The sequence below is a fragment of the Crocodylus siamensis genome, chromosome 3 (assembly GCF_052110815.1).
Source record: "Crocodylus siamensis isolate JL-2025a chromosome 3, ASM5211081v1, whole genome shotgun sequence".
Taxonomy (NCBI): domain Eukaryota; kingdom Metazoa; phylum Chordata; order Crocodylia; family Crocodylidae; genus Crocodylus; species Crocodylus siamensis.
Genome location: NC_143397.1, coordinates 259119847 through 259591890, shown reverse-complemented (window position 1 = coordinate 259591890; position 472044 = coordinate 259119847). Strand labels below are relative to the sequence as shown.

The 472044-nt window shown below is 58.3% G+C and overlaps 19 protein-coding genes and 4 non-coding genes across 55 annotated transcripts; 11 read left to right on the top strand and 12 right to left on the bottom strand.

Moving 5' to 3' along the window:
* Positions 1-2897: 2897 nt before the first annotated feature.
* Positions 2898-50005, bottom strand: ZFTRAF1 (zinc finger TRAF-type and ring finger containing 1). Of its 2 annotated transcripts, none has more exons than XM_090040835.1 (4): positions 49611-50005; positions 16197-16435; positions 13410-13621; positions 2898-9847 (listed from the first exon to the last, which is right to left on the bottom strand). In XM_090040835.1, the coding sequence occupies exons 1-4, from the start codon at positions 49920-49922 to the stop codon at positions 9456-9458; spliced, it is 1155 nt and encodes a 384-aa protein (XP_089896961.1). In that variant the 5' UTR covers positions 49923-50005; the 3' UTR covers positions 2898-9455. The 2 variants fall into 2 exon arrangements, 1 of the variants encoding a protein (XP_089896961.1); XR_016441515.1 differs by lacking the exon at positions 2898-9847 and adding an exon at positions 10794-11294 and having other exon boundaries at positions 12888-13621; positions 49611-50004.
* Positions 50006-57051: 7046 nt separating this feature from the next.
* Positions 57052-60601, bottom strand: TMEM276 (transmembrane protein 276). Of its 3 annotated transcripts, XM_090040837.1 has the most exons (5): positions 60540-60601; positions 60042-60147; positions 58850-59108; positions 58151-58262; positions 57052-57629 (listed from the first exon to the last, which is right to left on the bottom strand). In XM_090040837.1, the coding sequence occupies exons 4-5, from the start codon at positions 58238-58240 to the stop codon at positions 57096-57098; spliced, it is 624 nt and encodes a 207-aa protein (XP_089896963.1). In that variant the 5' UTR covers positions 58241-58262; positions 58850-59108; positions 60042-60147; positions 60540-60601; the 3' UTR covers positions 57052-57095. The 3 variants fall into 3 exon arrangements, with proteins under 3 accessions (XP_089896963.1, XP_089896965.1, XP_089896962.1); XM_090040839.1 differs by lacking the exon at positions 60042-60147 and having other exon boundaries at positions 60540-60584; XM_090040836.1 differs by lacking the exon at positions 60540-60601 and having other exon boundaries at positions 60042-60449.
* Positions 60602-60676: 75 nt separating this feature from the next.
* LOC149869743 (putative flap endonuclease 1 homolog) lies at positions 60677-66305 on the top strand. Of its 7 annotated transcripts, XM_090040822.1 has the most exons (12): positions 60677-60922; positions 61026-61116; positions 61384-61547; positions 61711-61756; positions 61856-61914; positions 62019-62104; positions 62328-62464; positions 62654-62714; positions 62926-63057; positions 63421-63570; positions 63780-63948; positions 64133-66305. In XM_090040822.1, the coding sequence occupies exons 1-12, from the start codon at positions 60841-60843 to the stop codon at positions 64435-64437; spliced, it is 1482 nt and encodes a 493-aa protein (XP_089896948.1). In that variant the 5' UTR covers positions 60677-60840; the 3' UTR covers positions 64438-66305. The 7 variants fall into 7 exon arrangements, with proteins under 7 accessions (XP_089896948.1, XP_089896950.1, XP_089896947.1 ...); XM_090040824.1 differs by lacking the exon at positions 61856-61914 and having other exon boundaries at positions 61445-61547; XM_090040821.1 differs by having other exon boundaries at positions 61445-61547; positions 61711-61914; positions 62000-62104; positions 63424-63570.
* A 197-nt stretch (positions 66306-66502) lies between these two features.
* KIFC2 (kinesin family member C2) lies at positions 66503-78556 on the top strand. 2 transcript variants are annotated; one of them, XM_090040811.1, is made up of 19 exons: positions 66503-66732; positions 67681-67774; positions 67887-68044; positions 68300-68555; positions 69109-69296; positions 69602-69667; positions 69973-70110; positions 70511-70708; positions 71506-71679; positions 72577-72724; positions 72805-72935; positions 73045-73156; positions 73647-73828; positions 75710-75814; positions 75967-76097; positions 76834-76957; positions 77235-77364; positions 77528-77757; positions 77951-78208. In XM_090040811.1, exons 1-19 carry the CDS (start codon positions 66631-66633, stop codon positions 78074-78076), a joined length of 2793 nt encoding a protein of 930 aa, XP_089896937.1. In that variant the 5' UTR covers positions 66503-66630; the 3' UTR covers positions 78077-78208. The 2 variants fall into 2 exon arrangements, with proteins under 2 accessions (XP_089896937.1, XP_089896935.1); XM_090040809.1 differs by having other exon boundaries at positions 77235-77757; positions 77951-78556.
* Positions 78557-78981: 425 nt separating this feature from the next.
* Positions 78982-80340, bottom strand: LOC149869741 (forkhead box protein H1-like). Its single transcript, XM_090037723.1, has 4 exons — positions 80185-80340; positions 79870-79974; positions 79152-79728; positions 78982-79094 (listed from the first exon to the last, which is right to left on the bottom strand). Exons 1-4 carry the CDS (start codon positions 80338-80340, stop codon positions 78982-78984), a joined length of 951 nt encoding a protein of 316 aa, XP_089893849.1.
* Positions 80341-84656: 4316 nt separating this feature from the next.
* LOC149869740 (forkhead box protein H1-like) lies at positions 84657-87342 on the bottom strand. Its single transcript, XM_090040834.1, has 3 exons — positions 87099-87342; positions 86202-86306; positions 84657-86045 (listed from the first exon to the last, which is right to left on the bottom strand). The coding sequence occupies exons 1-3, from the start codon at positions 87330-87332 to the stop codon at positions 85089-85091; spliced, it is 1296 nt and encodes a 431-aa protein (XP_089896960.1). The 5' UTR covers positions 87333-87342; the 3' UTR covers positions 84657-85088.
* Positions 87343-88761: 1419 nt separating this feature from the next.
* On the bottom strand, positions 88762-91689 carry LOC149869739 (uncharacterized). Of its 2 annotated transcripts, none has more exons than XM_090040812.1 (3): positions 91119-91689; positions 89909-90909; positions 88762-89214 (listed from the first exon to the last, which is right to left on the bottom strand). In XM_090040812.1, the coding sequence occupies exons 1-3, from the start codon at positions 91318-91320 to the stop codon at positions 88762-88764; spliced, it is 1656 nt and encodes a 551-aa protein (XP_089896938.1). In that variant the 5' UTR covers positions 91321-91689. The 2 variants fall into 2 exon arrangements, with proteins under 2 accessions (XP_089896938.1, XP_089896939.1); XM_090040813.1 differs by having other exon boundaries at positions 88762-89196.
* Positions 91690-91984: 295 nt separating this feature from the next.
* PPP1R16A (protein phosphatase 1 regulatory subunit 16A) lies at positions 91985-147456 on the top strand. 4 transcript variants are annotated; one of them, XR_016441514.1, is made up of 12 exons: positions 91985-92050; positions 101230-103092; positions 124877-124947; positions 129370-129515; positions 131554-131657; positions 132604-132728; positions 134128-134253; positions 134784-134859; positions 135337-135466; positions 136033-136195; positions 136543-137047; positions 147328-147456. XR_016441514.1 is itself a non-coding variant. In XM_090040815.1 (12 exons), the coding sequence occupies exons 3-12, from the start codon at positions 102840-102842 to the stop codon at positions 136990-136992; spliced, it is 1644 nt and encodes a 547-aa protein (XP_089896941.1). In that variant the 5' UTR covers positions 91985-92050; positions 101230-101540; positions 101712-102839; the 3' UTR covers positions 136993-138768. The 4 variants fall into 4 exon arrangements, 3 of the variants coding, with proteins under 3 accessions (XP_089896941.1, XP_089896940.1, XP_089896942.1); XM_090040815.1 differs by lacking the exon at positions 147328-147456 and having other exon boundaries at positions 101230-101540; positions 101712-103092; positions 136543-138768; XM_090040814.1 differs by lacking the exon at positions 147328-147456 and having other exon boundaries at positions 136543-138768.
* LOC149869737 (alanine aminotransferase 2-like) lies at positions 140766-151279 on the top strand. 2 transcript variants are annotated; one of them, XM_090040818.1, is made up of 11 exons: positions 140766-140789; positions 148694-148783; positions 148872-148980; positions 149084-149217; positions 149403-149646; positions 149735-149814; positions 149895-150031; positions 150343-150517; positions 150596-150751; positions 150838-150950; positions 151048-151279. In XM_090040818.1, the coding sequence occupies exons 2-11, from the start codon at positions 148751-148753 to the stop codon at positions 151136-151138; spliced, it is 1272 nt and encodes a 423-aa protein (XP_089896944.1). In that variant the 5' UTR covers positions 140766-140789; positions 148694-148750; the 3' UTR covers positions 151139-151279. The 2 variants fall into 2 exon arrangements, with proteins under 2 accessions (XP_089896944.1, XP_089896943.1); XM_090040817.1 differs by lacking the exon at positions 140766-140789 and adding an exon at positions 147233-147502.
* An 8522-nt stretch (positions 151280-159801) lies between these two features.
* On the top strand, positions 159802-163314 carry LOC149869736 (alanine aminotransferase 1-like). Of its 6 annotated transcripts, none has more exons than XM_090040828.1 (11): positions 159802-159959; positions 160255-160344; positions 160817-160925; positions 161051-161184; positions 161516-161759; positions 161939-162018; positions 162099-162223; positions 162295-162466; positions 162653-162808; positions 162884-162996; positions 163075-163309. In XM_090040828.1, the coding sequence occupies exons 1-11, from the start codon at positions 159828-159830 to the stop codon at positions 163163-163165; spliced, it is 1446 nt and encodes a 481-aa protein (XP_089896954.1). In that variant the 5' UTR covers positions 159802-159827; the 3' UTR covers positions 163166-163309. The 6 variants fall into 6 exon arrangements, with proteins under 6 accessions (XP_089896954.1, XP_089896953.1, XP_089896958.1 ...); XM_090040827.1 differs by having other exon boundaries at positions 161401-161759; positions 163075-163240; XM_090040832.1 differs by lacking the exon at positions 162653-162808 and having other exon boundaries at positions 163075-163313.
* Positions 163315-164074: 760 nt separating this feature from the next.
* SLC33A2 (solute carrier family 33 member 2) lies at positions 164075-173168 on the bottom strand. Of its 3 annotated transcripts, XM_090040808.1 has the most exons (6): positions 172465-173168; positions 170738-171445; positions 168706-168853; positions 168404-168510; positions 164579-164688; positions 164075-164457 (listed from the first exon to the last, which is right to left on the bottom strand). In XM_090040808.1, the coding sequence occupies exons 2-6, from the start codon at positions 171417-171419 to the stop codon at positions 164284-164286; spliced, it is 1221 nt and encodes a 406-aa protein (XP_089896934.1). In that variant the 5' UTR covers positions 171420-171445; positions 172465-173168; the 3' UTR covers positions 164075-164283. The 3 variants fall into 3 exon arrangements, with proteins under 3 accessions (XP_089896934.1, XP_089896932.1, XP_089896933.1); XM_090040806.1 differs by lacking the exon at positions 172465-173168 and having other exon boundaries at positions 170738-172458; XM_090040807.1 differs by lacking the exons at positions 168404-168510; positions 168706-168853; positions 172465-173168 and having other exon boundaries at positions 170738-172458.
* A 1047-nt stretch (positions 173169-174215) lies between these two features.
* Positions 174216-207138, bottom strand: RECQL4 (RecQ like helicase 4). Of its 4 annotated transcripts, none has more exons than XM_090040805.1 (24): positions 207049-207138; positions 201687-201766; positions 201535-201568; positions 199125-199268; positions 197235-198325; positions 196497-196596; positions 188412-188541; positions 187265-187387; positions 184208-184345; positions 183740-183832; positions 183366-183502; positions 182691-182774; positions 181932-182120; positions 181476-181658; positions 181090-181282; positions 179613-179887; positions 178959-179093; positions 178649-178775; positions 178277-178406; positions 177286-177458; positions 176862-177039; positions 176296-176470; positions 175119-175227; positions 174216-174472 (listed from the first exon to the last, which is right to left on the bottom strand). In XM_090040805.1, the coding sequence occupies exons 1-24, from the start codon at positions 207130-207132 to the stop codon at positions 174351-174353; spliced, it is 4227 nt and encodes a 1408-aa protein (XP_089896931.1). In that variant the 5' UTR covers positions 207133-207138; the 3' UTR covers positions 174216-174350. The 4 variants fall into 4 exon arrangements, 3 of the variants coding, with proteins under 3 accessions (XP_089896931.1, XP_089896929.1, XP_089896930.1); XM_090040803.1 differs by lacking the exon at positions 201687-201766 and adding an exon at positions 199708-199814; XM_090040804.1 differs by lacking the exon at positions 201687-201766 and adding an exon at positions 199708-199814 and having other exon boundaries at positions 184208-184342.
* Positions 207139-207268: 130 nt separating this feature from the next.
* LRRC14 (leucine rich repeat containing 14) lies at positions 207269-211188 on the top strand. Of its 3 annotated transcripts, none has more exons than XM_090037387.1 (4): positions 207269-207340; positions 207798-208147; positions 209201-209842; positions 210533-211188. In XM_090037387.1, exons 2-4 carry the CDS (start codon positions 207825-207827, stop codon positions 211101-211103), a joined length of 1536 nt encoding a protein of 511 aa, XP_089893513.1. In that variant the 5' UTR covers positions 207269-207340; positions 207798-207824; the 3' UTR covers positions 211104-211188. The 3 variants fall into 3 exon arrangements, with proteins under 3 accessions (XP_089893513.1, XP_089893515.1, XP_089893514.1); XM_090037389.1 differs by having other exon boundaries at positions 209201-209678; positions 210533-211152; XM_090037388.1 differs by lacking the exon at positions 207269-207340 and adding an exon at positions 207444-207556.
* A 3875-nt stretch (positions 211189-215063) lies between these two features.
* Positions 215064-217539, bottom strand: LOC149869732 (uncharacterized). Its single transcript, XM_090040802.1, has 2 exons — positions 217453-217539; positions 215064-217275 (listed from the first exon to the last, which is right to left on the bottom strand). The coding sequence occupies exons 1-2, from the start codon at positions 217500-217502 to the stop codon at positions 216075-216077; spliced, it is 1251 nt and encodes a 416-aa protein (XP_089896928.1). The 5' UTR covers positions 217503-217539; the 3' UTR covers positions 215064-216074.
* A 1184-nt stretch (positions 217540-218723) lies between these two features.
* Positions 218724-221170, top strand: LOC149869731 (uncharacterized). Of its 2 annotated transcripts, none has more exons than XM_090040798.1 (2): positions 218724-218861; positions 219080-221170. In XM_090040798.1, exon 2 carries the CDS (start codon positions 219081-219083, stop codon positions 221034-221036), a length of 1956 nt encoding a protein of 651 aa, XP_089896924.1. In that variant the 5' UTR covers positions 218724-218861; position 219080; the 3' UTR covers positions 221037-221170. The 2 variants fall into 2 exon arrangements, with proteins under 2 accessions (XP_089896924.1, XP_089896925.1); XM_090040799.1 differs by having other exon boundaries at positions 218733-218861; positions 219372-221170.
* A 482-nt stretch (positions 221171-221652) lies between these two features.
* LRRC24 (leucine rich repeat containing 24) lies at positions 221653-225827 on the bottom strand. Of its 2 annotated transcripts, XM_090040800.1 has the most exons (5): positions 225758-225827; positions 224805-225000; positions 224326-224604; positions 223392-223560; positions 221653-223051 (listed from the first exon to the last, which is right to left on the bottom strand). In XM_090040800.1, exons 2-5 carry the CDS (start codon positions 224988-224990, stop codon positions 222048-222050), a joined length of 1638 nt encoding a protein of 545 aa, XP_089896926.1. In that variant the 5' UTR covers positions 224991-225000; positions 225758-225827; the 3' UTR covers positions 221653-222047. The 2 variants fall into 2 exon arrangements, with proteins under 2 accessions (XP_089896926.1, XP_089896927.1); XM_090040801.1 differs by lacking the exon at positions 224805-225000 and having other exon boundaries at positions 221654-223051; positions 225758-225809.
* Positions 225828-227587: 1760 nt separating this feature from the next.
* On the bottom strand, positions 227588-235889 carry C3H8orf82 (chromosome 3 C8orf82 homolog). 2 transcript variants are annotated; one of them, XM_090040794.1, is made up of 3 exons: positions 235700-235889; positions 234458-234506; positions 227588-228414 (listed from the first exon to the last, which is right to left on the bottom strand). In XM_090040794.1, the coding sequence occupies exons 1-3, from the start codon at positions 235808-235810 to the stop codon at positions 227981-227983; spliced, it is 594 nt and encodes a 197-aa protein (XP_089896920.1). In that variant the 5' UTR covers positions 235811-235889; the 3' UTR covers positions 227588-227980. The 2 variants fall into 2 exon arrangements, with proteins under 2 accessions (XP_089896920.1, XP_089896921.1); XM_090040795.1 differs by lacking the exon at positions 235700-235889 and adding an exon at positions 235266-235398.
* Positions 235266-269477, top strand: LOC149869728 (uncharacterized). The gene is made up of 4 exons (XM_090040796.1): positions 235266-235379; positions 238657-238776; positions 262148-262420; positions 263408-269477. Exons 3-4 carry the CDS (start codon positions 262190-262192, stop codon positions 263528-263530), a joined length of 354 nt encoding a protein of 117 aa, XP_089896922.1. The 5' UTR covers positions 235266-235379; positions 238657-238776; positions 262148-262189; the 3' UTR covers positions 263531-269477.
* On the bottom strand, positions 243854-431900 carry ARHGAP39 (Rho GTPase activating protein 39). 3 transcript variants are annotated; one of them, XM_090040791.1, is made up of 11 exons: positions 431771-431900; positions 333647-334081; positions 302447-302530; positions 280011-281415; positions 276990-277551; positions 262078-262170; positions 258084-258157; positions 254287-254486; positions 253921-254012; positions 250757-250926; positions 243854-250378 (listed from the first exon to the last, which is right to left on the bottom strand). In XM_090040791.1, exons 1-11 carry the CDS (start codon positions 431779-431781, stop codon positions 250184-250186), a joined length of 3321 nt encoding a protein of 1106 aa, XP_089896917.1. In that variant the 5' UTR covers positions 431782-431900; the 3' UTR covers positions 243854-250183. The 3 variants fall into 3 exon arrangements, with proteins under 3 accessions (XP_089896917.1, XP_089896918.1, XP_089896919.1); XM_090040792.1 differs by lacking the exon at positions 262078-262170; XM_090040793.1 differs by lacking the exon at positions 431771-431900 and having other exon boundaries at positions 302365-302530; positions 333647-333787.
* Positions 431901-456677: 24777 nt separating this feature from the next.
* Positions 456678-456750, top strand: TRNAR-ACG (transfer RNA arginine (anticodon ACG)). The gene has a single exon. It is a non-coding gene; the product is annotated as a tRNA-Arg (tRNA).
* Positions 456751-457986: 1236 nt separating this feature from the next.
* TRNAR-ACG (transfer RNA arginine (anticodon ACG)) lies at positions 457987-458059 on the top strand. Its single transcript has one exon. It is a non-coding gene; the product is annotated as a tRNA-Arg (tRNA).
* An 8066-nt stretch (positions 458060-466125) lies between these two features.
* Positions 466126-466198, bottom strand: TRNAA-AGC (transfer RNA alanine (anticodon AGC)). The gene has a single exon. It is a non-coding gene; the product is annotated as a tRNA-Ala (tRNA).
* Positions 466199-467877: 1679 nt separating this feature from the next.
* Positions 467878-467950, top strand: TRNAR-ACG (transfer RNA arginine (anticodon ACG)). Its single transcript has one exon. It is a non-coding gene; the product is annotated as a tRNA-Arg (tRNA).
* Positions 467951-472044: the final 4094 nt, after the last annotated feature.

Sequence of the window (472044 nt, the reverse complement as noted above, 5' to 3'; positions counted from 1 at the left end):
AGCCAGTCGCCACCCCCCGACCATGTAGGCGTCCGCTCCACAGCCCGTTGGCTTCCCTGAGAACAGGACGCAAAACTGTGTCGAAGACCTTCCTAAAATCCAGGCAGATGAGATCGGGCTCCGCTCCTGTGTCGAGGTAGCGTGTGACCTGGTCGTAAAAGGCTATGAGGTTTGTCGGGCAGGAGCTACCTGTGACGAACCCGTGCTGGTTTCCTTTCAGCATCGTTTCCCCTGCTGGGCCTTCACAAATGTGCTTTTTAATGATTTTTTCCAGTGTTTTCCCAGGGACAAAGGTAAGACTGACTGGCCTAAAGTTACCTGGCTCGTCCCTTCTCCCCTTCTTAAAAATGGGCGCCACGTTGGCCCTTTTCCAGTCCTTGGGGACCTGGCCGGAGCACCATGAGAGCTCAAACAGCCGTGCCGGCGGCTCAGTGGTGACACTGGCCAACTCCTTCAGCACCCGTGGATGGAGGTTGTACGGCCGGCTGACTTGTACCCAGCCAGCCCCTCCAAGTGCTCCTTAACCTAGTCAGCACTAACCTTTGGCGATCTGGGGCCTCCCGGACATCGGTCTATGTTCAAGCTGGGGGAATCGTCTTGGCCAGTACTCAGGAATACCGACACGAAGAACTCATTGAAGAGCTTTGCCTTTTTCCCATGGTCAACCACCGACTGTCCTGCTTTGTCCCACAGGGGCCCTGTGCTACTCTGCACTTCCCTTTTGCTCGCTATGTATCTGTAGAAGGGTTTTTATTGTCCTCAATTGTTGTAGCCAGCCTAAGCTCCAGTCCTGCCTCGGCCGGCCTGCCGGACTCCCTGCAATAGTGCGCCAGGGAGGCGTATGCCTCCTTGGTGGCTGCCTCCTGCTTCCACTGCCCCCCGTCTTGTCTGGAGTTTCCTGTTCAGCCAAGGGGGCTTTTTTGTCCCCGTGCCCCCTTTCCTGCATAAGGGAATAGACTCCTTTTGTGCCCCAAGGATCACTCCCTTGAGAAACCGCCAACCCTCCTGGACCCCGCTTTGCTCGATGCTCCTGAGTTCAGACATCTCACTGACTAGTCTTCTAAGCTTACTAAAACTGGCCCTTCTGAAGTCTAACACTTTAGGCTTGTTGGTTATTTTTCCCACCCTTCGCTTGCTCATGAACTCTACCGAATGATGGTTACCATCTCCCAGGTCACCGTGCACTCGCAGGTTTCCCACAAGATCATCCCCAGTTGCTAAGACGAGGTCTAGCAGGGTGCTACCCCTGGTGGGACTGGACACCTCCTGGGTTACGTGGAGGTCCTGCACGTGGTTTAAACCTATGCGAGCGGTTTGATTTAGCTGTCTGCCAAACTGGGCACCCCTTTTTCTAGTCCCTATACTTGGCTGGTTAAGGGAGGCTACTTTCTGTGCTTCAGCTTTAAGGAAGCACCCCAAGTTCTTGCAGTGTGTCAAGCACCCTCAAGGTCTACCTGGCCTGTATCACAAGAGGCACAGGGCCCAGATACAGACCAGACCCTTGGGTGGTGGCAGTGGTAACCCCAAGCTCTTGGGTGTGCTCCAGGAAGGGGGTTGGCCTGATGGGGGGCGCCCCCGGGGAGGCACTCAGAGCTTGGTAGGTGGATGGTTGCAGTGAGGTGGGTGGCTCAGCGCAGGAGCGTCCCCTACTGGTCTGCCACAGCAACAACCCCAAGTTGTGTCCCCGTGCACCCTAATCTGAATTGAACTCCATGAGCTGGCTTTGCCTGCCTTCAAGCAGATGTTCCCAGCTAGCTGGGAACAGCTTACTGCGCTCTTGGGACCCTGCAATGGCACCAGGCTGTATCCAAGTCAACACTGAAGGTTCAGAGAAGGGCCAGGAGAGTGACTAAGCAACTGGAAACTGTGTCTGAGCAGGAGATCCTGGGAACGTATTGGAAAAGGAGGCTGTGGGGGGGGGGATCACGGGGATAGCAGCAGCACCCACTCAGGGAAAGAAGAGGACCAGACCCTTTGGTCTTAGAGACAGGTATGGTGAGACCATGGGACCCGCAGATGGAACAATCCAGGCTCCCAGGAGGGTGCAAACTCCTGAACAAAGAGGGCAACGGCGCCCAGGGAGGACTTACCAAGAGCTGTGATGGCTTCTCCAGTGTGGCTGATCTGTACGCAGAGACAGGAAGCTCTACCCAAGGGTGGCTCTGACAGACCTCCACACACCCAAGTCCCAAAGCAGCTGTTCCCAAACCAGGCGTTGTAACCCCGAAGCGGGGTTGTGGCGCTTTTGAGTAGGGTCATGAGCCCCAGAAAGTTCAGGACTGGCACGGGAAGTGGGGTTGTTTTCATGGAGCAGATGCAACCCCAGGCAGGACGTCAAGCTGGTGCTTCTCAGCCTTAGCGGGTTGTTCTGTCCTGTGGGCATGACCTAGTATTTGTCAGCTCTGGGCTATCTCCCTTGCTGTGGGTCTCTCCCTCTGTCCTGTCCTCCTAGATTTGGGCTGGGAACATGCACTGTGATTGGAGACTCAGCTGTGGGGCAGTGGAGTGGAGTGGCAGAGGCATGTCACCATATCTGAGTGCCCAGGTAGAGCTGGTCTCCAGACCATGGGGCTTCCTCTCTAACCTGCCTGCAGGGCCTGGAAAGCAGAGGGAAAACCCATGTCCACAGCCACGTACAGTTTAGCTACTGGGATCTGCTAGCAGACAAACCCGCTGCGGTGCCGTTGACCTGTTGGAGAGCCCCTGCTGCCACCAGCCCTGCCTGCCCTCCTGGCATCAGCTCCCTACAGAGGAAGGAGAACTTGTAGTCCTGCCTGGCTCTGATCTCTTCAGCAGGATGCCAGGTGACTGGGCTGGGACCTCTGCGGTGGCCAGCTCCTGGAGAGGGGTGAGGCGGATGCTGTGGTCAAGCAGACACGGACACAGAGAGGTTGGCTTTTTTTTGTTCGTTTGTTTTTACTACAGTTACGTACAGAAACTATTCCAACAGAACGCAGACCACAAAAGTAACAGAAGAAACCGCTCCCGACAGCCTCCAAACCCACCCTCGCTGTTCGCTTGCATTTTCAAAATAAAATGAACCTAAAATCTCAGTGCCTGTGAAGCAGGAGACGGCAGCTTGCCGCGGAGGGGAGGTGGGGGGTGAAGGCCAGGGCTACGTGGGCTTGGGTGGGCCATGCGCCCCCGCTTCGGCCTGCTGCGCTCCCTGCCAGCCTGGGCCTGGGAACGCAGCAATGTCACTGGCTTGAAACAAGCTCCCCCAGCCAAGCCCCAGGGCCACCGGCCCTGCTCCATGGGCCAGTTATAGTGAAAGAACGAATGGAACAGGAACAAGAGACTCAGCCCCTTAACAGAGAGGACACACGACCCTGCAGACAAACCGTTAGTGTTTAAATTAGTTTAATTCTACATTCACTAGTTAAATAAATTACCCACAGTGAATACTGCAAGGAGGTTTGTGGTCTGCCAGTCACCAGCCCTGGCATGAAGAGACATGCTACAATCTTTATTTGTCTAGCACAGTACTAGACAGGTAAGGCTCAGCTACTGTGTATGAATTTTACAACGTCCAAGAGGAACGGGGTGACCTATGGAAAGGAGTGGAGGGGACAGGGCAAGGGGGTGGGTGGGGAGAAGCTATGTAAAAATGTCATTATTTACAGTTTTTTGACCATCATCTGCCTGGCAGAGGCCAGGGGATCCCGGACAAGCGCCATGATTCAGAAAGGGCCATTTAAAACATCCAACCCAGCAGGGGCCATGGTTGCTGCCCCTGGGATCCTAAAACCAGACTCTTAGGAGCTGCCACGCTGGAGCTGGCAGTCTGGGTACTCACCCCTCACTACAGTGCACCTTCTCCAGCCAACGCTTCTGTGTGGGAGAAGCAGGCAGGGCCTCCAGCCTCCCTTCTCTGTGTGCTACCATGGCCAGGACTTTTGTTCTGCTGAAGAAGGCTCCTGTCTCTTGGCTTCCAAAGACACGACAGGCCATGATCTTAGTGGGGACAGCCGCCAAAAGTAACCGCCAGGGGAGGCTGTGCGTCCTGTCCTGACACGCCTGAGTTGTCTCCCAGGCCACGGCTGGCCACAGAGCAGCATGGGGCAGAGGGGAAAATCAGCCTTTAACCCGTGACCTTTGCCCCGCAGCAGGAGTGCCTTTCAGACATGGGCAAAACAGGTCTGCACTGGCCAACCCCCTGTGCTGACTCAAGTGAGGGACCTGGAAGCAGGAAGGGAATGGGAAAATTCAGCGGTGACCAAACCTCTCTGCCCTCCTCAAGCCACACCCTCCATCCATTTCAGGGCGCTTGCGGTGCCCGACCTAGACTTTTCCAGACAACTACTGCTGGGAACGACTAGTTCTCTGCAAGACCTGGGAGGCGGAGGGGACTACTGCCAGCTTCTATGGGAGATCATCTCCCCTTCCCCACAGCCATGCTGGGGGTGATGGCAGGTATCAAAGGCACATAGCAAAGGGTTTCTAAGGGCATGCAGTGGAGACAGTGACACGCGTCTTGGAGAAGGTCCTAGTACTGCACGGTTCCCTGCCTCAGCTGGAGTTGCTGTGTGAAGCCACCGCTACAGTATGCCGGTAATGCCCGTCCACAAGCTGCCCCCCCATCATGGAGATGAGAACACCTGCATCCATTCTGTAGCTGGTTCAAGCAGAGGTCTCAGGCCCTGTGTATCATGGCGCTCAGCTGGGCAGCATGGACCCACTGGCAGGAAGAGTCTGCCGGTGCCTGGCAACTTCATTCTACACCATTGGTGATGCTACCCACCAGCAGAGCTCAGCTGGGCAAAGCTGCTGCCTATCCTGGGCTCCAGTTGCCTGGGAGAAGAGCTACTGAACAGAGACACTTGCCTGCAGAAACCCTCCAGCACTCATGCAACACTCAGGGGAGGGAGAAACAGTCAGAGGGGAACAGAGATTAGGCCACGAGCTGGGTTATACCAGCCTGAAAAATCCCAGGAAGGAAACAAGAGAGAGAGGACATCGTAAAACCATTCTACCCTGAAAAGGTCCCAGGCAGCCCCAGCGCCTTGTGGGGCAGCCCTTTGTGCTATACAATGGTTGAGTCAGCAAGCAACTGGCAGAGAGGAGAAGTGGTCCATGAATGATACCTGCAGCAAGTGCGCTGTCATCCAGAGGACACTGCCGAGCTGTAGCTGAGACAGCAGAGATGGAGCGGTATGGAGGAGCTCCCTCCTTTGTAAGGGCACGTTGGGCTGGAGCAGTTCCAGTGTCCCGTTGCTCCTAATACAGCTTTGTCGCTGCCCATCCCCTGAGTATGCTCTGATAGACTGGCCTGAAGTTCTCAAGCAGGATCCCGAGGAGTTCCTACCACAGGACGACATCTCTCTGCCCTCCCATGACATGTTCCCAAGCCCCCCAGCAAAGAGGCTTCTCTTCTACCAAGACATGCATTGCTCTGAGGCTGGGAAGGGGGCTTCTCAGGTACAAGTTCTTCTGAGGATACTTCATTTGCTTTGGGAAGCTTCTATCTGTTAGCTTCCACCTTGGTTTGAGGAGGGAACGATGGTGACTTCAAGAAATCAAACTAATACAGAGCTTGTTTGTATGGAGGTTCTGCACCTACACCAGCCCATTCAAGGCAGCTCTGGTTCCAAGCTGGATGCCCTCTGATCTATACAAAACAGAAAGCACCACTAAACTAAATATTAACCAAGACCCTGGTAAACAGTCACACTTCTGCCCTTGCAGCCGAGGAAAGGGGCATGGGTGGAAGAGAAATACCTTTGCCTGGTGCTTTGCTTTGTTTGACTAGTGGCTTTAACTAAATCTCATTCTCAGCATCATGGGGATGAATGCTCTCAACTCTTTCCAAAGAGATGTCCACAGTAGAACAGGGTGTTTTACAGCTGTGGTAGGAGAGGGAAACCTGCCTCGAGGCAGATGAGGCCTTTGCATTTGACTGTGAACCTCTTAAAACATGGCAGGACAAGGCCAATCTGTACTTCACCAACGCCAGGGCTGGCGGTCTTGGATTCCCAAAATTCACACGCAAGATGCTTCTAGATCACTTCCAATCACCTATACTACAATGGCACTGCCTCCCCAAACACCCCAACAGTAACAGCGTACTCTGCATGAGGGGCATGTGTCCATGTCTTATGGCAGGGCGAGCACTTTCACATGGACACGTGACCCATCCACGTTCCTCTTCCAGAATGTCTGCAGAACACAGGACCCTCACTGACTGCACAGCAGTGTCAGGGGTTTCCAGTACTCCTGGGGCTGTCTAGTCCAGTTCAAACCAGTGAATAAGCAGTAACAAGGTTCAAATGACAGAGGAAATGGTGGTCTGCACCAGCCTGCAGTACAGTCCTTGCTCCTCACAGCAAAATCCACTTTGCTCACAGTGCGCTGTCTGGGCCAGCCCATAACCGCACAATGTGTGAAGCTTTTCTTTCCTTGCTAAACCTCTGTGTGCTTGACACCCAGAAACAAACTGCACTAACCACAGGCTAGGAACAAGAGAAGGCAACTGCAATGCCGGCTTGCTTACTATCCTTTTCTCTCCCCTGAGAGTCAGGCAAGAGACGCCACTCCAGACTGCACTAAGCCAGGAGCTCAGATCTCAGCCCGATTGTTCCACAATGCTTCAATCCGAGTGCACCGTCTTTTCTGATCGGGCCTCAGACAGAGCCTGCAACTCACTGGATCTCAGGAGCCCACCACCAAGGAAGCCAGTGGCAGCACAGGGTAGTCTATCCAGCAGCGATCTGGTCGGTTCCATCGGTACAGAAGACAGGGAACCCCGAGATGGCCGAACATTACATTCATCTTCAAGAAAGCTCATTAGGACTGGACTAGAGGCTCTGTCCTGCTCCACATTCAACGAAGCCTTGGGGTAACTCTTGCATGTTGGAAACCCTTGCCCAGGACAAGTGACGGTCCTCATGTGCACCAGGCTAGTACGCAACCTCTGACCACAACGAAGAAGGACTCAGTGAAGGGGGAAATGGCTCTTTGGTATTTCATCAGCAGAAAGCTAAAAGGAGCTTTTACTCCTCCATGATGGATGTGCCTGCGTCAGCTCGCTACTGCAGCTAGCTAGCACCGGGCATTGCTCACTCACATCTAGGGCCATGGGAGTGGAGGAGGAGGAGGAGGAAGGAAGGGCCGAGCCTTATGGAAACTGGCTCTGCCACCAGCCCTCGGCCTGGGAAGCAATACCAGCAGCTCTCGCGGAGCATTCCACAAAGCTCCCTTCTCCGTCTTGGCTGAGCAGTCTGAACGAGCGGCCTGCACATGGCAGCAAGACCCTCCCTTGGCGCCATTATGCTCTACGACTCTTTAGAAGACAGCACTAAGAAACTATTAAGACTACTGACTAGGCTTCATGCTCAAACCATTCTCCTATTCCAGGGGGCACAGCAGACAGGCTCGGCAAGTTACCAACAAAAGGGCTCTGACTCCCACAGGCCTTTGCCTTTTGAAAGGCCCACGACAGAAGGTAAAAAAGCTCAGCAGAAAAACTGACACAATCCCGAATGAAAACCTAGAGTGGAGAAGGTGGCGTGACAGCTAGCCAAACCAAGATGGCTTCGCTGAGGGCAATGTCCGCAAGAGACGTGCCTCAGTTATGTCAGGGGTTGGCAGCCAAGAGCCTGCAGGCTGGATCCAGCTCATGGAGCCATCAGATCCGCCCTGCAGAGAGGTCCACCCCGGGCAGCAGAGAGAAGCAGTGGGGGGGGTCTAGAGCCAGCCCACTTGTCACCCCACCTGGGTCACGCCACCAGAGTACGCTGCCAGCCCCTGAGTTGCATCAAATCCCGTCCAGTTACCCCCTTAAAAAACAAAAACCCCTACCACTCAGCGTGACTTCTTTGATGAACACATCAATGAGGTGGCTGACCTTGGACATATGGTACGAATGAGTTTGTGATGCAGGTCTCATCCACCCCCCGGTAGCACCCCACATTTAAAATGTCTTAAAAACAGCATCAAATGACACATCCCTGTAGATCTCTTCACAATTTGGTGAGTGGCTGCACTATCCCTGTCCATAAACATGCGGCATATAGTCAATATATAAAAAATATTTATCACACTGTAAAATTGCATAATTGCTAGAAGAGCCTGGAACTGTTTTTTTTTTCTTCCTGTTTTGCAAGAAAATCAAGTTTTGGCAAAACCGGAAGGGACAGAATTTCACCCTGCATTCCGAAAGAGCTGAGCGAATTTAGATTCGGTTTCTACGGAGCTCCTCTGGTCTCAGGTAAAATGTCAGCCTGCACTATGTTGCACGCAGCTGCGAAAAGAAATGGCCTCTCGGTTATTTCTCCATGAAGGGCAATACAAAATGAATCTGAGAGACGGCGTTCTGTCTGTAGTATCCCATGATGTCCCTTGTGGGGGAAGAGGACTAAGAACCATTCTGATCCACTGGCCACCAGTACAGTCCAATAAACCCACTTCTACGTTCCTAGACAGTCAAGGTATCTTTGTTTAGGAATTACCAGGAAAGCTGGCTCAGTCCAGGAGGTCTGTGTCACAACTCTAGAGGAGATCATTCAATGTCCAGTGTAGGCCTTTTGTCATCCTCATCGTGCCTCTCCGACTCTTCCACAACAAACCATTGCAATGGTTAACGGCTGGACCCCGTGGCCAGGAGAAGGAATACTGGAATGAAGGGTTAGTTTGTACAAACTATATACAATGGGGGGTTGGGTTCTTTGGAACTTTTTCAAACGTAATGCACTACAGTAACATTGCCTCTCCCTGCCTCCACCCCCTCCCACTGGAGGGTGGAACTTCAACCCCATGGGCAGAAGCTCCCCAAACCACTGGCTGGCATCTTCTGAAACGAAAGAAAAATAGGATCAACTGAAAAATCCCCAGGTTTTTACTCTAACTAGTAAAACAGAGAGAGGCCCCATGCTGCACATCTGGTAAGAAACTCCGCACTCCCCAGCCCTGTCTCCCAGAGAGAGCTGCCCCAGCACTCCCCGCCCCATAACAGAAACGGGACACTAACAGTTATCAGGGTTTGTTCACACCAATGAGCTGCTGGAAGGAGGAGGAGATACAGGTAAAACCACCCCCTTCACAGCCCCCATGCTGCAACACCATGGCTACACACTTAACCACAACACCGTTCCTCTGCTCCTCCATGGCACAGCAGAACGGGTCGGAGCCACGGCTCCCTGACTTGCGTTTCAGAGCGCTCTCCACTCAGGCGCAACCAGGAGGCACCCGGCTGCCAGTCCCCCCCATGCCAGCCCTCCAGGAGGGGTCTGGCTCTGTTCCTGGCTGTCCCTAGTGCAGATGGGGAAAGGGGAAGGAGGAGGGAGGTGGTGACTGCTTACGCTGTTGCATACACATGCAGACGCTTTGCTTTCGTTTCCTTTTTGTTTTTTTTCAAATGATCGAATTAGTGTGAGATCACAACTGGCACAGGCAGCCATACGAGGTAACTGTGGTTCAGTGGCGCTTTCTTGGTAACTTCCAGCATAACTAAGCCTTGCCTACTTCTGTATCTGGAATATAAAAAGCCGCAAGTTGATGTTCTTGGCCGCCAGCAGTTTGTTACATTCCACGGAGTCTATGATGGGGAGCGGCACGTAATCCGTCTCATTGTTCTCATTGGTAAAGACAAAGTGATAGATCACAGGGTTGATTTTCACATCGTCGTAGGGTCCCTTGAGGAGCAGAAAGGAGCACTCCATAGGGGAGTTGATCTTGCTTTTCAGAATGAGCTGGAAGGAGAGAGTGCGCTTGCAGGACAGGTTGGGGTTGCGTTCAGAGTCATTGACGCGGGCCTTGAGCACCCAGGTCTGGTTCAGCACGGTGAACCTGGGTGTCTCGTAGTAGAGGCGTGTGATGAAGTCGTCTGTTCTGTAGGGACGGAACTGAACTTCTGCAACAGAACAAAAGAGGGCGGGGGAGAAAACACAGACAATTAACCAGAGCCGCTGGCAGCCTGACCATCATGTTCGAATTACCTGTCGCTACAGTGCAGGACCCTTCTTGACATGACGGAAGGAGACAACTGGGAGTGGATGGGCCACTGAAAGCCAATTAGTGTCAGGAGAAACATGACTTCTGGGGGTGGAACTCAATGCACTTGAATACTCCAATGAAAATGTTAATACAGGAAGCACTTTCAAGATGTATAAGACTGAGGGAAGGGGAATGGACGGGGTTGGGAATAGAAATACACACAGCATGAGTCAAATCAACTGAATACACAACCTTCTCAACAAGAGGAATTGGACCAATGGGGCATCCAGCCTCAAAGCCCATTTCCTCAAGCCCAGATGCTGACAAGGTAGTCTGAAGAAACCCCCTGAATGCACAGCTTCAGAACCCCCTGCCCGCCCGCCAGGAGGCCTCCTCCTCATCTCCAGTGCGCGCGGTGCATCTCTCATCGAAATCTGCGTGTGAAGGGGGAAGTCGATGTTCTTGCTAATGATCCATCTCATCTCTTTTCTCAGGCTTCCTACATTCCTGGCCACAGTCCTATCTTGTGAGTGCTGAGTTCCACAAGTTGCTTAGAGTGTCATGGAGCACATCCTTGCATCTGAATTAGCAGCTAAATATCAAACTCATGTCAGCTTCTGGAGTTGGGGTGCAGCACACAGTATACGGCTGTACCAAACTAGGCGGTGGTGGAAGCAGACCTGATAAAACGTGCCATCAAGAATGGCGAGATGGAGGCGACCTCCAAATCCCTCCTGATCTGTCAGAAAATGCTCAACATGAAGAACCCCCGAGAGTGCAGTGAATTCAGCTTTTGGAGGAGCGGTGGGTGGTCCCACCCTGAGATAGGAGTGCTTAGAAACAAGTCGAACACACAGACAGGATGCAGTTCAGATAACAACGCACGTTTTATTGGGATTATGCATACAGATCTGTCAACAAGGTCGTAAGGCACAAGTATGCATCGCCACAGCGCAACATCGAAGAATAGGGCACGTGAAATACAGACCTCGAGGTTCGGTAAGGTACAGAGAATCCCGGGTTTCGATACATAAAGACGTACGATAAATACATTGGGTAGAGAAGTTCCAAGTATGATTTTGCCAGTGCACTGTGCAAATGTAAAAGCCAGCCACACCATCCCCGGTACAGTCCGCCATCAGTCCATTTACCCCTTTCCCACCAGGGTCCATCATGCAACAGAGTTTTTCCAAATCTAGCACCTCTGAACAAGCACATTGTTGCACTGTTGCAAGTCTTTGCTGTACAAACCATGGACTCTCACAGCATCGCTACAGGTGCAATGAACCTTTAGGTGCATTTCAGACATAGTTACAGTCTTCACTGATTCCCGAAGAGGGTTAGAAGAGCACGGCAGGCAATACCTGGACAAAGGAGGTGATCAGTTATTCAAGCTACACAACATTTGTAACCCAGTGCTTTGAGGTACACCATCATTTTACTACCGGTTCCTACAGATAAGCTCCAGAGTCCAACCATACCTCCAGGCATCAAGAAATTTTATTGCTAACACCCATCTCCTCTGAAGGAAAACGTTCTACTGAGGGCAAAGGGCTTCTAAGGGCAGCTCCGGTCCCCCGGACACTGCTGCACTGTGTTTGGCAACACAAAATGGGGGTCAACCACAATGTCTGCTCTGCCCCATTCTCAAAAGTGCTCACCCTGAGCTAACTTATCCCGCGAGGGCTCAGCCCCCATACCGCCGTCACAGCCCAGCTGAGGCCGTCTTGGTTACTAGGCACCAACCATGTTCTGCACCTGTGCATGAATTCAAAGCGTGGGCACTACCGTGGTGTGAAACGGAACTTCTTTCCTTGGAGCCAACTGCTCAGCCATGTCCGTTGGCACCGACCCACGCCGTGCTGGGGAATCAGAAACTGAAGGATGGGAATCAACCAGCAAGACTGTTTGGTTTTCATGACCTGGGCTCCTAGTACGCTTCACGTGACACACGCTAGCCTAGGGAACGTTCCCAAAGGACTCCGCTTCAGCGCTACGAAGCAAAGAAATGGATGCAATGGATGGGATAGAACAACAGCGGGACACCACCCGTCTACCTCCTTGGTGATAGGCAAATAGACCTGGAACAGCCTTTCATCTCAAATGCTTCTGCCTGCAGCTTCCCTCTGCCACAGCAGAACCTTCCCTGCCCCTCGGGGCTGAGGAAGGCAGGCCAAGCCTGGGAATCTTCTCTCCAGAGCAGGGAAATATTTTGGATGAGGGAAATGCGGTTTCCCCAGCCCTGCACTTCTCCCCTCCACACCCTCCTGACAGAGTCTCGTCCATGTAAACAACCTCCCAGGACTTAAAGCAAAAACAAGCCTTGAACAGCAGTTGTAGGATGGCCAGATTTTGACATTGATGTACCAAGAAAGTAGCGAGCTTACCTGAGTTAGCCATTCAACTCTGTGTCTTACTGCACTGCTGACTCACTGATTCCCTGGTCATCTCCTTTTCTCACCACCCCACCCATCCCTCAAAGCTACTGTGATTTTAGGCAGGCACTTGAGAGCTTGCCAACCCCGGAAAAAAGCTGGACCTGGAGGTGCTCAAGTAGGAGAAACAACAAATGTTACGGTGCCACGAACTGCTCTCCAGACACAGAGGGCAGAACAAAGAGCGTGGAGATGCCTAGTGAGAGATAACACCAGCCTGGCCAATGGCTCCACTGCACAGGAGGAGTCCAAGCAGAATGTGAGGAGCCATCATTACCGCTCGCTGGACATGGGAAGCCTAGCGCATGGGTCACTTTGGCTGTTGCATGTCAAGTTATTACTACCCCGGGTTCCCGGGACAAGGATGCGGCAGATGAGAGACCAGGGTTCTGTCAGCAGGATGTTGTCCCATGTCCCTTTCACTTGTGGCAAAACACACAACCGTCACAAGCAACACTGCTTTGAGATGCTTATCATTCTGGGCTGGTCCGGCAATCGGTGGATGCAACTACGGCACCTTACCTGCAGCTAGGGAGGAGGCCTTCCTCCGCGCTCGGCACCCAGACCGCTCACTGGATGAGCCATCGGGGAAGCAGCTCCAGGAGAACTGAAGTCAGCTCCTGCCCAGAGCCCACGCACAGAACCTTTGAACCAGGTCCAGTCTTCACCAGTCCAAGAACCAGGTATCTTGCATTCGCCTCCTGAATCAAAATCCCGCCTGATGCCAGGACAGTGAAATTTGCTGCTTTCGAGCCAAGGCTTAACATGCTACGCACCCCTCCATCTCCGCCCAGCACCGCGAAGAGAGCAGGGACACGAGACGTGCCCCACTGTCAAGCAGAGAGGGACGTTCCTTGGGCCACTACTGGGACAGAAGCACTGCTGTTACTGTCGGCTCAGCACAGCCCAGTTCTTCTGATCTACAGAAACAGCCACTGCACGTTACATAAGAAAAACAGGTGTCATCAGTATGTATGTGACATAAGGGCCAAAAGGAACACACTGAAAACATTGTGTGTCTGAGCACCCTGCCTGTGTGATTACCTGTATAGCCAATCTTCTCAAAGCTCAGCAGGCTGAAGATGCTGTTATACAGCTGCATTTCTTTTTTATGTGTTTGGTCCATTTCATCCAGAATCTCCATCAGTTCGTTCCCAGTCTTTGTTGGGTGCGTACACTCGGCTTCATGCACAGTCAGCTCATGGTATGGCCCCTGCCATGGGCACCCGATCCGTTTGTATTTGCACTGAGTCACCCTGCGAGGAAGAGGAGGACACAAAGGGGGGTCAATGACTGAGGTCAGGAAGGGTGTGGACCAAGGGAACAGGGTCCCAACAGGGTCCCAGAACACTACAATTAGGGGAACCCACTGAAACTAGTAGGAGTCAGATTTAAAACTAATGAGAAAGTATTTTTTATGCAAGACATAGTTAACTTGTGGGATTCACTGATGCAGGAGGTGGTGGAGGAGGCAGACAGCAGAGCCAGGCTCAACAAGAGTCTGGATAAATTCACGGATGATGGATCTATTCCTAGGTGCTGAACAGAACAGAACAGGCGAAGATGTTTCCTCAAAACCAATAATGGTGGAAGCCAGGGAGGGTAATAGGGGAGAGATCAATCTCTAGATGTAGCCAGTTCAATGCTTTCCCTCTAGCATCCACTCGTACAACTGTCGGTGACAGGATATTGGCCTAAATGGACCATTGGTCTGACCCCGTATGGCCCTGCTGATGTTCTTAACCTCAGTCCCTGCCTGGCTTGTAAGTGGGTGCTGTGCCCAGGATGGGATACACAAGTAGCAAATGAAGCTTTGGGAATGAGAATATTTAGGGCATGATCAGCTGAGGACCCTATGAAACAAATTAAACCAGCGAGAAAGAACAGCAAGTACAACCCAGGCTACCAAAACCCTTGCTGAACCTTGGGGATGCTGACAGCCAGGGCCGCTATCCCTGCTGAAGAGCTTTGTGCTTTTGCAATCTCCCCTGTTTGGCTGTAGTTATTCAAGCAGAAGGCAGGGAAGATTTGTGCGTTATAGACTAATCAAAGTAGATACATATTTATAGAACAAGCTTTTGTGGGCTGAAGCTCACTTCTTCTTATGTCTTTCAGACAGGGACTAAAGCTAAACTGATGTTCACAGTGACTGGCTTAACAAACCCTGTTTGCTTGGGAGTTACTCAAGCATGAAGGAACCCTGGGGCTTCTTCAGCACCTGTTGTTTTATGAGATCCCAGAGAAGTTCAAAGAGAGTTTGCAGGGAGATCTCTTCATCCTCTGCAGAGCTATGCAGACATGAGGACAGAGACCCAGGTGTTCTGGGCTGTCAGGATTATCTGTAATCAGGACCTTAAGACGGAAGAGCACTGACAACAGCCAAGCCTGCATATGGAGTCATGGAGCCCAGCCGCTCCCATAGACAGCCCTGGCTTTCTGGACATGGTCTAAGGCTCAAGCAGCACAAGTCAGTATGATCACAGTGCTCACCAGGCTGCTGCTTACATTCAGCAACACTGTGCTACTAATTCTTCTGCACCAAAACAGCTGTTGAGGCCCAGCCAGTTTGCTTTGAGCTATTTTAGGCTGCTTACAAGATGCACCCTGCTGGCTTCCAGCTGCTCAGAGATGCACAGCGAGGGGAGATGCAGGCTGCAAGAACCTAACACGGCCATCACATGAATATCTACAGTCCAGCGGAAGTCTCTCTTAGAGCTCTATGGAGAGGAGCACAGTATACTGCAGCCAAGCCCTGTAGCACACTGACATGTCTGTACTTCACCCCTTTTACATACTGTGACCTGCAGTCCCAGTCCCTGGTGAATAACCAGCATTAAAGCTGGAGTGCTTGATTCTCGGCAGTCCCATCTGTGCCATCCTCACATCATGGACCTACTGCAACTTGGTGCCTCAAGAACAGACCTACAGAGTCTGGAAAGCTACCCATGGCCTCAAACCCCTCACTCGCAGGCTCTCAATTTTCCTTGAGACGAATCTCCTGTAATTGCCTGCCTGTCCATGCTTCTAATCCTTCCTTGGTCTCAATTTTTCACCCTCCCTAGGTTTCTGCAACACCTAACAACTGAAGATAATCTGTGCACTTATGCTGCTGCATCAGTCAGGGTGGAACAGACGCCATGCTTTGTGGCATGTGAAAATGGGTGTCAGCATCCAACCTTCCCTCGGTCAGCTCCTCAGCAAGGATCTATTTGGAAAACCACAAGGTACAAGAGAATAAGACCCGGCGTTGCTCACAACGGTCCTTTCTGCCTTGACACTGGTCACTCGAGGGTGTGGATTCCCCCAACCTGCAGCTTACAGGCAACATTTTTCCTGCAAGATCACCTGATGCTGGACCTACCCCTGCGCATACCTTCATGCTATAGTTGTCCATGGGCCAGTGAAGGTTGGGGGTTGCTGCCCGAGGGGTTCCGCAGCCCCCCACAAAGCCTGCTGGGACCCAGGCCAACTGTTTAGCAGGAGAGCCAATTTCATCACTCCCCTGCACTACCATATGTCTGGAAGGTCTGGACATAAATGTAAGTCAGCTCCTGAGGCCTGGAGCACAGCCAGGTCCACAGATAGATAAATCCAGCTGCCCACATTCCCAGCACCTGCTGCCAGCCATGCTAACGCATGCCAGGAGCTCACTCTGGATGGTCCCATTATGCAGTTGCATTTCGAAGGAGACTACAAGTTGCTACACTCCAACTAGCCTATTTCAGAGCATGCATTCCTCTCCCTGGGACCTGTCCTGGCCCCCAGGTGGCAGGCACTGATCCCCAGCCCACTAACAGAGGGCAGGAGGAGTGGCACGGTGGTTCTGCTCACCTGTCCTGGCACTCCTCCTTCTGGTGTCTTTCCAGCAAGGAGCGAGGGAACTGCCGCATGCAGAAGCCACACTCTGAGGGCAGCTCACTCACTGCCTTCTCCACAGCCAGGTTTCGGCAACACAGGCTCTTGCTGATCTCACAACGGCAGTTGGGACAGGTGGCTTGCTCCTCCTTCAGCCGGGCATCCGCCAGCAGGTGGATGAAGCAGCCAGCACACATGAGGTGCCCGTTGGTGCACTACGGAGGAAAGGAGAGGAGCATGAGGCCTCCCGTGTTATGCTGGAACAGACACAGCAGAGGGCCACCCACTCCTTCACACAGCTTGCATCCCAGGCTCACTTGTAATCAGAAGGAGCACAGTCCTGTTTCAAAAGCAGGTGAGGTCAGCTGGGCCCATTCACACCCTTTCTGCAGGCACTGAGCCCAACCCATACACTTGGGCTGGAGGACCCTGTGGAAGGATGGTTCTACACTGCAATGTACCACAGGTGCTGGATGGATCAGACACACTGAACCACTAGTTAATACTGCAGCACTTAGTCTTTAAACCAGGACAGGGGCCTGGTTTGTTTCACTGTCATCTTGAGTGAGACATGGAAATAGCAAGTCCTTACAATTGTGACCATCTTTAGCAGTAACTGCTGGGAGACCAGACTGCAAACATGTCAAAGCCATGCTCTTCCCTCTTTATGAGAACTGCCCTGGGCTTTGCCCCTGGAAAAGGCCAGAAGCTACTGACTAGGAGGACTTCCACCTCCAACTCATCTGCACCAGCTGGCCTACAGGGCAAAACCACTGGGGCAGAAATGTGAGTGAGTACCATGCTAAAGTACACATGTGTGGGCTGGGGAGCTGTTGGCTTGCTTCTCCCTAGGTGTTTTAAGAGCCAGGGACATAATTAGCCACGTTAGTTGGAAGTCAATAGAAGGCAGGGTAGATTTAAAACTTACAGACTAACCAAAAGAGGTACAGAAATACAGACATCTATATTTCCATACATATCTATCTATCTAGATTCTCTGTCATGGCAGATGACAGAACAAGTTGCAGCAAGGGAAGCTGAGGTTAGATATTAGAAAAACTTTCTCACTAGGAGGGTGGTGAAGCACTGGAGTAGGCTCCCCAGAGAGACTGTGGACTCTCCATCCTTGGAGGTGTTTAAGACCTGGCTGGATAAAGCTTTGGTTGGGATGATGTAGTTGGAGCTGAACCTGCTTGGAGCAGGAGGTTGGACTAGATGTGACCTCCTGAGGTCCCTTCACACCCTCACTTTCTATGATTCTGCGATGCTACCTACCTACCTATTTTGGTTTGTCTATAAGGAGCAGCAGGGAGAGGAAGGACACAGGCACATGTGCGTCTTACACACACGTGTGCCCCCTTACTGGACCCGGAGCCGCGGCGACCGGAGCAGCAGAGGCGAGCAGAGCAGCAGCGGGGGCAGCAGCAGCTGATCCCCCTAAGGTAAGTGGGGCGGAGGGACTGATGCAGCTGAGCCGGATCTGGAGGGGAAGCCCCCCGGATCCCTCTTAGCTGAGCTGGTAGGGAGCCGCGCTCCCAAGCCGCGCGAACAGAGCGTGCAAACAGCCGCGTTCTGTAAGAGCGCGCCGGCGTTTGCGTCGGCATTCGTGCCAGAGGGCGAGCAGGAGGGGCCCAGAGGCTGACCCCTGCAAGCACGGGCAGAGGCACCGCATTCAGCTAGTACCAGGCAGCAACTCCTACGATGATCTCGACATGGAGTGCTACCAGGGCCCCTGCCCGGGGGGTGCGGCCTTCCCGGGGCTTGTCTGAGGCCTCCACCCAGACAGAGCCCACGGGGGGCTGGTCTCCCCCACCCCCCTGGCCTGCAGGAGCTGCCCAGCAGGGCCTGGGGGGGCAGGGACTGGGGGCCCCCACACCTGTCCTGCAGGCGCCTGCCTTAGGGCCCTGGAGGCGCGGGTGAGGGAGCTCCAGGAGGAGGTTAACAGGCTGAGGGGAATCCAAGAGGCAGAGGAGGAAACTGACAGGTATTTCTTTCCCTGCAGGGTTGTATGACCAAGGAGGATACACTTCAAGTGCCCTCCACTGTTAAGTGGCAGACAGTCACCTCCCGTGCCAGGGCTGCTCGTACCACGGCAGCACCAGTTCCTCCGGTCTGGCTGGAGAACAGGTGCGAGGCCCTGGCAGCCCTGGAGGAGGAGGGAGGAGAGGACGGAACCGGGGCGGAGGCAACTCCATGCTCACCGCCCGAGCGAGCTGAAGGAGACAAGCAGCCCAGGAGGAGGAAGCGTCGCGTGATTGTCATTGGTGACTCCATCCTGAGAGGTACGGAGGGCCCCATCTGTTGCCGGGACCCCTTGGCACGTGAGGTCTACTGCCTACCCAGAGCGAGGATTCAGGACGGAAACGGATACTCCAGATCGTAATCCGGCCCACCGATTATTACCCCATGGACCTAGTCCACGTGGGCACTAATGATGCGGCCAGGAGCACCCCTGATCATCTGATGGAGGACTACCACGCCCTGGGGCGTGTGCTGAGAGAGATGGGCGCACAGGTGGTTTTCTCTTCTATCCTGCCAGTGAGTGGACGAGGCAGACGGCATGACACGTGCATCGCGGAGACCAACTGGCGGCTGCAGGAATGGTGCTTCGAGGCGGGCTTTGGCTTCCTCAGCCATGACCGGCACATCACAATGAGAGACATGCTAGGATGGGACGGGCTCCACCTTTCCCCTAAAGGTAAGCGGTGTTCTCTTCTAGGTTGGCGGACCGCCTCCGGCGGGCTTTAAACTAGGCTCGTCGGGGGAAGGGGAAGATGAGGGCGGAGGAAACGTCAGGGTGCCAGACCAAACAGCACCCACAACTACAGCCCTGCCCAGACGAACAAGTGAAACAAGCAAACAGGTAAGCAATGGGGGCCAGGGCAATGCTGGGACTAGGGGGACAGTACACACATCCACGGGAGGCCTCAAATGCCTCTACACAAACGCTCATAGCATGGGAAACAAGCAGGAGGAACTCACCCTCCTGCTGGCTGACACCAGCCCAGACATAGTGGGGATCACGGAAACGTGGTGGGACTCTACACATGACTGGGTGGTGAATGTCAAGGGCTATAGGCTGTACAGGAGGGACAGGATAGGAAAGAGAGGTGGGGGCGTGGTGCTCTATATCAAGGAGGAATACACATCCTCGTTAATTAGCAAGGTGTCAGAAAGGAGGGGCACTCTGAGGTGCTTTGGGTTAGAGTACAAGGCAGTCGAGGGGTGAGAGACGTAATGGTGGGGGTCTACTACAGACCTCCCAACCAGGGAGAAGAGCTTGACCAGGAATTCTTAGGTCAGCTCACAGAGGTGGTGAAGGCTAAGGATGTGGCAGTCATGGGGGACCTGAACGTCCCAGACATCTGCTGGGAGGAGCAGTCAGCCAGGTCTGACCGCTCACGTCGGTTCTTGGCCAGAGTGCAGGACCTCCATCGAACCCAGGAGGTGCACAGCCCCACTGGGCGGGATGCCTTGTTGGACCTGGTGCTGGCCACGGGTGATGACCTGGTGAGGGGGCTGCGGGTGCTCGACCACCTGGGCGACAGTGATCATCGTCTGCTGGAATTTACCATCCAGTGCAAGGTGGCAAGGGCATGCAGTAAGGCAGCGGCCCTAGACTTTAGAAGGGCAAACTTCAGTGAGCTAAGGAGGATAGTTGGGGATGCGATGAGGTCCCAGGTGTCCAAGGAGAGTGGTCGCTCCTTAAGGAGACGATCCTCCAAGCCCAAAGGGAGGTAATCCCAATGAGGATCAAAGGGAGCAGGAGAGCACACAAGCCTCCATGGCTCACCAAAAGCATCCAAGAATGTCTCCTTGCTAAAAAGGAGGCGTATAGCCAATGGAAGGAAGGGGTCATCACCAGGGATGACTATTCTGCAGTCGCTGGGGGTTGTAGGGGGGCAGTTAGGAAGGCCAAGGCAAAGATGGAATTAGGACTAGCTTCTCAGATTAAGGACAATAAGAAGTCCTTTTTTAAATACATAGGGGGCAAAAAGAAGGTCCCGGGTAACGTGGGGCCCTTGCAGGACGCGTTGGGGAATTTGGTCATCACACCAGACAACAAAGCTAACATGTTTAACGATTTTATAGACACAGACATTAGGGCTAGAAGGGACCTCGGGAGATCATCGAGTCCAGCCCCCTGCCCAAAGGGCAGGAAGTCAGCTGGGGTCATAGGATCCCAGCAAGATAAGCATCCAATCTACTCCTGAAAGTGTTCAATGTAGGTGCTTGAACCACCTCCGATGGCAGGCTGTTCCAGACCTTGGGGGCTCGGACAGGAAAGAAATTCTTCCTTATGTCCAGCCTGAAACAGTCTTGCAGGAGTTTGTGACCGTTCGACCTCGTCATCCCTTGGGGCGCTCTGGTGAACAGACGTTCCCCCAGATCCTGGTGGTCACCCCTGATAAACTTGTAGGTGGCCATCAGATCACCCCTGAGCCTGCGCTTTTCCAGGCTAAAGAGTCCCATGTCTCTCAGCCTATCATCGTAAGATCTGTTTTCCTGACCTCTGATCATGCGCATGGCTCTCCTCTGGACTCTCTCAAGCTTCTCCACATCCTTTTTGAATTGGATTTCTTTGCCTCCGTCTTCCTAAGTAGGGACCAGAACAGCCACCTCCCTGCTGGGCCCCCCTCGGGCCCCGGGGGAGGCACACCTGGGCCACGGGTTAGTGAGGAACTAGTTAGGGGGCTTCTGGAGGGGCTGGACGTGTTTAAGTCAGCCGGCCTGGATGATCTCCACCCTAGAGTCCTTAAGGAATTGGCTGAAGTCATTGCAGGACCCCTGGCATGGCTCTATGAGCACTTGTGGTGCTCTGGTGTGGTGCCAGAGGACTGGAAGAGGGCCAACGTGGTTCCAATCTTCAAAAAGGGGAGGAAGGAGGACCCAGGAAACTATAGACCAGTCAGTCTTACCTCGATCCTGGGCAAGCTGTTTGAGAAAATTATGCTGGCACACATCCATGAGGGGAGAGCTGGGGACTGCATGCTTAGGGGCAACCAACACGGCAGGTTCATCAGTGGCAGGTCCTGTCAAACCAACCTCATGGCCTTCTATGATCAGGTTACCAGATCATTAGATGCAGGGGTAGCAGTGGATATAATCTTCCTGGACTTCCAGAAGGCCTTCGACACTGTCTCTCACCCCGTTCTCATTAAGAAACTGGGGGACTGTGGGATCGACGCCCACACAGTCAATTGGGTTGCCAACTGGCTGGAGGGCCGCACCCGGAGGGTGGTAGTGGATGGGTCCTTCTCAACCTTGAAGGACGTGGGCAGTGCGGTCCCCCAGGGCTCGGTCCTCAGGCCCGCACTGTTCAACATCTTCATCAGTGACTTGGACGAGGGGGTAAAAAGCACCCTGTTCAAATTTGCTGATGACACTAAGATGTGGGGGGATGTGGGCACACTAGAGGGTAGCATCAGGCTTCAATCAAACCTAGACAGGCTACCAGGGTGGGCGGATGTGAATAGGATGGGATTCAACACAGACAAGTGCAAGGTGCTGCACCTGGGGAGGAACAACCGGCACCATACCTACAGGTTAGGGGAACTCCCCTCTTGTCAGCATGGAGGCGGAAAAGGATCTTGGAGTCATCGCTGACTCCAAGATGAACATGGGCCGGCAGTGTGGGGACGTGGTCAGGAAGGCCACCCGCACCTTGTCGTGCATCCACAGATGCATCTTGAGCAGGTCCAAAGAGGTTATCCCCGCCCCCCATGCGGCACTGGTCAGGCCGCAACTGGAGTACTGCGTCCAGTTCTGGGCACCGCACTTCAAGAGAGATGTGGACGGCATGGAGAGGGTCCAGTGGAGGCCACTCGCATGATCGGGGGCAGCACGGCAGGCCCTATGAGGAGAGGCTATGGGACCTGAACCTGTTCAGCCTCCAAAAGAGAAGGCTGAGGGGGGATCTAGTGGCCTGTTATAAACTAGTCAGGGGGGATCAGCGGGCATTGGGGGAGTCACTGTTCCCCCGTGCGCTGCCAGGAGTGACCAGGAATAATGGTCACAAGCTGGCAGAGGGAAGGTTTAGGCTAGATATCAGGAAGCGCTACTTCACGGTCAGGGCGGTTAGGATCTGGAACCAACTTCCAAGAGAGGTGGTCCAGGCTCCTACCCTGGGGGTTTTTAAGAGGAGGTTACATGAACATCTTGCTGGGGTTCTTTGACCCCAGTATTGTTTCCTGCCATGGCGGGGGGTCAGACTAGATGATCTACTCAGGTCCCTTCTGACCCTAGAAACTATGAAACTATGAAATTACCCTGCCTTCTACTTAAGAGCAAGGGTCAGACCTTCTGGGATGTAGCGCCTCAGCCACAGGGATTCCTGCCCCACACTCATTGTCAGCCATGGGACTGACAGAAAGGACCACTGCTCTAGCTTGGTTTTAATATGGATGGATTTAGACAAAATGATGAGGCAGCCACGAGCCTGGTGATAGTCCCGTGCAGTGGCCTGCAAACGAACAACCATCTTGGATCACAGTACCCAGGAATTTCATGGCCTCTTGGCACCATGCTCTTCTTTGCCCAACAAAAGAAAATGAATAGTCTTCCCCCCAACACCCAGCATTAAGTAAAGAAGGAAGGGAGGGAGGAATGCCCTCCTCCACCACTGGGGAGGATGAAAACACACCATTTTCACAGTTTCATAGTTTCTGGAGTTGGAAAAGACCTGAATAGATTATCAAGTTTGACCCCTTGCCCTGGGCAGGAATGAGTGCTGGGATCATAACACCGCACCCAGATATCTATCCAACCTCCTTCTGATGTACACGAAGGTAGGGGAGAGCACCACCTCTCTTGGGAGCCCATTCCAGAGCCTGGCAGCCCTAACCATAAAGTAATGCCTCCTGATCTCAAGCCTGAACCTGCTCTCAATCAATTTGTGGTCGTTATTCCTTGTTATCCCAGGTGGTGCCCAGGGGAAAAGAGCCTCACTTATTTCTGACTGGTTCCCCCTGGTGAGTTTATAGACGGCCACCAGATCCCCTCTCTTGAGGAGGTTGAACAGATTCAGGCCCTTTAGTCTATCTTTGTAGGGCCTGGCCTGCTGCCCCTTGACCATGCGAGTGGCCCTCCTCTGGACCCTCTCAATGTTAGCCACATCCCTCTTGAAGTGCACTGCCCAGAACTGGACGCAGTACTCCAACTGTGACTTGACCAATGCCACACAGAGGGGAAGGATCACCTCCCTGGACCTGCTTGTGATACATATGTAGATGCAAGACAAGGTGCAGTTAGCGTTACTGAGGTGCAGTTAGCCTTACTTTACTTTTCCTTTCCTCTAATTCAGACTTGCAATTCAGGCAGGGGCTGGCCCTGGTGATCACACTGCCAGCACACTTTGCTAGCAGAACTTTAGGAAGCTCATAAGTACATAGGCAGAGCTCTTGAAGATCTGTCTGCCAGAACCTATGTGCTATGAATGAACCTGCAGTCCCGGGCACTCAGATCTCAGCTCACGTTTCTTTGGACTTGCCCTCAGGCACGCTGCACTCCTGACTGCCCAAGCCCTGACTGAGTACAACCACTTCAGTGCCAGGTCTCTGAACACTGGAACTGGGGCTGAACGCAATTAAACTGCTAATGTAGGCAGGACAAAGCTGCCTTAACCCCCTTGACCTGAAAATAAAATGCTATGGGCTCCTATCCCAGCAGCCAAAGAGAAATCCCTTAGCTGTCAGCAGGGGGCCAGGGATGGGCAGCATCTCCACAAGCCAGTATCCTACACACCACAAAGCATTTAGTCCCCCAGGGCAATCAGCCTGAGTCAAAGCAAGTAGATTCTACACCAGAGGTTCTCAACTGCTTTAGACTCCCAGCATCCTTCAGCAAATGCCAGCTCCCAGTTTTCATTTGTTTTTGACTACTGAGGATTTAATAGCAACCTTCAACTCACTGCAGAGGGGCTGCAAAGAGGATGGAGCTGGGCTGTTCTCAGTGGGGGCAGATGACAGAACAAGGAGCAATGGGCTCAAGTTACAGCAAGGGAAGTTGAGGTTGGATATTAGGAAAAACTCTCTCACTAGGAGGGTGATGAAGCACTGGACCGGCTCTCCAGAGAGGTGGTGGAGTCTCCATCCTTGGAGGTTTTGAAGATCCGGCTGGACAAATCCTTGTCTGGGATGATGTAGTTGGGGCAGGTCCTGCTTGGAGCAGGGGGTTGGAGTAGATGTGACCTCCTGTGGTCCCATCCAGCCCCCATTGTCTGTGATTCTACAACTGCACCCCTTACAGTGCTAGCACTACATGGCACCCTGTTGCACCCTTGGAAGGCTCTCAAGGCACCCCAGGGTGCTACAGCACCTGGGTTGACAATCACCGCTCTACACAGTTGCATCAATCTATCTGGAGTGACGCGATATCCATCACAGTGCCATAAATCGCCCAATGGGGCAAGTCAAGTGCAACAGAACAACGAAAAGGCAGGTATGGACAGAGCACAGGACATGCGCCAGAGGCTGGAGCCGATGCAGCTCAGCCTGCTGGCACATGTTAAGTCCTGTGTTGCCTGCTGCTGCAAGACAGGAAGGAGTTTGTTAAGTCCAGATGTCCTAAGCAAGCCGGTGTCTGAAAACCACTCATTCAGGCTTTTAAGAGGGCAATATCCCACTCTTCAGAAGTCTCTAAATCCTAGAACAGGGCACCATCCTACGAGCTGCAAATCTAGCCAGACACCTTGCCTTACCTGCAGTCAATCTGTAGATCAAGCTGGTGCTGTTCTTTGCAAGAGAAAACTACCATGCCAAATGGGCACATGAGATTCCAACAAGATCAGCCTGCTCTGAGCAAAGTCCATGTAATCCAGACTGTTCTGGGACAACAAGCTTCACCCGTGCACCCTCCATCAGAGGCCTGCCTTCCAGTGTTGAGGCTCTGCCTGGGTGTTGGAAAGGAGCAGAGAAATACCGGCAGGTACTGACAAAGGCAGGCTTTTCCTAAGAGACAAGCCATGGGCACTCCAGCAGGCAGGGTGGCCTCAGGTTAATCTCTAGCCCTGAAAGCCCAACCGCAAGGAGAGGTCAACATCCTTGCAATAAGGAGGGTCCTGGACTTCTGAGCCAGCCATAGATGCCAAGCTGCTTCTATCCGGCCTTGGCCTTTTATCTGCAAATTCCTTTGGGCTCTTTGCTTCCTCTCTCTATCTTATCAGGAATTTCTCTAGCAGCTGCTGAGTATGCCCCTCTTTGTCTTCTGTCCTCTGAGCATACAAAGGCTTGTCTGGTGTGTTCATTCAGGCACCAACCTGTGCTTGCTGTGCTACTGTCTAGGGACCCTGGGTAGCAGGACTGGAGCCAGGGTGTTTCCCATCTTTCCAGCAGGCTAATTCAGGAGAGGGAATGAAGTGTACTACACATCTTGGCTCTTCCTAAATCCATGCTGTTCATTAACAGACATCAGAGAAAAGTGGCCCTCCTGGGGGATCCTACCTGATGCTAGGGAACAGTCCATCTAGAGGGCCATTAGATGCCCCCAGCTATCAGAGAAACCGCTTGCCCTGAGCAGTGGGCAGCTCAGAACACAGCCAGGCACACAACCCGCACGCAAGCTTGTCTTTGAGGCCTATCACATGGAGGCTCCATCTCACTGGCCTTTTATTCTCCCTCCCTGCTGCGCGTCCAGTTTTGCTTTGCTATTTCAGCCTTTTAACCCTATTCTCTGCATGACTGTTCCTTACGGTTTCCGGCCTCTGCCTCTTCACATGCAATTTCACGCTTCCTGGCTTAGATCATGCGCAACAAAAGCTCTGTAATTGTTTGCATAAAGCTTACATGTTGAAAGTGCCTGCTGGACCCAGGTTTCTTTGTGAGACAACAACGTTAATGGAGCAAATACGGAACAAGATTCAAGACTGGCGAAGCCCGAGGAAGAAATCAAATCCTCTTGCTTGCGTTTCTTTTGGAACATGGAGAAAGGAATAATATTACTGCACCTCCCCAGGGGTAAATTCCCCCCTCCTGGGATGTTTTTTGGAGAAGTATTATTGGTGCAAGTGTAAAGCTCCTCACATTGGCTGCACCACATTCAGTCGACCTCCAGCTCAGTCAGGAAATGAGGTGCTCTGGCCGAGAGCTGTCTGGTGCGGGAGGTACGTGGAAGAGTGAGAGCGATTCTGCTTCCTGCAAAGCTGCTGTCTAGAATCTTCGTACACTTGCTGGGCTCTCGCAAGTCATACAAGTGAGCAGCAGAGCAGCAGCCTCTCCCCGCCCGCGTGCACAGCTGCCACGTTCCAGTTTCAAGAGAAAAATTCCTTTTACTTTCCAGTCTTCAGATGGGCATCTGACACCCCACCCTACCACTATGGGGGTGGGGAATCTCCAATGGCCTCCAGCTCTGGTGCTGGTTCACTCTGGGATCCCAAGCCTCTTACCTTAATCACTGCAGAAAGAAAAATGGGTCCAGTGAGCACTTGTAATTGACTGAAAGACTTTGGGCCTAGCAATGAGCAGAGCAAAGCTTACCCCGATCAAAAATCAAGGCGAGGAAAGGGCTACCACCTACAAGCAGAACAAACATATTGGTGGCTCATTTTTTTAAATAAGCAGGTTTTTAGTCTATCTTCCTTAACTGTTGTTATATCCATGCATGCATTACAAGGAGATGAGGAAAGCCAGGAGCGCAGGGAGGATTAGCTAAAGCAAGGAACAGGGCATGAGCAGGGAGGGAAGGCTGGAAGGGACCTTGGAGGGAAAAAGGTGTGAGACCTAAGTGAAGGAACTCAGGGAAAGCAGGTGGAAGAGAAGATTGTCCCCAAGAGAACCGGCCCCTGCCGGAGTGAGCAGCAGAGGCAGGGACTCGGGAGCATGGACATGGACCCTGGAACCAGAGGACACAGCGTTTAATTCTTGTGGCATGCGCCACGGGAACCACACAAGCTGGCAGGACAAAGCTGTGATGGACAGAACCAATTTCTCCTGCCGGCGCGTGGCACTTACTTCAAGCAGGGAGACAGGACTGTGTTTCAGGCCTGGATGTGATGGGGATTGAGTTTCAGGACCACTGTATCCTCATCCACCCCCCACCTCCAAGCCTTCCTATCAGAATGGGGGCTGACAGGGCCCCCAGAATTTATCTGGGGATGGTGGAGAAGAGCAACTGGGTTGGCTGGCTTTCTTGATATAGATTTTAGTTTATAAAGGTGAGTATCTGTGCTGCCTTCTGACTGAGATCGGACTAACACGCAAGCTACCTCTCAGAGGTACCTCAGCCTCATGTGGCCTTGCAGCAGAGGGAAGCAAGCTTTGTAGCTGTACCCATTTTCTTTTAGCAAGCTCAAGGAAAGGACTGCAGCACCTTTAACTTCACTGGGGTCACTGGGCCCTGGCAAGCTCCAGTCCACCTCATCACTGGGCAAGCACAGAATGCATGCAAAGGCGTGACCCAACAGACAGTTCAGGCAGTGAAGCTTCATATCAAGCTGTCGAGCATGGCCACAGCCTTTGCTCTGCAGAAACCAGTGGCTTGGCCCCTCCACCCACCCATCCACTCAAAGCTCCCTGATTTCCAGCACCAAGGGGGAGGGTTGAACTTTGTCCCTCTCCTGGCTCTTCCATCTGCCCTGGGACAGGGGGTCCTCTCAGGAGACTGAGGAAATCTGACTGCAGAATTACTTCTGGGAGTTGCTCTTCCTCTCTGTCCCCCATTCCTTGGGAGCAGGGCTCATCACGCACTCTCAACACATACAGCTGGCTTGTTCTAGACCTCTGTCAAGCATTTGCCCATGCTCCAGGAGACAGAAGCATGTGAGTGTAACTGGGCACAGGCTCTAGAGCAGCCGTCCATGACAGCAGAGGCACCTGCATGCTCAAGATCATTATCTGCAGCAGAAATATGGAGCCAGCTCTCCCAAGTTTCCATGGGAGCTAAAATCTCCATCCATTCCTCCCCTTTCAAAGGCATCTCCCAATACCCAATCTGCAAGCCAAGTCCCAGGGCAGGCCCGGTTAGTTCTGCACCCAGCTCAGTCTCACCTTCCTTGCAGGCTTCACGCATAAGCCTCTGCACTTCACCAAGGTGCTTTTAAACACAGGGTCCAGCTCCTAGAGCCGCCTACAAATACAGGTTGTGCTTGTGGCCTCTTTAGCATCAAGGCCTAACCCAAGGCTGTACTGCCTGTTTCTGACATTAAAGAAATCCTTGTGCTCTCTAGTCTCCCAAAAAGCCTTGCAAAATGGGATGGGAATGGTCTTAGAGGATGAGCCCATGGACAATGTACTGCAAAGACAACCCAAGTAGAGTAGACCACCTGGCCTGAGATGCCTGAATGCACATCCTTACCTTGGGGGATATGTGAGAAAGCTCCCCTCCTCCCAGCACAACCTCACATCTTTGCTTAGCTAAGGGTAACTCAGTTCTGTGTTGTCTTTGGGAAGGGAGGTGCCAAGGACGTTGGCAAAGCAAGCAAGGAATTGGCTGGGGGGTAAGAGACAGAACAACACAAAAAAGTGGGGTTTGGAAAAGGTAAGCTGAGAGCTTTCATTTTCCATCTCATCGCACACAAATGGGCAGCAAATGAAACTGGAAAGGGAGTTTATTCAAACCCCAAGAGAGAAAATCCTTTTTTCCACTGAAGGTGTCACTGAACTGACAAAGGAGCAATGGTGCTCACCTGCAGCAGGTGCTGAGAAGCCAGTACAAAGCACTGACAGAAACTCCCCAGCCACAGAAACGCTCATTAGTCTCACAGCGCTCATAAAAATAGCTTCTCTATATTTAATCCTGTCTCGCACTTCCATACCAAGTTGGTAAGCGCTTTGGGTCTTCCCAGGCAAGAGTGGGACAGAAATATCACAGAAACAGGAGGGCTTTGGGAGAGTGGAGACAAAACTAATGAAAAAGTCTTGACATACCACAAGGCTCTAGTCTGACAGGGCACTTTCAACAGCTCACTCAACCCATAGCACTTGTGCACCGGGATGTTTCAAAAGGGGGCTGAGGCTGGACTGATTCTGGACATTCGTTCTACCTGCGAACTCACAAGAAAGAGTGGCTTTGGATTCCAGGCTGCAAAGCCCATTCACACATCATCCGGAGAGGTCTCTGTGAAAGCCTGCAAGCTTCAGACAGATCCAAGTTACTATAGGTTGGGTAATTTTCAAAGGAATGATCTCTACCTTAGCTGGTTTTAGTGCTGAGGACCAGCAACTATCAATAGGTGCAGTATGACAAGATGCAGGAGAACATTTCCAGGCAGCCTAGGAAGCACCAGCAAAGCTGAATTTCCCCGAAAGCTGTGAGGTTCAGTGAGCCAATCCTGTCTGCTCTGTGTTGCAGCAAAGACAGAGGTGAGAGCAGGGCAGCAGTGGCAAGACTCAGAGCAAGTCATAAAATCACAGAAGTTGGGTTGGAAGGGACCTTGTAGATCTTTTTTTTCTCTCCTGCCGGGGCAGGGGATCAGACTTGAAAACTGGGTTCAAATGATCCCAGCTAGGTAGGCATCAAGCCTCCTCTTAAAGACCCCCAGGGTAGAAACCAGCACCACTTCCCTTGGGAAGTTGGTTCCAGATCCTAGCCGCCCTAACTGTGAAGTAGTTTTTACGGATGTCTAATCTAAACCTACTTTCCAATAACTTGTGGCCGTTATTCCTTGTTGTGCCAGGGGGTGCTCGGGGAAACAAGGTCTCTCCCAAACCCTTCTGGTCCCCACTAGTGAGTTTATAGATGGTCACCAGGTCCCCCCTCAGCCTTCGCTTGTGAAGGCTGAACAGGTTCAGGTCCCGCAGTCTCTCATTGTAGGGTCTGCCCTGTTGTCCCTGGATCATACGGGTGGCCCTCCTCTGGACCCTCTCCATGTTGTCCACATCCCTCCTGAAGTGGGGTACATAGAACTGGACACAGTACTCCAGCTGTGGCCTGACCAGTGTTGCATACAGGGCGAGGATCACCTCCTTGGTCCTGCTCGAGATGCACCTGTGGATGCAGGACAAGGTGCGGTTAGCCCTGCCAACCGTGACCTCGCATTGTCGGCCCATATTCATCTTGGAGTCAATAATGACTCCGAGATCCCTTTCTGCCTCCGTGCTCTCAAGAAGGGAGTTTCCCATCCTATAAGTGTGCTGCTGGTTACTACTGCCCACGTGCAGCACCCTGCACTTGTCAGTATTGAAACGGATCCTGGTTTTGTTACCCCACCCCTGTAACCTATCCAAGTCTTGCTGTAGTTTTTCCCTCCCTATTAGCGTGCTCACCTCACCCCACATTTTGGTATCATCAGTGAATTTAAACAGGTTGCTTTTCACCCCATCATCCAAATCACTGATAAAGAGATTGAACAGCGCGGCCCAAGGACCGAGCCCTGCGGGACTCTGACACCCGCTTCCCCTCAGGTTGAATATGACCCAGCCACCACCACCCTCTGAGTACGACCCTTCAGCCAATCTGCAATCCATCTGACTGTGGATGCATCAATGCCACAGTCGCCTAGTTTTTTAATGAGGATGGGGTGGGAGACGGTGTCAAAGGCCTTGCTAAAGTCCAGAAAGACTATGTCCACAGCGACACCTGCATCCAATGCTTTTGTGACCTGATCATAAAAGGCAATCAGGTTGGTCTGACATGACCTGCCCCTAATGAAACCATGCTGGTTGCCCTTGAGCATCATCCCGGAGGCTGGCCCATTGCAGATGCGCTCCATGATGATCTTCTCAAAGAGTTTCCCTAGGATTGAGGTAAGACTGACGGGCCTATAGTTGCCCGGGTCCTCCCTCCTCCCTTTTTTAAAGATGGGGACCACGTTGGCTATCTTCCGGTCATCTGGCACCTGGCCCGAGCACCACGAGCGCTCGTAAAGCTGTGCCAAAGGCCCTGCAATGACCCCTGCTAGCTACCTCAAAACCCTGGGGTGGAGAGCATCTGGACCTGATAATCTGAACACGTCCAGCCCCTCCAGAAGCTCTCTAAACCGGTCCTCCCCAACCTGGGGTCTGGAGGCGTTCCCCTCGAGTCCTTCTTGCATCACGGTGGGGAAGTCCCAGCCCCTGCCCAAGAAAATGGAGGTGAACAATTGGTTAAAGAGATCTGCTTTCTCCTCTGGAGCAACCACCAGATTGCCCAGAGGATCTCGCAGGGGCCCCACGTTTCCCAGTGCTTTCTTCATCCTCCCTATATATTTGAAAAAGGACTTTTTATTATCTTTGATCTTGGACACAAGTCTTAGCTCTATGTCCACCTTAGCTTTCCTGACAGCCCCCCTACAGGCCTGAGGAGAGGAGGTATACTCCTCTTTGGTGATAGCACCCCCATGCCACCGGTTGTATGCTGACTTTTTGGCAATCAGGCATTCCCGTACACCCTTGGTGAGCCAGGGGGGCTATCGGGCACTCCTGCCCCCCTTGCTTCTTGTTGGGATGGTCACCTCTTGGGCCCGGAGTATCGTCTCCTTAAGGAACGACCACTCATCTTGGGCACTGAGCTCCCCTGCTCTCGAACCGCAGCACCTCTCCCACTAATCTCCTCAACTCGTTGAAGTTGGTCCTCTTGAAGTCTAGGGCCACTGCCTTGCTGCAGGCCCTTGGCACCCTGCACTAGATGGTAAATTCCAGCAAGCGATGATTGCTGTCACCCAGGTGGTCAAGGACCTGGAGGCCCCTGACCAGGTCATCGCCTGTGGCCAGGACCAGGTCCAACAGGGCATTTCCTCTGGTGGGACTGTGCACCTCCTGAATTAAGTAGAGGTCCTGTATCTCGGCCAGGAACCTCCTGGAACAGTCCAACCTGGCTGATTGCTCCTCCCAGCAGATGTCTGGGTAATTTAAATCTCCCATGACAACTACATCCCTTGCCTTAAGTGCCTCTGCAAGCTGGCCTGAAAATTCCCAGTCCAGCTCCTCCCCTTGGTTGGGGGGTCTGTAGTAGACCCCCACTGTTAGATCCCTCTGCCCACCGCCCCCTTGTATCTTGACCCAGAGCACTTCCGCTTTCCCCTCTGACCCCATTTTGCTGGCAGAGGATGTGTATTGCTCCTTGACATAGAGCGCCACACCCCCGCCTTTCCTTCCTTCTTTATCCCGCCTGTAAAGCCTATAGCCCCTACTGCTAACTGCCCAGTCATAGGATGAATCCCACCAAGTTTCTGTAAGCCCTGTTAAGTCCAAGGAAACCACAACACCTCTGATTCCTACTGAGGAAAGCATAAGTTAGCATCTCACCACGAGATGACCCAAGCAAGCTTGCCATTTGCTAGAGGCAGTGGTTAATCATCTAACTGTTGTCATGAGTTACCAGAGGGAGGTCTGAGCATCAAAACTGCCCCTACCCATTGCAATTAGTCATGCCACCACTGCCCTGACAAGGGAGGGAAAATCAGACACATGGCGCACTGCACTGCAAGCACCCACACACACCAGCCTCGGATACCTCCTGTCTTCCAAACAACTAGGCCTCCCTTCTACCCTTATAGATGCCTAAAGAAAGACACAGATATTCTGCACCCAGTCTGAACATCTATGTAAGGCAGTGGGCTCCCTAAGGCCCCTTCCTGAACAACTCCTCCAGCGCTGCCACAGGAAATGTAAGGGCAGAGGGAATGAATGCGAATGACGCTGCCATGCTAAAATGCAGACAGCATCTTCACAATAAGGCTTATGATGGAGCAGGTCACAGGCCCTTAGATTAGACTGCATACAAGTAGAAACAGTTCCCCTGATGAGCCCCCCCAAAATGACACCCCAGCCCTTAGAAGAGAGAATTCTACAATGCCTCCTACATGTTAGGTACAATTAAAGAAACAGCTCCTGTGTTTGGGGGTGAAAGAAAACCAGGCTCTTCAGAGAGCTGGAATGGCCAGAGTTCAGGCTGATAACCAGCTTCCAGCAGATACTGGGTGTTTCATGGTGCTTATATGGGGAAGTGCTGAGAGCTGTGACAGCCAGGAAGGATCCACGGGGGGAACAGCAGTGCAGCTGCTCCTCCCCACACTTTAAAACAAACTTTCCATGGAGAGGCAGTAGTGGCATTTCTATTCAGGCAGGGCCGAGGGAGGCAATTGACTTCACGGCTCATTAGAAACCTACTGTACCTGCTAATTTAATCCATTCTCTCCTTTGTTAGTGGCCTTGATGTTGCCCTTCTCCAGCTATCCTTCCTCCTGCAATTTGCTGTCTGTTAGTCATTCCTGGAAATCTCTCCTCTGTTTCACAGCCCCTTAGTCTGTTTTTAGCTCTAGCTAAAAACCTTAACATGGACATGGTAATAGTAACTCAGGTGTAGAAATGACTGAAGGATTAGAGGTACTGTCAAGATGCTCAAGACAACTAGATTTTGAGTTGGAATCAGAGAGGTACATTAAACTCTAATGACTGCAGGACTAACAAAACAAGCTCTTTTAACTATTTTGTGGCCTAGTTTGTTGTTTTATAATCTAGCAAATTAGTGCACATTCCAGTGAATTTGTTTTTGATTTACTCTTAAGCTGATGCTTGGCCTCTGGCATATCAATAGTGCTTCTAGTTTCTCTTTAACTGGAGAAAAATATGTGCTGTGTTATACATGAAGATAACACCACATCACCTGCACCCCCTTTTCTAAATCCTAGATACAACCATGGGGACAGCACATCAATATCCCATGCACACTGAAGACCTGTGCTGTGGGCTGGATCCATGTCTCCCTTGCAACTACAGTACTGCACCTTTGCAACAGAGCTGTGAAGCATCTTAAGTTGCTGCAGCAAAATGTGGGTTGTTCCAGGAGAATCTGGCCTGGGCTGACATTCATGAGGCTGATGGTAGGGTAGATTTGTACCTTTATAGGTGAACTAAATCTGAGAAGTAGAGCAGGAGCATTCATAAGTAGAGGGTTGGCTACATTTGGAGTCCTGTGTCAAGTTGCGGGCCCCCCACTACAAAAAGGATGTGGACACATAGGAGAGAGTCCAGAGGAGGACAATGAAAATGGTTGGGGGGCTGAGGGACATGACTGATGAGGAGAGGCTGAGGGAGCTGGGCTGATTTAGTTCAGAGAAGACCGAGGGGGATTGAATAGCAGCCTTCGGCTCCCTACAGGGGGGCTTCAAAGAGGATGGAGCTGGACTGGTCTCAGTGGGGGCAGACAACAGGACAAGGAGCAATGGGCTCAAGTTGCAAGGGAGGTTTAGGTTAGAAATTGGGAAAAAATTTCTCACCAGGATGGCAGTAAAGCACTAGGACAGGTCACCCAGAGAAGCTGTGGGATCTCCATCCTTGGAGGCTTTGAAGACCTGGGTAGGCAAAGCCCTGGCTGGAATGATGTAGTTGGGGCTGGTCCTGCTTTGAGCAGGGGGTTGGACTAGATGTGACCTCCTGGGGTCCCTTCCAGCCTGAACTTTCTATGATTCTATCAGATGTTGTGAAGAGACTGCTGAAAGCATTGATTAGAATATAAAAGGTAGGGAAGGGTGAGCTGCTTAGAGAGGCAAGGGGAATAAGAGAGAGAAAAGTAAATCATTGACTCCAAGATGAATATGGATCGGCAGTGTGCGGAAGCAGTCAGGAAGGCCAACTGTACCTTGTCGTGCATCCACAGGTGCAACTCAAGCAGGTCCAAGGAGGTGATCCTCCCCTTCTATGCGGCACTGGTCAGGCCACAGCTAGAGTGCTGCATCCAGTTCTGGGTGCCACACTTCAAGAGGGATGTGGACAACATGGAGAGGGTCCAGAGGCGGGCCACTCATATGATCAGGGGGCAGCAGGGCAGGCCTTATGAGAGGCTACGAGACCTGAACCTGTTCAGCCTCCACAAGAGAAGGCTGAGGAGGGATCTAGTGGCCTGTTACAAACTAGTCAGGAGGGATCAGCAGGCACTGGGGAAGTCCCTGTCCCCCCGAGCACTGCCAGGAGTGACCAGGAATAACGGTCACAAGCTGGCAGAGGGTAGATTTAGGCTAGATATCAAGAGGTGCGACTTCACGGTCAGGGCGGCTAGGGTTCTGGAATCAACTTCCGAGAGAAGTGGTGCTGGCCAGTACCCTGGGGGTGTTTAAGGGGAGGTTAGATGAACACCTTGCTGGGGTCGTTTGACCCCAGTACTCTTTCCTGCCATGGCAGGGGGTCGGACTAGATGATCTACTCAGGTCCCTTCTGACCCTAGAAACTATGAAATCAGTTAACCCACTGATGGACACAGGGCTTATAAAGTCTGATCTAGGTACTGGGATAAGAATCGATAGTCTCGGTGTAGACCGTTCTTTACACAATCCAATCCACAGACGACTTCTTGCTCAATTTCCCATTCAAGTTCATTTTTAAAGTGTTGCTGTCTAGGAACAGCCAGTGATGGATCATCCAGGGAGGTTGAAGTGTTCAATACCAGAAAGGCAGCCAGACTTATAGCTGATGTGAGACTGGTGTTTATTCATTCTCACACGCCAGGATCACCCCGCGTGCTCACAGCAGACAGCAGCGCGGCACTGTAAGCAGGTGATGGCATACATGTCATTGGCAGGAGTGCAGGTGAATGAACCAGGGACGTTATAGTCCATGTTCTTTGCTCCAGTGATGAGGTCTGCATTCATGAGGGGGCACAGCTGCCATCTTGATACACAGCAGGGCCTGATGCCTTAGAGAGGAGTTAGGCAGCCTGGAAAGATGCTGTTTGAGACTAGGGGGCTGGCTGGCTGTCCCCATGGCCCATCATTTTCCAGAAGGGATTGGGGGGCACTGATGATGTCTTTGAGGTGTTCACACTGGGGGTGATAGGCGACAACCAGAGGGATTCTGCTGTAGCAGGTCAGAGTGGGGCTGAGTCTGGCTCTGTTGATTTGAGCAGCTAGAGTTTTAGAATTGTGTCAGGGTCCCTGCTCCAGATTCTCCAGGTGTACATCCCGGTTGGTGGGCACGTGCCAGCTATGGGACCAGACCACAAGGCATAGACTGGGGGGGGCCCAGTTGGCAAATGGAGATGGACGCCAGGAGCCATGTAGGAAGGAACCCCACGATCTGTCATGACCCGGACCCACCACTGCAGAGGATGATGACAACAGCTCCCAACTCCCAGGGGGTGGGGAAGGCTCATGCTGCTTTACATACCCTACACTAAGTGGCCCCTAGCTGTGCAGTGTACAGGGCAGCATTTAGTGCAGGAGGCACAAGCTATGGAGGTGACCACTAACAGACCCCAGGAGCTACAGGCCTGCCAGGCAGCATGTCTGGGCAAAGGACACTTTCCTATGCCTGTTTTTCGTGCTCATGCAGTTGACATATAGGCAGGGACACAGCAACTTATTCTGGATTTAAATGAAGGTGAAGGGGGCATGTGGGAATTATTGCGAGCAGGGAGGACTGGGTACCACGGATCTCTTCTGGGGCATCAGGAAAAGTTGCAGGTGAGCAAGCTTGTTCTCTGCAGGGATATCCTTGGGTTCCTGCATATGCTGAGTGAACTCCCGTTATTCAACAGTCTCTCACTGTACAGCAGGAAGTTGTAGTGGATCAGGACTGGCCCGTGAGAGCTACGCTCGAGATGGCCACACAAAGGATGTGTCATAACAGCAGGGGGAGCTTACAGAGCGAGGTGCAGTCGTGCTGACACTGAACAGTAATGGCAAGGGGGGGAGCTTGTTTGCCACAGGGAACTTTATTCAAAGTGGACACACAAACCAGCCATGCCAGCAAGGAACGCAACACGTATCTCAGCAGGTGCAAGAGAAATGCATGTTCCTCTCCACGCTCCAGCAGCAAGGGGGTTTGCCTGAAGAAGAGGGGCTGTGGCAGACAGGGCCTTGTTCTGACTGACTGAGGTTGGACTGTACTAACCCGAGGCACTGATCTCTAGGTGCAAGCAACAGGGTTCTCTATTTCTCCAAGACTTCCCCTGGGAACAGTCTCCCCGCCCTGAGCATCTCCTCCTCCTCCTCCAACTGCTAAGTGGCAGAGAGCTTCTCCTGAAAGTTGTTCCTCTCCCTCTTCTGTTATTTCTGCTTTTCCTCTCCCTGCTCCTCATTGTAAGTGCTCCAGAAACATCTCCCCATTTTGCCTAGCACACATGTATGGCACGACTACCACCACTGAAAAACACAGTTCCCCGTTTTATCCTTGGGATTGCTGGAGACCCTGAGAGGTGACAATCCCCATTCAGCCTTGGAATACAAGGCCAGCTTGGAAGTCACAGGCTAGAAACTGAGGACACAGGCTTCACATGGACCTGATAAAGAGTTGGGTGCTATTTTAATTGCCACGTCGCTGTATCAAAGGAAAAGGGCCACTGCAGCAGACATAGCAATTCACCACAGCACTATGCTTCAATAGCCCTTGACCCTGCACATGCAGCATCACTGTAGGGGCTCTCGTGTCACTCCTCATGACGTTCCTTAGGTATTTTTCACATGGGGGCAGGGGGATGGTGCTTGTATGTTTGCAGCTGTTACATTACTTCTGACATCAACCAGCAGTCTGGGGGCAGAGCCCAGGACTTTTTGCTCTTGCCGAAACAGGAATGGCATGGCTAGGGAGTCCTGGCAGTCCCCGAATTCCCAACAGGCCTACAAGAGAGGTAGGGGTAGGACTGGGAGAATGAGGGAAAGAGATGGCAACTTTGACCCTTTAACTGGGCAGTGGCAGCAAAACCAGACAGCTCTTCTTTCAGTGCTTGAACCTGTATATCTATGGGCTGAGCAAAGCTGCGCACCTGCTGGAGAAGCGTTAGGTCTCCTCTGCCCCCATCAACTGCACTGACGCTGCTGCAAACTGTCTGTGGTACATCCAGTGTCACAGAGATACAGCAGGTACAGTTCATCTCCCAGTCCTTCCCCCCCTGCAACACAGCTCTTGGAGCCTCCACCACCACTAAGGCACAAGGCATGTTGTGGGTGTACTGGCTTGCTTTGATTCAGACTTGATAGGAGACTTTGTAGCATTGTGCTCTAGTTTATTAACACTGCACACCTCAATCATCCAAAACCAGCCCATCTCAGAGTAACTGGGGAGCAAGGGAACAGTCATTCAGCTGCCCCTGCAAACTTTATTAGATGTCATTTCTGACATACAAAGCAGTGGTGACAGGGGCATGCATACTGAAGAGGATGGATCAGCTTGGTAGGTGAGCTTGGCATAAATAAAATGTGTGTGAGTGTACAGCCAAGTGTTCCAAGACGCAAGACTTGGAGGTTCCTACTGAACAAAAAAACAATCACCCTCGCAGGGAGCAACACTTAAAAATACAGCCCTGTGCACCCAGCCCCAGGGTTGTTGCTGATACTTGGCTGCCTACGAGGTTCTTACACAGTGCTGTGTCCAGAAGGATAATGAGAAGTTCACTTGCCTTGCCTGGGGAATACCCAGTATAAGCTGGGAGATGATACGACTGCTCCATGAAGCACTGAAGCCACAAGGAAAGAGGGGTCAGGGAGGAGCTGTGAGAATTTACCCCACACCCACATAATTCAGGCTCTAGGTGCTCCACCCACTTAACTGCACCAAGAAAGGGGGTTGGGGGCAACAGCTGGCTAGCAGGCCCCACCATGTAGCAAAAAAAAATGTGCACAAGATCCACTGGCTAGAAATCACAGCTGGACTTTCTTAATTATTATTTAAAACAGTGAGGGGAACACACTGATGGCTGTTATGGAATCTCCATTGCTGGGAATCTTTACATCAAGCCTGGATGATCTGTTCAGGTCAAGCCAGGATCATCCTGAAGCAGCCCCAAGGCAGGAGGGCAGACTAGGTCAGCACAAGGGTCCCTTCTTGCCTCACGGCCCAAGTATGAGGCTCAAAAGAACTGCCCACACCTCAAAGCTTCTTGTACCAGAAGCAGCTTTTCCATGGGCACAGCTGAGCTGTGGTATCAAGCCTCCTGCTGGGGAAGTCCATGTATACATTTCTTTACAGACCTGCCTGTCCCTCCTGGCAATGCCCATGCACTAGTTGTTGAGCAACGTAGCCGAGGGACAGGGTTTAGTTGGTCTCCAATCCCCTCTTCTCCCAAAATTAGGGTTAGAGGCTGCCTTGAAGCAGCTGGCTGGGTCCTCAAAGGACATCTCCAATAGTCAGTTCTGACACAGACTGTGATGGCAGTTGCTGTGAAGCTAGGCAGGCAGTGCTCTTTGTGGCTTGTCATGTGCAGAAGACATCTGCTTCCTAAACCAGGCACTGGGGAACGAGGATTTGTGCCACTAGATCCATTACAGCAGTGATCTCCCAGCCCAATAGCCTCACGGCAGACTGGCACAGTGAGGAACATCACAACGTGTCTGAAAGAAGGGCTGCTACACTTAGGGCCACTGCAGAGCTTGTGTGGGCAGCATAACATGTGTGAGGAGGCCATGAGATCCAGGCAGAGCCTGATGGCTTCAGGCTGATTTCTGGTAGGAATTTCGTGAGTGAGCCCTCCAAGCACCATAAGTTCAGATGTGGGCAAGACTGTCTAGATCAGTGGTTCTCAATCTTGTTTGTACCAGGACCCATTTGTAAACACTGATGGCCAGTCCTGACCCAGTAAATAGTTTAAATAATAGAAAACAGCCCTCTGGACCTGCTGGTGGCTCTCACTCCCAACCTGCTGTTCCCCACCTCCAGGCCCCAGTCCCACACTGTGTGGGGTGCGGGGGGGAGGTATGGGGCAGGGAGCAGAGGGTGTGGGGGGATCCCAAGCAGCACCTTGCAGGCTGGAACTCTGCCAGCCTGCAAGGGAAACCCATAGTTTCCCACATTTTGTTCCATTAAAGGAGAATCCATTTTTAAAGTTTGTTTGTGACCCTTTCATATATTCTTGTGACACATTTTTAGGTTGCAACCCACACGTTGAGAAACGCTGGCCTAGAGCACCCATGCTTCACTGGGCAGCTGGACCATGAGATATTTTTTTGGAGGGATGGGGTGTATGTGGTTTTAAAGAAACCCCAAGCAAAGTTTGCTCCTGACTCAAGTCAGAACATTGAACCCCAAGCTCAGGTGCCTAGAGCACTGCACAGACAGGTCACTCAAGCTAAAAGGTCACTTTGGGGGCAAAAGGTAGCAGCCACGTGCAGTGTGCAGTACAAGGCATGAGTACAGAAAAAGTCAAGAACTAAACATCAGTCTTTCATCAGTCCCATGGGACGCCCATGCCTGCTATGGGACAGGGAAATCCAGGTGATGGGGATCCCCTACCCTCCATCAATGCTGACCTCGTGAAGGAACACCTTGAGAAGCTGGATACCTTCAAGTCAGCCGGCCCTGACAATCTGCACCCCACGGTACTCAAGGAGCTGGCAAGCGTCATAGTCCCGTGCCAGGGGCTGGGCTTCGAGAGCTCCTGGCGCTCTGGTGTAGTGCCCGAAGACTGGGAGAAGGCCAATGTGGTGCCGATCTTCAAGAAAGGGAGAAGAGTGGATCCAGCTAATTACAGGCCCATTAGCCTGACTTCTATCCTGGGGAAGATCTTAGAAAAGTTTATTAAGGAGGCCATCCTTGAGGGACTGGCCCAGGCTAACATCCTAAGGGATAGCCAGCACGGGTTTGTTGCGGGTAGGTCTTGTTTGACCAATCTCATTTCCTTCTACGACCAGGTGACCTATCACCTGGACAAGGGAGAAGAGATCGATGTCATATATCTTGACTTCAAAAAAGCTTTTGATCTGGTATCCTATGATCACCTCTTGGCCAAACTGGCCAGTTGTGGCCTCGGCTCCACCACGATCCACTGGCTGGGAAATTGGCTCCGTGGTCAGACGCAGAGGGTGGTAATTGATGGCAGTCACTCATCGTGGTGCCCTGTGACCAGTGGGGCCCCTCAAGGCTCTGTCCTTGGACCCATCCTGTTCAACATCTTCATTAACGATGTGGACATTGGAGTCAGGAGTGGACTGGCCATGTTCACCGATGACACCAAACTTTGGGGCAAAGCATCCACGCCAGAAGATAGGCGGGTGATCCAGGCTGACCTGGACAAGCTCAGCAAATGGGCAGACAAGAACCTGATGGTGTTTAACACCGAAAAATGCAAGGGTCTCCACCTCGGGAGGAAAAACCTGCAGCACCCTTATAGGCTCGGCAGTGCTACGTTGGATAGCACTACAGAAGAAAGAGACTTGGGGGTCAGCATTGACCACAAGATGAACATGAGCCTGCAATGCGATGCTGCGGCTAGTAAAGCGACCAAAACGCTGGCTTGCATCCATAGATGCTTCTCGAGCAAATCCCGGGACGTCATTCTCCCCTTGTACTCGGCCTTGGTGAGCCCGCAGCTGGAGTACTGCGTCCAGTTTTGGGCTCCACAATTCAAAAAGGATGTGGAGAAGCTTGAGAGAGTCCAGAGGAGAGCCACGCGCATGATCAGAGGTCAGGAAAACAGATCTTACGATGATAGGCTGAGAGACATGGGACTCTTTAGCCTGGAAAAGCGTAGGCTCAGGGGTGATCTGATGGCCACCTATAAGTTTATCGGGGTGACCACCAGGATCTGGGGGAATGTCTGTTCACCAGAGCGCCCCATGGGATGACGAGGTCGAACGGTCACAAACTCCTGCAAGACCGTTTCAGGCTGGACATAAGGAAGAATTTCTTTCCTGTCCGAGCCCCCAAGGTCTGGAACAGCCTGCCATCGGAGGTGGTTCAAGCACCTACATTGAACACCTTCAAGAGTAAACTGGATGCTTATCTTGCTGGGATCCTATGACCCCAGCTGACTTCCTGCCCTTTGGGCGGGGGGCTGGACTCAATGATCTCCCGAGGTCCCTTCCAGCCCTGATGTCTATGAAATCTATGAAACAGCAGGCTTTCCTACTCAAAGCCTAGAGACAAGCATGCCTAGGCTCCTTACAGGATGCAAGAAGAGCGAAGCACTCTCATACATGCATCCATGTGCAACTAATCTCAGGTACGATAGAGCACCTGGGACCACAAAGCATCAGCATCTCAGGTTACCCCCGCTCCTTCTCCCTATGGGCTCCCCCTTCCCACCCCGCCCCCCAGTAAAACACTGCCTTGGGTTGCTGCCCAGGTAATGATTCCAACATGCCCAACTCCACAAGCAGACACTGAAGTAGTGAGGATCTGTAGTGACTCCCTAATCCAGGCTGACCAGGTCAGCTGCAGAGCTATTTCCTCCACCAATACCCTCTGTTCAACTGCCCTTCTGTTGGAGGGCCTCTGCCAAAATTCCCCTTTCTTGCTCGAGTTCTAGGGTGTGCATACACTGTCTGAGCCCCAAGTACCCATCCCAGCGGATGAAGTCTGATCCAGTTAACCGTACCATGCTTCTCCCTGAGGACGGAACAAATTTGCAGTCTGAGCAGTGCTGCTGGTCTGTCTCCTCAAGGGCTTAGGCTGCCAGAGGCTCTGGAGATGCTAGTGAGAATGTCCCAGACCAATGGTTCTTGGCTTACCAACCCCTGGAGCCTCTCTGGATGTCCAGAAGGAGACACTGAGCCAGACAGCTTAGGGCAGCAGCAGTTCACACCCAAGGAGTGGCTCTGAGAAATTTTAAGCTACAGGGAGTGATCGCCCTACCCTTACTCCTAGGACAGAGTGATGGATTCGGAGCCGCACGTGCCCAATCACATGCCAAGCCCGTCTCCCTCCCTTCAGGGACCAACAGAAAAGGTATTTGGGGACTTAACTGCTCTTCTGTACAGCACTCCAGCTCCTCTGCAAACTGTGGAGCAGCTCTTCAGAATAGGAGCTGAGGCCTGCAGGGCCAAAGTTATCTCACTACAGGTAATTTCCAAACACCAAATGCTACTACACAAGAACACCACAGGTCGCATTCAGAGCCGACTAGTGTCCCATGAGCCACCAGTTCCTCTCACCTGCCAGGGGTGGCTCTGGACAGGAAAGGAAGAGGAAGTATTGAGAAAAATGCTAGTCCCAAGCAGCAAGCCACAGACAGGCAAATGGACCAGCCAGCAGAACTATAATAAAAAACTACTGCCACAGCACTCTGCATCAGAAAGTGCTTAATCTTCCCCGCTGCAACAGACAGAGATTAGAAAGGCCTGCCCCCTTCATGGAGAAGATCAGTGACGTGTCTGCATCAGACATTAATTGTTCCAATCCCAAAGTGGAAGGGTCTCCCTGCCAATCTAGAAGCAGCAAGGTAGGAGAGCAGAGAGGAGTGCTGCAGAACAACAACTTCTGACCCCAAGACACCACTCAGGAGAAAGACACCACTATACAGAAAGAACCAAACAACTTTCTTCTTCAAACCCTCTTCCTCCGAGATGGAAATCCTTTAGCTGCTCTTTGGTCAGTAGAAGTTTTGCTTTATATTAGGGACTGGACTGTTGTTATAGCCATGCTGGTCCAGGAAGTATGAGCAAAGCAAGTTCTTTTGGGCAATATCCTTTTTTTGGACCTAATGACAAGTTGGGAGAGATGCTAGATAAGTTTTGGGGGGCAAGATCCCCTTGTTCATGTTTCTTGCTCCTTGAGATGCTTTAATCCAACCTGGAGCAGAGGGCTGGACTAGACAGCCTCATGATGTTCCTTGGAGCTCAACTTTCCTATGATAGGAAGGACAAATTTACAGCTTAGAAAGGTTCTTTGTATTTTGAACAGCTAGAACTCAGAGTCTGGACGGTGACTTTCTTGCTTATAGCTGTCTAAATTGCTTTCTAGAAGGTGTTAAACCACCTGTAAGACATCTGCTTGCATCTGAACACATTTAGACCCAGCTTCTGTAGGGCCCACATAGTTGGATGACCAATCAGTCTGCATCAGATACAAAGCACAGTGGGAAGAGTTCAGTTGAGCATATGCAGATCTCTCCTCCCCCCATCCCTCAAAAATGGAGGGACTAGATGGGGCTGGTCCTACTTTCAGCAGGGGGTTGGATTAAATGTGACCTCCTGAGGTCCCTTCACACCCTCATTTTCTAGGATTCTAAGAGCAAGACGACTCAAGAATCTAGGAAATTTGGCAGCTTGAGAGGCCACTAGGGCTGACCTGCCAATGTGGGGAAGTGAAGAACTGTAAGTCCTTGCAGTTGAGCTGGTTAATGCTTACACATTTAACTGGTTCAGCTCTGAGCTACAAAGCTTTTACTTATGGGAGCATAAAGCTTTGTACCAAAGAGAGCTTTAAAACAAAATTCTCTATAAGAGGGAAAAAATTCCCCTCAAAGATTAACAAAGTAATCATTTAAAGAGACTCTCGCTAGAACTCACACGTAGCCAACCCACCGCAGGACCAGAGGCACGTTAAAGAAATGTCTGTACTTTAGGGCTTAGCTTGTAACCAATCATTTCTACAGCTCATTAGCTGTCACTGCTACTCATCTAACTACTCCACCTCATGCCTTTTAGAGACCTGTTTATGAACTCCTTGCATCTACATGATGACACCCAGCTAAACAAAGAAACGTGTCATCAGGTTGGGCAGGTATTATACACGATGAGTTACACAGAGAAATGAGAGAGAGAGAGAGAGAGAGAGAACAATGTCTGCAAGATAGCACAGCAGCTATTTCCATCTCAATTCAAAATACTCACATTCTGATCAAGCACAGAGAGCTTCCCCTTAGCACTGGAGTAACTTTAGGCTGCCTGGGAATACAGTGCTCATAAATGCAGTTTTTTTGTTTTTTTTTAAAGTTCCCAATCCTTTAGCTTTCACCTGCCAGTAGCGCGCAGCAGACTGAAGAGTCTCCAGAGCTCAGCAGTGGATCGATCCCAGCCCCATTTAGCATTTCCTTGTAGAGCGTTAGGGAAACAGACACAGACTGGAGGCCCAAGCTCCACTTACGACAGGCCAGTGCCAGAGTGCTGCAAAGGAGCACAACCCCAGACGGCCCGCACAGCTTGCTTCTGTTGTACTAAAAATATGACAGGGGCTAGTCAGAGCCATTTGGCAACTGAACCAAGCAGGGGGGAGCAAGAAACACTGCAGCACCCGCTGAAAATTGCATTTTCTCTGAGGCACAAGTGTATAATTACAGCTGCTCCCAACTGCCTTGGCTGTCTTTCAACCCCTTACTGGAGATTTTTGTTTTAGGCCTTGGTAAGTCATCCACTGTCAGGTGACTTATGGAGGGGGAGGGGAAGGCCATAGGGAATCAGGAAGTAACCCAGAGATGCTGGAAAACAACTTAAGGCATGGACACAGCCTACAAGCAAAGCAGGCATTTCCTTCTGTGTTCGAGGATCAGGCAGGGGAAGCGTGGGCTCCACTGGCATGATGGCAGCACTCTGAATGCCACGGCAAGTCATGAGATGGCCCACAACTTTCTCATGCAGTTATCTTGTTTCAAAGCAGCCTCGCTTCCTCTGGAAGATTCATCTCCTGCGCTGTCCCTGCAAGAACCACCTGAGGCCACTTACTGACCCATCAGGGCCTGCTTCTTCCTAGCCTCATTAACTGTATGGTCTTACTGCTGTGGCTTTCTTCCTCAGCTGAAACCTCCCACCTGTTACCCCACTGTCAGGAACCCTCTCGAGTTGCATTAGGGCAGTGAGAGTAGCGACCAGTTTTTACAGAAGCATGATGCTGGCTGCCATGGTCCCTCTGCTTTACCTGTGGCAGGTTCGGAAGTGATGGCTTGTGCTGTGTCAGGGTTGACTAAGAGATCAGACAATGGCTTTGTCTGGGATGGTTTCGACAGTCGGTCTAGATATGACCTCTGGAAGTCCACCCAGCTCTACTTTTCTATGATTTTTTTGGCTGGCACAGCCAAGGCCTGCCTGTGTGTCTCTACTTCCCCAAGTGCCCACAAGTTAATCAAGAGGTATTCCTGCACAGGGAATGCTCAGGTACTATGGCAGAGTTACCAACAGCTGGAATACATAAGATAATTGCTGTTGGGTCACTTATCCACCTCTTGATCATCAGGTTCTGCTGCATCTTTGTAAGTGATCAAAGACTTGTACACATGGCAAAGAAGCTCCCGGCACAAAGGTATATTATGACTAAGAGAAAATGCAGGGTGTGCACTAGTATTATATGGTATTATATCTGAACTAAAATACAGGATTACTTTCTACAGTCAGGTTTACCAGCCTAGGCCCAGAGTTTGCCTGTTCCATCCCCACCCTCACAAAACACAACTGAGATGCACAAGTCACACTCTTCAAGAAGTCAGGCCAGGCAAAGAGATTCTGGAGTAGGTAGGAAGTGATTTTTCTCGATGCTTGTTACAGTGCTTTGCAAAGTCAAACAGAGTACTAAGGTCTTTTAAGTTTTACACTGTTACGGGCTGACCAAAACTATATACAGACTCAAGGCAGGAGATATTGTTCCCCACACACATCTAATCACACCTGCCATCCAAGACTCCAAAGCTCTCCAGACTCTTGCCCTCAGTAGACACTACCACTTTACAGATGGTAAGACTGTAAAATAAGCAACTCTCCTTTTCTAAAGTATCACAGAGCAAGTCTGCAGCACAACAGGGACCTGGGCCCAATACCACACCTCCCAGCCCTCTGAGAGGATGATTTTGTGCATCAAGCACTCAACTCGCTGCATCTTCACTAGAAAGGTGGGCCCATAACACCCAGTTGAGAGGCCATGTTTCTGTCTTAGCCTACCAGAGCCTTGCATATCTTTGTGAGGCTGCAGCCTGTTCCCCCCAGCAAGCTGGAAGTACAGGCCATATTTAGCACAGTGTGTCCAGGCCCATTTACACTGGTATGGCTTACATATTTTGCTGGGGTGATCTGAATCCAGCCTACTTCCTGTCCCTGGGGCAGAGGGCCAGACCTGATGATCTCGCGAGGTTCCTTCTAGCCTTAATGTCTATGAAACCTATGAAACATCAGGGTGCAAACACAATGCAAGAGCAGACAGAAGCCGGTGTCAACAGTTGGGGCTAGTACAGAGCTTTGCCACACGGTGGGGGAGCAGGTGATAACTTGCCTACCTGGGGTAGCAAGTGTGGAGCATGGCTGTTGCTCTGCTGGTCCAGGAAATGCACAAAAAGCAAGGTGACCTGAAGAGAGCACTTTGTACCCAAAAGCTGGTCTTGCATCTCCCAACTATACAGTCGGTCTAATAAAAGATATACCCCCTTTCCCACCCAAACTCTTCTTACTTTGCCACGGGTACACTGTTACCAAACTGCAGGCACAATGCTTATGCCAGCATACTTTATACCAGTAGAGTTTTATCCCATTATCCACTCCCCACCGCCACATAATGCTACATCATAGGCCTGCCTGCACAGATGAGCGGAAGGCTAGGCTTCATGTCACAGCGTTTACTCCCTGCCCCTCCCCAGCAGTACAAGAAGTCCAAGCCCTTAAACGAGGTCCGGACATCCCACAAAAGCAGCTCTGACATTGCCCGCACGTGTAAAAACATGCGGCTCAAGCCCCTCAAAGGCTCTTAGGATTCTGAGACATGTGTCAAGGAAGTATTTGACCCCCTGCTTTGCTTTGAGCAGCCTCAGCACAAAGACTGAGGGGCTGCAGCAAGTCTGCTGGGCTGGGTGGGAGTAGACCCAGACTGCCTGAGGACCAGCAGCCTGGCCTATCCACAAAACCAGGGGTGCTTGCCCCCCCCCTTGCAGGGCAGACTTGGCCAGTGGAGCAATCTGATGCAGCTTGTGGGGCTCCCTAAGGGTCTAGAAACTTAGCAGGGGAAAAGAGTGGCAGTTAATATGCTGCCACCGCTCCCCCAAGCCCTGCAGCCCAGACGATATAACCCTGTGTGCAAGATTCCTCCAGCATGCAGATCACCAAGGCTAGGAAGGCAAGGCCCAGTCCAGTGTGCAGGGCTGGGGTGTGACCTCAACCGGGACCACAGATGGGCATCAGTCCTAGACATGCATCACAATGCAGCGTGCATCAGATCAGGCCCAGCTCTATGCATGCCGGATCAGGCCCACAGACCCACCCCACCCCACTCACCTGGCCCGTGGAGCCAAGAGGCTGGGCACCACTGCATGAGACCCTGTCACTCCAAATTTACCACGGTCCCGATCTCTGGCCAGGTAGCGAATGAGACGTCCCTGAGCTCCCACATACACAGAACAAACAGCAGGCCACACACCTCACCCTGCCCCTTCCCCAATCCATACAAAGCAGGCCCAGACAAAAAGAGGACTGAAGAAAAGATCCACTGGCAAGTATATTCCTTCTGTAGAAAGGCCTCTTGCTGTTCATGGCTATTTAATCAGTCATGGGGCATTTTAAGGTTCCTAATTGAATCTGCCAAGGGAATTCCACTGCTCCCAAAGAGCTGCAGACTGGTTTAAACCAGCCTTCCCAAAAATCACAAGCCTGCCTGCTTTGCTAACTTGTAAAGGCAGCAGCGATTTCACGGCAATCCAAAACCTTAAGTGCCGTCATCAATAATGAGACCATTGTCCTCCACTGCCAAAGTTCCCCAGCTGGGGAGCCAACAGCAGCTTTCCCTCTAGGAGGAGGGAGCTGAAATACAAATTGTTTTCTCGGAAATAGGGGAAAAATACATTTTGAGCACTGTAAAGGCCGATACAGGGCCCAGGAGGAAGAGGGGCAGCAGCAGCATGTGACACGTCTTTCCTCCCTGGTGCTTTCCTCCTAATGAAATCCAGGAGCCACACAAAGATCGGGCAAGAAAGGCCATTCGTGCACAAGTCCTGTCGCGAGCACAATACCACGACCCACCCCATTATTGCACCCTCGCCCATCTGGCTGATTTGCAAACTTTTGCCAGCTTCGCTGCCTCTCCCTGCAAGCAAGCAGCCATTTTACACGATCCCTGGATTTGCCTGAGCCCGGGAAGGGAATGCTATGGCTCCACTAGCAATAAACTGCGACACAAGGCTGCTTCCGTCCCTCCGCCGAGGCCGTCTTCTGCTACCATCACATTTAACGTGTGGGTGGGTATTATTAGCATCTGGTCAGCAATGTGTAACGTCACCAAGGCGATGACCTTTCTGCACTTCGGCCCTCAGCTAATTTGAGTCCCAGATTTCTACCCTCTCAAGGCTTTCTGCGCCCATGGCGATTAAATAGAAGCCCTGCAAATCCCAAAAACCAGCTTCCCACTTCTCCTTGCCGTGTCTCAGGCCTCCAGGCCCCCTGTGATTCTCCCGGAGGACGGCACAGAGCCGTCCGCAAGCAGGGCCGAGCCTGTACCACAAAATGGATGCTGACAGGACAGGCCCTCTCGTCACTGCGATGCCCCAGACCAGGGCTGCCCCGTCAGTGGTGCAGGCTACGTGGCTGCCTCCCAGGCCCTGGGACACAGAGAGGTCCACGTGCACATTTACGTAAGAGGCCCGGCTCCAGGATACAACCTGGGGGTCGTAGCCGGCTGGCCCCTACAGCTCAGCTGGAAGCCAGGTGGGCAGGTGGAGGAAGGGGGGTGGAGGAGGCGGGGGGGGGGGGAAGCTGGGAAGAATAGGGAAAAAAACACCATCTTTTCTGGCTGGATGCAGCCCCTCTTCCACCCCCCAGAGATGTGCAGAGACCTTCTCTGCGCCGAGCACCAGGCCCTTGGGGGGAAGGGGGGGCTTGCAGGTCGCTCCATGCTGCCCCCCCACAAAGGGGGATCCTGGGGGGGGTACCTGGTAGACCGAGGCCTTGGGCAGGTCGAGGCAGACGGTGCAGCACAGCACGGAGTAGAGCCGCTCCTCCAGCTTCACGCTGCCTGCCGCGCCCTCGGCCCCGCCACCGCCCGCCGCCTTCAGCCGCTTCTTGGGCGGCGCGTCCGGGTCGGCGCCAGCCTCGGCGAGCGGCAGCGGCCGCGGCTCCTCGGCGCCCCCCGCCGCCTCCCCTCCCAGCCCCGCCGCCGATGGTGCCGCGGCCGCGGAGGAGGCCGAGGAGGAGGAGGAGGCGGCGACCGCGCCTCCGGGCTCCCGCTCCTCCGCGCCCGACATGGCCTCGCCTCACGCCGTCGCCATCTTGGCCCGCCTCACGGCGCCGCCGCCACCATCTTGGCCGGCCCTCGCACCGCCCCCACCGTCGGCCCCGCCCCGGCCAATCGCCGCGCCGCAAGAGGCCGGGGGGGGAGGGGGCAGGAGCTGCGTCCGCATGGGCCAATCGACACAAAGGGGAGGGGGAGGGGGAGGCCCCGCCCATGCCGCCGGGACCGCCTTTTTTTTTTTTGAAAGAATTGAAAACTTTATTGACGTCCCGCGGGGTGGGGACAGCGCGGAGGAGGGGCCGGGGACAAGAGGGGCTAGTGCAAGAGCAGAAACGAGGGGGAGGGGCCATGGGGCAAGGCGGGGGCTAGAGAAAAGGAGAGGCATGAGGGGGAGGGGCTAGGGACAAGGAGGGGCAGCAGGGGGAGGGATCAGGAGCAAGAGGGGAGGCTCCAGGAAGCAAGGGGGAGGGGATGGGGCAAGAGGGGGAGGGCCTAGGGCAAGGAGGGGCCAGGGACAAGAGGGGCTAGTGGAAGAACAGGGGCGAGAGGGGCGGGAGCAGGGCAGGCCTGGCCTGGCCATGGCAGGGTGATGCAGGTGGCACTGGTGCCAGCACGTGAGTGGCTGTGTGCGGCCCTCAGAGCCACGGGGCTGCCCCTGCCCTGCTGGGGCCAGGAGGCGCTGGCCCGGCTGTGGTGCTGGCAGTGGGGCGGGAGCTGAGGGGAGAGCCCCTGCAGGAGCTCAGCAGCCGTCGGAGGCCATCAGCAATCACCCCCAGCTCTCAGGGGCCGCCATTGCTTCCCGGAGCCTGGGACCCGGGAGCCTCGCAACGCATTTGCAGGTCCTTTCTGCTTTGTGTTAAATGAAACCAAGCCCGCGTCTGCCAGGACCTTTCCCTGCCCCATCCCGTTGTTGGTGTCACTGGGCATAACCCTAGGTAACTCAAGAGGGATGGAAGACCACAAGTGTCGATGAAGCCCCTCTGCTCTCGTCTGCACCGTGGAGGCAGAGTCACCCCCACGGCCCACGCGGGCTGCTCTGGCCTGCACTTGCCATGCCCGGCTGGTCCGTGTCTGGGGAACCTCCGGCTGCTCCTGGCCATTGTAGCAGGACCGCGTTTGCTACTGTGTGGTGACCTGGGATCCAGCACCCGGAGCCGTCAGCTGGATGTCACGGGGGAGTTGAATGCTCCACACTTGTGCTCAGTTACCTGCTCCTATGAGGCACCAGGAGGCAGCTCAGGGATGAACTGGGCTGTGCCTGGGAAGGGAGTGAGGGACACGGCAGGCCAAGGTGCTCCTCATCCTCCCCCTGGCTGGGCCCTAAATACACCCCCAGGTGCAGCAGATTCTTCTGCCGGGCCCGTGTCCATGTCTGTGCTCACGCTCCTCGCATGCCTCCAAAGTGGATCGAGCCTCATGCAGGCTGCGGCAGCCGCCCCGTGTTCAGGACCATTGTGGGGAGCAGAGGGGAAAGGCCCTGGAGAGGCGCATCGTGCCCCCAGCGGCAGGTTAGACAAATCTTCCCCCCAGACGGGGTCAGTCTGGAGACAAGACCACCAACCCCTTCCACCAGCATGTAGACTGGGAGCTGCTAGGTGCCTGTGCCCAGGCTTAATGGCAAACCCCACATTTTCTTCAGGGTCTTGGTCCCCTGTGTCCTCCAGTTTGTGGGCTGACAAAGACCCCTGTGCAGAACTGAGCTCATCCTGGTCCTTTCGGGTGCCACGGCCACACGTCAAGCTCTACCAGGAAACAGAGGTTGAAAATCAGATGGAAAAGAGCCCCAAAGAGAGTCCAGGGCTGGGTTGGCTGCACGGGGGGAAGGATTCAACCTGGGGTGCTGCGTGATGGGAGGGCTCAGACACAGGCCATGGGGGATGCTCTGTCTCTGGCTGCCCTGGCATCCCAGGGCTGGACCATGCGGGGAGATGCTGTGGCCAAACCAAGCCATTGGGCTGCACCCAGGGGAAGGGGGTAAGACCGGTCCCCAGACACTGCCTGCAAAAGGAAGCAGCTGAGGACTGTCCTGGGCCTGGGCTCTGCAGGTGACCTGACTGCCCTGGCTGCAGGGAAGCCCATGGGGGTGCTGGGGCTGGCCCTGGGTGTCCCGAGCCTGCCCCGCTGCAGTGTGCACTGAGCCCCCTTCCAGGATCAGAACCATGCCTCGGTTAGGGCAGGGGCAGCACGTGGTCCCTGCTGCAGCTGGGTCACGTCTCTGCCTTCCCCAGTCCCTGGGCCTGGCCTTCCCTGCTCTCGCAGCTCCCCGTCCCCAGCTGGGCTCTGCATCCCAGCCCTGGGCAGAGCAGGTCCGGGGCAAGTCACCCCCTGCCAGCTGGCGCAGGGACGGAGCAGGCCACACGCTGCTCTGAAGTGGCAGGGTTGGGGATATCCCTGCTCCTGGTGGGGGGTGCAGGACAGGAATCCCCACCCCCTGCTGTGAAACTCCACCTCGGAGGAAGAAGGGCCTTTGGTGCAAAGAAGGAGAGACAGGGTGGGGGCCACGGGGCTCAGGCCCGGTGCCATGATGCCGGTGCAAAGGCAGGTGCTGGTCCCCAGGGCTCCGACTGGCCCAGAGCCTTGAATCCAGCCCAGAGCATCCCCTAGTGCTGCTCTGATGGTCCAGGCACTTGGAGGGCTTGGCCGAGGACGGGCCTCCTGTCCAGGCTGCTGCCAAGTGGGCTGGAAACCTTGCCCAGTCCAGCAAGGAGGCTTATTTAAAGGATGTCAGAGCTGCTATGAACTGGGGCAGACCCAGGTCCATCCTGCTGCATCCCCTGTGTCCCACAGGGCAGGGAGTGGAGGCTGCAGGGAGTGACCGGGTCCGAGCAGGGTTTTCCCGTTTCTCTTTCCCTACAGCCTCCAGCACTGAGGTCCAGGCAGGACTGATACAGAGGCTATGCCCCTTGCTCCCTGCCCCAGAGCCACCGATGCCCCTTTCCTCCATGCACGTGTCCAAGCCCTTTCTCCCAAGGAAGGAAAGCAGAGCCCAGCAGGCCCTGGAGCAAACTCCACCCCAGCCAGTGCAGGGGGCCAGGCATTTCTATCTCCCACCAGTCCCTGGAGCAGGGGGGTGATGTTGCTGCGAGCTGCTGGGGCTCTCAGTGCCTGCCCCAGCCATGGAGCCCTTCTCTGGGGGTGCTATGGGCTCTGCTTCTGGGAAAGGTGAGTTCCACCATGCCTGGCACACCGTCCACTTTCTTTCTGGGTACACGCATGTTCACACATGGAGTCTCCTTTGGGGGCTCCATGCGTGTCCATGAGCGCTGCCTGCATGCTTGTAACAGCCATGTGAGTAGGAGAGCCATGTGTTCATGCGTGTATGAGGGTCACGTGCCAGTAGGGTGAGGGTCATGTGTCATGGCTCCGTACATATTGGCCATATGTGTGGAGGTGCACGAGGACTGTGTGTATGCATGCGAGGGCTGTGTATACTGATGTGTGTAAGCAGGCAAGTTACGTGTGTGCTGGCATGTGCATGTAGGAGGTCTGTGTGCGCACCAGTGTGTGTGTGGAGGGCTGCATGTGTGTACCAATGTGTGCTGGTGTGCGTGTATAAAAGAGCTGCATGTGTGCTGGAGGGTGTGCACAAGGGCCATGCATGTGTTGTGTGTGTAGGAGGGCTGTGTGTGCACCAGCGTGTGTGATGGTGTGTATAGGAGAGCTGGTGGGCGTGCTGTGGTGTGTGTGCTGCTGCATGTACACGTGTGGCTGGCACAGGGAATCATCTGCCCTCGCCAGGATCTGGACAAAGACCCCAGTGCTTGAGCCAAGAGCTGCAGCAGCCCTCCTGGGCCCTGCAAACCTGGCCTGGCTGGGCGGGAGCACCTGCCCCAGAAGCAGCTGCATCTGGGTAGGGGGATGCTTCTGCTACAGTCTTGCTGGACAACCTTGGCCACATCCCTTCATCTCTCTGGGCCTGTTTCCCCCTTGGCTTGTTCGCTGCACAGACCAGTGTTCACATGGGCAAGATTCCCCAGAGCCCAGGGCAAGGGGAGGGCTGCTGGGACCCTAGTGCCTGCACCTGCCCCATGGGGAGCTGGCCATGCCGGGCAAACACAAAGGAGCATGCAGCACCCAAGAAACAGGCATCACACTGCGGTCACTGCATCCAGGTCATACATGCCCCTCCCGACTTCACCACTGTCACATCCAGGGTACTTCCTCCTGTCGTGACTCAGTCTGCCTACACAATGGGGTCAGTGACACGTACCTGCCAGGCTGGCCCAAAGGAGGGTGATGAGGACCTCTCCCCAGAGGCCCGGGTCAGGAGTGGGTGGCACAGCCTAATTGCTATTTACCTGGCAGGAAGTGGAGGCAGTGGGCAGGGGAGGCTGCTCCTGGCCACAGCTTTGGCTCAGGCACGCAGATGCCTGGAGGCGCTGAGTTGCCCTCCACCCTGTGGCTGCATACCCTCTCTGTGAACACCCCCAGTGATGGAGAGCCCCCCCTTCCCTCCCTGCTCTGTTCTCCAGGCAGCTGGGCCTCCAGCGTGTTCTCAAGCCCCAGGTTCAGCAGAGCCAGATACATGACTGTGGAGCAGCACCCGAACAGGAGCCGGCAGCTCCTGGGCTGCATAAACAGCTGGGGCACCTGCACATCCAAGGTGCCAATTCCCAGCTCGGTCCAGGCCTGGGGAGGCCATCCCTGGAGCCCTGGGTCTGGGCTGGGCCCTGCTCACCAGGGACATGGAGAGGGTGCAGAGTCCAGAGCAGGGAGGCAAAAAAAGATCAGGGGCCTGGGAGCCACGACTGATGAGGACAGGCTGGAAGAGCCGAGGTATTTAGCCTGGGGAAGAGAAGCCTGGGGGTGGGACTTGAGGGTCCTGACTGGAAGGTCTTACCCCCACGCTCAGGCTCAGCCCCACACTGCACTGGGCAGGAAGGGATTTCTCCCCTGCTGAGACTGGTGTGCACTGGGGGGTTTTGCCTTCCTCTGCAGGAGGGGCATGGCCTATGGAGAAGCTGCCCAGGAACCTCAGGGGAGCAACAGCCTGGAACCAGAGCCTGGCAAGCAGCTGCCCAAAGGATTGAGCAGGGCCTGAGCCCAGCTCAGGAAGGGGCTGGGGGGTCAAGCCAGAGCCAGGCCCTTGGGCAGAGGGACTGCTCCATGCCCAGCCCCTGGCTCTGTCATCCCCAGGCATGGAGCAAAGGGTGGATAAGGAGGGCATGGAGCCCACCTAGGCACACCCCCAGCTCCTACCCCAGCCCTAGTGCCCACTCACAAGTATGGCTCTGGGCCTGTTTCCCTGGTGTGACAAAAGGGACAGCTCTGCCCAGCTGCTAGGGCCTGCCCCCGTTGAGGCTACCATGATGCGAATGAATGAGGTGGGTGAAATGCGGGAGCTCTTCCACAGGCTGAACTAACCTGACAGCCCCCCTGAAAGAGCACAGGCTAGTCACACTGGCCCATAACCCAGCACCCCCCTCACCTGCAACCGAGCAGGTTCTGTCCAGAGCCAAACTGGTCTGGGAGCTGCATGACCTGGGAAATCCTGGCCAGGGACTGGCCCAGCCAGGAAAGGCCTCAGCCCCAGGGGAAGGGAGCAATCCTGCCTAGTGCCCAGGGAGACCTGTGGGAACCTAGCAGGGACGCCAACCAGAAGGGATATGGGGACAGTCAGGGAACAGGCAGGTTATCCCACAAAAGGAGAGGGACAGGCCCTGCCTGCAGGCAGGCACTCCTGGCTGATGAAACTGCAGGATGAGGCTAGCACTGGAATTGACATGCCAGGAAGGAACCAGCTGAGCACAGGGCTGGCACCACCCCTGATCAGTATGAGCTGCTGGGGCGGGAGCGGGGCTGGGCCCCAATGGTGCGCAGGGAGAGAGGAGTCTTGCAGCTACAAGGCCTGACGCTGATCCCTGCCAGATGCTGCTCCAGCTCCTCCACTACGGGGAAGGAGGAACAGCCTGATTCTGTGGGATATTACACCAATCCCAGGCTGCCTGGCAGGCCAGGGCAGAGGAGGACCCTGGGGGTAGCAGATGACTGAGGAGCAGCAGGAGGTGCTGTGGCTGCAGGGCACGGGCCTGGATGCTGCCACACCAAATCCCCACGCTGCCTACAATCCTCTCCTGCAGCTGGAGAAGGGACACAGCCCCCAGGTGCTGGGGGCACCTGGGATCAGATTTCTGCGCTCACATTGCTCTGGGCCCTTTGGCCTCAGCGCTCTGGCCACCATGGGTTTTTCACGGCAGACCCAGCTTGGCAAGCCCCAACAGAGACACCGGAGAAAGGTTGGATACTCTGGCAACTGCCTCCCAGGGGGCATCACCACAGTGCAGTAACCCAGGCACATGCCCTTTAGGTCCCCCTATGAGGGTCAGGGTCCCCTGTGGCTTGTTCCCCATGTCCAAGTGAAGGCACTAACTAGAAACCAATATTTCTGCACCAGCATCAATGGGCAGTCAGGCCACTACTACGAGGGCTAACGCAGGGCTGTGCCCCAGTGGGAGAGGCCACACAGGGCAGAGTCCCAGGACCTGAGGTGCTGGGGAAAACAAAGCTGCCGCATGCCAGGTATGAAGGTGTTTTCAGACCAGCTGAGTTGGAGACAGCTGGAAAAAAAAATCATGGGAATCCTAAGTTTAATGCCTGCAAACTCTCCCCCGCCAATGCCTGCCTGCTCCAAGAGTGCTTTACATCTGGGAGAGACCTGCCAACCAGAACTGCTTGGCTTGGCTGTGCCCCCCCCAGCAGGCACCCCAGCATTGGGGCATGTGGATGGACCGGAGCAGTCCCTGCCTCTGTGTTGGCCCCGGCCAAGGGCTGCAGGCTCCTCTGGTTCCCTCGTCTGGTGCTGACCAACGGCAGCAGGCAACGACCCTTGGGCCCAACGTCCAGGTTGTCCCTGGAAGGCGGGGCCTGCACAAGAGCTCCCAGAGTTGGCTTCACAGCCCCTGCATTGAGCTCAGAGGCCCAGGGCAAGTCAGAAGCTTTCACAGGAGCAGTACAACAATCTCCTGCTCCCCCAAGGGCAGCTGTGGGGAACCACCAGGACCTGGTCTCTGGCATCCTCCCCCCGGCCTGAAGCAGGGCTCCCTGAGCTTCAGCCCCATCACACACTGGTCCCAAATCTCGTGAGCTGCAGGGATGTGCATGTTGTAACGCCGCTGTCTACAAGCCAGGACACAGCCTTCCACTGAGCGGAGCAGGTCTTGGTCATGTTGCAGGATGACAGCTGCGACTACCAGGCAGAGAGCTGCCCCTGAGCCTCCTGCTCCAGGTCACGGTGCTGGATGCAGAGAGCTTGCTGCAGGGCCAGGCTGCCTGCTGCCAAGAGGTAGCAGACAGCATCTTCCTCCGCAAGCAGGGGCAGACTGTCCAGCCCTGCCCCAGACAGCAGGCCAGCAGCGCCCAGCGCCAGGCTGCCCAGCACACCGCAAGCATTGGTGGTGAACACGGAGAGGATGAGGATGGTGACAGCGGTCACCAAGGCGACGGACTGGGCCACCACGGCCCTGCCTTCCTCGGTGAGGTAGCCAGAGCCGGCGGCCAGCAGCAGTGCCCCGCCCAAGAGCAGGTCGGCCGTGGCATGGTCACCATTCAGCCAGTGGAAGCCGAAGGCCACAAGAGGAAGGCCGACCACTGTGGAAACCCAGGAGTTGGGTGGGGAGTCCGCTTCCAGGCTAAGCCCCAGGGACGGCCAGAGGGCCCCAGCTGCTCCCAGTAGTGCTGCCAGCGCCTGGAGGAGAAACCCAGCTGCAGCTCCACGGTTCACCTGCGGGCACATGGAGGCAAAGGCTCAGAAGCATCCTATGGTGACGGGGAAGAGACAGCTCCAGGTAAGCAAGGGGCTCTATCCCGTGAACTGCAGCATGGAGGCAACACAGGTGCCAGCCCTCCCGGATACCTCTCCAGCCCTCTAAAAATGCCAGCCAGAGCAGGTTCGAGCCCAGGCATCTGCCTCTGTTCCAAGCACCAGCCGTGCTGCTGGCAGTGCTACCCCACGCCGCCTCCTTTCCCACATTTGTAAAAGGCCTTTTATTTGAAGCAGCTGCTGCCAAGGGATCGATCAATCAGGGGCCTCACCTTCAGGGAGCCCTCTGATCCCTGGCAAAGGACCACTCTGAATGCAATATGGGGCCACCAGATGGGACCGAGGCCAGATGGACAGTGGACTTGGGCCAGCTTTTTTTGTGCTGGCAATGCTTCTTTAATGCGGCTAGGAACAGCTGACAGGGTCATTCCAGAGCAAATAAACCCCAGACTGTCTGCGAGTGCCCAGGGGACTGCTCTTACCTCGCTAGTCCGTACAGCCGAGCTCAGAGAGACAGCACACAGGACGGTGTTGGAGAGAACGGAGCTCCACTCACTGGACTTGCCAGCCATCGAGGCACAGGATGGATGGACCCTGCAAAGCAGAGGGGGTGGCTTGGGGGTGTTCTCTAGCCCAAGGGGGTCCCAGCACTCTCCAGGGTTTCCTGAGCCAGGCTGCACCCGCACTCACAGCTCCTGGGCACTGGATATCATGTGTCAGGGTCCAAAGTCCAACACAGGGAAAACTCCCTGCTACCAGCCTACGACTCTGGTAACTCGGAAGCAGCTGCAGCGGGCTGCCCCCAGATCCCAGACAACATGGACTACCCACCTCTCCCCTACCCCGGCCCAGATTGATTCCTCAGGGTCTGAAACTGGCGGCACCTCAGGGAAGCACCTTGACAGGCACAGCCATCAGAAGGGTGCTCCCCAGACCAGCAGTGCCTCCAGGAAAGCACTCCTACCCTCAACTGGTCTGGCCTGTAGGATATAGATCTCAGGCCCCAAACTGCACAAGCCATGTTGCCAGCACCTCATAACACAGTGCACCCAGCAGGCTCAGAGCACAGGACTGTGGCAGAGGCGTGGAACAACTGCAGGGAGGTGTGTGCACCTGCTCCTTGGGCTCTACAGACAGAGCCAGTAGCAGCCTCCCCCACCCCATCCCAGACCATCACTCACCCTGATGCCAGGCTGGGCTCTCTTCACACCTCATTGGTGGGTGCTTCCCCTTAAGAATAGCTGTATGTTGCGAGTCAAGCAGGGTGGAAAAAGCTGCTTTGGGCACAACTGTTAATGCCACCAATTCACCTCACCAGCCAGCACCTGATCCTGGGGCTGGCGGGAGTGTCTGGACAACAGAATGTTACAGTGCAGCAGATCTATCTGGAGCTCACATGATGCCATCTGCAGATTTTTAGCATGCTGCGGTTGCCTTGCTCTGGAAAAGAGACCGTTCAAGAGGACAGCTCTGAGCAGCGTTGCGGGGGCCACTGCCTGAGAAGACTAAGAACATAACAACTATATTTCCTGGGCTAGCCCATAGGTCCATCTTGCCCAATCTCCTCTCAAATAGCGGTCATTAATCGCCCCTAGTACTAACAGGGGTTTATATTTTCCTTGGTGGGTCTGGGACCATGAAATCCCCTGATGTGTTAAAAGTCCTATCACATAGTGACAAAGAGTGGAGGCTCAAAGGGACAGTGACCTGGGGATAACCAGGGTTTTCTGCTAGAATCGTAGAAAACAAGGGTTGAAGGGACCTCAGAAGGTCACATCTAGTCCAACCCCCTGCTCAAAGCAGGACCAGCCTCAACTACATCATCCCAAGCCAAGGCTTTGTCTACCTGGATCTTAAACACCTCCATGGATGGAGACTCCACCACCTCTCTGAGTAACCTGTCCCAGTGCTTTACCACCCCCTCATGAGAGTTTTTCCTAATATCCAACCTCAACTTCCCTTACTCCAGCCTGAGCCCATTGCTCCTTGTCCTGTCACCTGCCCCCATGGAGAAGAGTCCAGCTTCATCCTCTTTGGATGCACCCTGCAGGAAATTGAAGGCTGCTATTCAATCCCCCCTCAGTAAATAAATCCCCACTGACTTTCTTTTTATCACTATTTTGTAAACCCGTCTCATTTCTCCCCTCAAGTGTCTCTTTTTCTAAGCTGAATAGGTCTGACTTGTTTAGAGCAGGTCCAAGTAAAACAGACGGGTGTTGTAAAGGAGGGAGTGGACTCGTAGAGCAGTGGGGCTGGCAGGGACTTCAGGAGGTCCCAGCTAGCCCAGCCCCAGTTCAAGGAAGGGCCAGCCCCATCCGAACCGTCCTACACCAGCGTGCGTCCAGCCCTGCAGTGGAGATCCCACAACTTCACCTCCGTAATTGCTCCAGGGATTAAATCACCAACGGGCTTCAGAAGGGTCTTGTTGGTCGTTCCTCCTAGCAGCAGACAACACCCCTGTCCTGTCCTGTCCCGTCCCCTGTGGGCACACAGCACACGTCCGCGTCGAGTCTGCCTGGAGCTCTGCAGCCGCGGGCCCACAGGCTTAGGATGACCCAGGCGGGAACGACCCCCGAGGGCACCTAGCGCGACCCCTGCCCGAGGCCAGAACAGCCCTGTCCAAACCACCCAGACAAACCCGCCATTTCCACTCCTCGAAATCCAGGGGGACAAGGTGCGGCACCGCCCCCAGCCCGCACGGCCGGCCGGCGCCGAGCACAGGGGCTGGCCCGGCCACCAGAACCCGGGGCAGCCCTGCGGACGCACCCAAAGACAGGCCGCCCCCCTTCCCTCTCCTCCCCTCCCCCAAAGGCAAACTGCCCCCCTCCCCCATAGACAGGCTGCCCCCCGCTCCCCAGGGCTCCGCCCGACCTGGCCTCAGCAGCCCCCTGTCCCAGGAGCCGCACTTCCGGCAACAAAGGGCAGGGCCACCGAGACGGCAGCTAGAGCGGCGCGCGGGGGAGCAGGAGAGGCGCGGGCGGCCCCTGGCGGTAGGAGGGCGCGCGGTAGCGCAGGCGGGGGCAGGGCGGCCCGCTCGGGCCAGCCTCGTTGCAGCCCCATTGCATCCCTGCTGCAGCCCCTTGGAGCCCACTGCAACCCCACCTTGGAGCCCATTGGAGCCCCATTGCATCCCTGCTGCAGCCCCCTTGGAGCCCATTGCATCCCTGCGCCCATGGGCATTACCAGGCTGGCCGAGCTGGTGCGGGAGGAAGCCCCGGACGCTGTGAGCTTGTGGCCCTTGCAGCAGTACCGCGGTGAGCCCTCCGTGCCCCAGCCTGGGGTAGCGCGGGGTGCTGCAGTGGGGCGCCTGGGAAGGCTGTGCCCAGCCTGGCATGACCCACCTGCCCTGCTCCCCAGGCCGCGCCCTGGCCCTCGACGCCTCCATCGCCCTGTGCCAGTTCCGCGCGGCCATGCCACACATCCTCAACCGGCGCAGGGAGGAGATCGGGTGAGTGCCGCCTGCCTGGGGCCTGCCCTAGCTCCCGGCCCCACGGCCGGTGCCCGAGCTGGGGCTGGGGTGCAGGAGCTTGTCCGCCTGGGGCCGCCTGCAACAGGTGTTGAGGTTTGACCCCCAGAGGTGCTGAGTGCTGAGCTGGGGCTGGGGCTGGGCTATGCCAGTGCTCCTGCTGGCACCAACCCCGCAGGGTCCTGCCTGGAGGGTCTTGCCCCTGCACTGATGTTGCACTGGGGCAAGACGGGATTTCCCCCTGCGCAGACTGGTTGCACTGCGGGGGTTGCGTAGCCGGGAGCTGCAGGCTGCTGCCTGCGTGTTGCAGTCCCTTGCAGGGGCTGTTCTACCGGACGCTGCATCTGCTGGAGAGCGGCATCAAGCCGGTGTTCGTGTTCGACGGGCAGGCGCCCGCCCTCAAGCAGCCCGTGGTGCGTACAGCTGGGGAAGGGATCTAGCCACTTGCTCCACCCCAGCCACAGCTGCATGGGGGGTGAGGACAGGGCTCTGCCCCAGCCAGCAGGGGGTGCTGCGGGCCCTGGGGCAGCTGGGGCAGGTGTGTCTGGGTTGTAACCACCGCCCCTCTCCGTGCAGCTGGCCCGGCGGGCCGAGGCAGCCGCAGCGAGGCAAGGTGCCTCAGGTAACCGTGCGACCGCGGCCCCGAGCCAGCCGGGTCCGGGGGGCCACTGTGAAGCTGCTCCGGCTTTGCCTCTTGCTCACCTGCCCTTGCCTTGCCCAGCACCTCCGTGCCCACTGCAGTGCCAGCTCCCCCTGCCCCCCATGCTGGGGTCTTTCCTGGTGGGTGCTGCCTGCTTGCAGCAGCTGGGGGAGCTGGGGCTCAGCTTGGGGGCAGCAGGAGCCTCCCCCGACAGCCCAGCCCCAGGTCCCTCTGCTTTGCTCAGACCCTGGCACGGCTGAAACCCACTGGAGGCGTTTGAGGGAGGACTGCAAGACCCTGCTGGGCTACCTGGGGGTCCCGTGCGTGCAGGTAACCCGGGGGGAGGGGGCTGGGATGGGTCTGGTCTAAGGCCCCCCAGGGCAGCTGCCGTGGCCACCAGTGTCATCTGTTGCTCAGAGCTGTGCCCTCAGGAGTGGGGACAGCCCTGCGGTCTCTGGCCAGGGGGCTCTGCTGGCCAAGGCCCAGCGGGTGGGCTGTCCCGGGTGCAGGCATGAGCTGGCGTTGGCAATGCTACCCTCTGTGCCTGCGCCAGGCTCCATCAGAGGCAGAGGCCACGTGTGCAGCCCTGGCTAAGTCTGGCCTGGTCTGGGCCGCAGCCACAGAGGACATGGATGCCTTGGCCTTCGGGAGCCCTCGGCTGCTCCGGCATCTGCGCGTCACTGGCAATGGGTGAGTGGGGGGGGCGGGGGGGACCGGAGCCCAGGGTAGCGCCAGGGTGGGTACAGGGGGAAGGACCAGGCTGGGAGGGGGCTCTGATTGCAGGGGAGAGCCAGGGTGGGCAGGGGCCATGGTGCAGATGAGGGGGATTTGGGGAATTGGGCATTGGACTGTGGGTCGGGCTTTGCTTGGCTCTTGCAGCGAGGTGGAGGAGATCTCCCTGCCCCATGTGCTGCAGCGGCTGGACATGACCCCCGAGCAGGTTGGTACAGGGCAGTGCTGGGGACGCGGGACTGGGGGACGTGGGGCTGGGTGCTGCATGGACCCAACAGTGTCCTGGATGGACGGATATGCGTGCACAGCAGAGCCAGCGCAGGGCTCCTTTACCACCTCTCTGCACTGGGGGGCTGCAGCGAGGGGATTTGGGGGGGGGGGGGGGGCAGCCTCTTAACCCTGCGCTGCCCCCGAGGCAGTTCGTGGACCTGTGCATCCTGCTGGGCTGTGACTACTGCGGGAAGGTGTGGGGGCTGGGCCCCAAGAAGGCACTGCGTCTGCTGCGGCAGCACGGCTCCATCGAGCAGCTGCTCCAGCACTTGGATCCCCAGGTACTGCCAGGGCGGGGGGCGCGCAGTACTGACCCCCATCCCAGCTGCAGCTGCAGCTGCTTGGGGAGGGTGACGGGGGCTGGGGCTAGTCCTCGGCCCCCGCAGTGATGGCTCTCTCCATGGCTGACCTGTGCCGCGGGGCCTGGCTGCAGTGCCCCTGGGGTGCTCTGCACGCCCCAGGGCTGCCAGGCCCCCTGACCAGACTCCCGCCCCCACCTCCATGCCGGTCCAGTCTAGACATGGCTGCAGCCCTGCTGTACTTACCCGCGTGGCTGTGTGCCCTCCCCCAGAGCTGGGCGCATTTTGGCCATGGGTGGAGCTCTCTGGGGGCGGCAGGGGTGCTGTCATGTGTGGCTGTTGCAGAAGCACCCGCTGCCCGAGCACTGGGACCCGGCAGGAGCTCGCCGCCTGTTCCTGCAGCCCGCGGTGGCCGACGTGGCCACGCTGGAGTGGCGGGACCCCAAGCCCGAGGCGCTGGTGCGGTTCCTCGCCCACGAGAAGCACATGAGGCAGGTGGTGCTCCGCGGAGGAGGGCAGGGCAGCGCGGGCGGGAGCTTAGCTGCCCCTGGCCTGTGGTCACCCGTGAGCAGGCGCAGAGCCTGGCGGTGGCCAGAGCAGGGGCTCCTGGGGCAGGGCTGGGCTTGGGGGCTGCTGCAGCCTGGCCCCTTCTGCCCCGTGAGTCTGCTCGGGGGCACAAATGGGTCTTCCCTGCTGCCCCCAAGGGTGCCCTCTCTCTCCCGCCGCAGCGAGGTGCGGGTGCGCCGGCGGCTGGACCGGTGGCTGGAGACGCAGCGCCAGGAGGCGGGGGAGCAGCCCGAGCCCCCAGCGTGCGAGCGGCAGCCGCTGCTGGGGGAGTTCTTCCCCACCAGCAAGCGTGGGCACCCGCCAGAGGTGAGGGGGGCACGGGCATCCTGTATGGGGCAGCACCAGGCTCCTGGTGGCAGCTGGGGGGACGCCGGGCCGGCACGGCCCCCTCTGCTGCCAGGCTTGCGGCGGACCCGGTGCCCCTCTTGCTGGGTGCTGCCAGCTGGCACCTGCCCCTGCCCAGCCTGACCCGGCTGCTTTGCCCTTGCAGGGGCCCTGCACCCGGTCCAGCAGGAAGCGTCAAAAGGAGATGCTGGGAGAGGAGCCCTGACCCACGGCCCCCTGCACCGGGCAGCCCCTGGCTGGTATCCCCGGGGTGCTGGGGCTCTGCTGCCTGCATGCAGCTCCTCCGTGGGACTGGCCGTGGCTGTGGGTGGAGCAGAGAGGACTTGGTCTGATCGGGGGCCCCAGGCACGAGAGAGAGCTGCTCCCCTGGCAGGGGGTTGCAGAGATAGGAGGGCAGGGCAGGCAGCAGAGGGGGGGTCTTCACACCTTGTTCCTGGAGCCACAGGGTGAAGCCCATTTGTGCCCCCGCAGCCCCCTGTCCCCACGAGGGCGGCACCTGGCCCAGGCACCTGCCTCTGGTGCAATAAAGTCCCTGGCACCCGCACGATGCAGCGTGGCCTGAGGTTCCTTGGGCCAGCCGGGGTCTATCGCCCCTGCAGCCAGGGGGCTCAGCCCTGACCCCATAGCTGCCCCCGAGGTCCACTGGGGCCTGCAGAGCCTGCGCGCTCTCGGGGAGGGGGAGCTGGAGGCATCCATCCCCAAGCTCCAGGGAGCTAGCACTGAGGGGACTGGACTGACTGGTGGCAGTGGCTGGCATGCTGAGGGCTGGGCAGGGCACAAGGGGTCTGACTCATGCCAGGAGTTGGCGCCGGCTGGGCAGAGCCGCCACCCCTGCCCTAACGATCCTGGCTCATCAAGCATGAGGTCGGTCAATGTGTGCGCAGCCCCGGGCAGCTGCAGCTCCCAGCACCACTCGCGTCAGAGGCAGGCGCCTGTGGGGCAAGACCGTCCCCAAAACAGCTACACGTGATGCCCGCCGGGAAGAGCCTTGGCCCCGTGATGTTCCCCCCCGGGGCTACGACCCGCACCAAACCCCACGCCTGGCACTGCACCGGGGACGGTCCCTGCCGAATACCGAGGGGTCAAATCGGAGCGGGGCCCAGGGGGCATCGCACCCAGGCCACCCCTGGTTCAGGGCGGCACCAGCCTGGGTGCGTGTCCGTGCAGTGCCGCCAGGGACAGAGACCCCCGTGGCTCTGGGCAGCCTCCGAGCGAGGGCGGCTGCGCGGCCCGTCCCCCTTCGCCCAGCGGAGGCAGAGGGCACTTAGCCCGGTGGTGCCCGGTCTCGTTAGACCCCAGGCCCCTGTCGCAGAATCCCGGCTTTCCTGAGTCCTTCGGCTACGGGAAAAGCCGTCGGCGTGCGGCAGAGGGCCCCGAGCGCGGCGGGACGGGAGCGCCCTCGCTGCAAGCTCTGGGTCTCTCCTGTGCGCCGTGCGTGCTGGCAGGGAGCTGCAGCGTCACATCCAGCCTCAGCCCGGCCTGAGGCAGGATCAGCCCCAGACAAACCCCACGTGCGACCTTGGAGTCGCACGGCGGTCACCCCCAACACAGCCCCAGGCCTCGCCCCTGCCCCCGGGATGCAGGGGGGCCGCGGCCGCCAACGTCCTGCTGCTGCCGGGGGGTCACGGGCTCTGCAGAGAGCCCAGGCCGAGGCCGTGCCCCTGCTGTGGAGGAAGGCAAAATTCCCCAGTGCAGACCAGTCTGAGCAGGGGGGAAATCCCTGCCCCAGTGCGGTGCTGGACTGAGCCTGGGCGGGGGGCAAGACCCTCCAACCAGGACCCTGTGGGGTAGGTGTGAGGGGGTCGTGTCGCCCCGTCTGGACAGCCCTGGGCTCTGGCTGGGAGAAGCCCCAGCGGGGCTGGAGGTTTGGGGCACGGCAGGAGCTACGATGACCCCTGCACGGTCTAGCTGGGAGCACGGACTGTCCCCACCTGCTGCCCTGGCCCAGCTTCTCCCTGGGGCCGCGGCCCCCGTGCGCAGCCCAGACCGCAGCGTGCCCGGGTCCCGGCGACTGCTCCTTTGGGGCTGGGCAGGGGGAAGCCGAGGCAGTGGAGAAGCCAGCGGGCGTGTGGGGACCCCGGCTTGCAACAGGATCTTGCACCTGCCCGTGCAGCCCTTGCACCCAGGCCGGGCCAGGCGTGACCCCGGTGGGGTAAGGAAAGGTGGATCCACACCCTTAACTCTGCCCTTTGCACTTGCCACTTGGTGCCAGACCCCGAGGGCAGGAATCGGGGTGTAGGAGGCTGGGGAGACGGGCCCGTGTCCTCCCCGGCTGCTGTGAATCTGCACCGCTCCTTCCCCAGACTGCGCCTGGCCCCCCCAAGGCTTTTTGGGTCCCCGGGCCAGGTCTGTCCTGGGGGAGCCGGTGCTCGGTCCAGGCTGCCCAGATGCTGCCGGGGTGCTGGGGCCCGGGGACCCCTCCCAGCCGCCTCCCCCACCCCGCCAGCCCTCGGCATCCTCGCTACCGCAGTGCCAGGAGGAGGGGCGGCTGCACTGGGCATGCTCCCAGCCACTGCGGAGGGACCGGCTGGCAGGATGCTGCAGCGCTAGAGGGAGGTGGCTCGAGCCCCTCTGCCCCCGGGTGCCAGGCCAGGGTCTGGCCGGCGGCGGGGCCTGGGCCCCTGCCCCGCACGCGGGCGCCCCATGTACGCCTTCTACTCGCTGCTGGTCTACATCTTCTACACCCTCTTCCGCAAGGAGCCCAGCCAGGGTGACGGGCAGCTCCTGGAGCCGGAGCCCCCCCAGGTACGCGGGTTCAGGTAGCCGGGCGCTGGTGGTGCTCTGGCCTGACCTCCAGTCCAGCCTGGTCATCCCCGGTTAACCCCAGTTTGCCCTGGGCAGGCGGCTATGGGAAGCCCCCCCCAGCAGGACTGAGACCCTGGCAGGGCTTGGCCCCCAGCTCTACCCCACGCAGCAGGATCGGGCCCTGCTTGTGCTACTGGCCATTGGTGTCCCAGGGACGGGGCTGGGAGCGGGGAGAAGAGAGAGAGAGAGCGTGTGTGTGTGTGTGTGTGTGTGTGTGTGTAAGGGGGGTCACAGCTTCCCCCACACACGGTGCTCCCGCGGTGCCAGGCTGAGCGCTCCCAGCTTGTGACAGCAGTGCCGACCCTGCGCCCCGCGGCTCCCCAGCACCCGTGTGCGCCGCCCAGGGCCCCCGTCCAGGCCCCCAGTCCATCCCCCTGGCTTTGCTCGTGCCCCCCTGGCCGGAGCGAGTGGGGGGACCCGGCAGCAGGGGGCTCGGGCCGCATCCCCCTGCAATGGCCTTTCCAAACTGCCCGTTGCCACGGAAACCGTGCATCCGCCTGTCTCCCTGGCAGCCTGCTCCACCCGCACGCGCAGCCGGCCGTGCCCGTGCCCCCCACCATGCCCTTCCTCATTAGAGGTCATTAGCAGGACCAGGCACGTGCCTGTGAGCACAGGGTGCTATCCTGTGTCTGTGCGGGGTGGGGGGGAGTGTAACATGGGCGTGGTCTGTCCAGCCCCCACCCCCAGCTGATCACAGCCCCCCGGCCCTATGGCAGGAGCCAGACAGCCCCCAGCACCTCCTAGACTCCCACCATGGCACAGCCGCTGGGTGGGGCCTGGGATCTCCCCCAGCGCTGCAGGAGCCATCTGGGGGTACCAGCAGCCTCTGGGGGGTAGGGGGAAGACCCCCTGTCTCCCCTGGCTGATGGGTGCCCCCCACCACCACAGAGCCGTGATGCTGCCCCCGCGGAGCCGGCCCGGAGGCTGCAGGGCAGCCGGCCGCCATGTGAAGACCTGTGGCCGGAGCTGACAGACCTAGACAGTACGTACCCCGCTTCCCAGGCCGCATCCTGCCCTGGACCTGCTGGTCACGGGGCACCGGGGTGCCACAGAGCAGGGCAGGGCACCCCCATGGGCTCCTCTCTGCTCTCCAGGCAGCTCGGAGAGCAGCAGCGCTGAGGAGGAGGAGGAGGAGGATGGGGACAGCCCAGATGGAGCCGCCACCTCCCCGCTCACTGAGTTCCTGGCCCTCAAGCAGGGGATGGGGGGTGGGCAGCTCGGCCCCCTGGGGAAGGAGGCTCCCGGCGGGCAGGTGAGTGTGGGCACGTCCCCATCAGACTCTCCCTTCCCGGTGCTGGCCCCGACCCTGGGGTCCTGCTGCCCTCAGGGCCAAGCCCTGGGTTCATACAGTCAGGGCAGGGGGCTGGCTCTGCTTGGCAGGCACCCAGGGGAGGCAAAAGGACTCCACCGGGGCCCTCCGGTGGGTCGGTGGCAGAGGGAGCGGTGGCCCCAGTCTCCGGGCGGTGCTTGGGCCTGGCTGTGACTCCATCCCTTCTGGCTCGGCCAGGCGCCCGAGTCGCCGCTGCTGGCGGTGCTGTCGCACCTGCTCTCCTTCCTGGAGCACTACGGGCACCTGCAGCGGCTGCAGGAGCAGGCGGGCGCGTACCGGGCGCGGCTGCGGCGGGCAGAGAGCCGGCGGCGCCAGCAGCTGCGCTCGCTCCGGCGAGCATCCCGGCAGCGGGAGCAGGACGCGCTCAGCCTCATCGCCAGCCTGGAGGGCGTCATCAGCGAGCAGCAGAGCACCTTGGAGACGCTGCGCGGCGGTGAGTGCCTGTGGCCCCTGGTACCCACGTGGCCGCCGGGCCCTGGCACGCGGCCTCACCCACACGTGGCCCCTCCGGCCATCGCCCCGCTGCCCTCTGCCCCCACTGCATCCATCCCTCCATCCACACAGCCCGCTGCTGGCCTTCTGCCATCCGCCCACCCACCGCTGGCTGCGTGTCCGTCCATCCATCCATCTATCCAACATGCCTGTCTGTCCATCAGTCCGCCCGTCCGCCTGTCCATCCAACCTCCATTCATTTATCTGTCCATCCGTCCTTCCTCCCTCCATCCCCCCAACACAAACATCCACCCCGCTCATCCATCCATCCCCCAGTCTCCCCGCACAGCTGTGCTTGCGCGTGTCCGTCCATGCACGCAGCCCTCCAGGCACCACCCCGTGCGCCCCCGTCCCTTGCTAAGGGGCAGGTGAACTCGGTCCCCGGCAGGCTCTGCCTCGGGCTGCGACTTCCTGCCCCAAGCACCTGCTCCTGGAGGAGGAAGGGGGCTGCCCTCCCGCCACAAGCCATAGCGCGCGCCCCCTCCTCACCCCAGGCACGAAGGTGCCCTCAGCCTGCCCGCCGCCCCCCGCGCCCCCCGCCAGCCTGCACCAGCTGGTGGAGTCCATCAGCGCCCTGCAGGGCGAGCGTGCCCGGCTGGCCGAGGAGATCCGGGGCCTGCGCCAGGAGCTGGATGAGCGCGAGAAGGACAAGCAGCAGCTGGCCGGCAGCTTCCACCTGCAGGTGAGGCTGGGGCTGGGGTGGGGGTCCAGCAAGGAGGGTGCCACCAGCCAGGGGAGCTTGGGGGTCCAGCGCCGTGCCCCATGCTGGAGTAGGGAACCAGGGGGGCATCCGGGACTCCGGAGGTCTCCTCCGTGGGGACCCCACACTCATGGAGGGACAGAGCCCCGTCACCCCTATATGGGCAGCAGGACGGGGACCCCCAGCCCTGCGGCTCCCCTGGCACATGGGGGGTGAAGCTGGACCCTTGCCCTGCCATGGGCCACGGGGGCACTGGATGGGGCTGATGCCCCGTCTCCTTCCTGCAGATCCAGGAGCTGAAGCAGCAGATCGAGGAGCGCGAGGACGAGCTGGCGCGGCTGCGCACGGGCATGGTGAGGACACCCCCCGCCCGCACCCCGCGCCCCAGCCCAGCTGGGGGCTCCCTCAGACCCCCCGGGCTGGGGCTGGATGGGGCCGGAGGGGCAGCGGCACTGCCAGGGGCCTCCATGAGCGGTGATGGAGAGAGGGGGTCCAGGGGCCCTGGCAGGGCCCAGCCACCACAAAGAGGGGCTGGGGCATGGGGCAGCCGCAGGGACCCTGCTCCCTCCAGCGATGCCCCCATGGCCCTGGGACAGAGGGGCAGGGACAGGGGAAGCCCCAGGCTCCCAGGAGGCATTGACCCCTGTTCCCCGCGCAGGGGGTGACGGACTCGGAGAAGCGGATCCACAACCTGACGGTGGAGAACGAGGGGCTGAAGCAGAGTCTCGGCGTCACCCAGGGGCTCCTGCAGCAGCTGGCAGCCGTGTCTGCCCAGCCCTCTGCCCTGCTGGCCAAGGTGAGCCCGGACCCTGCCCCAGGGCCGGCCCCGACCCCACTCTGGGGTCTCCAGCTGGCCTGGCTGGTGCTGGACCCCAAAACCCGGGTCCCAACCTGGGCCCTTGGCCCCATCCTGTGCCCTTATCCCCTGGTCCCGCCTGGACCTCAGGCCCCTGGTTCCCCCCTGGACACCTGCACCCTTACCCCCCGGTCCCATCCTGCACCCCAGACCCTGACTTTTTAGGGCTAGGCTCTGGCTCCTGGCACTGTTGGAGGCTCCAGGGGACATGGCCCTGATCCTATTGCTCGTTGCAGCCCAGCTGTGTGGGGTGGGCACATGGGGAGCCCTGCAGGGCTGGGGGTGCTGCCCATGGACCACATGGCATGCGTCCCCCCTCTCCCCACCCCATCCCACACAGGAGAACGAGGACCTGCGGGGCCAAGTGCAGCGCCTGGAGGCGTCGCTGCAGCAGAAGCTGGCACAGCTGGCGCAGCTGGAGGGGCAGGTGGACGCGCTGCAGTGGCACAAGGAGGAGGAGGCTCAGCAGCTGGATGAGCGTCTCTGTGCCCTGCAACAGGCCTTGGATGCCCAGCTCAGCCGGGCCCCTGACGTGCAGGTCAGCTGGGTATGGGGGGGAGGAGGGCCATGCACACGCACATACATGCACGCACACGCACACAGCCACAGCCAGGCACGCACACAGTGAGTCAGACTCCCCAGCAGAGGTGAGGGCACAATCCCGTTTCTGCAGCTGGGGCCAGGTTTCTTTTACACACCCACACACTCAGGGAGTCCCAGAGCTGTGAGTCTGGTAGGGGCCAGTGGGGTCATATCCCATCCCAGCCCTGCCCGAGGCAGCTGTCCAACCCCCCCAGACAACCCGTGTCCATCAGAGCCGCACAACACAGTCGCCCCTGCCCTCAGGATACAGCAGGGCCGCGGCTCCCAACAACCTGCCGCTGCCAGGGGGGTCATGGATGCTACACAGGCCGTGTCCCCGCTGCAAAGGAAGGCAAACCCCCCCAGTGCACACCAGTCTGAGCAAGGGGGAAATCCCTTCTTGCCCCAGTGCAGTGCTGGGCTGAGCCTGAGCACGGGGGCGAGACCCTCCAGCCAGGCCCCTGCGGGGCTGGAGGAGCATTAGCCCAGCCCAGCTCCATCCATCCAGAGCCAGCGCTTCTGGGGGAGGCTTAAAAACCACTGTACATACTCTCTCTTGTGCAAGTGCACACACGTCAGTTCCTCCCTGCTCCCCTTACACACACACACACACACACACACACCCAGCCCAGTTTCCTCCAGCAGGGGGCCGTCTCTCTCATGCACGCATGGGCTCCCGTGGCCCCATCTGGGAGGAGCCTGCCCCCCACCTTCCTGCCCCCAGCCCCTCACCGCTCCTCCTGGCCTCTGCAGTACGTGACCCAGATGGTGGAGGTGGAGTCTCCCAGCACCCTGCGGTCCCTGGCCGAGGCGGAGGAGCGGAACCGGGTGCTGCAGGAGCAGCTCTCCAGCCAGGGCGAGAGGTGCCAGCGGCTGACGGAGCAGCTGCAGGGCTCTGAGGAGGTTGCTGCTGGGCTGCAGCACAAGGTGAGTGGCTGGGGAGGGGGCTTCGAACCCACAGCCAGGTCCCCACAGCCTGCAGCCCCTTGCAGAGAGCGCCATCCCCCAGCTTGGAGCCCTTTCCTCCAGAGCTGGCACAAATACGTGGCCAGATCACCGAGGCAGATGTTGGGGGTGGGTGTTGGTGGGAGCTCCCAGCGACTACGGGAAGGGGTGCAGATGATGTGGGGCATCCTCCCATATTGCACAACACATATTTTTCTTTGGATAAAAAGCAGCAAGAAGCTTTGCTACTATGCTAGGGGCCTTGGGCTGTATTCTTCACTTTAAGATCGAAGCAAAGGAACATAAAACTTTATAGGGACGTGCATTGATTTGCTGTAGTGTACAGTGTGTATAAAAAAAAAAACCCTCAAGACATTAGTCGAAGATCATCTGGAGGCGTTGGTTTCGTTCATCCTGGAGTCCTCGGACTCGAACGTATGCCTCCTCCCGATTCATAGACCAAAATCAAGCATTCCTGAGCTCCCCTGAAAGTCATTTCCATCCACATTTCCATGCTGGAGTTGACATTTCCCGCTAGAGCTACAGACAGCCGGCAGGGCAGCAACATCGGAGCTACGTTACTGGGAGCAGCTCGCCAGACTGCAGAAAAGAGGCTAGCAGCATTGGGGGGAACCGCTGATGGCTAATAAAAAAGACGGAGGGTCATTCACACCTGTGGAGTGAAGAGTTTAGCAGGAATCAGGGGTGATAATAAGCTGTGAAGTCAAGGGCTGCCTGAATAGAAATGCTCCTTCTGCTGCTAGGGAGTTGGTTTTCTATCTTGGGGATGAGGCAGGAGTCAGAAGGGTGTGGGGGGTGATTGCAGTGCTGCCGCCTCTCCCCCATCCACCCCAGCCCGTGACCGTGCCATCCCCCCAGATTTTGGCCTATGAGCGTGAGATGGCCCAGCTGCGCGAGCAGCTGCTGCGGGAGATCAGCCACCTGGAGGCCCAGAAGGAGGAGGCCGTGAAGGAGGCGTCGGAGTGCTCCGAGCAGCACCTGGACCAGCTCCGCCAGCAATTTGCAGGTACTGGGGGGTACGCGAGGGGCCGGGGCTCTGCAGTGGGGCCAGGCCACATCTGAGGCAGCCCATGGGCTCTCCCGCAGGCGTGCGCCAGCGCCTGGCTGTGCTGCAGCCCCTGCTCCGCAGCATCCGGACCAACTATGGCAGCCTGCGCAGCCAGGTGTGCAGCTTCTCCGACTTCTATGAGGCCGCCCTCAAGGAGGCCAGGCAGCAGGTGAGGCCCCGGGGGGGGCCACGTGCCTTGGGGCGGGACAGGCTGGGGGCCAGGATGGTGGCACCCCCCTGGTTTCTGCCCCTGATCTGGGCATCCCCACCCCCTCCAGATGTGCTCGGCCATCAGCGAGGTATCGGAGGCCAACCAGGACCTGCGGGAGAAGTACCAGCATGAGGTCTTGCTGCGCAGGAAGTACCATGACCAGCTGGTGGAGCTCAAAGGTACCCGGGGGCCTGGGGGCAACGAGGGAGGGCAGCGCATGGCAGGCAGGAAAGGGTTAAGCAGATGACTTCGCCTTCTGAGGAAACCGGGGAGCCAATAACCACTTGGGAGGACTTTCTGTCTTGCATTTCATTGGCTGAGTGGCAGTGGGTGTGGGGCCGAGGCATCCTGGCTCCGCCCTGTTGCGGGTGCAAGGAGCTATGGGGGCTGGCACCCACCTCTGGTGGGAGGGGGCAGAGTGGGGGCTGCAGATGCCCCCACAAAGGGCCCCCGGGGGTGAGGGCTGCCCCATGGTGAGGTGTGGGGCAGAGACCCCGCACCCACCCCATAGAGGCTAATGTCTCGCTGCCCCCCTATGCCCAATTCCAGGGGCAGGGCTTCCCAGGGGCCCCACGTGTCCCGCAGCCTGGGGTGGGCTGGGTGGGGAGCCCCAGCTGCACTGCACCCTCTGGGGTAGCCCTGGCCCCCGTGACGCGGTGCCTGCCCCAGGGAACATCCGGGTGCTGTGCCGCCTGAAGCCGGTGACGGGGGCTGAGCAGCAGGCCGGCGAGGCGCGTGTGGCTGTGAGCACAGAGCCCGGCAGCGAGAGCAGCGTCACGACCTCCTACAAGGGCAAGGAGCGCACCTTCGAGCTGGACAAGGTCTTCCTGCCCCAGGCCACCCAGGAGGAGGTGACGCCCGACCCCTGCCCCCTGCTGACCTGACCCTGGCCGGGGCAAGGGTGCTGGCCGCGGCCTCGCTGGGCGTGAGCGTGGAGCCCTGGTGCCCACCCCGCAGTCCCAGCCATGGGGACCTTGTAGAAGTGGGGGGGGGGATCTGGGGGCATTGCCCATCTGCCCCAGGGCTTGTGAGACCCATTGCAGGTACCCAGCTCCAACCTCCCCATACCTCCACCTGCCTCCGTCAGTGCCCAACTCTGGGCGTGGGGAGCAAGGACACGGCCCTGGGGGCTGTGGGGTGCGTGTGCTGCATGGGGAGCCCTGGGATCAGGTTGTGCCTTGGCTGCGGAGGCAGGGCTGGGGGGCACCGCCCACAGTCTCTGGTTTCTTATAGCAGGCAAGGAAGGGGGCAGAGCCTGGGGCAGGTGGCTTGGGCCCTGCCGGAGCATGGTGCGGGGGCAGCCAGGCCATCTAGAACAGGGGTCCAAATACAGGGGGAACCACTGACGGCTATTAAAAAAGACAGAGGGTCTTTCATACCTGTGGAGTGAAAAGTTTAGCAGGAATTAGGGGTGTGATAATAAGCCATGAAGTCAAGGGCTGCCTGAATAGAAATGCCCCTGCTGCTGCCAGGGAGTTGCACCCCTGTCCTGGAGCCGGGGCAGTCTAGAATGGGCCGAGGGAGTCTCCAGGGGGTCCCAGAGCTGGGGAGGGAGCAGTCTGGAACGGGCTGGGGGGAGACGCAGTGTCTTTGCTGCCAGGGGCACCGCCATGCGCGGGGCAGAGCCTGGCGCTCTAGAGCTGTGTGCTGGGCAGGTTCCAGAGCGCCGTCTGCCTGGGGTGACGTGGCCCGTGGTTCTGGATCAGCAGGGGCAGATGGCGCGTGGCAGCCTAGCCCGGCGTGGCCTGTGGGCTCTGGGTGGGCACCGCTGGGCTGGCGCGGGGGCTCACAGATGTGGCGGTTTCTAGATTAGTGCGACAGTAGCCGAGAGAGACTGGCTGGCGTGTTCCAGAAACACCTTTCCCTGGCGTGTCCTAGGGCCTGGTGTCTGAGGGCGTGTGTCCCTCTGGGGGTGACCGTACCTGGGGGCGGCCGGCTTATTGTGTGGGCCCAATGCCGGACTCGAGATCCCTGTCTGTGGGCTGTTCTAGACCAGTCTGGAGCGGCCTGCCCGTGTGCTAGAGCAGGGGTGCTCCACTCCAGCTGCAGGCCACATCTGGCTCGCAGAGCCGCATCATCCAGCCCACGGGGGTCCAAAAATCTGGTGGTGGCGGAGCCGTACCGCCACTCCACTGATGCCCTGCCTCCAGACCCGTGGGGAGACAACCCAGGACCCGGGGTCTAATCCTGGCAGGAGGGGATGGTGCTGGGCTGTGGGGCCTGATGCAGCCTGCAAGGCTGAGCACCACTGCTCTAGATAAACGCACACGTCAGGGCCACATTCGTCCTGTCCCCAGCTGGCTGGAGAGGCGGTGCTGTGGACGAGCGCGCATGGAGCTGCATGTTCTAGATCATCTGCAGCCTTCCAGACCCATTCTAGACCCCTCAATGTTGGTCCAGGGCCGGGTGCCCCCCGCGGCCTGCTCCCATGGGCAGTGGGTCCCTTTTCCGCGCGGTGCTTCATGACCCCTTGATCTCCAGGTGCCCAGCGGGGAACGGGACCTGCCGCCCCTCCTAGACGCCTCCGCCACCCTGCCCAGGGCAGCAGGTAACTCGCTTCCCCAGCAACGCAGCCGCTGCCCCAGCCCACGGCTCCGCCGCCCAGCCTCACTGCCCGGCCCAGGCACGCCCGCTCCGCGCCCCTCACGCCTCCCCCGTGGCTCCGCTGGCCAGCACACGCACTGCCCCGAGCCCCTGATGGCCCCCGCTGACCCCGTCTCTGTGCCGCTCAGGTCTTCCTGGAAATGGAGCCGCTGGTCCTGTCCTGCCTCAACGGCTACAACGTCTGCATCTTCGCCTACGGGCAGACGGGCTCTGGCAAGACCTACACCATGGAGGTAGGAGCAGTGAGGTGCTCTGGGCCTGGCCCCAGGGAGTGGGGGGTGCCCTGTCCACCCCTCTGGGGGGTCAGGGTCAGGGGATGTAGCCACACCTGGTTGCAAAGCTGGGCACCCCCATCCCCTCGCCTGAGCCCCTCTCCCTGCGGCAGGGCGTCCCCAGTGACCCTGGGATCAACCAGCGGGCGCTGGAGGCGCTGTATCGGGAGATGGAGGCCAAGCAGGGGCTGTGCAAGTATGCCGTGAGCCTCAGCCTGGTGGAGATCTACAACGAGGTCATCCGGTAAGGGTGGGGGGGACCCCCAGCTGGAAGTTGGGGGGTGCCCCCTCCACCCTGGGGCCCGCTCAGTGTGAGATGCACCCATCGGGCCCCAAGCCCGGGCCCTGGGAAGCAGCAGGGGTGCAGTGAGGCTGGGTTTGGAGAGCAGGACAGGACCCAGTGCCTGTAAGTTTAGGTTAGAGGTCGGGGAGCCCCAAGCCTGGGGTCTGCAGTGCCACAACCTCCCTGGCAGCAGCAGGACGTTGGTGGCCATGGCCCTATGTACCCCAGGGGCAGGGGCAGTGCCTGGGGCTGCTGGGGGCGACTGTTGTATGGCTTCAAGGTCGGAGACAGGGTTTGTCTGAGGGGTTTCGATGGGGCTGGTGCTGCCTCAGGCTGGGCTGGGGCTGGGTGTGACCCCCACAGCTAGCTCCCTGCCAGCCCCGCAGCTCTGTGGTTCTCGGGTGAGGGTGAGGGCTGTGGGTGCCGCTGCGGGGAGCCACAGGGTTTACCCACTGGCGTGCTCTGCCACAGGGGTCTTTGGGGGTCACCGGGCGGGGGGTGCTGCAGCTGACGGATCCCCCTGCCCACGTGCCTCCTTCCGGTCGGGCTCAGCAGGACGTGAGCTGGTCCCCAGGGACTGGTGCAGGGAGCTGTGCCTGGGCAGGGGGTGCTCAGAGGCAGCCCCCACCCCACCCCCCGCCGGACCGGCGTCCCAGTCCAGCAGGGCCAGCCTCAGCCCCCTGCTCTCTGCCCACAGGGACCTGCTGGGCAAGGACCCCCAGGAGAGGCTGGACATCAAGCTGAACCCCGACGGCAGCGGGCAGCTCCACGTGCCCGGCCTCACCTGTGTGGAGGTGCAGGGCATCCGTGAGATCAAGAAGGTATCCAGGGAGGTGGGGGGGGGTGCCAGGGGCCCCCCAGAGCGGTGGGGTTAGAGGCACCGGGGTTGGGGTCAGTGCCCCGTAGGAGAAGCCTTGGACCCTCAGCAGGGGCTGCGGTGTGCCAGTCGGCACGAGGGGGCGTTGTGTTGGGGGCAGGGGGGGTCCGTCTTGGGGTGCTCCTGCCCGGCGCAGCGGGTGCCTGGTGCTGCTCCCCCCGGGAGGGGGTCCTGGTCCCCCCCGCCCCCCAGGCTCACAACCGGGCTGCGCTTGGTGGCAGATGCTGGCTCTGGGCAAGAGGAACCGGGCGACCCACTGCACCAACATGAACGAGCGCAGCTCCCGCTCGCACGCTCTGCTCACCGTCACCATCACCGGCACCGACCTCTCCACCGGCACCAAGACCTCAGGTACCACGGAGCTGCCCTGCACACGGCACCCAGAGCCGCGGCGGATCCGGGGTGCTGCAAAAGGGGCGCGGGAGGGGTGGCGATGCCCCGTCGCATGGAGCTTTACAGGGCAGCCGAGGACGCTGCCCCGCGCCCGCTCCCGACCGCCGCGCTGCCCGGGCAGGGAAGCTGAACCTGGTGGACCTGGCGGGCTCGGAGCGCGTGTGGAAGTCGGGGGCGCAGGGCGAGCGGCTGAAGGAGGCGCAGAGCATCAACAAGTCCCTGCTGGCGCTGGGCGAGGTGATCCAGGCGCTGCGCGCCAAGCAGCCCCACGTGCCTTTCCGCAACTCCAAGCTCACCTACCTGCTGCAGGACTCGCTGGGCCGTGGCAACAAGACCGTCATGATGGTGCAGGTAGGGGCCGCTGGGCCGTGCCCCCGCCGGGCATCCCAGCCCAGAGACCACCCAGGCAGGCAGGATCCTGGCAGGCGGGCTGCAGAGACCCCAGCCCCGCCGGGGTCTAACTAGGGGGTCTTGGCCCTGGGGGCACGAGGGGATTTCCCTGCCCCCCCAAACTGTGACCCCTGTGCCATGCATGTGCCCCCAGATCTCACCTCTGCAGAGGGACGTGGGCGAGACCGTTTGCTCCCTCAAGTTTGCCCAGCGCGTCTGCAAGGTGGAGCTGGGCCCGGCTGCCCGCCGTGTCGACCCCTCGGGCCCTGGCGAGGCCTGAGCCCTGCAGCCATGAAGCCATCAGGTGCCCTCCTGCTGCCCCCTTGCCACCCCCAACCCCCAGATAGGGCAGACCCAGGGGCAGTAGGGCAGGTTGCCCCCGCTGCATCCAGGCCCTCGGAGCTGCAGGGCAGGGGCTGCTGACCTGCGTCCCTCCCACCGGCTGGGGGAGAAGGGGGCCAGCTCTGTCCCCTGCTCCCTCCTGGGTGGGGGTGAGGTGCCTGCCCACCCCCAGTCCTTGTAGCTCCCCCCACCCCTGCCTAGGGGAGCTCAGCATCCCCCTTTGCAGTGCTGGGACCTGCCCCCCATGGCTTGAGACCCCCCCCGCCCTCTGCCCAAGAGCCATGAGCCACCCCCCATGTGTGCCTGAATGCACATGCAGCCTCGTGTGCCCCCAAATGCCAAGGACCCAGCCCCCCACCCCCAGCAGCAGGGGGGCTCTGCTGTGTACCGCATCGGGGAGAATAAAGAGGACCCCTTGCAACCCGAGCTGGCACCGTGCCTTCCTGGGGCCAGGGCTCCCCCCACCCTAGCCCCCAGACCTGCCCACTTGGACGGGGGTGAGAAGCTGAGGGTGGGGGGAAGGTACCACACACACGGGGTGGGGTGCGTCTCCTTCACACCTTTATTAGCAATCACAGCTGAGCTGTCACAAGCCCCCGGCCCTCCTTGCCAGGCACCCCAAGACCTGGCGCCTGGGGACATACCCCGGTGCAGCCCCACGCACACTGCACCCCGCCGTGGCACAGCCCTGGGGCCGGTGTCAGTCCTGCGCTGGAGCCGGGTCTGCCCCCCAGCGCTTGCTCCGGGCCCCTGTGGGCCACAGCCCGGCCCCCCCAGGCCCCGCCGGGCTCCCGCTCGGGACCTGGCCCCGGCGGGCCCCCCGTTTCGGTGCAGCCGAGGCCCTCAGAAGCCGGTGTATTGTGCCAGCAGGGCCCCGCCGGGCAGCATGTACCAGGGTGGAGGCACCGCCCAGGGGTTGCCATGGTCCTTGGGGGGCTGGAAGGGGCCGTCCAGGTCTGGGGACAGCCCCAGGGGTGGGGGCACGGGCAGGCAGCCCCAGAAGCTGGGGCTGCAGAGGTAGGGCGGGGGCTGCAGCACGCAGCAGGGCAGCCCGGGGAGGGGGGGCAAGGCCAGGCAGGGGCTGCAGGGCTCCCACCACGCCTCGGGCACCAGGAGCCCGGGAGACGCGGCGCCCTTGGAGTCGCAGCTGCCGGCGCGGAGCGGCTGGGGCGGAGTGGGGGGCACCTGGCCCCCGTCTTCGGCGGGCAGGAGGGAGGCGCCGGAGGAGGAGGAGAGAGTCCGGGGGAGCCCGAGCCCGTGCGGGCTGGGGGCCAGGGGCCACGGTGGCTCCAGGCTCTCGCAGGTGCGGGGGGCCGCTCCGGCGGGGGCCCCGCGGGGCCGGTCTTGCAGCAGGGCCTGGATGGCGAAGGGGCTGTCCAGCCGGGCCTGGGCCGGGCCCTCGGGCGGGGGTGCGCAGCCGGGGTAGGGCCGGCCCTGCAGCACGTAGGGGCCCAGGTCGTGGGCGAAGGCGGCCGCGTCCTGGCGCGACAGGGCCGTGTTCTGCAGCTTGAGGGCGTCCGGCGGGATGCGGCTCACGTCCACCGTCCAGAAGTTGCCCTTGGCCGTGGGCTTCTCCGGGTCCTTCAGCATCTGCGGGAAGGGGGTTACAGCGGGGTGAGGCCAGGCGGGGAGACCCCCCAAGTGCTCTGGAGTCTGAGACCCCTCCCCCCGGGCGCTGGGCCTGGCCCCAGCTGCCCCAGTCACCCCCGTGCTGGTGCCCCCACGCCCCACCTTGGTGAAGCAGGGGTTGGAGGAGAGGTTGTGGCGGATGGAGTCCTTCCAGCCCTGGTAGCCCTCCTTGAAGAAGGGGAAGAGGGCGCCGATCTCCTTGATGATCTGGAAGCAGAGAGCCGCGTGAGCCCCAGGTGTCGGCTAACCCTCGCCACGGCCCCGGGGAGGCCGCGGCGCCCGTGGCTCCCGGCTGCAGGTGGGGACGGAGGCGGCGGGCGGCCCCCGGCGCCGAGCCCATGGCCCCGGGAGCCCGGGGGGGGGCCGTGCCCCGCCCTGCCTGCCTGGGGGGGGCCGTGCCCCGCGCGGGCGGCTCACCTGGGCCAGCTTGAGGCGGCGGGCGGGCGCGGCGCGGATGACGAGCGCGATCATGGCCAGGTAGGAGTAGGGCGGCTTGCGGTGCCGGCTGTAGCGCTTCCTCGGCCGCCGCCGGCCCCGCTCCCGCTCCCGCTCCCGCTCCGCGCCCGGCTCCATGCGCCGCGGCTCCGCGGGCCGCCCCGGCCGGGGGCATTTCAAGGCAGGGGCGGGGGCGCCGCCGGGCACCGGCCTTTGTCATGCTGATGGCGGCTGGCGACAGCCCCGCGGGGGGCGGCGGCCCTGCCCCCGCCCCCGGCAGCCGGATCGGGGCCGCCGCGCGCGGGAGCAGGTGGGCGCCCGCGGCAGGCGCGGGTCGGTCCTCCAGCGGCGCGCCGGCACGCTCCGGGCACGGCGCCCTTCCCCGGGCACAGCCCCGCGCGCTCGAAGAGCCTCGCGTGCCCGTGCGTGCGTGTGTGTGCGCACGCAGGGCACAGTCCCAGAGCCGTGGGCCCGTCCCGTCCAAAGCACCCTGGACAAACCGTCATCAAAACTCGGTGTAAAACTGTCCGCAGCCCTGACACCCACCCCTGCCCCCGGGGTTTTTCATCTCCAACCTAAATTTACTTCGCTGCAGCGTCCAGCCACGGCTCCGCGGCCCGCTCTCCGCAGCGGGAGGGACCGGTGCCTCCGCCCCCCCGGCCGCCCTCCGGGCATCCGCGCGGCGCTGCTGCGGCCCCTTGAAGCGCCTTTCCCGGCCTGACCCCGCCCTGCGACCCGTCTGCGCTGAGCTTCGTGTCCCCGCTCCCCTGCGGGCCGTGCGGGCGCCGGGCGCACGACTCCCGCAGGCCGCCGCTGCCCCGGGACTCCCCGCCGCCGCCGCACGCTTGCAGACGGCCTCCCCGAGGGCACCTGCTCCGCTGGCTTCCCCACTGCCGCGCGCCTGTGTCCATGCGGACGTGTTGCACACCTGCATGTTTGTGTGTGCATGTGTATAGACACACGTGTGTCACCTGCTGCTGCCAGGACTGGGAGCCGGGGCAGAGAGAGGGTCCAGGCTGGCACGGGGGGCGGGGGAGACCACAACCGCGGCCCCCCGTGCTGGGCTCCAGCAGCCTCTGGAGAGCCCCCAGCCCCCCCAGACTGAGCCCCGGCTGTGCGGCCCCCCGGGGGCCAGGGGCAGCAGTGCGTGACCCGGGCTGCGTGTGGCTGCCCAAGGCCTGGGAGAAACCCCTTCCTTCTGCCATGGGGGGAGGCGCCGTGAGGACCCGCAGGGCATTGGACCTGTGACCCCCAAATGCTGTGAGACACCCCTCGGTCCCCAAAACCCTGTGCTGCGGGTGCATGGCAGAGCCCGGCCTGCGACAGACGGGTGGGGGGACGCCGGGCAGGTTTCCTCCAACGCCCCCCGTTAGGTGCCAGAGTCGGCCCCCCCACCGGGCAGAGCTGCAGCCCGGCGCCTCCTGCCCGGCTGAGAGGGGTGCAGCCCTGTGCCCCCCACACCCCTGAGCCCTGCCTAGCTCAGGGCCCGCAGGCGGGGTGGGGGGGGGGGGCGCCTCTCCCATCCTCAGCCCTTTCCCTGCAGGCTCCAGGGAGATCAGCTCCCAGATAGGGAACAGGGCTGGAAAAGGCCTATTAGGACTCGCCCTTCCCTGCCCCAGGCCAGGGCAAGGCCCCCTGCCCGCACCGGGCATACGCCTCCCCAGGTCACAGCCCCGCGCAGCTCCAGCCCCTTTGTTGTGCTAAGGCGGGGAGGATTATGCTAAGCGCCCTCGATGGCCTTGCTAACGGGGCTGCTAATGCGGCCACTCACTGGTGCTGATTGCCCGGCCAGGCCTGGCTCCAGCCCCAGGTCACAGGGAGGTGAGGGGCAGGGGCTGGGCGGCGGGGCAGTGGGGACAGGGCATGGGGGGGGCTCAGAGGGGCTGCAGGGAGGAGTGGGGGGTCACTGGGCAGAGCTGGGGGGCCCGGCCTGGCCCCATCACCTGCGCCCCGGCCTTGGGAGCTCTCAGCGCCCGCCCGCCCGGTGCCCCCTGCCCTGTGGATCCCAGACGGGCTTTGGTGATTGAATCTCCCAGATAAGGGCTGGCTCTGGGCAGGCAGGTAGCAGAGGGCGCCGGGCGGGCATCCTCCTTCATCCAGCTCAGCCTTCTGGTGCATCGTCCCGGGCCCCCGCGCCAGGCAGGGTCAGGCCTGAGTGACCCCTGCCAACCCCCTTGCACCGCCCCAGGGCCCAGCGCCCAGGGACATCGGGAGCCCCTGAACCTGCCCCAGGGGAAGCCAGGGCAAAGGCAGGCAGTGCCCTGCTGCTGCCGGGGGGTCGTGGGCACTGCAGAGACCCAGGCCCAGGCCCAGGCCGTGCCCCCGCTGCAGAGGAAGGCAAACCTCCCCAGTGCACACCAGTCTGAGCGGGCGGGAAATCCCTTCCTGCCCCAGTGCAGCGTCAGCCCAGGGGCAAGACCTGCCAGCCAGGACCCTGCGGGGCTGGTGCCAGAGGAGCATTGGCACAGCCCAGCCAGGGCTGCAGCCAGCATTAGAGAGGAAGGGAAAACCCGCCCTGACATACGTAGCACCAGGAGGGGGAAATATCCCTGCGTGGCCCCACGTGGCAGCCCGCACGGCCTGGGAAACACCAGCCCCCGCGCTCCGCTCTGGGCCTGGGGACGGCAAAGAGCTGCACGGCCCCCAGCCGCAAGGCAGAGCTGCCCGGTCCATCTCCATCCCAGCCCATCGCCTCCTTCCCAGGCGGGCCGGGGCGGGCTCTGCCTCCTGCGGCTGAGCCAGGTCCTTGCCAGCATCTCCCTGGCCCAGGCAGCCGGCTCCTCCTGTCTCCGTGCGGGAGGAGTCGCCCTTGCTGGAGGTTTGCAGCGAGGCTGGATAAGCCTGGAGCAGGCGTGACGATGCCCGCAGCGGGCTGGGGAGAGCAGGGGCTGGCTGTGCCCCCAGCCACTCCGTTCACCCCGGACACCACCCCCGTGGTCTGGTCCTTGCCGGCCGGGGCGCCCAGTCAGCTCCTGCCCCTTCCAGCCCTTGCCCCAAGTGCCGGGGTGAGGAGCCTTTGTTCCAGGGCCCAGAGCCTCTCCAGTGCCGTCCCAGTGTCCCCTGGCGGTAGCCAGCCAGCCACGACGTCGTGTGACTCTGGCCATGTCCACACGTGATCCAAGCCACGTCCCCATGTGACTATGTCCCTGCATGACTGCAGCCGTGTGCCCGTGTGACCTCAGCCACAACCTTGTGTGGCCCCAGCCATGTCCTCTTGTGACCCCAGCCACATCCCTGTATGACCCCAGCCACGCTCCCATGCGACCCCAACCACAACCCCCGGTGACCCCAGCCGCATCCCTGCGTAACTCCAGCCCTGTGCCCACGTAACCCCACCACATCCCTGTGTGACCACACGTGACCCTGGCCATGACCCCAAGGTGACACCAACCACGTTCCTGCGTTACCCCAGACACTTCTCTGCGTGACCCCAAGTTACCCATAGGTGCTGGGGAGCCTGGGAATGCCCGTGCTCCTCAGGTCCCCACAAATGCAGTGAATGGGGGGGGTCTCAGCCCCACTGCTATGGCTCGGTGGGGTGAGCATGAAGGGAGCTTCCCTCCTGCTCGCCCCAGCTGCATTCGTCCCACGTGCCTGGTCCCGGCAAGGTTGAGCCCACACCTGGCCCTGGCGTGTGAAAGTGCACGCACTCACACGCAAGTGCGCACACACAAGGCCACCCCTGTGCAGCACCCACGGGCCCCTCTGCCAGCTGCTCTGGGGTCTGCTCTGCTCCCCAGGCCCCATCGGGCACTCTCTGCTCCCGCCACCTTTGGGCTGGGCACTGCAGGGCCCGGGCCCCTTCCAAAGAGAGGCGAGTTCAATGGTCCCCAGGGAGGAGGCTCCAAGCCCAGGCCAAGGCTCCAAGTGGGGTCCTCTCACCGGGGGCATTAAACGAGTGACTCCTTACTTCAGGCTCATTGGGCCATTGTGTCTGGGGTGCAGCAGGACTCCCCCCACTTCCCCGTGCACACTCACAGCTGCTGTGTGTGCGTGGAGGCAGGAGCCAGAAGGACCCGCAAGAGACACAGCTGTCCGTACACACGGTTCCAGCAACAGGGCGCGACACATGCATGTGTATACAGGCAGATACCAATGTGCGTCTTTACACACACATGCACACACACATGCATGTACACATGCATACGTACACGTGAATGGTTGTGCATGCACATACATGTGCACAGGTGTGCATTCCTATGCAAGCACATGTGCACATACACAAATATGCATGCACATGCATGCAGTCACATGTATACACGTGGACATGCATGTGCATGCACACATGTACACATGCACATACACATGTGCATATACATCCACCTGCGGGTACACACACATAAGCATCCCCATGCACCTGCCTGTGCACCTGCAAAAACATACACGTGCACGCACACTCACACACGCATGCACGCATGCACACACAAAGGCGTGGCCAAACTCAGTGCATTATTTCACCTTTATTGTGCCTGCAGGAGGCTGCCATGCTCAGCGCTACGCCAGGCCTGAGTCTCCGAGGCCCCCTCCCAGTCCTGGGGCTGCCCCCAGCCACCACAGCCGGGGCCCTGGGAAGCCCTTGGGACTGTGGCAGGGTCATGGGCACCCACCTGGGAGGTCCCTGGGGCTGTGGCAGGGTCATGGGCAGTGGCGACATCCGTTCCAGAGACAAACTCCCTGCCGCCGTCTGGCAGGGGTTGGGGGTCCCTTCCTGCTCAGGATCTGGGGGCTGGTGGTGCTGGCTACCCCCAGGCACCCCCCACTCCTGCCAGCAGCTCCTGCCCAGAACCCCTGGCCCCAGTGCCCGGTGAGGGGGCACACACCAGCCCCCCGGGAGCTGCGTCTGTAGGGACCCCTACGCTCCGGCAGGCCCTGGCTTGGTGAGGGGGTCACAGGGGCTGGTAAGGGGCAAGCGTGGTGGTGCCAGGGCCGTGGCTGTAGAGCATGGGGTGCACGATGTCTGCCGGGTGGCTCATCCACACGTCGTAGATGCTCTTGTTGGGGGGCATGCCCTGCTCTGCATGGTCCAGGTCCACGGGGGGCCCGGAGGGCAGGGGGGTCTGCTCAGGGGTGGCCCCCAGCCCGCCACCAGGCCCCGGCACGAGCCCCCAGCACACGGGGCCAACGTAGCCGCCCGGCCGGCAGCCGTAGCAGGGCACGGCCAGGAAGGGGGGCCCGCTGGGGGGGGCCACGGCATTGGGGGCCACGCCCTGGCTGTAGGATGTGGGCAGCTGCCCCCAGCCCGCCGGCGGGGGCGAGGGCACGGGGGTGCCGCTCGCAGAGCCCTCCGAGTCGGAGCTGGAGACGCCGCGGGGGTGAAGCCGTGGGCGCTTGGCCGGGGGCCGGGGGCCACGGGGCCGTCGCCTGCCCGGGTCCGGCTCCTCCGAGGACGTGGAGCTGAGGCTGGAGGAAGAGGAGGAGGGGGAGCGCGGCGTGGCCGGCCCGCGAGGGGGTCTCCAGGGCCGCGGCGGGCGTCCGGAGACGTGGAAGACGGGGCCCCAGCGGTCCAGGCCCTGCGGGAGCGTGGCGCTGGGCGTGGGCAGCGTGTGGCTCTCGCCCGCCCGGGCTCTGCTGCACAGGCCGACGTCCTGGAAGTCGCGGAGCAGGGAGTCAATGGTGAAGGAGCTGCCGGGCACGGGGCCGGCGGTGGGCAGGTGCCCGGGGGCAGCCGGGCTGGGGTAGGGCCGGCCCTGCAGCACGTAGGGGCCCAGGTCGTGGGCGAAGGCGGCCGCGTCCTGGCGCGACAGGGCCGTGTTCTGCAGCTTGAGGGCGTCCGGCGGGATGCGGCTCACGTCCACCGTCCAGAAGTTGCCCTTGGCCTTGGGCTTTGCCGGGTCCTTCAGCAGCTGGTGGGGGTTAAAATGGGGTGAGGCCAGGAAGGGAGAGAGACCCCCCCACGGCGCTCTGGAGTCCAAGACCCGCTCCCCCCCCATGGTCCCAGCATCGCTGGGGGGCCAGCCTGGCACCCCCCCGTCTCTCCCGCCCCCGCCCCATGCCCCCACCTTGGTGAAGCAGGGGTTGGAGGAGAGGTTGTGGCGGATGGAGTCCTTCCAGCCCTGGTAGCCCTCCTTGAAGAAGGGGAAGAGGGCGCCGATCTCCTTGATGATCTGGAAGCAGAGACCTCGCGTGAGCCCCAGGTATCGGGGTGCACAGTCACAGCTAACCCTTGCCACACCCTCGGGGAGGGCCGGCACTGCCCTTGGCTCCAGGCTGCAGATGGGAATACTGAGGCACAGAGGTGGTGCAGCTCCTCCAAGGGTTGCGGTGCAGAGCTGAGCCCTGGGACCGAGCCAATGAGAGCCGGCCCGCTGTGGCCAGGGCTGTCACCGCCCCGGCTAGCACAGGGTGGGGGCCCAGGGCACTTGGGTTCCCCTCCTGGCACTCGTCCTGCTTCCCTGGGGGACTTGAGGGTGCCCCTGCCCCATGCCTCCGTTCCCCCACGGCCAGGACCCTGCGGGGTTGGTGCCAGCAGGAGCATTGGCCCAGCCCCAGCCCCAGCCCCTGGGGGGAGGCTTCAACCCCCACTGAGAGCTGTATCAAGCGAGGGGGAAGATCTCCGGCCCCCGACGGCAGAGAGCTCCAGCCATCCAAGGGACACTGGGCCCAGGCGCTGGCGGGTGCGAGACTCCCCCCACCCCCCAGCTCACCGCCTTGGTGCTCCTCATCTGACCCCTGACCCGGCTATTTGCATTGCATGCAGCAGGGCAGGGGGGCATCCCCTACCCGCAGGGGGTGGCTCCTGCCTCGGCAGCCCTGATGCCTCCAGCTGTGCGGCGCGGCTGTCCATGCAGCCCCTGCAGAAGGGACCCTCCGGGCCCAGCTGCCAGCCCGGGGGACCGGGGCGATGCCCAGGCCGTCCCACTATGCTCCCCTGTGCCCATCTCACCCCCAGCGCTCACCTGGGCCAGCTTGAGGCGGCGGCCAGGTGCGGCCTGGATGACCAGGGCGATCATGGCCAGGTAGGTGTAGGGCGGCTTGGCGTGGCGGCTGTACTTCTTCTTCCTCTTGCCCCCCCTCCTGCCGCCAGCCTGGCCCGGGCTCTGCCTGGCCCCGTCGCCTGCCCGCTCCTGGGCTTCCTCCGCCGGGCACAGGCTGGTGCCCTCCTCTGCGCTGCTCTGGTCCAGGCTGGCCATGGGCAGGGAGCCGGCGCCCGGGGCCTCCGAAGGTGAAGGTCAGCCCCGTCCCATCCAGTGGGGATCGGTCTTCCAGGTGTGGGGAAGCCTGTCCCCACCGACTGGCCCCCTCCATCCATCCATTCAGGGCTTTATCATGCTGATCAGAGCCTGGGCCCGGCTGGAGACAGGCTGCTGGCACCAGGAGGAGGGGGCTAGCAAGCAAACAATTCGCAGGTTTCTGCTAATCTGGCTGCTGGGAGGGGGTCCTGGCCTGGGGGTGAGGGGGGCACTGCCCTGCCCGTGGCACGACCCCCAGGCACAGAGCCTGCTACCCATCTGCCCCTTCCCAGCTCCCCCAGGCCTCTGGGCGGGGCTGTGCGGGGACCATGCCCGGTCTGGGGCCAGCCGGGACCCTCCCAGCCAGCACCCCCACCCTGGCTGCTCAGCCAGGAGCCCCCCAGGCCAGGTCCTAGCTCCCACGCCCCGCAATGGGGTACAGGCTCGGCTCCAGGCCACCCTCTGTCCCATGCACGGCTGTCACCCCCCTGCCCCCCACCCGCAGGCAGGACCTGCCTGTCGGGCACAGCGGGGAGCACTGGGCCCCTCCATCCGCACCCCTGCGCCCTGCTAGCCCAGCCCCTCCTGCAAGCCCCTCAGCCCCAGGGCCGTGGCAGGGGTGGGGGCTATGCGAGGGTCTGCAGAGGCAGGCAGCTTGCAGAGGGGGGCTCTGAGCACACGGGTGCCGCGTGTGCCTGGTGTGGTCGGTGCAGCACAGCTGCGGTGCCCGTGGCCGTGTGTGACCATGGTCCGCATCTTGGCGTCCACATCCAAACAGAAGCCGGGTTCAGCCCGTCCGGGCCAGGACCAGGGAGCCCAACGGAGCTGGCAGACGGGGTCCGCACCAGCGCTCCCGTGTGGGGGCGGCGCCACGCGTGCCCGTGAGTGTGCATGCGTGTAGCTCTCTGTATCATGCCTGGCTGGGGCTGGGGGACGCACGCATCGGTCGTGGCTCTGCACTGGGGCAAGGGAGGGGGGCTCCAGAGCCCTCGCAGCCACCCTGAGACCTCACACAAGGCCAAGCATGGTACAGACAGCTACACGCATGCCCACGCATGGGGAGGGGAGGGACAGACTGTCCCCTATTACGGGCCCCCATGGCTGACACAGGTCTGGGTGCTTAGGCTTTATTGATGGGCCCTGCCCGTGCACAGTGCCGCGGTCCCCGGCTCTGGCCCCTGGCTCAGGTCCAGGGAGCCCGGGGCACCCAGAGGCTGCAGCAAGGGGGTCCCGGTGTCCTTGCCCCCGACTTCGCTGGGGAAGGGGGTTCCCCTCCGGCCTCCGTGGGACGCGCCCCTCCAAGCTCCGTCTGCTCCGGGCCGACGTCTGGGCACTGCTGCACCCCTGGCACTGTTCCCGGGGCACCCTGCCCCGTCCCGGCGTGCCTGACTTAGCGTGGGCCCCGGCGCCTCTCCGCACCCCTCCGCGCCATCTCGCCCTTCTTCCGTGAGCTCCGGCTTCTCTCCTTGCCTGACACGGTGTCCCTGTGCTCCCGTGGCGGCTCCGAGCAGCCCCGGGGCCGGTCCCGGCTGTGCCCTGCAGCTGCAGTGCCGCCCTCCGGCGCCTGCTGGGCTGGCACCCCCTCGCCCCACCGTGCCGCCCGCCGCGAGCGCCGCTCGAAGACAGCCACGATGCGCTGGACGTGGTGCTCGACCTGCGGCTGCAGTGCCGTATCTGGGGCTGAGGGGCCGGCTGGGGCTGGGGGCTGGGCGGCAACACCAGGGCCTGGTCTCCCCTGACAGCCGCGCGGGTGGTCACAGAAGAGGCAGGAGCATGTAGCCGTGGCGGGGGGCAGCTCCTCGTCCCTGCGGGGGCTGGTGCCAGGCTGCGGCAGAGGAGGGTCCTGAGGATCAGAGAGCCGTGGGGCTGGCAGGGATCTGTGGGACCACATCCAGCCCTGAGGCAGGATCAGGCCCATCCAAACCCCATTTCTGATCTCGGAGCCATGTGACAGTTGCCCCTGACATCACCCCCACCCCTGGGATACAGGGGGGCCGCGGCCACCATCACCTTGCTGTTGCCAGGGGGGTCATGGGCGCTGCAGAGACCCCAGGCCCGGGCCGTGCCCCCACTGCAGAGGAAGGGGAAACCCCCCAGTGCACACCAGTCTGAGCGGGGGGGAAATCCCTTCCTGCCCCAGTGCAGTGTGGGGCTGAGGCTGAGCGTGGGGGCAAGACCCTCCAGCCAGCAGGAGCATGGGCGCAGCCCAGCCCCATCCCCAGCCTGGGCTGCAGCCAGCACCCAGCTTCTGCCCCTCTGCCCCCCGGGGCCACAGCTGCTACCCGAGACCCTGGCTGCGGCACCCCAGGCCCCAAGGGCACCATCTCCCAGCCCTGGCCACAAGCCAGTGTTCAGTGGGCTGGGCCCTGCACAGGTGTCCGAGCCCAAGGAGCTGCACCTGGCCCCACTGCCAGTGCCCTCTGGCACCCCCAGCCCCTGGGGCTGGCGAGAAGGGGTGCCCGGGGTGGGAGATGGGGCCTCTGCATCCCGGGGCTAGAAAGGGTCCCTGTGCTCCCCTCCTGCCCCGTCCCCCTCACCTGGTGTTGCGCCGGGGGCCGCATGCTGGACTTCTTTCTCCTCAGCCCACTGCCACCCGGGGCTGCAGCAGGCTGGGGGAGCTGGGCGCGGTGCCCGGCCTCGACCGGGTCAACAGGGCCAGAGGCATCAGGCCAGGCCCAGCTCGGGGCCCCGGGAGACTCCGGCTCCTCATCCACCATCTGCTCCAGCCAGCGCCGCACCTCCGAGAGCCTCTTCTGCAGTGGGTGCCGCGCGGGCGCCCTGCGGCTGGCACTGCTCTCCTCGTCCTGCTCCAGTGCCCGCAGGGACCGGGCGTCCTTGGAGGGTCCCCCCGGCCCCGGCAGAGCCCCGGGGTGCTGGTTCAGGCGCTGGCAAGCCAGGCAGCTCCGCAGGTGGGCGAGCATGCAGCGGGGCAGGAGCCGGGGGCATGCCCCCATGCCCGGCTCACTGCCCCCTGCCCCTGGGACTGGTGATGCCACCTGGGTGGCCGGGGCCTCCCGGGGCTTGCACCAGCACACAGGGTCCAGCCGACGCTCCCTCTGGCAGCAGTCGCAGGATGGGGGGGTGCTGCCGTGGCTGGTGCTGGGTGTTGGCTGGCCTGGGTCGGCCCCCCACCTGCCTGGCCGGGACCACGGCCTCGTGCTGGGAGGGTCCAGGCCCCCTTGCTTGGTTTGTGCTCCTGCCCCAGAGGCCCCGATCCTGCCAGGTGCCTCGTCCAGGTTCTCGTAGGTGCCCGAGGCACCTCCTGGGCTGGGCCCCGGCCCCTGCTCCCTGGCCTGGAGCTTGGCGTAAAAGAAGGAGTCGAGCTTCTTGGCCACGTTGCGCTCGAAGACGGAGACGCGCTCGATGGTGGCGTGGGCGGCATGGCCGGGTGGGGGCTCCGGGCCCCGGCTCCATGGCACGGCCCCGTTGGGGGGCACAGGCGGGTGCCCCCGTATCCCGCTGCCCGGGCCAGGGGGGGTGCCAGGCTTCCCTGCCCCGCTGCAGGACAGATCGCAGCCACGGAGGGACCGGGACAGGTCTGGAGGGGCCAGAACGGGGCTGCTTGGGAATGACCCCCCGCTGGCCCCTCTCCCCCGGCCCATTGCACCCTCTCCCTTGCCAGGATCCCTTTGAAACCCGGCACAGCCTCTCGGTCTCCCCAGCCCCCTGCAGATGTACAGCTCCGAGCACAGCGTGGCCCCCACCCTGGGCTCCTGGGGGAGCTGCAGGGATCACGCCGGCCCTTACCGGAGATGATGGAGGCCGCGGAGAGGTGGGAGCAGGGCTCCCGGCCTTCCCCCGAGCCCTCGTCCCTCCGAGGGGCGTCAGGGATGGACTCGGGCTCCGTCTCCCAGTCCTCGTCCTCGCAGCGAGCCAGGAGCCAGGACCGGTCGATCCTCCCGTGGCGCCCCGCTGTCCTGCAAGCGCCGGGGGGCCCGGCCCAGGCCATGGCAGAGCGGGGTCCCGGGCCCGGCTGCGGCCGTCGGGGCGGGGGCGGGGGCCGTGGCCGTGGAGCTGCCCCATTGTGAGGTCAACAGAATGCCGCGATGCAGCTCGGGGAGGGGGCTCGTCCGGGGGGGCCGGCGGGCTCTGGGCCCACGCGGCCCCTGGAAGCGGGGGGCTGGGGGCAGACTGAGCATCAGAAAGGGGCAGGATGTGGGGGGGCAAGCGGGTCCCAGCGCCGGGACTCCAGGAGGGTCTCCCGCCCAGTGCTCCGTGCGCTCCAGACCGCCAGCCATGGGAGGGCTCTGGGGAGGTTTGCCAGGCAACGTCCCCCAAAAGACTCTCGGGGCCAGCGCCCCTGACCCTGACCCTGACCCTGACCCTGACCCTGTCCCAGGCCAGCCCAGCCCCCCCCCGGCCACTACCCAGCGCTCCAGCAGAGGATGGAGGATCCTGGGGGGCACCAACCTGTGCGCCCCCCCCCATAGGCCCCTGCCCCCCCCACCTCTGGGGCCTACCTGGCCCCACCCCCCAGCTGGGGGTGCCTGGTCACGCCCCCCGCGCTGCTCCGCCCCCTGGAGGGGCGCCGGTTCCGCCACACTCAACATGGCGCCGGCACTCGCTTCCGGCGGGAGTTGCCCCTCGGCCGGAAGTGTAAGCGGTTGCCATGGCGAGGGGCGGCGGCGGAGGGGACCCGCCCCGGCGAGGGGGAGCGGTGGCGGGACTGGCCCGGGCAGGTCCGTGCGCGGCGGCGGGGCCGGGGGTGAGGGGGGCACAGGGTCCTATGGAGGGGCTGTGGGGGCACGCAGGGGTCCCAAGGGGGGTTGGGGTCCCATGGGGGAGGGGCCTGCGGGAAGTGCTTGTACCATCCTCTGCCGAGGCCGCGCTGTTGTCAGGCCGAGCGCGCTTGTGACCCAGGCAGCGTCGTGTCCCGGTGCCGGGCGCCGTCCTTCGCGGAGCTCTGCACCGGGACGGAGCACTTCCCCGCGGCCGGACTCGGCCGGTGTCACGAGGCAGGGAGGACAGAGAGTCTGCACCTGCCGTCTCTCGACCGTGAGGGTTTATCACGTCCTTGGTGTCTGCCTGCGGCGGGCGGACAGGCCGGCCGCCCCTTGACGCTGGCACGGCGGCTCCGTGCGTGGCGGCTAGCTGTAGCCTTTCACCCTCGCGCCGCTCCTGCTGGCCCCATCCACTGGCGCAGCGGTTCCCAGCCTTGCCAGACCCAAGCCCCCCCTCGGAAAATGCCGGCTCTCGGCTTTCACCCCTTCCTTGACCTGCAGAGAACGCGGCTGGGAGGTTTGTAAGCCTCTGGATTCCTGTTTGAACTCTCTGGGCCCTTGTGAGTCGTGTCTGCGCATCTAACAGTGATGATGACTTTGCGTGGCACCCTGCGGCACCCTTGCAAGGATCTCAAGGCACCCCCAGGTGTCACAGCACCTGGCTGAGAATCACTGCGTTAGTGAAAGCCTGGAAAGCGCCGTACCCTGCTAAGTACTGTGATGCTGAGGTTCACGGGTGTGTCCGGAGGCCGCAAGCCCCCTCCTCTGCCCTCAAAGGGGTGGTCCAGGATCAGCAAGGGGGCTGCGAAGCCAGCTTTGTTCCTAAGCCGGGTACCATTTGACTTTGGCTGGAGTCTAGCGGCACAATCTTCACCCTAATCGCTCTCAGAGCTGTTCTGCTTGTGAGGCTGTTTGTTCGTTGTTTTAGCCCATATTGTCATGGCAGCAAGGCCAGGGTATGTGCTTGCGGTCTCTGCCAGTGAGCCAGCTCCATGCAGTCTGTGGTTAGGGAGGATTATGGGCTGGACTGCACTCACGATCCCCTTGACTGTGTGCCAGCTGCAGTGCAAGGAGGTAGCGCTAATCCGAGTAGCCGGATTATCTCCCTCTCAAATTCCGCAGTGACTTGGAGGAGGATTTTCCAGCTCTCCGCCTGAGAGCCACAAGGCTCGTTAGGACTTTTGCTTCCCGGACTTTGAACTTGGCAGGCTGGGGTTGCGCGGTGCCTCTTTGTGCCATTAGTGGGTCGTTTCCTTCAGCTGGGGAGCCTGGCCTCATGGGAGAGTGTGGGGCTTGGGCCAGGGGTTGCACTCACGTCTCCAGGTTTAGTGTGTGGGAATGTGGGTATGGCAGGCTCTGGGGCATCTCTCTGCAAGCAGCAGGGATAAGCCCTGCTGAGAAGTGGAGGGTCAGGCAGGAGAACGGTAGTAGGCCCAGCAGTGACTCATCACACAAGCTCACAGTTGGTGCAGTACAAGGACCCAAGGACCGTGGGTAGGTTGGATTGCTTGCTCTCACGCCTTGGCTCTTCCCAGCCCCCAGCTGAGCCAGTGTGGGCATGGGGAAGGTAGGTAGCTCAGCTTGATTATTTGCAGATGAAGCAGGGCCTTGTTCTGCATAGCAAGACAGCCTCCTGCCCTCAAAGGGGTCCCCCACCTTCGGCCCCACAGTGAGCCCAGCTGCAGAGATGTGGAGCATTGGTGGGGGGTGAGCTAGAAGCAGCAGTCTGCAGAATACAGCACTAATACATATCGTGGTATCTCAGCTCTCTGTAACCCACCTGGGTCTGTCTGTGTCCTTGTCTGTAAGCAGGGACGCCACCTGCCCCTGGCTATGCTGCATGGGAGGCAGCCGAGGAAGGAGAAGCTCTCTGTAAATGCAGCATGGTCTCCAGGCTTGGCAGGATGGCTCGGCGGGGGTGTTGGCTTTCTGGCGTTCATCAGATTGGCACTAAAGCAGACTCGGGGCGTGATGTAGTTACTCCAGGGACAATACTGTGGGGCTCCTTGGAATGGCTGTGTTCGGAGAGGGCAGCAGCACAAGGGTATTTGATTTCAGGAAAACACAGTCTAGGACATTAGGAGATCCAGGGCCTAATCTTGCACACTGGGAGCAGAGCAGAGAAGAGAGTGTAGCACGACAGAACTGCTGGGTGTGACATCAGCACACCACGAGCAGGGAGCTGCCTTGGTGTGACCAGCCCTGGAATATTTCATTCAGCATGGGCACCGCATTGCCAGAAAGGTGCTGATAACTCAGGGGGCCCGGGGGAGAGCAACAGAAATCTGTCTGGGGCTGGAAGGACTGACCAAGCAGGGCAAATAAGAGGTTGGACTCAGTAGCTGCATGGCAGGGGCATTTGGGGTGCTGCAAGGGGGAGTGGATGCAGGAGGGTAGATGGGGAAACCAGCAGGGTGGTGACCCTCAAAGGAAACTCCCCAGAAATCTGATCCTCACATCCCTTGGAGGTGCTGGTCCTGGCCCCACTCCTATGGGTGGTCCTACTCCTTCCCTCCCAGCAGGAAGCTTTGTTGATCTGGTGTTTGGGAGCAGCTGAAATCTGCTCCATTCTATGCAGATGTTATCATGCGCCAGACGTGCCATTGTGTCCCGGGGCTGGGGCAGTGTAGGAAGGCCCCCGGGACTCAGCTGCCGTGTAGCCAGCTGGCTTGCCCTGCATGCAGTGTGTTGTCTCCAAGCGGCCTCTCTGCTCTGGCCTCAGCTTTGGTCTAGTGCCTTATGTTCTCGGGTGAGTTGGACCTCCAGGCTGCTGTTCCCCAGGGAGCTTCTCCCCCTTTTCAGTCTTCGGTTCTGACTCGCTGGGCTGGGAGGTGGCAGCGACCTCTCATGTGATGATGACACACACTTCCCGTCTGTGTTTCAGCACCCCCAGCCCCATGTGCAATGGCACTTCCAGGAGGAAAGGCAGATGAGCTGTCAGCGGAGTGCCTTTGCGTGGGTCATGAGAGGCTTGCCGGGCATGCTCCTGACACGGCAGGCAGGGGGTTCAGAGCACCCACCCTGCAGGCCCTTCCTCCCTTCATTTCAGTAGTTGGCCTGTGTGCATCAGACCTTGGCTGAGCGTGTTGCTATTGCTCAGGTGGGATGTGGTGCTCAGTCTGTTCAGGGCTGATCACCTGGAGGTGAAGGGCTGATGTCTGGGCTGCAGCATTTCTCTGGAATTGTCATTTTGCTCAGAGGTCGGACACAGAGTTTGTCTGGGATGGTTTGGACAGGGCTGATCTGGCCTAGACATGGCCCCTACAGGTCTCTGCCAGCCCCACAGCTCTGGTTGCTATGAATTCATCACATTTTGCGCCAGGATCCTTTCCTGTAGCACACCGTACAGCTCCCTAGAGCTCTGGGTCCCTTTCAGGTGACTGACAGGATGCATTCCCACTCTTCCCCCTTGACAGACCGTTCTGCAGACTACAGAGTTCACTGCTGAGCAGTGTTTCCTGATCTCCGATCCCCAGCAAAGGATCTCAAGGCCCAGTCACTTCTGTTGCTCTTGTTTTTCCCCTGGTGTGATCACATTTTTGTCCTGGTATTGCAGTGCCCAGAACCGAGATGCCCCTCCCAGGGCTGTGAGAACCACAGTGCTGCCCCTCAGATCTTCCCGCTCTTGCTTAGCGCAAAGCTGGGTCTAAACACTTTGTGAATGCTTGGACAAGGTAAAGCAGCACAAAGCCTGGCTCTGGGGGCATTCCCTGTGTTGAGTTTGTATCTCAAATGGAGTAGGTCTTTGGTGTCCCTAAGCTTTCCACACTGCTGAAAGCCAGTCCCAAGCATTGGCCTTGTACCCCGGCCTCTGCACAGGTGCCAGGGACTCTGTGATGGCCCTGCTTGCAGGGGACACCTCACGTCTCCAGGTTTAGTGTGTGGGAATGTGGGTATGGCAGGCTCTGGGGCATCTCTCTGCAAGCAGCAGGGATAAGCCCTGCTGAGAAGTGGAGGGTCAGGCAGGAGAACGGTAGTAGGCCCACCAGTGACTCATCACACAAGCTCACAGTTGGCGCAGTACAAGGACCCAAGGACCGTGGGTAGGTTGGATTGCTTGCTCTCACGCCTTGGCTCTTCCCAGCCCCCAGCTGAGCCAGTGTGGGCATGGGGAAGGTAGGTAGCTCAGCTTGATTATTTGCAGATGAAGCAGGGCCTTGTTCTGCATAGCAAGACAGCCTCCTGCCCTCAAAGGGGTCCCCCACCTTCGGCCCCACAGTGAGCCCAGCTGCAGAGATGTGGAGCATTGGTGGGGGGTGAGCTAGAAGCAGCAGCCTCCGGAGACCAACAGCTGGAAGCCAAGGGGAAGCCCCTGCAGCATGTCACTGAGACCAGGAGAAGAGCCCTCTGGCCCAGAGGAGGTGGATGTCCGACAGGACTGTGCTCAGCAGCTGGAGAAGGAAGTGAAGTTCACAGCCAGCTTGGTTAAGAAAGAAGATGAACGTTGCCAGGATGAGTTGATGGAGGGGATGCAGACAGGGGAGCTCTGGCTGTCTGGGTAGGGGTTCTGCTTGCTGTCCCCAGGTAACAGCCCAGTGGAGGTGTCTGGTGTTTCCCAGGCCTCTGGGTTTTGCTGGTTGCTGCGTGGGGCTGGGAAGGAACCTTTCCCTCCTCCTGTTGCTGCATGTGTCAAGGGTTTTTTCCACCCTTCTTATTAGGTAGGGCTGGACATGAGTCACTTGGGCCTTGTAGGCAGCATGTGGCATTGCCTCCAGCATGGTTTAGCACTTCCTTCCTATAGCAGCCTGGTTCCTGCACAGGCCACTGCTTCTGGTGTTGGTGTCCCCAGATCTTGTGGGGTGCACTGTGGTGCTGCAGGGCATCTGGGTGCTGAAGCTAGGGGTTGAGTCGAGCTGCCTGGTACGTGCCCTTACGGAGGAGAGGCAGGACCCTGCTGCTGTTGGGAGCACTGGGAGGATGTGCTTGGATGGCACCAAAGGCTGGGGGAGACATTATCAGTAGAACCCCTGAATCCTGCAAGCTTGCTGCTAGCCCCTTCTCCCCCACTTCTGGCCTGTGATGTTCTTGTGATGCCTTTGCTGACTAGGGACCCCCCAGTGGGACTCGTGTTGGCCTGCTCCGAGGAGCCAGACCAGTTTGCTCTGAGCCGCATCCCCGTGGGCTATTTGGGCACAGCAGAGACCCTTGCCGTAACCTGGGCTGGCTCTTTGCTCTGGAGTAGAGGGTGCTGGCACTGCAGCTGGCCTGGGCTGTGCTGGAGCCAGACCTCCGGCGAGGACAGGTAGAAGTACAGGTGTCGCACATGGGGCTGCATGGTGTGGAAATGGGCTGCTTTGTGCTGACTGGGCTCTTGGGGGTCACAGCTCATGTGCACAGGGGAATGGAAACCTCTCCCACTTCATGGCAGCCTTAACTCCAGCAGGTGCATGGAGGGGATTCCCCATCACCCCTCTTCCAGCTGCCGTTCCCCTTACTCCTTCCCCAGTGCCCATTCCCTTCCCCGCTGCACAGACCAGGTGACCTAGGAAATTGGGCTTTGGGGCCAGCTGAGCCATTTGGATGGGGGTCTGCACGCTGATTTGAAGCACCTCGTCAGGCAGGGCTGGACAGACAGCTCTGGCAGGACTGAGATGGCAGGGATTGAGGCACTGGGGAGTCTGCAGGGGTGTTGAGGACTGGAGTGGTGCCCAGGAGCTATGGGTCATGCTCGAGAGGTTACATGAGGGTCCTGCATGCCAGCCCTTGCTCCTTTGCAGTGTTTTGTCCAAACAGCGCAATGGCAGAGGGGGACGCTTTGCCTCACCGAGCCTGTCCAGAGCCATTGGGAGAATGAAGATGGAGCTGCCCAGGCTGGCAGTATCTCGGAGGGGAGCCTGTGGGGAGAGGGCAGCACTGTTTTGAAAATATGTAATTATAGTTTTCAGTGACTGTTCACCCACTGAGTGTGCAGTCTACAGCCCTGTTCCCTGGTAGTTAATCTTCTTAAACAATGCAATAACAGGGAGAAAATGTGTTTAAACAGACACAAGATTACTGGCTTGCTTTGTGTGCTCCTTTGGATGGGAGAGCCAGTGTCCCTGGCCCTCTGCACAATCTCCTAGCTTTGCCGGGCTGTGATTTGGTCGGTCTCCTCAACAGAGGCCGTTAGGTCCCCACTTAGGTGGATGTCTTGGGACTGTGGGAAGTGACAGTGGTGATTCCATAGGAAACATCTTTCTTCTGTCAACATTGGGTTGTGATATCCCAGCAGTGACAGAGCTGTTCTCCTGGAGGTGCTGAGGTGAGTGGTGGGGGCTTCTAGTTCTTCAGAGCTGAGGGGTTAGATCTACTCTCCGGGTCCCTTCCCATTTGGAAACTGCCTCCCTGTCGGGTGGTGTCCTGCTGCCATTGAACTGCTGCTGTGCTTCATCTCTGAGCCAGCTGCATTTGAGCAGTGGGCAAAGTAGCTTCCGCATCGAGAGCCTTCTTGAAGGAGCAGCACGCTCGGGCAGTGAGAGCTCTGGGCCCGACTCCGGCTTCAGAAGTTACCCCAGAGGAGATCCAGTGTGGAGGTGCCGCTGCGGTGTCTTGAGATCCTTTTTGAGGGTGCCATGCAGCGCTAGCACTGCAAGGTGTGCGAACATGATTCACAAGATACCTCCAGAGACTGCAAATAGGAATCCAGAGTGTCAAAAGCATTCAGACCTGCTGGGGTCTGTCTGAGTCATTGGCAACAGGAGAATTGCTCTAGTATTTTTCTGTTGTCAAAAACCGAGTGAGAGCTGAGATGGCATTTCCAGGGGAGGGGCTGGAGTCGAGTCTACAGAGGTTGAAAACCACTGCCCTAGTTGCACTGGGGACAGCCTAGATGTAAATCCAGCATAGTTTCTGCATCCCAGAATTAAATGCTGGCACTAGGCATGTTCTTGTTGGGTGTTTCTGGGTAGCAAATCATCTGCGTGCCATGCCTCCCGTCCGACGGCTGGGATCTGTACTGTGTAGAGCTACAGGAAGAAGAGCAGCCTGCTCCTTCCGCTCTGCGAGTTGTAGGTTGTCATATGTATTCATGGAAAACTAAGGCTTGCCTCTCTGCATATGCTTAGCGCATGTTGCCTGTCAGCAGAGCTCTGCTCTCTGCGCCAGGTGTTTCCATTAAACCTAAGAGTGTTTTAATGAAGCCCGGGGCTCTGGTGGACTTCCCTCTCCTTTCTCCCTAGCCCCAGTGAATCAGCCCTGTGGACAAGCTGAGCACATTCCTGGTTGTTTTTCCTTCGTGGTGTTGGAGGCACGCTGGGTGTCGCAGGGATCTCTGTCGTGCTATATATGGCATTTCTCCTGGGCTGTTTGGATTCAGTCGCTTTGGTTTGTGTGCAGTTTTCCTGGCCTCGGTCTATGCAGACAGCACCACTTCCCCTGGGCAACTGACTCGGAGCAACCCCGGGAAACAGATCCCCAGCTGGGATGTCCTGGTGCTGTCCCGGACTGACAGACGGGGTACTGGGGCTGGGATTTTGGAGGTTCCTTGCCCTCTGGCGGCACGGGCTCTCCGGGCACATTGTGCCCCTCATCCCAAAAGGGGCTCGCCGAGCTAGGGGAGGCTCCCAGCACAGCTGCTTGAGGGGAGCTAGGGTGTGAGTTCCCAGCAAGGATTGGCCATGCACATGCTCTGACCCTGTGATAAATGACAAACCCCATTACATTTACCAGGGGGCAGATCGTGGCGTGTAGGCATCTGCTGCCCTGAGGCTTTGAGCCCTCACTGGTCTGGGAGTAACCTGCTTCTATAGCCAGGTCCTCAGAGAAGGGTGATGGGAGGCTGGAGAACATCTCCTAAGGGGAGAGCAGAACCGCTGGGCCTGCTGCCTTAGGGAGGACACGGAGAGTGAGAGAAGAAATTGCAAAGTGGGGCGCGGGCCTGAAGGTCTGTTAGCTGTGGTTCTCAGTCATCACATAAGGCTGATGAAACTGGAGCGGGGTAGGAAGCTCTTCCTCATACCACAGGTACAAAGCTGTGGCACTCACTGCTGCAGGGAAGCACGGCTGCAAGGGTTCGGAGGATCAGGCCGTTCTGCCCATGCGTGTCCCGAGTTCTCTCTCCTCTTGTTGTGGGGCTGAAGCCGGCTTTAAACACCTGGGATACAGGACCACGAAGCAGTTACTGCGAGGTAGAGCAAGGTGGGGAATTAGTGATGACCTGTTCCGTGGCAGCTGCCTGCATATATACGTGTACCGTGAGACCAGCCTGCAGCCACTTACCCCTTGCAGCTGCTTGTTAGCACATTCATCCAAGCCCCCAAAGGTACGGGACTTGCATGTAGCTTAGGCCCTGTCTGCCTGCGGCTATCAGCTGGGCCCGCCTGACTGTGATCTTGGCTGCATTAGAAGCTTCTCCTGTGGGAACTGGCAGAAAGATGGAGTTGTGGTTGAAATACTAGACTAGCAGTCAGGAGATAGGTCCCAGGATGGCTAGAGATGTGCCCTGTGCTCTCGGACTCCTTGGTGCTTCAGTTTGCTTGCCTTTTGCACCAGGATGCAAACTGCTGCTCAGCTTGTAGGAGACCTTGGGGGCTACATGCATGACTGAGATCCTGGAAGGCACTACGGGTCCTGGGAGAATCGCTAGGATGTATAGTGGAGGGAAGAATCTCCTGTTCCCCAAGGTGCAAATTAGCCTGGGATCTGCTACGCCTCTTCCCTTCTCTCATTCAATAAGAGACCTCAGTCCGTTCTGGGAATGTGTTTCCTCAAGTTGGTAAGCCCCCTGGCAGGGACCGGGAAAGGCTTTGTTCTCACGTGGGCTGCAGGCAGGAACTGGGCGGTGGAGGATGGCAGAGGTTGCCACCTTGAACTGGACATCCTTGAACTGTGGGACTCTTAAAATAAAGTCAGGTGAAGCAATTGTGTGCTCAGGGATCAGCAGCTGCTGCTGGGGAAGGTGTACTTGGAGAGGTTGGCCCTGCCTAATGCTTCGGCCAACTAAAGAAGCTTTCAGCTGTCACCCACCAAGTTCAGGGTGGTTTGCTTCAACTTCGGTCACAGGTTAATCCTGGATTAGCAGAGGGGAAGGCAGTTGTGGAGGGTGTGGGGAAGGGGTCAGGCTGTTGCCAGGACGGTGGGCTCTGTGTGTGGCACCTCTCCCTGCTCCCCTTTTGCCTCAGGCTCCTCTCTGATTTGTTTCCTTGTTCCTTTTTTTACAGGACTTGTGAAGTTCCTCTGGCAGGGCCCAGTCGGACAGCGCAGTCGCCCCACCTCCCATTTGTCAGCATGACTGGCTGCGGGAAGGGAGGAGTCCTGGCCTGAGCAGTCACTGCTAGGATGCATGCAGAGGAGGCTTAGAGACCCAGCAGCCTCGGGAGGGGCATTGCAAACACTTGGCTTCCTCCTGGAAGACTTTGAAGCAGCTCCAGGCCCGTTGGGCTGAGCCAGGGCAGGAGGAGGTGTAGAGCGGAATTCCCTCGATGACAATGAGCTGCCTTGTTCTGCCAGTTCACAGAGCACCTGGAGGAAAGTAAGTGGCCCAGGTGGGAGATCCCAGGGGTTTCCAGTTACAGGGGGCAGCGGAGGGTGCCTGGCTGGAGGGTCTGGTGTATATGCTGACACACAGGGAGGAGGAGGCACGCGAATTTCTGCCTCTGCCCTCACTGCTGCTCAATAGTTCATTTCCCCTCGCTCCTGCCAGGGGCTGCCAGCTTGTGGTGGAAGCGCTCTGGCAGTTCCCAGCTGCATCTCTCCTCCTCTGGACTGCTCTGAACTGTCTGCAGGGAGCATGTGGCTGTCTCAGGCAGCTCGCTGAGTACCCCGGTGCTGGGTGGAACCCCGCTTGGAGAACGCTGTGTGGACTGGGACAGCTGCAACCAGGCGATGAGGAAGACCTCCGTTCCTGTGCTACCAGCTTGGCTTTGGCTTGCTGAGCACAGGGGGCAGAAAGCTGGATGTTACCTGGGGAATTGGATCCGCTTGGCAAGAGACCAAGTAGCTTTGCAATAATCCCAGCTCGGAGCGTGTCTGTGGATCCCTCCTGCATCCCTCTGACTTGCCAAGGGACGAAACTCAGTGACTTAATAATGTACTAAAGCAAGGACTTGGCATGATGCTGCTAAGCAGGAGAGGCGCAAATACCTGGCCCTGCCCTCCCAGCTCTTCGGCTTCCTTATAAATTGCTCTCTGGGTGTAGAATTACCAGGCCCAGCTCGGAGCTGCCGAGAGCTGGCGTGTCTCCGGAGCTGGTAGTGCGACTGTCCGCCTGCTGTGGGACAGCAATTGCCATGAGAGCTGGGACTGTTGTGGGGGCACCAGCGAGACCATGCAAATGAAAAGAGGCTGCCAAGAACTGAATCCCAATGAATGAAGATTGTGTTGTCCCTCGCACAGGCATCTGCTGAGGGGACAGAAGGCGGGAGTTCCTGGCACCGCCACATTGCACTTCACGGCCTAGCGCTTTTGCATGGGTCAGAGTTCCCAGAAAAGACCCCTTAGCTCCTGACTGATGTGGAAGGTCCCGGGTACCTGAGACATGAGACTGCTGGAGCAAGGAGGGAAAGCCCCATAGAGGGACAAGGATGGAGCAGACCCCTCTCTTGTGCATGTGGGTGGCAGAACCCCAGAGCCCAGCCCACAGACGGCAGCTGTGAAGCAGGTTTGTGGCATTTAAGCATTCTGGGACAGTGGCCTGTTGCCAGACACTCTCAGGCAGGGCAGGTGATGCCCACTGGGGACTGGAATCCCTGCAGCGCCCTTCCCTGCCCTCCCAGTCTTTGCCGCAGGCTCCTGCGTCAGCCCTCTGAGGGGGTTGGGTACCGCAGCCACCATGGCAGAGCACCTGGAGCTGCTGGCGGAGATGCCGGTGGTGGCCAGGATGAGCACCCAGGAGCGTCTGAAGCATGCACAGAAGCGACGGACACAGCAGCTGAAGAAATGGGCGCAGTTTGAGAAGGAGGCTCAGAGCAAGAAGGCCAAAGCTGAGAGGAGGAGGAAGAGTGGCATCAGCCGAGAGCAGCGTGTGGTGTTCCTGGACAGCATCAGGTTGTTGGAGGCGGCAGCTCGCAATGATGTGGAGGAAGGTAGGTGGGGTAGTAGCCTCTGGCTGGGTGGGAGCTGAGGGGGAGGGAAGGACTTGGGGTTCTTGCTTTTAAGATGGCTTCAAGCAGAACCCCTTCAGGGTCTGGCTGCCTGAGTGGTAACTGCCTGGGCTCTGAATAGCACCTCGGCTTCCTGTTCCACAGCAAGTCACTGGATCAGTGAAAGTAGTTTCCCCAGAGCAGGGGGGCTGATGAGTTCAGCCTCCATTAGCTGCCCACTTTCCCCTGGTAGGAGGGAGTTGCAAGGGCAGAGAGAACAGTCTCTACACCCTACACTGCAGCGTAGCCAGTCCAGGGCAGCTGCCTCCAAGCAAAACTGCCATGATCTGCCATAGAACAGCATTTCCCCTGGTTTTACCAGGGGGCAAGAGGATAATTCTCTCTGTAGGAGGGTCAGGGGGGCAAGAGGGGACCTGCAAAGGTCTCACCCCTCCAGAAAGGGGGCACCAGCCCCTCAGACTTTACTTGTGATGTGTAGCTTTCTGTGGCCGCTGAAAAGCAGGCTCCCTGGCAGAAATCTGGTCTCTGGGAACATGCCGTTTTGTTTACACTAGTCCCTGCTTTGAAGCCACTGCATTATGAATGTGTCCTGTGACCCACTGGGCGTCCTTGCTGAGGGCAGGACTGCAGAGGGGTCTTGATGCCGCTGAGAAGTCAGCCTTCAGCACGGTTCCTAACTCGGACCTCTCTGAATGGTGTGGGGTGGACAAGTGGCCAAGATGTGCCCAAGGCCAGCTGAGCAGTATCCTAAAACAGTGGTGACTTGGGAGCATCTGCACAGTTCCCCCCCAGAGCTGCTGGAAAGGAATGGTTCTGGGTCCTGTTCTCCTTGGGAGTCTCTCTGCCCTAGGCTCCCAGCCCCACGGCCTTTCCCAGGGGGCTGCTTGTGTTGGAGCAAGTCTGGCATCAGCGTCCTCCTCTGACACTCCCTGGCATTGCACAGTGTGCAACAGCTTGCATGGCTCAGAGCCACCTAGAGAAGGGCCTGGCTTGGAGGGCACCTGGGGACGCCCTGGTTTGGTTACCTCCAGTGCCGTGAAGTGCAAAGTCTCTAGATGATAGCGGCAGCATGCAAATCAGCCAATGACACACCAAGGAGGCAGCGAACCATGGAGGTGGCTCAGAAGGGCAAAGGGGCAGGTTGGAGGGACAGGGAACAGGTCCGAGGCTGTCTCAGGCTTGTGTTTCCCTGGCTGGTTGAGTCGCACCTGGTCCAGCCCCTTCTGCTCAGGTAGGGCTATGCCAGGGTGGTGCCAAAGGCACAAGGAGCTGCAGAAGCTGAGGAAGGCCAGGCTCCAGCAGACAGCTGGCTTGAAGGAGGCAGAACTATGTCCCGGGCAGTCAGGGAGCGAGGGCCTGAGATGCTGCCGTGTCACTAGGACCTCATGTGGCTTGCGGCTGGGCTGCCCAGCTAAGTACCTGCTGAGAGAGACTGTCCCGGCTGCCTCCAGGTCACCATGCTCTTTCCCCAATGCCTCTGAGCTCCTCTGACTCTCTCCTGTCCTACCAGCTCCGGTTGCACCTCATTGCTCCAGCTGTGGTTCTTTTTCTAAGAACCGGTTGCCTCAAGTTGGCTTGTTCTGTGGTTACTGGAGATCAACGGGCAGTTCTCCTAGCCCTGTGTCGCAATGAGATGCGAATCACAATTAGATGTGAATAACGGAATAACTGCATACACAAATACAGACTAGAAAATGGCTGGCTGGGCTGCAGTACTGCAGGGAAGGACCTGAGGTAGAACGTAAGGTGAATATATGTGCTCTTGTTGCCAAAAAACCAACAAAATAAAATAGCCTGCAGCCTCCTGGGCTGTATGAGCAGCAGTGTCCCCTGGAAATCAAGGGCAGTGATTCTCCTGCTCTGTTCAGCCCCAGGGAGGCCTCCCCTGAAGTCCTGGGTCCTGTTCTGGGCCCTGCACTTCAATAAGGACATGCACAGTTTGGAAAGAGTCCAGAGCAGGGCAACAAAAACAATCAGGGGCCTAGGAGGCAAGACTGACAAGGACAGGCTGGAAGAGCTGGGGTGATTGAGTCTGAAGAAGAGATGACTGAGTGGGGATTTGATTAGTCTTCAAATCCCTGAAGGGCGATGACAGAGAGGAGGGAGATGGGCTTTTCTCTGTGGCTGTCAGCAATGGGACTGGGAGCAACGCCTTCAAACTGCAAGAGAGGAAACTGAGGTTGGGGACTAGGAGGACCGTTCCCAGTCTGAGGGTGGTCAGGCACTGGAACAAGCCCCTAGAGAAGTGGTGCAACCTCTGTCCCTGGAAATGTCCAAGAACAGCTTGGTCAGGCGAGTGCTGAGGTGGTTTAGTCAGGGCTGATCCTGCCTTGAGCAGGGGGGCTGCACTAGATTTGACCTTGCAAGGTCCCTTCCAGTGCGACCCTCCCATGATCCTATGATTACTAAAGTGGTTGAGGGACCCGTGCACCAGGTGAGAGATCTCGTGGTATCTCTGCAGCTGGTCCAATGAAAGACATTGCAAGAAGCCCCTTGCCTCATGAAAAAGGACTAGAGTTCCCGTTGGTGGTAATGCCTTGGGCCCTGTTCTTGAGCCAGGCACCCGCTGTGCCCGGTGCTGTACACACAGAATGAAACCCAACTCCTGCCTCTGGCTGAGCAAGCCACAGCAGTTGGTGACCTCCAGTTGCACCGGGTGCTAGCCAAGGGTGTGCTGGGGGCTGTAAATCAACCGTTGACTTGACAGTAATAAAGCCTATCTCTATGACCTCAGTGTGCTGTGGCACATCTAGTGCAGGGCTTGTTGGCACCTGATAACCAGCAGGCGGAAAACATGTCTTCCCCAGGCACCTCGGAGGCCCTGATGGCTTTCTGGCGCCCCAGTCACCAAGGAGGAGGGAGGGTGTTGCCTGCTGGGCTTTTCCCCTTTCCAGCATTTGGAAAAAAGCAGCTTTCTCTTCCTTCCTAGAAGCCCACTGGATGTTGGTGGGGTGGGGGCTGCCAGAGTCATTTCTCCACTGCTGTGCCTCTCTCCCAGGCTCCACCATGATCCAGGAGGAGCAAGAGGATCATTCCTCCACTTGGCTAGTGCTTCGTTGACCCGAGCAAAGCCCGAGCAGTGACTCTTGTGATCGTGGGTAGCAGCAGGTCGTGGACGTGTCCGTCTGCGCTGGCAGGGGACGTGAGCAGCAGCAGAGGTGCTGACGTGGTGCTCCTGGGTGGAGAAGCAGCGCTGCCTCGGGGCCTGTTGGGGAGGTTCTCGTGGCACTCAGGCTGAGGTGGTGAAAGGCCCAGCCTCACTCTGTGCTTGCCTCTGAGACATGGGCACGTACGTGGCTTTTACTCATTCTAAATAGTGGAATTAACTAAAAGCAGCTTCTTGGTTTTTGCAGGCTATAAGCACCCAGTAACCATATAACAGTGCGGTTCTGCCACGCTAATTGAAAATAAACTAGCACACTTTGAGTCAGCCAATCATTTGGGCAGGCATGCCATGAATTAGTCCCACACCCCCTCCAAGTGCCCCTCTGATCACCTTCCCCTGCCTGATCTGCTGCTCTGCCTTCTGCTCCTGACTCTGTGCTCCCTGCTTTGCCCCTGGGTCCTGTGTGAGATTGTCGTGACCAGTATTTAGCCAAATTCGCAGATTTGTTAGAATCTGACTGGGCCGCGACATGAGTGCTTCTGCTGTGTCCGTTATGGCATTTGGAACTGCCTGCTCTGCTTTCTGCTCCCTGCCCAATCTGTGCCACCTGTCCCCTTCCCAGTCTGCCATGTGCCACACACAGACTGCCAGTGCCACTTCTGGCACGCACGCCGCAGGCTGGGTCTGCTTTAAATGATGACACAGAAACGTGTGCCATCTGAAAGTGGGAAAGAGCATTTTTGCGGCCTTCTGAATGGCCTCGGGGTGGTCAAGGATGAAAAAGCTGCTGATGAAGTACTAGCTTTGCAGGGCCATTATCTGCTCCCCTAGCCAGCCAGCAGTATAGGAGCATGGGCTGACGTGACTTGGCTAATCAAGTTTCAGGTTTGTTATAACTCGCTTGTCCTCTGATCCAATTAACGTTGTGTGCAGCCTTGCACTTCTGCCTCTGCTCTGCATGCTCGTGCAGGGCAATGGTGGGGGAAGCCTGCAGGTGAGGCAGATTCCAGCTCTGGAGCCTGGGGCTGCTCTCCTCTCTAGGGCAGGGGAGGCTTCTCAGCAGCCTACTGGGATTTCTCACACAGGTACCCTGTGTTAAGCACTAGGGCAGCTGCCATCTGCTTTGGTTTATGGGCTGACCCTTGGGCTCTTGGCAAGCTGACAGCACTGCCTGGCTTTATTGCAAGATGACAGTAGTTGCAGAGGCAGGAGCTGCAGGCTGCTGCTCTCCGGGTGCAGTCAGGCTGTCTGGTGTGAGCACATGTCCCCTTAGTGCCAGTGTCCATGCCATGTCCCCAGTGTGCTGGGCACCCCCTGAAAGTGCAGCAAGGAAGCGGCTGTCGGGACCTGGCTCTGACGCCCTCAAGTACAGCCCAAGGGAAGCCCCAGAGCAGTTTTGGTGTCAAATATCTGGCTTTGGCTAATGTGGGTGGGAGCAGGTGGAGGGGTACAGTCCGGACCATCCTTTCCTGGCCACGGTGGAGCCCAAGGGGCAATGTACCCTGACGCCTCCATGTGACCACTGCCGTGTCAGACTTGCGGTGTCAGGCCTACCATAGCTAGAGGGTCTATGGCTGATATTGCGTTGGGGATCAGGAAGGAATTTTACCCCCTGGTCAGACTGGTCTGGACTGTGGAGTTTTGCTTTCCTCTGTAGCAGGGGCACAGCCTCTACCTGGGGTCTCTTATGTGCATATTAACAACCTTTTACAGCAGCAGGGCATTGGCGGTTGCAGCCTCCCTGCTTTCCTTGGGGAGGGGCAATGCCAGAGGCTGTGTCAGGGCTGGCTTTCGTGTTGCTCAGAAGTCAGACACGGGGGTTGGACTAGGTGTGACCTCCGGAGCTCCCTTCCAGCCGCACGGCTCTGTGATTCTTCCTATTCCTAGGGAAGGAGAACAAGAGGGATGCATCTTCCAGCAAAGGCTTTGCTCCTGTTAGGGAGGGCAGAGTGAGCTGCATCACTTAAACAGAGGTTGAGAGGCAATGTATAGTGGTGGGGGGAAAGGGGGCTGGGATTTATCCTACCCCTTTCCCATAGCAGCCCCCAAAGCCCCCTGGCAAAAACCCAGGAAGCACATTGACAAGCAGGGCGCGGGTCCACAGACCAGGCCTCTGTGATGGCAGTCATGGCAGTTTCTGCTCCTCTTCATCCAGGCAGGAATGGGACCAGGCTGTGCCCTTTTCATCCCGAAGTACCAGGGCATCTGTAGCATTCAGCTGAGATCACTCCAAGTCCTTCCAGGGGCAGTAGGAGGCTGCAGCTCCAAGGCTGATGTCAGGAGGCTTCTCCTTGGGGAAGTGGACCTGATTTCATCCTGTCCAGGTATGACTGTCCCCAAGTGCTGGCTCATGTGTGGGTCCAGTCCCCAAGTGCTGGCTCATTGGTGCCAGGATTGAAGCCTTGGCAGCTGCTCTTCCATGTGCAGTGAACATCTCATCACAAGGTGCGACCTGGGCCTAGCACAGATCCTGGCTGCGAGGCCTCCCAGGAAGGCAGGGGGTGTGACAAGAGCGATAGGAGCACACTAGCTTGTGACTTGTGTTGCACCCTGTGGCACAGCCCTGTGGGGGTTGCCCACCAGTCTCTGGGTGGGGAAAGAGGGCTGTGAACTGCAAGGCGCTGCCCAGCTCTACTCACTCTCCCATCTTGACCAGATAATGACACAGTCTGGCCCCAAAATGAGAGAGAGCAGCTAAAAATAGAGCTAATGGTAACCAGCTGAGTCTCCCGGGCAGCGTGCTGGGCTCTGGGGAGGGAGCGGGAAGAGGGCTTGGTGGCTTGGAGCTGATGAAAAGCGCTGGCTCAGCATTTCTCCTCCCCTAGGATAGCTTTGTGCAGTGCTCTCTGTGGGGAGTGGTTGTGGGGGCTGCGGGCCCTTGGCTCCCCTGACCAAAAGCAGGTATCAGACTGAGAAGCACCAGATCCCTCTGCACAGGCCTCTACACACTGCTTTCCCATGGTAGTGGCAGCTTGTGCAGCTCATAGCCGGGGGCCCTGTGGAGGTCCGAGGTTCCATATCCTGGGCATCCCATATCCGTGCCCAGCTCTCCTGTTCGTTCAAGTACTGCAGTAGCAAGGGATCATTCTCCATTCCCTCTTGCCAGTGCTAGCTGTTCTCTCCACACAGCTGAACTGGTGCAGATGAGACTGCTTCAGACTGAGGAAGCAACGCTGTCGCTTCCAAACAGGCTTGCAATCCCTGGGGTGGCATCTGGGCCTACCTGAGCTCCAGCCAAGCCCCTGCTGTCTCCTGGGGGCCAGGAGGTTGGTGGTGGCAGTGTCAGGTCTTGCATTGTCCAGCACAATAGATGCTGCAGCCACTGAAGGCATCAGCCTGTCACTTATCATCATGCTGGCATGCTGAGAACACACCAGCGGGGCCTGGGCTCTGCCCTGCATGCCAGACAGCCTCTTGGTGCCAATCAGAGTAATCTGTGAAGTCCAACGTGGCTCAGTGTTGTGGCCTGAGTGGTGCCCATTTCCCTAGCTGATTTAACAGAGCTGGGTTCAGTGAGCCCTCTGGCTCCTGCTGGGTGAAGGATAGACACTGAAGGAAGCTGGAGGTGTGAACATTTGTGGTCACCCCTCAGCTGATTCAGTCTCATCAGTAGCCACAACGCTAATTGTTTGCAGGGCCCCGCACATGCCAGAGTCCCATGGTTGCTGCTTCTCCTCCCTGCTCTCTGCAAAGCATCATTGGCTCCAAACAATTATGGAGGAAACGCACCTGAGAGGGCTGTGAGAGCTGAGCCAGTGTTGCCTGCCTGTGGCTGCAGAGAGCTGAGATGATGCCTTGGTTTATCCTGGTCAGGCCCCGGACTCCACAGTTCTGGGGCAACGTAACTTGACATTCAAGAACCTCTGTCTTGGGTTTTAAAATCCTCAGCTAGCTCAGCTGTCAGGGCAAGCCCTTTGAAGAGGGCTTGAGGCCTGACAGTTTGGGGCCTAATTCCCTTTGGTCTTCAAAGCTCCCATGGAGCCAGAAGACACATCCTCCTGCTGTTTCTTGGAGAGCTTTCTGTGCAAAACGCTCAGTTGCTGTTTAAACCAGCTGCTGCACTTCCTTTGGAGCGTACTATGCATATTCTTGTGTGGTTGCTCTTTGTGATCATGTACTGTGGAGCAGAACTGGCCTGTGTGGCATATTGTCTGTCTGCAGGGACAGGTTAGTGCAGCATCATGGACAACGAGGGTGTGAAGGGACCTCAGGAGGCCTCATTTAGTCCAACCCCCTGCTCAAGCAGGACTAGTCTCAACCACATCATCCCAGCCAAGGCTTTTGTCCAGCTAGATCTTCAAAACCTCCAGGGATGGAGAGTCCACCGCTTCTCTGGGGGGCCGGTCCAGTGCTTTACTAGAAGTGGGAGGCAAAAGACTCTGCAATAGGCTGTGATCAGAAAAGGTGACAATCCCGTAATTCAGTTAAAACGCAGTTAAAATCCCCTTTCCCTCCTAGACATTAGCACATCAGCTCCTCCACTCAGTAAAACCAAAGGAGCTGGGTCAGGTTTGGTGAAAGGAGCTTCTACAGTCTCAGTTGCTGTATTATCGTGGGTCTCTTGGAAATAGCTGATGCTGAGTTGCTTGTCAGACACCCTGATGCATCTGCCCCTAGGACACGAGGGCTTGAGAGCAAAGCTGTTGCTGTGTAAGCACGCTGCTGTTAGACCCTCTGGGAACGGGGTGCCGGCCGGGCTCCGGGAGTGTTGGGTTTCTTGTGGCTCTGCCACACACCTAGGGCAAGTCCTTTTACCTCTGTTTCCCCTCCCACCTTCAACTGGTTCTGTCTAGACTGTAAACCCCTTGGGGCAGGGACTGGCTTATTTACATGTATGCAAAGTGCCGAGGGCTGATCTTGGTCAGGGCCACTAGGTGCTGCTGTGGCACAAATAATAGTCCCGCCCGATTGAGGATTTAATTGTTCTCTAATGAACTTTGGGAGCACGGACGGGGCTGTTCAGTGCAACTCCGCACCTTGTCTCGCACTCTTAGGTGCTCCTTCAGTGGGATTCAGCTGGTCTCACAGCCCTCGTGCCTCTGTGCATCTGTCTCCTCCTCCTATTCCTTGTCTTGGCTTCAGAAAAATGGCCAAATCTTTGATTTTCCTCCCTCTGTTCCCAGAGGAACCACGTTGCACTCTGGTCCTAGTATTGCAAGGTGAAACCAGGCTTGTCCCTTCAAAGGGGAGGAGGCAGCAGCAGTCTGAGGGTCAGTGCATCGATCACAGCCCATCAAGGGGAAGGGCACTACCTAATCCCCCTTGCTACTGTACTCATACCTCCCGGCAGGCCCTCCACTCAGGTGATGCAGACTAGCACAGACTCAGGCCTGGAATCCACAAACCTGTGGTCATACTTGCCCCTGATTTTAGGGGTCTAGAAATGATCCATTAATCATTTTCTTCTCTATTGTTATCCAGTCCTCTTCCTTGCGCTGAGCCCGTCAAGGTTCTTTGGGTAAATCCGGTGTCTTTGATTAGACCAACTCAAATAGTTGGAAAAATTCTTCTTTGCAAGCTTTCGGGTGCAGATACCCTTCGTCAGGCTGAGGAAACGTCTGCAGTTGGTCTGTGCTCTTCCTGGGTGCAATGGTGAAGCAGCTAGAGGCCAGTAGGTATGCAAAAAAGCCTGTCAGTGAAAATGTAAATTGAGATAGTCAATGAGTGGGGGCTGGGGGATGAATATAGCTGGTAAAAAGTGAAAAGGTTACCTGAGGAGTCAGATGTCAGGCCAGTTATAATGGGTCATAAATCCAATGTCTATATTTAGTCCACAGGTGTACTTGTTAGCCATGTTGGTCTGAAGCAAGGAGACATACAAAAAACTAGAACTCTTGCTTCCAAAATGATACCTTTTATTAGACCAACTGGGAGGTTTTATATTTCTTGTCCTGGCATGGTCTGGAGCCATTCGGTGTGTTCTGGGCCGTAGGAAGTTTGCTTCTGGTGATGAGGTTGGTGAGGTTCGGTCCTTGTTTGAAGGCTGGGATGGATGGTTCTGGGAAGATCTTTTTAAGAATTGGGTGGTCTCCTAGTATAGGTTGCAGTTGTTTGAGGATTTTCCATGTAGGCTCCAGGGAGGGATGATGTGTCATAACCAGTGGTGTGCGATTCATGGTGGTTTTCCTTCTGTACTGCTGCAAATCTTCACACAGTATCTGAGCGGCTCTTTCCAAAGTGCATTTATCGCTCTAAAGGAGTGTCCTTGTTGAGTGAAAGCCCTTTTGAGATTTGAGATGATGATCATCTCAGTGCAAATTTGATGCTATTTAAGAGCGTGGCTGTGTATCACAGCTTTCTTGGTGTGTTGAGGGTGATTGCTGGTTCTGTGCAGATATGTATGTTGGTCTGCGGGTTTCTTGTATATGGTTGTCTGTATTTTACCATTCTGAATAGTGATCATCGTATCTGAAAAATAAATGATGGTGCTGGAGTGCTCGGGAGATATTCTGATGGGAAGTGTGATGCTAGTTGAATTCTAACAGAAATCAATCAGAGATTGCAGGTTTTCAGTCCACATGATGAAGATGTCATCGATATATCTTAAGGGTTTGATGGTGCAGTCCTTGAGGAACTCTTCTTCCAGGTGGTTTATAAAAGGTTGGCATACTGTGGGGCCATGTTGGTGCCCATAGCTGTGCCCGTGGTCTGGAGGAAGTGTCGGTTATTGAAAGTGAAGTTGTTGTGTACGAGGATGAAGTGTATGAGGTCAGTAATATCTTTGGGTCTGTACTCTGAGTTGTCATCTTGCTTTTATAGATATGTGGCAGGCTTGGATGTCATCCTGATGTGCATTGTGGGTGTATAAGCTGGTAATGTCCATGGTGGCTAAGAGGGTGTTTGTTGCTGGGAAGGTGGTCTGTGTTTGTAAGTTTTAAAGGAAGCCTGTAGTGTCTTGGACAAAACTCGCTCTTTGGGTGATGAGAGGCTTTAGGATGTATTCAGTGAAATAGATGCCAAGGGCCCCTAGTTTGTGGATTTTAGGGAGCATGTAAAAAGGCCCTGGGATGGGTAGCGAGGCAATCAAGGTCTGTAATTTTTCTTGTAGTTTTGATGGAAATGATTTGATGGCAGTTTTATGCTAAGCCCACATGTATAACTAGTGCAACATCAGTTCAGGGGCTTCTCAGCAGGGTTCCTCGTCAAGGAAACCAGTTGTGCACATCCTGACTTGTGTCCTGTGGGCTCTGGGAGTCCTGCAGCCACTGATGTGTCTTGGCCTGTCCTACCCCACCCTTAAACCAAATCCTAGCTCCCAGTAAGAAGCTGGTGGCTGTCTTTGATGGCACAGTGTTGTCACCAACTTCTTTCTACCATCTGTGGATCCACAGCCCTACCAGAACCAGCTCTGACCCCTGCCTAGACTGGCGTGCTTACTGCCTGCCAAAGCCCTGGAAACCAGATATTGCCCTATGACAGTAATAAATAATTACTAGGCATCAATTTGTAATAGAAATGAAGTGTTGAGTGGTCTGTCAGGCCTCTGCTGTGTGCAGCACTGGCAGGCTTTGCAGGGGGGCAAGGCTGTGCCTCCAGGGTGCGTGGCTACAGGGAGCACTGCATGTAGACCTGCCTGAGCCAGCTACAGGGGGCACGGTTTACTGCTTTGGGAGCCCCCGACGCTCCCTGACGCTGGGCAGGGGACCAAGGGCCTCAGTTCCAAGTGTTGGACTCTGCCTCATTGCACCAGAGCTGTATTTTGCTCTGGAGCAGTGGTGCTCAATCTTTTGGGACCATGGGCCAGATAACATTGCCATACCTGGCCTGCAGGCTGGGGGTTGAGCCCTCACTTGCTTTAGACCCTGACATGCCCCAGTCGGCATGTGTGAGAGGATTGCTTCAGGCAGCGCGGATCCTGGGCTGGTGTGTGGCAGTGCCCGGTGCGCTGTGCTGTACACACGCGCGTTCCCCTGCCGTTGCAGCGGTGCTCACAGGTGCTGCACATGGGAGCTGGGACTGGTGCTGCTTAAAAACCAACAGAATCGTTTGGGTTTCCGAATGTGACTCTCCGCTGTGCTTGCCCCAGGCTTGTATAGACTGCTCCACGCAGGGGCTCTGGGACCTCTCCTGTCTTTAGAGCCGGGAGGCAGTGGAGTAGATGCCAGGGAAGCTGTGGACTCTCCATCACTGGAGGTGTTCAAAGGGAGGTTGGGCAGCCACTGGGCAGGGATGATCTGGGCACGGTGATGCCCATGCTCTGCTATGGAGGTTTCCCAGGCTCCTGGGCTGTGCTGGTTTGCACCCCCCCCCCTTTGCTGCTACCTATGTCAAGGTATTTTTAAGACTCCCTCAGGGTGCTGCTGGAGATGGGGTTTGGCTGGGCCAATGCTTCTGGTAGGACCAACCCCGCAGGGTCCTGGCTGCAGGGTCTTGCCTCTGTGCTCAGGCTCAGCCCGATACTGCATTTGGGGTCAGGAAGGGATTTTCCCTAGGTCAGACTAGTGCAGACTTGGGGGGTGGGGTTGCCTTCCTCTGCAGTAGGGACATGGCTTTGGCCTGGGATCTCTGGAGTGTATACTGATAACCCCCTTTGCACAGGATGTCGGCTGGTGCAGCTCCTCTGCTTTTCCTGGGGCAGGGGCGGGTGCAATATCTTGTGTTAGATCCAGGCTGAGTAGTTTTGCTAAGAGGCTGGGCAGTGGATTTGTCTGGGATGGTTTGAATAGGGCTGGTCCTGCCTCAGACAGCGGGGTCACTAGATGTGACCCTTGGAGGTCCATTCCAGCTGGATGGTCAGTGAAGATGTCCTCTGTGAGCTGGGTCTGTGCTGTGCCAGACCAAGCTCCTTCTCTGCTCCCCTGCTTGGCTCTTGCCCCCTTTACTTTGCTGCACTTTTGCACTGCTTTAGCATCTGCTTTGGCCAGGCCAGCTCCTCTCTCTCTTTCTCTTGCAGGCATGTGGGATAAATCAACCCTTCTCTGCCTTTTTGGCATTTGCTCTCTGAGGCTGTGGCCGAGACCCCAGGGAGAGCCAGCCTGATGGCTGGGAAGGGATCTCCGCAGGTCTCCTGGGATGGGGCTTTCAGCAGCACAGCGTCTCCTAGTGTCAGGCCCTGCTCCTGCTTTTCATGGCTTTTTTCCCTTGAAGGTGTCCTTTCCGAGTGCTGACCGGGCCCGAGCCTGCCTGCCCTGTGCCGTGCAACGAGACGACAGGGCGTGCTGACCCTGGGGGCAGGCGTACTGTGCGCACTGGGTCCAGCTGGCCAGGACTCTCGCTCCCTTGTTTGTTCAGCTTCCTCTCCAATTCTGACTCAAGTGGTTACAAAACTCCAGTTCCCATCAGGTCAGACCTGCCGCCTCCCTGGCTCTGGACGTGCCCCCCGGCGAGTGCAGTGAGCTCCCCGAGAGGCTGAGTCACTGCTGCCCCGGACCTCTTGGCGTGCAGGCTGGGACAAGCTGTTTACTGTTTCCACAGGCCAGGTCCTTTCCTTGTTTTCACCTGGTTCTTTCTGTCGGCCACCAGGTTCCTGGCAGGAGTCGGCTTGTGCTGCCGCTCCTTCACCTGTGTGTTGTGGCAACGGAGGCAGCTTCCTGGTCCTGACGGGCGAGGCCTGTGCCCTCGTCCCTTCACAAGGAGTGGCAAGATCCCCATCCCTGCTCCTGCCTGGAGCTGCTCGTGCAGCAGCAGGGGATGAGCGGCTTCCTTCCAGGAGCTGAGGACTGCACTCTCCTGGGGTCCCCCGAGAAGGAGGCAGCTGCGGGTCAAGACATGGGTAGGGGCTGGGTTTCAGAGGAAGCCCTTCTCGCCAGCTGCTGTAAAGAGGGGTCGGTTCCTGCTCACACTGAGCCAGGACTGCTGGCTTCTCCTCTCAGCTCTTGGTGACTGGCTGCGTGACCCCACATGAGTCAGTTTTGGCCTCTGTGCCACCTATTTCCAGCCTCCTTGATGGCTGTGGAGGCTAAGCTGCCTTGTCCCGTAGCAGCTGCAGCAGGGCCTGTACCTGCGGTACTGCTATCCAGCTCCCCCTGCCTGGGACAGGGCTGAAGGGGGAGATCACCGTAGCAGGGGCCTTCTTTCACCTGCCAACAATCTGGCAGAGAAGCAGGGTCTCCACCTGGGTAGTTCTCTCTGGGGCTGCCCTGCCAGCTCTCCACATGGGGCTGGAAACAGAAGAGTCCTTTTCTATTTCCTCTGCATCACCTGCCTGCTAATAGACTTGATGGATGTTGCTCTCAATTAATGAGCAGTTAGCTTGTAGAGGAAACGGGGGTCAGATTATTATGGACTGGGGGGATGGGTGGTGCTTTCCTCTGTAGGGGGCACAGCCTCTTCTTTGGATTTCTCAAGTGTAGTTTAACACCCTTTCCAGCAGCAGGAAGCTGACGGCTCTTGTCTCATTGCCTTCCCTGGGGCAATGTCAGGGCTGCCTGTGTAGTTTTACTAATTGTTTAGACAGGGATTTGTCTGGAGCGGTTTGGATAGGGCTGATCCGGGGTCGGACTAGAGGACTTCCAGAGGTCCCTTACAGCCCTGCTTTTCCATGAGTCTAGGATTGGCCTAGAAGGGGCCTCCTGGGCTGTCGTGCAGTCACCTGCATAAATCCGCATCCCTCTTCCCCCTAGCTGGGTTTTTGGAACACCCTGAAGGCAATTAGTGCTTATCTAGCATCAGGGATGTGCTGGGACTTTATGGGTCTGTCTGCTTCTTACCCTGGGGGCCTGATATTCAATGGCCTGGGAATGTGGTGAGCAAACCCAGGGGATGGAGTGATAAGGAGCTGAGGGTAAACAACAGAGAACAATGCTGAGAGAAACCACTTTAGGTGAAGATGCTAATTAACAGAGTGCAGGGCAATCCACATCCATTCAGTTAATGGGCGAAAGCAAGTGCTGGCAGTTTAAGGTAGAAGGCAGGGTAGATTTGCACCTTATAGAGTAACCCAATTGTGTGCCTGTGCATGTCTGTATACATGCTCATACACATGCACACACCTGATGATGTTTAAGGTGGTTCAGAGACCTGAGCCTGGGTAACAGCCCTCTGGGAGGAGAGGGGCTGTCCTGGCTCGTGGGGGAAGGGTGTGTAACTGGGAGTAGCAATGCAGCTACCCCATGGGCAGCAGCTTCAGTCAGCAAGAGACTCTCCCAAGGGGCAAGGGGAGAACTGTCCTGGCATTGTCCACCACAGAGCGATGGTGGCAGAGCCCCTCAGCATGGGCTCCTCCAACTGCAGCAGGGTTTTCTCCCCCCAGAGTCACCCCAGTCACGCGGGCTTCAGGGCACAGTCCCTTCACTTCTGGGGGTGGAGCGTGCAATGGAGGCAAGGGCTGGGCACGGGGGCGCACTGGACAGGCTGGTTCCCTGGGGCTCTGCCGTCTCCAGAGCTGCTTTGTGCTGCAGGTGTCAGAAAGGAGCTTCAGTGAGCTGTAAACAAAGTGCCCACAGAAGGGCCTTGCTGAAAGGCCTCACAATAGGCTTGTCAGGCCTCCAGCTCCAGGCTGTAAAGCGATCCGGAGATTCCCTCCCGCGGCACGGCACAATTAGGTCAGGCCTGAGGATTTTCACCTTCCTATGAGACCTGCTGCGGGCCCCTGCTTGCATACGGAATAGGCGCTCAATAGCAGGCGCTTCCTGTGCTGCCGGAGTCCAGGTCAGTCTGTCAAAGGGCAGAGGGATCCCACAGAACAAGCGTGAGGAAGCCCCGGGAGGAAGGGGCTTTCTTCTCCAGCTTCATGAGATGATGCAAAGTGTCTGCCTGGGCTTCCAGCTGCTGCCTCTTACACTGCTGATACGCTGGTGAGCCCATTAACACCCCCTGAGGCTTAAACAAGTCCTTAGTCTGTATGTATGTGCAAAGATTACCCGTTTTTGCAGCCTCTGTTGGTCCTTGAGGTACCCTGGGCAGCTACAGTGCAAGAACATCCAAATCATCCCCTCAGGCAGTGGTTCCCAACTCTTCACTCATTTCTTGACTACAGAAAAATACTAGACTAGAGCAAATCTTCTGTTGCAAAGACCTCAGACAGACCCCAGCAGGTCCAAATGCTTCTGACACTATAGAGTCCTCTTTGCAGTCTCTGGGTTTCTCTTCTGAATCATGTTTCCACACCCTTGAAAGGATCTCAAGGCATCCCCAGTTGAGAATTGCTGCCCTAGGGGTGCCATAACAGCTGGGGATGGTCCAAGGTGCCACGCTGCCCCAGAGATGAGGAAGAGGGATTGTTTAATGGATGGAGCACACGATTGGCATGAATCTTGGACCTCTCAGGGCCTCGCTTCATTCATTAGGAGCTGGCCATCCTTAGCCATGGTACTGCAGGGCTGTGAATGCAAGGGATGCATATAAAGCCTGCAGAGGCCCCCAAGTGAGAAACCATATATATGCAGTTATCCCTATGTCTGAACTCCAGGTAATTCAGTGCTCTGTCATCGGAGTGCCCCACGGCTCTGTTTGGTGGCTTTTCAGTAGAAGGGATTAGAGGCGGTCGGCTCCATTGTAGGCATCATGGGGGAGTGGAGCAGAGACGTAACTGGGAAGTGCACAACCTCCATGGATGGTGCTCAGGCATGTGAGAAGTGGACAGCTGAAATGAGTGTTAACATAGGTGTACAGGGCACAGGTTCATCCCAACCCATGGCCAGGCTGTGGCAGCAGATAGGTTGCATGCAGCCTGAAGGTTGGGTTCGCTTCAGCCGCTGTGTTTATGCACATCAGCACTGCGGGCAAAATCATGAAACCTTCAGTAGAAACGAAGGGCCGGGCGGCAAGCTCGCAGTCAGGCTCTTTCCTCTTCTGGATCCCTTGGTTCCTCATCTCTGGGGCTGGGTGGCACTAGGGACGATCTTTGGCTGGTTATGGGGTCCCTAGGGCAGTGATTCTCAACTGGCAATGATCCTCAGAGAGGGCAGATGGGTTTTTCTCCGTGGTCATGAGGGCCAGGACTAGGCGCAATGGCTTCAAGCTGCAGCAGGGGAAACTGGTTGATTTATCAGGTGTCCAACAAACAGCTTTTTGAAGCTTGGAGACCACCGAGCAGACCTCAGCAGAGGAGACCCAACTTCTATGTCCGGATCGCCCCCACCAGTCAGAGAAGTCAGACGGGAAGGGAGCTTCAGAGGGCACATCCAGTCCAACCCACCTGAGGCAGGATCCACCCTGGTCAAACCAGCCCAGACAAACGCACTGTCTGACCTCTTAGTTGAACGACAGTCCAACATAGCACAAGGCATCGCACCTGAACCTGCCCCAGGGAAAGCAGGGGGACCACGGCGGCCAACGTCCTGCTTCTCTGAAAGGTTGTTAATACACGCTCAAGAGACCCCAGGCCGAGGCCGTGCCCTCGCTACAGAGGAAGGCAACCCTCTAGGCCACACCAGTTTGACCAGGGGAGAAAATCTCTTCCTGGCCCCAGTGCAGCATGACTGAGCCCGAGCAGAGGGGCAAGACCTCTAGCCAGGACCCTCCAAGTTTGAGTCCCAGCAGGAGCATTGGCACAGCCCAGTCCCCATCCCCAGCCCGGGCTGCAGCCAGCACCCAGAGCCCCTGAGGGAGGCTTCAAAACCCCCCGATACGTGGAGCAGCAGGAGGGGAAAAGGGCAGACTGGTCCAGGATCCTTTTGGGAAGGAGGGCTATGACAGGTAAAGGGCCACTTGTCTGGATTCAACGCTGGGTCTCCTCAGGGAAGCTCCCAACTTCCACTCTGTTGGAGCAGAGACAGCGAGTCCCTTCTTCTGCCAGCGTCCACCTACTTCCCACGGCCAGAGCTGGATACGGCCATCGGCTCCCAGACAGAGTCTGCCTGGAGCGGGGCAGCAGACAGAGTTGGCTGGGTGAGTGCGTGTGTCCCAGCACCTGCACTTGCTCCAGCCACTCCTTGTTTCCCCGTCTGTCCTTTTGGGACCACCTCAGCCTTTCTGTTGCCTCTGGCAAGAGCCACAGCCATAGGGTGATTTTGCCGCTGCTGCCTCCGACTCCCCTCAGCTCCCTGCAGAGTTTTCCACTGCGTCAGTTGGAGCTTAGTCTGCCCCTACAATACTGCCAGCCCGGGTCAGCCTTGCAGGTGAGAGCGGACGAGTTTTCAGCTTGGGGCTAAGATGTCCTAGACTTGGCTGCTGGCAAAGGGCTCTGAATGAAGTAGTCCCCTTTCCAGCTTCTCCCCCAGCCAGGAACACCAAGTGCACCACCTTTGGTGGTGATGCCACGGTCATAGGAGAGCCACACATCTAGTCCAGCCCCTGCTCCAGGCAGGACTGTCCCTGACGAAACCATCCCAGCAAGCGTCTTGGAAGGCTCCAGGGATGGAGATGCCTCGGTTTCTCCCGGGGCCGGCGCCGATGCCTGGCCACCCAGGCCAGAACGTTCCTCCTCAGTCGATACTGGGTCTTCCCTGCACCTCGGCTTCTGGCACCGGGGTGGGAGGGTGCCGGCCCAGCCTCCTGCTTCTGTTGCTCTTTGTGCTCAGGCTGCCCAGGTCTATGCGCGCTCAGGGCTGTTGCCTGCAACCGGCCTCCTGGAGCTTGGGTGCGATGCAGAAAGAATGACTGGAATTTGGGTTCGGTGGTGAAAGCTCGGGGGGGTCGATTGTCTCTGAGGACAGCAGCTAGCGAGTCTGGGCAGCCATCAGCCCGGCTCATGAGACAGCAAGCTGTGCCTTACATGAAGCTGATGGCCCCAAAGTCACTACACATATAAGTACCCCATACTTATAGCTGGGGTGCCCCCACCCCGTTCCGATTCTTCTCTCTCTCCATTGAGATGTCCCTTTTTTCTCCTGTCTCGACCAAAGCCGGACACCTTTAGCTCATCCCTCGCCAGCTGCAGCTGCCCCCTGCCATGTTGGGGCATCTAAGGCTCGCTCCCTGCTGCTTTCCGCTATCTCCAGCTCACTCCCCACTGAGTCCAGCTGGCCTCTTGTTATCTTTACTACCGAGTTCTAACTTTTTCCTCCCCGGTCTGTTTAGCTCCTGTTTCTTGCATTGAATCAGCGTCCTTGCTCACTGCCTCTCTTATCAGGTCATCCAACGGTCAGGGAAGCCTGCTACCCCCAAGGTCTTTTGCGGTGCCTTGGCTTAACTATAGCTTAGCATAACTATGGCCTAGCTAGCATGACTGACACTGGCACGGTTCCTGGGGGAAGATGGGAGAAGAGCTCTCTGGTTTGGGATGCCAGTGTTTCAAGGATAATCCTTCTCTGCAGCATGGATGTGCATTGCCATGTTGTAATGGGCCTGGATGTTAGCACAGTGCAGGAAAATGTATCTGCACTGAGCTGAAAACATCCTTTTGTAGGGCCCCAAATCAGGCCTAGTGTTGAGGCAAAGGGACCACCCAGAACTGAGATAGAGAGTGACATGTAGGGGCTAAGAGGGGTGGTGGGAGGCCGCATTTCCCTGGCTTTTCCTTGGAGAGTATTTAACAAAGTCTGTAACTCAGGGAAACGGCAGGGGCTTCCCTGGAGAAACCTTCAATGGAGGGTCCTTCCACCAGCGGCTGCCAGCTTGGTGCTGCCAACAGGTGAGGTAGCCAGCGTAACTCTGTGGACTTTGTTACTGGGAGAAAAGTTTTGGGGAAGCAGGGAGGGCGGTCCCTGCCCCGGTTCCAGGGTTCCCATTATGCTGGGTTATGCCGTATAACTCGTTAGTTATCTGAGGCTTTCTGCGAACCAACCCTGGGGTAAGGGCAGCCAGCGACCCGAAAGGCTGCAGAGAGCTTGGCAGCATCGTGGACTCAGCATATGACTTGCCAGGCTGCTCAGACAAGCACCTTTTTTAACCATCTGGAAAATGCGCTGGCAAACTTAGACCCAGGGGCTAAGCTGAAGGAGCCCAGGGTGCCAGAGCCCAGACATCTGGGGTTGGCTGTTTGCACCTACCCCACTTCTTGCTACGTCAGGGGGGGTTTAAGCTTCCTGCAGAGGCACTGGGTGCTGCTACAGCCCAGGCTGGGAATGGGACTGCTACAGCCTGCTGGCACCAACCCTGGAGGGTCTTGCCTAGTTAGAGGGTCAAACCGAGGCTGCACTGGAGCAGGATTTCCCCCCTGCTCAGACTGGTGCAGAAGCGGGGGGGGTTGCCTTCCTCTGCAGCAGAGGCATGGCCTCAGCCTGGGGTCTCTGGAGGGTACATTAACAACCCGTTATAGCAGCAGGTCGTTGGCTGCCGCGGTCTGTGGTTTTACCCATGGCAGGTTTGGGGTGTTATATCTGGTGCTGTGTCACAGTTGACGATAATCCTACATAGAGTTTACATTTATGGATATGTACGGGCTGGTTTGGACAGGGCTGGTCCTGCCGTGGGCTAGATGTGACCCCTGCAGGTCCCTGCCAGCCCCATGGCTGTCTGATTCCACGACCCCCTGGTACCACAACTCTCTGTCTTGAAGCATTTCCCTCTGCAGGCATGGGCATGGCTGGGCTGAGGAGAGGAGGAGCCTGTGGCTTACCTGGCGCTTCTCAGTCTCTGCACAGCATCCAGGGATCTGCACGTTTTTGTGCAACTGAGACAGCGATGAGCTGGAGAGAGGTGTGGGAAGGCCGGTCCAGGCCCCAAGACCTGTCCTGGTGATGGCCGTGGTCACATGGCCACCGCAGCGAGGGCTGGCTTTTAGGATGGCCGTACCCAGAAGAGGGGAGGCCAGGCCCAGGATCCCAGCACAGACTGGAGGAGCTTTTCCAGGTTGTATTTGCTGACGGTACCCGTGAGGCCTGTGTGTACAGCTCATGACGGTCTGGCTGAAGAGCCTGGGAACGGGGCGGGGTAGGCAGGCTGGCTGGGCCCCAGGCAAACCTCACCTGAGCTCTCTCAGGTTGACTTTTGCTTCCTTTTGTTCTTGGCTGTAGTCCAAGCAGCTCCCGCCGACCACACGTGCAGACCCCTCCTGGCACTGCCCAGTGGAACCAGTTCTGGAGGGTTGCCCCAGGAGCCAGAAATGTTTCCAAAACACAGCACGAGGAAATGCTGCAGGCTGGGGCTGCACAGCGTGAGTTGGCCAGAGCAGCCTCAGAGTTCCCCTGTCCCTGGCACAGGCTCATCCCCGCCACCTACGGCAGATGTGGTGTGGAAGGAGGATTTGGGGAGTCGGACGGACAGATCAAGGGATGCATTTGCAGCATGTGTACACGCAATCTGGGAGATCTCAGCCCTCCTGGTCAACTCGGTTCTGGTCTGACCGTGAACACTGCGTTGTGTTTGGGTTTGTCACCACTCTCACTAACATTAGACTACTTGAAGTTCAAAGGTAGCAGCAGCTCTTAGCCCAGAAAGGGAGCTGGTGGCTGTGCACATAGCTCTTCCTGCCTCGGCTGGCTAGTGCTATGTGGCTCAAATGCTTCTGGAAGTGACTTGCTGAGCAAATGTAGCAGCTCCTGTGTCTGTAATGCTGCTTTTCTGCGTGTGTTTTGTGCACATGTTCGCCATAACGTAGTGAGCAGGTTTCAAACAGCTTCGCAGACCTTGGCTCTTCCTTCCCAATGCTACGTTCAGCCTTCGGTCAGGCGCCCACCCCGGCCTGGCTGCCGGCAGCACTTGCTGTGCCTCCGCTTGCTGTGGATCTGTGACTGTTGGTGACACTGTGCTCTTGGTAAACTGATCTTGTCTTTAAAGTGCTCCATTTCATCTTCCTCTGCTCATCACTGACACTTGCTTTTAAATCTTGACTTCACCCCCGTTTTTACACTGCCTAGCTGGGCTTGGAGACTAAGTGAAGCTAGAGCCAGGCGCAGGGGCCTGCTCGCAGCACGGTTGGGTCAGCATAGATGGGAGCTTAGCCTGCAGTTGGGTTAAAGCTTTGGATGGTCCCAAGTTTAACTGCCCTTCTTGAGGAGCCCTTGTCCCATGCAGGAGAAGTTGGGTGACCCCAGTGGCCCCATTGGTGACATTCTAGATGCAGCCAGCCCCTCCGAACCCAAAGGAAGGGGCTTGTGGACATGGCCAAATCTCCTGTTGGGTAATGCGGCCTGTGAGTCCACAGGTCCCAGCTTGCAAAGTTCCTTTTACCTCCCCCTTTGCTTGGGGTGGGTCACAAATCTCCTGCGACCCTTTCTGCAGTCTAGCTTCATTCCCTGGATCTCGTGGCCTCTGGGACTTTACTCGACAGGCTGGGTTTCTGCTGCAGAGCACTGGGGCCTCTTGTTCAGTGCAAAGATCCAGTCCTTTAGTTTAGCAGGTTCTTACTAGTGAGAAGCAGGAAGGACTGACCGGTTCCTGTGATGTCCTTCCAGAAGCAGGACACATCTGTCCAGCTCTCTGTGTCTCTTCACTCTTCTGTGTTCTGTAACACTCCTCTTTGCCTTCTCCCATCACATTTAAACACCACCACAATCCCTAACCACCCTGAACTTCTCTCTTGAGCTTCTCAGTCTCTGCTCTGTCCTTCCTGATGTGCACGACGTTCAGTATAGGGCCCCTCTCCTGGTACCTTGATCCTGCATCTAGTTTGCCCTGGAGCAGAAGCAGGGACCACCTGTGCAGTGCAGGTATTTTACTCTCTCAGAAGAGGCTACTTGCTGCCGGGCTCTTCAGGACTGTGGGGAAGACTTCCAAAGGCACAAGCAATACCCAGGTGCATAGCACCCCTCACAAGCCATGGAGGGTCAGGCCTTGGCCTTTCCATAGCTGCAAGCAGTCCGGGCCCATCTGAAGCCCCTCTTCAGGCCTGGCAAGCCTAGGGCACTGCCGGGGACAGTGCTGAGCCTCCTGTCTAAAAGCTCTTTGTCTTTGCAGTGCGGCACATCCTTCAGAGTGGCGTCAGCCCCAACCTGTGCAACGAAGATGGCCTCACAGCACTGCACCAGGTAAGCAGCCTGCCCGGCCCTGCAGCTGGTGCTGGTCCAGCTCAGAGCCTGCCCCCACAGCTCTTCCATGCCAAACACCCTTTGCTTTTCTTCCTGCTGAGCCTGCCCTTCTTGCTGCCTGTCCTGTCAGAGCTCCCTTCTTACCTTCTCTTCCTGTGTCTGGACCTGCGACCCCATGCAGGTACCGGCAGGGCAGGGCCCAGCCAGCCCATGGCAGCAGCATTCAAGGGTCTGCTTTTAGTCCTCTTCTCTCTCTCTTCCTCATACACTTTTGAAAATTCTGGCCCTTTGCCATCTCTCTTCTCCCTGACCTGGAGAGTCCACCTCTCTTCTCCATCTCTTCCAAACCTTCTCGGACGTATTTATGGCCAGCTTATGCCCCTCATCTCTGTGCCACAGCATCTTTCGTGTCAGCTGGTGACTGCTTCCGGGGGCCCAGAAGACCGGGTGCACCACGGGAAGGTGACTGGGCCAATGTTTCCCTGGTCTCGTGCTGGGGAGCTGGGCAGAGAGGGCCCCGCAGTCCTGCAGGAAGCTCAGGGCGGGGAGGGGGGAGCAGCCACAGATGTGTGCATATATAAAATAAAGGGGTTTCCTTCCCTTGAGGTGACCTGTCCTCCAGGGCTTCTCAGAGCACTTTAAGCTTCATGCCTGCCCTGCATGTGCTAGCAGAGTGTGAGGATCCCACTGGTATTTAACTTCTCTCATGGCACCAAGCCCCTCATCTGGGCTTAGCAATTAATTCCCTTCCCATTTCATCACTGGGGAAACTTGGGGACTGAGGGGCTGTGGCTTGTCCTCTGCATATTAGCTGTCGCCCTAGGAGTAGGACCCCAGAGTCCAGATGCTGGGTCTTGTGTTTTCATCCCAGACCCTCCTTTCCCAGCTCATGGGGCAGGTTCTCTGATCAGATAAGGAGCTGCTCTGCCCTCATTTCAGACTCAGGGAGCAGAACTAACAGCTTGGTTGATGACTGCCCATTGAGAGCAGCTTGACAATGAATAACGGAGCCAATGGTCAGTAAACCTCCTAACTGCCCTCCAGTCCAGGCCCTGATGACTCATTTACCCACCACAAATCATTCCCCCTTGCTGCAGTTACCAGCTAAGGAAATCACTCTCTCCATGTCCTTCAGGCAACAAAGAGGGAGCTAATTGAGCAATGACCCACATAGGATCAGGCACTGCCCAGGGCTAAGGTCTGGCTCTGGGGAGCTGATGACCAGAGAGCAGGGGAGTTTCCTGGCTCAGGGGCATTCTCTGCATTCCCCTCTGCTCTGAGCCTCAGGACCAGACTGGCTGGTGCCATCTTCCCCCCATGACTCCTCTGGTCAGGGCTCTTTGGGCTCTACTTAGAGGGCCTCTTGGCCTTGGGCCGCTCTCAGGCAGGGGTTGGACTAGCTGACCTCTGGAGGTCCCTTCCAGCCCTGCTTCTCTGCAATTTTATCATTTGTCAAAGGCAACACAGATTACACCTTCTCAGGGGAAGCTCCCCAACCACCCCCTAGGAGTCTGCAGGCAGCAGCACAGTGCTGGGCTGACCTCAACCCCAGATTCAAAAAGGGATCAGATATGTTCTGGAGGAAAGAGGCATCGAATGCCTGGACCCTCAATGCTGGAGGCTGCAAGGAGAGGGGGACCGGGGAAAACCCTGCTCAGCCCCAGTCACTCTCCCTGCAGCCTCCGCTCTCTGCCCCGTGGGACACGGGACTGGGTAAGATGGACCTAGGTCTGACCCAGTCCTTAGCATGCCCTTCTGCCAGTGACTTGAACTGCTCAGAGAGAAACCAGGACAGTAGAAACCTCTGCCGTGTGAGCTGTCCTAACGGTGTATTCAGGTCTGCATGGAAGGGGCAGAGATCTCTGCTAGGGACGTGATAAAACTGGCTTAACAACCAGCCATTTCTGCGGGGATCCTGTGTTTAGCTCTGGCAGTTGCCTCCAGATAGACAGAGCAGCGACTGAGGGGTGCAGAGAGACACGAGAGAAGGAAGTTCTGGGGACCGACTGGCTGGGCAGCAGCAGCAAAGGCCCTGGGGGTGATGGGACAGTAAGATGACTAGGAGCCAGAAGCGTGCCCTTGGTGCCAGGAAGGCTACCGGCATCCTGGACTGCATCGGGAGGAGCGTTGCAGGCAGATCGAGGGCAGCAATTCTTCCCCTCTGTTCAGCACTGGGGAGGAAACATCTGGAGTCTTGTACCCTACTACAGAAAGGACGTGGACAAGGCGGAGAGAAAGAGGAGCTGGACTATTCTCAGTGAGGGCAGGTGACGGAACAAGAAGCAATGGGGTCCAGTTGCAGCAAGGGAGTTGAGGTTGGATATGAAGAAAAACTCTCACTAGAAGGGTGGTAAAACACTGGCAAAGGTTACGCAGAGAGGTTGTGGGATCTCCATCCTTGGATGCTTTTAAGGCCTGGCTCAACAAAACCCTGGCTGGGATGATGTAGTAGTTGGGGCTGGTCAACAGAGCAAGTTGCAGCAAGGGAAGTTGAGGTTAGATATTAGGAAAATGTTCTCACTAGGAGGGTGGTGAAGCACTGAAACGGGTTACCCACGAAGGTGGTGGGAATCTCCATCCTTGGAGGTGTTTAAGACCTGGCTGGACAAAGCCTTGGCTGGGATTTCACAGATTTCATAGACACTGCGGCTGGAAGGGACCTCGGAAGATCATCGAGTTCAGCCCCCCACCCCAGGGCAGGAAGTCGGCTGCAGTCAAAGGATCCCAGCAAGATAAATGTCCAAATGTCTCTTAAAGGAGTCTAGATTAGGTGCTTGCACACCTCTGGCGGCAGGCTGTTCCAGGACAGTAAAGAAGTTCTTCCTTATGTCCAGCCTGAAACGGTCTTGAAGGAGTTTGTGACCGTTCGATCTGGTCATCCCTTGGGGCGCTCTGGTGAATAGGCGTTGCCCCTTCTGGGGCTGGTCCTGCTTTGAGCAGGGGTTGGGCTAGACGTGATCTCCTGAGGTCCCTTCCAGCCCTTGTCTGTGGTTTGATGAAGTCCTTTTCCTTCTGCAAGGCATTAAAGGGGGGACTTGTGGCCCCCAGAGGTAGTGGGAGCCGAGAGCTCAGCCAGGGCTTGGACACGTGCGTGGAGGAAAGGGGCATCGGTGGCTCTGGAGCAGGGAGCGAGGGGCACGGCCTCCGCATCAGCTGTGCCTGGACCTCAGTGCTGGAGGCTGCAGGGAGAGAGGAACAAGGGAAGACCCTGCTTGGACCCGGTCGCTCTCCCTCCAGCTCCGCTCTCTACCTCCGTGGGACACAGGAGCCCAGGCAGGACGGACCTGGGTCTGCCCCAGCCTGTGGCAGTTCTGATGTGCTTATGCTCTTAAGTGGAGGTGGGAAGGCAGCCAGCCATATGAGCACTGCAAGGCCTGGAGAAAGGAGAAGCAGAGAGGGCTTGACAGTCACTGCTGTGACGAATGGGCTAGAGAAGGGGACTAGGGTGAGGGGCCTGAAGGAGGACAAGAAGATGGTTTGTTAATTAAGGGTAACGGCTTAACGTGGAGACAGTTCTTGGTGCATAGACACCTCGCAGCAGGCAGTGCTGGGGGTTATCCGAGCCCTTGGCTTCACTGGGCACCTGAGCGAGCAAGGGGAATGTCAACGGTCACAGCAGACTGGCTGCAAACCCCAGCAGGGATGTTTTCTCTCCCGCCCCACGGCCTGAGCCAGCCACCGACAGCTGGGGTTCGGCAGGGGCCTTGTCCCCGGTAGCGCTCGCCCCCCCGCCCGCTGCCCCCAGCTGGACCCGGCTCCCCCAGGGTGGGGGGTGGCGAGTGTGCTGCGTTCCTTCGTGCAGCGTGGCGGGGCGGTCGGGGTCATGGGCTCCCAGGCTGATCTCTGCGCGACTGCCCTGCAGTGCTGGAAGGTGCCCTGTCACACTGTGCACACTTTGCCTGGTGGGACGCACGTGGCATTTACCAGGTCTGGAGCAAATGCGCAGCTCCATGTCCCAGAGGAGGCTGAGGGCCGTGGCTGGCCCGGTGCCCTTCCTCCTTTCTTTTTTGTCTGTGTGAGCTGCACGTGTGGGATGGGCTCCTGAGAGCACCGGGTCTAGGGGCAGCTAGATCGACACGACACGGGGCTGTGAATGGTCCTGTGAGCGGGGTGGGGGCTTGTCTGTACCAGTGAAGCTCCCAGCCCTGAGTCCTAGTTGGGCCTGCCCAGCTCCTGGCCCTTCCTGCTCAGAATTTACCTTGCAACCCTCTTTGCCCCCTTTGTTGATGCCTTTATGGGGGGGGGGGGGCAGAGACTGGCTGAATCGTGGGCCCAACTGCTCTGTGTCTTTAGAGGAGCCTCCAGTCTTCATGTGCAGGGCCTGGCTGCAGCTTGAGAGCAGAGCAGCTTGTCCTGTCCAGCTTTGGGGAAACCCAGAGGCTCCCATGAATCATGACCGTGGCTTCCCCACTCCCCCTGCAGTGCTGCATCGATGACTACGGGGACGTTGTGAAGTTGCTCCTGGCTGCCAGCGCCAGTGTCAATGCCTGCGACAGTGAGCTCTGGACGCCACTGCATGCTGCCGCTACCTGTGGGCACCTGCACCTGGTGGAGCTGCTCGTCCAACAGTACGTGGGGCACGGTGGGTGGGACCCAGCCGCAGCACCCAAGGGCGCTGTAAGCTAGCTCTGGCCAAGAAACCCCTTGGTGCTACGGCACCTGGGGAAGGCGGCCTTGCCAGGGCTGCTCAGAGGGTCTCCAGACCGGAGGGGACGGTCCAGAAAGGGTGCAGTGAACACCGTCCTGTGGAAGGAGACCCCTCTTGGACTGCCCCAGCTCCAGTTCCTGGCCATGGGCCTTCCAGCCTGACACGAGGGCACCCCCTGCTGATCCAGCACTGGTACTGCCTCAAGCGGGACCCCTGGCTTGGGGATTACTCACAGCAGCGGTTGGCACCCTGTGGTCTGCAGAGATGAGGGGCGCAGGGGTGTTTTGGTGAGGGGGGGCTTCCCCTGTACCGTGGCCAGGCAGCAAGGAGGAGCAGTGGCGGTGGTGGCAGTCGTGAGATGTGGCGGCCCCCTGAGCAGCCTGCTTCCCTGCCCTTCACCCAGTGAAGGATGTGCCGTGGGGCCGTGTGGTGACTGTTGTGGAGCTTCCTCGTGGAGCTGTGAATGTCTGATAGGGCCATGTTGACTGTGCAGCCTGAGCACTCAGGACCCTCCTGTTGGCCCCAGCTGGGTCCTGCCTGCCGGACGGCCCAGACTGAACAAATAACAAGTGGTGCCTACTGCTGTCAAGGCTGTACTGTTGAACGGTTCGGCCTCCTTGCACCCTGGCGGCGGAAGCGTTTCTCAGCCCCTCGGGCTGGGGTTCAGATCCCTGTTGCAAACAAGCTGCAGCCCATTGGCCCCTCCAAGCTGTCGGCCCTCCCCTGCTGATAGCAATTCCAGCAAGTCTCTTTGAAAGCTGGGGGCAAGGTTGGGACGCACTGGGGTGGGGAGAGGGAGCAAGCCTGGCACGTGTGTGCAGGAACACAGAGCGGGGCCACCAGGACCTTCACTGTGACTTGTTCCACCTGATCTGCAGCACCTGGGACTGGACGTGCATGCCAGCCCCCCATAGCCTCTGGGGAAGGAGTCTTCCCCAGGGACCTGTGCTGCCTCCACCTCTTTCTAGCATCAGCTCCACAGAAAGTAGGCTCCTCCCTGCCCCAGAGCTCAGCTCCCACGCTGCTGCTGTGTGCAGCTGTGGCCCCCACCCCTCTGAAGGGATATAGAAGAGCCAGAAAAGGCACAGAGAAGAGTGAGAAGGATGATGAGGGGTAGGGAGGGGAGGGGGCTTCCATGGGAGGAGGGAGCGAATAGGCGGGGACTTCTCAGCTTCTCAGGTCTTTTCAGGAAGGAGATGCTGGAGGGGAGAGACCAGAGTCTACAGAGTATAATTGGTGCAGAGAGTCTCTGGGGACTGGTCATGTGCCACCTCCCAGCACTAGGGCCAGGGAATGCGCAGCAAAGCTATTAGGCAGTAGGTTTGCCACCCGTCGGAGTGTGCAGTTCACATGGGGAGCTCCTTGCCACACACTGATGGGGGCTGGGACCTTCACACAGCCCCACAGGGGATTGGACCAGTCCTCAACGGGGCGGGCTGGAAAGGCCCACCAGTGGGTGACTGGGGAGGTCACAACTCCCTAAGCCTCTTGAGTGCTGGACACTGCTGTGGGAGAGGAGCAGGCGGTAAGGGATGCCCTAGTCCCCCTTCGCCTCATCATCAAGCTGGGGCAGATCTGTAGCTTGACCCAGCAAATGGCAGCGGTGATGTCCTCCTGCCCTAGCTGGTGTGGCCCTGCAGCCCACGGTGCTGGAGAGGAGCTGCTGGCGAGATGGAGACCTCTGGCTTCTGCCCCAGCCACAGCTGCCAGCCGCGGGGGAGCAGCGATAGCGTTTCAGGCAACATCCGTTGCTGGCAGACAAGGAGGGGCAAGAAACCCAATCACCCTGGCAGAGGCGGGGTTGCGTCCATTGAGAACATTTTGCAGGCGCTGCCGTGCGTCAGCTCCCAGGCTCACTCAGTTGCTGCCCCCCCGGGCTTTGGGCATGGCACGGGCTGCAGAGGCAGCCTCAGACACCAGCTCGCTCCCCCCGCTAACTTGTCCCTGTGCCTCCACAGTGGTGCCAACCTGCTGGCAGTCAACGCGGATGGGAACATGCCGTATGACCTGTGTGAGGATGAGCTGACACTGGACTATATCGAGACGGCCATGGCGGAGCAGGGTGAGTGTCCCAGGCCCCAGGCTGCCATGCCCCCATACCCCGTCAAACCCCGCTCCCAGAATTCAGGTGCCTCCGTTTTTGGATCCGGCTGCTGGCTGCTTCCTTCCTCAGCTGTCTCCCGGGCCCAGTGTCCCTCTCTTGCTCCCCTTTCCTGCAGCTGCCAAGATCTACTGAGGGATATAAACCCCTTGCCCATAGACCTCTGAATCCTGGTTGCTGCTGCTCACATTGCACAACAGAGGTGCATGATGGCTGACGGACAAATAGCTCTGATATGTCCCCTGAGACACGGCCATCTGCATGCGCCATGACAGGAGCCCAGGAGGGGCACCAGCAGGCTGGGTGCTGAGGGGTGTGAGTGCCAGTTGAGGAAGGAGCTGCCTGTCTGCACCCTAGGTGCCAGCTGCGTCGTAAAACAGCAGAGGCAGGAGCACGGGTCAGGAGCAAGGAAGGGCTGAAAGGTGCAGGTTGGGGAGGGAGCCCTGAAGGAACTGGGGGGGATGAGGGGAGGTTGGGTGGCACATGGGAGATGGCTAGGGAGGAAGATGGGGTCTGAAAGGCCCTGTGATGGACTGAGCTGGGCCGAGCGCTGGCAGTGAGGGCAGAGCGGGTAAATGCAATGGGCCATAAGGGGGGAGAAGAAACATGGCAATGGGGCAGGAGCCAGGGGCTGGTGCAGAGGGTGGAACAGTCGGGGAGAGAGGTCAGATATGTACAGACTTGGGGCAGAGCCGGGGGTAGGAGGGTATATTGTATTGCCACAGAGCAGAGCTGGCAGGGGCCAGGGCCACAGAGGTGGCTGCCTGGGCACCCCTGGCAGGACTGGTCCCTGCCCCAGCAGACCAGTGCAGCTCTGCAGAGACTGCTGTGCCCAGCAGTGTGGAGGGCTGTTCCCAGGCCTGTCTGCCCCAGCCCCCTCGTGATGCACCCCCTCCCCTCCCGGCAGGGATCACCCAGGAGAAGATCGAGGAGGCCCGGGCTGCCACGGAGCAGAGCATGGTGGAGGACATCCGGAGGCTGCTCAAGACCGGCGCCGACCTGAACGCCCCCCTCGACCACAGCGCCACGCTGGTAAGGTGTCCGGGGGCAGATCCAGGGAGGGAAGGGGTAGGGCAGTGCATGTGCCCTGCACACCCACGGGCGTCTTCTCATCCGGGGGCAGCGTGAAGCAGCTGACCCTGGCATCATGGATAGGCGGGGTTGGAGTGAGCACGCAGGCAGGCACCACCCACATCACCCTGCCCTGCCCTGCAAGGGGCCGCGTGGGCGGCTGCTTCTCCCCTGAGCTGCAGCCCCTCCCTGTGTATTCAACATGCCTGGAGAGCTCAGCTTCATCCACAGCCTTCAGGGCCCTTGGACATCTCATGGCTGCAGAGGGCCAAACAGCCATGGCAGCAGCAACTGCCCCCTGCCCTCTGTGAGTGCCCAGACCAGGCTTCCTCTCATGGGGTGGCAGCCTGGTTGCTCTGCCATGACTGGCAGGCTCCATCGCTGACCTTGGCCTTGTTAGGAAAGGCTGGACCCATGCAGAGGCTGTGGCTGGCATGTGTGGCCTGGCTTTCTGGGAGCACACTGCCCAGGGCTCTATGCTCTGCAGCCAGTGCACAGGCCAGGCTGGGGACTCTGGCCTGTGGAGCTGGTCCTGGCAGCTGGGCAGCCCTGGCCCCCACCCTACTCGCTGGTCTGGTTTGGGTCCTTCCAGCTGCCATAGCCAGTAGGGATCTGAGGTAGCCCTCCAGCCTGCAGGGTGTGGGTGTGACCGTGCATGAGGCTGTCCCCCAGCCTGGGTGGGAGCTCTCTAGCTTTAGCGCCAGGTTACCTTTGAACCCAGGATTGCACCAGGTGGAAAGGTCCCATTCCTGTCCGTGCAGTAGCAGAGGGTGTCAGGCATAGCCGAGGGGCCTGGTCCATATCCTGGCTCGTGTCTCGCTGCCAGCTGCGGGGCTTTCATTTCTGACCATGCTCCCATCGCTCCATGAGCTTGGATAGAGAGGCACCCAGGGCTTTAGCTGGCACTGGTGGCTTCCCTTGGGTGCCATGCTGTGGAGGGCAGCCTCCTTGAAGGATCTCCGTGCCTGGCATTGGCTATGTGTAGGGGGTGTATGCAGGTGCACGTGCACACCCTGAGATTGGCACTTCACCCCCTGAAGGAAGCACTGTTGATGCTGCCAGCGGCACCTGCGGGTGGTCACCACTCCCTCCCCCCTTGCCACCGACACTGCCGGTGGCATCTGTGGGTGGTTGCTGATCGCTGCTGGCCACTGATGCCGGCGGCGTCTGCAGGTGGTCACCAACCACTGGTTGGCGCTTGCTACCCCCGCCCGCTGCTAACAGCGCTGCAGCTGCCTGCCCCTGCTGCCGCCACCACCTGCAGGTGGTCGCCACCCCCCCCAGAGTCTGGGGGCACACGTCACTCATGGTGCCCGGAGAAAGGTGTCAGGTCCTAGCGCTGATATTCTCTGCCTTGCAGCTGCACATCGCCTCTGCCAACGGTTACCTGGAGGCTGCTGAGCTGCTTCTGGAGCACAAGGCCAGCATGAGCGCCAAGGACCACGATGGGTGGGAGCCTCTCCATGCTGCTGCCTGCTGGGGGCAGGTGAGGGCCCGGACACTGCCGGGGGGCAGGGCACCAGGGTGGGGAATCTCAGCCCCTGCCACAGTGGAGCCCAGCACTTCCTGGTGGCTGCTGTCTTCATGCTGCCCGTCAGCAGGTGGGGATCAGAGGGGTTGTGCCCCCCTTGCACCCCTGGGGCAGGAACCCCCAGCAGCTCCCTCTCACTTGCACCTGACATTCCTGCCAGCACGTCCCAGTGTGTGGGGAAAAAGCCTCCCTGCCTGGGAGTGGGGGTGTGTGCTGGGGGAGGAAGGAGGCAGGCAGGGTGCCGGGAGCTTAGGGATGTTCCCTGCCGGACATATGGAGCCAGGGCCCCTGCTGAGCGTGCTTGGGGCCACGGGAGCCAGCAGATGGAGGCCAGAGGCAATCTGACCCACAGCATGTCGGCTCTTAGCTCACGCGTCCTGCGTGGTGCTGAGGTTGCAGAGGTTTGCCCCAGCTCGGGTGTAAGGTCACTTTGGGTGCCAGCTTTGTCCTGCATCACTACTGGTGCCGTCCTGTGCCACCCTCAGGTCCAGCTGGTGGAGCTGCTTGTGGCCCACGGAGCCGATCTCAATGGGAAGTCGGTGCTGGATGAGACGCCACTAGGTGAGCTGGGAGGGCAGACCTCTGTGCCGGCTGTGCTGCTCCCTGGGGTGGGCTGTGCTTTTTGGCTGCCGCCAGTGCCAGCATCAGCCGCCCTCCTGGAAACCCCACTACATCCCAGAATGCCAAGCTCCCTGCTCCCCACCCCCGTCCAACCCCGCTTGTGGGAGATTGGTGATGATACCCTGGTCATGGCAGGTGCCTCCCCACACCCTCCTTCCCTGCCTCCCAGCCCCGGGCAGAGGAAAGACTCCTTACACCCTCCTAGTGACCTCAGGCTTGCCCTTGAGTACCTGGGTGACTGCGTCCAGCTTCGGGCTGCGGTCTCCAGGCCTTGCAACGGCAGCAACTTCCCTAGGAGACACAGGGAGCAGCTGATCTCCGGGTGCTTCCCCCGGTGCTCAGCCCCTGCAGGGGGAGGCACCTGTCAGGCAGCCTGGGGCTGGGAGCCTTGACCGGGACTCCTGCTTCCCCTGGCAGACGTGTGTGGAGATGAGGAGGTGCGCGCCAAGCTCCTGGAGCTGAAGCACAAGCACGACGCCATCATGAAGTCTCACGACAAGCACAAGTCGCTGCTGCAGCGTCGGACCTCCAGTGCCGGCAGCCGTGGGTAAGGTCCCGGGTGGGGGCTGGAAGCCAGGATCCCATACCCCACTCTGCTGGGCAGCCCAGCCACGAATCTCGGCCTCTGAGCTCCAGGCTTCCTGCCATGCCGTCCTCAGCTCCCCCTGTGCCTGCCAACGAGCAGCTTGGCAGCCCCCTGAGAACGCCTGCCCAGTGCGTGAGGGAGGGGAGGAGGGTTGCTGCTGCTTGTCCCCCTCTCCCACCTTCAGCCCTTGCCAGCATTGGCCACACAGCCCTCTGCCCCGACCAGGGAGCTGCCCGCAGGTCCTTTGAGCAGGCTGTCCTCTCCTGCCTGTTGCCCTACCAGCCACAGTGGTGCCTGATGAGTCATGAGTTGGACCCTGAGCCTCTCGCTCGCATCACCTCAGCTTGGGGAGCGTGGTTGGGCTGTGGCAGGCGCCCCGGGCCTGTCTGCAGTCCAGGAAGGCAAGAGCCAGGCATATGGGCCAGCCAGCTGGAGCCCAGCAAGCCCAGCATCCTGCCCACTGGCCCTGAGAGAGGACCCTCTCCCCTTCCTTGCCACGTGGTGACCATGGCTCGCGGTGCCCCCAGGAAGGTGGTGCGGCGGGTGAGCGTGACGGAGCGCACCAACCTGTACCGCAAGGAGCACGAGAAGGAGGCCATTGTGTGGCAGCAGGGTGAGCCCCGGGACAGCGAAGCCGAGCTGGAGGATGAGGACAAGCAGACAGACGCTGAGCTCCGGCACCACCAGGCCGTGAGTAGGGGCCACGGAGCCTGCACCCACTCCACTGCCTTCGTGAGGGGTTTGCCAGGTGGTGAGGGGCTGTTCCAGGGTCCCTGCCCCCAGCTGGGGTTGGGCATGTCAGTGGGCCTCCCTGTCCTCTCCTCGCTTGCGGGGTAGAGAAGGGGCTTCCTCCCTTCCCAGTGGGCTTCTTGCTCATCATACCCCCCTATGTCCCTCATCAGGTGCCCTGTTGTTAGGTGCTCCTGCCCCTCCAGCAGCCCCTACCTGGAGCCAGCACTAAGGGGAACCTCCTTCCCCCCATATCTGGCTGCCCGTGCCCTGGTGCTGAGCCTTTCTTGTTTCTCTCTGCCGTGCAGGATCCGGAGCCGGAGGTGGGGAGTCTGGTGGGGGAGGAACAGCAGAAAACCCGGCTGACCCAGAGGAACGGAGCCGCTGGCTCCGCGGCCCCCGGCCCCTCCAAGCACCTGTTCTCCAAGCGGCTGGACCGCAGCGTATCCTATCAGCTGCCTACCGAGGACGAGTCCACAAGTGACCTGTGCAAGGAGAAATCCCGCCACACGCTTGCGGACCTGAAGCGCCAGCGGGCAGCTGCCAAGCTCCAGCGGCACCACAGGGATGACCACCCCCTTAGCAAGGACCCTCCTGCACCTGGCTCAGCCGAGGTGCCCCAGGGCAGCCCAAGCCCGGACTCGGAGCAGAACTCAGTGTACTACACGGCAGCCAGCGGGGACCCTCCCCTGCTGAAGCTGACGGCCCCGGCCGAGGACACCCCCGCAGAGAAGAAGCCGTGCTGCAGGCTGATGTGAGGAGCAGGAGAGCAGGCATCCTCCTGCCCCCGTGGGTCCCTGGAGCTGCTCCAAGGCAGGTCTCTCCCCTGGCTTCTCCCCTGCATGACTTGTCCCTGTGGGGCTGTGGCTGCCCACAAGGGACTAAGTGACCACCACTGGGGCAGGCCAGGTTGGCAGGATGCCTTTTACCTTCATCACGGGCCATGGGCTGCATGTCCCACAGCAGTGGCAGCTCAGGCACGGCACGGAGCCTTGCCATGGGCTTAGAGCTGAGGCAGGCTGTGTCCACACACGGTGGGAGCCATTCCGTAACATGCCAGCCAGAGCTCAAGCCTCCCTCCTTGGCTAAGCTGGGCAGCACCAGGAGGGGTGGAGCGTGCCAGGAGCCCCATGGGGGCCAGGCACACAGCACTTCGAGGTAAGGGCATTCCAGTTCACATGCTGGCTGCAGCCCTGTAAGCCACCCCGTCAGAGCCTGGGCTGCACCCGAGTGGTTCAGCTTACCTGCAAAGGGTTTAAACCAGCTCAGGGCCCTGTGCAGACATGTGCTTGGTTAGCAGCTGGCTCCTAACAGTCAAGAGGCTCGGACCAGCTAAGCCTGGCTGCAGTGCCCTCCGCTGAGGTCTGAGCTACATCATAATAGGATCCTGGGTTAAAGGGGCTAGTCAGACGGACCCCGGGAGCAAGTCTCCTGTGGCCTCGTTCCCCAGGAGATGGCTGTCTTAGTGCTGTCACATCCACACAGGGCCACACTTGCTGATTCAAGTCACTGAAAGCAGTCGCAGGCAAAGGAGGCCTGTGTCCCACGGGGGCTGCTGACCCCAGCCCAGCAGAACGCACCTGCCTGGGTTCATCCAGCCAGCGCTCCCCTACTTGCAGACCGAGGCAGGGTAAGGGGCCGCTGGGGACCATCCCTTGCTGCCTGCCATCAGTCCCAGGCTGTGGTCCCTACCCCCAGGCTGTCCAGCCTAGGTTCCAGTCCCAGGCTGAGCATATTACAGGCTTCAAGCTTCCTCTCCACCTCTTCTAGCTGTTGTCTGAGGGGCCTGTCCTCTCCATGTCCCGTGCAAGGCAGCTTGAAGGAGTGCTTGCTACAGCCATGCCCACCCCCCCAGGCAGGCAGCTCCTCATGGGGGTTTAGATCAGTGCCAGGCTCGTGCAGACTGGCCCCGGGCAGCTGGGACTGCTCCTGTGGGCAGGGCCATTCATGGCACCCCTTAGGATGCTGGGCCGGGAGCTGGCTGGCATTGCCACCGCAGAGCCCATCCTGTCCCGGCGCAGCTCACCTGTGGAGCCCCAGGCACTGCAAAACAGCTGCCACCTAAAAATGCTCTCACCCCCATGTCCATGACAGGTGGCACCCTAGGGCCCTGTGCTAGGCAGAGGGGGAGCCTGGAGCCCCCGGGGGGGCTCTAGTGGGTTGTCACACCTGCCCACCCCCATCACCTGGTGCAGTCACCAGTGCTCTGGGTGCCGGAGCAGCTGCAGACCCGTTCCTCCTGCTGCAGGTCCCTTCCTCGTAGGTGGAGCAGAAGCCCCCCGGGAGTGACACGGGTCGTTGGGATAGAAAGCACGGGAGGGTGAGGAAGGGGCATCTCCATTCTTGCCCTGGTTTGGAATCTGGGGCAGGGAAAGCTGCCCAATAGCTGCTGGAGCCGAGTGAGCCCCCCCAGGGCATTTCCAGCGGGCACCCCCTGGGTGCAGCACTCAGGCCCGAGCCCCCTTGTACTGTGCCTGCGCGGCCCCCATTCCCCCTGGCCTCGCACAACGGATCGTAAACTTGCAAGGTTTTCGTGAAGCCCGTCCATGTCTCAGCTCTTCTTTCCATGGAGGGTGGCAGGGGGAGCGGCGGGGCCGTGTCGGGGGTACCGCTGAAACCGCACCTGCTGTACCTGCCCCCGGGACCGCTGCACCCCAGCCAGGAGCATTCCTCGTCCAGGGTCCCCCCCGCTGCGCCGAGGCAGGGCCCAGCTTTACCTGCGGGGTCCAAGGGGCGATGACCAGACCTGTTCCCTGGAGGTTGGTGGGGTGAGGCCTGGGGGGGCTGAGCCAGGACTGGGGGGAGGCTGGACACACGCCCCCCACGCCAGTCCTCTGCAGGGGAGGCTCCTTTGGGTTGGCAAGCCCCTGCCCCTGCCCCTCGCTGGCTCAAACCAAGAGCAGCTTTTCCTGGGAGCTCTGGGGCTGGGGGTCAGGACTTTGCTCCCTCCAAGCCCTGCCCATGCCCCCCCCCGGCTGCTCCCTTTGCCCCCCATGCCTTGCTCCCACGAGCCCCCCCATACCTTGCTCCCACGAGCCCCCCCAGGCTCCTCGCCCAGGCAGGCCCGGCTGTCCCAGCCTGGCTTTGACCTTGGCGATCAGGTTCCAGGCAGCGGCCGCGGTGTCACTCATGGGCTGGGGACCTGAGCCAGGATCTGGTTTCAGGGAGGCCCAGGGGAGCACAGAACCCCCTTCCCCCATCCCCTGGACCCCCCAGCCCCCAGGGGAGCCAGGCCTGGCCCCATGGGGTTGGGGGGCACCTTGTGCAGTCCGTGCCCATCACCCCCCGCTCCCCCCCAGCCCAGCACGTGCCACTCCTGATCCGTGCGGGGCATGAGCAGCTTCTCCGTGGTCCAGCCCGGTCACCTGGCGCCTTGGCACGGGAGCCGGTCCGGAGGCCTGGCTCTGCTCCAGGGGTGGGGGGGGACCGTGCCCAGCGACGGGGGGCAGGGGCACAGAGTCCAGCCCCAACACCCTGGGGATGGGCACGTGCTGGCCTGGGGAAGGCCCTGTCTGGCTTCAGGGGTCCCCAGGCTGTGCCTGGACCCTGCTGGCACCTGGAGCCCAGTTGTCCCCAGTGTCTCAGGGCAGGGAAGGGGCCCCGGGGTGGGCATGGACGGTGCAGATCGGCTCTCCCAGGGGGACGGGTCAAACTCTGCTGGGGGGGGGCAGGTTGTGGCTTGTTATTCACTAGGACCTTCCTGCAGCCTTAGGCAGGGGGCTTCCTCTGTGCCCCCCATTCGGGGGAAAGACCCCCTAGTTTAAAGGGGTCCGAGCCAGACACCCGGGTAATGCTGGGTGGGGAGGGAAGGGGTATGGGGCAAGGGGGGCTTGGCCAGCGCCTGCTGAGCTGGGAGAGGGGCCTGTTGGGGTCGTGGGGGAGTAGCAGGGACAGTCGCAGGGAGTCTGGGCTCCTCACCCGTGCCGGGGGGCATCTCCATCCCCTGCTGACACTGGGGTCAGGGCCTGGGCCTGGCCCCAGGGCTTCCCCCGGGGGCGGGCGGGGGCTGGGCTGGTGGCACCTCTGTGCCTGCCACCTGGCCCTGGGGGAAACTGAGGCATGGAGCTCTGCTCCCGGGTGTGGGAATGCCCCGCGGGACCCTGCAGAGTGGGGAGGGGGGCAGGTCAGGACTGGGGCCCCCCACCTCCACGACACCCCCATCTGGGGCACAGGAGAAGCCTTGGCGGGGGCACCTGGGCAGCCCCGGGGCAGGGAGTCTGGCCCTGGCAGCGCCGAGCCGGGGGGAGCACGGTGTGGGCATCTGCCCGGGCCACCGACCGCCGGGGGGCCTGCCCCAGCTCGGGGGCTGGAGGGCAGTTTGCGGCCTGGACCCCCGCAAGCCCCTACTTCGGGGCTGCTCACCGCTGGGCCCAGGGGAGGCGGGCGCTGCCAGGGCCCGGGTTTTAAATTTAGAGCGGGCCGCGCGCAGGCAGCTGCTCGGGAAAGGTCACGCTCCCGGCAGAGGCACCACCCTCCTGCCCCGCCTGCCTTCGCTTGCTGCAGCACCCAGGGGCCGGAGGTGGCTGCGGGCGCGGCAGGAGGGCGAGCCCCAGAGGTGAGTGCTGCCGGCGGGCAGAGACCCCCCTGCACGGCACCCCGAGGGGACCCCCGGCCCCCCTGCGGCTGGGGCACCCCGAGCCGGCGGGCGCGCAGCCAGCTCCCCGGAGCTGCAGGCCGGCCCCATGGCACAGGCCTGGCCCCGCTGCCCCCAGCCCCCCTGCACGGCCTGGGCAGGTCTCCTGCCTTGCTTCCCGCCAGGGTCTGGGTTCAGGTCCCGCCTCGCTGTTGCCACCCCGGGGCCCAGTGCTGGGAGCGGGAGGAGCCCCGTGGGGCTATGGGGCAGCTCGGGGCTGGGGCTGGGGCAGGTACGGCAGGGCCCTGGCTGCTGACGTGGGGCCCCGAGGCGTGGGGCCCGCACCCTCCTCCCGGAGCAGCCTATCGGGGCTGATAACTGCCGGGCGGCTCCGGGAGGGTGTGTCTGCGCGGCTTTAACCCTCCCGCTGCTGCGCCCTGGGGACCGGCACCTGCCCCCCCAGCCCCCTGCAAGCCACAGGCTGCAGTGGGGGGCCGAGCCCCCTGGGAGTGGGGGGCCGGGGCTGGGAGGTGTGGCGGGCTGGGTGCCAGCAGTGCCTGGCACAGGGACCTTTGCCCAGACGGCCCCACGCGCTCCCGTCTCCTGGCAGGGGTTCAAGGCCAGCGCCGTGGGTGCAAGGCGCTTTGGAGGGCACCTCAAGGGGGAAGGCAGCCTTGGCCCAGCTAGGCCCTGCCCCCGCCCCGCGCCAGGGCTGGACTCGAACCCGTCCCACCCGTGCCCCTTTCCTGTTGCCCCACGGGGGCTGCCACGTGCTTCAGACAGTGGGGGCCGGCAGGGGGCGCTGTGCTGGGGGGGGGTGCTGTGCTGCCGGAAGTGCCCCCTGTTTGCACATGCCCTGGCCGCAGCCCCTCACCCCAACTGCATGGTGCCCCCCCAGCTCTCTGCTGCGCCCCCCCGGGGTGGCTGCGCCCGGCGGTCCCCGAGGCAGTGTCTGCCAAGCAGGATGAGGCCCTCCTGGCTGCGGCTGCCCTGGCGCCTTGCAGCTTGTCCAGGCCCCTGCCCCTGCCCAGCCGAGCCCTCCTGCTCTGGGTGCCCAGGGCTCATCCTGCCCCCCCACCCCAGACCAGCCGCCTCCCTGCATCCCAGGCTGGGGCGGGGGGCCAGGCCCTGGCAGGGCTGGGGCAGGGGGCCTTGGCCCTACAGGCAGTAGAGGACAGGGCCCTGGGGTGCGGGAGAGCCAGGGCTCCAGGGCACCCTGCCGGGACCGGCTTGGGTCTCAGGACACATTTCTCCACTGTTGGAGCAAGGAGGGGGTGGGAGATGCCAGGGAGGGGCTCTGCATCGCTGCGGGTGTCGGGGAGAGGCTGGACGGGCGCTGGTGGGGCAGGACGTGGGCGCAGCGATGCCCGTGCTCTGCTGTGGGGGTTTCCCAGGCTGCTGGGCTGTGCTGGGTGCCCGTCCCCCCAGTGTCAGGGCACACTGGGTGCTGCAGCCCAGGCTGTGCCAATGCTCCTGTTGGCACCAGCACCGCAGGGGCCTGGCTGGAGGGTCTTGTCCGTGGGCAGGGAGGGATTTCCGCCCTGCTCAGACTGGTTCTCTCTGCAGTGGGGGCACGGCCTGGGCCACGGGTCTCTGCAGCGCCCGTGAGCCCCCCCGGCAGCAGCAGGACATTGGTGGCTGCAGCGCCCTGTGTCCCGGGGGCAGGGGCAGGGGCAGGGGCTTTGTCGTGCGACTCCAAGGGCAGGCTCGGGGTTGGTCTGGGATGGGAGAATCGCAGACAATGAGGGTCGAAAGGCGCTCAGGACTCATCTAGTCCAACCCCTGCTCCAAGCAGGATCAGCCCCGACTGCATCATCCCGGCCAGGGCTGCATCTCCCCGGGGTTCAAACCCCGCGGGGAGAGATGCCCCCACCTCCCTGGGGAGCCTGTTCCAGTGCTTCACCCCCCCACGAGAGGGTTGTTCCTGCTATCTAACCGCAACTTCCTTTGCTGCAACTTGAGCCCATCGCTCCTTGTCGGGCAGGTCTGGTCCTGCCTGGGGCAGGGCTGGGCTGGATGTGCCCCTGCAGCTCCCTGCCGCCCCGCGGCTCTGGGACCGGGCTCACGCTCTGGTCTGGGGGGTGCAGCTTTGGGGCACTGAGGGACCCCCGTGCCCCCCGGCCCCACGACGGCAGGTGCCCACGGTGCCCAGGCCAGTCCCAGCGCTGCCCTGCCTGCTCCTGGCTGGATCCCAGCTCGGGGTGTCCGTTTCCTCTCTGCTGTCTCGGCACAAAGCTCCTTTGTCCCCGTTCTGTGGCGCTGAGGGGCCCAGGAGCCCTGGCGCCGGCTGTGGCACGGCAGGTCTGTCCCTGCCTTAGGGCTGTGCTTGGGGCTGTACGCGCGGGGAGCAAAGAGACGGGCCCTGCCCCAAGGCAGCTGCAAGAGGCAGAGGCTGGCGGGGAGGGGAGCTGGGTCCCAGGGGGTTGTGCTGCAGGCCGGGGAAGGAGGCGCTGGCTGCACGTCTGCCCCGGGCTGGGAGCTGCTCGGGCTGGTCTGGAGTCTCCCCGACGGGCTCGCAGGCGCCGGTCCTGCCCCCACCCCGTGGCAGGGCCCAGCCAGCCCCGGGGGCCCGTTCTGGTGGGGCCCGGCCTGCTGCGAGCGGCCTGGGTTTGCCCCTGGCTGGACTCCAACACCCCCGCTTGCCTCCCCCCGTGGCCTGCGGTTCCCGCACTGGCACCCAGGCTTTGAAGCAGCCGCCGGCCCGCCCCGCCAGCACCGCGGGCAGGCGCCTGCGCGGGCATCGTGGCCTGCCCCGCGTTGTGGCTCACCCCCCGGGGAGCTCCCGAGCCACCAAGAATGGGGTCAGCTGCCGGGGGGGGCTCGGGACACGTGTGGGTCATGGGGGCACGCGTGCAGGGGGCCCCGCTGCCTGGGGCGGTGCGTGCAGGCGGCTCTAGGCCTGCTCCTGCTCCGTGCTTCTGCCCTCTAAGCCGGCGAGGGGCTGGGCTGGGTGCACGGGTCCCCCAGGAGAGGTTCGGACAGTGGCACACGGCGGAGCTGGGGCATCGGGGCACCTGTTGCCTGGGGTCCCTTTCTGCGGGCTGCGAGGCGCGGTTCAGCGCAGCGCTGAGCACACGGCACCAGCTGGCCCTGGGCGGGGATCTCCCAGGGACCCAGACCCTGGACTTTTCCCTCCTTGGCGCGGGAGCTGAACACCGGCCAGACCTCACCCAGGAACCGAGACGCTCTTTGGCCTCCCAAGGGCAGCCGGGGCCTGTGAAAGCTGCACACGCTGCAGATGATAACGGCCCCGCTCACCTTCCCGCCCCCGCCCCGCCCCGGGCAGCTGAGGACGAGGCTCCGGCCGGAGAGAGCGGAGCCGGGGTGCAGGGCGCCGCTCTCCATGCTCCCGGGGCAGGCGCGCGCCCGGGCAGGGACGGCTGCATCCTTCGCTGGCGGGCGTGCTCTAGCCAGACGGGGCCACCTCACCAGCACGTGGCCGGGCGAGGCCAAGCAGGTGACCGAGCTCCCCCGCGGTGCTGGCGGGAGACGTCACTTTCTTGGACGTGCCTTGGAAGAACAAGGTGGCCGAGCGCACGTGCAGGGAGCTCCTCACCCGCGTGGAGGACGGCGCTGTGGTCCAGAGGGTGATGCGACCAGCGGAGCAGCCCTGCTCACCTGGCGCCGGACGCAAAGGTGACGGGCAGCTCGGGACATCGCCATCGCACTATCCTGCACGTCCTGCGACGGGCAAAGCCCCCGGGCACTGTGCTTCATAGTTTCATAGTTTCTAGGGTCGGAAGGGACCTGAGCAGATCGAGTCCGACCCCCCGCCATGGCAGGAAAGAGTACGGGGGTCAAACGACCCCAACAAGGTGTGCATCTAACCTCCTCTTAAACACCCCCAGGGTAGGAGCCGGCACCACTTCTCTTGGAAGTTGGTCCCAGACCCTAGCCGCCCTGACCGGGAAGTCGCGCCTCCTGATGTCCAGTCTGAATCTCCCCTCTGCCAGCTTGTGACCGCTATTCCTGGTCACTCCTGGCGGTGCTCGGGGGCACAGGGACTCCCCCAGTGCCTGCTGGTCCCCCTGACTAGTCTGTAACAGGCCACTAGATCCCCCTCAGCCTTCTCTTGTGGAGGCTGAACAGGTTCAGGTCCTGGCGCCTCTCCTCGTAGGGCCTGCCCTGCTGCCCCCTGACCATGCGAGTGGCCTCCTCTGGGCCCTCTCCATGCTGCCCACATCCCTCCTGAAGTGCGGCGCCCAGAGCTGGACGCGGTCCTCCAGCTGCGGCCTGACCAGTGCCGCACAGAGGGGGAGGATCACCCCCCCGGACCTGCTCGAGATGCATCTGTGGGTGCAGGACAAGGCGCGGGTGGCCTTCCTGACGGCGTCCCCACGCTGCCCGCACGTAGAATCACAGTCATGGAATCACCGAGCGGGGAGGGACCTCGGCAGATCATCGAGTCCAACCCCCACCATGGGCAGGAAGGAGCGCTGGGGGGGGGCAGGGGTCACAAGACCCCAGCCAGGTGCCCATCCAGTCTCCTCTTGAAGATCCCCAGGGAAGGGGAGAGCACCCCCTCTCTGGGGGCCTGTTCCAGGCTCTGGCCACCCTTACCATGAAGTAGTTCTGCCTAATATCTAGCCTAAACCTCTCCTCCTGCAGCTTGTGGCCACTGTTCCTGGTGACCCCGAGGGGGGCCTGGGGAACAGACAAACACGTCCAGTCCCTCCAGACGTCCCCTGACTAGATCCGCCCTGGCCCTGGGCCTGGCTGCGCCTCCCCGGGGCCTGAGGGGGCCGGTGGGGGCCGATCCGGTCCCTACTCAGGAAAATGGAGGCAAAGAAATCGTTAAATAAGTTAGCTTTGTCGTCTGGAGTGACGACCACATTTCCTAGCGCATCTTGCAGGGGCCCCACGTTACCCGGTACCTTCTTTTTGCCCCCTGTGTGTTTAAAGGACTTCTTGTTGTCCCTGACCCGGGAAGCTTGTCCCAGTCCCATCTCCGCCTTGGCCCTCCCGACCCCCCTTCATCCCCGAGCCACCACAGCGTGGTCCTCCCTGGGGACGGCCCCCCGCCATCGGCTGTGCGCCTCACTTTTAGCTAGGAGACGTTCCCGGATGCTTTTGGTGAGCCGTGGGGGCTTGTGTGCCCTCCTGCCCCCTTGATCCGTGTGGGGATTACCTCCCTTTGGGCTTCACCGGCCCCCAGGGGCTCGGAGGCAGGATGCGTGCGGGAGGGTCAGGGCACCCACGTGTCCCCCCCGGGGCTGCACGAGGGCCTGCTCAGAGGCCTCCAGGCCACAAGGACGCTGCAGGCGCAGAGGGCGGGCGGTCCCCGAGGAAGCCGCCGTGGCTGTGGGGTGGCACGGGCCTGCCCGTTTGGGCAGGATCAGGCCCGTGTCAGCCCGGGCAAGCCCCGGGCCCGCCCTGCGAGCAGCGCGGCGGTCACCCCGGCGTGGCCCGGCCCGGCCCTGCGGGGGCGGAGGGGTGACTCGGAGGGCGGCTGGGCCTCGGGCGGCGGTCCCTTGCAGCCCCGTGGCTCCGGGCCCGGCTGGAGGGGGCCGCTCTGCCCCAAGGGTCGGGCGAGGCCGGGTGAGCTGAGGCCTGACCCGCCGCGGCCGGGCCCGCTCGGGGAAGGGCCAGCGTGGAGCGGGGGGTGGGGGCAGGGCAGGCAGGGCCGTGGCCTGGGGGCCGGATGGGGACACGGGGGCGCGGCCACCCCGGGCTGTGTCATACCCCCTGTACTGTGGAGACTCCCCTCGCGGGAGGGGCACGGGGGCCTGTGTCATACCCCTGTACTGTGGAGACTCCCCTCGCGGGAGGGCACGGGGGCCTGTGTCATACCCCCTGTACTGTGGAGACTCCCCTCGCGGGAGGGCACGGGGGCGCGGCCACCCCGGGCTGTGTCATACCCCCTGTACTGTGGAGACTCCCCTCGCGGGAGGGCACGGGGGCCTGTGTCATACCCCCTGTACTGTGGAGACCCCCCTCGCGGGACACAGGCCGCGGGGGGTTCTGCTGACGGTGACCTCACCAACTGCCGCCCGCCACGCGCGGGAGCAGGCAGGGCCGTGGCCTGGGGGGCCGGATGGGGACACCGGGGCACGGGCCACCCCGGGCTGTGTCATACCCCCTGTACTGCTGGCCGAAGTGGAGATTCCCCTCGCGGGAGGGACACGGGGGCGCGGCCACCCCGGGCTGTGTCATACCCCCTGTACTGTGGAGACTCCCCTCGCGGGGGTTCTGCTGGCGGTGACCTCACCAACTGCCGCCCGCCACGCGCGGGAGCCTCGGGGGCGGGGGCAGGCACGGGCCGGGGCGCCCTCCCTCCCCTGCCACTGCCTCTCCGCGGCCCCGGTCATGCCGCCGCGCGGAGAGCGGCCCGCAGGGGCGGGGGTCCCCGCTTGCCCCCCCGCAGGTGCTTGGCCCGGCCGGGGCGGGGGCGGGGGCGCGGCGCGGGGCGGGGCGGGGCGGGGCGCTGGGGTGCCGGCGCGGGGCGGCGGCGCGGGGGCTCGAGCGGCGGCGGGATGCGGGCGGCGCGGCTGAGGCGGGCGCTGGCGCTGTCGCCCCGCAGGCTGCCGGCCATGGAGCAGGACGGGCGGCGCGGGGCGGCCCCGGGGCCGGGCACGGCCGGGCGCCGGCCGGTGCTGAGCGCCGCCACCATGAACCCGCGGGTGCGGCGCGTGGAGTACGCGGTGCGCGGGGCCATCGTCACCCGCGCCCTGGAGCTGGAAGCGGAGCTGCAGCAGGTAGGACCCCGGCCCCGGGGCGCCCCGGCCCGGGTCCGACGCCGCGGCGGGCCGTCGGTGCCCCAGGAAGGGGCTTGCACGCGCGCCGAGACACGCCCGGGCCTGGGGCTGCCGACGGGTGCACGCACGGCATGCCCGCCACGCTCACGCAGGTGGGGCTGCGCACACATGCGGGCACACGAGCCCAAGCGCGCGCACCACGCCGCGCGGGGCAGGAGCAAGTCGCAGCTCCGCGGCCTGCCCCTGCCACGGGACTGGCACGCGTGCGTGCGTGTGTGCATGCATGCGTGTGCAGCCTGGCCCCCGCCCCGCTGCTGCCTCCAGGCCTCGTCTCCCCGGCGGGCTGCGGGGGGGGTCTCCCCTGGCACGGGCAGAGGTGGGTCTTGCCAGGCCAGACTTTCCCACGCCCGGTGCCGCGCCGCGTGGCGCCGCGCCACCGCCCGACAATGGGGAGCCTCTCCGCGTGCCCCCACGGAGTCTGCCCCCCCGGCCTGGGCCCGGCCAGGGCCCCCCGGGGGCCGTGGGGGGGCATTCTTTCCCCTGCTGCCATGGAAACTGCCCGGGCCCAGCACTGCGTGGCGGGCTGCAGTGTGCCCGTGCCAGCCGCCGCGGGTGCAGGGACTGGTGCCCTCCCGGGCTGTCCGAGAGGCGCTGGGGGGTTGGAGCGGCCAGCCGGAGGGAGGCTTGAGCTGGGTGACACGGGGCCAGCACACACACGCACACGTGTGACCCCCCCGTCAAGGTGCACACAGCAGGGGCAGTGCCTCACTGTGCACACTGACACATACACGTCTGTATGCACACACACACACACGCATGCGGTCCTGCAAGGGCATGCATGTGCAAACGTAAAGAGGCAAGCCTGTTGGCACACGTGTTTGCACACGTGCACACCTGCGGGGACATGCACACGCAAACACGTGCCTCGATGCAAGCACATAGGCACACATGCATGCATGCACACACGCCCCCTGTGCCCCTACACGTGCACCACCCATGCACACACACCCGTGCGCCTCCGCGGGAGCTGGGGCAGACTGGCAGGGCGGCAGAGCCCTGCCTGGTCCCGGACGTGAGACACAGGGTCCAAAGTCCCGAGGCTGCTCCAGGCAGAGCTGGGGGTCAGGGTGTCCCGGGCAGCAGCTTGGGTTGGGGGTCCTGGGTCAGATCCCCCCACCTGTCCTTTCCCAGGGGGTGAAGAAGCCCTTCACGGAGGTGATTAAAGCCAACATCGGGGATGCCCACGCCATGGGACAGACGCCCATCACCTTCCTGCGCCAGGTACGGGGCCAGGAGGCCCAGGAGTCCGGGGAAGGGCCGGGGCCGCGAGGGGGCAGGCAGGCAGGTGACCCCTGCTCCTGCCCCGCAGGTCACGGCCCTGTGCCTCTGCCCCGAGCTGCTCCACGATGCCGCCTTCCCCGAGGACGCCAAGAAGCGGGCGCAGCGGCTCCTGGAGGCGTGCGCCGGGCACAGTGCCGGTGCGTGTCCCCGGGGAGGGTCTCCCTGCGGCCGAGCTGTGGGGGCTGAACCCCCAGGACCCCCCGCGCTACCCCCTCGAGTCAGCCACCTCTGTCCCACCAGGTGCCTACAGCGCCAGCCAGGGCATCCCCGTCATCCGGCAGGACGTGGCCCGCTACATCGAGCGGCGGGACGGGGGCATCCCCGCCAACCCCGACCACATCTTCCTGTCCACGGGCGCCAGCGATGCCATCGTGGTATGGAGCTGGGGGTCGGGCGCGAGGGGCACCGGCGGGGCTGGGGGTGCCCTCTGCCCCCCGAGCTCTCCTGCGCTGCCCCGGGGCTGGCTGCATCCCCGGGGCGCTCACAAAGGCCCTTTGTGCCCTGCCTGGCACGGCCCTGGCAGAGCCGGCGCCGTCCCCAGCCCGCCTGTCCTCCCCAGACGGTGCTGAAGCTGCTGGTGTGGGGCGAGGGCCGGGAGCGCACGGGGGTGCTGATCCCCATCCCCCAGTACCCGCTGTACTCGGCCGCGCTGGCCGAGCTGGGCGCCGTGCAGGTCAACTACTACCTGGACGAGGAGCGGTGCTGGGCGCTGGACCTGAGCGAGCTGCGGCGGGCGCTGCGCCAGGCGCGGGAGCACTGCACCCCCCGCGTGCTCTGCATCATCAACCCCGGCAACCCCACCGGTACGGGCGGGGGCTGCGGGGCGGCAGTGGGGGGTGGCACTCGCCCCGCGGGGCCCAGGCCCAGCCTGACGCGGTGCCCCCCGCCCAGGCCAGGTGCAGAGCCGGCAGTGCATCGAGGACGTGATCCGCTTCGCCTGGGACGAGCGGCTCTTCCTGATGGCCGACGAGGTGAGCCGGCCCCCCGCCCCGGCCCCCCCGGCCCGGCTCGCGGCCCCGCTGACCCCCGCCCCGCCCCGCCCCGCCCGCAGGTGTACCAGGACAACGTGTACGCGCCCGGGTCCCAGTTCCACTCCTTCAAGAAGGTGCTGACGGAGATGGGCCCCCCCTTCACCGAGGGCGTCGAGCTGGCCTCCTTCCACTCCGTCTCCAAGGGCTTCATGGGCGAGTGAGTGCCGGCACCGCGCCCGCCCCCGGGGCACCAGGGCGCTCCCGGGCTCCGGGGGCAGGAGGGCCTCGGGCGCTGGGGTGCCTGGGCAGGCGTTACAAGGCACACGGAGAGGGGTGGTGGGTTAGGCCCCACCCACTGGGAGGGCAAGGGGCCGCACCCACTGCAGGTGTGCAGGGGCGGGGCTAGCCAGGCCCCGCCCCTTGCCTGGCAGCGGGCGAGGTTATCCGAAGGGCGGGGGGCTGCGTGGCTCCACCCCCTGCAGGTGGCAGGGGGCGGGGCGGGGCTAGCCTGGCTCCGCCCCCGCGCAGGTGCGGCTTCCGGGGCGGCTACATGGAGGTGCTGAACATGGACCCGGAGGTGCGGCAGCAGCTGTGCAAGCTGGTGTCGGTGCGGCTGTGCCCGCCCGTGCCCGGCCAGATCCTGCTGGACGTCGTCATGGACCCGCCGCAGCCCGGCGAGCCCTCGCACCCGCGCTTCGCCGCCGTGAGTCCTGCCCCGCGGCCCCGATCCCCCCGGCCCCGGCCCCGGCCCCGGCCCCTCACCGCCGCGCTGCGCCCGCAGGAGAAGCACGCCGTGCTGAGCGCCCTGGCCGACAAGGCGCAGCTGACCCAGGAGATCCTCAACCGGGCGCCCGGCATCCGCTGCAACCCCGTGCAGGGCGCCATGTACGCCTTCCCCCGCATCGAGCTGCCCGCCCGCGCCGTCCGCCAGGCCCAGGTGAGAGCGGGCCCCGGGCGGGGGTCGCCCCGGCTCACCCCCGCCCCGCCCCGCCCCGCCTGAGCCTGCGTCCCCGTCGCCCGCAGGACCAGGGCCTGGCGCCGGACATGTTCTTCTGCCTCAAGCTGCTGGAGGAGACGGGCATCTGCGTGGTGCCCGGGAGCGGGTTCGGGCAGCGGGAGGGCACCCATCACTTCAGGTGAGGCTCCCAGCGGGGAGGGGTCGGCTGTGCCCGCAGCTGGGCCCCAGGCTGGGGGGCTGGGCGGGGGCAGGACCCACGTGGTGTCTCCCCCCAGGATGACCATCCTGCCGCCCATGGAGAAGCTGCAGACGCTGCTGGAGAAGCTGAGCTGGTTCCACTCCAAGTTCACCCAGGACTACTCCTAGCGGCCCCCAGCCCCGGCGCTGGGACCGGCCCCCCCGCGGCGGTGCCCACCTGCCTGGCCCCCGGGGCTGTGCCCTACCCTGAGACACTTCCGCTCCCCTCCCCCCCGGCCCGGGCCCCCACCCCGCTCAGTGCAGCCGAGAGTGCCTTAGCCCCCCAGCCCGCGGGGAAGGAGGGGGCTGCGCCCGCCCAGGCCCCGCGGAGCTGCTGGGGCCCTGCCAGAGCCGCGCACACGGGGCCGGGGCAGGCCCCCCCCATGAGACTCAATAAACACTTTAGAGACCGACTGCGGCTGCTCTGCCTGCTCCGCCCGGCCAGGCGCAGCCCCCCCGGGCACCGCTGGACTGGGGACCCCGCTGCCAGGGGCCGCCCGGCCCGCAGGGTCACGGGATGGGGCCGGGGGAGAGCCCCCTGTGCCCCCACGCTTCGGCTGGGGCACCTGAGCACCTGGTGATGGGGACGGCCCCGTGCCGTCGGGGTGGCGGTGCCCCCGGGGCCGGGGAGAGCTGTCCTGGGGCGCCGCGCCGGAGAGCAGAGGAGCCGACTGCCCGGGCACGGGGATGCCGGAGAGGACCGGCTCAGCCGCAGGAGCTGGAGGGGAGGTGGAGAGGGCCCCCTCCTGTTGCTCCATGTGTCGGGGGGGGGTCATAGACTTCTGAAGACATTAGGGGCTGGAAGGGTGGATCACCGAGTCCAGCGGTGCTCGGTGCTGGGCGCTGGCTCCAGCCCAGGCTGGGGCTGGGGCTGGGCTGTGCCAAGGGTCCTTGCCCCTGTGCTTGGGCTCAGCCCCACTGCACTGGGGCAGGAAGGGATTTGCCCCCTGCTCAGACTGGCGCGCACTGGGGGTCAGGCTGGAAGAGACCTCGGGGTCACATCTAGTGCAACCCCCTGCTCCAAGCAGGACCAGCCCCAGCCCCAGCCCCATCATCCTAGACAAGGCTTTGTCCACCCAGGTCTTAAACACCTTCAGGGGCTTGTACACATCATCGAAGACCGGAGGAAATTGCTGTTCCTGTTCGGGGCACGGAGGTGGGGTGCTTGCTTTGCACCCGCCACTAATCAGAACGGCTGGGTGGGCGCGCGGTCGGAGCCCCGAAGGGCGAGCCATCTTGGGGTGCTTGCAGCCCTCACCCCTGGCGGGGACGCTGCACATTTGGGGGACCGGGGCACAAACGTGGGCTGCTGTTCTTGGGCAGCATGAAAGGCTGCCTGGGCCAGCCCTCACCTCCGCCCTCGAGGGCAGCCCAGGCCGCCAGCATGAGCCGTCCAGGACGGGGTGAACTTGGGCTGAAATGCAGCTTTTTTGGTTTGGGCTTCCATAAACACTGTCCCTGCACAGCCCACAACCAGCACCCCGCACAAGGCCAATGTTTCTGCCGGTCGGTGAAGCATTTTCGTTTGCTTTCCCCAGGAAATGCATTTTCCTGGTTACTTTTGGGGGACACCTGGAAGGGACTTTGCCTTGTTTAAAGCCTGTTTTCCCATGCGGCATCATTCATCATTTAAAAAAACAAAAAACAGCCTCAAGCTTGAAATGCAGAAATCTACAACTCTTGGTGCAGAGATGATCCCTTTTATTAGAGCAACTGGGAAATTGCAAAAAAAAAAGGAATTAATTTTTCCTCAAGCTTTTGGACTCAAATGCCCTTCCTCAGGCTCTGGAAAAATTAAAACACTAAAAAGTCCCCATAAGTAGGAAATAAACTTCATTTTTGCAGAGAGGAAAGGACTCCTGCCTGATCTACCCAACAAAGAGCAACTCACAGAGACATTTTCATTGACCCACAGGGATCCATTTTCCGTCTCCAGCTCCCTCTGTGCAAAAATGAAGCTTATTGCCTACCTAGGGGGACTTTTTACCATCTTTAATTTTCCCTGAGCCTGAGGAAGGGCATCTGAGCCCAAAAGCTTGCAGAAAAAGAATTTTTTTTTTTGCAGTTTCCTAGTTGGTCTAATAAACACGGCGCCAAATACCCCCCTTCCAGCGTGCTTGCAATTCTGCCTCAGGCAGCAGGATTGGAAACCACGGTGCAAACCCGGCTTGTCTGGTGTTCAGCAGGCGTTGAGGGTCTGCCACCCCATACCCCACACCCCTTCCCCGGCTTCCCCTCCCATCGCTGGGGCAACTCAGGGTTTGCGAGGTCACACCCGAGAGGCATTGCTGCCTCCTTGGGTGCTTGCAGCCATCACCCTGGGGAGAAAGCCGGTGCATTGCTGCTCGGGGCACAAAGGGGGGTGCTCATTTTGGGAAACGCTGTCCCTGCCCCCATTAATCCGAGCCTGGGCCCAGTACAGTCCCCCTGTCTGCCTGTCTATCCCGGTCTCCTGCATCTCCGGTGACCAGGATCCAGGTGACTAGATCCAGGTGTGCCTGGGCTTGTAGGAAGAAACAATCAGGGCTCGGGGTAGAGGTGATAGCTGTTATTAGACCAACAAGATTTTTGCAAAAAAAAGTCTTTAATTGCTTGCTTTCGGGCACAAACCCCCGTCATCAGGCATCGGAGAAAAGACTGTAAAAGTTCTCCTGGGTGGAAATGAAAGTTCGTATTTCATAGTATTTCACAAAGGAGTCAAGAGATGGGAAACTTGTCTGGGCAGGCAGTTCATAGCTGGTCTGGAGCCTCTCACCTCCTGGGACGATCTGAGGGTGTAAATAACCTTGAGACAAAAGCAGGAGCAGGATCTCGGGTTGCAGGCGGTCACAGCTGCTTCCTACTTGGGAAGATACAAAGATTTCGTTTTAAAAAGTCGGCCAAAATATGCTATCGTCCCTGTGTCAGGTAATCAGGTTGTAGCCATATTGGTCTAGAGGAAAAAGCAATCATAGGGCTCCAAATAGAGCTCTTTTATTTATTAAAAGATTTAATAAATATCTTTTATTAAACCAACACGGTTTTTGCAGGGGGGGAATAATTGCAAGCTTTCGGGCTCAAACACCCTTTGTAGGGTTTGTAGGTGCACCTTATATGATAGCATGAACCCCCTTTTTCATCTTTCTTTGTATTTTACACCATTTACTTACAGACCTGTGCCTTTGCACTTGGGCTGCCTAGAGACACAGACCCCTTTTTTCCCCCCAGAGCGCGGTCGTGCCCTCCGCACCCCGCAGTTCTTCTCCAGCCGCCTGCAGGCCCCCTCACCCCCATGTCCTCTTCCCTTCCCATAGCTCCTTAGAAAGATGCTGGAGACATTTGCCTGCTGGCACTTGGCACCGCCGGTGTGCGGCGCAGACTCAGCCTCACCTGCAGAGCGAGCCCCGGGCACCCCGGGCACCACGCGCTGCCCACAGGCTGCAGAGAAGTGACCTGGGGGGCACTTCTCCAAGGACCGGCTTTGCACGGAGCTAGAAATGAGCATCTCTGCCCCCCCTCCCCCCCGGTCTGGACACTGGACACAAGGAGGAGCGGCTGCACGGGCTGAGAAAGGACTCAGGTCAGGAGGACAGAGCGAGCCCTGAGTCCACCAGGAGCGAGAGAGGGCTCGGTTTTGTGCACAGGGTGCCACGAGCCTCGCGCCCGGTGACTTGTATGTGATACACAGCATCGTTAGGAGGCTTCAGGCTCAAAGATGTGGGCTTAAGCAATCAGGGCTCATGGTAGAGGCGATTTCTTTTATTAGACCAACAAGATTTTGGGCAAATAATTGCAAGCTTTTGGGCACAAGCACCCTCCATCAGGCATCAGAGAAAAGATTGTAAAAGTTCATCTGCTCTCACCTCAGTTTATGCAATCAGATTAGCCCCCTTGTCTCTTTAACATGAGATTTTAAGGGGAGAGGGGTTTAGGAACTGGGCAATTTATAATTAATTTTACTGCCTATCTATTATTAACACTCTTACTAGTGCTTCACCTATTTTAGTCATGTTTGTGAAACTTTCACTAAAATAAAGTTCACCAACGGGCTTTTGGAAGTGTGCTTGCAAACAAGGAAAAGTGTCAACTCCCTTTTAACCCCACCGCCATTCATGGTCCAAAGACTCCCCAGGTCACATCGCCTTGGTGTCCATCCTTGGGGCTTGCAAGTAGCGATCCAGCCATCGCGGTGCCCCGCTCCCCATCCTCCACCTGCAGACGTTGCCATGCTCGCCTTCCATCCCAGTGCCTGCCGGGAGCCCCAACATCGATCGATTGCTTTCCCAGGTGTGTGTGGGGGCACGATCATGGCAGTCGGGTCGAAGGGACCTTGTAGATCTGCAAGCCCGACCCCCCGCCTGGGCAGGAGAAAAACTGGGCTCAAACGACTCCAGCCAGGTAGGCATCAAGCCTCATCTTAAAGCCCCCCAGGGCAGGGGCCAGCACCACTTCTCTCGGGCGTTGGTTCCAGCTCCTAGCCGCCCTGAACGTGAAGTCGTTGTTGCGGATGTCTAATCTACACCTCCTCTCCAGCAGCTTGTGGCCATTATTCCTTGTTATGTGGGGGGGCGGTACTCGGGGAAACAAGGTCTCTCCCAAACCCTTCTGGTCCCCGCTCATGAGTTTATAGACGGTCACCAGGTCCCCCTCAGCCTTCTCGTGTGGAGGCTGAACAGGTTCAGGTCCCGTCGCCTCTCCTCGTAGGGCCTGCCCTGCTGCCCCCGACCATGCGAGTGGCCCCTCTGGACCCTCTCCATGCTGTCCACATCCCTCCTGCAGTGCGGCGCCCAGACCAGTGCGGCATAGAGGGGGGGGATCACCCCCCTGGCCCTGCTCGAGATGCATCTGTGGATGCACGACAAGGTGCGGTTGGCCTTCCTGACCGCGTCCCCACACTGCCGGCCCACGTTCATCTTGGCATCAATGACGACTCCAAGATCCCTTTCTGCCTCCGTGCTCTCAAGAAGGGAGTTTCCCATCTTATAAGTGTGCTGCTGGTTCCTACTGCCCACGTGCAGCACCCTGCACTTGTCAGTATTGAAACGCATCCTGTTTTTCTAGCCCACTCCTGTAACCTATCCAAGTCTTGCTGCAGTCTTTCCCTCCCTAGTAGCGTGCTCACCTCACCCCACATTTTGGTATCATCAGCGAACTTAAACAAGTTGCTTTTCACCCTGTCGTCCAAATCGCTGATAAAGAGATTGAACAGCGCGGCCCGAGGACCGAGCCCTGCGGGACTCTGACACCCACTTCCCCTCAGGTTGAATATGACCCAGCCACCACCACCCTCTGAGTACGACCCTTCAGCCAACCTGCAATCCATCTGACTGTGTAGGCATCAATGCCACAGTCGCCTAGTTTTTCAATGAGGATGGGGTGGGAGACGGTGTCAAAAGCCTTGCTGAAGTCCAGAAAGACTATGTCCACGGCGACACCTGCATCCATTGCCTTTGTGACCTGATCATAAAAGGCAATCAGGTTGGTCTGACAGGACCTGCCCCTAATGAAACCGTGCTGGTTGCCCTTGAGCATCATCCCGGAGGCTGGCCCATTGCAGATGCGCTCCATGATGATCTTCTCAAAGAGTTTCCCTAGGATTGAGGTAAGACTGACAGGCCTATAGTTGCCCGGGTCCTCCCTCCTCCCTTTTTTAAAGATGGGGACCACGTTGGCTATCTTCCAGTCATCCGGCACCTGGCCCGAGCACCACGAGCGCTCGTAAAGCCATGCCAAGGGTCCTGCAATGACCCCTGCTAGGTACCTCAGAGCATCGGGACCCACTGACTTGAACACGTCCAGCCCCTCCAGAAGCTCTCTGACCCCATCCTCCCCAACCTGGGGTCTGGCAGCATTTCTCCCGAGTCTGTCCTGAATCCCGGTAGAAGAGATGTCCCGGTCCCTGCACAGGAAAATGGAGGAGAAGAATTGGTTAAAGAGGTCTGCTTTCTCCTCTGGCGCAACCACCAGATTGCCCAGAGGATTTTGCAGGGGCCCCACGTTTCCTGGTGCTTTCTTCATCCTCCCTATATATTTGAAAAAGAACTTTTTGTTATCTTTGATTTAGAGCTAGTCCTAGCTCTACGTCCGCCTTAGCTTTCCTGACAGCCCCCCTGCAGGCCTGAGCAGAGGAGGATACTCCTCTTTGGAGATAGCACCCCCCTTCCACCGGGTGTACGCCGCCTTTTTGGCAATCATACATTCCCGTACACCCTTGGTGAGCTGGGGGGCTTTCGGGCACTCCTGCCTCCCTTGCTGCTTGTTGGGATGGTCGCCCCTCGGGCTCAGAGGATCGTCTCCTTAAGGAACAACCACAACTAGCTTCAGGCATCAAGGACAACAAAAAGTCCTTTTTCAGATCTGTGGGGAGCCGGAGGAAAAGCAAGGGCAACATTGGACCCCTGCTGAACCAGATGGGGCAACTGACAACTGACGCCCAGGAAAAAGCCAACCTATTAAATAGGTACTTTGTGTCAGTCTTTCATCAGTCACACGGGATGCCCATGCCTGCTATGGGACAGGGAGATCCGGGTGAGGGGGATCCCCTGCCCTCCATCAATGCTGACCTCGTGAAGGAACACCTTGAGAAGCTGGAGACCTTCAAGTCAGCCGGCCCTGACAACCTGCACCCCAGGGTACTCAAGGAGCTGGCGAGCGTCATAGCCCAGCCCCTGGCGCAGGTCTTCGAGAGCTCCTGGCGCTCTGGTGTAGTGCCCGAAGACTGGGAGAAGGCCAATGTGGTGCCGATCTTCAAGAAAGGGAGGAGAGTGGATCCGGCTAACTACAGGCCCATTAGCCTGACTTCTATCCTGGGGCAGAGCTTAGAAAAGTTTATTAAGGAGGCCATCCTTGAGGGACTGGCCCAGGCTAACATCCTAAGGGACAGCCAGCACGGGTTTGTTGCGGGTAGGTCTTGTTTGACCAATCTCATTTCCTTCTATGACCAGGTGACCTGTCACCTGGACGAGGGAGAAGAGATTGATGTCATATATCTTGACTTCAAAAAAGCTTTTGATCTGGTATCCCGTGATCACCTCTTGGCCAAACTGCCCAGTTGTGGCCTTGGCTCCACCACGATCCGCTGGCTGGGAAATTGGCTCCGTGGTCGGACCCAGAGGGTTGTGATTGATGGCAGTCACTCATCGTGGTGCCCTGTGACCAGTGGGGTCCCTCAAGGCTCTGTCCTGGGACCCATCCTGTTCAACATCTTCATTAACGATGTGGACATTGGAGTCAGGAGTGGACTGGCCAAGTTCGCCGATGACACCAAACTTTGGGGCAAAGCATCCACGCCACAAGATAGGTGGGTGATCCAGGCTGACCTGGACAAGCTCAGCAAATGGGCAGACGAGAACCTGATGGTGTTTAACACCGAAAAATGCCAGGTTCTCCACCTTGGGAGGAAACACCTGCAGCACCCTTATAGGCTCGGCAGTGCTACGTTGGTTAGCACTACAGAAGAAAGAGACTTGGGGGTCATCATTGACCACAAGATGAACATGAGCCTGCAATGCGATGCTGCGGCTAGTAAAGCGACCAAAACGCTGGCGTGCATCCATAGATGCTTCTCGAGCAAATCCCGGGACGTCATTCTCCCCTTGTACTCGGCCTTGGTGAGCCCGCAGCTGGAGTACTGCGTCCAGTTTTGGGCTCCACAATTCAAGAAGGATGTGGAGAAGCTTGAGAGAGTCCAGAGGAGAGCCACGCACATGATCAGAGGTCAGGAAAACACACCTTACGATGACAGGCTGAGAGCCATGGGACTCTTTAGCCTGGAAAAGCGTAGGCTCAGGGGTGATCTGATGGCCACCTATAAGTTTATCAGGGGTGACCACCAGGATCTGGGGGAACGTCTGTTCACCAGAGCGCCCCAAGGGATGACGAGGTCGAACGGTCACAAACTCCTGCAAGACCGTTTCGGGCTGGACATAAGGAAGAATTTCTTTCCTGTCCGAGCCCCCAAGGTCTGGAACAGTCTGCCAGCGGAGGTGGTTCAAGCACCTACATTGAACACCTTCAAGAAAAAATTGGATGCTTATCTTGCTGGGCTCCTATGACCCCAGCTGACTTCCTGGCCTTTGGGCAGGGGGCTGGACTCAATGATCTCCCGAGGTCCCTTCCAGCCCTGATGTCTATGAAATCTATGAAAGTCTTGGGCACCCAGTTCCCCTCCCCTCCGGGACCCCAGCGCCTCTCCCACTAATCTCCTCAACTCATTGAAGTCGCCCTCCTGAAGTCCAGGCCCTCGCCACCCTGGGCTGGATGGTGAAGCCCAGCAGGCGACGGTCGCTGTCGCCCAGGTCGGCACCCGCGGCCAGGACCAGGTCCAGGAGGGCATTGCCCCGGTGGGGCTGTGCACCCCCTGGGTTAGGTGGAGGGCCTGTGTGATGTGCCAGCAGTACAGGGCATAGGACACACACCACAGGGTGGGGTGCCGGGGGGGGGGGGGGGCGCTGATCGTGTCCACTCAAGGGCAGCAGAAGGTGGACTGAGATGGACACTCAGGACACCCCCACCTCCAACTACAGAGGGGAAACCCCAGTGCCCCCCCCCCCAACAGCTGCTGCTCCCAGTCCCTCCCAGTTCAGGGTGGCCTGAGCACTGGGGCCAGTGGGGCCCCCCCATAGGGCAGGGCCCGGGGGTGGCGGGGCTGTCCCAGGCCCCCGGCAGCAGTCAGAGGGCTGCAGGCCTGGGCAGGGGGAGCTGGCATGGACCTTGCCCAGCAGCCTGGGGAAGGGGAGCTGAGCCTGCCTGACCCTGGCATCAGCTTAAAGATTAACCCCAGCGCCTGCCCCCTTGCCCCCCACCCTGCCTTGCCAGGCCCTGTGCGCCAGGCTGGGCCATGGAGGTGCCCGGGGCCCGGGGGAAGGTGCTGACGCTGGCCACGGTGAACCCCTGGGTCCGAGGCACCCGCCTGCCCACCCTGGGGCCCCTGCTGGAGCGGGCCACCGAGATCCAGCGAGAGCTCGCCCAGGTGGGTGCCTGCCCCGCCCCATCTGAGCTGGGGGGCAAGCCCCTCGTTGCCCTCTGCACCCCGCTGGGCTCTGGGGGCTGCGTGGCTCTGGCGGCGCCCCAGACGCTGCCTGGACCTGCCCCTGGGCAGGGCTGGGGCACCGGCTCCGGCCCTCCCAGGCCTGTGCTGTGGGGCGAGCTGGGGCAGAAGCCAGGGTCGTGGCCCGTGGTGCAGGGATCCGGGCAGAGGGGGTGCACGTGCCGGGGCGGGGGCTGCTCTCAGTCGTCCCACATGGCGTGGCGGGGCCTGGCCGCAGGGGGTCCAGAAGCCGTTCCAGACGGTGACGTGGTGCCACGGCGAGGATGCCCAGGCCGCGGGGCAGAGACCCCTCCGCTTCCTGCGGCAGGTAGGAGCAGCCCAGCCCAGTGGCACCCCCAGGCATCGCAGCAGGGGTGGTGCTGGGGCGCTGCGCCTGGGGCCTCGGCTTTGCCTGCGACGGGGTGGCGAGGGCAAAGGTGCGGGGACAGGGGTGAGGCCACCTGGAGTAGCAGTGGCAGAGCCGAGGGGGGTCCCCAGGCCATTCGAGTCTGGGTGCATAAGCCAGGTGCCTGGAGCAGGGCAGGCCATGGTGCCGAGGGCAGCAAGGCACCAGAACAGGCTCCCGGAGAGGGGCGGGGGGGGCATCTCCAGCCTTGGGGTGTTCAAGACAAAGCCCTGGCCGGGATGACGCAGTCGGGGCTGGTCCTGCTTGGAGCGGGGGGTGGACGAGCTGCGGCTCCTGGGGTCCCGTCCAGCCCTGGCTGTCTGTGACTCACGGGTGCAGGTAGATGACGGGGATGGGGGAGGGAGAGGGCTGACGCCCGCCCGGTGCCCGGCAGGTGCTGGCAGCCTGCGCCTACCCCGCGCTGCTGCAGGCCGAGGCGGTGCCCCCGGACGCGGGGCAGCGCGCCCAGCACATCCTGCGGGAGCTGAGCGGCGCCAGCGCAGGTACCAGCCCGGGGCAGCGCAGAGGGGAGGGGGGCAGCACGGGGGCTCCTTCCCCAGGAGGTGTCTGGGGCGCGGAGCGTCGCCCCAGCAGCCCCGTGCCCCCGACCGGGTCGGCGTGTCCCCAGGGGCCTACAACGTGGAATATGCGGAAGAGGCCGTGCCACGGTGCGTGGCCCGGTGGCTGGAGCGCCGGGACGGGGGCGTCACCTGCGACCCCCGCAACATCATCCCATGCGGCGGCACCGCCACGGCCATCATGGTGAGTGCGGCCCTGCGGCGGCAGAGGCTTGTCTGTGCTAGGGCTGGCCCAGCCCAGGTGCCCTCCAGACTGTGGGGGTGGGTAGCCCTTAGCCTGCCATGCCCCCAGGCCCCCGGGGTGGGCATGTGGGCGGCGCGGCTGAGCTGGCAGTGAGCCGGCTGCTGCAGGCACCTCTGCGGCCAAGGCAGGATCACTGGATCCTGGAGCTGCGCGTAGGTCCTCCGCCCCCGGCCTCGCCTCGACACCTCCAGCCACGCGGCGCCCCCAGCCCTGGGGCAGCGGGCAGGCCCGGGGCTGGCGGCCGTGCTGCCAGGCCCTCCCCCCGCTGCAGGACGTGCTGTCGCTGGTGGTGGACGCGGAGGCCGCCGTGCCGACGGGGGTGCTGGTGCCGGCGCCGGGGCCCCCGCTGTACGCGGCCGCGGCGAGCCTGGCGGGCGCCGTGGCCGTGCCCTACCTGCTGGGCGAGGAGGGCGGCTGGGACCTGGACGTGGCAGAGCTGCGGCGGGCGCTGGGCGCGGCCCGGCGGCGCTGCCGCCCCAAGGTGCTGTGCGTCGCCAACCCCGGAGACCCCACGGGTGAGACCCCCGCGCCCACCGCGCCACGGGGCGGGGGAAGAGGTCCTGCACCCGACCACCTGGGCGGGAGGGAGGCAGGCTGCGGGACGGGACTGTCGGGGTGCTGGCAGCACAGCGGACGTGGTGGCAGGGACCCCGGGCCTGGCGCGACCATGCACCCCTCGCCCCGGTCCCCGCAGGGCACGTGCTGAGCCGCAGGCGGCTGCGGGAGCTGCTGCAGCTGGCGGCCGACGAGCGCCTGCTGCTGCTGGCCGACGAGGTGGGTGCGGGGCTGGGGCTGGGGCTGGGGCGGCTGCGGGGGCACCGGCCCCCGCAGCCTGACGTCGCCGCGGGCCGCAGGCCCACCAGCGCAGCGCCGGCGCCTTCGTCTCCTTCAAGCGGGCGCTGGCCGAGATGGGCCCCGCGGGGGCCGGCGCCGTCCAGCTGGTCTCCTTCTACTCGGCCTCCAAGGGCTTCGCTGCCGAGTGAGTGCGCCCTTCCCCGAGGCTGCCCGGCCCCCGGCCCACCGGGCTCTCACGCCCTCTCCCCCCGGCAGGGCCGGCCTCCGGGCCGGCTTCTTCGAGCTGGTGAACGTGGATCGGGCGCTGCTCAGGTGCTTCTACACGTGGGGCGCCTCCGTCTACCCGCCCGTGCTGGGCCAGGCGCTGCTGGCCGTGCTGATGGAGCCGCCGCGGCCCGGGGACCCCTCCTACGCCGCCTTCGCCGCCGTGCGTGCCCCGGGGTGCCGGCAGGGCCGGGGGGTCTCTGGGGTGGCAGAGCTGGCGGGAGGGGCCGTGGCGCCGGGACTCGGGGCCCCCAAGGCAGCCAGGAGGGCAGCGGGGTGCGGGAGTCGGAGCCGGGCCGCAGCCCGGAGGCCTGGGACCGGGGTCCCACCGGGGTCCCGCCTCCCCCAGGAGAAGCAGGCGGTGCTGAGGGCCCGGGCGCACAAGGCGCAGCTGGCCCACGAGATCCTCGACCGGGCGCCTGGCCTCTGCTGCCACCTCACCCGGGGCTCTGCGGCCACCTTCCCCCGGCTCCGCATCCCTCCCCGGGCCGTGCGGGAGGCCGAGGTGAGCCTGGGGCGCCGGGGTGGTGGGTCCAGCCCAGCCCCTGAGCCGGACCCCCTGACTCCCCTCTCCCTGCAGGCACGAGGCCTGGAGCCCGACGCTTTCTTCTGCCGGGAGCTGCTGGAGGCGACAGGGATCGTGCTGGCGCCGGGCAGCGTGTTTGGGCAGCGCCCCGGCACCCACCACGTCAGGTACCAGGGGCTGCCTGGGGGAGAGGAAGGAACCCCAGACCCTAACCCCCCGCCCCACTCACAGCATGTCCCCCCCAGGCTGTCCCTGCTGCCCCCGGCTGAGACACTGAGGATGGTGCTGGAGACCGTGGTGGACTTCCACGGCGCCTTCCTGCAGGCCTACGCCTGACGGGGCTGGGGGAGGCCGTGTGTCGGCTGTCCGCCCCCCTCCGCCCAACACGCTGATAAAGAGAATCGTGGCATGAAGACTTCGGCCCTTTGCGACGTGGCACGAGGGTCCAGGGCTGCCAGGAAGTCTTGGCCCAGGGCAGCAGGGGGTGGAGGCTGCAGGGTGGGAGCGAGGGGCACCGGCAGGGCCGGGGGGCGGGGGCTGCAGGGTGGGAGCGAGGGGCACCGGCAGGGCCGGGGGGCTGGGGCTGCAGGGTGGGAGCGAGGGGCACCGGCAGGGCCGGGGGGCGGGGGCTGCAGGGTGGGAGCGAGGGGCACCGGCAGGGCCGGGGGGCGGGGGCTGCAGGGTGGGAGCGAGGGGCACCGGCAGGGCCGGGGGGCGGGGGCTGCAGGGTGGGAGCGAGGGGCACTGGCAGGGCGGACCGGGCAGCGTGTGAACAGCGTGTCTGGGTGCGAAGGGAAGCTGAAAGGGACCTTGGCCTGGGTGGGTTAATGGGGAACTTGGGGTGGGAGGGGGTGGGGGGCCAGGCGGTGCCTGGGCCCTGACCCATGAAATGGACTTGCCCCCTGCTGCGGGGGGGCATGCAGATTCGTTCCTGGCCTTAACCCTTCCCTGCCTGCAGCTGCACCTGCTGCACCGGGGAGGGTGCTGGGCTCCTCCACAGCAGCTGGCTGTGGCCCTGTGCCCCTTCCCACCTGTGAGCAGGGGGCAGAGGTGTCACCGGTGGGAGGGGGAGCTGCAGCCAGAGCCCCTGGGAAAACAGCACAGCCTGCCCAAGCCGTGCCCATGGGGCTTGCATCCGGCTGCAGCCCTGCCAGCCTCCGCGGCAGACAGAGCATCGAGCCTGCGGCCAGGACGAGAGCCTCCGGCTGGCCCCGCGGCGGGGTGCAGGGGTACAGGGCACCGGGGGCAAGGGCTGAAGAACAGGCCGTTTAATGTCCGAGCTGGAGCACGAGGGGTCACGGAGCTGTGCAGGGCACCTGAGGGTCCTGGGCAGCCTGGTGTGGGCAGCGGCAGGTGCCCCCTCTCTGTGCCTGCGCAAGTCCGGCTGTGGCCCCGAGATGATGCCCGGTCCCAGAGTGGTCATGGGGAGGGCTGTCAGTGCCCGAGTACCCCCATCAGCTGCCAGCCGGCGGGGCACTGAGCACGTAGAGGAGGGCCCCCAGTGAGAGCACGAGGAAGCCACCAAAGCTGAGCCCGAAGCCGAGCTGGTCCACGAGGCCACCAACAACCGTGCTGAAGGCCAACTTGCCCAGCACTTCCAGGGCGGCCAGGACGCTGTAGTGCGTGGCCTGCGGGGACAGATGGTGCCCGGTGCCGTGTTAGCCTGTGGCACCGGGGCAGAGTGAGGCCCCAAGGTGTCTGGTGCATCCCCGGGCTGCACTCCCAGGGGTAGGGGTGGGCGCAGGGTACCTGGATGCTGGTGTCGGCCCGCTGCGTGCACTGCATCATGGCGCTGAAGGTCAGGGTGGTGACGATCCCCCCGAAGAGGTGCTGGACGCAGAGGCTCAGAACGGCAGCCGCTGCAGAGGGGAGAGAGGCAGGCACAGCTCAGCGTGTGAGAGGGACCTGTGTGTGCCCTGCCTCTGCCACCGATCTTCCCTGGGGCCCAGGGCAAGGCACTTAACCTCTCGGAGTTGGGTGGAGAACGGGGCAGGGGCTGGGGGGACCCAGATACATTTCAAGGGGCAGAAGATTGTTTTCAGCTACATTTTGCCTGCAGGAAATGCTGATGTCTTGCTGAACTACCCTGGCCCCAGTGTGAAGCTTGACCATGCAGTCACTGTATCCCCCCCGGGGCACAGAGTCCCAGAGCTGTGGGGCTGGCAGGGAGCTGCAGGGCCACATCCAGTCCCAGCCCTGCCTGAGGCAGGATCAGCCCCGTCCAAACCCCATGTGCAACCTCAGAGCCACACGACACAGTCACCCTGACACAGCCCAAGGCATCGCCTCCGCCCTGGATACAGGGGGGCCACAGCTGCCAACATCCCGCTGCTACTGGGGGGTCACGGGGGCTGCAGAGACCCCAGGCTGAGGCGGTGCTCCCGCTGCAGAGGAAAGCAAAACCCCCAGTGCACACCAGTCTGAGCAGGGGGGAAATCCCTTCCTGCCCCCAGTGCAGTGCGGGGCTGAGCCTGAGCGTGGGGCAGGACCCTGCGGGGTTGATGCCAGCAGGAGCACTGGCACAGCCCAGCCCTATCCCTCACACGCAGCACCTTTGAGGGAGGTTTCAAACCCGCCCCCACGAGACATGGAGCAGGGAGGGGCAAACACCCCCCACGTGGCACCCAGCACAGCCCAGAAGTCTGGGAAATCCCCACAGCAGAGCACGGGCATCGCTGCGCCCAGATCACCCCCACCCAGTGCCCATCCAGCCTCTCCCTGAACCCCTCCAGTGATGGAGAGTCCCCTTTCCTGCCGTCCATCCCTCTCCCTCCCTGCTCCAACAGGGAAGCAGCTTTTCCTGCTCTCCAACCTAAACCTGCTTTGCTGCAGACCTCCTGTGGCTAAAAAGGAAAGCCTACAAAGGATGGAGGACGGGATTCACCTCCAAGGAGGATTACTCTGCGCTGGTCCGGTCCTGCAGGGAGCAAACCAGGAAAGCCAAGGCTGCGACTGAACTCCAACTAGCTTTGAGCATCAAGGACAACAAAAAGTCCTTTTTCAGATCTGTGGGGAGCCGGAGGAAAAGCAAGGGCAATGTTGGACCCCTGCTAAACCAGATGGGGCAACTGGCAACTGACGCCCAGGAAAAAGCCAACCTCTTAAATAGGTACTTTGCGTCAGTCTTTCATCAGTCACACGGGATGCCCATGCCTGCTATGGGACAGGGAGGTCCGGGTGAGGGGGATCCCCTACCCTCCATCATTGCTGACCTCGTGAAGGAACACCTTGAGAAGCTGGATACCTTCAAGTCAGCCGGCCCTGACAACCTGCACCCCGGGGTACTCAAGGAGCTGGCGAGCGTCATAGCCCAGCCCCTGGCACGGGTCTTCGAGAGCTCCTGGCGCTCTGGTGTAGTGCCCGAAGACTGGGAGAAGGCCAATGTGGTGCCGATCTTCAAGAAAGGGAGGAGAGTGGATCCGGCTAACTACAGGCCCATCAGCCTGACTTCTATCCTGGGGAAGATCTTAGACAAGTTCATTAAGGAGGCCATCCTTGAGGGACTGGCCCAGGCTAACGTCCTAAGGGACAGCCAGCACGGGTTTGTTGCGGGTAGGTCTTGTTTGACCAATCTCATTTCCTTCTATGACCAGGTGACCTATCACCTGGACGAGGGAGAAGAGATTGATGTCATATATCTTGACTTCAAAAAAGCTTTTGATCTGGTATCCCATGATCACCTCTTGGCCAAACTGCCCAGTTGTGGCCTTGGCTCCACCACGATCCGCTGGCTGGGAAATTGGCTCCGTGGTCGGACCCAGAGGGTTGTGATTGATGGCAGTCACTCATCGTGGTGCCCTGTGACCAGTGGGGTCCCTCAAGGCTCTGTCCTGGGACCCATCCTGTTCAACATCTTCATTAACGATGTGGACATTGGAGTCAGGAGTGGACTGGCCAAGTTTGCCGATGACACCAAACTTCGGGGCAAAGCATCCACGCCAGAAGAGAGGCGGGTGATCCAGGCTGACCTGGACAAGCTCAGCGAATGGGCAGACGAGAACCTCATGGTGTTTAACACGGAAAAATGCCAGGTTCTCCACCTTGGGAGGAAACACCTGCAGCACCCGTATAGGCTCGGCAGTGCTACGTTGGTTAGCACTACAGAAGAAAGAGACTTGGGGGTCAGCATTGACCACAAGATGAACATGAGCCTGCAATGCGATGCTGCGGCTAGTAAAGCGACCAAAACGCTGGCTTGCATCCATAGATGCTTCTCGAGCAAATCCCGGGACGTCATTCTCCCCTTGTACTCGGCCTTGGGGAGGCCGCAGCTGGAGTGCTGCGTCCAGTTTTGGGCCCCACAATTCAAAAAGGATGTGGAGAAGCTTGAGAGAGTCCAGAGGAGAGCCACGCGCATGATCAGAGGTCAGGAAACAGATCTTACGATGACAGGCTGAGAGCCATGGGACTCTTTAGCCTGGAAAAGCGCAGGCTCGGGGTGATCTGATGGCCACCTATAAGTTTCTCAGGGGTGACCACCAGGATCTGGGGGAACGTCTGTTCACCAGAGCGCCCCAAGGGATGACGAGGTCGAACGGTCACAAACTCCTGCAAGACCGTTTCAGGCTGGACATAAGGAAGAATTTCTTTCCTGTCCGAGCCCTCGAGGTCTGGAGCAGCCTGCCAGCGGAGGTGGTTCAAGCACCTACATTGAACACCTTCAAGAGTAAACTGGATGCTTATCTTGCTGGGCTCCTATGACCCCCGCTGACTTCCTGCCCTTTGGGCAGGGGGCTGGACTCAATGATCTCCCGAGGTCCCTTCCAGCCCTAATGTCTATGCAATGTCTAATGTCTATGAAATCAAGCCAGGGGTCCGTGTCCACCTCTGCAGCTAGAGACAAGGAGCTTCCTCTCCTCTCTCTGGCGTTGCCGTGGCCCTCGAGGTATCCACAGATCCCTGCTGTGTCCCCTCTGAAGCACCTTTTCCATCCGCTGAACCTGCCTGGCTCCTCCAGCCTCTCCGCCTGTGTCTTCCAAGCCCTCGATCTTTGTTCCCTGCCCCTGGCACCTCCCTCACTTCTGGCTGAGGGGAGTTTTGCAAAGAGTTTGGATGATGGATTTGCCCAGGCTGGCTTGAACGGAGCTGACCCTGCCTCAGGAGGGGTTGGACTGTATGTGACCCTGCAGGTCCCTGCCTGCCCCACAACCTGGGACTCTAGGATTCTCCCCATCCTTTTTAAAACGTGGACCCCAGAACTGCACAGGCCCCTCGGTGAGTCCTGACCAGCGCTGAGCATTGGGGCGTGATCACGTCCCACGTGGACTCGTCCAAACCATGCCGAGTTCTCTGCCCCAGAACAACTGCCCCAGTCCTTTCCCAGACTCAGAGCGGGGTGACGGCCAAGAGGCGGCATTTGCTGCAGGGGCCCTGAGTCTAATGCAAGGGCCTGGAGTCTGACAAGGGAACCAGAAACCAGGGGGGAGGGAGCTTGGGGGCTCCCCCAGACCCACCAGCCAGGCTCCCCAGCTGAACCACAGCTCCCAGACAATGCCCTGGGGGGCACAGGGCAGCTGCCTTGGAGCCCACTGTCTATCATGCTCCCAGAGAGAGACCCTGCGGGGCGCAGCTTACCGCCAAGGAGAGAGATGTGGGGGTCATACGCGAGCAGCAGCAGGGTCTGCAGGCTCAGGCCACAGAAGCGGAGCAGCAGCAGTGTCTTCAGCAGAGCCAGCGGCTGCCTGGAGGGGAGACAGACTTGAGGCAGAGGCTGCTCGTGGAGCCGGGGCAGCCAGAGCTGGGCCGGCGGACTGGGCTGGGCGCCCCATCCCCACCTGGCCAAGGGGAGCATGACCTGGAGAGAGCAGCAGGGAGGACGGGGGGACACCGGGGCGGCCCGTCTGCACATCAGCCCCGGGAGCCCCCGTCTGCATTACCTCTGCCTGGACATCAGCTGCCCGCCCAGCGAGGAGCCCAGGATGGAGCAGGCCACGGCGACTATCCCGTTCCAGAGCCCCAGCTGCTGGGGCGTGAACCCGTGGTCCAGCAGGAACAGCGGGAACATGGTAGCGGCTCCCTGCTCCCCTGCAAGGGAAAGGGGTGCCGACAGCTGAGTCTCAGCCCCCAGCTCCTCCTTGGGGGCTTTCTGCCCATGGTGGGTCATACAGCCCTCACCCCAGCCCCTCTGTACTGGCAGCCACTACATCCAACTGTCCCCTCACAAACAAGGACTGGGAACAACTGGCTGGGCTGCAGAGAAGGACCTGGGGGTTATAGTGGAGCAGCAGCTGAACGGGAGCCAGCCGCATGCTCGGGTGCAAAATAAGCCAAAGCCTCCCAGGCCGTACAAGCAGCAGCATCACCTGCACATCAAGGGCAGCCCTGGGGAGGCCATCCCTGGAGTCCTGGGTCCAATTCTGGGCCCCGCGTGTCAAGAAGGACGTGGACAGCTTGGAAAGAGTCCGGTGCAGGGCAGCAAACATGACCAGGGGCCTGGGAGACAAGACCTTTAAGGACAGGCTAGAAGAGCTGGGGGTATTGGGTCTGGAGGGGAGAAGCCCGAGGGGCTTCAAATCCCTGACGGACAACGGCAGAGAGGGTGGGGACGGGACTAGGAGCTACGGCCTCGCGCGGCAGAGGACAAGCCGGCTGGGGGTCAGGAGGAAGCGTGTGGCTCCGAGGGCGGCCGGGCGCCGGAGCGGGCCCCCAGAGAACTGGTGGGGTCTCCATCCTTGGACGTTTTCAAGAGCAGCTTGGACAGACACTTGTCTGGGATGGTTTTGCTGGGGGTGGTCCTGCCTTGAGCAGGGGCCTGGACTAGAGGTGACCTCCTGCGGTCTCTTCCAGCACAGCTTTCCTGTGACAGATCAGGAACAGCTTCTTCGCTCGCTGTCAGAGCAGGGAGGCAGCGGGACAGGTGGCAGAGACGGGGGGACTCTTCATCACTCAAACTGTGCAAGAAGAGTTGGATAAGCGTGAGTGGAGGATGATCTAGGTGTAGTGATGCCTGTGTTTTACTGTGGAGACTCCCCCGGCTTCTGGGCTTTGCTGGTTGCCACACGGAGCCAGGAGGGACCTCCATCCCTTGCTGCCGTGTCTGTCGGCCTTGGGGTTTTTCTCCAGCTTTCCCCCGAGGCGCTGGGTGCTGCAGCCCAGGCTGGGGCTGGGGCTGGGCTGGGCCAATGCCCTCGCTGGCACCAACCCCGCAGGGTCCTGGCTGGACAGGCTTGCCCCCCACACTCAGGCACAGCCCAGTGCTACACTGGGGCAGGAAGCGATTTCCCCCTGGTCAGACTGGTGCGCAGTGTGGGGGGGGGAGGGAGGGTTGCCTTCTTTTGCAGCAGGGGCACGGCCTCGGCCAGGGGTCTCTGGAGCATCTATTAACCTTCCACAGCAGCAGGATGTTGGTGGCCACGGCCCCCCGGCTTTCCCTGGGGCAGGTTCGGGTGTGATGCCTGGGGCTGCTGGGGTGATGGTAGTCTTACGAAGAGTTTAGGTGATGGTTTGTCTGGGCTGGTTTGGACGGGGCTGATCCTGCCTCGGGAGGGGTTGGCTTGGATGGGACTCTGCAGGTTCCTCCCAAACCGAATTCCCTGTGATGAACTAGGACCCGCTGGGTGATGACAGAGCGGATGGAGATGGGCTTTGCTCTGTGGGTTTCGGAGACAGGACGAGGAGCAACAGCCTCAAGCTGCAGCAGGGGAAACTGAAGCTGGAGATGAGGAGAAATACTCTGACTCTGAGAGGGGTTCAGCACTGGAACAAGCTGCCCAGGGGAGTGCAGGATCTCCATCCTTGGAAACCTTCAAGAGCAGGTTGGATGGACACACTTGCTGGGGTGGTTCAACCAGGGCTAATCCTGCCCGGTGCAGGGGGCTGCACTAGGTGTGGCTTCGTGAGGTCCCTCCCAGCTTGATGTTCCCGTGACCCAATGCCGTGACCGTGCGGGACCCTCTTTCCCCAACTCACCCAGCTTGTAGAGAAGGACGAATCCTGCGGTCCACGGGGTGCCTGGCACGCAGAGAACCTCCCGGACAATCCTCCGCGGCTCAAGGGTCCCGGCTTGGGCTTGGCTCTCCCAGCTGGGGGGCCGCGGCAGGAGCCGCAGCACCGGTGCCTTGCACACGTACAGCACGGCCACAAGGTAGACGGTGGCCAGGAGGCAGAAGAGAGTCCTCCAGCCCACGCGGTGCAGGACGGCGAGCATCCCGCCGCCCGCCAGCACTGAGCCCAGCTTATAGGCCACTACCTGGATCGCGTTGCCGTGACCCACTTCGTCCCGCGCCAGGAGCTGAACAGCCACGCCGTCCACCGCCACGTCCTGCAGCGAGGCCAGGAGGTTCATGACCCCCAGCGCCAGCGCCAGGGGCAGGAAGTCGGTTTCCGGCGACAGGGCGGCGCAGACGAGGCAGGCCAGCGCCAACCCGGCCATGCTGAGCGCCAGCCAGGCCCGCAGGGCGCCGCACCGGTCCACGCAGGGCGCCCACAGCACCTTGAGCACCCAGGGCAGGTAGAGCACCTTGGCCAGGCTGACACGGGTGAGGGACAGGCCGGCGCTGCGCAGGTAGACGGGCAGCAGGCCGGACTGCAGCCCATAGGGCAGCCCCTGCACGAAGTACAGCGTCCCCAGCAGCGCGTACTTGGCCTTCATCCTTCCCGCCCGCTGGGGGCGCGGGCCTGCAGGGGGAGGCAGAGCCGGGGGCTCAGGTGTGGCCGCGAAGGCCTGGCCCGGCCCCGGGGCTGCGCATGTCGCAGGACACGTGAGTGTACATGCCACGGGACACACATGTGCACGAACCCATGAGATGTGCACACCCACGCCATGGGACACCTGGGCACCAAGGCATGTGCACACCCATGCCACAGGACACGTGGGCACCCATGAAATGCACCCAAGCCACGGGACATATGCACCCATGAGGTGTGTGCAACCACACCACGGGACACATGCGCACCCATGAGATGTGTGCACCCACGCTATGGGACACGTGCACCCATGAGACCTATGCAACCATGCCACAGGACATGTGTGCCCCCGTGAAATGTGCACACCCATGCCTTGGGACACGTGTGAACCCACGAGATGTGCACACCCATGCCACGGGACACCTGGGCACTGAGGCATGTGCACATCCACCCCATGGGGCACATATGCACCTAGGCATGTGTACCCATGCCACAAGACATATGTGCACCCACAAGGTGTGTGTGCAACCATGCCACGGGACATGTGTGCAACCGCACTACAGGACACGCACACCCACGAGGCATGTGCAACCACACCACGGGACACATATGCATCCAAGAGATGTGTACACCTGCCATGGGATACGTGTGCACCCACGCTGCGGGACATGTACCCACAAGATGTGTGCACCCACACCATGGGACACGTGGGCACCCACCCACAGGACACGCATGCAGTGCCATGGCAACCGCCCCTGGCACCGTGGTAATGGGCAACCTGTAGCCACACGATGTGGCCAGGATACAGGCAGCCCCAATGCTGTTGTGGCAACCGTTGCCATGGTGCCCACCCCTCCTGCTGCCATGGCAACTAAGATACCGTGGGGATCCCCTTGTGGTCTAGGCACCCCGCCTCCACGCGGCCACCAGGCGCCAGGGCAACAGTCACCCTAGCAACAGACGGCCACCCAATCCTGGAGGCCCCCTGCTCCCCCAAACCCTGCACCTACAGCAGCCCTCGCTCCTCCACGGCCATCGACAACGCGGAAGCGTCGGCTAGAGCGGGGCCTCTTCCCGCCCGGCTCGTTAGCCTCGCCCACCGCCCAGCCATTGGCTACTCACGGGGCCCTCCTGGTTCCGCCGCTCACTGCTCTCCCCGGCTCTTCTGGCCCGGATCTCGCTCCACTCTATGGCGGTGGAGGACCGAAGCGAGCCCCCAGCAGCAGCCGACGCTGGCACCGCCCGGCCGTGCCCGTCCCTGCTGCGCTCCCCAAACTGTGCCACCGCCCCCGGAAAGCCGCAACGTACCCCGCCCCAGGGGGAAGCACGGCTGGGCTTTGTCCAGCGGGCAGAAGTTCGTTCAAGCGCTGCAGCGTGCCCCGTCCAGCCCCGAACGCCCACCGTGCTCTGTCTGCGACCAAGGGGCAGTTTAAAGTGCCGTGAAGCTGTGCACGTCTGTTAAGTCACGGCCATAAAGTGCTTTAAATGGCAAAACAAACAAAGAAGAAACTTCTGTCCATAGCCTAGGGCTTGACCATTGCTCGTCTCTCACCAGGCAGGGACGAGGGGCACGCGCGGACCGAGCAGGCAGCAGTTTAACACGAACACCAGGGAGGTCCTTCCCCCCCAGGGGGGCTCGTGGCCCGAGGGGTGGTGGGAGCAGAGAGCTCGGCCACGTGCACCAGGGCTTGGACACGTGCGTGGAGGAAAGGGGCATCGGTGGCTCTGGGGCAGGAGCGAGGGCACGGCCTCTTCATCGCCCTGCCTGGACCTCAGCGCTGGAGGCTGCAGGGAGAGGGGAACAAGGGAAAACCCTGCTCGGACCCGGTCACTCCCTGCAGCTCCATGGGACGCAGGGGATGGGCAGGATGGCCCTGGGATCTGCTGCAGTCCACGGCAGCTCTTACACTCTTACGTCTGGCACTGCTGGCTGCCCTGACACTGCGCCGTGCCCCGGCCCCCGCTGACGCTGCCCACCCCGTCCTCCCCACCACACGCAGAGTGGCCCCTGCTGCCCCCTGCACCGTTAGAGCAGGGGGGCAGCCTCATGGAGCACGTTCATGGAGCCTGGCTCTGCCCTCTGTGCTCCGGGGATGAGACGCACCCTCTGCCCCAGCTTCCGGGTCCAGCCCTCGGCAGCCTCTGCCCCAGGCTGGGTCAGCTGGAGTCCTGGAGAAGCCTGACCCCCAGTGAGCCCAGAGCTGCCCGGGCAGGTGGGGGTTGGACGTGGAGAAACAGGCCTGAAATATCTATTTGTGACATAAGACTGCAGGGAAAAGCAGAGCAGGCAGTTTCCCTGCAGGGAGCGTGGCCTCACATGCTTCACCCGGGGCAGCGCCAGCTCCAAGGCGGGAGCCCCTTCAAAACCGGTTGCACGTGTGTGTGCTTGGTGAGCAGGTGGACAAAATCACCAGGCTGCTGCCTGCAAAGATTTAACAGGTACAAGAGGACCGGGGGCGGGGGGTGTTCAGAACTGCCTGGGCTCCTGCCTGGGTTGGAGGCTTCTTGCCCAGACACCCAGCACCCCCCTGCCCTTACACTGGGACCACAGCAGCGTTCCCCAGTCTGCCCCATTTCCCAGGACATGTTGGCTGTCGATGAAAACCACGAGCCAGGGTCTCAAGGATGCCTGAGTCCCTCGGACTGGCCTTGGGAGCAAGGCAGCGATTTCTTTACCCAGTGCCCTTGGGGAAGTCACTCCATGTACCCATCCTGCACCACCCCCAGAGCCAGGCCACAGTGCCCACAGCAGGGGGCCGAGAAAAGAATTGGGACACTTTTAAAAAAGCTGCTGTGGTTTATTAGTTCCATGACAAAACCAAACTAAACGCTGTACAAGAGGGAAGAGAGTTCCAGGAGGTGACGCCGTATGGCCCAGACTGCCCGGCCCCTGGGCTCACTTCCAGCCCAGGATCTCCTCGGTGGCCAGGCGCATGAGCCGGTGGAAGTCAAAATGCAGGTATTTCCTCCAGAACCGGCGGTCTCGCCCGTATACCTGTGCGGGGTAACACGGGCTCCCTGCGCAGAGGGGCTGAGCGTGAGCCCTTCTTTACCTAGTGCTGGGCCCAGGCAAAGGGGCCAAAGCTTTCAAGAAGTCAGAGCCGGGAGCACAGGCAGCTGCAGCCTGGTTATGCCAAGCCCAGCACTAGGGCAAGGTAGATATTGCCCCATCCCACTGGGGTCTCTGGCAGGCTGTAGTGATGGCCCTGGACTGATCAGATTCGGGAGGGGCTGAGCCTAGCAGCTCTGAAAGCCTGAGACTCAGCTGCTGGAACTCAGGGAGGCAGCAATGGGGGGTGGCTGCTGTGGGAGACAGCACCCAGGCCATGGCTGGAGTCGCTGGGGAAGAGGGGACCTGCCTACTACATGTGCAGTGACTCCTCCCCGACAGTGTCCTGCTTCTCTGGTGCATGGGTTAGACCTGAGCTAGGGGTGCTGAGGGCAGAGGGGAAGTGCACAGCTCCTCGATGGGAGCTGCCCAAGACATGCATGCGTGCGGAGAACCAAAAACCTTTAAAGGAGTCGGGGCCTGAAAACGAGGATGGGGTGTGGCGAGGCTGAAGCAGGGGCAAAGGGGGGCTACCTGAGTGCTGCCTGGGATGCTGGGGGAATTGTACTGGGCAAGCGGCCCAGGGAGGGAGACAGGGCCCAGGCCTCAACTCACCGATGCCGTGGAATATCCTGGCGATGGCTCGGCCGGAGAACTTCTCCTCGGGGCGGATGGACAGGAAATGCCGGATGTCTGCGCGGACCTGGGCTTCCCCGTCCTGCAGCTGTGGAGCAAGCACTGTGCTGAGCATCGTAGGTAAGGGGAGGTTTGGGCACAATCTTGCTGCACCTGCAGAACTGCTCCAACCCTGCACATTTCCCTCTTTCTGCAGCTGCACGGTGGGAAATGGGGCCCCAGACCTCAACCTGCTGCTCTCAGGACGCAGGCAGCTGGGTCTGGTCTCTCCTCCACAAGCCCAACAGAGCCAGGCTTAGGAATGAGGAGCTCTCCTGTTCAGGAGATGAAGGTGCCTCTGCCTCCAAGCACGGACACGGCAAATAAACCCTCCACATGGCACTCAGAGGCTCCATCAGCCCCCAGCAGCAGGCAGAAACGGCTCCCTGTGCCACAGCAGACCCAGGACACAATGCTGAAGGCTGGTCCTGGCCCTGACAGCAAGATCCCCCTCGACTTGGGAACAGGCAGCAAGAACTCACAAAACCACAGAGCCGGGGGGCTGGCAGGGAGCTGCAGGGTCACAGTCTGAGCAGGGAGGAAATCCCTTCCTGTGCCAGTGCAGCACTGGGCTGAGCTTGTGTGCAGGGGCAAGACCCTCCAGCCAGGACCTAGTGTCTCTGGGGGAGGCTTAAAACCCCCACAATATATGTAGCAGAAAGGTAGGGGTGGGGACAGGATTCCTTCCCAGCCCCATGCAGCAACCAGCACAGCCCAGAAGCCTGGGACATCCCCACAGCAGAGCATGGGCATCGCTGTGCCTCGATCCTCCCCGCCCAGTGCTCGTCCACCCTCTCCTTGACACCTCTCCCACAGCCTTGCTGTTCCAATGGCCCTGCTCTTCTACAACCTCCCCACGGCTTGCAGAGGAGTGCACGGGCACCCAAGTGACCCATCCCTTGGGCAGAAAGAGGACCCAGGAGCTGGATCTGAGCATGGGCTAGGCTGCCAGTGTCCATATCTGATCAGGACAGGTACTGGCTGCTTTGGAGGAAGAAGATGAAAGCCAAGGAATGTAGACTGACCTGTCCAGCCCTGCCCTGCAAGGCAGCCAGAGGAGCCTGGGGAGAGGAGCCCCAGGGCCGAGGTAACCAAGCTCCCTGCCTGCTGCCCTCACCTTCAGGTCACTGAGGTCATCCTCATCCACCTCCTCCTCATCCCCCTTGCAGGTTGGCTCAGCCCCCTGAGTCACAGGCTCCTTCTCAAAGTAGTCCTTCAGCAAGGCCTTCAGCTGGGCGCTCCTCTCCTCGGCCCCGAGCTGCGAGGGCAGGTCCCAGGTCTGCAGGGCCACGCTGCCAGGGAAGGAGCATGAGCTGGGCTGGGGGTTGGCTAGGGGAGGGGACAGGTGCGCCTGCTCCCAACTCCCCTGCTCCAGTCATTCCAGGACCCGGCTCAAAGATCCCTCCCCGTGCTTCCCTGAGGTGCCCAGGAGTGCCCCAACCCCAGCAGCTCAGCTCCTGGCCCCAGCAGCAGATACAGGGTCTGGGTGCACTGGGGGGGCACCCTGCAGCCTCCAGTGCCTCATCCTGGCTTCCCAGTGCCATGCTCCACCGTGGGCTCCCAGGGCCTGACGTTACAATCCAGGGGTTGGGGCTGGGTGAGGTACTAATGCCTGCCCCATGCAGATGCCCTGAGAGAGGCAGCAGGCATGGAGGGGCTCCCTGTGGCATGGCCGGTGCTCACCGCTGGAAGGCGTGGAAGCAGGCTCGCAGCTGATGCAGGGCGGCCGCCTCACGGGCACTCACACGGCAATGCAGGAAGTCGCACATGGCATCCAGCTCTGCGGGCGTGAGGTCACCAGGGGAGCGCAGGTGGAAGGACGGCTCGCTGAACTCCACCAGGACCCTGCTCCTGCCACGGCCTGGGGACACGGGTGAGTACAGGCGACTGTGATGCGGGTGAAGCTGTAGCCCCATTCAGGGAACCCAAGCTGCCAGGGCTCCGCGCAGACCCAGAGGAGCTATAGCCTCCAGTGGCTCGGCCCCGGGCACAGCTGTGCCCATGCACACGACAGCCGCAGGCCCCTACAGAGGACATGGGGCCTGGGTGCCGTGGGGAGGGCCAAGCGCTGCACTCTCTTTCCCCCCAGTGCCCGGCAGCCCCTCACCTGTCTGCAGTGCAGGGCTCCACTGGAGCTGGCGCAGTGCTCGCTTCACAGGCACCACCTCCCAGCCCATGGAGTCGCTCAGCGCCACCACGTCAAACTCTACGGAGCTGGCCTGCACGTGGTCCCTCCCTGCCAGGCGCTCCTGGGCCAGGAACACAGCCACAGGTGGACAGCTGGGAGCAGGGGGCAACAGGGAGGTTGAGGCAGGAAAGCAAAGCAGAACCCAGAGCCGGCACCAGAGGAAATCCTTCCCAGAGAGCAGGGGAGCAGCCATGGAGCCACAAATGCTGCAAGTGTCGTCCTCCTGCCATAGCCCTGGGCCTGACCTTTTGCCAGAGCTCCCAACCTCACTGGGGGAGGGGACAGAGGAGCTCACTTGTGCAAGGAGCTTTGCACATCTATGTACTTGCACGGGCTCTGCCTCCTGCACCCACTCCATGGGCCCCAGACCCGCCTGCCCCCGACACTCCAAAGGAAGGGCATGGGCAGCGCAACACGTGTGGGCAGCCATGCACAAGCAATTCCTGCTGCATCTGAGCTCAGTACTGCAGGCCCGGGGCCAATCCAGCAGCCATGTCCCCAGCCCCCGTCTCCTGTGACCCCCCGAGGCAGCTGCTGGAGCGCACACAGGGTCCTCGGGTAGCATCAAGCTGGTGATGTTACGGGGCTGGCCAGCAGGGGGTGCTGCGAGACCACACAACGCCTCTGCTCCCACCGGCATGGGCTGAAATCCCCCCTGGTCCCACCAAGGAGCTGGGTCTCTACCCTGCTATCCTTTGCCTCTGGCACCAAGGACCTCCCCAGGCAGCTGCCAGGCCCCACACACACTGAGGGGTGCAAGCCGCCCGGCTCTTTGGGTTCAACAATCCCCCGGCCCCCGGCAAGGCGGCATCGGGCAGCCAAGGTAGCAGCTCAGCCAGCACCTCTGGGCCCAGCAGCTGAGAGTCGGTGGTGTCCCAGCACCATTCCCCTGACCCATGGCAGTGGTTACCTCCTGGCAATAGCACGGAGCTGCTGGGGGCCCCCATAGCACAGCAGGCGGCAGGAGGAGAGGGTGGGGTGCAGCAGCTCCACCCAGCGCTGGGGGTGCAGCTCCAGGTAGCACAGCAGAGTCTCGATTGCTGTGAGGGGGGAAGAGGAGAAGAGGGGCAAAAGCTGGGACTTGCCTCGCTGGGGACCCCCCCGGCCCTGGCCTGAGAGCAGGGTGCGCTGTGGCCCTGGTGTGCCAAGGGGGACACTGCCTGCTCTGGCCATGCTGCACCCGTGGCCCAGCTGGCTCAGGACCCGATGCCCGAGACACCCAATTCCCCATGGTGCAGGGGTCTGGCCCAGCCTTCTCCCACCTGCCCAGCCCAAGCCTCACCCTCCTCTCGCATGTCCAGGGACTCCACAGTCTGCTGGATGGGGATGGCGCGCAGGTGCCTGTAGCACACTCGGGGCTGGTCAAGCATCTCAAGCTCCAACATCTCCATGTCAGACACCTCCTTGCCCTGCAAGGAACACCATGAGTCCTTCAGGGCATGGGGTACCAGGAGAGGGCAGGGACCTACAGCCCAGTGCCTCAGTGATTTGGCACCCTTATCCGCTCCCCCTCCACAACAGCACACCCCCTGGGTGCCAGGGGCCAGCAGGCCCGGCTTGGACCCTGCTGGCTGCCGGGGGCCAATCCTCACCTTGCCGAGGTCATGCTGCTGGTGGTGCTCCCGGCACTTGCAGGGAGGGAAAACTTTCTGCACAAGTTTCTTGATAGTGAAAAAATCAACTGTGTCGGCATAGATGTGCCGCCGCAGCTCATGCAGGTCCCTGCCCTGCAGAGGAGAAGGGGGCAGGGGCCAGAGTGAACAGAGGCAAGACCCCAACCCAAGCTGCCCTCTGGCATGGGGTCACTGGCTCTGGGGGCCAGTCAAGGACCAAGGGGCTGCAGGGGAGGAGCAGGCTTCGGGCCTTGGCTCCACGGAGTCTTGCTGGGTCCATTGCCAGGACTGGATTTAACCCACCCCATGAGATGTGGGGCCTCAGGTGGGTAGAGGGCAATGCCAGGCTAATGGCCTGGTCTCACCCCAGCAAGATGGGCTGGGCAGGGAGGAGCCTGCCTGTTGAAGCTGGCAGGGAACCTGCATTGCCCACAGGTCTCCTGCCACCTCTGGGCTGGACCCACCCTGTGATGGGCTCCAGCAGCACAGGCCTCCCCAGCCCACGGGGGCATTGCCCTGCTCCCACTGGGCTCACGGGGTGCGGGGAAAAGCTCCAGGGAGCCTGCAGAACCAACCCCCTCCTAGCAAGGCCCAGCCAGGACGTGGGCAACCAGATGGCACTGCCCCCCTCACCTCGGGGTCCAAGAAGAGGTGGCAGTGGGCAGGCTGGCCATCCCGTCCTGCACGCCCGATCTCCTGCACATAGCTCTCAAAGGTCTTGGGCATGTTGTAGTGCACCACGCCACGCACGTCGGGCTTGTCCAGCCCCATGCCAAAGGCCACTGTGGCCACCACGACCCGCAGCTCCCCACGCATGAAGCTGTTCTGGACACGGCGGCGCTCGGCAGGTGACATGCCGCCATGGTAGGCATCGGCCACCCACTTCAGCGGCCGCTGGGCCTTCTTGGCTGTGCCAGCAGCATGGGGGAGAGCAGGAAAGGGGTGTTAGTAGCACTTCATTCCTGTCATTGCTACCGCTGGGTGCTCCTGGCTCTGCATAGCACGGCTCAGGGAAGCCGCAGGGGATGAGAACCTGGACTGGGTCAGACCCTAGGTCTGTCCTGCCCAGTCTCTCGTGTCCCACGGAGCAGAGAGCGGAGGCTGAAGGGAGTAACTGGGGCTGAGCAGGGTTTTCCCCTGTTCCTCTCTCCCTGCAGCCTCCAGCGCTGAAGTCCAGGCAGGTCTGGTGCACAGGTTGTGCTCCTCACTCCTATGCTTAACAGTGACTGATGCCCCTTTCCTCCATGCCCTTGTGAACCTGGCTGAGCTCTCGGCTCCCGCCACCTCTGGGGGCCACGAGACCCCCACTTTAATGCTGCATTGAGGGGAAAAGACCTTCCTGGTATTAGTGTTAAACTGCAGCCCGCTCAGTCCACGTGTGACCCTTGCTCGTGTCTGGTGAGGGACAGTCAGTAATGAATCCCAGGGACTTTCTCTTCCCGATTGCGTGTTGTAAACCTTTTTCCTGCCTCCTCCAGCGTCTCTTCTCTAGACTGCCCAGGCCTGGCCTTGTGGGTCTCTTCTCCTTAGGAAAGCCCCTCTGTACCCCTCATCATCCTTTCTGCCCTTTTCTCATTCCTCCATCTCCTTTTGCAGGTGCAGGGCCCCAGCGCTGGGTGCAGGATTCAGCGCAGGCGTCCCATGTATAAAGGGGCACCGCGATACTTTCAGATTTGTTCCCAATTCCCTTCTTCGTTGTCTCCGGCCTTGTTTGCTGCTTTAACGGCTGCTGAGTACAGAGCTATATTTTCAGCAAACTGCCCCCAGTGACTCCCAGATCTCTTCCTTGTGTGCTAACAGCTCACACAGAGCCCTAGGAGCTGGACAAGAGCAAGGATCGCCTGTCCCCAGTGGGTACCACAGAGCGGTCCCAACAGAACGTGCTCACCTGTCCTCAACTGGGAAAAACCTGAATGGTGCCAGGACACCCAGGGCTACAGCTAAAGGCCCAGGGGTCTGCAGCGTCACACGCTGCCCCCCCAGCCAGGTGCTGGTAGCTTCTGCTTTATGACAGAGCTGCCCACACCACAGCCTTGCCTAGCTCCAGCAAGAGGGCTGTAACGTGGTTCCCCCACCCCCATGCTAGAGGCCCCAGCCGCCCCTCCTTTACCCTTTGCGCCCTTCTTCAGCCTTGTCCCATCCTCCTCTTGCTCCACCAGGGTCACAGGCCCCCGCAGCACCGTGCCCTGGAGGCAGATGCGGAGCAGCGTGGCGACGCGGGCCGTCTCCTCACGGCGTGTGCAGTACACAATCACTGAGTCTAGGCATGCGAACGGCTGCCCCTGCAGCAGGGAGACCAGGGCCTGAAAACAAAGGGGTGGGGGGGGTGAGCCTCTGGGTCCAGGTGCCTCATGGCAATGTACCCATTCCAGGGCTGTGAAACCCCAGTGCCTGTATCAGCCCCCACCACGTGGGGACGTTAGGCTGCCCTAAGGACCAGACAGGCCTTATACGAGGGGGGAAGGAGTGGCCAAAAGAGCCCTGGCCCTGCCCTACCTGGTCCTTGTCCCTGTCCATGGAGACAGAGAGGTGAAGGTTTGGCGGCACAGCGGCCGAGCGCACGGCAATCCCCTCTTCCTCCTGGATGCCCAAGTGATGGGCCACGTCCCGTGCTGTGGCCAGTGTGGCCGTGGCTGTGAGGCCTAGCAGACAGCGCACGCCCAGGCGCTCCCGGAGAACCTGCCACAGGAGGAGGCGTTAGGTGCTGGTGGCTGGGTTGGGACTGGCACCCATGATGCACCCTGTCCCCATCCCCATTAGCTCTTCCAGACAGCACCAGCCTGCCCGCAGCTCATAGCCGCCTGCCCATGTCTGGATTTAGTCCCCACACCCTGGAGACCCTGCCAGGAGCCTGTGGCACCATCTCCTCTCCCCTGTGGCAGCATTATGGCATGGTAGAGCCTCTGCAGCACAGGTATAAGCATCCCTCCCCACCTTGCCATCATCCTTCACCTTGCAGAGCCGCAGGTAGCAGGGGCGGAAGTTGTGGGACCACTCGGAGACGCAGTGGGCTTCATCGATGCAGGCAAACGCCACGGGGGGCAGCTGGTCGGCTGAGGGCAGGCAGGTGGAGCCCACCCCGCTTCCGCCCACCAGGGCCTCAGGGGAGAGTAGGAGGACGTGCACCTTTCCTGCCTTCACCTGCAAGCACACGGCACCCCGTGAGCCCTGCGCTGGGCAGGAACCCATGTGGACACCCTCCCAAAGACACCTCCGGGGCTGGGGGGGGGGCAAACAGAGGGGCTCTGAGCCTCTGGATACAAAGTCCTCTGCTCCCAAACACGTACATGGGGCAGTCAGGCTCTCACACGTACAAACCCCCAGCTGGAGCTCCCGGCCCTGTCCAAGTGAGCCCAGAAAAGGATAGGGAGTGCTGTGAAAGCACAAAGGCCCTCCTGGTACAGCTTCAGGCCCGAGGCCCCATTCTGCAGTTGCTGCTGTAAAGACAAGCTGCAAGCAAGAATGCAACAGCCCAGGGCCCAGCCGGCTCTGCACGAGTCCCCTTGGGCAGTGGGGTAGCGACTGATGCCCCCACAGTGATATCCAGCATTGAGGGGAGCCCTCAATACGCTCAGCCAGTGCCAGGCTTAGAGCAGGCACTGCCCGCAATGCCAGCCCTATGGCCCCAGGGTCCTGACACCCTTCAAGGGGGCAGAGGGGTCTGAGGGCAGACAGATGCACAGCCCAGAGGAAGGCTGCAGCCCTGCTCACCTGCTCCATCGCAGCCTCTCTCTGGCTCTTGGACATGTTGGAGTGAATGCACACGGCCTTCAGGCATGCAGGAAGCCCTGAGACCTAAAAGCAAAGCTTGTTATGTGTGCGTCAAGTGAACTGAGGTCGGTGGCCTCCCTGTTTGGGGCCTGGCTTGGGGCCTGAAGCAGCCAGTGCTCAGGGGCTCTGGTCCAGCCCTTGCTGGGTCAGAAAGGTCAGGTGAAGGGGTGAAAACCCAGCGCTGTCCTCCCTTTCCTCCCTGCTGGGAATGTGACTTGGAGGAGAAGAGCAGCAGAGCCTGGGAGAGGCAAGTCAGGGACTTGGCAGAGGAGAGAGGCACAGAGACACGGGGGGAGCCAGGAGCCATGTCTCCCGGAACAGACTTGGGATGCGGCGATGCCTGGGGCTGTGTCAGGGGACGACTGTGTCATGCGGCTCTGAGGCTGGACACGGGGTTTGTCGGGGAGCGGGGTGGGGTGGGTGGGTTGGATGGGGCTGATCCTGCCGCAGGCAGGGCTGGGACTGGATGCGACCCTGCAGCTCCCTGCCAGCCCCACAGCTCTGGGATTGCAGACTCCAGGGTCCCGGCCCTGCGGGACTGTTCTGCAGGGCCTGGATGCAGCAGGCTGGCTGGGGGAAGGGATCTGGGGTGGGGGGCCACGCGTTCCCACTCACCTGGTCGTCCATGAGGGACACGAGTGGGGAGATGACCAAGGTGATGCTGCGAGACCGCTTGCCATACAGGTAGGCAGGAAGCTGGTAGCACAGAGACTTCCCCATGCCCGTGGACAGGACAACCAGTGTGGACAGGCCTGGGGTGGAGACAGCAGCAGGATCAGGGGGTGGGACCTGGGGCTCCACGAGGGAAGAAGGGCACAGAGACATGGGGAGAGCCGGGGGCTGTGTCACCCCTCTCCCCCTGCTCCCAGTGCTTTCAAGCCCCACGTCTGCTAAGTTGTCACAAGCCACCCACTCCCATGAACAGCTCCAGGCTGGGATGGGCGTGAGGAGCAGGAGGGGCTCAGGGGGGGCCTTGAGAGACTGCTTACCAGAGAGGATCCTCATGACAGCTACCTCCTGGCCTGGGCGGAAGGAGCTGTAGCCGAACTCAGCTAGGGTTTCAAACACCTCTTGGGGGGTCTCTGCAGGACACGGGAACACCCTCAAGTCAGCACAGGGAAGGAGGTTGCGGGGGCAGGGGTGGTGTGTCTCAAGCAGAGATAGCAAGAGGGCCTGGGAGTCAGCTCCTGGGTTCTCCTGCAGCTCTGGGAGGGACTGGAGCTCAAAACAGGGGTCTCTGAGTCAGCTCTTATGCCCAAAGGCAGGCAAGACAAGATCTAGAAGAGGCTGAGCTGCCTCCCCAATGCAGTCTGAACCCCTTTACCCAGCAGATCCGACTCTGGGGGTGGCAGGACACCTGGCCAGGTGGGCACGACGGGCTCAGTAGAGAACGTGAGCTGGCAGGCGGTCAATCATTGCCAACCGGGACAGGAGCAAGTGCCTGCCTGGACTCTTACCTCTCAGCTGCCCGTCTGGACCCAGGCTGTAGAGAGGCTCCATAGCTGCAGGGGGAGCAGGCGGCTCGTACACCGGCCTGTGCATGTACAGCTCAGGCTCCTCTTCCCCAGGGCTCTTGGCTCCCCCCTGGCTCCCTGCTGGGACGAAGCAGAAGAGGTGTGTGGCGATGCAGCCCCCAGGAACCCCCACACCAAGGGGAAGAACTAGACTTGGAAGTCCTGAGGCAGCTCTCGGAGACCATAAAGATTAGGAAGTGGTAGGCACGGGGGACCTAAACTACCCTGACATCTGCTGGGAGACGAAGACAGCACATTCCCACCGTTCACGCAGGTTCCTATCCTGTGTCCAGGACCTCCACCTGACACAGGAGGTACATGGTCCCACTAGGGGGAATGCTGTACTGGACCTGGTATTGGCAATGGGGGGTGACATGGTAGGGGATCTACAGATCAGTGGTCACCTGGGGGACAGTGACCACCAAATAACAGAATTCATTATAAGGTGCAGAGTGGGAAAGGTAACCAGTAGGGTGGAAGTGCTAGACTTCAGGAAGGCCGACTTCAGCGAGCTCAGGCGTTTAGTCAACGATGCACTGCAGAGTAGGAGATTTGGTGAGATGGGAGCACAGGAAGGGTGGCTGTGCCTTAAGGAAACTATCCTTTGGACACAGAGGGAGACGATCCCAATGCAAGTGAAAAGGGGCCAAGAGGCTTCCTTGGCTGACCAGAGAAATCCAGAGCAGCCTAAGGCAAAAAGGAAAGCAGTGGAAACAGGGAGAGATTACTAAAGAGGAGTATACCTCCTCAGCTCACGGTTGTAGGGAAGCAGTTAGAAAGGCCAAAGCTACCATGGAGCTGAGGATGGCATCCCAAGTTAAGGATAACAAAAAATTGTTTTTCGGATATATAGGGAGTAAAAGGAAGGCCCAGGGCGGTATAGGACCACTACTGAACGGGCAAAAGCAATTGGGGACAGATGGGGAGGACAAGGCTGAACTCCTCAATGAGTTCTTTGCCTCAGTCTTCCTAAATGAGGGGCAAGACAAGTCTCACAATGTTGAGAGGCAGCACCTGGGCACTAGACTACCAAGTGTTGACCCTGAGATGGTGCAGAGTCACTTGGAAGGACTGGATGCGTTGAAGTCGGAAGCCCGGACGAGCTCTACCCGAGGGTGCTGAAGGCGCTGGCGGATGTCACTGCACAGCCACTGGCAAGAATATTTGAGCACTCGTGGCACACGGACCAGGCCCTAGAGGACTGGAAAAGGGCCAATGTGGTCCCTTATTTTCAAGAAGGGGAGGAAGGAGGATCCAGGCAACTGTAGGCCAGTCAGTCTCACCTCCATCCTTGGCAAAGTCTTTGAGAAGATTAAGGCTCATATATGTGAGAGCCCAGCAGGTAAAATTATACTGAGGGGAAACCAGCACGGGTTCGTAGCGGGTAGATCATGCCTGACTAATCTAGTCTCTTTTTATGACCAGGTTACAAAACACTTCGACACAGGAGTAGGGGTTGACATCGTTTACTTAGACTTCAGGAAGGCCTTTTATACGGCATCCCACCCCATACTGGTGAACAAGTTAAGAGGCTGTGACTTGGATGATTACACAGTCCAGTGGGTGGCAAATTGGCTCGAGGGTCGTACCCAGAGAGTGGTGGTGGATGGGTCGGTATCGACCTGGAAGGACGTGGACAGTGGGAGCCCACACGGTTCAGACCTTGGACCGATACTCTTCAATGTCTTCATCAGTGACTTGGACGAGGGAGTGAAGTGTACTCTGTCCAAGTCTGCAGATCATACAAAACTGTGGGGAGAAGTGGACACACCGGAGGGCAGGGAACAACTACAGGCAGACCTGGACAGGTTGGACAAATGGGCAGAAAACAATAGGATGCGATTTAACAAGGAGAAATGCAAAGTGCTGCAGCTAAGGAGGAAAAACATTCAGCACACCTACTGCCTAGGAAATGACCTGCTCGGCAGCACGGAAGTGGAAAGGGATCTCAGAGTCCTAGTGGACTCCAGGATGTACGTGCGTCGTCAGTGTGACGAAGTCATCAGCAAAGTTGGAGTACTGTATGCAGTTTTGGGCGCCACACTTCAAGAGGGATGTGGATAACCTGGAGAGGGTCCAGAGAAGGGCCACTAGTATGGTTTAAGGGCTTGCAGGCCAAGCGCTACATGGAGATACTAGGGCACCTGGACCTCTTCAGCCTCCGCAAGAGAAGGTTGAGAGGCAACCTTGTGGCTGCCTGTAAATTCATCATGGGGGCGCAGAAGGGAATTGGTGAGGCTCTACTCACCAAGGCGCCCCGGGGGTCACAAGAAATAATGGCCACAAGCTAGCAGAGAGCAGATGTAGACTGGACATTAGGAGGAACTTCTTCACAGTTAGAGTGGCCAAGGTCTGGACTGGGCTCCCAAGGGAGGTGGTGCTCGCCCCTACCCTGGGGGTCTTCAAGAGGAGGTTAGATGGGCATCTGGCTGGGGACATCTGAACCCAGCACTCTGTCCTGCCTCTGCAGGGGGTCGGACTTGATGATCTATTGAGGTCCCTTCTGACCCTAACATCTATGAATTTATGAATCTATAAAAGCCCAGACACAGTGGGTCAGGGATTGGACTGGATGAGACCTCTGCAGCTTCCTGCCAACTGCACTGCTCTGCGAGTCTACTCCAGAGCTCCCACCAGCCTGGTTAAGGGGCAGCTTTAAGGACTAGCAAAGACATCTAGGGCTGTTCCTGGCATTTCCCTGGCAGGTCACATCACCACCAAGGACTTTCCCTGCACCCATCCTGCTCAGACTGAGCAATCTCTGGGTTCCCTTTGCATGGAGTTTGTAGAGATCCCCAGCCATGGAATGAGACCTCACCATGCAACAGCGATGCAAGCAAACAGAAATAAGCTACTGTCTCAGGTTTCTTTCCAGAGCTGCAGATGCAAAAGCTACCCATAGTTATGCAGCTGATGGCCCTGGTGCTCCACCACCAGCCTCTGGGCAGTACAGGAGAGCAAGGCAGCCTGAGAGCAACACAAGCATGCTGCTGGCCTCACCTGAGCTCTTGCTGTAGGCGGTGTTGGTCAGCCGGGCCACCTCCTCCAGGGTGGGTAACGGGGCCTCCTCTTCCATAGGGTCCTCATCCTCCTCCAGTGGTGGGGCAGCAAGGGAAGATGGGCCTGTTGGTGAGGGAAGGAGGGTCACAGGCCTGCAGGGAGGGCGGTTCTAGAGCAGGGGGGTAAAAGACAGGGCCTCTCGGTCCCATCAGCTGCAGTCCCTCATGTTACCCACAGCCCCCGCTGCAGACAGCCACGCCGGCCTGACTACTCCAAGCACTGCAAAAGCACCCGTGCAGACTGCTGTTGACGGGCTGACAGGGCTCATCTGTCCCTGCCAATGGCACGGGCAATGCCTAAGGCTGGCTCTCCTGACCACGCACTCCAGGCTGCAAGGCTTAGGGACAATGTTCAGTGTCTTGTAAATCTCCAAGGCTACAAACCAGGGGATGGAAGGGGAAAGGCCAGGTGGGCTGAGGACAGGAAGAGACTATCAAGCCCAAGAGCCATGCCTGCGCCGCGAGAGCCATGGACTGGGCTCTCTTTGGGCTCTGATAATCTTGCTTTGCCAAGTCAGGCAAGACAGGGCTGCAAAGGACCCAGAGGTCATCCAGTCCAGCCTCTGCCCCATGGCGGGATCAGCTGTATTTAGGCTACTCCTGTTGATCTGGACAGGTCGGACTAATAGCTTTGTCTGAACTAGGTCCATGAGTCCAGCCAGCCCCATCCTGTCCACCTGATGCCACAGAGGCAGTTAGATGCGAGGACCACTGCTCTCAGCCCAGTCTTGCCTGGCTGGAGACTGGAAAGCACCAAGAAGCAGACGGTTTTATATCCCTTCCTCCACTTTTCCTTCAACTGTTCCTAGCCTGGGGAACATTGCCCAGTCCCATGCTGGGCTCTGTCATGGCCGTGGCTGCGCAGCACAGGGCTGAGATTCATCCTGCTTGACAAGGAAACAGGGCAGAACTGGACAACAAAACCCCTTTGCAGAAGATACAACTCCAGGACCCCCTCTCCTCAGACAGCCCCCCGCTCTCCCCCCATGCAGGGTCACCAAGGAGGTCTTCTAAACCTGATCCCTAGCTGTCCACCTCCCCGAGCAAGTCCAGCACCCAGCAGGTTGGCGGCAGGCAGAGCACCTCACCTCTGCCTCTGCACTCTGAGGCCCAGTGCCCGATCCCACCGCATCTGAAGCAGGTGTCCGCGCTCTTGTCCAAGCCCCTGCTGCCTCCGCCAAATGCTTCTCCTTTCTTCTGCCACTTGTGCTTCCACACCTGCAAAGCAGCCAGCGTGCCTGAGCCAGAGCCAGGGCCAGGGCCAGGGCTCTCGGCGCCGCAGAGACGGCTGGGAAAGGCAGCCCCCACTGGGGTGGCAGGTATCCAAGGGTGCGGACCCACACAACATGCTGCCAGGCCATGAAGACCACGGGCCCCCCTGAAACCACAATGTTAGGACAACAGAAAGTCCCTAGCCTTTTGATGAGTCACTTTGCAATGGGTGGAAAGGGACCCCCACCCCATTCTGCTCCCTGGGGTGAAGCAACCTCCCCCAGGCTTGTTTGACTCTGGGGCAAGCACTGCATCTCTGCTGTGATCCTTGTTGCCTCTCTGTGAGCAAGTCTTCCAAGTGCAGGGCACAGCCTAGGCACAGGAGCCTCAGCATGGTGCTAGGGGCTGCCCTGGGGAGCAGCACCGCCGCCCCCCCCGGCATTTCCCTGGAGTCTCCTTCTCCTTCATGCCTGCAGCAGGAAGGGGGCTCGAGAGCTGAACTAAAGAGCAAGGCCCCAGGATAAGCACAGCAGGGAGGCAGTCGGGATATTTGCGGTGGCCTTTTCTCTGCTGCTCAGCCCTCCTGGCCTGCGATCGGGGCCTTGGCTTTGGACAGGGGAGAGGGCCATGCTCACGCTCACAGAACAGCTCTCCTCTCAGCAGCTGCTGCCCGTAGGTGAGGCAGGGCCGATCGTCACCCACACAGCTCAGCTCTTCCGGGGATTTGGTCACAGAGGCCAGCCCAGACAGAGGCCTGCCTAACCCACTGCTAAGAACAGCCGAGTAGCCACTCCAGTCCTGAAAGTGCTTCCTAATCCTCAACCTCAATCTCTCTTGATGCAATTTAGGTGCGTTGCTTCTTGTCCTGTTCCCAACTGGCACAGGGAATGGTCTACAGCCACCCTCTCTGCATTGGAGACTTGTCATAATCCCCTCAGTCTTCCTTTCTTCAGAATAAATAACCCACGGTCTTCCAGCCGCTCCTCGCATTGCCTTTTCCAGCCTCCCATCATTATTAGGATTCTCCCCTGGACCCTTTCCAACCTGTCTGTCTTCCCTGACGTGCTGCGACAGTGATCCAGGGGAGGCCTCGCCCATGCTGCACGGAGGGTGTGCAGGCCACCAACACACCATGCCACACAATCCCTGCACCGGCTTCCCAACACATCACGCGAGCCCCCAGCGCTGCACGACCTCCTGACATGGCAGGTAAGTGTGCTGCAGCACACAGGGGCCCCCTGCATCATGCATTTCCCACCCCTGCTGCAGGGTGGGTGACTCCTGCTGCAGTGCATTGGCAAGGTCCCCAGCTCACAGTCTCCCTCAATCCCTGGGGCTGCACTGCTCTGCCCTACCCCTAGATGCTTTCCTAATATGCCACAGGGGTATTCAGTGTGAGATCAAAGCAAAAACACAGGGGGAGGCGCAGGCCGCAGAAGCTGGAGGACTCTGAGCACAGGGCTGGCGGCACCCAGGCCAGGAGTCCAGGGGCTGCAGTTTAACCCCTCAGGGGCTGCACAGACTGCCGTCCCGGCATGCTGTTGGCTTGCAATTCAGTCTGAACCCTGGGCCCATCCCTGCAGCCAAGCCGGTTGTTCCCCAGCACACACCTACCCTGTCCTCAGTGTTGCATTCGCACTAGTCTTTATGAAACCATAACCAATTTATTCCAGGCCATTTTCCCAGCTGGCTGAGGTTGCTCTGAATCTCACCTGTCCTTGCCTTCCAAGGAGCCTGCCTTCCCGCCCAGCTCCGGATCCCATCCTCCGAGTGACTGATGGAAATACTGAGCCAGCTGGACCCAGGGGTCCCCACTCGATACCTCTTCCCCGTGCGACTTAAAGCACGACTCTGAACAAGCTGGTCCAAGCTGTGCATCCACCCAACAACTGTTTTGCCAAGGCAGCACCCTAGGAGATGGCTTCACAAGCGTCTCTAGAGCTGAGGCACATCACAGGGCTGTCTCCCCACTTGCAGGACCCAGCACCAATGGGTGTCAAAGCTCCCCTGTCAAGTGCCTTGAGAAGTACCCGATAACCAGGCAATTTTTATCCAGCTGGGTTGGGATCACTGAGGCTGCCAGCTTTCTGAATACACATGGTTTTCCTTCAACTCAAAACAAAATGGATTTCCCCTCACTCAAGACACCGCTGCTCTCATGCAGCTGTTCAACCAGCACCTCAACAGATCCTCAGCAGAAGGCTAAAACTACACCTCTGGCGCCTCTCCTCTGGCGCCAGAGGATTTTGCTCATAAAAAAAGCAAAAGCCCCTGTTGATACTGCACTATCAAAATGAAGCAGAGCCAGGAAATGCAAATGATTTAGCTGTTGTAGTAGCTTTAGCTTGACTACACTGCATGCTTTGTGTAGCGTGATAGATTTCATAGACATCAGGGCTGGAAGGGACCTCAGGAGATCATCTGATACTCAGAGTCAGGAACATTTCTGCGCTATGCAACGCAGCAGCATTGCATGTGGGTACTAGCTGTGTTAGCCTCATTTCTAGGAATAGAAACCTTCACATCAAACATTCAAAGCAGCGTTGGTTTTCGAACAACGGATGGTGCGGGGCTGTAGAAACCCGGGGAAGGCAGCACCAGGGTGCAACTCGGGGATGCTGCTCTCATGACACCAACGCTGACACCCCTAGATCATAGGGGCTGCAGAGCTGGGTCAATCTAACAGGGTAGAGCAAAAGGATTTGGGGCTTCGAGAATGGCTCTCCTGAGAATGAGGGAGTGGGGCACACAGGTCCAGTGCCTGCCCCCTGCCTGGCAGGGATCAACGACTGACAGGATTGCCGGACGGCAGGTCCCCAGTAGATGACCAGCCTGGGGACCTGCCCCTGGATCCTACAAACAGGCAAAATCTCAGGGGCAAGGAGAGCCAGACTGGACATGGGGGCACTTAACACAGAGCAGGGGTGGCCGACAGGTCTGGACAAGGCTCAGCAAGGTCCAGGAGCCCAACCCTTCCGTGCCTCTGCTTGTGCCCCAAACCTTGGCTTTTACAGAAGGGGCTGCTGAAGACACCAGGAAACTTGGGAAAGTCTGAGGAGTGCAGGATGTGATCTGAAGCTTCCCCCATTTCCATGAAGGGTGGAGGCACCCAGGGCAGCCCCATGCCTCGCTCGCTGTGTGCAGGGCAAGGAGGAGAAAAGCTTTGACTAGACCCAAGCCAACTCCAAGCTGGTTGGAGGAAAGAGTGCACCTTGGCATCGTAGCCATGCAGAAGACCCCTGGCCCCGGCTCCACCACAGAGGCTGATGAGGGTGCTCCGGGCAGCTGGAAGGGCCGGGCAGAGCCTTTGCTTTTCCATGAGCTTCTGCAACAGCTCCTAAAGCAGAAGTCGGTAAGGGAGAAAAGCTGCCTCCCTGAACACAGACAAACACTGGAGCCTGTGAGGGCAGGGAGAGCTGAAGGGGCACGGCCCCAAGAGCGTACACGGGCCTTTCCCTCCCAGCGCTGCCCCTTCCCCCTTTTTTTCTGTACTCTAATTTCTCTTTCCTTCTTACGCGCCGCTGTTTGTGTGCCCCTTCGTCTGCTGAAAGCCTGTGCTTCACCTCCTTCGGTTAGCCTGTAAAGTGCCAGTTTGCCCTGCCTTTCCAAAAAGGCTCGTAAAAGCTCCTGGACCTTCAGAAAAGCAGAGTACTCAGGGGCCTCAGTGCGTCTGCCTGATCCCCTCTACCTGGTGCCTCCAGAAGAGCTGAGCTGTAAACCAGCTGGCTCAGGCCTGGGAAAGACTGGGCTTGAACTAAGTCTGAGGACAGGGTCCAGAGTGGACAGGTGCTAGAGAAGGGGCATCTCCCTTGAGAGAAGCCCTCACGACCTCAACACCAAAGGGCAGTGCCCACGCTCAGCTTAACATCCCTGGGGCTCCAGAAAGAAGATCCCAGGGGCAACATGGCCAGCAGGGAGCACTCAGATGTGCTCCATCACCCCAACGTGCAACGATGTTGGGGAAAGAGGCTTTTTAAGCACAGATCTCAAACACTGGGGAGGAGACCGGGAATGCGCCGTCTCAGCCTAAGATGAGAAACTCTGCGGGTTCAATTTCAGATGGAACGGGGAGTTCGCTGCAGCCGATCCAAGCTGCAAGGGAGGCAGTGAGAGGGAGCGCAGCAGCAGGCAGCGCATGTGATGGACTCTGACCACAATGCAGGGGTTCGTTCCACTACTCTCCTGCAAGAAACACCCTTGGAGCCCTAGTAACTGCACAGGCCCAGTACCTAGGCCTGGCATCTCACAGGAGTAGCAGGCAATCTCTCAAGCATCCAGATGTTCATCTTGTAAATCATAGGATCCCAGAGCTGGCAGGGAGCTGTGGGGTCACATCCAGTCATGAGAAAGAATCAGCCCTGTCCAAACCAGCCAAAACAAACCCAGTGTGTGACCTCAGAGCCACACGACAGAGTCCCCCCGACAGCCCCAGGCATCATCCCCGACCCTGCCCCTGGGATACAGGGGGCTGAAGCCACCAACATCCTGCTGCTGCCAAGGGGTCATGGATGCTGCAGAGACCCCAGGCCAAGGCCATGCCACCCCTGCAGAGGAAGGAAACTCTACCCCTGTCTGGACCAGGGGAAAAACCCTTCTGACCCTCAGTGCAATGTAGGGCTGAGTCTCTGGATCAGGACCCTCAATTCATAGACTTTATATTCATTAGGGCTGGAAGGGACCTCAGAAGAGTCCAGGCCCCAGGGGCAGCAAGTCAGCTGGGGTCACAGGATCCCAGCAAGACTGGAGTCAGGAGCGGACTGGCCAAGTTTGCTGATGACACCAAACTTTGGGGCAAAGCATCCACGCCAGAAGATAGGCGGGTGATCCAGGCTGACCTGGACAAGCTCAGCAAATGGGCAGACAAGAACCTGATGGTGTTTAACACTGAAAAATGCAAGGTTCTCCACCGTGGGAGGGAAAACCTGCAGCATCCTTATAGGCTTGGCAGTGCTACGGTGGCTAGCACTATAGAAGAAAGAGACTTGGGGGTCAGCATTGACCACAAGATGAACATGAGCCTCCAATGCGATGCTGCGGCTAGTAAAGCGACCAAAACGCTGGTGTGCATCCATAGATGCTTCTCGGGCAAATCCCGGGACGTCATTCTCCCCTTGTACTCGGCCTTGGTGAGGCCGCAGCTGGAGTACCGCGTCCCGTTTTGGGCTCCACAATTCAAAAAGGATGTGGAGAAGCTTGAGAGAGTCCAGAGGAGAGCCACGCGCATGATCAGAGGTCAGGAAAACAGATCTTACGATGACAGGCTGAGAGCCATGGGACTCTTTAGCCTGGAAAAGCGCAGGCTCAGGGGTGATCTGATGGCCACCTATAAGTTTATCGGGGTGACCACCAGGATCTGGGGGAACATTTGTTCACCAGAGCGCCCCAAGGGATGACGAGGTCGACCGGTCACAAACTCCTGCGAGACCGTTTCAGGCTGGACATAAGGAAGAATTTCTATACTGTCCGAGCCCCCAAGGTCTGGAACAGTCTGCCAGCGGAGGTGGTTCAAGCACCTACATTGAACACCTTCAAGAGTAAACTGGATGCTTATCTTGTTGGGATCCTATGACCCCTGCTGACTTCCTGACCTTTGGGCAGGGGGCTGGACTCGATGATCTTCCGAGGTCCCTTCCAGCCCCAGTGTCTATGAAATCTATGAAGACAAACATCAAAATTTCTCTTGAAGGCGTTCAACATGGGTGCTTGAACCACCTCTGATGGCAGGCTATTCCAGACCTCGGGGGCTTGGACTGTAAAGAAGTTTTTCCTTATGTCCAGCCTGAAACGGTCCTGGAGGAGTTTATGACTGTTTGACCTCATCATCCCTTGGGGCGCTCTGGTGAACAAACGGTCCCCCAGATCCTGGTGGTCATCCCTTATAAACTTGCAGATGGCTACCAGATCACCCTGAGCCTGCGCTTTTCCAGGCTAAAGAGCCCCATGGCTCTCAGCCTGTCGTTGTAAGGTCTGTTCTCTTGACCTCTGATCATGCGCGTGGCTCTCCTCTGGCCATTCCATAACAGAGAACAGCCTTTGCCTCCCGACTGTTTGTGACACACAAATGTCCCTGCTTGGGGGTGTCTGCAGCGTCCCTGGATTGGTACTGTGCAGAAGTGGGGCCTCTCTTGTCTGCAGGGGGTTCAACTAGATGATCCTGGAGGCCCCTTCCAACCCTACGGTTCTGCAATGACTTCCTTGGCTTCCCCAGGCATAGACAGCTGCCACTTCCTGTTTGCGCAGATCTTTCACACAGGAACGGGGGAGAGGAAAGTTTTAAACCCGAGGGAAATGCAACTGCAAACCCACCAAGGTTGGCAGGGGAGAGTTGTGGCTCTGGCTTCTGGGCTCCCTTTGAACTCATTCACAACTGGAGAATCTAGGTTGAGACTTTCATGGGAGAGACTGTGGAGTCTCATCCCTGGCGGCTTTTAAGAGTGGGTTAGAGATGCTTGGCTGGGCTGGTTTAGATGGAGCTGATCCTACCTGGACCAGCTGGGACCTCCTGAGGGCCCTGCCAGCCCAGCTGCTCTGAGAGTCTATAGCAGGAATGAGTCCTAGCACATAAGAGGGTGGGAATACCCAGATCCAGGGGCAGACCCTGTAGCTCCACCCAGACTTTAAAGCCAACTGCCTGGCCATGACAGCTGCATTTCTATGCAGGCAGCAGTGAGAGTCCGTTGACGCTCATATTAATCTCATAATGACAATCATAATCAGTTGACCCTGATAATGGCTCATTGTCATCTATCTAAATGCTGTTAATCTCTCTCAACTCCACAGGTGTTAACAACCCTGTCTCCTTTTTAATGATTCTGAAGTCACGCTATACAAGCCAGACTTTTCTCTGCAATGTTGCTGTTCCTGGTGATTTTGTTGCCCTGAAGGGCAATGAAAATGGTTGTGAGGCTGGGGGACATGACTGGTGAGGAGGCTGAGGGAACTGGGCTGACTGAGTCTGCAGAAGGGAAGACCGAGGGGACTGAATAGCAACCTTCACCTCCCTGCCGGGGGGCTGCAAAGAGGATGGAGCTGAGCTGTTCTCAGTGGTGGCAGATGACAGAACAAGGAGCAATGGGTTTAATTTGCAGCAAGGAAGGGTTAGGTTGAATATTAGGAAAAAAAATCCAAACCTCTCTTACTAGGAGGGTGGTGAAGCATTGGAACAGATTACCTAGGGAGGTGGTGGACTCTCCATCCTTGGAGGTGTTTAAGGCCTGACTTGACAAAGCCTTGGCTGAGATGATGTAGTTGGGGCTGGTCCAACCCCCTGCTCAAAGCAGGACTAGATGTGACCTCCTGAGGTACTGTCCAACCCTCATTTTCTATGATTTTATGTCGCTCTCCTATTTCACAGCCCTGCACACTGTTTTTAGCTCTAGCCAAAAACGTTACTGTGAGTGGTCATATTCACCTGAGTGTAGAAATGACTGACAGTGGAGTCAGGAAACACTGTCCAGACACTCAAGAAGGCTAGGTTTTGTTTTCTGAATCTGAATAAAAGATGGACATTTAACTGTAGTGACTACAGGACTACTGAAATACCACCTTCAGAACCTTTTTGCCAATCTTCTTGTTTTTTAAACTTTATACATAAACTAATAAATTATTGGAAGGTATACCAGTTTGCATGTTTTTACTTTGATCTCACACTGAATAATACTGCTCTGATATTACACTGAACACCCCTGTGGCATATTAGGAAAGCATCTAGTTTCTGTTTCACTGGAAAAAATGTTCTATGTGAGGTATCTGCACCCCCCTTTTTAAAACCCTAGGTCCACCTATGCCCAGATCCATCAGGAACTGTCTGCAGCACAAACCCAGACCCTGGCAGGGCTCGCAGGCCACACTCCAGGTCAATGGAAACGGCACAGGGGGAGGGAGCAGCCTGGAGAGACGCTGCAGCATGGGACACGTGTGCTACTTTTGGTCAGTGCGCTGGGCAGACAGCAGCAGCTTACCTGCTTGCGCAGACGGTTCCCCCTCAGTGCATAGCCCTTGACGTACGATTTCTTCTTCAGGTTCAGGCGCACAAAGTTGCCGTCCTTCCTTGGGGGTGGCCTGGAAAGTGAGTGTGTCATGAGGAGAGGCCATGTGCATGGGACTGACTGTATGATTCTATGACTGCACTGGCTACACCCAGGACAGGCCTCACTTCACTGCCCCCAGGACAGGGAAATGTCAGCAACAAAGTAGGTACTCAGCCCTCCCTGCAGCCAGGGTCAGCTCAGTCTCCTGGTGACATTTGGCATCACACTCTTTCACAGGCAGAAGCAAAGGGGTAGGAACCAGTAATTCACTGAGGGATCCTCAGGACCTCAAGCAACAGCTGCCCTGGTTTGTAGAAGAGCCAGCTGGGGAACGGGGGAGAAGCTACCTTCCCTGCACTACCAGGCCCCCGTTAAGCGAACACACAGAGCGCTCCATGCAAGCTGCTGTGCGCAGTGCTTGGAGGATGGAAGGGGACAGGGCAGTGCTGATCTCCGCCTGCTGGCTCCAGCACATCCTGGGGGAAGTATTAAGGGCGGGGGGATTTGGCCTCGTTCGTGGCCACCGAGGGAGAACGGTGTGAAGGCAGGGGATGTTGGATGCTGAGGGTGGCTCTAGGCTCCATTGCTGGCCCCCGTGGGCTGCGCCCAGGCCACCCTGCTGCAGACAGGAGGGCAAGCCGGGCGGGTGGGGGGGGGTGTACAACCCACCTACTGCCACAGCCTCTGGTGCTGGTTCGGTGCATGCCCTCCCCTTCAATCTCCCCCAGCAGGTTCTCAGCGGGCACCGCGTTGTCTCGACCCTGCTCCGCTCCAGCATCCGCAGGCTGTCCGTCCTCGTCGGCGCTCGGCTCCGGCCTGCGGCTGGAGCCCCGCACTCTCCTTCTCACCGGGACAGGGTTATCCCCGGCTGCCGCCTTGGCCCGCTTGCGCTTTGGGGCTACAGCTTTGCCATCAGGGCTCACTGCATCCTGCGGCCTCTTCCTGCTGGTAGCTCTGACTTTCTGGGCCCGACTGGGCACGTCCTGTGGAGAAGGGGCTCTTTCCACCTCTGCCAGGCTGGTGCCAGCCTCCTCTTGCTCTGCTCCCTGCCCAGCACCTGATTCATTGCCCTGCTCCTTGGGGAGCTGCCCCAGGTCCCTTTCAGAGGCAGCAGGGCCAGAGTCCACCTTGCAGCTCCCCTGGGGGTCGTGTGTGGTCTGCTCATGCTCTGTGTCTGCCCTGCAGCCATCTCCCCTGCAGCGATCCATGCCAGATCCCCGGCTGCTTCTGCTGTCTTGGGAAGGCTCACGTGGTTCCTGCTGCTTTCTGCTCCCCTGCGAGAAGCCTCCAAGAGGTGGGATGTTCTCATTGTCTAGGGGCTGGCTGCTAGCCCCAGGGGCTCGGTGTGGGAATGGGCTGTGCTGAGGCTGATCCCTGTTCTCACCCCCAATGCTGTGAGCACAGTCCTCTTTCAGCCTCTCCTGGATGCCCTGACACCGATCGAGCCAGCCAGGGTCCAGGGAGCCCAGTCGCTGGGCCACGGTCTGCTTCAGCTGCTGGAATTTGTTCACTTGGGGGCTCGGATTCAGCCCTGCGGAGAGGATGGCAGGGGCCAGCCGTGAGAGTGTCGGCGGGAGCAGGAGGGCTCCCGGCTCACCAGGCTCAGAGCTGCTGACACAATCCCCGCTGCTCTCTGACACTGGTGTCCCAGAGGGCTGTGGGGAGGCCCCTGCAACGCTGCCCCCCAAGCTCTTCTCCGACCGGGGCACAGCCAGCTTCTGCCAGGGCTTCCAGGGCTTCCACAAGGTCACAGGGCGCTCCTGGGGCCAGGAAGACATGGTGGTGAGTACCGGCCCTCACCCACCTGGGCACTGCTCTGCCTGCCCCACTCTGGCACATACAGCCTCCTCTGCCCCAAATGCAAGTGCCCCTTCTCAGGGCAGCTTCCCCTGCACCCAGAATTGAAGAAGCTGCTCCTTGCTGGCCATCAGCACTGCCAGCCAGCCAACCCGCTCCCTGGGACAAAGGCCAGCCCCATCCAATACCCTGACACACTGTCAGCCGGCACAGGAGCTACGGTGGAGAAAGGAGCTGTTCACCCTTTGAAACTTCCAGCCGGACAACAGCCACGCTGGCAGCTCTGGGCAACACTGCTTGAGTGCACCTGTGGCTCTCAGATGGGCTGTCTGCTGTGGCAGCTCAGCTCTCAGCGGCTGCTCCCAGCAAGAGCAGAGCATTTTTCCACAGCTGCCTGCCTCCAGGAACAATCAGCACCACGCAGCCACACTTCAAGCACCTGGCATGGGTGCATGTCCTGGCAGAACCCAACCCAACCATGGTGAATGAAGCACCCAGAGAGATCTTTCCTATGGGCACCAAGATGCAGCCACCTCTGAAGGGGAACACAGCACTGTTTTAAGGCCACAGCTAGCATGTAATGCTCCCTCATTATGACCTATGACATCCCTGCCCCAGCAACCTGACAGCGGCTCACTTCAGCCACTTCTGCTTTCAGGGCCACTAACAGCCTACCTAACCCCCTTCACAGCCTGCTAGAGCAGCCCCAGCTCTGTGGCCCACCACCCCTTCCCCAGACTTGTAGCGGCTCAACCCCCAGACCTTCAGGGCTGCTCCCAGGTTGGATTTGAGCTTCATCCCGAAGTACTGTGCTGATGCCTGCAGCGTGTTGCGGTCCTGGCGGCTCAGTGTGGGGGCCGTGCGGGCTCGGTTGAGGTGGGCGCCCCAGCAGCCTGAGGAGGGGGCCTAAAACAAAGAGAGAGTGGTTAGTTCCTAGTGCCTCTTCCTGTCCAAGCCAGGGTAATGTGGACATGGGCCCAGCCACATCCAGAAATGACAGGGCTGAAGGACCAGAGGGCACCTGCACATGGACATGTCAAATCCCAATAGCCATCAGGTCGTTCCAGTGGGCAATGTAGCCCCATCTGCTCACAGATGGAGACTGACAAGCCCTCAGACACATACCAATCTGCTACCCTCTTGCAGCTGCAGCCCAGAGGCCGAGATCTCAGCAGCTGTAAGCAGGCACAGACTGTTGCTGCCATTACTGCTTGGGCCCAACCTTGCCATGTATCCTCGGTCACCAGTGTCAACACAAGAGCTGAGCCCCCCCAGCCTCACAACTGCACAGCTCCCAGACAAGCCATGGCCAGAGGCTGGAGTCAGCCGAGCATCCCTGGGTTACCTGCTCCACAGCAGAGGCCTCCTTTGCTGCTGGCGGGCAACCTGCATTGGGTTCGAGGCCTGGCTGCTTTCTGGCTTGCTTTAGGGCTCTGTATTCCCTGTACAACGCTGTGGGAAAACACACATGGTTACAGCCAGGCTTCCAGAGGTAGCTGGGATAGGCACCACTGTCTCCAGAAAACCCAGGTAGGGATCTCAGCAGAGAATGGCTATATTCACTGACAACCTGTCCCTCTGTGTTGAACCGCTTCTGATCCTGCAGTAACAGCAGGTCATCAAGAGAATCCTCCTAGTTATCCCCTCTACCTGGGATCTCCTGAGCATATGTATATTAACAACCCTTTACCGTAGCAGGATGTTGGCCTTTCCCTGCAGCAGGTTCAGGCTCAATGTCTAGTGCTGTGTCAGGTAGATTTACTAAGAGGTTAGATTATGGATCTGCTTGAGACGGTCTGGACAGAGCTGACCCTGACTAGACGTGACCTCTGCAGGTTCTTTCCAGTCCCACTTCCCTATGACTTCATTATTCATCCATTATTTAATGACTGGAGATGCAGCTTGGAGCAGATGCAGAAATCAATGGAAAACCCTTAATGAGCGTAATTAAAGCTTCACATTCTGAAGCTGTCCCTTTACTTAACCTGACCCATGACAAATGCTCCTAGGCCAGCAGTTCTCAACCTTTTCAGACTCATGGGTCTCTCAGAAAACGCCAACTCTTATAGCTTTCACTTTTTTTTTTTTTACTCCAGAAAAATAACAGAGCAGTTTCTCCATTGCAAAGAACACAGGAAGACCCCAGTTATACACACGGGAGTGAGAGGCATGGCCTCTGAATCAGAATCTGGATCTTAAATGCTGGAGGCTGCAATGGAGAGAGGAACAGGGGAAAACCCTGGTCATTTCCAGGTCGCTCTCCCTTTCGGCTTTTGCTCTCTGCGACCGTGTGATGCAGGAGACTGACTGGGCAGGATGGAGCCCAATCCATTGCAGCTCTTACGTCTTATTTGAAATCTCTGGGCTCATCTTGTGACACGTGTTTGCACCCCTAACACTGTTAACACTGTGGCACCCTCCTGTACCCCTGAGAAGATCTCAAGGCATCTAAGGCACTTAGTTGAGAATCACTGCCCTAGAAGTTCAGTGGACAACCTGTGTGTGCCATTTGAGGCCTTAAGGATTTAGTCTGCCAGCAGAAAGCCGTTTCCCTGCTCACGTGCCCTGAATACACATTGCCTACATGCCTTAAGGGCCTTGTCCTGCAAGATGCCCTCAGCTCCCACACACTTCAAGGACAGGGGCAGCGAAAGCCAGCTGGCAAAGATGCAGGTGATGGGAGCCCAGCCCCTTCCACAATGGGGCCCTTGCCCCACCCCTGTCCCACTGTGCCCCAAGAGGATTCACGCCCATTCCCCTCTGACCTGCGAGCAAGCTCCCACCCTTTCGGCACATGCCACATGCTTGGTTTGGAGCTTGTCCCCGCACCTTAATGGTTTGGGATGGGGAAGTCCCCAAGCCACAAACCTTCCCCATTCCCAAACCCTCCCCAGTGAGGAGACAGATGAACAAAGGCTGAACCAGCTTGAGCAGGAGATAAAAACCTATCACCCTCTCTCCCCTTTCCAGATGCCCATAGTCTAAATGACTGTTTTGACCTTGTCAACACAGAGCAACGCACCACCCACCCGAGGATCCAAGAGCCTTGGGCATAAATTAACATGAGATTTCCTCTGCAGTACATGGCAAGTGGCCCTACATGCAGACCCCATTAATGAGCCCCCACCAGCCTCAGCACAGGGGTAGCTGGAGGTGCAAAACTCACACTTACCCTTGGTCTCTGCTGGAGCCATTTCAATGTCCTCCTGCAACAGAAACAGAGAGACATGAGGTCCAGGCAGAGAAGGGCATAGGCAGCAAGCTGCACCCCTGTGCACTCCCCTCGCCCACTCCTCCGGCCTGGACCCGCTCCCTGTGCTCCACCTTGTAGAGGGGACACGACAACAGCCTCCAACACTTGATGGGCTGCCAGAAAGAAGAGGGAAAGCACGTCGTCTCTCTTGCTGCAGAGAGAACACAGACCCATGGCTTGAAGTTGCAGCAAAACAGGTTTCGATTGGAGATCAGGAAACGCTTCTTCACTGTCAGAGGGACGGAGTAGAATAGATGCCCAGGGAAGGGGGGACTCTCCATCACTGGAGGTGTCAAGGAGAGGTTGGGCAGCCACTGGTGGGGGATGATCTAGGTGTAGTGATGCCTGTGCTCTGCTATAGGGCTTTGCTAAGGCTTTTGGGCTAAGCTGGTTGCCCTGCCCCCTATTTCTGCAATGTGTCAGGGGGGTTTTAAGCCTCCCCCCGAGGTGCTGGGTGCTGCTGCCGCCCAGGCTGGGGCTGGGGCTGGGCTGTGCCAATGCTCCTGCTGGCACCAACCCCGCAGGGTCCTGGCTGGAGCGTCTTGCCCCCGCGCTCAGGCTCAGCCCCACTGCCGCCCAACTGCACTAAACCCACTCCTCCCAGGACAAGCTCTTTGCAACTGGGACTCACTCCAGCACGTGCAGCCTAGGACAAAGCACCAAGCATATTTCAACAGGTGATCTGCCAACGCTAGCCCATTTAGCGCCTCACTTGGGGTCAGAGGTGCAGCAAGGGGCAGGACTCCAGGGGAAGTCACGTTAGCGGCTCTCACCACACACAGCAGAGGCGGAAGTGGGGTGCAGAATGACCCATAGACTTGCCCTAGACCAGGTGTCAGGGAAGCAAGGGAGGGCAACATGGACACAACTCCGGATGCCCCATGGTCTAGATCTGGCCTGCAAGGACCCCTGCAGCCCGGATCCAGCTCAGGGCACAGGGCGAGTTTGACACCCTCAGTTTAGATCACAGAGCGAGTCCACACAGGAGCGGAGATGAGCTCTCTGCCATTCCCGGTCCCCAGCCCCTGAGTGCTGGGCAGCAGAGCTTTGGGGCCTCTCTCACTGGATGCAGTTCTACTTTCTCAGCCTTTTTAGTTTGCAAGGAAAATGGGACAGGCCAATTCAATGCCACTTTTAATTAAGAGAGAGAGGACCCGACATAGATAGCAAACGAAAGTCCAGGCAGACAGATACCCTTCAAGCCTCCAGTGGGTGCGAGGAAGGTTAACAAAGCTGCTTGGATGCCTTACGTGAAGAATGTACAAAAAGTGTCAAGGGCCAAGATGCACACACTGTGCCTCCCTGTCCTGCCAAGCGTCATGTGTCTGTCCTGGGTATGCCCAAGAGCCCTAAGACAGAGCACAATGATGGTACTGAGCAAACCCTGCTAACAGCCATGGGAGCAGGGCCAAGCCCAGCCACTCAGCCCTCTGCTTTGTTCAGGGCCAGTCATTAAATGAGAACTGCCCACAGGTCCCCGAGCAGCCAGCAGACAGTAACAAAGAGGTTTCGATCAGGGCCAGCTCAGGCCGGGTTAGAACCGGCAGCCTCCAGGGGACAGGCTGCCCCGCCATCTCTTTCCGAGTCAAGTCCTTCGAGGGCATCCCCGTGCAGGAACAGCCCCACATGCACAGACCGTCCAGGGGGAACTTTCTTCAAGCTGCTCACTGCCGAGCCTGGTTTCTTCCCCCTCCAGCCAGTCTGTGTCATCTCCAGCTCCCCCCAAAGCCTTTGCAGCATTTTAAACGGCAGCTTGTCAGGACAGTTTGCTGCCCCCGTTCCCTCCCAGCCCGCAGAGCGGATCAGCCTCACTTGCTACAAATCCTCCATAGCATTTCTCAGCAGCAAGACATAGGACTGACCAGCTCAGGGGTCACAGGAGCTGTCGGGGTGAGCCGGAGCCACAACACGGCAGGCACAAGGCAAGCTGCAGCCAGCAGCCTCCGGGCCCAGACCGACAGCCACGACACATCACACGGGGCACGGAGCAAGCTCCTAGCACAGAGCCACTAAGAATGGTTTTATACAGCGTCATGCAGGCAGCTGAAACCACGGGACAAGCTAGAGCCACTAGTGGCCTGGGAACTGTGGCTGAAAGAAATTCCCAAAGCAGTGAAAACCTGCATCAATGGTGGAGTCTTAATTGAGGGGGACATCATTCGCCATGTCAGGCCAAAGTCAGTAGAAGGCGGGGGAGCTTCACCTTATAGACCACCATCTCTCAACCTGTGCGTCAGGACTCAGAAGTGAGTTGTAACAATATATGAAAGCATCACAAACAAACTTGAAAAATTGATCACATCTTGCACACATTTTTGGAAATAGAACAGATGCTGCTTGTGCCTCACCACATGCTAATAAACAGGGATCCGGGTTTTCCGTTTGCTGCCCTGCGCCAGGTCCTGCACACTAGGCCATGGAGGGCCAGGCTGCAGCCCTATGCCCACTGTGGGTGCATGAATCTGGGGGGAGGGGGCGAAAACATGCTCCCCCACGCCCTACACCCCCCACCTCATACCCACAACCCACACACTGAGGGGCTGGGGCCTGTTTTCTACTTAAACTATTTACTGGGCTGGGACCGGCCATCAATGTTTACAAGTGGGTCCTGGCACAAAAAAAAGTTGAGAATTGCTGTTATAAGCTACCCAGAGTAGATATATATGCAGATATATAGTGCAAGCTTTCCGACGCGAGGTTCACTTCAACTGTATCTGGTGAACTGAACTTCAGCTTACAAAAGCTTTTTACTATTTCTGTAAGATATACTTATAAGATATCTTACAAAAGTACACACAGACAGACAAAATATTTCCACACACATGCACAGAATCAGAGAGAAGCCAGGCTGGGAGAGATCTCCAGCAGTCAAAACCAGTCCAACCCCTGCCTGAGGCAAGATCAGCCCTGTCCAAACCAGCCCAGAGAAACCATCATCTAAACTCTTGGTAAAACTATTGTCACTCCTGACACAACACCAGGCATCTCACCCAAGCCTGCCACAAGGAAAGCCCACGAGGTCAGAATGCTTTTAACACCCTGGATCCCTATTTGAAATATCTGGTTTTATCATATGAATCCTGTTTGCACACCTAACAGTACTACCAGCATGTTGCACCCTTGTAAGGCTCTTCAGGCACCCCAGGGTGCTGCAGCACCATGGTTGAGAATTGCTGGGATAAAACAATTGAAGGCACCAATACAGACTGGGGCCTAGCCAGGCCACAGGACTCCAGAAAACGGCCTGGGGCTAGCACAGGCTGCAAGCCAAAAACAGGGCACCAGTGTGGTATTGCTGCCCCAATACACTATGGCAGACGCGGCTGCATGAACAGGAGCATCTCAGGGAAGTCGCAAGAAGTTTCTTCTGCTCTACTCAGCACTGGTCAGGCCTCGCCTCTGGCACCTCAAAGGAAGATGTGGACAACTTGGTACGAATCCAGTGCAGAGTAATAAGATGAAGAGAGGTCTACGAAACGGGACTTGGAAGGAAAGACTGAAAGAAATGGGAATACTCTGGAAACGAAAAGACGGAGGATGAATTGAAAACATGTCTCCTAATACAGGATTCTAGAGAAGTTATACTGGTATCTGTATATGTACAGGAGGGAGATCAATTGTTCTCTCTGTTCACAGGGAACAAGACAAGAAGCTTAGGGGCTGGACTCGATGATCTTCCAAGGTCCCTTCCAGCCCTAATGTCTACGAAATCTATTAGTAATGAGCTTGAGTTACAAGAGGAGATTTTGGTTGGAGACCGGGAACAACTCAGAGGGGTTTGGTGCTGGAAAAGACTGAGAGAGGCGTGGAGTCTCCGCCACCAGAGGTTTGAAGTGCAGGTTGGACAGATGCTTGTCTGGGTGGTTTACTCGGGGATGATCCTGCCTGGGCGAGCCATGACCTCCGGGGGCCGGCCAGCCCGGCTCGTCTACAATCCCGTGCAAGATGCAACCGGGACTGAAGTTTGCCCTGCTTCTTCTCAGCCACAGGCTGGACCTTGGAGGTCGGTTTCTTTGAAAAGATGCATCTCATTTCTGCGGGCGGAGGAGAGGAGAGCATGGCGCTCTCAGGCAGATCAAAGCTGTTTGTAACCCACGTGTGGAGGAGACAAGTGTCCTCTGGGATCTGCACTGGACGACTTGACACAACCTCCCTTAGCAGGTGGTGAGTAGAGCAGGGAGGGCAAGAGCGTCGTTTCCAAAAGGGCTTCTCCTCTCCAGCCCACCAGACTGGTGTTTGCCACCCCCCGCCACCGACAGAAGAACCGAGGCGCCAGCCACCCAAACCCTCCAGCTCACACACTCATGCCTAGCGCTGTGCTGCGTTTCCCCTCTGCTGACACAGGGTTGCTCCTAGCACGTGCTATACAAATAGACTTTTTGCCTACTGCTTTTAATCTTATGTATTTTCACTTCTCGGCCTCTTGAAGGCTCAGACCAAGTGTTGTATTGCTCTGTAGGCTTGACATAAGTCCTCAACCTTTGTATGCTGTCTGTGGAAGGGAGTGAGCAAGAGCGTGTCTATGGAAAGGGAAAACATCAGCTGGCAACTGGCTGAAGAACGCAGACAGATAAAAGACCAAAACAAGAAGAATCTGGCCCAGAACAGCGAGAGAACAATGGCAATCGACCTTCAAGGAAGAACACAGTGATCACCCAGCAAAAGCCCAGAGGACTGGGTGAACTGACAAGGCTATAAAAGATGGGGCAAGACGTATTTATTTCGGGTCTTGTTCTGTATGTCATCCTGGAGCATCGGTTTATCTGACGAGATGGACTGGCAGGAGCCCGGCTCCTACTCGTGATCAACCTGGCTGGCCACCAAGCTGATCCGAGCGCTAATAAGACTGGTCACGTATGCCAGCGCAGAACAGAAGTTGGGGGTATGGGGGGGGGGGGTGTGTAGCAACTTGCCTTATCCTCCCTCATAAGGTGCAGCTCGCGATTTGTGCGACTGGCGATTTGGGTAACACACGGACGAACTAGGCGATGCCCCCGCAGCCCTTTGCGGGTGCTTTGCCAAAGCCAAGGCCCTTGTCCTGCGAGCGCAGCCGGACCTCTGGGCCCCAAGGTGCCCAGCACCTGCTCATTCTTCAGACGCCCGCAGAGCCCCGAAGCGGGACAAGGCCTGCGCTCCCACCACCAGCAAAGCCCCCGAGATCCCGCAAAGCCTTTCGGCACCGGGAAGCAGCAACGAAGGGCGTAAAGCGCATCGGCACCGAGTGCGAGAGAGCCCCAGCTCTGCCCCCGGGATCAGTGATACCACAGTACCGGGGCCCCAATTCGTGACGCCCCTGCACGACCGCCGACCCCTTGGGGAGCTGGCCAAGGCATCCCGGGGCCGTGGCGCGGGGGGCCGGGCCGCTACCGGCCGACCGGGGGCGCTCGCTCAGGACGGCCCCGGGCCCCTGCCGCCCGACGGCGCACGCCGCACCTGGCTGGGCCTCCGGCCGCGCTCCCGGGCGAAGGCCGCCTCCCAGCGCTGCAGCGCGGCCCGCACCTCCGCGCGCCGCTCCATGGCCGGCCCGCCCCGCCCGACACACAGCCAATGGCGCCGCCCATCCCGCGACGGGCGGCGCCGCCCGCCAATGGCCGCCCGCGACGGGATCCCGCCTCCCGCCTCCCCGCCGGGCGGCGTCCTGCGTCAGCGCGCCCACCCGGAAGTGCCGGACGGGGCGGGGCGGGGTTGCGCGGCCGAGGGGCGGCGGAGCGGGCGGCGGGACTCGGTGAGGGGTGGGGCCTAGGAGTCCGGGACCCCCCCGGCCCAGAGGGAGCCCAGGAGTCCGAGCCCCTCCCAAAAACCCTGCATCTCAGTCACCCCGGACCCCCCAAAACCTGAAGGGGAGGGGGTCCGGGGTGACTGTTTACCGGCCTACCTTAAACTTAAAGGGAGGGGCGCATCCCCCCCAGTCACTCAGCGCGGCCCCCGGCCCTGCCCCGGGGTACGGGGGGGGGTCATGGGCGCTGCAGAGGCCGTGCCCCCGCTGCGGGGGGAGGGGACACCCCCAGTGCGACCAGTCTGAGCAGGGGGAAATCCCTTGCCGCCCCAGTGCAGCGTGGAGGGGAGCGGGGAAGACTCTCCAGCTGGGACCCTGCGGGGCTGGTGCCCCAGGAGCGCTTTCCCGGGCGCAGGCGGTGGCGTGCGGACAGCGGTGTCTCACCGGCGCTCCCCTTCTCTTGCAGAGGGAGCACCGGCCTGCAGCCCCAGCCATGCACTCCCTCGTGTTCCTCTGCGCCCAGAAGCTGGTGTCCCACCACGCCACCGCCCGCAGCGCCCTGGAAGTCCTGCCCACCGAGCTGTACCCCGTGCTTTTCAAGGCGGCCTTCCTGGACAAGCGCACGCTGGTGCTTCAGGACCTGGTGCAGACCTGGCCCTTCCCGGTGCTCAGCTTCCAGCGCCTGCTGCGCCACTGCCGGCACTGCGACCGTGCCCTGCTGCAGGAGAAGCCCAGCAAGCTGTGCGTGCAGACCGTCATCCTGGGCGTCGTGGCCTACCTCAGCGCCGCGCTGGAGGGCCGGAGCCATGGCTCCAGGTGCGTGGGATCGGGGCAGGGCCTGGCACATTCCTAGGCATATCCCAAGGGCTGCGACGGGGCTAGCCCGAGCTCAGACAAGACAGCGCGTTGGGGCCCAAATGCAGCTGTGGGGAGAACTGTGGCCTGATGTGGCCTGGTGCATCAGCCAGTCCAGGCCCCTTGTCCAGTGAAGCTGGGGGTTCCTGTCCCCAGGGTGTGGGGGACCCCTTTCCCAGGTCCCATCTCAAAATGCCGCCTGCCTCCGTGGGGCAACATGTGCCAACTCGCCCCAGGTCCCAGAGCAGCGTTGTTCCTGCCGCCTGTGTCCAGCGGAGAGGCGGCAGCCGACTGTTGCCTGTCGGGTTTGTTACACTGTGCCCCGGAGCCCAGCCTGTCCTACTGGGATTTCCGCGAGCCAGGAGCTAGGGAGGTTCAGGGACTAGGGGGCTGGCGTGGGGCACTGGCACATTGCGGCTGTGCACAGGAAGGTCCTACAAGTGTTTTATCCTGCTGAGGAGGAGGAAAGTGAGATGGAGCCGGGGGCCACATCTCAGGCACAGTACCCCGGAGGTCGAGGCACTAGGCTGGATGTCGTCCTCTGGGTGATACGGGCATCACAGCCCCAACAGGAAGGGTGAGAAGAGACCTGGAGCAAGGGTGGGTCTCTAGAAGCCACTGAGACCCTTGTGGCTTTCCCTGTGTGCTCCGTCTGGGGACCCTCCAGCAGGCCCTGGGGGAATGACTAGATTAGGGACAGCAAATGACACCACAGTGGCTTCCAGATCTAGCTGGCAGCAGGTGGGGGAACGCCAGTGCCACTCGCTGCCCTGCCAGACAACCACTGGGAATTGGGATCGTGGTGGTGGGGAAGGGGAGGGCGGTGTTCACCCATGGGTGCTGGCACAGCAGCTCTGGGACCCTCAGTGAGACCCCCGTGTGCCAGATCCCCAGGGGAGTCTGGCCAGAGAGAATCCCTGTGGGCCAATGCCCCACCTCTGCAGGCTACATCCAGCCCCCTGAACCTCTTGATCTTCCATCGCTCATGTCTCCGCTTGCTCTCGTCTCCCCCAGCCGGCAGCACTGCCTGCGGGTGCTGGACATGACCGGCCTGCAGGACGATGGTGCCGACCAGGGCTCCGAGAGCATGAGCCTGTGGTCGCGGACGGTGACGCTGGCCAAGGCCTGCATCGACGTGTCCAAGCAGCAGAGCAAGTGCACTCAGCGCACCTCCAAGCGGAGGAAGGGCCCCTACAGCAGCCCAGCAGCGCTGCCCCCACCACGCCTAGTCTCCGTGGAAGTCCGCGTGGACCTCTTTGTCAACAGCACCTCATACGGGGTCCTCAAGGACGCCTTGCAGGCCAATGCCCACAGTGCCCTGCGGCTCCGGTGCCGTGACTTCCGGGCCGAGGAGCTGTCCATCGCCAGCACCGTGGGGCTCCTGGAGTTCCTGGACCCGGCCAGCGTCAGACAGGTGGACCTGCGCTTCAACAACCTGGGGCTGTCAGGGCTGCGCGTGGTGCTGCCTCACATGGCCAAGTTCACCAACCTGGTGAGCCTCAAGCTGCCCTATAGCAACATTGATGTGCGGCGGCTCTCGGCTGGCATGGAGGGCAGCCTCCATTACTTCGCCACCCAGCTTGGCCGCCTCTCCTGCCTCAAGGAGCTCAACCTGGGCTCCTCCCGCCTCTCGGGGAGGCTGAGGCAGCTGCTGGGGTAAGTCACTGGCCAGACGGAGGGGGTGGGAAGGGGGCCATGAGCTATTACACATGGCAGTCTCAGGGCATACCGGGACCCTCAGCCTCTTTGCACCTGAAAGCTTGGCCAGGTCCCGGCAGGGCTGTGCTGTTCTCCTGGCTACAGGCAGAAAGTTCCTCACCTTAATCAGGCACTTAAACATGGGTCCTTGCTTGGCCCCTGAGCTGTTTGTAGGGGGTTTTGCCTAGTAGTCAGGCCCCTGGGGGGATGGCTGGGGTCCAGGGCCTGGGCCAGTATTCAGGAGCCAAATGACCGTGTCTGGAAGGGAAGTCGGGGTTGGAGTGGGATCAGAGGCCAGGTTTCCTCTGCTTTAGGGAGTGGAGTCATACTCTCAGGATCAGGGAAGTGGATGCACAGGAGACCCGAGCTGAAGTCCAGGAGCAAGCAGGAATCAGGAGACTTGTCATAGCAGGCTGGGGCAGGGCTGATGGGATAAGTGGGGAGCCTGAGCTCCCAGCAGCTGCTGACTGAGCTGGTGCAGGACTTGTCAGCTAGAGACCAGGGCAGCTGTGGCAGCTAGGCACTTAACCCCAGGTGGGCTGGGGTCCCCGACACATGGGTTGTCCTGCCCGGTTGACCTTGTCCCCTGCGGTCAGCAGGAATGGCTCGGAGCATGCCTGAGAGCTATTGTCTCTCCCCCGTTTACAGCAACCTGCAGGGCCCCTTGGAAAGCCTCGAGCTGGCCTTCTGCTGCCTTCTGCCCAGCGACTTGGCTTACCTGTCGCAGAGCCTCCACACACCCGCCCTCAAGAAGCTGGACCTCAGTGGCAACAACCTGTCGGACGCACTGCTGCAGCCCTTCCAGCACCTGCTGCGGGAGGCGGCGGGCTCTTTGCTGCACCTGGACATCATGGAGTGCCGCCTGGCGGACACCCACCTGGAGGCGTTGCTGCCCATCCTGTGCTGCTGCACCCGGCTCCGCTACCTGGGCGTGTTTGGCAACCCACTGTCCACGTGCGGACTCAAAACCTTGCTGCTCCGCACAGCGGGACTCTCGGCCCTGCGGCTCGTTATCTACCCCTACCCTGTGGACTGTTACAGCGAGGACCTGCCTTGGCCGCCATCCTCCTCCAGCCTGCTCAACAGCTCGGTGGACGAGGAGAAGTTCTCGCAGGTGAGTGCTGAGCTGCAGCAGATGCTGCTCAGTGCAGACAGGGATGATGCCATCTGGACCACGAACCTCTGCCGCCACAACACCCTGGACTACTTCAACCTGTAGCTTCTTGTGGCAGAGGGGCTGTCGTGTGATGGCCCCCATGTCTGGCCACCCAAGACACGCAGCAATAACATGTTTTTATGCCATTTTCTAACCACTGCTGTCTCTCTTATGCCTGATGCGCTGGGAGGTTCTTCTGGCCCCTGCTCTGGTGCGTGGAGGGGAAGGCAGCCAGGCTTGTGGCCCCCTCAGTCTGTCCCACGGCAGATGGCACAGTTGCCATCCCATCTGCCTCTGCCTCCGCCTCCTGTGTCCTCTCCACTGCCCTCAGGGAGGCCTCTGGCCCCTCACAAACCGACTAGCCCCACTCCAGAGTCTGGCTTTGTAGTCACCATCTAACCGCGCAGCATCCCCATGCCCCTGACAGCCTGCTTCTCCTGCCCACGCTTTCCCCATCTCTGCCCCTCTGCTGTCCTCATTCTCATTCCCCCAGGGCTGGAAGTCACTGTGCTCACCCAGTAACTAGCAACGAGGCCGTCTGGGCAGCTCAGCTCTGTCCCCTTTGCCTCCTGCATGGGGGGCATTCACACAGCTGTGCCCTTCCCCAGCCTTTGCCTCCCTGCTCCCCTCTGCCCCTGACATCTGCCTCTACACAGAGCTGGCTAAGGAGAGGAAGCAAAATCCCTTGAGTGCTGCCAAAGTTCAGTGCCTGCGAGCAGGTGGTAAACTGCAGGGTGGGTGGCTGCCTCAGGCCAGGGCTTACAGGCTCTGCAGAGGTGGATGCCTCTGCACAGCTCCCTGACATGCCTGGGGCTTCCTCCCAGCTCTCTCTGGGGTGGCTATGTGCTCCTGCCGGCTCCCCTCTGCCCAGAGCCAGCAGCTGCCAGGATCTTTCTCCACTGCGTCCTCCATCCAGAACTGTCTCAGCTCCTCCTGGCAGGGCTCAGCTGACGGGTTTCTCTGCACTTAGAACTAGAGCAGGGTCCAGGGGCTCCAGGCTGGATTCCCCCAAGAGCTGGGCAGCCGCGTGGCAGAGCTGCGTACCCTTCCTGCCTGAGCTCGCAAGCCAGGCTAATGGACCAAAGCAGTGGGGAGGAAGGCAAGATGAGCAGCCGGGTGCTGGGATTAGGGAGGTCGAGGTGATGGCTCCAGCTGTCCAACAGTACAGGTGAGGCTGGGTGCAGGGTGTAACCACTGCCGGGCTGGCTGGGATCCACCATCCAGCCAGCCCAGGGCCTGGCTCTGACTGGCCAGCACTAGATGCATCCCTGGAAGCCACCTTCCCCCCGTGGAGAGCACAGCAGGATGTTTAGCTTTCAACCCAGCACCAGCTGTTGGAGGTTCATAGGTGCTCAGGTCGGAAGGGACCTCAACAGATCGAGTCCGACCCCCCTGCCTAGGCAGGAAAAAGTGCTGGGGTCAGATGACTACTTTCATTCTCTGCAGGACAATGGGTCCCTCCGTTTGCTCCCTGTAAGCGGGGATGCTTGGAGCAGAGATGGAGCCCCAGGGCCTGGGCTCTTTGTGCCTGCCTTGAAGTCCCTTCTTTGCTTGTGGCTTGGAGAAGGGTCCCCCTGGGGCAGCAGGGTCACGGGAGGGCAGAGCCCAGGCTGGCTTTGGCCACTGGCAAGCACAGGAAGAAGCAGAGACTTGGGCTCAAAGGCGATGGGGTGCCAGGCCTGCTTCCCCATCCCGGTCTACCCTTGTGGGGGTAGGGAGGGCACCTGGGACTGAAAAGTTGCCTCTGAGGGTGCGTGGGCCCAGTGTGAGGTGTTGATGCCAAGCCAGGTGCTCTGCGGGGTGGGTTAGCTGACAGGTGACGCCCTGCTCCTGGCTGGGCCATAGGGACGCATCCTCGGCCTGGCCAGCTCGCATCCCCTTGTCCTGCCACGCTGACCTCTCATCCACCTCCTCCCTTGCTGTCCATGCTACCTCTGCTCCAGGCCCATACAAAGCTCCTCTGCCAGCCTTGGGCACCACTGAGTGTTCATCTTTGCCGCTGTCCTGCCTCCCCCTGCTCTTATGAGATCAACCCAAGGGCTCTGACCTAAGCCACCAGCCCCCTGCTCACCCTGGGCTGTCCTTGCTGCATGTCTTTCCTGGAGTCCCAGAGCTGTGGGGCTGGAAGGGACCTACAGGGTTACATCTATCCCAGCGCCTGCCTGAGGCAGAATCAGCCCTGTCCAAACCACCCTGGAGAAATAATCATCTAAACTTCATAAAACTACCGTCACCCCGATGCCCCAGACATCATGCCTGAACCTGCCACACAAAGCAGGGGGACAATGGCAGCCAACATCCTGCTTATATGTAGTTGCTAATACATGCTCCAGAGCCCAGGCAGAGGCTATGCCCCTGCTGCAGAGAAAGGCAAAGCCCCATCTGTACCAAAAGTCTGCAGCCAGGAGTGCACAGGCAAGGGCCAAGGCATCAGGACCCCTCACACAGGAGGGCTGTAGGGTGCTGCACTGGCAGCTGATGGTGTCCTGCTGGCTCTGGGGACTCGCTCTGTGCTGCTGTGGCTGTGGGTGCCTGGGCTGCATGGCTTGTTCCATAGCTGCAGGTGTCCTTTGGTCCACAGGCTCTGCCAGCACCCACCCAAGGGGCATGCCCCCTCCAGCCACCAGCCCGGCTCTGTGTTGCTGGCCAAGCCGCCTTCACCCTGCTCTTTCCCAGAGCTGGATCCAGTGCCATGTAGCCAGGGGATGCCTAAGTGTCAAGCAGAGGGAGCAGCAATAGGCCAACCCCCCGCACGCAGCACGTTGGGCTTGACTCCGCTGAGCCCCAGCAAGCAGCCGCTTCCCACCAGCACCTCCTCCCGCGAGGCTATGAAGTGAAGTCTCCCCAGCTGAACCTCACTGAAGCAGTCTTGCCACCAGCTACAGGGCACAGAGCATCCCTTGCCACCCCTTCAAGAGGCCACAGAAAAGCCACAATCCTACTGAGCCCAGAATCATAGAATCACAATGAGGGTGTGAAGGGACCTCAGGTCACATCCAGTCCAACCCCTGCTCAAAGCAGGACCAGCCCCAACTACATCATCCTAGGCAAGGCTTTGTCAAGCCAGGCCTACAAAACCTCCAAGGATGGAGACTCCACCACCTCTCTGGGTAGCCTGTTCCTGTGCTTTATCGCCCCTCCTTGGGAGAAAGTTTTTCCTAATATCCAACCTCAACTTCCCTTGCTGCAGCTTGAGCCCATTGCTCCTTGTCCTGTCATCTGCCCCCACTGAGACCAGCCCAGCTCCATCCTCTTTGCAGCCCCCCTGCAGGGAGGTGACAGCTGCTAGTCAATCCCCCTTGGTCTTCTCTTCTCCAGACTCAATCAGCCCAGGTCCCTCAGCCTCTCCTCACCAGTCCTGTCCCCCAGCCCCACAACCATTTCCATTGCCCTCCACTGGACTCTCTCCAGTGTGTCCACATCTTTTCTGTAGTGGGGGGCCCACAGCTGGACACAGGACTCCAGATGTGGCCTCTCCAGTGCTGAACAGAGGGGAAGAATCACTGCCCTCCATCCACTGACAATGTTCCTACCAGTGCAGCCCAGGATGCTGGTAGCCTTCTTGGCAACAAGGGCACACTGCTGGCTTATACCCAGATTATTATCCCCTGTCCTCCCAGGTCCTTTTCTGCCAGCCCCTGCTCCCTTCCCTCTGCCCCTCTGGTTACCAGGCTTGCCCTCTCTAAACACAGGGACAGACACATGGCTGATCTCCCAGGGGCACCTGCCCAAGCCGCAGAGGAACAGTCCACAGCGTCTACCCTTGTCCAGGCAGCCATTCGTGCCTTGGCCCATCTTCCTTCTAGCCGGGCAGGAAGACCAACTATGTAGCCCCGCATACCCTCCCAATGGCTCCCTGCACATAGAGTTTCTCTGCCATCTGCAGCAGAGCCTGTCACTGGAGCCCCCAGCCATGATCAGGACCATGCAAGTGCACCCTCCTGGCTTGGGAGAAGCCCTCAGGAAGCCAGAGCCCCTGATGCAGCTCAGGGGAGAACAGAGATTGGAGACGGGGTGTGCGAGGGCAACTTGTTTTTATTATCGTTGACTCAGCACCGCGGTCAGGCGAGCCAGTCCGGAGGCCAGGGTACCTCTTGCTGGATGGGGAGGGTGCAGCGCAGAGCTCTGTCCCTCCCGTGGCTAGCATCACTGCTTTTTTATAGCACCCACATACAGCCCCTAAGGTGGCTCTGGTCCAGCACCCAGCTTGGAGGCTGCTTTTGCAAAAGAAAGGAGTCTCAGTAACTTGACTTGAATCAGAGTAGCTGGGACAGGACCTGGAGCCCTGGCTGCTAGGCCTCTGCCCCAAGGCTACAAACACGTCAGGCTGCGGCGTACAGGGCTGACATTCAGCACCACATCATTCTGCCTTAACCCTGGCATCTCTCTGACCAGGCCGTGAGCCCATGCGGGTGCTTGCAGCCACAAATGCACTTGGGAGTTCACAGTGGAGACGGCTGTGGGAACAGACCATTTACGTCTGCGTAGAAACAAACTGTGTCGCTCTCTCCAAACACCCTCCAGTTGTACACGACTCCTGCCTGGTACAGACCCAGCACCAAGACAGTCTCCCCAAAATGAGCCTTACTAGGCCCTGTGGGAGTGCCAAGAGGGACACCCTGGTCCCTCCTGAGGCCACGGCTCTCAGGGCCATAGGGGCTCTGCCAAGATGCTGTGCCCCACCTCACGGCACCCCTGAATGCAGAGACGTGGCCACAGCCCCAGATCAGCTGGGGGCTCCAGCTGGGGCTGGCAAGTGCATAGACCCTCTTCCTAGTAGGAAGCTCAGCTCATAGCAGCACTGGTGCCCTGTGGAGTGCCCCACCTAGGAGTGGTGGAGCTGTGACTGACTCCCTGCATCAGGAGTGAGCGCTGCACCTCAGGTTCATGGCAGAGCCCAGGCTGAGTGTCACAGGGGAGGCTGCTTTGGAACTGGGCCAGGGAATCCGACTGTGGTTCAGCCAGAGCAGAGCACCAGGGACCCCGTCCCTGTGCCAAGATCCCAGAGGAGCTGGGCTGTCCCTCCCATGCCTGTCACAGCAGCCATGTGTCCGAGTGCTGAATGCAGTAGCATGACTGTAGCAGCAGGGCATTCAGCTCCTCGTAGGCATGGTCCCGCCAGTGTGGCAGCAACGCCTTGTTATTGAAGATGCGCAGGTTGGGCGTGCCGCTCCGCAGCAAGCCGTACAGGCAGGCCCAGCGGCTCTGCAGGGCCAGGCGTGTGCGCCGGTTCAGGATGATGCCCCGCACTGTCTTCTTGACCCGCAGGGCTCTCAGGGAAGGCAGGTCCAGGTGGCAGAACACAAGGCCACGGCTCTGTGACACGTCCAAATACTCCAGGGACCTGGACTCCAGCGAATAGGAGACGCCCAAGTCCTTGACTGGAACGAGCACGTGAAAGATGAGGGTCCGCAGCTTGGGCAGGGCTTTGGTCAGCTCCTGCAGGATCTCAGGGCAAACCCCTTTGAAGCTCCAGAAGTACTTGAGCTCCAGTGTGTGCAGGTGCTGGAAGCGAGTCAGGACAGCGACCGAGTGGGCGGACCAGTCGAAGGGCAGCTTCATCTTGGCCAGCTTGGGTGCGCACTGCAGCAGTTTCTCCAGCAGACTCTGGAAGTGGTTGATCTGGTCCATTTTGGCCAGGCTGACCTGAGTCATGCTGCAGGTGCCAGGCGGGTAGAAGTCTGGGGGCTCCAGGTGAGTCAGGGTCCAGTTGAGCTCCAGGTCTCGCAGCTCCCCGCAGCAGACGCTGTCCAGGAAGCGCGAGAGGAACTCGGCCCACTTGGCCTTGTGGTCGCCCAGGTCGAAGCTGGCACGGAGGACCAGCAGGCTGGCGTTGCGGGAGACCAGGTGGTAGGCGTACTGGTGCACCCACTCCTTCCAGCGCTCGAACTCCCGGGCCGAGACCAGCATCACGTCCACGCCCGACTGCAGGGCCCCCAGCCTCATGAAGTCGGCCACGCGCCACAGCCCGGCCGTGCGGATCAGCTTGCTCCAGGCCTCGCACACCAGGGCTGCCGTGCACTTCTCCACCTCGGACAGGAAGGAGAAGACGTGCAGCTGGCAGTCCACCGGCAGCAGGCTGAAGGGGAAGTGGGCCGGGACTCTGGTCCTGCGGCCCGGCCTCGCCCGCCCGGGTGCCGCCGGCTGGCAGCGCCTCCTTCTCCGCGGCATCGTGCCGGAGCCGCCGCGGCCCCGCTCCGTCAGGCGCGGCCGGGGGGGCGCGGCGGGCCGCCACCTGGGAGAGTACGACAGCTCGTCACCGCGGCCCGGCCGGCGCCGCGCCGCTCTGGGGTGGGGGGCTCGGCGCCCCGGGCCTCCCCCACCACGGCACGGGGCCTCGTAGCCCCCATCCCCCGCGACCGCTCCAGGCACCCCCAGGACCCCTCCCCACGAAATCAGCCTCCACCGTCACCTTCTCCCCGCACCGGCTCCGCCATTGTTAAAGGCACTTCCGGGTACCATCCTGTCGCCCGCTACTGCGTCATCACCCGGCGCCGCCGGCCTGGAGCAACAGAGCTAGCAGGCCGGCGGCGCCTCGGGCGGCTCCGGTGCGCACAGCGCATGCCCGGGGCCGCCCCCCCCGCCCCGCGCACGTGCTGCCCGGGGGCTCCTGGCGAGGCCTGGCCCCCGCCCTGCGGGCCCTTGCCCGGCGCTGGAGGATGCGGGCGCAGTCGTAGCCGCCGTCTACCGTGGGGGTTCCCAGGCTTTGCTCGTAGCCCCCCGCCTGCTTTCCGCTCCGCGTGTGGGGCGGGGCTGGGCTGGGCTGCAGCGGGGCAGGACGGGATTTCCCCCGCTCGGACCGGTGCGGCTGGGGCACGGCCTGGGCCTGGGCGCTCAGCGCGTGTTGGGAAGGCTTTGCAGCAGCAGGACGGGGTGGCGCTTTCCCCGCGGCGGGGGCGGGTGTGAGGCCTGGTTGGTGGGGGCCGACGGGTCATCTTAAAGAGTGCAGAGGAGGGATTACTGGTGGCTTGGACAGGGGCTGGGCTGGATGTGACCCTGCAGGCTCCTGCCAGGAGACGGCTGCACGGGGTGGTTTAGGACACTCGAGGTGCAGGCGCAACACGAGGTGTCATTTGTTTTAACCGCTGCATAACGAAAGGTGCCAGGCCACCTGCCTCGTTAACGCCCGGGCTGGTGGGCTTGCAGACGACGAACCTGGCTGAGCCTTTGCCCCTGCACCAAGCCTGGGGGCACCCCCCAAGACCAGGGTGGTGCCAGGGTCTCTTTCCAACTCCGCGGTCCCTGAGGCTTCGGCGCTGACAAGGAATCGGTAGTGCCCGACATGGGGGCCCCGATAACGCGGGGCTCGTGGGCTCCAGCTGAGGCGTCGCGTGGGCCGGGACACTTTCCCCGCCCGGTTTTGGGATCTCTTTTGCTGCCTGGTGCCCCAGGCTGCCCCTGCCAGGTGTGGGGCTGGGGGCTCAAAGCCCAGCTGGTGGGTCTCAGGGTGAGAAGGAGAACGGGGTCTCCTGCAAGGGCTCCCCCTGCACATTGTCTGGGGCCATGACGACATGGTCACTATGACATCACGGGTGACGTCACGGCTCCCGGGGCACTCCGAGCTGCACAGCAGAGGGGGCCGGGTCCACGGCTCCTGCCTGCCACCTCCCAGCGCCGGGGGCCGATCTCCTCGGCATTGCCCGTATTCCTCCCTGCTCCGTGACCCCCCAGGCGAGCTGTCTGGTCCCCCGGGGCCGGCAGCCTGGGTGTCCTCCCGCACCCCGCTCGTCTCTGCAGGTGATGCCCAGAGCCGGGGCTCGGCCCCAAGGAGCGTCCTCGAGGACAGAGAGCAGCCAAGCCAACATGGTCTCCTGGGACGAGGTGGGTGCAGCCCCTGGCGCTCCAGGCCACACAGAACAGGGTGGGGGAGCTCATGGGACGCTAGGGGCCAAGCCCCAGGATCGGGGCCCCTGTGCGAACAGGCCCCAGTGGACGTGAGGGCCAAGCCGGTGGCAGGGGCAGCTCAAAGAGCGCTGGCCCCTGGCACCCCAAGAACAGGGTCCCAGTCTCCGGGGCTGACCCGGGCTCTCCCTCACCAGCATGGAGGCTGCTAGGGAGGGCCCCTCGCCGTCGTGCTCTGGGCAGCCACGGCGCCAACTGAGCCTGGTGGACCCGCAGCCCGGGGCGGTGCAGGACGGGCCGCGGCCTCGTGTCCGCATCAGCCCTGGGCGCCTTCGCACCCGTCGCCACGCCTCCTCCTTCGAGGACGTGCTGGTGGACGAGCTCGAGATGCTCCTGAACAACGCAGCCACCACCATCCAGGCTGCCTGGCGCGGGCACCGGGCCCGCCAGCAGCTCTGTGACCAGTACCACGCTGCCGTCACCATCCAGGTGGCCTGGAAGGACTTCCTCACCCGCCAGGGCCTGGTCCCGGGGGACTACGGTGCTGGGCAGGGGTCCCGGGACGATGCTCCTTGGCACGGGTACAGGATCCGGCAAGAGCTCAGCTGGTCTCGGCTGCAGCCCGAGGAGGACGCTTCGTGGCGGGGGTACCGGGCTGGACAGGAGTTGACCTGGACTAGGCCGGAGCCTGAGCCGGCTGCCCCTTGGCAGGGCAGCCAGGCCAGGAAGGAGCCCGTCTCCGCCAAGCCGGAGCCGGCCGCCCCTTGGCGGGGCTCCCGGTCCAGGAAGCAGCCGGCCCGCTGGCGGGAGTCCCAGGCTCAGGCCACGGGCCAGCGGCCTGGGCCCAAGGCGGAGCCGGTGGCCCCGTGGCGGGGGTACTGGGCCAGGCCGCGGCTGGCGGAGGAGGCGGCGGCCGCCGCGGCGATCCAGGCTGGCTGGCGAGGCTACCAGGCGCGCAGTGAGATCCGCACCCAGCGCCGGGCGGCCACCATCATCCAGGCCCACTGGTGGGGCTACCTGACACGCCTGGCGCTGGCTGAGAAGCGCCGTGCCGCCCGCACCATCCAGGCGCACTGGCGCAGCTACCAGGCGCGCCGGGCGCTGGTCCGCTGGCACCGCGCCGCCACCATCCTGCAGGCCCACTGGCGGGGCTACCGGGCCAGGCAGGGCCGGTGGGGGCCAACCGTGCTGCGAGGCCAGCCCCGGGTCCCGCCCTACCCCGGGGGCTACGCCAGGCAGGTGCAGCGAGGCCGCCTCGGCTACGTGATGGGGGCCTCGGAGACGCCTCCCCCGGCCCGCCCCGTGCCCGGGGGGCACTCACGCCCCCAGGCCCAGAGGCGGGTGGACACGCGGCCTGGCCGGCCCCCGTCCTGGCCCTGCAAGGGCTGCGAGGAGCAGCCGCTGCGGCGGCCGGGGCTGGTGCAGAGAGTGGACACGGAGCCGTCCGTGTGCAAGCGGTGCCCGTGGTGTGGCCGGCGCGCCACCACCCGCGTGCTCCTGGGCACGGGCAAGGGGCTGGCCCGCGTCTCGGGCTCCAGCTCGGAGAGCAGCGACATGGGCGAGCAGGGGCCGCAGGCTGCGGCGCCCCTCCGCGGCGGCCACGGGACCCCGGGCACCGGATACCTGGCGGGCTCCTGCAGAGCCTGGCAAGCCAGGCGCAGCGCATGCCGGCGAGCCCAGCTGGCCTCGGCATCCCCCTCCTCCCAAGGGCGCTACTGGAGCGCCGGCAGCCCCCCGGACAGCAGGCCGGTGCCTGGTGGCCGAGCCGACGCGTACCAGCAGGGCCGGACCCATTACCGCCCCGGGCTGCAGGCAGCCGCCTGGTACGGGGGCCCGAGCACCGCCCCGTGCCACTCCTCGCCCCGGGGCGCGGGGCCGGCCTGGGGGGCGAGTGGCTGGCGGGCCGGCCAGGGCGAGCGGCGCGTGTTCAAGTCGCGGAAGCGGTACCAGGACCTGATGCGGGCCGCCACGTGCATCCAGGCCTTCTGGCGGGGCTGGCAGGCGCGGCGCGCGCTGTGCCAGCACCACCCCACAGCCCTGCGCATCCAGTCCACCTTCCGCAGCCGCTGCACCCGCGTCTGCCTGGAGGAGGCCGGGCGTCCGGAGGGGGACGAGGAGCCTGACGACCGCTGGGGCCCCCCGCGGTACCGATAGGGCTTGGGGACACCCCGTCTGTTCCCAATAAAGCTGAGGCAACTGCAGCTCTCTGTTGTGTCCTGGGCACGAATGGGTCAGGATGTGCCCGCTGCCTGGCACGGCTACTACCTGCTCCTGGAGTCCCACCTCCCTCCGCCCGGGTGGGGGGCATCCCGGGGCCGGCAGACCTTGGGGCTCACACCTGCTGCCCTTCCACCCCCAAAAGGGACACGGCCCCTCGCTGGAGTGAGTCAGGGCCCCCGGGCCCCAGGGGATGGGTCGCCCCCATACGGCACAGGACTGAAGCTGGCAGCGCTGGGCACTGCCACGGGTGAGTGTTTCTTGTCCTCGTGGGGCCTGGGCTGCCTCTGCCCCGTCTGGGAAACGTGCGGCCCCTGGGGGCAGGGGGACGGGGCAGTATCAGATGCCGGTGCTGGGACTGCCCACCGCTGGCCGGGCACAGAGCCAGGGACCCGGGGCCTCTAGGCGCCCATGGGACACCGAGAGCCGGGCTCGGGGGCATGACCCCCACGAACAGGAGAGCTCAGTCCGGCGGAGGAGGCACCTCTCCTTCCCGAGATCTGTAGCAGCTTTAGCCGTGGCATGGTCCCTCGGCGAGGCCTGGGCACCGGGCCTCCCCGCCAGCCCCCGGGGGTGAACTGGCCCACAGCCACGGGCAGGACTCGGCGTCGGGGCTCCTGCCCTGCCTGGGGGTGGCTGGCAGGCAGGGAGCCGGGGCCGCAGGGATGGGGCCCCCAGCCCGGGACAGCGATGCCGCTTTATTTCTTTACTTAAAAGGAACAAAGGACGGGACCCGCTGAGCGCAGGCCGGCCTCGGGGGCACCTGCTGGGGGGAGTCACAGTGTCTCTCGCCGGCCAGGGCGGGAGTGGGTCCTGGAGGGGGGCTAGCTTTCCGGGCAGGGGGCCGGGGGCTGCCCAGCGCCCATTGCTGGTGATACCCGGGCTCGGCTGAAGTCAGGGAGGGGCAGAGCGCCAGGGACAGAGGTCAAAGGTCGGGGGCTCGGGCCCTCAGCAGTGGATCTCATAGGCGATCTGTGGCTGGAACACCAGCCCCTGATTGACGAAGAGCTCGCCGGGCTCCTGCTCGCCCTCCTCCTCAGCCCCCTCCGGCGTCTGGGTGGCCTGATCCTGCACGGGCTCCGGCAGCCCTGGGAAGGGCCCGCCCAGCGCCTCGGGGTCCTTGTAGGTGGCGAAGAGCGGCTTGCTGCGGTCGATGACGAACATCTCGTGGCCCCGCGCGTCCCGGTACTCCTCCAGCTGGGCGAAGGTGGTGGGCCCGTCCGAGTAGTCGTTGACGTAGAGGATGTTCTCCTCCTTCTTGGCCCGTTTCCGCTTGCGGTGCTTGCGGCCGATCATGGCCAGCAGCAGCAGGGCGACCAGGGCCAGCAGCGCGATGCCCACGGCGATGGCCGTCTGCGTGGCCACGCTCAGCGCCTGGAAGTCCATGCTCTCCAGGTCGTAGAGGGGCTCCTGGCTCACGTCCGTGCCCGGGGCCCCGCGCTGCTGCTGCTGCTGGTGCAGGGACAGGTTGACGGTGAGCTGGAAGAGCACGCGGGCTGTGCCGCCGGGGTTGGAGGCCTCGCACTCGTACGTGCCGGCGTGAGCCAGCGTGATGTTGCTGAGGAACAGCATCCCACTGCCCGTGTCCGAGTCCAGCGCCTGGCCCAGGCTGTGCTCGCTCAGCTCCACGCCCGGCGGCCGGGCCCGCGCCGGCCCCGCTTGTGCCCGTGCCACCTTGCGCCAGCTCACCAGCGGCTGCGGGTAGCCTGAGGCCTGGCAGGACACGTGCAGGTCGTCACCCAGCCGGGCTGTGGCCTCCGCCGGCTGCACGTGCACGGCGGGTGGGATGCAGATGAGGCTGTTGCCCGAGACGTCCAGCAGGCTCTGGTGCGCCAGGCGCGGTGGCTCTGCACACACGATCTTCTTGTCCAGCGGACTCAGCAGGCGCCGGCCCTCCTCCTTCACCCACGCGCCCAGCCAGTGCAGGGCGCAGTCGCAGCGCCACGGGTTCTCTGCCAGCGGGAAAGAGCCTCAGCCCCTTGCCACGGAGCCCCCTTCCCCATGCTGCCTTGGGGACCCCCTTATCAACATCCCTACCCTCTCCCACTGACTGCAACCCCCAACTGGGCAGGAACCTCCCCGGAGTCCTTCCAGGGTGCTGGGGGGATAGGGCAGGGCTATTCTGGCAGAGCTTCCTCAGCTGCCCCCACTCCACGGAGCCGCGGTGCCCACCGTGCCAGGGTATCGGAGGCTTTGTGGAGCCGGAGGACTCGCCGTGCCAGGGTATCGGAGGCTGTGTGCAGCCAGAGGACTCACCCCCCAGCCTGGTGGCAGGGGCTGCTCGGGAGTTACCTGTGAGGCGCAGCACCTGCAGGCTGAGCAGGGGGTGCAGGGTGGCGTGGGTGACGGTGCGCAGGTTGTTCTTGCTGAGGTCCAGCAGCGCCAGTGAAGAGAGCCCGGCCAGTGCCCGCTCCGCCAGTGTCTCGATGCTATTCTCCTGCAGGTGCAGCTCCTGCAGCCTCTGGGGGGGGGGGGACAGGCAGGTCAGCACACATGCATGCACACACGAGCACGTGACCACCTGCGTGTGTGCACGTGCAAGTGTATGCCATCAAGTGCAAGCACACAGGAGCAAATGCTGCAAAAGGCGCCAGCGCGGGCATGCAGCCATGCTCGGACAAGCCCTGACAGGTGACTGCATGTGGTGGGCAAGCACATGCAAATACATGTGAATGCACGGGGGCAAACGCTGCAACAGGCCCGTGTGCAGCCAGGCTCTGACACATGGCTGCACAGAGGTGCCCGCACGTACACCTGCCACATGAGCCACTGCATGAAGATCCCCATGCCCACAGTACGCGCCACCACCAAAAACTTAGTGCATGTTATGTGTGTGCACCTGGCACAGCTGACACTCTCCGGCCCCTGGGCACACTTGCACACCCCCACACGTGCCCTCACGAGCACCCGTTACCTCCCCTCAAACCCTACCAGCCACGTCCTTCCCTGCAAAGAGCTAGGGCACCCCCTGGCCACGTTGCTGCGCAGCCCCTAACACCTCGAGCCCTGGGACAGTCGGGCAAGGTGCAGCCGGGGGAAACTGAGGCACCAGGCAGGGAAATGACTTTCCCAGCATCACAGCCGGTCACGGGAAGAAGCCAGGCGTCCAGCCTCGCCTGCCCACCCCTTCTCTTCCCGTCCCTTCCCCGGGGCAGGAGCCCGGACCGCTAGCACCCGCCTGGAGCCGGGGAGGTGAGAACGGGGCGCCCCGTTGCCCCGCGCTGACCTGCAGGTCGCAGAAGGTGCAGTTGAGGAGGCGCGTGATCTGGTTGCCGGCCAGGTAGAGCACGCGCAGGTGGTCGAGGCCCTGGAAGACGCTGGCCTGCAGCAGGTGGATGCGGTTGGCGTTGAGGGCCAGCTCCAGCAGCCGGTGCTGGGCGCGGAAGGCGCCGGGCTCCAGGGCCGAGACGCTGTTGTTCTGCAGGTAGAGGTACTGCAGCCCCCGCAGCCCCGCCAGGTCCTGCTGCCGGATCTGGGCCACGCCGTTGTCCTGCAGGAACACCGTCTGCGGGGAGCGGGGCAAGGGGGCATCAGGGCCGGGCCTGCCCCCCCCAGCTCCTGGGGCTGAGAGTTGCACTTGTACGCAGGACCTGAGGCAGCGCATCCAAGCACAGCCACGACGCCCTGCGCCCGCCACCCCCTGCCGTGCCTCAGTTTCCCCCTGCAGGACAGCCCCTCCCGGGGGCCAGCTGGGCGTGGGCGTACCTGTGTGGCGGGGGGGATGCCGGCGGGGATCTCCCGGAGGCCGAGCGAGCCGCACTCCACGGTCATGCTGTAGCAGCGGCAGGCGGCGGGGCAGCCCCGGGTGCCCCGCACCCCCAGGGCCAGCGCCAGGGCCAGGAGGATGGGGAGGAGGGGCGGGGGGGCAGGCATGGGGGCTGCCGGCGCCATCCTACACCAGCTGCCAAGAGAGAGACGGGCACGTGTGACCGACCACCTGTGGGGTGGGGCGTGCCACCGGGCATCAGTTACAACTAGCAAGGGGGTATGTGTGTGCACGCGTGCGCGTGGGCGTACAGGTGTGTGCGCTCGCGTGTCTGCATGGGAATGTGGGCGTGTTGGGAAGAACGCCGCCCATGCAGGGGTTTGTGCCCACTGGTGTCAGGGAGGGGGCATGTACACACGTGAGCATGCGTGATGTTGGGGGGCGGGGTGTGTGCATGTGCCCGGGGAGCCCGAACACACATGTAGCAGAGCATGTGTCCAGGCATGCACGCGTGCGCACGGGCACGTGCGCCGTGTCTCCTTGTGTGCTGCCCCCGGCTCACCCCCAGGAGGTCCAGGCCCGCCCCGGGCTCGCGGCTCTGGGGGTGGGGTCGCAGGGGAGGGGGAGGATCAGAAAAGCACTTCGTGGGGAAACTGAGGCAGGGGCTTTTGGGGGCGGGGGAGTCCAGGGAGGACCTGGGTTCCAGCCCCACCCGCCCCTGCCAGCAGGCTCCGGGGCAGGACCCCAGGGCCCGGGGCGCCCGCCGCCTCTGCCACAGCCGCCCGTGGTGACCTTGGGCATGTCTCCCCGCCGGGCCGGGGCGGGCCGCGCGGGGCTCAGCACCATGGAGAGAGCCGGGAGGAGCCTCGGCCGCGCGGGGGAGCGCAGGGCACCGGGGGGGCACGTGTCACCCCGCACTTGGCCCGGGACACCCCCCGCCCCCCCGGCTCACCCTGGCGGCGGCGGCGAGCGGCATCCTCCCGCGTGGCCGTGGCGGCTGCAGCCCCTCGCGCCCGACCCCGCGTGGGCCCCGCCGCCGTGACGCGCACCCCGCCCGGCCAACCGGCTGCCGCCGAGGTGACGTCAGCGCCCCCCCAGCCTTTAACCCTTGGCGCTCCAGGGGGGCGGCCCCCAGGACCCACGCGGGGGCAGGCGCGCGCAAGCACATGTGCACACACACGCGTGCGTACGGACACATGCGCACCAGCCCCTGGGCTCTCCGTGGCCGCGTCCCACTTTGCTTTAGATTTCACAGACACCGGGGCTGGAAGGGACCTGGGGAGAGCATCGAGTCCAGCCCCCCGCCCCAAGGGCCGGACGTCAGCTGGGGTCATAGGGTCCCAGCAAGATAAGCATCCAATTTGCTCTTGAAGGTGTTCAATGTAGGTGCTTGAACCACCTCCGCTGGCAGACTGCTCCAGACCTCGGGGGCTCAGACAGTAAAGAAATTCTTCCTTATGTCCAGCCTGAAACAGTCTTGCAGGAGTTTGTGACCGTTCGACCTCGTCATCCCTTGGGGCGCTCTGGTGAACAGACGTTCCCCCAGATCCTGGTGGTCACCCCGATATACTTATAGGTGGCCATCAGATCCCCCCTGAGCCTGCGCTTTTCCATGCTAAAGAGTCCCATGGCTCTCAGCCTGTCATCGTAAGGTCTGTTTTCCTGACCTCTGATCATGCGCGTGGCTCTCCTCTGGACTCTCTCCAGCTTCTCCACATCCTTCTTGAATTGTGGGGCCCAAAACCGGAGGCCGTACTCCAGCTGCGGCCTCACCAAGGCCGAGTACAGGGACACCCTGGGATTTGCTTGAGAATATCCTGGGATTTGCTTGCTTTCCTCTGCCCCACCCCACCCAGGGGTCTCTGCAGTGCCTGCAGCCCTCCGGGTCCCGGGAGAGCCGTCACCGGGCTCTGGCCCCAGGACTGGATGTGGCCCCGCAGCTCTCCACCACCCCACCTTGTGCTGGGGCCCCCACCCCCACTGTGGGGGAGCGCGCTGGGAAAGGGGAACCGAAGGGCCTTTTGTCCTGCAAAGCCCCCGGGCACCAGGCAGGACCTGTCCCCTCCCTTGGCGCCTGTTTCCGCCACATGGCTCAGGTGCCCCCCTGCCCCAGGGCTGCGGCTCCTAGAAGATGCCATCCCTTTGCTGGCTGGCCACAGCGTGGGATGCCGTAGGTACCCCCTGGCTCCTAGCCCTGGGCAGTAGTGGGGAGGGGATGGGGGTGCTGCCAGAACAGGCATCCACGCAAATCCACCCCCCTTATGCTGCTTGTTATCAGGTGCCGATGGAGAGATGCCGCCCAGGCAGGCAGCAATCCTGGGGGCATCTGGGCGCTTGAGCTTCCCTTCAGCCCACTGCAGTGGCCTTGTTCCCCTTCAGGAGCCAGGGTGGCATGTGCCAGTCAGGATGGAGCAGGGCCCACCCAGGGAGCCTGCCCCGCCACCAGCATGGAGCAAGGGGAACACGGCTGGGTGGCGTTGCACCTCCCCGGCTGAACATCATGTGCCAGCAGGGGCAACTGAGGGGCAGCAGGGCAGGATGGGGCAGCAAGGGTGAGCGCCCAGATGGAGCCATCAGGGTGCACCCTGGCCCCTACGAACAGGCTGAGGGGCTGCAGGCTGTTCGTGCCCAGCTGGGGAAACAGCTTGGCAGCAGGTGAGACCAGCCCTGCTGGGCCTGGGCTGAGCAGCTGCAACAGCCCCGCACCACGAGCCTGGAGAGGCAGGTTCCTGGGTGCAAGCTGGGTTATCCGGCGCAGCTACAATACGGCAGAGCTCAGCAATCTGTGTGGAAGGCACTTTAAGCCCCTGGGCTAATCCCAGTCCAGCGCAGGCAGAGATAATCGCCCCGATACAGACAGGAGCGTGGCCCTGCCACAGCCTGGCTCACACGCATGCCGTCCCCCCACCAGGAGGGCCCAACAGTGGACTGCTCTCCCCCAGGGCCTGGGACACAAGCACAGCACCCAGCAGCGAGTGCATGGGCCTGGGGGAGAGCGGTGTGCTGGGACTCCCCACTCTCCTGCCACAGGCAGTCCAGAGACCAGCCTGGAGCACACATCGCACCTGCGCCCGTTTCCTGGGAGGTGGATGGAGCCGGCAGTCCCTGCTCCAGGCCCAGGGCATGGCAGGCTGCCCCTTTCCAGCCAACACAGTCTCTGGGTTCGTGCCGGGCATCAGGCACGGAGGATGGGCAGCAGCTCGTTGGTGAGGGGGTGGCGCTCACCCTGCCAGCAGAAGTGGGTGGGGGGCTGCCCAGGGCCCTCACCGTACTCAAAGCAGGAACTCAGCTCGAATGCCAGCCCCGACTTCACCAGCCCCACGCCACCGGCCTTGGGGGGTGCTGGGTGGTAGAGGCGGCCATTCTCAGGGAGCATGGCCAGCTTGGTTGGCTCGAAGGCAACAGCCAGGCGGGACCCAGTGCCGCAGTAGGAGAGCAGCTGGCGCCCACCCGCATCCCGCAGGAGCTGAGTGAAGACGATGGGGCGGTCATCGCAGCGCACGTAGTTGCGCTCCCGGCCGCAGGGCGACAGGTAGGGGAAGGTGTCCTGGTACCGCCCGCTCCGGTTCATCTCCAGCTGCTTGAAGAAGAAGGCCAGGAACTTCTGGTCTGCAAGAGGAAGGAAGAGAGAGACTGGGGCTCAGTGCCAGGGAAGCAGCAGCCCCCGAGCAGGGAGCACTGTCCTGGCCTAGCAGCCCCTTCCTTTCCTGGGCATTCAGGCTCGACCGGGAGCCCAGTGAGTGAGGACGAAGCCCCATCTCATTACCAACCCGAGTCTCATGGTCTCCCCGGCGCCTGCTGGACCCTTCATGACCTCTGGCCTCGCGCCAGCCCTGCAGACAGGACCTCCAAGACAGGCCCTGCAGACAGGGGATGAGTGGGGGTGCGGTGTCTGAACCCCTGGGCACTGCAGTGCCCCTGGCTCTGCACGGTCCTGCTGGCAACGGGTCTCATAAATCAGCACCAGCTCCCAGCTGCAGCCGACTGCTCTGGGCCTCGGGCCCCCCATCATCTGCCTTCTCTTTGCCCCATGACGCGATTCCGGCTGAACATCTCCCTGCCAGCAGGCCTCCGGCAGAGCTGCCTCTGCCACCAAGCAGGACACATCCTGGCTCGCTCCAGGCCACGGGTCCTTGGGGAGAGGGGCAGCGCTGCGGAAAAACCGGACATGATGCCTGGCTACTGGGGGCTGGGCAAGAACTTGCCCCCACAAGGAGCCCTTGGGTTGGCACAGAGACCCATGTGAGGCCGGTGGCTCTCCTCCAGCACAGGACCCTGGCCCTTCGCAAGCACAACAGCAGATTGTGGGCAGGGAAGGCTTCCCCACTCTGCTGTGCCAGGCTGCTTGGGCACAAAGGCACGTACCAGCTCCCTGCTCTTCCAAGGGCACCTACTCCTTGATGCCCACACCAGTTATTTTTGCATTAAAAGCCCACCCGCGCTGGAGCTGCAGCTTCTGCTGGCAGGGAGAGTTTTGGCCTAGGGCAATGAAGCATGCGCAAAGCACTTTCCAAATGATTATATAAAGCAGCGATGCTGGGTCTGCCTGCTGGAGCCAACCCGTGCCAGGGGGTGCAGGGCAAACCTGCCTCTCGCCTTGACAAGAAAGCAGCTGGCGGCAGCAAACAACTACCAGCTCGTTAGTTTATCCCTCCCACCTGGGCTCCCTTCTTCATTAGCTAATGGGGGATTTTGACCCTCCTTTCTTCTCTCCTTCATCAAGCTGCTTAGTGGCTCTGAGCAGTGGGAACGTGAGTGGGTGCGTTGTGGCCCAGCAGTCACACAGGCCACAGTGGAGGGAGGTGCCTGGTCACCTGCCCGCAGCTGCCTGTCAGCCGGCAAGGAGAGTGCTAAGCAGACAGGAGGCTTGGTGTCATTAGTGGACATGGAGAGGGCGAATACAAGTTATTAATAGCAAGAGCTGAAGCCACATAATCATGAGCATGAAATTAATATGCAAGAGGTGCTGCAGCTGCTGGGCCAGGGAGCTGGCAGCTAGGAACTGCAAATAGGTTTTAAAGGGGCCTGGCCCAGGCTGGAGGGAGATGGCCTGGAGAGGCTGCCCATTACATCCACGGGCCCAGAGCACTTGCTCAGTTGTGCCCTGGCCAGGTGTCCAAACAGGTCACAGCCTTGCACAGGTGGGAGGGGGGCACTTAGGGGCCACTGACTGTGGGTGCCAAGCAGGCAGCGCTGCTATCCCCCTCCGGCTCCTCCTGGCCTTAGAGAGAGCTGGTGCAAGCACCGCTCCCAACACTGACTGAGGGGCTGTCTTAAGAGCCCTGGGTGCATTTACGTGAGCTCTTCACAGTGTTACCATACAGGGAAGGTGGGGGGAAGACATTAAACAAGCCCTGCCTGGGCCCCAGCACCCCTCTGGCAGGCTCCCGGTGCATGGGAAAGCTCCAGGCTCCGCAGCCCCAGCCCACAAGCTGTTCTCATGGGAAGGTAGAGCTCAACTGGGCCTGCGTCCAACCTGGACAGCTCGCCAGGCTCTTGGCCCCATTCAGCACATCCACCACCCTGCAGAAAGGTCGGGGGGCTGCTTCCACCTGATGGTGCCCTGTAATTCCTCCAAAGGTTCGGGGCTCCTCTTAATGGCAGCATGAAGCTGCATGGGCTAACAGTCAGGCTGCTGCACGGAGACCTGGAGTCGAGTCCCAGCTCTGCCACTGCCGCATTTGAAGACCTCAGCCAAATCCTTTCCCCTGTTCCCCCTGCCTTGCCCTCAGGGATAAGCCACTATTTCCTGCTGTAAACACTCACATCCCTCAGCTGACATGGAGCTTTTCAGCAATATGGGAACGCAAGCAAGCACCAGAGATGAGCACGGGATCTCCAGGATCTCAGAGCAGGCGGCAAAGGCCAGTGCTGGCAGGTGATGAACAGGCACTGGCAGATCTGGGTCACGAGTCAGGCTAACGAGAGCCTCCAAGCTCCCATTCATAACCTGCTCCATACAGAGACACCACCCTCCTCAGCCATACAGATGCTTCGTGCTTACCTGGGGCCTTGCAAACACCACGACAAGGGGTGGGGGAAGGGTGTCTACTCTCTGGGGGCTAACGGATCAATCAGACACAGAGTCTGGACTGTGGGTCCTTGTGGCTCCCAACCCTGTGCTGCCATTCCCTCGGGGAGCTCAGCTCACCCCTGCCCAGCCCCCATGACACCAGGCAGCACATTGGCCACTGCTCTCTGAGTGGCTTTATTTGAAGACCCTGCTAGGAAATCTCCAGCTGGTGCAAGCACTGTCTACCACAGGTGTCTTGCAGCAGCCTGGCAGGTGCGGACAGCCTGCAGCCACCCCAGTGAGGCACTGCCTGGGAACCCCAACCACGCTCCCTACATACAAACTGCCATGGACTGAGTCAGAGCCTAGGTCCACCTCACTAGTCTCCTGTGGCACAGAGTGGAGGCTGGGAGAATGACTGGGTCTGACCAGGGCATGTCCCCGTTCCTCTCTCTCTTGCAGCCTCCGGCTCTGAAGGTCTGATGCAGAGGCCGTGCCCCTCACCCCTGGACTCAACAGTGATTGATGCCCCCTCCTCCAAGCACATGTCCCATCTCTCTTTTGAATGTGGTTGAACTCTCAGCTTCTACCACCTCTGGTGGCCACAAGTCCCAACCCTTAATGCCACACCGGGTGAAAAAGAACTTCCTGGTGTTTGTTTTAAACTGACAGCCAGCTTGTTTCGTGTTGCGACCCCTTGTTCTTGTCTAGTGAGAGAGAGTCAATAATCACAGAAAATGAGCGTGTGAAGAGACCTCAGGAGGTCACATCTAGTCCAAACCCCTGCTCAGAGCAGGACCAGCCCCAACTACATCATCCCAGCCAAGGCTTTATCTACCTGGGTCTTAAACACCTCCAAGGAGGGAGAGTCCCCAGTCCCTTTGGGTAGCTTTACTACCCTCCTCATGAGAGAGTTTTTCCTAATATCCAACCTCCACTTCCCTTGCTGCAGCTTGAGCCCATTGCTCCTTCCTGTCATCTGCCCCCACTGAGAACAGCCCAGCTCCATCCTCTGTGCAGCCCCCCTGCAGGGAGGTGACGGCTGCTATTCAATCCCCCTCCATCTTCTCTTCTCCAGACTAAAGCAGCCCAGTTCCCTCAGCCTCCCCTCATAATAAATCCGTAGTGACGTTCTCTTTCCTACTGAGCGTGTTGTAAACCCTTCTTCTGTCCCTCTCAAGCATCTCTTTTCTAAACTGGCCTGGCCTTATTAGTCTTCTCGTGGGGAAGGCCCCCCATGCTGCTCATCAACCTTGTTGCCCTTCTCTGGACCTTCTCTCTCCTTTTGAAGGTGTGGGGACCAGAGTTGGGCACAACATTCACGGTGTGGACGCCCTGCGGGTTTATAAAGAGGCACTGGATACTTTCTGCTTTGTTCACAATTCATTTCTTTGCCATCCCTGACCTTCTATTTGTTTTGACAGCTGCTGATCTGTTGTTTTTAGCCAATGACTTGCAGATTTCTTCCCTGGGTGCTAACAGCTAATGTACAGCCCACCAGCTTGTAGGAAGACCTGGGGCTATTTTTGTCCACGTGCATCACTTTACACTCATCCACACTGAATTTTATCCGCTGTCTCCCTCAATGGCAAGGCCACTAGCACTCACCACTGCCCCTTGCAGGCGAAAGATGGTGCTGCTCAGGGACTGGGCACTTCAGACACAATTGGCTCCCCTCCCCTTCCTACCAGACCCTGGCCCTCTGGAGGGGTCAGGGGTCTGCCAAGGGCTTAGCCACTGCCACAAATGCCTGGCAGTCTGCTGCAGAGCAACAGCAAAGAGTGCTGGGTCCCAGTAGGAACAAGGCCTCTTATGGGGGGACACACCTCATGTCAGCAGCTCAAGCCCAACCTAGCCTGTGCCCCCACCAGTGTGAAGGGGCTAAGTGAGGGCTGGCCAGAGCATGGCTCAGAGCCTCCCGATCCTAGCATGTTATGCTCCCTGAATGAAGCCTGAGCCTAGCTGGCAGCCAGAGTGATCACACACAGTGCTAGCAGGGTCTTGTGTAGTAGCGAGAAGCTCATGGGACTTAACATCTAAGGCCTGTCTCTGGGTTTCTAGAAAACCTCGCTGAGCTCTGGGCTCCACTTAAGAGTTTAGCTGAAATTTGCTGCAGGCTCTGCTCGCCGAGTGCGATTATCGGGGGCGGGACAGATTAGTGGCAGCTGCTTCAAGGGAATGGGCTCCCCCAGGCCTGCTGTGCAGTGGGATACCTGACTCCCCCACACCAAGCAACGACATGGGGGAGGTCGTGCCTCAGCACCAAGCCATAGGAAAGCTCTCCCTCCCCATGAGCTCCAAGCTGGTAAAGGGTTCCTGGCTTTGTCAGCGGCTGCTCCCATAACGCACCAGCTCAGCTGTCCGCAGTGATCCACCAGCCCTAATCCGAAACCCCTGATTAAGGATTACTGCAGCAGATGTGGCTCTTTAAAGCCAACCTACAAAGAGGGGATGAGTGCAGATCCGGAGGAAGATAAAACACTGACAAGAGGCTAAGTGAGGATTGCAGGCATCAGCTCCCAGCTTAGCCACACCAACCTGGACTTCTCCAAGTGGCTCTCACTCAGAGGCCCCCGGCTGGGGGTGTGTATAAGAGCCCAGCTCTTTCTGACCCTACAAAGAGACACACTTAGGAATGACCCAGCTCAGATGACGGCAGAAAGTGCTGACAAGTCAGAGTGAGAGCCCTGCAGACAGATTCCCGCCGAAAACCCTCCCCGGGGCAGCGGGGGCCTTGCACTTTGCAGCTGGTGGGGGAGCTGTCTCACCGTAGCTCAGAGCTGTCACTCATCAAGCTTCTGCTGCACGGACAGAACAGGGTTGCCCCCTTGCCAAGGGCAGGTAGCAGGGCACAGGCTTCACTGTAGTCTCCTGGCAGATGCTTGCACTGTGCATCAATGGCAGGACTGGCCACCTCCGCAGGCTGCAGCCACTGGGGAGCAACAGCACTGCTCCCTCAAGCAGGTGTGACCTGCTCTAGCCAGCAGTGGGCAGCAGGGGCCATGGACATTGCAAGAGAGCTGATGCCAGGGCACATGATCACAGGGGTCAGGGAGCCCCTGCCTCTCTTATTCGCAGGTGGGCTTTGGGGATGCGCAGGCTGCCCTTACAGCCACTCAGGGAGCACAGTCAAACACAAGGCACCCAGGGTTTAGTGTGCTCGTCTCCAGGACCCTCTCAGCCACAGGAGGAGCCCCCTGCCCAGCGCTGGGTAACAGTGTGCTGGGCCCACCTGGTTAAGAGCATCAGGACAGGCCCTCTACCCTCACCCAGCTCACTCTCTCCCACCCCACTCAGGACCCCATCCATGGCACAGCACCATCCCAGGGCTGGTGTGTCCCACACTGGATCCATCTGCAGCACTGCACCTGAGCCCTTCTCAGGGAAACAGGGCCCCCCCTGCAGACCAGCACCCCCCAGGATGAATGGGGCTCAGAAGAGACACCCATGACGGTTCACTGTCCTGCGGCACCCCAGAAGGTCCTGTCCAAGCAGTGGCCTGACCCAGCACCTGCCCTGTGGCAGATGGTGGCAGCAGGGAGGCGGTGTTAAGCCTTCCTATAGGAAAAGGGACCCTGGCCATGGCAGAACCAGGAGGCAGCTTGAAGGGTCCGGATGGCAGCGAAGGAAGAACCTTACCTTTAAAGCAGGTGATGAAGTTCTTCACTTTGGCATCATCCAGGAAAAGCTGCAAGGCAAGAGAGGGATGGTAAAGATCAATAGGTCCCACTTTCCCGTCAGCCTGGGGAGCCGGCAGGAGACCCAAAGGAGCCAAGTGTCTCCACTGAGAAGCCTGCAGCTGTGCTGTGCCCAAAGCCCAACCTGCTGGGATGATGGATGCACGATAGAGAGGAGGGAGCTGGCTCGGACTTGTGTCTGGCCCCTGCCCCGCCACCAGCATGCCCAGAACTGGGTGCAGGATCAACTGGGGAGCAACAGCCCCGCAACTCTGCTGCCTCTGACCATGATCCAGTGCCTGCCCTCACACAGACAGATGTCACGGTCCCTTATATACCCGCGGGGCTGCTGCAGATCGTTTCCAACCAGGGGCCCCAGGGAATGGGCAGTGCTTACCAGAACGAGGCCTAATTCCCAGCAATACCAAGCACCCGCTCAGCTCCCTGCAGCTGGGAGAGGCCACGCTTTGGTGGCAAAAGCCGCACAGCCTGCAACACCCAGGGCGGTCAGTGCTGCGGACCAAGCGCAGACGCTAGCTGCGCCTCCAAATCTCTCCTGAGATTCGTGAATTCAAGAAGAGCAGAACTATCAGGGAAGGCCAATGGGTTTGGGCGACACAAACAGCTTGAAGGGCAGGAATGGGCTACGGGGACGTCTGGATCCCCCACTCCCGCAGCGCCTGGAGCAGAGCAGGGCGGAAGGGGAGGGCGTGCAGTGAGTTTGGGGGGGCGGGGGCATAACCACAAAACCCGCCAGCGTCTGCTCCTGCCTGGCACTGAGCCTGCTGACAAGCCACGATCTCCATGAATCCGATCAAAGCCACCGCAAGGTTTGTCGCGGACGGCGGGACGACGACACTCGGGAACACAACGCCACGAGAAAGGTCAGTCTGGTGGGGGCCGTTTGCGTCTCCGTGGTTCTAGGAAAACCCCCAAACCCAGACCCGGAACGGGGCAAACCACCTCCGAACAGCAACAGCCGCGGCAGGCGCCACGGGGGGCTGCAAGGCCCAGACGGGGCCCTCTGTCCTCAGCACACTCCTGCCCGCAATATCCAGTCTCTCGACTTCCTTCCGCTTCACCACAACGATGTTGTTTTGTTTGTGTAACGGCGAGACCTGCCTGGGAGCGACTCCCCCCCCCTTGCCGGCCCCCAACACCCCTGCCCCAAGTGCGCTGGCCGGGCCGAGGCTGCGGGGCGGACCTGGCCTTGGTGGTCCACGTAGTAGAAGTACTCGCGGGCGCGGGGCCCGGGGCGCTGCCCCTGCGTGTAGGCGGCGGGGCCGGGCCGCAGCAGCGCGCGCAGCACCCGCATGGCGCCCGGGGGGGCGGTTGCCAGGCAGCGCGGTCCGGCCCCGCCCTGTTCCCCCCGGCCGCGCCAGCGCTCCGCGCATTTCCGTTCCGCCCCCGCCGGGCCCGGCTGGACCCGAGGGCGGCGACGATGGGTTCCGCCCGCGGCCCCGCGCCAGGGGCCCGGGCACTTCCGTTCCGCCCCCCGCAGCCGGGCTGCGTCCGTCGGTGCGGGGCTCCCCTCCGGCCGCGGAGCCCAGGGCCTGTGTTCCCCCCACCACGAGGCCTGCCGGGTCCTTGCCCTGTGTGCTCCAGTTGCCCCCATATCCCCCCCAGTGTGATCCAGTTCATAGATTTCATAGACATCAGGGCTGGAAGGGACCCCGGAGGATCTTCGCCTCCAGCCCCCTGCCCCAGGGGCAGGAAGCCAGCTGGGGTCATAGGATTGCTGGCGTCACTGGGCATAACCCTAGGTAACTCGGAGGGATGGAAGACCACGAGTGTCGATGAAGCCCCTCTGCTCTAGGCCCAGGCGAGCCAGGCCCCCGCCCCCTTCCCCAACCTTTGTAACCCTTTCTTTGGCTTTTGCAATCTCCTGTAATACTGGACAACAGGATGAGTAGCAGGCTGAAACTGTTATCTGTGGAATGCAAGGGCACCGCTCGGAGAGAGGAGGGAGGAGGGAAAGGGCGAGGGGGGGGCAGCTAGTGGAAAACTACTGCAGAAAATGACCAGGGTATAAATATACACTGTTGCAGGGGTAGGGGCACGGGATTTGAGACCATACAGTCTCCCTGCGCCTTTTACTTGAGCTCAAATAAACTCTGTCTACTTCTCCCCCCAGTGTGTTTATTGGCGCGACGCACACCGGGCAGCGAACCCAATTGTTGCCTCCCTCGGGCACCTTGTGCCGGCAACAGGATCCCAGCAAGATAAGCATCCCATTTGCTCTTGAAGGTGTTCAGTGTAGGTGCTTGAACCACCTCCGCTGGCAGACTGGTCCAGACCTTGGGGGCTCGGACAGGAAAGAAATTCTTCCTTATGTCCAGCCTGAAACGGGCTTGCAGGAGTTTGTGACCGTTCGACCTCATCATCCCTTGGGGCGCTCTGGTGAACAGACGTTCCCCCAGATCCTGGTGGTCACCCCTGAGAAACTTATAGGTGGCCATCAGGTCACCCCTGAGCCTGCGCTTTTCCAGGCTAAAGAGTCCCGTGGCTCTCAGCCTGTCAGCGTAAGATCTGTTTTCCTGACCTCTGATCATGCGCGTGGCTCTTTGGACTCTCTCAGGTTTCTCCACACAGCCCCCCAGTCCGCCCTGTGTGCTCCAGTTGCCCCCTATAATCCCCCCAGTGTGCTCCAGTTGCCCCCCATAGCCCCCCTGTCTGCCCTGTGTGCTCCAGTTGCCCCCCATATCTCCCTTGTGTGTTCCAGTTGCCCCCCATAACCCTCCAGTGTGATCCAGTTGCCCCCCATAGCCCCACCAGTCCACCCTGTGTGGTCCAGTGCCCCCCATAACCCCCCAACCTGCTCTGTGTTGTCCAGTTGCCCCCATAGCCCCCCCACTCCGCCCTGTGTGGCCCAGCTGCCCCCCATAACCCCCCAGTCTGCCTTGTGTGGCCCAGTTGCCCCCCGTAACCCCCCCAACCTGCCCTGTGTGGTCCAGTTGCTCCCCATAGCCCCCCAGTCTGCTTTGTGTGGTTCAGTTGCACCCTGTAAGCCCCCAGTCTGCCCTGTTTGTTCCAGTTGCCCCCCATAACCCCCAACCTGCCCTGTGTAGCCCAGTTGCCCCCCCATAGTCCCCAGTCTGCCCTGTGTGGCCCAGTTGCCACCCCCATAGCCCCTCAGTCCGCCCTATGTAGCCCAGTTACCCCCCCATAACCCCCAACCTGCCCTGTGTTGTCCAGCTGTCTCCCCCCCACCCCCATCCTGCCTTATGTGGCCCAGCTGTCTCCCGTACACGTGGCCTGTGTGGCTGAGCTGCCCCTCATCAACCCCCCAGCCTGCCCTGCGTGGTGCATCTGTTTCCCATACCCCCGGGGCCTGCCCTATATGGTCCAGCTATCACCCATATACCTCACTGCAGCTTGCCCTGTGTGGCCCAGCTGCTCCCAGTGCACCCGCTCTGCCTGTCTAGTGCCCCACATGCTTCCCAGAGAGGCCCAGCCTATCCTATCTGGCCCAGTTGCCTCCCCACACCACCCCTCCAGCCCTCCCAGTGTCATATACGGCCCACTCCAGCCCACCTCCCTGTCCCATATACCCCCCTCTCTGGCCTGCCCAGGTCCTATTTGGCCCCACTTTTCCCCCTTACGTTCACCCCTACTGGGACCTGCCCCATATGCATCCAGCTCTGGCCTTCCCAGTCCCCTGGAGCCCACCCTAGTCTCCCCCACTCAGGACTCCCTGTCGTTTTTCTGCCCCCCTCCCCACTGCCCCCTGCTCCAGCTAGTGGGGTCTCACACAGGCCAGGGAGACTGGCACAGACTGGGAAGTGACCACTGCCCCAGCCAGCATCCAGACACACGAAAGCAAGGGCAGAAGGCAGGGCACCCCTGCAACTCGGGGAGAGCTCCTTGCTTGCAGGAGGCTGGATGTCCCTGCCACCCCTCTGGTCAGTAGATGGCACTCCAGCTCCACGACATGCAGCTGGATAACAGCCAAGGGGAGGCGAATGGCCTTGACCCCAGCCCTGGGCCACAGAAGGGGCCGTCAGGGACCCCAGATCCTGGGAGAGCAGAGGATTAGAGGATTACACCTTTGCAAGCTCAGGTGCAACACGTCTCTTTTCTAGCCTGACCCTTTTGGACAGGGCAAGACATAAATCTAATAAATGGTTAAAATAGGCTGAGCTGCCATCATTTCTCTCCCAGGGACAGCTCCAGGTGGAGACACAGGAAGGGTGCACAACCCCGCAGGGCAGGAGACAGACGTGGGAGGTGGGCTTGCAGCTTCCAAACCAGCAGGCTGGGCGCTGCCACTCAGGAAGCAAGGTGAGAATCTGGGTGCAGACACACGTGATGCGGTTTAAATACAGATGGGACTTGAAACGTTCGGGCGTGCAGGCCCGTCAAACTGCTCCGCAGGTGCCTGGGGTGGTTCACAGGTGGTCCAGGCGGGGTCTGGGGGCACAGGTGGTGTAATCGTTGATCCTCCCAGTCTCGGGCTATGGGCTGAGGAGGGAGAGGAGGATCCACGCAGTGAACCAAAGACTGCGGAGCTGGTGTCATCGGGAAGGCTTTGGCCTCCATGACCACAGCCCGCTCTTTGGCGAGAGAGGCAGTGAGCTGCTGGGAAGAGATGGCCTCCACCTCTCCCCCCTGGGGAGGAGGCTCTTCTCAGCCAGGCCGGCTGACCTGCTCCACCGGGCTTTAAACTAAGCCCGCTGGGGGATGGGGGGACTGCTGCCACTGCTGGCCCACGGAGCAACCCTGGCAAAGCACTTAAGGGAGCCCACCCCTGCCCCAGCCCTGGCACAATCTGGGACACTCGCCTGCCTGTACACAAATGCCAGGAGCTTGGGGAACAAGCAGAAGGAGCTCGTCCTCCTGCTCAATGCAAATAATTATGATGTCATTGGGATAACGGAGACCTGGTGGGACTCCACCCATGACTGGACCACGGGTATAGAGGGCTATACCCTCTATAGGAGGATCGTGTAGATAAAAGGGGCGGGGATGTAGCTTTCTATGTTAAGGAAAGCTACACGTCCCTGCAAGCTGATATTGGTGATCAGGGTGGACGACTGGAGACCCTTTGGGTTAAAATCCATGGGGAACACGGCACAGGGGACACAACGGTGGGAGTCTACTACAGACCTCCCACCCAAAGTCCCGAGCTTGACCAGGAGTTTGCTCGGGAGCTGGCCGAGGCCGCATGCTCCAGGACCTTGGTTGTCATGGGCGACTTCAGTTACCCGGACATCTCGTGGGAAGATCACTCAGCTAAATCCGAGCGGTCGCAAAGCTTTCTCTCGTGCGTGGATGACCTCTACCTGACTCAAGGGGTCTGTGGGCCAACGAGAGGCAAAGCTCTGCTCGACCTGGTACTGGCTACGGGGGACGACCTAATCGGCGACCTAGTGATCGATGGGAAGCTGGGTGACAGCGACCACGAGCTGATCACCTTCACCATCCGCCGGAAAGCTGGCAAGTCAGTCAGCAACACAGAAGTCCTTGACTTCAGAAAAGCCAACTTTGACAAGCTCAAAAGGCTAGTTGGTCAGGCCCTCAGGGACCGTGACCCCAGAGAGATGGGAGTTCAAGAAGAGTGGTTGCTTCTCAAGGAAGCGATCCTCAGTGCACAAGCTAAATCTATTCCAACACGGAGGAAAGGCAGCAAGAAGGCACAGCAGCCCCCCTGGCTCTCCAGGGACCTAGCAGACCTCCTGTGGCTAAAAAGGAAAGCCTACAAAGGAAGGAGGACGGGATTCACCTCCAAGGAGGATTACTCCGTGCAGGGACCAAACCAGGAAAGCCAAGGCTGCAACTGAACTCCAACTAGCTTCAGGCATCAAGGACAACAAAAAGTCCTTTTTCAGATCTGTGGGGAGCCGGAGGAAAAGCAAGGGCAATGTTGGACCCCTGCTAAACCAGATGGGGCAACTGACAACTGACGCCCAGGAAAAAGCCAACCTGTTAAATAGGTACTTTGCGTCAGTCTTTCATCAGTCACACGGGACGCCCATGCCTGCTATGGGACAGGGAAATCTGGGTGATGGGGATCCCCTACCCTCCATCAATGCTGACCTCGTGAAGGGACATCTTGAGAAGCTGGATACCTTCAAGTCAGCCGGCCCTGACAACCTGCACCCCAGGGCACTCAAGGAGCTGGTGAGCGTCATAGCCCAGCCCCTGGCACGGGTCTTCGAGAGCTCCTGGCGCTCTGGTGCAGTGCCCGAAGACTGGAAGAAGGCCAATGTGGTGCCGATCTTCAAGAAAGGGAGGAGAGTAGATCCGGCTAACTACAGGCCCATCAGCCTGACTTCTATCCTGGGGAAGATCTTAGAAAAGTTTATTAAAGAGGCCATCCTTGAGGGACTGGCCCAGGCTAACATCCTGAGGGACAGCCAGCACGGGTTTGTTGCGGGTAGGTCTTGTTTGACCAATCTCATTTCCTTCTATGACCAGGTGACCTATCACCTGGATGAGGGAGAAGAGATTGATGTCATATATCTTGACTTCAAAAAAGCTTTTGATCTGGTATCCCACGATCACCTCTTGGCCAAACTGGCCGATTGTGGCCTTGGGGCCACCACGATCCGCTGGCTGGGAAATTGGCTCCGTGGTCAGACCCAGAGGGTTGTGATTGATGGCAGTCACTCATCGTGGTGCCCTGTGACCCATGGGGATCTCCCAAGGCTCTGTCCTGGGACCCATATTGTTTAACATCTTCATTAATGATGTGGACATTGGAGTCAAGAGTGGACTGGCCAAGTTCACCGATGACACCAAACTTTGGGGCAAAGCATCCACGCCAGAAGATAGGCGGGTGATCCAGGCTGACCTGGACAAGCTCAGCAAATGGGCAGACGAGAACCTCATGGTGTTTAACATCGATAAATGCAAGGGTCTCCACCTTGGGAGGAAAAACCTGCAGCACCCTTATAGGCTCGGCAGTGCTACGTTGGTTAGCACTACAGAAGAAAGAGACTTGGGGGTCATCATTGACCACAAGATGAACATGGGCCTGCAATGCGATGCTGCGGCTAGTAAAGCGACCAAAATGCTGGCGTGCATCCATAGATGCTTCTCGAGCAAATCCTCTTGTCATTCTCCACATCATTCTCCCCTTGTACTTGGCCTTGGTGAGGCCGCAGCTGGAGTACTGCGTCCAGTTTTGGGCTCCACAATTCAAGAAGGATGTGGAGAAGCTTGAGAGAGTCCAGAGGAGAGCCACGCGCATGATCAGAGGTCAGGAAAACAGACCTTATGACGACAGGCTGAGAGCCATGGGACTCTTTAGCCTGGAAAAGCGCAGGCTCAGGGGGGATCTGGTGGCCACCTACAAGTTTCTCAGGGGTGACCACCAGGATCTGGGGGAACGTCTGTTCACCAGAGTGCCCCAAGGGATGACGAGGTCAAACGGTCACAAACTCCTGCGAGACCGTTTCAGGCTGGACATAAGGAAGAATTTCTTTACTATCTGAGCCCCCAAGGTCTGGAGCAGTCTGCCAGCGGAGGTGGTTCAAGCACCTACATTGAACACCTTCAAGAGTAAATTGGATGCTTATCTTGCTGGGACCCTATGACCCCAGCTGACTTCCTGCCCTTTGGGCAGGGGGCTGGACTCGATGATCTCCCGAGGTCCCTTCCAGCCCTGATGTCTATGAAATCTATGAAAGCAGATCTCAGGTTCCACATTGGATGTGGACACCAAGCAACACAGGTCTGATTGGTCCTCCAGGCAGCCCACCCTGCACTGCATCCACACACTGCATGGCATCCCACACTGCATTGCTTCTCATCCCCTACCAAACACTGCTGCAACTGGCTGCTCTAGGATGCAGCCAGAACTCTACTGCCCCTGCCACCCCCTCCACCTTTGTTCACATTTTAAAAAAATCAATAAGCCCCTTTGCCCTGATCAATACAAGCAATATCTTTTCTAGTGATCAGCTGTGTCTGTACTCCCTAGTCAACCACAGCCCCCCACCCCCATGCCCCCAGCCCCTGGACCCAAAAAGCCCTTCTTCCCCGTGCCGCATCCAGGCAAATGCAGCACAGACATCAGTCAAGTGCAGGCCATTGAAGTTTATTGAACTTGTGCTTAGGAGAGAAGGGACAGCAGAAAGGGAGCAGGACCCCCCCAGCCGCAGGTCACCTGCCCCAGGGACCCCCAAAGCATGGGGGCACGCTTCCCCCTCCAACTCACTGCCAGGCTCCCTTGCCTGCGGTGAACATCACAGTTGTTCGGTGCCTGAAATGGGGCTCTTCTCCAAGGAGCGCCAGGCGCTGTACGTGGGGGCACCTCTGTGGGTGGTTCCCCGTCACGGACATGGGAGAGTGGTTTGACTGTGGGTGACTGCAGCTTTCAAGGGCCAAGTGCCCTGTAGTCCAGTGTATCCCCGTTGGCTTTCATCCTGGACCCCCACACTGTGCCAAGCCAGGCTGCAGGGCACAGGTGCCCAGAATGGACCGGTCCCAATCCAGGAAAGGGGATGGGAGGGTGCAGCAGGGCTGGGCAGGAGGGAGAAGCACAACTCCTATGCAGGCCCTGCTGCGCTGCCCTGCCAAAGAGGGGCCAGGAGGCTTGGCCCAGCAGAGTCATGCTAGAAACCCTCCATCTACTTGTGGGCACTGGGCAGGGTCCTGGCTCCATGCAGCAGGCAGTGCCCCCCTCCCCTCATGCCCCTGAGCTGGGGGCACCCAGGCTGTTTGCGCTGATGGAAGAGACCGGGTGTCTCTTTGGCCCCACCCAGCCTCCAGCCCTTGGGTGCATTGGGCAGGATCAACCCCTTGGCCTGAGTAGGCAGGGGCTGAGACAGTGCTGGGGCACTGGGTCTGTCCAGCGGGCACTTGCGTGTGGCTCTGGGCTTGCATCGGGGGGGGGGCTGAGAGCCCTCAAATGCTCCCAAGACCCTGCCACAAATCCTTGCCCTCAGCTTGAGCTTTGTCAGCAGGGAACTGGGAGGGGAACGTGTTCCTGGCAACCCCATGGGGTCCTGGCATCTTGGACACGTGCCATGAGCCAGGAACAGGAGGCAGGACCCAGACCGGAGCCACTAGCCCAGGGGCTGTAAGGGACCGGGTTGTGGGCAGTTCCCCATCTGAAGCCACACGCCAGGAGCCCCAGTGAGAGCATGGGGAGCTGGGCTGCAGCCTGGGGGTCTCTGGGAGGCCGGATCCGGGAGTCGGCAGGTGGGCACCGGGCACCCAAGACTGGTGGCATCTTTCCTGGTAGCCCACCCCAGCTGGGGGCCACCCATCCCAGCTCAGGCACCAGGTACATGAGCTCAGCTGGCCCAGGAGGGTGCTGTGGGCAGGGAGCGGGTGACAGGTGCCATGCCCGGGGCCACACGGGCCGCGGGGAGGGGCAGCAGCTGGGGACGGAGACGCAGAGCCGGGGGGGCAATGTCCGTATGGAGCTTTATTCACACAACATGGAGTCGCCTCTACATGTCCATGCTTCATAATTACAGAGTTAGTCAGACAACGGTACGCAGTAGTTGCCCCCCCCTCATCGCCTCCGAGGCCCGTGTCGCCGCAGGTCCCCGGCGCGGCTCTGCAACGTCTGTCTGCCGCCGCGAAGGCCAGCCCCAGCGCCCGAGATGATTGTCCGAGGAAGGGGAGGAGGAGGAGGGAGGGAGGGACGGTTGGATGTCCCCTTTTGCTTTGACGGGAAGGAAGGAAAATGAGATGGAAACCGGAGGCCACCCCGGGCATCCGGGGCCTGGGCCAGATCCTGGTCTCGGTTACACTGGCCCAGACCTGGGGGAACTCCCTGCACTTGCTCCACTGGTGCAGCCCCTCGGGATGGAGGGTCTCTTGGTGATGCCCGGAGCCCACGCAGGATTGAGCCCTGCTGATTTACACCCACACCCTGTTCCCTTGGCTGCGAATTGGCCACAGATGGCATGTGTAGCCCCTGTCCGGACTCAGCTGGGTCCAGCAGCCCCAGCAGAGGAGAGCCCAGCCCAGTTCATGGGGGGCTGGTTCTGCTCTGCCCAGGGTGGTTGAGGTGGTGAGCGACACCAGGTCTGGTGCCCTGGAGCTGGGCAGATCCCCCGGGGCAGCTGAAGTGGGGAGCAGGGCTCTGATCTCATGGTGCCTCTAGCCCTGGCTCTTGGGAGCTGCTAGTAGCGGGTCTGTGGTTAGGGAGGACGTTTGAATGAGGTGTTTGGCAAGTGGTCACGGCGTTTGCTTCCACAGATCCCGGACCGGGGGGGTGGCTGTAATGGGTTGGGTTGTACTGGGCTGTACTGGGCCAGCTCCCTGTCTGCCATCTGCTCCTGGAGAACATGCTCCCAGTCACAACCCCCCCACCCCCACCCCTGCGCGGCGCCGGCTATCAGCACGTCGGCTCCCGCCTTGTTTCATCCCATTATTAATAAATAAAAACGTTTCTTAAAAAAAAAAAAAAATTGTCAATATAAAAACCAGGAGGAAAAGAAGAGTCCAGTTTGTACCAAGGAGAGAGAGAAAAAGAGAGAGAAAGAGACAGGGACCGGCCCCCAGGACAGAGCAGGGGGGCGGCCAGGGGGCAGGGCTGGCGTGGAAGCTCTGGGCACGATCACGAGGGCTGGGGGTGGTTTAAAAAAATTCTCTGTACAGGTCTTGTCGGTAAATGCAGGGGCAGGGAGGAGGGGGCTGTGTCGCGCCTCCCACCTGCCCCGTGTTGGAGTCCAGCTCATTCCCGCCGACGCTAGGCCCAGCCCCAGGCAGGTTGAGGGGAACGTTCCTGTTGGCTCCCAAGGCATCTGGACTTTCCCATCTTCCCCGGATCTCAGCTCTGGGGGCATGTGCGATGGGACCCCAAGGCCAGCGGCACGCCCGGGGCCCTCCTGCCTATGGGAAACCTTCAGCTCCATCTGGAAAAGAGCTGGTTCCTGCCAGCGAAGGGGCAATGCAGAAGCAGATTGACAGCCTGCAGGCCTGGGCATGCGATGCCCCAGCAAGGGGCATCGCTCCCATGGGGCTGCACGGTGGGTAGGTGCTGGCGAGGTCTCCATGAACATTGCAGGGAGAGGAGCCCTTGCCTGTGCATCTTATGGCATGGACAGACTTTTGATCTCCCAGGAGAAATGTTCCTGGGAGTGATTTCACCTAGGTTATTTTTCTCCTGGAGAGGCCATTTTTACTCTGGGAGAAAAAGCCTGAACATCTGGACACTCGTGTTTTCTCCTGGGAGAGCAGCAACTCTCCCAGAAGAAACTGAACATCTGTACAAGGCCTCCAACAGAGGCACTGCTCCCAGGCCCTCCAGCTCCCCACTAGAGTGCCTCCCAGGCAGGGGCATGCATGTGCCAGCTGCTCCACGGGGACCATGGAGGGAGCTGTGCTCATGTGACCCTAGCTGTTGGCACGGGGTGGGATGTGAGCATGCCCGGGGTGCTGCTCCTCTCCATGCACCAGGAAGACAGGAGCAGAGAGGGGTCACTAAGCAAAGGCTGGGAGGTGGCTGCTGCCTGGGGAAGCCAGATGGGGGTCCTTGCCAGGGGGTCTGTGCCTGATCCCCTGAGGAATGGCTCCATCCCCACCAGGGAACAACGAGCGTGGTGCAGGCGAGGGGATAGGGACGCCCCAGCCTAGGGAAGGCAGGGGCAAGAGGCGAGTGGGTTTCTATTTTTGGTCAGAAGCCATGAGGGGTCCCCGCGTGGGACCCCAGGACATGAATGGGCGCGAGCGCGTGCAGTGGATGGACAATGGCGCGAGGGATAAGCAGCCTCTGGGTGGAAAGCGATGGCGGCAGCGAAGCAGACGATGCGTGCCTCTCTCTAGGTCTCCCGAGACGGTTGGACTGGCCTGGAAGGTGGCACTCGCACCCAGGTCGGGCAAACTCAGAGCTGGCGGTGCTGCAGCTGGGGCTAGTCAAGGCCAAGCCAGGAGCCAGTGCCTCCCACCCTGCCGGGAAGCAGGGGCCGTGCGATGGGGCATGCAGTGAGCGAGGGGCGGGCTGGCACATGGAGGGGCCTGCTGGCAGTGACATAGGTGACTTCAGCACCTAGTAGCCAGGGGCCCTCCAGGCTGGCTTCTGCCCGGTAGGATGCAGCTGTGGGTCCAGGGCACCGTAAGCAGACTGCGGGTGGGCCTGGCCTCACGGGGTTGGACAGGGATGGGCTGACACGCTCTTCCTGCCTGCTGCAGAGGTCCCGGGATGGCAGGAGGGGCCGTGTCTCTGCAATGCTGAGCCCTGTTTGGAGGATTTCCAGTGCTCGCCCTCCATCCTGCGTGGGTCACGTCCTGCCCAGGGCCCGAAGGAGCCAGGATGCCCCTGGTCCATGCTCTGGATGGGTGCTCTGGTGATGCAGTTTGGGCTGGCAGCTGAGATGCTCCCAGGCGAGTCCAGGAAGGATCTGGGATCTGGCTGCTGTCTGGCTGGATCTTGAGAAGGGCCGAGGCCCCACACGCTGGAGTCGCCGGTCCCCTCCTCCACATGGCTGCCCCCCGAGGATCCTGCCCCAGCGCTGATGGGGTGTGTGCCTCCTGTGTGAGCCTGTGAACAAGGCCTGACCTGGCAGTGCCAGCCAGGCGAGGCTTCCTTGGGGCTGCTTGTGCCTTTCCTATGATGCAGCGGGGAGAGGAGAGATCCAAGCCAACGAGACAAGCCAACAGCAGGTGCCCAAGCAATGCAGGACTTGCTGGGGTTAGTCCATCTGCCCTGGGCACCGTGAACTCTCACTCTGCTCCAGGAAGGCTCCAGGGGCAGAAGCTGGGGCCACCACTGCTCCCCAGGGTCCCCATGGTGCTTCCCACGAGCTCATCACACCAGGAAACCAGGCTCCTTCCCGAGGTGGGTGCCTGCTCCGGGGGGGTGAAGGCACTTTCCCTGCCAGAGCACTAGACCAGTGGTGCTCACAGCTGGCCTGGGGGCTAGATGTGATCTGCAAAGCTGGAGTGATGGGGGAAAGGGGAGCACCAGGAATCACACGTGCTAGCATGCTGCTGCTCTCCTCTCCTCCTCTCCCTGAGACTGAATGCTCCCTGCTCAGCTGCATGAATAGCTGGAAGGGGAACGGCAGTGGAGACCTGCCCTTGGCAGCCCCACAGACACCCACAGGGCACAAAGGTATTTCAGAGCAAGCCCAAAGGTCATGGCTCCGCATCCAGAAGACACTGGCACAGGGCTGAGAGCTGAGCTAAGGAGCAGTGTGGCTGCCCAGGCCATCTCCACCGGTCGGTCTTTCATGGCCTCGTATCATCCCATGGTCGGTCTTTGCATTTTTGCAGGTAAAGCTTCTAACGTTTCGTTACTTTGATCCAATTTAAAACATGGCTACGGGATGCTGAACGTGCTGCATGGTTCTCTCTCTGGGAACCCCCCGTCTCACCAGACAATAGGTTTGCACCAGGTGTCTTACTGAATGTCGGCGCATGTGGCCGTAGAGCCCAATTCTTGAGTGACGGTCCTCTCTGCACACGTGAAGTCATGGGTGCTTAAGCGGGGACGCGACAGCAGGCTGCAAGTAGCTGAGGGGCTGCCAGAGAGACGAGGGAGAGCACCTGTTCTCTCCTGCTGCAGAGAGGAGGGTGCGGAGCCATTGCTGGAAGTTGCAGCCAAGCAGGCTTAGGCTGGAGATCAGGAAACACTTCTTCGCTGTCGGAGCAGGGGCCGTGGGAGAGACGCCAGGGAAGGGGGGACTCTCCATCCCTGGAGGCCTCAAGGAGAGGGTGAAAGGGCACTGGGTGTGGGGGATCTAGGCACAGCAATGCCTGTGCTCTGCTATGGGGATTTCCCAGGTTTCTGGGCTGTGCTGGTTGACCCTCACCCCCAACTGCATGCAACAGGGGCTTTAAGCTTCCCCCCGAGGTGCTGGTGCTGCTGCAGCCCAGGCTGGGGCTGGGCCGGGCCGATGCTCCTGCTGGCACCTACCCTGCAGGGTCCTGGCGGGAGGGTCTTGCCCCTGCGCTCATGCTGGTCTGCACTGGGGGGTTTTGCCTTCCTCTGCAGTGGGGCAATGGCCTCTGCCTTGGCTCTCTGGCCCATATATAAACACCCGTTTACAGAAGCAAGATGTTGGCTGCCGCAGCCCCCCAACTTCCCCTGTGGCAGGTTCAGGTGGGATGCCTGGGGCTGTCAGGGTGATGGTAGTTTGACGAAGGGTTTAGATCAGGAGCGGGCAATTATTTTGTGTGGAGGGCCGCTTACTGAGTTTTGGCAAGCCATCGAGGGCCACATGACAGGCAGTTGGGGCAGATAAATATTAATTTTCTAAATTTTTTAGGGGCCCCACGGGCCAGATAGAATGGCCTGGCAGGCCACAAGCTGGCTGATTTCAAGCTTTGCCTTGCTTGAATAAAAGGTTGAGCACCACTAGGCTAGCTGGTCTCCGGCCCCTGGCCCTGCTGGCTTGCAGTCCCCACCAGCTGGTCTGACCCCACCATGACGCAGAAGAGCCAGCTCCCTGCATGGCTGCTGACCTGGGTCAGGAAGGCTGGGGACCAGCTGGATGGTACCCACCTCCAGGGAAGGCAGCCTGGCGGGTGGAGAGCTCACACGGATCCCGCTGCTGCCCAGGCGGGCGTTTCTGGAGCAGCTGGAGCCAGGGAGGCTCCCTGCAGCCTGCCCTGGGGAGAGGACGTTGGAGAGGGAGGAGGAGATGCAGTAGCGGTGGTGAAGGCACCCAGGATGCGGTGTTGATTCTCTCCTGCTGCCCCAGGGCTGGGGCATGAGCCGGGAGCTGGGGGAGCCCAGGAGGGGCCCAGCCATGGTGGGGCAGGACAGCAGACCAGGACGGGGAATCCCACGCTGCAGCGGCACATCCAGCTGCTCTGCGAAGAGCCTGGAGTCCAGTCTGTGTCGCTCCTGACGGTCCCTCTGTGTCTCCGGGGCTGCAACTGTGACTGGGAGCCCCGCTCTGTGGGCAGGGCCAGCTGGGCGGACACGTCTCCTGGAAGAAGCTGCAGCATCCCAGCTTGGCATGGAGCAGGGCCTGGGCGATGGGCATGGCTCTCCGGCTCCTGTCCCATGGGCACAGCTCTCTTTTCTGCAGGGCTGAGCTGAGGCCTGTGGCGATGGCAGGAGAAAGCGGTGGGCTCACAAGCAGCGGGGAGTCATCGTGGAAGGCAGCGCTGGAGGGTGCCCAGGGCTGAGGCATGGGCCAAGCAGGGGATGGGACCTGAGCCCTCAGCTTTGATGGAAGGAAGAACCTGGAGCTGGATGCTGCTGCTCTGGCCCCGATCTCATGGGGGATGCGGCCAGGTGCACCGGGACAGGCACAGCCCCCTGCGAACCCTGCCCGTCCTCCTTTCCTCCTGTCCCTGGAGCTCAGGCAGGGACAGCCCTGCAGGACAGCGGCCTGCGGCCCAGCCCGGTCCCAGCTGTAGGCTCCAAACCCCCCCTTGCCCTACACCGTGGCCAGAACTGGGTCCCAGGTGGGTGCCCTGGGCAGCCGGGCCCCCTTCCCCCCTCCTGTGTGGGCTCTGCTGGAGGTGGGCCCCCAAGGCACAGGGCTCCTAGGAGCTGGCCAGAGCACGGTGGTGAGCCCCAGCCTCCAGGAGCCTGGGCAGGAGTCTGAGCAGTCGGATGGGGAGACGGGCAGTGCCGTGGGCAGGGGTCCGGCTGGGAGGAGGAGGCATTGGGCAGAGCAGAGGCACTGGGCAGCACCCCCCGCCGGCGCAAGAGGACAGGGGGCACTGGGGGGGCACCGTGCTGGGGATGGGCAGCCGTGCCCGGCGCCTCCCCGAGAGTCACCTTCCCTGGCCAGGGCCGGGGCGCAGCTGGGGGTGCCCCTGCTCGCTGCTATAGGACGCCCTCCATGAAGCTGGTGTCCAGGTGCTGGATGAGCACGCGGAGGAAGGACATCTCCTTGCGGGTGTTCTCAAAGATGACGCGCGGGTCGTCAGACTGGCAGCGCAGGCAGTTGGGGGCCATCACCATGGCCAGGTTGTTGACGTCCATCTTGGTCACTGCCACGTTGGCGGGCTGCACGAACACCTGCCGGAGGGGCGGGCAGGGGTGAGCGTGGTCTCCCCAGGGCAGCTCAGACCCTCGGTCCAGCCCCCAGCCCTCGTCCTCGCCTTGGACGTTTGTCCAGAGACCCAGCCTGAGCCTGCTCTGCTGAGGTCTGAAGTCGTGGCTTCGTGCCTCTGCAGCGACAGGGAGCCGCTCTTCCGACAGCAGCCCCGGAGGCTGGACACAGCCAGGACTGCGGTCTGTCGCCTGACTCTGGACCCCTCCAATTTCCCCCGGCCCTGAAGAGGCCTCTCCTCTATGGTGGCTTGGTGGTGCCCCCCACACCTCCGCGCCCACCTGCCTGGGCTGACTAGGGAGCTGCTGGACCTGCCGCCCCCTCTCTGGAGCCGCGGACCCCACCTGTAGGAAGCGGATGAGGTAGCAGAGCACCATCTTGTTGATGCGGGGCAGGGAGTGGACGACGGCGATGGCGGCCTCGGGGTTCTCGTAGTGGGTGATGCACTGTTCGTAGAAGTCGTGGGGGATCAGCGGCTCCTCCAGCTCCCGGTACCACAGCTTCAGCAGCGAGGCTGTGGAGAGCGGGCAGAGGGGCTCGTGGGAGGGCAGGCAGGGAGGGCCGGGCACGCGGGGGCCACGAGCGAGAGCTCCTGCGTCCTGCCGCTGCTACGTGCTGGACCAGGGCTTGGAGGGGAGCCACAAGAGGGATGCGCATGCACACAGGGACACACGCATGTATGCAAATGCACACTTGCGCACACAAACATGCACACGCGGGAGCATGTGCACACATGCGTGCACACGAATGCACACACATGCACCCAAATACACATATGTAGAAGTGTGTGCACATGTAAATGCACATACACAAGCACACGCCCAAACATGCACACACACGCAAATGCACATATGCACATGTGTACACACATGAACGCACACACATGAATGCATGTGCATGCATACACACAAATGCACAAACGCACACACACGAACACACATATGCACACAATCATACATGTGCACACATGAATACATGCACACACACATAAACACATCTGCCAGACGGCAAAGCTAACAAGTTTAATGATTTCTTTGCCTCCGTCTTCCTAAGTAGGGGCCAGAACAGCCATCTCCCTGCTGGGCCCCCCCCGGGCCCCGGGAGAGACACGCCTGGGCCACGGGTTAGCGAGGATTTAGTTAGGGGGCTTCTGGAGGGGTTGGACGTATTCAAGTCAGCCGGCCCGGACGATCTCCACCCTAGAGTCCTAAAGGAACTGGCCGAGGTCATTGCCACTCCCCTGGCACAGCTGTACGAGCACTCGTGGTGCTCTGGTGAGGTACCGGAGGACTGGAAGAGGGCCAACGTGGTCCCCATCTTCAAAAAAGGCAGGAAGGAGGACCCAGGAAACTATGGGCCGGTTAGTCTTACCTCGATCCTAGGCAAGCTGTTCGAGAAAATTATGCTGGCACACATCCAGGAGGGGCCAGCAGGGGACTGCATGCTTAGGGGCAACCAACACGGGTTCATTGGTGGCAGGTCCTGTCAGACCAACCTGGTGGCCTTTTACGATCAGATCACCAGATCATTAGACACAGGGGGAGCAGTGGACATCGTCTTCCTGGACTTCTGGAAGGCTTTTGACACTGTCTCTCACCCCGTTCTCATTAAGAAACTGGGGGCTGTGGCGTAGACACCCACACAGTCAGATGTGTCACCAACTGGCGGGAGGGCCGCACCCAGAGAGCGGTGGTGGATGGGTCCTTCTCAGCCTGGGAGGACGTGGGCAGTGGGGTCCCCCAGGGCTCGGTCCTCGGGCCCGCACTGTTCAACATCTTCATCAGTGACTTGGACGAGGGGGTAAAAAGCACCTGCTCAAATTTGCTGATGACACTAAGGTGTGGGGGGACGTGGGCACACTGGAAGGATGCAACAGGCTACAATCAGACCTAGACAGGCTACCAGGGTGGGCGGATGTGAATAGGATGGGATTCAACACTGACAAGTGCAAGGTGCTGCACCTGGGGAGGAACAACCGGCACCATACCTACAGGCTGGGGAACTCCCCTCTTGTCAGCACGGAGGCAGAAAGGGATCTGGGGGTCATCACTGACTCCAAGATGAACATGGGCCGGCAGTGTGGGGACGCGGTCAGGAAGGCCACCCACACCTTGTCCTGCATCCACAGACGCATCTCGAGCAGGTCCAGGGAGGTGACCCTCCCCCTCTATGCGGCACTGGTCAGGCCGCAGCTGGAGGACTGCGTCCAGGTCTGGGCGCCGCACTGCAGGAGGGATGTGGTCAGCATGGAGAGGGTCCAGAGAAGACCACTCGCATGGTCGGGGGCAGCAGGGCAGGCCCTACGAGGAGAGGCTGCGGGACCTCAACCTGTTCAGCCTCCACAAGAGAAGGCGGAGGGGGGATCTGGTGGCCTGTTACAAACTAGTCAGGGGGGACCAGCAGGCATTGGGGGAGTCCCTGTTCCCCCGGGCACCGCCAGGAATGACCAGGAATAACGGTCACAAGCTGGCAGCGGGTAGGTTTAGGTTAGCTATCAGGAGGCGCGACTTCACGGTCAGGGCGGCTAGGGTCTGGAACCAGCTTCCAAGAGAAGCAGTGCTGGCCCCTACCCTGGGGGGCTTTAAGAGGAGGCTAGACAATCACCTTGCCGGGGTCGTTTGACCCCAGTGCTCTTTCCTGCCATGGTGGGGGGTCGGACTAGATGATCTGCTCAGGTCCCTTCCGACCCTAGAAACTATGAAACTATGAAACATCCACACACTCACGAATGCACATACACACACACATATAAATGCATGCACCCACATAAACATGCACATATGCACATGCACCCAAACATGAATGTGCATATGCACACACGTGTACACACATGAATGCGTGCACACACAATGGGCTGCTCATGTCTGTGTTTCCCAGCACGGCTGACAAGGGACTGAACCCGCCAAGCCCCCCGTCTGCTGACCGTGTCCTTCCTGGGCCCTGGCACCCCCTGCCTGGGCTTGGTCTGACCCCAGCAAGCCCCCGGGACCCAGGCCCTCCTGCCCCGTCTCTGGCTGGACAAGGGACCTGCTTCCCCCAGGCTCCCTGGCTGGGGCTCCTCCAACCAGGCCCCGCCCCACGCACAGCAGGGCTCGCTCGGCCAAAACCAGCTCCTGCCCCTGGATGCAGCGGCTCGAGCCCCTCACCCGGGGCTGCAGGCTGGCACTAGCTCTGGCAGGGCAAGGGGCTGCTGGGCAGCAGAGTTGTGGGGCTAGGGAACAAGCACTGGCCACTGCTGTCCCTGCCACAGCGGAGCAGACACAGGCCCCGGGGCGGCTCCACCCAGCTGGCTGCCCTGCATCGGGGTCAGGCATGTGTCTGCTCCTGTCCTAGGGCATCCACCGGCTCTGTGCAGGCCGACCTGCTCCTCCAGACTGGGAGCCTGGGTGGAGGGACGCGGGATAAAGCCAATGCCCAGTGTGGCCACCAGAGCCCATCGGGGGCCAGGTTCCCCCCAGCCCTGCTCACAGGCTGCAGGGGGGAGTGGACTGGGGGCGCTGGCCCTTACCAGGGACGTGGGGGTCTTCCAAGCCGGTGGGGATCTTCCACTGGTCGACCTGCAGCTTGAGGGCGTTGACCTCATCGATGTCTCCGGGGACCCTGTGTGGGGGGGGACAGGACCCCGCCGGCATGAGACGGGGCAGGGAGGCACCAGGTCTCTTGCCCCAGCCCCCCAACCAGCCCAGCCCAGCCGAGACTGGAAGAGGAGGCCTCCTCCTCCGCTCCAGGGCTGAGTCAGCCTTGCGGGGAGGAAAGCTTCCCAAGAGCCAGGCTGGATCTCCCTGGCTGCAGTGGAAGACCATTGCTCCTAGCTCGGTGCCCTGCAGCCCTGGCCTCCCCAGCACCCCCAGGCCAGGCGCCCAGGCTGCCCTACCTGAAGATGCCCTCGGTCTGGTCTCCGTTGAGTGCCAGCACCTCCTCCGAAAGCCGGGTCTGCACCCAGGGCAGCTGGCGGTCGGGGTACCGCTCCTTCTGCATGTTGACGATCTCCTGCAGGGAGCTCCCGAACATGGAGGGGTTGAACACGGCGTTCTTGGCGTGCCGGATTTCCTCGATGTTCGGCTTCTTCAGGCCCTGCCGGAGACAGCACCAGCGTCACGGCACGGGCGAGCGGAGGGGGGCACGCGCAGCTCCCCACGGACAAGGAGTGCTCAGTGGGGCGGGGATACATCATGCATGGCACAAGGTTCAGCGCTGGTCGCAGGTGCTCCTGAAATGAGCACACGCGTGGCCTGACCCTACAAAGAGACTGCACTGCCCACGAAGCCTCCTGCAAAGCCTTGGGTCCGTAGCAAGTCACAGCCCACCTGTGCAAGGCCTCACATGCCTCCTCTGTGACCTGGGGGGAGGGAATATGCCCCCAGTACTCAGGAGAGCATCTCCTGCCTGCACTGGAGGTGAATCACCGGCTGCAGTAGGGGGCTCATGACACAAAGGCTCCAATCCTGTGCAGTGGACCCCGTCTACAGGCCACTTTGGTAGGTGTCATTTGCCCTCTCTAAAGGGGTTGTCTCCTCTACTGACCCCACACAAGCTTCACCCAGCCCTGAAATGCAGCCACCCCTGGGGTGGAACATGGCAGTTCTCAGCACACTGCGGTGCACCCCCGCGTATGGGATGACAAATAATCACTGCCTGGCTCTAGCCCGGCAAAGGGAGGGCCCCTCCAGCTCTGTGTCCCCAGCAAAACCCCTTGCCCTGGCAGGGCAGAGAACAAGCACGACTGTCCTGCTGGTGCTGGGCCGAGGCTGCCGGTATCTGGGAGCTGGGTCTCGGGCTGGCCAACCCTGCGGGCTCAGCACCTGTCCTCCACCCTGGGGCCAGGCCCCGCTTCCCACTGTGCCCCCAGCTAACGAGACAAATCTCCAGCTCTGTCCAGCCCTAGGGAGCCCCTGGAGTCCCGTGTCCAGGGCTGGGCCCCGTGCTTCAAGGATGTGGAGAGATTGCAAAGAGTCCAGAGCAGGGAGACAAAAAGGATCGGGGTCTGGGAGACACGACTGATGGGGCTGAAAGAGCCAGGGTATTTAGTCTGGAGAAGAGGAGGTTGGGGGTGGATTTGAGGGTCTGGCTGGGCGGTCTTGCCCCTGCACTCAGGCTCAATGGTGCACTGGGAAGAAGGGGATTTCCCCCCTACTCAGACTGGTGCCGACTGGGGGGTTTCCCCTTGCTCTGCAGTGGGGGCATGGCCTCCGCCTGGGCCCTCTGCAGTGTCCATGACCCGCTGGCAGCAGCAGGGTGGTGGCGGCCATGGCCAGCCTGTATCCCAGGGCAAGGGTGATGCCTGGGGCTGTGTCAGGGGGCTGTCATGTGGCTCCAAGGTCAGACACGGGTTTGTCTGGGGGGGGCTGATCCTGCCTCAGGCAGGGGTTGGGCTAGATGTGACCCCCGCAGTTTTCAAATCCCCAAGGGGCGACAACAGAGAGGATGGAGGCGGGCAGGCGGCTCGTTGCCTTTCTTTTGACATGGTGTCGGCAGATGTCAGGAGCCCCCCGTCTGCTTCCTCGCAGGTCCCCTGTAGCTGGCACTGCTCGGGGCTGGCCATAAAGCTCCAGCTCCTGGAGTCGTGGGATTTGCAGAGATTCCTGCTTGTACCAGAGGAAGCTGGTGGCCCCCACGGCTGCATGGGGAGAGCCCAGAAATATGGGGGGTAGAGAGCAGGCCAGCGAGCGCCTGGCTCATCGCAGCGCGCCTCTCAGTGGGGCGTGGGCTCTGGCTCCTGCGCCTGCCCCTTGTTTCTGGAAGGTGACCGGTGGGTGCACAGGTGGGTGTCCAGCGGGGCCTCAGCGCCTCTGACCCCAGTCCCACTCGTGATCCAGCCCTTCCGTCCTCACCTCTTGGTTCACGTGATGCCCATTCCCAGCAGTGGTGCAATGGGCCGGGCTGATGCTGACGGGTGCCTGCTAATCGAGAGGAGCTGTCGGCATGGAGAGCTGGCGCAGCAGGGGCACCAAGTGCTGTCTTAGTTCGCTGAGGGGGCTCTGTTTGGCCCAAGGCCTTGTGGCACGGGGAGGGCAGCCCGAGAAGCAGCTGGACCCATGCTCCATCACCCATCCTGGCCCCGGGAGCCCTGCGGAGGGGGCTGGGCAGGGTGTGGGGTGCTGCCATGCCTCCAGCAGCGAGGTCTGTTCCCTGGCTCTTGGCAGCTTGTGGGTATTGCGCCCGCCAGCCCTAGCTGCCGTGGTCCATAGGACCCCACGACTTGCGTCAGCAGCTGCCAGGGCGTGTGGCCCTCCATGGCCCGGGGCGATGGCAGCCAGACTCCTAGCAAGCTCTTTCATACGCTGAATGCAAAGTCCTGGTGTGAGGAAAGCGCTGGCGGATGCTGCAGGCGGCTCCGCCATGATGCTGAGGGCAACTGGGGCTGCGGTGGGCAATCAATCCCTTGCCCCCGGCTCCAGCTGCGCCGCTGTGCTCGAAAGGGTCCGTGTCATCCTGGGCTGTATATAGGATGTGTGCGACGGGGGCTGGACTCTGGATCGGGAACAGCCTGAGCGGTGCTGAGGTCTGAATTGGAGGCAGGTGCCGATCCTTCGCAAGGCATCCAGAAGGTGACTGGAAGGACAGGAACATACCCGATGGTGGGGGGTGACCTCAGGGGAGCACTTGCGTTAGGTCAGCCAGGACCAGGCGCCGGAGCAGGGCGGCTGGGCGGCCCCGGGAAGCCGGGTCCCCGCCAGTCTGTCCCGGGGGCCCTCCGGGGTTTCCCCCTTCTCCGTTCTCCAGCTGCAGGTCTTGTATCACGTCTCCCGCCGGCAGTCGGAGGAGCTGATGGGCTCATCTCCCCCAGACCCAGGAAGGGGGGATTTTCCATCTCTCGCCTGCCAGAGACGCTGGAGTCCCCTGCCCCTGCTGCACAGTCGACAGCTCCTGGGCCTGGGAGCCCAGGGACCCTGGGAGCTGCCCTGCTTTTTGCAGGCTGCTCCAGGCTTTCTCGGCCGACTGCCTCCAACAGCGATGCAGGAGAGAGCCTCTGCCCAGCTCCTGAAGACGTCTCCTGGCCTCAGGCCTGGCCTGGCTGGCGCAGAGCGGAAGCTGCCCGAGCCCCTGGCTACCCCGGCGTGGGGCTGGGGGTGTAACCAGGGCGCCCTGGGCAGGGAGGGCCAGATCCTGCCCTTGCTGACGTGCTCTGGTGCCTTGGCTCTGATGGGGAGGGGGTGGCCTCTCCCCCCCATCGTGCAGCCTGTGATGGGTGCCACAGCCCCGCAGGGCACCCGAGGGAGTGCTGGGGAGAGACGCGGGGCTGGACACCCGGTGGCCTTGGGCAAGTCACTCTCCACCCCCTCCACCCGTGCCTCAGTTCCCCCGGGGCAGAGCCGGCGAGGCTGGGCTCCTGACTTGGGAGCCGGAGAAGGGCCCCGCTTCTGCCAGCCCCTCCTTGCCGCTGCGACGGCTCCAGGCACCTCGCGTGTCACTGAGTGCGGGGAGTTGGGCTGTGCTAGGGGCTGTACAATGCTACAATGCCAGCCACCGCCCCAGTCTTTCCCAGCCAAAGGCCCCCAGCACGCACCAGCAGCACTCTGCCTCCTTCATCCCCCTGATGTGATGTGCCCCAGGCCCTCAGCCCTGGGGAGGCTGGGGGAGACTGCCCCACTCCCACCCAGGACCCGCTTCAGCCAGACGCTCGCTGAGAGCACCTGGCACGGAGCCGACGGCAGAGAAATGGGACGATACCTTCTTGGCGCCCGTCAAGGCTGCTTTCTGGAGCTTGTTGTAGCAGTACTTGGCGTACGTGCTTATCGCCACCCCTGCAAGAGAGAGCAGAGCAGAGCAGAGCGTCAGGCTGCGTGGTGGAGGGAGGCAGGGGGCCGGGGGTCCGGCCAGGAGGCTCCAGCCGGGCTTGGGGATCAGGCTTCAGAGCCGAGCGCACACAAAACCAGGCCCCACCGGGGTGCCCGGGCCGCTCCGGACCCTCCAGGCTGGCGTGTGGGGCTTCCCCCAGGATCGCACACGTGTGTCTGCACCTGGAGCTGGTGTCAGAGTCTGCCCGGGGGTGTTTGCTAGGACCGCTATGGCCTCGGCTGGTCTCTGAAAGGACCCCCCTAAAGCCAGCTCAGGGTGGGCGAATACTGGCTTCCCACACCAAGATCCCGACCTGCCCTGGTTCTCCGTGGCCCCGACTCAAGGAGCTGCACCCAGTTCCTCCTGCCGGGGAGACCCAGCACAACCTGCAGTCCCAGGCAGTGCAGGGTTTACTGGGGCACAAGCCGCCCGGCCAGAGGGGCGAAGGCGTCCCAGCTCGCACAGCCCAGCTCCCTGTCCAGCCTCTCCGGTCTCGGGGCCCCAACACTGCGGACCTCAGCCTCCTCCACTGTGCTCTTCCCCAGGTTATGCTTATCTCCTCCTCCCTCTGATGCCTCCTGGCCTCTCCTCCCAAGGACCAGGACTATTAAAGGATGTTGAAGACCCCTCTTGCCTTGTCCCACTGCAGCCAGGCCTGGCACCGAACCCTTCATTCCCTGTGCCTAGGTGAACGAGGGAAATAGGGGCACGTGACATTTCACAGCAATCCTAGACAAGGATCAGCCCCGTCCAAACCAGCCCAGACAAACCCCATGTCCGTCCTCTGAGCAACACAACACAGCCGCCCTTGCCCCCGCACCTGCCCCTGCCCCAGGGAAAGCAGGGGGCCGCGGCTGCCAACCTCCTGCTGCCATAAAGGGTGTTAATATCCGCAGAGGCCGTGCCCCCGCTGCAGAGGCAGGAAACCCCCCCGCCTGCCTGGACCAGTCTGAGCATGGCATAAAATTCCTTCCCAACCCCAAATTTCAACAGTGCGAATGCACGTAACACAGCAAGATTGCAGCAAACCTTGGAGTCATAGAAAATGAGAGCTGAAGGGACCTCAAGAGGCCACATTTAGTCCAACCCCCTGCTCCAAGCAGTACCAGCCCCAGCTACATCATCCCAGCCAGGGCTTTGTCTAGCTGGGTCTTCAAAATCTCCAAGGATGGAGAGTCCATCATAGCTGGTGCCCAGGCCAGCTCTGATCCCAGCTATCACTCCTGTAAGTGGACGTGGGTGTCAAAGTGCAATTCTGCTCCTCCTTGTCCAGGCTGTTGAGCAGCCAGGAATGCTCTGACCTCCAGGACACACATCTCCTGGCCCTGCATCCTGGAGCAAGGAGGATCCTTGCTCCAGACACAGCCGGCGTCCATCCCTGCTCCAGACGCAGCTCAGCTCCATCGCTGAGCTCAGGTGGAACATGTTATAATCCTCATTTGAATGGGAAAATGCAGAACAAGAAGCCATCTGCAGGCTAGGTGGTGTTAAGTCCTCCACTGGAGGGTAGGGCTAGGATTCAGACCTCGACACATTGGAGAAATCTCATGAGGTTCAACAAGGACAAGTGCAAAGTCCTGCACTGAGGAGGGAGCAGTCCCCTGCACCGGGGCAGGCGGGGGGACTGGCTGGGCAGCAGCTCTGCAGAAAAGGACCGGGGGGGGGCAGGGGACAAGAAGCTGAACAGGAGCCAGCAGTGCGCCCTTGGTGCCAAGCAGGCAACCGGCATCCTGGGCTGCATCGGGAGGAGCGTTGCCGGGAGATTGAGGGCAGCAATTTTTCCCCTCTATTCAGCACTGGGGAGGCCACATCTGGAGTCTTGTGTCCAGCTGTGGCCCCCACTACAGAAGGGATGTGGACACATCAGAGAGAGTCCAGTGGAGGGGAACGGAAACGATTGTGGGGCTGGGGGACAGGACTGGGGGGAGAGGCCGAGGGACCTGGGCTGATTGAGTCTGGAGAAGAGAAGACCAAGGGGGATTGAATAGCAGCCGTCACCTCCCTGCCGGGGGCTGCACAGAGGAGGGAGCTGGGCTGGTCTCCATGGGGGCAGACGACAGGACAAGGAGCAATGGGCTCACGCTGCAGCAAGGGAAGTGGAGGTTGGATATCAAGAAACACTTTCTCAGCAGGAAGGTGCTGAAGCACTGGAACAGGGTCCCCAGAGAGGTGGTGGGATCTCCATCCTTGGAGGTGTTTAAGACCTGGCTTAGCTGGGATGATGGAGTTGGGGGCTGGTCCTACTCTGAGCAGGGGGCTGGACTAGGCGTGACCTCCTGAGGTCCCTTCCAACCTCATTTTTATGATTCTGTGTGGTTTAAACAGGGACTGCGGTTCTTACTCCTTTACCTGGATTAGTTTTTGTGACCCCTTTGCTCTTGGGGCTTCTTTGCTTGTCTGCCCCCTCCCCGGGCCTTCCTGCTACCCAACCACTCGCTCCACTCGATGCTCTGCTCCGTGCCATCCTTTCACAGCATCCGAAGTGAACTTGTTTTCATGAAAGCCTGCGATCTCTCACTCTCTTATTTTGGGCTAGTCTAAAAAGGTGCCTATCAGCCCTGCTCCAATTGAGGTCTTAGCCACGGTTGCTGGGAGCTCTCGCAGTCGTGCAGTTGCCACAGAGAGGGTAGAGGATGCCATGTCCAGTCACTGATGGCATCTGCTGGGGATCTCACTAGCCTGTCCTGATGCTCAGTTCCAGCTGAGCTGGACCTGCCCCAAGCCCGGGGGGATTGCCCGCAGGCAGCCCCCCGCTCTGGCTGCTCCAAAGGCCCAGTCAGGGATCCAGATGGGGTGGCTGCCAGTGCTCCTAGATGCCCTGTCCCCTGCTGCCCCTTCTGCCCGCTGTACGGACCCCGCTGCCCTGAAGGCAGACCCAGACAGGGTGCTTGGGCAGCATCCTACAAGCCACCCCTCTGCAGATGGGACAGGAGGTGGGAGTCAGTCCCGCCTGGGAAGGCATGGGGGGCTCAGGGGAGCACAGCCTCCGGGCCAGAGGGCAGGTGACCCGGGCTGGCAAGACCTGTGGGTTGTGCAGGTGCAAGGCACAGAAGAAACAGGGGTGAGTCTCCCCCACTTAGCACGGGCAGGCGAACACAGAGACCCTCTCCCACTGAATCAGCCCCACTGCCCACTTGCTGGGGGCTCGGTGCAGCCGGCCCTCCCCGCGTCTCCCCTTTCAGGGACCTCCCTGAATTTTCCTGAAGCTCCAACCTCTGTTTCCACGTTTCCCTCATAGAGGCGGTAGGTCCCAGAGCCAGGCTGTGTGCGGCCAAGCCCAGCTCCCCCTTTCCTTGTCACTCAGGTCCTCCCCGTCAGAGCCACCCACCACCCTGCAAACAACAAGCAAACTCCTTCCTTTACCTAGCTCTGGCTAATTACCTTCCTCCCCACCCCCCTCACTTCCACACCTGCTAACGAGCCCACGAAACCCATCCTCCTCATTGCAACAGGTGCAGGGCTGAGATCTCTGCCCCAGCCGGGCCGTGAGAACCATCCCTACTTCGTAGTCCGTGGTGTGACTCCGCGCTGTGCCGGACCCCCCGGGGGGCCCTGCTGCTGCTGCTCACCCCTTTTCCATTCACTGCCCCCAGTGTAGCCCCCACCGCTGCCGTGAGAGCAGCCGCACCAAGCACAGGCCCCGTCTGCATTGGGATGAGTCCCGGATCGGCCGCCGTTGGGTCTACCCCGGTGCACGGAGCAGCCCAGGGCCTGGCTCTCTCCGTCTCATCCCGCGTGCAGACGCAGATGCAGACCCAGCGAGAGGTTAGGGGGACGAAGAGCCATGAGGAGGAGGAGGAGGGGGCGGGGGGAGAGTGGTGAAAGGCTGGAGAGAAGCAGGTGGCAGGTGACTAGAGCGGCAGCAGGAAGGCGAGGGGGACCCTACCATCGTGCTCCTCGATATAGGGCTTGGGTTTCTTTCTCAATTTGGATTTCTTCTTACTGTTCCTGTCCAGGAGCTCTTTAATGTGCTGGGTCACTGGGGAGCAAACACAACGATGAGGACAACAGAACGCAATGCAAACGAGAGCATGGCGGCGCGGGAGCCCCGGGGGCCAAGCCGGCGGCACGCGCAGGGTCCAGTGACCGGCCTGCGCATGGGCACGGGACGAGGAGACGTGGCTTGTCGGGCGTTCTCTTTAACCTGGGCCAACGGGACGCCAGCCAGGCCCCTCCGGTGCCTCAGGAAACCACCCCCTGGGATCTGCAGCCGTGGCAGGAGCCTAGCGGTGGGCGCTCGGGGCGAACGTTTCGGTCTGGGGCTCGGTTCCTCCTGCAGCATCACTTGTGTAGCCAGAGGCAGGGGGCTGCGCTAGGAGCCAGATCCTATTGTACCCATTGGGTGTCTACTGGACACAGGTGCCTGAGGCTGCCGGCAGACAAGGCAATTGCGCAGCTGGGGGCTGAGGAGTCTTATGCCTGATGTGCGTGGCAGGTCAGAGAGTTTGGGGATGGGGCATAAAATTCCTCATGCCCCACGTGGGCCATCGCCAGCTGCTGGCATGGGGGGAGCCCGGCATGGCCCGGCCTGCTCCTGCAGACGGCACTCGAGCTGCACGGGTAGTGGGGAGCTCCTGTCTGCCCAGCTGCTGCTCCTCTGGGCACTTTCACAGGTGCCTGGGTGTGCAGTTGGGAACTCCCAGCATCACACTTGCTTTTTAAAGGTCTGGGGTGCAGTGAGCCAGAGACCTGGGGAGATTTTCCCTGATGTCAGGCTCCTGGCACACCAATATGTCTCTGAGGATGGGGCACTGGATCCAGCACCCGGGACTGCCCCCTGCCCAGTCCCACTGAGCTGGGAGGGGGCAGCTGTGTCCCAGACCCCAGGGGCTGCCCCATGCCAGTTCCTGGCACTCAGCTGAATGCTGGGATCTGTCATGGCTCACCCCGACCCATCACACGTTCCATTGATGGTGCGATACAAACAAGCCACAGAGATGCTCTACGTTATATGTGGACCATCTTTGTGGCTTGTCTATGATATTACCATGCCATCAACTGGCTTTCTCATGTGGCAGAATGACTATTTATGGCATATCTCCCACCTGAATCATGCTCTAAAGGTAACAGGTGCCAGGGCCCTTAGTGCGAGTCTATTCTGTCACACTCAGGTCCTGGAAAATCCAGATGGTGGGAACACACTGTCACTTGACCCTTATGACTGAGTCATGCAAAGCAGCGAGGAGCCTATCCACCTTCTACGTTATCCCTTTCAGGGACTTGAGCGCGAGGACCAGAATCAGACGCTTTTCGGGTGGAACAAAACCCAGAGGGCCCTGTCAGCCCCGTCTCTCTGCTCTTCTTGCCCTAAACACCCAGGCCGTGCCCGCTACATGTAGTTAAACCTCTGCTGGGCCTGGTGCCACAACGCTTGGAGTCTGGGGTCTATTTCCGAGGCTTGACCTGTCCCTGCTGCGTGACTCCGGGTCCCTCTGCTCTGGCACCACTGGGGCTCTCTGCCTGCCGACGGTGCCCTGCCTAGGCTGAATCGCTGCGTTTATGGGGCACTTTTGAGAAAGCTGGGAGATCTACTGACAGTGATCACTGCTGACAGGCTTCCCTAACCACTCTGTACAGCAGGAAAGACTGAAACCGTAGGGGACCTGAGACTGGAAAAAAGCAACCATCCCATTTGGCATGGAGCTGAGTGACCAGCCCTTGCTGGAAAAGGCTGGAGGATTGTGAGTGACCCCATAAGGTGAAGGCCCTCGAGCTCACGTCTCCTCAGAAGGCCCCAGTGCCAGCGGGTTGGAAGCCAGGGCTCCCACCAACAAAAAATGACATGGGGAAAAGTAACACAAACCAAACTCAATAGGGGAACCAAACAAAATCATAAAGTGTGCGGTGGAATGGGGGGGGCAGCCGGTGCTCCTGGGGTCGGGGGGACAGAGGGGTGAGGCTGGACGCAGCCTTTTGGAGCTGGCCTGGCCACAACCTGAATCCAGCCAGGCGGCGAGACTGAAATGAGCTTCACATGCCCGCCTCAGGCAGGTGAGGGAGAGACAGCATGTGTGCATGTACAAGTGTGTGTTTGTGCACATGTGCATGAGTGTGTGATCCCATGGATGCGACAGCTGTGCAGATGTGTGTACTGTGTAGTCCAGCCTTCTGGCTGGGGCTCCTGCAGTACTGGGCACCCTCCAGCATACCCCGTTAATGCCCCACCATGGCATGAGAAAGATAATACAGTTCAACAGACTTCCCCACTGCCCCCCAAGAGCTCCCTGCGCCCAGCTGGTGCCCCACTGCCCCTGAGATCTTTAAACACGTTGTTCACGATGTCCCCAGGGGCACGACTCCCCCAGGTAGAGGCTGCCTCTCCAGGGGACTGGCCACGAGTGCCACAGTCTTGGCCCCCTTGATTGGCTCTGGGGCGCAGCCAGAAGCAGAGGTTACCCTCCTCGCCAGGCTTAGCCCAAGCTGCGGACAAAGACACTAATGCCGTGAGCACAGAGCTGGCAGGCAGGGCCTCCGCCCTGGCTCTGATGCCACCTCTCCGTGGCTTAGGGAAGGCCCTGTCCCTTTGAACCTCATTTTCCCCACCTGAGAAGTGGGAAGAATGATGGAAGGAGGGCAAAACCCTGGGCATGCCCCTGCTCTCTCTCCCTGAAGCTTGTGGGCATTTGGGGGCCCTGTGGCACTCTAGCACCCCATGGCAGGGGGATGTCTTGCCCAGGACTGTCTCAGACCCCCTTTGCCATGGTATTGGGCTGCCTTACCACCAGCAGCATGTCAGCCTGAGCTCTGCCAATGCCCCCTGCCCACCACAGACAGATGGATGAACAGGACAGGGCTTTGCCTGCTGCCGTGACGCCTGCTGGACAGCCCCAGGACTGACTCATTGGCATCTACTACCCAGGGCCAGAGGGTATGAAGACATACGTGGGAGGTGTCACGAGGCTCCCACCCACGGGTGACCCTTTTAGCCAGCACAAGAGCAACCCTGAGCCACCATGGAGCCAGGAGAAGACCGGGCCCTGGATCCCACAGGCTGTCCAGGCTGCACCCTGGCCAGACTGGCTGGCTGGAAGGATGCCTGTACGGACAGCACGACTGGGGCCTGGGCTATAGAAGCAGCAGGAAGACTGTAGCCAGGCCTCACTCATGCAGGCACCATGCACTGGCAGGGGGTGGAGAAGCGGACACATGACAGGTACCCAGGGGTATAGTTACTTCTCCTTTTCTCCAGGGAAACTTTACCCCAGAGTGGACTGGATTCACAGTGGTGTGAGGCCGAGTACTGGGAACCTGCTTCGCTTCTATCCCAGGGTAAAGGGAACTTCCCCCGGCATAAGTGTGTTGTGTGTCGGCACCGAGGGCAATAATACCACGAGGTGGCTGCAAGGTGCAGGTCGTGGAGGGATATTGCATGCGCTGAACTAGCCACCTGCGGGGTCTGCGTGCTGGGGGGACCTCTCAAATGCAGCCCTGCAGCTGTAGGACAGCGGCCCTCTGATCTGAGCCACGCACAAGCCAGGCAGGTCTGAAGCATCCCCTGTGCTCTGGCAGCCTGTCATCAATCCCCAAAGCCCTTTGCTGCCTAATGAGCTCAGGAAAGCTCGTGCCTAATGAACGGCTGCAATCAGGGACTTCCTAGGGAACCAGCCTCACAGCTTGGGAAGCAGGAATCCAGGGGGAAGCTGCACCAAATTCCCAACAAAGCAGTGGCTTAGTGCCAGCTGGGGCGAGAAACTCGGGCCACGAGCAGGACCAACTCTTCCCAGAACCCCTGTGTCTCTATCACGCAGTCCTTGTACTCATGGAAGACTGACCCAGGCCTTTCAGAGCCAGGAGTAAAAATCCCTAACTTGAGCAGACTCTAAAAACCATGGACGAAACGCAGACAATCGTTGGGGGGGTCCCTGCCAGTCACCCGCTCCCGCTGTAAACCCACATTGGGTTCATCTATTCCAACTGCTTCTCGCTTGTCTTGGGGCTACTTCTGCTAACTTCCCTCTCCATCATGGGCGGACTGACCTCTCTCCATCTATTTCCAGTTATAAAATGGAGTTAAACTAAAGTCACAGTGCTACTGCGACTTAGCTTGGGGTGTCTGCTTCGTTCCGACCCAAGGAAGAGCATTTTGTGCCTAAAAACTTGCCTAACATCCCTCCCACATCTACAACTGGCCCAACAGAAGATATTGTGACAAAGCCACCAAATGTTTAGATGCAGGAGTCGAGGTGGATGTTCTCCATCTGGACTATCTGCACTGAGAACAGTCGGGGAGGCGCTGAGGTCCCGGAGGGGAAGGGAGTTGGGAGTCCGAGGAGAGTGGTTGCTCTTTAAGGAAACAATCCTCCAGGCCCAAAGGGTGACAATCCCCATGCGGATCAAAGGGGGCAAGAGTGCTCAAAAGCCCCCATGGCTCACCAAAAGCATCCACGAATGCCTCAAAGCCAAAAAGGAGGCGCACACCTGAAGGAAGGGAGGGGCCATCCCCAGGGAGGACCAGACCTCAGCTGCTCGGGGCTGTGGCGGGCTGGTGAGGAAGGCCAAGGCGGAGATGGGACTGGGACGATCTTCCCGGATCAAGGACAGCAAGAAGTCCTTTTTTAAACACATGGGGGGCAAAAAGAAAGAACTGGGTAACGTGGGGCCCCTGCAAGACACACTAGGAAATGTGGTTGTCACACCAGACAACAAAGCTAACCTAGTTAACAATTTCTTTGCCTCCATTTTCCTGAGCAGGGACCGGATCAGCCCCCACCGGGCCCCCCTCAGGCCCCGGGGAGGCGCAGCCAGGCCCAGGGCCAGGGGGGATCTAGTCAGGGGATGTCTGGAGGGACTGGACGTGTTCAGATCAGCGGGTCCGGACGATCTCCACCCCCGAGCGCTGAGGGAATCGGCTGCGGTCGTTGCGGGACCCCGGCACGGCCGTACGAGCACTCGTGGGGCTCTGGTGTGGGGCCGGAGGACTGGAAGAGCCCAACGTGGTTCCCATCTTCAAAAAGGGGAGGAAGGAGGACCCGGGAATTATAGGCCAGTTAGTCTTACCTCGGTCCTGGGCAAGCTTTTTGAGAGAGTTATCCTGGCGTATGTCCCCGAGGGGCTGGGGGGAGATGATGCTCAGGGGTAACCAACACGGGTTCATTGTATTCAAGTCAGCCGGCCTGGACGATCTCCACCCTAGAGTTCTAAAGGAACTGGCCGAGGTCATTGCAGGACCCCTGGCACGGCTGTACGAGCACTCGTGGTGCTCTGGTGAGGTACCGGAGGACTGGAAGAGGGCCAACGTGGTCCCCATCTTCAAAAAAGGCAGGAGGGAGGACCCGGGAAACTATAAGCCGGTTAGTCTCACCTCGATCCTAGGCAAGCTGTTCGAGAAAATTATGCTGGCACACATCCAGGAGGGGCCAGCAGGAGACTGCATGCTTAGGGGCAACCAACACGGGTTCATCAGTGGCAGGTCCTGTCAGACCAACCTGGTGGCCTTCTGTGATCAGGCTACCAGATCATTAGACGCAGGGGGAGCAGTGGACATCGTCTTCCTGGACTTCCGGAAGGCTTTTGACACTGTCTCTCCCCCCGTTCTCATTAAGAAACTGGGGGCTGTGGCGTAGACACCCCCACAGTCAGACGTGTCACCAACTGGCGGGAGGGCCGCACCCAGAGAGCGGTGGTGGACAGTCATGTTCGACCCGGAGGCGTGTGGGCAGTGGGGTCCCCCAGGGCTCGGTCCTCAGGCCCACACTGCTCAACATCTTCATCAGCGACTTGGACGAGGGGATAAAAAGCACCTGCTCAAATTTGCAGACCACACTAAGATGTGGGGGGCTGTGGGCACACTAGAAGGGAGGAACAGGCTACAATCAGACCTAGACAGGTTACAGGGGTGGGCGGACGAGAACAGGATGGGATTCAACACCGACAAGTGCAAGGTGCTGCACCTGGGGAGAAACAACCAGCACCATGCCTACAGGCTGGGGAACTCCCTTCTCATCGGGGCAGAGGCGGAAAAGGATCTTGGAGTCATCCCTGATGCCAAGATGAACATGGGCCGGCAGTGTGGGGACGCGGTCAGGAAGGCCAACCGCACCTTGTCCTGCATCCACAGATGCATCTCGAACAGGTCCAGGGGGGTGATCCTCCCCCTCTATGCGGCACTGGTCAGGCCGCAGCGGGAGGACTGCGTCCAGTTCTGGGCGCCGCACTGCAGGAGGGATGTGGTCAGCATGGAGAGGGGCCGGAGGAGGCCACTCGCATGGTCGGGGCAGCAGGGCAGGCCCTGCGAGGAGGGGCGATGGGACTGTCATATTGAATGTAATAGTTTGAATGCTTGTACCCGTTAGCCAGTTTAGAAAAAAGGCAAGGTTCATCTTCTTATCTAGGCCATTGCTTGTTTCTGTGAACATGTTGAATGTCTTGATTCTGAATTTTATCTCTAGAGGCCTTTAACAAAGTTAACTTAAAAGTGACCCTTGGCAAACACTCCGAGATCGAAACCTAGGGACTTTTGGAAGGGGGTTGGCAAGAAGTCACTGCGGTGGTGTGGAAAATTTCCCAAAGAAGACCCAGTAAAGGAATCTGTTGCGTACAAGATCTGAGCCCAATTTGGGAGTAGTGACAGGTTTGGGTAGGAGGGGCCCAAGATGGCAACTCACCCAATAAAAATTGTAACCTACAGTCCCAATTTGGATGTAACCTCACTTGCAGGACACTGAAGGAAGAATAGCAAGTGCAGCCAGATCAGACTTATCACCTGAACCCCCCTCGCCATGAACAAGAGCTCCCGTTCACGCTGAAGCCGCGGAGGGCCCGAGTGGGACCGAAGGAAGGGGGCCTGTTCCCACTGCTGAGACCAACCCTAACACCATCACTAAAGAATGAAAGTATCCTTGGGGATTCTGTTTCTAGGAATTCGAGGACTGTAAGTATATCATGAGATATAACCTTTACTTGTAATTGTAGTTGTTTTTGTAATACTAATTCTTATAGCATTGTTTGGGAAGGATTTCTTAAAGCTAAGCAATGTTATATGTGTAGCAAGGAATTTTAAAATAAAATTGTGTTGTATGTATTAAGTGTGCAATCATTGTGAAATTGTGCAATCAACCAGATACTCCCCCAGCCAGGCGCATCAAACAAATCAGTAAATTGTGTGGGATCTTTCTCTATTCCCTGACCCACTAGAGACAGGGACCTGAACCTGTTCAGCCTCCACAAGAGAAGGCTGAGGGGGGATCTGGTGGTCGCCTACAAACTTGCCAAAGGGGACCTGCAGGCATTGGGGGAGTCCCTGTTCCCCCGAGCACCGCCAGGAGTGACCAGGAATAGCGGTCACAAGCTGGCAGGGGGAGATTCAGACTTGACATCAGGAGGCGCGACTTCACGGTCAGAGCGGCTAGGAGCTGGGACCAATTTCCAAGGGAAGTGGTGCTGGCTCCTACCCTGGGGGGCTTCAAGAAGAGGCTGGATGCCTACCTGGCTGGTGTCATTTGAGCCCAGTTTTTCTCCTGCCCAGGCAGGGGGTCGGACTTGAAGATCTACAAGGTCCCTCTGACCCCACTTCTGTGATTCTATGACCTGCACCCACAGAAGCCCTTGGTGGGGCGTGGAGGATGTTTGCTGGTTGTAGGGCCACTTATGGTTCTGGACTGACTCATGGATTTGGACTCGATTTGGCTGATTTGGCTTGGAACACGAAAAATTTCTTTAAAAATAACAAAAAAAATCTTTCCGAGGGCAGACAACATGGCAATGGAGGCTGTCCTGCCGCTATTCCCGCAGTCTCAGCTTCCTTCCTCCAGAGACAAAGCCCCTCTCTGCTGGCCAGCTGGCCCTAGCCCATGCCTCAGGGCCCACGTGTGGGGGCCAGGCCCTGGACAGCTGGGCCGGACACACAGGGCTGCTTGTTCCCTGCAGCTCAGCTCCTTCCCTGGGTGGGGAGGGTGAGATCGTGGTCTCTGGCTCGTGTTGCGTGCCTGGCCTAGCCAATAGCACACGGGGCAGGGACCTCATGCCCAAGGCCTGGGGTAGAGGTCTGCCGGGCCAGCTCCAGGGCATGGGTCCCTCTGGGACCAGCTGAGCATGATCCATTGTAGACAGGCCACCCTGCCCTTCTCCCCGTGCCTGCCTGGCCCCTGAGCCCCAGCCCCAGAGCCTGCCTCCACAGGCAAAGGGAATCTAGGCCTGGCATTCTGGGGGCTTCCAAGGGGCCAAATTCCCAAAGCCACTAACGATCAGGAGCAAAAACAAATCAGAGGGAAAATGTTTCATAGTTTCATAGTTTCTAGGGTCGGAAGGGACTTGAGCAGATCATCCAGTCCGACCCCCTGCCATGGCAGGAAAGAGTACTGGGGTCAAACGACTCCAGCAAGATGTGCATCCAACCTCCTCTTAAACACCCCCAGGGTAGGGGCCAGCACCACTTCTCTTGGAAGTTGGTTCCAGACCTTAGCCGCCCTGACCACGAAGTCGCGCCTCCTGATATCTAACCTAATGTGAATAAAGACCCTTCTGGAGTGAGAGAGGAAGTGTGCGACAGGGTGCTCAGTGCATCTGTCCCTTTAAGAGGAGAAGAGGCTGCCTGAGAAGCAGCCTACAGGTGTGGCAAGGGGGCCAATAAGAATCACCAGACCAGAAGGGGCGGAGCTTGAAGCATATAAGCCTGGGCCCTGAGCGGGTCAGGCAGTCCAGCCCTGAGAGCCACAGGGAGAGGAGCTTCTGGGTCACATCTGAGCTAGGGAGAAGCCTCTGAGTGCGACCCTTCAGCCAATCTGCAATCCATCTGACTGTGGAGGCATCAGTGCCACAGTCGCCCAATTTTTTAAATGAGGATGGGGTGGGAGACGGTGTCAAAGGCCTTGCTGAAGTCCAGAAAGACTACGTCCACGGCGACACCTGCATACAAGTCTTTTGTGACCTGATCATAAAAGGCAATCAGGTTGGTCTGACATGACCTGCCCCTAATGAAACCGTGCTGGTTGCCCTTAAGCATCATCCCGGAGGCCGGCCCATTGCAGATGCGCTCCTTGAGGATCTTCTCAAAGAGTTTCTCAAGGATTGAGGTAAGACTGACGGGCCTATAGTTGCCCGGGTCCTCCCTCCTCCCTTTTTTAAAGATGGGGACCACGTTGGCTATCTTCCAATCATTTGGCACCTGGCCCGAGCACCACGAGCGCTCGTAAAGCTGTGCCAAGGGTCCTGCAATAACCCCAGCTAGCTCCCCCAACACCCTGGGGTGGAGAGCATCTGGACCCACTGACTTGAACACGTCCAGCCCCTCCAGAAGCTCTCTGACCCGGTCCTCCCCAACCTGAGGTCTGGAGGTGTTCCCCTTGAGTCTGTCTTGCATCGCAGTGGGGAAGTCCCGGTCCCTGCCCAAGAAAACGGAGGTGAAGAATTGGTTAAAGAGGTCTGCTTTCTCCTCTGGCGCAACCACCAGATTGCCCAGAGGATCTTGCAGGGGCCCCATGTTTCCTGGTGCTTTCTTCATCCTCCCTATATATTTGCAAAAGGACTTTTTGTTATCTTTGATTTTGGACGCAAGTCCTAGCTCTGTGTCTGCCTTAGCTTTCCTGACAGCCCCACTACAGGCCCGAGCAGAGGAGGTATACTCCTCTTTGGTGATAGCACCCCCCTTCCACCGGGTGTACGCCGCCTTTTTGGCAATCAGGCATTCCTGGACGCCCTTGGTGAGCCAGGGGGGCTCTTGGGCACTCCTGCCCCCCTTGCTTCTTGTTGGGATGGTCACCCCTTGGGCCTGGAGTATCGTCTCCTTAAGGAATGACCACTCATCTTGGGCACTGAGCTCCCCTGCTCTCGAACCCCAGCACCTCTCCCACTAATCTCCTCAACTCGTTGAAGTTGGCCCTCCTGAAGTCCAGGGCTGCTGGCTTGCTGCCGGCCCTCGGCACCCTGCACTAGATGGTGAATTCCAGCAAGCGATGATCGCTGTCACCCAGGTGGTCGAGGACCTGGAGGCCCCTGACCAGGTCCTAGGGCCCTGCTGGAGTTTTTCCTGGTCCTTTTCTATGAATCAGTCCTTCCACTACTCGTCTCCCTCTGGCTACCCTGGGGGACACCGATGAGAAAGGAAGGCTTGTGTGGCTGGGGGTACAAGAAGAGATGCCTTAAAGTCATCCCAAAACTGAGCCTGGGACATACCCAGAGGTGCCTAGACCTAAAGGCCAGACGGGATCTAGATGGTCACATTGTTATGCTCCACTTCTCACCGGAAATCAACCCAGCCATCTCGTACGCGCACAGCTGTGGGGCTTGCAGGGAGCTGCGGGGTCACATCCAGCCCAACCTGAGGCAGGATTAGCCCTGTCCAAACCAGCCAAGACAAACCCATGTCTGACCTCGGAGCTGCATGACACAGTTGTCCCTGACACAGCCCCAGGCATCGCTCCTGCCCCTGCCCCTGCCCCTGCCCCTGCCCCTGGGATGCAGGGGGGCCGCGGCTGCCAACATCCTGATGCTGCCAGGGGGGTCACGGACTCTGCAGAGATCCCAGGCCCAGGCCATGCCCCCACTGCAGAAGAAGGCAAAACCTCCCAGTCTGCACCAGTCTGAGCAAGGGGGAAATCCCTTCCTACAGCCAGTGCAGCATCAGGATGAACCTGAGCGCAGGGGCAAGACCCTCCAGCGAGGACCTTGTGGGGTTGGTGCCAGCAGGAGCATTGGCGCAGCCCAGCCCCAGCCCCAGCCCGGGATGCAGCACCCAGCACCTACTGGGGAGGCTTAAAACCCCGACACATGGAGCAGGAAGGGGAATAAGGGATTCCCTCCCAGCCCCACGTGGCAACCAGCAAAGCCCAGAAGACTGGGACATCCCCACAGCAGACCATGGGCATCGGTGCACCTAGATCCTCCCCGAACAGTGCCTGTCCAGCCTCTTCCTGAGCCCCTCCAGCAATGGAGAGTCCGCCCTTCGCTGGCATCTCTCCTACTGTCTCCCTGCCTGGCCAGGCAAGCTTTTCCTAAGATCCAACCTAAACCTGTTTTCTTGCAACTTGCCTCAGTCTACAAAATCTTCCTGTCTACATCTTGGCAGACCATGGCTGCACGAGCCCAGCCCTTGCCAGGTGCCAACCCCAGCTGCCAGCAGGGAGAAGGGACCAGGGGCCTGGCTGCCCTCAGGGCTACAGGTAAAGCAGTGGCCTGGTGGGTTCCCCCTTCTGCATTAATCCATGCCTGTGCCCTGTGCAGCCAGGCTGGGACCCTCCGGCTGGGGCCGAGGGGCCTTGTGACAGTGCTTCGTAAAGAAGGGAGAGGCGGATGGAGCCAGCGAGAGCAAGGAGGAGAGCTGTGGTGTGGGGAAGCCCAGGAGCAGGGGCAGCTGTGCAGGGTGTTGTGCCCACGTGCGTGCAAGGGGCTGTGCCTCTGACGGGGGAGAGACTCCACTTAGCCGCAGGGAACAGAGCCGGCAGGTGCTTTCCTAGAGGGCCGCAAGTCGGACAAATGAATGAGCCAAAGAGCTGCAAGCAGGTAGGCGAGGTCTCTATCTGCCCGCTCTTACCCCAGGGTAAGCACTAACAAGCAGCGTAGCCCGTGCCGGCACCCCCCAGTGTAGCTCTCACTTCCCACGGGGTAAGAGCAGACACACGGGCAGCTACCACCCGCCAGCTGCCCTGGGGTAAGTCCCCACCCTGTGCCACCCGCTCCGCTGGGCTGTTTCCCAAACCTGCCTGGTGCTGCTTATCCCAGGCAGCTTACAGCAGAAATGCTTTGCTGTCCCACTGGGGAAGCTGCTTGGGGACAAGCCAGGCTGGCAGCCCCGGGAAAGGAGCACAGGGAGCTTTGCTGCCAGCCACAGGGCAGGGCTGAAGACCTTTAGGCTGCCAGGGGCAGTTCTGGAGCCTTGTATGGAGTGAGGATAGGGAAGAGGAAAAGGAAACAGTTGAATGAAGTTTTGCACCTCATTAGAGCAATCCTATACTCCAGCCAGGCTGTTGGATGGGAGCAGTTGGGAGCTGATAGACGGCTTGTGGCTTAATGACTGAAAATAAAAGCCGGGCGCTAATGGTGTCTGCAATAACCAATTACCAGCAGTAATTGGACAGTGGGGCGGGCTCTGGGCTGATGACACAGGGGCTGCCATATGGCAGGTGGCACGTACAGGGAAGGATGCACCGAATGGGACAGGTGCTCCCGGCCCAAAGCCATGCAGGGATGTGCTCCTCTCCCTCCCCACGGCTGGGCTCCCCAGTTGGCTGTCAGAGCCCCAGTGGCCCCCCGCTTCCATGCCACCTGCTTGCTGTGTATGTCCACACCTACCTGGAGCCTTGTCTGGTGCAGTGTCTGGCAGGTAGGCAGGCCCGGCTGCTCTGAGCACCTTCGTCGAAACCTCCCCAACCCGCTGTCCATGTGCAAACTGCATCAGAAAGCGCCTGTCCTTTCCCTAGTGCTTGACAGGGTGGGAGGTAGGCGTGAAGTTCTCCTGTGCATCCTCTGATCTGCTTTGTGCCTGGCTGCTGCCCCTTGTTCTCCCCCACGCACTGTTCTAGCAGCCTGGGGGCTGCTCTAGATCACGCTGAGCGCCAGGGATGCAGCCGGGGACCAGTGGGACACGGCCGCAGTTCCTGTGCAATTCCCCCTCAGCCAGCGAATGCGAGCTACATCGCGCTTATGGGTGGAGGGAGGCGGCCCCTCCGTCTGGAGAACCTGGCTAATGTGCTGGGAGCCTAGGAGATGCCTGCTCCCCTCCAGCTCCTGTGAAGAGCATGTGGACCCCTCATCTCTGCTCCCCTCCTGCCAGCGGCGTCACCCGGAGCATCGCAAGGGCTCACCCTGGGAGACTGCAGACTCAGGCCTGACCTCCCAGCAGAGCAAGTTGATCCCAGCCTCCTCTGGCTTGGTCCTGTTCTTAGTGAAGGCAAGGGAAGCTGCAGCGCTGATGGAGCCGTGGCCCCTGGCGCATGCTGCCGGGGTGGAGTGGGGAAAGTTGAGCCCTACTCTTCCATGATCCCACATTCAGCAGGTTCAGTGGAGGAAGAAAGCCAGCGGACACACAGAACTGGGAGTTGATCTGGGGGTCTCTGGCTCCAGTAGCATCTCTGGCAGGCGAAGGTGCCACAGCTGAGCCAGACTCCCCGCTCACCGCAGGGCTGTCTGGCTCTAATCCTAACGCTGGCAGCTCTGACTCCAGCAAGAGGTTTATCCCCCTTCTCTCTCCACCAGCTTCGTGGACACTCTAGACATATCATGCTTTGCCAGTTGTCTCTGCTTCCCCAGATGCTCTCCCATCATTTGGTGCAGCTGGAAACTGGTTGGCAAAGACCTCCTGTCTCTGTGCCGATGGGGACCCAGAGCCGGGCTGGCCGGAGTCAGACCCGGGCAGGCTGGCAATAAATGGGGGCATGTGCACCTGGGGAGAGGAGGCTGCTTGGAGCATCCCCCTGCCCAAGGGTGCCAGTGTCTTGCTCAGCGCAAGAGCCGATGGATCGGGGTGGGGACTGGAGGGGTCGGGGAGTGAGGCCGGGCTGCTGTGGCTACAAGGTGGTGGGGAGCTGGGTCTCCACACTGCACTCTCACCGGAGAGGAGCCTGAGCTAAATCGGCTGCACCCTGGATAGCGCGACTGTCAGCCTGCCGGATGCACGAGGCCAGGCCACGTTCAGGAGCTGAGTCGGACACACAAGTTTGCGGTTCGGGAATTACAGAGCAGTGCGGCAGGAAGGGATCTCCAGAGGTCACATCCAGTCCAACCCCTGCCTGAGGCAGGATCAGCCCTGTGCAAACCAGCCCGGACAAACCCATCATGTAAACTCTGTAAAACTATCGTCACCCCTGACACAGCACCAGACATCACCCCCAAACCTGCCCCCAGGAAAGCAGGGGGACCGCGGCAGCTAGCGTCCTGCTGCTGCAAAGGCTGTTAATATACTCCAGAGACCCCACTGCAGAGGAAGGCAACCCCCACTAGTCCATATTAATTTGACCGGGGGGAAATCCTTTCCTGACCCCAAATTGCAGATAACACCCCTATCAGAGACGAATCATGCCGGATCCCTGGCCAGTGACCTAATGTTCCCCTTCCCCCACATCTTGGGTCAGGAAGGCGTTTCCCCCCCAGTCAGACTGATACAGACGGACAGACGGAGGGGGGATTGGCTCTGTAGCTCCCTGCCAGCCCCACGGCTCTACGAGTCTACAGGTCTATGATTCTCCTATTCCAAGACATGCACCCTCTCCTCAGCTCCCGGTTTCCCCCAGGTGCCTTCCAGGGTGCCCACGGACAAACGGATAGCCCCCACGGTGCCGCTGACAAAATCATGGTGGGGGCAGGGAAAGGGACCTGCTGGCTGTCATAGTCCCACAGCACCTGGGTACCGGGCAGGTGGTTTCCCGGGTGCATGGCTGCTTTGGAAAGCGGAGCTGGGGATGGCTCCTCTCAGGGGATGGGACTCACACGTACAGGCCCCGGCTGAGCTGGGGAGATGGCGGGTCGGTACCAGGCAACCTGTAAGAGAGGCACCGCATTCGAGAGCCACGCAGCAGCTGGCTACAGAGGCGAGCGACATGCAGTGGCGCTCCCCCGCAAACAGCCATCTCAGGGACCCCGCAGTACTGCAAGAGCCAGAGCCGAGGCACACGGAGACCTAGACACGTGTCTGTGTGGCGCGTGTACATGTGTGGTGCTTGGGGAGACATGTTAGTCGCCCCCGGTGCTGAGCGCAAGGCCCGTTCCAAGCTCATTTCAGGCAGGAGCTCAGGCTGGATTCGGGGGCGGGCTGGTGGAGACGCCGGTGCCGCAGCCCTGCGGCACGCTCGCGAACACCTGTGGCCGGCCCGTTGCCACGCTCGGTCTGCGGACTCCCCCCGCGGGAGTCGGCGGCAGCTCCTCGCTTACCTTTGGTGTCGTTCACCGGGTCCATGTGCCGGTAAATATAGCCCTCCAGGTAGGAGTGGAATTTGGGGGTGGGCGGGAAGAAGGCCAAACAAATCGCCATGAGCTCCCAGCCCCGGGCCAGGCTCTCGTAGCGGAAGTTCTCGGTGGTCTGCCGGCACAGCTGTATGTACAGCTCGTCCCGCAGGCCCTGCACGCTCCAGCCCTTGGTGGCAATCTCCAAGGCCACGTTGAGCTGGTCCGTCTTGGCCCGCCGGTCCCCCATGTACATCTGAATCAGTTTGAAGATCTCGCAGGCCTCCTTCTTGACGTTGCGGTCGTTGGTCATGATCATGGGCTTCTTGATGGACTCGCTGCTCCAGGCCAGCATGTTGGCGATGGAGACCTTCCTCCGGAAGAGCCCCTGAGTGTGCTTGTTGAAGTGCTTGGACGCCCAGTTCTCAATGTCCGTCTCCGAGGAGGGCTTGCGCAGGTTGAAGGTGGGGAAGACGCAGCTGGAGCTGGGCATCATGTTCCGGTTCTGCCGGCTGTTCTCAAACTGGGCACAAGCGCCGAGGTCCTCCGACTGCGAAACAACAGCCAGACAAGGCAGGGTTAGCGCGCGCGCCCATGCAGAGCACGACCGAGCAGCAAGCATGGAAAGGGCAGAGAGAGGTTGCTATTGAGCAGGGAGTGAGGGGCACAACCTCCATATCCTAATTTCCTGGACCCGCAATGCTGGAGGCTGCAGGGAGAGAGGAACAGGGGAAAACCCTGCTCAGCCGCGGTCACTCTCCCTGCAGCCTCCACTCTGCGTCCCGTGGGACACAGGGGACCGGGCAGGATGGACCTGGGGTCTGATTCAGCCCGTGGCAGCTCTGATGCGTAGATGCCATGTCACAGGCTTCGCCAGCCGGGGAGCTCCTGGGGCCACGTGTGTATTGAGGCCACCACGAGTGAGCCAACAAAACTTCTTTCATTCCCCCCATGCCAGGGCTGTGGACACGAAGCCTGTGACAGGCTGCGGCATTGCAGAGCTTCCCTCCACGAGGGGACCCAACTTTGCAGCCCCATGAGAACGGGACCCGTGCCCTCAGCCCCACCTGCCTTGCAGAGGCAGAGGACGCTCACCTGCCTATGGCCAGGGCTGGAAAGGGGACACACTTCCCTCACCCTGGGCTGCCCTGGGTGGGACAGCCACACTCTTGGGGAGTCACGGGTCATCAACCATCCCAGGCACCCTGGGATACAAGGGGGTGCAGGTCTGGATGCTGGGGTCATGTGCTAGAATAGGAACAGGCAGGGCAGAAGCCCACGGTGGGTGTACCGTGTTGGTCCTGAACCACGAGCCAGGCGTGCACAGGACAACGAGCCCACTCGCCTGCCCCTGGTTCGGGACCAGCACGCTGCTGACCATGCTCAGGGCACCAGGCTACCTCAGCGCCAGAGGGGAGCCGCACTCCAAGCAAAGTCTGTCCTGCTTATGCTCTAGCTCCCGAAGGACTGGGACAGCCGTGGCTTTCTATCTGGGGAAGCAGCCTGAGGCAAAACGCCCCCGACTGCCATCCAGAACCCAGCACAGGCCGAATTCTCAGGGGGCCTGAGTGCATTTCATAAAGCAGGCACTGTCTTCTCTCCAACATAGTCTCCGCACAGAAGAGGAAGCAGAATTTGTTCAATGCAAACTCCATAATCCTGGGTGAGAAGGATCTCTGCTGCCAACTGACATACTGCTTGTTGTGTGCAGTCTACTTCACTCCCACCGATACTCTGCCTGGCTGGAAAACTTTTGTATTTAATAAAAGCTATATAAAAAAGGGTGTTCATAAAAAATAAAGTCATGTAATCTGTAGAAAGCAACATGTGCCATGATCACCTCTTGCAGTTACTATCTCTGCTCAGGAACAGGAGAGTTGGTTTTGGTTTCCAGCCGGGACTCTCCAATCGTGAAGCAATCTAGAAGATACTCGCCCTGATGTGTTAGCTTTGCTTGTATGATATAGAGGCATAGAGGAGTGGGGCTGGAAGGGGAGACCTCAGAGAGGAAAGGGGCATCGGTAGTGCTGGAGCAGGGAGTGAAGGGCACGGCCTCGGCATCAGACCTCAGTGCTGGAGGCTGCAGGGAGAGAGGAACAGGGGAAAACCCTGCTCAGCCCCAGTCACTCTCCCTGCAGCCTCCGCTCTCTGCCCCGTGGGACACAGGGGACCGGGCAGGATGGACCTGGGGTCTGCCCCAATCCCTGGTGGGTTCGGGTCTCCTCCCCACATGACCATGCCCAAACGTAGCTGTCTTTCTTTGCAGGGGCAGATGCTCCAGGCCGCGGGGAGAAGCAGCAGCCGCCCGACCTCCTATGTTATTCTCCAAGCTGTTCCTACTGCTGCCTGGTTTACCGGCAGAGGCTGCCTTTGAGCTCCCCAGTCACACCTAGCCCCTTCCCTGTGCTGATGCCACTGATTTAAAACCCTGCAAAGGGCATCCGGTCTGGATGTCCCCCCAGCACACAGCTCCAAGACCCCATCATTGCTCAGCAGGGGCATGGAGGGGGAGAGTCTCCCGCTGGCTGTGAGCTCCAGAGTCCCCAGGGGAGGGCTGTGTAGGGTGCAGGCGGGCAGACGCATGCCCCACGGCTGTTCACGTTTGCCCAGGACTGGGAGTGGACAGACGTACGGCTACTCCAGGGGGTCTCCCTCTGCCGGAGCCGTGCTGGAAGGGAGTAGGCCTGTCTTGGCTTGGAAAGAAGGGAGTGCCCCCCAGCAGTCCCTGGGGGATACGCTGCCCCCAACATGCACACAGCCAAGGCTTGAGCAAAGACCGCTGCACAGGGCTATGCCCCGTTATAGCGCAGGGTGAGCGCAGGCCATGCCAAGGAGCCCCAAAGGATGCACGGCACTGTGACAGCAGGTAAGCACCGTATACCACAGGAGCACGGACCTGCCTGCAGGCGCCTGATGAGGCCAGGAGGCAGTGACCTGCCCCAGTGCCGTGGTGATGGGCTCCCTGGGTCCAGCTACCCCACGACCCTTCCCCCCGGCCCGGCGTGTTACCTGGGAGGGGTGCAGGTAGGGCTCTGGGGAGGCCAGGTTGGTCTGCACGGACACGCTCTTCTCCAGGAGGATCTGGGGGAAGCCCAGCTTCTCGAAGGTGTTCCTCTTCCAGTGCTTGCTCTCCTGCTGCGCCAGCGCCTCGTCCTCGCTGAAGGCTCGCACCACCGGGCCGGGCATGGGCAGGGGCAGCGCCCCGTCGCTCTCGTAGCCCGAGCCGTCCTTCTGCGAGTCCCAGCTGCTGCGCTGCTTCATGTGGTAGTGGGCCTGCTGCGCCTCCCACGCCAGCCGCGCCTGGGCCAGGAAGGGCTCGGGGAAGCTGCGCCCCATGCCCTCGCCTTCGCCCGCCTTGCTCTCCGTGCGGTTCATCTGGGACCGGTTGGGGCCAGTGGGCGGCCTCTCCTCGGCCATCAGCTGCTCGGCCAGCGCGTCCCGGTCCCCCGAGCCGTCCGTGGAGGAGGTGTTGGGGTCGTGGGACAGCGAGGGCTTCCGGCTTTTCCTCTTCCGCGTGCTGGGCGAGTAGCCGGTGGAAGACAGGGTGTCCTGCTGGCTGCACCACGACATGGAGTCCTCTCCCATGGAGACCTGGCCGGCGGGGGAGCCGTGCCGGAAGTCGGGCCCCTCCATGCTGCTGTAGTCTCCGGACTTGATCTCCAGGCGCTGGTCCCGCATCAGGCAGGGGCTGTGCTGCAGCGAGTAGGAGCCGCCGATGGGGTTGGGCGAGTACTTGTGCCGCAAGCCGGTCTTGAGCTTGGGGCTGGCGCCGGCTTGCTCCACGTAGACGAGCTGGCGCACGTACTCCTTGCCGGCGGGGCTGTACTCCAGGCTCATGAAGCGCTCGGGGCACTTCTGCCGGGTCAGCACCAGCTGCTGGTAGGGCGAGTTGGAGCCCTGCTTGGGCGACTGCAGGAACGGGTGGGGTTTCCGGATGGGCGACTTCTGCGGGGAGCCGGCCTTGTAGCTGCTGCTGGCTTCGTACTGCATGTCCACGGGCGGCTCGTCGTAGATGGGCGCCTGGTACTCCATGGGCGGCTCCTCGTAGAGCGGCGGCTCGTAGGCGTAGCGTGGCGAGGACGGCTGCGACTCGCTCGAGTGCTTGCGGTGCTGGGCCTGGGAGCAGAAGGCGTCGGCGCGGCCCAGCAGCGGGGAGCAGCCGCCCGTGTGCTCGGCCCGCTTCAGGAAGGGCGACGCTTTCCTCTCGGGGAAGAAGACCGAGGTGTCGGCGTCGGGCGCGAAGGTTTGCAGGCCGGGCGAAGCCTGGCCGCCCGAGGGACGCCGTGCCCGTGTGCCCACCTGGCCCTCGGGGGTGTAGCCGTTGCCCTGGTGGGCGAGGAAGCTGGGCTCGCGGTCTGTCACCTTGATGAGCATGCGCTCCTTGGTGCCCGTGTTCCAGCGCAGCGACGACGTCCTGCGGGGCAGAGAAGAGAGCCGCGGTCAGGGGTGGTCGGGGGCGGGGAGGGGACGGGGCTTCTCGCACAGCTGAGTTACGGGGGAGTTTGCTGCCCGGGGCACCGGGAGTGCACGTGAGCGGCCCCCCCGCACCCAACACCGACACTGCGGAGCCATTAGCTCCCTCCTCACTTGGCGTTGGCCCCAGTGCCCTATGTCGGGCCGTTCCTCGTCCCTGGGGCTTTCCGGCTGCTTTCATGCGATCTCCTGGAGCCGGAGGGGGCAGACTCGCCTGGCCTGCGTGCAGAAGTGCTCTGCATCCCTGCATGGCTTTCCACGCACCTGCTGCTGGTTTCCCCACAGTCTCCCCCCTCCTGCCCGTCCCTGCGGTCCCCTGCCTCCGTCCGCCACCTGCCACCCACGAGGTTTGGGTCCCACGGAAGTTTTCCAACCCCGGCCTGATTCTCCCCTCGCTGCAGGTCTGTCCTGGCCCCGAACACTGAGCACCTGATAAACCCACCTGCAAAGCCATGGTGTGAATTAATAACTGGGCTTCGCAGGCACCAGAGGGGTCTGAGAGCACCTGCAGCCTGGCCTTCACAAATGTGATGCCCTGCTCACAGCAGGAAGCGTGTGCACATGTGGATGTGGGTGTGTGTGCACACATGTACACTCCTGCAACTGTACCTAGTGCTAATGCATGCATGGGTCTTTAGATGCAGAGAGAGGAGTTTGCACAAGTGACCGTGGCCCGCAGCCGTTTTTGGTCGCCCCTTCTGAATCCGCGGATAAGGGTCCTTGTATTCGGCCAGTGCCAGTCCCCTGCCTTAACAATCATAGAAATCCCAGAGCCATGGTACAGGCAGGGAGCTGCGGGGGGAACATCCAGCCCAATCCCCTGCCTGAGGCAGGATCAGCCCTGTGGCAGAAAGCCACCGTGGTTTCTCCCCAAAATCTCTGCCCTGCGACAATGTGATCAAGAGGGGCCAGCACGGAGGAGTCACACCTCAGCCTGTCTCTTTAGGTGACCTGAGCTGGCTGCAGTCCTGGGGGGGAACCTGCTCCCTCTGCCCACGGGACTGGCATCCGCCACCCGGGTGGGGGGCATCTACCTGGGGGGCTGGGATCTGCCCGGTGACAGGTGATGTATTTCAAATGGGTTGGCTGACAGCCAACTGGGGCTGGCCTCCACTGGCCCAGGTGAATGAGGTCACGGGGGCTATATAAGTCGGGGGGGGGAAGCAGGCACTCTCTCTTCAGCCATGAGGTGAGGCAGCAGCCATGCGGGGGACACAGAGGAGCTGTACCATCTAAATTGGCTCTCTCCCCCAAACTCACGAGCTAGAAACCGCCTGCCTCCAGAGGGAAACTTCACCGGCCTTTGGAAGATGCTTGTGAGTCAGCTACTCGAGATCTGGGTAGAGATCTAGCTGGCAGTAAGTCAGATGCGTGATCAAAAGACTACCGCAGCCACACTGTTTGCTCTTTAGGATTTCTAGGATATTGCTCAACCTTGTACCCTATTTTCACCCTACCCCTGTAACCAATGAAGTCCTCCTTTGTGACTGGTGTGGGAGACTTATTGAGGGGTGGGTCTAAATTATCCCTAAGAGACCCCTTAGGTCTGTGGACTAAGGGAGACTGTACTTTTTGCCCCTGACTTGGGGAAGACCCCGAGTGCCTGTACTGGGTCGAGTGCCCGTCGGACATTAGGTCTGTGTTTCCCCAAGGACACAGGGCCAAGACAGTCCCTTCTCGGGGTGGTGGCAGCTACGTTACCCCAGGCTAGCGAGGGTGCTCCGGGAAGGGGTCGGCCGGACGTGAGGCACCCCGGGGAGGCGCTCGGAGCCTGGCAGGGGGTCGGGCGCAGGGAGTGGGTGGCTCGACGCAGGAGCGCCCCCTACTGGCCCGCCACAAGCCCCATCCAAACCAGCCCAGACAAACCTCATGTCTGACCTCGGAGTCAGCAGCCTGGGACATCCCCATAGCAGAGCACAGGCATCGCTGCACCTACATCATCCCCAAGCACTGCCCGTCCACCCTATCCTTGACACCCCCAGTGACGCAGAGTCCCCCCATCCCTGGCGTCCCTGCCATGACCTCCCTGCTCCAACAGGGAAGATCCAGTCTGAGCCCCTGTCCCCGGGGAGCTCAGGGTACCTCACCCTGGCCCAGGGCATCCCAGGGTCCCCCAGGCGCGGCGCACTGACATGCTGTCAACATCTCCCGCTCTCCCCATGGGCTCTAATTGGGATTTGCTGGTCCTGCTTCATTAATAATTCACGGAAAGAAATAATTGCAGCAGTATTAACCCTTCGTGACCCTGCTGCCTGGTGGCGCAGAGCCCTGGGGGTGCCTGTGATCCCTGGCTGGCCTGATCCGACCCCCTCTGCCTTTTGCGGTGCAGGGCTGGGCGCATGGAGATGGGAAGCAACGGGTTGGGTATACTGAGTTCACAAAAGATGCAGGCCTCTGAGAGGAGCAGGACAGCCTGGGGCCAGCTCTCAGCCCATCAGCAACGTACCTGGATCCCAGTTAGCCACGTCCAGCTGGGGAGGTCACAGAGCTGTGGGGCTCGCAGGGAGCTGCAGGGTCACATCCAGTCCTGGGGCAGGATCAGCCCTGTCCAAACCAGCCCAGACAAACCCTGTGTTTGACCTTGGAGCCACATGACAGTCGCCTCTGACACAGCCCTGGGCATTGCCCCCGCCCCTGGGATGCAAGGGGGCTGCGGCCACCAACATCCTGGAACAGTCTGCCATCAGAAGTGGTTCAAGCACCTACATTGAATACCTTCAAGAGTAAATTGGATGCTTATCTTGCTGGGATCCTATGACCCCAGCTGACTTCCTGCCCTTTGGGCAGGGGGCTGGACACAATGATCCCCCGAGGTCCCTTCCAGCCCTAACGACTATGAAATCTATGAAATCTATGAAATCCTGCTGCTCCCAGGGGGGTCATGGACGCTGCAGGGAGCCCAGGCCAAGGCTGCTCTTACCATATTTCTTGCATACAATGCACATAAAAATTCCCAGCTGGCTTTGGAGGGGAAATGCGTGTTGTAAGCGAGACAGTACAGTACTCCTGGCAATATGCTGTTTGGATCGGTGCCTGCCTCTGGCATTATCTAGCATCAGTTGCTTTTCTGACCTGGTCCTACTGGTATAGAAAGGGAAGAAGCTGATGTCTCCAGTCCCAATCTTTACGCTCCTCTTGCAGCTCAGCCATTGCAGATGCCCTCCAGCAAGGGAGACCCAACCGGGTCCCTTCACAGGAAAGGGCAAGGGAATGTTAAACAGTCCCTCATCACCGGCTGCAACATAAACACGACCGTGGCATTGCTAATTAGTCCTTTAAAGACATCCCGCTGGGTGCAGGGAGACCTTTCATGTGAAATAATCAAGTGAGGAACAGCCGTGCTCACAGCTTGACAGCAGGCAACAAGGCAGGGAATCAAAGCCGGGGCGGGGGGAGCGAACGTGTCTCTGCTTCTCCCTCTCCTGGAACCAATCTAACCAGGCCGGAAAATGGTCCAGAAGATGCTTGGCAGGGCAGGTTATGAGCACTGGGGGTTTTAAGCCCGGCTGGACATGGGAACAGCATAGCCAGGCAAGGACAAGTGTTGCCAGCAGATCTTGACTCTGAAGCATCTGCAGATGCAAACAGCAAAGGCGCAGCAAGCCGTGGCTAATTGATTGTCACCGCAGCCTCCAGGCCTTGATTACTCCTGTTTGCCATAGAAAGGACCTGATACAGGAGGTAGAGACCTGCCAGTGGGTGATGCCCAGGCTGGACCTAGAGCATGGGCGGCCCTCATGACTTTGGGGAGTGCAGGCTTCTAGTACGTGACTCTTGTCAGTCCCCCTTGCTGGAGGGGGGAGGTTTAACCCTGGGACGCTGGTTCTTCCCTGTGATCCTGGAAGGAGCTCAGCACCGTTTCTATGCATCTGAGCCCACAAGAAAACCCTGCAGAGACTGGCTGTGTACGAGCCTCGGGCAAGCTCAGAGCTGGCGCACGAGGACTCACAAGCTTCGGCTCCCTGGCAGGGGTGCGGGGAGCCGCTGGCCAGCAGCCCTGCCTGGGTCTGCAGAGCGCAGTCCGGGGAAAGCAAGAATGAGGATCACCAGCACGTCCGCCACGGCCACCTCCTGCCCCATGCAGCAGCAGCAGACTCTGGCCCGACGGTCTCCTTTTCCAGGGCGGAAGAAGTACCGTATATTAGCACATACAACACGCAGCAGAATATAATATGCGCCTTGTTTATGAAAGGCAGAATGGAGATCAAAATAGTATTTTTCCCCCAAGTTATGGCTGCATAGACCAAGGACAGAGCCGCATCTTTTGCCAATCCACCTTCCTTTTCCAGCCTTGGGTCTGAAATAACTTCACAGGGCACAGAAATTTGGACTGCAAGAGGTCCCATCTAGTGCAGCTCAAGGCAGGGCTAGCCCTGACTAAACCATCCCAGCACGTGTCTGTCCAAGCTGCTCTTGAAAACATCCAAGGACGGAGATTTCACCACTTCTCTAGGGGCCTGACCACCCCCAGAGTCACAGCATTTCTCTTCATCTCCAGCCTCAGTTTGCCCTGCTGCAGCCTGAGGCAGTTGCTCCTAGTCCGGTCTCCTACAGCCACAGAGGAAAGCCCATCTCCATCTGCTCTATAATCACCTCGCAGTTTGAAGACTGTTATCCAACCCCCTCAGTCTTCTCCTGACTCAGTACCCCCGCTCTTCCAGCCTTTCCTCATCACTCTTGCCTGTCAGGCCCCTGATCAAGTTTGCTGCCCTGCGCCGGACTCTGTCCAAACTGTCCACATCCTCCTTGAAGTGCAGAGCCCAGACCTGGATGCCGGACTCCAGGGGAAGTGGGAGAATTGCTGCCCTTGATGTGCAAGCCACACTGCTGACAATACAGTGAAGGAGGCCGCTGGCTTTTTTTCCAACAAGAGCACAAAAATAGAAGGAGAGAGACCAGAAGCAGCTTGTTCTAAGGAAAGTTAGCATGATTAGTGGCACTTCAAGACAATTAAAAAAATTAACACCTATGGAGTGAAGAACAAGGACACTTTAAGTCAATTCACTCCCTCAGCTGCCTCAGTAGTAATAGCACAGCTGCTGCACCGTGCAGCAAGAATCACAGCAGGTTGCTTCTATCCCAGGTGAAAAGTCAGCTTCCCTACATAATACACACCCCCCGATTTTGGTGGGGGGGAAGCTGCGTGTTGTACATGGGACAATACAGCAACCTGGTAGCACTGGGAAGCCCGTGCTCTCGGTAGACCAGACACGGGAGCAGCCTGCGTTTGCCCACAGACGCACAAGGCCCAGCCAGACCCCTCCTCCAGGCGATGGATGCCTGTCTTTTAAGATACAGCAACTGCACGTCCCTGCGTGCAAAGACCCCCTCGCACAGGAACCGAGCGCATGAGACAGCACTGCAGTTGCGAATGCATCGCTAAGCAATCCTCTCCCCTTCTTGCCCAGGCAAAAGCAGCAGCAAGAGTGCTGGAGGGCTTGCAGCTGAAGCCAAAGGGTCACTCTTTCCCCCGAGCCTCCTGGCGGGATGTCTGAGTGTGCGAATGCTCAGGACAGTGACACAGGCAGGTCCCCTCAACAGCCCTTGGGGGTACAGTACTGCCCAAGGGGTGCCATATCCAGTGTGGCATGCAGACAGCCAGACTGGGGCTGAGAAGCGCCATGTGACGGTGCCGTGAGTGCTCGTGCAACCCTCGCTCTGCAGAGCCATGGCCTCCCTCCAACCCAGGTGTCCAGGCTGCAGCGGGCCTCTGCATGGCCGTGGCACTGGTGAGTCCCCAGGGAGCTTCTTCACCTCCCAGCCTGCAGCCCTGGGGCAGGGGGCACGGAGTGGGGGGAGTCGTGTGGCAGGGGAGTGGGGCGGCTGGAGGGCACCGAGCTCTGGGGAATCATGCCCATCAAGCGCAAGTTAGAGCAGCCCCAAGGGATGGACTGAAACTCCCTCACACTGCCCAGATAAGAAGTACCTGGGGGCTCTTTCCTCACGAAAGTAGATCCCCGGGGCATGGGGTCTATGACCGCTTGGCTGTCCCTTTTGTGGGGGCTCCTTGAAATGTGCCCGCTGGCGGTAGCCCCAGAAAAGGGTCTGCTGTTTCCCCACCATCACAGGATGGTCCAGGCAACAACGACTCCACGAAGTTGGCGTTAGTTTTAAACTGCTGGCTTGCTCGTTCCATGTGTGACCCCTTGGTCTTGTCTGGTGAGAGACAGACAGTAATCGATCCCCCTTGCTCTCTCTTCACCATTTACTATTTTATAAACCTTTCTCATACCTGGATCTGTGGCCTGTATTAATATTTCAGCCAGCAGCTTGCACCCGGTAACAGGCTGCCTGCCAAAAAAGCACCTCGTCTGTGAGCTAGACTGCAGACCTGCACATCAAACGAGCTGGGCTTTAAATCAGAAGATGAAGTGGCATCACCCAATACAGCCGAGACAGCTGCCGGCGACCGCAAGGATGCACAGGCGCAGGCACCGCTTCGCTCTCCGCTCAGACAGGCAATACTTTGCGATGCTCTCTGCAGCCTCTGGACCCAAGGGCAGGCCTGTCGCTGCAATCAGCACGGCATGACCCTGCTAGGGAGAGACATCAAACTTGTGGCGTACCGAGGTCCAAACCTTGATCTCCAAGTTGGGGTTTTGCAAGCTGCTTAAATGGGAAGAGAAGGTGGCTAGCAGGGAAAAAGAGAGAGAGAGAGCCATGACACTGTCTCACGGCTTTATTTGCTTTTGCAAAACCCTTTGACCGTGAAAACTGCTAGGTAATTGCTAGGCATTGTCACAACCCAGAAACTTCACCATTGTCGAGCCACTCAGGACAGGGCCCTGCCCCTTTGCTTCCAAACATACAGACCCTGGCACGTGACGGAGCACAGATTTGCCCCTGGCTGTTTGCGTGATTGGGCCGAAGCCGATGACGCTGTTTGCCCTGGGGAGGGGAGGCTGACACATGGCCCCTTGAGATCGCAGAAAGGCTGAGTATAAAACTCTTTTCCAGCTTCCCCGGAGCTGGAGAAATCAACCGGCTTGTGAATCCGCAGAAACGGACTAGACCGTGCTCTTTACTAAGGACGGGGGTTTTAAAAACCTCTGAACAGATGCGTGTCCTCCGGCTCCGTGGGCTCCTTTGAGGCATCCCCTCCTTGCCTTTGGAACAGACAGGCAGACTTCAGTGCTGGGAAATTGTAACCACACGGCACTTTGAAAAATATCTCACCCCCTGACATACTGATCCACCCCTTCGCGGCGCATCCAACACCACCCCCCTCCCCGTCTTGCTGATGCAGCCACCTTCACGCACATACGGGCTTCGTTCTAATTACCCGTCCTCGCAATGAGATGAACAAACGTTGTTACAGGCTGGATCTCCACTGGGAAGAGGCGAGGGGTCTAGATATGTCTGGCATTCAAATAGTGCTGCTTTGATGGCAGCAGGAATAAAAGCGCGGCCGCTCATCAGTCCAGGTGCCCGGACGCTGTTGCAAAACCCAACAAATTACGTTCTGGTAGAAACCAGGGACATGTGATGCTTTTAATGTTGTCAATTGGAGTCCCAGTTAATCACCGCCATCAGGTGGGTAAAAACAAACACTCACGTATCCGAAGCCCTATTTTAAACAAAGCCAGTTGATAAGAAATGAATGCAATTCCAGCAGCGCACCTCAAACATGAAAAATCAGCCGTGTCCTTCAGATGGTCTCGAAATAGGATGAAGGGCGCCAAAGGTCAAGAAGTGGAAGCAAGTCCATTTGGATGGTTGTTAGCCACGAGACAAATCTCCCTTCAGATGCACGCCGCCTTGATCTACATCAAGGCACCTCTCCCGCATGGTACGTGCTTCGAAACCTCAGTCGTTAACAAGGGGCACAAGCAGGGAAGTTCATTATCTGGAAAGTGGCCGCTGCGGATGGGAAAGTTGTCAGCAGTAGAAGTAGGTCAGCGCCACAGAAACTACCTACCTAAACACGCAAGGCTCCTGGGGCTGTCTTTACTTACGTCTGCTTTATTCAGACTTCACTAGCGCTCAAATTCTGCCTCTCGGGAAATGGCTGGATATGGCCCTTGAAATCTGGACTGCACGCTGGGATCAATCGCTTTGGGATCTCCTCTGATGCATCCACGTGGGTCCCCCGAAACGTTACCATGGGAAATGGAAAGCCCAAACAAGCCCCTTTTGCTCTGTGGCCTCCCAAGCGGGACTCAGGAGAGGATGTGGTGTCGCTCAGCTCACTGAAAACAACGGCAATCCTCGCATGCTCTTCCATCCTGCAACAAAGCCACCTCCACGCTGCTGCTGTATCCATGGGGTGAGAAAAGAAATCATGAAGCCACCTTTTCTGTTCATAAGAAACACTCGCATTTTCCATGGTCAGGACCACTGGAGTCACAGGATCACGGAGCCGCCGGGCTGGCAGGGAGCTGCAGAGGTCACATCTAGTCCAGCCCCTGCCTGAGGCAGGATCAGCCCTGTCCAAACCAGCCCGTAATTTGTGTCCATCTAATCCAACCCCAAACCATCCTATAGAAATCCACTGCTGAACCTATTAGCGAAACTACCCTCGGCCCTGACACGACATGAGACTGCACCCAAATCCGCCACGGGGAAAGCAGGGGGGCCATGGCAGCCAGCATCCTGCTTCTGCCAATGTTAATATACATTCAAGAGAGCCCAGTCCCAGGCCGTGCCCCCACTGCAGAGGAAGGCAAAACCCCCCAGTGCGCACCAGTCTGAGCAGGGGGGCAAATCCCTTCCTGCCCCAGTGCAGCGTCGGGGGCAAGACCCTCCAGCTAGGACCCTGCAGGGTTGGTGCCAGCAGGAGCCTTGGCCCAGCCCAGCCCCAGCCCCAGCCTGGGCTGCAGCAGCACCCAGTGACTCTGGGGGCAGCTTAACCCCCCCAGAACCAACCAACCAAACAAATAGACAACCCCCCCGACACATGTAGCACAAGCCTCACAGTGAAACCAGAGAGAGCCGGGCACCATCTTTCTGAACTGGGATGGTGCCCCCACCCCTGCCTCCCTCTCCAAAAGGCAATTATTTGGCGGATCTGGAAATCTGCGCTCATTTATTTCAGAAGTGTCAAACATTCCCGCAGCCAGACCTGGCAGACAGGGGGGTGGCTTGAAATCGCTGGAAATCGCTCCCTTCCCCAGGGAACGATAGGACTTGGACAGACCCAAGAGAAAACATCCTGTCCGAAAATTTGTGGCCCCCTCCAGTGGCTGCACCCCGCAGGCACCTCCCGCAGAAAGAGACGCTTCACCAGTCTGTAACTGGGCAAAGAGCATGAAGACAGGATGTGCACGAACGGGAGAGAGTCCAGTGCATGGCAATGAAAATGGTTGTGGGGCTGGGAGACATGAAGTCTGAGGAGAAGCTGCAGGACCTGGGTTGCTTGAGTCTGCAGAAGAGAAGACTGAGGGGGATTGAATAGCGGCCTTCACTTCCTTGCAGGGGGGCTGCAGAGAGGATGGAGCTGGACTGGTCTCAGTGGTAGATGACAGGACCAGGAGCAATGGGCTCCAGCTGCAGCAAGGGAAGTTGAGGTTGGATATTAGGAAAGACTCTCTCCCAAGGTGGGTAGTAAAGCACTGGAATGGGTTACCCAGAGAGGTAGTGCAGTCTCCTCTTGGAGGTGTTTAAGACCCAGGTAGACAAAGCCTTGTCTGAGATGATGTAGTTCATGCCTTCGAGTGCTGGAGTGATGGTGGAGCTGGGACAATCCAGAAAATACCCGGCAGACTAGGATTCTTGTGGGTGTCAGCTTTTATTGGACCAGTTTGGTACAGACTGGGGGTTTTCCTTTCTCCACAGTGGGGGCAAGGCCTGGGATCTCTCAAGTGTATATTAACACCCCTCGCTGCAGCAGCACGTTGGCTGCCATGGTCCCCTGGCATGGTCTTGTGTTGTGTCAGGGCTGACGGTAGTTTTAGGAAGAGTTTAGACTCTGTGGCAGGGGGTTGGACGTGATGATCTGCTCAGGTCCCTTCCGACCCGACCAACTATGAAACCATGAAAGGGTGAAGGGACTGAGATCAACGAACTCACTCCCGTTCACTGGTGCCGCCAGCAGCTCCCACCCTCTGACTGATGCTCCTGGCTCAGGTGTCCTGGCGGAGGCTGGACATGAGCCCCAGGTGCAGGAGTCTACAATGGTTTGTCTGGGCTGGTTTGGACAGACCTGATCCTGCTTCAGGCAGGGGTTGGACTAGATGTGACCCCCGCAGGTCTCTTCCAGCCCCATGGCTCTACGAGTCTATGACTTGGGATGCACTTCGCCAAACTTGCAAAAGCCGTGGCTTCTTCTACAGGAGCATCCCCAAGCTGTAAAACTTCAGGGGCTGTCTGTCCCTAACCCTCCTATCTCCATGGATGCTGTACATTTGAAGAAAGACATTGAGCTTATTTATGCAGGATTTGCAGGGGGAGCGAGGCTATGACTAAGGCTCCCCGTGCCAGTGAGATACAGGTAAGACCAGAAATGATCCAGGGCTGTTGGCTGCTTCCAGGCAGCCCATCCGTGACAGCCTGGAGACAGGGAAGGTTCCTGGTCCACGAACTCATGGCCTAGCCCTACCCCTGGGGGTATGACACAGGTCTGAAATAAATGGGGGGGGACATTCAAAGCAACTGGTGCATCTGAACGCCCAGCGAGAGGGAAAGGGGAGGAAGAACTTACCCTCCTGCTCGCTGACCCCAACCCAGACACAGTGGGGTTCACTGAAACGTGGTGGGACCCAACGCACAACTGGGCGGTGAATATCATGGGCTATGGGCTGTACAGGAGGGACAGGACAGGGAGGAAAGGTGGGGGGTGGTGCTCTACATTAAGGAGGAATACACATCCTCACCAGGTAGCACAGGGTGGGGGGGGCACTCTGAAGTGCTCTGGGTTAGGATACAAGGCAGTCGAGGGGAAAGACTTAATGGTGGGGGTCTACTACAGACCTCCCGACCAAGGGGAAGAGCTAGACCAGGAATTCTTAGGTAAGCTCACGGAGGTCGTTAGGTCAAAGGACGTGGTCATCATGGGGGACCTGAACTTTCCAGACACTGCTGGGAGGAGCGGTCAGCCAGGTCTGACTGCTCATGTAGGTCCCTAGCCCAAATGCAGGACCTCCATCTAACCCAGGAGGTGCACAGCCCCACCAGGGAGACGCCTTGTTGGACCTGGTGCTGGCCACGGGTGACGACCTGGTGCGGGGGCTGCGGGTGCTCGACCCCCTGGGCGACAGCGATCATCGCCTGCTGGGAGTCACCATCCAGCGCAAGGTGGCAAAGGCCTGCAGTAAGGCAGCAGCCCTGGACTTCAGGAGGGTGGACTTCAGCGAGCTAAGGAGGATAGTTGGGGAAGCGCTGAGGTCCCGGAGGGGAGGGGAGCCGGGTGTCCAAGGAGAGTGGTCGCTCCTTAGTTTCATAGTTTGTAGGGTCGGAAGGGACCTGAGCAGATCATCTAGTCCGACCCCCCGCCATGGCAGGAAAGAGTACTGGGGTCAAACAACCCCAGCAAGGTGTTCATCTAACCTCCTCTTAAACACCCCCAGGGTAGGAGCCTGCACCGCTTCTCTTGGAAGTTGGGCCCAGGCCCTAGCCGCCCTGACCGTGAAGTCGCGCCTCCTGATGTTGAGTCTGAATCTCCCCTCTGCCAGCTTGTGACCGTTATTCCTGGTCACTCCTGGCGGTGCTCGGGGGCAACAGGGACCCCCCCAGTGCCTGCTGATCCCCCCCGACTAGTTTGTAACAGGCCACTAGATCCGCCTCAGCCTTCTCTTGTGGAGGCTGAACAGGTTCAGGTCGTGTCGCCTCTCCTTGTAGGGCCTGCCCTGCTGCCCCCTGACCATGCGCGTGGCCTCCGCTGGACCCTCTCCATGCTGTCCACATCCCTCCTGAAGTGCGGCGCCCAGAACTGGATGCAGGACTCCAGCTGTGGCCTGACCAGTGCCGCACAGAGGGGGAGGATCACCTCCCTGGCCCTGCTCGAGATGCATCTGTGGATGCAGGACAAGGTGCGGTTGGCCTTCCTGACCGCGTCCCCGCACTGCCGGCCCATGTTCATCTTGGAGTCAATGATGACTCTCAGATCCCTTTCCGCCTCCGTGCTGACAAGAGGGGAGTTCCCCAGCCTGTAGGAATGGTGCCGGTTGTTCCTCCCCAGGTGCAGCACCTTGCACTTGTCTGTGTTGAATCCCATCCTGTTCTCATCTGCCCACCTTTGTAACCTGTCTACATCTGATTGTAGCCTGTTGCATCCTTCCAGTGTGCCCACGTCCCCCCACATCTCAGTGTCATCAGCAAATTTGAACAGGTGCTTTTACCCCCTCATCCAAATCGCTGATGAAGATGTTGAACAGTGCGGGCCCGAGGACCGAGCCCTGGGGGACCCCACTGCCCACGTCCTTCCAGGTTGAGAAGGACCCATCCACTACCACCCTCTGGGTGCGGCCCTCCAGCCAGTTGGCGGCCCGTCTGACTGTGTGGGTGTCTACGCCACAGCCCCCAATTTCTTAATGAGAACGGGGTGAGAGACAGTGTCGAAAGCCTTCCGGAAGTCCAGGAAGATGATGTCCACTGCTACCCCTGCGTCTAACGATCTGGTGATCGTGATCGTAAAAGGCCACCAGGTTGGTCTGACAGGACCTGCCACTGATGAACCCGTGTTGGTTGCCCCTAAGCATGCAGTCCGCTGCTGGCCCCTCCTGGATGTGTGCCAGCATAATTTTCTCGAACAGCTTGCCTAGGATCGAGGTGAGACTAACCGGCCTATAGTTTCCCGGGTCCTCCTTCCTGCGTTTTTTGAAGATGGGGACCACGTTGGCCCTCTTCCAGTCCTCCGGTACCTCTCCAGAGCACCGAGTGCTCGTAAAGCCGTGCCAAGGGACTTGCAATGACCTCGGCCAGTTCCTTTAGTACTCTAGGGTGGAGATCAACCGGGCCGGCTGACCTGAATACGTCCATCCCTTCCAGAAGCTCCCTGACTAAATCCTCGGTAACCCGTGGCCCAGGTGTGCCTGCCCCGGGGCCCGAGGGGGGCCCAGCAGGGAGGCGGCTGTTCTGGTCCCTACTTAGGAAGACGGAGGCAAAGACATCGTTAAACATGTTAGCTTTGCCGTCTGGTGTGATGACCAAGTTTCCCAACGTGTCCTGCAGGGGCCCCACATTACCCGGGACCTTCTTTTTACCCCCTATGTATTTTAAAAAAGACTTCTTATTGTCCTTAATCTGGGAAGCCAGTCCCCAGCTCCATCTCTGCCTTGGCCTTCCTAACTACCCCCCTACATCCCCGAGCAACGACAGAATAGCCCTCCGTGGTGATGACCCCTTCTTTCCATTGGGTGTAAGCCTCCTTTTTAGCAAGGAGACATTCCCGGATGCTTTTGATGAGCCACGGAGGCTTGTGCACCCTCCTGCTCCCTTTGATCCTCATCGGGATTACCTTCCTTCAGGAGACGATCCTCCAAGCCCAAAAGGAGGTAATCCCAATGAGGATCAAAGGGGGAAGAAGGGCACAAAAGCCCCCATGGGTTATCAAAAGCATCCGGGAACGTCTCCTAGCTAAAAGTGAGGCGCACACCCGATGGCAGGGAGGGGCCATCCCCAGGGAGGACCACACTGCGGTTGCTCGGGGATGAAGGGGGGTCAGGAAGGCCAAGGCGGAGATGGGACTGGGACAAGCAACCCAGATCAAGGACAACAAGAAGTCCTTTTTTAAATACACAGGGGACAAAAAGAAGGTACCAGGTAACGTGGGGCCCCCGCAAGACACGTTATGAAGTGTGGTCGTCACACCAGACGACAAAGCCAACATGTTTAACGATTTCTTTGCCTCCATTTTCCTGAGCAGGGACCGGGTCACCCCCACCGGCCCCCCCAGGCCCCAGGGGAGGCGCACCCAGGCCCAGGGCCAGGGCGGATCTAGTCAGCGAACATCTGGCAGGACTGGACGTGTTCAAGTCAGCGGGTCCGGACGATCTCCACCCCCGAGCGCTGAGGGAATCGGCTGCGGTCGTTGCGGGACCCCGGCACGGCTGTACGAGCACTCGTGGGGCTCTGGTGTGGGGCCGGAGGACTGGAAGAGGCCAACGTGGTTCCCATCTTCAAAAAGGGGAGAAAGGAGGACCCGGGGACTATAGGCCAGTTAGTCTTACCTCGGTCCTGGACAAGCTTCTTGAGAGAGTTATTCTGGCGCATGTCCCCGAGGGGCCAGGGGGGAGATTATGCTCAGGGGTAACCAGCACGGGTTCATCGGTGGCAGGTCCTGTCAGACCAACCTGGCGGCCTGCTACGACCAGGTCACCAAATCCTTAGTCTCAGGGGTAGCAGTGGACATCGTCTTGCTGGACTTGCGGAGGCCTTTGACACTGTCTCTCACCCTGTTCTCATTAAGAAACTGGGGGCTGTGGTGTAGACACCCCCACAGTCAGACGTGTCACCAACTGGCGGGAGGGCCGCACCTAGAGACCGGTGGTGGACGGGTCATGTTCGACCCGGAGGGACATGGGCAGTGGGGTCCCCCAGGGGCTCGGTCCTCGGGCCCGCACTGCTCAGCATCTTCATCAGCGACTTGGACGAGGGGGTAAAAAGCATCTGCTCAAATTTGCTGATGACACTAAGATGTGGGGGGACGTGGGCACACTAGAAGGGAGGAATAGGCTACAATTGGACCTAGACAGGTTACAGGGGTGGGCAGATGAGAACAGGATGGGATTCAACACCGACAAGTGCAAGGTGCTGCACCTGCGGAGGAACAACCGGCACCATACCTGGCAGGCTGGGGAACTCCCTTCTTGTCAGGGCAGAGGCGGAAAAAGATCTTGGGGTCATCACTGACTCCAAGATGAATATGGGCCGGCAGCGTGGGGACGCGGTCAGGAAGGCCACCCGCACCTTGTCCTGCACCCACAGATGCATCTCGAGCAGGGCCAGGGGGGTGATGCTCCCCCTCTGTGCGGCACTGGTCAGGCCGCAGCTGGAGTCCTGCATCCGGTTCTGGGCGCTGCACTTCAGGAGGGATGTGGGCAGCATGGAGAGGGTCCAGAGGAGGCCACTCGCATGGTCGGGGGGCAGCAGGGCAGGCCCTACGAGGAGAGGCGACACGACCTGAACCTGTTCAGCCTCCACAAGAGAAGGCTGAGGGGGATCTAGTGGCCTGTTACAAACTAGTCAGGGGGGATCAGCAGGCACTGGGGGGGTCCCTGTTCCCCCGAGCACCGCCAGGAGTGACCAGGAATAGTGGTCACAAGCTGGCAGAGGGGAGATTCAGACTCGACATCAGGAGGCGCGACTTCACGGTCAGGGCGGCTAGGGTCTGGGACCAGCTTCCAAGAGAAGTGGTGCTGGCTCCTGCCCTGGGGGGCTTTAAGAGGAGGCTGGATGTGCTCTTTCCTGCCATGGCAGGGGGTTGGACGTGATGATCTGCTCAGGTCCCTTCCGACCCGACCAACTATGAAACCATGAAAGGGTGAAGGGACTGAGATCAACGAACTCACTCCCGTTCACTGGTGCCGCCAGCAGCTCCCACCCTGTGACTGCTGCTCCTGGCTCAGGTGTCCTGGCGGAGGCTGGACATGAGCCCCGGGTGCAGGAGTCTACCAGTCAGCATGGCCACGTACCACTCCATGCGCTGCCAGTGGGACTGCAACAGGGCAGGCGGCCAACGCTGTCCTGCTTGCTGGGTCTGCACGAGCAAAAGCATCTCTCAGGGGAGACCTGTCTGCCTGCATGGCCGCATCCGCTTTAACCTTGGCTCTGCCAGGAGGTCAATGGAAAATCCTGTGTCCCCCTGACTGTGATGTACAGCCCCATGCGCTGGACCCGCACCCCGTTTCTGGCCTTTCCTGTGCTGAGCAGTGAGCCATGGGCACCTTGACCTTGTCCTGATGCCGTCCGTTCACACGTGCGGAGCTGTCCAGAGCGGCGCCGGCTGCGGGGGGAGCAGGCGTCAGCAGCTGAGTCAGTGCAGCAACAGCACTTTCTTTCTGGAGTGACCAGGATGCTGCCAAGATCACAGCCACGGCCTGGAGCCCAGCTCCATTCCCCAGGACTGCCTTGAAGAGGGGGGTCACTGGGACCCTCCCCAAGCACCGGGGCCGGGCATGGCCGGATGGGCGCATCCAGACTTCTGGCAGCAGTGTAGGGCAGCAGGAACGTCCTCAGGCACGCACGGCCCAGGCACCGCCACTCACACGCTCTCCACGCCCCTCCAATACCTGAACAGCTGCCAGAGGGAAGAGGAAAAGCACCTTGTCTCCTGCTGCAGAGAGGAAGATGCGGAGCCATGGCTGGAAGTTAGCAGCAAATCAGGTTTAGGTTGGAGATCAGGAAACACTTCTTCGCTGTCGGAGCAGGGAGACCGCGGGAGAGACGCCAGGGAAGGGGGGACTCCCCATCCCTAGGGGTGTCAGGGAGAGGGTGGACGGGCGCTGGGCACGGAGGATCTAGGTGCAGTGATGCCCGTGCTCTGATATGGAGGTTTCCCAGCTTCTGGGCTGTGCTGTTCCCCCATCCCCAACTTCTGATCCATGTGTCAGGGGTTTGAAGCCTCCCCCAGGGGTGCTGGGTGTTAGGGATGGGGCTGGGCTGTGCCAATGCTCCTGCTGGCACCAACCCCGCAGGGTCCTGGCTGGAGGGTCTTGCCCCTGCGCCAACGCTGCACTGGGGCAGGAAGGGATTTTCCCCCTGGTCCAGCTGGTATGGACGGGGTGCCTTCCTCTGCAGCGGGGGCACAACCTCTGCGTGGGATCTCTTGCATGCGTACTGACAACATTTCATGGAAGTCGGACGTTGGCAGCTGTGGTCCCCCTGCTTTCCCTTGGGCAGGTGCGGGTGCAATATCTTATGTTGTGTCAAGGTTTATGGTAGTTTTACAAAGAGTTTAGAAGATGGATTGAATAATTTGGATGGGGCTGATCCTGCCTCAGGCAGGGGTTGGACTAGATGTGATCTCTGGGGGTCCCTTCCAGCCCCGCGGCTCTGCGATGTGATGAACACGGCAGTGCAACAGGGAGGCTGCGATGCAGGACACGCAGATGCATGGTGTGGACAAATCCCCGGAGTCCCAGGATGCTCTGGTCTGAGCTTTGCTCTAAGAGCCCTGTATGCAAAGCCCTGGACACGTGCCCTAGAGGTTGCACACCGGAAATCAGCCTCGGAAGGCGCTGGCTTGCGTCTACACTTGCTCCAGGGTCTGCCAGCCTCAGCTGTGCTTCCTAGCGTAGGCGAGCAGAGCATCGTTTCATGCTACAGGATACGGGGTCTGTGCAACTCTGGCCCAGGCCGTGCTCCTGCCCCTGCCCTGCCACCAGTCAGACCATGGGGCGCGTGGCTGAGACAGAGCTGCAGCCCTCTGGCAGGCTCTCCTCTCTCTGGCCTTGTGGCAGGGTGACCGTGGCCACGTGGCCCTCGCGGGGCCTGCTGGGATGCTGGCAGCAGTCAATAGAGCTCTCTGCAAGGACGAAGCCCCTGCCAATGTCTGCTGGATGGGATAGGGGAGCCCACGAGGCAGGGGGACATGTGCCTCCTGGGGTCAGATTTCCCCTCCACACACACACACACGCATGCACACCCACATACATGTGGGCACATATGCATGAACACAAACATACATACACGGATCCAAAGACACATGCATGCACATATGGGCACATGTACACATGCTGACATACACACAGGCACAAACAGACACGCACACACACATACTTGCACACACACACATGCATGCATATCCACATACACACGGGCACACATCACACATATGGAGACAAGCACACATGTATGCACACACATACATGGACACAATCACACATGCACACCACACGTATATGCACACATACCCACATACACATGGGCACAAACACACATGCACACATACATACACACATCCTAGGCACACATCACACACGGACACAAGCACACATGGCCGCACACACATATACATATATGCATGCATATCCACATACATATGGGCACACATGCACACACACAGGGACACAAACACACAGGCATGCACGTACACATGAATGCAGACCCACACACGCACACGCACATACACATGAATGCACATGTACACACCACACATGCATGCATAGACACACGCACACACATGCATGCGAGCACTCTGGCAACAGCTGCTTTGGCCTTGCATGCAGACCCCCCATCCCTGCCGGGAGGCGCGCCTGCTGCCGTCAGGAGCCTGCGGTTGCTGGGTGTGTCTGTACGTGGCCCAGCCCGGGCACTGTCACGGGCCCCTGGCTTCTGCAGCCAGAGGTGAATGCAAACCTGCTGCATGGAGCCCCTTCTCCCTCCTCTCCCCTGCTGTGCAAGACCAGCTGAGGCCCAACACTAGTCCAACTTTCCGCTGTGACAGCCGAACGCACAACATGGCTTCCAGGGCGGAGAAGCATCTCAGCGAGGAGCCAGGGAACACGGGCGTTCGGGGCCAAGGCTGTTCCTCCCAGGTACAAGCAAGTGGCGGGTTTGCTGACGGCCATGGGGCAAGCAGCAGTGATGGGTGCAGCTCCCAGCTGCTGGTGCCTGTGTGGCTGCAGAGATGATGGGTCCCTGTTCCTGCTGCCCACAGGGATTTCATAGATTTCATAGATTTCATAGACATCAGGGCTGGAAGGGACCTCGGGAGATCATCGAGTCCAGCCCCCCGCCCAAAGGGCAGGAAGTCAGCTGGGGTCATAGGATCCCAGCAAGATAAGCATCCAGTTTCCTCTTGAAGGTGTTCAATGTAGGTCCTTGAACCACCTCCGCTGGCAGACTGCTCCAGACCTCGGGGGCTCGGACAGGAAAGAAATTCTTCCTTATGTCCGGCCTGAAACGGTCTTGCAGGAGTTTGTGACCGTTCGACCTTGTCATCCCTTGGGGCGCTCTGGTGAACAGACGTTCCCCCAGATCCTGGTGGGCACCCCAGTAAACTTATAGGTGGCCATCAGATCACCCCTGAGCCTGCGCTTTTCCAGGCTAAAGAGCCCCATGGCTCTCAGCCTGTCATCGTAAGATCTGTTTTCCTGACTCTGATCATGCGCGTGGCTCTCCTCTGCACTCTCTCAAGCTTCTCCACATCCTTTTTGAATTGTGGAGCCCAAAACTGGACGCAGTACTCCAGCTGTGGCCTCACCAAGGCCGAGTACAAGGGGAGAATGACGTCCCGGGATTTGCTCGAGAAGCATCTATGGATGCACGCCAGCGTTTTGGTCGCTTTACTAGCTGCAGCATCGCATTGCAGGCTCATGTTCATCTTGTGGTCAATGATGACCCCCAAGTCTCTTTCTTCTGTAGTGCTAACCAACGTAGCACTGCCGAGCCTATAAGGGTGCTGCAGGTTTTTCCTCCCAAGGTGGAGAGCCTTGCATTTTTCGGTGTTAAACACCATGAGGTTCTCGTCTGCCCATTTGCTGAGCTTGTCCAGGTCAGCCTGGATCACCCGCCTATCTTCTGGCGTGGATGCTTTGCCCCAAAGTTTGGTGTCATCGGCGAACTTGGCCAGTCCACTCCTGACTCCAATGTCCACATCGTTAATGAAGATGTTGAACAGGATGGGTCCCAGGACAGCCTTGAGGGACCCCACGGGTCACAGGGCACCACGATGAGTGACTGCCATCAATCACAACCCTCTGGGTCCGACCACGGAGCCAATTTCCCAGCCAGCGGATCGTGGTGGAGCCAAGGCCACAACTGGGCAGTTTGGCCAAGAGGTGATCATGGGATACCAGATCAAAAGCTTTTCTGAAGTCAGGATATATGACATCAATCTCTTTTCCCTCGTCCAGGTGATAGGTCACCTGGTCGTAGAAGGAAATGAGATTGGTCAAACAAGACCTACCCGCAACAAACCCGTGCTGGCTGTCCCTTAGGATGTTAGCCTGGGCCAGTCCCTCAAGGATGGCCTCCTTAATAAACTGTTAACCTGGCTGGGCTTGGCCCCCGCAAGCTGACAGTGAGGATGTGGCTTTCCCTTTAGCAACTGTAGCACGAATGAGCACGAAGCAGCACTGGGGATTCGTGATGCGACCCCTGGGCCCCTGGGGGCAGCTGGGAAGGGTCCGAGCAACAAGGGAATGGCATTGAAAACAGCCGCCGAGCAGACAGCCTCCAGACTGATGTGAGGTTTTGATTGCTGCTAAAATGCCCACGGAATAACTCCTCTCTCTGGTGAAGAGACCTATGACAGCCACCGTGGAGGAGGTGGCTTTGGAGTCCTTGAAGACATCGGGGGGCTGCAGGACCTGTGAGATGGGAAACTTGGGAGGTCTGGGCCTGGGGCAATGCTAATACTAATACACAAGGGGGACTAGAGCCCTGCATTATTTAATGTAAGATCAAAGCAAAAACCAGTATAACAATTGGAATGTGCATTAATTTACTGGATAATATATTAAGTTTTAAAAAACCCAAGAAACTAGCCAAAAAAATAGTCCAACAAGGCTGTCACGAGCCCTGTAGTTACATGTAGGCCTCTTACTCAGTTTCATAAAACAAAATCTAGCCTTCTTGACAGGGCCTCCGATACTTCACTGCCAGCCATGTCTACACCTGAGTTCATAGGACCACACCTGAGTTCAGGTTTTTAGCTAGAGCTCAAAACTGTTTGTGGGGCTGTGAAATAGAAGAGATGTTTCCAGAAATGGCTAAGAGGCAGCAACATTGCAGAAGAAAGGGTAGCTTAAATAGTTGAACCTCAAGGCCATTAAAAAGGAGAGAGGGTGGTTAACACCTGCAGAGTGGAGAGAGATTAGCAGGAATCTGGGAGAGGAAGTCAGCTGTGACTCCCTGGTGCTGACTGATGCTGCTGCCCCTCCCAAGCAGTTGGCTTTAAAGTGAGGGTGAAGCAGGAATCAGAGGGGGGGTGAGATGGCATCACTGCCCCCCCCCCCGATCTGCCTCTGGGCATGCATAGTCCCCTGGGATGGGAAGATCCAGTGCCCACCTCGCACTGGCAGAGAGTGTCCCCGGCAGGGCTGGCATCTCCCCTAGGCCCAGCCCCGTACGAGAAGGTGAGTCCCGGCTACCTGTAGTGGAGGAGCTGGCCTTCCGCATTGTAGTCTCGATAGATCTCACATTCCTTCTCCACGAAGGCTCCTGAAGGCGAGGAACTGCAACACAGCAACAGGGAACAAGACGGTTACCGACAGCGAGCGCTTGCCCCCGACCCCGGCTCGGCGAGGGGCGGGGAGGTAGCATCCCTTGGGCCCATGGGGACTGCCCCCCCCGGACCTGGATTCTCATCGCCAGCTTGGATGCCACCCCCGAGCCATCCCTCTGCTACGCAGGAGCTCACCCTATCCCCAGTTCCCACTACCTCCAGACCTCTCAGGCAGTGTCATTTCCCACGTAACAGTGCCAAAAGTAAATGAGCAACATGCCCCTTGCTCTCTTCCCACCTCTGTCTTTCCCAGCTGGCCCCATCCCCAGCCCACCTTCTCCTTCCAGCAGTTTTCAGCTCACATCAGCTCTCCAGGGCCTCGGGCCCTGTGTTGCATAATGTTTAGGATGAGGATAAAACCCCCTCATCCTCTTGCAGAACAGGCTGGCTGAGAGCTGGAGGCCCCGGGGTGCCGCTTCGTCTGCCCCCCCCCCCCCCCGAGAGATGCTGTGATACTCTGCTCTATGAGGGATCCTGGGCACACCTTTGCTTATGCAAAAGTGCCCCATGCCTTCTTGTGTATCAGCACCTCGGTCCAACAGGTTACATCCGTGCCAGCCTGGGTTGGACCTGCCATGCAAAACTTCCACAGCTGGCAGCGACGGGCAAGTAGGAGGGCACAGAGGTGGGTTTCTGGGAAGACTATGAGCCTAGCTGCTGGAAAAGCAGCTTGGTAGGCTGAGCCTGTTTGAAGGGAAGCAGGGGAGAGGGTCACGCTCCAGACCAGGACGCCTGTGAGATCCCCCTGAATAAATGGAGGAGATCAAAGATGCTCTCCCATTCCCCACTCCCCCAGGGTTCGTGGGGCCGTGTCCCTGCGGGCGCATTTCTTTTGCGGGCCGTCACAGCTGCCGCAGTGCTAGAGACGCACGTGCAGAAGAGCCAGGGCTCCACGGCGGAGGGGGCTCCTTCCCAAGCCCCCCAGGCTGGTTCGCAGAGGCGCAGGGAGATTTGTGGGCTCTACCCCAGGCATTTCATCCATGCCAGGATCTAACAGCAGCCCAGCTGGAGAAGCTGCCTCCCCGGCTCGCATTCACAAATTCAGCTCAGGTGCCGGCTCCGGGAAAGCAAAGAAAGCAACAAATCTCCCTAAGCGGCTCGAACCGGGGGACGTTATTCAGGAAAGTAGCAATAAAATTAAGCTTCTGTCACAGCTGATTTTAACGAGGCATCTGAGCCCAGGAATTACAGCTGGCGGAAGCGCTGTGCTGAGTCACCCCATCCCTCGGCTCGCCGGCACGCACGCGCACGGCGAGCTCCCCCGGCCTGGGCCAGAGCCCTCCGCTCTCCTGCTCTGCGTCTGGAGATGAATCTCCTCTGGGGCTTTGCTTGGGCCACGGAGAGGGTGGGAAGCCACCAAAGAACAAGCCGCACGCACCAAAGGGAAAGGGACTCTCCTTCCCCCGACACGGGGACTGTGCCCATTAGCTTCGCTCCTGCTACTTCTCATGGGACTTGGCCACAACACACCTGCGTGCGCTTCCCGACCTCTGCCTCTCCCCAGCCCCGCTCCCAGCCTCACCGCTGCACCTGCCCCTGCTGCGCTTGGCTCTTCCGACTCTGATCCATCATCCGCCCCGGCGGCAATACCGCCTCGACCCTCGCCAGGTGCCTCAGGCTGCAGCGGGCACCTGGTGCAACCCACGCCAGCAGGGCAGGGCCAGCTGCAGGGCTGGATTGGGTCCCGCCTGCCAGGATCAGGTCCCGTGCCACCTCGGCTGGACCTCACGTGCCAGGACCGGGGCCTGCCCTGCCCCCAGTCCAGTGTGAGGGGCAACACTATCCAGCCCACGGGGCTCCCCGGGAGTGTGGATATTTGGCAGCAGAAGGGGGTCAATGAACACTGCCCGACATGTTCTGGACCCCGGGGAGCATGACTCCATAGGCTGGATCTGGCCCACGGGCCGGGCATTGAGCCCCCCGGTCTCAAACGTGCTCTCCGTTCTCCTGGCACGGGTCGGCCTTGCCCTGACTCCTGGCATGGAGGAGTCCCGGGGGCGCTGGCGGTCAATGCCATCGACTTCACTGCCTCGCTGCAATGAGCCTCTCCTGGGCATCTCTGGGAAGCTTGGGGGACCGGCGCGGCGCTACGAAACGCTGCCAAAGCCAGCGTGCCTGGGGGGCTCTGCTTGGTCACCAGGGCACCGGTGCAGTCAAGCCCTGCAGAGGAGATGCCATGGGGACAGGTACACGGCACCACACACGAAAGGCAGAGCAGGGCCCCACTGAGCTCAATGCACTGAGCAGCCCTGTCACCTTCGACCCACAGCCCATCGCGCTCCTGCAGCCGTGCACACCTGTCCGCTGGCACACGCTAACCCCGTTTTCTGTAACCCTCTGGCAAAACGCAACTGGCTCCTCCACTGCAGGAGGAAGATGTCCCAGCGGGGTGCAGAGCCCACAGGCCAAGCTGGGGCGAGGTAAGAACCAGCTAGCCCCACCTCCCCGTGGCAGGCAAAACCTCCCGTCTCTGCGTCTGTCCAGGCGACGCGGAGCTCCCTGGGCTTGCAGGACTGCCGCAAAGCGACTCACTGCCAGGCGGGTGTCCAGGGTAGCCGACGGGGAGCCCAGGGACGTGCCTCCACCCACCCAGCAGAAGGGGGATAACAGGCCGTTCTCACCCAGGAAGCCCTGTGTCTCCCAGGGAAAGAGGGGCCAGGTGCCCCCAGGGGTTGGAGACAGAGGCTGGGAGCTGAGCATGGCGCACAGGTCACACCCGGGACACGCAACGAAAGACACCGAGCTAATTCTGCTAAGCAAATCTCTGCCCATGGGGTCTCAGAGGACTAGCCAGAAACCCAGCCTCGGCCCCTCACGCCAGCACGTCGCGGCTGGGGGTTTTCTAAGCAGCAGCAGTGAAGTCCCCAGAACAGCCAGAGCCCAGCAGTCAGCCCTCGTCCTCCCGGGGAGAAGGACGGAGGCTGCACAAAGCCAGGCCCTGCAGCTGCAGGAGGTGTCTGCACATTGGGGACCAGTAACAAGGGGCTCCGGCGCTGGGCCTTGCTGAGCCTGGATCGTCCCAGCACGCATGGGGACGCGACGTTTCCAGACGTCAGGTCTATGCACTACGCAGCTGGATCTCTCCAGGCCAACCCCTGCTCCCAGATCCACCGCACCGGCCCCGGCTCTCCCTGGGCAGCCCTGCCTTGGCTGCTGCAGAGATGAGGACTGCTGCTGTAGCAGCTCTACGGCGGGACATCGCTGATCTAGGACCGGCGTCTGGATGAGCAATTTGGGGGGTGCAGTGGTTACATGCCAAGCAAAGAGCAGCAGCCCCTGATTGGAAGCAGGGTCCCTCCCTCTGCATCCTAGCAGCCAGATAGAGGAGGCCTCGTTCACATCCCAGCCCCCCCAGAGCAAGACCTGCCTGCTCCCCATGTTCAGGTGCGACTCCTTCACCCACAGCCGTGGGGCTGGCAGGGGCCTGCGGGGCACGGCCAGCCCTGCTCTGTCCAAACCAGCCCAGACAAACCCGTGTCCGACCTCAGAGCTGCACGACACAGTCGTCCCCGACACAGCCCCAGGCATCGCCCCCGCCCCTGCCCCCGGGGGGCCGCAGCTGCCAATGTCCTGCTGCTGCCAGGCGGGTCGTGGGCACTGCAGAGACCCCAGGGTGAGGCAGAGGAAGGCAAACCACCCCCAGTGCGGACCAGTCTGAGCAGGGGGGAAATCCCTTCCTGCCCCAGTGCAGTGGGGCTGAGCCTGAGCACCGGGGAAAGACCCTCCAGCCCGGACCCTGCGGGGTTGGTGCAGCAGGAGCATTGGCACAGCCCAGCCCCAGCCCCAGCCTGGGCTGCAGCCAGCGCCCAGCACCTTCCACTTCAGCTCCCCGTTTACACTGGGGTGAGAAGCGGATCAGGTTTGCAAAGCTGCTGCAGCTGCCTGGCTTCCTTAGGGGAGCGCTAGGCTGGAGACTGCCAGGCATGGGAGACCGCTGTGGAGAAGCAAACTATCCTCCTAGCCCTCTCCCACGCCACGCAGGCCTTGCCAGGCAGCCAAGAGGACCCGGGTCTCATGCTGTGAGACATGGAGAAGTACCGCTGGGGAAACGTGATCCTTCCCAATCCCTTCAGCCCTGGTCATGGAAGGCCAACAGGCCTCCCCTGCCTCTGCCCACCAGCCTGCAGGCTGCGGTTACAGGGCTGGGGTCTCCCCCAAGGTCACCTTCCCCCTTTCATGTCTGCAGGTAAGAACATAGGGCCTGGGGCTTCGCTGGCCTGGCTGCAGGGAAGAGTGGGCGGGAAGCGGTCCCAGCCTGCAGCCTTTTGAGGGGAAGCCCCCAGAGACCTGTCTACACTAGGAAGCCTAGCACCGAGCTGCTGGCCAACTGCAGCCCGTGCCTGCAGCCAGCCTCCCGGAGCAGCGCAGCGGGGGGGCGGCGCTTCTAGAGCTGAGTCACAGGCTTGCTGGGTACTCAGAGCTGGCACACGCACATACAGGATCAGCCACATCCATATAATGCAACGTGCAGCCTGAACACAGCACTGTCCACACACGCTGGCATTTCCCAGCCCTGCAGGAGATGGAGAGCCAGGACAACAAGGGCACATGAGACGGAAATCTGGGCTTGACCCCTGCCCTGCTGTGTGAGGCCCAGGGGCCTGGGCCTTAGAAAGGCAGTGGTCAGAGGATACAATTTTTTAGCTGCAGCAGCAATACAGCTGAAATGCAGCTTTCCCTTTTTGAAGCTCCGGGGCCATCTCAGTTCAGCAGCACCAGTGCGCTTCCCTGGCCAGGGAAGAAGTGGGCTGGCTGCCTCGGGTGCCGTGAGATGCAGATGCAAAGCAGGTTTGTCGGGGATTAGCTCCAATTGACAGGAAATCCATCGGAGAGGCGCTGCGTTAAGCCACTCTCTCCGCTGTTGGAGCACGCCCAGGGCCCTGTTGCTTCGCCACGGGCTGATGCCAGTTCGATCAGGGCAGCACCGGCTGAGGATGCTCAACAGCAGGGCAGAAAGCAGCTGAGCTGCACGGCATGGGAGCCCCAGGTGGACGTGACCGTGGCCAGGGCCCGGCTCTGAGCTGCAACGGCACCGAGAGTCTGATTTGCCCCCTTGCTTGTGCCGGTCAACTAGAGGCTGAAAAGTTGCAGCAAAGCAGGCTTAGGTTGGAGATCAGGAAACACTTCCTCACTGTCAGAGCAGGGAGGCCATGGGATAGACGCCAGCGAAGCGGGGACTCCCCATTCCTGGAGGAGTTCAAGGAGAGGCACTGGGTGCGGATGATCCAGGCGCAGCGAAGCCGGTGCTTTGCTATGGGAATTTCCCAGGCTGCTGGGCTGTGCTGGTTGCCCCCTCCCTGCTTTCTGCTACATCTAGCAGGGGTTTTAAGCCTCCCCCAGCTGTGCTGGCTGCAGGCCAGGCTGGGCATGGGGACTGGACTCCTGTTGGGACCAACCCGACGGGGTCCTAGCTAGAGGGTCTTGCCCCTGCGCTCAGGCTCAGACTGATGCCATATTTGAGGTCAGGACAGAATTTTACCCCATGCACTGGCGGGGGGTTGCCTTCCTCTGCAGTGGGGGCACAGCCTCTGCCTGGGGTCTCTGGAGGGTCTATTAACCACCTTGTAGAGCAGCAGGACATTGGTGGCTGCGGTCCCCCTGCTCTCCCTGCGGCAGGTTTGGATGTGCCACTCTCCCGGTGCATCACAGGAGGCAGGGTCAGCGCAGCGTCCTCACCCCTGCGATTTGCCGTCCCCGAGGCAGCAGATCTGAGCTCCGGAGGTAAGAGCCCTGCTTCATCTCAGCAGCAGCTTCCCCCAGACAAGAGCTATTAACAATCTTTAATAGCATCGAATAGGCTCTCAAACAGGGGTTGGTTCCTCCCCATCCCTTAGAAAGCATCTCCAGCTGCAGGGAAAGCCAAGAAAGGATGCTGTTAATATGAAAGTACTCAGCACTTGGCATGGCAAATGCTTTCACTGGTTTCCCAGAGAGGTTAGGAAGGAGCTTTAATGGCACATGCTGTTTCACGGCTGGCCAGTGCTGCCCCTTTTGACTCTGGGCTAAACTAAACCCAACGACTCTCGGAAACTGAATTCAGGCCGCTTTGTTCTAAACATCTCTATGCACTTTGGGAGTGGAGCAAACTCCTAGATTTCATAGACATCAGGGCTGGAAGGGACCTCGGGAGATCATTGAGTCCAGCCCCCTGCCCAAAGGCCAGGAAGGCAGCTGGGGTCATAGGATCCCAGCAAGATAAGCATCCAATTTACTCTTGAAGGTGTTCAATGTAGGCGCTTGAACCACCTCCGCTGGCAGACTGTTCCAGACCTTGGGGGCTCGGACAGGAAAGAAATTCTTCCTTATGTCCAGCCTGAAACGGTCTTGCAGGAGTTTGTGACCGTTCGACCTCGTCATCCCATGGGGCGCTCTGGTGAACAGACGTTCCCCCAGATCCTGGTGGTCACCCCTGAGAAACTTATAGGTGGCCACCAGATCACCCCTGAGCCTGCGCTTTTCCAGGCTAAAGAGTCCCGTGGCTCTCAGCCTGTCATCGTAAGGTCTGTTTTCCTGACCTCTGATCATGCGCGTGGCTCTCCTCTGGACTCTCTCAAGCTTCTCCACATCCTTTTTGAATTGTGGGGCCCAAAACTGGACGCAGTACTCCAGCTGCGGCCTCACCAAGGCCGAGTACAAGGGGAGAATGACGTCCCGGGATTTGCTCGAGAAGCATCTATGGATGCACGCCAGCGTTTTGGTCGCTTTACTAGCCGCAGCATCGCATTGCAGGCTCGTGTTCATCGTGTGGTCAATGATGACCCCCAAGTCTCTTTCTTCTGTAGTGCTATCCAACGTAGCACTGCCGAGCCTATAAGGGTGCTGCAGGTTTTTCCTCCCAAGGTGGAGAACCTTGCATTTTTCGGTGTTAAACACCATGAGGTTCTCGTCTGCCCATTTGCTGAGCCTGTCCAGGTCAGCCTGGATCACCCGCCTGTCTTCTGGCGTGGATGCTTTGCCCCAAAGTTTGGTGTCATCGGCGAACTTGGCCAGTCCACTCCTGACTCCAATGTCCACATCGTTAATGAAGATGTTGAACAGTATGGGTCCCAGGACAGAGCCTTGAGGGACCCCACTGGTCACAGGGCACCACAATGAGTGACTGCCATCAATCACAACCCTCTGGGTCCGACCACGGAGCCAGTTTCCCAGCCAGCGGATCGTGGTGGAGCCAAGGCCACAACTGGCCAGTCTGGCCAAGAGGTGATCATGGGATACCAGATCAAAGGCTTTTTTGAAGTCAAGATATATGACATCGATCTCTTCTCCCTTGTCCAGGTGACAGGTCACCTGGTCGTAGAAGGAAATGAGATTGGTCAAACAAGACCTACCCGCAACAAACCCGTGCTGGCTGTCCCTTAGGATGTTAGCCTGGGCCAGTCCCTCAAGGATGGCCTCCTTAATAAACGTTTCTAAGATCTTCCCCAGGACAGAAGTCAGGCTGATGGGCCTGTAGTTAGCCGGATCCACTCTCCTCCCTTTCTTGAAGATCGGCACCACACTGGCCTGTTGAGGTCCTGGTGGATGGGGAGTTGCTGCTTTGCGATGGATGGGCGGAGAAGCGATGTGCAACAGCTTGGGCAGCCAAAGTGTTGGGGCCGACTTGAGGGTTCCCATGATGCACTGCATTGCAGAGCTCAGGTGGAGGGTGTGGCGGGCAGTAGGGGGCGCTCCTGCGTTGAGCCGCCCACCTCCCTGCGCCCGACCCCCTGCCAGGCTCCGAGCGCCTCCCCGGGGCGCCTCGCGTCCGGCCGACCCCTTCCCGGAGCACACTCGCTAGCCTGGGGTAACGTAGCTGCCACCACCCCGAGAAGGGACTCACTCTCGGCCCAGTGTCCTCGGGGAAACACAGGCCTAAAGTCCTACAGGTACTCGACCCAGTACAGGCACTTGGGGCACTTTCCCAAGTCGGGGGAAAAAAGGAAAGTCTCCCTCAGTCCGCAGACCTAAGGGGTCTCTTGGGCATAATTTAGACCCACCCCTCAATAAGTCTCCCACACCGGTCACAAAGGAGGACTTTACTGGTTACAGGGGTAGGGTGAAAATAGGGTACAAGATTGAGCAATATCATAGAAATCCTAAAGAGCAAACAGTGTGGCTGCGGTAGCCTTTTGATCACGCATCTGCGTTACTGCCAGCTAGATCTCTACCCAGATCTCGAGTAGCTTACTCACAAGCATCTTCCAAAGGCCGGTGACGTTCCCCTCTGGAGGCAGGTGGTTTCTAGCTTGTGAGTTTGGGGGAGAGAGCCAGTCTGAGATGGTAAAGCTCCTCTGAGTCCCCCGCATGGCTGCTGCCCCCTCCTCCTGGGCAGTCTTAACTCATATAGCCCCTGTGACCTCGTTCACCTGGTCCAGTGGAGGCCAGCTCCGGTTGGCTATTCACCAACCAATTTGAAATACATCACTCGTTGCCAGGCAGACTCCAGCCCACCAGGTAGATGCCCCTCAGCCAGGTAGGTGATACCAGTCACGTCGGCAGAGGGAGCAGGTTTCCCCCTCCCTCAGGACTGCAGCCAACTCAGGTTACCTAAAGAGACAGGGTAAGGGTGCGTCTCCTCTGCTGGGCCCGTCCTAATCAAATGGTCACAGCACAGAGATTTAATCACATTGTCACAGGGCAGAGATTCTGGGGAGAAACCAAGGTGGCTTTCTGCCACAGAGGGCAACACGTTGAGTGTGACAGCTTCTGGTCTGTACCAGTGCACAATATTCGGCTATGGAGTATACAAGGGCCAGCACTGATTTTGAATGCCGATGCTCTCCAGCTTGTGCTTGCCCATTTCTGGACCAAGTTGATCCTTATCTTCGCCTTAACAGCTACCTTCTTCAGGTGGTCGTGGAAAGTTTAATGCAGTGCAAGTAATCCACTTTAAAATGACTTTGAGCTCGCTGGGAAGCATCCTGATCTCAAAGCCTGGCCTCTCACCTGCTATGAAACACACAAAGGGTTGCAGCTTGTCTCCACTGGAAAGTCGCATGAGACTGGGATACAGCATGGCTTCAAAGCAGAAGAACTGTCCCTCAATAGCTTGAAGAGGTCACATCCAGTCCAACCCCTGCCTGAGGCAGGATCAGCCCTGTGCAAACCAGCTCAGACACATCCGTCATCTAAACTCTAGTAAAGCTACCTTCAATCCTGACACAGCGCCAGACATCACACTTGAACTTGCTACAGAGAAAGCAGGGGGACCACGGTGGCCAGCGTCCTCCTCCTGCAAAGGTTATTGATATATGCTAGAGAGACCCCAGGCTGCAGCTGTGCCCCCGCTGCAGAGGAAGGCAATCCCCACCCCAGTCCGCACCAGTCTGAGCAGGGGGGAAATCCCCTCCTGCCCCGGTGTAGCACCGGTCTGAACCTGAGCGCAGGGCAAGACCCTCCAGGCAGGACCCTGCGGGGTTGGGGCCAGCAGGAGCATTGGCCCAGCCCAGCCCCAGCCTGGGCTGCAGCAGCACCCGGTGCTGTAACACCCTAGCAGAAAGGTGTGGGGGGCAGCTGGCAGAGCCGAGCCTGCCTGGCTCCAGGTGGTACCCAAGGAGATGGCATTAACAACACAGCCCTCCTTGGTGAGCTGCAGTCACCGCGCTCTGGTACAAAGCAAAACTGCTGGAGACTGGTTAACATCTGCACAAGACAACACGGGAATGTGTTCCCAAAGGGGGACGGCTCTGTGGCTGTAGAGGCAGCACATGGGCTGCATTATCCACGCCTGCCAGGGACGCATCCCCCAGGCATGCCACGAAACCCCCTCCCTGGTGAGCAAGCCCGCAGTAACCTGAAGAGCCGCCTGCGGCAACAGGAACCCAGGTGCTGCGGGGTAGGGGGCTCATCAGTCTGGGGATTGCACACAAGGTTTTGCCCTGTCCCATGCAGCAGGTTACTAAAGGAAAAAAAGACATCCAGGAGCGTATAAGAACACAAGTCAGGCTGTAGGTCTGTCATGCCCGGTCTCCTGTGTCGCACCGGAGAGCGGAGCTGTAGGGAGAGCGACCGGGTCCGAGCAGGTTTTCCCGTTCCTCTCCCTGCAGCCTCCAGCACTGAGGTTCAGGCAGGGTGACGTGGAGGCCGTGCCCCTCACTCCTGCTCCAGAGCCCCCGATGCCCCTTTCCTCCACGCACGTGTCCAAGCCCTGGTGCATGTGGCCGAGCTGTCAGCTCCCACCACCTCTGGGGCCACAAGCCCCTCTTTAATGCCACATTGTGGGGAAAAGACCTCCCTGGTATTAGTGTTAAACTTCCTACCTGCTGGTTTCATGCTATGACCCCTCATTCTCGTCTGGTGAGAGACAGGCAATAATAAATCCCTAATGACTTTTTCTTCGCCCTTTTACTGTGTTGTAAACCCTTCTCCACCCCTCTCTTCTCCAGACTGCCCAGGCCTGGCCTCACTAATCTCCTCTTAGGGAAGCCCCTCCGTGCCACTCAGCATCCTTGTGTCCTTCCCCGCACCTTCTCTAGTTCTTCTCTGCCTTTTGGAGGTGTGAGGCCCAGAGCTGGGTGCAGGATTCATGGTGTGGATGCCCTGTGGTTTTACAAAGGGGCATTATGATACTATCAGCACCCAGTACATGCTGATGGTATCAGCATATACGATCAGCATGTATAGTATATGATACTATACAAGCACCAAAAAAGAGCAGCCCCTGCTTTCCATCCTTTATCCAGCTGCCAGGCAGATGCAGGGGTGTCAGACAAGCTATGTGCGTGCACGACGGACCCCCTAAGCCTCTGGACCTTGACATCACAGTGCAGTGGATTGCTAATTGCCTAGCTGCTGGGAACCCATGTCATCCCCCTGTGGATACACTAATGGGACCAAGCATTTTGGAGCCCAGCACAGCTGGTGCATGCTTTGGGTGGTCATCGAGAGCAGCACCTGTGCTGAGCGTTATCACATCAGAGGCCATTAAAAGCCTGAGATGAGTCACTTAGCACCGCTGGTGTGAGATGGGGATGTTTATATGCTAGCAACCGCGTGGCAGGTACCAGCGGTAGCTCAACGCTCACCCTTGCACCTCTGGTTCTCCAAGGGGTCTCCACCCCATGGGCTGGTCAGAGAGCGGGGAGGGAGGGAGGAAGTAGGGCTTTTCAGGGATGGGGAAGGAAGCTCTGAGCAGGGGAGCAACACTACGAAGTCAGATGCAAGTGTGGTGGGAGTGGCAAGAGAGATGGAGAATGGCAGCGAGCTGGATGGTCGTAAGAGCAGGGCTGGGGAGGCCAGACAGCCTGAGAGCGGAGCAGAGGCTCCACGTGACAGCCCTTCAGCTGAGTGCCATCTTTGGGGTGGATCTGGAGTGCCAGCACTGCGAGTGACACTCTGAGGGCAGGGGCACACGACACACCTATACACCTGCCTCTGCACCTCAGCACGCGTGCGACAGGGGCACGACTCACAGCACCAGCCTGGTGCATGTCGCCTTCCTCCTGCCTCAAGCTGCCCCTTGGAGATTCAGGGGTAACCTCCCAGCTGCAAATCCACAGCTCTAGGTCTGCTCCAGCAGAGCCAAACTCACCTGGTCCCGTGGGTTAGAGGAGGGGTGCGGGGCCGGTCCGCAGGCTGGATGCAGTGGGCAGGGCTGGTCCGTGGGCCAGAATGGACCTGCGGACCGGCCCCATCCGCCGGATCCAGCTGTGGACCGGCCTCGCAGATGCAGCATGTGGGGTCACGTCATCCAGCCTGCGGGGCTCCCCGGCAGTCCGCAGATTTGGCACCAGCCGAGATGTGTCAGCGTTAATTGACAATTCATAGGATCAAAATCAAAAGGAGGCTGGACACGTGCTTAGAGGAAAGAGGCAGCAGTCACTACTGAGCAGAGGAGTGAGGGGCACGGCCTCTGCATCAGACCATCAGTACTGGAGGCTGCAAGGGAGAGAGAAACAGGGAAAACCTTGCTCAAACCCAGTCGCTCTCCCTCCCCGCCGCAATATCTTTTCTTGGGCCAGCTCTATAGCTGCAAGGGACACTGGCAAGCTTTCGGGTACCACAGTTCCCTTCTTCAGATTGCAGGCACGGCCAGAACAGGCATGCGTCCCGCCCCAGCTGCCCAGGAGGAAAGACCAAGTTTCTGCCTCTAGTGGAAAACCACAGAGTACCTTGTGCCGGTGGGGTTTGGGCCTAAAGCGTTCTTGCATTGCAACAGCAGGCTGTATTTCTGCGGCACCATTTGGCTCATGGAGCCCCCAGGGCTTGCAAATACACACGCAGCCTTTCGTGAGAAGCATTCGGCCACCTCAGCTCCATTGCAGTGGGGCTGTCTTGCATCTCACGGAGGTGGCGAGTTAATAACCAAGACGAGATTAACTGTTGTGAGACCCCTCCCCAACAGGAGATTGGGCAAGACGGACCTACGGTCTGACACAGCACGCTCTTATGCTCTTGGGTTTCTTTCTTTTCTCCACAGGTCATCTAATCCAACCTCCTGATAGGGGTGGGGGGGCAACAATTAATGTAGAATTAATCAAATAATGCAGCAATTAGTGCTGGCACTGCTTCCCTGACTCCAAATTTCATAGTTTCATAGTTTCTAGGGTCGGAAGGGACCTGAACAGATCATCCAGTCCGACCCCCTGCCATGGCAGGAAAGAGTACTGGGGTCAAACGACCCCAGCAGGGTGTTCATCCAGCCTCCTCTTAAAAACCCCCAGGGTAGGAGCCAGCACCACTTCTCTTGGAAGCTGGTCCCAGACCCTAGCCGCCCTGACTGTGAAGTCGCGCCTCCTGATATCTAGCCTAAACCTACCCTCTGCCAGCTTGTGACCGTTATTCCTGGTCACTCCTGGCGGTGCTCGAGGGAACAGGGACTCCCCCAGCGCCTGCTGATCCCCCCTGACTAGTTTGTAACAGGCCACTAGACCCCCCCTCAGCCTTCTCTTCTGGAGGCTGAACAGGTTCAGGTCCCGTCGCCTCTCCTCGTAGGGCCTGCCCTGCTGCCCCCGACCATGCGAGTGGCCTCCTCTGGACCCTCTCTGTGATGTCCACATCCCTCCTGAAGTGCGGCGCCCAGACCTGGACGCAGTACCCCCACTGCGGCCTGACCAGTGCCGCATAGAGGGGGAGGATCACACCCCTGGACCTGCTCGAGGTGCATCTGTGGATGCACGACAAGGCGCGGTTGGCCTTCCTGACCGCGTCCCCACACTGCCAGCCCATGTTCATCTTGGAGTCAAGTATGACTCCAAGATCCTTTTCCGCCTCCGTGCTGACAAGAGGGGAGTTCCCCAACCTGTAGGTATGGTGCCGGTTGTTTTTCCTGACTTGTGGGCTGCAAGACACTGCTCCGTGACCTACATCTGGCCAAAACAGCTATAACTTCACTGCAACGAGCTCCAGACAATCTGCAGGGCTGGAAAACAGGAGCTTTGTGACCAGGAGCAGCCAGCACACATCAGCATGGCAGACGAAAGCCTAGAGTGGCTGGTGGAGCATCAAGACCATTGAAAAGCAGAGGGTCGTTAACACTGTGGACTGAAGAGGGTAGAAGGGATCGAGTAGATTACAAGAAGCCATGAAGTTAATTGACTCCCTCAGCCTGGCTTGACACCAAGTGCTGCTGTCACTGCCAGGCAGCTGGTTTTAAACTTTGGGTGGACCAGGAAAAAAGCGGGGTGCTAGTGTACCCTCTGGATCCACCCCATACACAGGCCCTAACTTTTACAGTGACACCAATGGTAAATGCTGTATTTTTGGGGGGTACAACATGTACCTTCATTCCCCCAAACAGCTGCTGAAAGTTGGGGGGTGCATTATAAGTGAGGAAATATGGTACAAGCAGTCTGACCCTTAAGCTTCTGCTGGGCAAACATGCAAGAAACTCTGCGTGCCACCCACGGGAAGGCAAAGCAAAGAGCAGGCTGGGCTCTCCCGCTGCTGCTGCTACTCAGTCACGTCCTACAAGATTAACTTGTTTTCCTTCCACCTTTCAACCCTGCCAGGTGCATCTTCTATTCTGAGGGGTGATGGATATGAGAAAATACGGTATTTTGCTTAGAGGGGAAACTAAGGCACCGAGAGGGGAGCAACATGACAAGTGCCTACGGTCACACGAGGAGGCTGCAGCAGAGAGTGGAATTGAGCCCAGGAGTCCCAAAACCTGGCGGCCCTCCACTCCCTTTGCAGACCCCCGTCTCCCCGGAAGGGTGGCTCCGGGCTCAAGCCGGGTCTAAATGAATCCGTCGAACCTCCTTCTCGGCCTGACCCATCTCAGGGAAAAAGGCACCGGGGTTTCACCACCCGCTGCTCCTCCTGCCGCTGCAACGCCTGATGGAAGAGACTGCGGCGAGAGACTGGAAGCGGATGAATAAAAGCCTGTTGCCCCTGAAATCTGGTTCCAAGACGCCCTCTATTTCCTGCGCTCGGGTCAGGGGCAGCGAGGAACAGCCGACGGGGCAAATACACAAGAAAGGGGCACACAGAAACCAGCAGCGTATAAAGCTCCCTGGCAGGTCAATGCTACGAGTCAAGCATCCGCATTATGTCAAAAGAATTACAGCCGGGAGACACAATGGAGCAATTAGCACAGGGCCGCACGGGGAATAGCAGAAACAGACAGTTAACAAGCCACAGGAGGGGCAGCCCCCCACCGCTGAGGGCGACAGCCACTCTCCGGCAGTTTGCCCCCTCTGCCATCCTGTGCCATGGGTCCAGCAGGATCTGGGGAGGATCAGCGGTGCAGTTGCACCCCCTTTCAGTCCTGCTTCACCCACCCTTAAAACCAATGGTTTGGGAGAGGGAGCAACATCACTCCGCACGGGGGGACTCAAGTGACTTCATCTCCGTGATTCCTGCTAATCTCTCACCACTCCACAGGTGTTACCCACCCTCTCCTGGTTTTAATGGTCTTGATGTCCCACTTTACAACCTATCCCTTCTCCAGTAGTGCTGCTGTCTCTCAGCCATTCCTGGTGATGTTGATATTTCACAGCCCCCTAGCTAAAAGCCTTAATTCAGGTGTGGCCATATGAACTTGGGTGTAGAAATGTCTGATAGTGATGTCTGAAAGCTCTGTCAAGCAAGATGCTCAAGAAAGCTAGGTTTTGTTTTATGCATCTGAGTAAGAGATGATGAAATTATTGCATTATAACTATGAAGTCTATGACTGAAATCTCTGAATAAGAGATTTAACTAGTAAGAGATTTATTAGCCACGTACAGGGCTAATGAACTTTTCACTATTTTCTGCCTAGAGTACTCTGTGCTTCTAAAATTAATATACAATCTTAATACATATGTACAAAGTACTGCACGTTGCAATAGTTATAGCTGTTTTTGCTTTGTTTTTAAACCAACCGGTACAGTGCTTGCCTCCCAGATTAGTACGGCTTCTGGTTTAACTGAAGGAAAAGGTCTGGTCCTTGATGCGAGGACAAACACGTCTTCTACACCCCTCTTTTCAAAATCTTACATCCGCCCATGCCTCCAGCCTCCCAAACCTGCCTGATGAACCCGCTTCTGCTGCATCTGTCACCTCATTTGGTTTTTATGATAGGCTTAAAAGCCTGTGGAGGAGTCTGGTGCTCAGAAGACAGTTTCCACTAAGCACTCGTTAGCCAGCCCTGTGTTAATCTGCTTGCTTTTGATGGCCTCCAGGGACTCACATGGCTGAAGGTAGGCCTCCAACCCTAGATGGGAAAGCCCTGAGATGGAAGAGTGTGTACAATCATTGGGTTCATTGAGGGCAGGTCCTGCCTGACTAACCTGGTTTCTTTTTATGATCAGTCACAAAGTCCCTGGACAAGGGTGCCGGGGTGGATGTCGTCTTCCTGGACTTTAAGAAGGCCTTGGACACGGTTTCCCATCACCTTCTCTTAAAAAAACTAGGTGACTGCAGCACTGATGCCAACACAGTCAGATTTCATAGATTTCATAGACATCAGGGCTGGAAGGGACCTCGGGAGATCATCGAGTCCAGCCCCCTGCCCAAAGGGCAGGAAGTCAGCGGGGGTCATAGGATCCCAGCAAGAAAAGCATCCAATCTACTCTTGAAGGTGTTCAGTGTAGGCGCTTGAACCACCTCCGCTGGCAGACTGCTCCAGACCTCGGGGGCTCGGACAGTAAAGAAATTCTTCCTTATGTCCAGCCTGAAACGGTCTCGCAGGAGTTTGTGACCGTTCGACCTCGTCATCCCTTGGGGCGCTCTGGTGAACAGACGTTCCCCCAGATCCTGGTGGGCACCCCTGATAAACTTGTAGGTGGCCATCAGATCGCCCCTGAGCCTGCGCTTTTCCAGGCTAAAGAGTCCCATGGCTCTCAGCCTGTCGTCGTAAGATCTGTTTTCCTGACCTCTGATCATGCGCGTGGCTCTCCTCTGGACTCTCTCAAGCTTCTCCACATCCTTTTTGAATTGTGGAGCCCAAAACTGGACGCAGTACTCCAGCTGCGGCCTCACCGAGGCCGAGTACAAGGGGAGAATGACGTCCCAGGATTTGCTCGAGAAGCATCTATGGATGCAAGCCGGCGTTCTGATCTCTTTACTAGCCACAGCATCGCATTGCAGGCTCATGTTCATCTTGTGGTCAATGCTGACCCCCAAGTCCATTTCTTCTGTAGTGCTAACCAACGTAGCACTGCCGAGCCTATAAGGAAGCTGCAGGTTTTTCCTCCCAAGGTGGAGAACCTTGCATTTTTCGGTGTTAAACACCATGAGGTTCTCGTCTGCCCATTTGCTGAGCCTGTCCAGGTCAGCCTGGATCACCCACCTATCTTCTGGCGTGGATGCTTTGCCCCAAAGTTTGGTGTCATCGGTGAACATGGCCAGTCCACTGCTGACTCCAGTGTCCACATCGTTAATGAAGATGTTGAACAGTATGGGTCCCAGGACAGAGCCTTGAGGGACCCCACTGGTCACAGGGCACCACGATGAGTGACTGCCATCAATCACAACCCTCTGGGTCCGACCACGGAGCCAATTTCCCAGGCAGCGGATCGTGGTGGAGCCAAGGCCACAACTGGGCAGTTTGGCCAAGAGGTGATCGTGGGATACCAGATCAAAAGCTTTTTTGAAGTCAAGATATATGACATCAATCTCTTCTCTCTTGTCCAGGTGATAGGACACCTGGTCATAGAAGGAAATGAGATTGGTCAAACAAGACCTACCTGCAACAAACCCGTACTGGCTGTCCCTTAGGATGTTAGCCTGGGCCAGTCCCTCAAGGATGGCCTCCTTAATAAACTTTTCTAAGCTCTGCCCCAGGATAGAAGTCAGGCTAATGGGCCTGTAGTTAGCCGGATCCACTCTCCTCCCTTTCTTGAAGATCGGCACCACATTGGCCTTCTCCCAGTCTTCGGGCACTACACCAGAGCGCCAGGAGCTCTCGAAGACCCGTGCCAGGGGCTGGGCTATGACGCTCGCCAGCTCCTTGAGTACCCTGGGGTGCAGGTTGTCAAGGCCGGCTGACTTGAAGGTATCCAGCTTCTCAAGGTGTTCCTTCACGAGGTCAGCATTGACGGAGGGTAAGGGATCTCCCTCACCCAGATCTCCCTGTCCCATAGCAGGCATGGGCGTCCCATGGGACTGCTGAAAGACTGACGCAAAGTACCTATTTAAGAGGTTGGCTTTTTCCTGGGCGTCAGTTGTCAGTTGCCCCATCTGGTTTAGCAGGGGTCCAGCATTGCCCTTGCTTTTCCTCCGGCTCCCCACAGATCTGAAAAAGGACTTTTTGTTGTCCTTGATGCCTGAAGCTAGTTGGAGTTCAGTTGCAGCCTTGGCTTTCCTGGTTTGCTCCCTGCACGGACCGGACCAGCGCGGAGTAATCCTCCTTGGAGGTGAATCCCGTCCTCCATCCTTTGTAGGCTTTCCTTTTTAGTCACAGTAGGTCCGCTAGGTCCCTGGAGAGCCAGGGGGGCTGCTGTGCCCTCTTGCTGCCTTTCCTCCGTGTTGGAATAGATTTAGCTTGTGCACTGAGGATCGCTTCCTTGAGAAGCAGCCACTCTTCTTGAACTCCCAACTCCCTGGGGTCACGGTCCCTGAGGGCCTGACCGACAAGCCTCTTGAGCTTGTCAAAGTCGGCTTTTCTGAAGTCAGGGACTTCTGTGTTGCTGACTGACTTGCCAGCTTTCCGGCGGATGGTGAAGGTGATCAGCTCGTGGTCGCTGTCACCCAGCTTCCCATCGATCACTAGGTCGTCCCCCGTAGCCAGTACCAGGTCGAGCAGCGCTTTGCCTCTCGTTGGCCCATAGACTTCTTGAGTCAGGTAGAGGTCATCCACGCACGAGAGAAAGCTTTGCGCCTGCTCAGATTTAGCTGAGTGATCTTCCCACGAGATGTCCAGGTAACTGAAGTCACCCGTGACAACCAAGGTCCTGGAGCAAGCGGCCTCAGTCAGTTCCCGGGCGAACTCCTGGTCAAGCCCGGGACTTTGGGTGGGAGGTCTGTAGTAGACTCCCACCATTTTGTCCCCTGTGCCGTTTTTCCCACGAATTTTTACCCAGAGGGTCTCTAGCTGTCCATGCCGGTCGCCAACATCAGCTTGCAGGGACATGTAGCTTTCCTTCACATAGAGAGCTACCCCCCCGCCCCTTTTGTCTACACGATCCCTCCTGTACAGGGTACAGCCCTCTATACCCGTGGTCCAGTCATGGGGGGAGTCCCACCAGGTCTCCGTTATCCCAATGACGTCATATTTCTTTGCACTGAGCAGGAGGACGAGCTCCTCCTGCTTGTTGCCCAGGCTCCTGGCATTAGTGTGACAAATTGGCTCAATGGTCACACCCAGAGAGCGGTGGTGGATGGGTCATGTTCGACCTGGAGGGACGTGGGCAGTGGGGTCCCCCAGGGCTTGGTCCTCGGGCCTGCACTGTTCAACATCTTCATCAGCGATCTGGATGTGGGTGTGGAAAGCACCTTGCTTAAATTCACTGATGACACCAAGTCGTGGGGCGAGGTGGGCACGCTGGAGGGGAGGGACAGAACCCAGCCAGACCTAGACAGTTACAGGGGTGGATGGATGAGAATAGGATGGAGTTCAATGCAGACAAATGCACGGTGCTGCATCTAGGGAGAAGGAACCAGCAACAACACCTATAGGCTGGGAAACGAACTGCTCGTCAACACAGTGGCAGAAAGGGATCTCGGGGTCATTGTTGGCTCCAGGATGGACATGCGTCGCCAATGCAAGGAAGCGGTCAGGAAGGCCAACCGCACCTTGTCCTGCATCCACAGATGCATCTCGAGCAGGTCCAGGGAGGTGATCCTCCCCCTCTGTGCGGCACTGGTCAGGCCGCAGCTGGAGTCCTGCGTCCAGTTCTGGGCGCCGCACTGCAGGAGGGATGTGGACAGCATGGAGAGGGTCCAGAGGAGGCCACCTGCATGATCAGGGGACAACAGGGCAGGCCCTATGAGGAGAGGCGACGGGACCCGAACCGGTTCAGTCTCCACAAGAGAAGGCTGGGGGGGATCTAGTGGCTGTCTATAAACTCTCCGGGGGGACCAGTGGGAATTGGGGGAGGCGCTGTTCCCCCAGGCACCACCCGGGGTTACTAGGAATAACAAACGCAAGTTAGAGAGCAGGTTCAGGCTGGACACCAGGAGATGTTGCTTTACAGTGAGAGCTGCCAGGCTCTGCAGCAGGCTCCCAAGTGAGGTGGTGCTCTCTCCTGCCTTGGGGGTCTTCAAGAGGAGGCTGGACAGATATTTGGCTGGGGTGATATGACCCCAGCACCCATTCCTGCCTGGGGCAGGGGGTCGGACCTGATGATCTGTTTAGGTCCCTTCTGAGCCTAAGTACTATGATACTACGAATCAGGGAGGAGCTCCCTGCCCATCACCGAGAGCCTGCAGTAGTCAACTGAGAGCCTGCTATATCCTTGGTGGTCTGTGCTGGGCGCCCACAAGCCCCCAGGACGTGCAGGTGGCTCAAGGCAGCGAGATCAGCTGGCTCCTGTCCCTACAAGCTCTTGGTCCCCGTTCAGAGCCCCTGGCTGTCACTTTGGGAGGAGGGTTGTGGTGCTTGCTGCCGTTGCAATCAGCTCTCGCGGCTTTTGGGCTTTCCAGAAGGAAGAGAGAGGACAAGGGGTCTCGGGAGCAATACTGAGACGCGCCGTCACAAACCAGACAGCAGGTCATTTCAGAGTCTCTCAGTCACGGTGTCTTTGCGCATCCCATCACCGGTAGAGGAAAGCTCCACCACTGAAATGAGGGACCGTGAAGCCAAGACACCGGCAGCGCCTGCACAGAGACTGTCCCTCTCATCAGGGATTTGGCCTTTTACTGGTGATGCTCGTTCCCGGGGCAGACTGAGCTCTGAAGTTCGTTCCCGGAGCAGACTGAGCTCCTGCATGAGGAGGGAGATGTCCTCCTGGGGAAACGCGGAGGCGATGCAGGCAGAGAAGATGTCCATTGGGCAGGGGCAGATTGAACAGAGGCCAGCGGCCTGCCCGGAGCAGGGGCAAAAGGGACATGAGCGGTTCCTGATCGTCCTCCCCCCACAGCAAAGCTCTGCCGAGGAACCAGCGATGCCCTGGTGCATGCCCCCCAGGAACAAGCCAGCTGGTTAGCCTAGGGAGGATCCTGCCTCTGGCTGGGGGTTGGCCTGGAAGACCTTCCAGCCCTTCTCTTCTCTCGTTGTCGGGCTCTGCTCCATGCCTCTAGCACAGGGGCCTTTCCGGAGGCAGCCGTACTCCTGTCCCTCATCTCCTGCATGCGAGGCTGCCCCCACCGCTGCACCCAGCGTGGCGCATGCTCCCAGAAGCTGCTCAAAAGGGAAGGCCCTTTATCTTCCAGCACTCAAGGGGGGTGCAGAAAACACCGCAGAGGCTGCCGCAAGCATCTGGGTCGATGCGCACCAGCTCTCTCCAGGGACCTGACACCATATCGCTGCAGCCCTCAGCGACAGGTGTCCACGGAGGCCTGCCTCCCCCCTCCTTGCGTGCACCTTAACGAGCTGCAGGCAGCTTCACAGCTGCTCACCTTCTCCAATTCTGCACCCGCGACTCCCTCCCAGCTGCTGGGCGAGCGGCCGCCGAAGCGGGGGGAGGATGACAGAGTGCCGTCAGATGCGCTGGGCAGAACAAGGGAAGCCCAGTTCTCTCCCGGGCCGCGCCGTCATCTGCTGGGAGCCTGGGACCGTGGCAAGGGCAACGGCAGAGAAAGGCTTTGCAGCTTAGCTGTTAGGGACAGAGACGGGGTCCGATGCCCGAACTCCTGGAGGTGACGGCCACAAGGCGACGAGCACGGAGCTGGAGAGCCAGCGTGTACTCCAGCGGCTCTCTAAATGTGCCAGTGGTGCAAATGGGAGGACATCTGTGGAAGACATAGGGCAGCGAGGGCACAAACTGGCCAGGCTGCAGTTTTGAAGGCTGCTGCTCAGTGAGGTGAGGGGTACGGGCCCCTCCTAGCATGAGCCAAAGGCCCACCGGGGCCTCGAACCACAGAGAAGTGGTGGGGCAGGGAGCTGCGGGGTCACATCCAGTCCGGCCCCTGCCTGAGGCAGGATCAGCCCCGTCCCAACCAGCCCAGATGAACCATCGTGTAAACTCCTTGTAAAACCACTGTCAGCCCTGACACAGCACCGGACATCACACCTGCCCCTGCCCCAGGGAAAGCCGCGGGATCGTGGGGGCAATGTCCTACTGCTGCAAAGGGTCTTAATAGACACCCCAGAGCCCCCAGGCAGAGGCCGTGCCCCCACCAGAGAGGAAGGCAGACCCCCCCAGCCTGCACCAATCTAAGCACGGAGTAAAATCCCATCCTGACCCTAAATATGGCATCGGTCTGACCCTGAGCAGAGGGCCAAGACCCTCTCGCCAGGACCCTCCGGGTTGAAGTCCCAGCAGGAGCTCAAGGGTCCTACATCCTGTATCTCAAGCCCATTTCTGTAGCTAACCCCACGCCTGGGAGAGGTGTGATCGGCCTCACGTCCACTCCCAGCGACCGGGCAGCCACTTCCAGCTCCAGGATCTGATGCCAGGCCAAGGCGTGGCTCTGAAACCACAGCTGGGTGCCTCAACGCACCCCTGCAGCGGCCTTGTCACGTAGGAGCATGGGCAGGAGGGGCATGAAGTGCTGTGTGCTTGTAGCAGGGGCTGAGATTGTCGCCCCGCCCCTTCCATTAGTCTGCAATTAGCTCTGATGGCTAATTACCTGGGGTCACTTATCAGCTCTCACATCTCACTCCTGCTTCCTTCCTTCAGACCCTCCGATGTCTCACCTGGAGCGCCCCCGCAGACCAGGACCAGGTCCTCTTTCGTGCTAAATAGACCCATCGAGTGAGCTCGGCCCATAAAACAGCAGGCTGCTTTTGCTGGGGTGAAGTTACAAGCTACGCCTAGCTGACGCTGAATCGATACAACATGAAGCAGGGTTAAAGTTAGACCGTGCTGTGGGCAGTAGCACATTAAGGGTTAACACCACGTCTTGCCCCTAGAGGGCAGGTGAGCAGGTAATTGGGGTGCTGGAAGCTGTGCATCTTGGGATGCTGGAGGACTGCAAGTTGCTTGTTTTATCTCCTTGGGGGAGAGTGAAGTTACCCTCACCTGAAGTGGCAGAACTTTTGAGATGCTCAGAGGCCGTTTTGCCAGGAGTTAACGAGCTTTAATGTGCAGACAGCTTGCATTTTAAGTGCCCTTAGTCTGGTCTACTGTGCAACTCCACCCTGTAATAGCCCAGGCAATTCAGACACAGCAGGGCCCGGGTGGCACAGAGGAGAGCCAGCGCTTTGCTTTGCAACAGCCAAAGTCCAGCCTCTTGCCTTGGGGCTGGAGAAAGCCGTGAGCTTGCAGGGCGAGTCCAAGTGAAAAGCCCCCCTGGTTGCTCATGCAGAAGGAGCTGCAGCCCCACAAAGAGGCCTGAACACAGGAGAGAAGAGACTGAAGCCGCAGCGAGCTCTGCAACCCGCCCGCCTTATCGGTGGCACGGAGGTCCGGGGCCCGGGAGGGGCTGCCCGGATGGGATGTGCTTCCTAGGAGTGACACCGAGGCAGCACTTGTAGCTGGCAGGGAGGTGGGGGAGACATATAGGGTACAGCCCCCATCAGGGTGCTGGCGAGCGTGCGAGCTGCAGGCGCGCTCGAGCTGAAGCACGGCACAAGGCCGTGCAGAGAAGCGGCTGCAGTGCTTGCCCCTCCCTGCCGGCTCTGTCACATGGCAAGAACCTGCTCGGCAGCGAGATTCATGCCCTTTGCATGCGGGAACCTGAGCCGCCATCCCTGCCCGCGCGTGGACATACCCAGAGAGGCCCTGCTCTTAAAGAGAAAGCACAGAGATGAGTTAGAGAACAGGCGGCTTCTCCGTGCGGTCCATACCCCCCTCCGCGCGTCTGGGCCGGCCCTGCAGAGAGCCGCAAGCTGGCCGCCCCACGGCTTTCATCGCCGCGCTCTCCTCTCCCTGCTCGCTGAACCCAGGGCCCGCCTGCCCCCTGCCCCCGTAGGCTGGCCAAGGGGAAGAAGGCTGTGCATTAGCACTGCTGAGGATTGGGACGGGGCCCCACATGCCACCCACCCCGTTTGGGGCCAGGGAGGAATTTCTCCCCGTGCTCAGATCAGTACGGACTGGGGGTTTTGCCTTCCTCTGAAGCAGGGGTCTCTGGAGCATCCAGGGCACTGCCAGCCCCCACCCCCACCCCCCTGCTTTACCTGGGGCAGGTTGGGGTGTGCAGGGTGTTTCTGGGGCCCTGTGCCCGGCAGCTGTGTGACGGTGCTGGGGGGTGTAGTTTTAAGAAACCATCAGGCGAGCGTGCCTGTAGGAGAGTCCAGATGGAGCTGATCCGGCCTGGAGCCTCCCCTCTGGGGGGGTCTTGGCAGATTCTGCATCTCAAAGGTCCATATTGGTGGGCTGGCCCATGCTTCTCTGTGGCCAGCTGTCAGGGCACTGGGGGGGGGGGGGGGGGTCACACACATACATAGTCACGGAGCAGAGCGGACCTGCGGCCGCCACGTCTAGTCCAACCCCCTGCCGGAGCCAGGATCAGCCCTGTCTGCACCATCCGAGACAAACCACGTGTCCCACCTCCGAGCAAAGCTACGCAGTCGCCCTGACGCAGCCCCGCACCACTGCAGGGAGACCGTGGGGGCCAACGTGCTGCAGCTGTAGGACGCTGTCAGCATTTGCTCCAGAGATCGCAAGTAGACGGACGGGGGCTGCGAAAGCTCAGGGGTCCCAAGCACCCAGGAGCCCGAGGCCAGGCCAGGAGGCATGCATCAGCCTAGCTGCTACCTCTGCCCGGGGGCATAGTCCATGCCACAGCACCCAACCCCTTGCCCCCAAGCAGCACTTGGCTCCAGGACAGCGGTGGCCTAGAGGCAGCAGCCCTCCTCTGTGGGAGGTGGACACCCCTGCTCCAGGACAAAGGGTGCAAGGCTTGAGGGTGCTGCCTGGGTGAAGGGAGATGTCAGAGCCCCTCTGCAGCAAGGGTTGGGCAGGACTCCCACCCCCCCCACGCTGGCAGTGCCCCCCAGCACAGGTCCCACTACAGCTCAGCGAAGACTGGGCGCCGTGCCCCCAGCCCAGCGCCCCCCTCCCCTCTCCAGCTCCATGCAGCACTTCTGGGGTGCGCACCCGGGATCAGGATCCAGGCCTCCTGCCCCAGCCGGCAGCAGCTGCTAACGCTTTCGTGGTCGGGGCAGGTTTGGCTTTGCCGGAGCCGAGGGTCTCATCCAAGCACGGGGACTCGTGTCGGTGTCCTTTCACATTCATGCCTCAGTTGCCCCTGCCCCCCGCATCTCCCCCAAGAGCTGCAGAGTCTCTGCACTTCTGGGGCCGGACCCTGCGACAGCTGTAGGTGCGCTGCACTTTGCTTCATGCCTGCAGGCTGGGCTGCTCATTTCCCATGTGACGTGAAGCCTGGGGACAGGTTTACGGGGCGCAAGAGCGAGAACGAGCCTGTGTAGTTACACAAGCCAGGATGAAAGCAGGGGCATAGGCCAAAGGACCCCAGCGGTACTTAGGCCTGGCTGGACTCTGCCAGGCCTACGAAACCCCGGTGTATTGTGCAGGGCCCTCTGGACCCGATGCACGGCCCCTTGCAGAGGCACAATTGCAGTGCACCGGCCGTGGGACCCTGCTCTCCCTCTTGTCCCACCCATAGCAGTGCTGGGAAGAACACGTGCAAGCAGAGCGGGTCTCCTAGCCGCCTCCCAGGCCCTGCTAGATGCATCAAATACTCCCCCCACCCCGAGCAGCCCCCTACCCATTCCCCCCACCCCTGTTCCCAGCAAAAGCCTCCTCCTGAGCCAGAAGACTGGCTCCTTCCACCTCTCCCCCACCCCATCGCGGTGCCTTCACCTGCCGGGGCCCCGCAGTCCCTGGGGAGTCAGGAGAACTACAGGATCACATCAGCTGCATTTTGGACAGCTGCAGCTGGCGATGCGGCTGCCTGTGAACTGCAACACTGGGGTATGTGTGCGTGCGTGTGTATGCTGCGTGTGAGTGTGCACATGTGGGTGTGTGCATATGTATGTGTGTGCACACACGTGTGAGCAGCACACATCCCCCGGATCTCTGCTGCCAGGCAATCGCCCCCACAGCCCAGCACCCTCCGAAGGCATCAACCATTTCACTGCCATGCCCTGGGCGACAGCATTTGCCCGCTGCCCACGTCCTGCTCATACAGCAGGTTCGGGCAGCAGCGGGCATGTGCTGGCAGCCATGTCCCAAGGAAAAAGCAGGCCCCAGGGCACCGGGAGACTCCCAGGCCGTGGCCAAGGCAGCAGCTAGAGCGGCTGGAGCAGGGAGCTCCCACGTTCAAGCAGCACACGAGGGTGGAACAGCCGTTTCTGGTCTGGACGGCGGCCCATGGGTGCGGGGCAGTCGAGCTCCCTAGGCAGACGCGGTCTGGTCAGCCCACGGGAAGGGGTGGGTGCTGTAGGGTGCTTTCCCACCCACTGCCACTCCCATGGGGCCCTGCCGCAGCCCAGGGCAGGGATAAGAGCAAGCAGAGCACCCTGTCCGCTGGGACAAAGAAGACATCGGCCCTTGCCAGAGTCTGTGCCCAGCTTCTGGGATGTGAGCCAGACCCACAGCCCACTACTGCACGACCTTGCGAGGGCGGTGGCTAGCAGGGCCCCCAGGCGATGGGGCCTTGGACTTCCCACCCCACCCAAGACAGGCCCCGCAACCCCCAGTCTGTGTCTCAGAGTCTCTGCCGCGCTGCACTAGGGTGACAACCCCAGCGATGAGTCTGGGCCACGGCCACAGGCTCAGCCACCAGCACAGGGGCTGTGGACGCTAAACCTCAGTTCTCACAGGTGCAGGGAGGAAGCAGGACCCTGGGCTGGATCCCCAGGGAGCGTGTCCAGGGCTTGTTCTCCTGGGCAAGGGTGCTGTGGGGAGCATTCAGGTGCTGGTCCCGAAGCGCAGGGCAGGAGAAAGGACATTCTGCTTTCCTGTCTGCACCAGCCTCCAGGCCACCCAGCTGCATCTGGCCACCAGGTAGCTGAAGCACAGCATGCACATGTGCATGTACACATATGTGTGCGGGGAGGTTGCGTGTGTGTAGGTATGTGTGCTCACATGTATGTTTCATAGTTTCTAGGGTCGGAAGGGACCTGAGCAGATCATCTAGTCCGACCCCCTGCCATGGCAGGAAAGAGTTCTGGGGTCAAACGACCCCAGCAAGGTGTGCATCCAACCTCCTCTTATACACCCCCAGGGTAGGAGCCAGCACCTCGCTGTCGAGCCTGAATCTCCGCTCTGCCAGCTTGTGACCGTTACTCCTGGTCACTCCTGGCGGCGCTCGGGGGAACAGGGACTCCCCCAGTGCCTGCTGGTCCCCCCTGACTAGTTTATAACAGGCCACCAGATCCCCCTCAGCCTTCTCTTGTGGAGGCTGAACAGGTTCAGGTCCCGTCGCCTCTCCTCGCAGGGCCTGCCCTGCTGCCCCCGATCATGTGAGTGGCCTCCTCTGCACCCTCTCCATGCTGCCCACATCCCTCCTGAAGTGCGGCGCCCAGACCTGGACGCAGTACTCCAGCTGCGGCCTGACCGGTGCCGCACAGAGGGGGAGGATCACCCCCCCGGACCTGCTCGAGATGCATCTGTGGATGCATGACAGGGTACGGTCGGCCTTCCTGACCGCGTCCCCACACTGCCAGCCCATGTTCATCTTGGAGTCAATGATGACCCCCAGATCCCTTTCCACCTCCGTGCTGACAGGAGGGGAGTTCCCCAACCTGTAGGTATGGTGCCGGTTGTTCCTCCCCAGGTGCAGCACCTTGCACTTGTCTGTGTTGAAGCCCATCCTATTCTCGTCCGCTCACCCTTGTAACCTGTCTAGGTCTGATTGTAGCCTGTTGCATCCTTCCAGTGTGCCCACGTCCCCCCACACCTTAGTGTCATCAGCAAATTTGAACAGGTGCTTTTTACCCCCTCGTCCAAATCGCTGATGAAGATGTTGAACAGTGCGGGCCCGAGGACCGAGCCCTGGGGGACCCCACTGCCCACGTCCTTCCAGGATGAGAAGGACCCATCCACTACCACCCTCTGGGGTCGGCCCTGCAGCCAGTCGGCGACACATCTGACTGTGGGGGTGTCTACACCACAGCCCCCAGTGTCTTAATGAGAACGGGGTGAGAGACAGTGTCAAAAGCCTTCCGGAAGTCCAGGAAGATGATGTCCGCTGCTACCCCTGCGTCTGGTGATCTGATTGTAAAAGGCCACCAGGTTGGTCTGACAGGACCTGCCACTGATGAACCCGTGTTGGTTGCCCCTAAGCATGCAGTCCCCTGCTGGCCCCTCCCGGATGTGTGCCAGCATAATTTTCTCAAACAGCTTGCCTAGGATCGAGGTAAGACTAACCAGCCTATGGTTTCCCGGGTCCTCCTTCCTGCCTTTTTTGAAGATGGGGATCACATTGGCCTCTTCCGGTCCTCCAGTACCTCTCCAGAGCACCACGAGTGCTCGTACAGCTGTGCCAGGGGACTTGCTATGACCTCGGCCAGTTCCTTTACAACTCTAGGGTGGAGATCATCCGGGCCGGCTGACTTGAATACATCCAACCCCTCCAGAAGCTTCCTAACTAAATCCTCGCTAACCCGTGGCCCAGGTGTGCCTCCCCCGGGGCCCAAAGCGGGGCCCAGCAGGGAGGTGGCTGTTCTGGCCCCTACTTAGGAAGACGGAGGCAAAGAAATCGTTAAACATGTTAGCTTTGCCGTCTGGCGTGATGACCAAGTTTCCCAACGCGTCCTGCAAGGGCCCCACATTACCCGGGACCTTCTTTTTACCCCCTATGTATTTTAAAAAAGACTTCTTATTTTCCTTAATCTGGGAAGCCAGTCCCAGTTCCATCTCTGCCTTGGCCTTCCTAACTACCCCCGACATCCCCGAGCAACTACAGAATAGTCCTCCCTGGTGATGACCCCTTCTTTCCATTGGGTGTAAGCCTCCTTTTTAGCAAGGAGACAATCCCGGATGCTTTTGGTGAGCCACGGAGGCTTGTGTGCTCTCCTGCTCCCTTTGATCCTCATTGGGATTACCTCCCTTTGGGCTTGGAGGATCGTCTCCTTAAGGAGCGACCACTCTCCTCGGACACCTGGCTCCCCTCCCCTCCGGGACCTCAGCGCTTCCCCAACTATCCTATGTGTGTGCGCATGCACATGAGCAGTGTGTGCATGCATGCATGCGGGTGCTCGTTTGTCTCTATGTGTGCATGTGTGCGTATATGCATGTATGTGTAGACACTTCCATGTACATGCTCTCATGCATATGTGCACCTCTATGGGGTGCCTGTGTGGGTGCACACCTGCGTGCGCATGTGGCTTTGAGCCTGGCTCAGGCATGAGTGACAGCAGCAGCGGGTCTCGCAGCTGGAAGGGGCAGGGGCTGCGCTCCCTGCTCAGCTGTGCTGCCATCTGCACCATCGCTGACACCCCCCCTTGCAGCTCCACTTAACTCTTTCTGCACCAGCACGCCTGGGAAGGGCCATCCGGCTGTCCTGCAGAGGCACAAGCTGCAGGCTGAGCTCTCGGTGCTCCCTACCAAGGGAACACGCCGATGCCTTGGAAAGCTCCTGGCAGGAGAAGCAGGCTGGGCAGAGACTGCCGCATTTCCAAAGAGGCATGAGGGCTGTGGCACAGTTCTGCATGAGAACGGGAGGGAAACCCAAGGAGGAGAAAGGCTGAGCCAGCAGCAAAGGCCTGGGGAGACTCAAGTTTGAGTCCTTGCCCTGCCACGGCCCCCCAGCACCCAGGCAAGGCTTCAGCCTCACTGCACTTCAGGCTGCTCTATGAAATGGGAACAAGAGCATGCACTCCTCCACTGGGGGGCTCATATGTGATGGTGTGAGAGGGGCATATAAATGACCTGACCCCCGAGGCCTAGAAACCCTGCCTTCATGCTAGCAATGACCCGGGACATGTGCGTGGGACTGGGACCGTTAGCTGCAAGACTTGGTGCTCCAGGGCTCTGTACTGTGCATACCCCAGCTACACATGGAGCCAAGGGGCCGGGACCTGGGGCTTCACCGTCTCCCAGCTCTGAGACACGGCAGGTCGCAAGCACCCTGCAGGGCACCACGCCTCTAGCAGCACCTCCTGCCCAGGTGGCCTGTGCAGCTGGGTCTCTTCGGGGGCAGGAAGCCCCCTTCCCTCAGCCTGGGAGATGCATGCAGCTTTCATAAGAAGTGCATGGACTGGGTCAGATGTATGGGTCCATCCTGCCCCATCTCCTGTGTCACCCGGGGCAGAGCGTGCAGGCTGAAGGGAAAAGGACCTGGCTCTCTTTTTTCCCAGTCTTCCACTTGAGCAGAGGAGGGGGCAGCCTTAGGAAAGGGTCCACGGAGGATGTCTTATGCACTAAACACGTGACGTGGCCACTGCAGGTGCCAACATAGTTGCAGGGGTAGGGATGTACAGAGCACGGGGCAGAGTGCAACAGGCCCCAGCGGGAAGGACTGGCAGGCAGCACAGGGCTGCTGAGGGATGCCAGGAGAGCAAGCCACGGAGAAGGCAAGACACTGGCCCAGGGGCAAGCTGGACTGAGCAGGGGGGAGAGGGGCAATGTGGGCACGAGGGAAGGAGTCCAACAGGGAAAAGGCAGGAGCCAGCGGGGATGGGAGCCCTGGGGAGGGGGAACGATGGTGGTAGCAGCTGGGAGCATTGCAGGGGAGAAGCGTAAAGAAATGCTATGAGTCCTGGGGGGAAAGGAGTCCCTGCAACAGTGGGAATGGTCTCCACGGATGCTGTACCGGGGGCCCGTTCGGGAAGAGAAGACCCTGTCGCATGTACCCAACAGCAGAGCTGGCAGGCAGCACCCCCCACACAGAGCAGGGGTGGGGAGGGTCTAATGCCCGGCCCTGCCTCTCACCACTTAAACCCACAGCTTTTCCAGGGTCCTGGCTGCATCCCGGATCCCAGCAGACTTTGCAAGCCCTGGATGCCCAGAGAGTTCAGTCCACCCCCACAGGTGGATTTCCAAGGGGTGAAAGCCAGGCAGCAGCGGAGCTGGGCATGTTGGACACTCGGCAACAGGGGCCCAGCCAGCATCTCCCAGCTCGGAGGGGCCCAGTTTTGGAAACGGGCATGGGCTTGTATTCACTGTTGGAAATTCCCCTTAGCAAAGGAATCGCCCACCTCTGCCAGGAGCTCCAGGATAGGCACAGGGAGAGCAACGGGGTCGATATCCGCTCACAGGGCACCGCGGCATCTGGACCCTGCGTGGGGGAGCACCCAGGGGAGAAGCGTAAAGAAATGCTACAAGTCCTGGGGGGAAAGGAGTCCCTGCAACAGTGGGAATGGTCTCCACGGATGCCCACACCCTGCACCGGGAGCCGTGCCGCTGCCTCTGCCCAGGGCTGCCAACAGGGCTAGCAGGCCCTGCCATCCCAGAGAATCGCGGACCCCTCCGTATACCCCAGCCGCGGCTCCACTGCCCCCTCCACATTTCCAAGCCTGGGATATTGCTTCTCCCCCCATGTCCCTTATAGGTCAGGGGCTCAGTTCTCCCAGCAAGGATATGCCCCGTCTGCCAGCCTGACGTGGAGCGAGTGCCGTCGGGCTCAGCATGCAGGGCTTGGGAGAAAAGAGGCAGCCTCTAGCTCCAAAGCAGGGGAAGCATTTTAAAGTAAAGCTTCTCCACCCCCAGTGCATAAGATGCATCCCGCGATCGTGCCTTCCAGCCCACCACCGCTCCCCCCGGCCCCACCTTACCTCTCCGTCTCCTCCTTCACCGGCGCGTACTGCGTGGCCTGGCGGCTCGGGCGCGCCTGCTCCGGGGGCTTCTCGCTGCCCTCCAGCTCCTGCTCCAGAGACGAGCTGGTGCTGCCTTCCCGGCTGACATTGCTGCTGCGGCCCGGGCTGTTCTCGGTGGAGGCCCGCGGCGACTCCGTGTTCTGCTTCAGGGTCTGCAGCTTGGCCAGCGGGATGATGTCGCAGTTCTGCGGGCGATGCCACACGGTGCGCTGCGTGGTGGCATTGTAGTAGTAGAAGCGCGAGGTGTTGGGGTCAAAGAGCTCCCACCACTGGTTCTCGTTGGTGCGCTTGATGCGCACGCCGGCGGGCGGGTCCCACACGCACTCCCCCGTGATGAGGTTGGCGTACATGCGCTCCCGCGTGCGAGGCTCTATGATTTCCACCCATTCCAGCCTGCGGGACGAGAACACACACAGACAGGGCTCGTGAGAAGCCGGCGGGCGCGAGGGGAGGGCAAAGAGCTGCTGGGAAGGTGGGGGAGAGGAAACCAGGAGCAGGGATCGGGAGGAGCTGGCTCCCATCCTGCTCTGTCAGGTCATGGGCATTTAGCAAGGGCACTAACCAAAAACGAGGGGGCAGGCAGCATTGGATGGCCTTCGTGCTGCTTTCCCAGCTGCCAGCCGGCACGTCTTTTCGTTAGATCCTGGGCTCTCCAGGGCAGAGACCCGCTGGAAAGCATGGTCACACAGCTACGCGGCTGGCAGGGAGCTGCGGGCTCGCATCGAGCCCAACCCCTGCCCGAGACGGGGTCGGCTCCGTGCAAACCAGCCCAGACAAGCCCCGTGTCCGACCTCGAAGCCACATGACACAGCCCCAGGCACTGCCCCAGAACTTGCCCCCAGGAAAGCTGGGGGGCCACCAACGTGCAAAGGTTGGTAATAGGGGTATCGGTGTAGCTGTGGTCGGTCTAAGGACACTGGCAGGGCAAGGCTCTTTGGGTAAATCCCAGACCTTTCATTAGACCAACTAAAATAGTTGGACAAGAACAATTTTTCAAACTATTTTAGTTGGGCTAATAAAAGATACTGGATTTACCCAAAGAAAGTTGTTAATATACACTTGAGAGACTGTGCCCCCATTACAGAGGAAGGCAAACCCCGCCCTAGTCTGGACCAGTCTGAGCAGGGGGGAAATCCCTTCCTGCCCCCAGTGCAACATCAGTCTGAGCCTGAGCACGGGGGACTATTTAATGTCCTCAGGAACGCGGTGGAGTCCGCTGAAAGCTGTGGGCTGCCGTCGGCCGTCAGCGTGTGAAGGCCTCTGGACCCTGTATGAGGGTCCAGAGACAGTCCAGAAGCAGGCAGCCAGGACCCTGCGGGATTGGTGCCAGCAGGAGCATTGGGAGCATTGCCCAGCCTGGGCTGCAGCACCCAGCACCTCTGGAGGAGGCTTAAAAACACCCTGAGCAATGAAGAAGCGCCCTGAAGAATGCTTCTGGTCCCAAACGCGACCAGCCCTCGCTGGGAACAACTGACCAGCGCTGAGGAGTGCCGGCATTGAGAAGGTGGAAACAGCACACGCAGAACCGCAGCTGCCAGTGATGCCCCACCGTGCCAGGACACCCGATCTGGTCCGGGGGAAACGGCAGAGAAAACCCCTTGTAGGGGCAATGCTCACGTGCTGCTTCCGAGCCGAGTCTTGCTGCGTCTGAATTTGGCACCGCAGCTGAGCACGGAGCCACTCCAGAGGCCGGCACTCACCGGGGTGAGCATCTTGCCTAACAGCTCAGCAAATGCACCCTCCAGTGGCCACTTGGCCCCTCGACCCCTGCTCTGGACTGTGAGGACCCAGTCTGGGCTCCCAGGGCAGCTCTGGGAATGCCCAGGCTCCATGTTGGCTTCCAACCCCAGGCCACGTGCTCTCTGTCCTGGGACCCATCCTGTTCAACATCTTCATTAATGATGTGGACATTGGAGTCAGGAGCGGACTGGCCAAGTTCGCCGATGACACCAAACTTTGGGGCAAAGCATCCACGCCAGAAGATAGGCGGGTGATCCAGGCTGACCTGGACAAGCTCAGCAAATGGGCGGACGAGAACCTGATGGTGTTTAACACCGAAAAATGCAAGGGTCTCCACCTTGGGAGGAAAAACCTGCAGCATCCTTATAGGCTCGGCAGTGCTACGCTGGCTAGCACTACAGAAGAAAGAGACTTGGGGGTCATCACTGACCACAAGATGAACGTGAGACTTCAATGCGATGCTGCGGCTAGTAAAGTGACCAAAACGCTGGCGTGCATCCATAGATGCTTCTCGAGCAAATCCCGGGACGTCATTCTCCCCTTGTACTCGGCCTTGGTGAGGCCGCAGCTGGAGCACTGCGTCCAGTTTTGGGCTCCACAATTCAAAAAGGATGTGGAGAAGCTTGAGAGAGTCCAGAGGAGAGCCACGCGCATGATCAGAGGTCAGGAAAACAGATCTTACGACGACAGGCTGAGAGCCACGGGACTCTTTAGCCTGGAAAAGCGCAGGCTCGGGGTGATCTGATGGCCACCTATAAGTTTATCAGGGGTGACCACCAGGATCTGGGGGAACGTCTGTTCACCAGAGCGCCCCAAGGGATGACGAGGTCGAACGGTCACAAACTCCTGCAAGACCGTTTCAGGCTGGACACAAGGAAGAATTTCTTTCCTGTCCGAGCCCCCAAGGTCTGGAGCAGTCTGCCAGCGGAGGTGGTTCAAGCACCTACATTGAACACCTTCAAGAGCAAACTGGATGCTTATGTTGCTGGGATCCTATGACCCCAGCTGACTTTCTGCCCTTTGGGCAGGGGGCTGGACTCGAAGATCTCCTGAGGTCCCCTCCAGCCCTAATGTCTAAGAAATCTGTGAAATCATCACTGCTGTTGCAGGGAATGGGTGCATCCTCCCATGCCCTTCTGCGGTGACTCCAGGTGCAGAGAACCTGGTGCTCCCCAGACCAGTCTCCTCCGTGCAGGAACTGCACATGCGGAGGGGCTTGGCACGGCCAGCCTTCCTCTACTGCAGCTCTTCAGTGTGGGAAGCGTGACTCCTGATCCAGCAGAGACCCCAGCATAGCAGGAAAGGGACCATCAGAACAGGAGGGGGGAAAAACCCCTCCAAAAACCTAATACCATATTATCCAGCATGCAACACAGGCTGTTCCCCAAAAACCAGCTGCTGGAAGCTGGGGCGCACACGATACGTGGGGAAATACAGTAACAGCACTTTCTGCAGCTAAACCCAAGTAACTCTGCATGCAACCCACATGGAGCAAGCTCAGCCCCTCACTGCCGCTGATCCGTTACTTACTAGAAAGAAAGATCTTTTTTGCACCCCATTTGGCCTTTCAAAAAACCAAGGTGTGGATTTTATTCCGCAGCATGCAAGAAAATACGGTATTTATGCAGTGCTAATTCTCCCCCACCCCGGGAAATGTGATCCCCGGGGCCAGGATCCCATTCCACAGATTAGGCTCCTATGTCACCTTAGTGCAATCCTATTCCCTTCTGTTGAAGTCTCTGGAAATCCATTAGTGCATTGCTGACGGCCACGTGCTCTCAGCCTCATGAATAAGTCACAACAAGGAGGAGAGGACCCACCCTCAGCTTTCGCACTGGCAGTTGTCTGAGCACCGTGTGCAGGCGGAAACAGGCCCTGGATAGGGATGGCACAGGACGACGTCCCAAGAGCCCAGCCCTGCCGTTTCCACCCGAGAACTAGAGGCGCCTGCTGAAATGAGGAGACAGGTTTAAAACCCACCTGGGAAAGAAGTTCAGGTGGTTTGCATTGCCACTGGAGGTTGTAGGGGCAGAGTACAACCAGATGTAAAAAGGGACTAGACAAGTTAATGGGTGATAGATTCATTAACAACTGTTAAGTGAAACAGTCAGGGATGTTTCCTCCGCCAGCTTGAAGCCAATGATGGTGGAGATCAGGGAGGTACGACAGCACTCGGATCATTTTAGATATAACCAGCTCACATGCTCTCCTTCTAAAGCATCTATTTCCACCGTCGGAAACAGGCTGCTAACAGACGGACCACTGGGCTGATCCAGCACAGCACTGCTCACGTAATGTCCTTCTGCAGCCAACTGGCTAATACAGATGGAGCCACATTGGCCCCTGTTACTAGAGATGACCCACTGGGGATGGGAGAGAGAGGTTTCACGTAGGATGGCTGGATTTTAAATATCAGCCAGCAGGAAACTTGGATTTAAATGATGGATCCTGTTCTGCATCTGTGCTTCAAACGCTAAGCCACAGAGATGTCCGTTGCCACAGCTGGGATCACCGGTAAAATCTCCCTGAAAACACGTACAACCTAGACAGCAAGTGTGGTGCCCTTCTGCCAGCCAGAAGCACAAGCATGCATTCAAGTAAGGATGATACTTAAAATACATTTATTCCAAATCTTAATTTTCACATGTTTGTATGTTAGGAAATGGCAAACGATGCATTTATTAACTCCAAGATCACTCCTCGCTGGGGATTTGTGTCAGGCTGCATTCAGACAGGAAGTGGAATTTAATTTAAAAGGTACGAAACAGCTTTTTCCAATTTGCGCTTGATCAGATAGAGTGTCTTAAACGTGCTGGGTGAAGGGCAGGTTATCAAAATGCACGAGGCATGTAAACCTGATACACTGAACTGAAGCAGTTTTTTGACTGCAATCAGCCAGCTGATGGGGCTGCTTCTGGTCGCAGGTGACGCAGCATCTGAAGGGGTCTCGATTAAAAGAAGCTCGAGGGCTCTCCAAAAGTGCCCCAGCGCTTCCAAAAAGCCCAGCAGGAAACTGCATGCACCTTGAGGCATATCAAAACCAAGGAAACCGGAGCCAGACCTTCGAGTCTCCAGAACCGCGATTCTCAACCGGGTGCTGTGACACCCTGGGGTGCCATGAGAGCCTTCCAAGGGTGCCGCAGGGCGCTCTGTGGTACACGTGATTCAAGGTCAGCGCTGCTGTATGCGTGACCCACGAGATAAACCCAGGGATTTCCAATAGAAATCCAGTGTTAAAAACCTGCCCTGCTGAGGTTTGTCCGAGTTCCTGGCAACAGAAGAATCGCTCTGGTATTTTCTGTAGTCGAAAATGGAGTGAAAACGAGCTGACATTTTCCCAGGGGGGGGTCTCGAGCCCGTCGAATCTAAAAAGGGTGAGAACTGCTGTTCAGTGAGCGGATGGCACTTCCCACCTAGGCTGATTCATTGAACGGGAACTGGAAATCATGAAAGCCTCTCTCCCTTCTCCCCATCTATTACCTTTTCCAACTTGGGCCGAACAAGTCGAATGAAGACAACGTCCTGCCCACGATCAGCAAGGAACGCCAAATGCTTATGGTTGGAAAGACCCTCACCGCCTGCCATCGCTCTCCTGCAAGCCTGGGACATCGTGGGCTTGATGCGGCACGTGACATAACATTGCACAGACATCCTAGAGCCGTGGGGCTGGCAGGGACCTGAAGAGGTCACATCCAGCCCAACCCCTGCCTCGGGCAGGATCAGCCCTGTGCAAACCAGCCCAGAGCAGCATAGTAGCACGCAGGCATTGCTACACCTGGATCATGTCCCACCAGTGACCATCCACTCTCTCCTTGACACCTCCAGGGATGGAGAGTCCCCCCTTCCCTGGCATTTCTCCCATGGCCTCCCTGCTCCGACAGCAAAGAAGTTTTCCCTGACATGCAACCTAAACCGACTTTGCTGCAACTTCCAGCTATTGGCCCTCCAATGCCTCGAGCAGTGAGATATGCAGAGGCTGGAAGGAGTCATCTCCATTTAAATCTGATCTACTGCAGGCAAAGGCAGCGCTCGGCCATCGGGGCTGGGCTGCACGGGGAATTTTACTGCAGCGTCGCAACCCGAGGTCCTGAAGAGACCACAAGCCCAGCCCGCCAGACACAGAGAAAGTCCCTTGGGATTTATTGCTGACCCGGCAGGAACAAGGGTTGCACCCGGATCGAGCAGGTGGCAGTTCCCCCCCAGTGTGGCATTCAAGGGGGGTCTCGTGGCCCCAGAGGTGGTGGGAGCCAAGAGCTCGGCCAGGGCTTGGACACGTGCGTGGAGGAAAGGGGCGCGGGTGGCACGGCCTCCGCATCGCCCTGCCTGGACCCCAGTGCTGGAGGCTGCAGGGAGAGGAACAGGGGAACCCCTGCTCGGACCCGGTCGCTCTGCGGGACGCAGGGGACCGGGCAGGATGGACCCACAGACCCAGCACCCGGCAGCTCTGCTGCTGTCAACGCGCGCCCCAGCTATGCACTCACCCAGGGTCGAGCTGCCCCCGGACGGCATGTCCGACGCGCGCACCCTGCCCTGCTCGCCTTCTCGAGCGGCGCTGGGTCGGAAAGGCGACGAGGCGGCTGCCGGGACCCGAATGCGGCTCTGCCTCGTTGCTGTAGAAACGCTGCAGCGGGCGAGCGAGGCAGCTCCGCTCTCCAGCCCGTCGGACCCACCTTCCCAGGCCGTGCAGAGCAAACACCCTGCCGTGTTTAATTGTCACGGCACCGTTCACTGCATCCAGGGTGCAAATGCATGGAGGCGTCTCCCTGGAAACGCACGCTTTTGTTACAGCCGCAGAACAGAGCATCAGGCAGCATCGCCCGGCGCAGCAAGAATACAGGCCTCATTCTGCGCCCACGCACGCAAGGTAATTCGGTGCTGAGGCCCTGTTCCTGGGCTTGTGGGGAGGATGCTGCACTCTCAGGCCGCCATGCATGTGGAAGTGTGTTAAAGCCCCGCTGCTCCCGATGGGACGGACTGAGAACCGCCCTGCCGTGTTTCCTAGCCCCCGTGCTGCCCACAAAACACCTTCTGCTTTGGTAGCAGGGGAGAGCAAAGCAGCTCTCTCCCCGCTGCTGCTGCTGGGCGATGCCACACGAAGCCCATGGACCCTGGAACATGCTAAAACGCCCCGATGCTTTCAGCAGGGATGTGAGGTGGGGTGCCCGGATCTCGGGAGCGCCGCAGCGAAGGCCGGATTTAAAGAACAGAAACTAGGAGTGGAGGAAAAAACCCTTGTGACATTATAAAGATGAGCCATGGGGACATTTTTTACCCAGAAAATCTCAAATTGTGCATGCCAGCCCACCAACACCGTCAAGACGAACTGGCTGGTTGAGCTGGCTACTACTTCAGATCCACGGCCCAACTCCCCTGGGCAGGGGGCCAGCAAGAACATCCCCTTTCAGACGATGCCAGAAAAACCAGCCCCCAAACACCTTCCCTCACGCTTGCAGTTACCCAGAAAACCGGTACTTTTCCAGACAATTTACCACCCGCTGCCCTCTGCTCCAGGAGGATCTGGTTGCCTTGTGCAACGTCCAAGTGCTAATTATTAGGGAAATGGAAAGAATTCCCCCAACACTGCTGTAATTAGGAGCCGTGTCCGTGGCGGGGGTGAGGAGCTGGCACTCCGGAGCGTTTTGCAGTTAAAGGATCGGGGATTTACGAGCAACAGGAGAGGGGAAAAGAGCAAAGGAGGCATCGCAGAGACAAAAGCAGGCACGCGCGGCTCCGCGTGGGACGCACCGCTGCACCGCAGAGGCACGGGACGGGCGCAGCCTGTGCTCACAAAACGGGGAGCTTCCCCGGGGCAGATCCAGAGGTGCAGCCGCTCGCACCCCCCTTTGATTCCTGCCCCATCCAAAGCTTTAAACCAACTGCCTGGTTTTAAGCAACAGCAGATTTTCGATTCAGAAAGCAGTGACGGAGTCACTTGACTTGGCTGCTCATTACCATCCACCCGATTCCTTCCAAACTCTTCACTCCACAGGTGTCAGCCACCCCCTTCCCTGTTTATGGTTTCTTATGGCTCCACTGCGCGAGCTAGTCTTTCTGCTGCCACGCTGCCGTCTGCGAGCCGCTCCTGGTAACGCAGCTCCTGTTTCGCAGCCCCGCGCCTGCTTGTTAGCTCTAGCTAGAAACATTCATTCACACGTGGAAATGTTAACTAGGGTGAACATCCGCCGGGGTGTGGAAATAACTTTCAGTGAAGCATCGGAGGCACTGCCAAGATGCTCAGGAAGGCTAGGTTTTGTTTTACGAATCTGGAAAAAAAAGAGATGTACCTTTATAATGACTACCTGTGTAATGAAACAACACCACTGATTCTTTTTACTGTGTTTTTACATATATGAGTTAGTGCCTTCATTTGCTATTTCAATAACGGTTGTTTTGAGTTGCTTTTTTTTTTTCCGCTTCAACCTTAAACTGAATAATATGGCCCTAGGCCCTTAGCTTATTGCTAAAGCTTCTAGTTTCTTTTTAACTGGAGACAACTGCGTGTTGTGTTGCATGTGAGGATGCACCGCACCATCTGCAGCCGCCCTTTCCAAAATCCTACATCCATCCATCAGCTTGTGTGTTTGACAGGGGCTGTGCCTCGAACAGAGAATGTCAGTTCACCCTCCGGGACAGGGCTGGGCACGGTGCCCTCTGCAATATGCTTTTGCCGGCCGCACAAAGTGGCTCACTCAGCACCAGGCAACATCCTGAGAGAGCCAGGGGTGCGTTTGAGATGATAAGGTAGTTTTGTTTTTCCCCGGTGCCTTGGAGGATCTAGGTGGGCAGATGGCAGAAGCAATCTGAGTGACAGCTGCTTGAGAGATGCAACGTGACGCTATCCTTGCAAGAAAGTAAACCAAGGAACCCCCGAGCAGCTCATCCCACGTCTTCGGGTGTGTTGTGATACAGGGAAAGAAATATATGTCTCATCCAGGGAGGCAAGGGTCCCAAATTGCCCTCACCCAAGAGGAGCGGTGCTCCCAACATGCCTCATGTCATGCGCACAAAACAAGCGACAGCTTGTGGTTTAATTGCAAAGTGCCACTCCTGCATAGAGCTGAGCCCCAAAACCGACGCCAAAAGGGATTACTGAAAGGTAGCCCTATAATTTTTGGCTAGAACCGCCATCATTTTGATTGCATCTCCTTAGTTTCAGTACAAGCACTCGTGCATACACTGTTAAGGGGAAAAGACAGCTCAAACCCCTGGTTTTCAGTCACTTAATGTTACTCAAATGGTCGTACCAGTTAAGGAAGCTGCCAGGAGGGCTCTGCATCCTCTAGGCCAGGACAGGGTTGTGCCAGTGCTCCTTCTGGCACCAGATGCTGGCTAGAGGGTCTTGCCTCTCTGCTCGGGGTTGGACCGATGCCGCATTGGGGGTAGGAAGGGGTTTTCCCCCCTGGTCAGATTGATACAGACAATCTCCTTTGTAGCAGGGGCACAGCCTCTGCATGGTATTGCCTGAGTGTATCCTAATCACAGAAATCGCAGAAAATGAAGGTTGAAGGGACATCAGGAGGTCACAACCAATGCAACCCCCTGCTCCAAGCAGGATCAGCCCCAACTACATCATCCCAGCCAGGGCTTTGTCGAGCTGGGTCTTAAACACCTTCAAGGATGGAGACTCCCCCACTTCTCTCGGTAACCCATTCCAGTGCTTTACTACCCTCCTCATGAGAAAGTTTTTTGTAATAAACAACCTCAACTTCCCTTGCTGCAGCCTGAGCCCATTGCTCCTTGTCCTGGCATCTGCCCCCACTGAGACCAGCCCAGCTCCATCCTCTGTGCAGCCCCCCGGCAGGGAGGTGACGGCTGCTGTTCAATCCCCCTCGGTCTTCTCTTCTGCAGACTCAATCAGCCCAGGTCCCTCAGCCTCTCCTCACCAGTCCTGTCCCCCAGCCCCACAACCACTTTCACTGCCTTCCGCTGGACTCTCTCCAACGTGTCCACATCCTTTCTGTAGTGGGGGCCACAGCTGGACACAGGACTCCAGATGTGGCCTCCCCAGTGCAGAACAGAGGGGAAGAATCACGTCCCTCGATCTGCCAGCAACGCTCCTACGGATGCAGCCCGGGATGCCGGTTGCCTGCTTGGCAGCAAGGGCATGCTGCTGGCTCCTGTTTTTGTCCCATGTCCCCCACCGGTCCTTTTCTGCAGAGCTGCTGCCCAGCCCCTCACCCCCAGCCTGCACCGGTGCTGGGGATCGCTCCCTCCCCAGTGCAGGACTTTGCACTTGTCCTTGTTGAACCTCATGAGATTTCTTTTGGTCCAATACTCCAATTTAGAGGATTGGGCCAAATATCTTTAGCCCAATTATTAGCCCAATTAACACCTTTTATGGAAGCAGGATGTTGGCCACTTTTCCTGTGACAGTTTTGGGTGTGATGCCGTGTGGTACATCAGCGTTGACGGCAGTTTTATGAAGAGTTTAGATGATGGTTTGTCTGGGCTGGTTTAGACAGGGCTGGTCCCGTCTCAGGCAGGGGGTTCAACTAGATGTAACCTTTGGGGGTCCCTTCTAGTCCCACTTCTTTAGGATTTCTACAGCAGGAACCAGATATCAAAACTGCAAACCATACCTTGAGTTTCTTGCCACTTGGGACAAAAGCAACATAACCAGACCCGGAGGATTCAGGTGCCGTCACTGCCTTGCATGACTCCCCTCACAGGCTTGGATACCTTTATCCTCCAACCACCTTCAAGGCAGGGCCGTGTCAATGTGCACACGGGGAAGAAAGGCTCGAAAAGGCTACGCAATCGGCCCAAGGGAAAGGCAGTGGCAGAGCAGGAGCTTAGACTCTGGCACCCACAATCCTATGCTGGGTCCCTACAGCCTGGACAGCCCCTGCTTCCTCCGCTTCCTGTGAAATGGTGCATGTAGATGCATTTCTGCCCCACGGCAAGGCAGAGGTAATGACGGTGGCGGCAGTCGTTATGTACCCAAGCCTCTGCGAGGCACGTGTCTCCCCCCTGCCCGCAACCGCGGAAAGCAGAGTACGTTCCGGATCAACCCCCTTTCCTCGCATCTCTCCGCCTTGCCCTCACCCTCCTACACACGCTTATTCACATGCATCTCGTGCTCCCAGCGCTCGTCTCCCCGACACGCAAACTCCAGCAACGAGACAGCTAAGGCGACAGCAAGCGGCAGCCTCCCGGCTCAGCGCTGCGTCCGCGGCTCGGGGCCAGCACCGCGACTTCAGCATCCGCGCCAAGATGGAGACGGCAAGAGGGAGCGGATTCCTGCTTCTCTTGCAATACCATTAATGGGATACTGAAACGCGATTAAACTGGCTTTTTTATTTTTCTCCTGTTAAACGCCAGATTGTTTAGACTATGAATTCCCAGGCAGGAGACCAACTAGGCACGGCGAACAGAGGAACAGTTGGATTCAGCTTGAATGCTATATCCTTTCCTAGTCGTTCATCTGTGGCTTCTTCTGATAACCCAACTGCACTCCCTTTGGTTTCAGGGAATTCAGTGATATCCCCGAGCTCAGACCAGACGCCTGAAATAAGCAGTCAGACTGGAGTCACCAGCCCTTCAGTTAAATCCGCAGCGCCAGGACTCCCTGGTGATCTTACAACAACCTTATTTGCTTCCCAGAGAGACGGCCGCCCATCTCTGCCTGGGACCCTTATGCCGGCTGGCAGCAGCCCCTCAAACGTGCCATGACCGGGTTGCCAGCTAACCCAGAAGCAGCGTAATCACATCCCTCTCATGCCTCAGGCAGGCTAATGAGCCCTGCCGTGCGCCTGCCCGCCCCCGCTAATTAGCCTGCCCGCAGCGCTGTACTGTGCTATGTTGCTTCTGGTTTAGGAGACAGCAGGGACGGAGCAAGCTGGAGAGTCCCACCGCCACACACGGAGGTTTCCTGCCCAGCCGTGGCCACCAGCACAGATCCACTCTCGAAAGGTGCAATCTCTGGGGAAAACCCTCCACCGCAAGACGTGCAGCGAGACTCACCCAAGTACCCATCCCTTATTGCTTCTCTATTGTTTCGCCTCTCCCTTTAATAAAGGACTGCATCCCTTGCTGAGACTACGCTACTTGCCTTCAGAGCCGGTAGACCGCACAGGGACGCCACGTGACTGGAAAAGCAGGAGCGATAGCCCAGACCTGGCATTAACAGACCTGAAATTAAGATGTAGCTGGCCACTTCTTGTCTCTCCACACCAGGCACTCCCAGTCATTTGGTGCGTCAAATTACTAGGTGCCCGACCTCTCACCAAACCTCACACCTGGAAATTATAGGTGCCATCCTTCGGTGCTTCCTCAAGCCAAACAAGCCGCCCCTCAGGAAAGCACCGGAGGCTGAAGTGTGTGGCCGGCTGGGCCGAGCCCTTCTGTTAAATAGGAGGGTAGCTTCAAGCCAGACTTATGCAAGCTGCAAGTTTCCTAGACCTAACAGCCCCAAATAGCATGGTCCTTTTCTTTCCCCCTGCTCTGGATTTTAGGGGATGTATGCTGTGTGGATGCAATTCAGCTGCCATTTGGTTTCTTACATGCTGGGTCAGGGCCTGCGAGCACTTCTGCAGACAAGGTACCACGCTTCAGCATTTCACAATCTTGCAAGGCCAGGATGGTTTTGCTTTCTTGCTTTCCCAGTGCTTGCTCTGCACACACTTTAGCTACCAGGTTGCCTCCCATGGGAATCACTCCATCACTGGACTGCTTTAATTTCTGCACCCAGGAGCTGGCATGTGGCTGGTGCCCTGCACAAGTCCTGGGATCACATATTTGGTCTTTGCACCCCAACCCTTACACCTTCTCCAGTGGTTTTGGGGCTGCAGGGATAGCCCGTCACCAAGTGCAAACATCCCATCCTCGCCGCTCCCCACAGACCCCCACAATCACCTTTGCGCTTGCCTTGGCCAATGCCAGCCGTGCCTGGTGCCCTCCCCCCACAGCCAAGGGGCTCTCTTGGGCTTACATTAAAAACCTCTGCAGCAGCAGGACGGGGGCTGCCGCGGTCCCCCTGCTTTCCCCGGGGCAGGTTCGGGTGTGATGTCTCGTGTCAGGGTTGATGGTAGTTTTACCAAGAGTTCAGATGATGGGTTTGTCTGGGCTGGTTTGGATGGGGCTGATCCTGCCTCAAGCAGGGCTTGGACTAGACGTGACCCTGCAGCTCCCTGCCGGCCTCACTTCTCTGGGTTTAGGAAGCTGTGCTCTTCAGGGCACGTTGTTTCATGCCAGAGACCCACAGGCAAAAAAAATATAACCCTTCCCAGCCTGCGGGCCAGCAGAAAAGAAGACAAAGCCGCCCCGGGCACGGCTCTCCGATTATGTCAAACCGGGCTCTCACGTTAGTATAGAAACACTGGGCCAGCGGGAGAGCAACTGGCCAGCGCAGCACGCTTTGGTGTCCCCATCTTGTCTGAAGCCCAATCCATCCCCTCCCATCCACCGGCACAGTACAGACGGCAGCCGTCAGATCTAACAGGACCACAGACGCCTGATTGAATAGGACCACGTTGCCTGGAGCGGCGCGCCCCAAGTATGCTGCAACCCTGCTCTGGGTCTCCATGCACCATGGCCCCTTGGGGTGCCTGCCTCTACCCCAGGGTCACGGGGGTGGGTCTGGGGCAGAGGATGCTTTGGGTGCTCGAGTACAGCCAGAAGAGGTTGCTCCCCATACTTAGCGATCGGCTGGGCCACGGGCGGCTCCGTTTCCCCTCGGTTACAGTCTCTGCTGCTCATTAGCTGCCAAACAGGCTCTCAGCTGTCACCATTGATTAGATGCCTAGCTGCACTGCCTCAGACGCACCGAGGGACCCGGCGCTTCCCGCGCGGTTCAGAGGGACAAAGAAAGGGCTCGCGCCCGACACCCCCAGCTCTGGGAAAGTTTGGATTTGGGACTTCCGAGGATTTCTTTGGGGTGATCCCTTTCACCGGACTGTCTGCACAGTTGGGAGAGACTTAGATGAGCATTTCAGTGCAAGGCATTCGCCTTCACGTCGTGCTGCCCTGCAGAATAACACCGTGGTGTTCAAATGCTTGCCAAAGCCTCTCCCAACCGCGCAGCCGGTCCAGTGCAAGATATCATCCGCTGAAGTCCTTACCTCTCATTTCCTGGACCGCTGTAGCTACATCACTCCAACATGGCCAGGTTCAGATTTGCTGCTCAATTCATGGCCAACAAATTGAGACTGCAGCCTGTTTGCAAGTCAGCTGAGAACTAGGAGCATTAGGAACCACTGCTTCCTTTACACCCAGCTGGACCTCAGTTGCTTTGTGGGCTGTCTACTGCCCAAGGGCCACGTCACGCGGACGTGGATTCCACTTTCACCTGCACCATCTGGGCTCACCCAAGAGCCGGCAACTCCTGCCGCGGTGAATGGACTCCCGTGTCCCCTTTCACCACGCCATCCATGCACTCTCCCAGTCCAAGGTGCCTAGCACGCTTTGGCTCACCCCATCAGTGCTAGAATCATCAAATCCATAGAAACTGAGGTTGAAGGGACCCCAGGAGGTCACATCTAGTCCAACCCCCTGCTCCAAGCAGGACCAGCCCCAACTACATCATCCCAGACAAGGCTTTGTCTACCTGGGTCTTAAACACCTCCAAGGATGGAGACTGCATCACCTCTCTAAGGAACCTATTCCAGTGCTTCACCACCCTCTTAGCAAGAGAGATTTTCCCAATATCCAACCTCAACTTCCCTTGCTGCAGCTTGAGCCCATTGCTCCTTGCCCTGTCGTCTGCCCCCACTGAGACCAGCCCAGCTCCATCCCCTTTGCAGCCCCCCTGCAGGGAGGTGACGGCTGCTACTCAATCCCAGCTTTGTCTTCTCTTCTCCAGACTCAACCAGCCCAGGTCCCTCGCTCTCCTCCTCTGCCAGGGCAGTTCTTCTGCACAACAAACACTGGGGCCCTCTTGGGGAGAAGTGTCTTTGCTTCCCATACCCGGAAGCAAACCCCGGAAGCCGACAAACACGCGCCAGCGGGGCCCTGGCAGCCGGTGCCTCCGTTGAGTCATCCTGCCAAGTCCATCACTTCACAGACAAAAGTTTTGCTCTGTTTCCATCATGCGGCAGCCGCTCCTTCGCTCCTATTGATGCCGCGCTCGGCCCCCAAAACAATGCCCGCTGGCCTGACAGCCTCACAATACGCCCCGTGGCCTGAGACTCGTCTCGGTCGCTCGCAGCGCGATCATTACATAACGCCTAATCTTCACGGCCAAAGCCCCATAACCTTCTCCTGACATTGTAACAGGAAGTCAAATCCCTTTCCCATCAAAGGGACATGGCAGTAATCCATCTACCAGGCGAGAGCCATCAGCGGGGGCCGTCCAGCTTCCTTGCTGCTTTTGATTTTAAAAGGCCGTGTAAAGACCCCGACCGAGATGCAGCTAAAATCCAATTTGATACACAAGTTCATTATTTCCTAGGGTGGGCTTAATGATATCCAGCTCTTGTTTTGTCAGCACTTTCAACCCAGCCTTCCCCCACCCTCTCCATTGCAGAAGTTCCTGCAGATCCTGACGCCAGAAGGGAGGCTCAGGTTTTTTTCTCCACTCCTCTGCCAGGCAATAGCTTTTTGGGGACAGTGCTGTGGTTGGACTCGATCCCAAGAGATCCTTAGGGGTCCCAAGGTGTTTGTTATTGCTGCAGCCTTGAGCGTCGGTCTGCCAGGACGTCCCGTCTTTGCTCTGACACATACAGCTGGCTTGTTCTTAGTGGGGGCAGATGACAGGACCAGGAGCAATGGACTCAGGCTGCAGCAAGGGAAGTTGAGGTTGGATATTGGGAAAGACTCCCTCACTAGGAGGGTGGTGAAGCACTGGGACAGGTTACCCAGAGAGGTGATGGAGTCTCCGTTCTTGGAGGTGTTTAAGACCTGACTAGACAAAGCCTTGATGTAGTCGGGGCTGGTCCTGCTTTGCGCAAGGGTTGGACTAGATGCGACCTCCTGAGGTCCCTTCAACACTCATTTTCAATGATCTTTCCATGGACCTGGAGAAGCCACTTCACCTCGGCTCCAAGTTAAGATCCCCACTGGAGTGTGCATCTCACCACATTGTTTTGAGCACCCCGACCTAAGCCTAGAAAGCACTTTGGGCTCCAAGTCCATCAATGCTTCGTGCCATTCTGCTATACAGCGCCCAAGATCAGACCCTTGGAAAGCGGGGTGCCTAGCAGAAAACATCTCCCCCCACAAACATCCCTATCAAAATGCAGCCCGAACCACTGTGCTTGCCACGTCTGTGGTGGGGTGGGCAGGGAGGTCTGGGGTTTTGGTTGGAGACCCCCTCATTGCCTAATTAAGCCCTTTGCCATCAGCCGTTAAATGTCACAGCTGTCAGTGCACATCAGACTGAAACGCGATCTTCTTGGCCTGTTTGTCGGCAGAGATATAAAGATTTCCTAAAGAAACGGAGAAAAAAAAGGAACGCAGGGAAGCCACAGGCACGGGCCACGGCTCTGGGTCAGACTGGCACCGACCGAACGGTTACACACCCCAAGACAACGAGACTTTACCTTGAGCTCACGTGGGCATACCTGGGTGTTAAGGATTTATATTCTAGCCCCGCTGCAGCGATGAGGGCTAGATCAAGCTAACTGCCATTCCAGCTCCATGCCCCATGCCCCATGCCTGTTTGGATGAGCCAAAGCCCTGGAAAATCAGACCCGGGATAAACCCAATGTCTGATTTTAGTTACAAGAGCTTCAGGGCAAGCGTTCGTCGAAATTGTAGTGCAAGGGGGCCGTGACTAGCTGGAGTCGGTGCCCCCAGGCCACGACAGGTGGCATCGTGACATGGAAGCAGTTCTTATCTTCTCCCACCAGCATAATCACACGTGCATTTCTGCGGGGACCTTGCATGGTGGATCCGGACCCTCCGTTCTGCTCCCCTTCCACGCGCGCAAGTTTGGGACATAACGGACAGATGAAATTTGTGTCTAGTCATGGAAATCACCGCTGGGGATGAGCATCGGAGCCGCCACGTACCAGGGCAGACCCAGGTCCATCTTGCCGAGTCTCACGTCCCGCGGGCAGAGAGCGGAGCTGGAGGGAGAGTGACTGGGGCTGACCGGGGTTTTTCCACCTGTTCCTCTCCCCCTGCAGCCTCCAGCACTGAAGGTCTGGGAAGATCTGATGCGGAGACCGTGCCACTCACTCTTGTGGCTCAGTGGCTCCCGATGCCCCTTTCCTCCACGCACGTGTCCAATGACTTTGTAAATCTGACCAAACCTACTGGTTTCATGCTGTGACCCCTCGTTCTTGTCTGGTGAGAGACAGCCAATCATAAATGCCCACTGAATTTCTCTTTGCCATTTAGTATTTTGCAAACCCTTCTCTTGCCCCACCTCAAGCATGGGTATAATACCAAGCCGTGCGTATTCGCCTTTCAGAAATGCACCGTCCCCTACCTGCTCAGTAATAAAACAGCCTCATCCCCCAACCTGCTTTCTCCGAATCCTAGAAATCCCAGAGCCATGGGGCTGGAAGGGAGATCCAGAGGTCACTTCTAGTCCAACCCCCTACCTGAGGCAGGGTCATCCCATACAAATCCCACGGCTAGCCTATTAGCCATCACCGGCAATCCCCTGACTCGAGGGTGATCTCTACCAGGGCTCGTTCTAACGAGAATTAGACTGAACCTCACCTCCGGCCCCATTCCTCGAATTTAAAGTTTCACTTGGGTACTTCTATTGCAACCCCCATAGCCAAAGCACCTGGTTGGTATTGCCCCGGCTAGAGAGAACTTCCCTCTCTTTAGGGACGACCCCTCTGAAGGGACCTGCCTGAAAAACCAACGACTGATTCTACAGCATAGGAGACTCAAGAACCATAACCCTGGGACCGTGACCTCCTGTATTTCCTTGCATACAACATGCAACTCCACCCCACCAAAAAAAATCCAGCTGTTGGAAGTTGGAGTTGACATTATATGTGATAAATACGGTAAGAGCAGGCTGCCGACCAGGCTGAAACTGGAAGCTAAGCTTACAGCAATCCCCAGGGTCAGAATAGCTCAGCTCCCTGCTGCTAAAGAAAGGAACATTTTTTCTGGGCTCTGCCTTTCAAAGACAAGGTGCGTGCCATATTCGGAGGGCGTGTTGTATGCGAGAGAACATGGTACCACGTGTTTGGCCACTGATTTACTACTGGAGGTGGACTCTGGACCAGAACAGAATCAAGGAAAGGGCCCTCCAGCTTTACATCACACACACGGCGGCGAGCCCCGAATCATCGTTTCCTGCCCTTCCTTGGCCATAGCGGTGTCTGCAATCAAAGAGCTGGAGGTAATGCCGTGCGTAACCCCGGGTCTGGCTTGCACAGATGAAAAGAACCTCCCAAGACACCCCGATGCTTCATGCAGCAAAAGGTATTAAGATCTAGGTCCAAAAAACATCCCCATGGTCCTGGTTCTTCACTCCGAATGCTTCTACCATGCTGAGGGCTGAGGTCACCCTGCTAGTCGCTGGATTTCATGGGGTTGGTCCTGTCTGGTCCAACCCCGGCCGGAGGCAGGATCAGCCCTGTTCAACCATCCCAAACAAACCCATCATCTCAACTCTACGCAAGGCTCCCATCAACCCTGACACAACATGGACATCACAGCCTAACCTGCCATGGGTTGCCCCCCCACCCCCTTTTTTCTGCTAAATGTGCCAGGGGCGCTGGGTGTTGGCTGCAATCAAGACTGGGGACTTACCCAGGATGTGCCCAGGCTCCTGATGGAAGCAGAACTGGTGGTTCCCGGTTAGAGGCTCTTGCCCCTCTGCTCAGGGTCAGATTGATGCCTTATTTGAGGCCAAGGAGGAGTTTTACCCCATGGTCAGATTGGTATGGACTGGGGGGTTTCCCTTCTTCTGTAGCAGGGAGCGTGGCCCCGACCTGGGGCCTCCTGAGCGTATAGTGACAACTTTTTACAGAAGCAGGACGTTGGCTGCCCTGGTCCCCCTGCTTTCCCTGCGGCAGGTCGGGGTGACAGGGCTCTGTTGTAGGTAGTTTTACGCAGTTTAGAGGATGGTTGTCTAGGCTGGTTTGGACGGGGCTGATCCTGCCTCAAGCAGGGGGTTGGACTAGATGTGAGCTAGTCCAGCTCCACTTCTCTATGACACTATCCTTACACTGCTTCGGCTCTGAGGACTTTGAGATAACACATGCACACATCAAATCCAGCTTCAAAAGAGGAGAGAAGATCCAGCTTCTTCCTCTCTTATCAGCCTCCACGGTTCAGCTGCCTTTTGCTGAGCCCGCGGCTCCCGATCCCAACTTCACAGCCTGTTTGCTTGGGCATTACTGCCTTGAGACTCCCATCGTCTGCAAAACAGCCGAGGAAAGGATAACACAAGTGGGCTAAAGAGAGCCTAGTATCTGCAAGGAAGCAGCGGCTGGCTGGGCTGACCCTAGGCTGGCTTTGCATTTTCTTTCATGCCTCACGCCATCAAGACGGCACATCCTAGAACAAGCACAAAGCCCAGCGAACGGACTGCCCTTTTGCCCGCTTCCCGAAACCGCTAGGACGGCACGAGCACTTTGAGGTCTTCTACAACTTCTTCCTTTAATTAACATGAATTCAAACGTAGCTTCGCCCCTCGTAAACCCCACCCCGCGTGTTGAAAAAAAGACGCGGACAGCAATTCAACCAGAAAGGACGTGGCCTTAAAAAGTCTTAACGCTGGTTTTTAAGCACTCGTGACTGAGTGTATTTCCAGGCAAACTAGATCCTCTTTCTAATTAACAACTTGTCTACTGGCTTTTCATACTGCAGGTCCTAGTCACCTAGCAATAAACTCTACCGTCCCATACTGGCGTGTTTGGCAGTTCGGAGTAAGGATTAGTTGAGCTGCAGTTCTCGCTGACCCACCAGAAATTGGTCGGAGCTGCTCTGCCTTTGAGAGAGAGTGCAAATTTTAAGCACATCATCATGCCTTGATTTCAGCTGATTGATGCACAGGCAGTGCAAGAGCCCTCTCTATTTGTACAGGGCCTGGTGCAATTCCTCCTGGCCCCTTCAGATACTAACAATATCCCCATATGGGAAACAGCAATACCACAAGACAGAGGGCCCCTGCCATGTTACCAAATTAAGACTAATTTAAAACGCAGGCTTAAATCTTTGTGTGAACAGTAGATTTGGTGTTGCCAACATCTGAATGCAAAGTATTTCTAAAATCTGTTCCTCTGCCTTTCCACCCTGACTGAGGAAGAACAATTAGTTTTCTATTAATAGCACTAACGGGCTCACAACGACTGGGGACGTGAAGTGATTTCGAGTGCAAGCTGCACTCTGAAATCCGCAGAGCCAGCTGCAGCCCGGAAAATCCAAGGGATTGCAATGGACATGCCCAGCCCCAAGTGCAAACGGGGTGCGAGACCGGTCCCTTAGCCCGTCCCCTGATGCAGGTGGGTGTAACACCTCCAAATGCGACAGGCCTGCATCCACTGGCATCGGCTGCTAGTGGTGCTATTCCTCCCAGCGACCGGCTTCAGGAAATTCATCCATCACCAGCTTCCTCTGCAATGCTGGCCTGGGCATTTCAACAATCTTCTCCTCTGCAGTCGGTGAGATTTGCTGTACTGACACACCAGGGAGAGACGGCAGGGTTGCATAGAGAAAAATTCCTGTTGGGACACGGATCGTGCTCCAAGATGCCGGGGCCAGCGTGCACGAGAGGGCAACGGCCCGAACGGTGGGGGGAGGAACGGCTAGGCTGGCCTGATGAAAAAGGCTCATGGGAGAAGAGTTACTGAGAGCACGCAGTCTGGCTCGCTTCTTGGCCACTGGCCACGAGCCAAGGCCGAGACAGAAAGAAAGAAAGCATGGAGGACAGGCGTGGATTCAAAGCCACCGCCGCCAACTCGTGCCCTTTGCAAAGTCACCCCCCCCCCCCCCCCCCCCGGCTCCGTGCCCCCTCGGCGAAGCCAAGGGAGTTCTGCTTTCGCTCGCTGAGACGCGGCACCTCGTTGAAATGCAATTTTAAATTGGGGTTTGACCTAGTCTCGAGGAAGAATACTTGGCCGGCTGCCCGGGGATGGGAGAAAAAGGGCAGAAGTGGGGGTGGAGAGGAGAGGCTGGGATTTCATGATCCTCCGAGGGGTGGGGAGGGCATTCCTACCCGAGGAACGTGGGCGGCCATGCACCCGGGCACGGTCAGACCGGCTGGGGAAGCAGCTGTTACTCGCTGCTGGGTTTAGGGCGACATTTATGGCCATTTATAGGGTCAGAAGACAAGAAGGCTCCTGCAACAAAGGATCTTAAATACTTACGCTTAGCCCAGACAGCAAACATTCAGAAGTAGCTGCTAAAAGCTTCAGCTAACACAACCCAACTAAAGGCCCCCGAAAGATGACCTGCTATTGTTCAGTAATTGAACGATTCAAGTTGCTATCTCCGAATACACTGTGTTAACGGCCTTTTGAAAAGCTATTAGGATTCGACAGGGCACAGGAAGCCTCGGGCAAAGAAAACAAGAGCGAACGGTTGTAAGAAAGAGGAATGGGAGAAATAGGGCTGCCAGGGACCTGCTGAGGTTGCATCCAGTCCAATCCCTCCCTGAGGCAGGATCAGGCCTGTCCAAACCAGCCCAGACAGACCATCATCTAAACTCTGTGCGAAACGACCATCAGCCCTGATACAAGACATCGTACCCGAACCTGCCCCAGGAAAAGCAGAGGGACTGGCAGCCAGTCCTGCTGATGCAAAACCCCCCAGTCCAGACCAGTCTGCCCATAGGGTAAAATCCCTTCCTAACCCCAGTGCAGTGTGGGGCTGAGCCTGAGAGCAGGGGCAAGACCCTCCAGCCAGGACCCTGCGGGGTTTGTGCCGGCAGGAGCATCGGCCCAGCCCAGCCCCAGCCCGGGCCGCAGCACCCAGCACCTCGGAGGGCGGCTTAAAACCCCCCTGACAGGCGAGTTATTTCCTGCGCTGTGCCTCATTTACTGCCGACACCAAAGTTCAGAGTTTTGCATCCATGCAAAACTGCTTGGGATGCACGGCTTTCATTGTGGAGAAAGAAAAATCTCTTCGGGAAACCAACACATCACAGCGAAAACAAAAGAACTGACTAATTCAGTCCTTCATCCCCCTTACTGGCACTGCCTGGCCAGCCAGGGAAGCTAGCCTGAATCCAAAACAATGCCAAGAGTGAACTTCGGGCCACGTGCCATGCTGAAGTGCATCAAGGGACGGAGGGGAGCAGGAGCCAGGTTGAAGAAAAACGTGCTGCTTAATCCCATGCCGGCTCATCCAAAGGTGAAGGGCAAAGCTGTGACTCAGACTCTTACCAGGAAGGGCTGAGGGGCTGCTTGGGCGATCACAAACTGACCGTGGACTGAACTGCCCGAGCGCCCAGCGTAGGAGGGGCGAGCTCTTCTACCCGCAGCAGGTTGAGCGCGCGATGCTTTGCCTTGTCCGCGAGCCTCTGTCGTCAAGAGCCCAGCTGCTCTGAAACAGGTGGATTCCCACTGCTGGAAGCGAGGGGACCGTGCCACCTGTCAGCTTCCTGACACCGCCTGATTTATCTGCACTGCTGCCTGCGGGAGGGAACCTCCTCCTCCGGGATCCCCAGAGATCTGGGGCATGCTCCGAGCTGGCGCCCATGCACTGCATCGGCAGGACCGCTGCCAACACGTGGAGGGCAGTCACCCTTCCCCTCTGTTCAGCACTGGGGAGGCCACATCTGGAGTCCTGTGTCCAGCTGTGGGCCCCCACTACAGAAGGGATGTGGACACATTGGAGAGAGTCCGGTGGAGAGCAATGGAAATGGTTGTGGGCTGGGGGACAGGACTGGTGAGGAGAGGCTGAGGGAACTGGGCTGTTTGAGTCTGGAGAACAGAAGACGGAGGGGGATTGACCAGCAGCCGTCACCTCCCTGCAGGGGGGCTGCACAGAGGATGGAGCTGGGCTGGTCTCAGTGGGGGCAGATGCCAGGACAAGGAGCAATGGGCTCAAACTGCAGCAAGGGAAGTTGAGGTTGGATATAAGGAAAAACTCTCATGAGAAGGGTAATAAAACACTGGAGCAGGTACCCAGAGAGGCGGTGGAGTCTCCATCCTTGGAGGTTTTGAAGGCCCAGGTAGACAAAGCCTTGTCTGGGATGATGTAGTTGGGGCTGGTCCTGCTTGGAGCATGGGGTTGGACTAGATAGTTGGTTGGGTCAGAAGGGACCTAAGCAGATCTACTCCAACCCCCTGCCATGGGCAGAAAAGGATGTCGGGGTCAAATGACCCCAGCCAGGTGTCTATCTAGCCTCCCCTTGAAGCCCCCCAGGGTAGGAGCCAGCACCACTTCTCTTGGAAGTTGGTTCCAGATCCTAGCCGCCCTGACCGTGAAGTCGCGCCTCCTGATGTCCAGCCTAAATCTCCCCTCTGCCAGCTTGTGACCGTTATTCCTGGTCACTCCTGGCGGTGCTTGGGGGGAACAGGGACCCTCCCATTCGCCAAAGGGGACCAGCAGGCAGTTTATAGGTGGCCACTAGATCCCCCTCAGCCTTCTCTTGTGGAGGCTGAACAGGTTCAGGTCCCGTCGCCTCTCCTCGTAGGGCCTGCCCTGCTGCCCCTGACCATGCGAGTGGCCTCCTCTGGACCCTCTCCATGCTGCCCACATCCCTCCTGCAGTGCGGCGCCCAGAGCTGGACGCAGTCCTCCCGCTGCAGCCTCACTAGTGCCGCATAGAGGGGGAGGATCACCTCCCTGGCCCTGCTCGAGATGCATCTGTGGATGCAGGACAAGGTGCGGTTGGCCTTCCTGACCACGTCCCCACACTGCCAGCCCGTGTTCATCTTGGAGTCAATGATGACCCCCAGATCCTTTTCTGCCTCTGCCCTGATGAGAAGGGAGTCCCCAGCCTGTAGGTATGGCGCCGGTTGTTCCTCCTGAGGTGCATCACCTTGCACTTGACAGTGTTGAATCCCATCCTATTCTCGTCCTCCCACCCCTGTAAAATGTCTAGGCCTGATTGCAGCCTATTCCTCCCTTCTAGCGTGCCCACATCCCCCCACATCTTAGTGTCATCAGCAAATTTGAGCAGATGCTTTTTACCCCCTCGTCCAAGTCGCTGATGAAGATGCTGAGCAGTGCGGGCCCGAGGACCGAGCCCTGGGGGACCCCACTGCCCACCTCCCTCCGGGTCGAACATGACCCGTCCACCACCGCTATCCGGGTGCGGCCCTCCCGCCAGTCGGCGACACGTCTGACTGAGTGGGTGTCTACACCACAGCCCCCAGTTTCTTAATGAGAACGGGGTGAGAGACAGTGTCGAAGGCCTCCGCAAGTCAAGGAGGACGATGTCCACTGCTACCCCTGCAGCTAGTGATCTGGTGACCTGGTCGTAGGAGGCCGCCAGGTTGGTCTGACAGGACCTGCCGCTAATGAACCCGTGCTGGTTGCCCCTGAGCATCATCTCCCCCCGGCCCCTCGGGGACATGTGCCAGGATAACTCTCTCAAAAAGCTTGCCCAGGACCGAGGTAAGACTGACTGGCCTATAGTCCCCGGGTCCTCCTTCCTCCCCTTTCTGAAGATGGGAACCACGTTGGGCTCTTCCAGTCCTCCGGCCCCACACCAGAGCCCCACGAGTGCTCGTACAGCCGTGCCGGGGTCCCGCAACGACCGCAGCCGATTCCCTCAGCGCTCGGGGGTGGAGATCGTCCGGACCCGCTGATTTAAATACATCCCTGACTAGATCCGCCCTGGCCCTGGGCCTGGGCGCGCCTCCCCTAGGGCCTGAGCGGGGTCCGGTGGGGGCTGACCCGGTCCCTGCTCAGGAAAATGGAGGCAAAGAAATTGTTAAATAACTTAGCTTTGCTGTCTAGTGCGACAACCAGATTTCCTAGCGTGTCTTGCAGGGGCCCCACGTTACCCGGTACCTTCTTTTTGCCCCCTGTGTATTTAAAAAAGGACTTCTTGTTGTCCTTGATCCGGGTCACTAGTCCCAGTCCCATCTCCGCCTTGGCCTTCCTGACCCCCCCCTGCAGCCCTGAGCAGCTGAGGTCTGGTCCTCCCTGGGGATGGCCCCTCCCTGCCATCGGGTGTGTGCCTCCTTTTGGCTTTGAGGCGTTCGTGGATGCTTTTGGTGAGCCATGGGGGCTTTTGAGCACTCTTGCCCCCTTTGATCCGCATGGGGATTGTCACCCTTTGGGCCTGGAGGATCGTCTCCTGAAGGAGTGACCACTCTCCTTGGACACCCGCCTCCCCCCCCAGGACCTCAGCGCTTCCCCAACTAACCTCCTTAGCTCATTGAAGTCGGCCCTCCTGAAGTCCAGGGCTGCTGCCTTGCTGCAGGCCTTTGCCACCCTGCACTGGATGGTGACTCCCAGCAGGCGACGATCGCTGTCGCCCAGGGGGTCGAGCCCCCGCAGCCCCCGCACCAGGTTGTCGCCCATGGCCAGCACCAGGCCCAACAGGGCGTCTCTCCGGTGGGGCTGTGCACCCCCTGGGTTAGATGGAGGTCCTGCATTCGGGCTAGGGACCTGCGTGAGCAGTCAGACCTGGCTGACTGCTCTTCCTCGCAGATGTCCGAGTAGCTTAAGTCACCCATGATGACCACATCCCTTGACTTAACTGCCTCTGCAAACTGACCTGAGAACTCCTGGTCCAGCTCTTCTCCCCTGGGGGGTCCCCAGATGTGACCCCCTGAGGTCCCTCAAACCCTCACAGCCTGTCATCCTATGAGAGGGAGGTGGGCACATGATGAGAGCCAAGCTAAACACTACTGGCAGGGGCATGCCATCACTAGCTCCTCGAAGTGCTCTCACGGGAGAGTTTTCGTGGTCAGGGTTTAAAAGCCCTGGGGACTCAAGGAGATCACTAGGCTGCTTCAAATAAAGAAACAACAAGACCAGCCGGGAGGTGAGAGGAGACTCGCTGCACTACCCTCATACACATGGAAGCACAAAGGCAGGCCCAGAGATGGCACCCTGCAGCCACAGGCTGGTGGAAGGAAAAATGCTGCTTGCTACGAGCTGAGTCCTCCCGGCCCTCTCCAGAAGCTGCAGCCTGCGTCTCTACGCAGAGCTCAGTGCAAGGGGCTGCTCTGCTCCCGGGTCCGAGAAGCGAATCTCTGCGGGAAACACAAGCGCCTGCAAACCCAGAAGGGAGCTGATGGGGCACGCCCGCTCTCCGCGCTCACACCCGGCCATATGTGCCACCATTATGCAGTGAGCCTTTTGCCCAAGCACAGAAGCTCAGTGCAGTTGGAGGGAATCTGTCATTCAAGCTGTCACGCAATCACAGGACAGGTACTGGGGGGCCCACAGCTGGACACAGGACTTCAGATGTGGCCTCCCCGGTGCCGAATACAGAGGAAGAATCGCTGCCCTCAATCTGCTGGCAATGCTCCTGCCGGCGCAGCCCAGGATGCCATTCACCTTCTTGGCAACCAGGGCACACTGCTGGCTTAAATTTGCAAGAGAAGCCTGGGACACAGAACATGACAAGCATTTCAGTACAAAGGCACTATTTTTAACCACAAATCACCCTGGTGACGTGTGAAGTGCCACCGCGTTTTGCCTGCATCAGAACCAGATGATTGCCTTTTCAAGCAGGCAACTCGCACAAGACCAAATCTACCAGGGAAAAAAGAAAGAAACCCTACAGATTTGGCAAAGGTTAGGACACTCACCACATTTCCAGTGACCCTTTCATGGCTCGATTCCTGGTTCCTCCGTTCTCTGAATAATGCAATGCTCAGCAAGCAAGTCATAAAGGATGGTGTTTGCTTGGCGTCTTTCACTAAGGGCCATCGGATGCCCATTGAACACCCAGGTCAAGAGGCAGAGAAGGAAGGAAGGGTGGAAGGATGGATGGACGGATGTTGTTTCTGGTTATTAATAGTCTGCAATGGTTATATTGCAGCATCTTCCAGAGATAGCAGTAAGGAAGAGAGCTCGTGCTCCAGGCGCGTGGCACTGCTTCTCCAACTTATCGGTGCAGCAGGACGCTACTGCAAGCTCTGGGCTTGGAGAAACTGGTCCGATGCCGGGGGGTCAAACCCCTGCTGGACCCAAGAGGCAAGCAAGCTTCCCCTCCTTGTGTCCCACCCTGCCACGTCCCACGACAGCTGACAGGACTGCACAGATGTACAGAGCTCCGAAGTCCACGTGCAACCTCTCCCACACATGCGGATGCTGCAGGAGAGGGGAGCAGAGAAGCACTGTGCTTGGCTTTCATCCAGGCAGCATGGAGCCCTTAGGACCTGCTGACTACTGCCTGCCGGGTTTGGGATTCACACCCGACTCCTGCTAGGACCTCACTGAGTCTCAGGCACGGTCCTCCAGCTCCTGGGATGTGCCTAAGAACAGGAACCACTGGAGCCATCTCGAAGGGCGAAGGGAGGGTGCAAAGAGCTCTCTCACCTCCACCCGGTGAGGTCCGCTCCCTTCCCTCCCCTCCTCCAGCCACAGCATCATCCAAGGGCCAGACCTGCACAACCCAGGCTAGAGGGCAGATGGGAATGGTCCGTGTATGGGGATAAAGACCTTGCTTCCCCTGTGGGTAGGGCTCCGCAACCAAGGCAGCTGTACACCGCGCAGCAGCCAGGGGCACAGCATCATCTACCCTCCCCCGCCCCACCCAGGAAGTCCCCGAAAAAAGAGATGGCACAGTTGCAGCAGTGCGCCTGGCCACAGGAACGGCACAAGCCTACAACCAAGCTGCGCCCTCGTGCCTGGGAAGGCGGCCTGTGCAATAACTGCGGCTCCGTGTGCCTTTGCTAAAAGCTGTGTGCAGCTTTCAGAAGAATGTCATATTGTTTTCTGCCCCAGTGCAAGAGGCCCCCCTGGTACTGAAAGGATGCTAAAAGGAGGCTGAACATTGCTGTCTGGGAGGGAATTCTGCCCCCGTGCCCTTCCCTTCTGCTCCATGTGTCAGAGCATTTTTTTTAAGCCACCCCCAGAGGCGCTGGCTGCAGCCCAGGCTGGGGATGGGGCTGGGCTGTGCCAATGCTGCAGGCAACAACCCCACAGGGCCCTGGCTGGGGGGTCTTGCCCCTGCGCTCAGGCTCAGCCCAGCACTGCACTGGGCAGGAAGGGATTTCTCCCCTGTTCAGACTGGTCTGCACTGGGGGGTTTTGCCATCCTCTGCGGGGGGGGGGGGCACAGCCTGGGCTCGCTGCAGCATCCATGACCCCCTGGCAGCAGCAGGACGTTGGTGGCCGTGACCCCCCTGTATCCTGGGGGCAGGGGCAATGCCTGGGGCTGCCAGGGGCAACTGTGTCGTCTGGCTCCGAGGTCGGACACGGGTTTGTCTGGGGGATTTGGACAGGGCTGATCCTACCTTAGGCAGGGCTTGCACTGGATGTCACCCTGCAGCTCCCTGCCAGCTCAACTTCTCAATGATTCTATGATTTCTCTGGAATTAAAGCCAAGCATCCTGCCCCTCAGACCTCGCCCCACCTTTCATCTGGTGTTGTAGGTATTCAAAGCAACCACCTGCCCAGCAAAGCTAGCCCTGCCTGCCACCTACATTGCTACCAGGACTGTAAATCCAAAGTTTATTTATTTTTTTACTAATAATATAAAAGGTTTTAATTTTTTTTTAATAATGCTTTTTTTTTTTTTTTTTTACTGTTATATGTTTTACCAAATGCAAATGTAACTCTTCTGCCAGGCCCTGCTCTAGTGCCAGGCCCTAGTTAGAAGGGCTGGGGTCAAATGTTATGGGTTTTATGTCAACAATAGGAAAAAAAGTTTGGCTGTCAGTAAAAAGTTTGCAGTAAAAACCTGTTATCTTGGGTTGACAACCCTGTTCGACTCTGACGATGGTTTTATGCTGTGCTGCCTAGCCCTCAGGGATCCCCTACGCACCCCCACAGCCTGATATCCCTAGCTGCACCCTGCACTATGCTGTCTACCCCTGCCCCCAGGCTTACCCCTGCTGACCCTGCTTCCCCCATCCAGCCTACCTGCAACCCAGCAGTATTACAGGCAGCCTGGGACACACTAGCCGCACAAAGCTGAGAAAACTCTCCCTGCAGAGCGCTGTGCTCCCCCTTGGACAGCAGATAGTGCTGCTGTGTTTTGTCTGTTCGAGCTTCAATCAAACGGTGTCTGCTTAGTGTTTTTACTGATGACTAAATTTTTTATTTTTATGACAGCTGGCAACTCTGGCTGTTGCAGAAAAGTAATGGTGATGGACACTACTGACTGTGCTGCCAAGCACTGGCATGGGAGACACTGGGCAAAGTGTGACGGCACATCCTCCAGCAGCAGAAACTGCATTCAGGGAATGGGGACAGCAGAATGGTTGTGCTCCTAATGCCATCCTGTTCTCTCTTGAAAGCACTCACCAATTGACTGCCTCTTACAAGCCCCATATGGGAGGTTTCGCACGCACTGCCAAAACATTGAAGCTGTGCACTTCTGCAGGCCCAGACCTTGAGCTCTGCCCCCACTCCTGCACCTGAGGTCACTGGAGCCATGTCAGGCCACCCAGCCTGCCAGGACATCACGGGAGCAGACAAAAATCTGTTACAGGAAGGCTGCAGATAAGGCCCTTGCTGCAGAGGATGCTGCTGCTTAGGCCCTTCAATGAGGAGGTTTAATTACTTTAATCCATTTTAATATAATGCATTTTACTGATATTAGCTAGATAAATGGCTCCGATAGTATTATTTGTGCCAAATTACACTCAGATTTGTGCTACTTAACCTACTTTACTGGAGCAGCATCCATCTGAGCCCGGAGCCTAAGAGACCGGAAATACAGCAGAGGGAGATGTATTCTTTCCCGGGATCTCCCATTCCTCTGGGCTGCAGTATTGTCTCCTGAAAAAAACACACAGTTCTTTCACTTTCTGAAGTGCCACACTGGAGATGTCCATCAAGAGGATGGAAACAGGCAGAGACAATGACCAGGACAAACAGCTCTTGCCTTGGTTGTGCAGCACATGCTGTTCAGTTCATGGTAGTGTAAAAAGATGTCTGTGCCTGCAGGAAGGGGCTGGAAAATGCTTTAAAGCCACATCTCTGTAGACCAGCAGTGGTTTTAGGAGCAGGAGTTCCCCTGCTAGCAAACCTGGCAGCTCTCCGGGGGCAATTCCCAGTGCATCCCTCCCCACCCCGGCATTCGCCCAGGCGAGCTCACTCCAATGGCTTATCTAGGCAGGGTCTACAAAGACTTACCTATAAGGGCACACAAAAGGCCTGTCTGTATGCTGCCGAAGTCCCCTTCCCCAAAGCAAGAGCCAAGCATGAAATCTAGACTTCCCCTATCACAGACTATAGCACATAGCCATATATGCCACAGAAACACAGAATCCTCAGGAGGTCACATCTAGTCCAACCCCTTGCTCACAGCCCCAACTCCATCATCCCAGCCGAGACTTTGTCTAGCCAGGTCTTAAACACCTCCAAGGATGGAGATTGTACCACCTCTCTGGGTAACCTGTTCTAGTGCTTTACTATCCTCCTCAAGAGAAAGTTTTCCCTATCATCCAACCTCAATGTCCCTTGCTGCAGCTTGAGCCCATTGCTCCTTGTGCTATCACCTGTCCCCACAGCCCAGCTCCATCCTCTTTGCAGCCCCCCGGCAGGGAGGTGAAGGCTGCTGTTCAATCCCCCTCCGTCTCCTCTTCTCCAGACTCAATCAGCCCAGTGCCCTCAGCCTCTCCTCACCAGTCCTGTCCCCCAGCCCACAACCATTTTCACTGCCCACCACTGGACTCTCTCCAACGTGTCCACATCCTTTCTGTAGTGCAGGGCCCACAGCTGGACACGGGACTCCAGATGTGGCCTCCCCAGTGCTGAATAGAGGGGAAGAATCACTGCACCAGGCCTGATTGCCTGGGATCAAACAGTGCCCACGGGGCAGTGCTGCGACCCACCTTAGTCTCACTGACAGAAAGCAGCAATGCTATGCCGCCCACGTCCTTGGAGGGCAAAGCAGAAAGGGCAGTGGGGTATCGAGAGCTCTAGGTAGGATACACAGGAAGAGAGGATGAACCCGTGAGACCAAGTCCAGCTGGGCACTCCCTCCTGGACGCTCAGGATACAACGAGGGGATAAAAACGCTGAATGTCCAGAGGTATTATATCTCTGGGACTGGAGAAGGCTCCAGTCACTGCTCCTGGCTCAGCTTGGCCCACGAGGCCGTACCCTGAACCCTCCTCTCCCCCCAGTTGGAGTTTGCAGTCCAGCAGTCCATGCGCCAGGGCCAGACCTGGCTCCTCAGGCCTCCCTCATTGCATCGGTCAAACCCTTCGGGACCCCAGGGTCAGTGTGGACAGACAGGCATGATGGGCTTTGCAGAGAGTCTCTGCACAGAGCTTTGGTTAAAATGTGAGAGGGTCCAGACTGTTTGGGAAACATCCCAGCATCCCAAAGGCAATGGCCCTCACCAGGTCCATCCTTCCCACCCAGGTGCCCTCCAGCCAGGCCAGCAGCACGTGCTGGGTCTTCGGAGCCCAAACCGCAGCCCCTACCCCTAAAAAGCCTAGCTCTTTGGTCCTCCCACACCAGATATTTCCTGTGCTGGAGACATCTCCTTCTGCAAGTCCTCTGTAAAGCCAACCTGACTACACTGGACTCCCTTCCACAGACCCAACATCTTCATCAGCGATTTGGACGAGGGGGTAAAAAGCACCTGTTCAAATTTGCTGATGACGCTAAGATGTGGGGGGACGTGGGTACATTGGAAGGATGCAACAGGCTACAATCAGACCTAGACAGGTTACAAGGGTGGGCGGATGAGAACAGGATGGGTTTCAACACGGACAAGTGCAAGGTGCTGCACCTCGGGAGGAACAACCGGCACCATACCTACAGGTTGGGGAACTCCCCTCTTGTCAGCACGGAGGCGGAAAGGGATCTGGGGGTCGTCATCAACTCCAAGATGAACATGGGCCGGCAGTGTGGGGACGCAGTCAGGAAGGCCAACCGCACCTTGTCCTGCATCCACAGATGCATCTCGAGCAGGTCCAGGGGGGTGACCCTCCCCCTCTGTGCGGCACTGGTCAGGCCGCAGCGGGAGTCCTGCGTCCAGTTCTGGGCACCGCGCTTCAGGAGGGATGTGGGCAGCATGGAGAGGGTCCAGCGGAGGCCACTCACATGGTCGGGGGCAGCAGGGCAGGCCCTACGAGGAGAGGCTGCGGGACCTCAACCTGTTCAGCCTCCACAAGAGAAGGCTGAGGGGGATCTTGTGGCCTGTTACAAACTAGTCAGGGGGGACCAGCAGGCACTGGGGGAGTCCCTGTTCCCCCGAGCACTGCCAGAAGTGACCAGGAATAACGGTCACAAGCGGGCAGAGGGTAGGTTTAGGTTAGGTATCAGGAGGCGCGACTTCACGGTCAGGGCGGCTAGGGTCTGGAACCAACCTCCAAGAGAAGTGGTGCTGGCTCCTACCCGGGGGGGCTTTAAGAGGAGGTTGGATGAACATCTTGCTGGGGTCGTTTGACCCCAGTATTGTTTCCTGCCATGGCAGGGGGTCGGACTAGATGATCTGCTCAGGTCCCTTCCAACCCTAGAAACTATGACCCCAACCCCAGCCCAGGATCTCCAGGGACAGTCCTAATGTCCCGTTTCTGCTGCATCGAGGGCAGGACCCCACCCGTCAGTGCTTTCCACGTTTCCAGACCTACATTTCACTCTTCAGATACTCTTGATAGTAACAGCTTCACAATTCTTTATCGTTACAGAACGCACGACCCACCAAACGCGCGCACCTCCGTCAACGCTGGGTGCAGAAGATCCCAGGGTGCGAAGCCAGCGGAGGGCTGGCAGGGATACGGAGCTCTCTCTCCGCCACCCAGGAAGGAAGATGAGCTAGACCAAACGTGGCATAAATACAGCGGATCTAGGCTGAGCTCTATTATGCTGCGTGCTGCTACAAGAACAGAGACGACAGGCTGCTAACATCCACCGCCCTCCCTCCCCCTGGTGACAAGGTGCGGAGACGTTCGAGCAGAGGCAGGGGGAGAATCCGTCCCATTTGCATGGCTATAGAAACGGGAAAGCGTGGAGGTTTTTAACGTGGCGAGGCCAGGATGCACTCTTGAATCTGCAGGGAGCCATGTTGCAAGAGGAGAAGAAAACAGCAGCTGACCTTTCACTGCCACAGAAGCGGGAGAGAGGCGGTGGAGTCGAGTCCTACAGGAAACACGACTTGCTTCGGAGATGGAGGCTATAAATAGGACGAGCGCTGTGGCTGGGAGCTAGAAAGCAAGAGCAATGGATCCGAGCGCTCGGCCTCGTGCAACACTACACCCTGCCCCACGGCCTGCGGGCGTTGGAGCCATCGCAGCCCACCGATGGGCTCTGATCATGTCTTCTCCATCTCGCTCGCACCCGGGGTGAGCCCTTCTGTGCCGCGATGTCCCCTTGTTAATTAGGGAGAGCACCCACATTTCCAGGAGGCTTTGTGGCTGAATGCCCATGGGGTGATGCCGGGTCCTCGTTTTAGGGAAGCAGGACGTGAGCTGCTGTCATTCCCGTGGCAAGTCACGTGTTGTGTCAGCGGTGAGGGGAGTCTTATGCAGTCTGGATTCTGGTTGCACGGACTGGTTGGGACAGGGCTGATTGAGCTGGACTAGATGACTTCTGGGGATCTCTCCCAGCCCTGCTTCTCTATGACGCTATTAACACATCATTGGAAAACACCTCGAACCGGTGTGCTCCTACAATGCTCTCCGAGTCATATAATTCCAAAAGACCCCCTCCTGGGTCATGCACGTGCATGAAAAATGTCAGGCCAAACAGCGAATGCAAAACCCTGCAAACTCAGGTGTGGGGGCCCAAGGCATCCTCAGTGTAGTGTATACCACAGGGTATCAGCATGTGCATCCAGCTAGCCCACGAGGGAGGTGGAGAGGTGTGAAATGCTTGCAAACCAGAGCCCGAAGCAGCTCAGGCAGGGCGCTCCCATCATGCCCAGCCCAAGTCAGACCCTGCTGAACACAAGTGCCGGTCTGCATCCTGGCTCCTAGCTGCAGGAAATGCCAAGGCTGGAGGGATATGAAAAAGAAGGTCTTTGCCTGGCGATCCAGCTGGAAGGGAAGGGCGAGCTCGTGCCTGGGCCTGTGCCCAGCTGTTCAGTCAGGAAACCTGAACGATTTGCTGGTAAGGAGGGGTGGGGGTGAGTCTTTTGAGCTGGCTCCTTCCATGCCCTGCTCCCACCACAGCCCTGATGCCTGCCTGGCTTCTGTCTGCAACCCAGTTGCCCCGGGCACTGTGCGCCCCTGCCCTGACGGTGAAAAACCACCTTCCTGATATCGAATCTTCCTCTGCTCTGCAGTAGTTCAAATGCATTGATTCATGCCCAGGCCTCCATGGCAGGAAGGACCTTTGTTGTGCCTCTTCATACCTGAGAACTTGGGCTGCACCAACGCTCCTGCTGGCACCAACCCCACAGGGTCCTGGCTGGAGGGTCTTGCTCCTGTGCTCAGGCTCAGACAGATGCTGCACTGGGGGCAGGAGGGGATTTTCCCTCCCAGTCAGACTGGTTCAGACTGGGAAGGTCTTGGACCTTCTCAGGACTGGGTCAGCTACGGAGACCGCTGAACCTACTCCATCCTCACCTGCAGGGAGTAAGCCATTACCCACTGGAGATCCACATTGGCCCAAGCATGCATTTACTCATTGGGATTTTAAATCAGCTTAGACTCTGGTGCAAGCCGCCATGACTCGATTCCACGCAGGAGAAGGCTTGTTATTACCGCCGAGATCAATTCCTCCATCCTTGCCCACCAAGATGCAGCTCGTATATGAAACACCGAGCAATTGGTGCAATGCTGGAGCTAAGAGACTGTCAGCTATAATTTAATTCCTGTATTGGCTTCCTGCATGTTGCTCCGATTAAAAATCCCACGTCACCCTGGGGAGGCTCAAGAAGAACAAGCCATCCCCTTCGCCACTGCGGTTTGGTGGTTTGTAGCAGACACTAATTATTACCCCATCTTGTACTTTATCTGGGAGAACGCAGCGGACTGCCTGTAGTTACCATTACAATCAACCTGCAAGTAATCAATTGAACCACACCATTCATAAAGCAACATGATGCTAGATTTGCCAAGGCAAGCTGCTAACAGTTTGAAGTGGCAGCTAATAACTGTAATACACTTAAAAGTTTCTTTGTTATGGAAGTCCTCCTTTAAAAAGGAGCACGAGTGCTTTAAAAGTCTCAAGCAGGACTTGCTCCTACTGCGAATGTGTGTTTTAGGGCAGAGCTGCTCCATTCTAGAGATTTTTTTTGTCAGGGCGCTTAAAAAAAAATCCTCACCAAGAGTTGCAGAAATTGTTCTACAATTAGGCAAGGAGCACAAAATACAAGCCCCCCCCCCCCCCCCCCCGTGCTCTCCAGGAGCAGCTGGCTCGGCTGCCATCCTAAATAAGAGGAACCACATGCTCAGCAGGCTTTGGTGCTACCCTCGTCTACAACCCACAAAGGCGGCTGCAGCCTCTTTCACCCAGATCCTCTCTGCAGGTGCCACCCTGCCCTGCCTCATCAGTGCTACGTATCAAGGCCCCTCTTCATTTCAGTTGTATCAGAGGGCACAGTCTGAAATAGAAGCAGCAAAGTTTAGCATAGGAAACCATTAATGGCCAGAGGGGTGGGAGGGAGAGGGGATTAATAAGACCAATTAAAATGGCTGGTCACACCAGTTATCCTGTTTCAGAGTGACAGATCGTCACAGAAAATGAAGGTGTGACGGGAGCTCAGGAGGGCACATCTAGTCCAGCCCCCCGCTCCAAGCAGCCCCAGCCCCAACTACATCATCCCAGCCACGGCTTTGTCAACCCGGGTTTTAAACACCTCCAAGGATGGAGATCCCACCACCTCTCTGGGGAGCCTGTTCCAGTGCTTCACCACCCTCTTTGTGAGAGAGATTTCCTAATATCCAACCTCAACTTCCCTTGCTGCAACATGAGCCCACTGCTCCTTGTCCTGTCGTCTGCCACCGCTGAGAACAGGCTTCCGGCCTCTGGACGTGATGCACCTTCCACGTAGCCCCACAGATCTCAACCCCAGCAGGGATACAGCTCCTTTGAGGTTCACCACCCTAGCGCTAACCACTGCTGACAAGTTTGCCTTGCAAACAGGAGCACAAGGGAGGATCTGACATCCTGCTCTCCCAGGAGATGCATTAAAAAAAAAAAATGGTGAAAGTAATCAAGCTAATGAACTGGGGCTGAGACGAGAAAAGCAACAGCCGGCAAGCTCTGCTCTGCAGTGGTGGAAAGGAGGCAGTCCCCAACACCAGATTTCTTTTGTTAAGTCTGCTGACAAAGCTCCACCTGAGAGGCAGGAAGCTGTGGTAGTCTGAAGTTGGTTGGAAGGCAGGGCAGTTAAACCTGGACAGAAACCAGCTCTAGAGTTGTTATACATCTCCAAGCACTAACTCGGGAGCTGCGGGGCTCCTTTTATAGATCACCGGTCATTGCTATGGTGTGATAATTACTGTGCACCTGTAGCTGGTCTCAAGTCATTGGTTGATTCACCAATTTATTGCGTGATAAGTATTTTGCACATGTGGCTATCTAAATTCATTGCCCAACCCATCACTTAATAGCATGATAACTACTTTGCATATGCAGCCATCCAAATTGACTGCCCAATTCACCGGTTAATTGTGTGATATATTAAGTGTGTTGCAGAGGCCTTATAGACTAAGATAGGTAAAGACAGCACAAGCTTTCACAAACTCAAGTTTCCCTCATCAGCGCTCAATCTGCCCAGAAAAGAGGAGGGGAAAGAGTTGTCTGAGCTCCCTCCTGGCGCCCCACCAACTCTTCACCCCGAGGAGCCGGCTGGCTTGGGTGGTGACAGATTCAGACTAGGAAAATGAACGGGGAATTATAGCCCTGCTGAAAACAAGTGGTGGATATCACACCAGGTAGCTCTTACAGCTGTTAGGGGAGGGGAGCATGGTGCATGGGAGAGAGAGATCAAGCAGAGACTTTTTTTCTGCACAGAACCTCTGTTATGAGCAATGAACCGGCACCCTTTCTGGGCACCTCGGTATTGGCAGCTGGAAGGAGTTTGGAAAGCATCGGCTAAGGAGCCAGCCGCCATAGTCGCACTCGGCCCAGGAGACCTGGACTGAAGGGTATCGAAAGCTGACTGCCCACCTCTGTGCCTGGAAAGTCCCACTGCCTGGCTGTGGATTTCTATTGCCTGGTGCCGGCACGGTCCCCTGTGCATCCTGCTCTCTCTCCACCAATGCCTTCAATGGCAAAGAGTCTGATGCCCAGCAAGCAGTTGCTTTCCCTGAAGAGCCCTCCTCTCCCCCATGCTCGCTCACCAAAACCCTGGAGATGAGCAACAGCAAAGCATGTGTGCACACATTGGTAAAAGCCAGAGAAACCACTGGGGACCCCAGGCAAGACCTTGTTAACCAAACAGCACCCACCCGCAATCACTGGGACCTAACGAGAAAGGCCCAAAGGGAACAAGCAGAGCAGCAAAGGCACATGACAAGAGACAGATGCTGCAACAGCGAATCCTCCTGTTCCCAGATGCAGCTATGCCAAGACTCCTTCCTAGCTCTGAATCAGGCACATTTTTCGGTCTTTGCCTTATTGATTGTATTTGGCTCGGCATCGAGCTGGGTTCCAGCTACAAGGGGCTTGGAGGGGGGAGCTAATGTCCTCCCCCGGCTGCTCACAACTGATGGACGCAGTCCAGAGCAAGCTGTGACCGGCCCTGGAGACCCATCTAGGGAAGAAGAGAGTCATGGAGCCCTGCACCACCCATCCCTACCTGGACAGGACAGTCCCGAAACGGGAACATCAAGTCCCGGTCCCGGATGCACAATCCATGCAAGGATCTGGGTTTTGTTCACCACAGGAAACGGCGGGTTTTCCCTTGCAGGCTGGCAGCGTCCCAACCTGCAAGAGGCTGCAGGGAGCGGGAGAAGGGGGTGCCACGTGCATGGGCACCTGCGCACACATGCACAAGGCCAGGAACACAGCCCCAGGCAGTGGTGGAGAGCAGCTCCTCCAGCTGCCTGCAGGTAAGTCTAGGGGGTAGAGGGGGTGATTGAGCCCCCCTGGTCAGGGAGGGAGTGGGGCAGGGGCTGGACCTGGAGGTGCTGCCCAGCTGGGGTGGTGCATGGGGTCTGGGGCCAGAGCAAGGAGCCAGACAGAGCCACAGGTGGCAAGAGGGGGGCCAGCTCCTTGCTGCTGTGCACCCTCCTGGGAGGGGGCATGTGCCCTCCAGATTTGTGTACAGGGTGGGGATGGATGCAGGATGTCTGCTGCTGCGTGGGCAGGGGGCACCTTGCCCTAGCACAGCCCCTTCTTCTCGAGTAGATGCAGCCGTCAGGGGCAAAGAACCCATCCCAAACGGGGCTCGTTTCCTGCAAGAGGGCAGTCTGAACCGTCTTGGGTTAGCTTTCAACTCGGGCCTGCACCTGAGCACATGCAAGAGGTACAGGGGTCTTTGGTGCTTGGCATGACTTGGGTTCAGATTGTGCAAAGAAACGGCCTTTCTGTGCCAGACCGGTCACCAGCCCTTGCATTTCAGAGCCGGGCTGGCAAGCCCTCAAGGAACAAACGCCGTACGGCAGATTTGCAATGCTCTGTATGCTTCTCCCCAGATGCCTCCGCCTGCGCCCCCCACAAACCCCGCATTGACTAAACCAATTCATCCTAAGCAGCCCCACCAGAGTGCAATTACAGTGGGGATGGACCAGGGAGTTCAATTCTTCCATTCGGGAGACGAAGCCCTCGCCTCCGGCTGCTGCACCAAAACCACCATTTATTGTTGCTGGTTTATTATGTTCCCACCCTTTAAAGCTCCAAGTGGAGCGGCAAAGCCAGGATGACTCACCGCCAGCCTGGATTTTGGTGCCATGCTAGGCTTTCACAGCCACTTGTTTCTCCAGACCCCCCCACTCAGGCAGCCCTGCAAAAAACACTCAAGGGGCAATTTATACACAGCCGGTAGGACTGGCTGAGCAGCAATTAAGTCTTCCTTCCAAAGCCGTCTCCCACACACGCAGGCTCCCTTGCAGCTCTCTGAACTCCAGGCAGCCTGTTATACTTTCCTGGCCGCGCTGCAACCCTGGGGCAGTGGGAGGGGTGGCCACGTTATTAGGCTGATCTGATGCCTCTGATGATTGGCACGAGAGGCTTTCGGGTGAGAGGAGACTAACGAGGCCGGGCCCGTTCAGAGCAGAACAGAGATGCTCGAGGACGGGCGGAAGAAGGGTTTACAACATACTAGACGGCACAGAGTCAATAGGGATGTATGATCTCGCACCACGCAAGAGCTAAGGGTTGGTACGTGAAGCCAAGTTGGCAGGTTCAACTAACACCAGGCAGTTCCTCCCACCCCACAACAGGGCATTACAGCCGGGACTCACCTTCTGCCTGCCTTCCTCGCCTCTCCAGATCCTGTCTGCACATTGCAGTGATGTGCACTTCCCTTCCCCGCATCTTTTGCAATTGTTTTCACATCTTCAAAAACCCTTAAGGCAGCCTGGCTGGTTTTGTGGCTCAAGCCCAGAGACTGGAGATGGGGGTCTAATCCCCGCTCTGCCTCAACGTCGCTACCTTTGCCGCCTCTGTCTATCCGCATGCGACATGGGTGAAATCCCAACCTACGAGACAGGAGCGTGGAGAGCCTGGGGCTGTCTGTCAAGCGCTTGGTGGAAGGCTGGAGAGAAGGATATGGTGTCACCAAGTCATTCAAAGGGACAGCAAAAGGAAGCATTTGAAACCACTCGTGCCCTGTGCTGCCTCCGGCTTCAGAGGTCCTATAGGATCAAGCCGGAAGGGATCTCACAAAATCCCATCCAGTCCAGCCCCCTGCTTCAGGCAGGATCATCCCCAACTCAATCATCCCAACTAAGCATCTGTCCAACCTGCTTTGGAAAGCTTCCAAGGATGACATCTCGAGGTGCCCGTTTCAGAGCCTGACCACCTTGGGACCAAAGCTCCTCATCTCCAGCTGAAGTTTCCCCTGCCGCAGCTTGAGGCTGCTGCTCCTAGACCTGTTCCTGACCACCGCAAAGAAAAACTCGTTCACTGAATGAATTCAGGTCTCAACGGAAAGCACCAAAATGTAGACCCTGGCCCAGGGAAGAGAGGATGCTTCTTGCTAACACAAGCCAGGCGAGCTCCATCAGCAACTGCGACAGGAGGGTTGGTATGAGTCCCGCTGAGCAATGGAGGCTGCTGCAGGGGCACGTGGACGTGGGCACGGATGGACAGACACCACACTCTTCCGATGCCTCCCAAACCAGGGAAGAGGGAGCCGTGGGCTGCCACCAGCAAGCAGCAGAGAGGGGAGAGAAGCCATGCGCCAGGCAGAGGTGCAAGGGAAGCCCAAGCCCCGCAGCAGCACCTGGTCCCCCCAGCTGAGAGGCGAGTGGGGCGCGATGTTTTGCTGCCACTGCATTCCTGCCACCTCTGCCGCGAGTCCCCCAGCGCCGCGTGCCGAACAGCCTCCTCCGTCCACGTGCGGCCGCATTAAAAGGCCTTCTCTCCCTGAGAAAGAAGAGCCGTTTGTGCCTGCAACCGCATGCCAGCCACCGGCGCCAGCCCTTTCTTCTCTCAGCAGAGGCCCCGGCAGACAAAGCCGGTTTCGGGTCCAGCGCTGGCCACCACGGCCCACGGCTCATTATAAAGGGAGGCCTTGTGCTGCAGCCGGCGCGCTTCCTTCCTCGTGCTGGGGAAGGCCGCGGCCCAAGGGGCCAGCTGCAGCACAGCCGTCTCGAGAGGGAGGTTTTCAACAGCTCGGGCGGCTGCAAGACCCTTTGCAGAAAGTCCTTGGTTGGCCAACACTACCAAAGGGTAATACAACTGCAGGCCATGTCGACATGGTAGCCCTACCGCCCCACCAGCCGCACAGCCCTGGGCAGGCTCCACGGGGAGCAGTGTCATCGGCAGCTCGGTGGCCGGCTAACTGCCCTTGTGGCTCCATAGCTAGCTTGTTCTCCGTGGCCCTCGGAAGCAGCCACCTTGCCTCTGCTGCAGGCTGCAGCACGCAGCCACGGTGCCAGTCCCCTGGACAAGGAGTCGTCCTGCCCGGCCGGAGAACGCGCACCAGCCCCCTTTCCCGCCTGGGCGGGCAGCCCGGGCACCGCGGCCGACGGCTCCAGCCCAGAGCGGGCTCCAAAGGGAAAACAACCCTCTCCAGTCTCTCCAGACTTGCGAAGTGGCAGAAACATCTCTTTGGTTTTGCAAAATGCTGTTTAATGCAAGGTTTGGCAAGATCCGGGCCACCAGAGCCTATAGTAGCTGACATTTTTCAACGACACCACCACAGCCTTGCTCCGAACAACTAGGACTTATAGTTACGACCCTAACTCTCTCCCTCTGCCTGAAGAAGGGTGTCTGTGCCCCAAAGCTTGCAAAGGACAATTTTCCCAACTATTTAGTTGGTCTAATAAAAGAGACCGCATTTACCCAAAGAACGCTGCCTGCCTATGCCCCAAACTGTGGCACCCCTGAAAGCCTCCCCCATTTCATTTACCCCGAGCAAACACTTCACAGGAGATGTCAATACTATCTCACGTGTATCCAGGGGTGTAGTCGCGCCCCGCTTTGATGCCAGCTGCCTTTCCATACAGGCAGTGCTCAGAGAGTCAATTGGGCATTGTGGCTCTTTATCATCTCCCTGATTCCTGCTAATCTCTCCACCCCACCCTCTCCTCACGTTTAACTGTCTTGACGTTCCACTAGTCTAACTGCCTTTTCTCCTGCAATCTTGCAGTCTGTTCATCACCAGGTAATGTCTTTTTTTTTTTACTTCAAAGCCCTGCAGCCTGTTTTAGCTCCAGCTAAAAAACATTTTAACTCAGGTATAGCAGTATGTCAGGTATGACAATGAAATATTACAGGTCCTTTTGAGACACTTGAGGCAGCTAGATTTTGAATAAGAGGTGTATATTAAACTATAAGAACTACAGGACTGATGAGACAATCTCTTTTGAGTATTTTTACCTAAGTGGTTGTGGGCTTTTTTTTTTAACGTTGCATATACTCTAGCGAAGCAGCTCACAGTCCAACAGTTGTATTTGTTTTTGCTTTGATCTTAAGCTGAATAACTAGAAGCTTTACTGACCAACTAGTTTCCCTTTAGTGGGAGAAAAATTCATGGCGTTATAAGTGAGGATGTGCCACATCTCCTGCACTCCGCTTTTAAAGACCCTAGATCCACCCAGGCCTGTATCTGACAAAGGCCGTAGCCTACAAAAGCTCACCCCCGCCTCACTGCTGATGTCTATCAAGGCACCTCCTCATTTCAGTTATATTGGAGGGCAAAAAGACTTTTGAAAGAAGAAACGAATGCTATCCTGGGACATGATTAACTGCCCAGGTAATGGTAAGGTGTGGGGGAGAGAATAAACACGACCAACTAAGATGGCCTGTTTCAGAGCCATGCCGGGTCACAGGAACAGCCAAGGCCATTAACAGAGTTGGGAAGCGGTTGCAGATTTGCAATGATCGGCTTTGTAATTTGGCAGCACGTGCTCCCAGCTCACGTGCGCACGATGCTTTTTCTCTGCATCGCTCCCCACATGTCACAACGGTCGCCTGGCCACGGTCCCACCGATGAGCTGCGGAGAAGCATGCTTTCAGGTGCCCACCTCGAAGGGTGACCAGAGTCCCTGGCAGCTGGAGTGCTCTGTACGCCCCAGGTGTGGCAGCGTGCCGAGAGGTTATACCCATCCTACAGATGGGTAAGCAGGCCAAAGGGCTTCATGCTTCCCCCCCTCCCATTCAGGGCAGGGAAAGCAAACAGGAGGCTCCCGGAGGGGGTTCAATGTGCCTGTCAAGTCCCTTATGAGCCATATTCTGCAATCTGAAATCCAGCTGACAACTCTGAACCTCGCCAAAGTCTCTGCAAGTAGCATGAGACAGCCGACTCTCCCATCTGACAGGGGCTATATTTTCTCAAGGCTGTGGTGTGTGGCGGACCGCCGTTTTGCAGTTCTCCCATTTGAAGCACATCATCCTGTGCCCCCAATTGCCGTCCTGGCAGGAAAGGTAACCCCTCCGCTACCGTACGTGGGTCACCCCCCTTTGCAACGTCTTGATTTTTTTTTTAGCTGCCCGGCCAGCAACAGAGAGCAGATTTCTCTTCCCGTTTCCAGCTCCCAAGCCAGACTATCCCCCTTGTGCGGCCCGAGTGGTTTACCCGTGGAAACCAGTTGTTTTGTAGCGTCTGATCGGCACAGACCGGGTTCTCGAGGGAGCCCTAGAGCCCCTCGCTAACGTACTCTGTTTATCCCCGCACACGGTGCATCCCTCTTCACAAGCCCCCAGTGCCCTGTAATCCCTCCCCTCTTCCACTTGCTGATCTGCGGCACTGAATCATTTATACTGCTTGAATGCGAGGTTGTAACTCAGCTTTATAGTAAGTAGGCCTGGACCTTTTTTTAATGGTTAACCACAGCAGGGTCATGCCACAACTCCCATGAGTGCAACACCCTGTCATCTTGTCAGGGGAAAAGCTGTCGGCCCACCCCCCGACCCCTCCTGTCTGTGCACGAAGTCAGTCCCTGGCAGCCTCGCGGCCGCAGAGACCATTTCCAGGCTGACGCTTTGCCATTGTGAGGCCACAATGCACCGCATTGTCCCCGCGCCCCGGGAAAACGTGACGCGGGCCCACACAGAGCTGCCCACATCAGCGTGAATGGCACAAAAGGTCAACGGGGGACCGCGTGGTAGGACTGCTAGGCCAAGGCACCGCTGTCTCTGCCCCGAAGATGACAGCCGGGGGTAGCCAAGAGCTTCCCCTCCCAGCTGCCGCGTGCAAGGGGGCACAGAAGACCTGCTTCAGTCGCTGCCCAGCTCCTCCTTCCCATGGCATGTAGTAGGAGAAATGTCCTTGCTGAAAAGCGATGGTGGCTTGGGGAGCAAATGCCAGTTGGTCACTTCCAGCAGGTAGAGCAGATCTTCTTCACATCCTCCCTCCCCGTGCTGGACCACTCCAGCCACGCTTGCCAGCTACTCAGCACTGCACGTGTTAGCTGACCGATGCACACGTCTCGCTGTTGCACCCCCTCACACACCCCAAATGACCAGAGTGGGCTCTCTTAATAGTTATTACATTCAGCAAGCTGTTCCCCATTTGTTGCTGGCGGTTTTTCCAAAAGCTACTTGTTAAGCAGCAGAGGCTGTCCGTGCGCTGGCAGGCATGTCGATAAGTAAGGGCAGGGGTTTAAAGTTCTGGACGCAGATCGCTCTCTTCCCCCTCTGCTGCTAATGTCCTCCTGGGGCAAGGCAGCAGGTCTAGGACACAGGTCTACCCTTGGTTTGTGCATAAAAATCTCTAGGACCCTCACAGCCACAACATGCATCAGGTGGCATCTTCCCAAGGAACCCACACGTTTTTGGTTGGTTCGATATCGCAAGACCCTTGCAGACAGAGGACGAGGTGACCACTGCTGCGCCTAGTTTATGAGGAAGTGATGGACCAGCTCAGCTGGAGCAAAGGAGATCATCCCTTTGTCCATCTGTCAGGGCTCTGTTCTTAGACTGGCTTACAACCAGGGTTAGAAAGATAGAAAGAAAGAAAATGAGGGTTGAAGGGACCTCAGGAGGTCACATCTAGTCCAACCCCCTGCTCCAAGCAGGACCAGCCCCAACTACATCATCCCAGCCACAGCTTTGTCCAGCCGGGTCTTAAACACCTCCAAGGATGGAGACTCCACCACCTCTCTGGGTAACTCCTTCCAGTGCTTTACCACCCTTCTCGGGAGAAAGTTTTTCCCAACATCCAACCTCAACTTCCCTTGCTGCAGCCTGAGCCCATTGCTCCTTGTCCTGTCACCTGCCCCCACGGAGAACAGCCCGGCTCCGTCCTCTCTGGATGCACCCTGCAGGGAGTTGAAGGCTGCTATGCAATCTGGTTGCAGAGCCCAGTCTAACCCATCGTGGAGTGGACTTCAGTTCCACAACTTTTTGGCAGCGTTTCCCTTCACAAGGGTAAGACCAGTAACCCCGTCTAAGGTGCTCTTCTGCACAAAGCCATTGGCCTTTGCTCTGGCAGCTCCTGTGTCCAAGCTGGTGCCGAAAGTACAGGCTCCAGCCTTTCATTTAGCTCAAACCAGCAAGGCTGGGAGAGTGATGGGCAGCTCAGTGTCTCCATAGTCACTACCCAGGCTTTTGTGCCCTGGAGAGGTCAGTCCAGCTGCACTTTCTCTTTCCAGCGAGGATTATGTCGTTCAGCGAGCTGATGTCTCACTCGGCGTAATTGTATTGTCTGGTGAGACAGACAGGTGCCTACCATGGAAGAAATCTGCTCAAACCTGGATGCCAAGAGGCGAAGCAGCGCTTCTCCCGTCAAGGAGGGAGAAACTCCAGACAGGCTGGAAGCCGAGCGGTCCGACCGCCACTGGCACGTGTCTCAGCCGTCTGCAGGTAGCGGCGTCTTGCAAAACGCTCATCTCTGCAGTGCTTAAGCATGGAAACGACTTGGCAATCTAATTACCATCTGCTTTATTAGTGGTTAATTCAGAGAAAAATCTCTCACTGCTCACAGCAGAACATCGTCCCAATGCCCATCCCCGTCACCAGTTTGTATCATGGAGTCAGATCCATACAGCAGGTGTTTGCTGCGTCTGCAGCCAAACTTTTTTTATTTTTATTTCTGGCAGACATGGTACAAGTTAGCCCCATGCTCACCCTCAAGTGCCATTCTGATCCCCTTCCCCTGCCTGATCCACTGCTCTGCTTTCTGCTCCCTGTCCTGTTGGCTGCTGTGTAGCCTGTCCAGTCTTGGACCTACCATATGCCACAGAGGCTGGCATACAATCTGCAGCAGGCATGCCACAGGTTGGTCATTGCTGCTCCATGCAATGACACATTGCATTTTTGCAACAAATCACCAATGGAGAGCCTCAACGGGGGAAGAGAGGTCAATGAATCGTAGAATCATAGACAATGAAGGCTGGAAGGATGCTCAGGCGGTCACATCAACTCCAACCCCCTGCTCAGAACAGGGCCAGCCCCAACTACATCATCCCAGACAAGGCTTTGTCCAGCTGGGTCTTCAAAACCTCCAAGGATGGAGACGCCACCACCTCTCTGGGTGACCTTTTCCACTGCTTCACCACCCTCCTTGGGACTGAGTTTTGCCTATTATCCAACCTCAAATTGCCTTGTTGCAGCCTGAGCCCATTGCTCCTTGTCCTGTCATCTGCCCCCATTGAGACCAGCCCAGCGTCATCCTCTGTGCAGCCCCCTGCAGGGAGGTGAAGGCTGCTATTCAATCCCCCTCAGTCTTCTCTTCTGCAAGCTCAATCAGCCCATTTCCCTCGGCCTCTCCTCACCAGTCCTGTCCCCCAGCCCCACAACCATTTCCATTGCCCTCCACTGGACTCTCCAATGTGTCCACATCCCGGCCGAACCCAGCTGACTTCCTGCCCTTTGGGTGGGGGGCTGGACTCGATGATCTCCCGAGGTCCCTTCCAGCCCGAATGTCTATGAAATCCTTTCTGTAGTGGGGGCCACAGCTGAACACAGGACTCCAGATGTGGCCTCCCCAGTTCCGAATAGAGGGGAAGAATCACTGCCCTCGATCTGCCGGCAATGCTCCTGTCGATGCAGCCCAGGATGCCGGTCGCCTTCTCGGTACCAAGGGCACACTGCTGGCTCCTGTTCAGCTTCTTGTCCCCCGTCTCCCCAGGTCCTTTTCTGCAAAGCTGCTGCCCAGCCAGTCCCCCCAGCCTGCACTGGTACAACGAGGTTAGCCTCTCAGCAGTACTACAAGATGGGGAAGTACTAGACCCATTGTACAGGTCCGGGGGCAGACACAACCTAAACGCGGAGTGCTCTCAACCTCTCCACGTATGCTGAATACACCAGGGCCTGAACAAGGGCCTAGCGAGATCGGAGCTCAGAAACCTGCCCCTGGGCCTGAAACAGCTGCAGCCCCTTTCAAGCCATCCTCACCAGCTGCGGGCTGCAGATGCTGCGCCGCCCCTTTTGGCTGGTGCCGCTCCTGCATTTACCACAAATCACGGCCCAAGGATAGTGGTGCAGGGCTGAAAGAGATCTTTAGGGATGATCGCGTTCAGCAGCCGCCTGTTGCAGGCAGCCATGTCATAAGGTCCTGCTTGTAATCTCCCAACACCTCTTCTCTGCCTGGATGCCTTCGCTACACTACTCCCGCCAGCGCGGTGTTCTCGTGTCATGTTCCTCCAAGTGTGAGGAGCTGTTTGCATCATGGGATTTTGGCTTCCACGTGTGCATGTGCTGCCACGATCACGCAGCCAGTCAGTGCTCTGTACACGTAAGCCCTAGGAGGCGTGCGGGCACGTGTCAGGTTGGTGTGAATTTGCCGCCTGGAGCAGGGAGAAATTGCTTCAGCAGATACTGCTGAAAAGCAGCCAGGCTGGCAGGACGATGGTCGATTTAAGATCTGGGGAAGTAATATCATTAAGCTGAATTGCCACATCTCCGTATCGCTGCAGAAATCACAGTGCAGATGTCCTGATGTTCCAGCTGCCTCCAGCCAAAACAGCAATCGATATCTCCGTGCCACACTTTAGCCCTATTAGCACTTCAAAACGGCACGCTTGGCTCAAGGTTTCCAGTGCAAATGCACTTCCCCGTGGGCTGAAGTATTCAAAGCACAGTGGAGCCTGTGCTTGGATTTGATTTGATTTTATGGGCTGCCCACAAGTGTTTCCACCCGCGTGTGCTGTTTGGATCGTTTCGTACCTCGGGTGTTTGGGTTCCATAGAAACTGAGTGGAGCTATTGCACACTCCACGCTTCGGAAGCCAAAATGTTTGCTATACATTTAGATTTAAAAAAAAAAAGAAAAAGAAAAGAAAAAAAAAAATTTAATCCACCCCCAGATCCCCAGGTGCAACGTTGCATAACCGGCTCCTTCCAACACGAGATCTTCCCTGCTGCTGGAGTACGGCAGATCACAGATTTGTACAAAACGAGGGTGTGAAGGGACCTCAGGAGGTCCCATCTAGTCCAACCCACTGCTCACAGCAGGCTAGATCATCGCAGCCAAGGCTTTATCTAAAAACTTCCGAGGACAGAAGATGCGATGGACCCAGGGCGACGGTATGAAAGGGCACTGAAGATGACCTGGGCGAAGGGTCACTAATGAACAGCTCACCAGAGACGGGAAGGTGAGGAAGTCAAACCACAGGCTTCATTCGAAAAAGTCCAGCGCCGGGTATGAAGCAGGAGACGTTGTGGCCGACCTCACGGCTATTTGCCAGACGTGATGGATGAGAGTTTTAACCTCCTGGCAGTAATGAATCGCTCACCCGATTGAAATCCAGGCACCCTCCATGCCTGGACCCTCCCACATCACAGAAGGGCTGAGACCCGTTTTCAAGTCCAGTGGGCGCACGACGAGATCCTGATAAACGAGGTCTGGATCCCCGCTTACGGGCGAGGGTCTGAAGAGCACCGATCTGTCTCCAATGCAGGATCAGGAGCGGTGTCTTCGACTGGCTGACGTCGAAACCAAACCCTGCTCCCAAACCTGCCCTACTGGAGGACAAATCAGACCCAAAACCACAGGCGAGTCGTGGTGGGACAATTCCTAATGGCCTCCTCTTTCCCCCACTTCAAGCCTGTACCCACGGCCCGCTCCGGCACTCCATCCACGACGGCGGAGACACGACGACCTGCTCCAGAAGAGGGGACCTTGCACTTGTCGCTCCCTGCAGCAGCTCGTCTTGAAACGTATTCACAGGACAGCATAGCCCCCGGAGGAAAAGAAAAAATCTGTTATTATTAGTCCTAGCAGCATCGGTGTACCTTTCACGCTGTATTATGCAGAACCGCATCACACTCCCATCATCTCCTGCGGGGACTGAGCTATTTCTTGCCAAATCCACCAGTCCTGGCTTTTCTGCGCAGCTTTAAGATCTTGACTTCTGATGGAGCAACAAGACGAGTTAAAAGCACGGTTCCTGAGCCGAGTCAGAAGGAACCTGGAAACCAAAGCCGGAGCCGGCGTGGGTTTTCTGCTAGAATTGCTGGAAGATGATGTTTTAACATGAGCTTGCAACGGCCGTCGAGATGCGTGCGTGGCTTAGAAATTGGCTAGAAAACCAAGAGGCTGCAGAGGGGTAGACTCGAAATCCCGTGATGCTATGCTGGTGGGGTGGACCATAGAAAGCAACATGTGGGCATGCACCTGTTGTAAGGAAGGGATGCACAGGCTGGTGGTGGGAAGTGGTAGAGAGGAAATGAGGGCCAAGGGACAGCAGCAGGACACAGCACACTGTGCCCCACTGCTTCATCTGCGGTAGAGCCAAGCGTGATGCCATATCAGGGATGACCAGAGGTTTACTAAGAGGTCGGACAATGCACGTGTCTGGGATGGTTTGGACGGGGCCGATCCTGTTGACCTCTGAAAGTCCCTTCCAACCCAATTTTTCTATGGCTCTTTGACTAAAATGACTCCCAAAAGGTGTTTCTCCCACTATCACTTGTGGTGCAACCTTGTGCACTTTAGCAGGGGCAGGGGAAGGGAGATGCAGCATTCGGCCTCCTTGCTATGAAAGAATTTCTGCTGAAGAGATTGAATCCAAATCGATGGATGTCGATCCAGGACCTGCAGGTCAGTAAATCCTCAGGATGCAGCAGAGCTCTTCGGGAAGCACCAGGATGACGAGCAGCCCGTCTTCCTTGGCCCGGAGGATAAGCCAATTGATTTCAGTGCATTGGGTTGGGTTTTGCCCTCGGAGCAAAGACGCCAGCACTAATGACTTAAGACAGGCGTGGTCTGGTCAGGGGCTGGGAAAGCTTCTCTATATGGCCTTGGCCACGTTGTTCGGGATTCGAGGCTTGTGCCCACAAATGCACGTGCCGGTAGAAGATTTAAGGCACCCCCTCGCTTCCTGCTGCGACCGGCTCTCCATCTTTTCAGAGCCGTTCTGCAGGTCAGAGTGCATCTTGCAAACAGCCCTGCGAGGTCAACAATGCTTCAATTATAGCCGGACTTTCACTTCCCCTGGACCTCTGTGGATGGTCAGACAACGGGGGACCCTGCCTTATTCCCTCCAGTGGGAGAAGAGATGCTGCCCCCTTTGAAGCAAGCTGTGCCAAGGAGATTTGGGAAGCAGACAAGCGTCCGACTCTGAATGAGGCAGATGCCCCCAGTTTCTTCGCTGACCACAAGTTCATTCATGCTCCCAGCCAAAAGGCGATTAGTTGCCACCAAACAAAAAAGAGCCCTGCAGACGAGGACCAGGTTTCTAGATGCAAACAAGATGGAGCCTGGGCTCAAACCAGCCCAACCCTGGTTGCTGGCACCTCTTTTGGGGATTGCTAGGCAAAGCCCATACACATGTCACCTCTGGCACTGCCCTGAGCTGCAGGCTGGTTTTGATGCAATAAACCCCTTGAAGGAGAAGGGGGGAAAAAAAAGCAGTGGCTGGGAACTAATCTGCTTTGATAAGAATCAGCGTGGGAACGGCAAGCTCTGGGAACAGACACAATGGTCTGTTTGCCGGAGATGCCCATGCTGCAAGGGCACAGAAAAGTGCATAGAAATGTGTTAAAAAAAATAATACACACACACACGAGAAACCCATCCACAGATTTCCACTGAAAGCTCCCACCAGGACAGCAGGCCACTGAGAAAGCTCGTCAAGCATCACTCGTCCTGCCCCACGTTCCCAGCAGCAATCTGGGGCCGAGATGAAGGTGGATGGGTTTCCCCACTTCATCCAGCCCACAAAATAGCCAGGGAACAGATCACCCTGCTGGGGCACACTTCACACACGCGTAGTCTACTCAAAACAGTGACCACCTACTCAATCTGGCTGTACAGGGCCCAGCACAATGGGGCCCCGCTCCTGGCCGTAGTCTTAACGCACAGGATTAAGGGGAGCGACCACTTCCCATGGCAGCCCTCTGTAACCAGGTACTGGATGTCAGACCACGTCTCAAGTGGACATTACAATCCCAGCCACAGACTGCACCGTGTTAGTCAATCACGTTATCAGATGTCTCTTAAGCTAACCAGAGGTCAAAACACTTGACATGCGTGTGCACCGCAGGCCTAATAAACACCTAAGACAGGTATACTGCATTGCCAGGAGGTTGGATATACTGCATTGTCAAGAGAGGCTGGCCGAATGGAGGACTTTTGCTGAACTCCTATGGACTACTGCTAGGAACAGTGTCTTAACATTTATTTTGCCCTCATCACAGCTTGTTGGCCATAGTGCTCCAAGTCAGAGTTGACTTTTTGTTTTGGGAAGCTACCTTCAGTAGCACAACCCCTCCCTGGGTAGACACTAGGTCCAAGATCCTTTGCCAAAGCAGGGCAATTAGTTTCAAAGCAAGAGCTCTGGTTTTTTGTGGGGAAAACATCTTGTAGTAACCTAAAATGTGTTGTTAAACTAGGACCCAATTGCCAAGCTCCCAGTCATTCAATACCAGGATTTTACAGTCGATGCCTTGCAGGATGCGTGACGCCTACTAGCCTAGGAGTCATGTAGACAGTGGTCGTGTCTACATGAGACACTTTACTGCGCAGTAGACTAATCTACTGCGCAGTAAAGCATCACCATTTACATGTGCAGGTGCCTAATGCACAATAAATTAAATCTACAGGACAGTATGCATATGCAGGAAGTAAATTTACTGCGCAGCAAAACCAACTAGCATTAATTGCACATGTAGACATGGCCAGTGTGTACTTGCTGATTGTCAGACGGAGCGATGCCATCAGAAGAGCAGTGGTCAGCAGGACACAGCAAATGAGACAAACTGAAGATGCGAGACACCCGCTGTACAGCCATCCCACAGCACACAACCAACCCAAGTCACCAGCACCCGACCTCTTGATGCCACACCCAAGGAGACACGACTACAGACGTGGAACGAGAGCCCGAAGGAAATACCCGACAGGGGCTGACGAACCACGGGAAAGGTGGCGATGTCTCAGCTGCCTACGCGCCAGTCGGACACTCCAAGGAACTAATGAAGAGGCAGGGTGACGCCATGGGTTCAACCACCTGTGACTGCGGCACAGAGCCTCAGACCGTGCAACACCTGCGGCAGTGCCACTGCTCGAGGGCACACATGCAACGGAAGGTTTTGCAAAGTACAACAAATGAGCACAAGCAGGTGTAACAAAAAGGGCCAACATGGTGGAGAGACACAAGAAGAAGGATTTTGCTTTCTTGCACTATATTTTACCTGTGAAACATATCCTGGTTGCCTCAATATATACATAAATCCATAGCTAACTCATCAAGCAAAATATGCATAACCCTTACGAGCCATAGGATGCTGTTCTTACAGCCTTCATCATCCTCTTCTTCCCCCTGTCTCCCTATTGATCTAGTCTACCGTCGCCACGCTGCAGCCTGCTCCGGCTGGCATAACAATGACCGTTCTAATCAATTTTTTGCCTTCCTGAAGTTTTCATAAAGTTTCTAAGGCTGGAAAACTAACACTAGATTTACTTAAAACCTTTTTCCACCCCCATCCGTTTCCTTTGTTATACTTTAGGCTGCACTTTCTCCCGTGTTAGAGAAACATTGCCATATTTGGGTGGCAAGTATTTCAAGAGGGTCGTGAAATTCAGATGGACTCCTCCGGTGGCAGTTTAAGATGAAGAGGGTTTTTTGTTTGCTTGGTGCACAGGGGATTTTTAGTTTAAAAGTTCCCTTAAAAAAAAAAAAAAAAAAGGGACTGGACTGTCTCATTAAGGCCTGAACAATTAGCAAATCTGAAAAATGAGCCTATACAGCCCAGTCCTTGGGATCCTTGCAATTCAACACCAGCGTTCAGTTTGCACTGCTGATACTATCAGGATGGTTGGCTACAATTCGTTGGTCTGTGCCGGCTTTAGCTGCTTTGGCCCCGATGCAATGCTTAGCAAGAGGCAGACGGCCACAGCTGGAAGTGGCCACCAGCTGCGCCCCCTGAACCAGACCCTGCTTGCTGGGAACAGTGGGAATGCAGCTGGGACATGGGTTGAGATGACTCAAGTGAAGAGCATCCGACACCTTGGAAAGGAAATGCTCCCTCATTCGGCGCTGCCTCAAGCAGACCAGATCCTAAGGCCCATGCCGATGCTACCGGGACATCTGGGCCTTGCACTGAACTTGGTCCAAACACCACAGGGGCCAGCGACACGGCTTGTGAGCGTGGTCAGATTCTACCAGGGATCAAAGAGGCCCAGGAGTACAAAGCTTTTCCAAAGGGTTAGTGGAAACCCTCCTGGCGTGTTAACAGAGCCGTGTTAACAACCCTGGCTAGGGCTATTTTATAGCCTGGGAAATCAAGGAAGAAAAGGACAAGCCATAATACGCCTTCGCACAATGGAAGGCAGATAATGACTCAAGCAGGCTTGAGATGGCAGACCTCCCGCTGAACACTAGGATCCGAATGGTGCTGGATGAAAAGATTCGTCCCACAGTGCAATGAGTGTCCAGCTACTCACTCATCATACCGTCACAGACAATGAGGGTTGAAGGACGTCACATCTAGTCCAACCCCTGCTCACAGCAGGACCAGCCCCAGGTACATCATCGCAGCCAAGGCTTGGTCTACCCAGGTCTTCAAAATCTCCAAGAATGGAGACACCACCACCTCTGGAGAGCCTGTCCCAGTGCTTTATTACCCTCCTAGTGAGGGTTTTTCCTAATATCCAACCTCAACTTCCCTTGCTGCAGCCTGCGCCCATTGCTCCTTGTTCTGTCATCTGCCCCCACTGAGACCAGCCCAGCTCCGTCCTCTGTGCAGCCCCCCTGCAGGGAGGTGACGGCTGCTGTTCAATCCCCCTCCGTCTCCTCTTCTGCAGACTCAATCAGCCCATTTCCCTCGGCCTCTCCTCACCAGTCCTGTCCCCCAGCCCCACAACCATTTTCATCCCCTAGACTCTCTCCAATGTGTCCACATCTGTTCTGTAGTGGGACCCACAGCTGGACACAGGACTCCAGATGTGGCCTCCCCAGTGCTGAACAGAGGGAAGAATCACTGCCCTCGATCTGCTGGCAACGCTCCTACCAATGTAGCCCGGGATGCCGGTCGCCTTCTTGGCACCAAGGACACACTGCTGGCTCCTGTTCAGCTTCTTGTCCCCTGTCCCCCCCCCTTTTCTGCCCAGCCCGTCCCCGCCAGCCTGCACCGGTGAATGGGATTGCTCCCTCCTAAGCGCGGGACTTTGCATTTCTTATTGAACGTCACCCTCCCTACCAGGTAGCAAAATCGGTGAGGTTTATTGTTCTTGGGCTGTTTTTTTGCTGTTGTTCTGAAGGCTGAACCTCGCGTTCTCTTGAAAACCGGCAAAGGGTTTTTGGCTAGCCCAGGCACACGGATCACGAGCGCTGGCTGCTCGCAAACCCACCCACCCGCCCTTCTGCAACACACAGGCAAGAAAGCAGCCTTTTAACCTAACCAGCCGTGCCAAGAGGCTAAACTTTTAACAGCTCTGAAAGCTGTGGCCAACAAGCTGGAGAAACGCTGGGAACGCAGGAGCCCAAGCAGCCACCTTCATCTTCAGAGCAGGTGATGCACTCCTTGGCCAATTCAGCCAAACCTGCCACTCCTGACTTTAGAGCAGTAGCAGGACAAAGGATTTTAAGTTAAAACTGGCAGATAACCTGGCCAAGAGCATCAGGTGTTTAAGCTCTGACCCTGCAAACCTTTTTTAATTTTAAAGCAAGCCAGTTTTAGAAGAGCCACCCCAAGTATCCTCTCCACTGTTTTATGTTCCTGACACTTTCTCCAATGCTGGGTTGTTCCCCGAACTAGTATGATACAGGCTAGCCATCCTCCCACAGCTACCCAGCTTTTAGGGTCGATACCCTAAAAAGACAAGGTAACTATATATTTGGCCTTCCAAGCTTGATATGCCAGTCTCCTCTCGGACGACACGTGGCATCCAGAAATCCAACTACACCGTGCCCCGGCTCCAAGTCCAGCAGCATTATAAAAGCCCTGCCGTGACTCTCAATGCATATCCCTGAGTTCAGAGGTCTGCGCATGCTCCGCGCCATATTAATAATCCTCCTTTGTGAGGCCGGAGCATGGTGTACGTTACAGTTTCTGAATTCTTAACCTTTCGCTTGACACGGGAACGACAAATGCTCCTTTCTCGCTCCGCCCAGCGGGTGCCCGCAGCCAAGGAATGCAGTGCAATTAGCAGCAAAAGGGTGCGAGAGGGTAGTGTGCACACACACACACACACACACTAAACAAAAAAACAAACCAGGGCAACTCTCAGCGATGCTGGCATGTCCCTTAAACAAGACAAACCTCCACCGGGTTTTAGCCACTGCGGTTTATGCACATGCTCTCACTCCTGGGGTGGCTATTTATCTTCCCAGCAAAGATGAATGAGCCTGCGCACTGTCCTGCTGCACTTATTCTGTATGTCGGAGGCTCTGCAGCTGGGTTCGTGTTGGCAGGTGCTTGGTGCAGCATCTCTAGTAACAAAAATCAGCTCTCCCCCTGCACCTGGGGTGAGCAGGGACCTTAAATGCCATCGAGAAGCCATCGCTGTGGGCAGCTTAGTAAAGCAATTCAGTGAGAACGATGCTGTCAGGTTGCACTGGCCCCCAAATCCACCTCTTGCCAGCAAGATTTTACCAGCCAGGGGACCACGAGACACAGCTCCATAATTAATTATTTAATCCCATTAGACTCTTTGCAGGGGAAGCCGTTCCCCCACCAGGTTTGCAACCAAAAATCGCCGAATTGAACCAAGTAGAGACCATTCGCAGGTTGGACAAGCCTGACCTCGAGCTCAAACACCACAAACGTGTGTGTGTATTTATGTATGCATGTGGGGGCTAGACCTGGTGATCTTACGAGGTCCCTTCCAGCCCTAAACTTCTGTGTGAATCTGTGTGCGCGTGCATGTATGCACACGTGTACATGTGCAGATGTGCGTGTGTGCGCACGCATGTGTATGGGTGTCTGTGTCCGCACAAGGGACAGAGGACGTGCTACAAGGACACCGCAAAAGCACACCTTAGGAAGGGCAGCATCAGCCTACAGACTGGGAAGTGCTGGCTGGTAACAGGTCTCAACGGTGCTGCAGCACACGTCAAGCTTCAGCCCACCTCAGAGAGAACCGCCTTGCTCAGGAAGCCAAGGAACGCGCACTACATCCTGGCCAACAGTTGTGCCCCCCCCGGCACCACCTGTCATATCCGTGGAAAAACCTGCAGAGCACGGATTGGACTCCTCAGCCACCTTAAAACTACCAGTAATCTCCCCCAGCAGACATCATCCTGTATCAAGGATAGCTGATGATGCGTGTGCGTGTATGTGCGCCCACACGCATGTGTATGTGCTTGCACATGGATGCATGTGTATGTGTGCACGAGTGAACATGTGAGCACATGTGTATGTGTGTCCATGTGAGCACATGCGCACATGCATGTACAATGTGCACATGCATGTTTGTGGCTAATATATACAATACCAAAACATTATATATCTATATCACATACACACATGCATACACACACACACACACACACACATATTTTAATAGCAAAATGTGTGTGTGTATGTATACGTGCGTGTGTGTATGTATTTTAATAGCAAAAACTTATATATATTTTTTATAGCAAAAAGGGATTTGAGCTATTATATCTATTATCCAATCTCCTTTAGTTTCAAGAAAGCCCGATCTCTTTAAAAGTGCATTCATTTTAACTTGACAGCTTCCAATTTAGCCTTGCTATTAGCTGTGGAGAACGTTTGCAATGCTCTTCCATAAATCAGCCAAAAAAGAATTTTTGCGGTGTTTCAGACAGCGTGGCTCTGACTACGTGATGCTTCTGAGCCAGAGACAGCCTGTCTCGAGTCCAGCAAGGTTGACACCGATGGCGATGAGCACAGCAGAGCATTTTCCCTAGCAAAATGACCCTGGGAAAAAAAGAAACCCCCCCCCAAAACGCACTACCCTTGTTTTTATGCAAGAAAGGAAATGTGGCCTGCTTACTAAGCCTTACATCGAATGTATCAGCCACGTGGGCACGTGGTAGGCTCACAAATATGGTACTTGGACCCCTGGATTGCATGACAGGCCTTACACAAAGGAAAAAGCCAGCCCAATGCAGACAGAAAGCAGGGAACAAGGTCATAGAAATAACAGGAACTCTATTCTGGTCCAATGCATTCGCTCCCCTTCCCTCTTCTTACAGAGATGATCAATTTACTTATTCATTAAATTCATTTTAGCTGGCCTAATAAAAAGATATCAGATCTACCCAAACAACTCATCTGCCTTCTTCATTAAAGGCTTTTCCCGCTGCGGCACCGTATGGAACGGGAAGAGGACGGCGCTTCAGTAGAGTTTGCAAGTTCAGAGAGTTCATTCATGACATGAACTTTCTGGTCAAACAAGCTACTTGTCCATCGGCAGTGCCCGGCAGATCCAAACGGGGGTGACCTGGTATGCAGGGTCTGCAAGACAGGTGCGGGGCCATCACCCCAGACAGGGCTACTGAGGGCACGGGAGGTGGTGAGGAACGAGGCTGGTTGAACAGAGGCGGTTTAGGAACCACACCAATTTCAAGTGATGTTTGAGAGGGCCCAAAAACCATCTCCGTTTCTTGCAATGATGAATTAAGGAATAACTTCTCCATGCCAACAGGTCCCCGGTCCGTCACAGGAAGATATTTCCTTTTGGAGTTGCTTTCATCTCCACTGCAGTAGAGATGTGAAGAAGGGGAGAACGTCGATCAGAAAGATCTCCAGTCCCTTCCAGACCATTAGAGGTCTGCGATGGGAGGATGAGAGCCCACGACAGGCTAAAGGCACTTTCCAGCGCTCCGGACGGCGCAGCTCCTGCCTGGAGGGGATTAGTTTGAGCGGCCGTGCTCACGTTAGCAGAGCCATTTGCAGCGCAGGTTCCCGAGCACAGGAGGTGTTGGCAGGAGGCCCTGCCAGGATGGAAAAGCAGAGCCTGGTCTTGTTTCTCACGTGCATCCAAACACTGTGTGCTGTAGCGCAAGCAGAGCCAAGCCTTGGACCAAATACAAAGCAGGCTACTCGGACCGCTCCCCACCCCCGGCTGTGTAATTTGATGTGATCCGTTGCTCTCTGTTTGCTAAGGCACAAACCGGTTCTGGCATCGGCACGGAGCCCCAGGAGCACCTGGCTCGGCACGGCCAACAGCTCGTTCCCCACGGGGGAAGCCAGTTCATGAGAACAGGGCATCCTCTGGGATTGCAGGAAGGAGAGGGCACCCAAATCTATGCCTGCTGAGTGCCCTGCTCCTTGAAAAGGCCATTCATTGTAAATGTGCAAGATCTCCCCCATTGCCAGCGTGAGGCTGCACAGCCAAACAAAGTTATTTTAAATTTTATTAAATTATATCTGTATCTGCATATGCATCCTCTATCATAAATTTACATGGCACCTTTTTTTTTTTTAAAACCACCTTAAGAAGCCTACGCACCTGTTACAATAAGTGCACCTGCTCCCCTGTGTCCGCACCCCCTGCCTTTCCCTAACCCAAACAGTCCCTTAGTCCAGGCCCAAGCAACAGGCCGCGCAGGCGAGTAATACAAGCGAGAACAAGATACTGCTGCTATAACCAGCCGGCTTCGCAAAGCCTTCCAGACAAGCCCCGGATGGGCCGTGCAAATGCACGGACCCGGATGCTAAGCAAAAATGTCAGAGAGCCCAAAAAAGCAAGAAAAAGTAGGTTTATTCCAAACTTGCGCTAAATAATGGAGCACAATTAATCTTTCCCTCCTATTTCTGTTGCATGCTGCAATCTATCCACAGGGAAAAAAATCTCCACGCAGGGTGAGTCTATGCACCTCCCAACCCCTCCCAAAAAACCCAAGTAGCCACTTAAAAATGTAGTGTGGACTATATGCAAGACATACAGTAAGAGCAGTTTTTTTGCCTGACTGACTGGGCAAAAGCAAAAAGCAAAATCTCCATGCAACTCCCAGGAAGCAAAACTGAGTAGCATTAACTGCTGCTACTCAGTTTCATAGCTGGTTGGGTCGGAAGGGACCCAAGTAGATCGTCAAGTCCGACCCCCTGCCATGGCAGGAAAGAGTACTGGGGTCAAATGACCCTGGCGAGGTGATTGTCTAGCCTTGTCTTAAAGCCCCCCAGGGTAGGAGCCAGCACCACTTCTCTTGGAAACTGGTCCCAGACCCTAGCCACCCTGACCGTGAAGCCGCGCCTCCTGATATCCAGCCTAAATCTACCCTCTGCCAGCTTGTGACCGCTATTCCTGGTCACTCCTGGCGGTGCTCGGGGGAACAGGGACTCCCCCAATGCCTGCTGATCCCCCCGACTAGTTTGTAACAGGCCACAAGATCCCCCTCAGCCTTCTCTTGTGGAGGCTGAACAGGTTCAGGTCCTGTCGCCTCTCCTCGTAGGGCCTGCCCTGCTGCCCCCGACCATGCGAGTGGCCTCCTCTGGACCCTCTCCATGCTGACCACATCCCTCCTGAAGTGCGGTGCCAGAGCTGGACGCAGGACTCCAGCTGCGGCCTGACCAGTGCCGCACAGCGGGGGAGGATCACCCCCCTGGCCCTGCTCGAGATGCATCTGTGGATGCATGCCAAGGTGCGGGTGGCCTTCCTGACCGCGTCCCCACACTGCCGGCCCATGTTCATCTTGGAGTCAATGATGACCCCCAGAGCCTTTTCTGCCTCTGTGCTGACGAGAAGGGAGTTCCCCAGCCTGTAGGTATGGTGCCGGTCGTTCCTCCCCAGGTGCAGCACCTTGCACTTGTCAGTGTTGAATCCCATCCTGTTCTCATCCGCCCACCCCTGTAACCTGTCTAGGTCCGACTGCAGCCTATTCCTCCCTTCTAGCGTGCCCACATCCCCCCACATCTAAGTGTCATCTGCTAATTTGAGCAGGTGCTTTTTACCCCCTCGTCCAAGTCGCTGATGAAGATGCTGAGCAGTGCGGGACTGAGGACCGAGCCCTGGGGGACCCCACTGTCCACCTCCCTCCGGGTCGAACATGACCCATCCACCACCGCTCTCTGGGTGCGGCCCTCCCGCCAGTCGGCGACACATCTGACTGTGTCCTGTAGGGGCCCCATGTTACCCGGTACCTTCTTTTTGCCCCCTATGCATTTAAAAAAGGACTTCTTGTTGTCCTTGATCCGAGTCACTCATCCCAGTCCCATCTCCGCCTTGGCCTTCCTGACCCCCCCCTGCAGCCCTGAGCAGCTGAGGTCTAGTCCTCCCTGGGGATGGCCCCTCCCTTCCTTCGGGTGTGCGCCTCCTTTTTAGCTAGGACACGTTCCTGGATGCTTTTGGTGAGCCATGGGGGCTTTTGTGCCCTCCTGCTCCCTTTGATCCATGTTGGGATTACCTCCCTTAATTAATTTCCTCCCTTAGTTAATACGTGGAATCTTTTTTCTTCCTTTCGCCTTTCAAAAACCAGCTGCATGTCTTATTGCAGGGCATGACTTGCACAACAATACGGCATTTCCCCCATTTGCTTCTCAGCTGACCTTTTCACATTCGCCGTCTCCAGACTTGCCTCTTGTGCTATGCTGGGGACCTTTGGACAGAGGTGTTTTGTGGATGAAACCCATGCAAAATGCTGCAGCTGGAACAGGCACCACGGCATTTCACTGGTTCCCACCAGTTGTTGCGGGCACGGATAACATTTTGCACATATACAATAGGCCTTTGAATGCGCAGGGCATTGGAGCGCGCAGGGATCCAGACGTTTCCATCAATGATCTTCTTATCCTCCCCGATGCACAGGGCCGGGCTGCGAACCGCGCCATCACGCTGATGTAAGATCTTGGGGCTCGGAGGTCTCTGCCCCCATGCCCCTCCACTCACCCGCTTCCTTCTCTCCAGCCTGCAACATGCTGACGGCTTTGTTTTCATGAGCTAAAGACTCAGAGGACGTGTGGAGTCCTTCACACAGCCGAGCTCACTGTGAACATTCGAGCCGCACGTGTGGACCATTCGGTGATGCCCCTGAAAAACCAACCCAGTCTTGCCATTTCCCAGGTTTAAGCTCTGGATGGCACCCGATCTCAGAGCCTTTTGGTTACAACAATCATGGCAAAAGGTTCAGAGCAGTGCTTCTCAACCGGGGCGATGCAAGATCATAGACAACGAGGGTGTGAAGGGACCTCCAGAGTCGCATCTAGTCCAACCCTCTGCTCAAAGCAGGACCAGCCCCAACTGCATCATCCCAGCCACGGCTCTGGCTAGCTGGGTCTTCAAAAATTAAGATCCTTTTAAGGGGGTTGCATGGTGCGATGCAATATCAGCACCAGGAGGTGTGGAAACACCCATGCGATTCACAAGATAGATCCAGAGAGGCACAGCTATCCAAGAGCAGTGGTGCTGGGAGGGACCTCCTCAGAGTGCATCTTGTACAACCCTCTGCTCAAAGTAGGATCAATCCCATCCAAACCATCCACTGTCCAACCTCTCAGCCCACTAGTCACAGACATCGTCCCTGAACCTGCCACGGGGAAAGCAGGGGGCCCGCGGCGACCAGCGTCCTGGTTCCATAAGAGGTTGTTAATAAACACCCGGGGCTGCGGCTGTGCCCCCACTGCAGAGGAAGGCAAAAAAAAAATCACCCCCAGTCTGAGCATGGGGTAAAATCCTTTCCTGACCCTAAATATGTCATCGGTCTGACCCTGAGTAGTGGGGGAAATGGATCCAAGCCTGCGGTGGTCTGTCCAGGTCCTTTACAAGAAGGAGGGCAACGAAAAGAGTGAAATGACTTGTGCAGAGAGGCTGAGGGACCTGGGCTGATTGAGGCTGCAGAAGAGAAGACCGAGGGGGATTGAACAGCAGCCGTCACCTCCCCACCGGGGGGCTGCACAGAGGATGGAGCTGGGCTGGTCTCAGTGGGGGCAGACGACAGGACAAGGAGCAATGGGCTCAAGCTGCAGCAAGGCAAGTTGAGGTTGGATATTAGAAAAGACTCTCCCGAGGAGGGTGGTCCAGGCTATCCAGAGAGGTGGGGGCATCTCCACCCTTGGAGGTGTTTAAGACAAAGCCCTGGCTGGGCTGATGTAGCTGGGGCTGGTCCTGCTTGGAGCAGGGGGTTGGACTAGATGCGACCTCCGGAGGTCCCTTCCACCCTCGTTTTCTGAGATTCGCTTTGTTATTTTTCCACAGTCAAGAGCGAAAGCAAAGAGTTGGCGTTTTCCAAGGGGGGTCCTGAGTCTAGCGAGGGTCCCCCCCAAGTCCATCAGGGTGGGTGGGATGCACTGCTTTCGAAGAGCACAAGTTGCACATTGAAAGAAAACGCCTCCTGCCCTGCCCCCGCCCTCCCCCATCGCCGATCCTCATTATCGTTAATCGTGGCTACTTAGGTAAACGTTTAACGAGTTGTCGGGCTCCTGTCATCTCGCCAGCCCGGAGACGCCAGTCACAGGCAGAGGCCGGCCTGCCTGGTGCGACTCCTCGCCCGCGAAGGCTGGGAGAGAAAAATCGCTGCTGTTGCCTGGCACCAGCACTTCCTTTTGAGGGAAATTAATTCAGACTGTTGTTTAATCAGGTATATTTGTATAAAGGAATTAGAGCTTCAAGCTGCGCTCTCCTTTTATCAAACAGCCGCCGTGGTTGACAGCGAGAGAACAAGCCTGCAGCGAGCGAGCGCTTCCCAACCCCTTCTCCTTGCCCTCGCACTTCTCCTTTCCGCGAGAGCCATGCGCTGCAGGTATCGAGGGCTTCACAAGCAGCAAATTAAGCTTCACAGCACCCGAGGGGTGGACACGGATATCCCCAATGCGTCTGCATTCCCCTCTGCAGCTACACACTCAACAACTCTATTGCACCGAAGATTTAGGGTACAGCTTGCTCCAAACATTGCAGGTAAAGGCCCTGCTACGCATTCAAATGAAAGCTGGATAGCAACCAGCTATGAAGTTGTTACACATTTTCAAGCACTATCTTTTATAGCTGGCTAGGCAATCTTATCACGTGACTATTACTTTGTCCAAGTCTATTGCAATTCATGAGTTAATTGTGTGATGATTACTTTCAGCACGTGGCTGGTCTAAAATTTATTGCGCGATTTACCAGTTAATGGTGCAGTAATTACTTTCCACATGTGACCGGTCTAAATGTACCATGTGATTCACCAGTCAGTTGTGTAATATATGTCATGTGCGGCAGGGGCCCAGCTAGTGTCTCCTGCGACTCCCCTTTTTAGCTCCTTCAAGTCCACGCTGTCATGAATGAACACAACTGGTTACAACGACTCGGGGCCAGTCAATACCGCTGAATAGCCAAATAGGATGTCACACCTGGCATAGGGTGCTACTGATGGAGCCTTAAGTAGTTGGAGAACGGAGCAATTAAGCAAACTAGGTGCTTGCTAGGGCTGCATATCCACCCTTTCCTTAGCTGCTCAGCTTCCACTGCCCCAGGCCAGCGGTACTCGGATGCCACCAAGAACCCCTCATTGCATATGCAGGTCACTCAAAACCTCTGCAAATCGCTTGCGAGGATGCTGTACTTTACGGGAACTGGCACGAAGCAAAGACTTGAGTCACTCAAAAAGCCTTCGGAGGTGCCTGGAAGGATCTGGTTTATGTCCTGCCCTGCAGTCTGCTTTATAACAACAGCGGAGCTGCACTCAGATCACGGACTAAGCCTCTGGGCTCTTTCCATCAGACATCCCAACGTCATAATCATAGACAATGAAGGTTGAAGGGAGCTCAGGAGGTCACATCAAGTCCAACTCCCTGCTCCAAGCAGGACTTGCTCCAACTACATCATCCCAGCCAAGGCTTTGTCCACCCGGGTCTGAAACACCTCCAAGGATGGAGACTGCACCACCTCTCTGGGGAGCCTGTTCTAGGGATTTACTACCCTCCTAGTGAAAAAGTTTTTTCCCCAATATCCAACCTCAACTTCTCTTGCTGCAGCTTGAGCCCATTGCTCCTTGTCCTGGCATCTGCCCCCACTGAGAACAGCCTGGCTCCATCCTCTGTGCAGCCCCCCTGCAGGGAGGTGAAGGCTGCCATTCAATCCCCCTCCGTCTTCTCTTCTCCAGACTAAAGCAGCCCAGGTCCCTCAGCTTCTCCTCACCAGTCCTGTCCCACAACCATTTCATTGCCCTCCACTGGACTCTCTCCAACATGTCGACATCCTTTCTGTAGTGGGGGCCCACAGCTGGACACAGGACTCCAGACGTGGCCTCCCCAGTGCTGAACAGAGGGAAAAATCACTGCCCTTGATCTGCCGGCGACGCTCCTACCGATGCAGCCCAGGATGCCAGTAACTTCTTGGCACCAAGGGCGCACTGCCGGCTCCTGTTCAGCTTCTTGTCCCCTGTCCCCCCAGGGCCTTTTCTGCAGAGCTGCTGCCCAGCCTGTCAGCTCCAGCCTACACTGGTGCAGGGGATTGCTCCCTCCCAGTGCAGGACTTTGCACTTGTCCTTGTTGAACCTCATGAGGTTTCTTCTGGCCCAGTCCTCCTATGTGTCATCTTAGCGAGGCAGCACAGTGAAACACGAGGGGCACCACAAAAATGGACAGGACGGAGTCTGCTGCCCTGGTTCATGCCAAGTAGCTCCCCACGGCACAGGCAGCCTTGTGGAAAGCAACAGGAGCATCTCTGGATTCAAGATATTTCTCAGCGTGGTGAAGAGAAGCAGAATCTGGTCCCAGAAGATTTTCACCACAAGGCTTTTAAGAGCTATTTATCAAAGGCATAGTTTGCAACCGCTACTCAACCGAGATAAAGCATCGCCTCCCCTTCGACAAGCTGGAATATAGTCAGAAATCTTTAAAAAAAAAAAAAAAAAAAAGAGGACTCTAGATTCCAGCCCGGCTCAGGCAGTTTCTCACTATCTCGGTGTCATCACAAATATATTTAAAGGGCAAAAGTGGGCTGCTTCGGTTTTTCCTAATGGAGAAAGGCAGAGAGGAGAAAGCAATGCCTCTCTGCTCAGAAAAAGAAAAAGAGTCTCTAAATGGCAGTTTTGCTTCAGCCGGCTGAATGTTAGATGCTATTCTTAGCTGCCGGTACAGGTGCAGGGGCGTTTTTATTGGAGAGCATACTGCAATCCAGAGCGTACGGCATGATTAGCCTGATGCCATACCTTCATTTTCTTCTGTACTTCAGGAAGCGAAGCTGGCAAGACTACAGAACGAGGCACAACCGGCAGCATTGCAAATCCGGCCCTCGATCTCCTTGCACGGCCCTCCCATCGCTCCCCTCTCCCCCATGCCACGGGCTGGGCCAGGCATGGCGAGCACAAGGAAAGACGGTTCCTTCCCAGAGCTCTTATAAAAGGCAAGCTGTTCCCCTGCCCTAGTGTAACGCTACGGCGCGGCGCGATGCAGCATTTATCACGCAGGTGCCGAAAGGGGACACCCGTTTGGAACGAGTCTGCAGGCAATGAAGTCTCCTTCGATTGAGCGCATTTAGCGACTCCACGTGCACTGGTGCCAGCACCACTCTGCAAATGCTTTCCACCATGGCGCTGTGTGTGTGTGTGGGGGGGGGTAGGGGGTATTTTTAGAGACAGCACGTGGACTTCGAGAGATCTGAACCGCCATCCATCCGCTGGAAGGCACGGCGGAGAGACGCTGTACCCGCAACAGCCCGTCGACAGGCAGTATGGCATGTGTGGGCTGCGAACGCGCTGCTGCGGGCTCCGCAGATGCACAGCATTGCTCACAAGGGACAGGAGCCCGAGTGAATCACGCTCGTCTTCCCAAAGAAGCAGTGACCCCCCCCGCCAAATCATGCATCCAGGACATTGTGTTTCAAGTCTTCCCCCTTCCACATCTCTTGCAGCCAACTCCTGGAAGGGAAGACAGGCTTGATCTCCTCATGTCTAGTCCCAAGCTATCAGCTCCATGGAGCAGACCCCCCTCCCTGTTAAAAACCCCGTGCACACATCTATGCCACTGTTTAAATGTGACAGTCGTGGAATATAGGAAAAGCCACGTGATCTTGCTCAGCTGGAAGCCTGCAGCCTAACTCATCAGCATCTCTGGGTTGCAAAGAATATTGACAGACAGTCATCCCCCCACCATCGGCCTGACCTGGAAAACAAGCCTCGGCCCTGCAAAGACTGGTGCCAAAGCAGTTTTTGGGCTTTTCGGGCATGGGGAGAACCGTGGAATGATAAAAATGAGGGAGGGAGGGATCTCGGGAGGTCACATGTAGCAGGCGGGAAAAAAATAAAATACAATACAATACAATAAATCAGTGAAAACCCCACCCTTGACACCTCCCAAATTCCCCGATTACAGCCCGCGGCCAATCCAACCCGCGGCACTGCAATCGCTTACACAGCAGCTCTTTAAGATTCATTGCCCACTTCCTCAACTCGACTGGATTAAATTACCCTCTTCTCCTGGAAGAGCTAATTGGATAGAGAAGCGCGTTTCGCTTCACCTACAGATGGTCTCCCCCTCCTGCCATGCGGGCCGCAGAATCCTGCAGCAGACCAGAAAGCTCTTTTATTAAGTTAAATGCAAAGCACAGGATGCCTCCACACTTGGAGCCGACCCTTGGCTCCATCATACGGCGGGAAACATGGGCTGAAAGCAAATTCGCGGCAGCTGAGATGCGTCGAAGTGCTTCACAAAGTGCATTACAGGAGCGGTGCCGGGAAACGTGCCGTGCTAAACACAATAGCATTTGCTGCACTGTCTCCACCAGGAGCAATCATCTTTCAGAGGTGGGGACGGCTCTTGTAAATCTGCCTCAATTACTGCACTGGTTAATTGTGTGGTCCATAAGGAGGTCTCGAAGTAGCTACATGGCCAGTCTATGGATCCAGGCACACCAGCCCTCACCCCAGCACTGCCACGATGTACTAGGATGGGGAAGAAGAACATGCTTTGTGCACAGCACTCCACAACCTTTTAAGGCTCAAGGCACCCCTTGATCAACTCCAGGGAAATGCCAGATTTTAGTTTTCGCTCATTTTTTTTTTTTTTTTTAAATGCAGAAAAATACCAAAGCAACTTTTCTGCTGCAAAGAACTCAGAAAGACCACAACAGGCCAGAAGGTTGTTAATGCTCTGGATGCCCATCTGCCATCTCTGGGTTTCTCTCGTGCATCGTGTTTGCACATCTCAGTGCCAGCACCACAAGGCTCCCTTGAAAGGATCTCCCAGCACCCCAAGGTTGACAGTGGCTGCTTTTAAATAAATACGAGTTGTTGCAATGCCAATCTCAAAATCTGTTGTTCATGGACCTGGAAGAAAACTAGCCTCTAGGGCAGCGTTTCTTCCCCTCTATTCAGCACTGGGGAGGCCACATCTGGAGACCTGTGTCCAGCTGTGGGTCTCCCACTACAGAAAGGATGTGGACACATGGGCAACAGTCCAGGGGAGGGCAACAAAAATAGGTTGTGGGGCTCGGGGACAGGACTGGTGAGGAGAGGGTGAGGGAAATGGGCTGCTTTAGACTGCAGAAGAGAAAATCGAGGGGGGATTGAATAGCAGCCGTCACCTCCCTGCAGGGGGGCTGCACAGAGGATGGAGCTGGGCTGGTCTCAGTGGGGGCAGACGACAGGACAAGGAGCAATGGGCTCAAGCTGCAGCAAGAGAAGTTGAGGTTGGATATTGGAGAGAAAACTTTTTCACTAGGGGAGTAGTAAATCCCTGGAACAGGCTCCCCAGAGAGGTGGTGGAGTCTCCATCCTTGGAGGTGTTTCAGACCCGGGTGGACAAAGCCTTGGCTGGGATGATGTAATTGGGGCAGGTCCTGCTTGGAGCAGGGAGTTGGACTTGATGTGACCTCCTGAGCTCCCTTCAACCCTCATTGTCTATGATTGTAAATTATTATTGTTAAATATCAGCAGGTGTCTTAGTCAAACACCTAGCTCTAGGATCAATGGCCAAGGTCAAATGGGAACTGCTAAACCTGCTGCTCACCTGCTCCCACTCTCTACTGGGACAGCTTGGGACACAAGGCAGCTGGCGAGATTAGAGGACAATCCCACGAGCAGACCCGTCACAGCGGCTAGCACCTGCTTTCCCCCCCCGACCACATCTCCGCGGGTAGAAAGTAACCATTCAATGCAGACCTTGCTGCCAGGACTTCTCCTGGAGCAGCGCAGGCTGCGGCTCAAGCAAGGAACCTGTGTCCAAGACGCCACGGTTTCAAAGACAGCTGACAATTTAGCATGGATCCCAGCAATTTCATTTGCGCTGCTGTGCAAGCCTTGGTCGATGCTACCGCAGAGCCAAAACGTCTCCCACTACGCCACCATAATGGAGGACCGTAAGTCGGTCACACGTGGCCTGAGCTCTGGATGGGCACCACATCTCCACAAACTGGTTGCCACTATGTCCTTTACAGAAGTCGATTTTAATTAAATCCTACTGACCTGTCAACAGCATGGTTGGATTAGCTGAGCCACATTCTCTCTCCCCTTTGCCAAGGATGTCTGGAGTCCCAGTGGGTTCAAGTCAGAGAGAGAAGACCACCAAAATACATCCCACCCCAAACGGAAAGTAGACCCCAGGCTCCAAGCTCCGGAGGTGGAGGATTGCCCACGACAGCGAGATAATGGCCTTGACCCACCCAATGCAAGCACCAGTCTGAAATTTGCCCAGACGATGGGATGCCATGGCAAAAATTCTGGAGTTTTTAGGCAAAAAAGGGGGCAGGTCCAGCAGCGAGGAGGTATGAACAGCAGCAAATCAAGAGCCTTTATCACCTTTGACGCCACAAGCTCACGCTGGAAGCAGGTTGAGAACAGTACACGAGATGCCCACCAGCCTGTCCTCAGGAAGTTGCCACATGACCCCCACCCAAAAAGGGCCGGTCTTTACCAACCAGCACAAGGGCTGCACTTCCTAGGCTCCTCGCTGGCCATGTGAGCTGAAAGGAGAAATTCAGCAAGGCAACTGAATGAGCAAGGGGTGAGGAGCAAAGGAAGTTATCACCAATACCAAAATGCAAGACTAAAAACTCTTTTCCCCGCCTTGGGTTCAGCTCGCCCGAGAAAGGGCTCAAGTTCAGAAGCGGTTGGCAATTAAATAAGCCAAGTGCATCCATAGCTCCGAGAACTGATCTAGTTAACGTGTGTTAGGCAGAGTTGAGCTGCATCTGTATGTGAATAAACCCCTCCAAGACGAGCCCTGAAGCAGGAGGCGAGTACGGGGGAAGCGGCATTTCCCCCAACCCCGTGGAGCAGGGCTGTGCAGGACAGAGGGGATGCCAGGACTGACCTGCCATCTTTCAGAGGAGACGGCATCTCAGCATCCACTACTGCAGGGTGACCGAAGTCCCAGGTCTGGTTTGGAGGGCCAAATCCCAACTGGGGCATTGCCCCCGTGCAGGGGGCGGCTGCCTGAAAGCAAAGGCACGCGATCAGCAGACTTCTCCGCTTGACAGATTTGGCTCTGCGTGACTTGCTCAGCAAAAACTCCTCCTCCGTGCCTCATTTCTTCATCTGTAAAAACGTGAAGCACGTTGCTTCCCTGCCGACGAGCACCACGAGACATGTATTGGGCGATATCCCCCGAGCTGAAAGCAGAGCCGTTGGAAAAGCAGGAACACGGTCTCCTCTCAACGGCACAAACTGTTCTCTCCCTCCCGTCCCCGAAGTTCGGCGGTGCTGCCGTTCCCTTCCAAGCATCTGCTTCCCTACCACAGACAGAGATCTGCTTTTTGCTGCTGCGAGGAAGAGAGAGGATGCCATTTAACGCTTCTCCAGGGGGTCACGTTTATAAGGAGCTGTACAAACACCCGAAAGGGCCAGGATGAAACAGCGACGTTACAACCCCAATAGCACTCTTTCAAAGGTCAAGCATTCATGGAAGTCAGCACGAGCCACGTATCTCCCCCCGCGCCTGCAACACGGACGGCAGGTGGAACAAGCCGCGCCGGATCTTGCTGAGCGAGCCCGCTGCATGGCACGCGCACAGCCAGGGCTTGTTTTCACAAAATACATCCTTCGTTTCGGGTCTGGGGTGGGGTCTGCGGGGGTCTCTCGGGCAGGAGAGAGGTACTTGCGTCTCTCCGGGAAGCTTTCTTTAAAATTAAAAGACAGCAATTCTGTCGGGATAGCTACTAACACCCCCTGCCCAACTGCACATCAGCTGGCTCAGACCCAGTCCTGTCCATCATTGCCCTACAGATCCTCGCTTGGGTTACAGGGCCGAGGACGTTCACCCACAGCCTCCTGCGGCTGCCACCTCCCGTGGAAAGCTGATCCACGTGCTGGATTCCAGCACAGGGCTGGGGAAAAAAGATTCCCACCCCTGGTGCTCCCAGAGGAAGAGGAGGCTGGGCCTTAGGCCAGCCTGGAGGCGTGGGGCTGGATCACTGGGGAGCCTTTCACCCAAGATCTGAATTTTCCATAGAAGCAGGAGATGAGATAGAGCTGAATAGGGTGATAGGGTGGGGTGGGGGGAAGAACGGAGATAATGAATGCTGTTTGTGTTAATCAGGCCTCTAGCCTGCCAGAGGGCATGCGGCTTGGCAGGTCACCTTCGGACATCGCCCTTCCTAGGCTTCCCAAGCATCTGATAGGAAAGCAGGGAACCAGGTGCTCCCTGGCACGGTACCAGCATCCCTCACTAATGCTGCCAGGCTCCGCCAACAGGCGCGTCCACCCATCGCTGCCGCTCAGCTTAAAATAAAAGCTGTAAAGAAAAGAATCAAATGCAATGCAACACAATGCAACCGTGGCATCCAATCAGATAAACAGCCCGAGCCGGCAAGCTGTCTCCGCTTCAGATCTGTGGCTGTAAAGAGGGGAAAAAAAAAAAACCAAACCCCCACAAAACATTTGCATAGCCAGGCTTGAAGCTCACGAAATGGCTGCAATCAGAACAAGTGTCCCTCTGCAGTCACCATAACCATAATGGGAAACTGCATCTTCATTAGCACGGCGCTTAATTGCCAGTGGCCGGGATGTGGATTAAGGTTTCCAGCCATGTATCGAGCGGGCCAGGGTCGCAGACCACGTTTTGCTGCCATCCTACACAGCAGAATGACAGACAAGTCAAGGGGCCGGATTTGTGCATGCATGGGATAGCCTCTGGTGCACATGCTTCCCACCCCGCTATTCAATTCAGTGGATTATGGGTGTGCTCCTGGCTTTTCGACCGGAAAGGCCGCCACTGGCATCACCTTCTTCACCTGAGCAGCGTGTGCCTCCCTGTCTCGGCCACTTCTGCAGCAGCAAGTCTGTCTGGTGTGGCACCCGCTGCGCCCCAGCCCCAGCCCTGCAAAGGGCTGTCCTTGCTCGGCACGGTTCAGCGCTACTGAGCACTACTGCCAGCACATGCCTTGTAAGTGATACTAATATGCAGTAGACTAATTCTACTGTGCGTTAGCTCATTAGGACGGCTTTCACCATGATGCACTAATGCACAGTAGAATTAGTTTACAGCACATTTACCGTCCCATTTAGACGCATGCACCCACTGAGGCTCCCCCCCACTACAAAAAGGATGTGGACACATTGGAGAGAGTCCAGTGGAGGACAATGAAATGGTTGTGGGGCTGGGGGACAGGACTGGTGAGGAGAGGCTGGGCTGGGCTGATTGAGGCTGCAGAAGAGAAGACCGAGGGGGATTGAACAGCAGCCTCCACCTCCCTGCAGGGGGGCTGCACAGAGGATGGAGCTGGGCTGGTCTCAGTGGGGCAGATGCTAGGACAAGGAGCAATGGGCTCAGGCTGCGGCAAGGGAAGTTGAGGTTGGATATTAGGAAGAATTTTCTCACTAGGAGGGTGGTCAAGCACTGGAACAGGCTACCCAGAGAGGTGGTGGAGTCTCCATCCTTGGAGGTGTTTAAGACCCAGGTAGACAAAGCCTTGGCTGAGATGTAGCTGAGGCTGGTCCTGCTTCGAGCAGGGGGTTGGACTAGATGTGACCTCCTGGGGTCCCTTCCAACCTTCACTGTCTGTGACTTGGTTTAAGCTGTCAAAGGCAGGGACTAAATTTACTGGGTGTAGAGGACTCTGCCATGCACAGTCAGCACTCAATTCTTGATCTAACAGCGACCTCTCCGAGTTTTGTTATGGGTCTTTGCCCTTACTAATTCTGGCCATCTAATTTATGTTTCTCACACTGATTAAACAACAGTTTCAGCAGACTTCTTCCAGGGACACCTGGATTATTCTGAGTTTCACCATGGATACACAGTCACACTCACTTAGTCCATTCGACTCTGTGAGCATTGTCCAGTAGCTGGAGACTCCCCACCCAGAGACTCAGGGTCCTGCATCCCCAGGTGAGCCCATGGCCAAGGGTGGCAAAAATCAACTTTTTCTACATCAGTTCTCTTCTACTTCCACAGATAACAGCTCAACAACACAGGCAGTGGTTGCAAGCATTAGCAACGAGATCCTTGCATGGTGGGTGCTCGAGTAGTACATCCCACTCGATAGCAAGACTACTGAAGCTCCGAGACCAGGATGTCCCCGGAGGGACGGCTGCCCAAAAAAGCCTCAAATACCAACACCACTTCAAAGCAGGAGCCTTGGTTGTGCCTCTTGGCTGTCGTTGAATAAGAAGAGATCATGACGTAGCTCAGGGGACACCTGTCCACAGGTGAGCAAATAGAAATGAAGACATGAGATGCCCTCCCAATGTCCCTTATTTCCATCCCTTTCTTTAGGGAAAGCCACATCCTCCACCTTGCTCCACGATGAAACATCATTGCAGTAGCCTGTGGCCTGCATGCTTGCTACTGAAGTGCTTTATGTTCCTGCCTACCACCCAAAACAGCCAGAGTCCCCCCCCCACCGTGTGCCACAGACCATGGGTGGATGAGCCCTCACGGAGTCCGTAGAGGATTCATTCCTTGCAACAGCCTAGATCGACGTGGCGAGTATCCTGTAGCAGAAGCCCCGTCTACACTATGGGAAAGGGGGCATTAACAAGCAAGCTAACACGTTCACTAAAATCCTAGTGTAGTCAAGGTAAATATGCAGGGTGGCTGACTAAGAAAGCCTCAGCTCCTCCCTTGACCAACAAACATGTTAAAACCACCACGCTATGGCTAAATTTTTATCGATATTAGGAAAGAGGTAAGTATGTTCGGTGTCTAATGCAGACAGGGACAGAATCGTTTCAGATCTCTGTATGGTAACCCCAAGATCTCTCAACACCTTCATATGTGTTGCACCAGAAGTATAACATGCCAGCAGAGAGAAAACAAGCGTGCGCATGCACAAAGGTGCAGAGAGGAAAGACAAGGGAGCGGAGCCGAGAGGCCAACGCATGCATTCGGAGCGGCAAGGAAAAATAGGTTCAGTCGTTTCCTCCCAGGTTGACGAAGAGGTCCCTCCCTCTGCTCCAGGCAGGATGTCAGCACGGTGCTTCGATGCTGGGTCGGTGCCAGAGTAGGAAGAGACAGCTCCCAAGCGGAGGGGGACGCGTTACAAAGCCAGCCAGAAGGAAGCCTGCGAAGGAGGCACATGAAGTCACTCAGTGCCCACAAGAGAGGGAGGGAGCGTGTGAAAGTCCAGGGAGAAACCAGAGAGCTGCAGGCTTCAGTGGGCAACGAACCCACCAGCCCGACACCTGGCTTCGCCCTAGACCTCAGGCACCAACACACCTTGCAGCACCCAACAAGCCAGGGGGTTCATTTAGCACTCGAGGTGGACTTAAATATAGAGTTTCACCTCTTTAGTGCTGAGATAGATTTTAGGCTAGGCCGCTGACCTGCTCCAGCATGGCTCAATAGAGCAGAAAATTACATTCAATGCAGTCTCGTTCATGTATCGGGCAACGCCGATGCTCGCAGGCCAGAACGCCCTGGCAGACGTGACACTGGTCTCAGCATCGCCGCCTCCATTGCCACCAAATGAAGGCTCCCTGGAGTTTGGGTGTCCAAAAGAAGTACCTACATATTATCAAGTCATTGCCATTCATTCATGGGAAAGGCGGCAATGGGACTTCTTGTTATCAGCCCCATTTCCTCCCTGCCTCTCTTGAAGTGTGTCCAAGAGGTCGTGCCCATCTGACCATGACTAGGTTCGTTCTAGCTACCAAGGGGGAATTTCTCCTTCAGATTTAAATGATAAAAAAAGCAGAGAAAGGAGTTCATAAACAGCATCGTGCTAAAAATCAGCTATTTGAAGAGGTGAGAGCGTCTTGCCACAGGAGTTACACGGGAGAGCAGAGGCAGCCAAGACCGGAGCGGAGCAGGGGCCGTCCCACTACTCAGCGATGACCAGTGCCCAATTTCACTTTCTACTGTAGCATCATGCTGGAAAGCACCCTGCTCCAGAGAGCTCAGCAGGACATAGTTCGGAGACCGGCAGCTCCAGGTTTGGCATTAGAGACCTATCTAAAGTTGCTAAAGCAAGGCGGACCAGTCACCCCGCTCTCGCTGGGGTACAAACCTCCTTCGACTTCTCTCCCTCCAACCTCCTCACCCCATCGCCTCTCCATTCGGGCCTCCTCAGCTCCAGCAGGATGATGCCCTTCTAGCAAGTAACACCCATGGGCAGATCCAGGGTTTTGAAGAGAGGGGGTGCAGGTGGCATGGCACATCACCATGTATTACAGCACACGGTCTTCTGCAGTGAAAGAAAAACTAGATGCTTTACTGATACGCTCAGGGGCTAGCGCTGTATTATTCAGTTTAAGATCAAAGCAAAGACAAACATAACTGCTGGAACTGGCACTGCTTTGTTAGATTATATACAAAGCTTAAACACAACCACCTAAGCAAAAAAAATAGTCAACGGTGATCACGCCATTAGCTCGGTAGTAGCCTGACAATCGGCTCTCAAGAGCGATAGCCTCTTCGTTCTCTCCGAGTTGACTCACGGCCCCCAAAACAAGTGCCCCGCTCCCAGCTTGTTAATGGCCCGAGATCTCATGGCAGCCGGAGGAAACGCTATAAGGACACGTTGAAGGCAAACCTCAAGAACACGGATGCTGACATCAAGAGCTGGGAGGAGCTGGCTGCCGACCGACCCCAATGGCAGTGCCGTCTCAACCAAGCAGCAGCCCGTTTCGAGGTAAAGCACCTTGTCCTCGAAGCAGAGGAGAGCGCGGAGGAAGGAAAAGGAGAGAAATCCCAGCCTCTTCTCCACTGCAGAAAGACGTGCTACTTCTGTGGACAGATCTGTGGCTCAGGGATTGGACACTTAAGTCACCTCAGAGCCTCCAAAACTTCACAGTCAGTCACTTCTACGCCCGAGTTCAGCTTTTTAGCTAGGGCTCAACTCAGTCTGCAGCACTTTGAAACAGAAGAGACATCAGGAATGGAGGAGAGACAGCAACATTGCGGAAGAAAGGATGGTTTGAATAGTTTAACCCCATGACCATTAAAAAAAAGAGAGAGGGTTGTTAACACATGTGGAGTGGAGAATTAGCAGGAAACGGAGAGATGATGATGGAGGCATGAAGTCAACTGAGTCTTTGAGTACTGCCTGAATAGAAATGCCACTGCACCTCCCAGGCTTTAAAGTCTGGGTGGAGCAGGGATCAAAGGGAGCTGAGACTGCACCACTGCACCCCCCTGGATCCACCCTGGCCACATGCAGGCAGAGAACTGCTCAGGTTCCCCTAGCTGCTCCCATGTGCAGCACCTTGCACACACCCCCATCCTCCCTGCAGAGCAAGGCCTCCTCTCCCTGCTACATCTGTGGACCCCCAGCCAGCCTGGGAGTAACGGACCCCAGTAGCAGGCTGCATGTCTCAGGGGCTGTAGCCCAGCTGCAGGCAGTAAGATGGTGATTGCAGGCCTGCCTAGGAGGACTGGGCCAGCTGGTGAGGATAACTGGCTGGCCCAGAGGAAGTTCAAGGCTCCCTAGGAAGAGAGCTGGGGGAGAGAAAGGGAAGGCTGCAAGGCCAGAGGCTGCAGCACTGAGCCAGGGTACTCTCTTCAGGCCTGGGAAGAGACCAAAGGGCTTAGTTTAACCCTTCACAGTTTGCATTTGACGTTTGCCAGCTTATATTTATGTCATCTTCTGTGGACACGCTCGCCCAGGGACACAAAGACTGTAGTGGGACAACCTACAACAACCCCCTTCCAGTGTCCACAAGCGAATGGAGTTAATGGCACCCAGCTGGACTTTTGCCAGGACGAGGAGATCCTTGATATTCACAAAGTGGTTTTTAACACACAGAAAGTTTAACACTTTCCGCCACAACCAGACATTGCATGATGGGAAAGCTAGCCGCCTGCACCAGAGGCTCAGTTACAATCTTTTTTTCTGCCACTACCCCAAAACAGGGGAGGCGTTTAAAAGCACCTGGATCCCACTCCCCTCTTGGCTTCACACTGAAAAATACCATGTAGACAAGACCACCCAGCACCACAGACTCACCCTCTCCAATGCCAGTCACATAAGAGCCCTTTATCGAGGGAGGACCAAGCTTTTTGGCATGGCACAAGTGAGCCCTGCATGCCCCACGAGGGCAATGCTTGATCCCTGTTCCCCTGCCCGGTCTGCTCCTCTGCTTTCTGCTCCCAGCCCCATGCTCCCTTGCCTGCTCTGCTGCTCTGCTTTCTGCTCCCTATCTTGTGTTATCTGCCATGTGAAAACTGGACGGCTCCAAAGCCTTTTCCATAGTACAGGAAACGATTCTGTGCATTTCCTGGGGGGGGGCAGATGCCTGCCGCCTGTCCTGGAGGCTTGCGTTTTCATTTCGAAAAGGAAGTTTACTTAATACAGAGACAATCAAATCACAGAGTGAACTGCCGGGAAAAACAATAGTGCAATGAAAAATAGATGCTGCCAGCCAGCTAGGAAAGAATACATTAGCGACCGTGCCTCTTAAAGCTTCGGTGGAGATACAACAGCACAAACGAGCTCTGAAGCCCTGCCCATATCCCGCAGCTCCATCGCAGCCTCCATCCCCATCAGATCAGGACAAACCCATTGCTTATCACTGCTCCCTCTCCCTGCCCCCTCCCCCGTGACAGTGCCAAGGGGCTGGTCACTATAGGCAGAGGGCAGAGCTTGCCAGCTTTGTTGCCTAATTGGAGCAGTGAATTATTTATCCTGTAAATGGAGATCAAGTGTTTCCACGGCCCCACCAGCCCTGCGGAGAGGCAAGCTGGGCAGCAGACACTGCCAGCCCAGAGATGGGGAGGGAGACCAACTTTAGTGCACGCAGGGGTTGCCATCACCCGGGGACAAGAGTATTTGTTCAGCCCTGTCCAAACCCATCATCTAAACTGTATACCTAGATCATCCCCAACCAGTGCCTTAAATGGAGGCGACTGCATTGCGTGTGCCTGCAATGCAAGCAGTACAGGCTGTGGTGAGGCAGGCAGGAGCAAGAGGATGCCCTGCAGAAAAGACTCGCTCTCAGCAGGCTTTTCTCTGAACCATCCCTGAGGTACCCGAGCACTGGCTGCACCCCAGGCAATGAATGGCCAGCAGCATCTTTACTGGGGTGCTGGCCTGCTGCACAACCTCTTCTCACACCCCCCGCCCTCACTTCCACCCACGAAGTTATACCCATGCCAGCAACTGTCTGGGGAGCCCAGGCCACAAATGCACGCTCCAGGGCTGTTCTGGCAGGCCAGTGTCACGCTGCCTCCAATTTCCTAGGCGCAAGCAAAGTCTCTCTGCAAGCCACTCCATTAGCAGGGAGCCCATGGAGGCAGCACTCACTAATTTGGGTTTCAGATAAAGAGTGTAAAATTGCTGGCTTTTGTCCTCAGCAGAATTATAAGCTTGTGCTAGAAGCATTTAGCTCCTCCAGGGGCAGCCTAAAAATACTTGAGGCTGCAGAGCTGCCAAGATGGGTGGCAGAGAACCAGCGCCCCTGCCACAGCACATCATCTTCCAAGTAAAGGTAACCCAGCACGTCTTCCCGAGAAGCCACGGGTGAGGGAAAGCAAAGAGAGACCCCTCCTTGGTCTAGAGGATCAGTCACACCAGAGCCCAGGGCCGTTTCAGACTCGAATAAAACTTTAAACCAGTCATTTCACCTCTCCATGCCTGGTTTTCCCCACTTTGGGGAAAGGCAGTTCTCTTCCCCACCTGGAGCAGCAGGCTTCACGCAACTTTTGCAAACTCAAACGATCCCGATACAGAACCCAGCTCATAAAGCAGCAATATAAAAAAGCTGGCCTGAAGAGTAACCTTCCATGCTGACAGGTGAAGGAAGCCATTATAGCTTTTCCGGGCATGATGTGGTCTGCTAATGAAGAAGGCTCCCTGGCCATCCTCCAGCCACACAAGTCCAATGCAGCTCATCCTTCTGGCAGCTCCACTGCCCACACCACTGGCCTCCGCTATAGTGAGATGCTCCAGAAGTCTCCCTTAAGCAAGCGGCGGCGAAATCCTGATCAGAGGATGATAGAGCACCTCTATCAATGCAACAGGCTGCCCAGGGACGTGATGGAAAACCCCTCGCCTGCAGGCTCCAATAAAGGCTGGACTGCGTCTCTCCGAGCTGGGGTAGAAACAACACATCCTGTGGCTGTGCAGGTGTTGGACTAGATGGCCCTTAGCCCTGCCATAAAGTTACTCAAATCTTGGCACACCCCCTCCAACCTTCGGTAGAGATCTGCAGGCCGCTTCAGCTGCAGCAGTGTTTGTGCCCAGGAAGCAGGTAGACATTGTGCTTCTCTCCTGGGTTGCCTTCCCCTGCCTTGCTGCTGCAGTAAGGGCCAGCTAAGAGCCTCCGTCCTTAGCTAACAGTTTCTCTGGGGCAGGGCAGCGCTTTCAATCCCAAAACTAGATCCCCTTCGCCGCTTGACACTGCAAGGCATCTGGGCCACTCCTGACCAGGTGTTGGGCATGTGCCACCCCTTAGAGCCAGAGAAGGAAGTGCGACTTTGTTCAATATCTTCATCTACGACCAGGGAGATGGGATGGGTGCACCCTCAGCAAGTCTGCAGGTGACACCAAGCTGGGGGGAGTAGCAGATACACTGGAGGGTAGGGCTAGGAGTCAGAGTGGCCAGGGCAAATTAGAGGATTGGACCAAAAGGAATCCCATGAGGTTCAACAAGGACACGTGCAAAGTCCTGCACTGAGGAGGAGCAATGCCCCGCACCAGTGCAGGCTGGGGGTGAGGGGCTGGGCGGCAGCTCTGCAGAAAAGGACCAGGGAGGTGGGAGGGGGGCGACATGGGACAAAAACAGGAGCCAGCAGTGTCCCCTTGGTGCCAAGAAGGCTACCGGCATCCTGGGCTGCATTGGGAGGAGCGTTGCCAGTAGATCGAGGGCAGCGATTCTTCCCCTCTGTTCGGCACTGGGGAGGCCACATCTGGAGTCCTGTGTCCAGCTGTGGCCCCCACTACAGAAGGGATGTGGACACATTGGAAAGAGTCCAGCGGAGGGCAATGAAATGGTTGTGGGGCTGGGGGACAGGACTGGTGAGGAGAGGCTGAGGGAACTGGACTGATTGAGTCTGCAGAAGAGAAGACCGAGGGGGATTGACCAGCAGCCGTCACCTCCCTGCAGGGGGGCTGCACAGAGGACGGAGCTGGGCTGTTCTCTGTGGGGGCAGACGACAGGACAAGGAGCAATGGGCTCACGCTGCAGCAAGGGAAGTTGAGTTGGATATTAGGAAGAATTCTCACTAGGAGGGTAGTAAAACACTGGACCAGGCTCCCCAGAGAGGTGATGCAGTCTCCATCCTTGGAGGTGTTTAAGACCCGGGCAGACAAAGCCCTTGGCTGGTCCTGCTTGGAGCAGTGGGTTGACTAGACATGCCCTCCTGAGGTCTCTTCCAACCCTATTTTTCTACCATCCTATGATGTAACAGGCATCAACAAATGGGGGAAGACGACACCTTCAAAAAGGGACCTGCTGACATCATTAAAAACCAGACCTGGGACCCAGCATGTGCAGGCCAGCACTCCAGTGGAGCGGAGGCTGCTCTGCTCCAGGGACGCAACCTGCTGCCCTCCTAGCAACCCTCAGGGACCTGCCCCGGTTCCTCATTAAGCCACTTGATCAAGCAAAGAAGAGCTTGAAAAGCAGAGGAGAGCCCCCCCCGCCCCATGTCCTCACTGAATGGCAAGCAGCTCATTTGCAGGTGCGGTCCCTGGCAAACAGGGCCGGCGCGTATGGACCCTCACCGCAGCCCTCCGTGAGGCCGAAGGACCGGTGGCTGCATGGCACAAAACTCCAACCTCTGCACCCTGCTTTATTCCCTAGCAAACGAGATGCTACAACCCACCGGCTTCAGTCCAGATCCCTCCTCCCAGCCACCTGCATCGAAAATGTTTTTTACCCAGGTAGCAAAACATGTAAACCTCTGGTCACAAATGCTGGGCTCGAGACAGGTAGGCCAACACTGAGCCGTTCCATGTGGCTCGGAAAGACACATAGGCATAACCAGCTTCCCATCCGGGGGAGAACAGAGGTATTTCCATTCAGCCAGCCCAAGGACTGCAGGCCAAGTCTAATCTAAGCCCAGAGAGGATTTGCCACCAGGCTCAACCTGCCGCTCAATACAAGCCGTCCTTGCCCAAGACCTTGCACTGCTCAATTCACCCGGGGTGAATGGATCCGGAGCTCTGCAACCTGCCCCATTGGCAGCCAAGGACCCGGTCTCAGGCTATGCAGCCTAAATTAGAGCCAAAATGAGACAGGAGATGGGTGGACTTGGGAGCTGATGGGGAGAAAAAGTTCTTCCCTAGCACATTTATAATGCATTGCTGCTTTGTACTAGTCCCTGCAGAAGGGCCAGGTTAGGCGTGGAGCTTGGCTAGCATCCTAATGGCTCGAAAAGGCAATCGGCCAACAGCTGCTGCAAGTGAGGCTTCAACCTCAGTCAGCAGCGATTTGCACAAGAACGAAAGATGTGAGCCGGGGCACAGAGCATGGGAAAGGCATCTAGCTCAATGCCAATGTACTGAGCCTGCCCCAAGGTGACTGTAGACCAGCATGCGTGTTGGGGACGGGATCTTCTTTCCAAAGCAGCCCGAGATCTGGAGAGCAATGTGACAGCGTGGCTTTTCCCCCCCGCACTGTTTTTGAAGAAGGTCCCAAATAAACCCATGTCACTTATTCCAGACCTTGAGTCAAACTGACCCACCAGTGAAGCCACAAAGCTGCAAGACAGAGAGCGTCCCTGGGAAAAAAACTCCACTTTCCAAATGCTACGGCCAGTAACCAAATGTTGGGGCATCTCCCCAAGGCACAAAGAAGAGAAGAGAAAGAGAAAAAAAAAGAAGAGAGGAAGGAGAAAGAGAGAGGAAAAAAGGAAAAACAAAAATAAGGGGGAAATAAATAAAAATAAACAAAAAATAAATCTCATGTCTGCTCCAGGGAGTTTCAATCCTCCCCCAGCCGGGCTGCCATGTGAATGCTTTAAACCTTTTGATCACCCGGTGTCAAATGGATGGCTACGTGCTTAACATTTTCCTGACCCCAAGTTCTCTGCTGTGAAAGTACCTGAAAGTGCTCCTTTTTGGAAACCCAGAAAAGAAAACAAATCTCATCTAATTTCCCTGAAAGGTCACTTGCGTGGAGAGCAGATCTTGGCAGGAAGACGATAATGTGGCTCGTTTGCACGGCATGCATGCATTGGGCATATCGACATTTTTTTAGAGCAATAAAAATATACAAGGAATCCTCACACCAAAAATTAATCAGCTCTGAATTCCCCCTGGACAGGAACCAGAGACTGCACCAGGTATTTGATTGCAAAGGTCAAAAGGTAACAAGTTCAACATGTACTTTAGGAGTCCTCCTCACATGCCTACTCATTTTGCTCCAGTTTCGTGGCTGCTGACGGGGTAGACAACGGAGGCCGGGGGAGCCGAGCACATTAAATGCAGGATTCAGAAACATTCCCAGCCACACTGCAGCTGCGTGCTAAGGTGCAGGGTGGAGCCGGCACATGGCAGCTTCCCCAGGCATCTCACCCAGAAAAGTATGTGCAATTGGCTCGGTCGGCAGCATTCCCCCGTGCAAATGTACGGCCGCGTCGCAGGAAGCCGGGAGCTATGCCGTCATCTAACCTCCGCCGCCTGCCACTCAAATGCCTCCTACATGGAGCCCCAGAAAGCAGACAACTCCCATTTAATCTTGAAAGATTTTGGGAACTTGCCTATGAGCAAAGCTGTGTGTGGCATGAGCTTATCTCCAATGGCCGCGGTGCTCTTCATCCCAAAAATGCATGGTTGCCCTTTTAATTTTATCAGCTCGCCATACCCCTCCATGTACCACATGCATCTCCTGCCTGCTACAAGATGGGACGCATCACACACATTTTTGCCACAGATTTTGATATCCGGGGGAATGACTAGATCAACTTCTCTGAAGGGGCCGACTAGCTCTTGGTGCAGTCGCTATCCGTACCCCACGTCGTGAAACCATCTCAGAACAGGTCTCCAGAGCACAACTCCTTCCTCTTCCACTTTGCCTACGACCTTTAGGATCCCCGATTCCCAGAAGAGGACATGCTAGAATCGGATACCTTGGTAGCTCCCCCTTTTCCATTCCAGACATCAAATTGAATCGCTCAGTTTTACCGAGCGGGGAGAGAACCACCTTAGCCACAAAACTAAGTACGTGCTGTCGCGCCACCCACTAATGATCTAGGAAGCAAAGAAATGTGGCGCACCTACACCCTGCGAGTCCAGCTCAGGCTTTCTTCCACCTCTGCGCAGCACATGAATTTCTACTGCAACATCCCCTATAATCACTTATCTCTTGCCCTAGCCTAGCCCATCCTTGATTCCCAACACAACAGGTCTTCTTCACGCGAGTCACGCAGGTATCGGTGCGGAAGAGCCTAGTGCAATCTTTCCTGCCATGTCCCTTTTCTCTCGCTCAAATCTGCACCCACCAGCGTAGAAGTTCAGCCAGGTATTTATGCCACCAGACATTCATACGATCAACTAAGTCCAAAAGAATTGGACCAAACGACTGGACCAAAACAAAATCTCACGAGGTTCAATAAGGACAAGTGCAAAGTTCTGCACTTGGGAGGAACGATCCCCTGCACCGGGACAGGCCGGAGGTGATGGGCTGGGCAGCAGCTCTGCAGAAAAGGACCTTGGGGGGCAGGGGACAAGAAGCTGAACAGGAGCCAGCAGTGCGCCCTTTGTGAAAAGCTGGCGACCGGCATCCTGGGCTGCATTGGCAGGAGCGCTGCCGGCAGATCGAGGGCAGCGATTCTTCCCCTCTGTTTGGCACTGGGGAGGCCACATCTGGAGTCCTGTGTCCAGCTGTGGGCCCCACTACACAAAGGATGTGGACACATTGGAGAGAGTCCAGTGGAGGGCAATGAAGTGGTTGTGGGGCTGGGGGACAGGGCTGGTGAGGAGCGGCCAAGGGACCTGGGCTGACTGAGTCTGCAGAGGAGAAGACTGAGGGGGATTGAATAGCAGCCTCCACCTCCCTGCCGGGGGGCTGCACAGAGGATGGAGCTGGGCTGTTCTCAGTGAGGGCAGACAACAGGAAGGAGCAATGGGCTCAGGCTGCAGCAAGGGAAGTTGAGGTTGGACATTAGGAAGAATTTTCTCACTAGGAGGGTAGTAAAACACTGGAACAGGCTCCCCAGAGAGGTGGTGGAGTCTCCATCCTTGGAGGTTTATAAGACCCAGGTAGACAAAGCCTTGTCTGGGATGATGTAGTTGGGGCTGGTCCTGCTTGAAGCATGGGGTTGGACTAGATGTGACCTCTTGGGGTCCCTTCCACCCTCCTTTTCTGTGATTTTATGTTTTTAAGTATTTTTCCCTGCAGCCCCACACAAATCTCCAATCCTTCCTATTCCTCATGGTCCTATCATTGGTATAACAGGCGCATAAAGCATTTCATGGCCCACATCCTTCTTAACCAGAATAATGTATGGAGAGTTTCATTTACCCTTGGCCATTGTTTGTGCAGTCCCCACCCAAACAGCCGTACTTTTTCAATACCAGTCCAAGGCCACTGTAAAGGACACAGATTCACAGAGAAGTGGGGCTGGAAGGGACCTCCAGAGGTCACATCTAGTCCAGCCCCCTTCCCGTGGCTGGATCAGCCCTGTCCAAGCCATCCCAGACAAACCCATTGCCCAACGTCTGAGCAACACAACAGTCACCCCAACAATTCTTTATCTAACCTAGTGCTAACGCTACATGCATCCAAGCTGGTTATACAACATATCCACAGCACCTGAACCTGCCCTAGGGAAAACAGGGGGACAATGGCAGCCAACGTCCTGCTGTTGCAAAGGTCGTTAAAAATATATTGAAGAGATCCCAGGAAGTGGGCCATGCCATCGTTAGAGAGGGAGCAACCTCCCTGCAGCCCATACCAATCTGACCAGAGCAGAAAACTCCTTCCTGACCCCAAATGCAGCATCTGTTTGGCCCTGAGCGCAGGGGCAAGACCCTCCAGCCAGGACCCGGAGGGGTTGGTGCCAACAGGAGCACCGGCACAGCCCAGCCCCAGCCCCAGGCCAGGCTGCAGCCAGCACCTAGTGCATCTGGGGGAGGGCAAAAAAAAACAAAATTAAGGAGGCAATCAAACTTCTGCAACCCAAGTGGGCAGATGATTTGTTTGAGTGAGTACGAGCCTCCAAGAAACATTATTCAAGGGTTACAGGTTTTAAACCTGACCTTCGTAAGATTAAAAGCTAGTGCCAACACTTTGGATCAAACTGCAAGACTCGTATGTATTCTTTTTTCCTGAAGTCTGACAATCCAAAGGCTGGGATGCAAAAGTGACTCATACCACTGGCCACTACAAACCGTGCCCTGGGCTTCACAAAGCCAGTTGCACGCCTACAAAGAACAGCCAATAAAACAGCTCACTGCACGCCCCGCTGCCTAAAATGTGAAGGGTTATCCCCTCGAGAAGTCTTGTGGCATCTTTCGGAGAAAGATTTCCATATTTTCCAGTTTATTAATGGATGGACAATACTTCCCTGGAAGATCTCCAAGTATTTGTATGCACAAGTGTGCACACACAAGCAGGGTTTGGCGCACACTTGCCAGAACATCATCTTCTGCAATCCCTCACTATCGAGGATGCTTGTCTTCCACAACTGCCTTACCTGCGGGTTCAAAGATGGATCTGGGATCTATTTAGAATATCTCTACTTTCTAAATAGATTCTGGATCGGCCTCGTCGGCCATCTTTGGACCCACAGATCTTCTGTGGGTTGGACTAGATGTGACCTCTGTAGGTCCCCGCCAGCCCCACGGCTCTAGAAATCGATGACTGAAGGAGCCTGGGGACACTACCCAGCGAAGTAAGCTTGGAGACACGCGGAGGAGTGAGGGGAAGACAGCTTTACAGTTGCCCGGGCTCCCAGTACCTCTTTTCTGGTCATAGTCTCTGGTAGTCGAGGATAGACGCTCCTTCCCTGGGCAGAGTCAACCTCCCAGGCGCCGAGCACTACCCCAAGAGCGCAAAACCTCGTCTACACTAGGGTCTAACCAGCCAGCACAAAATCACCAGCATGCAGACAGCCTGCTTTGGTAAAAACCATGATAATAAGACAATCATAGAAAATAAGGTTGGAAGGGGCCCCAGGAGGTCCCATCTAGTCCAACCCCCTGCTCCAAGCAGGACCAGCCCCAACTACATCATCCCAGCCAAGGCAGTGTCTACCCAGGACTTCAAAACCCAGAGTCCTACAAACCAGAACTGTAGCTTGCTATGCAGTAAATACAATTTACCCTGGGATGCTTCACTGCAGCAGCTAAAACCCAAGGCTTTTTGATCCACGTAATTCGCTGTGTTACCAATAATACTGTCTCCTTTGGCCATTTCACTGACAAGGTTTCCAGTTCCTGACACATCCAAACCTTTTGGGATTTGCACCCAGCGACTCATCTGATCCATTTTTGCAAAAAATCTCTCTATGTATCTGTATCAATTAGGTTTTGCCCGAATCCAATGGAAGATTTGAAGCAATTCGTTTCTCTATACTGCGAGCACATTAAGCGAATAGGCTATACCTGCGCCAGGTTCTATAAAAATATGCCCCAGAGACTGTTAATAAATAGAAGGACAAACTCTTCAGGGGGGTTTACTCGCAGCAAGAGCCCTGCTGAATACAAGCGTGTGCATACATGCAAGGCAGGAGGCTGCCCATGCACCAGGACTGGAGGAGCTGGGCACCACTGCTGTATGGCATTGCAGTGGGGCCTGTATCCACAGAAGAGGGAAAAGGAATATGTGGACTGTGTCTCCACCGTGCACATGGTCCACTCCTTGGGGACAGTGGTAATACTCTCCTGCTCCACACACCATTTGGAGCCTAACATTTCTTTATATGCACGCATATCCTGCTAACACAGAGACAGCAATTCTTCCTAGTAGCAATTCTTACCCTTAGTAAGGTGGGTAATTAATTTGAAGGGTGGATGCCAGGGTTTGGCATGTCTTGGTTGTTCAGTACCGATACACAGAGGTGGCACAGTGCAAAGAGAGCATCTTTCTACAAAGCCTTCTGCCTGCAGAGAGAGATCCTAGTAGTCACACCAAACTATTTGAGCCGAACGATTGGAGACTAGATTAAAGCTGGTCCGTGAGAGCCGGATCACTGCCACACGTACAAACATGCGCTACGGATAATTGTCCACCCTGGGATGAGATCTGAGCCAGCGGAGGACGTTCAGAGGTGGGAACAGCCTATGCCACGCTGGATCAAAGGTTCAGAAATGCATCAGAAGGAAAGAAAAGGGGCAGGACTGAGGAGGTGGAGAACCAAACATTAATACCTTCATTATGTGGGACAGAGGGGGATAATTGAGGCTTAACATCTGAATGAGAAGACACGCGTGTATTTTATCTGCAGGCCCCGCAAGCTCCTTCATGTATCTGTGCAAAGAGCCTGCGCAACAGGGCTCTGATCCCAGCTGCGGCTCCGGGGCACGAGAGCAACGTGAACAGGGTCTACATTTCAGCCCAGCCCTTCCCATCCACTCAGGCTCTGGTCTCAGATGCGTTCCCTCCTCTCAGTAATTCATCTTTCTTTCCTTAATTTTTTTTTTTTTTTTGATTCCCTTGATCATTCATTTAACAGAAACTAAATCCTTAGCCGGGGGGATCTGGGCAGAAAGAAGGGTTCCCCCCTCCACAAGCCAACGTTATTTATCTTTGAAACCAAACTTGTAGCATCCTCCCTGGGGTACTAAAATGAAAGATTTATGTTCAGGCTTTTGATGGTATAGGCAGCTCTGTGTGTGTTTGCAAGGCACTGTACTAATAATACAAAATAGGCGTGCTTTCAGTCCAAAGTTGCGTGGTAGTGTTGCCTCATTAGAGCCATTCTAGTTAGTAATAAGTGATGACAAAGCATGCCGTTATACTGCAGGGTACGAGGCTTACAAACCAATTATTATTCCAGCACCGGAGACATGCAGGTATTCCTGTATAATCTCCATTCTTAAAATAAGTTATTGTTTTCATTAAAATACCTAGGCAGAAAGATTCATAGCCCTTGGGGCCAAGTCTACATTGCGTCGTCTCTAAGTGCGCTTAGACACATCCCGGCTGCACTTGGAGAATAAAGACAGGTGCCGAGAGCACTGACAGTGTGCTTCTCCTTTCTCCTGGAGCAGGCACGCTGGGGTGGATCCAGCAGCCAGTGACATCCAAGAGTCTCTCCATTTCCTTTGGTGGGCTGCGAACAGTTCCCTCTAGTTTAGTTCATCGAGCACCAGGTGTTCGCTCTCTTAGTGCTGGGGTTGACGCAATGAAGGCAGCTCAGCCTTTGGGAAGTCTTGCAAGCACATCCATCCAAAACCCAACTCAACCGCAGCAGGCCAGAGGCTCTCTGCTGAGCATGGCTGAACAGGGACAGAAACCCACAGCTCCCATCCAACACCTGGATACACCCGTTTGAACTGCTCTTGGATGCATGCAACCATCAATGACCAGGTGCAAAGAAGTTTTCCAAGATCTGCTCCGGTTTCACCCAGTGAACAGGAAGCATTTGGGATTGGTCAGCTCCAAGGTATAGATTTCATAGACGTTGGGGCTGGAAGGGACCTCGCGAGATCATCGGGTCCAGCCCCCTGCCCCAGGGCCAAGAAGTCAGTTGGGGTCAGATCACCCCAGCAAGGTGAGCATCCAGGTGTTGTTTTGAACGTATCCAGAGTAAGTGCTTGCACCACTTCTGGGGCGAGTCTGTTCCAGACTCTGGAGACTTGGACATGAGGCTGCCTGAGCTACAAGGCCTGGCATGGACACTGGGTCAGGTTTTTTTACAAGATGGATATATATTTAGGTTGGATATTAGGAAGAATTTTCTCATTAGGAGGGTAATTAAAACACTGGAACAGGCTCCCCAGAGAGGTGGGGTGGCATCTCCATCCTTGGAAGTTGTAAATCCAGGTAGACAAAGCTTTGGCTGGGATGATGTAGTTGGGGCTGGTCCTGTTTTGAGCAGGGGGTTGGACTAGACGTGACCCCCTGAGGTCCCCTCAGCCCTCATTTTTTATGATTTTATGGTGCAACATGGTAGAACGGCACACGCTGAGCATCTGGGTGGTCTCCCCTACCCGCCGTGCTGCAAAGCGCAGAGAGCAACTGCCCAAACGCAGCCTCGCAGGGGTTGGTGCCTGTTCGGCAGATTAAATGCTGTTGCCTTCACTGACAGATAAGGTTCCTTGGGTAGATGTCATATCTTTTATTAGACCAACTGAGCAGTTGGAAAAATTGTTCTTTGCAAGCGTTGGGGCACAAATACCCTTCTTCAGGCACAGGGAGAGTCTGCTGGAGTTTGTGTGCTCTCCTGGGTGGAATAGTTGCACGTTCAGTTTTTCTCCCCTTGGGTTTCCTTGCAAGCAACTCCACCCCCCACCCTTTCCTCCCTACCCCCAAATCCCACCAGCTCCATCTCTTCCTTACTACGAACTCCAAGGAAAAGCATAGAGACCTGGAGAAGAGGGGACTATTCGCATGCAGACATGGGCCAAGGCAGAACCAACTCAACTTTCCTAAGCCGAGTTGCTTTGATGCTTCAAAAGCAAGTCTTTTCCCTTTATAAAGCCTTTTTCCACCCAGCTGCTACTTCAATGTGACCTGTAGAGATACCAAGCTCTGTGAAACCCCTCCGGCTCAGCAGGGAAAGCAGCAGTCTCGACAAACACTCCTTGCAGCTATCGACTGCACTGATCCCTTGTCAAGGTTTAAAATGTCATCACCATGTTTCTTCCCCCACCTTCAAGAGAGAAAGCAAATAAACCTTGATATTTTGATTTCTTTATTTTTTAATTTCTGAAATGCAAAGCATATGCCAGCCTGCTCCCTGGAGCAGCTGCTGAAATTATCAGCCCCTACACACCAGCGCCAAAAACAGAGCTGAGCGAGGAGGCTGAACAAGCCTGGCTCTAGCACTGAACAGCCGTGCTATGGTACAGATTACTCAAGGTGACATTAAGGAGATGTTAGATATGCAAAACTTAAAAAAAAAAAAAAAAAAAAAAGAGAGCGAGAGAGAGTTTCTAAATGAAAAGCAATCTTGACATGTTCATTTGCACACTCTGTCTTACAGCTTTATGGTAATACTATTGGGAGGCAGGACAGACTCAACACCAGCTCCTCAAAAAAAAAAAAAGTAGAGGGGAAAAGCAAAGATCTAGGACAGCAGAGCTTTTCAGAGGAAAAAATGGAAGTTTCTTTGGAAAGGACCCTTCTTGTACCCCAACACACACGAGTTTTGCAAGACTTTCACATTCGATTAGCACCACGTCACAAAAACCGTTCTCCCATCCCCACCCCTGCCTCTCCTGACCTGTCCCAGTACGTCTCCAGTTGTGTGCTAGACTGCAAACTGCACACAAAGGTGTGAAGGTGAAGGAAGCACTGAGCCAGGAAGAGGAAGAGTTTTCTTCATGCACCCCCCTCAAAAGGGGTCTATCCAGACATTTCCATCTTCAGACCCACTGGTACTTCTCTTGTTGCCCATGCTGTAGAAGGGGCAGTGTGGCACCTGCCTTCACAGGCACCCAAGGACAGATTTTAAGTGGATGCCAAGGACAGGAAACCCAAGGGAAGAGAGAAAAACCCATCTGCTGCCATGCCATAAGCCTGCCTTTCAGGGTGCATCTGCACAGCACAGTGCACAGGGACCCAGCTTGGGGCTAATTGGAGAAGCAGGGCTAAGTAACCCAGGTGGGCATCGTTAGCACAGAGCCCCATGAGAGCCCCACACCTGCACAATGATACGGCATCCAGCACCTGAGCTAGCCCTGGTACCTCCACAAAGCACTGCACTGAGCCAGCTAGCACAGCGACTTTCAATGGGGGGTACCACACCTTGGGCTGCCTGGAGTTCCTCTCAAGGGTGCCACACGACATTAGCACTAAAAGGCGTGCAAACGTGATTTAGAAGATAAACCCAGAGGTTTCAAATAAGAATCCAGAGGGTTAAAAACCTTCTGGCCTGCTGTGGTCTGAGTCCTTGGCAGCAGAAGATTGCCCTGCTATTCTTCTGTGGTCAAAAAATGAGTGACAACTAAGAGCTAGCATTTCTCAAGGGGGGCCTGAAGTCTAGAGGGAAGTGCCAGCTCCCTGTTGTCTGGTGGGGACAGACAGTCCTGAGATGCAGGACTCCTCCCCATCACACCAGATTACAGGACTGGTTCTGTTCTTGGCAAGGGACCCATACTGATGAGGATCCCTCGTTTCTTTGGATGTTCGGTTGGCAAAAGCATGGGATTTCTTGGGGCATCATTACCTTGGGGGACAATATAACACCACCATGAAATGTTGGGGCTTCTTGGGAGTTATCAGTCTGACAGGACAGACTGTAATCAATTTTGGTTAGTCCATAATGTGTAGATGGACCTTGCTTTGTACAGGACTGGCTAGCAGTCAGGGACACTCAACACAGGTTGCCCACAAGTCTCTAGTTCAAGTCAGGGGCCAGAGACACCCAAGCAGCATGGGGTAGTGCAAGAGCAAGAAAGAACCGGCATCTGCCTGGCACACAACCCCGTGACGCTCAGGCCCACCAAGTCCCATCCCTCCTCCACTACAACAAGCTGAACGTGCCCACTGCTCTGCACGGACACGCAAATCTACCGAAATCCCTCATCTGCTCTGCATCCATCAAACATGGATTTCCTGCCTGCTGCTTTTTCCTGCCTTGAAACCTTTCCAAAACGTTGCTAAGCCACGTTCAATATTTCCAGAGTCAAAAAAAAAAAAAAACCAAAAAACCAACACAGGAAGGTATGCACGCTTTTAGGGATAGTCGCTGAAGTGGACTCGCAGCGGGGGCACCTGATGAAAGCACGGTCATGCAAAGCCTCATGGGCAGGGGTGGGAAGACTTTCACACGCCCGTAGCACACCCTGAATAACACGATGCAGCATCTTTAGGCTCACAGGGTGGAATCTGAGAGCTTATGGCCACATATGAAGCGGAGGTATTAAAAGAGTGATTTAATTACTGGTGAAGGGGAGAGGGAAGTATATAGTCACAGACAGACTTCCAGCCTGACATGTACTGTTTACCTTGCCAGGCCACCTCAAGCTGCGGTCTCAAAACTTCAATGATTTTAAGGTCAAGATTTCAATGGATGGTTAATACAAATCAGGCAGCCTGCAAGGAAGAGCTTCAAGACACAGCAGCTTTTCCTTGAAGCCTGCATTTAACTTGGCCTCCCTGCATTGGCGGAGGGGGACACAGTGCCGGGGCTCTTCCGAGACAAACCCACTTGCTGTTAGCCATTTCCTCGTCCCCAGGACCAGCAGTGTGAAATCACAGGACCCTGGACAAAACGATGCTGTAAAGCTGCCAGGCTGCATTTACCCCAAAGCCCTTGTTTAACTGAATCAGGTATTTTGCCCCATTTCCCATAGAATCATAGAGAACTGGGGCTGGAAGGGACTTCCAGAGATCGTTTAGTCCAAGCCCATGCCTGAAGCAGGATCAGCCCCATGCAAGCCACCCCCCACAAACCCACTGTCCAACCTCTCAGCAAAACTACCGTTCACCCCGATGCAACACAAGATGTGACATCCGAACTGGCTGCAGGGAAGGCAGGGGGGCCGCGGCCGCCAACGCCCTGCTTCTATGAAATGTTGGCAATATGCACTCAAGGGAGCTCAGGCAGGGGCTGTGCCCCCACTACAGACAAAAGCAACCCCCACCCCGCCCCATCCAGTCCATACCCATCTGACCCGGGGGGTAAAATTCCTTCCTGACCCCAAATACGGCATGTCTGACCCCAAGAAGGCAGCAAGACCCTCTAGGCAGGACCCTCCAGCTCCCAGTCCCCAGCCCCAGCCCAGCCTCATGCAGCAACCAGCACAGCCCAGAAGCATGGAAATCCCCATAGCAGAGCACAGGCATCCCTACACTCAAATCATCCCTGTCCAGCCACTCCTTGACACCTTCAGGGATGGAGAGACCCCCTTCCCTGGCGTCTCTCCCACGGCCTCCCTGCTCCTACAGCCAAAAAGCTTTTCCTGATCTTCAACATAAACCTTCTTTGCTGCAACTTCAAGCCACAGGTCCGCATCCTCCTCCCTACAGCAGAGAGACAAGGTGCTTTCTTTTTTCTTTCCAGTACCCATCGGGGTGTGCACACCGCTCTCATGTCCCTTCTTTAGCACCTTTTCCACAAGCTGAACATGCCCAGCTCCCTAAGCCTTTCCTCTAGGACTTGCCTTCCAAGCTCTTGCTCATCCTGCTTCTGGACCCCTTCTAAATTTCACCACATCCTTTTTTAAAAACACAGACCCCAGAACTGCACATAATACTCTAGATGAGGCCTAACCAGTGCTGAGTACAGCGGCACCATCACCTCCACCCCGTGCTCCGCTCTATCGATATTATATTGTCCCCCAAGGCAATGATACCCCAAGAAACCCCATGCTCTGCTCTCCTTCCTCCAAGTTTCCAGCCCTCCTCCACACCTTTAAGTACCTGTTTCTACATATGAACTTAAACCATAAGCCATGGGTTCATCTGGCATTTATGGGCTCATAGGTTGGGATTGCTTCTTTCCCAGACCCAGGAAGGGCATTTTATACCAGAAAAACTGGTCTCTCCCAACTGCACAGCTAGTGCAATAAACAAAAACAGACAAAAAAACCCCATGATATCACCAAAACAACCTATTGCACTCCAGGGAAGACTGCGACCTGCAAGCCTCTCACTGCCTCACCTGCAACAGGCACTCCAGAAAACCATTATTAGTAATAATAATAATAATAAAAAAAAAAAAAAAAAATCAGCATTACACTCTCAGCTTGCTGGCATAGTGATGTTTCTGTATGGCAAAGAGGTTGGGTTTCCAAACATGTTGCCCGAGGAAGTCATTTACATTCAAGCAGAGCACAGAGAGGAGATGGAAAGAGATCGATAAAAACGCAATGAGGCAGACAGAGAGATGTCATCACCTCCAAAAGAGGCAGGCCAGAGATTGCATGCATCTGACAACAGTAGCAATGGGTGCAGACATGTTTGCCTGTGACGAAGGTCGTACTGTAAAGTTGCACTTAAACTCCACAAGATACTTTCCCCCTTCCCCACGGTCTGGAGAAGAGAAGACCGAGGGGGATTGAATAGCAGCCTTCACCTCCCTGCCGGGGGGCTGCAAAGAGGATGGAGCTGGGCTGGTCTCAGTGCGGGCAGATGACAGGACAAGGAGCAATGGGCTCAAGCTGCAGCAAGGGAAGTTGAGGTTGGATATTAGGAAACACATGCTCACAAGGAGGGTGGTGAAGCACTGGAACAGGTTATCCAGAAGTGCTGTGGGATCTCCATCCTTGGAGGTTTTTAAGGCTGGACAAAGCCTTGGCTGGGATGGTGTAGTTGGGGCTGGTCCTGCTTGGAGCAGGGGGTTGGACTAGATGCGACCCCCTGAGGTCCCTTCAACCCTCATTTTCTATGATATTATGAAACATGGTGTCATAGGAGAGACACTGGGCTGAGTCAGAGACCCTAGTTCCTCTACTTTTATTTCCCTTCCTATCTGTAAAATGGGAAGAGCATTGGCAGGACACTTTCAAAGTTAAATTAATCTTTGCTGATGGTACAGGAGCCTCAGAGAGGAAGTGCAAATCACTGGAAAAACCCCTGCAGCACAGCTGTGCTGTGGACCTTTGTGCCCGTCTTCTGTCCTGCTAACACAAGCATCGGTCAAACAGCCCAGGGACAGCCCAAGTAGTAGCTGCTGCCCTTGCCTTTTGCATGGACTGTCAGCATGCAATGATGCAGCTTTGTCTGTGGGCCCAAGACTCTTCACACTGCAATTTGTCCTGTTCACATATGATGCTTTCAGTAAAAGGCAGCCTGTAGGCACTGTACGAGTCCCGCGGGCAGCCATCACCCATGCGCCAACCAGGCAGACTGGTAGCTAGGTTGCACATCTTTAATGCAGGTAAAAACCTCACCTGCCTTTCCCTCCACACAGCACTGAAATCCACATCCTATTCTGCTGCCTTTTCAGATAAGTCCACATACCCAATAAATAATAATAATAATAATAATAATAATAATAAAAAAGTCAAAATCAGAAACGATGAAGAAATTAGCATTACTCGAAAGTCAAGAAATAGCCCTGCCCCGAGTCACGTGTGCAGCTTGCGATCAATGTCCAGCTCAGGAACCAACCCGCCAGGTTGTCTACCAGAGACGATGAGCGACGGCTTTGGATCCCGACAGCCTATTTCAGGCCTCATTTGCTACAAGGTTTACGAGGTGTTAATCAACAATCAAAACCACCGCATTTCTCATGGCAAAAGCAGTGGCATTGCTCTCTCCAAAATTCCCACCGCTGGCTCTCAGTTAGCAAGCCCTTGGCCCGTTTGCCTCTACCAACCACTCATTATATTAAGATAATTCATCATTCTGAGGCCTTCAAAAGCTCCAGTTCCAGGGAGCAGGGTCAGGAGATCCAGCACCTTAACCAGAAGCATCAAACTAGTCTGGAAGACAAGTGTGAGAAAGGGATTTGGGTCCATCAGGAGCTAGGCAGCCTGTGCTATGAGCCTTGAAGGGGGACAGGGGAGAGCAGAGGCAGCTGAAGTGCCCAGAGATATATTTCTTTTGTATTAGTGACGGTTATAAGTAGGAGCAAAGGTTCAAGATGCATCATGGTACCAGAAGCAGCAGTAGTGGATGTGGAGGTTGGGGGCCAAGAGCAAGGAGGAAGGACCAATATAAAAGGCAAAGGAGAGATGGTGTCTGAGCATATAAGGGAAGCAAGGATGCAGGAAGGAGAGCCTGGCTGATGGAGACAGAACAGCGCCAAATTATTTTTTAAACATACTAGAGGGAAGAGGTGGCTGCAAGACCAGCAAGGGACCAGAGCAAACCTCTCCATGGCAGATCCCTGACAGGGCCAAACAAACGGGCCATAAGGATACAGCCACCAAGGCAAGCCGCAAATCTCACACTCCACTGAATCGTTGCACCCGCGCAATTTGTGCCCAGTCCCCAGGAGAGCTCAGCCCGGCTAGCTTGGGCATGCACTTTGCCTACCTCTCTCCTTGCATGGCTGCTAGAGGTTTCTGTTCTACTTAGATTGGTTTTTTAAACATCACGTCATTGCCGGGGTAGCCTGGGCCCCTCCGCACCTTGCAGAAGAGGCAGGTCCTTGGTTAAGTCCTAGAAGGTCAAGATTAGACCCATATGCGACAGACCACTTCCAGCTACTTGCAGGGAAGCATCAGCCTGACCAGAATTCGGGTGGGGACAGAATACCACCCCACAGGCCAAAGTCTCTGAGTTAGGATGTTTAAAAAAAGCAAAGCACCTAATCCCACTGTGAAAGTCAGAGTCATTGGACCGACCAGCCCGAATCCAGAGACAGCAGCCAAGGGATTAAACCCGAGCGCATATCAACGTCAACATCAACAGAGCCGAGCGAAGAGACGTCCCCAGCACGACGCAGCAGGGACTGGGGCTCACGACACTGTTCTTCATCTTGTCTGGCGCCTCAAGATGGGATCCGTCAAGGGAACGGTTATGCAAGCAGCTGGAAGAGGCAGGCCAATAAAAGTCATCGCCAAACACATCCTGCTGCTTTAGGTACTCCCTGGACTGTCACCGCTACGGCCCCGTGGAGCAGTTGTACGTGCGTGTGTCATACTTTCCTAGCACTGAGAGTTTTGCAGGCATTTCACACCCAGCATCTCTGCGAGGTCGGCACAATCCCTCTTTTATATCCCCAACAGTTTGGGTGACCGATCCAGAATCGGGGCAAAGGACAGAACCCGGGACTCCAACTCTCTAGCTGCTGACAGGCTTCCAAATAAGCCGATTCACAAAAAGGAGCAAGCATCCGTAGCTCAGGATGCATCCCGCTGGGATCTCACAGATCAGGGCATTGAAGCGAACCAGTGCTAGCAAGCCATGCAGCCCATCTCCCTACTGAAAGGGGTGGGATTGTCCATGTGGGACCATTTCTAGGCTCTCTTTGCTCTGAAGGGGAGCAGGGCACCAGCTCTCGTCTCGGGGACAGTTTCACAGCTGAGCCAGTCCTGCTACCCAAAAGTTTCTCGTTGGACACCAGGGAAATCAAAGTCATATGCTTCTTGCTTCCGACGCCCTCCCAAGACCACCAGGGGAAACGGGCAGAGCCCGCGAGATGGCCGATTCTCGATCACCTTATTTTGCTCCTGCTAAAAACTCGGAGGCAGTCCGCAGCCCCTGCATCGAGACCTGCAGCAAGGGCGTGTGAAATTAAATCTCTGAAAAAAACCCCTCCCCTGTTGTCACAGCAATGGGAGGAACGAGCTGCCCAGAAGAGCCAAACAATCTCCGTAGGGCTCCACGCAGAGGCTGGGCAGGGGTCTGTCTGTCTGGGATGGTTTAGGAACAGCACAGCCCGCGTCTGTGTGGGGCGCCGGCCTAGAGGACCCCGGGGTCCCTTCCAACCCCACAGTTTGATGATCGTTGGCACAAGCTATAATGTCTACATCTTGGCCTCCTCGCTGCTCTTACGCTGCCAAACTCATGGCTGGGAGGATGACCCTCCTCCCCTTCCAAGCTCCAAAGCCTGCCCAGATGACACACTTTGGGCTCCTTTGCTGTCAGATGTCACTGTCTTAATAAGCACCATCTAAGATGAACCACGAAAGCCACCGGGAAGCGGCAGCAGTGCAGACAGCAGCTACCCTCCCCAAGCACGGCAGGACAGCAGGGCATGGAGGTGATGCGCTCTCTGGCTGGCAGACAGCTCGCTCCAAGGTAGGAAACCAAGCGATGGGCTCAGCCAGCGAGGGATGCCCGAATGGCAACTACAGGTGCCACGTGGACCTGTCTTTGCTTCTCCAACCCCACCCCAGGAAGGCACTGTGCTGTCAGGCGCTCAGCCCCGAGACAGGAGATGGTGGCACCACCCTTTACCTATTCTGGGCAAGAGGTAAGCACAGGCAGGAACTGCAGCCCCTCCTGCACGCCGGCAATCGCAGGCCAGGGGGAGAGCAGCTGTAAGCAACGCTGGTTTAGTCAGAGGGGATGCAACTCTGCTCTCTTCCCCTTCAAGCCACGGCCGAGCCAGGTACCTCCCTAGTCGCCTGCAGGGAAATGCAGTGAGGGAAGAGACAGCTAGACCTGGGCTAACCTGGATAAGCAGCAGCCGCCGATCCCACAGCCAGGGGCTTTCCAGAGACAGCTCTGCCCTGCAGCAAAGCACAGGCGCAAGGGCAAAGCACCCGGCTGCCTGCCCCGACTGACGCAGGCCTGGTGCTTTCCGCCCTGCCACTTCACTTGCTTCTTCTCTTGGATCCCAGCGATGAGCCAGGTCCCTCCCAGCCCCAGGCCAGGGCGTGAATAGGATCGGGCACCGGCACCGGGGCAAAGCAAGAGGCCGAGCCAGGATCCATCGGGCCTGCATTGGCACGTCCGGCACGAGCGCTTCGGTGGGACCGCAAGGTCAGGACCCTCAGGGACCTTCACGCCGGATGCTCGCGTCACAGGGGATGGCGCATGAGGAACGAGCCCCCGCCCGCCAGGGCATCCAATGCAGGGGCTTCCCTGGGGCGCAGGGAGGCAACGGCCCAGCCCGGCTCGAACGCGGCATCCAGCCACGGCCTCACCCGGCGCTGCAGCGCTTGGCTTCAGCCTCCTTCCCCCCAGGACGGAGAGAGCGGGAGGGTTTTGGCCGCGCCTCTCCCCCAGGCACCGGCGGCACCAGAGGATCCGCCGCAGGGTGCCAGCCCCCGCTCTGCACGCCGGCGACCCGCGCCACGCCGCTGCGGCCACACGTGGGGCGCGAGACGGCGCCGACCCCGGCGCGGCGAGGGCCCAGGTGCCCGCGACACGCCCCTGGGCAGCCACCTGCTGCTCCCCGCAGCGCCACCACGCTCCCTGCCCGCTCCTGCCGGTTTTCAGAAGAATCCTCCTCCTCCAGCCCCCAACGGGGCCCCGGGCTGCGGCTTTGCTGCAGAGGTCACCCGAGGGCTGGCGGAGCGGGCGTCGCGCAGCCCCCCCCGCAGGTCCCTGCAGCGGGAGGACGCAGGGCTGGCGGAGCAGCGGGCGCCGCCGCAGCCACAGCAGAGCGGCGGGGGGGCCGGCCGGGGAACACAAGCACGGCCCTGCCAGCCCCACGCCCAGGCGGCGGCCCCCCCCGGGCACGGCACCTGCGCCCGGAGGCCCCCACCCCGCCCGCCTGCAATGCACCCCCGCCCCCCCCAGGCGTTGCGTTGCCCCCCCAGCCTCTCCCCCCAGGGGTGCAGCGCACCCCGAGGCATTCATTAGGCGTTGCCCCCCCGCACTAACTGCACGTTCATTAGCAGGCGCCTACCTCTCCGCCATCTTCCCGGCGGGCGTCTATGGCTGCCCCGCCCGCCAGCCCATGGCCCCGGCAGCTCCGGCTCGCTGCGGCCGCTCGGCACCGACTGAGGCTCCGGCGCCGGCTGCAGCCCCGCCGCGTCCCCCCGTCACCACCGACAACCTGACCTCACCCGCCCGCGCCCAATCAGGCGCCGCCGGGGGCGGGGCCCGGCGGGCGCGGCCCGCCCCTGCCTCCCGCGGGGCAGGCTGGGAGTTGTGGTCCTGGTGTGCTCCCCTGAGGGAGGGTTGGGTGTGAGGCTGAAGTGGGGCTGGCGGGGGCCTGACGTCCTGCTGTTGCCGGGGGGAGTCGCGGTGGCCCCCGGCAGAAGGGGAGACCCCCTCGTCTTGCAATTTGGCCGGGCTGTTTCTTGACGGATGGTCCGCCTCGCCCGCACGCGTCGGAGCAAAGAGTCAGGGCGAAGCGTCTCGCCCTCGGAAGCGGGGAGGCAGGGGGGCAGGCCCCTTGCCCCCCCGTAACTCCGCTCACCATATTACAGAGACATTGAACGGCTACCACGGGAGAAAAGGCTTAGAAAGCAACAGCCACAGGCCTCAGCCCGGGCAAGAGCGCATCCCCAAGCCCTGTCCGCTACCCCGTGCAGACCTACGGAAGAGAGTCGCCCAATCCGCCCTATTATCTTCCGCGCGGTTATGTATCTAGTCTATTTAACCCACTCTTTTTAATCAGCTTATTTTTTAGTCTAACTCAGTTTGCCTCTCCGCTGTCATTCTCAGTCCATTTTCTCCACACTGTTTCTCCTTATTGATTGACAACGACGGTTCGCCTGAATCCCCAAGACTGCTTTATAGGTCTCTGGCACCTTTCAGCCTAAAAGGTCCAGAAATGCCTTGCACAGGACATATGGGAACCTGACGGCTGCATGGGCAAAGTTATACCCAAGCAAGCGCTGTCGTTTCTCACATGCTACACACCCGAAAACAAGACAGGCGCTTCGTTTCGGGAAGCCAGGAGGAACAGAAAAGGATTTTTCCAGACCTGGCTGAATTCTGACTGCAGGAAACCCTGGCTGCAGAGGCCATGGCTGTGAGACGATTAACTCTGGAGATCACCCCCAGAAAAGTGACCTTTGCCCCATCTCTCCCTGAGACAGGGAGAAGCACAGCAGCCATCTTGCAGCAGTGTCTCCATGCTTCCATTCCAGCAAAGAAAAATCAGCTTCCCCACTTAGGACCTGCACTCCCAATTTTGGAGGATGATTTCTAGGTGTCCTTAGGTCGCCTTCTCCAGAGGCGCTGGGTGCTGGATGCAAAGCTGGGTATTTTGACTGGGCTGTGCCAATGCTCCTGCTGGGACCAACCCCAGAGGTTCCTGGCTGCAGGATCTTGCCTTTCTGTTCAGTGTCAGACCAACACTGCATTTGGGGTCGGGAAAGATTTTTACCCCTCTGGCCAGGCTGGTGTAGACTGGGGGGCTTGCTTTTCTCAGTAGCAGGGCCACGGCCTTTGCTGGGGGTCTTTGGTGTATGCATTATGACTTTTGACAAAAGCAGTGCATTGGCTACGGTGGTCCCTCTGCTTTCCCTGGAGTACATTTGGGTATGATGTCTTGTGTTGGGTCAGGGTTGACAGTCGTTTGATGTAGAGTTTAGATGATGGGTTTGTCTGGGCTGGTTTGGACAGGGCTGATCCTGGATATGACCTCTGCAGATCCCTTCCAACCTCACTTCTCTGTGAGTCTGTGATTTTGGGGATGTGTATATAAGATGTGTAAATACAGCATAGTATGTGCAAAATTGAAGAGCATGCCCCTATCCACTCTCACCTGCACATGTGCAAACCCTTTCTTGGGAGCAGCCCCGCTGAAATCAGTAAGGATTCTCACGTGCAGAAAGCCCTGCTCACGCTCCAGTGTTGGTTGGCCCAAGGACTGTGCTTGAAAACCATCTCATACAACAATGTCCCAGGGCTGACAGATGCTCAGCTTCGAAAGCACAACTAGGTTTCTGATGGTCACACAAATGCCCTCGTGGGCAAAGGCAATGGAGAGGTTAGGGCAGCATTAGCAACCTCTGCATGCAGGGATTTATTAAGAAAGCAAACAGAGGTTGGAAGAGAAGAGAAGTGCCTTTACCTGCTGGATTAGTAGTGGCCGTGTCCAGTTGTGATACAGAATATCCCATTTCAGTTTTCTTTTTAAAGAGGAGCAATCACTTGGAAAACAAAGGAGTGACCTGACCTCTGGCTTTTTTAAGAGCACTCTTTCCACAGCATCTCCAGATCTCCAGTTTGGCCTTTGCATACAGGTAAGGACCACAGGCCACTCCAATCAGGGCTGTCTCGCTAAGGACTGAAGCTCATTTGACAACAAGAAACTAAGTCTTTGCTTCCTTCACAGCCGTCTCTGCCAACACCACTGAAGGCATTTCTGTCAGCTTCCCTGCTCTGAACAATGCCGGGCGTTCAGTTCAGCTGGGCAAGGGGAGGAAGCTCCAGGCTGACTTCAACAACCTTTCTGGAAGCTAGCAGCTGGCTCACAACAGACGAAGCTGAGTAATCAGTTGACGGGGGTGAAATCAGAACCATATGCTTCCAGCGTGTCTTCAGCTGTCATCAGTCCTTGTCCTCCTGCTAGTTCCAAGAAAGCACTTTCGTAGCCCGTTTTTGTTCAAATTTTGAACCCGAGGAGGTTCTAAAAACCGATTACTTCCAAACAGGCATCTTCATGGAACTCCTTTGCTGCATTTGCCAGCTGGTTCCCCTTGTCCCTGCTTGCATTGTCTTGCCAACATTGGAAACTTCAATCCCCAGCTTTCATTTTGGTGGACTGGCTGCCGGGATGAGTTGCAGCTTTCTTCTGATCCGATGGGTCGAAGTGAATTGTCCCGGCTGTGAGAGTTGGGTTGAAAGACCAGACCCTCGCACAGTTTGGGATGGCTCATCCAGCACATTTAGAACTTTTCCATCACGTTTCAGAAAGCGGGGGGGATGTTAAACCTCTCTCAGAGCTCTTGCACCAGCCAGGCTGTTTCATTGCATCTTTTGTAACCTCCTGGGTTGCCTGCTGGGCAAGGCAGTTTCAGAAAAGCAAGCCAAGCCTTCCTAATGTCTAACCCCACCCATTCCCCCTTCCAGCAATGAATAGGACTGCCTGCAGCTTTGTACTTGCTCTCATTTGGAATTGTCTGTTTGCCTAGGGCCCCCCCAAATTTTAACCCATGGCTGCATGCCAGGCAATTAGCCCAGATGGTAGAGTGCTTGCCTACCATGTGCAAAGTAGCAGGATTGATGCTTGTCTTCTCTAGAAGCTGGTGTGGCTTTTTGCCCCAGCATGCCCACACTGGCTGTGTCTGAAATGGAGGCTGGGTCAAAGGGCACATTCCTCTGTGCCTCGCAGAAAGGCTGTTTTGCTGCATGAGAGCTGTGGTGCAGCCTGGCAAAAAAAAGCAATGGCAAGCGTTAGGCACATCAGAGCTCTTGGCTCAGAAAAGTTATGCTTGGGCAATGCAGCAGAGATGGGCACAAGGCAGGGCCCACTGCTTAAGCTCCAGGAGGCTGCTGCCCAGTCCAAGGGGGATGGCGTGGGGATGGAAACAGAAATCTTGCCTAGGCAGAGGGTACCTTTGGCTCTGCCCAAAGCCTCATGTCCCCTCCCCACAAGCTGGCCCCAGCACCACCCTGTCCCACAGCGTTGGGGGACAAGAGCTCTGGCTGCATGACCCTCAGTGGCACTTTTGCCCCTGGGTCAAACCAGATGTGCCAAGGAGGCCAGGCGGGCCCAGCTGCAGCCCCTGGGCAGGCGCAGAAGGAACCTGCCCTTGCTGGGTGGGGGGAGGCACCAATTTTCTATTTGCCCAGGCCTCCAATGAATCTTAACCCACCTCTGCTTGTTGGGGAATTAGCTCAGACAGTTTAGCATGTGAGAGACAGCAGGATCAATGCCTGCTTTTTCCAGCAGATTTTGTTACCTTTTGTCCCAGGATGCAGCTGTAGCTGAAATGGAGGCCGGGGCAAAGAGCACGTTCCCCTGTGCCTCGCAGGAGGGCTGTTTTGCTGAATGAAGGGCGAGCTACGGTTAGGGTAGCCAACGAGGTACCTCAAGAATAGAGAACAGTTGCCCCCACCACCATGAATGTCATGTGCCTCCCGAGGCTGGGGGGCACGGCGAGTTCCTGCACATAGTAGTGGCGGTGGCGGTGTGGCGGTGCTGAGTGGGGAGCTCCCAGAGGCAGCTGCGGTGGTGTCAGCGGTAGGGGCGGGCCAAACGGGGAGTTCCCACAGGTAGCTGTGGCAGTGATGGCTACGGGGGTGGGTTGAGTGGGGAGCTCCTGCAGGCAGTAGCAGCAGCAGCAGTGATGGCGGTAGGGGTGGGCCAAGCAGAGAGTTCCTGCAGGCAGTAGTGGCGGTGACAGCAGCAGTGATGGCAGCAAGGGCAGGCCGAGTGGGGAGCTCCCACAGGCAGCTGTAGCCGTGTTGGTGGCAGGGGTGCCAAGAAGTGAAAAATAGAGGACATAAAGGCATTCAGGTTCATATCAATAGAGGACAGAGGACCAGAAAACCGGACTCTCCTCTATAAAACTGGACGAATGGCCATCCTAGCTGTGGCACAACAAACAAGGGCAAGCAGCTCTTGGCTTGGAAAACAGGCAATATAAGCCAGACAGAAGCCAAGACTACAATCATCTGATACATCATCAGACACTTTATTCATTGTGCCACCTACCCAAGAATGCCTGGATATAGCCAAGTGCTGGTGAAGGGTAAGCCCATTTTCTGGTGCTCTGCCCAGAGCCCAGCACCCATTTCGCTTCTGGCAGGGTCACAGGGGCCTGAGCAGGTGGCACAGAGCTCGCTGGCAGGCTCTTTGGCCCCAACTGGGGAAGAGGAGAACTATAGCCTCACTTTCTATGAAAATTCTTGTGATGGTGCGTGGGTGTGAGGGGAACTGTGGCTGGTGTGGGGTTGGGAAGAGGCGTGTTGGTCTGCAGCAATGGGAGGGGAGCAGCAGGCCTGCAGAGTATGCTGGGAGGAGTGGATTAACACACAGGCCTAGAGGGCCTGGGCCCAGGAGCCCCTGCCAGTCAGGGGCACCCTGGAGCACCAGGGTCAAAACAAGCCAAGTCAGCATCCTGGCTGCAGACATCTGGGGCAGGTAGCTGTGGCCAGGGCCAGGGCCTAGGTGTGGGCATGGGGATCCCTGCAGGTGATGGTGGCTTCCTGGGGCCTTCTACTGCCAGGAGGCCACATGGGCAGCCCCACTCCCACTCCTGCTCTCTGCCATTTGTGGGCAGCCACCAAGACCAGCACTACTGGGACAGAATGGGACAACCCCATGCCACCCCATCTGGGCCTGCAGAGGGCCCGGCAGAGGGACAGGTAGGCAGCTGGAGCAGCGCTCATGCCCCCACTACAGCTGGTCTTGGCTCCAGCCCCAGCCCATCCCACAGTACTAGGGGACCACAGCTCTGGCTGCGTGACACCCGCTGGGTGGATGGGACGGGGCTGGGGCTGGGGCCACCTTCATCTCAGCAATGCTTGCGCCTCCTAGCTGACCACTGGATGCACCAAGGATGCTGGACGAGCCCAGCTCCAGCCCCCTGGCAGGCAGAGAGGGAACCTGCCCTCACCTGGTGGTGGGGGAGCCTGCAATTTTCTGTTTGCCTAGAGCCCCAATAAAGTTTCCCTATCTCTTCCGATGTGGGAATTAGCTCAGAGGGTAAAGCACTTGCATTGCATACAAGTGGTAGAGGGATTGATGCCTTCATTGTCTAGTTTGTCATGTTTCCTTCTTTGTTGTGTCTGAAATGGAGCCTGGTCTAAAGGGTATGTCCTACCGTGAAGATATCCTCCTTTGTCTGGGACATTCCAGCCTCCCCTTCTGATTTTTATTCTGGTTCCTGGGCTCAACCTGGTCACATAGGCAACTGGGCTAGAGAGAACTCCCTCCCATTCCCTCTTATTGTGTTCAGGGGATGCTGACAGCTTTTAAAAGGTTTGGTCTCCATCCGCAGTTTTCAAATAATGGCTGTTTCTAGTTTGATCCAGGTGATGAGGTCAGAAAAGTGATAAAAGGGTCAGGCCACCTGGTCTTGGAAGTCACTCCCTCTTCTTCTGGGAGGCTTTTTGAAAAAGACTGAAGTCTCAAACACCCCATAACTCTGTACAATTAGCTCAGTGGGTAGAGTCCTTGTTAAGCATGTGGAAAGTAGCAGGATCAATGCCTCCATTCTCCTGTACATCATGTTCCCTTTTTGGGGGCATGCAGCACTGAAATGGAAGCTGGACAAAGAGCATGTTCCTCTGTGCCTTGCAGTGTGCCTGTTTTGCTGCCTGAGGAGTGTGTTGCAGCAGGGCGAAAAAAGTGATGGCAAGCAGTAGGCACAAAAGAGCTCTTGGCTCAGAAAGTAGGGGCTATGAACCAGGCAGGAGTAAAACCTACAAACATCTGATCTATTGTCAGATGTGGTATCCATTGCACCACTGGCCAAGGGTGCAGGCAGAGACTGCCAGCTGCTGTTGAAGGGTGATCCCGCTTCCTGGTGCTCCACTTGGAGCTCAGCACTCCCTTTCCCTCCTGGGGGCACAGCTGGGTGGGCGTAGAGCTCGCCACCAGCACCAGTGCTGCAGGGACAGGACAGGACAACCCTGTACCCCTCTGCCTGGGCTGGGAGAGGACCCAGGAGAGGGGTGGGTGGAGGTCTGGGGATAAAGTTGTGCCCCCCGCCAAAGCTGGCCTTGGTCCATCCCATGGTCCTGTGGGGCTGTAGCTCAGGTTGTGTGACAGCCTGCTGGGAGGAGGGGCCAGGCTGGGGCTGGGACCGCCTTTACCTCAGCGATGCTTGTGCCCGCGGGCTGACCGCAGAAGCAGCAAAAAGGCTAGGAAGGCCCAGCAACAGCCCCCTGGCAGGTGCAGAGGGAAACTGCTCTTGCTTGTTGGGGGGCCTCCAATTTTCTGTTTGTCCAGGGTCCCCAAAACATCTTCCAGGGATCCACATACAGTGGCATCAGCTCAGAGAGTAAAGCACTCACTTAGCACGTGAGCGGTTGTGGGATCAATGCCTGCATTCTCCTATAGCCTGTGTTGCCTTTTGTTGGGGCTGCAAGTGAAGTGGTGGCTGGGCCAAAGAGCAGCTTCCTCTGGCTCTGGCAGGAGGGCTGTTTTGCTGCATGAGTGCTGTGGGGTGCCTGGGCCAAAAGCAGCAGCAAGTGGCAGGCACAAGAGAGATCTTGGATGACAAAAAAGGTACCATGAGCCAGGAAGAAGTCAAACCTACAATATTCTGATCTGTAGTAAGAAGCCTTATCCATAACCCCACTGGTGGTGAGCCCGCTTCCTGGTGCTCCACCTGGGGCCCAGTGACCCTTTCCCTCCTGCCGGACTCACAGGGGTGCAAGTGGGTGGGTGTAGAGCTTGCCAGTGGGCTTCTGGCCTCCATGCCCCATTCCTGCATTTGCAGGACTTGATCATTTGGCAGTGGTGAAGGAGGCAATAGGGTGGGATTTGTGGCAGGGAGCTCGGTGGTGGGGGCATCCTGGAGTGAAGCTGAAGATCTCCTGAGTTTGCGGCTGACAGGACCGGAGCTGGCAGGCATCTCGTGAAAATCCACTACGTGGTGCCACTGGGGCAGAGGGTGGGTGTGAGGGGAGCTGCGGCTGGCGGGGAGCGGGGAAGAGGCATGCTGGCCTGCGGCAATGGGAGGGGGGCAGTCGGCCAGGGGAGTGTGCAGGCAGGAGCAGATTAACGGGCAGGTTGGCCCATGCCAATCACTGGCTCCTTGGAGCACCAGCTGCAGCATGGCCCAGGCGGGCATCCTGGCTACAGGCATTTGGGGTTGGCAGGTTCCCTTTCTTTTTTCCTGGGGAATTAGCTCAGATGGTAGAGCGCTTTGCATGCATGAAGTAGTGAGATTGCTGCCTGCATTCTCCAGTACCTGCTTTGTCTTTTGTCCCATCATGCCTGCCTGCCTGGCGGCTCTGGCTGAAAGGGAGGCTGGGCCAAAAGGCACGTTCCCCTCTGCCTTGCAGGGGGCTGTTTTGCTGCATGAGGGCTGTGGTGCGGCCAGGCAAAAAAAGCAAGAAGCAGCAGCAGGAACAAGACAGCTCTTGGCTTGGAAAAAAGGCTGCACAAGCCAGGGAAGGCATCAAAGCTACAAGGTTCAGGCCCACAGTCAGACACATTATCCAAGACACACCACCCAGCTGTGGTGAAGGGCGATCCCACTTCCCGGTACCCCGCCTGGAGCCCAGTGCCCCCTTTCCTCCGCGGCGGGCTTGCGGGGATGCAGGTGGAAGGGGGCAGAGCTCACCAGCCATCTCTTTGGCCCCACTTATGCTTGGGCAGCGCAACAAGGCAGGGCATGAGGTGGGGCCCACCGGTCAATCTCCAGGAGGCTGCCCAGTCCAAAGGGGCTGGTGTGGGGGTGGAACTAGAAATCATGCCTAGCTGGAGGGCACCTTTGGCTTTGCCCAAAGCTTGGGCCCACGTGTCTGCCTTGTCAGTCACAGGAGCTGTGCCTGAAGGAGCCTGTGCGTGGAGGACTGCGGCACCTGAGGCCAGTGCAGCGTGCCGCCTGGAGTCGCCCTGGGGCCGACAGCCCCATCTTCCTTTACTAGGTCAGCTGGGAGAGTGGAGGACTATGGGCTTGCTTTGTTGTAGAAAATCCTTAGCTCTCTGGTTTCTTTCCAGCTCAAAGGAAAGTATTTGGTCTTAGCCAGTCTGCAGTTGGCAGCACCGCAAGCCTGTGACTCTTGGGGGGCAGGTTCTCACCACCCTTCACAAAGTGGCGGAGGCACGCGCGTGGTCAGGGCCCTCCTTTTGAGTTTGTGGCCTCCCTTCTCCACTCCTTTCTTCCTGGGGCTGTCTGCTGCAGGAGGCCCCACGGGCAGCCCCAGTCCCTCTCCGATTCCTGCTCCTGCCTTCTGTGAGCAGCTGCTGGCACCAGCCCCGCTGGGACAGGACGGACCAGCTTCGTCCCACGTCCCGCCCCAGCAGAGGTGCCAACAGAGGGGCGGGCGGGCAGCCGGGGCAGGAGCTCGTGTTCCCTCCCATCTCCCACCCAAGCCAGCTGTGGCCCTGTCCCTGGTCCCGTCCCGGCATGCAGTGCGAGGGGACCGCAGCTCTGGCTGTGCAACAGCCACTGGGCAGAGGAGCCAGGGCCAGGGTTGCCTTCACATCAGTAGTGCTTATGCCCCTGGCTTGCTCCAGACATGACAAAGAGGACAGAAGGGCCCAGAATCAGTCCCCTGGTGGCTTCCAATTTTCTGTTTTCCCAGGGCCCCAAGAAATTGTGCCTTATGGCCAAAGGCAGGGGATTTAGTTCAGCTCATAGAGTGATCGCTTAGCATGTGAGAGGTAGCAGTTTTGATCCCTGCGTTGTCCAGCAGGTTGTGTTGCCTTTTGTGCAGGTGCAGCTGAAATGGAGGCTGGTGCATGTGGCAGGAAGCCACTTTTGTTTCTACCCAAAATCTCTGTGCTGTGACAATGTGATTAGGATGGACCCAGCAGAGGAGACGCACCCTTACCCTATCTCTTTAGGTCACCTGAGCTGGATACAGTCCTGAGGGAGGGGGGAAACCTGCTCCCTCTGCCTACGTGACTGGTGTCACCTACCTGGAGGAGGGGCTTCTACCTGGTGGGCTGGAGTCTGCCCGGCAACTAGTGATGTATTTCAAATCGGTTGGCTGACAGCCAACCAGTGCTGGCCTCCACTGGACCAGGCAAATGAGGTCACAGGGGCTATATAAGTTAAGACTGCCCAGGAGGAGGGGGCAGCAGCCATGCGGGGGACTCAGAGGAGCTTTACCATCTGAAACTGGCTCTCTCCCCCATAACTCATGAGGTAGCAACAGCCTGCCTCCAGAGGGGATCTCCAACAGCCTCGGGATGATGCTTGTGAGTAAGCTACTTGAGATACAGTTAGATATTTAGCTGGCAGTAACTCAGATACGTGATCAAAAGGCTACCTCAGCCAGACTGTGTTGCTCTAGGGGATTTCTATGATATTGCTCAATCTTGTACCCTATTTTCACCCTACCCCTGTAATCAATAAAGTTCTCCTTTGTGACCAGTGTGGGAGACTTATTGAGGGGTGGGTCTAAATTATGCCTAAGAGACCCCTTAGGTCTGTGGACTAAGGGAGACTTTCCTTTTTGGCCCCCGGCCTGGGGAAATGCCCCAAGTGCCTGTCCTGGGTTGAGTACCCATAGGACTATTAGACCTGTGTTTCCCCGAGGACACAGGGCCGAGACAGTCCCTTCTCAGGGTGGTGGCATCTACATTACCCCCAGGCTAGAGAGTGTGCTTCAGGAAGGGGGACAGCCAGATGCGAAGCACCCCTAGGGAGGCGCTCGGAGCTGGGAAGGTGGTCGGGTGCGGGGAGGTAGGTGACTCAACACAGGAGTGCCCCCTACTGGCCTGCCACAGTGCAAACTGCATGTTCTCATGTCCTCAGGCCCCCAGCGCAAGCAGGCTGCAGGCGGGAGTCTTTGGAGAAGCTCTGCCTTCTCTTGTGCCCCTTGCAGAAGGGTTATTTTGCTGCCTGAGGCCAGAAGAGTGGGTAGGCAGTGTGAGGCGGAAGTCATGCTCATGCTAGCCCACCTTGGCCCATGGTGCTGGGGGATGCAGCTCCAGCTGTACGACAGTCGCTGGGCAGAGGGGCTGGGACTGCCTTCACCTCAATGGCACTCATGCCCCCTTGCTTGTCCTGATCGTGCCAAGGAGGCCAGGTGAGACCAATAGGAGTTCCCTGGCAGGTGGCCTCCAATTTTCTATCTGCCCAGGGCCTCAATATAGTCCAAGCCTGTGTGTTGGTGAATTATTTCATCTAGTAGAGCGCTTGCGTAGCATGCAAGAGGTTGTGGGATCAATGCACGTGTTTTCCAGCATCTTGTGTTACCTTTTATCCTGTCATGGCTGCAACTAAAAAGGAGGCAGGGGCAAGTAGCATGTTTGTATTTGCTCTGGGGCCCTGGGGAAGCATGGCGGGGTCTTTGGAGGAGCTCTGCCTTCTGCTGTGCATCTTGTAGGACTGTTGCATGAGGCTGGAGAAGGGTGTAGAAGGAGATGAGGCATGAGATGCAGGCTGGCAAAAAGACCACCATCAAGCGCAAGAGAGCTTTTGGCTCAGAGAAGAAGCAGTACAAGCCAGGCCAGAGTTAAACCTACAATCATCTGATCTGTAATCAGACACATTACCCAGTGCAACACTGGCCCAAACACACCTTGTTGCTTCCAGCTGCTGGTGAAGGGCAAGCCTGCTCCCTAGACCCCTGCCTGGAGCCCACCACCCACTTTCCCTCCTGGCGGCTCACAGAGGCCCTGGCATGTGGGTGTAGAGCTCGCCCACAGGCTTTGTGGCTCCGGCTCTTCTTGGGCAATGCAGCAAGCCTGGGCATGAGGTGGGGCCCACCGCTCCAGCTCCAAGACTCTGCCCAGTCTGAAGGGGCTGGTGTGGGGTTGGAAATGGAAATTGTGACTAGGCGGAGGGCACTTTTGCCTCACCTGAAAGCCCAGCTTGGCAGCCACACACCCCTCCACCCAGGCCTGTGTGTCTGCCTTGTTGTTCCCAGGAGCTATGCCTGAAGAAACCTGCTCATGGAGACCAGTGAGACCTGAGGCCAATGCAGCATGCCACCTTGAGTCACCCCTGGGCCAACAGCCCCATCTTTTTTTGATAGCTGAGCTGGGGAAGTGGAGGACTATAGGCTCACTTTTGATGAAATCCTTATGACACTGTGGGTGTGAGGGGAGCTGTGGCTGGCATGGGGTTGGGAAGAGACGTGCTGGCCTGTGGGAATAGGAGCAGGGCGGTGGCTCTGGGGAGTATGCTAGTTGGCGCTTGCTTTGCATGCGAGCAGTAGTGGGATTGATGGCTGCATTTTCCAGTGCATCGCGTTTCCTTCTATGTTCTGGCTGTAATGGAGGCTGGGCTAAAGGGGCATGTGACCCTGTGAAAAAATCTGCCTTTGTTTGGGATGTTCTAGCCTCCACTTCTGGCTTTCATTCTGGCTCCTGGGCTCAACCTGGTCACTTAGGCAACTGGGCTGAAGAGGACGCCCTCGTATTGTGTTCAGGGGATGCTGACAACTTTTACAAGGATTGGTCTGCATCAGCAGGGTTCAAATAATGCCTGTTTCTGGTTGGAACCAGGTGATGAGGTCAGAAAAGTGATAAAAGATTCAGGCCACCTCGTCTGGGTAGTCACTCCCTCTTCCTGTGGAAGGCTTTTTGGAAAAGGCTCAAACCTTCCACCTCTGTGGGTAATTAGCTCAGCGGCTAGAGTCCTTGCTTAGCATATAAGAAGTAGCAGGATCAATGCCTGTGTTCTCTAGCTTATCATGTTGCCTTTTGTCCCGGCATACCTGTGCTGAGGATGCAGCACTGAAATGGAGGCTGGATAAAAGGCACGTTCCTCTGACCCTTGCAGTGGGCCTATTTTGCTGTCTGAGGGGTGTGGTGCAGCCCGGTGAAAAAAACAATGGCAAGCACTAGGCACTCAGAACGTAGGGCTATGAACCAGGCAGGAGTCAAAACTATAAACTTCTGACCTATAGTCAGATGTGGTATCCATTTTGCTACTAGCCAAGTACTCAGGCAGTAGCTGCCAGCTGCTGTTGAATGGTGATCCTGCTTCCTAGCACTCTCTTTCCCCCCTGGTGGGTTCATGGGGGCACAGCTGGGTGGGCATAGAGCTTGCCACGGGCACCATCACTTCAGGGACAAGATGGGACAACCCCGTACCACCCTGCCCAGGCTGGGAGAGAACCCAGGAGAGTGGAGGTCTGGGGATACAGCTTGTGCCCCCACCAAAGCCAGACTCGGTCCATCTGATGGTGCTGGGGGACCATAGCTCAGGCTGTGTGACAACCTGCTGGGCAGACGGGCCAGGCTGGGCCTGGGGCTGCCTTTACCTCAGCGACACTCATGCTCCCCACCTGACTGCAGACGCGCCCAAAAGGTTAGGTGGGCCCAGGCACAGTCCCCTGGCAGGTGCAGAGGGTAACTGTTCTTGCTTGGTGGGGGGCTTCCAATTTTATAGATTTCATAGACATTAAGGGCTGCAAGGGACCTCATGACATCATCGGGTCCAGCCCCCCCACCATAGGTGGGAAGTCAGCTGGAATCAAGTGACCCCAGCAAGAAATAAATCCAGCTGATTTTTGAAGGAGGCCAGAGTAGGTGCTTGTACCACCTTCGGGGGGAGTTTGTTCCAGGCCCAGGACACACACACTGTAAAGAACTTTTTCTTATGTCTAGTCTAAATCGGCCTTCCTGGAGTTTGTGGCCGTTAAACCTTGTAATCCCTTGGGGAGCTCTGGTGAACAGCTGTTTTCCCAGGTCCTGATGTGCCCCTCTTATGAAGTTATAGGCTGCCACCAAGTCCCCCCTGAGCCTTCTCTTCTCCAGACTGCAAAGTCCCAAGTCCCTCAGCCTCTCCTCGTATGGCCTGCCCTCCATGCCTTGGGTCATAGGAGCGGCTCTCCTCTGGACTCTTTAAAGCTTCTCCACATCCTTCCTGAAGCGGGGGTCCCAATGCTGGATTCAGTACTCCAGCTGCAGTCTCACCAGGGCCGAGTAAAGGGGGAGGATGACTTCCCTGGTTTTGCTTGCAATGCATTGGTGGATGTACGCCAGAGTTTGGTTTGCTTTGCCCGCCACAGCATCACATTGGTGGCTCATATTCATCTTGTGGTCAATCAAGACCTCCAAGTTCCTCTTGGTTGTAGTGCTAGCCAGCGTAGCACCGCTGAGCCCGTACGTACGCTCAGGGTTCTTCCTACTGAGGTGCAGCACCTTGCACTTCTCTGCATTGAAAGCCATTCAGTTTTGTCTGGCCCACCTTGAGAGTGTGTCCAAGTCGGCCTGTGTTCCCAGCCTGTCCTGTAGTGTGAACGCCCTCCCCCAGAATATGGTATCGTCCACAAACTTTACTTTCAAGTAGTACTCTTTGGGTCCGACCCCGTAGCCAGTAGGGCTGTGCAAAGCTTCAGATCATGATTCAGATTTGGAGATGATTCAGATGATTTGAAAGTCGAATCTTTGAATTCAAATCGAATCGCAGGAAGCTTTAGGCTTTCCAAATCTATTTGGAGCTTCCGAATCGATTCAGAAAAGATTCGGAGATTTGGCCATAGGGAATCAATGATATATCTATAATTTTGTTATCTTTTGGCTGATTCAGATGAAACTTGCACGAATAGTAGCCTCTGCTGAGAGCATGACTTGTGCCAAGCTTCAGGATGATAGGTGCAGGGGTTTCTGGGAAACTGCACCCCAAAGTTCTGAAAGCAAAACTCATGACATGTGTATTAAGCCACAGTGGGGTGAAAACTGCAGGGATGGTAGCTTTTACTGAAGCCACAAAGCCTGTCACGTTTCAAGGAGATAGGAGCAGGGGGTGGGGGAAACTGCACCCCAAATTCTTGAATGCAAAACCAAGACAGCCTTTTTCAGGATTTTCTACGTGAAGCGAGCCCATAGTCCTCCGCTCTCCCAGCTGAGGCTATCAAAAGAAGATGGGGCTGTCAGCCCATGGGAGACTCAAGGTGGCACACTGCACTGGCCTCAAGTCTTGCAGGCCCCCACCACTAGGTGAGGGCAGGTTCCCCCTGCACCTGCCAGGGGCTATGGCTGGGCCTGCCTGGCCTCCTTGGCTCGTCTGTTGGCAGCAGCCGGCCACCCTCGAAGATAAGCCTGGGCCACTGCTGCAATGGATAACACATTTGATGATGAATCAAAAGATTGTAGGTTTGACTCCTTCCTGGCTCATATCACCCCTTTCCCAAACCAAGACCTATCTTGTGCCTGCTGCTTACTGTTGCTTTTTTGCCTGGGTGCACCACAACCCTCATGCAGCAAAAACACCCCCCTGCATGGCACAGAAGAACATGCCTTTTGAACCAGCCTCCATTTTAGTTGAAGCACAGGCAAGCCTGGGGATAGGGTAATATAAGCTACTGGATAGCACAAGCATCAATCCCGCTACCTCTAGCATGCTAAGCAAGCACTCTACCATCTGAGCTAACTGCCCTGTGTGCTGGAGAGGGTTAAGAGTTATTGGGGCCCTGGGCAAACAGAAAATTGGAGGTCCCTGACCAGGTGAGGGCAGGTTCCCTCTGCGCCTGCCAGGGGGCTGTGGCTGGGTCCGCCCGGCCTCCTTGGTGCATCCAGGTTGAGCCAGGGGGCACAAGCACCGCTGAGGTGAAGGTGGACCTGGCCTCAGTCTGGCCTCTCCACCCAGAGGGTATCATGTAGCTGGAGCTGTGGCCCCCCACCGTGGAGCTCCCCGGGACATATCCCACCCCACTGTCTCTGCCACAACTGCCCCCAGGCACCTCTGCTCCAGGCCCCCCAGTGAAAGATCAAGCAAAGGCAGCAAAATAGGCCTCCTGCTAGGGTCAGAGGAAGGTGCCCTTTGCCCAGCCCCCATTTCAGCTGCACCCCCAGAGCAGGTATGCCAGGACAAAAGGCAGCACAAGATACTGGAGAATGTGGGCATTGCTCCTGCTACCTCTCACATGCAAAGCAAGTGCTCTACCCCCTGACCCAAATCCCTGCATGCGGAAGTGGGTTAACCATTAGTGGGGCCCTGGGCAAAGAGAAATTTTGGCATAGGGCCAAAGGTATCCTCTGCCTAGGTAAGATTTCTTTTTCCACCCCTATGACAGTCCCTTTGGACTGGGCAGCCTCATGGAGCTGGACTGGCAGGCACCACCTTGCTCCCAGCCTTGCTGCATTGGGAACTGGGAGCAGACAGCCCTGGCAATAAAGGAAAGGGGCGGGCCTCCCAGCAGCCTGCAGAGGGTTTAAATTGAGAGTGTGGTCGGGGGTAGAAAGGTAAGAAAGATTTATTGACTTAAGAAAAACACAACTACGCATAGTAACAAGACAAACAATGACAGACAAAAGCAATTCGTGTCGGCAACTTATCAGGCAGTCCCTCTGATGCCCAATACACAGCAAGCTTCTCTTTCCACAAAGTTCAGCGAGGTCAGGCGTCCCCAGGACAACGCTGTCTGAGGGGTGCCGGGAAGGACCCTGGAATGCAGTTCTTGGGCTCCTCAAGGTCCACAGGCCCACTGATCCAGGCAACAGCTAACTAATCCTTTTCACAGAGCTGCATCTTCCTTCTGAATGGTTTCCAGATATTTCAGCTAATTTATAGCTTCTGAAGGACACTGTTAACGTACGGCCACTCAGATTCCTTTTTCTTCAACTGTCCATAGACTGACCACCAGCAGTACAAGAGCCTTGCATTCCTTTGATAAGGTAATTTTAACTGCACTGCAGAGCCTCACTACTTCTAGGCTTTGCTAAATTTACTGGGCCTTACTTTATACAAGGCCTCACTACATCTTAAACTATAATTAGGCTTTTAGCAACAACTTATAGCCTTAATATCTAAACAAATACTTGGACTTCAGGAAGGCCTTTGACACGGTATCCCACCCCATACTGGTGAACAAGTTAAGGGGCTGTGACTTGGATGACTGCACAGTCCGGTGGGTGGAGAATTGGCTGGAGGGTCGCACCCAGAGAGTCGTGGTGGAGGGGTCGGTTTCGACCTGGAGGGGTGTGGGCAGTGGGGTCCCGCAGGGCTCGGTGCTTGGACCGATACTCTTTAATGTCTTCATCAGCGACTTGGACGAAGGGGGTGAAATGTACTCTGTCCAAGTTTGCAGATGACACTAAGCTATGGGGCGAAGTGGACACGCCGGAGGGCAGGGAACAGCTGCAAGCAGACCTGGACAGGTTAGACAAGTGGGCAGAAAACAACAGAATGCAGTTCAACAAGGAGAAATGCAAAGTGCTGCATCTAGGGAGGAAAAATGTCCAGCACACCTACAGCCTAGGAAATGACCTGCTGGGTGGCACGGAAGTGGAAAGGGATCTTGGAGTCCTAGTCGACTCCAAGATGAACATGAGTCGGCAGTGTGATGAAACCATCAGAAAAGCCAATGGCACTTTATCGTGCATCAGCAGATGCATGACAAATAGGTCCAAGGAGGTGATACTTCCCCTCTATCGGGCGCTGGTCAGACCGCAGCTGGAGTACTGCGTGCAATTCTGGGCGCCGCACTTCAAGAAAGATGCGGATAACCTGGAGAGGGTCCAGAGAAGGGCCACTCGTATGGTTAAGGGCCTGCAGGCCAAGCCCTATGAGGAGAGACTAGAGAAACTGGACCTTTTCAGCCTCCGCAAGAGAAGGTTGAGAGGCGACCTGGTGGCTGCCTATAAGTTCGTCAGGGGGGCACAGAAGGGAATTGGTGAGTATTTATTCACCAAGGCGCCCCCGGGGGTTACAAGAAATAATGGCCACAAGCTGGAGGAGAGCAGATTTAGATTAGATATTAGGAGGAACTTCTTCACAGTTCGAGTGGCCAAGCTCTGGAACGGGCTCCCAAGGGAGGTGGTGCTCTCCCCTACCCTGGGGGTATTCAAGAGAAGGTTGGATGTGTATCTAGCTGGGGTAATGTAGGCCCAGCACTCTTTCCTGCTTATGCAGGGGGTCGGACTCGATGATCTATTGAGGTCCCTTCCAACCCTAGCATCTATGAATCTATGAATCTATAAATACATAAAAACACTTGGTCTAATCTTCATAGAGCCTTCAGCGAGCACTTTTATCACACAAACATACTTTTCAGCTGCCACAGCGGGGAGGCAAGAAACTCACAAAAGGAGGGCCCTCCCAACACTGCTTTGTGAAGAGTGTTGAGGACCTGCACCCCGAGAGCCACAGGCTTGTGGTGCAGCCAACTGCAAACTGGCTGAGAGCAAATACCTTCCTTTGAGCTGAAAAGAAACCAGAGTGCTACGGATTTCCTGAACAAAGCAAGCCCGTAGTCCTCCACGTGCCCAGCCGAGCTATCGAATGAACATGGGACTGTCGGCGCCAGGGTGCCTCAGGGCATTATGCTGCGCTGGCCTCAGGTCTCACAGGCCTCCACCCTCAGGGGAGGGCAGGTTCCCCCTGCACCTGCCAGGGGGTGCAGCTAGCCTGCCCAGTCTCCTCAACACATCTGGGACAGTCTTCACCAGCAGCTGGCAACCCCCAAAGGATGTCAGGGCCAGGGGCACAATGGGTAACGCGTCTCATTATGAATCAAAAGATTGTAGGATCAACTTCTTCCTGGCTTGTATCACCCTGATTAGTTATTTTGCCTGGACCCGGAACAACGCTCCTGTAGCAAAGCAGGTGCCCTGCCAGGCACAGAGCAAGGTGCCCTTTAGCCCGGCCTCCACTGCAGCTGGGGCGCAGGCAGGCCAGGACAAAAGGCAACATAAGCTAATGGAGGATGCTGGCATCAATCCCACTACCTCTCGCACGATAAGTGAGTGCTCGACCATCGGATCTAACTCCCCTACAAGACAGCCCCAATTCAGATTATTTCAGGCTCTGGACAAACAGAAAATTGGAGGACCCCAACCAGGTGAGTGCAGGTTCCCTCTGCACCTGCCAGCCAGGTCCGCCCGCCGCTCCTCGGCAAGTCTGGGGCGAGCTGGGGGCACGAGCACCGCTGAGGTGAAGGTAGACCCGGCCTCAGCCTGGCCCTTCCACCCAGCACGTGTCATGCAGCTGGAGCTGCGCCCCCCAGCACCAGGGTGCCCCCACCACGGAGCTCCCTAAGACACATCCCACCCCACTGCCTCTGCCACGGCTGCCCCCAGGCGTAGCGGGAAGCCACCTCTGCTCCGGGCCCCTGCTGAGAGATCAAGCGAAGGCAGGAAGGGGGCAGGGAGGCTAGAAAGCTGCATGAGGAGGGTCCCGCCGGCATGCCTGACTCCCCTGCGTTGTGAAGGGTGCTGAGGACCTGCAGCCTGAAAGCCACAGGGCAGAGGGTTTCCTTCAGACACATAACATAGGGATTTTCATACGAAGCCAACCTACAGGCCTCTGTTCTTCCAGCTGAGCTACTGAAGGAAGATGAGATTGCAGGTTCAACTCCTACCTGGCTTGTACTGCCATTTTTGGGAGCCAAAAGCTCTCTTAAACCTGCCGCTTGCCATTGCTTTTTTCACCCAGCTGCACCTCACTCCTCATCCCCTTCTACGCCCTGCTGTGGCCTGGTGCAGCAAAACACATGAGACCGTGCCCTTTGGCCCATCCTCCACTTCAGCCACAGGTGCAGGGCTGTCATGCTGGGACAAAAGGGATCCTGAGGCCCTGGGGAATGTGAGCATTGATCCCTCTACCGCTCGCTTGCTAAGTCAGGGCTGAACCAGTGGAGCAGACTCCTTCAGGCACAGCTCTTGGGAAGGACAAGGCAGACAGACAGACCTGGGTGGAGGGTTCGGTGGCCCCTGAGCTGGGCTTTGGGCATAGCCAAAGGTGCCCTCTGCCTAGGCAAGATTCCTGTTTCCACCGACAATGCCAGCCCGCTTGCACTGGGCAGTCCCCCGGAGCTGAAGCACCAGGAGGGAAATGGGGCACTGGGCTCCAGGTGGAGCACCAGGAAATGCCCTCGCCTTTGACAAGCAGCTGGCAGCAGTCTGCTGGGGCATGGGCTAGTGCTGCACTGGGTAATGTTTCATAGTTTCTAGGGTCGGAAGGGACCAGAGCAGATCATCGAGTCTGACCCCCCGCCATGGCAGGAAAGAGTACGGGGGTCAAACGACCCCAGCAAGGTGTGCATCTAACCTCCTCTTAAACACCCCCAGGGTAGGAGCCTGCACCACTTCTCTTGGAAGTTGGTCCCAGGCCCTAGCCGCCCTGACCGGGAAGTCGCGCCTCCTGATGTCCAGTCTGAATCTCCCCTCTGCCAGCTTGTGACCACTATTCCTGGTCACTCCTGGCGGTGCTCGGGGGAACAGGGACCCCCCCAGTGCCTGCTGGTCCCCCCTGATGAGTTTATAACAGGCCACTAGATCCCCCTCAGCCTTCTCTTGTGGAGGCTGAACAGGTTCAGGTCCCGTTGCCTCTCCTCGTAGGGCCTGCCCTGCTGCCCCCGATCATACGAGTGGCCTCCTCTGGACCCTCTCCATGCTGTCCACATCCCTCCTGAAGTGCAGCGCCCAGAACTGGACGCAGGACTCCAGCTGCAGCCTGACCAGTGCCGCACAGAGGGGGAGGATCACCTCCCTGGGCCTGCTCGAGATGCATCTGTGGATGCAGGACAAGGTGTGGTTGGCCTTCCTGACCGCGTCCCCACACTGCCGGCCCATGTTCATCTTGGAGTCAGTGATGACCCCCAGATCCCTTTCCGCCTCCGTGCTGACAAGAGGGGAGTTCCCCAGCCTGTAGGTATGGTGCCGGTTGTTCCCCCCCAGGTGCATCACCTTGCACTTGTCAGTGTTGAATCCCATCCTGTTCTCGTCCGCCCACCCCTGTAACCTGTCTAGGTCTGATTGCAGCCTATTCCTCCCTCCAGTGTGCCCACGTCCCCCCACATCTTAGTGTCATCAGCAGATTTGAGCAGGTGCTTTTTACCCCCTCGTCCAAGTCGCTGATGAAGATGCTGAGCAGTGCAGGCCCGAGGACCGAGCCCTGGGGGACCCCACTGCCCACCTCCCTCCGGGTCGAACATGACCCGTCCACCACCGCTCTCTGGGCGTGGCCCTCCCGCCGGTTGGCGACACATCTGACTGTGGGGGTGTCGACACCACAGCCCCCGGTTTCTTAATGAGAACGGGGGGAGAGACAGTGTCGAAGGCCTCCGCAAGTCCAGGACGACGATGTCCACTGCTACCCCCATCTAAGGATTTGGTGACCTGGTCGTAGGAGGCCGCCAGGTTGGTCTGACAGGACCTGCTGCTGATGAACCCGTGTTGGTTGCCCCGAGCATAACCTCCCCCCGGCCCCTCGGGGACATGCGCCAGGATAACTCTCTCAAAAAGCTTGCCCAGGACCGAGGTAAGACTAACTGTCCTATAGTCCCCGGATCCTCCTTTGTCCCTTTTTTGAAGATGGGGACCACGTTGGCCTCTTCCAGTCCTCCGGCCCCACACCAGAGCCCCACGGGTGCTCGTACAGCCATGCCAGTGGTCCCGCAACGACTGCAGCCAATTCCCTCAGCGTTCGGGGGTGGAGATCGTCCAGACCCACTGATTTAAACACGTCTAGTCCCTCCAGACATCCCCTGACTAGATCCTCCCTGGCCCTGGGCCTGGCTGCGCCTCCCCGGGGCCTGAGGGGGCCGGTGGGGGCTGATCCGGTCCCTGCTCAAGAAAATGGAGGCAAAGAAATCGTTAAACATGTTGGCTTTGTCGTCTGGTGTGACGACCACATTTCCTAGCGTGTCTTGCAGGGGCCCCACGTTACCCGGTACCTTCTTTTTGCCCCCTGTGTATTTAAAGAAGGACTTCTTGTTGTCCTTGACCCGGGAAGCTCGTCCCAGTCCCATCTCTGCCTTGGCCCTCCTGAACCCCCTTCATCCCTGAGCAACCGCCGTATAGTCATCCCTGGGGACGGCCCCTCCCTGCCATCGGGTGTGTGCCTCACTTTTAGCTAGGAGACGTTCCCGGATGCTTTTGGTGAGCCATGGGGGCTTTTGCGCCCTCCTTCTCCCTTTGATCCGTGTCGGGATTACCTTCCTTTGGGCTTGGAGGATCGTCTCCTTAAGGAGCGACCACTCTCCTTGGACACCCGGCTCCCCTCCCCTCCGGGACCTCAGCGCTTCCCCAACTATCCTCCTTAGCTCGTTGAAGTCTGCCCTCCTGAAGTCCAGGGCTGCTGCCTTGCTGCAGGCCTTTGCCACCTTGCGCTGGATGGTGAATCCCAGCAGGCGATGCTCACTGTCGCCCAGGGGGTCGAGCACCCGCAGCCCCCGCACCAGGTCATCACCTGTGGCCAGCACTAGGCCCAACAAGGCGTCCCCCCCGGTGGGGCTGTGCCCCTCCTGGGTTAGATGGAGGTCCTGCATTTGGGCTAGGGACCTATGTGAGCGGTCAGACCTGGCTGACCGCTCCTCCCAGCAGTATCTGGAAAGTTCAGGTCCCCCATGATGACCACGTCCTTTGACCTAACGACCTCCGTGAGCTGACTTAAGAAATCCTGATCTAGCTCTTCCCCTTGGTCGGGAAGTCTGTAGTAGACCCCCACTGTTAAGTCTCTTTCCCCTTGACTGCCTTGTCTTCTAACCCAGAGCACTTCAGAGTGCCCCCCCCGCCCCTGTGCTACCTGGTGAGGATGTGTATTCCTCCTTAATGTAGAGCACCACCCCCCACCTTTCCTCCCTGTCCTGTCCCTCCTGTACAGCCCATAGCCCATGATATTCACCACCCAGTTGTGCGTTGGGTCCCATCACGTGTCAGTGAGCCCCACTATGTCTGGGCTGGTGTCAGCCAGCAGGAGGGTGAGTTCCTCCTGCTTGTTGCCCATACTACGAGCATTTGTGTAGAGGCATTTGAGACCTCCTGTGGGTGTGTGCACTGGCCCCCTAGTCCCAGCATTGCCCTGGCCCCTGTTGCTTACCTGGATATATGTCCGCTCGTCGGTCTAGGCTGGGCTGTACTTGTGGGTGCTGCTTGGTTTAGCGGTCCAAGGCTTCCTCTGCCCTCATCTTCCCCTTCCCCCAACGAGCCTAGTCTAAAGCCCGCCGGAGGAGGTCCGCCAACCTAGAAGAGAACACGCTTACCTTTAGGGGAAAGGTGGAGCCCGTCCCACCCGAGCATGTCTCTCATCGTGATGTGCGGGTCGTTGTCACCGTTCCCGAAGCCGCCGGTTGGTCTCCGCGATGCACGTCGCGTGCTGTCTGCCTCGTCCGCTCACTGGTAGGACAGCAGAGAAAACCACCTGTGCGCCCATCTCTTTCAGCACGCACCCCAGAGCGTGGTAGTCCTCCATCAGGCGATCGGGGCTTCTCCTGGCCGCATCATTAGTACTCACATGGATTAGGACCATAGGGTAGTAATTGGTGGGCTGGATCATGGCCTGGATCATCCCCGTCATGTCCTGAATCTTTGCTCCAGGCAGGCAATAGACCGCGCGTGTCGAGGGGTCACTCGACGCTTTCTCCTCCGGGACTGCTTAGCTCCTTTGGCCTGCTCAGATCATGGAGAGTGTGGAGTTGCCTCCTCCCCGGTTTCCTCCTCTCCTTCATTCTCCTTCAGGGCTGCCAGGACCTCGTACCTGTTCTCCAGCCGGACCGGAGGGACTGGTGCTGCCGTGGTACGAGCAGCCCTGGCACGGGAAGTGACCGCCTGCCACTCTGCAGTGGAGGGCACGTCCCAAGGTGCTTCTTTCTTGGGTGTGTGGCCCTGCAGGGAGAGAAAATACCCATCAGTTTCATCCTCCGCCTCCCTGATTCCCCTCAGCCTGCTAACCTCCTCCTGGAGCTCCCTCACCCGCGCCTCCAGGGCCCTAAGGCCGGCACCTGCAGGACAGGTGTGGGGGTCCCCAAGCCCTGCCCCCCGGGCTTTGCTGGGCAACCCCACAGGCCAAGGGCTGGGGGGACACCAGCCCCCCCCAAGGGCTCTGTCTGGGTGGTAGCCTCAGACAAGCCCCGGGTAGGCTGCGTCCCCCGGGCAGGGGCCCTGGCAGCACTCCCCGTCGACACCATCGTAGGAGTTGCTGCTTGTTTATGGCTTCGCGCAGTGCCTCCGCCCTGCCCTAGCAGAGTCTCCCTCCTGGCCCTTCCTGCTCATCTGCTGGCGCAAACGCCAACGCAAACTATGGATCCAAAGATTGTAGGCTCATTTCCTCCCTGGCTTGTAGCACCTGTTTTCCAAGCCAAGAGCTTTCTTGTGCCTGCTGCATGCCATGACTTTTTTTTACAAGGGTGCATTGCACCCCACATGCAGCAAAACAGCCTGTTTCTGAGGCCCAGAAGTACATGCCCTTTGGCCCTGCCCCCATTTCAGCCACAGCTGCAGCCGCAGTGCAGGCATGCCAGGACAATACGCAACACAATGTGCTGGACACTGCATTGAAGCTGCTACTTCTCTCATGCGAAGCAATCACTCTACTGTCAGAGTTAATTTGCCTGCAACCAGAGGTACATTAAGATTTACTGGGGCCCTGGACAAACATAAAATTGGAGGCCCCCCCCGAGCAAGAGCAGCTTCCCTCTGCACCTGCCAGGGGGTTACAGCTGGGCACACTTAGCCTTCTTGCTGCTTCTGTGGTCAACAAGGGGGCACGAGCGCCGCTGAGGTAAAGGCGGCCCGATCCCTAGCCTGGCCCCTCCGCCCAGTGGGTTGCTCACATTGAATGAGCTATAGTCCCCCAGCACCATAGGATGGATGAAATTGTCCCATCCTGTCCCTGCAGTGCTGGTGCCGACAGCGAGCTCTACACACACCTGCCTGTGCCCCCATGAGCCCGCCAGGAGGGAAAGGGAGTGCTGAGCTCCAGGCAGAGCACCAGGAAGTGGGATCACCTCTCTTGTGCTAAATGAATGCTATACCATCTGAGCTCATACCCCTAATTGGCAGGGGCCTGTTGGCCTGGACTCCATGGGCCCATGTGTTAATCTGCTCCTGCCTGCATGCTCCCCAGGCCCACTGCCCCCTCCCATTGCAGCAGGCCAGCACACCTCTTCCCCACTCCCTGACAGCCACAGCTCCCCTCACACCCACCCTCTGCCCCTGAGCACAGTGACCAAAGAAGAGGGTCTCCCAAACAACTGGAACAAGACGTGTGCCAGGTCTGGGCCTGTTGGCAGCAAACTCAGGAGATCTTCAGCTTCACTCCAGGATGCCCCCACCACGGAGCTCCCTGCTACACCCTCCACACCACTGCCTCCACCACCAGCACCACTGCCCCCAGGCATAGGGCAAAGCCACCTCTCCTCCAGGCCCCCTGCCAAAAGATCAAGCCCTGCAAATGCAGGAATGGGGCAGGGAGGCCAGAAGCCCATGGGCGAGTTCTACGTGCACCCGCCTGCATCCCAGTGAGCCCACCAGAAAGGAAAGGGCGTGCTGGGCTCCAGGCAGTGGTCCAGGGCACGGGCTCATCCTTCAGCCAAAGGTTGGTGTGCATGGGCCAGTGGCGCAATGGATAACGCGTCTGACTACGGATCAGAAGACTGTAGGTTCGACTCCTGCCTGGCTCGCGCTGCCTCTTTTCTGAGCTGAGAGCTCTCTTGCTCCTGTTTCTTCCTTCTCTGTCCTCAAGCAACAGTCCTGTGAGGTACACAGAAGAAGGCAGAGCTCCTGCCTGCAGCCTGCTTCTGCAGGCAGCACGAGGACACAAGAATATGCAATTTGCACCAGACTCCATTTCAGCTGCACCTGCAACACAGGCTTGCCTGCACAAAAGGCAATGCAACTGGGTAGAGAATGCAGGCATCAATCAAGCTGGCTTTTAAAGATTTCTTGAGCTTTCCCTCAATGCCATTCTCTTACCCTGGCCCAACAGGCCCCCTTGATCCTATAGTAAAAATCTGCTTCCTGTCTGTGCAGCCCCAGGGTAGTGACTGTGTCCTTGTCTCTCTGCTTTTGACATGTTGGGTTTGGTGTGCAAGTCTTTTGTAAGCTGTTCAGCCTTCAAAAGTTGTGTCTTGTTTCTTGTTTGATTTGGTGTCACTGGGGAATGAGCTTGTGGCAACACAGTAGGGGGTGCTACTATGCAGAGCCACCCGCCTCACTGTGCCAGGCCCAAAACCTTGCTTCAGAAGCCTCCCTCAGGGAGCCTACAGACAGCTGTTCCACTCCCTGGAGAACACCTGCAAGCTTGGGGTAACATTGCCACCACCCAGGCCCTGGGCACTGGTCTCTGGTAGGGCTCTGTGTTGGCTGGGTGCTTTGCTCACAGTAATATTTCTGGGTGCTTCTTTCTACCCAAAGCATCCGAAGATAGCACCAGGTAGAAGTCAGGGAAAATAAAAAGACATACTCTGCTGGCCAAGCTGGGAGTGCCAGGCCTCCTCTCACTCTCCACAGTAAGATACCAGGGGAAGCAGTAACCCAAAACCTTAATTGATCTGCGGTGGGGGGGCTAGAATGAGGAAGACAGAATAAGCAAGGTGAGCCTTTACAGAGATTGCACACAGTGATCCTTTTAAGATGCGACTGGCCTACACATACTTCCTAACTCCTGGCAGGTTTCCAGGTTTATATGTACAGAAAATCACCAGGCAGCAGCCTGGGGCATTTGCTAGCAGTTTTTCAAAATGCCTGCTGGAAAAGAAGAGCTCCCTGCCCAACCCCTAGGAATTTTATTTTGGCCAGGTCACCTGATGGACCAGCCTGAACCAAGAGGAAAGAGAGAGAGAGACAGGGGTCACTTGAGCTGACCCAAGTGAGGGGCAGAAAGAGGGGTTTCCATTTCTGAGCCCACCTTTGTGCCTGGGCCAGTGGCGCAATGGATAACGCATCTGACTACGGATCAGAAGATTGTAGGTTCAACTCCTGCCTGGCTCGTGCTGCCTGTTTTGCCACCAGTGGTAGATGTGTGGCAGTGTTGCTGCCTACTGCAGGGGAGATCTGGTCTCGCATCCCCAGCTGAGATGACTTGGGGTGAGTGAGATAACAAGAAGCAAATCTTCTTGCCCCCTGTGCAGGGGAATTAGCTCAGATGGTAGAGTGCTTGCTTAGCATGTGAGAGGTAGCAGGATCAATGCCTGTATTCTCCAGTCCTGGGTGCTACATTACTACAAGTACAGCCCAGCCTCGACTGCCAAGTAGAACATATCCACAGGTAAGCAGCAGGGGCTAGTGAACACATCTACAAGAGGCCTCAAATGCTCATAGTGTGGGAAACAAGCAGGAGGAACTTACCCTTCTGCTAGCTGACCCCAACCCAGACATAGTGGGGAAATATGCATTGAGCCTTTTTATCCTCCTTGCGCTCCTGCATATGCTCACAATTCCCATATACCTTATATGCAATTTCCACCAGCTCTGAAATCGGTTTCCCAGCACCTCCCTCAGTTTTCTGTAACTTCTTACGAATATCAGCAGCGGACTGACCAATAAACATAAGATTTACCATGCGTTGATTATCTGGGGCTTCTGGATCTAGGTCCAAAAACCTGCGGAACGCCTCGTACAGCCTCCCGAGGAAAGCTGAGGGATCCTCTTCTCTTCCCTGTCTCACTTCATACAATTTAGACAGATTAGTAACCCGAGGCACTGCCTTCCCCATTGCTTCCGCTATAATCCCCAGATACCGTGCACTCAGCTGTCTGCCCTCTGCAGTATGATTATCCTATCTCGGTTCCTCAACAGGGCAGGTATCACGCAAGGTAAAACCAGCAGCTCCCTCCGCTTCTACCCTGGCTGCTGCAATGCGCTCTGCCGTCCCCAATACTAATCTTCTCTCCTCTGGGGTCAGGAGGGTTTGGAGCATCATCTGAACATCAGCCCAAGTGGGTCGATGGGTTTGCCCAATAGATCGAAACAGGTCCCTCATCTTTTCAGGGTCTTCACGAAAAGAGGGGCTCTGATTCTTTCAGTTAAATAAATCTGAAGTACTAATTGGGGTGTAGACAAAAGTTGCATTGCCCCGCTCTCCGATAACCTCTCGCATCGGGCAATTCAGCACCGGCTGTGATTCTACAGTCTTGCGCAAATAATAGCCCTTATTCCCTGATTCAGCTGGGGCACTTGGCTGAGGCTCATGCTCTGAATCATTAGGTATGCTTTGATACGCCGGTGGTGGTTTCCCTGAGGGAGGGAGCGGTGGTGCAGAGGGACTGGATCCCGAGGAGGTGTCTGATTCATCCTCGCTACCTGACAGGGTGACCGGAGAGCAGGTCCGATACTCAGCCAATTCAGAATTCCCCCCCTCATTAGACTCAGGGAGTACAGGCGGTCCTCCTCGAGTCTTTCTTTTAACGACCATCACATGAGACTTTACTAAGCATTTCTTAATCCAAGGTGGCTGATTTTGAACCACCCACAACCAACGATCGATATAAGGAAATTGATTCTAATACCCATACTGCATAACTATTTCATGGATAGCTATCACTTCTTTTACTACAAAGGATCCTTTCGGGGTCCAGTGGACCCCAAATGTTGGCCACTCGAGTTGACAAAACTTAATTAAATCACCCTTTTTCATCTTCACTCCATAATCTGCCTGCTTTGCAAATTTACTGAAGTTTTGTAATATATAACTTAAAGGCGTATCTAAGTTTTCTACACGGGAGCGACCCGCACCCATATGCCCACAAAAGTGCGCCCAACACACACCAAATACCAAAAAATCCTAGTTACAGACGGTTCGCATATACCAGGCTGAAAATTTCCCAGTATTAAACCAAATCGAACGCGTCTTTGTTCCCGGATCCAGACCAAATTGGGCAAGGGAATTCGTATACTCACTCAGATACCCCAGAGATCTCGATCAGAATGCCGGAATGTGTGTCTGGCGTCCTCAGAAACCAAAAATTTTGCGCAGGAGCCTTTAATCTCTCGGGTACCCCGACTCACGTCTGAAACCCCCTGGGCGAGCCCAAAAAGGCGGCTCGGTGCGCACTCCCCATGGTGGCAGAGACGATCTTGTCACTGAGCCCCGAGGTGATCCAGAGACGTTCCATCTGAGGTGCCAGATTGATGCATAAAGCGGTTCGTTTCTCTGGAGGCCACCAAAATCACAGACACACACTCATTAGATGGCACAAAAGGTGTATTTGCAAATAGGGTCAGAGCAGAGTCAAAAACTCAGATTACTCTGAACCCACCAAGGAATTTTGCAGGCTGTATTTATCTTTTCCCTCCTGGGCACGTGTGCAGAAACAGGAACTCTTACAGCTCACTTCCGTTTCATACAAGCATACATGTGGTTACATCACTACATACATCGCATGTATAGTATAATTAACTACTTAAGTATGCAGGGCGGAGAGGTAAATATGCATCAGCTAATTAAGCATGCTCAGAGACTACTATAGGTCACCAAGAGTTCAAACCCCCCCTTTCAAGGACACAGTCAGTTGAATTCCAGCTTCTGTAATCTGTATGAGAAAGGCTAGGGAGAAGCTGGAGGAGAGTCTGCGATTTAGCATAAGAAAAGCTGTGGCAAGGCTGGGCAAGCAAAAAAGTCCTTGGCAGTGTTTCTTTCTTAGCGGGTGCAAGATGCAAGCTGTGCATTTCTAACAATACTCCATTTCTAACAATATTCCATTTCTAACAGCCTGGTGCAGCAAAACACATGAGACCGTGCCCTTTGGCCCATCCTCCACTTCAGCCACAGGTGCAGGGCAGTCATGCTGGGACAAAAGGGATCCTGAGGCCCTGGGGAATGTGAGCATTGATCCCTCTACCTCTCACTTGCTAAAAGATTGTGTAGCAGGCTTGCCTGTTGGAGCTTGTGTTGAGTCCCAGGCTTAAAATCTTGCTGTTTTTAGTGGTGGAGCTCATCCCCCAATCAGGAGGCAGCAAGAAGAGTTCAGTTACACCCCTTTCCTGAGGTGGGGACAGGAGTTTCCCCCCAACCCTGGACCTGATTGAAGACTGCAACACTCAGGTCAGGAAGGCTTTAGGGGCGGAGCCTTGGAGCATATAAAAGGAGCTGCGTGCCCAGCGTGAGGGAGAAGAGAGGGGAGAGGGGCGTATAAGAGCTGAGGAGAGCTGCTCAGCAGGGCGAAGCAGTAGCCCAGAAGCGCCCCTGAAGACATCCGTCGGCAGGGAATGGCAGACGGCTACAGCAGCTAGGCTCTCGGTGTGCAGCATGGCACACGGCATCCAGGCCCTGGGAGCTGCATGAGGCAGCTCAGGTCTGCAACCTGTGGTGTGTGGCCAGAGACACGGTGCACAGGACAGTGCACGGAGTAGGACCTTTGGAGTGCTTGGGCGGCTCAGGTCCTCAACCCCCTGAACGTGGCTGGGAGCTCGGTGCAGGAGGCTCCACATGGAAGGTCCGGGAGTGGACTGAGCCTGGTGCTGCATGAGGCAGCCCAGGCCTCCGACCCATAGCAAAAGGTTGAGTCGAGACAGCCAGACGAAGCTTGGGTTACTGAGCCAGCAGAGAGGGCCGAGCCAGAGGCCCCAGAAGCCCTGCATAGAGGAGCCCTGTTCCAGGGGATTGCGACCGCCCCCTCCCCAAAGCCCACTGCAGGCGAGAGAGCAGCCTGGCACAGAGGATGAGGACCACCCTCCAGGCCTGGGAGCCGTGAGTTGCAGGGAAAAGAGGTTTCCCACGGGGGAGGGGAGTCCCCCCCACTGTTTAGTTAAGGGCTCCTGAAAGAGGAAGTCCCACTGAGAGGGACTCCTTAAAGTTACCAGCTTCTTTGTAGGGCTTGGGAAAAGCCCAAGGGCATTGGGGTTTCCCCTTGGGATTGAGTTTATCTTTGGGGTTTCTCTGTTTCTGATCAGATACTTACCTGTGACTTACCTGCATCTGGAGCACCGGTATAAGGTTTTATGTCATTTATCCAGAGGGTATTGTTTATGTTACTGGTCTATATGAATATATGTGTGTATATATATATATGTATATATATGTATAGATATGCATATATAAAATACATATGTTTATATCCACGTTCCTTTCCCTTGTGATAAGTTAATGTAAATAAATGTGTATATAGTTAAGTTCCCTGACTGTCCTGGCCTGGTGCTATAGGGATGGAGGGAAACTGAGCAGTCTGCAGTTCCCACCCCACAGCACACCTGCCAGCTAACAATCCCCTTCAGTTGGAGAAGGGGTGCCAGATACCCGAGGTACCTGGGCTAGAGCTGCTCAACCGTCTGAGCTAATTCCCTGGCAGACAAGGGGACTTCGGATTTTTGGCAGCCCTGGGCAAAAAGAGAGTTGGAGACTGTGGTGGGCCAGTAGGGGGCACTCCTGTGCTGAGCCACCCACCTCACTGCACCTGACCAAAAACCCCACTTCGAGTTTCTGCGCTGGGGTGCCTATGTCCAGCCAACCCCCTTCCCGCAGCGCACCCGCAAGTCTGGGGTAACTGCTGCCACCACCCGGACTCCGGTCTCTGTTAGGGCTCTGTGCAACCCGGGGCACACAGACCCTGGAGACTCCTGATTGGCAGGGGCTCCCCACATGCCGCAAAACAGGCTGCTTACGAGGCACAGAGGAACATGCCTGGCCTCCTTGGCACGCCTGGGACAAGCAATGGGGAATGAGTGCCACTGAGGTGAAGGCAGCCCCGGCCCCTCTGCCCAGTGAGTGTCACGCAGCCGGAGCTGTGACCCCTGGGGCCGGGGCCAGGGCCAGGGCCGGCTTGGTTGGTGGAAGATGGTAGGGAGCATGAGCAAGACCTCTGATCTCCACTGCCTGTCCACCCCTTGTGCAGCAAAACAGCTGAGTAGAGCGAGCCTGGGCCAGTGGCACAATGGATAACGCCTGCTGACTATGGATTAGGAAGTTGTAGGTTTGACTCTTGCCTGGCTTGTGCTGCTTCTTTTCTGAGACGAGAGTTCTGCACTTGCTGCTTCTCCCTTCTCTGTCCTCATGCAACAGTCCTGCGAGGTGCACAGGAGAAGGCAGAGCTCCTCCAAACACTCCTTCTGCAGGGGGCATGAAGACACAAGAATATGCAGTTTGCCCCTGCAACATGGGCATGCCTGCACAAAAGGCAACACAACCAGCTAGACAATGCGGGCACCAATCCTGCTACACCTCGCATGCTAAGTGAGCGCTCAACCATCTAAGCTAATTCCCCTGTATAGATGAAGCAAAGCACAGCGCCCACCCTGGATGCCTGTAGCCAGGACGCCTGCCAGGGCCATGCTGCCCCTGGTGCTCCAGGGAACTCCCAATTGGCAAAGGCTCCTGGACCTGTGCTCTCTGGGCCCATGTGTTAATCTGCTCCTGCCTGCACGCTCACCAGGCCCACTGCCCCCCTCCCACTGCTGCAGGCCCACGCCCCTCTTTGACACCCCCCACCAGCCACAGCTCCCCTCACACCCACACCATGCCCTCACCAACGCAGCATTCTCTGCCCCCGTGCACAACGACCAAAGAAGAGGGACTCACAAGCAACTGAAACGAGACGCCTGGCACAGATGGACAACTGGCTCATCCTGTCCCAGCAGTGCTGGTGCAGGCAGCTGCCCACAGATGGTAGGGTGTGGGAGTGGGAGTGGGAGTGGGGCCTTCCTGGCAGCAGACATCGCCGGGAAGCCACCGATGCCTGCAGGGAGCCCCATACCCACACCCACGGCCCTGGCCCTGGCCTGAGGGGAGAGGAGAAAGTGTGCACTGCCTTCCCCAGATGTCCGCGGCCAGGATGCCTGCCTGGGCTCTGCTACCCCGGTGCCCCCTGATTGTCTCAGGCCCCCCCAGACCTGTGTGTTAATCCACCCATCTGCCGGCTATATCAGCCCATGTCCCTCAGTTGCTCCTCAGAAGTCATGTCCCCCAGTCCCCAACCATTTTTGTTGCCCTCCACTAGACTCTCCAACGTGTCCGCACCCTTTCTGTAGTGGGGTGTCCACAACTGGACACAGGTCTCCAGATGTGGCCTCACTGGGGGCAAATAGAGGGGAAGAATCACTTCCCTCTATCTGCTGGCAATGCTCCTACCAATGCAAGAACATTTGCTCTGGTCCGTCTCATGAAGTACCCTAAACAGACTCCTGCAGTGCTCCACAGAGAATGCCCAGCTTGTTCTGCTCTCCATCTCCATGAGGTACATACAAGTCCCAGTGCAGGGGCAGGTGAACCAAGATGCAGTGACTGGCCTGCCCCTGCAAACCAAGTTGCTGCTGCATTGCAGCATTGGCCTAGCAGAGGGGAGATGCTTTTGTAACAGTCAGGGCACTTACCCACAGGATGGGGCAACTTCTCCATCCCTTCGTATGAGGAAAGGGGCATCTTTCCTAGAGAGGTGCTGTAGCCAGCGGTGGGTCCCGGGGGGTGCAGTGGTTAGTTTGCACCTCCCTTTGATTCCTGCTCCACCAAAACCTTCAAACCAACTGCCTGGCAGAGACAGCAGCATTTCTAATCAGGTCATACTGAGGGCTTCATGGCTTATTATCATCTACCTGATTCCTTCTCCACTCTTTGCTCCAAAGGTATTAACAACCTTCTCTCTTCTTCAGTGGGGTTGAAAGCTAGCCTTTGTTCTGCCATTCTGCTGCTCCAGGTCACAAAGCTCCTGTTTCACAGCCATGCAGACTGCTTTTATCTCATTCAGGTGATGTTATATTTGGTTTTTGCTTCAATCTTAAACTAAACAATACAGCCGTAGACCCCTCCCTGGCAGAGCAGTAAAACTTCTTACAGCCCACACCATGTGCACCCTGGGATTTGCTCGAGAAGCATCTATGGATGCAAGCCAGCGTTTTGGTCGCTCTACTAGCCGCAGCATCGCATTGCAGGCTCGTGTTCATCTTGTGGTCAATGATGACCCCCAAGTCTTTCTTCTGTAGTGCTAACCAACGTAGCGCTGCCGAGCCTATACGGGTGCTGCAGTTTTTCCTCCCAAGGGGGAGAACGCTGCATTTTTCGGTGTTAAACACCATGAGGTTGTCGCCCGCCCATTTGCTGAGCCTGTCCAGGTCGGCCCGGATCCTCCTCCTCTCCTCGGCTGTGGAGGCTTTCCCCCAGAGCTTGGTGTCGGTGGCGAACCTGGCCAGTCTGCTCCTGACGCCAGCGTGCACATCATGGAGGAAGATGTTGAGCAAGGAGACAAGAGGCTGTCCCATCCTGTCCCGGGGGTGCTGGTCTTGGTGGCTGCCCACCGGCGGCAGGGAGCGAGAGCAGGAGTGGGAGTGGGGCCGCCCGCCAGCGGAAAGCCCCGGGAAGCCGCCGGCGCATGCAGGGCTCGCCGTGCCCATAGCCAGCCCCTGGCCCTGGCCCAACTGGAGGGGAAGAGATGTGTGCTGCCTGCCCTGGATGTCTGCGGCCCGGATGCTGACCTGGGCTGTCTGGGCCTCGGTGCTCCAGGGTGCCCCTGACTGGCAGAGGCCCCGGGGCCGGGGTGTTAATCCACTCCTCCGGCATACTCCCCACGCCCGCTGCCCCGCCCCCACTGCCACGGGCCAGCACGCCTCTTCCCAACCCCACGCCAGGCACAGCTGCCCTCGCACCCACGCAGGATCATAAGGCTCTTCACAGAAAGTGAGCCTATCGTCCTCCACTTCCCCAGCTCGGCTGTCAAGGGAAGATGAGGCTGTGAGCCCAAGGGTGACGCTAGGCAGCACGCTGCACTGGCCTCAGGTCTCGCAGGCCCCCGCCACCCGGTGAGGGCAGGCGTCCCCTGCACGTGGCAGGGGGTGCGGCTGGGCCGCCCAGTCTCCTCGGGGTGTCTGGGGCAGGCTTCGCCAGCAGCTCCCAGCCCCCAGAGCATGCCTGGGCCAGGGGCATAATGAATAATGCATGTGATTATGAATCGAAAGACTGTAGGCGCAACTTCTTCCTGGCTCATATCGCCCTGCTTAAGTTTTCACCTGGGCCAACAGCAGCCCTCTTGCAGCAAAACAGGGCCCCCCCCAGGCACAGGGGAAAGGGCCCTTCAGCACAGGCTCCCTTGCAGCTGTGGCGCAGGCAGGCCAGGACAAAAGGTGACAGGAGCTCCTGGAGAATGCGGGCATCGATCCCGCTACCTCTCGCATGCTAAGCGAGCGCTCTACCATCTGAGCTAATTCCCCTGCGAGGAGGACTTGCTTAGCTTTTTCTGAGGCACTGGACAAACAGAAAATTGGAGGACCCCCCCCCCCCCCACCAGGTAAGGGCAGGTTCCCTCTGTGCCTGAGGTAACGGTGGCCCGAGCACCAGCCTGGCCCGTCCACCCACTGGGCTGTCACTTTGAATGAGCTACAATCCCCCAGCACCACAGGGTGGATGAGATTGTCCCAGCCTGTCCCTGCAGTGCTGGTGCCGGCGGCGAGCTCTCCGCGCGCCCACCTGCGCCCCATGAACCCGCCAGGAGGGAGAGGGAGTGCTGAGCTCCAGGCACAGCACCAAGAAGCAGGATCACCCTTCAACAGCAGCTGGTTACTGCAGCCTTGGCCAGTGGCAAAAGGGATGCCACCTCTGAAGTGAGGTCAGAAGATGGTAGGTTTGACTCCTGGTTCTTAGCTGCTGCTTCCTGAGCAAAGAGGGCATGACTTTCCAGACCTGGAGGCCTGACCCTTTTATCACTTTCCTGACCTCATCACCTGGTTCAAACCAGAAACAGGCATTATTTGAACACTGCTGAGACCGACCAATCCTTCTAAAACATGTCAGCTTCCCCTGAACACAATAAGAGGGAATGGGAGGGGATCCTTTCCAGCCCAGTTGCCTAAGTGACCAGGTTGAGCCCAGGAGCCAGAATGTCCCAGACAAGGGAGGATTTCTTCACAGTGGCACATGCCCTTTGGCCCAGCCTCCATTGCAGCCAAAGCACAGGCTGAAACATGACGTGCTGGAGAAGGTAAGCATCAATCCCACTCCCTCTCGCCTGCAAAGTGAGCACTCTACCAGCTGAGCTCATTCCCCAGCGGCAAAGTGAAAGCTAAATTTTATTGTGGCCCCGGGCATATGGAAAATTTTCAACTGCTTGCCAGGGGGACTGCCATTGGGCTCGGCAGAGCTCCTCCAAAGATTACCGCCTGCAGCCTGCTTCAGCAGGGGGGCCAAGGACATGAGAACATGCATTTGGCACCAGCCTCCATTTCAGGTGCACCCACAGTGCGGTTATGACTGCACAAAAGGCAACACAACTGCCTGGAGAACGCAGGCATCTATCCCATGCCCTCTCACATGCTAAGTGAGCGCTCTACCAGCTGAGATCATTCCTCTGGTCAAAACAAGGCCATTGGCCTGGACCCCATGGGCCCATGTATTAATCTGCTCCCGCCTGCATGCTCCCCAGGCCCACTGCCCCCTCCCATTGCCACAGGCCAGCAATTCTCTTCCCCACTCCCTGCCAGGCACAGCTCCCCTCACACCCACCCTCTGCCCCTGAGCACAATGACCAAAGAAGAGGGACTCCCAAACAACTGGAACCAGACGTGTGCCAGCTCCGGGCCTGTTGGCAGCAAACTCAGGAGACCTTTAGCTTCACTCCACGATGTCCCACCACAGAGCTTCCTGCCACATGTCCCCACCCCGCAGCCTGCACCACCGGCACCACTGTATCCAGGCATAGGGCGAAGCCACCTCTGCTCCAGGCCCCCTGCCGAAAGGTCAAGCCCTGCAAATGCAGGATTGGGGCAGGGAGGCCAGAAGCCCGCGGGTGAGCTGTACACCCACCCACCTGCACCCCCGTGAGCCTGCCAGGAGGGAAAAGGGGTGCTGAGGTCCAGAGACCAGGCTGGCCCTTCCGTGGTGGTGAAGTGTCCCTGGGCCAGTGGCGCAATGGATAACGCATCTGACTACGGATCAGAAGACTGTAGGTTCAACTCCTGCCTGGCTCGTGCTGCCTCTTTTCTGAGCTGAGAGCTCTCTTGCTCCTGCTTCTTCCTTCTCTGGCCTCATGCAACAGCCCTGCAAGGTGCGCAGGAGAAGACCAAGGGTCCTCCAAACACTGCAGCCTCCTTCTGCAGGGGACATGAGGCCAGGCAACCTTCAGTTTGCACCAGCCTCCATTTCAGCTGCACCTGCAACACAGGCTTGCCTGCACAAAAGGCAGCGCAACTGGGTAGAGAATGCTTCCTGTCTGTGCAGCAGCAGGGCAGTGACTGGCAACACAATAGGGGCACCACTATGCAGAGCCACCCACCTCATTGTGCCAGGCCCAAAACCTTGCTTCAGGAGTCTCCCTGGAGAACAGCCGCAGGCCTGGGGTAACGCTGCCACCACTCGGACACTGGTCTCTGGTAGGGCTCTGTGCAGGCTAGGGCACAAAGACCCCACGAACCATCAGAGTGCTTTGCCCACAGTAATATTTCTGGGTGCTTCTTTCTGTCCAAAACATCCCAAGATGGCATTGGACACAGTAATCGTTTTAAGACACAACTGGCCTACACATACTTCCTAACTCCTGGCAGGGTTCTGGGTTTTTGACTACAGAAAATCGCTAGGCAGCAGCCTGGGGCACTTGCTAGCAGCTTTTCAAAATGCCTGCTGGAAGAGAAGAGCTCCCTGCCCACCCTCTAGGAATTGTAGTTGTTCAGGTCACCTGAGGGGATTTCTTCACACCTTCTCCTAAGCAAGGTTTCCATTTCCACCTCCACGCCAGCCCCTTTGGATTGGGCAGTGCCCAGGAGCTGGAGTAGTGGGCCCTGCCTCATGCCCTGACTTGCTGCATTGCCCAAGCAGAACTGGGGCCAAAGAGCCCGCTGGTGAGCTCTACGCTCACCTGCCCACACCTCCATGAGTCCACCAGGAAGAAAAGGGCATGCTGAGCCCCGGGTGGAGCACAAGAAAGAAAGCTGCCTCTTCAGCAGCAGCTGGGAGCACCCGGGCATTCATGAGCCAGTGGCGCAATGGATAATGCACTGGACTATGGATCAGAACAAAAGGCAACACAAGCCACTGGAGAACGTTGGCATCAACTGGGGGCACGAGGACATGTAGTTTGCACCAGCCTCCATTTCAGCTGCACCCACAACAAAAGGCAACACAACTGGCTAGAAAATGTGGGCATCAGTCGCGCTACCTCGCTAATGCTAAATGAGTGCTCGACCATCTGAGCTCATTCCCCTGCACTTGGGTGTCAAGTCAGATTTATGGGGGCAGATTCCCTCTGCGTGTGCCTGGGGGCTCCAGCTGCCCTCCCCCGGACCCCATGGCACATCCAGGGTGAGCCACGGGGCACAAGGGCCACTAAGCTAAAGGTGGCCCCAGCCTAGTGCCCCACCTGTTCTACAGCCAGAGCTGCAGGCCCGCAGCATCATGGGCTGGCCCGGGATTGGGCTGGGGTTGGGGCTCTCTGTCAGTGGGGGCACAAGCTTCACTCCTGGCTACCTGCCTGCCCTTCTGCCGGGCCCCTGGTGGGACACCATGGGGTTGTGCTCGCTGGTCCCAGCAGCACTGGTCTTGGCAGCCACCCACAAATGGCAGGGAGTGGGAGTGGGAGTGGGAGTGGGAGAGGGACGGGGGCTGCCCATGTGGCCTCCTGGCAGCAGACAGCCCCCGCCTGCAAGGAGCCCCACGCCTGCACCTAGCCCCTGGCCCTGGCCCGGCTGGAGGGGAGGAGCAGCATACTGCCCACCCTGGATGCCTGTAGCCAGGATGCCCGCCGGGGCCGTGCTGCCCCTGCTGCCCCAGGGCACCCCTGATTGGTAGGGGCTGGGGCCCCCGGGCCCGCGTTTCAATCTGCACACCCCCCAGGCCTGCTGCCCCCTTCCCTTGCCACCAGCCAGCACGCCTCTTCCCCACTCTCCGGGGCCCCAGCTCCCCTCACCCCCACCCCGCACCCCCACCACCGCAGTCTCCCCTGTCCCCATGCACAGCAGCCAAAGGAGAGGGGCTCCCGAGCAACCGGAACAGGCTGCCTGCCAGCTCCAGGCTGTCGGCCGCCAACTCAGGAGCTCTTCGACTTCGCTCCGGGATGCCCCGACCAGGGCGCTCCCCGCCAGACATCCCACCCCGCTGCCACCGCTGCCCCAGGCACAGGGGAGCCTCCTCTGCCCCAGGCCCCTCGCTAAAAGATCAGGCCCAGGAAGGAAAGGGGCGCGGAGGCCAGCAACTCACAAAAGGACGGCCCTGCCGATGCTCCTCCATCCACCGCCTTGTGAAGGGTGGCGAGGCCCTGCACCCCGAGAGACACAGACTTGCGGTGCCACCGACTGCAGACTGGCTGAGGGCAAATACTTCCCTGTGCACGGGAGAGAAACCAGAGAGCTCGGCAAGCCCCGCGTCCCGCTCTCCCAGCTGACCTAGCAAAGAGCACGGGGTGCCGGCCCAAGGGTGGCCCGCTGCACTGGCCTCAGCTCTCGCAGGCCTCCAGCCTGGGGGGGACAGGTTCCCCTTTCACCTGCCCCGCGGCTGTGGCCGGCCTCCCCGGCATGTCTCGGGAGGGCTCGCCACCAACAGCCGCCTTGGCGAGTGGCACAACGGCTGTCGTGCGCAATCACAAACCAGAGGATCGCAGATTGGAGCCCCTCCCAGCTGGTTTCAACCTTTCTCCACGGAAAGAGCTGGAAGGCACCTGCCACTTATTACTGCACTTGTCGCTGGGGCACACCCCAGCCCTTCCCGGGGCAGAGACGTCGGTCCTCCCCCCAGACTTCACAGGCCAGGACCAAAGGAAACAGGAGCTGGAGGATGTGGGCATCGATCCCACTACTTCGCACTTGCAAAGCGAGCGCGCTACCCCCCGAGCTCGTCCCCCTGCTTGCAAGGCTGAGTTAAGATCTGTTATGGCCCTGGGCAAACAGGAATTTGGAGGACCCCACCAGGTGAGGACCCTCCCCTGGACCTGTCGGGGGCCTGCACCTGGGCCCGCCCGGCCTCCTCGGCACGTGCGGGTGAGCCGGGGGCTCCTGTCCTGAGCCACCCGCCTGGCTTGGACTCTCCCCTGGGGTGCCTACAGCCGGCCAACCACGCTCCTGGAGGACACCCGCAAGCCGGGGGTAACTGCCGCCCCACCCGGACGCCGGGGTGCCGTCATAGCGTGGCCCCTGGCACGGCTCTGTGAGCGCTCGTGGGGCGCTGGCCAGGTACCAGAGGATTGCAAAAGCGCCAGCGTGGTCCCCATGTGCAAGAACGGGAGGAAGGAGGACCCCGCCGCTATAGGCCAGTCTCACCCTGGTCCTTGGGAAGACCTTTGAGAAAATTATCCCGGAGCACATCTGGGGGGCCCAGCCTGGGAGGTAACGCTCAGGGGCAACCAACACGGGTTCGCTGCGGGCAGGGCCTCCCGACCAACCTGGCCTCTTTTTAGGATCGGTCACAAAGACCCTGGACCCGGGCGTCAGGGTGGATGTCGTCTTCCTGGACTTCAAGAGGGCCTTGGACACGGTTTCCCACCACACTCTCTTAAAAGAACTAGGTGGCTGTGGCACTGATGCCTACACAGTGGGATGGGTGGCCAACTGGCCGGAGGGCCGCGCCCGGAGAGCGGTGGTGGACGGGTCATGTTCGACTTGGAGGGACGTGGGCAGTGGGGGACCCCAGGGCTCGGTCCTCGGGCCCGCACTGTTCAACATCATCAGGGACTTGGACGAGGGGGTAAAAAGAACCCTGTTCAAATTTGGAGATGACACTAAGATGGGGGGATGTGGGCACGCTGGAGGGGGGGCCAGGGTCCGGCCAGATGTAGACAGGCTGCAGAGGTGGCGGATGAGAGCAGGCTGGAGTTCAGCGCAGCCGAGTGCAAGGTGCTGCACGCGGGGAGAAGGAACCAGCAACACAGCCACAGCCCGGGGAACTCCCTTCTCAACAGCACGGCGGCGGAGAGGGATGTTACGGCCGTCGTTGCCTCCAGGATGGACGCGAGCCGCCGATGCGAGGACGCGGTCAGCACGGCCAAGCGCACCTCTTCCTGCGCCCACAGGTGCATCTCGAGCAGGGCCAGGGGGGTGACCCTCCCCCTCCGTGCGGCACTGGTCAGGCCGCAGCGGGA

What these genes read in the sequence shown, in the direction of transcription:
- LOC149869740 (XM_090040834.1), bottom strand. Translation starts at nt 87,332, where the DNA reads ATGGCCAGCCTGGACCAGAGCAGCGCAGAGGAGGGCACCAGCCTGTGC. An exon ending in GCCGCCTCAAGCTGGCCCAG is followed by an intron (nt 86,307 to 87,098) that starts GTGAGCGCTGGG and finishes CTCTGCTTCCAG; the next exon opens with ATCATCAAGGAGATCGGCGC. An exon ending in CCAACCCCTGCTTCACCAAG is followed by an intron (nt 86,046 to 86,201) that starts GTGGGGGCATGG and finishes AACCCCCACCAG; the next exon opens with CTGCTGAAGGACCCGGCAAA.
- RECQL4 (XM_090040803.1), bottom strand. Translation starts at nt 207,132, where the DNA reads ATGGAGCGGCGCGCGGAGGTGCGGGCCGCGCTGCAGCGCTGGGAGGCG. An exon ending in GCGGCCGGAGGCCCAGCCAG is followed by an intron (nt 201,569 to 207,048) that starts GTGCGGCGTGCG and finishes TTTCTGTTGCAG; the next exon opens with GAGGACATTGAAATGGCTCC. An exon ending in GCTACCTGCGGCTCTGCAAG is followed by an intron (nt 181,659 to 181,931) that starts GTGAAGGATGAT and finishes CTCCTGTGGCAG; the next exon opens with GTTCTCCGGGAGCGCCTGGG.
- LOC149869737 (XM_090040817.1), top strand. Translation starts at nt 147,281, where the DNA reads ATGCGGGCGGCGCGGCTGAGGCGGGCGCTGGCGCTGTCGCCCCGCAGG. An exon ending in CAACCCCGGCAACCCCACCG is followed by an intron (nt 149,647 to 149,734) that starts GTACGGGCGGGG and finishes CCCCCCGCCCAG; the next exon opens with GCCAGGTGCAGAGCCGGCAG. An exon ending in TCCAAGGGCTTCATGGGCGA is followed by an intron (nt 150,032 to 150,342) that starts GTGAGTGCCGGC and finishes GCCCCCGCGCAG; the next exon opens with GTGCGGCTTCCGGGGCGGCT.
- ARHGAP39 (XM_090040791.1), bottom strand. An exon ending in CCCGGTGAACGACACCAAAG is followed by an intron (nt 262,171 to 276,989) that starts GTAAGCGAGGAG and finishes TTTGCTCCCCAG; the next exon opens with TGACCCAGCACATTAAAGAG. An exon ending in GGAAGACCCCCACGTCCCTG is followed by an intron (nt 250,927 to 253,920) that starts GTAAGGGCCAGC and finishes CGCTCTCCACAG; the next exon opens with CCTCGCTGCTGAAGCTGTGG.
- LOC149869741 (XM_090037723.1), bottom strand. Translation starts at nt 80,340, where the DNA reads ATGGAGCCGGGCGCGGAGCGGGAGCGGGAGCGGGAGCGGGGCCGGCGG. An exon ending in CCAACCCCTGCTTCACCAAG is followed by an intron (nt 79,729 to 79,869) that starts GTGGGGCGTGGG and finishes CCCTTCCCGCAG; the next exon opens with ATGCTGAAGGACCCGGAGAA. An exon ending in GCAGCCCCCGCCCTACCTCT is followed by an intron (nt 79,095 to 79,151) that starts GCAGCCCCAGCT and finishes GGCTGTCCCCAG; the next exon opens with ACCTGGACGGCCCCTTCCAG.
- LRRC14 (XM_090037387.1), top strand. Translation starts at nt 207,825, where the DNA reads ATGCACTCCCTCGTGTTCCTCTGCGCCCAGAAGCTGGTGTCCCACCAC. An exon ending in GGCCGGAGCCATGGCTCCAG is followed by an intron (nt 208,148 to 209,200) that starts GTGCGTGGGATC and finishes CGTCTCCCCCAG; the next exon opens with CCGGCAGCACTGCCTGCGGG. An exon ending in AGGCTGAGGCAGCTGCTGGG is followed by an intron (nt 209,843 to 210,532) that starts GTAAGTCACTGG and finishes CCCCGTTTACAG; the next exon opens with CAACCTGCAGGGCCCCTTGG.
- SLC33A2 (XM_090040806.1), bottom strand. Translation starts at nt 172,154, where the DNA reads ATGGTGTGGGTGCACACATCTTGTGGGTACATGTCCCGCAGCGTGGGT. An exon ending in CGTCCTTCTCTACAAGCTGG is followed by an intron (nt 168,854 to 170,737) that starts GTGAGTTGGGGA and finishes TTTCCCTTGCAG; the next exon opens with GGGAGCAGGGAGCCGCTACC. An exon ending in CAGCTGATGTCCAGGCAGAG is followed by an intron (nt 168,511 to 168,705) that starts GTAATGCAGACG and finishes TCTCCCCTCCAG; the next exon opens with GCAGCCGCTGGCTCTGCTGA.
- LRRC24 (XM_090040800.1), bottom strand. Translation starts at nt 224,990, where the DNA reads ATGGCGCCGGCAGCCCCCATGCCTGCCCCCCCGCCCCTCCTCCCCATC. An exon ending in GCACCTTCTGCGACCTGCAG is followed by an intron (nt 223,561 to 224,325) that starts GTCAGCGCGGGG and finishes CCCCCCCCCCAG; the next exon opens with AGGCTGCAGGAGCTGCACCT. An exon ending in GCAGGTGCTGCGCCTCACAG is followed by an intron (nt 223,052 to 223,391) that starts GTAACTCCCGAG and finishes TCCCGCTGGCAG; the next exon opens with AGAACCCGTGGCGCTGCGAC.
- LOC149869743 (XM_090040820.1), top strand. Translation starts at nt 60,841, where the DNA reads ATGGGCATTACCAGGCTGGCCGAGCTGGTGCGGGAGGAAGCCCCGGAC. An exon ending in TGGGGGTCCCGTGCGTGCAG is followed by an intron (nt 62,105 to 62,327) that starts GTAACCCGGGGG and finishes TGCCTGCGCCAG; the next exon opens with GCTCCATCAGAGGCAGAGGC. An exon ending in ACGAGAAGCACATGAGGCAG is followed by an intron (nt 63,571 to 63,779) that starts GTGGTGCTCCGC and finishes GCTGCCCCCAAG; the next exon opens with GGTGCCCTCTCTCTCCCGCC.
- TMEM276 (XM_090040837.1), bottom strand. Translation starts at nt 58,240, where the DNA reads ATGGCTGGCAAGTCCAGTGAGTGGAGCTCCGTTCTCTCCAACACCGTC. An exon ending in CGGCTGTACGGACTAGCGAG is followed by an intron (nt 57,630 to 58,150) that starts GTAAGAGCAGTC and finishes ATGTGCCCGCAG; the next exon opens with GTGAACCGTGGAGCTGCAGC.
- LOC149869731 (XM_090040798.1), top strand. Translation starts at nt 219,081, where the DNA reads ATGGAGGCTGCTAGGGAGGGCCCCTCGCCGTCGTGCTCTGGGCAGCCA.
- C3H8orf82 (XM_090040794.1), bottom strand. Translation starts at nt 235,810, where the DNA reads ATGCGGGTGCTGCGCGCGCTGCTGCGGCCCGGCCCCGCCGCCTACACG. An exon ending in ACGTGGACCACCAAGGCCAG is followed by an intron (nt 234,507 to 235,699) that starts GTCCGCCCCGCA and finishes CTTGCCTTGCAG; the next exon opens with CTTTTCCTGGATGATGCCAA. An exon ending in CTTCATCACCTGCTTTAAAG is followed by an intron (nt 228,415 to 234,457) that starts GTAAGGTTCTTC and finishes TTCCTCTTGCAG; the next exon opens with ACCAGAAGTTCCTGGCCTTC.
- LOC149869728 (XM_090040796.1), top strand. Translation starts at nt 262,190, where the DNA reads ATGAGGACAACAGAACGCAATGCAAACGAGAGCATGGCGGCGCGGGAG. An exon ending in GCCGTGGCAGGAGCCTAGCG is followed by an intron (nt 262,421 to 263,407) that starts GTGGGCGCTCGG and finishes TATCCCTTTCAG; the next exon opens with GGACTTGAGCGCGAGGACCA.
- LOC149869736 (XM_090040827.1), top strand. Translation starts at nt 159,828, where the DNA reads ATGGAGGTGCCCGGGGCCCGGGGGAAGGTGCTGACGCTGGCCACGGTG. An exon ending in GCACCGCCACGGCCATCATG is followed by an intron (nt 161,185 to 161,400) that starts GTGAGTGCGGCC and finishes AGCTGCGCGTAG; the next exon opens with GTCCTCCGCCCCCGGCCTCG. An exon ending in GGGCCGTGCGGGAGGCCGAG is followed by an intron (nt 162,809 to 162,883) that starts GTGAGCCTGGGG and finishes CTCTCCCTGCAG; the next exon opens with GCACGAGGCCTGGAGCCCGA.
- PPP1R16A (XM_090040815.1), top strand. Translation starts at nt 102,840, where the DNA reads ATGGCAGAGCACCTGGAGCTGCTGGCGGAGATGCCGGTGGTGGCCAGG. An exon ending in GACGGCCATGGCGGAGCAGG is followed by an intron (nt 131,658 to 132,603) that starts GTGAGTGTCCCA and finishes CCCTCCCGGCAG; the next exon opens with GGATCACCCAGGAGAAGATC. An exon ending in TCCAGTGCCGGCAGCCGTGG is followed by an intron (nt 135,467 to 136,032) that starts GTAAGGTCCCGG and finishes CGGTGCCCCCAG; the next exon opens with GAAGGTGGTGCGGCGGGTGA.
- ZFTRAF1 (XM_090040835.1), bottom strand. Translation starts at nt 49,922, where the DNA reads ATGTCGGGCGCGGAGGAGCGGGAGCCCGGAGGCGCGGTCGCCGCCTCC. An exon ending in CCAAGGCCTCGGTCTACCAG is followed by an intron (nt 16,436 to 49,610) that starts GTACCCCCCCCA and finishes TTTCCTCCGTAG; the next exon opens with TGCACCAACGGGCACCTCAT. An exon ending in AAGGAGGAGTGCCAGGACAG is followed by an intron (nt 13,622 to 16,196) that starts GTGAGCAGAACC and finishes TCTTCCTCGCAG; the next exon opens with GGTGACTCAGTGCAAATACA.
- LOC149869739 (XM_090040812.1), bottom strand. Translation starts at nt 91,320, where the DNA reads ATGGCCTGGGCCGGGCCCCCCGGCGCTTGCAGGACAGCGGGGCGCCAC. An exon ending in CGCGGCCTCCATCATCTCCG is followed by an intron (nt 90,910 to 91,118) that starts GTAAGGGCCGGC and finishes TGGCCCCTCCAG; the next exon opens with ACCTGTCCCGGTCCCTCCGT. An exon ending in GGCCCCCGGCGCAACACCAG is followed by an intron (nt 89,215 to 89,908) that starts GTGAGGGGGACG and finishes TCTGATCCTCAG; the next exon opens with GACCCTCCTCTGCCGCAGCC.
- LOC149869732 (XM_090040802.1), bottom strand. Translation starts at nt 217,502, where the DNA reads ATGGTACCCGGAAGTGCCTTTAACAATGGCGGAGCCGGTGCGGGGAGA. An exon ending in GGAGCCGGTGCGGGGAGAAG is followed by an intron (nt 217,276 to 217,452) that starts GTGACGGTGGAG and finishes GTACTCTCCCAG; the next exon opens with GTGGCGGCCCGCCGCGCCCC.
- KIFC2 (XM_090040809.1), top strand. Translation starts at nt 66,631, where the DNA reads ATGTACGCCTTCTACTCGCTGCTGGTCTACATCTTCTACACCCTCTTC. An exon ending in AGGAGGCTCCCGGCGGGCAG is followed by an intron (nt 68,045 to 68,299) that starts GTGAGTGTGGGC and finishes TGGCTCGGCCAG; the next exon opens with GCGCCCGAGTCGCCGCTGCT. An exon ending in AGACCGTCATGATGGTGCAG is followed by an intron (nt 77,758 to 77,950) that starts GTAGGGGCCGCT and finishes ATGTGCCCCCAG; the next exon opens with ATCTCACCTCTGCAGAGGGA.